Consider the following 452499-nt stretch of genomic DNA (forward strand, 5'->3'; position numbering starts at 1 on the left):
ACCTGGGTTTTGGGTGCCAATGCCGTCCCCTCCTCGCCTCCACGCTTTCCAGCAGAAGCAGTTTTCCATGTTTTCTTTGCCCCTGCAAGTCACTCTATTGCCAGGGCATCCCATACAGCTCTCAGGAGAGCACATGGACACCACTCACCAAATGGGGAGATAAAACATTATCTGCCTGTCTATTGCAGCTGGCTGCAGAGTCAAAACTACCACGAGAAAGAGTGCACAAAAAGTGAGGGAATGCATCTGAAAGGATGGTGAGGATCGACTCCCCTTCAGAATTTAGTGGAGAAGCAGCTCTGAAGTGCTGGGACAGAGCTCTGATCAGCCACTGCTCTCTCCTTCCTAGGCAGCCTGCAATACAAAGAATTGTATTTCCTGGCTGCTGTGCCCCAGAGACTCCCCAGACTCCACAAAAAAATAATAATAATTTATAAAACCACTTTATAACTCACCAAAGAAGCAGTGAAAATCCCAGCACTGAACTGTGGCAAGAGCAATCCTCACATAAAGCTGCAACTGCACATCCCAAACCTCCACTGCAGAGCTGGCAGCTGCCTTGGGACATGCACATCACACCAGGACCCCTGCAAGGCTTTCCTGGGACATGCACATGCTTATCTGAGAGCCACAGCACCCTGGAATCAGTCTGGAGCATCCAAGGAGCAGCAACTGGCAGGGTGGCTGTCATAACCTGCCCAGCAATCAGGAATGCAGGGAGAAAGCTGGGACGCTGCAACGGGACACAGCTGGGCAAACCACAGCAGCTGTGCCACGAGTAGATCCCTGCAGGAAAAGCTGGGGGAGAAAGCTCAGGGCCAGGGCTGGTGAGTTGGGCAGGGTGGCTGGGGAATGGCTGAGCCAAGCCAGCAAGGCTCCAGGGCTGAGATAAAACCCTTTGGCAAAAGCCATGGGAAAGAAAGCTGAAGTTTTCCTAGACAACTCTTCCACTCACTCCACTCTGGCCAAGAGTGTGAGTATTGAAGGGATGCAATACTTGCTGTAGGAAAACGAGCAGTGAAGAAGGTGTTTGGAGGAACAGCCATAATCCCAGTTCCCATGGGGACGATGGGGACAAGCACTTGATCTGTCCCACCATCTCTCAGAACCATAGAATCCCTGACTGGTTTGGGTTGGAAGGGACTTTAAAGCTCCTCTCATTCCACCCCCTGCCATGGACAGGGCATCCTTCACCAGACCAAGTTGCTCCAAGGCCCATCTAATCTGTCCTGCCCTGGCCATCCCAGCAAGAAAAGCCACAACCACACCAGCTGCGAGCCTTGAAGTGTCTCCTTTCCCTTATAAACCAAAAAATTCCTCCTTGCCCAAATATTGTGGCTGCTGCAGCTCGAAAACCCGAAGGTGAGATGAGCTGTAGTGATGCCATGTGGAAGAGAAGCACCCAACAGATAGGTGGAAGAGTTTTTCCATGGTAAAATCCAAGCAGGGTTTTCAAAACTCTTGAAAAAGCAAGCACTGCAAAGAGCCAGAGAAATCCAGTGTGGATTTCAAGGAATGACCTGGTAGGGTTTAACCTTTCAGAAGGGCCATTAAAAAAAAAAAAGGGAAGGACTGAGCAACTTCATGCCGAAGGACATAGTGGTTCCACCATCACTCTGAGAATCAGAGGTCTGCAGGAGACTTTTTCAAGGGTGTAAAGCAGGAAGAAGGAAAGTAAAGCTTTTTTTGAGGGGTTACAGCAGCATCAAACACCACCACATCTGTGACGTTTCCGCAGGAAGCACCACTTTGTGTGAGCGTGGCTTTAGAGCAGCTCACACATCCTGAGGGGAAAGCCACGTTGCTCTCTTCTCCCTCCCACGGAAGTGCCACCAGTCTGCCACTCCAGTGTCCCCTCCCAGCCGTGAAAAGGGCAGGAAGCAAGGCAGGGAGTGGTCCTTGAGAGGGAAGCCCGGCCTTTCTTGTCTTGTCCTTGAGCATTCCTTATTCCCAGCTGCTGTCTGGCAGCGTGGTCCTATCATCAGGTGCCATCCTCCAGGCTTGGAGCAATCCAGTCTTGTGGAGGGTGTGCCTGCCCACAGCAGGGAATTGGAATGAGAGGAGCTCTAAGGTCCCTCCCAACCCAAACTGTTCAAGGATTCTGTGATTCTCTGAATTCTGTGATCCTCTGCAGGCTGCAGTTGTGCACCCACCAAGCACAACCCCGAGCACAAAGAACACATTCCCTTCTCCCAGCATCGTGCTGCTGCTTTGAGGATGGAGTGGAGCACCCATAAGCTGGGACAACTGAGGCAGCACCAAACCTTGTGTGAGAGATTCCCTAAAAACCCCAGCAACAGGAACTGGGTTTTGGCATCGAACAGGAAAAGGGGGGCTACCAAAACACACCCTGACACTTCTTCTCTGGCCTCATCCCTACCCTGGTTTCACCTCTTTACATTTTTTACCTGGCCATGGCATCAGGGGCTCTTTTTGGCCTGAACCAGTAATGCAGCAATATTTATTTTTACACTGGCTTAACTATTTATGTCTGTGTATCTATATATGTATATATATGTACATTTTCTTCCTCCTCAAAACAGCAATGAGAATTCTGGCTGATAAAGAGAAGGGACTGGGTTGAAATAACACAAAGTAAATCCATTTCAACAATCACACATGGGTAATGCTCCTACGTCCCCCTCCACACACATCCCCAAAACAGATCAACAGCAAGAGATTTTTATGGGGATTTATTTTTATTTTAATTTTTTTTTTACATTATGTTAGAGTTCAAAAAAAAAAAAAAAAAAAAAAAGGAACCCAACAAAATTAATAAATATTAAAAGTTAAAAAGCTCTGAATCTCATATGTACAAAACTTTATACATCATGGTAACACTGGACAAGGTTACAGCTCAGGAACAACTCCATGCATCCACCTGGTTCAGGAGGGTGCAGGGGACCAGAGTCATCCTCTCCTCCTGGAGACAGGACCAGGGACAGGACAAAGCCACCCAAGCTCTGCCTGCCTTCCGCTGGAATAAATTACCCATCCCTGGAAGTGTTCAAGTCCAAGATGAGGCTTGGAGCAACCTGGTCTAGTGGAAAGTGTCCCTGCCCATGGCAGGAGGGCTGGAACCAGATGAGCTTTACAGTTTCTTCCAACCCAAACCATCCCAGGGTTCCATGAAACACGCAGTGCTGCGTGCCAGCCCTGCAGCATCAGCACCCCAGAGCACCCACAGCTGGTGGGGGGGAGGTTATCACACCCTGCTTTACATCTCCCCCACCTCTCAGCCTGAGGCCAGGATCAGCATCCCCGGCCCAAACACCCCCAGGGACCCCGGCTGTGGGCACAAGGAGCTGGGTCAGTCCCGAGCCACAGCTCTCCCCCGAGGTGCAGCGAGGAACCACTGCAAATATTCCTTAAGCAATAAAGCACCAAAGCCTAGGCCAGCACAGGAGGGAACTTCGGAGGAAGGACATCACAGATCATTTTGGAGGGGAAAGGAGGTCTTTTTGTTATGCTCCTTTGGAGAGCAAACAAAGCGTTATCTTTGGCACAATAAATAAATGCTGGCACTCCCATGGAGGGGCTGGCAAGGGGCACGGTGGTGGTGGCAGCACTCCAAGGGATGAATCCCACCCTGGTTATCCCCACAGGATCCCCTGTGGGCACCAATACCTGCGTGTTCTGGACCCGGGCACTCCACAGGCATCCTCCATGTGCCCACTCCCATGAGGTGTGCCAGCTGTGTGGCTCAGACAGATGGGGGGCTTTGTTCCATGTTTTGGGATGTCCATCTAATGCCAAAGGGCAGCACCCAGGAGGCTGGGGACCTCCAGCCTCAGATGCTTTAAGAAGAGTTGGAAGAATGCTCATCCAGCCATGACTTGGCAGCAGGAAGGTGTTGGGAAGCTCCGATGGAGCAATGCAGAGTCCAATGCTTAGAACATCAGGAATGCAGAGGGGTCTCCATCCATTTCACTCAAAACAAATACCTCAACCCTGTCACAATCCATGCCAGACCAGAAAAATCACCTCACCAGCAAGTCCTGGATACCTGCAGAGCTTACAAACACTGTCCCCTAGGGATGCCACATCCTACTTGTTGGAAACTAGGAAAGCAGAACCCTCAGGGCCAGTGGATGCACCCACAACATGCATGTGCTCCCAAGGACATCCCGCTCTGCAATGCCAAACTGGTCTGTCTGCCAAGCCTAGCCTTCCTGGGGCTCCACCTCCCCATTCCCAAAACTTCCCCACAGATGCCCACCTTCCCCTGCCACTGCACCCAGAGGTGCCCTAAGCACCAGAACCGTGGAAGCCTCCCCAGGGACACACCTTTTTTGGAGGTTTTGGAGGACTGAAACTTGTCAAGGCAAACCCTGTGCCCAGAGCAGGCCCAACACCCAGCGAGGAGAGGGCAGCCCAAGGCTCCTAAAGTGCTGTGCAGACGTTTAGTACTTGGCACAATAATTTGTAATGGCATTAATCACCCCCTTTCCACCCCTTCCCGACCGACGAGAGATGCAGATGAATCTTCGTCTCTCTCCTCTCCTTGTAACTGCCCCTAAAATCCACTCCAGGCTTCCCAGTCACTCCCATTTTCCCCTGGAAGCTGTTGCTGCCCCACAGGCACTGGGTCCGAGGGTGCAGAGACGAGGCTGGTGATCCTGGGGAGGCTGGGCATTGGTATCAGCTCAAGGGCAGTATTGGCTAAAAAAAAATCACCCCCAGGTGACGGGTATTTTTGACGTCAATTTTTGGTCTTTGACCTGTGGTTCTCATTGCTCACTTTGGAATCTCCTGGACCATCTCCTGCCTCCAGGACAGAAGCAGCTCTGTGCTTGTCACGTTCCACCTTCCCCCAGACATGTTTCCCAAACTCTCTACCCCAACAGGGTCAGCCCAGAGCAGCTGTTTGGGATTTCCCCACATTTCTCCTCACCTCACCATCTCCCTCCAGTTTCCCTGCCCACCCCAGATTCCCAGGATATTCCCATTGCTATCCCCAAGCTCCAGGGCTGAACCATCAAGCCAGGACCTTCCTGTCCAGCACATCCTGTGTTGCTGATTGGAGCAGGGGGAAGGAAAATGCACATTAAAGCCATCCCCCTCCCACATCTTTTTAGCACCTTGGGAGGAAGCAGCCTGTCTACCCGCAGCTTTTTTGGCTCTTTTTCCACCTTTTTTTTTTCCGTGGCACTGTCAAAAAGCACCATGGCACAGCTGGAAGGACAAGGGCTATCGTGAGAAATGAGTGGTTTCCCCAGGAATTTCTGGGTGCAGAGCCAGGTTATTCCCAAACCTGGCAGTGCCACCCATGAAAACCATCACTAAAAATTGCGGGAGAGGAAGAAGATGGGGAGAAAGGGAGGGAAGAGGGAGAAAGGCTTTCCCTGCCTCACAGTGAGGTGGTCCCAAGCAGGTTACCTGGCCCCCTGGCCCCTTCCCGGCTCCCTCGGGGCTGGAAGCTCCCCTGGAAAAACACCACTGGTGGATACACCAGGTGCCAGAGTGGGGTCCCCACCAGGTTCCCCCCGAGCTGGGGTAGTGGGATAGGGGGAGAGCACCAGAGCAGGGCTGGGAGTGGTGGTTTCCTGGGGAATGCCGGTGACAGGGGGTGAGCCAGTGGTGGAGGAGGCTTTCTTCCCACAGGATTCGCAGCAGAGCTTGTTGTATCCAGGGATGGAGCAGTAGCGAGCCAGGACCTCCATCTGGCAGAAGATGGACTTGTCCCCGAGGCAAGGTTCCCCTGGAGAGGGACAGAGCAGCACAAAATAAGGTGGCATTAAGGCTCCCAGTCCTGCACCTCTTCAATGGGATTCCCAAAGGGAACAAGGTGGTACCCTTGCAGGGAAATGAAGCCAAAGTGCTGATGGATCCTGTGCACGGAGAAAAAACAGAGAGCAAGGGACGCTCCAAACCAAGATGCACTGAGCCCCAGCTATGAAGGACTCCAAGGGGGAAAAACCAGAAGCCATCTCCCTACTTAAAAAGATTCCAAGGTAAAAAGGAAAGGGCATAAAAACCGTGAGGCAAAAGGAGCGCAACACGGAAATTGCAGGACACCACACACCACAAGATGGCAATGGAGCAACGGGCTTTGGAGCAGAGGCATCAGGGATGCAGCAGTGAAAGGCAAAACTCCCCGGGGGGCGCTGCTGGATGCGCTCCCACCTCCGCACTTCCCGCGGGGAGGTGCAGAAGTCCTCGGGACAGATATCCTGGGAAGCACCGCCCTTACACGAGCACGGGCACTTACTGGAGGAGATCTTGCTCACGGGGTTTTTGGCTCCGTCCTGGGGCACCCGCTGCCCTTTGGTCGTGCCCTGGTCACCAGCATCGGCACTGGCGGTGATGCCGGAGAGCTTCCCTGCAGAGAGAACAGCCACGGGAGGCTGAGAGCACTCCAAATACCTCGGGAGGGTGTTGGTTTTGTTTTCAGGGATCTCCTTAAAAATTAAATCCCTTAAGCACCCAGCATTTTAGCTACTCAAACCCCACCCAAGATAAACTCGAGGGTGCCCATCTCCATCAGCTCATCAAACGTTCAAACTGCCGGAAATCCCAATGCCAGAGCTAAGAGCAGAGAAGGGAAATATTTTGGCTGGCTTTTAACTTTTTTTTTTACTGCCAGCAGCATCGGGGACGTTCAACCCAACCTTGTCTGCTGGCATCCCCTGAAGCCACAACGGGCTGGAGGCGTTCATGGGGGTTGATCCCCACAAGCACATGCCCCATCCCAGTGCCACCTCCTGCTCCTCCTCTCACCTGGGCACAGGGCCAGGTGGCAGCCCTGGATGGCCTCCGGCTTGTCACCCTCGCAGCGCGTGCCGCTGTCACTGCCCTTGCACACCACCTGCCGCTGCTGGACGCCTTCCCCACAGGTCACCGAGCACTGCACCCAGACAGACAGACAGACAGGCATGCAGTCAGAGACAGCGTGGGGACAGCCCCCCCACCCCACAGCACCCCAGGATGTGCTGATGACTATTCCTCAGGTGGATATTGTTTTCTGATATGGGGTTCCCTCCTTGTCTCCCAAACCTCCCACGCTCTCTGCACAGGGATGCTCCCCCCCCCTTTCTCATTTTTTCTTGTACCCTAATCCCCGGAAGTATTCAAAGCCAGGCTTGGAGCAACCTGGTCCAGTGGAAGGTGACCTGACAAGGCAAGGGATTGGAACAAGATAGGCTTTAAGGTCCCTTCCAACCCAAACCATTCCAGGATTCTGTGAAAACACCACTGTCTCTTGTACCCTTATCTCCACCAAGACCCGGCTGGATGCGACTATGAGCAGCCTGGTCTAATGGGAAGTGTTCCCGTTCATGGCAGCAGGGATTGGACTAGATGACCTCTACAGCTCTCTTTTAACCAAACCATTCTCAGATTCCACTCCATGACCCCTCTAAGCACCTGACCTTCACACCCACCTCCCATACCCTTCCTTCCGGGCCCTTCCTCACCTCAGACCAGGCTCCTGTCCTCCACTGTGCGGGGCACGGCAGGCGGCCGCAGGGCCGGCGCGTCTCGGGGCGCTGCCCGGGGCAGTATTTGGTGTGCAGGGTGCGGTTGGTGCCGTCCTGCAGGCGCTGCACGCACTGCACCGCCCGCGCCTGCACCCCCAGCTTCCCGCAGGAGCGGCTGCAGGCGCCCCACTCCTCGGCCACCCACCTGCCGGGGGGGGAGATGGACAGGGAGAAGGCATTTCAGGTGATGCTTGGCTGGAAACACACCCAATGCCGCCCTGAACCTCCCCCTCCAAGAGGGATGGGAGCCCCTCGGGCCACACAGAGAGGACTTACATGGGCTGGGAGCATTCCTGGAGGTTGCAGCGCCTCCGGATTGGCTTTGGCTTCTTGCCGTTGTCACAGAAGTTCCTGTGCACCATCCGGTTGTCGCTTTTCCGACGGCAGCCGTACTTGGTGTACTGGATGCCTGAGGAGGCAGAGCGTGGGCAGGGAGGTGATGGGTGTGGAAGTCCCTCCAGGTTCCCCCCCAGGTCTTTCTCCTGCATTCCCGCTGGGATATGAGCTCTCAGATGTCAACACTCAAGTGGGACCCGAGGTTTGCTGAGGATGCTCGTGTGGCTGCTGGACCCCACCCAGGGGTCCCCCAGACTGCTGCGGAGTGCATAGAGCTTGTGGAAAATGTCCCACCCCATGGCAGGGGGTTGGACCAGGTGACCTTTAAAGGTTCCTTCCAACCCAAACCACTCTGATTCCCAGAGCACAAGGTGTTCCCCATGATCTGAGGGTCAGATCCCAGCGGCCGTACGACCACGCGGCTTTCACCAGCAAACCTCAAGCCTACTTCTGTGCAAACTTTAGTAGTGGTCATCAAAATCACACTTTCTTGGCTCAAATCCAGTTAAAAACAGCCAGATAATTCAAAAATCATAGCAGGTCCTTGAATAGACAAAGGTACGCACACAAACACACAAGCCTGTTTCCATAAGAAATTTGGCTAAAATGCTCACTTAACTGCTTTGCAATAATCTCTCCTCGCCAGAGATGCCCCAAGGGGCTCACACACCCTCTACCATACCCAAGCATACCCCCAGGCATTCCCTGTAGGTAGTTATGAAGAGGGAGTTACCTCCTCCACACGCCTTGGAGCACTGGGACCAGCTCTTGAGGGCCCACTCGTAGGAATCCATCTCCTCCAGCAGGACATTGTTATTTCCAATCATGGGCAGCAGATCTTCATGGATGATGTACCGGTACATAAGGCTGCTCCTCGCCTCCTCCTCCTGAGGGATGACCTGCAGGCACAGAGGGAGCAGTCTGAGAGGGAGAAGAATGATGCCGTGGGAAGGGACCACATGGCAGGGTGGCTTACACCCAAAACTGGGGACGAACACGGGGATGGATGGGAGCACAGAACTGCCATTCCCTGCACGTCCAGGGAACCCATCCTCTAATTCCGCACATACCAGCCTAACTAAAATGGGATTTGGAGTCATAAGCAATTGCTGCAGAGCAAAATGCAGCTAGACTCAAAGGCAAGTGCCCGAGCAGCACATCCTTGTGCCGTTCCCGTACGCAGCTCATCACCCCTTGCTTTTGGCTGGCTCATTCCATGGATTTAATGACATGCCCCACACTCTTCCTCTACCCACATCCTTCCATCACCTGCCAAATCACACCTCAGACCACCTCCCTTCTCTGTGACAGTCGCCTCCAAGCCCCCCAGAGCATGTGCCAGCCAGGCTCACCAAAACACTGATGGCCTGGTGCAGAGGACCGCTGGTTTTCAGGCTCTCCTTCCCTTCTTCCACGGTGTATTCCCACTCCAAGCCCATCTCAATGAACACTTGGCTTTTGGCTTCTTTGCCCTTGGCATTCAGGATGAAGTTCCCCGTGGCTTGATTCTTAACAGCTGGAGGAGAAAGGAGGTATTTGCAATATCATTCCCTCTGGTCACTCACTTTGGAGGATGGGAATGACCTAAACAAGACCCTCTTTGGTGGGAATTATGAGAAAAGGGTTCGCAGAGGATGAAGGGTGAGTTGGACTAGGGCATGCTCACCAATGCTGTGGGATGCTGGCTCCATCTCTTCTATCTGAAGGTGCCTTGCTCCAGCTGGGATCTCAAACATCTTCAAAACACCTGAAAAGGAGGGATGAAGGAAGGAGGGAGGAGAAAGAGCAGGTTTCCTCCAACTGGATACACAAATCCAGCTTGTGAATCTGCTTCCAAACCCACCCAGCCCTCTCACCTGGCTGCTTGGGGGTTTTGGCCAACGTGCCCTTCACCGTCCGGCAGTGGGAATTGTCCCCCCCGCAGACGCCACACTTGTCATCCTGCTTCAGGGAGCCAACCTCCTTGTCACAGCCGACGTGCTGGCACCCGGGGGAGGAGAGAACAAGCCTGGGGTTACACCCCTGCAGCCCAGCCCATTGCTCTGCCAGCCCCTTTGCAGCACATGGGCTTGGTCCACAGGAGCAAAACACGTGTCCCCAAGCGGCTGAGCTCTCTCCTGGCCAAGGGAAGGACAGGGACAAGAGCTCCTCACCACGCACTCGCCCCGGACGCAGACGCTGTAGGGGTCTCGGTAGCTGCAGCGGGTCCCGTCGTGAACAACCTGGTTCATGAACACCACGTCCCCCGTGCCCTCGGACTGGCAGATCAGCTCACACTTCTGAGCATCTGCAGCAAAGAGAAAGGGAAAGGGGAGAACAAGGGAGGTGGGGGGAAAAAGGAGGTTGTGGAAATTCATTAGGGTGAGTGAAGACAGAAACCCATCTCAGCTTGTACAGCTGAGCACAGCCACAATTCCAAAGCCCAGGATATTTATGTGGCTGATCTCCCAAGTCCACTTGCTGCTCAAGAGCCTGAACTTTTGCCCAGTATACTCAGGAAATTAAGAGAAGGACAGGACATGCTACATGAGGCTGCAATGCAAGTAGGCAGCTCTGCTCTGGAAACAGGCTTGGAGAGCTGGGGTGCTCAGCCTGGAGAACTGAAGGCTCCAGGGAGAACTTAGAGCCCATTCCAGTGCCTGAAGGGGCTGCGAGAAAGCTGGAGAGACACTTTGGACAAGGAGAAAGGCCCAGCATGACAGGACAATGGGGAATGGCTTCAAACTGACAGAAGGCAGGGTTACATAGGGTATTGGGAAGAAATTCTATATTGTGAGGGTGGTGAGGCACCGGCACAGGTTGCCCAGAGAAGCTGTGGCTGCTCCTGGACCCCAGGAAGTGTTCTTCCAACTGTAAGTAACCTGGTCTAGTAGAAGGTGTCCCTGCCCACAGCTGCTGGGTTGGAATGAGATCATCGCTAAGGTCCCTTCCAACCCAAACCATTCTGTGATTCTGTGATTTTAAAAAGCTGGCTGCTTGATGCTGGCTTATTGCACAACAGTTTCCAGCTTAGGAGCTTCCCACCGCCCAACATCTGTGCCGCTGGCACAGTCTCCATCCCAGGGTGATGGCCACCAGGGCAGAGTCCTCTGGAGGAATTTGGCTACTGCTCCTTTCCTAGGACCCGCCACCACTCACCGTCATGATGCTCGTAGGGAAGCCAGGAATGTTTGCTGTTCTGGTGGGTGTAGTAGGAGTTGCGCTTGGAGCACTGTTGGGCACGGAAATCCTGGAAGGGCCCTGGGCACTCCTCGGCATTGCACACCTGGTACTCGTAGGTGGCTCCTGGGCACTGGTGCCCTCCATATGCTGGGCTGGAAAATAAACCCAGAGGGTTGTAAGAGTGCTGGAGAGGGAATGGTGTTCAACCCCAGCGCAGCTCAGCGCCCCAATACACGGCACAGCTCCCGCAGGAATGGATGTCCCCATCCCTGCCAACAAGGGGAAGAGCCAGGAACCTCTGGCTGGTGGCCACTTCCAGTTGGGAAAAGGGAGGGAAGCAAAACCCAGACGTACGGCGGGTTGTCGCAGCTGCGGCTGCGGGATCGCACGCCTCCCCCGCAGGTCCTGGAGCACGAGCCGAACTTGGACCAGGAGCTCCAGCTGCCATCCTGGCTGTAAGGCTGCTCCGATGTCTTCCAGATGCAGTGGCCCTTGAAGCACCACTGGAAGGGAGGAGAAGGAATGAGTCCCAGACCTCTTCCAAAGCGCTCAGCACCAGTGGAGAGCCCTCCTGCACCCACAGCACTACAGAAATGGTAAAGCACGGGAGGAAGGTGCTCCTCGTCGAGCCCTCAGACACACCTCTCCAATAGGAAGCAGGACCAGCCCCTACCTTGCCAGGAGAGCACTCAGTCCCATCCAAGGGCGGCCCCTTCTTGGTCTTGCAGAAGTAGGGGTTGTCCGGGTGGCTGCACCACAGCTGCTTGCAGGGGTCAAAGGTGCGGAACTGGGGAGCACAGAGGAGCTAGGCTGGGACAGCAGCGGCGAGTGCCAGCAGGCTGGGGGCAGCCAGGCTGGCTGGGGATCCCGGGGAGGGGGGACAGCGTGGCCATACAGCCCCTACTCACCGCTGTGCACGTCTTGTACCCCACACCGAAGTCAAAGCGGCACTGCTCGTCCATGGAATAATTAATCCCTGGCAACTCAGGTAACGTGGGCCACTGGTGCTCAAAGGGGTCATCCAGGAGGCAGTCATAGGAGCTGCAGAGCCAGAGAGAGGATTTCGTTCTGTCACCCCATCCCTCAGCTCCAGGCCGCTCTCCAAATTCAGCTATTGAGAAATTTCAATTATCATGGAATCCCAGAATGGTTTGGGTGGGAATGGTCCTTCAAGGCCACATAGTTCCACCCCCCCTGCCATGGGTAGGAACACCTTCCACTGGACCAGGTTGCTCCAAGCCCCATCCAGCCTGGCCTTGGAGAATTGCAGGGGTCCACAACTTCTTGGGCAACCTGTGTTAGGGCCTCACCTCCCTCACAGGAAAGAAATTCTTCCCAATATCCCATCTAACCCTACTCTCTGTCAGTGTGAAGCCATTCCCCCTTGTCCAAAGCCCCTGTCCAGCCTTCTTGGAGCTCCTTTAGGGACTGGAAGAGGCTCCAAGGTCTCCCTGGAGCCTTCTGTTCTCTAGGCCGAACACCCCCAGCTCTCTCAGCCTGTCTCCAGGAGGCACCTCGGCCCTGGGAGCATCTTTGGGTACCAAAAGCCACCAGTCTGAAGGGAGAACATCCCCTCCCCGCCGGAAGGGGCGTACTGGATGTAGCGGTTGAGCTCCTGTTTGCTGCAGCGGGACCAGTGGTAGCGGTGGAAGGCGGCCTGGACCAGCGGCGCCATGATGCTCCCCATGCTGGTCTCGTCGGCGCAGCGGTTGCCTTGCCCGTCGTGCTCCATGCCCAACCTGGCGGGAAAATCCCGAGGGATTTGGGACGCCTGCAGCAGCAGCAGCAGCAGAGAGCCCCCTTTGCAAAGAGAGGGGCAGAACCACAGCCAGCTCTGCCCCCACGGCTTACACGTGTCCGGTCTCGTGGGCGACGACGAAGGCCGAGGAGAAGCCGTCCTCGTGGTTGAGGGTGCAGCTGCGCAGAGGGTGGCACATCCCCGTCACCGGAGCGTAGCCTGGGGCAAAGAGAGGAGGGGAGGACAGAGGAGGAGAGAAGAGAGAAAACCTTTTGAGAGAGGGGGGGGAAAAATGAAAAATTAAGGAAAAAAAACCCAAAAAAACAAACACAAATACGTAACCTGGCTTCACTGCAACAGAAGAAAAAACAGAGGGGAAGGCGCTGAAGAGGGGGGGCTACCCAGGTCACTGGGATGGCAGCCCAAGGACTTGCTCACCAGTGTGACCATCCTGGCGCCAAAAGCCAGCAGAGGTTCCTCCAGGGCTTGCTGGCACCACTGTGCCCTTGTGCCAACACACCTGGGCAGGCAGGAGGGCAGCAACAGCACCCACAACACGCTGTCAGTGTGGGTGGCCACCGCCTCCCAGCCCAGGAATGGCATCCCCCGCATTCTTCTTGATTTAAAACAAACAAAGAAGGAAAAAGAGAGAGAAGGAAAGGCACGAGGCGCTCCCCAGAGCCCTGCCAAAACCGCAGCCCTGCTCCCCATGGGGCACACCCACACATGCACCCGCCCCAGGACCCCAGCCCTCGATCAAGTGCAGTGCAGTGGGGCGGCTGTGGGCAGAGAAATCTTCCCCTGCCCAGGCAGCAACACATCACCTCCATTTTGGTCACTTTTCCTTTCTTTTTCACCTTATTTGTGCCCAATTCAATTAACTTGTTGGCACACTATGGAATTTACTCCCCAAAGTTTTTTACGTACGTCGGGTGTTTTTGAGGCTGACCCTTTTTGGCATCAAGGGAGTTAGTGAAGGAAGGACTTAGAGGTCAGAGAGGCAAAAGCAGGGCAGGACCATGCTGGATAACCATGCCCGAGGGACTGGGATGCTGGAAGAGGAGAGCTCAGTGAGCCAGGAGTGGGCAGCAGCAGGAGAGGGGTGCTGATGATGTAGGGAGATGCACATCCCTACACCCACCCTGGCCATACCACAGGGCCCACAGAGCCCCCCATCCTTGTGGGATACTTGATCCACACCAAGTCATTCCCATAATGGGGTTTAACCATAAAGCAATAAATCAAGTCCTGCATGAATCATTTGAAAAGCCTTTTTTTTTTTCCCCATGAAACTTTCCGCAAGAAAGAATAAAGTTGTGGGAAGCTTTCTCTACAAGGGGAGGGCAAATTTATTTTGTCTAGGATGAAAATTGGATAAATTCCCAACCAAAGCAGCTGTGGATGGGAGACGGGAAAAGGAATATGAAAAGGTGGATGCTCACAAAGACAGTTTTTTGTAATGAAGACTCCAGTAGGAATTGGAAGGAGTATAAAAGGAGAATGATGATGAGAAGCAGCTACCTGGAAAATATTTCATTCTGAGCACAAGCATCCTTTAGCCCAGGCTAGAAAACCCCCCTGTGTGACCCACTGCAGAGGGACACAGAAACCCTTTGGGTATTGACAAGACCTCTACAGCAGTAACTGATAATTTACAACCCATCTGTCCACTGCTTTTCTCCTCAAAGGGCTGGGATAATTTGGTGCCACACTCTGGTCCTTCATTCCACACATCCCCGAGGTTAACAGGGGTGTCAGGGATTCGCAAGGACTTTGTTTTGGGGAGAAGAGGCAAGAGCAAGCACAGTGTTACTATTCCAGCAGCCCAATCAGAGGGAAATTCCCGGGGGATGAGGAGCTCCTTGTGCCATGCAGCACAGCCAGGCAAGGACATGGCAACCACAAGGACTTCCACAGAAAGTCCTGGAGATGTGTGACAAGCAGAGAGCCAGATCCGCAGGGAAAAGGAGAAGGAGCTGCTGGAAGGAGCATCCTTAGAGCAGGGCTACTCCATCGACCTCAACTCCTTCCCACCAAGGGGCAGCCTAGGGAGTCTCCCCGTTCTGCCAAAAAAGGTCCTCTCACGAATGCCTTTGGACACAGTCACTTTGCCAGGAAGTGTCTAGAAAAATGAAACAAAAGCTGGTATTTCACCCCTGTGACTCTGGACAAGATCAGGGCAGGTCTGGCACAGCCTGGCACAAGCCAGGGTCTGCTATTTGGTGGCCACAGCACACCCAGAAGGGTTTTCAGCTGGGTGTCTCCTGAGGTTCACCTCCTGCTGAGGGGGATCCTTTTCAGGGAGGTAATCCAAGCTAGGACAGGTTTCCTTCTCCACCTTTCCTTCCTCCTGTGCACACCAGGAGGGCTTGTGCAACAGATCAGGGTGACAATACCCACCCCATTCACGGCATCAAATGGAGCCTCCTGATGGAAATCCAGACCTGGCCACCAGTGTGGAAATGAGGAGATGGGAATGTGGAGGCAGCGGGCTCAGAACAGGGAAAGTCACCTCTCGTGATAACACCAAATCACCTGTTTTCCTAATGGAGCCATGAAACATCAGAAGGTTTTCCTGAAAACTTTTATTAGCAAGGCTTCCAACTTCTCAGACCACACCGACACAATGTCTGCACCGAGAGGATGAGAGATTCTTGCAGTAAAACTTCCTCTTTGGCCCAGGATTTATCGAATGCTCCCATGCCCAAGAAATGAATCCATATAAAAACAGGTTTTAAAGGTCCTCCAGAGGAGAGAATAAATTGATTGTCTCCATGGAGCTTCCTGTGGTATTTCACCTTTTAAAAATCTTACTTTTATAATTTTAAGGCATTTTAGGCCAAGGGCAGGACTGGGAAATGAAATCAAAGAGCAGGAGAATAAATAAATAAAGTTATTTTATCCATTCAGGTTGATGCTCTGGATTATTTCTCTGTCTCTCTCTCTTCTTCACCACGCGAAGGAAAAAAAATACCGATTTTTATAACCTTTTTCTGGACCTCGCTGGCCAACAAACAGACTGTGCTGGCAAGAAATCCTCTCCCCCCTGGCTGGCTTTTCCACCCCAGCAAACTGCACATACCTGATCGAGACAAATACAGTACCTTGCATACCTGCGGGCCCAAAATCTTGCCTGGTGAGGAAGACGGCGTGGTCGTGGTACTCGGCGTGCTCCGGGTCGGAGCGCTGCTGCGAGTGCGCCCAGCGGCACACCTGCTCCAGGCTCCGCGACGGATTCCCCCGCTCGATCAGGCTGACTGACTGCGGAGACAACGGAAAAGCCACTGCTGGGGGGAGCAGGAAGAGGTGTCGCCCTTCCCCTGGAAGCCAGAGAAGTTTGATCCCAAGTGGGAGACAAGAAGCTGCAGGAGGAAGAGTCAGATCTAAACAGTGACCTCTCCTGGATCCAAACATCTGCTCCTTGTTTCCTACATGGTCCCCTGAACCTGAGAAGTGATGCAGCTGGACAAAGCAGCTGCCTCCAGAGCTGGCTTTGGGGAGGATAAATCATCCCTAACAGAGCCTGGCAGTTCCCATCCCGCCGTATCACCACAGCTCCAAATCCCTTCCCCTCCACAGATCAACCTCCAGCCCAGAGCACAAATGTCGCTGGGAGGAAGCCAGACAGATTGTTGGCTTTCTCAGCCAGAGACGATCTTCCTGGTCCCATGGAGGCCTCCAAAAATGGGCCAGCCTCCATCCTTGTCCCTGCTCCTCAGAACCATCCCTGGATCTCCAGGATGTGTTGGGTTTCTGCCAGCCAAGCATATTTCCATAATAAGGAAGTTTTTTTCCAAGACCTAACCGGTCTTATTTGTGGATCACACACACAGACATCACTGTGTTGAGTCATTAACACCCTTGCTAGAACACTTCCTGTGGGACACGGGCTTGCCCCAAAAAAGTACAGAAAATCACATTGTTTTAAAGAAAAATCTGGCTAGTGTGCTCGAACAAGCCTTAAAAAATAAGTGCAGCCTGAGAAACCACATGAAAACTTCTCAGGAAACCTTCCCACGTTTTCCTGGCCATGCCCAAGCCACACGAGAGCTACAGGACAGCCAGGGAGCCGAGTCAAGGAGATCCCGACCTCGGCTTCTCCTCACTAATGTCCAGCTCCTCTCAGCGTGGGCAGCCACCTTTATCTCATCATCCGCAGAGCTCTGAGGAGGCCTCTGTGGTTTTCCCCACATCCCAGAGCAAGCACGTAACAGCAGATCACAGCCACCCACCCACCACCTCCCTCAGGGCCTTGTAGGTCAGGGGGCTACCCAGGCCCTCAGCCCCCAAAAACCAGACTGAGGAGGGTTCAAATTCTCCCCTGCTCAGCACAGTTGTCGTTTGGGCTCCGACAGCCGCCCAAATGTTTTCCCAGTGTTTTCCCAAGCCTGGGCTTACCTAAGTGCTAAATAAATATTAGAGCATGTCCTGCTCGCCACGCCCGAGCGCGGGATTTACCTGACGGTATCCCACCATGATCATCCTGACCAGCACAATGTTGATGTGAACGCCCAGGGACTCGTCGTGATAAATTTCATCCACCTGAAGAAGGGAGGGAAATCCAACGGGGAAGAAGTTTAGGCCATCCATCCCAGCTCTTAAGCCCCTCCTGTCCTCCACGCTCCCATGTTCCACACCCTTCCAGGCTTTCCATGACCAGGTGCAAAGATCTCATCCTCCTCCTCCTCCCACTGTGGTGAGGGTTTTTTTCCCATTTCCCCAAGTGTAACAAGCACAAAGTCAAAAAGCCAAGCAGGAATGAGCCAAAATTTCCCCAGGAATGGCTCAGATGGTCAATGACATCACCCATTTCCATCAAGGGCTGCGTTTCCTCCACCATATTTCTCAGTGAGTCACTGCCCCTTTGAAATATCAATCCCTCAGAAGGATGGAAACGCTCCAGACTCCAGCATCCAAAGGAAAAATGGCTTTTTGATACAATCCTTTGCCTCTCCCCAAAGCCAGGGCTTTCCTCAGTCGCATCAGTGAGTCAGACCTGACCAATGGCTTCAGAAATCCCAGGAGAACGCAACACAATGAAGAGAACAGGGAGGGCTCGTGCGTCAATGAGATCTGTACCATCCTCGGCCATTAAAAATGACCTTGCGGAGGAAATAACCAGCTATAACCTTTTCCTTCTCCGTTTCCAGGATGAATAAACAAATTCTACTCCTAAATGCTACTGAGAGAGAAAGACGTCCAGATGGGAAATGTGCCTGAGAGCTGAGCCCAGTGACATGGAGAGGGGCACAGAGTGGGCAACCACAAACCCATGTGAGACCCTGCACCTCCTGCAAAGCACGTGGGAAAACATGGCCCAGGGAAGAAAAACACTCAGATTTTTGGGAATTTGACTTTCTTTTTCCAAAAAAGCCTCTCAAATGAACGGTTCCACAAATGGAGGTTCATTGCAGAGGTCAAGGAGACTGAATTAAGACCATTTTTAATACTGACTAGAATCCATGTTTTAACTAAAATAGACTTTTTCAGCTTTGCCCAAGGAGGGACTAATTTGCCTCAGCTCTATCACAGCTTTCCAGACTAGATGAAGGTTATAAAGCCAGATCTATGTATCTTTTCTATTTTTTCCTCCATTCCTCTGGGGTTTTTCAATCTTACATCAAGGGTTGGGTGACAACCACCCTTTTACTGCTGCTCAAATGCAAGTTAGCCATTCCTCAGTGTGTTTTACAAGCCCCCCAGTTTCCAGCCTGGGATTCCATTTGAAATACTCAGGCCAGCTCTAAACCCTAAAACCCAGTGTTAACCTTTTCCCCATGACAACCAAACTCCCATGGGGTGCCTCGGAGACGTGCAGAGAGGTAATGCAGATCCTGAGCCCTGAATGCAGCAAAATCGACTATAAAAAATTAAAACAAATCAATAAACTGCCACTCCATCCCCATTAATGCATCCCTTTGGATGCAGAAGCTGCAAGAGCCGCGGGGTACTTTATTCATCAGTGTGGAAAGATAATGCTGGTCAACCCACCCTCAGCTCATCCCTAATTTCTGTGGGTGGGATGCTCCTTCACCCCTCCCCTTTTGTAAGAATAATGAGAATATGATGGGTTTTTTCTGATCCCAACCCTAATGTTTTGGGGGTGTGCACAGAAGGGTGGATGGTCACGCGGTGTTGCAGCTGCAAACATTACTCAGGCCTACAGACCCACTGAGGTATGAAGAATCCTGCCCAGCAAGGAGCTGCAACTCCCCAGGGATGTCAGGCTCAGCCCTGGGTTTTAGGATGTAGGAGGCTTTGGCATCCCAGAGGAATCCCACGTCATAAGTTTGATCCCTTACAAAAATATTGGTAACATGGCAGGGTGGGAAAGTGGGGAGAGAGGGAGAAATTAAAACTGTGCTGGAAGAGATGCAGAGCTGGACCTGGGGGGCGGTTTGGGGAACGAGACAGGCAGCACAACAATTTCCTTCACTTTCGCAAATCTTCACACACTTTCCTTCACCTCCAGCACTTGTCAGGAGCTGGAGCTTCAAACTAAGAGAGGGTAGGGTTAGATGGGATATTGGGAAGGAACTGAGGGAAGAGAGGGTGGGGAAGCCCTGGCACAGGTTGCCCAGAGAAGCTGTGGCTGCCCCATCCCTGGAAATGTTCAAGGTCAGGTTTGATGGGGCTTGGAACAACTTGGGATGGTGGAAGGTGTCCTTGCCCATGGCAGGGGGTTGGAATGGGATGAGGTTTCATCTCCCTTCCAACCCATTCCATGATTTTAGGATTCTGTGCTCATCCACCAGCACTCTGCTGCTTGCTGCCTGCTCCTGAGGACCCCTCAATCCATCAGGATGAGCCACGTTCCTGCCTTAGGGACCTCTCTACCAGCCACGACCTGACCTTGCCGTGACTGGGAGCATCAAGCAGAGCAGCACAGACCTCTCCCTTCCCAGCTGCACAGGATATTTTGGCATAGGATGCCCAGAAGATCCTGCCGTATTATTCCAAGATGGGATTTAATTCCATAAATCTTCCTTATAAAGCACTGCTAAATCCCACTCTCATCCAGTGCCCAGGGACCTGGTACTCCCCCTCTCCAGCCTCTGAAACAAAGGGTTAACCTAAAGCCCAGCCCCTGTTTAGTCCAGGGTTTAGACAGGGATCTGCACCTAACCAATACCAGCTCAGCAGTGACCTTTAGGGTTAATTCAGAAAGCAGATGTGGAACCAGACTGCCCAAGGCTACAGACTTCCCTTCACAGCCAGATATAAATAATTGATTGGGGAGGAAACAGAATCATATCAAAAGGGCTTGGCACTGGCTGCTGCAAGGGCTGCGACCCTGCAGGCCCCAAGTTTTGGGGCAGGGGGGAGACATCAGCAGGGCCAGCTTCCCCCAAGTGCTCCAGTGCCTGTGGAAGAAGTGGGGATGGAGCTGGAGGGACCGAGCATGACCTTGGAAATGGAAATTCACCCAGACAGCAGCTTGCAGGCTTGGTGCAATTCTCCCTGCCCTCTGCAGATGCCATTAAGCAAGCCAGTGTCTTCAGAGAAACCTCTTCCCCCAAAAATACCTGTTCAGCAAAGGTCTCCAGTAAAGGGTCTCAGATCCCTGAAGCCACAGGATAAAGTTCTTATCCCTCTCATCCGTGCTCAGCCTGTTTCACACCTGGCAGGCAATGCTCTCCTCTTTCATTTAAAATGGAATTTTCCCACCTATAAACAGCCCAGCCCCTAAGGCTCGCTGTGACTTAAGGGCAAACGAGCAGGAGCGACCACCCCACGGAACTCCCCCCAACCCTGCAGCACCAAGGAGACAGTGGCAAAGCCTTACAATGAAAGAAACATTACAACCTGGGAGCAGGGCAGGCTGCCTCCCTAAATCCCCGCAAACCTCTGGCCAGCCCCGAGTCTGCAGCCCCAGACGCGAGATCCCGACAGCAAAACCGCACTGGCAACGAGGTCTAGACCTCGCCGTTCTTCAGGGAAGGAAAACAAAGGGAGAGACACGAGAAGAATTTGCCAAACCAGCAGAATAGCTGACATTTCAAAACGCCGGGATCGCTAACTCGGAACAGCCAAGTCATCTTTAAACTCCTTTCTTTTATTCCCTCGCTCGGTTTTCACGCCGATGGATTCACCCTGAGCCTCTCTGCCGTGGCTGGGGGGTTCAGAAGGGAGGGGAAAGTCCCCCTTACCACATTTTTGGGCTTGCATAATGTCACCTCAGTGAGGGCTGACCCACATGATCTGTGGGGAGGAACAGAGGTAGGGGAGAATTGTTCTGCAGGGCAAGACTAGATTTGATCAGAGCTCTCTACAGAACAAGGCACGTTGTCCAAAAAAAATAGCAACAAACAGGTAAGCCTATACGGAGGGTAGGGGAAAGTGCGTGGACACATGAGAGACATCAGAGGTAATTTTGTTACTATCAGTTCGCAAGGAAGTGGCTCATAAACCCCTCACCTAAGAAAAAAAACATACACAGGTTAAAATTAAAGCTAAAGGTTAATTTTTTGTTCCCAAACCTTCTCTTCTGTGGGGTCTCAGTAGCACTCTTTGTTGCGCTGCCCTTGGGAACAATAATTTCAGCTGGAGCCAGGCAAGTCCCAGCCTGGAGAGGGCTCTGACTCATGGGGTTTCCCTGGTAACCCAAAACAATGGGAAAACACCAAGTACCTTTGCATCCTTAACCAAATCATGGGCAATATCCGACAAAAGCCCAGGAGACCAGGGCCAGGTTTAACACAGCCATAGCTCGTCTTCTCCCCTCCAAGCGGAGCCATCCCCAGACTTGCAAGGACCAGGGACGAGCAGTGCGAAGTCTGGTGGAGAAAACCAGAAGCCCATCTCCCAGAAAGCGAGAGGGTGGAAAGCAGAGCAAAGCACCGAATATTACCTCTCCTCTTCCTTTTCTGGGGTGCTGGATCCCCCTCCTGGTTCCTAGCCCTTGATCTCAGCACTCACCATGGCTGGTGGATCCTAATTTTCCTTCCTTAACACCACAACCCCTGGCAAAGGCAGCAAGCAGGAGAGGGGAATGTCTCTCCAGAGCCATCACACCACCAAACATTCATCCCAACAGACCAGTTTTGGTTAGGTGGACACAGCAATGCTGGGAGCAGAGATACTCCCAGTGACTGATGGCAGAGGGGGAGTTGTGCCTTCCCCACTCACTCCAACCTGACCCCAAATTCCTGGGCAGCATCCAAGCCAAGAAGGGAAGGGCAGGCTGGGAATGCAGGCTGGGAGCTAGCAGGGAAGGCAGCCTGCCTGCAGGGAAGCTCTTAGGTGCACAAAAGGAGCAGTCATCCTCATGTCAGCTTCCCGGGACGGACACAGCGCCCTTCACTGAAAAGCATCCACATTTCTGGCAATGAAATAAGGGCTGTGGGGTTTGCTTCTTTTAAAAAAAAAAAAAACAACTTCTCCGTGACAAATCGTTTATCACCAAGCTTCAGTCGACACAGAGTTCCTAATAAAGGGGTTTGTGTCTCAGGAAGAGCCCCGGGACCCTACCTACAGCAGCGCTGGGAAGGGATACGCGTCCCACTGCTGCCTAAATGGAGACCTCAGAAAAAGCCAGGAAAGTTTATCATTACTTCCAAACTCGTTGCTCCCTTTATTTGGGATATATCTTGATAGGAGAGCTCCTAGACAGGAAAACTTTCCCAGTTGGCTCCCTGAGGTACTCCAGCCCAGCTCGTTAAGTCCTTTCCTCGTTAGAGGGCTGGCCAGGCCTCTTATCCTTCTTCCCTTTGCCTCCAACTAATGGGATTAATGTTCAGCTGTGTGGTCCCAACAGGCTCCTCCCCGCCAGCCCCCCGGCATCCTCCTCTCTCCCTCCCTCTGCCACCCAGGCCAGAAAGCAGGACTCTTTTTTTTTCTGCTGAATCGGGTGTTTTAAGGCAATCTGAGCCGGTAAGGAAACGAGGCGGCGCCAAGGGAAGAGGAGGCGGACGGAGGTCACGGCAAAGCTGGAAAGAAAACGCACTAAAAACCAGAAAGAAAGGAGGGGAAGGGGGTGGGGGGAGGATATACAGAAGGCAATAATACTTGGGGGGAAGTATTTGTTGCCTGTATTATCCTGGGGCTTTCCCCCCCCCTCATTAAAGTCTCCAGCGCCGCCTTTAATTGAATAGGCAGCGGGTCCTCCCTTCTCCCAGCGCAGCATCCCGCGCATTCACTCCCTGAAAAGTCCTGCCCGCGGGGTAGGAACCATGAAATGCGCCTGAAAACCGACCTTTTGATTAGAGCTGACAACCCCCGGGCGCTCAAACTGTCCGTGCCGCCCCCCCTTCCCCCTCCCCAGGATCGGAAAGGGAAAATGACATCATCTCCGACCCCCGTAACGTGGGAAGAGCCAGAGGGCAGAGCAGGGAACCCTGTGCCTTCCCCCTGGCAGGATTTAATACACCAAGGGGAGAAACGTTCAGAGGGTCAATTTAAGTGATGCTGAGAGCATCGGACCGCAGGCATCGGGACAACGTGCCAGAGAATAAAACAAAGTGATGAAGGTGTTTGCTTCTTCAACATTTTCCCGGTTTGGGACTAGCCACTTCACTCATCCTTCACCCCATCACCCTCTAATCCCACAAATCCTCCCCCCCATGTTGATAATTTCCCCTTCGTTGCCAGCCATACGGCAGAAATAATGCCCCAACCAACAACCAACCACCCAAAAGCATCTTTATAACTTGGCCATTCTGGAGCTGGTTGAGCCTTTTGAACATTTTCCACCACCGTGTAAAAGAACACTTAGGGAAAAATAAATAAATAGAGGTGAGGATAAAGCATGGAAAACAAAACAAAACTGGAAGAGAGGAAGAGATCCTTGAGCACAGACCATATTTGCAGACATTCAGGTGCTGCAGAAGCAAACCTCCCTGAAGACAACTGGATGAATAAATATTGATCTTTCCACATCTCTCAGGACTCAGGGAATACGGATGTTTTTATCTTTAAAAGGAATGAAAAGGGGTGTAGGAACCAGCAGAGGCTGCCCCGTGCCTCTGAGTGAGGACAGGTGCAGGAACTGTAAAGTTGCTCTAAGCCCCTTTTCAAACACATCCTGAATGGTTATCCATGTGCAAAGGTTTCTAAAAAGCTTCTGAAAAGCTATAAGAATATTTCCTCTGCCAAGAAACACTATTCAGAATAAATCACGAACAACGTAATTGCGAAACAAATCCCAAACATCATAATTTCTAACTAAGTAAGCCGTGACCATTCTCTTTTCTAGCATTTGCTGAGACTTCAGTGATGAGGAGGAAATGGTGTCAGCCAGGGGAAACTTTTGGACTCAGGTGACAGACAGTGACAGCACCAGCACTCCAGACCCTGCCATTGGTGAGGGGAAGGTGATGGAGGTGAACATTAAAGGGCTCTTGCTTTCCATCCCTCCAATTCCCACACGCCAGAGCCAGCTGTGTGAAGGCACAGCCCTTCCTGCAGCACTGTTCCCCCTCCCAAACCCATTTCTTTTCCCAGGATAACGGATCTGCAGCATCACAAGAGCACTAAACCCAGGGAAGGGTGGGATCCACATCCCCCACAGCCGAGCCTTACTATGTTCATGAGGGTGAGGACATAGTTCTGGACGTGCTCCTTGCCGTGGAAGCGCACGACTGAGTCATCCACGGCCAGCAGCACCTCGATGTTGTAGTCATCCTTCCTGGCGTGGCGCCGCTTGCGCTCCGCGTCCCCCAGCCGCTCCGTCATCAGCTCCAGGGAATTCGGGAGCTCGCCCACCTGCACGCCAGGCACTGGGCAGGAAAAGAAAGAGCCTTTGAGGTGACCTGACACCACGGTGATGCTCCACAAAAGTAGAAATTCAGTAGGGAAAACAGATAAGAGATTTAACTCTAAGGGGACATCGAGCTCCGGCTGGTTGCTGGTCCAGCTCGCTCTGTGGCTGTGAACTGTGAAGACTAAAAGATATGTTAATGATTGGACTTGAGAATCTTAAAGGGTTTTTTCCATACTAAATGATCCTATAATCTGTTAAAAAGTCAAATCCAGACCATATTTCATAGAATCATCACAGAATTATTTGGGTTGGAAGGAACCTTAAAGCTTATCCTGTTCCACCCCCTGCCACAGGCAGGGACACTTTCTACTAGACCAGGTGGCTCCAAGCCCCATCCAACCTGCCCTTGGACACTTCCAGAGATGGAACAGCCACAGCATCTCTGGACAACAATTCCAGTGCCTCACTACTCTCACAACACAGAGGTGATCAAAGCAAGACCGCAGCACCTCCAGCCCAGCATTTCCTTTCTTTCTTCTTGACTTTAGCAGTTAGGATGAGCCTAAAGCCATGGGCTGAAATGTACAAGGGCTCAGGGAAGGAGAAATCCTCTCCCCGCGTGAAATATTCATTACCAATTGCTGGGAAACACCGGATTCCAGCAGCCCCTACCTTCGGGATGGAGGTCGTGGCGCGGCTCGGCACCATCCTGCCGGATGGCCGAGCGTCGATAGACCACGTGGGCCCTCCCATGCTCCTCCGTGTCCTGCTGGCCCCTCTCCAGGGGCTCGATGAAAAACTCGTTGCTGTCTGTCCGAATCAGGCCAGCCTGGACTCCACAAAGAAATAAGGAAAAGGTGGGGGAAAACGGTGTGGTTTTATATAAGTGTAGGGGGACATGCACACTCGATATACTCGTTAAAGACTGATGCACAGCACGCACAAAGGGGAAAGACATCCCAAAATAATGTTGTCTTGATCCTACTCCATGACACCGGGATGATTCTAATACCATGTTCACCTATAACAACCCTTAATTTTTCCTGTAGGTGAGAACAAAAAAATTAAAAAGGAAAGAAAAACCAACCAACAACAAAAAAAGAAACACCGCCCAGCCTGGCTGCAATTCAAGTTTGGTCTTTATATGGCTATGAAACTCCGTTCTGTCTCATCCATGAGTTGTGCTGGACCCTAAACTAAGGGATACAAGGCTGAAGGGGCTCGCAAGACACTCCTGAGCCTCCCTGAACCCTCCCCATTCCATTCCCGCGGTGCTGTTAGGATATCTGCTATTTCACTGACACAACAAGCTGCAAAAAGAAGAAGGAAAGAGAAACCATTCTCTCTGCCCCATGAAGTACTCAGGAATTAACACAGGGGAATCCCACTGGAGCAGAAGCTGGAAAGCATTACAACTCCACCTCCCAAACACAGGGAAGATGAATGACAGGGCAAACATCGCTGAAAATGTTGTCCTGGCTACCGACCTGCTCCTAATTAACACCAAACTCCCATCAAATCCCCCTTACATCAGCCTGAGCGCTCACACCCCGCAGTGCTCGCCGGCTCAGACCCCAGGAAAGGAAAAGGATCACCAGGATTTGGCTTCTATCCCACAGGCAGCCCCCCCAGCTCAGCATTTTTCCCAGCTCCCTCCATGGCGCACGCATGCGTTCCTTCCTCCGGCGCTGCCCGTTGAACATATGGATCTGTTCTTGGAGCAAAGCCTTCAGCAGCATGGACATACTGGAGTCCTCATAAGGGTGTTGGAATGGTTCTCATCAAATGAAATAACATAAAAATAAAATATATACAGGGATGTATTTTGGACAGAGGCTGGGGCTCTTCCAAACCTGCCTGGCTCTTGGGGTCTCCTTCGTGTTCATGTCCCATTGGATTCAACAGGCAATGGCCAACCTGGCCAGTCTCTTGGATTCCATCAAATTTCCTGCTCCACCTGGGTTTTATTGACTGCTTAACTCTGCAGCAAAGTGGAGTTTTGGATGGTTTTGTTTTCCCTCCTTTCTGAAGAATCCAAGTCCTTGCCTGACACACATATCTCAGGTTCTTCCCACAGGAGACATCCAGGTCAAACCAGCGCAGCCAGGGATTGTGCCCCCACCCTCAGCCAAGGAGATGAAGAACAGAGCCAGGTTTAACCAGGGGCATCACGCAGGGTGGTGGTGGTGGTGAGGCAGAGAACAAGCCAGGGAGTCAAGCCATCAGTCAGGCTCAGTGATGGTTGAGCGAGGCCATGATGATGGGGCAGGGCACAGAATCACAGAATCCTTACAATCACAGCAAAGCTCTGCAAGATCCTCGAGTCCAGCCATTGACCCAGCATGGCCAAGACCACCACTAAACCACATCCCCAAGTGCCACATTTATACATTATACATTTTTTTCAACCCCTCCAGGCATGGGGAATACGAGCCTGACAATCTCTTCCATGAAGAAATTTCCAGTTCTAAAGCATTGCTCTTTACTATACAATAAGAGAAGGAGCAGAAGCAAGCCCCTGCCCCAGGAGGAGCTCTTCTGGGACACCACTCCCCCCTCCCGGCCCTGCCACGGGGCGCTTCATTTGGGACCAGGCACCCCAAAGCCGGTTTATGGGTTTAGGGCCAAAGCCGGGACTTGCTGAGTCAGGCGGCCGGAGGAAAGCCGTGCCGCCGCGCCGGGGCAAGGCTGGATTAAAATGTGAAAGAGCCTGGTCCCAAGCCACAGCCCACTTGGGTTTGAGCTGCTCTACAGCTCGTGACTAATTATATCTGGCTCAAGGAATAAAGCAGCCCAGACTTTCTCCCAAAGGCGAGATGCAACGCGCCGCCGGCTCCGGGGATGACCAACGGCAAAGGGGATAACGTGGGGATTTTTGTGTCCATCTGATCAGAGCAGCCCAAGAAATGAAACAGAAGCTGCAGCGGACACCCTGGCATTCACAAAAATAAATTAAAAAACCAAAACAACCCAAAAAACACCATTGCAAGAGGCACGCACCAACCTGCTCGCTCACAGAGGAGCAGCTCAGGTTGTATTTCAGCATTTCGGGAGGGTTGTAACAGTAGAGAGGCAGCAGAAAAGGTCAGATGCTACCCAAAAAGTCCCACTCAGCTTTTCTTGGGTTTTTTCCAAGCATTCCATCCCATCCTCAGTGATCAATTAGCCATATGCTTCCCACCCTTGGTTTTAATTTGGTTGAATAATACCAAATCAAATTAAATCAATTGGTGGATCTGTTATCACTGCTTTTTCTAACACATGACGCTGTCTGCAGCTCTCAGTGAAGGTACACCCAAACTAGAAAACAGCCCTTTAAAGACAATTCCGCTGGAAAGAGGTAAAACACACCAAATTCACTCCTGCCAGCTCACAGAGGGTGAAGACTTTTCCAGCTCTCCCGTGCCTCCCCAGGATAAAGGAGAGATGAACTACAGCCTCACTAAGGGGACTCCCCAGGACTCTGAGTAAGAAACTCCTCCACTGCTGGGTAAAAAGCTCCAACTCCCACAGGATTTTAGGAAATTCTGACACTTAACACAGCTGAGATGTGGAAAAATTAATAAAGTTGCTGCACTCAGCCAGGGAAGCTAACAAGAGGGGGAAATCCAGCTGCGTGCATAGTACGTATTTTTCCTGTAAGATTCACACGTAATTTGGACAAAAAGTCCTAGAAAACCAGGCAGTGTGAACACAGACACCATGGATAACAGCGCTCCCCTTCCATCCAGAGGGCAACGGGCATGGTCCAGAGGTGCTCCATCACTATTTTCATGCCTCTCTGCAGCACAGGCTTTGCAGCCCATCAAACACAACACTTTGCCTTCCTTGACTCCTTTTCCCAGCACTTCGTGCCAAGGCAAGAGGTTTTTGGGGTGGCTACAGACCAGGCTTTGCCAGGTGACCTGAGCCAGGCCTCAAATGTAGCTCCTGGTGGAGTGAGGACATGGAGACAACACTCAGCACTAATTAATTATTGGGTTTTCAGCCCAAACAGGGCCTGGTTTGCATCTCACTGCCAAAACTTGGGATTATCACCTGGGAGAAAAGCCCTCATACCCACGTAACGCCCACACCAGCTGAGGCCAGTGGGATCTATGTGATCAAAGGGATGTCTCACACTCTTTTTCTCCCCAAAATTAACCTTACAGCCTAGGAACTGCAAGGAAAATGCTGGAAGACCAAGCCACACTTTTTTCAGTGAGACATCATTTTGGGGGGCTTGTTTCTCCCTCCACTCCCTATTAATTATTGTTTCTGATGGCTTTTGTGTTCTGCTTATCTGCTGCCACCCATCTGAAGCAAGCCAGGGCCACAGGGATGGAAAACGCTGGCTCTACAGTTTGCAGTGCTACGGCAAATCACCCCAGGGAAAAGCCAGGCACACAAATATGGTGTCTGTGGGTGATAATCCTTCACCCATCCCTGCAACCAGCAAAGCAGGAGGGAAGCAAGGTCGACCACACGCCGCTAAAACCGGCGGGGAAAAAGCTGGGATGCCAGAGATGTGCAGCGAGACGTGTCCGCCGGCGGAGATTTCTGCCTAGCGCTACTTTACCAGTCAGGAATTTGGTGGCTTAGATCAGCTTTGAAATTACGTTATGGGCGACAGCATCTTCCCACCCTGGTACGAGACACCCTTGCAAAAAAAAAAAAAGTGAAAGGCCAGACTCTCACGCGTGGATGCCCACAGCGAACGACAGCCGTGAAGGGACCACGGCGTTGGCATCTGGGAAAAGGATCGGCTCGCTTACATGGCTAAATATGGATCTAGGAAAGACTTTGGGTGGACTCTCTTTTTCAAGAGCTGGGTTCAGGGTTTTGGGGTTTTTTTTCTTCCTCCCCTCCTCTCTCCCTGCCCCCTGTTATTTATAATCTCAGTCTCCGTTTATACACGGCCTAATCTCTTTGTGTACACAGCCCTCATCCGCAGCATCCCGGAGCGCTTCCTCTGGCCAGGAACCGGCGGTTGAGCGCAGCCCCGCGCCTCCCACGCACTCTATACTGGGATGCAAAAGCCACAATCCCCTTCCGAAGCTCGTGGGCAACTTCCAGCAAAAGTCCACAGGAATTCCAGGGTCCTTGCTTATTGAAGAGTTTCCTCCAGCCCAGCAGTGACATTCCTGACCATGTACATCCCTCCCAGATGCTCTGCTGCTTCTCCGACAGGTCGTAAACACCATCCTCCCGTCCCATCCGCACCTAGAACTGGGTTTTGGTTCCGTTTCTTGCTCTGTTTCCTAGAACAAGCTCTTTCCCCTGCTTTTCAGGAATCCTCTTGATCTCCCCACTCCTCCAAAGCAGGTGGATCCTGAGCAGATTGAAGATATCGGATGCGCTTAAGCCAGAGGGCCACACAGCCAGAAAACCCATGGAAAAGAGAAACCAACTGTGATGTTGGATGCATCACTAGGGCAAGGGAGTCGAGCACCTGCTTGTCCCCTCAGCCTCGTGTCCTTCACCAGAGCACGGGCAATTCCTGGTTGGAGCCAGGATAGTGATTTGTTGGCCACCGGGCAATAAATTTATTGCAGTCAATAGGAAAAAAAAATCCTTATGCTGGGGGGAAAGCCACTTCTTCTTTTACATGGGCTTAAAAGGACGGGCTTGGGGTACCACAGGTGGCAGGATATGGCTGCATAAATCCACACGAAAAAGCATCCTGTGGTACAAGCTACATCTTAACCCAGGTGGAGCAAGGGCAAAAAGAATGACGAGGTGTGGAAAGGGCTGTGATGGGAAAACTTAGTGCTAAAGCCTAGAAAAGCCTGGAAAAGTTAAATTAAAGCCGGCTTGGGATTACCACTAACAATAGAGTGGACTCTGGGGAAGAAAATTCCCCAAAGCTGTGCCACAGCAGGGCATGGATCAGCTGCTGATCGCCTCCAGCATCCATTTGCTCATGATGCCAAAGGGAATGAGATCTGCCATGGAACCTGCACGCTTCAAACCCCGGTCTCTGTTCCAGACTCAGCACTATTTGCTGGAAATGCCTTTAAAGCTTCCAAGCCTGCCCACATTCGCCAAGCCCCAGCGCAATCCGTGTCCCAGAGAAAAGTCTGCAAGTCCACAGCCTCAGCCCATTCCCGAAAGGATCCTTCAAAAGGTGTGGATTACGTGCTAAAAAAATTTAATTCCTATATGTAGGCGAAATATGTATTTCCAGCTGTGCTGCTCTATCATTTCTGCTTGTACACAAGCACCAGGCACTGTATAAAAAGAAAGGAATGCCAAATTGTTCGTGCTGGTGGCCAAAATTGGCTTAAGGAACTCCCAGAATAAAGCAACTAAAAAAGAAATACATATAAATATTTTTTTTAAAAAAAGGCACAAAATAAGACATTTCCTCCAACTCCACGGTAACTTTAAGTGGTACCAGGAGCAAACAACAAACTCTGGCACCTAAACCAAGATTTAAATTGGCTCAAAGGGAAACTGAAGGGCAACAGGCCAAGAGTATTAAAAAATAAGCGCTTCCCCAAGCGCATCAAAGGTAGGGAACCCACAGGCAGAGCAGATGCCAGGGATAAGGAGGTAACAGAGCCATTTAAAGGAATTAAATCGCTGTGGCAGCAAGTTACTGATGCTGAACTGTGCTCAGAAAGCCAAGAGCCTCTGAGCCCTTGAGAGATTAAAAAAAAAAAAAAAAAGTCCTCCCGCAAAAAGATGCTTGGTAGGAGCCAGCCTGCTGCTAACAGTGATTTCAGGAGGTGCTTCAGCTCACACAGTATCATTTAAGAGGTGGGAAATGCAGAGGAAAAGTACCCTGGAGCAGTCCCAAGGTAAAACACGGGTGGACGAGGATAGAACAGCATCACCAGGAGTGTGGGTCCCCGTCCCAGAGGCTGGGCACAGCCCATGAATGTAACAGCATCTGTGCAGGAGGCAGTTCAGACACAGGACTGGCAATTTTTCCAAGCCTTTTAAATAAATATTGGTGCACAGAGCAACCTGACAGAGTAGCAGGCAACACCCAGGGCCACATGGGGAAAGGAGTCCTGCCGCTGTCAAGGGCTGAAGGGCAAAATATGGCACAGACACCTAAAGCATCACCAAAAACTCGGGTTTCAGGACGCCACGATTCATTTCTTAAGAGACAACCACACCAAAACACAGGCAGCGCACACAAAGCATCCCACCAGCCTCCAGCTTACCAGTCCATCGCAGTTGCTGATGGCCACGGCAGCTCCAGGCATCCCGGAGATGTCACCGGTGAAAAGGCACCGCTGCTGGAGGGGCTCCCGGAAAAGCACCTCAAAATCCTCCTGCCACTCCGCCACGGCTCCCGGCAGCACCAGGCGGCGGTTGGGCCTCAGTCGGAGGTGCAGCTCCTTCCCAAAAACCGTGACGTTGAAGTAGAGCAAGCGGCGCTGCGGGGACTCATCCGGGGGGCTGCGGGGGACGCGGCGGCGGGACGGGGCCGGGGGACAGGCGGGCTGGCCGAGCCCCGCCGCCGCGTCGCCGGACACCACGTGCGACAGGAAGCGACCCCGGCAGTCGGTGCTGAACGGGACGATCACTCCATACTCGCTGAGTTTGCCGGACAGCAGGAGCTCTGCGGAGACAGCGCCGGGGGAAAGGGCTGCGGGCGCGGAGCATCCCGCTCGGGCGCCGGGATCGCGGGGGCCAACCCGACCCAAGGGGAGCCTTCGGCGAGCACCGCCGGAGCTCGATAAAACCGACAGATGCTTTTCCGTCCCGACCCAGCTCCGCTTTGTAGTTTTAAGCGGGTGCGTCCAACGTAGCAGAAGGAACTCGGGCTGACGTCCCCTCGCACGCCAAGCACGCCAACTATTTCTCGCCCAGCCTCCATCTCCCCCAATTCCCATTGAAACCTAACCCCCCCCCTCCCACCCGCCCCCAGCAGCGGATTCCCTCTCCCTTCTCCCCATCCTCCGGGGTGCAGGCACCTGTCAACCCCCCCACCCCAGGCCCCCCGCCCGCGGGGCAGCGACCGTACCTGGGGCGCCGCCGGCGGCCAGGCAGCCGTGCAGGGGGACGAGGCAGGAGAGCACCAGCCGCAGATAATCCATTTGGGGCCGGCGGCGGGATGCGGGGCCGGCGGGATGCGGGATGCGGGGCGGGCGGCGCCCGGCGACCGCCTCCCCCCGCCGCCGCCGCCGGGGCCGCCGGCGCTCCCGCCGCCGCCGCCGCCGCTTCTGCCGCCTCCCGGACGGCGTGGGGCGGGCCGGGGGCCGGGTCTGGGCCAGGGGGTGGGAGGTCGGGCTCGTTTTAATTAAATTTCTCCGAATTTTTTAGATTTTTTTTAAACATAGTTTTCTTATTAGAGAGGCGGGAGGGGGAGCGGGGTGGGGGGGGAGAAAGAAAAAAAAAAAGTTCTCGCGTTGCCTGTGGATCGTTCTTTTCTTGGAGATTAAAAAAAAAAAAAAAAAAAAAAAAAAAAAAAGCCTTTTCGGGCAGCCCTCCCTCCTTCCTTTCCTCCCTCCCACCATCCCGCCTCTCCATCCCTCCCCGCCCCGCGGCTGCCCGGCTCCAGCGCTGCCCGAACAAAGGCGAGAGGCGCCCGGAGCCGGGGAGCGCCCCCCCAGCTCTGCCCCTCTCCCCAAATCCCAGCTCCCGGTCCCTCGCTGCAGCGGGACCCCGCGCGGAGATGCTCCGTAGGGAGAGCCAAATCGTCTCCCTGCTTAGAGCGCTGCCGCCGCGTGAGCTGGAGGTAAACATCCTGTTTGGAAACATCTGGGATGTTTTCCAGGTGCAGAAACATCCCCAACTGAGAAACTGAAGATGCCTCATCCCTGGCAGTGTCCAAGGCCAGGTTGGATGGGGCTTGGAGCAACCTGCGATAGTGGAAGTTGTCCCTGGCCATGGCAGGAGGCTGAAAAAAAAAGTTTTAAGATCCTTTCCAACTCAAACCATTCCATGATCCTATTTAATTTTTTTTCCTTCCCTCTTCTCCTATTTTTAGGGGGAAACAGACGGAAGGAGGCACTGGCCTTGTTCCTGGATGCCATCCTGCTGGCTCTCCAAGGAAAACCCACATGCCTTGGGTTTTCCAAAGGGCACCACCACAGCTCCGGAGCTGGGACCCCACAGTTCAATACTTGCTGTGCTTCCTCAGGCTCCTCCTCCTCACCACCCTGGCAAGGGGCAAATAAATCCAGTACTCCCCTAAAAAAAACCTCAACAGAACTCAACAAATCCAGCACCGTGGTAAAAGGGCTTCCCACATCATAGAATCATGGAATGGTTTGGGTTGGAAGCAACTTTCAAGATCATCTTGTTCCATCCGTTTGCCATGGGCAGGGACACCTTCCACTGTCCCAGGTTGCTTCAAGCCCCATCCTACCCGGCTCTGAACACTTCCAGGGATCCAGGGGCACCCATCAGCACAGGGGAACAAACCTCCTAGCACTGTTTCCATTTGCTGTGTCCAGCTATTTTTTTTCTTCTGGACAGGACTCCAGGGAGGGGGCTGTGCTGCAACACCAGTAACACCAGTTGTGCTGGTTGTGCTTGGATCATACTGCTGTGGGGCCCAGGGGCTGTTCAGGTTACACTGAGCAACCCAAAACCTTTCCCAAGAGGTAATTCCTGCCTTAAGGCACTTGTCATCCAAGCTGCCACAGAGGCCGGAGCATGATGGAAAAGGCAAGCAGGGAAAACAATGTGCCAGCCTGCAAGCTTCCTGTCAGGAATTAGGATTCTGGTTTTGGATTTCTTCAGCAGGATCTCAGTTGGAGCTTTGTTCCCAACCCATCAGCACAGCAATGCCTGGAATGGTAGGAAAGGATCACCATTTGGGAAAATGCCCTGCTTTTCCCAAAGGAAAGGATCACCATTTGGGAAAATGCCCTGCTTTTCCCAAAGGAAAGGATCACCATTTGGGAAAATGCCCTGCTTTTCCCAAAGGAAAGGATCACCATTTGGGAAAATGCCCTGCTTTTCCTCCCACACTGCAGGTGGAGGAAGGATCCAGAGGTGGAGATGGGGAACCCCTTGGAGATGGTCCTGCTGCAGCCATTTCTGGTGAGGTGCCACTCTGCTGTCATGTTATCCAGGAGGAATGCTGCCAGAGCATCCTTCTGGAGGAGGGTGGAGAGCTTCACTTTCCAGCTGGGTGATTGGGTTGGGTTTTGGGGCAAAGTGGAGAAGCTGAGGCTGTGGTAACCAAAATCCAATCCAAAATTCCCTGTGGCTAAAGCCACAGGATGCCTCCTAAAGGAGAGAGGAATACACATACTTCAAATAGGGAATTGCATGCTGGAAGAAAAACAGATTTTAATTCCCAGTTTAAGTCTTTTCATGCTTCTGTTGCTCAGTGCGATCTATAATTAAAGAGGAGAAATGATCTGCAGGAGCTTCTTTGCAGAAGAGATGGAAAAAGAACTTGTGCTCTGAGCATTTTGGATGATTTTGGAAGATAGGCACCCACTGGAGCATCAAAGCTGCAAGGAGCCCTCATTTTGACTGAATAGATTTATGAGAAGACATGTACTAAAGGGCATGTGAAGAACAGCTCTGGAAAACATCATTTAATTACTGTTTTTCAGAGGCAAAAAACTATTTCTTCATCCACAAGGTCTGTGAATTCATCCAGTCCCTCTAGACCTTTATGCCTCCCCTGATGTTACCAAATCTCTGGCTTTGGCAGCATAAATTTGGCTGAATGGCAATGACCTGACACATAACTTGCCTCATAATCACCTTCTAAAGGTAATAATTAAACATGTTTGGGTACATATGACATGCTGGACATGGTGAAAAGACAACTTCCAAGGGGATCTCTCAGGCTCCCAGATGACAAGATGTTCATTTGACACCCACATAGTAACACCAGCCTTACCTGTTGGTCCTATCTGCCTGAAATGCCAATATAATAATATTAGGGTGGATTTTGGTGTCATCTGTGTCGATACACCATCATTTAAGTCAGAAAAATTCGTCTATTCCAACCTTTTTCTTCCCGGTTCTTGTCATGGAGGAGGGAAAGAGAAGCAGCAAGGCAACTTCCCCTTGTCCTTTCCCTCTGCTTTGGCCCCTCCATTCTCGTTTTTGTCTTCAGGTTTTGCCTTTCCCAACCTTTAACGCTGTCCCACCCATCTCCTTGACTTTAGGCTTAACCTTTTCCTTTCCGTTTTGGAGTCCAAATGGCTCCTTTTCCTGTTTTTTCCATCCTGGGGTGCTATTTAATCTCATGCCCCCATTTCCTCCATGGATAATGCACTCTGGAGTTCTTTATGATTCAAGGCTTGGAGATTTACCAGTGACATGGGTTTGGGGACTTTCCCATCTATTAGGTAACCTCTAAGCCTGGGGAGGAGCAGGTTTGCTTCCCAGCTTCCAGAGAAAAAAGCTGACAACAGCTGCTGTTTTTAAGACCCCAAATCAGGCTCCTTTTCCTGCAGGAGGCTCCAGCCAGTATTCCCAAGTGCCAATTTCTGGCCATCCCGGAGCACTGCAGTGTCCAAGCCCTGCCTGTCTCACCAAGTACCACCTGGAGCCACAGCCCAGGTGACATGTTCCAAATCCTCTCCACCAGCAGTAGATGCAGCTATTGGCCCCCAAATACAATTAATCTTGATTTTGAGGGTTGGAAAAACCTTCACAAAAGGCTGGAAGTATTTCTTGCAAGAAAAAAAGTACAAAACCTGAAAACACCACCACCTAATTGGGTCTATTTTTGTGCCTTTATGGGCGCTGGTTGTTCTGCTCAGCCCTGCAAACCTCCTGCATGGGAGGGCATTAGGGCTAATAAAATTGTAGCAATCCCCAGCAATTACCGAAACTGCCTTTTCTGCCCATAATATCATGAGTTTGGGAGCCAGGAGCTCGGGGTCTACCAGAATGAGAAGACAGGGCTGTATTTCCACCCCTAACTCACCACATTTCTTCTTCCCAGAGATTTAAACTTTCTGTTTGTTGATCCAAAAGGCTCTGAAGCAGCTGCCCCTGCACTCAGGTTGCGCAACCACCTCCTCGCCACGAGCTGATTTCTGCCAAGAAGTGGTCAACAACGCAAAAAGAAAAAAAAATATTAAAGAAGGGGAGAAAACGTGTTTTGCAGATGTTCGGGTTAGTCTGAGGTTTTTAAAACAGCTGGGAGTAGGAAGGAGAAGCACTGGGAGGGATGGCTCAGCATCCTCGGCACAGGTAAAATGGGCAGGGGGCACAGCCAGGGATTTTACCTGACGCTTATCCCCATCCGGGTGCAGCGTATCCATGCTCAGAGCAAGGCAAAGCTTGGGTAGGGAAGCATCCCAAACCCTCCGTGCGGGGATCTGGAGCCTCAGCAGGCTCCAATCCCACCCTGCTCTCCAAAGGGAGGGATGGGAGCAGAGGCACGGCGGGCTCTGGGTGAGCGAGCATGACCTCATCCCTCAGACACGCGGAGCTGCCCCGGGATTAGACCAGGGAACAGCCGCTGCTGGAGCACCGGGGCAGGAGGGGAGAGAAAGCCCCCCGAGCATCCTCCCCTCCCTCTCCACAGCAGCCCCTGGCCCAAAACCACCCCTTTCCCAGGATTTCAGCTCCTTTCGGGGGGATTTTTAGGAGCCCTGCTGGAAGACCACGGAGGAGAGTCACGAAGATGTCGCGCTCGTCCAGGAGAGGAGCAGGAGAAGCACGAGCCCGGCTTTTGGAGGCAGGGAGGGAGGGAGCTGACAGACACATCATCTGGTCTCCGGCTGCCCCGAGGCACGATCATTCCTGGCAGATCTCTCCCTAATCCCTACTTGAAGACCTCCAAAGATGGAGGGAGCCTCCACAAGCCCCCAGGAGATTTCTCTTTTTTTGTTGTTTTTCGGCCATGTCTAGCTTTTCTTTTCCTGCAAAAGTTTTTCCTCCTGGATAATCTGTATAGCTGCAAGTTTGGCCGGGGTAAAACACTAATCCTGATATATTCTGCCACCAAACTCTTCCTGCCAGCATCCCAAAGATTCTGGATGCTGTCACAAAACCATGTGACAATGGCAGCCGCTGGCAAAGTTCTTCCACGAGGCCCCAAACACACTGGAATCAGCGCAACGTTTTAAAGGTGAGGCTTCACTGGAGCTGGAAAATGAAGGGTTTTGTATAGATTCAGCACACAATGCTGTGAATTTCTGAGAGGACCCAAGTTCCCAATGCCTTTTTCCAGGACCAGAAAGAGAGGGCTGGGTGTGCAAAGCGGCTGATCCAGCCAGGGTGGAAAACTGCCTCTTCCTACTCTCTCTGCATCCCACATCTCCAAAGGCTGCCATCCTCCCTGCTTCCTCGGTGAGCCCAGCATCCCACAAGCTGAAGACATGAGGCCGCTCCCCTGCAGCCAAACCCCTGGAAGCAACAGGACACCAAAGATGACATCGAGTTACCACAGGAGGTTGCAAGGGTGACAGCAAGAAACCTCTGGAGAGGAGCAAACTCCTGTATAGGCACATCATGGTGGGAACAGAGCTCAAATCTTCCCAAGGCTCATCTCCTGACAGCACCTAGGCAGTGGTTTTGGGATCAGAGCCCTGTGCTCAGCCCAATCCAAACAGAAGCATCTTTCCCTCATCCCACCCAACTGCATCGCGCTGCACCTCCGAGCATCGTTCCTCCTCAGCTACAGCTGCATCTGCGAATTCCTGCAAGATGTTTGCCTTGGCAGCCTTGCTGGGAGGTTTTCTAGGGGCTGGGAGTCCCCCCTCACTGCCTTGCCCACCCAGGGATGAGCAGACAAGCTCAGGAACCCAAACTGTAAAGCTGGAAAAGGGATAAATGAGCCAGAAAGTGGAAGCCGACGCCGGTCCCGGCTGAGCTGCAAGTTGAGGGATGGTGAAACAAGGTCAGCGAGATTTATACCGACAGCCTTGGATGGCTTCCAGCCCCTACTGTCAGCGGCTGAGGCTTGGAAAAGAGGAGGGAAAAACTTGCTCTCCTTCTAGGAACCACGCCGCAGAGAGAGCTCCGCCGGCGTGGCCGCATCCCGGCCATGGAAAAGCAGAAACTAACCCCGAAAATCCCCGGGTTTGTAAGCACAGCTGCAGCAGATGTTGAACTCCAAGTCGGCAGCACCTCGGTGGGACCGAGGCAGTCGCCAGGGTGAGGGGCTCCTGCTGCCATGGGTGGAAATGCAGGGGACCCTCCTTGCCAAATCCGCAGAGCTCCCTGATGGCCGTGGCATCCAAGAGGAAAATGTGGACTAAAATCCCACCAGCATCACTTCAGCTCTGGTGGCACAGTCTGGCCACAGGCCTGGCTGCTGGGAGACATCCATCCCTGCTACCTTGGCATTCCCAGCCCTTCCCTTTCTCCTTTCCCTTCTAATGCACAATACAAACTGGGTTAACCTTGTCCAGCATCCCCCCCAGACAAGCCTTTCCCTCTCCACACATTGATCACTTTATTAATTTTTTATCATCTTCCTGCTAAAATTAAGCTTACTGCCATGAAAACCCCAAATCTTTTTTCTTCTTTTTTCTTTTTTTTTTTTTTTTTTCTTTTACCTCTTAAATCGAACTCCTGAGCATTCCCCAGCCCCCAGGGCCTTGCTCATCCCCTCAGCCCACAGATATTTTTCCAGCATGACCCTCACCAGCCAGCGAGAGCTTTCAAGTGAATCTCATTGAGCCCCATCTCCTCTTTTAGCTTGAGCCAGGGAAAATTAATTTTTCATTTGCTCGGGGCCAGAAGCACCCTGAGGTGGTGGAGGGCTGGAAAACAGCTGCTTTTTTTTTTTCCCCCTTCCCCTGCAATATTCATGGAGGAAAAGTGAGAAATAGAGGGAGAAAGTCATTCCAAGCCTGGGGTCCGTGGTTTATACACGTTTAGCTGCAACAAAAAGGCCAAGCCTTATTCTTTGCACGATGCCCGTAGGTTTTGGAGCTTTGGAAAACCTCCCCTTGCTGCCACCCTCTACACAGGTTAGCATTTCCATTGCTCTTCTGGGTTTAGCCAAAAACCCCACTTTTCTGCACCATCCCCTTTCAGCCCATGATTTATTCCTGCCTCTGCTCCCCAAAACAACAGGGGGCTTGGCCATGCCTGGGGCTCCAGTGGAGCTGGGAGGGTGAAAATGAGGGGAAAAGGGGAGCTTCTGGTGCTTGGAGGTCTGGTATTGTGCCTACATGGCTTTTATTTTTACTTTTTCAAGCCCTGGCTCTGCAAAAGCATCTTAATTACTATTCTTCAGCTGTAAAATGAAACCCAGATGTGCTCCCTTTGCAGAGGTTTCATCGGGGGGTTCTGCCAGAGGGGGACATCCCAGCAAGGAAAACATGGAAATTATTATTATTATTAATATTATTTTAAGAGCTCTCATGTCCAGAGCTATTTGTGGTGGCCACAAGCCAGCACATGCCTCTTCCTTGCAGCTGTAAATAGAATTTATATCACCCCCAGCTCCAAACACCCTTAATTTTCACCAAAATTAAAGGGAAGCACTCCTGAGCTGGGCCTTGAAAAGCTGATGGCTGTGGGACTTGGGTGCAGTTGGCAGAGCTGCCACAGCTGAGCAGAAAAAATAGGGGAAAGGGGATTTTTGGGGGAAAAACACAGCCCTGAAGCCTCTGATAGCTGCAGTGATTTTGCTGAGGCTGTGGCAGGTTTCCCCTTGCAGCCCCATGTGCCAGTGGAATATTGGCTCCTCGGCACATTTTCCCTTTTGGATGGATAAAAAACTTAAAGACACGTGAAGTTCAGCTTCCAAGGATTTCTACTCGCCCGTAAGAGGAGGAGGAATAAAATCCCTGGCTGAGGTCAGAGCAGCCCTGTTCCTTTTACCTCTGTGAAGCCCAAGGAGGGATCCCTTTGCCAGGGCCCCTTGTCTGATGCAAGGATGCAGGAAGGGAGAATCTGGCCAAGACCAGCTGTATTTTCGCACTTTTTGGAATTAAAAAAAAAAATTTAAAAAAATACATATATATATATATATAAAACCTTGAAAGAAAGGGGATCTCCCAGGCTGATTTACTCAAGGAGAGTTTCACAGAGAGATAGTGGGGTTGGGATAAAGTTTCTTGCCCCATTGTCACCACCCACACAGTGTATTCCTAAAATTATTTCTTATCTATGTTATTGTCCTCCCAGAAAAAAAAAAAAAAAAGAAAAAAAAAAGAAAAAAAAAGTTTCTGGCAGAAAGCTTTGCCTTCTCTGGAAGGAGGCAGCTGGTCCAAGAGTACACGTGGTGCAAAGCTCCACTGAAATACTCCTCCCACCAAACAAGCTCCATCCAAAGGCAGAGGCTGAGCAGTGAAAAAGCACTTCTGTCCTCATTGGGGGAAGAAATATGGGGATACCTCCACTTCCAAGGCAGATTTTGACCTTGAACTCCCCCTGTGACAAACTCTCTGTTTGAGTCACAGGGGTTGTATTCTGTTCCAAAAAGGTTTTCTTCTATTTTTTAGGAAGTGTTTTTTATTAAAATACATTATAATAGGGACTTAAAAGACAGGTTTTGTCTCTGTATGAATAGCAAATACCATTCAGTCAGCGGTTACAAGTTAATCATGCCTCAATTTATAAAATGGTTTAATTACACCCTTAAACATGACCTTTGCTATGAGACAAGAACACGAGTGCAGCACATCTACTGCAGGGAAAAACCTGGAAAGGACGTATCAGCACAGCCCAAACCCTCAGGGACGGGGAAGGCAAGTAACAGCATTAATAACCCATTAATTAATTATCCACGTCAAATATAATCTCGTTAGGCAGTAGCACAGCTGCAAACAGCCCCATTGCCACCTTACCCCCACACTGTACCCAGAAAAAAAAGGGGGGGAAAAGTCATTAAACCACTCACTGCTTTCACGACAAAGGAGCCAGGCTCCCAAACCGGCCAAAAATCCTCTTTGATGACGACCCAGGGTATTTTGGTGCGGAGGAAGGAGCATCCCTCCTTTGCTCCGCGCTCAAGGCTTCCTGAGCAGCGAGGGGGGAAACACAAGTGGGAACTGGGGGAAAGGTACAGGTGCCCCTGGTTTGGGTTTGAGCTCCCAGGGAGAGGCTTAGGGCAGGTCCCACCTGGGGACAATTTGTCCTCACGTCCCTTAAGGCTGCAGGGAGGGAGGAGCCGGTGGGATGCAGCATCCTGGGTTTTCTGGGAAAACCATGTGGTGCAGCCCGGGGCACGTGGGCAAGGCTCCTAGGGTAATAAATACAAACATTTAAATAAGGTCTCTCTCCTTTTCTCCGGCGCGGGTCAAAGAACCACTTACACCATTTATCAAGGCAGCTGAGGGCCCCCTTTCAATGTTCTCCAGCTCCACCTTTCACCTCTTCTAAGCTCCAGCAGCACCAATGCCATAACCTTTTCCATAGGTGGAATAAGGGGTGGATTTGGGGTTTTTTAAGGGATATTAAGTTTCCATCGCCCACCCCAGGCTATGTGTATAACCAAGGGTGCAGTGGGGTGATTTGGGGGCGTGTTGGGGCTTCTCCTTGGCTGCAACACAGAGCCTGGCTCTTTTCCATTTTCCTGTGTGTCTGCAGGTTTGGGGAAAAGCGTTTGTAGACAAAAAAAAGCCCCAAAAATGGGTGATGGCACCCGGAGCTGTAGGGATGCCCTGTGCCCCCATGGAAATGAGATGCAGATCTGGGATCAGCATCAACAGAGCAGACAACCAGCCACAGATCTGTGTTTCCTGCCCTGAAATCAATCCCTTAGGACTGCCGGCTGGGGTTTAATATTTAATTCCCTACCCCAAAATAACCTCAGATCCCCTCAGCTGTATTCCCACACTCCAAGCCCTGAACAAGGTGAGGAGAGTGGAGAATTAGGAGTTAACTGAGGGTCAGAAACCTGCAGAAAACCAGTTTTCATGAACATCAATAAAATTGATCAACAAGCTCTTGGTTTTTTAATGTAAAAACAGACTTTGAGTTGTTTGGGGTTTTTTTGGGTTTTTGTTTTTTGGGTTTTTTTTGGTAGATATTTTAGTCCACAGACCCTCTTGCTGGTGCTTCCCTGGGAGGAGCTGCTGCTCCTCCAGGGAATATACCCCATTGAGGCTGGAGGTCAGCTCATTAACCCCATCTAATTAATTGTCCTGCTTTTTACCCCTCTTGCCACCCCTTCCACTAGCCAAGGTTGCTCTTATATAGAATTTACAATATTTACAGTATTTAATGTATTTAATATTTCTAGAATTTACATTGTACCGAATAATTCTAGAATGTGTATTTTCTATCATTATATATAAAATCTATGTATAATGTATACACATTATATATAATAAAATGTATGCTATAGACATAATATATAGCATTTAAAATACATAATATATACTCAATGATGATTGTGTATTTTAGATATATAATATATGAACCCCTTGTTTGCTTTGTCTCTGGCTGAATCCTTTCAGAATTGCCAATCCTTTTCCCATGGAGCAGAAAATCCAGGCCATTCAGAGCCAGATTTTAACTTCTCATCTAAGAGAGGGATCTGGGTTTCTGCCTCCCCAGCCTGGGGAAAAGAAGGAATAAACACAGCATGGTTGATTTTTCACATTCAAACACATTCCCATCTCCCAGGATATTTTTTTTTTTCCCAGGCAATTGCTGTAGCCCTGCTTTGGAAATCGTTTGTTAGGATGGTGGGAAAGCAGAAAGGAGCTTTTGAGCCCCTCAGACCAGGTGATGCAAAGCTCCAGCCTTCATTACCAAGATTAAAAGAGGCCGGGATTTCCTAAGCAATTAAAAACTCTGCCTAATTAAGACAGGGCTAATAGGCAGGACTTCCAAGGGTTGCTGCTGGGGCAGGAGAAGGGGTTGGATTTGCAGCAAAAGAGCCTGCAGGTAATTGCTTTAGTAAGGCAGAATAAATGGGGATGTGAGGATAGAGAGGATGTGCTCCTTCAAAAACTAAAATAAGAGGGGAAAAAAAGGAGGGAAAATAGCATCAACAGCCTCTTGAAATTACTCAATCAACTGACTGCATCAGCAGCAAGTTATCCAAACACTGCAACACTCAGCGAGGGGCAAAATATTCAGGCAGGTATTTCTGCCTGAAGAAAGGAAAAAAAAAATCAAAAAAGCACACCCCAAATGTGTGGCTATGCCAAAAAAGAGAAAATGAGGGACCCCTCGGGACCTGGGTCTGTCACAGCCAAGGCTGAAGGAAAAGCTCTTTGCTATTTTAAAAGGTTTTTCTTTCCAGTCTCCACCTTTGAATTTCTGCCACCTCCCGCCACTGGCAGTGGATGAAAGCAGCTGCTGGGACAGAGAGAGCGTGTGCTCCTGCTTTTGTGCTTCCCATCCTATTCTCTCCTCCTTCCAAGACACTTCCCCTTGCCTCCCTCCCCCAAGCTCCTCTCACCCCACTGTGAGGCCAGGGGGGCACTGGGACCCCTCATTTATATCATCTCCTTTGGATTGACTTCATCTTTCATTCTTTCCTCAAAAAAACCCCCCAAAAAACCAAAAACAACCCTGGCATTAATTTTGCTTTTATGCCTTTGCTGAGCAGCTCAGCCCCCTCAGCACCAACTTGGTCGAGGCAGGGGGAAGCCGGACCCCAAAACTGGGTACCACAGCTGCCATTCCAACTGCACCCACGACTAAAAAGAGTTGGGAAGAACCAACAAAAATGCCCAAGCCTTAAAAATACCCAGGTTTGAAGTGACTGGGATTTCTGTGAGTTCTTATTCTGGCTGCAAGTGTTTGGAGCCATCAAAATATAACCATATATATATATATATATATTTGTGTATATAGACACATACATTTGTGTGTTTATGCACATAAATACACCTCTGTATGTATAAATTTATTAATTACTATACATATAGTATTAGTATTATTATATGTAAATGCTGCACTGCCGCAGGCAAAAAGTGAGGAAGGTCTCGATTTTTAATTTACAGTATTTTTATTGCGTCCAAAAGAACCCCAGAAATCCTCCCATCCTAAGGCAGCTTGGAGGCTCGCCCCTCCCCCTCCCCACACCCTCGGATTTGGGGAAAACAGTCTTTTTTTTCTTTTTTTTCTTTTTTTTCGCTCTTCCCCACCCCAAAGAAAGCAGCAGGGGTTCCCCCCCTCCCGCCCTACACGAAGTCCCCGCGGAAGGGACGGGAGGCGGCCGCCTGCGCCTGCCAGCGGCCCCGCAGCGTGCACAGGGCTTTGCCCTCCAGGCTCTCCAGCTCCGGGAATCCCAGCTGGTTCAGCACCTCGTAGACCCCAGCCACCGCCGCCACCTGGAAACACAGGGAGAAAGGGAGACTGAATTCCCCTCCCACGCCGGGGATGCTTTTGCCACCTCCGGGGTGAAGATCCCCGGCATCCCGCCTCCCTTCCCGATACCACCCCCTTCAGCTCCCCCAGTCTCTTTGCAGCTCCAGTTTATCCATTTTTAAGCCTCTTCCTTGCTGCTGGGGTCAGCCATCACAGGGTTTGTTGGCTTTGGCACCCTCCTGCCAAAAAGCTACAATGGCGCCTTGTTTTTGCTAAAAACGCGGGGATTATGCAGCGGGAAGGGGCGCTCCGGGGGTCAAAGGCTCCTTGTATCCGCGGGTCGGGTGGTTTTTTCCTTCCCCTCCAGCAGACGGGGGAGTGGGGAGGGGGGAAAGTAAACCCCACGGATGGGAGGTGTGGCATTAAAAAGGGCAGCACCTTTTGGGGCCGCACTCAGAAGATGCAGCGCCAAAAGAAAGGTGCTGCACTAAAAGATGCTCCAGCAAACGGGGGCGAGGGACAGAGGGGCAGACGTAAATCCATGCGCTGGAAATGCAGCCCCAAAAGGCGCTGCCTTAAAAAGTGCGGCCCCCAAAAAGCGCAGCATTAAAGGGGCAGCCCCCAAGAGGTGCAGCACGAAAGGATCCCAGCCCTCAAAAGCGCCGCATTAAAAACTGCTGCGTTCAGCCGCAAGCCTCCCGCATCCAGCCAAGAGCAAACATCCCAAATCTCCAGGAGAGCCGGTCCAGCCCCAGCGGCGGCCGCCGGGCAATGCAAACACCGGCATAACCGGGATGCCAGGGCGGGGCGGGCAGCGGCGGCCCCGCTCCCGCTCCAGCTCCGCCCTTTCATCTCCCGCCCGGCCGGCGCATCAAAGATGCCAATAGGAATTAGAAGCGCCGGCGGGGGTGAGGGATGAAGGGATGAAGGTTTTTCCCACAGCGGCAAAACCGGGAGCAGGCGGGGGGAGAAAAACTCTCTGCACCGTAATAGAAGTAAAAGATGGAAATTGCAAAATGAGTAAAAAAACCGAGTGAAACTTGAGAGCGCATCAATGGAAGTGATACAACGAAATAACAAAAATTAAGATTGAAAAGAATGAAATGCAGTCATGTGATAATAAAAGTTGAATAAATAATTAAAATGCAATAAGAATAGTAATAGTAGCATTATTAAAATTGCCATGTCCTCAGCTTCCCCTTCTCTTCCCCGACTCTCCTTGAATGCAGAAGAACACCCCAGGCATCAGCACACACCCCCCCATGCCTCCCACCCCACTTGTACCACCTCCAAAGTCCCTTTTCCAGTGAAATTTACAGCCCCCACCCAACATTCCCATTCAAATCAATGTATCCCAAATAAATCCAGCGCCTACTACCCCCCTGAGCAGGAAATACGGGTCATTTAGGGTCTCTTACCCAGTCTTCCCCCATTCCATAAGGATCATTTAGGGTTCTCTCACTTGCCCCCCATTCAATTTTTCCAGCTGGTTCCCAATTCCCTTGGATATCCAATGCCACCATCCCATCCTCCCAGACCTCCCATCCCCTGTGCCACCTGTCCTGGCCAGGCAGGTTTGGCTGGTGGCCCCCCAGCCCAAGGTGCTGCAATCACAACAAAACTCTTGGGAAACTCAAACCAGGGGAAAAGAGCGGGTTTGGGGTGGGAGAGCTCCCCCACCCATGTGGTGGGATGCCATCCATCTCCAGTGGCTTTCCATGACAGCCACCAACCCGGGGAGCAAAGAGGACACGCCAACAAGTCCAGCAATCACATGTGGGTTAAGGATGGGTGCCTGCTTCTCAGTAAATCCCTTTATTCCCATGTAAACATGAGGCTGAGCGAGGCAGCAGCTGGAGAAAGCCTCACCTCATGCATCCAGACGCTGAAGGGCCTCTGCCAGGAGTCCTTTTTCTCCAGGTGCAGGTAGGCATTGAAGAGGATGAGGAAGATGTAGCGCTCCAGGTACTGCAGGCTCCTCAGCTGCAGCATCCGCGTCTCCCTCTCATCCTTGCCCGACTTTCCCTGGAAGGAACAGCAGCCTGGCTGAGGCACCTGTGGCACCCGTGCTGGGAGAGCATTCCCGAGGAGCTCCTGCATCCCACCCTCACCCACAGTCCTGGGAGAAGCCATGGGAAGGGCATGGGAAGAGGGAGAAACACTCTGGGGACAAAAATAAGCGCATCCGTCCAGCCCACTCCAGCCGGGGCTTGGCGCTCCAGGCTCTCATTTCCTTGTGGTTTCCAGAGGGTAACAACACTCCCAGAGCTCAAAAATAGGTGAGGGATGGCTAAACGTAGGGGGCAGGAGCAGGAATAGACAGCCAAGTGCAAACTGTACCCCAAACCATGAGTTCCTGGACTGTAAAGTACTTCCCTAGGGAAAAAAACATCTCCCTTGAAGGCATTCCCACCTGGACTCAGCCTCTGTTTCCAGAGGAAGAGAAGCTCTGAGGTTGGTGGCCATCACATCTCCCAGTACTATTTCATATATATAAATCATAAATATCTCTTTTATATGTTATATATATACTGTAATGTTCATGCATTCATTATTTATATTTATAGCTTTGTTAGATATTGTATGCAATTATAGAGTCATTTTTTTATTAGTATTATTGTTGCCATTATTTGAAGCCCTGCATGCTGCCCTCCCTAGGAATTCATAAATACTAATAAATCAGAGCCCTGATCCCACAGGCCATCCCAAAAAGCAGCAATTCCTCACTCCAGCTCTGCCCTTGGGAAAAGGTGTCTCCTCCACCTGTGCGTGCCAGTATTTGTAGATTTGTAGCAAATCCTATTATCCTGTTGTTTATCCTGGTACTGTATTACCCTGTTTATTTTTCATTCTATTATCCTATTATTTACCATGTTGTCATATTATCCTATTTATTTTTTATCCTATTATTTATTGTTTTATTCTATTATGTTATTTATTTTTCTTCTGTTACTTATCATTTTATTCTACCCTCCTATTTAGTTTTCTTCTATTATCCAATTTTCTTCTATTATCCTATTACTTCTCATTTTATTCTATTATCCTACTTATTTTTTTTCTATTATCTTATTATTTACCATCTTACTACCCTATCTTTTATCCCATTATTTATATTTTCCTACATTTTCCTATTTTTTCCTCCCAGTTAGGGATGGGAAGAGGTCAGAACAAACCATACCAAGCCGCCAAAACACCTTTGCCTTCCCTTCTGTTCGCCCTAACCCTGAAAAGCATCTCCCAGCAACTCCCAAAACCCCAACAATTTCCACCATTCTCTTCTCCAAGATGCCCATCACTGAGGGGAAAAAAAAAAAAAAAGAACAAAAAATGAATTAAAATTAAAGCATTTGCTCAGGGCCAAGCCAAATCAAATGGGATGGATGGAGCAGCCAAGAGGGAAGTACAAGCTCCAGTGACCAGAGGCTCTTCCTTGAGCAGAGGGAGTGGATGAATCCCTCCTTATCCCACCTTCCCACCAGCCTGGAAATGGGATCCAGCCCAGGATCACCCCTGTGCTGGTCCTGAGAGCCAAGCAGGTGAAACTCACCACATGGCCACATCCCCATAGTAAAGGAGGGAAAGCCAAAATTAAATTACTTATCCTGAATAGAAATAAATTAATAAAAATAAATATGACTATAAATTAATTAATAATAGCTACATCTGCAAATAGTTAGGTCTCCAGAGGTTTTCTCTCCCAGCTCCCCCCAAAAATGCAGAGGCTCTCAGGAACCAGGAGGCAAGCCCCCAGGTAGCTGCAGATGTCCCTGGCTGATTGAACATTTTGGGTTTTCTTCCCTCCATCAATCGTTGGCGGCCATTAATGGAAAACACAGATGGATGGCAGCTGGAGCAAGAGCTGAAGAGAGGCATTGCCTCACTGCTGGGATGCGGCACAAACCATCCCAGGAACAACACCAGGCCCTGGGCTCTGCCCTTCCAAGGCCCTGTGATAAAGTTGAGGGTTTAAAATATCCCAAATCTGACGAAAATAATCCGTTTTGGTTCTTCATCAGCTCCACAGAGGCTCCCAAGTGAAACAGGCCAGTGGACCACGGGCTCAGCTGGCCATGGACCAGTCTGCTCCCAGCGGCGGCTCCCCTTCCCAAAGCTGAATCTCCTTCCCAAACTCGGGAGGAGCCAGAGGAGCCTTCGGGGCTGGAAGCGGAGCGGGACAGACCAGTCCTGCCCTCTGCCGGCATGGAAGGGATGCTGGAGGAGAGGAATGCTGGATGGGATGGATGTGGGATGCAGGCAGGCCTCTGGGTGGGATGTGGGGCAGCACAGGATGCGAGGCAGCGACCGTGACCACGGGAGCCCTGGCACGTCTCTGGTGACACACCAGAGAGCCTCAGGCCGAGAAACGATCCAGCTTTGGCAGGGCTGGTCCCTCTGGAATTGCCCGGTGCCGACGGGAAGAGGGGGGCTCACCTGGCGGTAGGTGCAGATGATGATCTCCCGGAGGTGGTAGTGCATGGGGGTCATGGTCTCGCTGACCGTGTCCAGGGCCATGTCCACCTCCTTCTTCATCCGGTGACCGTCAGGCAGCAGCTGGACCACCTTCATCACCACCTGGAGCACGGGCAGGGCTTCACCAGCAGCCTCCCTGCCTCGTCCCACTGCCCAGGAGAGGATCCAGCCCCCCCAGACACGCAGCTGTGGCTGAAGGTAGCAGAGGGAGAGCCCTAAAATGCAGCCAGCCCCAGGACTCACCTCGAACTCTCCCTTGGTGTACTTGGCGTCGGGTACACTGACGATTTCCTCCTCACTCATCTCAGGGATGCCCTGGGGTGGCCAGAGGGGACTGGGTCATTATGGGCTGCCCAAAAATGCAGAGCCTGTGCCCAGCCCACCAGGACCCCCAGCATCCCCCACCTTGCCCCTGCCAGGCACGGAACATGAAAATTTTACCCCTGCCCACGGAGGGAGCCACATGTTTGGACAGAGGACTGTTCCAGGCACTGGCTCAGGCTGCCCAGAGAAGCTGTGGCTGCCCCTGGATCCCTGGAAGTGTCCAAGGCCGGGCTGGACGGGGCTTGGAGCCACCTGGGATAGTGGAAGGTGTCCCTGCCCACAGCAAAGGGGTGGAAGGAGATGAGCTTTAAGATTCCTTCCAACCCCAAACTATTCCGTGATTCCATGATCTCCCCTGCCCTTAACCCTTTATTGTGGGGGTGGGAGTTGTCAGGAAGAGGGTAAAGGCTCACCAGGGATTCGCCTAGACTTCTGGAGCTCACTGGGAGTTAGGCACAGCTAATGACAACATCCAGATGTCCACACCCACAGTCCACCCTGGCCCTGCCCACACTCCCTTCAGCCCTCTGGCTGTGACACGGCTTCCATGGGCTCTCCAGAGCTTCCCCAGGAATGCCACCAGGGGCTGTTCCAGCTCCCAGTACTCACATTGAAGTGCCAGAGGGTGAGGACAGCGATGACCATGGCCGTGGTGGTCCTGCCCCGGCCACTGGAGCAGTTGAACACGAAGGCTGCTCGCGAGTCCTCGGCCAGCGCGCTCTTCATGGCCTCCAGCAGCCGGTCAAAGTCCTGCCAGGATGAAGCCAGTGGGTTTTTAGGGATGCAGGACTTTCTCACCCCGGGGTCCCCTTTGTCCTACAGCCTCCAGGTTGAAATCCCCGTTTCCTTGCTGCCAGATCCATCCTGAAGGCAAAGAGCCTCTGCATGCAGCATCTCCTGGGGATCCCCCCCTGCCCTGGCAAGCACCCCACCAGCACTGAGCACCCAAGTGACATTCCTGCACAGCACCAGGGCTGGCTTGGGACGGAGGCAGCAGCACCATCCCCTCCCTGGGGTACCTGCTCCTTGGGAGCACAGAAGTCGGGGATGGGGATGCGGCGGTAGGTGAGTCCCTGGCAGGAATTCTTCTGCTGGCTGAATATCTCCTGCGTGGTCAGGCAGCTCTTGAACATCTTCATCTGCTTCTCTGCCTCCAGGTATACCTCCAGCCACTTCTGGCACTTCAGCAGGTCCCCCTTCAGGGCAGCCTCCAGCTTCTGGAGTGGATAGAGAAACCTCCACTGTAACACCCGGCTCTCCTAATTTTTGCAGGATTTTAATCAATGTTTTTAGATGCAGGTGAACACCCCAAACCCCACACCAGGTCCTGGCCACCAGTTCTGCCCAGGTCCCTCTGTGCTTGATGGGAGCCCCAGGAGCATCATTTCCCACTGTGAGGGGCAGCTCCTCCATGCAGCCACGCTGCTGCTGGCAGCCAAGCTCCTCCACTGCCTGTCTCCCCTGGAAATCCAGTTGGGATCATCCGCTCCCCTTTCCCCAGATGCCTTTTACCCTTGCTCTCAAGGCATGCAGGAAATTCTTCCAGGGTAGATCTCTGCTCTGCTCCCTTGTTCCCAAAGGAGAACAAAACCAGCAGCTCCAGAGGGTGAGGAACTATCAAAGCCTGTGGAAATCATCCATGAGGGTTCCTGGGAACCTCCACAGCATCCAGCATCTCCCCGAGCTCACCTCCAGCTGCTGGGGCGAGGCAGCGGGCACAGGGATCAGCTCCTCCAGGAGTCCGGGCTCCCGCAGCGTGTAGATCTGCTCATTCCCTTCCAGGACCGCTTCCTCCCGGAGGTTGATCCAGACAATGCGGGAGTGCTTCCTCTTGGCATCCGTCAGGTACCTCAGGACACTGCCCAGGGTCTAAGGGAAGGGTGGGCAAGGGTGATGGGAAGGCTGGGAGCCCAACGTGGGGTCCCTGCCCGACGTGGGAACGTGTCCCCCACCTTGGAGCTGGGCTGTGCCGTGCCATAGACGGGCATTTTGGGCACCCTTCGGAAGTTGGCCACGCTCATCTCCTTGGCAGTGCTCAGCACGTCGGGGCAGAAGCGTTCATCCGCCACCTGGAACAGAGCAATGCCCAGGCAAGGGACGCCCCTTCCCACCTTCAGGTTTGCAGCACACCACAACCCGTGGACCCTGCTCAGGACAAGCTCCCAAACCTTTCCAACAGCAGCATCCAGGGCTCAAAGCCCCACATGGGGGGTACATGCACTTCTCGCAGCATAAGGCACAAATGGGCCTGGCCTCCTTCACCCCACCCAGAAACCACGGAGCTGCTGCCCAGGCTCATGTCACAGGATGATCCAGACACATCCATGTGCACAAGGATCTCTGGCCACATTTATCTTCACCTGGGTTGGGCTGGAAGGGACTATAAAACCACCTAGTTCCACCCTTGCTGCGGGTGCCTATGGGAGATACCCTTTCAGACTAGGGTGAGAAGAACTTTCCTCCCACGGGCCTTTGCAAGCCGCATGTTAGCATTTCTTAGGTTTCATTATTTCATTGGTTTGTTAAGTTTATGTCACCCTGTTACCATATATGCACACCTGCCAGAATGTTCTCCCTTCCCTCGGACCCCATGGGGATTTTAGCCTCAGGACCACACCCCTGTAACCCCGTAAGTCCCCCCAGTTCCTGGCCACCCGTCTGCACCATGTTTCCCTATCCCTGTTAGACCTTGACCCTCAGAAACACCCCTTTTATCACGTATATAACCCTGGAACCTTGGCCCCACTGGTCTACGTTGGAGCCTGTACCCACGATGCAGACAACAAACAGAGCTGGGATTTCCAAACGGGACCCCGTCTCCTCGCCTGTATCGTCAGCTCTCAGGGACACGCAGTAGCACGATGCTACAGGTGCCAGCAGGACCCGGACCCAAGATTTTATGCCCCCTGCCCTACAACAGGGCTTCTCCCACCCCTCCAGGGCTCTGTGAGAGTGGGCACCCCGGGAAGGTGCCGTCCCCACTCCCGCACCGCTCACTCACCAGCACCCGCGCGCCCTTGGTGACGAGCTCGGCGGTGACGGTGAGCTCCGAGCAGTTCATGTCCGCCTGCAGCCGGTACAGCTCCGGGTGCCGGCACATCCACCTGCTGAAGCTGAGGGCAAAGCCCAGGGGGTACTGCCGGCGGGGGGCCGGGGGGGACGCACCATCAGCCGGGGCTCTGATCCCCCTGCCCGCCGCCCCGCCGAGAAAACCTGCTCGGGAAACTCCAAGGGGGAAACGCCTGCCCTCCCGCCACGCCACGGAGACAACACAAAGAGGGCAAGGAAGGTGTTTTCGGGGTTGTTCTGGCGGGTTTTACCTGCTCATGAAGGTAGTAGTTGAAAGCAATCAGGTAGAAATAGCGTTCGAGGCTCTGCAGAGTCCTCTGGAGGAAATACTCTTTGGTGCTGCTCCCCTGGAAGCCAAGGACAGGGAATCCGTGATGCTCAGTGCTGAGCAGTCCTGCTGCCCCCAGCGGACCAGGAGGCTGGGAAAAAGCCCTACAGACACTTTGCATGAACTGTTGTATTTTTTTAATGAAACGTTTCCAGTTTCCCATATTAAATGATGCTCAAAGGCGTAAATTCACATTTCAGCTCAAAACAAAAGTTTCTCATTAGCACAAGGACACACTGGGAGCAGTTCCAACCAGTCCACACTGTCACATGGACACATTGTCCAGCTGGGAGATTCAAACCCATGAGATTTCAAACCCAGGGGATGGGTCTGGAAAATGCAAGGTCCTTCCCCCATTCCAGCCATCTCCACAGCCTTTGGATTAAATGCTCAGGCAGTGGCATCCCTGGGGAGAGAGGGCCCTGTGCCAGTCACACCCCCTGCAATATCCTTAATTTCCAAGGGTCTCCCCTTTCCATGTACAGAAGCATCCCGATTCCTACGTTTCCAGCAAGCTCTCCTCCTCCTCTTTCTCATCACCCCCACAATCCAGGCATATTCTCCATCACAGCTACCCCCTCTCAGGGAGGAAACTCAAACCCTCGGGATTTTCTGTAATTCAGAAACCTCAGGGCAGGGAGTCTGTACCTCTGAGCATCCCATCCAACAATTTAACCTGGCACCAGGTAAGGAACACCCAGCACGGCACCCACAAACATCCCCAGAGGGCCTGTTGGAACCCACTTCCCAGGCTAGGATGGAAAACCCTGTAGGATGGGGCTGCGTCCGGGGTCAGCTCGGCGAGCGGGGTTTGCTCATCCCTGTCATTACGTGGCTGACTCATGAATATTTACTTGTTCTCCACAAGAGAAATCCGGCCTGCAGTCATTTATCAAGAGGAAAGGCAGTGGGATTTGCTCTGGAAACTCAAAACAAAGCCTGTGGGGATGGAGCTGTGCCAGGTTTGCCGGCAGCACCGACAGCAGAGTGGTGCTGCTTCCCGAGCACTTGGATTCCTGCAGTAAAATCCATCCCTGTGCTCTCACCCAAGGCAAACCTCCTAACATTCCCCTTAAACAGGCTATGGGTGGAAAGGGGACTGATCCACTCCTATTTCAGCCGTGGAAAGCTAGATATTGTGGGAGTCTATCTGCTCAGCATCCCACACCACGATTCACCTGCACCCCGATCACTCGAGGGCTTAAATCTCCATTTCTGCCCCCCAAACCCAGGCAGAAACCCACAGACATCATTCCTCCATGCCCAGAAAAGCCCCTCCTCCCCCCAAAACCAACCAGCTCACCCAGTACCCCTCCAACACAAAGAAGTCCAGGCTGGTTTTTCAATGACTGAGCACTACCGTCCCCCCCCTCCTCACCCTCCATGTGCCCCCAGCACATTTTCCTGGCCCCTCGCCACTGTTTAAACCTGCTCTTGCTCCACAAAGACTTCAAATAAACACTCCTTGAGGCTTATTTACGGCAGTCCCCCAGCCGTTTGTTTTCCAGGAGTCCAGGATGACATGGAGCAGGTTTCCCCAGCAGGGAAAAGTCAGGGAAAGGCTTCAAGGAATGGGAAAATCCCCTGTCCCATGCCCAACCTTCCCCTGCTATACAAGAGAACCTGCCAGCCCATGAGCAGCACCAAATCCACCCTAAAAGGGAACAGGGAAGTAAAAAAATTGGGATTTGCCACTAAACACCAAAAAAAGTGACAGTAAACGTCTTATTTTCCCATTGCTTAATCATTTTCATGGGTTTTTTTGCCACAGGACACCTGGTTTGAGGTTGCCCTTTACAGCCAGCTCCAGCATTTCCACTCCACATTCAATATTTAAATGGGAAAATTAATCTCCAAAGAAACTGGGATCAGGGCAGCACTTCCACCTGAGCATCCAACCTCCTTCCATTGTCTGGTGAGGAGCCCCCTGGTTGGGCAGGGAAGACCACAGCTTTCCAGCACGGAAAGCCACCGCGATGGCTCTTCAAAACAACAGGAAATAACATAAATCTACCACTAGAAAAGCCTGACCTTGGGTGACTATATTTGCAATGATCCCTCCCAGCTCCCAAGGACTTTTACCATCCAGGCTGATATTGATTTTCCAATTTTAGAGCTGATGAAATCAGGGCACAGGATATTATTTGCCCCCGAGGTCATCTACCGCAAGCAGTAGCAAAGCCCAAACCAGCCTGTTTTCCCCCAGTCCCAGTCTGCTCCATTTTATGGTTTTTAAAACAACAGGGGCAGAAAAAAAAAAAAAAGACACACTCCACAACCTTCCAGGTTTCGCATCGCTGGGAAATCTCCAGCTCACAGGAAGCTTTGGGTTTCCAGAATTTACATTCTTCTCGTCCCGGCGCAAAAACAGCTCAATAAATTTCCCGGTGCCGATGGCTCGCATCCGAGCAATCCTCTGATTACCTGGATCTGATAGTCCTCCCCGATCCCTTCCAGCTTCTTCTTGTACTCGTAGATGGCCTCCTTCATGTCGTGCATCTCCGAGCAGGAGGCGATGGCACCATCCACCTGGGGAGGAGCAAGCGGGAAATTGCTCCATGGGTCTCGGATCTGGGGGGAAACCCCGTCCCTCCCTCCCAGCCGCCCTGCTGGAGGGTTCACCAGCACCCCCTTACCTCCTCCACTATCTGCTGGCCTTTGGGGATCATCTCCATGAAGGTCTGGATGACCCGGAGCCTGTCCCTAGGAGACGTCTTAGGCAAGTGGGGGAAGCTGAGGTGGGAGAAGGAGAAAATCAAACCAGCCCCAGGGGGAACGGGCATCCCCCCAGTCCCGCCCTGGGGGCTTACTCAGGTTTCTGGGCAGCTCCTCGGTGGTGGTGGTGGAGGATCAGGGTGCCCATGGCCATGGCCAGGTTGGTCCTGCCCACGCCAGTCTGGCAGCCAAAGAGCAGCGCGGGCGGGGGTCTGCCGGGGTCCCGCAGCAGCAGGCTGGGGCTCTCCTAGGAGGGAGGGACACAGGGATGGATGGATGGATGGATGGATGGATGGATGGATGGATGGATGGATGGATGGATGGATGGAGATTCCAGTGGCTTCCAGGAGAGCCAGGTCTGCCCCATCAGTGGCCGGGATGGAGGTGACAGCCATGCCCAGGCATGGAGGGGTGGGTGGCATCTCCCTTTTGCTCAGGGGATGGGGTGGATGGAGCAGGACAGGACAATGGGTGGCCACTGCATTCCCCTGCCCAGTGCCCTCTCCATCCACCAGCCTGTCCACCCTACTGCAGATGTTCCACCACTCATTCCCAATCCACTGAGATTTCACCTTCCAGAATGTAAAAAAAAAAAAAGCAGCTCTGACATGGAAAACCTTTGCACCAAAGGCAGATCATTCCTGCCACAGCCACTTAGGGAAGAGCTGCCTGGAAGTGGCCAGGGACGGTCATTTCTAGCCAGAGGTAGGGACGAACTGCTGGACAACATGGACTTCTCCAGCAGGATCCTACAGCAAGGGGTGTGGGATCTGCAGGCACAGGCATCCTCTAACAGGCAGAGTTAAGGAAAACCATAAGAGGCTCTCAGGCAGTCACAGTCTCCAACACAGCACAGGAGCAAATCCCACCCCAAAGAGGCCCCACGGATCAGATGCCTTCCCTCGGCTTACCCTGAGGAAGCGGATGAAAGCGTCAAACTGCTCCTCCAAAGGGGCTCCCTCAGCGGGCAGGGGCAGCCGGTGGTACCTGCCGGGATGGGGACAGCCCTCGTTAGGATGGCACCACGGAGGGGCTTCACCCCCACCACCACGGAGTGCCAAGAGCTCCGACCCCATATGAGGAGGAGGAGGAGGAGGGAAGGACCTGTAGGAGGGCTGGAGGAAGACAGGTCTGCGATAGACCTCGTCGGTGACCTGGATGTCCTCGTCACACTGCACCCGCACGGCGTGGGGCTCGTCCCGCAGCCGCTCGATGTCGTTGTACACGTAGTAGACGCTCTCGCTCAGCTGCGCGAAGTCGCGGATCTACAGGAGACACGGGGGGAGCCCCGTCCATCACAGCCCCTCCACCCCCCTCTGAACCAGCAGGGTGTGCGCCCTTTCCCGTGCCGGCTCACCTCCTTGCGGATGGCCAGCTCCAGGCTCTCCGCCCGCACGCCCCGCTGCAGGCGCTGCAGGTTCTCGTGGAGGTTCTCCTTGCCCCGGGGGGTGTAGGACACAAAGTCCCCCTCCAGCCGCAGGAAGACCACGGGCTCCTCACGGACACAGAAGAAGACACATTCCTGCAAATACCCGGGGAGAGGTTGTCTCAAAGCTCTCCTGGCTTTTTTCCAGCCCGATTCCCACCCTCCCACCAACCTTGTGGCCTTCTCTCTGCAGCTTCTGCAGCACGAGCTTGAAGCCGTTGAGGCTGGGCTGCCCCATCCCGAACACGGCGTATCCTCCTTTGGCCTGCCGGAAGTTGGGAGCGCCGCAGCTGCCAGTAGTGTTCAAAACATCTAATTTTCCATATACATCCCTGACCATGAAGTATTTCCCCTGCAAAATATCAGAAGAGAGAAGGTGGGACATCAGTGGATTTGAGCAAGGTGGGACTTCAACACAGCTGAGTGTAAAAGGGGCTTTTTCTATGTGATCTTCAAAATAAACCCCCCCAAAACACTTCTGAGGTTCCCAAAGCCCAGGCTGAAATGAGCTGGGTGATGAATTCAGTGGCAGAGATGCTCACCTGCACCAGGTAGTGCTCCAGTGTGGCCTCAGAAATGCGTCCCACCGTGTAGTTGGCCTTCAGCAGGTCATCGTGGATCTGGAACTCCTCCCTGCAGTTGTACCTGCAAGAGCCAGACACAGGTGGGTAAAGGAAAAAAATAACAGCACAGGTCAAGTTTGAAACAAATCCCAATATTTAGAGAAGAGGGTGGAGAAACCCAGAATTTTGGAGGCTGCCGAGGACTCACGTGATGACCACGGGAGCCACTTTGTTGGTGATGATGGACTTGGCCTTGCTGTTGTGGAGCCCCAGGGTCTGGAAGGAGTGGATGCTGAGGGAGTGCTGGTCCTCCATGCCGCTGTCTCCTGGCGCCCGGCTCTCCAGGGGGGATGCCGAGACCGCCTGCTGTGCCGCGCTGGCCGTCGTACCCATCATCCGTGGGCAGCTGTGCCGGGATGGGCAGGCAGCAGCAGCGGGGAGGAAAGGGGAAACAAAAACCCCAAAAAACCCAAAAAACCAAACCAACAAAAGAAAAACCCCAAAAAACCAAAAACAAAACAAAAAACCAAAACAAACAAATAAACAAACAACAAAAAAAAAAAGGAGGGAGGGGAGAAAAAAAAAAAAAGGAGGAATTTAGTTTTCAGCTTCTCCTGATTTAGGATGGGAAAATCCCAGTCAGGCACAGGGCAACCCCCTGCTGACAGCCGGCCAGGGAAGGAACTCTAAGCCGGCCCTTTCCCTCCCGCTCCCACAAAAGGCTTTCTTCCTGCCTGCCATGCAGCTTGCTCCATCGGGGAGGTGAAAGTAGGGCTGGGGGGGTGGCCAGAATAAAGGGCGAAATGCTGGATCCGGTCTCTAAAATCTGCTGAGTCAGCACATGGCACTGCGCCTCAGCCTTGTCCCCTGCTTTCCCAGCACCCACAAACCACTCCTGAGTCCCTCCCCGCACGGAAAACCCTTGAACAGAGAGCACGTGTTACTGGATATTCGATAATTCTGCACGTCTGGAGCAGGTCTGTGTGTGCCAGTCTGGCAGCTGCCTTTAGAGCAGCCAGTTATCCCCATCCCAGGGGAGCACCCAGGGCAGGTGGGGACCCCGAAAGCAGCCCCCGCTTCGTCCCCAGGGAGCTCATCCCTGAACGAGGATGGAATCCAAAGGGGCAGGCCTGGCGGCGGCCAGGAGCATCCCGCCACACTCGAGCGGTCCGGGACAATGAGCCGACTGTCTGCGCCAGCCAGGGCCGGATCCCGGCTTCCCAACCAAGTGAGAGATGGCAAAGGGGTAGCCTGGAAAGGACAAAAACTCTGCCCACTCCTAACGAGATGGTCCCCAGTAAAACCTCCTTTGTGCTGCACGGGAATAAGCCTGGCAGCACCCAAAGGGGGACGGTACCTGCTCCGAGGCGACGCTCAGGACTGGGAATACCGGGAATGGCTTTAACCCAGCCCTACAAATCCTTCTGCAGCTGCTCCTCCTGCCTTACAGGCAGCACAGGATCAATCCCTTACTGCGATCCCAGTGAATGTGATGCCCCCACAGCAGCTGCAAATGCTTCAAGTGGGGGGAAAAGCCTGCGGAAAATGTGCTATTTCTAGCCTAGACTGTGCCCAGGCACACATTTTCCCCTCCTCCCCATCTTCCTTCCCTGCTCCGCGGAAAACTTGTTGCTCTACTGTGAATTTTCTGCACCATTAGGCAGCCTGGTTTCTTTTACACACAAGAGCAGAGGGGGGGGGTGGGGGGGGAAACAAAACCAGCTGTTTTAGGCCAGTGCCGTTCCTCCAAGTCCTCCTGAGTGTTTCTTTCATGTGAACACTGTGAGGGCAAAAATAGAGAAAAAAAAATATAGGGAGGTTTTTGAGTGTTTCAGAGCAAGTGCTCGTGGCTATGGAGAGCTCAGGCAGAAGGCAGGAATGGGGCATCCAGCCAGGATGCTTTTTTTCCCCTTATCTTGCTCAGAATGGGTGCATCTTTCCAACAGTGGGCTGGATCGATATCTCTGGGTTTGTTCCAGCCATCCCCATGTTGGAAGATGGAGATTCCACCCCCCAGTTTCGAGGCAGGCAGCTCCAGTATTTCCTTTGTCTTTCTCCCCTCCACACAGACACCCATCTTCACCCTAAAACCCCCAGGGATATTTTCTTTTCTCGACAAACCACACCAAGAAATAACAGGCATAAAAGGCGCCGGGCAGATTTGGAAATTGTCTCTCAAACCACAAAATGAATGGAGAGAGGAAATCACATCTCAGCTTCTTCCCCTACTCTACTCCCTGCTTAGGCTGGGCAGGCAAAACCAAGCAAGAAAAGTACCGAAATTACCCAAACTGGGTGCTCAGGGAAGCCACTGGAACTGCTCTAAAAAGCCACAGGAAGAGGGAAGTGTTGGTGTAATGCATACTGGAGCAGCTATTTACTGGTATTGCTGCATCTGATGGGAGCAGGAGGATTTACACCCCCCCCAAATGCCCAGTCTGCAAGCTGGGACACAAACTGGGATGGGTAGGGAAGCAAAACCTTACCCCAGGAAACAGATAAAATGATCTTGGCTGAAAGCTTTACCAAATATTGCTGGTGGCTGCCACGGGAAGAGATGCAACGAAGCCACCATCACAGGCCAGCCGAGGGAAGCAGGAGCCCAGGGCCCAGCCTGGCTGGGACCAGCCCACCAAAGGGCTGTGGATTAGCCCAAATATCCCCCTTTACCCCACAGCTGAACACAGGAAACACCGTGAGAAGTTCCTGCACTGGAACAGGATGCCCAGAGAAGCTGTCGATGCCTCAGCCCTCAAAGTGTTCAAGGCTGGATGGAGCTCGGAGCAACCTGGTCTAGTGGAAGGTGTCCCTGCTCATGGCAGGGGGTTGGAACGAGATGATCTCTAAGGTCCTTCCCACCCCAAACCATTCTGGGATTCTACAGTTCCAGGTTAGCAGGCTGGGAAGCAAGCCACATGGATTTTATAATGGCATTAGCCATCAGCTGCGGTGGACTGGTTTTGAGCATCCCTTCCCTTTCACCACACAGTATTTGGGGTTTTCCTTCCTAGGAGAGAGAAGATGCAGAGACAACATCCCCCTGCACAGCACAGCATCCTGGCCTCCTGTCTGCACCTTGTCCTTCTTTTCTGGGGACAAACCCAAGAAATATTCCCCCAGCTGGCAGCGCATCTCGTCACAGACCCCAAAGCCAAGCCCGAGATCAATCGTGGCCAAGGTTCTTGAACAAAGAGCTCATTTTCTCCCCAGCTGCCAAAAGAGCCAACACCCTGCACGAGGGCATCCCACCAAACAAACCAGCAGTGTTCCTCTCCAGGTGTTTTGCCTAAATTCAAAGCACTGCCGATTAATTATTCTTACTGCCTAATGAGGAAGCGGAGCCTCCGGGTGGGCAAGGCAGAAGAGCTTCCCTTCCCCTCCAGCCCCTGGTTCAAAACATCCAGCTCTGCCAAGCCTGGACAGGGAACGCCAGAGGAGCCACCAGCAGCACCGGGAGCATCCCAAGAATTCCACCTGAGCATCCCAACAGATCTCGTGCGGACGCTGCAGCCTCTCCCATAGAAGTCAGGACGCTGTAACAGCGCTCAGCCCTCCACCTTGCCACCTCTCCGAGCCGCTCCTCTCCCTCTCCACCCGGCACAGGGGCTATTCCCACACCCGGGGACCTGGCGAGGACTCAAAGCTGGAGCAAACAATGGACTAAATATAGTGGGAGGCGGTCGGGCTGCAGCTGCAGGATGCATCTGCCCCGGCCACCGTGCCGAGGAGGAAGTGTGCACTTGCCTGGCCGCCTCATTGTCAGCAGGAAATAAATCAAATAAATCTCCTTCCGTGCATCCTCGAGACATTTTATAGCTTTTAAAGCTCTTCTAAATGAAAAGCAAAGCCCTTTGGGAAGAAGCAGCAGCGATGGCGGCATCCTCCTGAAGCATCCGTCCTTCCTCGGTGTGGGGCAGCCCCTGTGGCTTTTCAGCATGGAGTCGGCATGGATGCATCCTCCAGGGACCCAGGGGCACCTCTGGAGCACTGCTGAGCCAAGCAGGGAGGCAGGAAACACCACAGGCCAGCAGGAAGCTCGGGTGCAGCCGGAGGGGCATCACCGGAGCCTGGAGGAAGCGCTGGAGCTGAGCCCCCCGCCCCGGCGTGATCTTTAACCCTCTTTTTTAAAAAAACAGCGAAAAATTAAATCACACACAAACAGCTTCTCTGGGACAGCCTGCCTGTCTGTGCCGGGAGATATCCCACAGCAAAGGCTGCATGGGAAAGCGGGCTCCTGTTGTTCCAGGTGGTGCCGGAAGGAAGCGGCCCGGCTTTTTAAAAACACATAATAAAACAAAAAAATAAAGGTGAGAAATAACACATCAACCTGCAGATGATTTGGAACGTGTTGTCCACCCACCGAGCTGTGAGGGCAAAGAATCAAAATGCCTCAAATCAACCTAAAAGCGCTTTGCCACGGGCAGGGAAAGGCCCTGGAAAGGTGACTTTGCAGCAGACAGCTCTGCTTTTACAAGCCTTGACTGATTTATTAATATCTTTAAAGGAGCAAAAGTGACTGCCCTCCATTCTCACGAGCTCCTCGGAGAGCCGGTGGCGACGGCCAAAAATATAACTAAATAAGCAGCATTTCCTAGAAAGACCAGAGGTGTTTCCCAACCAGGCCGGGATCGGTGCTGCCGATCCCCCCACCAGCACCTGCCAAGCACCACAGGAAAGCATCGGTGGGATGCCTGCCCCTAAATCCAAGCGGGAGCATCCAGAATAACAAGGAACAGGCATTTCACACCCCCTCCCCGACATGCTCCTGTCTTTTGGCAGAAAACTGTGAGCCACATCCCCAGCCTCCATGTGACCGACTTGCCTTTAGTTACTTGATTTAGAGCTCCTCACCCTGAAGCCAGGGAAAGCTGTTTGAGAATGGGAATGGAGGGGAAAAAAGGTCACCCCCAAAACTGGGGATGCCAATCTGCTCCCCACCAAGAGGAGGATGCTGGTATCCATTGGGAATAGCATCCAGGCTGCAGCCCTTCTTCACAAACCTGGTTTGCAGGAGCATTATTAATCAGCATTATTAACCTGCCTTGCTAAGCACAGCCTGGGAGGAATTACGTTCCTGGAAGTGTTGGATGGGGCTTGGAGCAACCTGCTCTTCCAACTGGGTGGAAGGCGCCCAGGGTAGGGAGTGGAATGAGATGAGAGAGACCTTTAAGGTCCCTTCCAAACCTTCCAAAACTCCAGGGTTTTGTGAAGAGCCCACCTGTAACTGCTGCCTCGCACCCCCCAACTTTTAAGGCCCGCTGGCAGGTTCCCTCACACATCCCACCTGTCCCTGGGGTGCTGCTTTTTGGGCAGGCCGGAGATGCTTGGGCTGCCTGCTGTTGAGGTGAGGGGTTTTATCAATGAGCAGCAATGGAAAGAGGAACAAAGCCCTGACTCGGAAGCGCCAGTGTTGCCAGTTATGCCGTCAGCTCGCTGCCAGTGGTTTCAAGGTCTGTGAGCACACTCGCCTGAAGGGTTTCCTTTCAGTAGCACAAAGGAAAAACAAAACAAAAAGCCATAAAACACGAAGATAAAGGCTGGGGGGCATCTCCAAAGAGACCAGCGACCTGTGGGCAAAGCTTTTGTCCAGCACCAAACGGTCCCCAGCTCGCCAGGAAGCACCACAGCCCCACACCCAAACCAGAGCTGCCAAGCTTTTCCTCGCCGGTGGTTCTGCGGCGTGACCCCGCTCCGGCTGCCAGGGGGGAGCAGGGTGTCCCCACGGGCGGGGAACTCAGCCTGGCCCCCCCAGAACAACCCCCCGCTCGCAAGCCGGGGACGGCCAGCGCCACGCGGAGCCGGCCGGGGCGTTTTGGGAAGGCGAGGGCTATGATTTTGTGCTATTCATAGCTAACCGCGGCTCCCCTCCCAACGGGGGGAAGGCTGCCCGAGCAACGGGGACGGCTCCTTTTACACGGGGCCGCTTTTCCACGCCTGGGGAAGCGCTGCAGACCACACCTTTCCCAGGACAAGCAGCACCTTATGCGCGCCAGCACCGTGGTTTGGGACGCAGTAGGTACTCAGAGCTCACAGATCTCTTCTCCTCCACCCCGCTCTCTTGATAAAGCAAAAATCAAGCAAATCCCAGGGGTGTTTAGCTCACAACAGAGACCTGCCCGTTATTTTTAGGCTCCGTGCGAAGACATAATCACTTCCTGCCTTCCAGGAAGGAAATGTCCCACCACCGCTGCCTTGTCTGCCTCCTCCTCAGGCAATGCCTGCCTGCTGCCAGCCCAGCCACCCCAAAAGCCGCTGTTTTCTCCCATCCAAGGGAGAAAAACAACCGGAGCACAGCTCGGGGTGTGAGAGGTGCCACGGCCAGGAGCGCTGCGGGAAGACGAGGGCGTGTTTGGTCCTCCGGCACTAAGAGGATGCGCCGGGGAAAGGGCAGGGAAGCAGGTCCGGAAAAGTCCGGCAGCCATCGGAAACGCAGCCTGGATGAGGTTTCTGGAAGTTTTCAGCCTCGGAGAGCTGGCAGGAGCTCAGCGGGAGCAGGCAGCCTTGCTCCTAGGACATCCTCTCCGGCAGTGGCTCTGTCCCACACGGGGGCTGGGAGCCCACCGGGCTCTGCGCCATCCCCCCCACGTGCCCGCGGGAAACCCATCCCAGGCTTCCCGCTCCTCTCGTGCTCCCTAAACGGGAGGCTGCGGAGCCAAACCGCAGACCTCGGCTACATCTGCTCCTCTTCCTCCTCCATCTTCATCCCGCACCTCCCCGCTCCCAGAGCCTGCTCCCCAGGCAGCTTTTGGGGGTGCAAGGCAGGCAGAGCCAAGAGATGCAAATCCCGAAACTCACTCCGGGGGACTCGAGCCGCAGCAGGCACAGGCGGCACCGGCCGACAGCCGTGCTGGGCTCCCAGCCCGGTGGGACTGGCTTCCAGGCCAAAAGAGGGAGAGAAAAAAACCCTTTTAAATAGGAAACGCAACTGCAAAGGCAGGAGAGGTGGGAGAATGCCATCGGCGGGGCGCATGCTGGGCCTCAAAACTAGTGATCCATCTATTTTCCAGAGGTTTGAAGCCCAGCGTTGGCTCCGGATAAACCCTCCTCGCCACGGCTGGGGCACCTCATGGCCACGCTCCAGGGGCGAAATAAACCTTCCCCCCATTGTCCCGCCTGCCTTGGCTTGGGGGGACACATCCCCGCCCAAGAAGCCCCCCGGGTGCCCACCACAAACCCCCCCGGAGGGTGGGGGCTTGGGAGGTGGGGGGCACCCTCGAGGGCTGCTCCTGCTCCCTCCACCCCCTTCCCCTGTCCCGGGGCGGGAAACGAACCCCCACCACCCCCGGAGAGAGGATGAGAGGGGCAGCCGGTGCCGGGCGGGCGGATGCGCGGTCCGGGGCTCGGGTAATGCTCGGCCCCGGGGTGGCGGGAGGATGCCCGGGATCGGGGATGGGGCGCGGAGCGGGTCCCGGGGGCTGGAGGGGGGAGAACGCCCAGCCCCGGGAGTCGGGGTGAGAATGCCGGGCTCGGAGAGGGGGGATGCCCGGTCTCGGCGGGGATACGGTACCTGGGGGGCTCCGGGCTCAGCTCCCGCGCCGGGCCGGCCGCGCCGTCGGGCGCCCCATGGGGGCGGCGGGAGCGGTGGCGGGAGCGCAGCCCCGCGGCCGCGCCGACCGCCGGCGCCTCGGCGGGGGAGGGACCGGGGCGGGCACCGGGACGGGGCCGAGGGGCGTCCGGGACCGCCCCCCGCCCCGGGACACGCCCCCGGCACCGCCCCCTGCACCCCCGGCACGGCCGGGACACCCCCGGGCCGCGGCCACGGCACCCCGGGGATGCCCGGCACGCAGCACCCCGCACCCGCAGCAGCCCCCCAAACACGGCCCTTGTCCCCTTAGGGACCCCTGACACGCAGCCCCCATCGTTTCGGGGACCCCCAGCACGCAGCAACCCCCACCTCGCTGATCCTTCCATCATCTGGTGAAAAACCAGAGAGGGGTTGGGACAGAGAGGGGAATGTCAGATGCCACCACCCCAGCCAGGTTTGCCGTTTTGGGGGCATCAAGGCACTGCCGGCACCTCCCAAAGCCAAAAAAAGCGCTTTTCCTTCCCAGAAATGGGAGACGGGTGTGTGTGACTGAAGCCCAATATCCCATTCAACCCTGCCCTCCCTCTGGCAGTTCCAAACCATTCGCCCTCATCCTGGCACTCCATGGCCTTGTCCAAAATCCCTCTCCAGTTCTTTTGGGAGCCCCTTTAGGCACTGGAAGGGGCTCTAAGGTCTCCCTGGAGCCTTTTCTTCTCCACATGAACCCCACCTCCTGCTCTCCCGGCCTGTCTCCACAGGAAACATCAGGGCAGCTCCAGACCCCCAAGTCTCAGAGCTGTCCTTCCTTGCTCAGACCACTCAGACTCCTGGGGAATAAGGCTGCTGCCCACCCAGCTGCTTCCCAGCACCCTACAGGCACCCTACAGTGGTGGGCCTTTGCCATGGCCTCACCAGTGCCAGCAGGTCCAGCTCTGCTCATCTCCTGCCCGGAGTCCACCCACGGCACAGAGTGAATCCATCAGGCCACTTCAGGCTTCCCTCACTGCCAAGCAAAGATGTATTTTAGCTAATCCGTAAAATCCCAAGCCTTCCAGCTCCCACCTGCCTTCCCATATTCCATTTGGGTTAAAACAGTGACTCTCAGAGCCCCCCAGGTAGGACCCCAACCCCAACTCCCCTTGGGCCACCCCAGCGTTACAGCCTTGCCCACACCCAGCACCATCCACGGCTGCCGTGCTGCCCCAAATCAGTGTTTATAGGACACCAGCAGGGAGAAGGAAAAGGAGAAAAACGGCATTAACACGTTCACTGGCATTGGGAAGGAGGGCCAGGAATGTAAACGCAGCCCAGAGCTAGTCCGAAAATGGTAACAGCTGGAAAGAAGGGCTGGAAAGTTTGTTCGTCAGGATCCGAGATCCTAGCCAGGCTCCCAGCATCCAGCTCAGCCAAAATACCCTGCCCTCAGCTGCTCTGCTGCATTTACAGTCCTAGATTGAAATTTTGTAACTTTTAAAATTGACTTTAATTCTCCATTTTAAGATGCCAAATGAGTATCTAGAAGCTCCTTAGGGAGGAGCACACCAAAACCCAGGGAGACACACACAAAGCCCTCACTACAGGGGCTTCGGTAGCTGGGATTAACACATGAAAAAAACACCCCAAAATTTGGGAGGGAACCAGTTGTCACAGGCGTTGCACGGGCAAAACCAGATCCAGGGAAAAGAAGCTCTCAAATGCCTCGTCAGCGATTTTTGCCGTAGTGTTCCTCTCCGTACGCACGCTCCAAATTTCCCTGACGCTGCAGAATCAAACTGCTGCAATATGAGCAGAATCCACGGGAGGTCACGGCAGGACCACTCCGAGTGCAGCCAAACCAGGGTGCTCCAAGAGGCCCCCCCAGTCCTTGGAAACACCCTCCCAGCTTCACCCCTGGGACCTGAATGCTTTGGGAATGTCATCTGCTGGTGTGGTATTTCACATACAGAGCTGAGGTGTCCTCAAGGGATGCATCCCCAAGTGATGCTGGTGGCCCCACAAAAATTTGGGGGCACCCTCTGTAGCCAGAGGGAGGGGACAGATACCCCCTTGCTGCCCTCATGAGGGAAAAGGCTTTTGCTCCTCAGACCCCTCCCCAATTACAGTAAATGGTATAAAAGAGACTGACCTAGTTTTAAAAAAAATTAAAAATATATTGCAATGTAATAACATATATTAACGGTGTCCTATCCCTGAAGGGTTCAAGGCCAAGGTTGGTGGACACCTTCCACCAGACCAGGTTGCTCCAAGGCCCATCCAACCTGGCCTTGAAGACCTCCAGGGACGAGGCAGCCACTGGAGACAGGACAAATGATCAGTTCGGGGCAGTTTTGCACACGGGAAACCTATGGGAAAATCAGGCTTCTCTCTGTTTGACATTTTGCAATTTAACCCTCAGCTGCTGGGTCTGGGTTTGACCCTTCCCTGCTCTCTGGGCATGACTGGGAGATAGCCCACGAGGGGAGTTTGCTCCAAAGGGAAGGGAAAATCCTCCTCACCCCCCGAATCACAGTCCAAATCGCCTTGATTTAGAAGAACCAAAGTCTTTATTGATCTCACTGTAACAGCAACCACTGGCGAGAGCTTTTCTCCTCCCAAACACCTGCTTGAAGAGACGGTAAAAAACAACAGAAATCCCAAATGGATCCCCTGACTAGCAGAGGAACACCCCGGCGAGGCCAGGCACTCCCTCCCTGCTCAGCCCCAAGCCCGCTTACAAAAGAGAACCGGGAGAAAGTTGCTGGGATGGGGAACGGAGACACAAGGAGGTTGGGAAAGGGGGCATTTAGAGAAAAAAAATAAACAACATCAACAAAACAAAACAAAAAAAAAACCAAAAAAAAAACAAAACAAAAAAAAAGTTTCCCTCCGGCTCCTGTCCATTAAGTCACGTTGTCCTTGGATATGGTCTAATTATTTTTGGCTAGCAGAGCAGGTTTCCCAAAACGAGCAGCTGTGCTGAGGGCGCCAGGTCCCTGCATCCACGGTGGCCAAGGATGTCCTCGCCCCCTGCCCCTGCCCCTCCCTCGATCCGAGGGCCTAACCGACCTCCTAGGATCTTCGCTTCAAGGAAAATATATTTATTTATATATAATATATATATTTGTGTGTGTCTTATCACCACCCACCCACACGCATATACATATTGCTACTCGCACTCACTCACTCGTGCGCCTACGGCGGCCGGGCTACCGCGTTCACCTCACCTCCCACGCGAGGGAAAGGATGGGAAAGACAACCCGTTCCCTGGGGTTGTGCTTTTGCTTCTTCCTCCCCCCCCACCCCCCAAAACGAGGGGCAGCCCCCTCCTTGTGAAAAAAAAAAAAGCAGCTGGAAGATGGAAGCTCACCACCAGCGCCGCCCTGTGCCAAACACACCTAGAGAAATAAATTACGGGATGGAAAGTGCACAAAGCCTGTGGGATGTCCCCCTCCCCAGCACGGGTCCCCCAGGGCTGGGTACCGAGGTGGGGGGCGAGGGAAGGAGGATGGATGGAGCAGGCACTCAGGTGGGGGCTGATAAAATGGCACTTGAGAAGGCTGTGGAGCAGGTGATGGCTCCCAACAGGCAGTAAAAAAATCAGAACTGGGGGGCTGGTGGGATTGGGGGGCGCAGCCTGACACCGCTGTGGCCAGGCACCGCCTGGCCCAGGGCAAGAGTCGCATGGAGAGAGGGGGAAAAATAAATCCCATCTCCAGGGGAGGTACAAGGTGGCCACGCCATGCCAGGCTGGCAAAGGGGAGGGTAACGTGGAAATGCTTCATCCACAACAGCATGATCCGGCTGGGAGAAATCCCATCCTGAAAACTGAGCAGAGGATGGCATCGATGGCAGCACCCTGCGAGGAGAGCACCCCATCCCTGCGGTGTCTGGCGAGCCCCCACAGCCCCCAGGGACACACCGTGATTCCTGAGACATCCAGTGGTGCCAGAGGGATCTCCCCCCTGTAGGATTCACATTTTAAAGGGCTGGGGGGGTAAAAAAAACCCCGAGCACTACAAAGCACTTTCCCAGAGGCTCTCGGCCCCAGCCCAGAGGAAGTCATTGGGGGTAAAGTGCCCCTTTTGAGTACCAAAAATAAAAGCAAGGGAGTTTTATAATATATGGCTACATTGCTGTGAGTCCTGGCTGGTGGGTGGGGGACACAGCCCCTGGCTGGAGGACCAAGATGGAAGAAATCCAAGTAGAAGAGATGTGGACATGCTGGCTGATTCCATCAGGGACTACATCAGACCCCTGGAGCACCAAAGGGAACAGGGTCCCAATGCTGTCCTTTGCTGAATGCCAACACATCCCAGGGACACTCAAAAAATACCCTCCCCAGGATGCAAGCGGGTGCATGATTTTAGGAGTGGTGTTCCTCCCTCCTCCTGACAGGCTGCCCAAATTTTCCAGGAGAAGGAGGAAAAGGGGGTGACAGAGCTCCAGAACACCGAGCTGCTGGTAATGGGAGGTTTGAGTAACAAGAGGGGAATTTTGGGGGGGGGGGGGGGGGGGCATGAGGCAGCAGAAGAGGCAAAGGGATGTTTTAAAAAGAAGCCTGGTAGAGATCAGGCTGCTGGCCAGGTGGAAGAGGAGGAATAGGGCCGGATCCAGAAGGGATGCTCCATCCGGCACATGCTGGGACCTGTCACTGGCAAAGGGGGAGAAGGCAAAGCTGCACTCCCCCCAGAAAAGGGGAGGAGGGCAGGGAGGGGACGCCGGTGGGGACCACTGCCACCTCCGCCTCGCCGGGACGGATCCTGCTAAGCCGAATGGGGGGTGCACAGGTCTGGGGAGTCGCTGCCTCTCCGTGGTTCCCGCTCAGATATCCATCTCGAACTGAGCATCGTCCCCTGGCAAGAGGCAAGGAGAGCACTGTTAGGGGTGTCATCCTTCACCCTAAATCCCTCCTGACCCACCCCGAGCCCCCTTACCCATGGATGGCTTGCCCTCCTGGTGGTTCAAGTTGTTGGCGTCCGCTTTGGGCTCCTCGCCGGCCTCGCCGGGGCTGGTGACGCCGGGAATATTGGGGAGGTGACAAGGCGGGGTCTTGGCCATGGGGGAGTTGCGGCGGTCCAGCAGGAACTTGCGGTCGTAGATGATCCGGGTGCCTGGGGGGAGGACGGGAGGAGAGTGGGGGAATCCGGTTCGGCAGCGCGTGTTTGCCGAAGGAGTTTCCCGGCGGGACGGACGCCCCGGCCAAGGTTCTCCGCCAAAGATCGCCGGGGAGGGCTGGGGGGTGCGCGCCGCCGCTCTGCCCGCTCTTATCTGGGCACGACAGGCGATAATTCGGCGCTGGCCAAACACCCTGGCGGCAACTGGATCCCGGAGTGATCAACACTGCCCCGGCGCAGAGACCTGGCAAACTCATGGCAGGGGTGGGAGCGCGTCCCGGGGATGCCGATGGAAGCGGCGCCCCGAAGTACCACGTGTCCCTCTCTCCCCTGCACAGGGACGGGGCATGTCACGACCCCGCGGTGCCGGGGCGGGGTAGGGCCGAAGCACCGACCCTGCAGTGCCCGCGTCCCACCGGGAGCTTCCTGCCAACCCGTCCCGGGATCCAGCTGCCGCCCCGCCGGGACCCTCCGCGCTCCCGGTATGTCCCGGAAAAATAACAAACACATCTCCACGCGTGTGCGGCGAGGAGAACGGGCGGCAGGCGCTACATATCAACACCATACAGAGGGGATATAGGCGCGGTAGGCACGGAACGCCCGCGACACGCGGCGCTCGGGGCGGCGGGCTGGCCCGGGCACGCTCCCCCCGGAGGCCCCGGCGGGCGCGGCGCTTTTACCTCCCGGCGTGGTGGAGAAGAGCGTCCCGCCGGGGGTGGTGCAGTAGTCGGCGGGGAGCTGCGCGGCGTCGCTGAGGGTGACGGTGCGGGTGGGGATGGCCCGGCTCTGGCTGGGCTGGCGGCCGCCTGCGGACGACATGGCCCCCGCTCGGCGCCGCGCTTTGTCCCCGCCGAGCGGCGCAGGCGGAGCGGCCCCGCCCCGCCCCGGCCCCGCCCCTCCCGAGCCTAGCCCCGCCCCTCCCGGGCCTGGCCCCGCCCCTCCCCGCCCGCCGCCGACAGGGGGCAGGCGCCGCGCCACGCCGCCTTGCCGCGCCTCCCACGTGGTCTAGCGGTTAGGATTCCTGGTTTTCACCCAGGCGGCCCGGGTTCGACTCCCGGCGTGGGAAGACCGATTTTTTTTTTTTTCGTGGGGGCAGGTAAATGGGTGGTGGTAGTGGTGGCGGTGTCCTGGCATTCCGTCCGGGTCCAGGGTTCCTTCGGCCAAAATGTTTTGGCTAGAGCGAGTTGAATGAAGTCACCGGGAAAAGGCGTGCATCCACATACCCCGAACCAGGAAAGGGGGTGTGTCCCCAAATCCCATACCGGGGAATAGCATTCATCTCTATATCCCAAACCAGGAAAAGGGCATGGATCCCTGTATCCCAAATGAGGAAACGGGCTGCATCCCCTTATGCCAAACCAGGAAAGGGCATGCATCCCCATATCCCACACAATGAAAAGAGACTCATGCCCATATCCCAAACCAGGGAACAGGATTCATCCCCATATCCCAAACTGGGAAAATGGCATATCTAATACCAGGAAGGTGAATGGATCCAAATATCTCTGACCAGGAAAAGCGATGCATCCTTATTTCCCAAACCAAGAAAGGAGATGAATCCTCATACCCCAAACCAGGAAAGGGCATGCATCCCCATATCCCAAGCCAGGGATGCATCTACACACCCCAAAACCACCATCCTGGAAAGCTGGGAATCTCACCCCTGAGGGACATGCCAGCCCCCGCACAGCCTCCCTCCCTCTCCTGGGAACACTGATCCTGACGGCTATTTTTAGTATCCCTCTCCCAGAGGCCAGAGTGGCTGGTTTCTCCCTCCAGCCCTGGATCCCCCAGTCCGAAGCGCATTCCCGGCGGGACCGGCCGCCCGCATGCACAAGAGGATGGGCGAGGCGGTCGCCCGGGTGGCCAGGAAGGTGAACGACACGGTGGAGAACAAAAAGGATTCCCTGGGTAAGCCCGGCGCTCCGTCCCGGCTCCCGCTCGGGGCCCGGACAAGGATCGGGTATCCGGGAGCAGGGCTCTATTTTTCACTGCCACAGTCTAAAAAAAGCTGTCGGCGTTCCCTCCCCGCGGATCTGGAGAAGAGAAAGGCTCCTCCACAGGGCCCTCAGCCCCGCAAAGTTAGAGCAGGTTCACATAATCCCATGGGATGTGTCCCTCCTTGCGAGCTGTGGCAGGAGCAGATTTTTCCCCGTGTTGCCTTGTCAGATTTGTGTTTTCCTGCAATTTCCCCTTTTCCAGCTAATACCCAAGAGAGGGGTGCAGTTCATCAAAGGAGAGAGATGAAAGGAACTCCTTTTTATTCCCACTGGATTCCTGGCCCTGGGATATAAGACAGAGTATGCCAGGAGCTGGAGCTTCATCGCTCAGGCTCTCCCCATTCTCCTGAGAGAAATGTGGGAGGATGGAGCTGGCTCCACCAGCCCCCACAGTGGCTTTGGAAGCAGAGCCCATCCTGGGGCTGGGATACAGGGTTTCCATCCCTAGCGTTTCCTGGGAGGGGAAACAGAAACAACTTGGGACAAAACAAACAGGTGGAGAAGCATAACCAAATATTTTCCCCTCCCCACCGCTTGCCATGGGACAAGTGACCGTGAGAAATCCAGCCAGGAGCATGCCCAGGGAAATCTCTGCTCCTGGAATAAGCATCCCTGTGCTGCTCAGCTACCCTCAGAATTAGGAATTAGGGACACAGGAGAGCAGAAGCACTGAAGTTATCAGCCCCTTGCCTGGGTCTTCCTGTGCGCAGATCTGGCCAACTGCAAACTGATGACATTCCCTGTTGGGATCTACAAAGCCATGAGGAGCGTCACCGAGGGGATCCATCGCATCTCCCTGGCCAACAACGAGCTCAAGTCCATCACCAGCCGATTCGTCACCACCTTCAGCCAGCTGACAGGTAAGGGACTGCCACTTCCAATCCTCTGGAACACTCCAGCAGCCCCCAGGTTGCTGCAGAGGGGGCAAAGCACCCAAGAGTCTCCCCTGGGCTCACACCTCATTACAAGCATTAGTTCAGACCCCAAAAAGATCCATTTTTCCTTATCCTTTCTGCCCCTTGAAGCAGGAGGACACTGGTTCTGCTCCCACCCACCCTTCCAAACTGGTATCAGGCTGCTGCAGGGGCAATCATCACCCTCCAGCTCCCTCCAAGGATGGGGTTGAGGATGGAGGAAGACAGGAAAGGCAGCTTGGGGATAACAACGGGCCATGGAAGGGACGGGGCAATCCAGGCTGTGCTGACTAATTAGCCCTAAGCAGTGAGAGTTAATCACTGCAGGAGATGGGAGTGATCATCAGCACCACAGGGACACCTCCCTGATGAGCCCAGCAAAAGCAGCCAGAGGCCAATCCACTAAAAAATGGCCATGCAAGCATCCAGCACCACGGTGTCGAACACTGAGGACGGCACTGGGGATGCTCTGGCAGCTTCTAAAATCAATTCTGTTGCTACAACGTACCACACAAATGCCACTGTGGTGGGTGCCTGGGGAGGCTTCCCTTATTCTGGAGCCGGAGCATCGTCTGTGAGAACACCCCTAGGCGGGGGAAAGGAAGCACATCGAGTAAAGGAAATCAATTTTCATTTTCTAGACAGCACAACAAGCCCTAAAGGGATAAAAAATGACCTTGTTTCTCAGCAAGGGCTTTGCTCCACCAGTGAGCCAATCACTCCTGCGATGACCTGTGCTGAGTCTCAGCAGGAACAGACGCCCCAGGGCTGGGGACAGGCTGAATAAGGCAGGACCTATAAATACCAGGTATTAGCAGGGGCAGGGCAGCTTGTGTGGGTATTTATAGTGCCAAGAGCCCTGTGTCACTGGAGAAGGGTGCTGGGACAGTGGGATTTGGGTTCTGTCCCCAGGAGGGCTGCTCCTGGCCCCACAGGAGCTCATTTCTGGGGCAGGAAAGCATCACAGATGGGTAAACTGTGAAAAATAGATGTTTTTTCACATCTAACAAGCTTTCTTCCACCATTCCATTTATTCCTCAGAAGGGGTTCAGGCACATGAATATAGAGAGCTAGCCTTAAGCCTTGACAAATGTCCATTGAGGAGGTAATTGCACTGACTTTATGAGGAAATATTCCTTATTTTTTACAGACTTGCTTGCAAAAGGCTGCCCAATTTAATTAGGAAAGCCTGAGGAAACCAACACTTCTAAACGTGCTGTTCCCAGCAGGTGAATCTACAATGGCAACCACAGAAAACAGCAAAAAAAAAAAAAGCGCCCAATTTTTGGAGCTGGAATCCCACTGATGGACCTGGCAGTCCGCGGGGGACAGAGGCTGTAAATCAAGCCACGCATTAGTTTTTTTCCCACCTTTTCCCCTGCATCTCACCACCTCCCTTCTCTCTTCCCAGAGCTCAACCTGGCGGGCAATTACCTGCACCGCCTGCCCGAGGAAATCACCTCCCTGCTGCACCTCCGGGCCATCGACCTCTCCCGCAACAGGTTCCGGCGTTTCCCGGAGCCCCTGGCCACCGTCCCCGCCCTGGAGACCATCGACCTGGAGGAGAACGAGATCGCAGGTGAGGAGGAACTTTTCCCACTGGGAAAAAAAAAAAAAAGGTGATTTAGCATCACCCGAGGGGGCGATGCTAAATAATCAGAGCCTGCTTAGGGCTCTGATTATTATTTGCCTTTCCCGGTGTTTTCACCGCCTTCCAGGGAAAAGCCGCTGCAGGTATAGTGGGAATCAAGCCCCATTCAAGCTGCCCAATTCACCACGCTGGGGTGGATGTAGCTCTTAAAGGCACCTCCAGCTGGGGTGACCCAAAATCCCCAGATTTCGTCGAAAAAAGCAGAGCTGATTGCAGAACTCGGCCCCAGGAGTGCTGGGCTGGGATGTTTGCTGCCAGGCTAAGCAAGGACACGAGTCCACCTGAACGTTTCCCAGAACAAACAGGAGCTGTTTAACGCTACAAAATCCCCTAAAAATGAAACTAAAGGAATGGTAAGAGAGGTTCAGCCCTGCAGCGGCAGGAAAATCTTTCATGTGCAAAAGCTTTGGAGTCTCCAAGCGCCGGGCAAAAGGGGCAGCTGTTGTACTCAGATAAAAGGGGATTTATTTAGGATGCAACTTTCAAGGAGCCTGGACTGGAGCATCCCACAGCCCCCAGGGACCCCCAGGGAGGCGAATATCGGAGTCCACTCAGTTTTGCTGTTTTATCTGGGATCGCTTCAGCTGCTGCTGGGAAAGCTGCTCCCTGCAACAGGAGGTTTATTAACAGCCTCACATCAGCTGCTCCCCAGCTGTGCCTGTAGAAACACGAATTAAAAGCTGCTTCCACGGGAGCCAGAGAAAGATACAGCTTTTCCTCACCCTCTTTTTCTCTCCCACCTCCCGGAGAGAGCTGCCTCACCTTTAGTTCATCCTCCATCACTTTTTGAGTTTAATTGGCTGATTTCAATCCGACCTGGTCTCCAAACAGCATTTTCCCCTCTTGTTTTGTGCGAGCAGGATGCTGCAAGAAGGGAACACAGCTTTTTGGTGCCTTTTCCCCTGCTAAAATGCAGGGAGGAAAGGCTGTATCCAGGGTTGCACCCAGCTGGATTGATCCTGGGTTGGGAGGAGAACAAGGCTGCCAGGTCACCTCCCACCAGGCTCCCCTCGGCTGGGAGGTGTCCTCCAGATGTGGGGAAAACAAAAACAGAGTAAAGTTTAACAATTTCAAGCCAAAATGTTGCAGGGATATGTCTGAGTAGTGCACACGACGCTGCCTGGCTGCAGAAATAGGTGATGTGAGCTTATTTTACACATTTTCTGGAAAGGGAAGAGGTAGAGACCAGAAGTCCAGGGGGTTTCAGCCCATTTTTTTCAAGGAAACAAAAACCTGGGGTATCACATTGCTCCTACCAGCCCTTCCCAAATAGGTTCCAGGCTCCCCTGCACGTGAGCTTGTGTTTGTAAGGTTTGTGGTGCTGTGCCAGTCCCACCTGACTTCCTCTGCCATCCCAGAGATGCTGGACAGGTTCCTGCCAGGGCTGCGAAACCGATTTAAAAGCTCCTGCTGAAACAGCTGAGTGACCTCCTAAGACATATTGAGCTGGAAGTGGTAGGCACTGTTTTCCAAAGGGAAACAGGAGTGAAAGGAGATTAATTAATGCCTGCCTGGAGCCTGTGGGCTCTGTGAAAGGACACATTTAGTGCCACAAGCCACCCTTTTCATCTAAATAAGCTCTCAACCCTGGACTGTAATTATGTATATATTACTGTCAGTGCTTTTAACTCTTTCCCTGATAATTAGAGTTATATCAAATCAGCATTTTAAGCTCCCAAATCCATGGGGATGTTTTGGTGCCTGGAGCTTCAGTTTCTCTTTCCCTTATTCCTTGATTAATGGTTTAATAGGGGTGATGTTGAGATTGCTGCCAAGGCTGGGGAGGTCACTGCTGAGGGCAACTGTGGTTAATTTTGTCCTCCTGAGAATGTCAAGATAGGGCAAAGGAGGATGGTTTCAAACTCAGAGTAGGGTTAGATGGGATATTGGGAAGAAATTCTCCCCCGTGAGGGTGATGAGACACTGACACGGTCACGCTGTGGATCCCTGGCAGTGTCCAAGGCCAGGCTGGATGGGGCTTACAGCAACCTGGGATAGCGGAAGGTGTCCCTGCCTCCATCCAGGGGGTGGACTGGATGAGCTTTAAGGTCCCTTCCAACCCAGACCATTCAACGGCGGTGGTATCATTCTCTTATTGTCGCATTCTGCTTTAATTATGTAAAAACCTTTTTTCCCTCCCAGATTTTTGCTTAGCTGGTGAAGCCAGCATGAATAATTCAAGCTCAAATCCAAGTGCCTCATCCATTGGGAAGGCAGCAAGTGAATGCTTTGGGTTGTTTTTATAGGAATTTGTGGCTCACAACAACCCTACAGCTACAGGCTGCACTGTGTGCTCTGCCTGTCCCTTCATGCCAGGGGTGAGGCACTGCTCCTTACCTGGAATTAAGGTGCAGAGCCAAGCTGCTCCCAGCCTGGGAAGGTCTTGGTCCTCAAAATACTTTACTAAACTCCCTAACTTAAGCAAAATGAGTGAAAGCACTTTTAACTTTATCACACTGCATAAGAGGACGATTAAACTTCTTATTCTCCACTGCATTGGATGATGATTAAATAGGAAGATCTATGACAACGATATTACTTTTGTTCTTCAAGGGGAAAAAAACCCAAGCAAAATGATACAGGAGAATGGCAGTGAACAAATCCACCATGAAGAAGAGTTATTAAAAAAATTCATGTGAAGCTCTGTCTGATGAAATATGCACTCCTAGGGAATTTGTGTATGGAAAATAGCACCGTTTTCTGAAGAAGGAAGAGGGGAAAAAAAAACAAAGGCATTGAAGTGTTTGAGCCTTTTTCCAGCATAAAATAAGCTTAATGGTTTAAAAATCACATCATCATCTACCAGATATAATTACAACACTGCAAGTCTGCTTCGGGTGCTGGCAGAGGAAACAGGAGCTGGGATATAAAAGGCTCTTGTCATTTTGCTGGCCAAATAAAAATAAATTTGTTTAGATAAATCAGACAGGTGGGCTTTGCACGCCAAAAAGTATTGTGAATTGTAGCAAAATCTATCACCTTTTTATGAGCTTAATTAGGTTAGGTTTTCATATTGGTCCCATTCCTCTGCTCTCAGTGGATTCACATTGGGACCATCCAGCTGAGCTGCACCTTTTTTTTTAATGCAGAGTTTGTAAATGTAATGTTTTTGAAAGCAAACCACCCTAATTCATGGAAATTGCAAAATAGAAGGGTGCCTGTTGATGGCTGAGAGCCATTTTGCAGCCTGTCCAACAAGGGCAAAGACCACGTGCCCTCCTGTTAGCTTGGAGAGGGCTCCTGGGCATTGCAACATCAGGGATAAAATCAGGGAATAAGTCTTTGCATCCCAATTTAGTGTCCCAGCAGGGGTTTTATTAGGACTGGGAGAAATGGAGGGTAGTGCCCACATTGGATATCTTGGTGTTTGCACCTTGCTGACACATTCCCTAGAATCACAGGATCATTTAGTTTGGAAAAGACCTCTAAGAACATCGAGTCCAAACGACAACCGTTTGCCTGAGCAGCTGCATGAATTAATATTTCACTGCGTTTCTGTTTTGATCAAAGCCTGCAGACAGGCAGGAGCAGGGTTTGCTGCAGGCTGTCCACCAAGAGGAGCTTTCACCACTTCCACCTCTCCAGGAGGGATTCTCACCTCCGTGCTCTGTTTCCAGAGGTGCCGACGGATAAACTGGCCTCCATGGCATTGCTGCGGAGCCTCAACCTGCGGGCCAACCCCGTCGGCCCCGAGGTGCGGCTGCTGGTCCGGCCCCTCGTTCCCTTCGACCTGCTGCTGTCTCCAGAGGAGCCCATCCCTAAAGCCTGACAGGATCCCGGGCTGTCCCGAGGGGTGACTGTCCACCAGAGTGGTTTGGCTTAGGTCAGTCCCTGCTACGCCCCCGTTTCTGTCCCAAAGCCAGAGCCAGCGGGTCCCGAACCCGAGCAAGTGCCTCATTTTTTCCTAAATTAAAAGCAAGCAGCAGGGCTCCCCTATGATGGGATGGCTCTGCCAAACCCCAAGCCTGGCAATCTGCTGCTTATGTGTTTTGGGGATGCAGAGGAGCTGCAACACAGGTGGTGGGAATTTGGGTAAAGCTGGGGGGGGTCTGGATGTTCACCCTCCCACGTGGGCAGTGATGAGGAGCAGCCAGGGTGGTGGAGGGCATCCCTGCGGCTGTAAGGGTTCTCCCTGGAATTGCTGACATGGTGGTGTGCCAAGTGCCTGATTAAATGCTTTACTGTTACATCGGGGGTTTGTATGTGATTAAATTCAAATTACCAGTCTTGTCCTTAAAGAAGCCCATTCGTACAGCTGCTCACTGCAGCCTCCAGCTGGATTCTCTCAGACCCAAGCAGTATTTCCCTGGAAAAATCCTTGTTTTCCAAGGAATTTTTCTTCCCTTCTGTTTTCTCACCGTGGAAACCAAAGTGACACAATGCCAGGGGGTCCCCACATGCTGCTCACCCCACGGGTGTCCCCAGAAGTGTGAGCTCACCTCTCGGGTCCTGGGGGTCCGCAAGTTGTGCTGATTCCCTTCCCAGGAAGAAATATCCTGCAGAGAGTGGCTTCTCGGTGGCAGGGAGGCCACTACCAAGCACACCCATGTCCCTTAGCAGCTGGCTGCCTGCAAAAAAATAAAAAACCCAACAACTCCTGGGAGAAACCCCAGGTGTTATCTCAAAACGCCTTGTTTAAACATCTCCCTTGTTTGTTCCTTTGGGTATTTAAGGGACAAACACTTCCCAACGCTGTGTGCGGGCTGGGGACAGCCAGGAAGGGTAAATCCTGTAAATATTTGACTTCTAGACTTGCCAAACTTCGGTAAAAGATTATGGTAAGAGATGTTGGGCATGCTGGAAGAGCTGGGATTGAGTGGAGCAGCCTGGAGCCAGGACCAGCATCCCTAATCATCGTGTTGCTTTTCCCTGTGTGCGGAGTGATGGGTAGGGGATCTCCACACTCGTCTTGAGGCTCCTGGCATATTTTCCTCCCGGAACGGACAGGAGCGCTGCAGGGGACACCGGCCATCAGCTGCCAGCATCAGTGTGGGGACCTCGGCGGCAGCGAGGGGACACACAGATCCCGACTCTCCCTGAGGAGCGAACCAGCTCCCTCCCTCTCCTTGGCCCGCGTGGGCTGCCCGCCCCCGTGCTGCCTCATCATCCGCGGGGGGCTGCGTGCGGGTCCCCCGGTATCCATGGCGATGGGAGGCTGTTTCCCCCCGCGCCCCCTCCCCTTCCCCGCTGCAGCCGCCGAGCAGCCGCAACCGGCACGGCGGCACCGCGGCGGCGGCACCGGCGCTCCGGACCGGGCGGGAGGGAAGAAGGGAGGGACGGGGGGCGGACTGCGCCCCCTCCCCGGGCAGCAGATCGCCTCCGGAGCATGGCAGCGATGCAGCCCCCGGAGCCGGGTCCGGCCGGCGGAGGTGAGTGCCAAGCCTGATATATTTTATCCCCTAAAAAAGCTACCCAGCCCTCATCCCAGCCCCCTATTCCATCAGACCAGACTCTCCCTGAGGTGGTTTCCCACAGCCAGGCAGGGAGGCAGGTGGTCCATCGCCTCCTGTCTGGTCCCCTCACCCCCTTGTCACCACGTCCGAGGTGTCAGTGCTGAACTGAGGACGCCTGCATCCATCCATCCATTCCTCCACCAATTCATCCATATATCCACTCATTCATCCATCCAGCACCAACCCGGGTGCTCAGCAGCCCCTTGTTTTCCTTTCCCCATCTTCCACCTTGCTTTTAAAACCACCTCCAACTCCATAGGATACCAACCTCCTGGCCATGCTGGACTGCAACCCCAAAAGATAAAGTCCAGCAAAGTTTTAGGCTTAATGTCACAGTTTTTGGGCAATCTCAACACAGTCTTTGCTATTGTTCCTGCTTACAAAGCTGGTTCACTCATCTAGAGAATCTCGATCCTGCTACTCCCTCGCCTCTCCAAGAGGCTCCTTCTTCTGTGTCGGCTGCAAACCACCCCAGCGCCTTTCTGAATGCTCACTGGAAATGTGTTGCTCAAATCCTGCATCCAGGGCTGGGGTATTAGGGGCTGGATAGGCCCCTTCTGCCAGCCGGAACCTTGAGGATGCCGGTGGTCCCGGCGGCTGAGAAAAGCATCTCGGCTGGCGAGCTGAGCACCGGCATCGGCACAGGGATAGGGGGATGCTCCAGCTGCCCACCACACAGCGGCTTTGGAGGGCTGTCTCAGCGCAGGGCTGACCTGCAGGCGCTTAGGCTGAGCCTCAAAGCTAAAATGTGCCTTTCCTCGCCTCACCACTGCAGCCTGGATTCCCCCGGAGTCAGTCCCGTCACCGCTGCAGGCAGCTCCTGCCCACGCCCGGCATCCTCCCGCAGCCCCGCCTGCGTGCGGCTGGGGAAGCCCGAGGGTGGGAGCCGCCGAGCCCCGCTCCCCGTAGTGACAAAATGCCACCCCCGCGCCTCCATCAGAAGCTCCCAGATAATGATCACAATGACAACTATCGCTTGAGATGGGAGGGGAGGGAGTCCTCTGCCCCAGCCCCTTTCCCCTGGTTATTGCGGCTTTGCCAGGGAGAACAAGATTTTGCGGAATATCGAACTGTAAACCTTGGGAGCACAAGGAGAAGCAGCGGCAGCCACCCGGGGTCAGGGATGCTCCCAGGCCAGCCGTGACTGGGAGCACACGGATACAGCTCCCATGAGGCCGGAGCATTGGAGTGTCGGGATGGGGATTTGCCTTCCTTGCATCATCCCTAAAACAAGGCCCAAGAGACCAGGATGTCTTCTGGGCCCCTCTAATTCCTCATCAAAAGAATGATGCAAAAAATAATGATATCAAGTAATAACGATATCAAAAAAGAAATATATCAAATAATAGTTATACCAATTGTATCAAACAATAACCATATAAAATAATCATTCAGCCGAGGTACTGCAGAACCTTGAGCTGTGTAACCCAAGGAGAATTGCTGGGGCACGAAGATGAGTCCAGCAGGACATGTCCCCAGCCAGTCTGGGCACTACAACAAATATGAAAACCCACCTCTGGAGGCATTAAGAAATGAAGGGAACAATTGCTTTATTCTCTCCCAGCTTCATTTTCCTGCCTTCCCTTCCCCAGGACCTTCCAATGGGACCTGGTGGCCAAACTCCAGCACCAGCCACCTCCTGAGGGAGAACTACACCTTCCTGGCGTACTACCAGCATTCCTCCCCTGTGGCCCTCATGTTCATCCTGGCCTACACCTTCATCTTCCTCATGTGCGTGATCGGCAATGTGCTGGTGTGCTTCGTCGTGGTGAAGAACCGCCAGATGCGCACGGTCACCAACATGTTCCTCCTCAACCTGGCCATCAGCGACCTGCTGGTGGGCATCTTCTGCATGCCCACCACCCTGGTGGACAACCTCATCACAGGTGAGCAGGGCACAGGAATGGAGAGAAAGTGTCCCCCCATGCATGAGTGGGAAAGATCCTTTTTTTTTTTTTTTTGAGGTTTTGCCTATTTGGGGTAAAATATGTTTGATCCTAATGCTGCATTTGCATATTTGTTTGAAGTGCAGCCATTCTTCACCAAGCAATGCTGGAAAAACCTCCTTCCTGCATCTACCTTCAACCCATGTTGGCTCAGCTCTGCCTGTTGACCTTTTCAAAGATAAGGGAGTTGGGAGGGTTCAGCTGCAGCAGCAGCCAGGTCATAGGGCAGGGTTTGTATTTATTGATTATTGGGTGTGATCTATTTATTGCCTTGGTATTAGGGTCAAGAAACAAGATTAAAGTCCTGCTGAGTGAGGATCCCAAAGTCGGTAGAAAAAATGACAGCCACTAGTTTCTAAGTGTAATTTCCCAATCTTTTTTACCAATTTTGGGGTTCTCCTTTAAGGATCCATGCTGGTAAAGACTATCTCCACACAAGCCCCCTTTTAGGAGCAGGACTTAGCATCCCCCAGCAGCAACACAGTGGATGTTAGGGGACCCCGAAAGGGAGCTGGGTGAGCCAGAGGCACCTACAGCCTCCATGGTGTCTCCTCACAGGTTGGCCCTTTGACAACACCATGTGCAAAATGAGCGGCCTGGTGCAGGGCATGTCCGTCTCCGCCTCTGTTTTCACGCTGGTCGCCATCGCTGTGGAGAGGTATGTTGGCATGGGGACATGGGGACCAAGAAATCTCCAGCATGCCCAGGTGCCCTGTGTGCTTCCCGTTGCGGGAAAGCTCCTGGGAGTGTCAGGAGCCTGTCACAGCTCTCCAAGAGGACCACAAAGCTGTCCATAGGACATTCTGGCAAGGTGTCTTTCCCCACATTGGGCTGAAAACACCAACCTATGAATGGTGTCACCACCAAATGACATGCGTAAAGAGCAACCCACGTCACCCTTCATTCCCACCCCTGGGCCCCGGCCGCCCTCCTTGCTCAGGGATGTCCCCACCAGGTGCCCAAAGCCACCACCAGCTGTTCTCCCACAGGTTTCGCTGCATCGTCCACCCCTTCCAGCAGAAGCTGACGCTGAGGAAAGCCCTGCTGACCATCGCCATCATCTGGGTGCTGGCCCTGCTCATCATGTGCCCCGCTGCCATCACCCTGACTGTCACCAGGGAGGAGCACCACTTCATGGTGGACACCTACAACAACTCCTACCCTCTGTACTCCTGTTGGGAGGCCTGGCCCGAGACGGGGATGAGGAGGATCTACACCACCGTACTCTTCTCCCACATCTACGTGGCTCCCCTCGCCCTCATTGTCATCATGTACGCCCGCATCGCCTTCAAGCTCTTCAAGTCGGTGGCACCTGCCCACGGCGGAGAGGAGCCGGAGGGGAGGAGGATCTCCCGGAGGAAGGCCAAGGTCATCAACATGCTCATCATTGTCGCCCTCTTCTTCACCATCTCCTGGCTGCCCCTCTGGACGCTGATGCTGCTGACGGACTACGGGCGGCTGAGCGAGGGCCAGCTCCGCCTGCTCGCCGTCTACATCTACCCGTTTGCCCACTGGCTGGCCTTCTTCAACAGCAGTGCCAACCCCATCATCTACGGCTACTTCAACGAGAACTTCCGCAGGGGCTTCCAGGAGGTCTTCAGGGCCCCCCTCTGCTCACTCCGCTGCCAGCGCAGGCCCTACACCCCCCGCAGCCACAGCCAAGGGACCCTCTTGGGCACCCGCAACCGCGTCTTCACCCAGGCGCCAACCAGCGACTCCCCAGCTGCGACCAAGTCAGGGCCGCTGGCCCCACGCCACGCTGGTGTCCCCGCATGGGACGGCTGAGGAGCCGTGGCCACCAAACCACTCTGGACCAAGGGCTTGTGGGGCGGGGAGTGGGGATTTGCCACGTCATGGCCATGAGACATTGAAATAAAAGTGTGTCCTGCTGATGCCTTGTCCCTGGCTAGGCTCCTCCATTTCCCCCATGGCACCATCCTGAGCCCTCTGGCACCGCAGACCCCTGCATCCCATCCAGAACCCCCCTTACCCAGCCGCAGTCCAGGCATGGGGTGAGGGAATGCAGGGATCCAGGAGAAGTGCAGGAGAACGAGCTGTCCTGTGCCATACTTGGCCATGCCATGCAGAGGCACGCAGCACCATGCTGTGCTGGACCAAGCCATGCCATGTGCAACCATGCCAAACCACTCTGCCATGGCCATGCCAGCCTGGACCAAGCCGTGTTGTGCTGGACCATGTTACCCCATGCTCCCATGGCCATGGGGAATGGACCATTCCCACGGCCATTCCGTGGATGGACGATGCCGTGGCTTTGTTGTACCAAGGCATCCCATACTGCTGTGGCCATGCTGGACCAAGCTGGGCTGGACCATGACATCTCATGCGACTGTGTCCCTGGTAGACCAAACCACGCCACGCAGGACAACGGCACTCCTTGCATTTGTGACCATTCTGGATCACCCTCCACACACTGCAGTGGCCATGCCATGCGGGACCAAGCCATGCCATGCCAGTCCGTGCCACCTCATGCCGTTACACCAATGCTGGGCAGAATCATGCCGCGCCAGATTGCGCCAGCCCACACTTCTGCGGCCACACCAGGCAGGATCAGACTGTCCTGGACCACGCCACCGCTTGCTACCGTAGCCACGCTGAACTATGCTAGGAAAAAGCTGAACCGTGCTGGGCTAGGAAAAAGCCGAACTGTGCTGGGCTAGCACCGTGCCGAACCGTGCTGGGCTAGCACCATGCTGTGCCGGTCCATGCCAGCCCACGCGGTTGCAGCCGTGGCGAGGAGGACCATTCCAAGCCGGGCCGGACCATTCCACGCCGGGAAGAACCGTTCCAAGCCGACCCGGGCCGATCTCTGAGGCGCCGCGTGGCGAGGGGGCGGGCCGGGAGCGCGCCCGCCCGCGCGCGCGCGCGCGGCGCCTGCGCAGTGTCCCCCCAGCCCCCGGCGGCGGCGAGCGCGGGCGCGTGCGCGGCGATGTCGGGGTACGGCGTGGAGGAGCGCGCCGGGCCCCACAGCCCCGAGTACCGGCTCTTCTTCAGTGAGTGCCCCGGCCGCCGCCGCCGCAGCGCCCCCGCGCCCCTTCCTGCCCCTCCGCACCCCGCCGGGGCTCGCCTGAGCGCGCTCGGGTGGGCGCCGCCGGGGTGTCCCCCGCCGGCGTCTCACTCCCGGCCCCCTCCCTTTGCCTTGCAGAGGATGCCGCCGGGCGCTACATCTCGCCCTTCCACGACATCCCCATCTACGCGGACGCCGGGAAGGTAAGAGGAGGTCCCGAAACACGCAGGGGATCGGGGGGTCCTGAAACATCCAGGAGATCGAGGAGTCCCGGAACATCCAGGGTGAATGGGGATCTGGGAACACACAGGGGACCTGGGAACACACAGGGGATCGGAGTCCTGAAACATCCGGGAGATCCGAGGTCCTGAAACATCCCGGGGACCAGGGGATCTGAGAACATCCCGGGGACCAGGGGACGTGGAAACACGCAGGGGACCAGGGAGTCCTGAAACATCCGAGGGATCAGGGGGTCCTGCAGCCTGAGGCAGCCGGGGGAGGCTCCCAGCTCCCCGCACTGCAGGAGCTCCTCATGGAGTCATTGCCTCGCCCCGCAAGGAATGGGTTCCTCGCCATCCTGGCCTCGGGTGGAGCGACCCAGCAGAGGAGAATGGATGATCTCATTCTCATTTTTTGCGTCAGAGAAGCGAGTGGTTGGCTTGAGCTTACTCATGCAGGCGTTTTGGGTTAGCTAAGCAGAAAACTGCTTTTTTCTGTAGTATCTACCTCCATTCTTATGGGTGCTTGCATGATATTTCGGGTTTGGGTTTTGGCTGCAGTATGGCCACTTTCTGCCTGCAGTATAATCCGACACTAAACAGAGAACAGGTTAAATTCCTGCTGTAGCATCTCCTGGGACCTCTTGCCTGGCAGAACCTGCCCCTTGCAGTGCTGCAGGGCTTTCACATCCTTCTAGCAGCCAGTGGTTAGTCAAATGAGGCTGCACTGAGTAAAAAATGCCCCAGCTTCAGGAAATCAAAATGGTTGTGTTTCAGTTTTCATGTAATGTTTTTCCAGTGGTACCTCGGGCTCTCTGACTGTGCCCTTTACTGTTGTAGCTTGTTTCTTTCTCTGACATGTACTAAAAAGCTGTGCAGCTCAGGAAATGTAGTGGAGCAACTGCTACTTGTTAGAGAGAGCTGAAATTCAGATGTGGGGAGTGGTTCTGGGAAAGGAAAAAAAGAATTTGCGGAGCTGAGAGATGAACCTCTGAAAAGCAGCTGATTGAGCTACTGAGGCAAAGGTGATGGAGCTACCTGAGGTGCTCTGGGAAGTCTGAGGTGGCTTTTGCCTTCTCAGAAGGGAAAAGATGGATTGTGTTCATCAAGGACAGTGGTCGAGTAGGGAAGCAGTTCCCAGTGCAGGTGCCTGGCAGGTAACCCAGACAAGGAAAATCCAGATAATGCCACGCTTTGCAAACACCTGCAGAACAGTGGAGGAAGGAGCAGGGGAGTGAGTACAGAGGTGAGGAGGACTTCCTTGAACTGGTCATGCTTAACAGGGGAAACTGGGCTACTGGTGTGCCCTCAGGCATGCAGTGCTGCTGCCAGCACCTCTGCGCCAAGTCGTTCAGGGAGAAAAGTCACAATAGCTGAAGGTCGAAGTCCCCAAAGTTACACAATAGTGCTGGTCCCATGAGGCCCTCTCTGTGGCTGGAGTGCCTCAACACTGAGCTTGTACTCATCACTTAGCAGGTGGGCTGCCAGCTACGTTACAGGGCCCAGCTCTGAGCAAAAGGTTGTCCCACTCTGTCTGGGCTCCTTGATCTTTATCCTCAGACTCCTCTAAGACGCTGAGAGGATTGCAGGGTGTTTTTTTCAGTCTCGGGATGGGCTGTGTTGACCTTACCTGGACCTGTGTCATTGCAAAGCGATGACCTTGGGCTGCTCTTAGTGTGTCTTTGGCCAAGTTGGACCATGGGGAAGCTTAAATCCTTGCAAAGATGCAGCCCCAAGTCATCTTTCCCTGCCTGCAAAGCCTGTTCCAGTTGCCTCATTCCTTCCCTCGAGTTAGGAATAAAAATAGTTCTGTGCCTTTCTGCATACAAAATGCAAATGAGCAGTGACCCCCTGCAATTAAGGGGTTGTAATAAAGCTATGCTAGGGAAGGGTGTGGGCAAAGTCAGTGATGTAACAGCACTTGTTGCACAATATCAATCCAATTATGGGGCAATACAGGTTCGAGGGACTTTGCCATGCTAATACTGCTTAAGTATTGGGGATTAGAAACCTTGCCCAGGCCAGGGAGCAAGGTTTGACTTTTTGTTAAAAAGCTGTAATCTCTTCAAACAGCAGATGTTAAGGTTCAGGCATGGAAAAGCTTGTTCTCTTGGACAGGAGGCTGACATTGAACTCTCAGCCCAGCTGGATCAACAGGAGATGTTTTCAAGTGTCACCTGTAAACAAAATACAGTGAGATGTGGTTCTGCATTTCTCCCCCACGTTTTTATCCTCACACCATGCCACTAGCAAGGTCTGCTTTTACAGGAGTGGCAGCTTGGAGAAGGGGCATCCTTCCCCACATCATGACTAGAATATTTGGGAGTGATGATCTCATTCATTCAGGGCAGTACATAGATAACCACACTATTAAATAGATGGCTTGTCCTGTTGGTCTTGTCTTCTCTGAATGGCCAGAGTGGCTCTTTCAGGAACATTAATCATTTAGTATTTAATAAATATGGCCCAAAGCCCATTTTGTTATGTCCAGGGCAGTTTGTATGCAGCTGTTTGCCATTGATTTAACCTGTTCCTATAGCCTAGGAATGTGATGGAGGTGTTTGTAGGTAGCAACTGATGGAGAACATGTGGGAACCTCAATCTGGCCTTTGGGGTTTGGTGTTTTGTGGGATTCACCTTGCAGAGATGATGTGTGACTGACTGCACTACAGGGCTTTTATCAGCTGTCTCAAAATTAGCACTGAAAAAAAAAAAAAAACCCAGCAGAAAAAGCCTTATGGTTTCAGGTGAACTGGCTGGTTTCTGTGCTCACTTGTATGTGTTCCCTAGTTTAAAGTGTGGCCCCAAGATTCCTTCCCACTCACTGCTCTTTTGCTTCCTTCAGAATGTGTTCAACATGGTCGTGGAGGTACCTCGATGGACAAATGCTAAAATGGAGGTAACTGCATTACAGTCCCAGTCTTAATCCTTGGCTTTTTGTAGATTCCTCCTCAATTCCACCTTGTTGGTTCCTCCTCAATTCCACCTCCAGAATCGGAGTGGTTTCTGACTTCTCCTGTCATTACTTGCTTAATGATGGAGGTCTGGTGAGGAGGCTGAAATTGCAGAAGTTGGAATGCCTTGGTGTTCTCCAGTGGCTTCTGGTTAAAGCAATATTTTATGGCTCTTAACCCCATGTGATTCCAAGGCTTGTAAGTCTGCTGGAAACCATATCCCAAGGGATGGCAGTGCAACAGGAGTTGTCCAGTATCTGTCACTGGCATCATCTCCTGGTTTCTTGGCTTGTCAGTTCCATTTAAAAAATTACTTTTTTATTCATAAAGCGTATAGCAGAGGGATTTATGTCACTTTTCTTTCAGATTTCCACAAAGGAACCCTTAAACCCAATTAAGCAAGATGTGAAGAAAGGGAAACTGCGCTTCGTAGCGAACGTATTTCCCCACAAGGGCTACATCTGGAATTACGGTGCCATCCCACAGGTACTGTGGGTTATCCCAGTGGCTCATCCATCCTGGTGGGGAGGAGGGAGGGTTCCTGCTATTGCCACTGTATTAATGAGCAAAAAAATCAGCAGAGAGTCTGATCTGGAGCACGGTGCTTGCAGCTGGATATGTCGTCCTGTGGAGGGAGAGAACTTGTCAGGAAAACAGGGATATTATTAAGGAGAAATCCCAAGTTTTAGGGTTCTATCTGATGTTAGAAACAAGCTCCCTGAGGCTGAGCAGCTGCTGCTCATCCTCAGCTGCTCAGAGGTCGGTTGGGCAGGAGCTGGCAGGTCCTTCTCTGTGGCTGAAGGGAGCTGTCATGGTGCATCTGGCAATGCAGTGCCTTCAGTTCCTGCCTGGCAGAGCACAAGGTTTTATCCTAATGGTGCAGGATTTAGGCTGAATCTTTATGGAAGACTCTTCTTGCCAGCACCCACCACTGCACAGATGTGCTTTCCCAGAAACAGTTGGTGAGGTGGGACCACGATAGTGACATCTGGACAGATGCTCTTCAATGGCTGGGGACTGCTAGATAAAGAGGGACTTCACACAAGGTTGTTTGCCTCTGATGTTCTCTAAGGCTGGAGTTTCCTCCAGAGAAATAAGCCGTCAGTGACAGATCACAGGCAGACACACTGAATTTGGTATTCCTGCTCTTGACAGTAGCAGATGTCGAGTGTTTTCCTCACATGGCTTAACGCAGGGCTTCGAAGTTGAGTTGTTTCCTGCTTGAATGGATTCTGGTGCCTGTTTCTTTGTGCACAATTGTGTCTTTTGAAGCCTTTGCTCCGTCTGTCATGTGTTTGTGGATCAAAGGTGTTTATGCATCAAGAGCTTAACACTTCCCGGTACAGAAATGTGATAGTGTTTGTGAATGGCCCCACAGCACCACCCAGGTGTCAAAACATCTTCCTTGAACACTCTGGATCCATCACAAGACCTACACTGGTCTTGTCCTGGCACGCAGAAGTTTGGGAAGAACATTCCTTTTTATATCTTAACCCCCTTAGGAGTACATGTTCCTTATGATGCAAGTGGGCATGAAGTGCTTTTCACTCCTGATCAGGAGCATGTTTTAAACAGCTCTTGTTTTTGGAGTCAATTAATTGGCTTCTGGAGTTGTGTCCTTCAGTGTGCATTCACCACGGTGGGTGAGATACACTGGGGAGCATAGTGGGACTCCACATTCTTATCACTTCTCCAGGGTTAACAGTGTCTTTAATTGTTTAATTAAAGGGAAACAATACACCCTGTCTGTCTTCCATCTCTGCTGGACTGCTATCTGGAGTTCAGGAAACTTCTGCTATGGAATGAATAGGGAGAGGAACAGGCAGGAAGCCAAATCAACAATCGCCCTTTATAGATGTGAACTTCACCTTTACGCAGCTGTGGGACAGAGGAGGAAGTCTGGAATGTTGTTGAAAGGGGGTTTGTGGGTAGGAGGGAGCTGCTTACCTTTTGGAAGACGAGACCTTTCAACTCGAATTCACTTTCCAGGCACAAGGGAAGCAGTAGGCCAAACATCTGACCTGGCAGCAGGTGTGAAGTGGGCCATCCTCTGTTTATTCCAGGCAACTGCATGCCCAAAATTAACCTGCTTTTTACTGCCTCTTTAAACCTGTGAGTTCTTATTCTTATGTATGGTTGATTTTGGTGTTGGTTTGGGGCTTTTTTTTTTCCAGACTTGGGAAGACCCGGGTCACAAGGATGAAAATACTGGTTGCTGTGGAGATAACGATCCAATTGATGTGTGTGAAATTGGAAGCAAGGTAACGCATCCTAAATGTCTCCTGAAACGTGTAATTAATGTCTCCAAAGTCAATTATCCAGGGACATTATTCATTTCCTACCTCCCCTCCCTTAACAATGTGATGTTTCCCTCTGCTGCCTCTGGAGATTGTTGCTGAGATGAGGCAGGGCTGATGAGCTGCTGACAGCAAGAGCTAATTTCATGGTACCTGGCTGCTTGCTGAGCTCGTGCACAGCCTCCTGTTGTGCACCCCTTGGATGCATCAGTGTGGACAACATGACCTTTTGTCCTTGCAGGTCTGCTCTCGGGGAGAAGTCATCCAAGTGAAGGTGCTGGGCACGCTGGCTCTGATTGATGAGGGAGAGACAGACTGGAAGGTAATCGCTATCAACGTTGAAGACCCAGAAGCAGACAGCTACAATGGTGAGTTACAGGGGGAAGGAGCAGGATCAGTGCTTCCCTTTCTCCTGAAAGGGAAAGCCTGCAGGAGGTGGGGACAGGGCTTGCTCTTTCCGTGCTGTGATACTAATCAGATGTGATGCTGCAAGGACAATCCTACAGCAAAACATGTCACTGCTGTTTGTCACGTGTGGCCAATGCTCTGCACAGCCTGGCATTCCAAACACAGGGTGGCTGCCCAGTGGAAGGAAAGGGATTGTCCCCCAAGCCTGTAATCAAAGCTGCTTAAATGTGTTCAGGCTCCTGGGGACACTGGGCATGCACACCCCGAGGATGAAACACTAATTTCCCCGAGGAGATACTCACTGTGTCTTCAGGGAACCTCTCTGAAATGTTGCTAGGGCCGCTAGGGAAGGGGCTGAAGGAGGCACAGCCCAGAACAACTCAGCAGAGCCACATGAAGTCTGTAATTCAGTAAATTCTGTTACTGTTTCTGGCTAACAAACCCCATGTCCCCTGGCAGACATCGAGGATGTCAGAAGGATGAAGCCTGGATACTTAGAAGCTACTGTGGACTGGTTCAGAAGATACAAAGTACCTGATGGAAAGCCAGAAAACCAGTTTGCTTTTAATGGCGACTTTAAAGGCAAGGTAGGATCACCTTCCTTTGCACAAAGGCACCTTGTCCCAAACCTTAGCTCAGGGTGTGTGGGGACACAAGTGAGTTGCTAAGAGAATGGATTTTTATGGGGCTGCTGGTAGTTGATTTCAGTTCATCCTGCTGTTTTTCCAGCCTAGTGACTGCAGGAATACCAAAAAAAAAAAAAAAAAAAAAAAGCCTGGGGTTATCACTGTGGTGTTGTTGAATATTTTCTTCATGTGGGATCATTTCAGGGCTGGGAGCCTCCATGTCAGAACCAGGTGGAAAACACCAGGTTTATTTGCTCCTTTTCTGGAGCAAAGGCAGCTTGACATCACCCTTTGTCTCCCTTACCTATTGGCTTTGTTCCACTGCAACCTGGTGCAAGTTGAACTTAGGAGTTAAAACACTTCTTCCTTCAGGCATGAAGTGTTCCCTCACACCCTGTGAGTAAGGCTCTGCCTTGGCAGCACTGCTCCTCTTCCTCTTCTCTGGGTTGGATCAGATAAGTCACTGCTCCTGAGCAGGTGAAATCCTGTCTTGGTGTCCTCACTCCTACTGGGGAGTTCAGTGAGGTGACTCAACTCCCAGAGCTCCTGAGGTGGTGCAGAGAAGGGGATTTCTTCCAAAAGTCCTCTCTGGGGAAGAAAATGGAAGTCATGAAGGACTCGTCTCCTTTGGCTGTAGCACAGCACTAGGTTGGTCAGGCTGGAACACCTTGCTGCCCCTCAGGATGGGTGAAACCTTGCAAGGAAACTGGAAAATCAGGATTAAGAACCTCACACATGCTCTGCAGTGTTTTATTTGGCTTGGTTTGGTATCAAACCAGGACGTTTAGTGCCGGCGCTCGCACCAACAAAGAACTGCGTGTGTTTTCTTCTCCAGCTGACAGGTTAATGCTTGAGCATATATTGCTTATTTTTAAGGAAAGAGCTTGATATGCCTGGAAACAAATTCATTTTTAAGTAGTTGCAAAGCCAGATCAGCTGCGTGTCCCTTCCTGCGGGCCTGAATCATTTGCCTGGAGTGGAGGAGAGCTCCTGGATCAGCAAGCTGCTGGAGACAAACCGAGTGGGAGGAGCAGCAGGGTGGAGGTGCTTTTATAATGGAGCACTGGTCCAAGATTGTGTTCAGTTTCTTTTGGCCCTAAGCTCACTCTGTGACCTTGGCAGATCCTCCCATCTTGAAAGCAAAACAATTCTCCTGTACAATCCTGGTTGTTTCAGCTGTTGTGTGCTGGGAGTTTCTGCTCTTCCTGAATGGCACCGGAGCGGAAGAGGTTTCTTCCAGCCCCTTCCAGAGCTGTCTAGAATCAGCTCCTTGTAAGTGATAGTCTGGAGAAGGCGGTCTGGTGCTTCCACGTGACATGATGTTTGTTCTCATCTCCAACTTCAGGATTTTGCCCTGGATGTCATCAAAGGCACCCACGAACACTGGAAAGCTTTAATAACGAAGAAAACCGACGGAGGGGGGATCAACTGGTAGGTTAATGCTTGTGGTAATGTGCACCTTCTTCTTCCCTAAACTTAAAAACCCTGGAAGGAACTTCCCTTCCTGAGTGGAGCCATGCTTTCTCTTAGCTGCTGGCTGTCTTCCCCAGGCCTTCCCCCTCCACTTGGCAGCTGTTAACTGCGAACCTTAACATTCCATTATTAATGCTCCTGGGGGGAAGGCTGGGCTTGCACGTTCTCACAAGTGCCCAATGTCTTCCAGCACCAACCTGACGGTGTCTGACAGCCCTTTCTGCTGTAGTCAAGACTGTGCAAAAGCTACTGTGGAAGCAGTAAGTACCAGTTTGAGTGGCCAAATCCCGGTGTTATTATGGGGAAAAAGGGTGCAATTTGTGTGGTGAACTGTCCTCTCTGTGTGAATGGCACATGGCATGCTCAGAATGTTCTGGGTGGCTGAACACCTGCTTCTGGTTAAACAGGATGGATGTGGAGCTAACCAGACATTCCTCCAGAGGCTTCTCCCTGCCCTTAGTCATCCAAGAGATGGAATTCCAAACAGAGTTTGCATGGAGGGTGAAACTTCTGAGCTGTAGCTTGGCTGTCAGCTCTTCTGAGAGGGTTTTAATATTTGGATTTCCGAGAGCTTCACAGTACAGATCTCCCTTTGGGAAAAGAGAGTCTAATTCACCAGGGATTTTGCAGCTTCAGAATGAAGAGCTCAACACAGAGTTCTCCTACTGAGACAGGTGTAGTTGTTCTGTCCAGCCTCAGGAATTAATTGTGTCTCCCTAGACTAGACGAGTACTGCTGTTGCAAACCTGAAAGGACTTCGAGGGAGGGGACAGGAAAATTATAATGCAAATCTTGCCTCTCTTCCATAACTGGAAACCTGAGTCTCTCTGTAGCCTTGGAGAGACCTTTAAAACCATTGTCTTGTTTTCTAAAGTGCTGGTATCCCAATAAGGGGTCTCAGTGAGGTTTTTGAAAGCCCTCATGGAGGACGTGTCACCAGCCAGGGATTTTCTCTGTCTTTGGTTGTTGAATACCAGGGAAAGTTCTTCAGAGGAGTTCTCAGAGAGTCCTTCATGCCTCTATTCCCCCATATTTTTTAAACCAACGTTGTAGGTTAAAAAAAAAAAAAAAAGGCAGTTGCCTGCATCTCTGTAGACTCTGGAGTGGGAGCTGCTTGTGCTGGGAATCAGATGGCCCTGGAGCCTGCACTTGGAGGAGAGCACCTCGGAGCACCTCTGGAATGGGGAGGCTCTGGGAATGACAGGACTCTGCACGTGAGCTCAGTTGTTCCCCTACAGCTGGCCAGCTGCCACAGGGTCTTAAACGGTGCTCAGGAAAGACTTGTGCAGCTCTCAGTGATGTGTGGAGAGTGCAAGGGCACCTCTGGTCTCTGATAACACCCTTCTTGTTTCAGGCACCACCGTGTAAAGCTGCCAGCCCCATCCCACCCGAAGGTGAGTCTCAAAACCCACCCAGGCATCCCAGTACAGAGCAGGGGCTTCCTCAGAGGAATTGTCCTTAGAAAAATGAGGGTCTGAACTAAACTTGGATGTTGCTGTAGCCAGGGCAAGGCCCAAGGGCAAGCTGAGGGCGGTGCTGGGAGCAGAAAGAGGAGCTAGGCTGACACTTCCAACCCCTCCATGGGGAATAAACCTGTGGAGAAATGCGTGGCTTCCATGTGGGCATGGGAGTTGGAGGTCAAATGGCTTTGCCTCCCTGAGTCAGCTGAGCCAGAGGGAAGCCTGGCTTGCTGTGCTTGCCTGCACCAAGTCATGGATGCTCCTAATGGCAGCCTGAGCAAGGGTGTCTGCTTCGGGAAAACAAATCCACGTAAACAGGGTTGTGCCAGAACCTGTTTGCTGTGCCGAGGAGCTGTTGCCAGGAGCAGAGCAAGCCCCTGAGCTGGAGGTGACACATACACGCTGCCACGTGACTGCTAAATAACTGGGTGGCTCACAGGGGACTAACCCTCTCCTTTTTTCTGCCCCACACAGTTGATAAATGGTTCTACTACCAGAAAAACTAAGTCCCGAGGATGGTGGTGAGACAGCTGTGTCCTTCCCACCGAGGAGCTGCCACGCGCAGGAATAGACCAGAAAAATAGCTTCAGTGTCAGCAAGAAGACCTTGCCTGTAACTTTGCTGATTAGAATTCCATACCTAGGAGTGACGTGTCTGCTGAGGCCCGGTGGAGGCCGGAAGAAATAATTTATAAAATCCAAACAGCCCTGCTTGTGCATGGTCGTGTGGTGTGCTCTAAGTCGTGACAGGAGATCACTCACCTGGGACGTGTATGGATGCTAGAAATAAAACCCACTGAAATCCAGTGCTCTGGGGCTCCCTTCTCTTTTCCATCCCTGGAGTTGAGGGGTCACAAGATCACAGAATCACTGAGGTTGGAAAAGACCTTAGAGATCATCGAGTCTGGCCTGTGACTGATCCCCCACGTCCAGTCTTTCCTTAAACGCCTCCGGGGATGGTGGCTCCAGCCCACTCAAAGTCTAGCCACCCTTTACGTGAAGAAATCCCCCCTAATGTCCAACCTGAACCTCCCCTGGAGCGGCTGCAGACCACGTCCTCAGCGTCAGTGCTGGCCTTTGCCCTGGGGGGAGGTTTACGGGGTCCCCCGCAGTTCGGGGCCGGTCTCGAACCCGCGTCCCCGCGGAGCGCGGGCGGGTCTCGAACCCGCGGCCTCCCGGGGCCGCCCGCCGCAGCCCCGGCGCGCGGGGCCAGCGGGGCCGGAAGCGGGCGGGGCGCGCGTGACGCGTTTCCGGCGGGGCGCTGGCGGCGGCCGCGGACGGGACTCGGTGGCGGCGGCGGCCCGGGGGCAGCCGGGGGTGAGCGGCGGGGGTGGCCGCGTGGGCCGGCCGGGCCCGGCGGGAGGCTCAGCGGGGCGGCGGGCGCCGGGCAGGCCCGGGCGAGGGGAGGCGGCGGCGCGGGGGGTGACACGCAGGCAAGGCGGGGGCGGGGCGGGGGCCAGGCCTCGCCGCCCGCCCTTGAGGCCGGTCCCCCTCACGCCGGTGGACCCTCATCCCCTGTCTCCTCTCACCCCCGTCCCCCTTCGCCCCCGATTCTCCCCGTCCCCGGGACCTCCGATCCCCTCGTCCCGGACCCCCTGGCCGCGGCTCCTTTTAAGCACCGACGCTTTGTAACTCGGGGTTTGGGGTTTGTCCCCCGCAGGCATTTTGTTTCCAGAGATGTCTTTCATCTTCGAATGGCTCTACAACGGCTTCAGCAGCGTCTTGCAGTTCCTAGGTAATGCCGCGGCTCCCTACGTGCCTTCTGCGGCCCCTGGCAGCCCCCTCTGGGTGGGTTTGGCTTCTCCCATTGCCAGTATCCCATAAAAATCGGGAATTAAGGTGGTCTGGCCAGTGCTAAGTCTGCTGAGGAAGCCGCGTATCAATAAAGGGGCTTTTACACTGGTGCAGAGAAACTTTGGGAGTATTTGGAGGCGTTGGGCTCCTAGTCAGGCGTTTCTCTTGCCCCTCGGAAGGCCGAGAGCAGCTGGGCTGGCACCCGGGGCCTGTCCAGCCCCAGGCAGAGGTGCTGCCCCCCAGGGAGGGAACCCCATCCTCCTCCTCCTCCCAGAGCCCCGGCTTCCAGTGGAACTCCTTGCTGGAAGATGGGGTGCCCATTGTCCTGATCACCTCTTGAAGGGAGGATGAGAGAAGGGTGAGGAAAAGTCCCGTTGGAAACCTTTGGGAGCATTCCTGTGGCAGACACGGCAAAAATCTGTTTATGCCAAGAAAACAACGCGCCGTTCCCTGCTTTGCACTTTTTCCCTGGACAGCTCTCTGCTGTCTTTTATGAGTTTGTTCGGTTTGCACATCTTTTGAGGGGATGCTGCTGCTGCTGCACCCTGTCCTCCGCTGCTAGGGTGGAGGAAAGAATGGAATACACATGGGAACATGAGCCTAGGAAATGTCCATTGCTGTAAATATGCCTTGGAAAAAAATGCCTGTTTGGGCTGTGTGTGTGTTCCCTGCTGCCCCGTGTCCATGCTGGAAGTGTGCACAGGTGGCAGCAGAGCTCTGGGAAAGGGCTTCCCCAAAAACCAGCGGCAGCAACGCAGCGTTCCGGCTCTGGACAGGCCCGCTGGAGTTTTCCTCTTGCTTTTTTCCTTCTCCTCTCAGGTTTGTACAAGAAGTCTGGAAAACTGGTGTTCCTGGGACTGGATAACGCAGGGAAAACCACTCTGCTGCACATGCTCAAAGATGACAGGCTGGGTCAGCACGTCCCCACGCTACATCCCAGTAAGTCCCCCTGGGCAAAGCCTCCCGGCGTGCCTTTTCCTCTGGAATTTTGGGGACACCTTGTGGGAAGACACCCCTCTGCCTGGGGGATTTGAGGCTCTTAGAACTTGAGCTGAGGTTGCAGCTGCACTGTGGTTCCCCAAGCCGAAGTGGATCCGTGTTTTCCTCTCTAGAAATGCCCAAGAAGCGGTGTGGCTCTGTTAATAGAAAGGGAAGATTTTCCTCATGGAAAGCGTAATGAGGGATAATAATTGCAGGTTAGAAGGCTTCAGTGGGAAGCAGGAGAAATTATTTTCTGCCACTTGTGATTTTGTGAAACAGCTCCATTTCAGCCACTGAATCCCACAGGAAGTTCAGGGAATTCCTTATTGGAGGAATGTGTGTGATGCCAGCATGAATGCCAGAGAAGTTGTGTCTGTCACAACTTCCTTGTTTTCCTGAATCCTAGCCTGTGTTTTCCATTTCAGCATCAGAGGAGCTGACGATTGCTGGAATGACCTTCACGACTTTTGATCTGGGTGGACATGAACAAGGTAAGGAAAAAAATGACCAAAAATTGATCCTGACGAGTGTCAGGATCAATTAGCAGTGCCTAATTATTTGTTGCCTGGATTTATTTATGGAACAACACGTGGAAGCGACCTCCTGGCTGTAGGATTGCTTGGAAGGAAATGCTGCCAGTTTGTGCTCTGCTGCCTGAAGTATTTTTAGCTGTGGAAGACTCCAATGTAATTTAGTTTGAACAACTGATGAATTTTTAGTTCTGCACTTTCTAGAAGTTTTAAACACAGGGGTTTTTTCCCTTTTATTCACCAAACTATGGGAAGACACCCTGGCTAAAAAGGTAGCTGAGGTTTGGTGGAGTTTTCCGTGGTGTGGAGATTTCACAGGGTCATGTTTGTCTCTTGTGTTTTCCAGCTCGCCGGGTCTGGAAAAACTACCTGCCTGCCATCAATGGGATTGTCTTCCTGGTGGACTGTGCAGATCACTCACGGCTTATGGAATCCAAAGTTGAGCTTAATGTAAATACACTTCCCTTCTTTCCCTTCTCCAAGACAGCTAAATTATGAATAACAGCCATCTCTCCCAGAGCTGGAGAAGCCTGGATGTCCTTACTCTGGGTTGACCACAGACACCTGAATTCAGGGGAGGCTCAGGTTGGAGACCAGGAGGAATTTCTCCATGGAAAGGGTGCGGAGGCCTTGGCAGGGACTGCCCAGGGAGGTTTGGAGTGCCCATGGCTGGAGGTGTCCAAGGAAGGGCTGGAGGTGGCACTCAGTGCTCTGGGCTGGGGACAAGGTGGGCATCAGGAACAGCTGGGTCTCCATGATCTGGGAGGGCTTTTCCAGCCTCAGGATTCTGTGAGTCTTCCACAGGAGTATGGGAAGCCCCAGAAACGAGCCCTTGTTGGTCACAGGGCTTAAACAAAACCATTTTCTTCAGGCAATGACCCCTTTTTCCACCTCTCTGCTCATCTCTTGTTGGCTCTTGCACGCAGGCGTTAATGACAGACGAGACAATATCCAACGTGCCAATCCTTATCTTGGGAAACAAAATCGACAGACCAGAGGCCATCAGCGAGGAAAAACTGCGGGAGATCTTTGGGCTCTATGGACAGACCACAGGAAAGGTAGGGAGGCATCCAAATCTTGGATTGGGGAGAGCTTGCCTGCTTCCCTGAGGATTGAGGCCTGATCGAGTTGTTATTGGGAATTTATCCACTAACTGGCCAAGGTGAATCAGTAATAATAACGATGATGTGCCTGAAGGGAGCCTACAAGAGAGAGACAGTTTAAAAGCCATGGAGTGGCGGGATGAGAGGGACTGGCTTCCCACTGCCAGAGGGCAGGTTCAGATGGGAAACTGGGAAGAGGCTCTTCCCTGTGAGGGTGGCCAGTACCTGGCACAGGGTGCCCAGAGCTGCTGTGGCTGCCCCCATCCCTGGAAGTGTTCAAGGCCAGGTTGGACAGGCTTGGAGCAACCTGGTCTTGTGGGAGCAGGCAGCGGGGTGGAATGAGGTGATCTTTGAGGTCCCTTGTAAGCCAAACCTCTGATGATGCCCTTGGCCAAGTTTTGAGGCCACCAGGATTGTCCACAATGCGGTGCACACGCGAAGGGGCCTGCGAGAGGAGCTCCCCTGGATGGCTGTGGCTGGCTGGGCGCTTCCCTGAGGGCACCAGGGGTGCAGATGTGACTCGTGTTTGGATTTCCCCAGGGAAATGTGCCACTGAAGGACCTGAATGCGCGCCCCATGGAGGTGTTCATGTGCAGCGTGCTCAAGAGGCAAGGCTACGGTGAGGGCTTCCGCTGGCTATCACAGTACATTGACTGATACTGGCGCAGACACGAGAGTTCTACTCCTCTGGACTGATCCTGTTCACAGCTTCCTATGGACTTTTCTATTAGAACATGGAAGGCTTTCCAAGCGCATACTGGCGTTGTCCAAGAGACTCCTGGTTTTCCGGCTGCCCCTATGGCACAGTGGTGACACCACTCTTTTCCACGCGGCGGGGAGGCAGCGCCGTTCCCGAGTTGTCCCTGCCAGTTGGGTGACAGCGGGGCTGCTCCAGGCTGGGGAGGCAAAACTCTGCACGCTGCAATGTAACAGCTGAAAAAGAGAGCACGTCTCACCACTGTGGTTAATTGACTTCAAAAAGAAACAAACAAAAAAACAAACAGAAAAGGAAAAAGCAATTATATTTTTTAAAGAAAGTGTTAATGTAAATGACATCCCTTCTAACTTTTTAGTTTAATATTCATCTTGTTTAGTCCAGAGTCTGGTTTAGGGTTTTTTAAAAATATATTTAACGGTATTTAGGTATTTCACACATTACTGAACCAAGGTATCACGATATTAGAAGTCCTCAATAAACATAGCATTTGGGCTTGACTGAGCTGTAGGGTGGCTGTGCTGTGTCACGCTGACCGACGATGGCGAGGTGCCGTCAGGACTGAGGTGTGCAATCCCAGCTGCTTTAGTTTACAGGGTTTGGGTTTTTTTCTTGTTGGGGAGGAGCACCTGGTGCGGGTGTTGGGCGTGGTGTCCAGTGGGAAGGGGCTGCCTGGTTCCCCCTCGGGCCAGACCCTCCGTTGAGGATCCTCTGGCTGTGCCATCACCATAAGAACCACGGAGCTGTTTCGGTTGTAGCATGGAAGTGTTTGACATTTGCATATCATGAGGTGATTAATGTAGACTAAACCGGTTTGTTTTATACTCTCAACGGACTTTTTTTTTTTTTTTGTCTGAAGTTTCATTGCTGTCTGGCACTCATTTTCAGTTCAATAAAGACATGTCTCTCTCCTCCGAAGGGGCAACGAGCTTCAGTCTGGCTTGGTGTTTGCTGGGCCTTGGGGCCTTCAGAACACCAGCCACAGAGTTCCAGAAGTGTTTGGACAACACTCTCAGGCACAGGCTGGGATTCGTGGGGCTGTCCTGTGCAGGGCCAGGAGCTGGACTCAATCCTTGTCGCTTCCCACTCAGGATATTCATTCAATGATTCCATGATTCTGTGACCTGCGGGGCGCAGCCAGTGAGGGAACCGAGGCAGGGTGGAAGAGCCACTTGAAGAGCTCGGGGCTTGCAGGGGCTTTGCTTTTGGTGCAATGAACCCACACCGAGCCCCAGACAGCCAGGAAGGGGGAGGGGGGGCTTCAGCTCTGACTCCCGGTGTTCGGGTGAGATTTTAGCTCTTCCAAAGGGATTCTCCCAGTCCCGATACCTCTGTCGGCGATAAAGGTTTGGTACTCGTTTGTGCTGCGGGTGAGGTGGGAAGGGAAAGTGGCCCTGGGGTATCCGGGCCGAGGCTCCCAGGGAAGGGGGCACTGAGGGCCAGCCTGGGGACGTGGCGGCCTGCGGGCCGACGGTCCTGATTCTCCCAGGGAGGCAGGGCCCGAGGGGCCGCTCGGAGCAGCCGTCACGACTGTCCCGGGCAGCGGGGCCCGAGGGGCCGCTCGGAGCAGCCGTCACGACTGTCCCGGGCAGCGGGGCCCGAGGGGCCGCTCGGAGCAGCCGTCACGACTGTCCCGGGCAGCGGGGCCCGAGGGGCCGCTCGGAGCAGCCGTCACGACTGTCCCGGGCAGCGGGGCCCGAGGGGCCGCTCGGAGCAGCCGTCACGACTGTCCCGGGCAGCGGGGCCCGAGGGGCCGCTCGGAGCAGCCGTCACGACTGTCCCGGGCAGCGGGGCCCGAGGGGCCGCTCGGAGCAGCCGTCACGACTGTCCCGGGCAGCGGGGCCCGAGGGGCCGCTCGGAGCAGCCGTCACGACTGTCCCGGGCAGCGGGGCCCGAGGGGCCGCTCGGAGCAGCCGTCACGACTGTCCCGGGCAGCGGGGCCGGGCCGGGCCGGGGGCCGCGCGCCCCCCGTGAGGGCCCCGCGGGGGCGTGTCCGCCACGTGCGCGCCCCGCCCCAGCCAATGGGGAGGGCGCGGGGCGGGCCCGGGGGCGGGGCGGGCGGCGATGGCGGCGCCGCCGTGCTGCGCGGTGCGGGTGCGGGGCGCGGGCGGCGGCGATGGCGGCTGCAGCGGGCTGGTGCTGAGCCGCCGGCCCGCGCTGGTGCTGTGCCACGCCGCCGTCTTCGCTCCGTTCCTGCGGGCCGGCCCCGCCGCCTGGGCGCGGCCCGCCGCGCTGCCGCCCGCCGCGCTCCGGCCGCTCCCGCGCCTCAGCGTCGTGCTGGGCGCCGAGGCCGGCGGGCTGCGGGAGCTGGAGGCGCGGCCGCTGGCGCTGGTGCCGTGCGCGGCGTTCCGGAGGGCGCTGGAGCGCGGCCTCGGGCGGGCGGAGCGGTGGCGGTTCGGGGCCGAGGGGGAGGCGGGCACGGACCCGCGGGCGCTGCCCTGGTTCGCCTGGCTGCGGGTGCCCGGCCTGGACGCGCCCGAGGGCGGGTGGGCGGCGCGGGCCAGCGCCGGCTGCCTGCGCAAAGGGCAGGCGCTGCTGGCCTGCGGGTCCCCCTTCGGAGACCTGTGCCCCGAGCTCTTCCTCAACACGCTGAGCCGGGGGGTGGTCAGCAACCTGGCGGGCGAGGAGAACGCCCTGGTGCTCACCGATGCCCGCTGCCTGCCCGGCACCGAGGGCGGCGCCGCCTTCGTGCCCTCGCCCGACGGGCCGCGCGTGGTGGCCGTGATCGCCGCCTCCCTCTGCTGGAAGGGCGCCGAGTGGGTCGGGCTCACGCTGCTCTGCTCCCTCGCCGCCATCCTGCGCAGCAGCGCCGATGTCCTGGGCGAAGCCGGGATCGCGGTGCCGCCGGTGCCGGCGTGGGTGGCCGCGGTGCCAGCGAGCAGCGGGCAGGACCCCCTGGGCTGGACGGCGCTGGTGGAGTGCGGGGCGACCTGGGGCTCCGGGGTGCTGCTGGCACCAAGGATGCTCCTCACCTGCCGGCACGTCGTGGAGGCCAGGACCCCGCTCCATGTGACACCGGCAGCCGGCCCCGGCCGGTGAGTGCGGCTGTGCCCCCTCTCACCTTAACCCCCCCGCCCGGCGTGTCCCCGGCCGTGACATCTCGTTACCCGTGTCCTTAGGGATGCCGCCGTGCTCAGGGGGCGTGTGGTGTTCGCCACCGAGGAGTCGTCCGCCTTCGACGTGGCCGTGGTGGAGCTGGAAGAGAGCGTGCCAGGCTTTGTCCCGCCGTGCCTGGCCCACACCTTCCTCCCAGGTAAGCACTGGGGGGACACGGGGCGTTAGGGTAGGGGCTGCCTCGCCCCCGTGCACCCACCTCCTGCCTCTCCCATCCCAGGAGAAGAGGTGAGCGTGGTGGGCTTCGGGGCGTTGGGGCAGGCGTGGGGCCCCTCGGTGACAGCAGGGGTCCTCTCGGCCGTGGTGGCGGTGGCCGGGCGCCCTGTCATGCTGCAAACCACCTGTGCCGTCCACGGGGGCTCCAGCGGCGGCCCCCTCGTCTCCTCCCGCAGCGGATGCCTCATGGGTAAGCCGGGGGTCTCCCCGTGGGTAAGCCGGGGGGTCCCACGGGTGTCCCCGGCCGGACCCAGTGACGTGGGCATCGCTCCCTCCCCGGCAGGCATCGTGGCCAGCAACACGCAGGACACCGGTGCGGGGGCCACCTACCCCCACCTCAACTTCTGCATCCCCATCACCGTCCTGCAGCCCTTCATCGCGCGCTACCGCCGCACCGGCGACCCCGATGCCTTCGCCGGGCTCAACCGGGTGGATGAGGGGGTGCGGGCGACTTGGCAGCTCCAGCAGCAGCCAGGACCCCCCAGCAAGCTCTGACCCCTTTCCCGGGGGCTTGTGCCAGGGACCGAGGTGCCAGGGACCGAGGTGCCAGGGATGGGGCTGCCACATCTCCTCTTTGACCCCGGTGGTGTGGGGCCCAAGCACCTGGACTCGACAAGAGCCGGTGGAGCTTGGGCACCCTGGGGCAGGGGTTATGGCACAGTGCCTTTGACAGCTGCTGACAGCCCCAAACTGGGGAGGTTTGGGGTCTGTATTATTGTTTTATTTTCTCCCTGGGGCCATAAATGCTGTGAATTGAGGCCCTGGTGTCCCGTGGTGCTGAGTGGCTGCAGGGGGGGTGGTGGAGGCCCTCCCTGGGGTGTGGGTTGGGAGGGGCGGGTTATAAGGGATATTCTGCGTCTTGGATGGGATTTGGTTCAGGTCTTGTTTGGGGTTGGGGTAAAGTGTGGGTAGGGAGGGCAGTTCAGAGTCCTTCTACAGCTCTGGACGCTGTGGAAAGGGGGTTAGTTTGGGGTCCTAGAGAGGGTCAGGAGCTGGGGAGGGGACATATCCCTGGGGAGGGAGGCCAGTTCTAGCTTCGTGGCAGCAGAGTGCAGGAACCAAAGCCAGGGCACTCCTATCCCAACCCACTCCCCAGCCCAGCAGTGCCCACTCACTGAAGGGCACAGCACCACCACCCCCCCTCCCCAGGACACCCCTGCAGGGCCGGTGGGTGCAAGGGAGGCACGGGAGGTGCCGGGGGAGGAACGGGCGGGCGAGTGTTTGACACAGCACGGGGTATTTATTTCACAGCCGCTACACAACGCCGGGGGCCGGGGCAGCCACGCAAGCACAACATGAGGGGGGATGCGGGGAGGAAGGGGGGGCAGCTTATCTATCAGGGGGTTTGTTGTTTTTTGGTTTGTTTTTTTTTTCTTTTTTTTCCCACTTTTATTAGCGCCATTTGCCCGGTTGAAGACCACGCAGCAGCACACTAGGCCTACAAGGCTCTACCCAAAAAAAAAAAAAAAAAGCTCAAATTCGCACAAGAGCGGCCCCCCCCGCCCCACTCGCCCCCTCCCCGGGCGAGCACCCCAAGCCCCGTCCCACACGGGACCGGAGGGGGGAGCACCCACCCCATGCCACACCGGCAGCGGGGGGGGTCACGGGGACCCCCAGCTGGGGGGCTGCCTCCCGGCCGTGCCGCCCACCGGGCTCTCCTGCTCCTCTACCAGATGTAGCCGCCGTCGTCGCCCTCGCCCGCTTCGCCCTCCTCTTCCTCGCCTTCCTCGCCCGCCTCCTCCGGCTCCTTCTCTTCCTCATCCTCCCAGCCCACGCTGCTCCCGAAGTCGCCCGAAAACCCCGTCGCTTCATCTGTGGGGGGCGAGGGGCAGAGGTTCAGGGGCGGTCCCGGGGCTGCCGCCCCGTCCCCAGGTGTGCGGTCCCCGCAGCTCTCACCGCAGTCGGGGCTGCCGTGGCCGCGGGTGCCCGTCAGCTCGGCCCCGTGCTGGTCCACGCACCAGCACTCGCCGCCGCCCGGCTCGCACTGTGCCCGCCGATAGTAGCCGTCCTCATCGCAGCTGGGAATGAAGGTGCCTGCAGGGAAGCGATGGCCCCCCACCCCCCCCCAAACACGTGCAGTGCCAAAGGCCCCCAGGGAGCTCCCCGTCCTCATCCCAGCCCGGCTGCACGGGGCACTGCTGGGGGAAAGGGCCCTGGGACGCCCCACTCACCCAGCTTTTTTTTGGTTGCTTCTTGGATCTGGATCTTCTCCAGCTCCCTGAGGCAGGGCGGCTCTGCAGCAATGCCATATGCTGCTCTTAGGGTGGGCATGCAACCCCTCACCTCACACAGTGTGCACCCCCAAACCCACAGCATTCATCATCCCTGTGGCATGCATCCCCTGGAACTCCACAGCATGCATGCCCCCGGCCCATGGAGTGCAATCCCCCAACACCACAGAGTACAACGCCCCCAGACCCTACAGAGTGCATTCCCCATGATGTGCACCCCCCCAGCCCATGGAGTACATCCCTCCAGCTCCACAGTGTGTATCCCCCTGCCCCCATGCTGTGCATCTCCAATGACGCACATCCCCCTTAACACAAGATGTGCTTCCCCATGACCCACAGCATGCATCCCCACCATGGCTTCCAGCCGCCCCAAGCCCCGTGGTGTACCTCTCCCCCTAAAGCAAACATCCCACAGACACCCCAAACCCACAGCAAAGACTGCCCATTGCCCATGACATAATCCCCCCATGATGTACTTCCCTCCCACAGCCATGCTAACCCACAGCATGGGTTCCTTATCACCCCACGATGTGCATCCCCCACTCCCAACTCCAATCCCATGACGTACATCCCCCAACCCCTAGTCCTACAGCATGGATCCCCCATAAACTCCACGATATACAACCCCAATCTCACAGCGTGGATTCCCCAACCCATGGCATGCATCCCTCAGGACACGGATCCCCCAGCCCCACAGAGTGCATCCTCCTGACCCCACGGTGTCCAGCCCCACAGCACCGTCTCCCCCCTGCCCTGACGCACTTTCCCTCCAGAAGCAGAAGCACCACTCGGGGGCGGAGACGCGGCCGTCCTTGGAGGTGTCGCAGGAGTTGAAGAAGGCGCGGATGCACACCTCGTACTTGTCCAGGTTGATGGCGGCCAGCTCGGCCGCCTCCAGGAAGAGATCCCCGCTCGTGTCCAGCCGGGCGAACATCCACCCCACCGCCTCCTTGCAGGTGGCTGCCACGCTCCTCTCCAGCGCTGCAGGGCAGGATGAGGCCCGTGGCTGCCCGGCCCCCCCAGGGGCAGTGCCCCACGTCCCCTCCCCGTGTGGCGGGTCAGGTACCAGTGGTGGGGCTGGCGGGGAGCCCGCCGGAGCCGTTCTGCTTGGCATTCTCACGCAGGAGCTGGAACCAGTCTCGCAGGCGGTCACCCAGGTCGGCCAGATCCTGCCCGGTGCACAGTTCTGGGGGGTCCAGCGGGGCAGTGTCAGGCCGGGCAGAGCTCGGGGACAGTCCCCCGGTGCCCTGCACCCCGCTCACCTTGTTTGCTGTCGCCGGCAGGGCTATGCGGGGTCGGGCAGGGGCACTGCCCCTCGCACCGCACCGTCAGCTGCTTGCTGGCCAGGCATGCCTGCTGCTCCAGCTTGCACTGCGGGGCGGCAGTGGGACATCGGCGGGGGGACACAGGGCACAGGGCCCCGTCCCCGCGGCGGGTGCCGCTGTCCTTACCGCCGAGCTGTAGGTGTGGCCGTCGGAGCCGCAGACGGCAGCCACCGGGGCGGCGTGGCAGGGCTTGCAGCCCCCGTGTGCCTTGGGGCTCAGCGGCTTGATCCTGCACGGAGGAGAGGGTGCTGAGCCCCCCGCCTGGGTCCCCCCTTCCTCCCGCCGCCGCTTGGCCCCGGCGCCGCCGCTCTCGCTCCTACCTGTGCTCCAGCTTCTTGCGGCTGATGCACATGGCGCGCTGGTAGCCCTGCGCCACGCACACCTTGTGCCGGCTGCACTTCACCTTCTGGCAGGGATCCTTGGTGGTGTCCAGGGCTGGGAGGCAGAGAGGGACTGGGGCAGGCGGGGACGCCCCAGGGGAGCCCCGGCAGCGCTGGCCACCAGCCGGCCCGGCACAAAGCGCCATTCAGGCCGCAGCTGGGCAGCCGCCTCGGCACCAGCTGCTGCTTCCCGGCTCGCACGATCCCACCGCCGCTCCCAGCCGGAAGGGAAAAGCCCGGGGGGGTGCAAGCAGAGAGTGCGACGCACCCCCCCCCTTTCGCCCCCCACCATACTGGCTGGCAGCGAGCCCACTGTGCCCCATCCCAAACCCATCTCAGCGGTACCTTCATCCCCGGGCTGGTTGTCCTCCCAGCTCTTGATGTAGTCATCCTGCGAATTGGGGAGAGCCTGCGTGAGTGCAGGTGGCAGGAAAGGTGACGCCGGGCCGGGCGTGCCATCACCCCGCTCGGGGCCACCGGCCCGGAGAGGCTCCCGGTGCACGCTGTCCCTGGGCACCCCCACTGCGGGAGGGCAGGCAGCAGGGACCGGGAGCAGCCTCCCCCCACAAGCAGGGTGTCACCCCCTCAGTAGCCCCTCGAGGCTCACCTCCACCTCCTGGCAGCACGGCAGCGAGATGGCCCAGCCGGCACCGAGAAGAGAAAGAGAGAGAGTGCCCACCGTCAGCTCTGGGACAGCCCAAAGCCCTGCTCCCGGCCCCAACCCACAGTGACGGGCACCCAGTGCCAGGGGGCACCCCGACATTCCGACGCCCAAAGCTCTTGCCACCAGCCCTGGATATCACTGGCACCGACCACCAACATGCTCCCCCATCTCCGGCTCTAAACCTGTAATCCTGGAGAGCCTTTACACAGGATAAAGCCTTCTCCCATCAGCCAGCTGGGAAAGCCAGGGAATAGGGATGGAAATGGCACTGGGTGGAGGAAGCCCTTGGGAGCCCAGTGAGGACCTCAGGGGATCCCCGTGGTGCTGCCACCCTGATTCTTCAATCGTGCTCCCAGAAGGCGTGGGCCAAGATAGATGTCACTGCCTGGGGAGGCAGAACCGCTCCCACAGGACCCCGAAAGCATCCCGGGGGTGTGGGGGTGTAGCAGGGACTCAAACCTTCCCAGCAGGCAGCATGAGCCGCCCCACGGGATGCGCCGGGGTGGGCTTTGCGATAAGGCAGGAGCATCCCCGCCGCCCCGGGGAGGGTGGGCAGGCTTGGGATGGCAGCTGGAAGCAGCGGCACGGGAGGCAGCTCTGGAGGGGATGCCTCGCTCCAGCACGGCGGTGTTTGCACCGCAATCGATAGCCGCGTTCCCGTGCCGTGATTGGTAACACTGCGGCGCCCGGCAGCTCCCTGCGGCGCGGGTCTCGCCACAGCCGCCGGCCTCCTCCCCGTGCATCCCCCAACCGGTGCTGCTCAGTCGAAAACCCCACAAATCCATGGATTTGTTTATTAATCCAGGCTAACTGCCAGCAGGGCTGCAGCCCCCCCAGCGCGCCAGCCGTGCCACAGCAGGGTGGGCCCCACGTGTGCTGCCAGCGCCCGGGGATGGGGATCCCTCGGCCCTGAGCCCCCCCGGGATGCTCAGTGCCATGGGGGCACGTCTGCAAGTGCTCCCCTCGAGCACCTGCAGCCATCCGAGATCCCAGGTACCCAGGGCTGGCGTTGGCCAGCAGGGGTGTTGCAGGCAGAGGTCTCCAGGGGAGGAATTTACACCTTAGCACTCTCACGCATGCTCTGCCCCTCTGGTTTATTTTGGGGGTGGTACCCCCTGCCCTGCCCTGCCCTGTGGTGGGCACATCTCCCTTGCTGTCATCCATCCATCCATCCATCCATCCATCCATCCATCCATCCATCCATCCATCCATCCATTCTTCGCTGCCAAGGTGAACCCGAATGTGCATCTGAACAAAGACCAGAGGGGCTGGCTGGGGGTGGGGGGGCGGCTCGGGGTGTTCCCCCTCCCTGCCCGGCTGCTGCAGGTGTCCTGGGTCTCCCTAGGATGGGGCTGCAGCACCATGTCCCCAACCCTGGAGGACACGAGCTGGAGGTGTAAAACGAGCCGAGGAAAAACCCCGACGGCCCCGTAAAATTAAGGGCTTGAGCTAAATGCCATCGAGGCTGTTCGCAAGGGCTGCGTAGCAGCGAGGAGTGACAGGATCCTGAGCTCGGTGTGCCAGGTGTGCCAGCGCTCCGCCGGCAGTACCTGCATCCTCATCCTCCCTGCCTCGCGTCTCCCACATCCCCAGGGGTCACCACCCCGCGGAGGCAGCGCCGGCCCCGGCTGCGGCACCGCGCGGGGCTCCGGGGACACCCCGCAGGGCTCGGGGAGCGGGAGGCCGGGGGGATGCTCGTGCCCCGATGTGGGCTGGGCTGTCACCGAGGGTTTCAGGCCACGGCGTAGCCCCCGCCACGGACGGGCGGGCTCTGCCTGCACCCCCATGTGGGGCACGGGGAGAGCACCCCCCGTCACCTGAGAGAGTCGCCTTGGCATCAAGCCCTGGCCATAAAGGCATTGGCATAAGCCACGCAGCTTTGGCGACGGGCGGGGAGGCGGCGGCGCTGCCGGAGCCGGTGAGCATCCCCCGGGTACCGGGGCCGGCAGCCGCCCACAGCCGCGGCGGGATGCGGGCACCGCCGAGCATCCCCGGCCGCCCGCGATGGGGCCGGGGCCGGGGAGGGTCGCGCTGCGGCAGCCGCAGCGGCGGGGCGGGGAGTGCGGGGAGGGGGCTCCCGGTGCCCGGCAGCGCGTCCCGTCCCCCCCGCCCCGCTGCCGGCGCGGACTCACGTCTCGGAAGCGGTTCCAGTGCTTGATCCTGCCGCCGTACTGGGAGATGGACGAGAGCCACTGCTCGTCCTCCATGAAATTGCCGGGGCTCTCCCCCGCCGCGGCGGGCCCGGGGCCGGTGGCGGGGCCGGCGGCGGGCCCGGGGCCGGCGGCGGCGGCGGGCAGGAGCAGGGCCAGCAGGGCCAGCAGGGCGCGGCGCCCGCCGCAGCCCCGCATGCTGCCGCAGCGCCGGGGGAAGCGGGCGCGGTGCGGAGCGGTGCGGTGCGCACAGGGAGGCGCCGCCGGCGAGTGCGGCCGCGGGGCGGCACCGGGCGGCACCGGCGGGAGGGCCGGGGCGGGGCCTCCGCCGCGCCCGCCGCACCTGCGCGCCGGCACCGGGGCGGGGGAGCCGCCGGCACGGCACGGCCGCAGCACCGGTCGCCCTGCTGTCCCCATCTACACTCCGTCCCTGACCTGACGCCGTCCCGCGTCCCTCATCCTGCATCCCGCATCTCCTGCCACACCCCCATCCTGAAGTCCTCGACCTCCACTACTGGTCCCTACTGAGACCCCATCCTGCATTCCCCATTCTGCATTCCCTGACACACCCCCTTCCCGCATCCTCTATCCTGCATTCCTGGTCCCTATCCGGTCTCCATTCCACATCCCCCACCCTGCATCCCCTGCCACACCCCTATCCTGCACCCCTCATCCCTGGTTCATACCGTGCCCCCATCCTGCATCCCCCATCCCTATCACATCTCCATCCTGCATCCCCCATCCTGCATCCTTGGTTCCTACCCAGTCTCCACCCCACATCCAATGTCCTGCATCCTTTGGTCCCTGCCATGTTCTCATCCCGCATCCCTGCCACATCTCTGTCCTGCATCCCCCATCTTACATCCTTCATCCAGCATCCCTGGTCCCTGCTAGCTCCCCATCCCACATCCCCCATCCTGCATCCTCTGCCACATCCCCACCCAGCACCAGCCATCCCACATCCCTCACTCTTACCATCTATCCATTGTGCATCTCCCATTCCTTCCACATCTCCAACCTGTGTACCCCATCCTGCATTCCTATCCCCACTGCACCCCAATCCCACAGCCCCTCGTCCCTATCCCCACCCTGCATCTCCCCTCCTCCCCTCTCCCTGTGATGCCCACACTGTGATCCCCATTCCTCAGCCATCCCAGCACAGCATTTTAGGGCTCCAGGGAAAACTCCCACCCCTAAGCCAAGGTTTTGCTTTTGGATTTTCCCCTCTTCACAGCGGGGGGAAATCAGGGTAGGCAACAAGTGACAACTCACCCCAGCTCCAGCTCCTTCACAGCTTCAGCCAGGGATGCCACAGCACACATCCAGCTTCTCTTCTCCCTGCCAGGACGCTCAGGATGGGAAGGGTAACTGCCAGCAAACCCCAGTGATGACAGGGAAAAGATCAGAATCCTTAATTCTGCCTGGGGAAGGAGCTGTGAAATGAATTGTGCTGTGCCAGGCTAGAGCAGCGGGATAAGCTGCTTACCAGCAAAATTCCACTAACTTCCAAAAGAATTGTCACTAAAACATGTTTACACAAGTGGGAAGAGGAGTGTGCTCCAATTGTCAAAAACCCGTGTTTGCCTCAACTTCTTGGTGAGACTCTTTAAAAACTCATCAGGCAGAAGCTTCCCAAGGTGCATCTCCCCTTTCCTGGTGGCTTCGTGAGCAGCTCCCGGGTCTGTTCCGAAGAGATTTGCCAAGTACCTCTTCAGGCTGGCGGAAAAGATGACAGCAAACAGTGTTAAGTGCTCTCAGCACCTCCCTGTGAGTGTGTGCTGGTGCTCTGCTCCCCGAGGGAAACGTTTGGAAGGCGGCTTTCAGAGAGCACAAAGGCGTTCTGACGCCAAGGAAAGGGACACAAACAGCCCAACGGCTGTAGCTGGGTACAGGCAAGGGCATCCAGCAAATGCACAGATGATTTGATTGCCTGACAGGCAGGCTTGAAAGCAGACAAGCAATTTGGTCTGGGAAATACAACAGCAACACATTGGGGGGGGGGGGGGGGGGGGGGAAGAAAAGCAATCCTGATTTCTGAACGACTCCCACTGCTGTTTGTGCATGGCCAAGCAGCCAGCTCTCTTAGAAATGATCATGAGGACATGTGGGTTCTGCTGGAGCACCCCTATCCCTGGCTGAGACACTCTACACCTCTACCACAGCATGATTCCCTATCCATGGAGCAAGTCGGAATGGGCAACAGCACCTGCTTTGTTACAAAACACCCAAACACCAGCACCTTCCACTTTTCAAAGCGTTCATCCTAGGGCAAGTTGAAATCCTGTGTCGCTATTTTTACCAAATGTGGGGATTTACAGGGAAAAAACAACGTTGTCTTGAGATCTCTGAAGGATTCACAATGGAATCAAAGAGCTTGGTGCTGTTTTTAATGGAGAAACCACCTACAAGGCATATGTTTTTTGACACGCTCCGAAACGGTCACTGGAAAGAGCTCTAACTATCAATTCCTTCTTATTATCATAGTTATATGCTGTGCTGGAAGTTTAATTACAGAAACTATCAATGCAACAGGAGATAAACACTTTTTGCTTTTGAAGGGAATTAATTTATTTGGAGATCTACATCACACAGGCACGCTGCTGGAGATCCAAGCAATGCCTGACCTCAATATCGTTAAATCGTGCTCCGGGGAAGCTCTCCTGGATTTTAAATACTTATTTTAAGAACAAACTTCCTTCTTCTGAAAAAAAGCAACGTTTAAACACTGGCGATGCCCCAAAAGCCCCAGTTCTAGTTGTTTTCTTGGAAAACCAGCAATCCACAGACATCAAAGAGCAACTTTGTGACATTTTGGGGAAAGGAGGAGGAAGGACCTTGGCAACCCCTAAGGAGAGGGCAGTGGGAAAAGCTGCAGGGAAATGCCATAGTTCTGTGCTTTGGAGGAGGTCACAGGGCATCCCAGCTTGGAGCTCCCAGGTTCCCATTGAAGATTCACGTCCTATAAAACCTTTCGCTGAGGGATCACACACACAGCAGACCCGCTATGGCCACCTCAAGAGAAGCACAGCTGCCCAGATGTTGCGTAGTAGCCAGAGGCGTCCGAGGAGAACCTCTGGGAGAGACGCACCGAGTCCAGCTGCACCTCCCCGAAGTAGAAGTTCTCGAAGAGCTGAAAGGAAGAAGAAGAAAAACCACTTGAAGGGCACCAGAGAAATGGAGCCTGCAGCTGGCCCACGGCTCTCTCGCAGGAGCTGGCCCTGCCAAAACCCTCTACTCACAGATTGGTTTTGCCCTTAAATGAAAGTGTTCTTTACGTTATTTTTCCCACTAAAGGCTGTGCTTGAACTCTTTCTATCTACAGCAGCAGCTGCTCAAACCTCCCCTATTTTGCTGCCTGTGTCACTGAGGGAGCATTGGGAGGCTGTTCACTGCTCCGGAGGCACCATCCCCCGGTGGCTCTTGAGGTCACAGGCTCTGCAGCAGCAAGGTTTGAGGCCAGGAGGTTTGCACCAATCCAGGCCACAGATGCAGGACTTAACAGCTACAGCTCAGTCCTAATTCAAACTAGCAGGCTGGAGGCACAAGGCTCCTCATCCCAGCACTGACCCCGCTTTGTTCAACAAATCCGTCTTTGTTCGGCAAAGACTTGAGTGCAAATTAAGGAAAGCAAGCCAACTCCGGCACCCGGGGGGTGTGTCCCTGCCCATCAAGCCAATCCACGAAGCAGACCAAAGAAATGACATCAGAATTTCTTACAAGAAGTTATTGCTGGAAAAGCATCGTGTCCAAGCGTAAAGTGCTCCTCCCGTTCCATTAAGCAGCAGGAAATTGCTCTACCTGGGAACATCAGCTGTGCCTCAGGAAAAGCTTCTCGGTGGAGATGCTAATTTGGAAGCTCTGTTTAACCGGAGAGCTGTGAGTCACCGAGAACCTGAGCAGCGACTTCTCTCCACCTTGGAGATCTCCAAAATGTCCATTCCATCTGTCTCCTATTCAGTTTTCTATCTGTCCCTGCAGGCGTGGGCTTGAGACAGTCCCACAGCCCTTCCTGCCCTTACAGAAGGCAAGAAGGAAAGCCAACACATTAATCCTCCTGGAGCCAATGGTGCATCAATTCCTCCACAGAGGGAATGACTGAAATCCCAAATAACTACTTAGCATCTGAAAGGCTGCACTTCACCTCCTCCAAAGAGGCATTTGGCTCTGCCTGGCACTGATTTGGGCACAACTGCTCTTTTGTTGGTTCTCCCAAGAGTATTCTGCTTTGTAAATACCCTTTTTTCCGGAGGAGACCAGCTAGTTTTCTTTCAGGAAAATTCCTGGGTTTGCTGTCACTCCACAAAGGAAAAGGGCCATAGGGAAAGCGATTCCCTGCCTGTCTTGGGGCAGAGCAAGAGACCCCGGGGCAGCAGTGTGCCCCCAAGGGACACTGTGACTGGTGGCTCCACGGGGTCACTGCCCCAAAGAAGAGCAGCCCGCAGAAAAGCAGCTGTGCTAAGGAAGCATCTCAAACAGGGAGAGGAGGAAAAGAGAGGAAGAGAAATGACGACAGCCACACAAACTCCATTTCATACAATTAATGATTTATACAAGAAAGATTAATTATGTTTCCAAAAGCCTGCGTTGTTCATGTTGGAGGACTTAAGATAAAATGTCTCATTAATAAGAGATGGCAGTAAAAAGGGGTTGGTCACCTTTCTCTTTTTGTTTTGGCTGACCTCAGAAGAAAGGATGGTTTCCTGCTCTCTGGGGCTCCCTGCAGTGCTCTGCCATTGTGCCCACTCACCCCAAACCTTAACACCTGTCCCTGTCACAAGTGGCTGTTCACACTGTCACTCCTTTCCATCACAGAGCACTCCCCACCCAGGAAAAACACAAATCATCTCTCTCTTGATTCCTAACAGAGGGAATGGTAGGTGTGCTGGTAAGCAAGGAGTAATAGGGCTTGAAGAGAGCCCCCTCCAGCGCCTAAGGGGACTGCAAGGGAGCTGCACAGGCACCTGGGACAAGGACATGGGACAAAGAGAAATGGCCTCCTACTGCTGGAGTATGATTCAGATATTCAGAAGAAATTCCTGCCTGTGAGGTGGGCAGGCCCTGGCACAGGGTGCCTTGAGAAGCTGTGGCTGCCCTGTCCCTGGAAGTGTGCAAGGCCAGGTTAGATGGGACTTGGAGCACTCTGGTCTAAGGTGCCCCTGCCCATGGGAAGAGGGATGGAATGGGGTGGACTTTAAGGTCCCTTCCAACACAAACCACTCCAGGATTCTATGAAGAAAACAAATTAAATGCTGGGATGTGCCAGACCCATCAGCAGTGCTAGAAGTCAAACCTTTCCACAAAATAACCAAAGGAAGAGTTTTGTTTATGTCATTGCTGCACACAACAACCTGTTTTTCTTACTAAACACACGTACCAAAAAGCAAAAATTAGTTAATGAGACAAACCCTCCCCGAACCCCTCTTGCCTCACATAGCCTCAGGCACATCACAGCAGAAGGATGATTGGGAAGCCCCAGAAGACACTGCCCAGGTCAAGGGCCCTCCATTTGTACACTGCTAAAAGTGCAGCAAAGCCATGGTACCAAAGCACTTTGTATTCCCTTGGCTTTTATAAGATTCACCACCTCCCGTGTGTTCGAGCAGCTGCGTGTTTCCCAGGGAGGAACGCTGCTAGAACTATTGATTTTTGGTAATGTGGCTGTACTTTCTGAGAGTAAACATGCTACAAGATTTAGAGGACAACCACAGACACTTTTTTCTGCTCTTGTTTCAGGCCGGCTTCTCACCGATGCTCCTGTGCTCCCCGAGGCTTTCCATGACAGAAGCCACCGGACCCCAGGCATGGAGATCACTGCACATCTGAGACCAGCCTCAGGCAGTGTGGAGGGAGGCCCATCAAGCATCATCCTCCAACACCTCTGACACACCAGGAATCCTCCAAGACCTCTGAAACACCAGGAAGTGGCTTCCCATCACAAAAGCACCCTGCGCTCGGGTCCCCGGGGACTCGGGGAGAGATTGCAGAGAGCCAAGCCTCTGCTTTTGACTTTCACTTCTATTTATCTTGAGGAGAAGCCAAGCAGAGCCAAGAAAGATATTTATAACTCCCCCCTCTCCCCAGCCACCACGGAAACGCTCTGGTTTTGGAGGAGCCCTGGAGCACAGCTGATGAAATGCCTCCTGGGAAAGCATCTTAGCATTTTTTTATTTGGCACCAGGAAAGAAGGTACCTGGAGGTAGTTGCCCTTTGGAAGCAACTGCTGATAACCCAAAGGTTGGCTGACTCCCGTTCCCATCTTTTCCTATGGCTGACAAGGGCCCACCTATCCCTGAAAAGGCTGCAGGGAACATGAGGAGACATGGATCAGGAGCAGGCAGGAGGGAGGCAGGGGAGGAGAAACGCAACCGCCCGCAGAGCCGTGTCATTTGATTGGAGTAGGACGTGAGGCTCAGCAAAAGCACAGTAATTCTATAAATCCAAACATGCCAAGGGATTTATGTCCTCGATGCCCAAGGAATAAATAAGAGGATGGAGGTTGGTATTTTTTTTTTAAGTATTATAAATGAGAATCAGCCTGATGGAGGTAAAGGTCAGCTTACAGAATCAACACCACATACGCAGTGCAAGCTACTAACTCCCATCAAGGGAATAGCACTTAGAGGACTAAGTGCCCTCTGTCTCCCTACTGCCTTCCCAAATTGAATTAGAATGGAATAAGGAAAGAGCACTGTTAACTTCTAACCCCAGACCCAGCACCTCCAAGGAAATGCTCCAGGGATGTGCCCTGCCTTTCCTGCTATAGCCAAAGGTTTGGGAAACGCTCAGTGAGGATGTTTGCATCTCCCAGGGGGACAGAGCAGGTGCCTGGAGAGTGGCAGCAGCAGCATCCCAGGATCTGTGGGGGATGGCACAGACTACAGCCACACTGCCCTCCCCAAAAACCATGAGGTCCCAAGAGAAGGAGAGAACTGGATGATGGATAACCCATATTTTACAGGTCAGCCTGCAAACTACCGTAGCCCCAAGTGCTCCTCTCTCTCCCTCTGCCTCCCTCTCCCATCCTGGGGACTGGGTGGGACACACCACTCAGGTCCTGATGAAAGGCAGGCAGCCCTGTGGTAGCTCCCAGAAAGCAAGTTTTCCTCCGCTTCTCCCCCCAGAGTCGTTTATCCTGAGCCAGGAAAAGCCAGCAGCACCACTGTCATTTCTGACACCACATTTTCTCCCATTTAAGACAATTCTGTTCAGATGCTGGAGACCCTTCTTCCTCTGAGGTCCGTCCCCCTCGATTACCCACAAATTACCCAGCACACCTCCCTTGGGATGAGACAACCATTTTCTGAAGGAAGACAAGAGGCTGAAGACTTGTTTTGGGACAGATGAAATCACACATCAAACCGCGTGCTCCTTGCAAACCTGAGCCAAAACTGCTCGTACAAACTTCAACCCCTAAACCACAACAACTTCCTTTTCAAAGGCCGAGCAACAGATCAAACCCAGGATACCTCTTTGCCACATTTTCTTCCCCTTTTTAAGCCTGTAAAGCAAGTTTTGCTGAGGCAAGGAGGAGGATGACTCCTCAATGAAGAAGTTAAAACAGGCGCCTAAATGATGTCGTGTTCCCAAGCGCGGGTGTTTGTCAAGCTGTCCTCCTCGGGGGGCTCGCTTCCCACAGACAATCCTCCTGGAATGAGACAGCACCTCTGTGTTCCAGCCTGGGAACAACAGCAATAAATCACAGCTAATCCACATAAAGACAGCAGCGATGTGTTTCAGCTCCGGTTATGAAGAGCGGAGGTGCCAGCGTAAACTGGGGCTTTTAAATCACCTGTCATGGGCTCAACAAGCATGAGAAATATTAATGGATTCGGCTGGAGAAGCATTGGGAAGTGGAAGAGGACAAAGTAAGTCCAGGGAAAGGCAAGGAGTCAGAGGTATTTAAAACTTCCTTCACGTAATCTCTGGCTTGCAATCACGCTGCCTTGGCCTGGATTTTGCCACTACCATCAGGATTATTGATCAGTTTTTAAAGCCTTACGTCGTTTACAGTAGTCAGCCAAAAAAAGACCCATCCTGAATTAATAAAAAAGTCCAAGCAGCTCTGCTGAGAGCCTCGGAAATGCCAAGGGAGCAACAACTCAGTGCAATGCCTCGCAATTAAAAATTCCCACTAACAAGCAGCAATACCATGGGATAACATGGATGTGCACATACACACACACCTCCCCGGACTGCGGGGAGCTCTGCTGTGAACCCCAGCCCCTGAAAGCAGTGCCTTAGGGCTGGGCTATTAGAGATCAACAGCACAAAACTGTCCCCAGTGACTCAGCGCTGCGGGCGAGCAGCGCCGTGTAATGTCATTAGCCTGTGACAATCCGCCTCACAAACCCCGCTGCCCTCGGCAAGGAGCTGAGGGAGGGTCCTGTTTTCCATATCTGGAACGAACACAGAAATTAGCAACTGCGGAGAGGCTGGGAGGAAGAGGCTCGTAGCTCCGGGAGCCTACGGCTGTGGGTGAGCTCGCTGTCATTCCCGCTGCGTGGTCCATGCTGAGGATGGGACACCAGCAATCCCTCCCCTGCTGTTTCTCCTGGGTGGAAGATGTTCATCCACCCCAAGATCCCATCCGGGAAGGGTGTGAACACCGTTGGGCTCTACCTCCATGGTAGAGCACATGCAGGAGGATTAGGCTGACAGACAGCCCAGCGCTGGGAATCGGGGTCCGGCAGCTGACAGCAGCACACGGAGAGCTCCAACCAGGAGATTAAACGGAGGCTTTGGAGGAGCTGGAGGCTTTACAGCTTCAGCTGCTCCGCACCAAGTGACAACACTCACCAGCTCACCCGCCGGCAGCACAGCCCCAGCGTGTCCCGATTGGGAGCAGCGGTGAATGAGGGAACAGGCTCGGAAAGCCAGGAGGTTTCCCTTGGAAATCACCATGTTATGGTGCTGTTATCTCCTTCAGGGAAGGGGAGGAACAAACAAAATCCCGGGCACCTGCTGACAAGCATGGAGAAAAATTAAGCGGTGTTTCTGAAGAGGTGCCTCGACACAGAGCAATAAAACCTGTTTGTCTGCAGACTTTCTGTGCTCTCCCCTGGAAATTTTTCCATCTCACAAGGGATGATATATTTGAATTAAAGTTTGTATAACATGTCCACAGTTTGGAACGGAAAACTGGAGAAGAGCAGAAAACAATCACCCTTCCAAATCACCTGGCTCAAGCACAACTGCAGTTCCTATGCCAGACACAGGAGGAAGGCGCTGACTCCTCGGCAAACTGCTGGGTTAATGATACCAGCACCTGGCAAAAAGGACTGATGGAGGAAACGGCAAAAACATGGAAAGACTAAAAATCTTAAAAAATTAAATTCTGAAATGTGAAAGTAACACTCAGAAACACCGATGGACTCTAAGAGAGTCCACTGAACTCCAGCGAGCTCTGTCCGTCTGAGTTCCTCTGATTAACCTCCTTTGCTTGCACAAACCACGGCCTCCAATCCTGCTTTTGGGATTCCACCTATTGTTTAATGCACCTCAGTCCTGAAGCCTCCACACAGACCTGCCAGGACCTCTCCAGAAGGCTGCTGTTATCTCCACAGCTGTCACAGTTCCCCAGGTTGCAGTATGTGCTGGCAGAGCTCCTTCTTCCTCATCCCAAAAAATTCACCATACCCCATCCCAGCTGTGACCCAAACTCCCCCAAACTATGACAGACAAACCCCAAACCAAAGCTTCTGGTGGCTCCCAGAAGATGAGACACAACCAGGCAAATTGTCAAGATCTGGGGAGTTTGTTAAATGAGTAGACTCTTTTTCCTTCTATTTTTGACTTTCAAAATTTTCTGAAACAATTTGGTGCCAAAAAAAGAAATACCTGATTCCCGTGTTATTCACCCTGGACACCACTCCGCCAACGATTATCTGTCAGAGGTTTAATTGTGCTTGGAAGCTTGCCAGGAACAATGCAGGAGAAGCATAGCGAAAGCAGGTAGGCAGGCATTCATCCAGAGAGGTGGCTCTTCCCAGCATTCCCAACCTCCTCCCCAAATTAATAACTGCTTCCTTTCCGTGGCTTTTTAAAGGATGGCTGGCTGGGCATCCAACATTTTCTGAGACGGTTCAGGTGTTACAGTCTTGGAAAATGTTGTGCAGAGTCACAAGGGTGGAAGATGGGTAGGAAGGACAGAGAGGGCGGCTGTCACCTGGGCTGTCACCACCAGCACCAGCCACAAGGCTGCAGATTGTTTTGCTCTGCAAGCGTGCAGCTGGCTCTGGAGTGTCTCTCCATCCCCAATATAGCATCCAGTCCTTCCACATGGATAATACAAGGAGCAAGCCCTACCCCTCTCCTTTTCCTCCTTTTCTTCTCTGGCAAGATTTAAAAGGCAACAGCAGAGACCTTTTCACCTCATCTCCCTTAGGAAGAATAAAGCAGGCAGACTTCATGAGGGAGAAAATCTTGTGTCATAAAAGTCCCAGTGGCCTCTCTCTTGGGAGATACCCAAGTCAGGGCTAGCTCCTCTATGACACAGGAAAATCCCCTACAATTAAATTACTGGTGCAGTCCCTTGGAAACAACATAACCATCTTTCTCTGGCAAAGTACCACCAACATAAGAAGCAGCAGCAAGTTCATAGAGAAAGATCCAAGGTGCATGATGGGAGGTTTCCTTTTTATATTTTCGCTTTCTGAGCCAAAGTAAATGCCATATGAACGCCAAGCAGTTCTTGGTACATTCATAGATGCCATCTCACAGTTGTTCTGCAGGCATGCCATGTAGGAATCATGAAGTGACAAACTGAAGAAAGGACCAACGTCATCGGCTCCACCGTTCTCCCTTTCTCCAAGGCAGGGGGAGCTTGGTGGTGGTAGATCCTGGCTTAGTATCTCTGCTCCCTCAAAACAATCCCCTTTTCCCAGCTCCTCTAGAGCAGCACTTCCTTACCTCCCCCTTTACAAGATTTTCCTAATCCCTTGCTGCAATTTAAGCCCACTATTTATCACTTCTTTTATCCACTACTGGCAAAAGCATTCCCATGCTTCAAGTTTTTCCTGTGTGCTGCCCTCCTTCCCTTTATTAGCCTCAAATCAACCCTTCCAGCCCCAGCCTGCAGACATTTTCTACCCCTCCAATTATGTCCCTGTTGTCCTCTGGGCTCTTTGCACCCATCCATGGTACCCAAAAACGGACAAAACCTTGAACTAAGCGTAGTCAGAGGTTTACTTTAAAGACATTTCTCTCTTTTTTTAATTTCCACGGGCTGACTCAGTCTGGAGCAGCTCCCCATAAGCCAAACCCTGGCCTGCTGGGCTGGTACTGAGGAACTTCTCCATCCTACACTGGTGCCACTGCTCCCTCCTGGACCTGTCCTTGTTCGCAGCTGCCTGCTTGTTTCTGCCTGATTTCCCAACATCGTTTGGAGCTCTGTTCCCTCCTACTCACATGTCCAATATTCCTGCCTCTCCCCAGCTGGGTTTCACCTGCAGACCTCAGAGTGTATTTCACGCTGCCCGTAACACCCTCCTGACCTCCATGGGTGGGATGAGTACAAGGTTTCCAGCTCTGTGAATACGGAAGCAGCTGATCCTTCTCTGACTGCTGCCATGTGAAACCTCTTCATAAAATTGGAGCAAAGCCACCTCAGCTGCCAGAGGGTGATGTAGCAGTGAGGAGGGTGACATTCAGCAATAGTCTAAATTAATCTGTCAGGCTGGATTTTTTTTTTTCAAATAGAACTGTTCAGGGCCGGGTGCAGGCTTTTGTTCAGCTGAGATCCCCTCCCTCCAGGATGTCCCCCCCACCCCCCAGCCAAATCCACAGCCAATCCTGCCACTACCACGCTGCAAAATCTTTGCTTTAGCTCACAGTTTTGGGTCTGTTCCCCCCATCACAAATCCATGAAAATTCATGCACTTCAGGAAATCAAACCCCAGTTGCTATGGTGAAAGGCATTCTGCAAACTAAGAAACAAATACAAGTGGGACATTTGGAGGTTACCAGATTTTTGCACGTCTTTCAGACAAGAATAAAAACCCTTTCAGCAAATTAATGGATCTGATAAGATCCCAGACCTACACCTCAAACATGAGGGATTTACAGTATAATGTAAGGAAATTAATAATCAAACAGTGCATTTCTCCACAGAAGCCTTATTCCCATGGCTCCTATAACAGCAAATGCAGCAACAGTTTCTAAGAGCTGGGCTTTGGCTTTGCTGCAGAGATGGCAAGGAGGCGCATCCGGGAATACCAGGACAAGGAGCTCCCATCAGTGTGACCTCTCACTACGCCCACTGAACACCAAGAGGAGGAGTCTAGCTACAGAGCCAGTAAATTAATTCAGACAGACACAGAAAATTATCCAGCAGAAGGGTCATGGTACCTTTGGGATGAACTGCCTACTTTTGCTAATCAGTGGGTTGGGGTTTTTTGCATTTAATGTGCTGGGTCCTTGCCTTCCATTAAGGAGTTGCTGTAATTCAACTCCTGCCAGCTCCACAGAGAAAAATCATCTTCTTAAGATCAAAGAGGTGACGCTGTCCTGGCTGGCTGGTGGCACAGCAGGGATCTCAGGGAAGTGAGGAGGAGGTGGGATGCTCACCGGGTGGGAGGCAGAGGCACCCACAGAACCTTCAAAAGGCTCAGCTGCTGGCCTGGGTGGGAGTGCAGCGGTGCAGGGGCAAGAGGATTCAGAGACTCTCAGCAAACCCTCTTCCAGCACTCACAGTTCTGGCTAAAATTAGTCAGAGGGGCGTAGAGCACCTCTGAGAGGAAAAAAAAGGCTCTTCCTTTTCTTGGTAAGGTCACCAAAGAGATCTCTGTCATGCAAAGGCAGCACAAACCTTCTGCACTGCGTTCTCCTCAGTGCAGTGGCTCAGCCTTCCCCTAAAACCTCCAACACTGCCTCCAAGGCCCAAACACTCCAATAAAGATATTTTCCCTCCTTTGTCTACTCTGATTTTTCAAATGCCACTTCAGATTCCTGTTTCATCAAATGCAAATAACAGGAATATGGCTTTCTCTCCCCCTGAAGAATATAATTCGCAGAAAAGCATTTTCACAGCAACCTCAATTTAATCTCCTTTTTTTTTTCCCCATGATTATACGAACTGATCTCCAGTCTCATCTGCTCAACTGTCACATCCTCCCATCCCACTGTTGCTCTAATTGCACACTGCTGAGCCCCCTCGATTGTTCCGGTACCTCTTGGTAATGGCAGGAATTCTCCCCTCTGCAAAGTGGCATCACAGCCTTTCATTTCTGCTTTTGATTCTTCTGTAAAAACGAGGTGAGGAAAGCACTGGCTTATTTCTGAGATACTGATGTTGCACCACAATCTCTTGCTCAGTCTCTCCTCACCCCAGTGGATTTTTTGTTTGGTATTTTTAACTCTAAACTTTCCAAGCAGCCACCTCCTGTTAGGTATTTGTTCCAGCTGTCAGTCCTGCTTTGGATCTACATCTTTACCACCTCGTTGAGGATAACAAGATGTTCTTACCCTTTCTGAACACCAGGCAGTCTTGATCCTCACCTAACACTGGTTCTTTAGCTCTTTGATTTCACCTCAGCTTAGAAATACATCAGGAAAAGACTCAGCCTCCTTAAATCCACAAACAAATATTACACGAAAGGCCTGGGTTCCAGTGGCTGCAGAACACGAGGCACACTCCACATCTACAAGGGGAGTTGGCTCTGCAGAGGGGCAGATGTTCATTTGTTTAGACCTTGGTGAGCTTGGGGTATTTTGAGGGGCCAGGGGTTTATTCAGGCCAAGGCTTTCTTTTCCATTGCACCTCTGTCTCTGGCACTGCATCAAATGTTTTAAGCTGAACTACTGCATGGCACAGCCACCCCACTGCTCTTACCCAGCAGGGCAGACACGGTGACAGGGAACACCACTGGCTCTCCAGTGTATCAGCCAGCAAATGCACTTTCCCCGTGCTCCCAGTGAAAGCAGATACAGTGCCATAACTCAATACACTCATGCAGGCCTCAAAAGACAAGGAGCCTCATCAAATGATGCCTCATCTGAACTAGAAGCCCTCCCTGGGCACTCCTGCAGCCCCGCTGCTGGACCAGGGCATGGCAGCATGTGCCACCACCTTGGCTGATCCCGTTCCCAGTCTTCCATCCAGCTTAAAGTCTCCCCTAATGCCCTAAAGACATAAGATGTGCAGCTTTCTGCTGCTGTACCTCAGTAGCTGTTCCCTCAATATTTAATCTTGTAAGCTGTTAATGCACGGATCTGTGCTAAGTGGCAGGGTTCAGCTTTTTCTGCACTCAAAATTTGCTTCCTTCTTGTTTGAATGAGGCAAAGGGCGTTCATTTACTTCTCAGACCTCAACTCAAGCCAAAATTCATTCCATTTTGACCCAGTGAGAGTCCAGGTGGTTTTCTTCCTTTCCCTTAAACGTGCAACCGAAATTTTTGGCCAGTCAGCCCTTTTGCATTTTTTCTCATTTTTATTTATTCACTGCAGCCTCAGTTGGGTTTGTTTGTGGTTTTTTTTTTCACTGAACAATAATAAATAAAAGCCCGGAGGCAGCGCAGCCTCGTCTCCGGAGGTGCCGGCAGCTGCCCCGGCCGCCTGGGTGCCAGCGCTGTGCCAGCTGCGGCGCGGGGCACCAGGCCACCGCCAGGACACGGCGGGGGGCACGGCAGGGAGCTGCCAGCCCGGCATCTCCCCCAGGCCCGGCCCTGCCTTTCAGCCAGGAATTGCTCCTCCTCCCTCCGCTCCTGACCGGAGCACGATTTCAGCGCGTGACTGGGATGTTCAAAGCCGGCCTAGTTGGAAAACGTATCGCTCCATATGAAGCGATCCATGAAGCATCCCCAGCTTTTAGACCAGAGAAGTGCGAAACCAAAGCTTTGTTGGACACAAATCTATTGGGCCACAAAGCCCCTTGGGCTCTCCACCTATGCCAGGAAGCCTTTTTCAGGGATATTCTTCAAGACAGAAGTAATTTAAACTCCCAAACGCAAGTCATCCTACAGGATCTATTTTCTGAGCAGTGTGGGAAGGTACCGGCCTGCATAACCGTTTATTAGCACAAATAGGAGTGTATGTTTAACTCTGCGGAACGGGTAGAACAAAGGATTATTAAATAAAATTCCGATTAGTTCAGCTGAAAGCAAAATACCAGCTGGAGCCTGGTGTAGCATGGGCATGTTATCAGCAAACATGTGCTGCCAGCGCATCTGCACACACACACACACACACACACACACCCCTGCTCTGACCACGGGGAGCCTCAGCCTGGAACAGCAGAGCCACAGCACTTCCATCGTGCGCCGTGCTCCCATAGCTCCAGTCCTGCTCTGAGCCTTTGGCCTCACAATGGGAATTAGACCGATGAAACCCGAGTTTTCCCACTTACCCTCCTACCAGCAGCCATGCTTTGTTAGCGTTCCAAGTGGGAACACAGCCACTAAGCACAGCTATCACAGAGTCCCACCACCTGGAATCACATGCAGGGCACATGGCTCTCCCTCCCACCAGCCTGCCTAACTGCAGCCATATTCATTAACAGCCCGTCGTTTAGGTCCTGGTGCAAAAGTTAACGAAGATACTTTGCGAGAGGGCAGCCTCCCCAGCACAAGATAAATAATGGATATAAAAGCAGGCTGGGAGGGAACTGGTGCATCCCTGCAAGGTCATGCTGGCATGCATCAGTGGCTCACTGAGGCTGGGCTCCTCCGGTAAGAAGCCTGGAGCTATTTATGACTCACGTAATTAATTAATGCCAACGGGCGTTCTGCTGCAGGCACGTGGGAGACCAAAGGGAAATACGAAGCGAAGCGGGCAGGTTAGGAGATGTAGTGGAGGTGGGAGAGAAGGATGACATTTCTTGTGGCAAGACATGCTTTGAAGTAATTACCAGCAGTCCAAACAGCCAGCAGCTCTTCTGGCTACGTCAGTACAAAATCAATTAGGAGCTTTAAAAATGCATTGGGCTCATATTTCTGAGAGCATCAAGAATACGGAGAAGCGGTTGCATTTCCAAGCACCGCAAGACCCGTCCCCAGATCCTCAGACCCCATAAATGGTGTGACCAGCAGAGGGAGCATCGTTAATCCTTCCCAATCACAAACGGTTTGGGATGAGAGCACGGAGGAGGACCCAGAGCTTCATTTTATGTCTCTCTAAAGCCTGAGGACAAGTTTAACAGAAGCAGGAGAAAGGAGCAAAGGTGAACGTGGAGAAAACAGTGTCCTGCAGGCACTCAGGGCTCCTGACACACACCTCCCCCTTCCAAAGCTGGCCCTCCCAACACTGGGAGCTATCCAAAACTGCATATCACGTCAAGAAAGGGACCAGGGCTGTGGCTTCCCTGCTCCAGCTTGCAATACTGCAGTCTCACACTGCACACTCAACATGTGGTGACGCTGAGTCATGACACCACGCTTGCACAGACCGTTTGAGGACAATGAGAGCTTAACCTAATTTTGTCCCTTTGTTTGTCCTCTGCAGGGAGATCAATCAGTTCCACTCCCTGCCTCCACAACCCCCTGCATCCAGCGGCTGATACATTAATAAAACTGTAAATACAAATAAAGCCCACTCTTCCCCTCCTCTGGGAGGGCTCTAAAGTCCTTCTGTGCTGTCCAGCTCCCACCCCGCCTGCATCCTCTCTCATGTCTCTTAGTTGCCAGAATATCTTCTTACCCTTCTCAAATGTATCCATGCATTGTCTTCTTTCCCTCTTATCGGACCTGCCTGCTACAAATCCTCTCACACAATGAGGATTGCAAATTTGCTTATAAGCCGGTGCTGCTCCTCTGTGCATCTCTTTTCTCTCTGGACACTTGCAGGGGTCAAGCACACGGCATCAGTCTGCCACAGCCATCTGGATGAGCAGCAGAGGCAGCCTGCAGTCCCAACCGCGGTTGGCAAAGCCTGGGAGCCTGCAGCACGCTCCCCTTTGAGCCTTACCCAACCTCCACAGTCTGAGAGATGTGTATTCTACCCTCTGATAGCTGCCAAAGCCCTCAGATCCTGGTGGGACTCCCCACCACTACCCGCTATTTTTCCGGAGCAAATCAACAGCAGAGATTAAAAACAAGAAGAAAAGAGTAAGTGAAATGAAGAGTGGGGTTTAGTTTCATAAATATATATGAGTAGAACAAGAGCAATGAAGTGCTTCTTTCTGGTGGGTTGAGAATCAAGTCAAGCCTGAGTCTCCAGGGTAAAACAGGAGCGAAGTAAACGACAACACGAACACCCACTTAGCATTCGTGCTTCATATTCCTGCTCTGAGCCCCAGCAGCTTTAGGAATGCTCCTGTTAAATACCGTAATGCTCCCAATTACAAGTGATCTGGACTGTTTATTTTCTAAACAGATTCCCCCCCACACACCCCACCCAGCCCCGGGAGATCCCATCAGCCTAAGACAAAAGCAGTCTTGAAGAGGTGTTTCAACCTCTTTTGGCTATACAATATCCATAGCTGGCTCCATTTCCCTAATTGTTTCATACTGACCTTGAGGATATTTTGGCCATTAAACGACTCCCGCTCCTTGAAAGATGATTTACCAGTCATTGTGTTGTTTCGCTCTTCAGCTGTAGAGAGAAAAGCCACCACCAGAATGAGCTTCAGATGGGAGAACTCTGTGTGCTGTACTTCACCCCCCACTCTGTCCCTCCCCAAAGTCAGCTGCCAGCTAATAAACCATCTTTGCCCAGTTCTCAGTGGAAAAAAAACCCCACTTCCACTTGGATTTTAGGAGGAAAAGGGCTGGAATTGGTGCCTCTATCAGGATCACCTGTGTTACCTGGAGGCAAGGCCCTAAATCACAACTACTGCCGTGGTGATTTTTTAGGGCTGACTGCTCAGTGCAACACACCTGCTTCTCTCTGGCTCGTTTTCATCCTGCCATGTCAGGGTGAGAGACAGCCCTTGTGTGGCCTGGAGCAGCACCAAACTCCAGGCTGAGCACGCCAGCACAACGCCAGGCGGGCTGCGGACGGCACTGACACAAACCTCTGCTGCCTGCACCATACGTGTGGTGTGGATGCTTCTGCGGGGTGGGCACGCAGCCACACACACACAGAGACATTCAGAATAGCAACCTAGGCCTACAGCAACTGCCAAAAGCCTACGTCTGAGATCCATTCCCCAAGAGCACGTCTGGGTTTTTATATAACCCCCAAGTACATGATCTGTTCTTTCCACAGGACCTCTGCCTCACTCGGTGAATATATTCAGTATTTCTTTTTCATCTCCATCATTAACTATGAAGTCCCTCTCACATCCAGCTTGCTGTTCAAATCCTGTATGGAATACAAAGCGACTTCTATGGCTGCCTGCAGAATGCTGGCGGGATGCTCTCCCCATTGTGTCTGAATGCCTTGCATGCCTCCTGGGGTCGTGCCAGAATATAGACTCAGGATGCCAGACCTAGCTGCCCGTGTGCCTCCCCTCACACAGAGCCACAGCAGCACGCTGGGGTCACATTTTCAGGGCTCCGTTTAAGAGCTGAACCCCATCTTTACAGGGTTTCTACACTCTGGGTGTGCTTGTTTGACTTCAGCAGCAGTCAGACCCAAAGCCTGCCCAGAAAACAATGACACAAATCACCTGCTGTTATCACTGTCCGCACAGAGATTCAGAGAGACAACAACTAAAGAATTCTTGACACAACCTATTGCAGTGCACAGGGGCCACCGTGCCAGAGCACGCATGTTTGCACATGGAGAACCAGGCTCTGACACACAGCCCCTCCCCAAAGATGATGCTTTTAGGGCTGCTTTATAGAGTAATGTGATCAGAATGATGCTACAGACAGCCAGGGCAGACAATCTTTTGGCAGAGACAGCAGACGCCATACACTCAAGAATAGCTCACATTCAGCTTCGCAGCCGTCTGCATCTGATTTAAGGAGAAAGACAATGGAATCACTTTCCCAAAGAAATGGGTAATCTCTAAGTTAACCAAAGAGGATTATGTTTTCATCTTGTTTGAAGGTCAGCACAATACATGGAGTTGTTACCCAGTTTCAGTTTAACACAGGGACGCAGAGAGCCCAAGATCTCACCTCCATGAGGAGCAGCTGAGGTCACTTGCTCTGTTCAGCCTGAGACTGAGGGGAGACCTCATCAGGGTCTGCAGCTTCCCCACAAAGGGCAGTGCAGGAGCAGCTCTGATCTGTGCTCTCTGTGACCAGGGACAGAACCCAGGGGCATTGCTGGAGCTGTGCCAGGGGAGGTTAGAAATTGGGAAAAGGTTCTGCCCTCAGAGGGAACACTGAACAGACTCCCCAGGAAATGGTCGGAGCTCCAAGGCTGCCAGAGCTCCAGAAGCATCGGGGCAACGCTCTCAGGCACAGGGTGGGATTGTTGGGGTGTCCTGGGCAGGGCCAGGAGCTGGACTGGATGACCCCTGTGGGTCCCTTCCCACTTAGGACATTCTGTGATTCTACTTGAACATATTTTTCCCTAGCCCAGATACTATGAGTGCTACTGGGTGTCAAGTTTTTGAATCTATAACTCATGTTCATTGCTTTTTTTCATTTTCTTCTGGGTTTTATCTGCAGACATCTCCCCCCCAGCCCTGTAGGTAAGAAAAACCACACTGAAAAAAAACAAACAACAAAAGCATCTGCTGAGCAACGGGACTACTTTGAATGCATTGAGCAGCAAGGATGAAGGCTCTGTACATACTTGGATCTTTCCTGAAGAGAGTGTTCATGACTGTGGCATGCAATTTCACCCTATCCCATTCTCTAAGCATCAGGCCAGAGGCCACAAACCGCTCCACCAGCTGATCAGCGACCATCTGCAATCTGGGAAGGCACAAAGAGAAAGAACAGGGCCATGTAAAACAAGGAGCCTCTGCATCATCAGCTTTTGGCTTTTCAGCCAGGAGGGCAGCAAGTGTGAAATGAAGTCTCTGCATGCACACAGGAAAGCGAGCTAGTCCCTAATGGAAAGCGAGCAGAGGCATCAGGATTCAGCTCTAATGCAAAAAGTTCTGACTGTTGTGCAAAGCTTCCTCTGTGATCGCTTCTGCTGCAAATATTCCACGAGGAAGGGCAGATTTAGCACAGCAGAGAGCTCACTCACAGTGACAGATGTTACTGGGAGCTGAAGGATGCATCTTTCTACTGCCAGGAAACACAATGTGACTCTCCTTGCAAATGCTAAAATCTGCACACCCGCAGGGGCTCGGGCACCTCAACTCCCAGAGGATCTGCTCAGGGACTGCTGCAGCCTGGATCCTCTCTGTCCCACACAGCCAACTCAGCCACTGGGCTTGCCTTCTGGGAAAGCCCAGAATGTGGTGACTGGGGGACAAATCCAGTCAGCACATCCTGGTGAACACTCCAGCTTTGGAGCTACTGAGCAAGCAAAATCCAAGGACTTATTCCCACCTTTGTGCCTGGCCTGGACTGTCAGGATCTGAGGGGCAGAGCCATGCTAGAACAAGCAGCAGGAGCAGGGATCAGAGCAATGTGCTCATGTCTGAGGAGCTGAAGGAACTTCCAGGCTGCTGCTGTGCCCAAAAAATGACAGCAGTGCCTGATTCTTACCAAAGGCAGAAAGGATACACCAGAATGAGAGCTACCCACCTTCGAAAATAAGGCCAGAGGGTATTAAGTCTATGCAGAAGAATCTTCTGAGATTCTTCTGAGAATCTTGCTGAGCTTCTCTCAGCACGTCCCAGGGATTAGAGAGCTTTCTGCTCCGTGAGGTGCCACCACGTTGGTGTCTCAGCTGTGGCAGAGCGTGGCCCGTCCCCAGGGCCTGGGGCTGTCACGCTCTGGGTGCCAGCTCCAACCCCACTGCTGGCTTTGGACTGCCCCTCACGGCCTGCCAGCCCCCATGTGACCACTGCAAGACTCTCAAGCCACCAATTGTCATGACTTTCTACTATTTTCTGGCTTTACTTCAGTGATTTTTAAAATTAGCAATGACAAAGATTAAATGAATATCATTACAGACAATACTAAAACAAATTAACAGAGAATAGCTCAAGTGAAAATGGTGCTTTATTACGTTATAAAGTTAATCAAGGAAATAAAACAAATTAGAATGAATTATAATGGAAATTATTTGCCATGTGGGAGGCATCAGAGCATGATCCCTCTTTCAGTCTGAGCCATTATATGTGCAGAAAGGCTTGCCAACCCCTAATTCTGTCTGCAGTTATGCAAGCTAAGTCAGGATAAATCAAATCTCCTGCTTTACAGCTTAAGCTGATCAAGATCATCCAAAGATCAGGAAGGAACTCCACCCCTCAGCCATGCCAGGAACTACACAGAGCTAACAGGACATCTTGCATGAGACAGGAAGGCACACACCTCTCTCCAGCACAGGCTGCAGCTGTCTGATCCAGCACAGGAAGCCACGTGGCTGCTACTCTCCTCTAGTATTGGCCTTGCAGCTCAGAAACTGCTCTCCCATTTCCCTAAGCAAGGCACAGCAGGTTTCAGCAGGCAAGAGGCTCAAGGAGCTGCTCAGCAATGATCTGTGTCACAGGCCAGGAAACAAAGTAGGATTTTCTGGAGAGATCACCATTTGTCCCCTCTTTATAATCGCTGCTAGACCAACACAGTGTCTGCTGGAACCTCAAAGGAAGGAAAAGTTGCTCTCCATCGACACTAAAATATTTTTTTTTTCCCCCTCTGCAAAGTTAAATGTTTTTCTGGATGCTTGCTAAGAGCTAAGGAACTATATAAGGGGAGAAGTGCCAGATGAATTGTATCAGGAGAAGGTGCTTCACCCAGACGGTGGTGGAGCACTGAACAGGCTCTCCAGGGAATTGTCACTGGCCCCGAGGCTGCCAGAGCTCCAGGAGCATTTGGACAACACTCTCAGGGACAGAATGGTGTTGTTGGGGTGTCCTGGCCAGAGCAAGGAGTTGACTTGATGGCACTGATGGGTCCCTTTCAACTCAGCCTATTCTGTGATTCTGTGAATTAATTTGCAGGTGATGGCCGGACCAGCCTGGGCCAAGGATTAAAACTTCAAATTGCCTGACCCTCTCTGAGCCTGCTGCTATGCAAAAAGCAGAACAGGTGCTATGGAAGAAAAGCCTGGCAGTTTCCAGGTGCCATGCAAAGCACAAGGTCTGGTTTTCTTCAAAACCTCAGCTAACAGATCCCTGTGAAGGACATCACTCCTTTCCTGGGGAGGTGGGGAGTGCTGTTTTCAGTTTCAAGGCAAGGTGGATGTGAAGACCTCACTTGTCTCCCCTGTCCAAAGCAGCTCTGCCACCCCTGCTGCACATCAGCACTTTCTGCAGCATTATGCCTAAATGGGTTCTCATCACACAAAAATACATACAGGATACAGCTGGCATCTGAAACAGAGCACGGTGCAAGTACCAACAATTCAAGCTGTCCCCAGAGGCAGGCAGACATCACTGTCAATTCAGGCCCAGTTTATGCTCTACAGGATTCCTCTCCCAGCTCCTCAGACCGCAGACTTATTTTCAGATGCAACCAGACTGGCAAGCACTGCACCTCAGAGAGAGCCAGAGCTCAGTGACTCAGGAGAAGAGGCCTAGACCTCAGCTCCCAGAGTTGATATTTTAGATGCTCTCTACAACAAAAACCACCGAAGGGCATTTGGGTCATCCAGTGTCTGTCTCCATCTCATCTTTCCAAGTGCATCTGCCCTCTTTCTCCCTGTGCTCTGTCTCCTGGCTGATCCCTGCCTTGCCCTGGTTCTCCACCCACCCCATTGGTTTTTATCTCACCTCTTTCAGGGTAGGACAGACTTCAAAGTAGAAGAGCCAAGAAAAGGAAGAGACTTCAATTCCTACTGCCTTCCAGCAGTTCTTACATTTTTCATTTTCCCACTCATTTCCTTATCCCACTTCCGATCTCTTACTTCAACACAGCCTCCAAAGTGTGGTTTTAAGCAGGCCCCTCCCCCGCCATCCCCTCAGCCCTCAGGGAAAGGATATGCCAGAACACATCCCTTCTTCCCTGAGCCAGTCCCTCCTCACAGCCTCCCTCCTCCAGCTGCACTGCTCCATGCTCCTCTGCTAGCTCCTGCTGTCCTCTAGCAATGGGAACAGACAACAAAAGGGCAGTGCTGTCAGGCAAAGAGAAGGCTGAGGCTCAGAGACAGGAGGTAAAGCTCTTTTGGTCACTCCCCTTCCCTATTTCTGGCAACCAGCAGCACAGAGTACAACAGCTCTTATGATAATCATAGAATCTACAATGGTTTGGGTTGAAAGAGGTGTTAAAGATCATCTGGTTCCAAACCCTGCCATGGGCAGAGACACCTTCCACTAGACCAGGGTGCTCCAAGCCCCATCCGTGTTTCCTCAGTCTTCCAGAAAGCACCAAGAGAAAAGATGGTGCTGCCACTGGTGACATTGTCCTTGTCAAAACCAGGACAAAGGAAGGTTGTCCAGACACCGCCACATCCTGGGCAGTGCTGTTTGCGGAGCTGACCCATCAGCCACAGCAGTGAACAGCACAAACACTCCAGCTGACACCAACCAGGCTTCAAGATTTTGCAGCAGCAGCTCCAGAAGACATTGCAAAACCAGCACCCATTCCAGGCTGCTACAGACACACAAACCAACTCTGTAATCAGGTCATGCTCTTCTGAGGACCTTCTGGGCTAACTGGGTTTTAAGAATAATTAAGTGCTGCAGAATACACCAGGCTGTCCAGACTAATCTGGATTGCAGGCTGGGAACTAGACAGCAGAGGCCAAATCATCCTGCCTTCTAAGTCATCTCAGGAGTATCTCCTTGGCCATCTTATCCCCGTGCGAGCCGTGACTCCATTATTCAGCCTGACAGAGTGCTGCAGAAACAAACGACATCCTTCAGCTGCACCACCACTGACTGATTTAAAGAGCAAACACATCACTGCCTTAACTCGTTCAGGGAGCAAGGATGACTTCATTTTCGTGACTGCTGGCCTGAGGACTGCCAGCAGCACCCACCAGCTCCAGAGGGTTTCCCTGGCACTCTGGGGAGGAAGGAAAGACAGGAGCATGGGGAACTCACCTGTCCGAGCCATCCTTCATGTGGACTTTGGCGTAAAGGACGTCTGTCATGGCAGGGTCATCGTTCATGTACTCCACTCCTGCCACCTCCACGGTCAGGGGCTGGCCTCCAGTGATTTGGCTAAAACCCAAGAAATCCCTGATGTTAAAAAGCAAAACAACACACCAGCTCTTGAAATGCAACACACAGTGCTCCTCGTGCACATACCCAATATTTGGGTTTACCACGGGAATGAGATTAGATACTCTTTTTGCCGTAGTGAGACACAAATTTGATGTTAAGTGGGACTTAAATGCTATACAGAGCCTATGGGGCAGCGAACTCCATTGAAGAGTTCTTTTCTGTCCCCTGTTTTTCAGCTTGTTTGCACTGAAAAAACCCAAACTCAAAAAGTCTCCCTTATTCCTAAAACTCAAAAGGCTACGGCTGCTATTGCCTTATCACCCCAGGTGGTAAAAGAATTTAAATTCATGCATTTGGTGCTTCAGACACACATTAAGTCAACTTGTCGGTGCTCACAGGTCACCTCAACATGGAGATCTCCATCCACATGTCAGAAAACCCACCAGAAGTAAATGGTTCAAGCTCTCATTCCAGAGAGGCTCCTGCTTCCCAGTGAAAAAGACCAACCATCAAGTCTCCAGCTCTCTGATTTTTGTTGGGAAAGGTACTCGATACAGAACACAGCTGAGTGCAACATCCAACCAGTAGATAGAGCTGGTTTAAAATCAGCTCCAGCTCTTCATGCAGGATATAATGTGCACTCCCACACCTGCAAACGCTCAGTAGAACGTATCTGCTTCCCAGCACGCCGCCTCCTTGCCTTTCCTAGCAGAGTATCCCAGGGAGGCTGGCGCCACAGCCAGCGCTCCCTGTGAGTAAGTGATGCCTCCTCTAACACCCAGGGCTCATGGAAAGAACAGGGAGTGTCTGGACAGGCAGATGTAACAAACACCAGTTAACAAGGTGAGCGTGACTTTGCTCTGACCTTGCTCACTTCTCTTCAGCTGTTGAGGTTCTCAGCAAAGATTCCCAAGTGAAATAAGCAGAGCGTGATTTCCCTTCCCAGCACAGTTACTGAGAGGGAAACAGCACAAATGTACTATTATGGACATCACACTAACACCACTAAAGGTCACGTACTCTAAAAAGGGTCAAAAAGGTCATCGCTACCTTCACAGGGCACTGCCTGCACTTTAGAAAAGGAAATGAAAGCTAATGAAGGTTTATGTAGGTGGAAAGGAGCCTAATTAATTTTCCAAGTATATTTACTTGGGTGTGGAAGGGGAAATAAACTAAAGGTTACCTTCAAGTGTTGATTCCCCCATCACTAAAGGAAATAGGGAGCAATGATTTTCTCGGCATCAGTTCAACCCACTTGTGAGGAAGCTGGCGCTTTCCAAATATTGCATTCAGAGCCTCCCCCTGGAAATACACTTGCATTTCTGTTCAACGGCTGAACTGGAGCCATCCTTTTAAAGGCAGAGGTATGAATTCTGGCCATGCATTAATTCCCAGAGATATCAGCTGGCACAGTGTGGCCAATTCTTCATGCACCGAGGCAGCAAATAAATGGATGCGAAGGATCCGTGCTCTGTGTGCAAAGGCTTTGCAGAAATAAATAAATAAATAAACCGCTCCCCCAGGCTGTCTTCAATTACTAAGCTGACCAGAGATAAGCTAATTACGGTGTCACTGGACCACATTTGCAGCTAAAGCCCCAACATCTGCAGCTCGGTGTTGAGAGGCAGCGAGGCAGCCGCGCTCCCAGAGCGGCACGGACCGTTTCAGGTTGATTACTCACAAGGCTCCTGATGGCTTCCCTGCACACAGCTCCCCTCGTCCAGGAACGCATGTCAAGGACACCTCAGCATCTGCTCTGAGGCAGGAGGGAAGTGCCAGAGCCAGAGCCTACTGCAGGCAGCGTGCAAAGGTAAGGGAGCTCAGCCCTCCCTCTGCAGCAGGCAGGGGACAGCAGCAAAAACTGCTCATGCACAAAGAACGGGGACACACACGAAGAAAGGAAGCGAGCAGAGCAGGTTTTCAGGATATGCTGAGCTACAGAAGATGCTGTAAGGCTCTCTGTGGCTGGTCAGTGATTCCTACTGCCCCGTTTGAAACATTTCAGCCTTTGCCTAAATTTCTAGAGCTGAGAAAGACCACTGAGCTGCTCTTCTCTTTGCTGTTCCTTGACGAGGCAGAGTGCTGCTTTCCCCTCTCTCAAGGCCTTGGTGATGACATCCCTTTCCCACCACTTACTCCACAAAGTCCTCTTTGCACCGCTGCAGGAGGTCACAGGCCTTCTGGATCTCTTGTTCATTCAGGAGCACCAGCGTCCCAAGAGTCAGGTGAAGCTTTGCAGGGTTCTGGAACAGGCTGCTGCTGACCCCGTGATCCTACAAATCAATGCATCACACAGAGGTGTCTTACCTCATCCACACACACCCTGCTCCATCACAGGGATAAATACTACAGAAAACAGGTACCAAGTCACTGGCATCAGTCCTTTTATCTCTGGTCGGGTTGGTAACGACTCAAACTTGAAAATTTCACAGGCTTTGTGAGGAAGCAAGCTCAGCCTGGCAGGTTGAGGTGCAGCCCCACCACAACTCCCTGCCCACTTTTCCATCAGAGCTGCTGAACAGCAGCCTGGAAGATCATTACAGCAGGCTGTAACAGGACCTGCAACACTGACTTGTATGAGGGTTTTTTTGGGAGGGGACTTCCATAGCTGTCGACGCAGAACCTGCTACCAGCAATGAACTCAACACAAGCCAGCTCAGATTTAAAATTTAAGTCCATTTCTTGTGCAATAAAGCTGAGACCAGCTGTAGTGACAAGCTCTAAATGGTCTCTAAATCCTGCCTAAACACAGGTTGCACCTCAGAACAGAAGCACAGCTAATACCACCTCTGATAATTATATTTTTCTTCTTCCCATATGCCCTATAGTTTGCCAAGATGAATTAAGTTTAAATTCCCTTTATAAGAAGTCCTGCATGTTGTTGCTGGGGAGGAACTGTCCCCAGGTAGAGCAGTGGTTGCATCCAGCTTTAAGAAACATGCTATTCTGTTCTAGGATGCTTATAAAAATACCTCAGGGATGGTTAACACACCCATATTAAAACAATTATTTCCACTTAGTGGCCACTTCCCATCAGCGCATTAAATAACCTCCAATTTTAACTCCAGAAGAAGCCAACCTGCCAGGCCACGGAAGCCTTTCTGCATCTGAAAAGAGTGCACCAGCTGAGAACAATAGCTTTGAAGTGCCTACTGTGCTCCAGAGTTTGAAATAAAACCTTTCAGACGTTTAAATGCTGCAGTATCTCAGCCCGTCAAGAGTTTCATGCCCCACATCTTGCTCAGTATTTTTCATGCCTAATGACCACATGCAGACCCTGCTTTACAGCACAGCTGATGGGCTGGACTAGGGACAAGGCAGGCTGCAAAACAGAGGCCAGGGGCTTGCTCCAGCAGCCACAGCCTGGCAAAAACCAGGGATGGCCCCATCACACTTCTCCCTACCTTCCCCTCCCTGCGGTAAAAGCTTTGCGGCTTCCTTTAATTCATGCTGCTGTTCACATGCATGACAGGACATGATTTCTCTCTGTCAGCCTTTTTTCTCCAGTGATACCCACAGTCAGAGAATACTTGGCCCATCACAAAACAACAGCTTGGGCAACAGGAACTGCAAGAAGGTTTGATTTAACCTTGCCACGGACAATCAGCCGAGGTCACTCCCACAGAGTGCACAGACGAGGCACAATAACATAGCCCTTTGCAGGTCAGAAAGCCAAAGCCCTGCCCTCATTTTCTGCCCCAGCACGATTTGTGCTGTAAACGTGACCCTGCCCCAAAAGCAACATTTTCCCCTGAGGTTTTCAACACCTGAGTGTGGGCTGAGAGTTGACAAATGATGGCACGTCACCTCCACGAGCCACTCTACTGCTGCGGGGAGTTTAGCAGGGAAGAGCAGAGCACAGCAAGCAGGCCAAGACCTAGATAATCCTCCTGGTTTACTCCCTAGTATTTCAGGCAGCTCCTCAAAACCCTGCTTACACTCCCTACTCTTTCACAGGCCGGCAGATCCCACTTCTCCCACACATAAAATAGATGCTGCGTCAGAGGTGGCTCTCCCTGAAACAGCCAACGCTCCTGCGGGTGTCTCAGCAGCCCTCCCTGGCTGGATACTGCTCACTAGGATGCAGAAAGGCTGGAACTCAATTATTCTAATCCCAGATCATGATGTGCGATCAGCAATCACTGAGTCACCTCAGGGGAACCTGCCCTGTTGTCTCTCCAAAAATTTACTGTTCAAACCTGGGCTCTTTAAGATGTATTGAGAGGCAGGAAGAATAATCCCTTTATGCACTATCCATATGTGATGACTGTCCTTTTTAGCTTAAGCCTCCCCCTAACACTCTGCTGTCACAGTCAAAAAAACCCAACTTGTTTCCACTTGGTCACTTCTTCTCCCTCCTGCTACCACAGACTTCTACCTCTGCTCTCCTTCTTTAGAAGGAACATAAGAAAGGGTTTTATCTGGGCTCTCCAACTCTTTGCAAAGCCCAAGCACGTTGTCCCTCCAAATCTGAGACCCTGTAGTAGAGAAACCATCAACCTCTACACACTTCAGCCCTTCTACATGACAAGGCAAGGGATCAAGCTCCTTAGCTCTTCTGCCCTGGCTGTGTCCTCTCTACTGTTTTAGAAGCTCTCAATGTTTGCAGACAGCTTTATGTTTTTCTGGTTTTTTTTTTTTTTTCCTTAAGAGCAGGATACTGCATGCTAGCTATATGCCCTCTGCCACCCTGATCCACAAACAAAGGAGTGAGGCAGGAAAACAGCATTTGCACGGGATTGACTGAAGAGCTACAGGCTCAAAAAACCCTCCCACTTTCTGTCCCTTCCACTCTGAGATACAATACCTTATTAGCAATGTTTGATATTTACAGGTTGCCATATATTACAGCACTCATGTTTCCTTTCCCTGCTTCATCTGCAGCCTGTTCAGCCTGCAAACGCTGCGTTTGCACTGCTCTCAAAGACCCAACTGTGATTTTTCACAGCAATGTTACTGCAAAGTCTTTTCCCTTTTCCACCTGCATGCTCAGGCAGACGTCTCAGTTCTCGTCACTCTGACACCTACATGACTGTGAGAGGAGACTTCCAAGGTCATCCAGTCACCTGGACCTCCCTCTGCACCACAACAGTGATGAGCCCGTCCAGGTGAGCCACCTCCCCGTATGTAGATCAAATTACCCTCAAAGAGCCTCCCCTCAGCCCTGCTTCATTTGCCTGGCAGCCCTGGCTGTACAGCATGAACAACACCTGAAGTGTTCTGTAATTCAGCACAAGGTTTATCTTCTAAAAGCTTTTAAAGACACACACACACACACACACACACACAAAACTTAGAAAGCATATACCCACTGACATAATGCTATAAAATATAAATGAATGGTTGTCATGGTAACTGCTTCAGAGAGAAATAGAGTTCCTCACAAATGCTCAATGGCCAGAAGAGATCCTCACACACACACAACATAAACACACACAAACCTTGTCCTTTCCCTTCCTTACCATTATTACCCCCATTCAAAGGCTGAAGTTTACCCAATTCTGCGATGTTTTGCAGCAGGCAGAGAAACGCCCCGCTTCTGTCACTGAAACCTATTCAGATTTCCTCAAGTATTCCAAGAAATCCCATTGCTTTGGACAAATCTATAAGCTCTTTTATTGCTCTGCGAGGAACAGTTTTGAATTACTGTTTTTCATTACTGATGTGCTTTCTAGCAGACCCTGCTGTGAGATAAAGTGGTATTAGAGTGGCATTACCGACTGGAGGAGTGATTGAGAGACGCACGGGGCTGCACTGTACTCCTCCAGCTAACAGGAAGCAATAAATACATCTAGAAACCCTTTTGCTAATACCAGGAGAAGGAAGGGCAGAAAAATAAAGCACTGTATATTCCTAGGCTGTACGTACGCAACCCTTTGAATACCTGTCACTGACTGAGTACTACATTTCAAACCGAAAACTGAAACTCCAGAGCTGATGTAAGCGGTGCCAGGCACATTTCAGGCCCTTACAGGACTTGGAGCTGTCCAGACACAGAACAAAAACGGCAGGACAGACAGAAGGTCACACAGGAGGAGGAAAGATGAACATGGCCAGTACCTGGTCTCAGCACTTCTCTGAGCAAGGCTGGATTGCTGCAGTTTTCTGAGACAAGGAGCATGCAAAGGTTTGCAGATGTTCCCAGGCAGCTCCTTCCAAATGTGACTGACAACACTTGAGGAATGCACAAAGTCTGTGAACACCTTTTAAGGAGGAGGGCATACAACCCCGCCTCCCCCCAGAGATGCAAACTGACATTTAAGAATGAGCAAGAGAGAAACAATGTCACAGATCAGGAGGGGTTTGGAGAGCAAGTACAGTCACCGGGGAGGCTGGGCCAATGGAGGGCTGCAGAGATGCAACCCACCCAGGAAGCAGGAAAAATGAGTGCTCTGCAGGGAGAAGGGCTGGTCCTGTGTGGGTCTGCTGCAGGATTAAAAACACTGGAGGAGAGCACAAACAACAGCGTTACCTGCAAAGACGGATAAAACACACGTCTTAGAAATGTGTCACTGAAAGGACTTAGGAAGGTCCTTAGAAGACTCATCCAACACGAGGGCAGCCTGGAAGCCAGAAGCCAGGAGTGGTATGGGATAGACTGTGGTTACTGCAGAAGGCAAGGCCATAGGGAGGGACAACAGAGATCCATGGGACCTGCTGGCAGACGGCTAGAGGAGGAAGTGGAGGAGAAGGATCAAACACACCGAGTCCGGGATGCCAAGTCTTCAGGCAGAGCAGGGGCAGATCTCCAGGAAGGCCAAGTGGAAGGACTGTAACAGCCATCAGCACAGGTAGAAGGGGATAAAGGGTAAGAGAAGCCCCATGCTGAAAGCAGCAGCCTCAACCCAGAGCCAATGGCACAAGCAGTCTCTACAGAGCCCCGTGCAGGTCACCAGCCCCTCAGAGAGCTGCTTCTCTCACTGTACCTTTGGTGTGTCCCACACACGGACCGGAACTAGAAACCAACAGAGGGAGCCAGGCCATCACTGATGCCAGCCTCAGGTCCCTGCTCTCTGTCCAGCCAACACCTTCCCAGGCTAATGTTTCCATCCCCCTGCCTGCAGGGCATTCCTTTAATCAAGGTGAGCTTTAATAAAGGTAGTGCTGCTGGCTAATGAGGAGAGATCATCCTTCTAGCCTGAGGGAAAGGTTCTCCTGGCATTGCACTGGCTAATCCCTGGATCTGTTGGCCAATTTCAGTTGTATTTAATGTCAGGTGATGGAAAGCTCCTAAGATGTCATGAAATTAGGCAGCTGGGGGGGGAATAGGGACTTAAATCCTGACTACCAGGAAAGACAAGACTGCAAAGACAGCTCAGATCTGCTCTTGGAGATGAAACAGCTGACATCCAAAGGACCATGAGAACTTGAGCAAGAACTCGTATCTCCCCAGATATCAGATAATTCACACCCATGGCATGAAGACACAGGAAACTAAACGTCTTAAGCTGTGCTATCTGCAAGATTGTATTTTCCCCTTAGCAAGGCACACGATGGACATGAAAGTGGAGAGTAATAGCCCACGGAGCCCTGCAGTGTGTCTGCAATGCAACCAGCAGCAGCCACAGAGAGACCTCTCTCCTGCCTAGAGATGTCCTCCAGCAGACAGAGGACATGGCCATTTAATAACACCATTCCCTCCCCTCAGCCCAGTCCTGTGCACTGACACATCACTTCTGCCAGACCAGAAGCACACTAAAATAAACCAGGGAATGCACAGCTTTCCCTTCATTTTCTTCCTCATTTCCCTAACTATTTCCTGCTCCTCCCAACACAAGATCTGAAGGCAAGTAGGAGTGCTGTCAGCACAAAGTCTCCTGGGGAAGAAGGGAAGTGATGAGATTTGCAGGATGGCATGTGCTACCAAGTCATTTCTCGCTCAGCTCTGGCAATGACATGCATCTTCCTTCACTATCAGGAGCCAAAAGAAAAGTGAAACAGAAGCAGCAACAGATTTGTGAATTCCGACCTGGTTACATGGTTGCGTAAAAAATCACATAAAATGTAGACAGGTCTGCTACATTATTCAGTGACTTCCCAATTAAAATCAAAACCCCCAACACTCTTTTGAAATTTAGATATCCCCCCATCTAGAAAAATCTCTACAAACAATTCACTAAGTAAACCATTCCACTTTTCAGAAAATTTCACAACAGCCCTCAACAAATTCACAGCAGACCCACTAACTTAAGTAAAAGACCAGTTGGAAATGCATTCCTAGGAAACAGAACAGAATAAAGCCTTCAAGGAAAACGCCAAAGAGCTCTCTCAATAAACGAAACAGCACTCTGCACTCTAATCCTCCCGTGGATCCCTACCTTTGAGCACTTGTCCAGCACCTGCTCCTTGAAGTGCAGGAAGTTCTCCTGGATGGCAGGCTGGTTGAGGGCGAAGGACAGGAAGTGTGTGAAGGGCTGTTTCTTGCGGAAGCTGTCCAGGAGCACGTCGATCCGCGTCCGGGCAGAGACGACGCCGCTCCTGTGCTGCCCCGTGATCACTGCAGGGAAACACAGCAACACCTCCCTGCTTTTCTGAAGCCCCCTGCTTTTAGTCCCAGCCTCTCCAGGAAGCACCAGGAATCAAAACTCCCAACCATGCACTGAAAAACCTGCCAGACTCCCTGCTTGACTGAAAGTGCCTGACATGGCTGTGTTTTCCTCAGCAAAGACAGGATGATGCCATCAAAAGCATCCTTCTGCTGTCCAGAAAGTCAGCTCTGAGGGCCTAAAAGACAGTAACTGAGAGTCCATCAATTCAGGGGCCCTTCAGATTTCTAGAGCATTATTTCAAGTTTTCATTTAGGCAGTCAGAGTGAAAATGCCAAGGAAATCTATCAAGGATCAAGACGGTCCGTGTCATTTGTGCATGCACTTCAAGGCACCAAACAGAGAACACCTGAGCTCGAAAGGAAAGAACAGCAAGGAGCAAAATTTCCTTAGCTTCCTATTATTCCATATTTTCAACATCTCTCAACCTGCCTAACAGTTCTCCACAGCTCTCAGGAAGAACTCAAGACCCACTCCTTGAGAAGTACCACCATGTTCCTGCGCAGCATCACAGTGGGATCCTCCCAGCACTTCCTCTTCACAGCTCTGTCACAAACATCCCTGCACACCGTGCCAGTAATCTCTGGAGCATGCCCTAAGGAACCCTCCAAATACCCACTCTGGCAGAACCCACATGGGTCAGCCCTGATGAGCAAGGTCTCCTCTGTTTTTAAATCCCTGGAAGTGATGAGAGGGAACATATGGTACAAGAAGCCCTGCTCTCACGGTTGGGATCTAGTGACAGCACCAGAAAGTCAGGAATGCCATCTCAACCCTTCTCATATTAAAGCATGTGCAGATGTTTATTTTGCACACAGATAGACAAGGTATTTCTCTGAATGCTTATTTCAGTTTCTTATTGATGGGATACTATTTGAAAAGCAAAACTAAAAAAAAATACAACGGATTCAGGACCCAAGTTTTCAAGCCAGTCATTTAATGCCCAGAAGTGACTTTCTCAAAAAAAAAAAAAAAAAAAAAAGGTGACACTGTTTTATAAGGATTTATAGACAATAAAAATAAACTCAGGAGAAAAGAGAAGTGACTTTCCCAGGGCCAAAAAGTGAGTCAGAGCTGTGTGAGAAGTAGGAATTAAAGGGAAAACACCTCCTGTACCCCGTCCCTGCTTAAATGGTGCTTGTGCAAGAGCAGATAAAAGCACATCCATTTTACGTGTATTCTACTCACCAATTTCTCCTTCCACTCCAGGTTTGGGAATGCTGATGGAGGTTCGAGTCTCTGTTTCTAGCCTCTTCTTGGTTTCCCCTTTCTTCCCAATGATGTACCTGGAGGCAGAAAGTGCAAGAGTTTCCTTCACACAGTGACACTGAGCCACTCTCCATCACGTGTGTCCAGACCTGGACCCTCTGTGCTGGAGGGATGCACACATCCAGCTCCATGTGCAAGACCACATCCAGGCACAGAGGTGATTCCCAGGACTTCACACAAGTCCAGCCTGGGACAATGTTGAGGTATGGCTCACAAAACCCAGCTGGTAGGTCCACAACAGCTCGGCCCACCACATCCTGCCACAGCCTCTCCATCAGCTGGGTTATCTCTTTTTCCATTATCCCAGCTGAGGAAGAAGTAAGGGCTCTTTTTCTGCTTTTTGCTTTGCTCAAGGTAGTCATTTGCCAGTAGGTAGTCCATTTGTATCCAAATACACAATGGACCACTTTTCCTTCTCTATACTTCAGCAAAACTAATCAACTAATGAAACTGTCAAAAATAACTAGATAAAACTTTGAACACTACAGCTTCCCCAGTAAACAAGGGACTGGAGTCAATAGCCAATTCCAGTCATGTGTGCTTTATCTGAAAGCTTCCACAAACTCCCCCTGCCAGGCTGCTTGCTCCAGTTCTTCCTCCCCTTTCTTCTCCCACCCTCCCTGATGCTTTTATGTTCAAGGGAAGAGATGCTCAAAGGCACTCCTGCCAGCCAGCAAGCACCACCTGCTGTCCCTACCACGGGGACGGTGAGGAGTCAAGCGAGGCCCAACCGCACTAGAAAGGCTTTGCCAACTTCCCCTTCCCCAGCACTCAGACCCAGAGCACGGAGAACATTCCAGAGACCCGGCGCTCACCCCAAACTCAAAACACAAATATTCTGTGCTCGATTTCTTCCCCAGCTGGCGGCAAATCAAACAAACCATAGCACAGGGCTCACTTGTATAAGGGGCTGGGAACCTCCACCCGGCACTGGAAGCCTCGCTCAGTCTCCTCCACCACAAAGGCATCGCCGGCTTCGTCCGCGCAGTCACCAGGGCCTGCCGGGAAAACCCATCAGACCCTGCACAACCTCTGCGCAGGCTGGCAGTGCTCTATGGAGGACAACAGGCCCCTCCCAGCCTTCTCTCAAGGTTAAATGAAGGAAGGAATGGGCTCCTCTCCGCTGTGGATAACTGCTTTTTATTTATCACCTCAGTACCAGCTCCGGAACACGTAATGACTGCTTCTAAATGCAGCCGGCTGGGAGGCGCAGGAAGCAGGTAGTTACAGCCCAGGTTTTTTCTCAGCTGGAGTTTGTGCAATTCCCACACAGCAGGAGTGGTCTCTTCTGGCAGTCAATTCAGAAATTTAAGGTTGCAGGAGAACACAGATAAAAGGTGAGGATAGTTTTGGTCCGAGGGTTCAAGCCAGTGATTCAGAAACGACCTCAGAGGAATAGATGCAGCTTTCATCCGCAGGCTGTTTGGTTGTGCACGGATCACACAGAACATCCTGAAAGAAGCCGTGCTTCCCGTCCCCTTTCCAACACAAACAGGGAAGCGTTGGGATGGAAAGCACCTTGTTAAAGCATAGTGCAACCCACTGAAAGGCAAGGTGGGAGAAGAAACAGGACACAACTGCCACGTTCCCACCTGAAAAGTAACACTGGAGCTCTTCTGTGCCCACAACTACAGCAAACATACAGGCAGAAAGACAAAGTAAAACACACCAGGACAGGAAGACTTTGGTCCCCAACACAAGTAACACCTTCCAAAAGCTGCACTGTAGGAGGCCAGTTTTTAAAGGCATAAACATAGCAAGGACGGAGGGTCTTTAGCAAGCAGCTTCTGTATCTGCCATATCTGCAAAAAATGATGGTAAGGAAAAGAAAGAAACCTGGGAAAAACAGATCTACAGAGCTAATCTGGCTTTCTCTTTTCCTGGAGATCTTCCACAGTCAGCAAGCAAACTGAACAGTGAGCAGCACAGTCAGCCAACCCATTTGGGATAACTGGGAATGCTTCCACTTTGGGCAGCAGGATCATCAGAGACCAATGCAAACCTTTTTCTCCCTCTTGAACCCCTCAACCTGCCACATGGGCAGCTCTCTGTGCTCACAAAGGCATCAGAGATGACACTGAGAGCTCCCTAGGTTGATGTTTACACCTCCTGGGCACCACTCCTTACCTGCACAGAAGTCCTCTTCCTCCTCATGTGGGAATTCCTGCTCTTGGATGAGATTTTTGCGGTACACTCGCCCCCCGATCCTGACCAAGGGGGGCCGCAGCACGTCCATCCTGCTCCTCCTGCTGCTGCAACAACAAACACAGCTGGGTTAACTCAGGCCAAGGAAAAGCTCATTTTGGTGTTTCCTTAAAGCCCAGCTCGTGTCAGGCCCCTGCCATGGGCAGGGACACCTTCCACTGCCCCGGGGGGCTCTGACAGGGCAGTCACAGCTCCTGTGAGCAACCTGGGCCAGGCCCTCACCACCTCACAGGAGAACAATTCCTTTCTAATATCCAATCTCAACCTCCCCTCCCTGAGCTAAAAGCTCCTCCATGTAGAGGCTTCAGGAAGGCAACACCTCCTCAAACCGTATGTCTCAGCCAAGGAGTAATTCCGTGAGAAGTCACAGGTACCTAAAGCACAATCAAGAGTAAACAGGGAATTTAAGCAGTGTTAAGTATGTAACTCAAACTCACAGGTTTCAGCTAAAACTCACTGTAACCTCGGTCAAAGTGACACTTTGTTTCTTTGGGCTTTAGCTGGCACCCGCCTAAAAACATTTAGAGTGGAGAACATTTAATAGTGCTAAAACAAAGAGCCAGCAGTGTTCTGTCAGAGACTTCACATCTTCAGCACTTGAATTTCTACGTTCACTGGCATGGTTAATTGAATATTGGTGGTCTCACTTTTAAACTAGAATCTGTTACTCAGAAAATATAGTTTCCACCAAAAAAAAATCAGCTTTGTCAGAAGGTCTACCTGTCCACTGCAAGAGAACAGGAAAAAATTAAGAGCTTGCCTCGGAAGCAACTCGCATTTATTACAGAGTGACATCAGGTTGAGAAGGTAAATACTCCTCCCCTCAGTTCGAGCCCCACCTTCTGAAATGACTCACAACCATCTCAACTTACACGGAAGATAAAAAAACCCTTAAGCTTCAATAAAAGTAATAACTCCAGTAGCTCAAGGTAAGCAATGCAGCGCTAAACTGTGTACAATGGCGGAAAACGCCATGAAAGATCAGTCGCTGGAGCTTTTGCTTCCACACAGGATTTGTTTAGAGGGATTCTGTTTTCCACACATTGGCATCACAACTTCTTGACACAGGACTTCTGCAAGTAAGCAGCGGGAGGCACAGCGCAGCTGGGGCTGCAGCCTTGCGGCAGGGTCCGGCTCCTGAGGGCAGAATCCAGAGGGGCTGCAGGCGGCAGCTCTGAGAGAACCGCCACCAGGGACACCGGCAGGGCCCGCACCGCGCAAATTCCCGAGGCTACTGCAGCAACAGAACCCCTGAGCTTTACGTTCACAGCGCTGCGGGAAGGCGGCGGGAGCACCGAAGCGACCCCGCTCCCACCGCCGCTGCCGCCATTTTGTCCCCGCTCCCCCACCGCCTCCCGCCGGAAGTGGCGCGCGCCCGCCCCATCATGCACCGCGAGCACGGCCACGCGCGGCGCCCGCACCGAGCCGCCGTCCGGGCTGCCGGGTGAAGGAGAGAGGGTTCGGGACGGGACCGGGGAGCGGCAGGAGACGGAGGCGGCCTGGAAGGTGAAGGGCGACGGAATGAGCGCGCGGGGAGAGCGGAGGCTGCGGCGGCGCGTGGGCCTCACACTCACCGCCAAGCGTTTCGGCGGGGCCATGGGCGGGAGGGCGAGGGAGGAGGCGTGGCCAGCTCAGGGGCGTGGCCATGGTCGATGGGGGCGTGGTCTACAGAGGGGGCGCGGTCTCGCAGGGGCGGGAGCGCGGGCAGTGGGGCTCCCCGCCCCCGCCAAGATGGCGGCTCCTGAGGTGCCTGGGGCGTTGGCTGGAGGTTCCTGCAACAGGCCCAGGCGTCGCCCCGACCTGCCGCCTCCTCTCCTCTGTGTTTGTTTAAAATAAACCCCCTGAAGCCACACTTGGGAATCTGTCGGGTCTGCGAGCCCCGGCTGGCATCGTTTCAGCGCAAACGATCGTCGCGCCTCCCTTGCGAGCAGGGAGCTGAGCCTGAGGGTTCGCTGAGGGAGGTGTTGCTGGGTGTAGCAGAGCAAAAATAAAAGTTGGTTTTATGCGGGCGTTTTTCTTCACGGCCTGAAATTATTTATTCCTTGTGAGCCCCTGGCACAGGTTGCCTGGAGGAGCTGTGGCTAGCTAATCCCTGGAAGTGTCCAAGGCCGGGACTTGTAGGAACCTGGGATAGTGGAAGGTGTCCCTACCCACGGCAGGGGGTGGAATGAGATCACCTTTAAGGCCTTAAAACCCCATTTTCTCCACAGAATGCTCGAGTGCCCTCCAAGCGCTCTGTCTTTGTACTCTACAGAGCCTGCAGAAGCGTACTAAATACGATAACAGGAATGAATGAAATGGGCAGGATAATTTGGAAGTGCACAGAAGTATTTGGAGGAGCAGCAAGTGCTGTCACTGATAAGGGACAAGTGACACCTTTTTTGCTATCAGAGAGGTCCACGATGAGCTTTAAGTCCCATGTCGTGACAAACCCAGTACCTCAAAAACAGGCCTGAGGAGAAGCGTGCAAGAGGCAGCCGGAATTGTGCTGCAAAGGCAGATGGATCCTCAGGCATTGCCAGTTTAAGTCAAATCCAGTGTTTTAAAGGCAAAAGCACGTCTGGAGTGATGCAGAAAGCAGCTGCTCCAAGTTAGACACGCCGTGGCTCCGTGCAGGATGCGGCGCTGGAACTGGCAGTCCCGCAGCCTTCCAGGTTTTATGAGGCAGCAGGGCTCCTGTGTTTGTGCTCCTGGAAACAAGGGCGGGAAGAAAAAGGAAAGAAACCCCGCCTTTTATGACCCTGGGGAGCAGGACAAGCACCAGGGCAGCTAAAGGCCGGTGGATTCAGGCCAGCAACCTGTGCCTCGTTACTTTTGTGCACGCTCTGGGTGAATTTCCAGGGGAATTCCGAGGGGTCGGAGCGGGGGTTACTTTCAGTTTTGGGGTGCGACAGCTCTGTGCCCATCCCCACAGTGGGGGCAGGCAGCTCTCCCACACACACAGGGCAGTGTGGATGCTCTGGGGCAGCGGAGGCGGCTTCATCCTGCCCCTCGCTGCCTTCATCCGTCCTCGGAGACGTGTGGCCACTGGCTCTGCGCCCCGGGGAATTCCGAGAACGCCCTTCCTAACTCAGGCTCTGCTCTTTGTCCTCCCAGGCTGGGCCGGGGTGCCATGGCAGCCTCCTCCTCGTCCTCCTCGGCCGGCGGAGTCAGTGGCAGCTCGGTGACAGGGTCGGGGTTCAGCGTTTCGGACCTGGCGCCGCCCCGGAAAGCCCTCTTCACTTATCCCAAAGGAGCCGGGGAGATGCTGGAAGGTGATTGCTCCTGCCCTTCTCCTTCCCCGCTCCTCCTCCAAGTCGCTGAACTTTGCGCCCCACTGGCAAAAGCTGGAGGTAGAAAGGAAGCACCAGGGCTTGGCTGGTCCCGGCTTTCCCACCAGTTGTTCATGAGGAAGTGATTTTTCTGGCAGTCACCTGCTTTTTAGCTCCATGACAACACTTCAGACCAGGAAGCATCTACCTGAAAGGGAACATGACTGTGTTAATTGCTCATTGTTAGCTAATCCTTTGATGTCAGGCAGGGATTACTGCAGGATAGCTGAGACAGGAGTATTTTTCTTGGCAAAAGTAGTAATTTTCTTGCTTTGGGTTGGATTTGACTGGGTTAGTCCAGGAGGCAGCTTGTCTCCCTGCCAGCTTGCATCTGGGTGCCTGAGTCCTGCCACCGGCTTCGTTGTGATTGTGGAAGGAGAAGCTCGGCAAGCTCTGGGTGAGGGAGGAAGGAGCAGGTCCTCCCAGTGACAAAGTTAAACCAGGGTCTCTCTATCTGCTCCCCTTGAACTTCCGTTGTCACCGTGGGATGGCTGGGACTGAGGCTGGAGTGTCCCTATGGCAGCGCAGGGCAGCTGGGAACTGATGGCTGCGCTGTTGAAGGGTTGTTTTTATTACACATTAGAGCCCATATGCCAGGCCATTGAAGTAATTATGACTAAAGGTTTGCTCACAGAACGTAGCGAGCCCTAAAAACAAATTAAAGTAATGAAACACTTCGTGTTACCAAATAGACAGGCAGCTGTTCCTCCAGAGAGCCACTCGGCAGGGACAGACAGGGAGTTGGAGGAGAGAATCCAGCATTTAGGTTGGAAAAGGCTTCCAAGACGATCGAGTCCAGCCTGTGACCGATCCCTACCTTGTCAACAGCACCAGAGCACTGAGTGCCACGTCCAGTTGTTCCTTGCACACTTCCAGGGACATTGACTCCACCATCTACCTGGACAGCCCCTTCCAATGTTTTTCCATGAAAAATTTCTTGCTGATATCTCCACGATTCATTTGGCACAGCACTTGTAAGAGGAAGCTCTGAGCACGGTGAACTCCAGCTCTTCCCTGGGGTTCAGCTTTGGATTAGATTTTTCCAGAGTTTTGCCTTTGAAACTGCTCTCCACATTGTTATGGCACAGAGCTTTAAATGGATTGTGCTTTGGGCTGACCTCTTTACTGGGAACACAGCAGTTTGCCTGCTCTGGGTGGCAGCTGTCCCTGTGGCAGGAAGCTCTAGGTTGGCTTTTTAATTTCTGACACCAAAGGCAATACACCCGTTCTTTCATCAGGCAGCTACCAGTGGAGAAGCTGAAGTTTCCTCTTCAAAAATTCCCACTGACTGACTGATTTTTGTTGCTACTTTAACTATCTCGCTTGTTTCTAAATAAACCTGTAGGTATTTTAAGGAGGCAGTATAAACTGTGTCAGTGCTTGGTACACAATTAGCTATGTTTTCCAGATTGCTTTATTTCTGAGTCACTTGTGTGATCAATTACTGACTTGGAAGGCAAGATACACATTATTTGAAACTCTGTGTAGGGTTATGGGCTGAGCCCATGGGAAATCCTCAAGCGTTCTAAGGACACAAGCGTCTGAGCCCTGAGGGAGTCAGAGACTGCCATAACATTACCTGGCTTCTCCTTAGTTTAACTTCTATTTAAAATGGACTAAAATTGTTTGTTAGAGGGGATGTAACAGAATTCCACCTGGGATGTCTTCCCAGGTAGCATCAGGAACCAGCCAAAGCCCTGTGCAGGGCCATAGGGGCTGCACTCAGCACAGGGGAAAGTGTCGGAATGAGGCAGGGGGGAACCTACACCTCAAACATAACAAATATGAGGTCAGGGGCACCGAAGGCTGCTCAGCCTCAAACTCTGGGGTTCAACCATCTCCTTTTTCTGTTTACAGATGGCTCTGAGAGGTTCCTCTGCGAGTCTGTGTTCAGCTTTCAGGTTGCCTCGACATTAAAGCAAGTGAAGCATGGTAAGCGCTGAGGGCCGGCCGCGTGTGGCTCGGGGAGGGTGGCAGGGGCAAAGCCTGACCTGCTCTCGGCTGCCAGCCACAAGAAAGCAGAGCGAACACTAAGTCAGGCCACCACCGAGTCCTTTTGCAAGCCCTATGCAAAGCGCCGGGAGCCCACAGAGGCTGGGTGGGAACGGGCTGTGCCTCCCGAAGCTTGTTTTTCCATGGCTGTGTGGCAGCACAAGGTGAGGCTGGAGGAGGAGGAGGTTCTGGGCAGGAAACGCCCACGCTCTGATCTCGGCCCAGCACTGACTGTCTCTCTGGCCTGGGGCAGAGAGACGCTCCATTCCACCTTTGTTTCTCTGCTGAGCCCTTGTGGCCCTGGCAGGGTCAAGTGAGGTTTCCGGAGGCACTCGGGAGGCGGCCACGCGTGGCGTGGCGTGGCGTGGCGTGACAAGGCTGAGTCCACTCCCTGCCTCCCTAGGGAGCAGCCTGACATCCTGTTTGAACCTCTGCTTCCCTGCCGGGCCCTTTGCCCTCGCCCAGGTGCCAGCGATGGGCTTGGCCGCATCGTGGCCTCAGTTCTCACAGAGCCCAGCGGCAGATCCTGTCTGCTGCTTGAGGGTCACATCCTTTCTGGTCAGCCAGAATGGTACTTCCACCTGTTGTCTCCTAATGGAGAGGTTTCCTGTCCTCCTCCGGTTGTGGGGGCGTGCAGCAGCTTGCAAGGCTGTGATCCTGTATTTCTGCCCCAGAAAGCAAAGCTGAACTCCAGAGCCATTGTCTCCACAGCTCTGCTGTGGCTGGAGCTACCAGGGGCTGCTACACAGCCTGGCATCCCGAAAGACACCATCCGTTGGGACTGTGGAGCACCTCCCTGTTTTCTCCCTGTAAGAAAGGTGAAGGGCTTAAAAAAAAGATCGAGGTCATCATTTTTTGGCTTGTTTGTTTGACAGTTCCCAAAAGGGTGCAGGAGGTGGAGTGAGAACAGTCCCTCTTAAAAGCACCCACTGCTGCAGTCAGCATAAATCACAGAGAGTTTATATTACACCTCTTGCTAGCCCTGGGCCGTCTCTCCAAGAGGCTGCAGTGAGTTTACAGCACTGTTAGACTTCCAGCAGAGCTGGGAGAAGGTATTCCCTTCTCTGCACCACTGCAGCACATTTAACTGAAAACGGACCCTGTGTGCCCAACACATGACTGGTTATAAATAAATCTGAGAGGAAGATGTTGTCTGGGGACCTTCCTCTCGTTAGCAGGCTCTGGTTGCAGAGCCTCTCTGCCACACTCATCCAGGTCCTCCTCCAAGGACCTTCATCAAAAGCACAGTTCCTCGTGCTGCACCCAGATCTACCGTGGGCTGACCAAGGCCTCTCTGAACTTCTCTGTTCTTCTGTGCTATAAATATTTATGCTTTATGAAATGAGCTTCATCCTGTTTTCACCCCCATACACTAATGGGCCTGATGTTTCCCTGTTAGAACTTGAATGTACATGGCACGGGCAGGGATGGGTAAACACACACCGGGGCAGAAAAGCCTGTCCCTGCTTTCTCCTCGCTGTTTGCACAGAGTGGGTTTGGATTCAAATGGGCTACGTGGGTTCTATTCTGCCCCGCTCCCCACTGACAGCTGGGAATTTGCATCTAATTGAAAGGTTTAATTGCACTGCCATTGCAAACCACAGTTACCTTTGAACTCCTCGCAGATCAACAAGTCGCAAGGATGGAAAAACTTGCCGGTCTGGTGGAAGAGCTGGAGGCAGATGAGTGGAGGTACAAGCCAATAGAGCAGCTCCTGGGATTCACTCCCTCCTCAGGCTGAGTGTGTCTGGATCGCTGCTGTCAGGGAGCAGAAGAAAAACATTCCCTGGCCTGGCTTCAACACACCCCCCATTTATCAGATGCTGACAGCTGCATCGGCAGGATGGGGCTTTGGGTTTTTTTGAGAGTGGGGATCCCCCGTAAAGCTGCCAATAAACGGAAATGAGGGGATTCAATAGGTCCTTACAGGCTGGCAGGGCTTGGTTTCTGTAACTTAGAAGGCAGGATCAGCTGTACAGCCCTCGGAGGATCTCCGTATTGTTTACAGAGGGGGGCCCACGGACAGTGTGGCTGCGGGGAGGGTGACCCCGTAACTCGGTCCGGGTTCCCGCTGGAACGCAGCCGGAGCGCTGGGTGAGCGGGGAAACCCTCTGGAGCAATGCCAGAAGCACTCCTCAGCCCCAGCCGTGGTTCTGGGGGATGGACACAAACTGTCCTGGGGTCGGGTGAGGGACCAAGCGGTGTCACCTCCTCCATCAGTGCCTCGGCCGTTGCCCAAGCCATTCCCTCTTCACCACCGTTTGTCTGGTGAGCGCTGGCAGGACACTGCTCTGTCTTCAGTACCCTGAAACTTTGTCCTCTTTGTTCTGTATTAGATTTCTCTGTGACAATAAATAACTCTGTCTTTGAAAGTCTTGATCTGGTCTGATGAAGGAAACAATCAGCTGTTTGGGAGCTAAGGAGGTTTAGTGAAGCTCGGAGGCGGATTGACTGTCATGATGGTAGACTGAAGTTCAATGTGAGAGGAACCCAACCATGCTCAAAAATGGCTTGATTTAAGTCCGATTTTAATCCTGGTTTAACTCAGCCCGAGGAGAAAACCCTAGTTTAAAAACATCAATTTTAATCATCTTGTTTTTCGGATGTACTTCACTTCTGTTCTTGGAGGGAACTGGATTTCCATGTTCTGGCATAACCATTTCAAAATGTTGATTTTCCATGCATGAGAGCCTTTGCCCCACGGCTCTGCAGGCCAGCAGGGGGTAGGAGCAGCACCGTATGCGAGCAATTATTTGATTTACTGCTCCAGATGCCTAATTTTTCCGTTTTCAACATCTTACTTACGAGATGATTGTATTTTTTACTCACTATTTCAGCCCAGCCACATCTGCATTGAAACAGATTAACTGGGATCCATTCCCATTTTAGATCACCAGCAATTAGCTAAAACTGAGGGGGAAAAGTATACAGCCACCTTCTGTGTTTGTTGCCGTTAATAAATCAATTCCAGCGCCAGACTCAGCTCTGGGCAATCCAGAGCCTCACGCTGCCCGATCCGCAGGTGAAGCTGCAATTCCAGCTCCGTGGAAATTCACCGCGCGGCTGTTCGAGCGGCGCAGGAGCGTTCTCACGTAGAGCTGCAGCTCAGCTGAGACTGTCCCACGCCGGCCGCCCCGGCCCCGGCCCCAGCCCGGAAAACCTCCTCCCCAGCCTTGGAGGGCTGCCAAGCCCTGCTCTGCAGGGGCCTCCTGCACAGTCAGCGGCTCCGCGGCCAGGAGCGCTCCAAACGTGACGGGCAGGCGGGACTCAAACTCCATCCCAGACGGGCTTACTCGGGAAAGAAGGGAACGCTTCAGCCTTCCACTTTTTTGTTTGCTTGGTGGCATCTATTTTTAATCCTGCTTACTCCAGCAACCTAAACCTACCTTGGCCAGTCCTCACCCCGTATCATCGTGCGGTTTAGGAACGGAGCAGCAGATCCCCCAAACCCCCTCACTCACACCCGGTCCCCCCTGCTCGCTGACCCAGCAAAATCGGGCACAGAAGGAGCTTTTCCTTTTCACTGCTCAACTTGGGAAACTTTTCCACCCCGCCAGCCCTCGTGGGATGCCAGGGGCTTGGCACCTGCCGCTCTGCCCAGGGGATGTAGTGCCCAGGCATTGCCCAGACTTCCCCATCCAGCTCCAAAACACAGCGGGGCTGAGATTTATCCCCCGCGCCCCCCTCCCATTCCTTGTTTTCCAGCAGCTTCTTGTGCTGGGACAGAGCAGGAGCAGGGAACGTCCCAGCTCTGTGCTGTACATGGTGTGTTTGTATGTGTGCCCAGCACCAAAATAGACACGTGTGAGAGCCATTGAGAGGAAGTGAAAAGTTCACCCTGTACAGTACTATGAATGCAAAAACATGTTGTTGGCCGTTCCCTCCTCCCGTTCAGTAAACACTTTATGTAAGGCAGGGAGAACTGGAGGGATCCGTATGGTCAAAAACCTTCCACACTCCCCCTCCTCCAAACCCAGGTTTTCCCTGGCAGCTGGAAATTCCCAAGCCAACCTATTTCCTGCTTTGCAGCTCAGTGGGGCCGTTCAGCCAGCGGTGGATGTTTCTCCTTGGGGTGCGGAAGCCGCGGGTCCCCTTCGCCCCGGGGGTCCCGGGAGCTCGGGGGCCGTTCAGCTGGGCGCGGAGCGCAGCGGGGACGGGGCCCGGCAGCTGCCAGAAAAAGTTGATGCGGGGAGGGGAGGGAAAATGAAAAAAAAAAAAAAAAAAGAGCCAAACAAAGAGCCTCGTTCAGGGCTGCCGGTTGGTTTTCCTGTGGGTGCTCGCAGCGGAACGTTATGTACCGGCACAGGCCCCAATCACACCTCCCCTCCCCGGCTCCCCTCGCCGCTGGCCACGGCCCCAGCGCAGGCCACGGCGCCAAGGCACGCGCTCGCCTCGCTGCCCGGGCAGGCCGCCCGCCGGGAGGGCCTCTCCCAGCATCGAGGATGCGGCGGTGTGGGGCAGCACCCCCAGAAACACCCTCTGACATCTTTTCCCCCAAACGCACCCAAGGGGAGATGAGTTTCACAGCCCACGCCCTGCGAACGACACGGTGCCGACCCAGCTCTCAACCCGGCATGTCAGCTGCCAAAACCTGCCCACCGCCCTCCTGGATGCACGTTCCTTGTTCCTCCGCCCGGCTCCTGCAGCTGCCTGTCCCAGGGCTGAGAGACGGGCCCGGAAGGTTTGGCTGTGGCACAGACCTGCCCGGCCGGCAGCGCGCCGGGACCTGCCACCGCGTCCCACGCAGCCACAGCTCAGCTGTCAGAGCTGCCCACGGGCTCGGGAGATGCAGGGTCACCCCTCGTGCGCCTGTCACCCCCAGCCACAACCAGGGACCCGGTGTGAAGGACGCCCACCCCACCAGGCACTTAGGGGGCACAGTAAAAACCATGGCCTCAGTCCCTCTGTTACTTGGACACAGACGATCCCACCGGTGTCTGTGCCAGCCCAGTGTGCCAAAACAGTGTGTAAATTTACCTGCGAGTGACTTTTTGGGCCACAGAGCTGCTGGGAAAAAAAAAAAACAAAACCATGGAGCCAGGGGCTCCCCCATAGCAGTTAGCCCAAGGGGCAGGAATTTGCTCCCCACCATACAGGGGGCACAGTTTGCACCCGACGTGAGCCAGGGCACTCGCTGAACCCCTCAGTACATCTCCTCCCTTCCTCCTCCTCCTCCTCTTCCTCCTCCTCCTTCTTCCCAGTCCCTCCCCCTGCAGCCTGCAAAAGCGCTGAGCTCAGCACATCCCGGGCAGGGGCCCAGCCAAGGACCCTCCCCAATGCCAGCCGCTCCCCCCGGCTCCTGCTTAACCCTTTGCAAAGCCAGGCTGGAAGTCAGAACGATTGAGTAAATCTCAGAGGGGGACAGGCACAGCTGGCTGGGAACAGACTGTCCAGAAAGCCTCAATCTCTGCTCTCTCTGAAAGGACAGCAGGTCAGGGAGAAAGACACGCTGCTCGTCCACAGAAACCACGCTGGGTTTACTGCCAGCAGCAGGACCAGGGGAGGGGAAGTGCAGGGATTACCAGCACTGTAGCTAAAACTTTACTTTCCAGCCCAAAACCATTCCTAGAGGCCCTGCTGCAGAGGAGCGGCCTGGATCTCAGCTTCTTTGGGGAAGAAGAAGGAGCTGCCAGCCCCACACTGCCTCCCCTCCCCTCCCAGCTGGATTATTTTATTGCAGGGATCAAAAATTACATTTCCCTTTAAAACTTGCCATCACACCAGAGCTGCTTGCTGCGCTGCCTACCAGGAGATGTTATGGCAAAGAAAGAAAAATATTTATGCTTGGCTCCAGAATTCCAGCTTATTTTTAGCAAGGCGCCTTCCCTGTGGTCCTTTACCTCTTTTTTGTTTATTTGCTGCTTTCCCCCTGTTTTGATCCCCCAAACCAGCAGATAGATCCTCATCTATTTTCAGCCTCACCCAGCCGACGACGTTCATACCAATGACTCGGTGGCTGTGGGGAGAAATAAGCCACGAGGTACATTTTGTGAAAAACAGGATCCCAAGCACCATCCAGCTGAGTGTGCAAATATTGGGGTGTATTTTTAACAGCCGGGGTTGGGGGATTGTTCATGTTTTGTCCCAAAAAGCCGAGGAGTAGCTCTGCAAGCTGCAGGCGCAAGCCAAGACTTGTTCCCAGCTCCCTACACGTCTCATCTGCTCCCTGGGACGCTACCCACTCCCCCAGCCTGGGCTTCCACGCCCCAAATGCTGATGGATTCACGCTCTGACCCCTAAAAAGCAGCTACAGCTGCTGGTGGGGTGCCCAGACCCTCTGCCCCCTTTGGGTGGGAGGTCACAGGCAGTGGGTGCGGGACCCGCGCCCCTCGCTCCTGGCCGCCCTGTGCTCTGCACCGCCTTTATCGCCGGGCTCTTATCAATCTCGGCTCGGGAAGGACGGGAGCCAAGATAGGTCCCGGGGTGGCTTCAGAGTGTGCTCAGCCCCTCCGATAAAGCCGCGGGCAGCGCAGCGGGAGGACAAACAAAGCGCTTTATCTCCAATTCGGCTCCTTGCGCTCCTCGGGGTCTGGCTTTGGAAAGGTCACGTACGCGGGGAGCGGCACGCAGGGCCCGCGGCTGCGGGGGACGCGCTGCCGGAGCGGGGGGCTCGGGAGTGTCCCGGCCCAGCTTTAGGAGACACCAGGGAAGGCAGATGGGGGAGACGCCCAGCCTGGCACCGAGCAAAACCCCATCCCAGCCCGGCCGTGCGCTGCCCCCGCACCCCTTGATCTTCAACGAGTTCCGCTCCACCGTTCCTTAGTGCCCTAAGAAACCGGGACAAGGCCAGCGAACGGGACATCAGGATCACCGTGGGCTCCGGTTCGGCCTGTCCCTGGAGCGGGGCGGCAGGGCTCAGCCCCATCCCCATCCCCATCCCATGCCAGGGCGGCAGGACCCGGCCGCGCCGGTGCCACCAGGCAAACAGCCCCGGGAAGACGAGGCGGATCAATCCCTAACCCAAGGGGAACCCTCATTGCCTTCCCGGCCCAGGGAGGGCTCGGGGACCGCGGGGACACGGCGGGTGTCCCCTTCCCCACCGGAACGTGGGCGATGGGCTGGCCCCGGGAATGCGGGGGGGTGCCCGGGGGTGCTGTCCGGGCCCGGGGGGGTGCGGGGCGGGGGCAGCCCCGGAACCCGGCCCGACCCTGACGCAACCGCGGGTCCCGTTTGCAGCGCCCGGGGCCGAGCCGGCCACCAAGGGGCGTGGCCCCAGGGAGGGGCGTGGCCCACATGAGGGGGCGTGGCCTCCCCGCTGTCGCCGGGCAGGAGAGACGCCGCGGACGTGCCCCGCGCTCCCATTGGCGGACGAGGAGAGGGGGGCGTGTCCCGCCGTGCCGCGTCTATATAAGGGTGGGGCGCGGGCGGTGCGGGCAGAGCGGCGGCGGAGCCGGGCCCGTGTTTGTTCTCCCGTGTCCAGAGCCATGCCCGGGCTGTGGGAGCGGCTGGCGGGCGGCGAGCGAGGCCGCCTGGAGACCTCCGACTGCGAGTCTCTGGGCAGCGCCTCCGGCTCGGAGGGAGGTGAGTGAGGGCCCCTCAAGGGCTGGAGGATGGATGAGGGTCCCTGGGCGGAGGGGCTGGTGGTGCTGTGCCCCTGTTAACACCCCTAAAGCCCTGGATCGGTGTTTCCCAGAACCACCAGCACACCCCTGTTACACCCCTGGGATCAGTGTCTCCCACACCCATGGGACCCCCGACGCTGACCTGCCTCTGTCGCCTCCGCAGATGCCGAGTACGCCGAGGGGGTCTCCCTGCCGGACATGGACCTGGAGCTGCTGCACGACCCCGAGGACGAGCTGCTGTGCGCCAACCTGATGGACGTGGTGCAGGCCACGCTGGGCCGGGCCCCGCTGGGCGCCAAGCGCTGCTCCCGGCTCCTGATGCCGGCCCAGCTGCAGGCGCAGGTGCGGGCCGAGCTGCTGCGCCTGGCGTGCAGCGAACCCTGCGGGCTGCGCGGGGCCCTCCTGGACCTGTGCGTGGAGCACGGCAAGGCCTGCCACGACGTGGGGCACATCGCCGCCGACCCCGCCGTGGTGCCCACCTTCCAGCTCACCCTGGTGCTCCGGCTGGACTCCCGCCTCTGGCCCAAGATCCAGGGCCTCTTCGCCTCGGGGCCGGCCTTCGCGCCGCTGAAGCTGAGCACGGGCTTCAGGGTGATGAAGAAGAAGCTGTACAGCTCCGAGCAGCTGCTCATCGAGGAGTGCTGATGGGCCGCGCCGGAGGAGCCACTTCCCAAGTGCTTTGGAAGAGCCGGGCAGAGCGTGGCGGCTCCTGGCAGCCGCTGTAGTTTAGGTTAGGCTGGAGTAGGGCTGTAGGTGGAAATAATTCGGGCAGGCCGAGGTCCCCGTGGGGACCTGCCCGTGCCGGGACATCCCTGGCGTGGAGCAGCCGGGACCCAGGCGGAGGTCGCTTCACGCCGTCGGTGATTGTGGGATGATCCCGGCGACCGCGCTCCCGGAGGCGGCAGCGGGGCTGCTGGAGGGGTGCCGGTCTCCTGATGGCTGATCAATCATGGGTTTTTTTTTTTTTTTTTGTAAACCAGGATTGTAATCAATGGGGTCTCGGGGGGAGGGCGAGTGTGGCAGTGAGTGACGGCCGAGGGGGTGCGGATCAAAGGCAGAACCCAGTGCTGGTTCCCGGGGTCTGGAATTGTGTCTTTGATCACGAGAGCGGTGGGAGGGGGGCGCGTGAGGTGCCGCGGGGCCGGAGGGCAGGACCCCCGGCCCTGACACGCTGCGGGCACTTCGTTGGTTACAGTTTACACTCATACACTTGATGTTCAAGTGCGACAATTCCTATGCAATCGTGTCGGGTGGTTTTTTTTACTTTTCTAATAAAACTTGTCTTGATTGATAACCCGCCGTCTCCCTGTTGTCACCTCTGCTCGGGGAAGGGATGATGCAACCACTAGTTTGAAATTCCCTGCTGGCAACCCTGGGGAAGCCTTTCCCTGGCAGGGCAGCCCCTGTGGTGGGAGCTGGATGTTTTGGGAATGGTGGGGAATCGCCCACTCCTAATGGGAGCCACGGGGCTGTGACTCAGGGGGGCTGAGTCAGCCCCCCGAGCCGGCCCTGGGCCTGCCCGTGCCCAGCGAGGAGCATCCCAACACCAGCCAGGGGCTGCTGCTCTTCCCCTGGCAGCCACAGCGGGGAATTGGGGCAGAAACGCTGAGAACGGGCTCAAACTGGGGCTGAGGGGGAGGAGGAGGAGGGTCACACCTGCCGGGGGGGAGCACGCCCCAGCCCCAAACACACTCTGCAACATTGAGGCCAATTACCCAAACCTGCAATTAGAGGCCTCGGGGAAGAGGCTTTCACTCAAGGATAATTAAGCTGCTTGGCAAACGAGAAGCCCGTGGAAGGTGTGGGGGGATAAAAGCAGCCTGAAAAACCATTTCTATTCACTTGTCATCTTGTTCTGGCTCAGCCTTGGCTTGTTTGATTTTTTAAAAATTTTTTTTAATACCCCTGAGGACAAACTATATCACTGTGGACAGAAAAACAGTGACTTTTAAATGAGACTTTAAACCATAAAAACCTTGCTTTTGACACAAATGACCCATAACTGGAGTGCTGGGAGCAGAGATTCTCACTAGTGTAAATATCACCTCGGAGCCGTCAGGGCACCGAGCAGTGCCAGGCTCGCACAGCTGGAAATGCACCTTTACACACACGCCTTGTGCAAAGAGCGGGGATTTCCCCTAAAATTCTGGGGTCTGGGGAATTTCTCAAAGGATCACATGCTCGAGCATCCCCCCCTTCACGTGAGGGGCATCCCCCGTGGGGTCATCCAGCACAATCCAGCCCCGGAGACACTGAGAGGGGTGGGAAGGGAACTCCAAGCCCCGCGTTCCTTGGCCAGGGCGGCAGCGCTGCCAGCCCGGGCAGGAGCAGCGCGTTGATCCCAGGGCGCAGCAGGAGATTTACGGCGCGGTGACGGCAGCATCGCCGGCGGCTCAGCTGGGGCTGGCTGTGCCGTCAGCCCTGCTGAAGCATCCTGAGGCTGGGAGCGGTATTTATAGCTCCAGAAATACGTGGGTTTTTAAATACCGAGCTCCCGAGGGGGTGGCCCTGCTCCTGTACTGCCAGTGACCCCTGCTCGTCCGCCACCAGCCGCTCTCAGGGAAGGCAAGGGGCTCTGCATCCCATTTTTAAAAATTATCCCGCCAAGAAAACAAACCAACAAAAAACCAACCCAGCAAAACTCCCAAAAGCCAACACAGAGCAATGGCACGGCCTCTGTCCTGGGGGTGCCCAGCAAAACCTTCCACGTGGGACCACGTGCCCCTGGAACGCCCCAGTCACAGCCCCAGCTGCGAAGGTGAAACTGCTTTTATTTATAGCAAAATGGCCTTTCCGTGAGAAATTTGGGGGTGTCTCGAGGTCCCTGGGGCTTGGCAGCTCCCTGGAAGGGGCAGAAGTTTCCAGCGAGGCTGGATCAAATGTCTCCCAGTGCAGGGGGTTAGGCAAAGGGATATTTTGGGACCTGGGAAGAGCCAATGGGGCTATTTGTGGCACCAGCATCAGCCCAGGGATCCCAGGTGCCAGCAGAGGAAAGCGAGATTCTTGGGAGCATCAGCAGCAATAAGGCAAACGAGGATTTAAATCCCAGGATAAACTCATGTTTTTGCTACCAAAAATACTGACGGGGAAGAGGGGTCCCCTTGGTTGCCTGCCTGCCAGAGGAGGACGTTCCTGGAGCACCTGCCTTCCTTTGATGCCTCCCTGCCTTTGGCAGCTGCTCCAATTAAAAGCTTGGGCTAACGAGCTAATGGGCAGCTCAAACCACCCACATCTTTGGTGACTGGGAAGGGACCAGCACACCCTGAAATTCAAGAGTGCATCCCATCCCTCCGGGCTGGGAATGACCTGAAATGCAGTAAAACCACCCCAAAAGCTGGGCTGTGGATGAGCCCTGTGCTGGCAGGGCTGACTCACCGCCAGAGGGGAAATGGCAGGGACGTGACCCTTGGCCTCTGAGAGGAGGGGAAAAAAGGGAAAGGGGAGAAATTCCCACCCTTGCCCTCTGAGAGAAAGGGGAAAAAAGGGAAAAGGGGGAAATTCCCATCTGAAGCTTCCAGCACTTCGGTGCATGGGCCTGGGGAGGCAGAGGTGCCAGAGGGGTCCAGCCTGCCCCAGGGAGGGGGATGTGAGGAAAAGAGATCCATCCCAAATCCATCCCCGAGGCGCTGGGACCAGCAGCCGGCAGTTTCCAAGCCGCTGCCAGCAGGAAGTGCACCCAAGGCAGTGTGTCTGCACAGAACAAAGGCAGCCCAAGCCTTCCTGCCCACCTGATGGGGATGGTGTCCAAAGGGCACCTTCCAATGCCAGGATAAGGCTGCAAGGCCGGTGGCATCCTAGGATGGGAATAAGGCATCCCCCAAAAGAGCTCAGCCAGAGGATGTGGGGCTAATGGGAGGGGAGGAAGGCCCTTCTGGGAACATCCCAGTGGAATGGATCTGAAGCAAAGGTGTCCTGCTGGGTGTTCACTGTCACCCTGCCAGGACTCACAGGGCCATCACCTCCTCGCCCTTCCCTCTCCCACCTCAGGGCAGCCCCCACAGGTCCAGAGTTCTCAGCCACCGGGATGGCAAAGACCCCAAATTCCATCCACTGCCAAGGAGCTGCAAAACCAGAGCTGGCTGGAGCCGGGATCCACAGGACACCAACCCAGCCGGAGCCTTTCACATTATAAACATTTATTTATAGATGTACAATTGTATAATTAACTCTAAATCAAGAGATACAGCCTCTGTGAGCATCCACTGGGATTGACTCCTTCTCCCTCCTTAGGATCCGTGGGTATCTACCAGGAAAAATAACCTGAAGGTTTTGGCGGGCAGGCTCCGGGCAGGGAATGCCATTGGGCAACACATCCAGCTCCTTCTGTGAGCAGGATTTCGGTTTAACCCCGTCCCCATCATCCCTGTGCCTCTGTCGAGCACCATTTCCAATCCTGAACTTCCACCCAATTTCTTCTGAAGGTGGAGCAACCATTAGGGAAAAAAAAATAAAAAGAATAAAACCCCTTAAAATCAGGTCCAAGCCATGGTGGCTGTGGGATAACAAGGCTTGCAGCCAACGGGAAGCTGAGATTTCACAAAATAAATAAACAGCCAAGACAGAGCGCATGGATTCCTAAGGACAACGGGATGAAACCTCCAATGCCAGCCCACCCGGGAGCTGCCGTGCTCCCAGTTCACTCCTCTGACCGTGCCAGGTTTTCACTGGAAATGTCTTTAGACACAAATGAGCTGCAGAGCAGCAAAAAAAAAAAAAGAAAAAAAAAATTAAAAGAATCCAGTTTATTCCATGGGAGGTGGCTCTGCTCATGCTGGCTTTGCTTCCAAGAGATGGGTCCTCACCTGGAGCTGCCTCACACCAGTCCTGCCCGTGGTGGGGAGGGGGCAGAGTGCAGAACAGACACCCCCCTGATCTCCGCCAGCAGAACTTCTTCCAACAGAAGTTATGGATTTGTGGTACTTTCCAGGTGTCCTCCAGGAAACACGAGCCGGGGTGTGAAGGCCAGGGCCAGGCTGCACAGGTGGGTGGGCGGGTGAGGCACCCGAGCGTGGGACATGGCACAAAACCTCCCGACAAAGGGCGAGGCCGATGGAAAGCCCTCTCCGCACGGAGCGCGCTGATTACCAGGCAGAATTCGAGCAGACTCGGCAGAAAAAGGAGTTACGTGCACAAATTAACCAAAGACTGACGAGCAAAATCCATCCAGGACAATCCTTCCCATCCCGAGCGACGCCGGCGCTCAGCTGACCCCGCGGCTCGTGCCGACGCTGCAGATCCACGACGGGCTCCCCCCGTGCCCTGGGACCCCCTGCACTTTTGGGATTTGGTTCTATCAAAACCCCAAGGGCAGGTGTAGGGACGTCTCCATGCGCAGAACGTCCTCCTGGGAGCAAAGCACAGCCACTGCAAAGGGATTCCCGTTTTCCAGGCAGGAAAGCGCTGCAGATAGAGACTCCCTGGGAAGAGGCTTCCCGCTGCCCTGCTCCCCAAAACGGGCAGAAACCAAAATAATTTAATCATCCAACCCCTGCATAGTTTAAAAGTACAACATATATACAGCTATAAATTAATGCTAAATAGATTATGTTTTTCTTTTGTGTCTTCTTTTACCAACAAATCGTCCCACTTCTCTCTCCACTGGCAGCGGCGAAGGGTCTCCTTCTGCTTCACGGCTTCTGCAGTTAGTGTGGTTATTTTACACTCTGTGTGTCTGTTCCAGGGGCTGTGGGATCCTTGTGGGATCCTGGGAGCACGCCAGCGGCGTTGGAAGGGGAGGAGGAAGACAGAGAGTTGGATTTCCTGTCCCAAGCGCTGCCTGCGATCGTCAGAGAGAGGCAGAGAGAAGAAAGAGGGGCAGTTGTGCGTCGCTAATTCTGCAATGCCGTTTTTAAGATAAGGTTTGATTCTTTTTAAATAACAGAGTCTGTCACCTCGGCTCAGTGCACTTCCCCAAAAGTCTTCAGGCATTTCAATGCTCTGGGAACAAAAGCAGCAGCGGTGTCAGTCTCCGGACAATCTGGGACTCCCCCTTCCTTCCCCACCCCACAGCACAGGCAGCAGCTTTTCCAGGCTCCTTCCAGACCACGGGTGCAAGGAGGGAATTAAAGAAAAGCAGGTAATTAACACCAGAAGAGGTGCAGCCATCCAAATGAGAGAGCGGGTGGATCAAGGTAAGAACAGATCCAAAACCAGGATACACACAAAAAAAAAACCCCAAAGTGCCCCAGATGATTTGCTTTAAAGGCCCAACTTTCAGATGCTGAGGAAAACAACCCCCAAAAGTGAAAATCAAGCAGCTCAATGGCCAACATCGTCAAGGAGTTCCTGTGAGCTGGAATGGTGTCCTCACAACACTTGGTACAAGCTTCACCCACGAGTTTTTCTACAGAAATCTTATGTTCAGATGATTTTGGGGTAGTAGGATCTGCACATTTCACAGCCAGCCCAGCAGTACCTGGTAGGCGAAATCAGCCCAAAAATCTAGGCAGAAAAAGGACTCCAAACCCTGTGACTTTTTTTTTTTCATTATTTTGGTACAGTTCTCCCAGCACATCCGGTCTCACATGTGTTATCTGGGCTCTCCTTAATCCAAGCTCTCCAATCCCCAAATCTTCCAGACCTTCCCCCAGCTGCTTTTACTTTGATTGCCAGTTTAACCCAGTAAGTTACTTCTAGGACTTGCTGGGAACATTTGCTTTGTTCTCCTTGAATGGGAAGGCAACGAGAGGGGGGACAAGGAACATCTGTTGGGTGGGAGGGACTCCATTCCCTGTCACCGTGTTGCTTCACGTGCCAGGGATAACAGCTTTCCCAGTAAAACAGGCAACGAAGCAACCGAAAACAAGGGTTCATGAAAACGTGGGGGCTGGATGCCACAGCGCCCAAGAAACTTCCAACCTCACCGAGGGATTCTGCCCTGTTCCTAGAGGGCAGAGAAAACAGGGAGCCTGGAGAGAGCCGAGGGTGCCAACATGCAAACTAAACCCAATCAATTCCTGATTAACGAGGGAGCGCTGCTCGGGTCGGAGGGGAGGCCTGCGTGTGTGCACCCCGAGGGCACTCCTGGAGGTCTGTGTCTCAATCAGGGATTTCAGTGATCAAAGCACGAGGGTTCCCTGCTCCCGGCTCGTACTTGTGCTGGGACTATCCGTGCAGGGAGGCCTGGACGTCTGACAGTCTGCTACAGCTGGGGGTGCCCATCTTCTGTGCCCGCTGGTACAGATCCGAGTCCCCGAAGTAGCGTGCCCGGTACAACAAGCCTTCCTCTGCCAAGGGAAAAGCCTAGCGTCAGCAATGCCCTCTGGAAGAGACTCCCCCCAGGCCCTGCTCCCCCTGTTCCCCCTGCTGGGAACAGGAGGCACCTCCAGCTGTCCAAGGTGAAGCAAAGGATGAGGATGAGGAAATGTCCCACGCCCTTCAGGACAGGATGGGCGTAAGAGCTGCTGACAGCTCATCCATCCCGGGAAAAGCCAAGGGAACCCGTCTCCGGTCCCAGGAGCGGCATGGGCAGCCCACACAAAGGTTATCCCAGCAGGGCTCCGTGCTTTGGCACCGCCCAGGGATCACAGCCCCTCTGGCATTCCAGTGCTGAAATCCTACCCTGGCCACTGCGCCAAGAGCTGTGACCATCACAGCAGCCAGGGCTGTCCCTGGACTCGCTGCCCTCACCACCCTCTGCCACCAGGATATTTGGCTGGATCATCTGCCTGGGCAGCCCCCACAGCCCTCGGAGCAGGGCTGGGATGTGGGATGCATGACACCATGGGCAGCAGACTTTCCAACACCATCCCTGACCAACTGAATTACTACACAGGGCTATCAGAGATCCCACAGCCTCTACCTTCCCCCTCCCCTGGAAATCAGAGGTATCCTGCTGACATGGCAGGGCACAGCTCTTGTCCGACCAGTTCTGCAGCAGCATTAAAAAGCAAAACAAAACAAAAAACCCCCACATACCGGGCCTGTCATGAAGTCATAGACTGAAAAAAACAAAGCCACCAACACAGGAAACGCGCTGGCACCGTGTTGAAGTTTAACTTTAGCACGACTTAGTCCCCAGTCAAAGAGCCTTCCAAAGCCACCTCATGGAGCAGCTCCTGAGCCCTCACTACTCACTCTGCTGCTTCTCCCTCCAGCAGTTATTCCGAAGGTTTGCTATGTAGTCGTCCTCCACGCTCCGCTCAACGTTCTTCAGGTTGGTGCCCGTGTACTCCTCGGCAAAGCTCTCGGACACGTAGTAGGGGACTTTCAAGTGCTCTGTGACCCTCCTGTGTGTGTGACCCACAGACCTGGGGCAGGGACAAGAGCACAACGGTGTAGGACATGTTTCAAGGGTACAGCAAAGCCCCCAGCTCAGGTGATGTGATTCTAAACAGCACGAAACATCCCTCACCCCTAACCAGCCACAGGCTTGGACGGTTGGAAGGGAGCAGCATTTCTGGTGGAAACCAACCACCAACAGAGAGACAGAGAAGCTGCCACGCCTCCAGCAAGGTTCAGACATAACTCCAAGACACACTGCCCAGGGCCTAATCCTACTTAAAATAAAATGTTGCCCAGAATTTTCATTAAATTATTAAATCTGTGATTTCCTCCATTCGCAAAATGGGACCCGCTCCGCACCCTGGCTGGCATCAACCAGAACAGAAAACACCTTCTAGAAGGAAATCTCTTCCTCCCCTGGCCCTGTGCATTTGCATTTCAGACAAAGCCCTGCTCTTGCTTCCCTTGACGGCCCAGCAAACTTAGATCCTCCCAAGGGCATGTGTGTGAGCTGTCACACAGGAGCTGGGCCCAAACGCTGGATTTGCCAGGAATGGCTACACCTGGAGATGTGCCCGAAGTTCCTAGTAACAAGTATCAGCTGCTGCTGCATTGAAAGCCAGCCTGATTCTTAAGGCAGGTATAAACATTAACTCATCCAGCTCATCCTTCAGTCTGTTATCAGAGTTTACAGGTGGGATCCCAAGACTCCTGCACGTTTCACCAAGGCCCAGCGCTAGGTAACTGAATGGAATGAACAGGAGCACAGAGCTCTGCTGGGATTTCTCAAGGCAGAGGTGCAGCCTGGGAAAAGCCAAGCTCACCATTTTCCCTGACAAGACAGGGCCCTGAGCTCTCCCAAAGTTCACATTGCTCTCATGGATAAAGATGGACTACAGAGCGTGCTCTCACAGGAGAAGGACTGGGAATGGCAGGGCTGCAGCGGCACACCGAGGTGTGAAGCATGAAAGTCAGGGCACAGGAAACCAGTCACCTGCAGTCAGACATGCAATTAAGTCAGGCCAATTCCATGAGGTGTTACTGAACAGTAACAACCAGGCCCACAGCCAGGCAGCTCTTCCAGCAGGAAGATCCTTTTTGAAAGGGATTTACAAGATTTGTAAAGAACGGTGGTTCTTTAGGACTCTGCCCTCCTCAGTGACAGCTTCGCTATGGAGAAGCGGCATTTAAATCTCTGTGTTCAAAGCTTCTGTTTCCCAGCTCGCTGGGCCCAGGCACAGCTTTCCCTTCACTGCCAGCAGAGGAGCTGGCAGTGGGTGATCCAGCAGCTCCTCCTGCCGGCACTGCACCACCTCATTCCAGCTCAAACACCCTGGCTGCTCGGGAAGGCTGCGCCAGGGCTGCGTGAGCTCATCTGCCACCCTTGTCCAAACCCAGGCATGGAAATCGGGTTGCTTGCTGCTACCTGAGCACGCAGAGACAGGGACAGCACAGGGAACAGGGAATGGGGCAGCAGAGAAACATCTGGGGCTCAGGGATGGCTTCCTCTGGCAGTTGGCAAGGCTGGGAGCAAATCCCTGCCCACTTAAACGCTGCCCCTCCCTTCGGTGTCTCCTCACCCCACCAACTCTTCACCAGTATAAAGGAAACTGGTGTATGTGTACAATGCTTAGCTTTACAATGCTAATACCAGCTGTGGAAATCACAGCTCAGCGCCCTGCACCCTCTCAGAATAACCCTTAGCTGTGCCAAAACCATCCCATCCTTTGGTCCCGAGCACCAATGTCACAGTCTTTACTCTGAATCTGAAAGCTGATCTGGGTTTTATAGTATTTAACTTCATGCCCCTCCCCTGGAATTGTTCAAGGCCAGGTTAGATGGGGCTTGGAGCAACCTGGTCTAGTGGGAGGTGTCCATGGCCATGGCAGGGGGGGTGGAACAAGATAATTTTAAGGTCCCTTCCAATCCAAAGCCTTCTGGGATTCTATGATCAATGGCAAACATTTTGCTACCTGTGAAAACAGGCAGGAACCCCAGGCTGCAACCAGGTCTGCCCTCTCTACATGCACACAAGGAACTCGCACTGAACACGTATTAAGATTTTGCCAAGAATGATGCAAGCAGACAGAAACCAAGCCTGTTTCCCCACTCTTTGTTAGCACTGCAAAGTGACTAAGAATAAGGCCACATTCTATTAGTCACCAGAGGGAGCAGATGGGGGCATTTCCACAGGATCTAGAACAGAGCAGTTTCACTTTTGCATCCTAAATGTCTGGCGAAAGCTATTTCATGGTAACATGAGAGTTCAGAAACAGGGGATTTCTCTGGGAGTGTCTTGTATTCCTTCCTCTATTGTGTTGTACAAAGGCTTTCATGGAGAATATGGCTTTTGTTTTTTACACTCTGACTCTACATCTCAGTTTGTTCCATATGGGATTTTGGTGCTGGGCTACAGCCTCCCCAGACCATTTTGTCTGTCCCTTTCCACGACAGACACAGCTGTGGGTATGGACTGCAGGTCCCTGACAAGGAGCTCTCTCCATTAGGGAGGTGAGCACCCTCCAACTTTCCCTGCATCTTGTATCTCACACCTGTCTGAGAACCATGACGACTTCACTGGCAGCAGAAGCAACAGGGTCAGGAGATAAAGCAAAAAAACCTAAACCAAGCCAGGAAGAATGGAGGCAAGATCCCAGCCCCACCACAACCCTCCAGAGCCACCCCCTCCCCATGTGGGTAAGTTTTAGAGGAATGGGTACTAACAGCCTGTGGCTCAAACTGTAGGGTGGGCTGGAGACCATCATCTGGCTGAGAGCAGACACGATGATCAGGATGAGGATGGGCATCAGCTGGACAAACAGTCCCAGGCCACCCTGAGGGAACAGAAACACACAGTGGAGTGCCATCCATACAGCTGGACAAGGATCCCATGGCACTGCTCTCCCTCCCTCCCTGCCTCCCTGTGCTCCAACGCAACCTCCCCTCTCCTGCTTGTCACAGGGAGTAACCCAGAAGAGCTGTGGGGAACCCAGCAGCCCATAGGACAGTGTGACTGAAGGTCCAAACCCCCTGGCCTTTCTCTGGATGTGACAATGGGCAGAGGGGACTGCCAGGGGGAGCCTTGGGAGGGAATTCCAAAAGCCTCACGCCCACACTTTGTTTTTCTAGAGCGAACTAGTGAGGCAGGACTGGTTTTATGGATGGCCTTCTCTTCTTTTCAGTGCTGGAAGGATGAAGGTAGCTCCCCCCCTCCCTCACCTCCTGAGCTCCCCTCAGCTTTAAGCTTGAGAAAAAAAATACTCAGGAAGTTCCTGTTTGTTTCTTTACAATAAAATTGGCTCTGCCCAGACAACAGCCGTAAGCCTGACTCCAGCTTTCTGTTTGGGGGGGTGGCACCGAGCAGGACTGTTTCACAAGGCAGCCACAGGAGTCAGCTCCCAACGACGTGCTGGGAAAAGCTCCAGCCTCCCGGATCCCAGCGTGTTTTCCACTTACGTCCCCCTGGTGCTCCCGCCTGTCCTGCCTCTGGTGGTAGGTGTATCTCATCCTGCCATTGCTGTACACGTGAACATTACCTGAAGGAAGAAGGAAACTGTTACTCCAAAGTCACAGTGTGCAGGGTGCTGCTGGCTGGCCAGGGAGGGACCACAAAAGGTGGCCATGATCCAGGTCGCCTGCTTACAGGCTAGAACAGGAGTATTCCTAAGGTGGATTGAGTGCAGAGTGGGCAGAGAGCTCCTTCTGTAAGGTCTTGCAGGATTGCATGAAAACTCAGCTTGGAAGTGACCTCAGGAGGTTCAACCTCCTGCCCAAAGCAGGGTCAGCTACAGAGAGAGAATACCTTGCACAGGCCTTCTCCCTTCTGATGGAATAGATTAAAACCAGTTACAAACAGAAATAACTCTGGTGTTTTTCCCACCCTGCAAACAAAGCCCTTCCATGTCTTGTTTTAAATGTCAAAGCTACAGCTGCTGAGGGAGCCAGGCTGAGAGAGCAGCCCTCAATTCTCTCGGGATAGTGAGGAAAGGGAAAAAGAGACTGAGCTAAAATAGCAACATGCTGTTTTTGCAGGAGTAGCTTGGCCTCTCTGCCAGGCAGAGCACGAATGCTGCAAAAGGCTTCCAGATGCCTTTGCATCATTGGTGTTGGGGTGTCAGTGCTTAGATTCCAGAAAGAGCTACCAGAGTCAGTTTTTGTAACTGAAACCAAATTTTTTTTTTCAAGTTGGTCTACAGAGGTCAAAAAGCCCTGTGTCCACTTTCAGTCAGATATGACTGGAACAAATACAAAGGAATCCTCCAAAATACCTTTCTCCTGACATGGAACCTGTGTCTTTTGAGCAAGTAAAGGAGCAGATTCTTTCCTGCTCCCCGAGCCACGATCAGCACTGTGGACAGACAGGATGCAGATTTATTTTTCAATTCACAAGGTCCAAATTATGCTGTAGAAATGTTACTTTCCTTTCTATAAAGGGACACAGGGGAGAAAAGGAAGTGGCCACTGATCTTGGAGAACCTGTTCCAGCTGCATGGCAGAGCAGTGATCAAGAACAAGGCCCAGGTGTTACCACAGTTTGCTCTGATAAGAAGATTTAAATTCCAAAACCACCGGGCAGAAAAGCCTTCCTCAAAACAGGATTATTTTCACAACGACCCTTAAAACAAGTCACTTTTTGTTCTGGCATTCAACCCAACCTAACAGCAGCTGATGTTGCCAGCATGCAAACAAACACCTGAGGCTGGGAAGAAGCCCAGCTCTGATGGTTGCTGAGCTCTCTAAAGATGAACAATTTAAGAAACTCGAGGTGTTCAGGCCACACGTGAAGGAGAACTCCCCCTCGCCAAGCCCAGCAACCCTTGCACAGCCCAATAAACCTCAACCGCACCGTGCCAACGCCAAAAGGACGAGGCCCCGCACAAGAAATGAAGGTTGAAGGTGCTTACTAGAAGGAAAACCACCCCCAAAGAACATGTTGAAGAGGTCCTCGGGGGAGATGTCGGCCTCGAAGCCGCGGTGGAAGTCGGCGTGGCTGTGTCCGTGGCGGGCGGGGTTGAGTTTCTCGTCCCCGAACTGGTCGTACTGCTTCCTCTTCTCGGGGTTGCTCAGCACCGCGTACGCGTTCCCGATGGCTGCCAGCAACACGGACAAGGAGGAAGCAGTTAGCTCCTTTCTCCCACCCACAGCCCTGCAAACTGCCAGCATCTGCCTTTCTCCTCGTACAAAGCAAGAGCCTCGGCAACCCACATCTTCGCAACAGGTACCTGGCACACGTCTCAGGCAAATCCAGACAGGAGGAAACCACACTGGGTGAAAAATTCCTTAATTAATTCAAATGAAGGAGTTATGATATGACTGATAAGGATTTGGTGCATGTCCTCAGAGAAACCCTACAGCTGTAGGCAGCTGTGTAGGGAAATAAAATTTTAGTTGACAAATTTTATTCAAAAGGGGCATTAAGGGTATTCAATGTCAGAGCCTGTAACTAGAACTGCAAAAGAATTTAAATACAGGCTAAATCCCTGAAAGAGACTTTAAAACTTTCCATAAAAACTGCTAAGGAAACATTAGCCAGAAGTTGCATCCATCAGCTATGAGTTTCAGTACTTCCAGACGCCACATGCAAAGTGCATAATTACAAGGACTGTTAACCAGTGCCTGTGAGGCTGGACCTAAACCCCTGGCAGGTCCCCGGGTCTCTCTCCTTCCAGCCTCAGGAGTTTGAGCCCTTTTCCCATAATGTCTGCCTGCCACTCTCCTATTTCTGTTCTCACCTCTCCACACACTCCCTCTGTACCAACCCACCCCAGGCCTCCCTGTGTCACAAGAACCCAAAATGCCCATGGCAGCAGCTGCCTGGTGTGTAAAAGGCAGGGGCAGGAGGGATGGAAAAGGGGGGAAAAGGGGGATAACGTGCCCTTTTGGAGGAGATCAGCTCTAAGATTCAACATTTTTCCCCGTGGTTGGATGGAGGTGTACAGTTTCTTCTTGGAGTGGAGATTTGGAGGGCAGAGGATGTAATGTCAGTACACTCCTTCTCCTTCTTGGTTATAATTAGTGCACCCAGAGCAAACATTTCTAGAGCCAGGCAGGGAAGCTGGTGGACAAGGACTGACTCAGAGTGTATCAACCACACAGCTGGAAAGAACAAGGGAAGCAATGCCAATGGAGCGGTTCAGGGTTTGTTCACTGTCCAATTTTGTGCTGACAAAGCCCAAGAAATGCCTCATTCCAAAGCAGGATTTTAGCTCCAAGCAGCCAGGCTCAAGGCTTTTTCCAAGAGCAGACAGGTAGTGATGCAGATCTGCCACGAGACAGCCTGCAGCCAGCTGGAACTGTAAAGTGAGACACGGGCTCAGCACAGGACGCAGCACCTTATCAGCGGTCACTGGGAAGGCGAATGCCAAGACTTCAGCTAATACATCAACATGAGGAAAAATTAACTCATATCCTCACAGCAGGGCACGTTTTCCCCTTCACCCTCTGGAACCAAACAGGTGGACTTCAGCTCAGCTCAGGGGCTGAAGGACAGGAAGCCATGGAGGCAAGGCCTGGAGGAGATAACCCCGCAGTGGGGGATAAAGGGCACTTTGCTTAACGCTCCACTTCTGGCACGTAACTCCTGCCAAAGCCTTGGGCAAACATCATTATTCAAGATTACAGTGAGGAAACCTGCCTCTGGCAACCGAGGGATCCAAGGATGAGCTGTGGAGCAGCAGCTCTGCACAGGCAGAGCTGATACCTGTGTGCAGATGCTGTTTCATCTGCCCCCCACACCAGCACAGGCTCTCCCAAGTAGCTGGGGGTCAGTCACTATTTGCTGACACTTACCAGGGAAGGATTTAAGTCTTAAAAGGCTTGAACAAACCTTACCTAAGACTTTTACTGCTGAATTTGCGTCTTTGAGGGGCTCATCTGAATACTGTACCAGTACACTCACAACAGGCCAGCCCTGCTCCAGCCAAGGTCTCCTGCATTTCACTCCCAAAATCAGGCTGCTCTGGGGTGCAAAGTGCCTTAAAGACCCTCTCCTTCCACCCCCTGCCATGGACAGGGACACCTTCCAATATCCCAGGGTGCTCCAAGCCCTGTCCAACCTGGCCTAGAAAAATTCCAGGGATGGAGCAGCCACAGCTTCTCTGGGCAGCCTGTGCCAGAGCCTAGGCACACTTGAGTAAAGAATTTCCTTCTAAAAAGTGGCCAGAATCAGACTACTTAAGTGGCTTCCAAACCAGTGCTGTATGACTGGCACCAAGGAGTAAGGTGTTTAGCCCAATGATAATAATCAAACTTCCACAGCTTGCAGGGGAAAATGGGATTATATGTTCCAAGCAATAGCATCTCTCTTGGAAAATTACTCCAATTTTAAGGTATCTTATTATCCAGGGAATATCCCTGCTGCATTTATAGAGAGGCTCTGAGAATTGGGGTCTTTGCAGCAGAACCAGAGATCCTTTTCTGAGTCCTGGCTGGGCTCATTTGTACAGCTGCTGCAGCCCCACCCTAGAAACTTCCACTTGGGATCTCTATCCACCAATTCCATCCACGAATGGTTGGGTGTTTGCTAGAACATTTCTCCTGAGGGGTTTGTGAACCCTGTGTCTGCCTGTGGTGCTGCAGAAATTAACTGGGTTAATCCTGACAGAATTCCCTCCTGAGCAGCGAGGCAGGAGGTTGGAGCAACATACAAGGGCGGGCTGCTGGGAGAAAGAGAAGGAAGGTTTCTCCTTGCCCAACCAACAGAGGTGAATCCTACCCGTGCCAACCTGTGTTTATCGTTTTAAGCTCATACTTTGGTCATGACACGACCAGCTCTGAAGGGAGACAACTTCACAAAGAGCAGCTTTATTTCACTCTGCCTGACTCAGTGGGGTTGTTTTTAAGGGTTCTCACAAGCCCAGCTCAGTGAGTTGGGGGAAAACCACAAACCTGGAGCTGGCCTTACCTTTGAACGCCTCCGTGGCCCCCGGTGCGTGGTTCTTGTCCGGGTGGAACTTCAGGGCCAGTTTCCTGTAGGCCTTTTTCAGATCCTCATCAGAAGCTTCTCTGTTGACTCCCAGAATTTCATAGTAATCTTTGCATTGCTTTACCCTGCCAGGGGAGAGGGGAGCAAACAGGGACACTGAGATCTGGGAGTGAAAACCTCTTTGCCTTGAATACCTGTCAGCTGTGAGACTTTTCAGGCAGCACAGTTTCGATGGCTGCTGCTCAGGGATCTCTGGATAACTCAGGCCCTGCTCCTCAGAGGGTGACCCAGTTGTTTGCACCGACTCACTCCGGCTGTGCCGGCAGGACCGGCACAGAACGAGTTGGGCCAGCGCAGGTGGAAGGGCCTCTCCTCAGACCCACACAGGAATGTGACTGACAAATAAACTTCACATTCATCATGTTCCTGTGTTGGAGGCTGTTTGGAAAGGCCTACAGCACCTGAAGGATATTGGCCTTTTCCCCCCTCACTCTCTCCTCAGCTAATTCCCAGATCTAAAGCTTGTACCAGCTGAATTCCAGAGAAGAAAGGAGGGAGCAGCCCAGAGTGTGCAGCCCAGCTCTTCCTGGGCACACTCAGACCAGCCAAGGCTTCTGCTTCTCACGTGACAAGACAGAATCCAGCAGGCTGGGTTTTTGGAGAAGTGGATGACGTAACAAACATTCCTGCAAGTCCCTCGGAGCGGTTCTTGCACAATTCAGGCCGTGCCCATAACCTTAAACAAAGTTTACCAAGTGACCGCACCTGCAGTTCAGTCCTTCAGCCTCCAGGATGGGCAAATGGGAGAAGGGAATACAGGGAAGTTTGAAACAGGGCTTGGAAAATGAGCAGACCCAACCCAGCTGCCTCCCAGGGCTGCTGGAGCTATAAATCCTCCTGGGCATGTTCTTAACACTATTCCATATGGCTCAAAGCTGAAATCTTTAAAATACTGTGAAAAGCAGACGGGTACCACGTGATAAAGTCAAGCAAATGTCCCCGAGAGCTGTGCACAAACCTCTTGACTGCATCCAGCTGGTCCTGAGTGTAGCCCTTGGGGGCCTCCCCCCCAGCCTCTCCGTTGGCCGACGGGAAGTCTCCGCTCATTCTCCTGAACTGAGGGCTCGTGGACTCCCTGGACTGGGACTGGCCATTGGCCGACTGCTCGCTCTTGTTGAGTGACTCGAGCAGGACTGAAAGGAGAGAAACAGAAACATAAGAGAAGAAAGCACCAAGCACAACCTGCCCTTCCAGCTCTCCCATGAAGAGACGCCTCTTCATCTCTGCCACCTTCTCAAGACCTCTCCATCCTTCCCCAGGAAGACCCTCACCTTTCCTCCCATGTAATCTTTTGGCTTCTGTAGCTTCTTACCCAGGTGTGAGGGCTACTCCCAAAGATATTCTGCTTCTCCCACCACACACAGCCTCCAGGAAAACCCCAGACCACCCAGACACCAGTCCAGGAGCCACCCCAGATCGGCAAAGCAGCGTATCCCTGTCCTTTTTTCCCTTCCATCTCTCCTTGACAGCGAAGCATGTCTAAATTTGTCTAGCACATTATAAAGTGTATCATTCTTTATCTCCTGCCTTCGAGAGTCTATAGTGCTGGGGAAGTGATGTGACGATGCCGTATCTTTAGAGAGCTTAGAAAATAATTCTGTGGGCTGCCAATCCCACGGGGACACTCCCATCTTGGGGACAGAGCTGCAGCACTGCTGGCTGCCAGCTCCTCACACGAGTCACACGGGCGCTTTGTTCTCCTGCCGCTACCTACGGATTCGGAGCAGCTGTGAAAACCGTCTTCCCCCTCTCTGTTACTGGTGTGTATAAATTCACCTTCCCTTTTCTCTTCCTCCTTGCAAGGCTCAGGCATGGTCTTCCATCCTCTCCAGCCAAGAGGGCACAAACACCCAGGCCTGGCCTAACCACCCAGGTGACACAACGGAGGGAGACTCCGAGCATCTTTCCATCACGCATTTCCCTGGCAGCTGCACAGCACTGTCCTTTAAAACTGCTTTTTAAACCAAGCATCAGACTGATTTCTTCACCTCCATTAAAAAGAACAGGCACACATGCTACAGTGAAACCCAGCCAAGGATATTTACAGAGGCCCCAGTATCCTGAGCTTGCAGTCCTTTATCCAGACTCCAGAACTGGGAAGGACGTTCCACCTCCTCCCATGGATTGCACACTACTGACCTTGCACCATGGGGGTATCACCTTCTTTAGGCAAGTGCAAACAACACTTGCAGGCCAAGAGATGAGCCAAGATATCCTATCTGGCCCCAGTGCTTGGAGGGGGCAGAAAAATCCACTCGGTAATCCAAAAGTCAATACAGGATGAGGGATGAAAAGGACAGTGGGCTAAGGAGCAGTAACTCACTGGATGAGCTTTTGGGCTTGGGGCTTCACAAATTTAAAAATGATTTATTTAAAAAAAAATAAATTCTTCCCTCCCTCATATTCCCAATGCTTCAGCGTTCACTGAATTATACTCTTAGGTTCTTCTCCTTCCAAACCTGGAGCAATGTGCCAGGTGATTTTAAATTTTACCTCACGAGGCTGTTCCTACACCTATCCCCCTTCCTGCTGCTTTGGGCTTAGTTCCCTACAGCTTACCAGGAGATCCTGATCCCAGAACACTTTGGGTCGGAAGAGATCTCAAAGCTCATCCAGCTTCACCCCCTGCCATGGGCAGGGACACCTTCCACTGTCCCAGGTTGCTCAAAGCCCCAAAGTCCAACCCGGCTTTGGACAGTGCCAGGGATCCAGGGGCAGCCACAGCTGCTCTGGGCACCCTGTGCCAGGACCTGCCCACCCTCCCAGGGAACAATTCCTGCCCAATATCCCATCCATCCCTGCCCTCTGGCAATGTAAGGCATTGTCCTTGTCCTGCCATTCTAGTCCTTGATGAAATCTCTCTTAAATTTTCTAGTAGCCCCTTCAGGCCCTGGAAGGAGCTGTGAGGTCTCCACACAACCTTCTCTTGTCCAGGCTGAGCAGCCCCAGCAGTCCCAGCCTGGCTCCACAGGGGAGGTGCTCCAGTCCCCTCTGCAACTCCATGGCCTCCCCGGCCTCTCTCCAGCAGCTCCAGGTCCCTCCTGTGCTGGGCTCCAAGGAGCTCCTCAGGTGGGGTCTCACCTGAGCAGGGCAGAGGGAGAGAACCCTGCCTTCTCTTGCTGCTCAAAGTGCATTACCCAAACCCAAGCACAGAAACCCACAGAGGGCCACAGGACAGTCCCATTAGCCCCAAACCTGTTGCTTTTCGCATCCTCTGTGCAGCCCCAGCACGGCACAGATTCAGAGATTACTGAGGCAGAGTGTGCAGAATTGGGTTTCAGTTCTGCCAACTCAGTTCCTCCCCAGCACGTGCCATGGAGCACTTTTCCTCCTTTATTAGCCAACGTTTGCCCAACTTCTGATAAATTTTCCCCAACTCCCACTTAAAGTGTGTGACTGTGCCTCTGCCAACGTGCTCTGACACAGGAGACTTCTGCTGCAATCCCCTTGCAAAACCCCTCCCTGATCCCAAAAAACCCAGCCAGGGACGGAGTTTGCAGCACTGGCTGCGCAAGGGCCACGTGGCTGAGTGTTGCCAAACCCTGGGTGACTCCCGGGAAGGAGATTTCCCAGGAGCTCCTCAGAGACTCAGGGAGCACCGTGGGATCTCTGGCAGCATTTCCCAACTCCAGCCCCAGCAGGGCACCGAGCAAAGGGTCCGTGCATGAGAAACTTGGTTGGGTCTGGCCACAAACTAGCACACTGTGTTTAACATTAACCTGCCCTGCTGCCCCCAGACCTCAGCTTTCCTCCAAAAGTCACTTTTCTCACCCAGCAATTTCACCAAAGTATAAATTCCGGAGGAAAGGGAGGGGAGGAAAACCACACCATGCCACAGGCACAACACACTGTGTCTGAGGGAGCGGGAAGAGGCCTGGTGCCACCAAAAGGAGGATTACAGGAAGCCTTGGGACAAACAAGCTGCAAAGCTCAGCCAAAGAATCCAAACTCAGACGAGGCCAAAGAAAAAAAAAAATTAAATCTGCAGCCCTTTGCATAACATTCTGCACTGTAAGAACATGCAGGGAAAGAACCGCATTTGGCTGCCTTCACAAACCACTTCCCATGGTAATTAAAGCCTGCAGGAAATTATGAAAATGAATGTAAACCTGGCAGAAAGTCTTCAAGGAGGATTATTTTGTTACGGGTGTGAGAGTGTGAGCTCAGCCACGGCCTGTCTGCCTGCAGATAGCTGGCAACTGCTAAAGGAGGAACAGGAGAGAAGGAATATGATGAGAACAGGAGGAACAGGAAGAGGAGAGGACGAGGAATGGGAGGAGGAACAAGAGAAGGAAAGGAGGAAGGGTGAGGAGGAGGCGATAAACAAGAGGAAGAGATGAGGAGGAATAGGAGGAGAGAAGGAATACGAAGGGTAACGCAGGAACAGGGAGGAGAGGAATAGGAGAGGGAGGAGAAAAACAGGAAGAGGAGAGGAACAGAAGAAGAACAGGAGGAGAGAAGGAACAGAAGGAGGAGAGGGACAAAAACAGGAGTAAATGGATAGGAGGAGGAGAGGAAGAGGAGGAATAAGAAAGGAGGAATAGGAGAGGGAAAGGAGGAATGTAAGGAGGAGACGAACAGGAGGAGGAGTAGGGGAAGGAATATAATAGGAAAAGGAAAGAGGAATACGAGGAATAGGAGGAGGAGAAGGGCTTTTCGCAGCCCCCGAGAACTACTCCCTCGCCTTGCCAAGCTCCTTCCCTGCCCTCAGCGCTGCTCCCCCGGCAGCGCCTGCCGTGCCCGCGGCTCAGGGCTCCCAGAGCAGCGCGGAGCCGGTCCCCCTTCCCTTCCCTTCCCGGCCCCCTCCTGACTGGGAGCCCCCGCTGAAGAGAGAGGCCGCGGGTACCCGGTCCCAGCAGACACCCGGCCCCGGCCGGTACCGCAGCCCGAGTAACCGGGACACCCCCCGGGACCCTCGGAGAACTCGCTTTCCCGGCGTGCCCCGCGCGCACTGCGCAGGCGCGCTGAGGGTGAGAGGTCAGGCCCGGCGGCGGCCGCGCAGGCCGCGCTCCCCCGGGCCCCCCGCCGCGCCCCCGGCTCGGCGCTCACCGCGGACCCGCTGCGAGGGATACAAGCGCTGCGCCTTCTCCAGGAAGCGGCGGGCCTTGTCGGGCTGGTTGGCCTTGGCGGCGGCCAGCGCAATACTAATGCACCGCTCCGCCTCGTCCCGGTTCGACTCCATGGCGGCGGCGGCCGGGCGGGGGGGCGGAGAGGCGGGGTCGGGCGCGGGCTGATGACGTCACCGAGCACCGCCCTCAGGCGGGCGGGGCGGGCGGAGGGCTTTGGGGAGCCGGGATGGCGCAGGGAGGGAGCGGGGGATTCCGTGGGGAGAGCCTTGGGTGGCCCCAGGCGGCCCCCAACAGGAGGAGGGGACGCCAAAGGGCACCCCCGGGTCCTGCTCTCGGAGGGGGTTGGGAAGGGAAGGATTAACCCCTTCAGGAATTCTCTCAGATTAGAGTCCTCCGCCTTTATGGAGTTTACTGCCTTTGAAGCAGGTCCTGGCTGCCGGGACTGTGCCCGGGGTGGGCTGAAGGAGACGCTAGAGAGGCTGCTAGGGGCTGTTTCACATTCAGTCGCACCAGGGATGGCAGGAACAACCTTCATTCCAAACGAGAGAATTCAGACAGGGGAGAGCCCTGGGGACTGGCCATGGGGAGCAGGCAGGAGGGAGGGAAGAACAGCTGCAGCCAGGAAGGGCCAAACCTGCACTCTGCACTCCTGCCTTGGTCTGTGGGGTCTGATGTGTGTAACAGCACAGGGACACACACCCAAACCAGCCCAAAGGAGCAGGCTCTGCCTGAGAAATGAGGGGGGAGAGAAAGATGACTCTAGTTGGAGTGATCAGGATCAATATCCCTGTATGAACCACAGAATCCTACAATGGTTTGGGTGGGAAGGGACCTTAAAGGTCATCCAGTCCCACCCCTTGCCATGGGCAGGGACACCCTCCACTATCTCAGTGCTCCAAGCCCTGTCCAGCCTGGCCTTGGACACTGCCAGGGATCCAGGAGCAGCCACAGCTGCTCTGGGCACCCTGTGCCAGGGTGTCACACCCTCACAGGGAAGGATTTCTTCCTAATATATCATCTAACCCTGCCCTCTGGCAGTGGGAAACCATTTCCCCTTGAGGCCCTTGTCAATATTCCCTCTCCATGGTTCTTGTCACCTTCCTGGAAGGCCACAATCAGGTCACGCTGGAGTTTCTCTCCAGGCTGAACAATCCCAATCCTCTCACCCTTTCCTCACAGCAGAGCTGCTCCATCCCTCTGATCATCCTGGTGGCTTCCTCTGCACTCTCCAGCAATTCCATGTCCTTCCTGTACTGGGGAAGGAAAGTATTCCAGGAGTGATTTATCCCCCCTTTGTCTTTCCAGCTCTGGAAAGTCACGGGGTTTCCCCCCTTCCAGAACACCCCATCTGCAGTGCCTCAGCCCCAGCCTTGGGGGAGGATGGGCAGCAATGAAGAGACAGAGCCAGGCTGCTGTGAGCAACGTCTTTACATGGTATTTTACAGAGGGACAACACCCGGAGAACGACACTCATCAGCCCCTTCCCAGTACAATTCCCCACGGAGAGGGCTCTCCATTCAGGAAATCAATTAGAGAGCTCCTGCAGCAGGATGCTTGTGCAAGGCAGGAAGGGCAGGAGAACCAGTTGCTCCACTACTTTTAGCTGCCCTTCTGCAATAGGTGCAGCATGGAGCTTTTGGCTGGCTGAAATCCTGGTCTGGGATCCAGGAAATCCAGGAAATGCCCAGCTTTTCTGAGGAGCAGTCTGAGAATCAAAATAACCCCCGTGCCATTTTTTCCACAGCATTAAATAAAGGTGATTTGGGGTCCAGCTCTCGAGCAGGGCACATCACACTGCAGAGGTGGTGGCAGCCAAAGTCCTTTCCTTATTCCTGAGAGAGAGGAATATTAAGGAGCCAGCAGCAAGCAAAGACAACAGGCGTGGATTTCTAACTTGGATTGACAAAACCCTCCTGTGACCAGACAGCCTGGGCTCTCCAGAGCCTGGTGCCACCCCTGGTGCTGTGTCAGGGCTGATCCAGGGAATGGGGGTGCTCCTTCACAACCCTGCTACTGCTGTTTGGGAGCTGTGAAGTCCCAGGCTGTCTCCTGGGCACACTTCCACATGGCCCTCATGAGCCGTGTGAAGCCCATGTCCTTGGGCTTCTCCAGGCCTCGCATCAGACGCTGCTTCATGATGGCAACAAACTCCTTGTTGCTCAGCTCCCCGTTCCCTGCAAAAAGGAGGAGAAACAATCACAGACCCACCACCAACCTCCTTGAAATTGTAACTCTAAAGGGCAGCAGCCACGAGTGTCCTTTCCTGCAGAAACTGAGACCAAATTTGGCTCCCACTTCCCAAAATATCCTGCTAAGAGCAAGGGTTTCCGTGCCACAGAGTGTAAATCCCAACCCTATGGATGCCTGCAGGAGGCAGAAAAGCAAATGCAAACCAAATGTCCGTGTCCTCCCAGGAAACACTGCTTTAAGTGGTTTAGGAAGCTAAGGGTGCACAAATTTTTCTAGTGGAGTAGATGATTTGTTGATCTGATGAATGAGGTTGTGGAGGATGCAGCCACTGGGCAGCAAAATTCCAGCAAACGATCAAGGGGTGAGCAAAATTCCCTCCAGTGCTGCAGGTTTTTAATGTTTGTAAACACTGATGGAGTGAAAACAACAAAATCATAATAATAAAGGTCTGTGCCTGCTTTTCTACTTGGTTTCTTCCTTGGGGGACTCCTCTGGCAACCAGAGTCTTTCCCTCCAAAGATTTGCTATCAAAATATTTAGGAGATTCTCCTCTGAGAGAAGGCAAACAGGGAATATTTGGATGCACTTCAGCTCATTCTAATCTCCAGCCTGATCATCTGACTTGAAAATTGTATCAGAACAGTGGTACTGAAGCACAGAGGAAAATAAAACAGGAGATGTGACCTTAGAAAGGTGCAAAAGGAGCAGGTGGGGTTGAAACCAAGAGGGACAACAAGGAATAAAAAAATCAAATACATTTTTCAATGTTCATACTTTATGCACCAGTGCTGCCGCTCAGAGCTGCCAGATGCTGGTGCCTGTGCTGGAGAAGCAGGGTTCCAGCCAGGACTCTGATTTTGGCTCGGCAGTTTTGGGCAAATGCAGAATCTCCTTCTTTCCAAGTCAGAATTGCTGTCACCTGGCAAAGACTCCAGTAACTGCCGTTAAATCAAGCCAGGAGTGCTTCAGTGTGACAACAACTACCCCGGGGTGCTCCCACCCTCTGCAAAGTCACCAGCTTCCCAGCAGGGCACAGAGCTGCTAGTAATTAATTAAAAATTAAGCTGACATTTGTCTAGGACTTTGGAGATAAAGCCCCAGACCGGCTCCTCTCCAACACTGGGGCACAGCAGTTCATTTTGTTAAACAAACTGGAGTTCTGGGGGGGGGGGGGGGGGAAGGAGCAAAGCGTGCACACCAAACCCTCCCCATCCGTGCTCCACAATCCACACCTCACAGGGTGGCTTCCATTGGATACTCTTCCCCAAAGGGCAGGGGGATCAGCACAGATCCATGGACAAGGAGCATGGCAAGAAGAGCCCTTTTCCCCTGGATTTCTTGCCCTGGATTGACCCTCTCCTGGCCTGGCTGAGGTGCTCACTCACCATCGCAGTCGAAGAGCGCGAACACCACGTCGCACACGTGGTCCGAGAGCTCCACCTTGGCCACGGTCCTGGCCACTTGCTGCATGGTGACTGCAACAGAGAGAGGGCACAGGGTCACACAGGGCCCAGCATGTGCCAACCACAGCAGGAGACTCCAGTTCCTCCATGAAAACAGCCTTTGTGTCTTCAGAGAGGCCTGGAGTAAGCTTGATCAACCAGGCAGCTCCTTCTGACAGCATTCCGAGGATGATACTCTGTCAGGCAACTATCCCAGCAGGCTGGGAATTCCAAAGACTGCTTTTCCTGTTGCAACCCAGTAACTGCAGAACGAACCCACCCACCCTCCTGAAGGGAGCAGACCAGATTAACCTTGCGATAAAGGATTGTAAGGAATTATTTCCTTTTTCTCCACTGGCAGCAGAGAAGCAAGCAGGAGTTTTATTCCCACCTTTAGAAAAGGGCAATCCATGGAGCTATCAATCTGGCAAGGTCAGGCAGTTGATTTTCCTGCACAAATAGGGGGAAAAAAAGAAAGCTCCCTCACTAGGCTAGTGTGAATGTACTTAAAGTTAAATTGCTTCTCTACAAAGCCTGACCCAAGGAAACACCATCCACAGCAACTGGGATCAATGTTTAGCTGTGGAGCAAAGGAAAAGAGGGAAGTGGTACATCACAAAACCAGGCTGAAACTACAAACAGCCTCTGCTTTCCTCCACAGCATCTTTATGGGTTTCTGCACCTCTTGTCCTTCAGGAATTTTGGAGAGTTAAGCGTATCACAGAAAGGAAAAAATAATAATCCAATATATACCGTAACTGGATTAATTACAAACTGCATAAAATATTTCTATTAGGATTTTTTTTTTTTTATGAATGCTTATATTATTGGTACCTTCCACCCCATTTCTGGTCCCCTGAGTGAAATCTGGGGTTTTCCGAGAGAAATTCACAGGCACCACCAGGTCCTTTTCCCCAAAAAACCTCTCCTTTTATTAAATAATGCAGGAGAAAATTGGAATGATACATTGTATATATGTAAGATACATATAATCTCAAGTAAGACCCTGTTTTTTCTATGTAATCATTCTTTTTGAAAGAAATTTCTTTTCTCCATGAGTGATGTAGCTCCAGTCAGCAGTTATTACTCTGTATTTCCTCAGACAGCAATGCCAAATTTCATTTTATTTGTTGTAAACGTAAAACTTATCTCAAGGTGCTTCACCTTGATGCCATCCTCCCCTCCTGGTGCCCTAGGTACCCTATGGCTGTAGCCTTACATATAAAAAAAAAGTTAGAATGGCTTTCTACATCACAGAATTCCATCATGGTTTGGGTTGGAAGAGATCTCAGAGCTCCTCCAGTGCCACCCCCTGCCATGGGCAGGGACACCTTCCACTGTCCCAGGCTGCTCCAAGCCCTGTCCAGCCTGGCCTTGGACACTCCCAGGGATCCAGGGGCAGCCACAGCTGCTCTGGGCACCCTGTGCCAGGGCCTGCCCACCCTCACAGGGAACAACTTCTCCCTAACACCAAATCAAAACCTCCCCTTCCAGTTTAAAACCATTGCCCCCTGTCCTAATTCCTTTAATTAGAAGTCAGGTTTTTCTGCTGAGATTTTACCTGCTCCTTCCAACTCCGCAGGGAGTCTCCTGATCCCTCCCCTCCTGTTTATTTTTCACAGGCACAGTCTTCCCAGCTGCAGCTTGTACTCACAGCCACCAGTTCCTGCTTCCTCTCTTATTAATCTAACTGCAAAAGTGTCAGCTCCATCCCATCGTTCTTGCCTGATGTCAAAATGATTTCCACACGGGCTGCATGACTGTGCTGTGCTGATTTTTAAGGAACCATAAGGAAGAGGGAAAGCGTCTCTGCTTTCCACTTCCACACACATGCTCCAGACCACAAGGTAGCTCAGGGAGGCAAATAAAATTAAAGTAAACCTGCTGGAATAATTTCTTTACCATTTCACAAAATGAAATAGATGCTGTCTGGGGAACATCTCTTAACACAAAGCCTGTCCAGGTTTGGGATTCTGGGATAGAAATTTTCCTGGATTTCATACAATCAAAAAAAAAAAAAAAGAATTCCACATTTCTATCTTGAAAAGCTTCTAAAATTTCATGCATTGCTATCTCCCACTGGTTCCTTTAATGAGCCATCTGAGTTATTTTATGCAAGTCTAGTATCTGACACAGTTATCCTTTTTTTCCACTCTGATTCCCAGAACTGCACCGTGAGCAATGCCTCACCGAGTGCCTGCAGACGGGGCTTCGCTCCAGGCGAGAGCCTCGCCAGATGGCAAACTTCACTTTTTCCCTCCAACTTGAGATTAATCACACATGTGGCCAAAAGAATGGACAGCTGGGCTGCTGCCTTTGTTTTCCAAATGGCACTTGGGGTGAAGGGAGCAGAGCTCCCTGCCCTGGGCCATTCCAAGATGGAAAGGCAGGACACGTGTGTTTTGGCCTCCCAGAAATGAGTCTCACGTTAATGCGCACGTTTCATGTCAAGGCTCCCAGGTGGGAATGCTGGATGCTATCACTGGTAGTACGGCCACCAAAATCTATTTAACTTTTTACAAATCATTTGCATGAGTACGTGCTGGAACACCCATCCAGGAGAAAGATGGATAAGCCTTATGCAATCCTGTGCACACAGCACATTTCTCCTTGTCTCCTCAAACCGTGAGGCTGAAGCCCTGCAGCTGAGCAGAAGCTGTTTTGACATCAAAGGGAGCATGACAGAAAGTCGTGGAGATCAGGGACAATAAAAGCAGAGCTCCCAGACCAAAGGCAGAGCCAACCCCCTGTTTGTGCAATATCCATGGCCAGAAATATGGAAAGAAAGGAGATTCCTTGGAGACATCCCAAACCTGACTGCAGGTGGCCCAGGGCGAGCAGCTGCAGGGGATCCTGTTGGATATGAGGGTCTCCAGAGAGCCCTCCCAAGTCCTCCCCTCCCAACGACCAGCACTGCCATTATTCCAGAGGAGTAATGCGAGCTGTGCTTCCAGGAGGGCCGACTTCTTCCATCCATCTCCGAGGCAGAGGAAAGCAAGCAGCAATTCCAGGAGTACATTCCAGCTCACCTCTGCCTCCTTCCCGATTCCCTGTCGACTCTGCAGCCGTTTCCAGCAGCATCATTCAAATAAAATGATTTTCCATGAACCTCCCTTTGGCCCATCCATGCCTTGCCCTAAACCCCAAAGGAGTTATCCCACAGCTCTCTGCTGGCAGAAGGGCTGCTTGGAAAGCCTGGCTGCCCACAGTGCCAGAAAAAGTGCAACTCACACCCTCCTAAAAGGGGAATCAGCACCAAATTCAGTTCCTGTCCTGCTTCCATCTGTGAGCCAGAAGTCCTCTAAGGAATGTTTATGATTTAAGAGAATGACAGCTATTATGCTGCTGGGAAAATGAAAGATGGGCTAACAAATAATCTAGGTGTTTTTAAATGGGTCATTAAAATACAAGTTTATGATCCTTTTTAGAAGAAGCAGCAGCTTTAATTCAGCACAGAAAACAGGCTGTCAAGCTCTGGCTGTTTGGTACCAGCCATTTTTTCCCCTCTGAAATTTTAAACAGCCCTTCTAAAATCACAATAATGTTTGCTGCATTGTTAGCAGCAAATCATTACAAATACTAACCTCTTCCTGGTCCCCATCCCAGGGTAATTTTTACATTTGTTAGTTTGTATCCAGCAACCTTGTGAAAGCTTCACTTTTGGGAGGGCACACCCCATTTACAGTTTACTTGATTTCAATCTGATTCCTGCCCAAGAAAGGTTCCCTTACCCCAGCCAAACACTCCCAGCTCAGTGGCTGCACGAGCTCATTAATGGCACATAATTAAACAGCAATCACAGTGATTTACCAACTGCACACAGACCTAAATTCTGCAAAAATGTATATTCCATGACAGGACAAATGCTAATTTCCTGTAGGCACTGAGTAAATTTGATTTGCTGGGCTATTACCTCCTCTGGGATGCTGCAGAAAGGGCTCAGAGCAGCAGCAGCACACCCAGACTTGGTATTTTACTTTTAAATGAAAGAAAATCCTGTCAGGTTCTTTTAAGTCTTAAGGCAATGATGATCTAAATCAAAGAGTACAGATGATTTCCCCCAAAAAAATTTAAGATGAGAAGGGCTGCTGACACACACAAGAAGAGATGTGACACGCTTGTTTCCCTCTGTAATTCCACTGTCCCAAAACCTATTAATGCCTTAGTATTTCCACAACAGCAGCAGTTGAAATAGTTGATTTCCAAAATGCTTAATTCTGCAGCTGCCTAAATAAATCAGCTTTAACTTTGTAGTAGACAAGAGTTTCCACTTAGCCTAAAAATCCTTTAATGAGTTTGCCATCTTTTTTTTATATTCTCAGTCTCTTAAAAAAAAAAAAACCCTCTTAAAGAAATCTAAAGACCAAAGCATGCACTTGTGAGAGATCCTGGCAGCAGAGTGGGACTTTGATTTGAAATATATTTTTGGGTTTTTTTTTCCTTTTTTTTACATCAATGTGTCAGATCTAAGAACATACCTGAGACAGACCAGCTCAGAGAAGGAAACATGAGGTGGAGGAGGAATATATGGATTGGTCTGATCAATAAACCACATTATTAACAAGGTCCCCAGGAAACAGCAGCTCTGAGGTTTGTTCAGCCCACTCCTCTGGACTGTGGGTTATTTGAAATGGAGTCTCTGGACAGACTTTAATACTCAGTGGTGTTCCAGTGCTCTCCCTCTTTCCCTCCAGCACTCCCAGGAGCTCTGAAGGTGTTTTCCCCTGCTTGGATTTCCAATCAGAAATGCAGCATCCAGCCCTTATTTCTAGGCAAAATCTATGATTTTTGAGCAAAGCTGAAACAAAACAAGGGCTGAGCAGTTCCTACTGCCAGCCCCACTGCTGCTGTGCCTCTGCCATGTGGATCAGAGATCTCCACAGAAGATGACTCTGCAAGAATTTTTTACACTCATTTTTGAAGTCCTTTGTATAAGGAAAAAAAAAAAGGTCACTTCAGAAGATGGGGATGGAGAAGAAACACTGGTGTCCCTGGGATCTGGAACCACAGCCCGTGGCACACTCATTAGGTCACATTGCCTCTGCACACAGCAGAATGGTCCTTCTGAAGGTACCACCATGAAATCGCTGCTTTCTCATCCATTCAGGCTGCACATGTCAGCCTTTTTTCTCCAGGTATCTAAAACTGTGGAAGTATAAAACCTGAAATCCCTCTTTATCCACGGATGTAGTGAGCTAAGCACCTCATAACCGGGAGGAATTGCAATTTGGGTACATTTTTAACCTGTCAGCCTGGGCTTGTCTGACATCTTCCTAACTTCAAAGACACGGCATGAGTTGTGCTCCCTCAGGCTTCCAGCACCTGAACATCCCACAGGTTTTAATACCTTTATCAAGAGAAGCTCCAGCCATGTGGTAGAAGCTCAAAGCCGTGTCCACGTCATTTATGTTCTTCAGAAAAGTGAAGAAGTTCTCCACCTCCTCAAATGTCAGCCCCTAGGACAGAGAAAACACACTCATGTGGCAGTGGGAAAAGGACATCACAGACACTGCCTGGAAATGACACAGTGACTCATTGGCCCAAAGCTGTAGCCAGAAGGGAATCCATCTGCACAGTCCAAAAACTCAATCTTGGCACTTGAGGATGTGGGTTGTGACCTGTACTCTTGTTCCCCTCCTGCTTCCCTCCTGGCCCCACCAGTCCCACAACGGGAAGGGACTGAAAACCATTTCTCAGGTGAGCAGACACACCACAAGCCTGTAGTTGGGATGCAGGAAAACAGGCAAACTGATAATTTTTTTTTGAAACCTGCACACTTGCAATGACAATATCAAACAGTCCGTGCACTGTAAGGTCTCTCCCAAGAGATTCAGGGCTCCCTGGGGGAATCCACATCTTACCCAGTGTGGCAGAAGGTGACACTGAAGCACAGAAGTGTCCCAGTTTGCTTTGCTGCTGGAGGCAGGATCCCTGTCTGCTCCACTTCCCTGGGCCAGGTGAGCATGTGCTCGGTGAGAGCCGACACCCACGCTCTGGGATAGTCATGGAAAAACATCCTGAGCTCCCCAGGAGAAGAACTGCCCACGAGCACAGCTCTGGGAACCCCAGCTGGTTACACTACACCTGATTTTATCAGCCTGCTCAGCTCCAGCACAACCACAGCAGTGCTGGGACAAGAGCTGGAGCCTCCAGCTCCTCCAGCAGAGGCACGGCATGGAGCCAAGGGAGGAGGTGAATCATCATCACAGTAATAACCACTCAGACTCCCTCTCTGGGAGACATAAATCAGCTTGTCAAGAGGAGCTCAGGTTCAGGCTCCTCCTATCCTGCCTGGCACGACAGATTGATAGAGCAAGATATTAAAAATCCTAACTGCAGAACATGGCACAGCTCCATGATCTGGATGTGTTCAGCAGGTACTGTCAAGTATAAATTTACACAATCCGCTGCAACTCTGCTTGAACAACTTCTAATCAGGGAAAGAAGCCACTAATCTTTTGAAAGAAAAAAGAACATCTTAAAGGTCTTTCCATACAGATATTTGCAGCTTGTGCCTATCTTTGCTGTGAGTATGTGGCACTGCACTGCTGATCTACGCGTGCACAGACACATGCAACAGCAGCTTTGTCAGCCCTGGACTCATGGATCTGGGCCAAAAAGGATGAGATGGCAAAATGGGAGAGCACATGTGGACAACAGAGCTGACTAAAGAGAGAAATCCCTGGTGATTCTGCAGGGAGCTTTCCTTGAAGGTTTGCCTGCTCCTCTTCCTGAGAGGTACACTAGGATGTACAGCAGACTTAAATTAAATTAAATTAAATACTGTCCTAGGAAAAAAAAAATCCAATAAATCAGGTACTTCTGCAGGAAGCACTGCACAGATCCCTCTGTTTTGTACAATGGTTCTGCAAGAGAAAATATCTTTGCAATAATCACAATGCCTCCCTGCCTGGGAGCAGGGCACTGAGAGTGTGGAAAGCCTGGAGGAACCACGAGGTGTGTGGCCACTTCCAGGCCAGCAGAAGACACTGTGCTGAGATCTGCCTGCTCTGCCTGGGACATCTGAGGTTTGGAATGTTCTAAGCAAAGAGCCATCCTATTTTCCTGGAATTCCCAAAATGGCAGATGCCAAGGCCAAGCAGCATTGCTGTCTGTGCAAAATTATCCCTTGTTTGGAATCCTGGGATGGTTTGGGTGGGAAGGAACCTCAAAGCCCATCTCATTCCACCCCGTGCCATGGGCAGGGACACCTTCCACTATCCCAGGTTGCTCCCAGCCCCACCCAACCTGTTCTTCATGGTCCTTTCATCAGCTGAAAAAACAAAACCAGTGACACATGTGTATCCTACAAATCATGGCTTTCATGTGAACAAAACCACTGAATGTCTGTAGCAAGAATACCAACAGTATTATAAAATTTAGTATCTTTTTGAGGAATCCCATAGGTGAGGCTGGCATCAGGATTAATTCTGTCCCAGCTACCAAAATAAAATAAAAATCATGGACTGGGACAGCCTCAGACAAGTCAACAGATGAATGATCACCTCTTTGAAGGCATTTGTAGCTCCAGCTGTTGATTCATAATCAGCTGAATCCCTTCATCATCCAAGTAATCCTCACAAAATATAAGCAGGGAGACTCCAGAAGCACTTACCTGCTTGTAACATGACAGCTCAAACATCTCCTGCAAAAATTAGGGCTTTTCACCTGGGAACCCAGGTTCAGCCGGGAATTCCACCTCACTGCCAACCCCTTCTCTCTCCACAGAAAAACACCCCAGCCAGTCCCCAAAGAACATGTAGGAGATGACATGAATCATCGGTTTCTGAAGAGACAGCTTGGTTTTCTAGCAGTTAGGGGGCATAAATCAAATAATACCTTGCTTGTGAATACTGCTGATGACTCAGGTCCTTTTTACTAGGAGAAAAGCAGCTGTGTAAGTACAACTTGGGGAGGACACTCATAAGCAATGTTAGACAAAACAGAGTGTGGCAGCTCTGCTGAATAGGCAAAGTTCACCTATTCAGGGTAAGATGGGATTTTTCCTCAAGAAAAATAAAAATAATGAAGGCAGATTAGCAGTTAGCAGAAGAAAACTTATCACTCCCAAAAGCAGGAATGAAGAATAACAGCACTGAAAAATAGCTAAAGATTAGATTAAACCCCGAGTTTTGTTGTTTTGGAGGCTGCCAGGGTTGCCTTGTGCAGTCAAGGTAATTGCATCAGACAAGGAAGACAAGGTTTGGCAGATTCCACAAGAAATCTCTCTTAAAAGAACTGCACTTCCAAGGGAAAGCCTCGCTGGGTGAGTTCGGGACAGTTTCTGGGCACTTCGTCCTCACCAGTGTAAGCAATCATGAATTTTTCACCAATTCTGTTCCTTGCAAATATAATTTTTTTTTTCTCATCCTATTGCCCATTTTCTCTCCTTGAAAGTCCTTGGAATACAGGAAGATAAAGATTTGCTCTGAATCTGGCTGGCTGTAAATAGAAAGACAATCTGGCTGATTTGGGGATGAGGAATAAGGTAAGAACAAGAAGTTCTGCCTCTGGCATAGATGTCAGTGTCTTGGCTTACACACGAAAGGAAGAAAACATCTGCTGTAGGAAACCTTCCAAAATGAATTCCTTTGCCTCTTTTCTCACACATCCAGCTACTCTTCAGTAATATCTATACACACACACACATATATATATATGAACACCCAAAAATCACAGCAAAAGAATCAACTATTTGCGAACTTCAAAACCAGAGCTGATCTTTTCTATTAGACACACATTACACATTTAAGCACTTTTTCCTGCAGAAATCAAATGATTCCTGTTAATGTAGGAATCCCATTAAGGAACAAAAAAAGGAGCAGACCCTGGTCAAAACTTGTGTTATATAACACACTTGGCACCTAAACCAGTTAAGAAATAAACTCCGGTTCTGATGTCAGAAGAAAACAGCTCTAAAACAGCCAGCCAAAGACTTTCCACCCATTCTCACTTTGATGAATTGCTTGTAAATATCCCAGTTAATATAAGAACATTCTGGCTTAATAAAAGAACATCCATTATAGGGGCAGATGCAAAATTCTAATGCTCAATAATTTCTCAGCTCATACTTGCCTTACCTGATAAAGCACATCTTGTGGTATGAATATCTTATTCCAAGGTCTCTCACTGAATTAATGAGTGTAGGGTCTGCAAACTTACTCCTCTCTAAATTGTGAGTAATTTTTCCCAGAAGTTAATAACTAAATAATAAACTGCCTGGTCACAGCAGCTAATGAACCCAAGGTCGAGCCAGGAACTGGGAGCACGGCTTCAGTGTTTGTTCTGGCTCCAGACCCAGGGTGCCATTCAGCAAATTGAATTTTTAAAATTACAGCATCTGTTTTCATAAGGAATAAACCTACAGCCTGCATTGGACACCAACCACTGCACTCCAGCTCTTCCCTCTCTCCACCACGGCTTAACACGGAGCGGACGCTTTTCCGAAGAAAAGGGGGATTGCTTAACTGATTTCTCATCCCAGCCTGGGGCTGAGAAATTTTCCCAAATTTTCCATGAATGCCACAGACCTCTCCATCCTGGAAGTGCTTCTTGAGCTGTTTGAGCATGACAGTGAGCTTCTTGGACTGCACCCCGCTGTACGCCAGCAGCATGCTCCCGAACTGCCGCTCCGTGATCCGCCCATCCACCGGGTCGTGCCGCTCGAACTGCAAGGGAAAGGAAAACAGGGAGATGAAAACCAGGAGCAGCAGAAAGCTCCACCTGAGGTATGAAGCATTAAAAAGGCACCATAAACAATTAACATCGCAGGAAACACTGGTGAAGGAGGAGTCCTGATGTGCTCCAGTATCTGCTTTCCCCAGGATTGTCTCTCCACATTCTCCCTACGTGCAATTCCTTGGACAGCTCTTGGGAGAAGCCTTTGTATCTCACCCTCCCAGTTTTATCCCACAGGACTGGGCTGCTCTAAATAGGGACAGTGGTTAATAAACCAAAGAGAAGTTTTGCAAAGGTCTTCCAATTTTACTCTTCTCTGCTCCGAGGCCTGTACCAGTGTCCCACCAAGGGAAGGTTCATGGATGTCTCCAGGCTTCACCTTCCCCAAGTTCTCATCCTCAGACCCTTCCAGTCCCTGACTCTTACAAATGCTGCTGTGAGGCCCCTGCAGAACTTCCAAAAAGCCCTTGGGCAGAGAAAGGTTTTCTCCACTAGTCCATCTCTCCTGCAGTAGTTTGTCTCCTGGCTTCCAGTACAGGGAAGGAGGGAAGAGCCATTCCCCAGCTTGGGAAGGTGCTGGGTGGGAGCACCAGGTCTTTGCCCACTGAATAACGGGGATTTCATCTTTCCTCTTCCCCCACCTCTGTGAATCTACAAGCATCAACATTAGCTTTCACTCAGTTTCACAGATCTCAACACTTATTTGGGATAGATTGTACCCTTCAAATTTACCAGGAAACACAGCTCCAGCTGATCACAAGCCGGAAGATGACATTTGACAACAAAACTAATTTTTCAGCTCACGGGGAACGACGTGGTACCAGCGATTGACACTCTGCTGCCTGCTGAGTTGACCATTCCTGCCTCAGCCACTCTTCAGCGCTAATGAATTTTTAATTATTACCACATCAACCAGATTTTGGTTGCTTTTCCCAGTGGAAAACCAAGGGATTCCTGACAAGTGGAGCACCAAGGCTGGAGGGATTTGTATGGGGGACTCTGGCAGGAGGGAGGGAGATCCCAAATGGGAAAATTCTGCTCTTCAGCCCCCTTGTGCTTTCACCTGAGTGGCCCACACAGTTTTTTTGGGAAAATGGTGATTTTTACTGTCATCTGATACAGGCTTTGGGCATCACTCAGGATGCAAAATGTGGGCCTCTTCCATTCTCCTGTGCTGGGAAAAGGAGAGGGAAAACTCAGTTGTTGGAAATATTCTTCATTAAAAAGCCAAAGTAGTAGTTTCTGCCACGCCTGGAGAATGCAAAGAAAATGCCCCTGGGACACAAAAATCTGCTGTCAGTGCTGCTTCAAAAGCACCACTGATGCTTTCTTCTGCAGCAATATTCCTAATTTCATCCCCAGAGACACAAACCAGCATTTTTCTACCAACAGCCTTAAAATACCCTGAATTTTAGCAGAGCTTTAGGTAGCATCTTTAATTAAAGGCTAGGAAATGGGTCCAAATATCTCAGATCAACCTCCTAAGTGGTGACTACGCTTAGAAAATCTCAAGTTGGTGTCTGAAAGCTCATCAGCCCCCTCTCTCCCTGCACTGCATTAAGGATCAAGCACTGGGCAGCTCCATAGGGTAGCACAGCTCCCTGCAGATGGAGAAATAAAGAATCAGCTCCTTGCAGTTTTTTTGGAACTAAACCTTCAGGTTGTGGTCAGCTTTGCACTACCAGATGCAAAAAAGACCAGAAAGAAAAAATTAAAATACTTTTTATCTTCATTTTTCTACTGATATGCCACACAACTATTCACAAGGAATAAAAAAAGCCTGGAAACGATGGAATTTTTGCTGCTCATTATTTATATAATTTAAAAATTAACATCTCTAACATCAAACAGAACACTCAGATGCTCACTGTCACGTACAGTGGTGCTCATTGCAAAGGTCAGCCCAGAAAAGGGCTGGGAAGTGAGAGCTGGTCCACATCCAGTTCCCAAATTCCAATATAACCACCACTGAACTGAGAAAAAGCAACAGCATCGCAGTGAGGGATGAAGAAAGTTCAAATCTTGCCTCCAAGCAAGATGTCAGATGCATTTAAATTAATTACAGAAGGGATAAACAGGGTATGTAATTTAAAGAGAAATTTCAGGGAGAGAATTCTGCTTATTTTTTTTCTGGTATGTCAGAGATTCTGTTTATCCATAAAGAAACTGGGCTTCAAAGGATTTGTGAGCGGAAACCCATTGATTCCTGATGAAAGAAAACCCCCAGCTACTCCTGACACCCCCTTTCCTAACCCCCCTGCCCAGGAGCAGTGGCACATCCATACTCTTGTACCCTCTGGAACGTCTTCTAGCCAAACACAACTCACCACTTGGAAATGAAGGAGGGTGCAAAACCTACAGGAATTTTTCTTTCAGTACTCAATACCTACAAACGGTGTTAAAATCCTCTGGCTATTTGAAAAAGCAGAAAAAATAGTGCCCATTCCCAGATAATCACGATTATTTGCCTCCATGCACAGGATGATACTGTACAGGTTATTTTTCTGTTGGGTGGGATGGGGGGGGGAATAACCCCAAACCCTACAAGGAGGGAATGCAGGGCACAGCACACTGGGCTTTATTACAGGCAAACAAGTCCTCTGACAGCCTTTTTCCCTTTCATGGATCTTGAAGAAGGGAAAGCAGGGCCAAAGCAGTCGCTCACACAGCATTATCCAGAGGGGGATGGAGCAGCTCCTGCTCCCAGTATCCCACCGGGACAAACAGAGGACAGGGAGGGTGCTATCCCATCCCAAATTGCAGCCCCAAAATCCACACACACACTCGGCCAGCGAGTTCAACACCTCCGGAGCAGCTTCCACTCGCAGCCACTGGGTGCCAGCAGTGGATTCTGCATCTGCACGAGGCAAGGAGAACGGGATAGAATGCTGGCCAGTGTTCTTCCGGCAGGCCAGGACACCTGAGGTGCTGAAGAAATTAGCTTGAAATAGAAAAGGCTGTGCTTTGAAATTCATTAAAAGCCAACGTGACGCGAAAGGAAATCCAAAGCGTTGATGGAACAGTTCAGCAAGGAAGTGTGACAGGACAGAAGGGAATGGCTTCAAACTAAAAGGAGGGAGGTTTAGATTGGATATTAGGAAGGAATTGTTCCTTAGGAGGGTGGGGACACCCTGGCACAGGGTGCCCAGAGGAGCTGGGGCTGCCCCTGGATCCCTGGAAGTGCCCACGGCCAGGTTGGACGTTGGAAGTTGGAGCAACCTGGGATGTTGGAAGTTGTCCCTGCCAGTGACAGAGGGGTGGAATGGGATGAGCTTTAAGATCCCCTCGAACCCAGGCCATCCTGGAATGCTATGGGAGGGGAAGAAGGCAGGAGAAATGGGGAGCAGCTCTTGACTTCACCAGCTTTGCTAACCCTGTACCAGTTGCCAGTCCAAACATAGAGCAGGGTACTCGCTGATTTTTTTGTTATTTAAAAGATTATCCACAACTTTAAACACGTGTTAAATAGTCCCAAACTCCTCCCCAAACCTGACAGGGTGAGTAGACTCCTGCTCCCCTGTAAGATGAAATGCCCAGTTTTGTTCAAATAACCCCACTCTCCTTCCTTCTGAGAGAAAAGCTTTCTCACATGAGGAGAGCAGAGGACAAATAAGCAATTTTCTCTGCTTCTGCATCTCCTTAATTGCACAACTTTATGGAAAGGCAATACAAGGATTCATCACAAAATAACAGACCCATAATATCTTTGCTTCGCCGTTTTTTTCCTCCACTAACTCAATCCATCTTCCTCTGTAGGAAATCCAACCCCAGGCTCTGAGGAGCATCCAGCCCAAACCAATTCAGAGACACCATCACAAGAAACATCCTGGTGGAAAAAAAACCAACCCAACAACCTGCTGGAAGTTCTTAAATGCAGACATTGGTTTCCTTTCATCTCTCCTTCTGCCAGCAGGGCTCACCAGTGGGAAATGAAGCAGAATGGCCTCAGAAAAAGGCCAAGTCTGGGTACCACACATTTCTCAGGGGAAGGTTTCTCTTCCCAGCTGACTCTCCTTCCTCCTCAATAAATTTGTCACAATCAATAGTATTAATAGGGGAACAGTCTACCCAAAACTCCAGTGCTAAAATCCTCTCTGACCAGAGAATGGGAGTTTTAAAAACTGCTTAAAAAAGGAGGAGCAGTGTTTTTTGATTGCTGCCACCAGACCCAGCTGGGCCCAAGACAGCAACCCCTGCTCTGCAATTGGGGAGGGGACACCAAAGCCCTCAGAGAGAGCTCAGCATCATCAGACAACCATGAGCGGATGTCAAAACCTCCTGCGGAAAAGCAGGATAAATTATGCCTGGGGATTATGCCCCTCCTTCCTAAGGTGGAATTTTTGGGCCAGACACACACTGGTGGCTTGAGTCTCTTGCTTTGCTGAAGAAGAAAATTGCTAAAATAACCTCCAGGCCACTGCACTTGGCACAGGCACAGACAGCATTTAGGACCCACCAAATCCCATCGGTGCAGGAGAGAAACACCCAGCTGTAACACGAGCCAGCACGATGAAAACACAGCTCAGACTTTCCCTAAAGCAATGCCAAAAGGATATACTTGCTATCCTCTCCCAACACTCATATTAGCTAATATCCAGCTGTATTTTAGCAGGCTCTTAAATTTCTAGGAAGGTTTCCCCTAAAAACCAATCAAACAGATGATGTATTCCCTACAATCTCAAAGCAAGGATGTTAAATTAATAAATGTATGTGTGCCACGATCCTAATTGAGACAGTAAAGAGAAATACATCTTCAAGGACTTTTGGATGGGGAGAGAAGTGTTCAGGGATGATTTTTGAGCTTCTTTCTGCAGGTTAAAAAAACATCCACGGGAGAAATATTGCTAATACGAATTCTATCAGGTTTAGGGGTAGTTGAAAAAGGTGACCAGTCCCCAGAGCTGCTCTGTGCATAATAAGGAATCAAAAGGGTCTGGGAAATAATGATTTGTAGGGTGATATTCTGATTCATAATATATGACCCTTTAAAGTGGTATTTGCTCAAAACTTTATTTGACAGGCTGTAATACATTATTTATCTGCAAACTACTGCAGCACTGGCTCTGTTTACTGTTCTGGAGAAGGAGGCTGCCAGGATCTCTCGTCAAGTTGCATATACAACTATGACAGAAAGAAAAAGAAAGGGGAAAACACAATCTATCACCCTAAATCCCAGCAACCTCATCTGTCCAAAAAAATTTAATGTATTTGTGAGGAAGTTGAAGTGTTTGTACAGGCACCAAATTACTGCCAGAAAAAAGGAAGGCAAAAGTTTCTGAAGGCTTTTTGTTCAGGAAGATTAAAGATTTAAAATACTAATTTTTTTGGGGGGGGTGAAAATTTTGCTGAAAGGTTTCTTCTGTGGACATGGATCTAAAGCACTGGGTTTTGCAAGAAGAAGCTCAGCCTGCTCTGGACGCAGCCTACAAAGAGGCCCCAGGTGTAGTTACTGCATTATTCGGTAAAACCCACTCTAAGACGCAGCTCTAAAGATGTTCAGAGCTGCCAACAGCAGGAGGAATGAAAATGGGAAGGAGGAAATGCCAAACCCAGCCTGGACCACCACTTCTCTTTACCTTAAAAAATAATGAAGAAATGAAAGAAATGGGAGCTATTTTCACATGAGGAAAATCCAATCTCCCAAATGCTCTCTCTGTTTACACTTTCCCCGCTCTGCCTAAGTGAATATGTAGCAGCCAGGTTAAAAATGTCCATCTGTCAGCAGCAGTTCAATCCCAGCAGACCTGATGTTGGAGAGAAGCTTTGGAGATTTCATTGACCTTGGCAAGCCACTGCTGCCTGCAAGGGGGAAAAATTCATTCCCATCACCAGCCACTTGTTCCGCTTTAATGAGCGATTAAAAAAAGGTTATGTAAAGATGGCTGCACCTGAACTTCAGCCCCGTGAATGAAAATATCCTCCTGCAGGCAGGAAGCAGATCTGTGGTTTGAAATTCTGTGCAGTGAGGGAACGACAGGAAGGAAACCTGAAGAAAAGGAATCAGCAATGCTCAGGAAAAAAGGACACGTCTGATAAATTAAAGGGATGGAGAGGGGGAAGAGTTGAGGAATCTCCTCCCACGTCCGCTCTCCAGACCTGGCTCTGTTACTGCCATCCCTGCCCTTGACAATGCTCCTGCTACCATGGAACAGAGCAGATTTTCCATCTTGCATGCTCCTTGAATAACAGCAAAGTTCAGAAGCAGAACAAACTCCCAACCCTCCTGCAGGAAAACACACAGGACAGCGGAGCTGCAAGTACCTGAGTGAAGCCATTACTCTAAAAAATACCAATATCCAAGTCTCCATGGAACTGCTGCACACAGTTTTATTAAGAAATACAGCACCCCCACTGCCTGTTAAGAGTTCACACTATTTTCTGCTTGACCTTGGTGCTCAATTCCCCAAGAAGAATAAGTTTGCAGGAGTTTAATTCAGCCTAGCAGGGAAAAGGGTCTTGCTTCCTCATCCTTCCTGCATCAGCAGAAGCAAAGCCAGGGCTGAAGCACAGCCAGCAACGTGTGGAGGTGCAGAACAGCTCTGAATTCAGAGCCTGAAAGGGGAGAAAGAGCAAGAGGACTGAGGTGTTTGTTCATCCAGCAGGAAGAGGCAGAAGTCAGGTACCTGCTACAAGAACACGTTCACGCAGACATCCCCAACCTCTTGCCCACCAACTTTTGCTGCTCCCTGGCTGTTGGCTAACTTGTTTGTGCACACATAAACAAGAGCATCTCTGCTTAAATAGCTTATATTTCCTAATTCATGGACTCTGATACAAACCCTCCCACATTCCTTTGGCAAGGTAATGAATCCAAATAGCACTCCTGGGGTTTTATTTGCAGGTGTCCCGCACAAGGGAGCTGCACTGCGGGAGCTCGGCACTGGATTTACACACCCTTCATAAACCAGAGGAGCCTGTTGGTACAGAGCAAAGCCTTCCACTGCTGCTAATGATGCAATAAATAGAAATTCCAATAAAATCCTCCACAGCTTCCCCTGCAGAGCCACTGCATCAACCACACTGAAGTCTCCTGGTTCAAATACAAGCAAGGCAGCAGTGGGTGTTTTCTCCCCTGGTGGTTGCCCCATGAAGCATCCATCCCAAACAAGAGGATGTCACAGCTGCTCCTTTGTGTTCCAGCCTGTCCCAGCCATGCTCACAAACAGCTGCCCCACCATGCCAGCCTCACTGCCACACTCCTGGACCACTGGATATTTTGGTGAGCAGTGACAGGACCCAAGGGAAAGGCGCGAAGTTGAGTCAGGAGAAGTTTAGGCTGGATATTGGGAAAAGGTTCTTCCCCCAGAGGGTGGTCAGGCATCGAACAGGCTCCCAGGGAGCCTGCCAGAGCTCCAGGAGTGTTTGGATAATGCTCTCAGGCACAGGGTGGGATTGTTGGGGTGTCCTGGGCAGGGCCAGGAGTTGGACTCCATGATCCTTGTGGGTCCCTTCCAACTCAGGACACGCTGTGATTTTACAACTGACATGCAGTTGCTCAATATGCTCTTATAATCCTGAGCCCCCCCAAACCACCCCACAGACTCTTCCTCTGCCTTTCAGAGTGAGGCACTGGGAGGGTTTGATTTCTCTGGTGCAAATTTCCTCACTTGGAGGAGGGAGGAATCAGTTAGGAACAGCATTTATGGCATCTTCTGACTGAGGCACAAAGACCAGCTCTCGGTAACTCACCCGTGACAGAGAACCCCCCACCCACCAACATTCCCCCTGCTTAATGGAAAAAGGGACTGAAATTCAACCTGCCTTGGATCTCAACTAAACTTTCCCTGGTGCACACTTAGGCATTTCATTACCTGCTCTGCTGTTCCTGATTGATGAAAATGACTTGCCTCAGACTCCTTTATGGTGACTCCTCGTGTTTACTGGGACAGTTATATCTCCCTTCTGTCTTTCCTTTAAGCTGCACATGCCGTGGCCTCATAACTTATCCCTATCCTCAGATTTCTTTTTTTCCATACCAATGCTCCACTCTGAATTCTTCCCAAGGCTTTGGCTGACACTGGACAAGAACTGAGTGCCAGCTTTTCCCCAAACCTAACTGAGATGGTGCAGTCAACCTGAAAGCCTCACGTGACCCTTTCCACTCTCATGCCAAGACAAAAGCAGGCTGCCAGCTCTGAATGCTGTCAAAACCAGGATGAGCTGTCCAAAACACTTCCACTGCCTGCCTAGAAATTCCCACATTATATATGTGTACGCTGGACTGTGCCTCCTTAACTACAGAGTTCCCTGATGTGAAACTATTCACAGTTGTTGGATGATCCCACTTTTAACTGGACATGTCACAAAATTCTGTCACTTGCCACACTCTCATGGCTATCCAACAAAGGCAGGGACACCAGCCTCACTTCTGGTCTCTAAACTCCTACCATGGGAGATGCAGAAGGACTATGTAGGTCTGCAGGGTCTCCCAGCAACTTCCCTCTCCTTGGCACTAAATCCATCATGGCTTTGTCCACCTCTGACTTTAGTAAGTAAGAAGTACTTATGGAGGATACGCCATATCCAGATCTTCTTTTCCTCCAGAGCTGTTTAAAGGTTATTAGTTATCAACATGCCTTTTATCTAGTCAGGGCCTGACAACAGTGACGCAGACACTCATCCTCTGGGATAAACAGAGGACTCATGGGGCACACTTTAGGCATTCTGTATTTAGCCATCAGCCCACCCTCCTCTCCTTCCCCTGCAGCCAGGTCAGGAAAGCACTAACAAAGAACACAAACAACTTTTGTACCTGCCATTAATTGCCCTACTGAAGAGGCAATTCTACTAGTGCTGGTTTGGCTTTTCAGATGTAAGGATCATGCGAAATAAGAGAAAGCAAATCTGGAACTAAAGCAGCACTTCTAGATATACAGAATATAGATACAGAACTAGGTGTTGAACTGACAAAACTATGTAAATACACAAAATTCATTACAGGACTGCTGAAAAGGCAGAATTCATGAGGAAAAAGGGAAAATGTGACTTTCCCCATCATTGTTCCCACAGGGGCTGGGTCAGTGGTGAGGTTGAATTGAGAGGATCAGCAGGTAAAGGACAGCTTTGAGAGAGATGACACAGTTTATCATGACAGAGACTGTTATAAAAGTGACTTAAAATAAAATAAAAATGTCTTGTATAAGTTTGACAGCAAACTGACCTCTAAAAAGTCCAAGTTTTGGGCCCCTCCTTACAAAGCTCAGCCAATCTGACACTGTCAGACTTCATTTTTCAGGCTACTCAAAACAATTTACTTAAGTTACTCATTTTCCCCCCAAATAACTGCAGCAGAAACAAAGATCTGTGACTCATTACTGCAAGCTTTGTTGCCTGTGTTAACAAATCACTGAAAACCTGTATTGCTCTGCCAGCCTAAATAAAAAAACAAGGCAGAATCCCAAAAAATCTTGAGTAAGCTGGTAACAACAGAGCAGTTTTTAATAACTGCTGCAGGATTACTTTGAGACTAACTATTAAAACACTGGGATTCAGAAAGGCACTTACAGATTTAAGTTATTACCCTAAAACCCAACTGAGCAGCATCAGAAATGCCTTCTGAAACCAGAGTATTTGTTAAGACAGGCCTGAGATCCCAAAGGATCTAGGACTTTCTAATGAGGTGTGTGCAGATGGAAGAGCATCCATCACCCTTTCTTCATAAAAACCAAACCAGGCAGTAACTGTATTGGCACTGGCCATGAAAACAGGAATTTCCAGGATAAAGAAGTTACTCCCACATCACCTGTCACAGAACAGACGCAGAAAATAAGGAATTTTCCAGATGACAGCAATGATGTCTTGTACATTTGCCATATTCTTACAGAATCCCATTTTACTTTGCTTGGAAGACCCTTTTCTTGGGAGGGACATTGGGGCATCCTTAACCCTTGGGTAAAAGGAAAAATATGGAGATTAAATCAGTGCTATCAGCAGGTTTTGGGTTGCCTTGCAGGAGTGACAAAGTCATGGAGAACAAAGGGCTTGCACATCTTTTCTACATGCACTTCCAGAATCCTAAAAAAATTTAGACTGGAAGAGCCCACAGGCTGGCTGGGACTCCTTTTGGTCCACCAAGGCCACAGGAATATCTGGGACAGGCACTAACAAGCAGAAATAGCATAAACGATGATGTCAACTCCTATTCTCTTCCAAACTCACAGAGAACTTTCACTCAAAGACCAAAGGAAGAGCCCAACACCACCTGTCCCAAGGGGACATGTGAGAGCTGCAGAGCCTGTCCAGACAAACTTGTCACTCTTTGTCAAGGTAAGCCACAGGAAAAAAAGGACTTCTGGCTGTAGGACCTTACCAGGAGCCCCATTTTCTGGGCTGGTTCCTGTGGCTCAGCCTTAGCTAAGCAGAGCCACCCCATAACCCAAAGAACTGACCACAGCTTTCTCCAAGCACCCAAACCCCAAAAGGTTGAAATAAGACATTAAAAGCTTCTCCTCTACCTCTGGCTCTGGTTACTTTCCTCATCCTTCCCTTCCTGCAACTGAGTTGACTGCTGAGTCTCCATAAAATGATGGATAATACACTTGCATTTAAAAAAAAAAAAAAGCAGAAGAGAAGAATAAAACACAAGGCCACGGTTACTTAAACCTGCTGTCAGCACTTCAGCCATAAGGACTATTGAAATATTCAGGGCTTTGTCTGAGTTAATTCCTCTGTGAGAGTTTCTGTGGAATCTTAGCAAGAAATATGCACGGATATTTTGATAAAAAAAGAAAGAACCAAAATCAGTAAGAGGAAAGATAAAGTGGGTTCAGATGGTCAGAAACTATTGTTCCACCTTCAGTCAGCAGAAAACAGCTCAAGTGTATGAACTGTAGAAATGCTTGGATCTGAGCTGAAGGGAAAACAGCTTTAATAAAAAAGGTCTTTCTTAAAGTAGCTTTCTTTTGGAAGAGACAAAGCCAGCATCCCAGTTTGAGAACAGAGGCCTCGGGTCACTCGGGGTCTACACCAGCCCCAGGAGATTCTCCTGACTTGCATTTCCCCAAGGACTTCCCCAGAGCTCTGAACATGAACAAAAACTGGGTTTCAGATCAACATCCCAGCTTCAGACCATGCTCCAGTTTTACTGAGCCAGCAAAGGATGAGTAGATGAGGGAACAAGAGTTCAGCTGAGCACCACTTCTCACATTTTCCTGATTTACATGGGTCAGAGTAAATCCTTCTCTTCTCAAGAGACATCTCATCTCTGGATTATGGTGCTTTTCAAGTAGCTGAGTTCATTAGGGCACTCCCTGGGAAAGGAACAACATAAACCCACCAGACACCGGTGCGAAAAGCTTCTTAACTGTGAACAAACACATCAAATGTGAAGCAAGGAGGAAAGATGGGAGATCAAGTCAAAAGAGATAAAAGCTGAAGAGGAGAGAAGCCATGTTGCATAATGCTGAGGACAGAAATAGGCCTGTTTTGCCTAAATCAATGAGAGCTATGAACAGGAAAATCAGGGCTCTAGTAGCATGAACTCAGGGAAAAGTTAAGTTTGGCAGAACAGAACCATCAATGTTTGGAAATGAGTATCAGGAATGCCAAGCACAGCCTGGTGCTGTGCTCAAGGGTGCTGGCAGGGAGTGAGTGATGATGCCTTTATGATATTCAGTAACTTACCCAGACATAAATATCTTTTATTGCCCTCAGTTATAAATAACCTGTTAGAAAAGCAACTACTATTAGCCAGGAAGATGCACAATTGACTGAAATAATCAAAAAAATAAATTGTCCCAGCAGAAAAAGAAGAACAAAAGTATCATGAAACTGAAGAAAAAAAAAATCCCCTTTGCTTCTTAATGAGGGAAGTGGGGACCTGTGGAGGGAGAACAGAGTCAGGAATACTTCAGTGCCTGCCCCTGGAGTGAATATGGCAGTGGAAAAACCAGGGCATAGAATAATCTCTGTTACTCTTGCCTTTGCATTCAAGTTAACAGCTGATGTTTCTTCACCTTAAAAAGTATTTTATTCCTTTCAATTTGCAGAGGCACTGAGGAAGTGACACAGTTCACATTGGTTTTGGGCAGCCTATTCCCCCTGCAAAGGCAGGGCCACACCACCTGCTTTAATGGCCTTTAAATAAAGGCAGTGAACTGGGCAATTGCCTTCACAAAAATAAATTAATCAGTCCTTGGATCAGCTTCTTACTCAGATTTGTAAGCTCCAAATAAAAAAGGGAATAAATTCAGTTTTGAATTGCAATGACACTCGATAAGAACTTAATAAAATGCTGATCACACAACCTGAGCATGTGAGCAATAATACACCAGACCAAAGTGACAGAGCTCTGAATACTGTTGTCTTAACAGGCTGGGGGCATCATCTTGTGCTCAAATCCTGACTTCCTATGCAAATAAAAGCTTGGCTTTGCTCAAGCCAGGCTGAACCTTGGAGCCTGATGTAGTGATGGGCACCATTTCCAACTGAGTCAGCTCTTCCTGGGAGCTGGGACCGACCAACAAGTCCCCTGTTGCTGTCCTTGTACTGATTTTATTCCAAAGAACCAAATTTTGAAGGGTGATGCTTAAATTCAGGTCATGTGACTAGGAGCAGGAGGCTGGGAGCCACTCTTTAAACTCGGGATAATGCAAATTAAAAAGGAGACTAAATACAGAAGAGATGGACAACATTTCTTATAAAACATCCAGAATTGAACAACAGAGGTCACATTATAGAGACCCCTTATTTAGGAGAGGATTCAAACCAGCCTTGAACAGTTTCCAGCAGAAACCTTCAGAATAATGAAGCAAACAGAAGAGGTGGGGACAAATGCAGAGACGAAGAGTTTTGGGAATGTTATAAATCCTGGTCCTTTAGGGCCCAGTTCACTGATTAGGACTAAGACCAACTCTCCTCAGCAGGGTAGCAACAGGTCACTCACAACCTCTCGTTTTTCCCTTAAATCATCTCAGTCAGCAGCGCCAATGGACACACACAACCTCCCTGAAGTTGGAGCTGCTGCTCCAACTTCACAAGAGCAGCCACCAACAAATGCTGGAGATGTTTCCTGGGGAGTGCCACAGGCACTGAAATGCTCATCAGAAATTGAAGAGGCTGGATCTGCCAGTCACAGCTGCAGATATTCCTTCTGTACCCTTCCCAGGCTCTTGCTCCTCCTCCAGAAGCCCCACCCTGCAGCACAATCCATGCTGCAGTGCCCTCCCCTGTCCAAAAAAAAACCCACGCCAAACCTCAAGCTTCAGAATGTCGTGCTGCAGCTTGCGCTGGAAGTCCAGGAAGTGGGAGATGGTGAGCTTTCCCTTCAGGTCTGCCCCGAAGAAGTATGTGGTGAGGGCGGAGTTGAAGCCGGTCTTGAGGGTGTTCCCGGTGGTGGAGCGGTCCCGGTGGCGCATGCCCATGCTGGTTTGGGAGCGGATGATGCTCTGCACCTAAAACCCACAGGGAGGATGTCACAATCAAAACAATGCCAGTCAAACGCCAGTATGACACACTCCACGCTCAGCTGTGTCGTCCTCCTTTCTTTTCCTCCTAAAATAATTCGCAGAAGACACAACAATTCAAAAATTTGGCTGAACTTAAGAATCACAGAATGATTCGGGCTGGAAGTGACCTCAAAGACCATCTAGCTCCAAAACCCTTCCATGGGCAGGGGACACTTTCCACTAGACCAGGTTGCTCCAAGCCCCATCCAGCCTGGCCTTGAACATCTCCAAGGATGAGGAGTCCACAACCTCTCTGGCCAACCTAGGCTTTGGTTTTTTCAGTCCACTTTAAAGAAAGAAGAGAATCAAATGCTTAAAATGAGTTTTAGGAAACAATTCAGTCAGTTGGCAGACAAACATTCTAGTGCTGATCCTACCCATGGTCAGCAGGGCAGCTTCTTCCCAGCAAAATCCCAGAAGGTGAGAAAGCTGCAGCAATTGTGGGGAAAAAAAAACCTCTTCAAATGTTTTAGAGCTTCCACTCCTTTACTGCCCATCCTTGTGAGCTCACACCCACCTCAGTCAGCTCACACCACATTTCTTCCCACTCATGCACAAGTCCTGGGGTTCTCAACCCAAGGGCACCCTCTCCTTGCTGCCTGTTGCTCTCTGTCACAGCTGGAAGTTCCTCCATCCCTGGGGCTGTGCCACCCAGCACAAAAGGCTCTTCAAGAGTACTTTCCCACCCCATAAAAGATGCCAAAAGGTTGAGCTTGAAAGATGTGACAGCCTGTTATTTTAAGGGTTCTGTGCAAATTTAAGGGGGCAGCCAAGCCAAATGCAGCCATCTCCTCTCTCCATCCTCAAGTATCTCACTAAACTATCCAAGTCCATCTGGGTGATTACTGCTGGGATATGAGAAGCCAGGCTTATTCTCTGTGTAGTAACTGATCTCTTCCAACAAGGCAGCAAAAGGATCGATATTAAGGGCAACAAGTTTGAAAAAGGAGAGGGAACAAAGCCACCTGACAACCCAGACTTCCCAAAGCTCCAGCAAACACTGCTGCTTTGCCATCAGCCTCTTCCCCCTGCCGACAAAAGTTGGAAGGGAGGAAGAAAAGCAGCTGCCAGGAGCTCCAGCTGTCACAAGGATGCCAGAACCTCGTTATTGTGGTATTGAGTGTGTTCAGTTTTTTCCTAATGAGAGTGAGAGCTGGAACAGCCCCAAAGGGGATGCTCTGGAGGAAAACGCTGTGCTGTTGCTGGTGGGTTCACCTTGCTGGAAACGCTGCATCCCAACTAGAGGCTGCTGGCTGTTCTTCTACTACAAGGAAAAGCAAGTTAAGGAGAAAATCAAGAGGGAGAAAAAAGCACAGAAAAGAGGTTTTTCAGGCTTTTTGGTCACTCTGATGTGAGGAAGGATGTGGGGTTACCTAATTGTGGCCTTCCAGTGCCTGAAGGGAGCCTGCAAGAAACATGGAGAGAGACTGTTTACAACAGTAATGGCTTTACACTGAAAGAGAGGAGCTTTAGACTGGATATCAAGAGAAAATTCTTCTCTGTGTAGGTGGTGAGGCCATGGCAGAGGTTGCCCAGAGAAGCTGTGGCCGCCCCATCCCTGGAGGTGTTCAAGGACAAGCTGGACAGAACCTGGAGCAACCTGGAATAGTGGAAGGTGGCCCTACCCATGGCAGGGGAGTTGGAATGAGATGATCTTTAAAGTCCTTTCCGAACCAAACCATTCAGGAATTCTCTGATTTTTGCACTGTAAATAGCAAATCCTTAGTTTGCTTTGTGCTCCACTGTAAACTGTGAGCTCTGAGTGCCGCATAGTTTGGAGACAAATATTTATAAACTGTCTGAAGCAAGGCAATTTATGGCCAGCTTGGAAAACTGCCCCTGCTTCTGCATGAGTGTTTACCACACTGCAGACTGCTCCACAGAGCAGCTTTTCCTGGGTGTTATTTATATGGAATCCTATGGCTCTCTTTTCCTCTCCCATCTGTAACAAGTGTCAGACAGGTTGAAAATCCACCTGTGGGCACTGGAGCCAAAATGATTTAACCAGTCCCTGTTTTGGGTAATCCTTTTAATACCCAGAAAGGCAGGCACCACTGCAAGGAGCTGCCCTCACCCACAGCTCATCAATCGTGCAAGGATGTGGAGCTCTGAGATGCTCCACTGTTTTTGGTTCATATCTCAGCCTAAGTGTTTGTGATGTTTCATCTTTTGTACCAGATGAGGGAGGAAAAAAAAATTAAAATAGTAAAAGACTCAAAAAGAAATCACCAGTAACACTGCCTGCGAGTTTTCTACTTTTCAGCCAGCCTTTCTTTAAAAACAGAGGAGTAAACTAACAATTTACATGGCAAAGGATGAAAAATTGAAGGCAATGCTAATGTAGGCACCACATTATTCAGGACTAAGCACTAACCACACGCCTCAACTGGATAAAAAAACCTGAAACTCTTCAGCAAGGCCTGAAGAAATTCAGCATTCTTTTTACTAGGTAGTTAAAGCCTCCAACTTAGTCACATATTAGCAAAATTACTGAAGTAATTTTCTTTCCTGATGAGGTTTTCAAGCATCAGTAAGAAGGAGGACCCGCTGTTGACTGCCTCCAAAGACAACGTGTGAGGGAGGAGTAGGAAGTTCATTCCCACGTGCTCCCAGCCAGCAGGGATGGAATGATGCTTCCCTGATGGTCCTTTTCTTCCCCCCTTTTTTCCATCCATTCTCCCCAGAATGATGTTGCTCTTTTAAACTGTTGCATAATCCCCTGAGAGGGCCAGTTCCAGCTCCTCCTGCCAGGTAAGATTTACAGGTATTTCCATATGAGAGTGAAAAAGAGGATTTATCCTATAAACAATTGTTTGTAATGTTATATGCTTGCATAATGAGATATATGTGCCTCCCACTGGAGCTGTGTCTGTTCTTGCAGCAAATCAGAATCTTCACAGATACCTTCCCACTTTCCAGAACAGCTCCCTCACCCTCTGAATCTCAGGCTCTGGAGGATCAGCCTTCACCCCAATACTCTGATCCTAACCAGGAACTTTATTCCTTTCTATACAGGCAGTGACACATGTAACCAGCTTAACAAAAATACCTTCCCCTTCCTAGGGATGCTTATGTGATTTTAATGTATATAAAACTTCCCCTGGCCTACTGGATGATTTGAAATAATTTAATTCAAATTTGTACCCTCATCTTCATAGCGATTAAGAAACATTGATGCTTTAGCAATGTTCCTTTTTCACTTTACATGGCTCCAATAAAAAAGCCAAACATGACACTTGTGTTAGCACCTTGGCATCACAGCAATTTTAGTAGGAGGTTAATCGTTCTCTGCTTTTCTTAAATTCATCTATCTCCATAACTGATTTCATGCTAGAACATCACAACTACCATAAATCACTTTTTGGACTATTGAAGATGATCACATAGCTGCAGTGGAGTGCTATGTCCATGTAGCATTCAGATAGAAGGAAGAACAGCGATTTTTACTGGGGGGAAGGAAGGAACATGAACAAACCCTCAGGTTTACATTTTGAGCTGTCGAGTGGAGTGATATCAGACTGCAGATAAACACACTCCAGTCTCCTCACAGTCCAAAGTGTGCATCAAAAAGCCTGCACGTACCCAGATATATTCCATGGCTCTGGAGCAAGCTCGTGATGATGGCATCGTACACACAGGTAATAATTTAAGGAGGATGACAGCAGAAGATTAGAAAGGGAGGGTAATTCAACAGACCTCCTTTGCCACTGGTTCTTCCCATTTATAGCAAGTGCCCCAAAAGTGACCTTGTAGAGACTCTTCTGCAGTTAATTACTCACTGAGCCAACTGATGAGTAAGAATCTGTCCCTGGATTCTCCTGGGATGTTTTGTTCTCAGGTAGCACTTTGTAAATGCATTTAAACTTCCCTTTATGAATAGCACACATAGGTGATTCAGGATGTGATTTCAGGGTGTTTCTAAGTTCTTAATACCCAATATCTTAAGGCTAGAAATAGGCAAGAAAAATCACGCTCTTCTGCCTGGGGAGGGCAAATCTTTTCCCCACTGACAGCTGGAGCCTTCAATTTATTCTCACTTGGACACAACCATAAATCACAGCTTATAGAAAGAGTTCACCAGTATCAGACATGAAGGCTAAACTCATTAAAACCTGCAGCAAAGCCCCTGTTGATGAAGCCTTGTAAGTAGAGGACTAATGAAAATATGCTATCAATAACATGTTTTTGGATTACACTGCAATAAGTGGATAAATCCTCCTCTGAAGCAGACTTACCTTGGCTATTCTCTGAAGACAAAAGTTAAGGAATTCAGCAGAAGCTGTGAAGGCAGTAGGATCAAAAGCCCACTTTATCAGCAGAGTGAATAAAAGCTGTTTGTCTACCTTGAAGGTGACTTTTTGTAAGGAAATGTTACAGAATCACGGAATGGTTTGGGTTGCAAAGGACCTTAAAGTTCATCCAGTTCCACGCTCTTCCACAAGCAGGGACACCTTCCACTAGACCAGGTTGCTCCAAGACCCACCCAGCCTGGTCTTCAATGCTGGTGACAAAGTCATAGGAAACCTGAGTTTGTACTTCTAGTTGTTCTGGTTGAATGAAAATTTTTCTTTTGAAATATCCAGTTTAAAGAAACAAACAGCAGGCACTGAAGCAACACAACAGAGCACAGAAGGGAAAGGTGCAAACCAGCACTAACCCCAAATATAAAAGGCAGTAACATCACAGAGGAATGCTGTGCTTATGGCTAAGATGCCAGAGCACTGACTGTTCAACTTGCCTGCTCAAATTCTTCCATGTCCACCTCGCCGTCACCATTCAGATCAAACATCTTAAAGGCGATTTCAAAATTCCTCTGGGGAGCTATATGAAAAACCCAACAAAACACAAAAAAACAGTTAACAAAGCTACAAAAGCTCACTAAAAAAAAAGGTAAAAGTTCTGAATGACGTTTTCCAAAAGCAATTTTGTCTAATTCTTTCAATTTTTGTATGGAAATGGGGCTCTTGGGAGCTTCTAGCCATGAGCTTCATGGTGCTCCTTTTACCAAAGGTCTTGACAAGGAGTCGTGAGGAAGAGATATTTCTGGAACATTCGTTCCATTTATAGGTGGAAAAAGCTGGAAAGCAAGATGCTATCAGGTATTTCTAATGACAATTAACAGAAAAGGATGCTGCAGCAAGAGCTCCAGCCTGTTCCATGCAGTCAAATACCAGTTTAGCCAGAGGATGTTCCTCAGGCACTGCACTCTCTGTGTTTCCCATGGGTGAGGAGCAGACCTGGAATCCGGGCAGCTCTCAGCTCTTGCCTCACTGTATAAATTTAAACAAATCATGACCACCCTGTCTCAGTCCAGTCATGACATTGAGATAAAGTGTGGGCTGGAGCTCACGAGCTGAGACGCCACTGTACCTTATTTTTCATTGCATTTAGTCTGTGCTGTCACGGCTTATTTAGTCAGAACTGCAAAAGCATCATTTCCCAGCCAACCACGCTCTTTTCCCTGCATCCCACCACGGAATTTCAGTACATTTCCATTTCAGGCTCTGTAAACCCATCACCGTTGGAAGCTACGATGCAGCGCCACAATTTTTTCCCCAAATTAAGTTAATATATGAGGATTTATCATGCTCTGTTACTTTCAAATACACACCTCCTACCGGATTTGTGGTGTTTGCTGGGATTTCTAGGGAATCCTCGAGGCTATAACTAATGCTAAGGTTGTCATCTTAAATGATCAGTTAAAACTTAGCTCCTTTTTCATTTCCCACCCAAATCTAATGTAGATAACTGGTGAGGTTCATCCCTCTTTAACCTCATCTGTGCAATCAACTTTTAATATTTCCTGTGGATGCTCAACGAGTAATGAATTTTTGCATCCTTCCTGTGGGAAGGCACTTCCCAAGCTGGGGTGGGAGAGAGGAGACAAAGAGGAATCACTCAGACAAAAGGAAGCGAATATGGAAAGAACTGAACTGGATTTTGGATGTTGGCTACAGCTCCAGTTCCAAACTTTTACATGGCGTTTTCTCCTTGCTGTAATAACGATTAACACTTTATCAGGAAAAGATTCACCAGACAAGTTAGTGAGTCCCCTTTTCCCAAACACTTTGTGCCCAAAATAGATGAATAAGGGCATTGAGGCTGATGGCAGGGACAGCCTGTCACTACCTGCTTGATATACACAGCACACGTGGGGTCCTGCTGTTATCATCCCTGCATTTCCAATTTCCCCCTGCCAATTACTCGGGCTTGGAATTCCAGACACCACGTGCAGGAGGAACGTCTCCTGTGACCACAGCCACTGGCCAGCAGCACGTGGTGGGTCACCCCCCCTTCCACCCACAGCCCTGCTGTGTCCCACACAGCTCCTCCCTCCCTCCTGCCTGCTGGGAGGAGGACACCTCCACTAGCTGTCTGTCCTTAACTCAGTGTTAATTGACCTGGGGACAGCCAGGCCCCATAATCTCTCCAATGATACACTGAATTTAAGGGATTAAGCCTCCACTGTATCCATCCAGCATCTCCAGTGATTAATTCCCCATTTTTTTGAAGAGCAACAAGCTTCCAACTACCCCCTTAATATTGCCATAACACCTGCAATTTTATTCACTTTAATTGCAAGTACTGCATGAAAGCCTGGAGGCAATTCCTTCTTATTAGCCCCAAAATCTGGCACTGTGGAAATGATGTTTCCTCTATGAGGAAGAGAAGGAACAGACAAAACTCTCACCGAGTGACAAGGTTCTAGAAAAAGAGCAATCAACACTTATTTCTTACCCCATTTTCTCTACGAGAGTATAACGATATTTATTTGAAAGACTGGGAAATTTGTCACTCCTTCTGAAAAACTGTCACAGGTTAGGTTCCCCCCCCACCCCCAGCTTTTTAAGGAAATATATAATAGCACATCCCATTTGTGCAGACACATGGTGAACAGACTAAAATACTCACTTGTCCCTCACAAGGGCCATTTCTCTCCTTTTCCATCTCCAAACATACATTTCCATGAGCAGTCTATCAAAGCCCCAGAGGAGAACAACACTTCCAAAATTTAAACAAGCAGTTCAGCATCAAAAATCTGCAGGGTCAGTATTTTCTAAAGACAGGGAAGGGTGGCTTTAAATTGGCAAATTCAATTACTTCATTCCTTCAGCTAATAAATGACATGGCTGGTTTCTTCCTTTGATCTACATATCCAGCTCCAATTACCTGTAATGACACTTCAATCCGAACAATGTGACCCTGAGCCAGGGGAACCAGAGGGCGCCCGAGACAATTAGCTCATCCCATTCCTGCTCAGGAAAGAATGTTCATTAGAGATGTACATCCCTGATGTCCAGCACTGGATTTATGGGGCCAGGGTGAGATGATTTCTGCCTCTCCCCTTGGCTGTGATGCTTCTGACCAGGATTTATGTGGGAAGATTGCCCTGACAGCAAACAATCCCACTGTGCCCGCCTTGCCAATTACCTCAGCCTGCACAACCTCCATTTCCCTTCCTCTTCCTGCACTTACATCCCTCAAACTTATAGACCATAAATGCAGCAGACACCAGATTGCCCAGCTTAAGGTAGCCTTTCCCCTCCTCTTTTATTTTGCCCCCCAATTTCACCGTTCCCAACTGCAGCATCTCTAAATTTCCCTGCTTAATTCCCTGCTTTCCTCCTTAATTAAGATGCCTCCAAATCAACCCACTATTCCTCCAGCAGTGGTTTCCAAAGCCATTTAAAGGACTGTTTGGTTTTCATATGGCAAGATGCCTGTCTTGATAAGGGAAAACCACCCCTGGATTCTCCCCAAGTGCTCTGCTGCATTCCCAGCTCTCTTTGATTGTGTGAGCTGTCTCCTCACCATCCTTTTTGACATTATTAAAAATCGAGACTGTTTCATTTTCACTGATTTCCCTTGGCCAACGAGGTAGAAACTGGTCAGGGCAACCAACTGCAGTTTATTTTTTAGCTTTATTTCTATCTTTAGATGTTCAGGAGGATCCTCCAAATCATTAACATGGAAGCATGGAACGGCTTGGGTTGGAAAGGAGCTTAGAAATCACCTATTCCCAATCCCTTCCATTAGGCGAACATGAGTGAAAACATGGTCCTGAAGCCCACACCACTATCAGTGAATTCCTAGCTTGGAGATATATGGAAGATATATGGTTGAAATGATCCTTTAGATCCGTAATTCCACCATGCCAAGTTGCTTTTTCAACTAACCTGGGATTTAGTGCAAAGGGGAATTAACACTGTTCTTGATTCATTTGATTCAAAAATCAAATATTTGAGGACAGAAAGAGAGCAAGTAAAGCAGATGCCAAACACAGGAATGTTGGAGAGATGAGTGTCCTCCACCAGCAAACAAATAACAAGCAGCAGCACTGACTGCTGGAAAAAAACCCACTTGGATCCATCAGGGTAAAGCCCCCGGGAAGCTCTGAGGGATGAGATGGGTTTGATTAGGCATCTTTAAGCCAATTATGCCATTTTAAACTATTTTCAATTATTCAATGGACCAATTTGCAGCACTCAATTGCTCTTTACTGCCCTGTACTCTCAGCAGAAGCAATGCACTCTGAAAGACATTAAAAGCTCGCTGATGAGAAAGGCCACATTTCCTTGGTTTTGTGCTCATTTGGGATCTTCTCTTTCCCAAAACGTAACATTCCACACTTGGAGACACTTCTCAGCAAATCTCTCCCTCTGACCTCCAGCAGAGGAACTGCGTTTTAGGAAAACAAAAGCCTTAACGCATTTTTGGAGAATATCCATCACTTCCTTCTCATGGAGCTGCGAATTTCTTTGCCAAAGCAGGGTGATTTTTTGGTGATGTGACTTAAGAGGAGGAAAAACTTCTGGCTACTCCTTTGAAAACAATGGAATATCTCATCTTTTGGTGGGAATTTATACACAAAGCAGCTCCTGACTCCCAAGGCTTAGTAACTCCCCAAGCAACTCCAGTGTGGGAAGAAAGATCAAAAACTCAGCTGGGAAAAATCAGTCATTTGGAGTTAAATATCCTATGGTTGCTTCTTTTCCATTTATCCCCAAATTAAGAAAAACAGATGTGTAAAGGCCACAGTACCCTGAAAGTGAATCAATCCCCAATTAACACAGTCCTGAAGCAGACAGCTATCCACAGAATACAGATGGCTGAGCCTCAGCTGCAGTAAATATAGGGAAAAAAACCCATTAAACCTAATGTTGCAGATATTTTCCTCTCAAATTATTCCATCATTTCAAAAAGTGAATCCAAATCATACCAAACTGGGCTTTTTTTAAACGTTAATCAACCCAGAAATGTAAGTAACAGGCAGCTAAAAAACTGAGCCCACAGCAGAGACACTGAGCCACAATATCATCAGTTCTAGAGGGAAAATGGGTTATTCTCACAAAGAAGGATCAGAATTGACTCTGAAATAATGCAAGTGCATAATCTCGGGATACCAGGGAGAAATTGTTCCCTGGGAGAGAGGTGAAGCCCTGGCACAGGTTGCCCAGAGGAAGCTATGGCTGCCCCATCCCATCCCACAAATCCAAGGGATGAAGACATGAACAGAACAAGACCAGGTGAAGGCTGACAGAGCCTCCCGTGCCCTAACCTGAGTTTTTAAATCACTTGGGAACATCCCAAACCACCAATTGTGAAAAATCTTTCCCATTTCTGTCCTGTCCTTCCGCATGGCACAAGTGGGATGCCAAACCACAGAGCTCTCCCTCTGCCAGGAAGCAACCAGGCTTGTGTTTGGAAGCTGGGCTATTCCTTGGAAGATGCTGCTCAGATACATCTTGGAAATGCCACTCACCAGTGACTGGGCTGGCAGAAAGGTAGGAAGACATCCCTGCTCCAGATACTGAGGGTGAGATGGACTCATGGAGGGTCCTAAAAGACTGAGGATAAAACTAACATGAACAGGACTACAAACAAAAAATACTCCTATAAACTCAAAGCATTTCTTGTGGAAATGAGCCCCGTGGCACAGGGCACAGCAGGATTAAACCACACTGGTGAGGTAACAGATTTCACTTGTGGCAGGGATGGGGCTGAATACTTTCCTGTCAGCCAGGAATAATTTATTTAGAGCAGTCATGGTCCAAAAGTATCCCAGAGATCCCAGTGTGGGAGAACCAGTCCCTCCATCCCAGGGACACGCACAGAGCTCAATATCTGGCCAGAACATAAGTTCCAGAGTTAGACGGCTTGGAATTTATTTCCTACATACAGGACAGAAAAAAAAAGAACAGGAGTGAATCTATCCCAAGTGACAGTTGCCTGCTCTGATGGGAGAAGGAGCTGCAGGTCTGCTGTGAGAGCCCTGGCAAAAGGCTAATTACTGTGGCTTCAGCCAACGCTATTTAACCCTCCTGCCAGGAGAATTAAATCCAGACACAGCAACAGTCCAACTGTGGAAACACCACCAATTTATTCTTTTAATGCCCAGCTCTCCTCAGTACCTGTTAATGAAGGCAGAATTAGTGCGCCTTGACAAGGGACACCATTTGCTGGGAAACTGCACTCACTGGTGATGGAAAAGCTCTTTTTCTCCTTCCTCCATTTGTTTTGCAAGTCCCAAAGCAAAAACCTCTCAGGTCAGGGAAGCCATGTCTTTGTTTTCCTAAGACATTCGAAAGATTCAGGGGAAATTCCACCAGAACTTGCTCATCTTTCTACCTCTGCCTGAAAACACAGGAGCAGCTGAAGCAAAAGAAACCGTGGAGTTTCCTCAAGGCCCCTCAGCTCTCATTGCCTTTAACAGGAGGCTGACTTTCTGAAGCAGCTAAAAGCTATTTTATTGGTGGTTTTAAAAATAAATTTTCACAGAAACACAGCAACCGACGAGAACAGACAGTGCTGGAGTGAGAAATGGCTCGTAAATAAGATACGGTGACAGACTCATTTTCTGAGCAATGTGCAAACAGCTGCCTGAGAGCAACATGAAATGAAGCCTCCAGCCCTCTCTGCCCTCTCTCCCCCTCTGGCTCCCCGTTTCATAGAACTCAGCTGGAGGGAGCTTCAGGTCAAGCTGTGAAGAGAACTGAAACGGAGAGTTTGGGGAAGCACTCCCAAAGCCCACCCGAGCACAACAACACACAGCCCTCGGGACTTCTTGTTTCCCAAGGTTCTCATTGACCAGTTTGGAGTGCAATGAGCCAAACCAGACCATGATGGATCTCTCCTCATCATTCTCCCTCCTGCCTCCCACCCCCAGACGCAATCTCCCACTCCCCTTGTTGATTATCCTACTTAGTGCTCAATATGCCACCTTCCTTTCCCAACACTTATTTGGTTTTACCTATTTGATGTTATCTACAGCTCCACCTTGTCCAGGTACTTCCTTAATGTTTGGGTTATTTAAGCAACACAAGGAGAAAGCCAATATTGAACTGTCACATTTAAGATTTACTTTCCTCATTCTATTTGTTTCCTAGGGAAAAGAACCCCGAATCAGGAACTACTGGATTCCTGCAAGGCAATTGTCACTATTCAGAGAGTAAACCAGTGGGGTGCAACAGTGAGTTTTCTATTTAGCCACAGGGCAAGGTTTGGTTGAGAGTTTATTTTACAAAAGCAAATGCTTTAAAAATGTAACTCAAACTCTTCCCCTGGGGAATCACTGTTTAATGGGAGCTCCAGACACATTCCTCCATCTTCACTGATCATTTAGCAAACTCCCCAAATGTCTAATAGTCACCTCAAAGTCACGGAATGTTATTTTCCTCCTCCCCCTTTTTTTTTTTTAATTTTCCTTTTTGAAAGCTCCTGGCTTGCCCACCCTTCACATGGCTCCTCAAAGCCATTTCTATCTCCTCATTAATCTAACTCCCCCATAATTGTGGACACGCTCAAAAGCCCAAGATCAAGAAGAAAAAAACCCTGTCCCTCCCTCACAGCCTCCTAAACAAGGCTGGCTGCTCCTCCAACGCAAGGTGGTCCCTTTCTTTTATTCTCACAACAAAGAAGTTAAAGCAAAGCAAGAACAATTTCTCTTACTGCTGCCTGTGGAAGCACATGAAATTAATTTTGCACGCTGTGTACTCGATTAGGGGGTTGTTCACAACCAGCACAACCATAAAAACAAGGGCAAGATTGCTTTGCAAACCACACTCAGTAATGGGATACCAGAGGTTTGAGAGTTCATTGTCATCTGTGGAGGCTCAGATGAAAAGCCCTTGTTACACAAGTGAATACCCGATATTGTTTTGGCACAGCCCAGATGAATGTAAGAAAGGAACAGCAAAGGTCTTAAGAGCCAGTTCTGAGACTCAGTCAAATAAAAAAAAGCAGATTAAAGTAATAAAACAAATTCCCTGGCTTGAAGCAGCTTTATCTCTCTGTTTGTTTTCACAACATGAAGGTCACACACAAGTCTGCCCCAGCCATGTCCATCTGACAACAAACAAGACCTTGAGCATTGCTGCTTCCCAGGAATAGATCCTCAGTAAATGAAGAGTTGCCTCTCATGTCTCCTGTTACAACATGCAAGAACATGGGGGGGAGAATAAAGCACCTGTTGCTGTGACAAAACATCAGTGATTAAGCCAGCTGATTCCCTGAACAGCACTGGGCAGGCAGCAGTGGGCTCTGCAGGTAACTGGGAAGCATCCAGTTTTTTAATTCCACAAATCAGGTCAACATGGAATAGATACTTACAAGATTAGATGGCTAAGTTTTCTCTTTTTAAATCTCAAAATAAAATGCCACAACGTCATTTGGACAGTGGCTCATTCCCCCTTACCCACCATTTCCTAATGGGGCTGAGAAACTGCCATTGACTTTCCTGTTTATGACACAGGACCTTCCAAGCAGTCAGAGAAGCTCTGCAAATGAGGTTTTGAGCTTGACTTCCACGTGAAGAAAGTCTAGAAATGCCATTTGACATTATCAAAGGGTTCAGTTTCACTGGTTCTTGCCAGCAAAGCAAACTTTTCAGTGCTGGCACTCAGAGTGCAGACAACTTTGCTGGAACAGATTAGCAGATCATGGAAATATCACAAATGAAAGTCAAGTGCAGCAGGGTGAAAAGACAGAAGGTATCTAATGATACTCGTTGAAATGTAAACAGCTTAACTTCTCTCCTCATTGGATTACATCACTCACAAACCCGAGCTCACCCAAGTGAAAATACAGCTGGAAAAGGGAGTTTGGAGAGGTGTGAAACCAGTGAAAAGCTGGAGATCTGTGTTCATCCAAATCCAAGAATATCACATGATCATGGCTCAAGAACACGTCTCCATTTACAGATCTGAACAGCAGGTCAAGTGACTCATTAAAAAAAAATTTGTCACATTTCAAAATGAGAAATAAATCTTCAGAAGTCATCGATCTGCTTGTCTTCCTGAAGCACTGGAAGCTCAGGCTAAACCAGATGAAGTAACAGCAATTGCTCGGCTCAAGTTGCAGGCAATCAAGAAGGCCTTTTAGGGAAAGTTACTGCTTGTGAACCCTGAAAACTGAAAAAAAACAGGAGTTGCAGGGAAAATCCCTGCTGCACTTACTGGAAAGGACCGTGGTGAGGAAGATGTAGTCGGAAAAAGAAATGAGGCCGCATTCTCCGAGCGCGTAGAAAATGCTGTCCTCATCGGCAAACTTCTCCCTCTCCTGGGACAACTTCTGGTCATCGCCCGAGCCACACCCCAAAGAGAGCACAGAAAGCACCAGATTAAACAGAGAAATGGAAAGCTTGATTTGTATCCTTAGCACCAACAAGCCATTCCATGGACACACACACCCCTACTATCTCCATCCATATCCAGTGGACCTTTTCCAGCCTTTGGATCTGCTCAGAAAAGTTCTGCAAAGATCGGCGCTTCCCCATCCCAAATGGGGGATAAGGATTTGCACGCGATTCGTTTGTTGGTTCAGCCCAGATGAAATACACAGAAATAAAACTATGGCCATTTTGCTTAAAATCTTTGAGATTAGGGGTAAAAAAACTCAGACTTGAATACAGGATTCAAAGAGGAAATTGTTGTATTTCACTGACAGCTTTTTAGTTGTAGAAAGGAGCCAAGAAAGGACCATTTGACACGAATATAAAGTCTGATCAAAGTTATCCGAACCACGACTGTGTGCAAGCTCACAGGGAGTGCCTGAAAACCAAACCCAACCTCCCTCTTGCTCCAGTTCTTTTCCATTTATCAGCTCACAAGATCTTACTAAGCTAAAAATTCGAGTCCCTTTGATGTGCAGAACCCCCAAAGGCTGAAAAGGATCCATAAAGCTGTTAGGGAATCCACGCTGGTGACCCACTTTAAGGACACAGTAGGAGGAGGCACACGCACACACAGAGGAGAATTAAATTAATACAGAGGAGAGTAGGGGTGGGTGAGGTTATTCCATGGAAACCAGGCCATGCAAGCACACGCAGGCACGGTGAAGGCAAGGCTGGATTTAGGAATGGTTTTAGGAAAAACCACCGACAAACACCACCACACGAGGGTCCAGCTACACAACTGTCCCCCACCGTTACCTCTGTCTAGCGGAGATCCCATCATATACAAGACAAAGGAAAGAAAACTGGTTAACCAACAATAAAACAAGCAGGCAAAACATCACATCAAGTTGAACGGTTAGGCTTGCCAAGAGCAAGGAAAGTTTGGGGCAACCAGGTGGTTGCTGTGACTGGAAGCCTACAGAGATATCCCAGCAGGTGTTAGCTCATAGCTTCTCCACTGTCTGCAGCTGATGTCTCTCATCCACCTCAGGTTTTTGGGGGTTTTTTTTTCTATTTTTTTGAGAGAGAACTCACCATTGTATGTGATTGCAGAGTGGGGATGAGCTCAGCTAATAATTTAGATGAAAACTTAACCTGTATCTGGCTTGGAAACCACAAGAAAAGAGACAAAAATAATCATACAGATCACCAAAAAACCACAGTTTCCAGGGAAAAATAGTTCAGCTCAACTGATCACATAAAACTGCTCCCAGTAACTCTGCCTCTACCACCTGGAGAGCACCAGGAATTTAATAAGAGGTCAGTCACTACTAGCAGACAACATGCTAAAGGCCTTCATTAGATGCAAGGTAACAGCCATTTATGCTTATGGCACACCAGGTTGAAATATCATTTCCTCAAAAAATGCTTTGGTTCCATTTCCATCGAGATGGATCCAAAGCAAAAACAACATTGATGCTGATGTGAAGAACAAACATCTGGTTTTCCTTTGAACCAGAAGCAGGATGTGGGGAGAAAGCAGCTCCCTGTGACTGCTGCTGGAGGTGTTGCCAGCAGCATCTCACCTGCTCCTGTGATTTATTGCCTCTCCTTCTGATTGCCTCTCTTGGGCAGCATTGATCATAAACCAGCTATTAGCACCTTGCTCGAAGAATCCCGTGAAAAAGTTCCAGAAGGCAGTTTATTAATTTTTATGGGTTTCTTTTCTGCACTTAAAATTCATAGTCAGCATCAAACAGCTCAAAATGATCCTCATAAGAGGAAAGCACATCCATAGACTAACAATAAAAAAGGATATTAAGTTAGTTGGTCTCTGAAATATAAAGACAGATGAGAGGGAGAATCATTTACCCATTTGCACTTTACTATGATCAAATATAGTTAAAAAAAAGTTATTTGTTTATATTAAAACCAGCATCTCCTTGTCACTAACCCAGGAAACAGAAGCTGTAACTATAGTGCTCAGCTGCCTGTAGCTCATAGAAAAGGGAATTTCTCTCACTGATTTTAAGAGAAAATAACAACTGCCCTGATCAATCAGATTTTCATCTTCCCAGCAGTAGAACAGAAGCTTTGAAAATTTCCCAGCTCTCCCATTCATCTTCCTCTGTCTCAGTGAGAAGCTGTGTGTTTGACTGCTTTCCATGAGCTTTGTGGGAAGCTCACCCCACTATGGGAAAGGCTCAGAGCTTCCTTTTCCCAGGAGTTGCTCCCCACCATGAAACATTATTGCAAGGAATTATATATAACCTCCAGGAAAAATAATACAAAACAAATCAAGCTACCTACTTCACAAAGCAGAATACGGACTGTTGTCATCCCTCAAGGTTCAAGGTGATTGACCCACAGTCCTCACCAGCACCTCAAACCACCCTTTTCCACATCCCACCTTCCTTCCAGCACACTCCCATTCAGCCAGAAAGGTAATGCATGGTATCAGAACGCCCAGGGAAAAATCCCTTTCCAAACCTCCACCTTCTTTTAGAGACAAAGTCATCTCCCCAAATTAATTATCCACACCCTTTTGTATCTGAGCACAAGGTAATTCTCAAAGTGCCCAGTTAAAACAGTCAAATGTCTTCCACATAACATTTCCATGTTAAATCCACTCCCAAAACCAGAGTAATTGGTTAAGATCATTCAGCAGAACCCCCCAAAAAACCATTTAAATCCGAGCATTCACGAGTGAGCAAGCCATGGGGAACACTTTACAATTATGATGTATTTTTAAATCAAGCAGTAGATTCATATTTAACAAGCACACAGACGAGCAGACATCCAAATTAACATGTAAAATGAAAAAATAAAAATATTTCCAAATATCTCACTGCTTTTGGCACAAGCATGGCTGTGTAAGTTCAGTGAGGAGCCACCAGTCCAGTCTCAGTGGAACAAATCTCGTTACAGGTGTACAGGCAGATTCTCTTACAGTACCAGACACTGACAACAGGTCAAAAAACGAACTCAAATTCAAGATACAGAGCTTGGTCTGCCCTTCCCAACTCAGGCTCCAAGCTCAATCAGCACCAAATGTGGTTTAACAGATCAGTGCAGTGACCAAGCTTCCCCAAACCCACGTGCTAGAGGAAAAAGTCGTGTGCTGCATGCAGGCAACTCCCCAGAGATTTTTTTTATTTACAGGCTGGCTGCAAAGCACCCAAAGATACATCACAAACTTCACATATTCCACCCCAAAACTGATCTGCTGCTGGAGCCTCCCTTTAGTTAAGGACATGGTACAGCTTCCAAGTAACAAAGGGTTGGTGGAAAACCCCCACGGAATCCTTACGCTCCTCACCAAATATTACCTTTATTTCGGATTTTAAAATAGTTTTCCCAGGGCCGAGTGAGGAGTATAACATGGTAATATTGAATTATGGAAATCTGAAAAACAAAGGTGTATTTTTGCACGTGGAGGGATGCCTTCTCTGCAGAGGCAGAGAAGGACACACAGTGCTGGTGCTCCCATTCCTAATGCAGATCTGGAAAAGCCTGACCAACTAAATCCCAGCAGCTCCACTTCATCTGGAATTCCAGAAATCACAGCATTTAATTTGGGAAGAACATATTCCTGGGAAATCCCTCAGAGCTGCCAGTTTGGGTTTCCATCTGGAGAAGGAAAGGACATTTTGGGCACGTTTCTTCCTGTAACTCATGTTTCAGCACCACATTTGCACTTCCATGAACCAAAGCTTCAGGAATTTATCAGCCCTATGTGACCACTTACACCTTCCAAAACAACAGTAAAATAAATATCCATGAGAGACAATAGGTATTTCTGCAGAACCAGGAAGCAATTCTGTCAATTAGCAAGGGACATTTAGATGAAGAATAAACCACCTTTTATTGACAAACATCATTGTTACTCACTTTGTTCCTTTTGAACATAAACACTTTCAGGTGACCAATATTGTGTGAGCAAATACAAACCCATGAGTGTAGAGTGAAGTCACCTGGATGCAAAGCAATTCTCTTTCAGTCCCAACTGACCACCTTTGGTTATAGAAAACATTAAAATAAGACATCTACTAATGTATTTCTTTCATGGTTAACTGTAGGCATGTAGGAAAAGAAGTCCTATTTGCCAGCAGGACAGGCATGGATTATTGCAGCTTTTCCCAAGCAGGGCTGTTGAAAACCCAGGGAAATATATACTAAGGGACTTGGCAACAGGCAAGGGAAAACCTTTAAAAAATTCAAGTGCAAACCGGCTTGCTGTTGTAATTAAAAATATTTTCAACTTCCAACTCTGTCTGCATCAAAACACTGAACTGAAAAAAGGAGGATTTTAAATTTTGCTCCTATTTTTTAAGATTTAAACTTTAAAGAGTCAAAGCCATGTATCTAGAGATTTCAGGCACCTCCCTTTAAGAAAACTGAATAAAGAAATAATAAGGCTTTCGGGATCAGATTTAAAAATTGAACCTTTCAGCCCAAATGTTCAAAAGTCCTTTAAGGAAAAAGAGATAGGGGAGGTCCCTCTGCACTATGAAACACAGACAAAAATGGGACTTGGGGGAAAATTGAGGGATTTAAGAGGTTTTAAAGGCAGTTCTATAATGTGGATGCAAAATAAGTAATTTTAACTGTACTGCCTGGCTTTTTTAATATATTTTTTTTTGTATCATTAAATAAGAAAAAAGTGTTTGAGGCTGTGATGGAAACAGCACAAGGACCTTTTGAAACTCATAAATCTCTTTTAGCCATGGGAAAGCTCACGTTATCTGGAGTCACTAGGAATGATAATTTACCATGAAGCCTGCACACCAACACAGGCAAACACAAAGAGGCTCTCCATGGCATATTGTGGTGGCTGAGTGCTGACCTAAGAAAATGCTTTCAATTTACTGTTGGCAGATAATACTGTATAATTGGCAGATAATGTCTTTCAAGAGTATAGTTTAATCAAGGGGTTTTTGAAACTTTTGATTTTGGGGGGTTATTTTATCTGTGTATCAACAGAGGGGCACAAAAATACAGAGCTGGACATGGGTGAGGTTGTCCTGCACGTTCTCTTACTCTAAATTTGAGCACATCCAGAGAATGAAAACCTGGGCAGCAATTATTACTGCAGGTGGACTCCCGAGACTGGAAAGAGAAATCTGCATTCCCTCCCTTCCAGCAAGGCTGTAAATATTCAAACCACCTTTCAAACAAAGGGCACCTGAAATGCAAGGCCAGCATTCTGTACAACCCAGAAAACCAATGACACAGACTTTCCCGACCCTTGGCAGGCAGCGGAGCCACTCATGCAAGGGAGGAACCCCTGCAGGAAAAGCAAAGAGGAAATGCCTTGGAAAAGGGACAGTCTACACTTGTGCTCCCCTCAGCCCTCTGTAGGGTAATAAAATCACAATCTGCAGGACCACTGGGGCATTTTGCATTGAAATTTAATGGGGAGGATTGAAATTAGAGTCCTTGATGGCTCACATCAAGCTCCTAAAATGAGCTGAGTTTTGCCACCTTTGAATTTAAATGGCTGTTTAGGTCTCTGATGGAAATTGGGATGCTGCTCTCCCTCATCTCAGCCTGCAGAACCAAGATGAACTCATTGTGTTGATAACACACTGCTCCTTCTCTCAGGCAGAAATCCCAATGTGAAAGAACACAAGGAGGAAAATATTAATTCTCTATAAAAAGTGATTATTAAACATTGCCTCAGTTGATGAGGTTGCGGCTGTACACTTGGTACTCACCCACCAAAATCTTGCCAATTCTCCAATTCTTTCCCTCTCTCAGGAGGGAAAGAATTGGAGAATTCTTTTTTTTTTCTTCACCTGCTTGTCCCATCCAGATTTTACCTCTTTTTGTAGTCAAGTGAGTTCAAGCATCTCCTAAAATATTCCTTGCCACTCTCTCCATCCATATCCCTTGTCCCTGCTAATGCCATGTCACCCAAGGACAGAGTTGTCAGAGCTTTGTTTTGTGTCCCTCAAGTATTAAGCATTAAGCTAACACAAGCAAAACTATCAAAGAAATTAAAGCCAGAAATACCCCAGAATCTATTTTGGATTAAAAGACTGCATACACCCACTGAGGGCTTATTACCAAATTGTTTATTTTCCCCTAATTTTCCCTGTGGATTTCATTAAGGTTACAAAGCTACAGGGCAAACTCAAGTGCTTAGAGATATTTTCCTCTTTACTTACTAATATTGAGTGAACTCCCCTTTGGTTTCTAGTTCTTTTTCCTACAAAACATTTTAATAACTGCAACACTAAATATCTTCTACCTAACATATTCTTTAATACAGTTCACTCTACATAATTCAATAACTTGAAAAACTCAAGTTTGCAAGTGTAACCTTTCCCAAAGCTACACACCTTCAAATAGGTGACATTTCCCCAAAGCATTCGGCCAGAGAATCAAACTAACTTTGCAGCCTCAAGGGGAAAACACTGTTTTCTGACAGAGCCAGCTCTACCACAGTCTCATCAAGCTGCAAAATAAGACAGAAGCCTCAGAGGACACTGTGAAACAAGGAGGGCAGGGAGACACACATCTGAGCTTTGCTCAAAGCAGCTCCTGTTAAAAGAGCCAGGTATTAATGGTTACCCCCAGGACTGTTCTCTCCACAAGCCAAACTCAGGAGTTCTGAAATAAATCCTTCAGGCTGAGGATCAAGGAGAGCACTCAGGAATATTTATTAGAGGAGCAGGGAGAAGAGGTGAGTGTACACTGTCCCTTTCACATGAAAAGTGCGTATTATGAGGTCTGAAGCACAAACTAATCAAAGCACATGCTGTCTGCTTTGTACCTGCCAGAAATCCTGGTGGGAGGGGAGAGGGTTAGAAAAGGGAAGAAAATGAGGGAATGCTTGGTTACACCAAAAAACCCACAAACCAGAATCAGAATAAAGACAAGTATCAGAGATATTAGCAGCTGGAAGAAACACCCGCCGGGTACCTGGAAACCAGAACAACAGAGGACAAAGAACAACCAGAGGATTTTAGTAGGAGCCCTGTGGAAATGAGCAGCAGAATTAGGGATACAAAAAGGTAACAGCAAGTAGAGCTTTGTCAAAGACAAAACACAAATGTTTGGGGGAGGAAGTAAGAAAGGAAGACACTTGTTCTGTACCTTAAGCAGCCCAGGTGCCCACAGGTATGTTTGTGCACTGTGTTAGAAGCAATTAAGAATTCTCTTTGATTAAATCCATTTTTTTAAAAAAAAAAAACAAACCAAGAAAACAATTTGCACAGTTCAGTGTTCACACAGGTCCCAGCAAACAGGGAAACATCAGAACTAACTGAAGCAGACAGGAGGGTCAAGTTTGGCTGGGAGGGGAAAGCCAACAAAGAAAGAAACCAACCAGTGTGGACAGGGCGTTAGCAAAGAAAGCCAACAAGATAAAACCCTCAGCTCAGCTCTGCTGGTTATCTGCAATAACTGCATCTCTGCTTGCTTCCACAAAGCCACAGGCAAGGATTTTGCCTCACCACTTCCTTACAACACTTCTAGGGATGGCAGAGGAATGTTCATACAGATCAGCGTAAGGTTATTATCCATGTAAGAAGGTGCCTCCTGGCTATTATGCAAATACTACCTGTGCTGAGATCAGAAGGTGAAGGAATTTAAAAGCAGGGAATCTGAAGTTGGACAGTGACATTTCTCATGGATTATGGACCAGAATGGCTAAACACTTCAAGGTGTCTCCAAGCAAGCCATAACCCAGCCTCACCAGCTCCAGCTGGGGACACATTCATTTCAAATTCTGTCACAACAGATGCTGGCAAGACCTCACACAGCTGGATTTACAAGACTCCTCACCTGTTTCATTGCATTTAACCTGGAGAACATACCAAGTGTCCTCCAAGTGCACCTGCACTTTATGTTGCTCTTTATTGAATTGTGATACTGGCGTTTGGTAAGGCAACATTTAGAGTTGCATCCTTTGCAATTAAGGTTTCAGAGGCACTTTAACCTCCAGGGAGCTCAGAGCTCTGACCCAGTGTTTGGTTCCTGAATGACAGCAGGACTTCAGGCTCGTCTCACTTGGTGCAAGTTTGGGTCTATGGCAGCTTATCACACTGGTGGGAGCATCATGCTCCAGGCAAAGCCCATCCACAGAGCAAAGGATCCCAGAAATTCCAGCTAATAAATCAAGGCTCTTTTCCTTCCCACTTTTTCAAACCTGTAAGCAAGATCCTTCAGTCTACCAGAAAAGGATGGTCCATCTACCTCCAGTCTTCTCCTTGAGGATCCTCTCTGAGTACTCTTTTCAAGTTCCTCTGCTCCTGAGATGCTCTTTAAATCATCTGGAAAGAAATCTGCCTCCTGAGCTGATTCCCAGCAAGTGCTCTTTAATGGACACACACCTTCAGGTCAGGGCAGCTGAAGATACTCATTGCATTGGTCCATGATATGACCCTGCATTATCCAGAGGAAGGGAATTCCAGAGATGTTCTACTGGCCCTTAGAGGCACCATTTGAAGTGCTTTCCTTGTCCTTCACCTTGCCTGGCATTACTTTACGGCATCCCCAAACATCTAGAGAAGTAAACATAAATGCTGGCAGGAAATAATTAAGTCATAAATTTAATTAGAGGGCACTGAAAGCCTCTCTAATTACTTACTGCAGGAGGGGAAGCTGTTGCTGGTAGCTCGAAGGCTCCTGCTCTAATCAAGCAGTAGCAAGGAATTCTCCCCACAGGAGGAAAAAGAGCAAGTCAAGTGTATCCTAATTAAACTAAGAAGCCATCTAGAGTGGGGCTTTTATTTCCTGAATAGGCCAGAGGTCTCTTAAAAGCACTCCAGCTCACCTTCACCTTTCCACCAGGATGCACTGCTGGGAGCTCCTGTCCAGGGTGGTGATAAGGGGGGACATGCAGCTCACAGTTCAGAGCAATAACGTGAACAGCATTGTTTCTTTGTTTCTTGGAGAGATGAAACTTGTCAATCATTAATGCATTAGCCAAAAAAATCCCATCAACAAACAGAGAGAGCACGAAAAAAGAAAGTTTTAAACAAAATCTGCACGACAACTTATGTAACATTAATGAAGCTTATGCCAGGTTAGACGTGGTAAGAAATCTCCACTACTTAGTGAGAGCATATTCATCACGAAAACCTGAGTTATTTCTCCTACAGATGGGTTAAAAAATGCATTTGCTTTCCCACTGCCAAATGCAAGAGGGAAGAGACAGTGGAAACATAGCAGACAGACAATCATGGTCTGGGCACCTCCGCACCACAGCACCCTGAAACTGTGTTCTCACATCAGCCTTTTGCTCAGGCTCCATATGAAATGTCTGCAAGCTGATTAATACCTTTTTTTCTACCCTGAATGAACAGTAATCAATGCCTCTTTTCCCCTACTTTGCTGAGCTTGCTTCCCTAGGGAAGAAACCACCACTCTCAGACAAAAACGGACCCACAGGTTGCCACCCTGTACACGCTCAGGCCAAAAGTACGAGCCGGTGCTGGCACACACGTCTGACCAAAGGTTTGTGCTGGCTGAGTGTCTCCAGGGTTTTTGGTCTTGCATGAGTGAAGAAAAAGCATTTAGGCTCAAATTACAGGAGCACTGTTGCCATTAGTAAGGCAGTAACAGCTACCTCCCTCTCCAGTAACTCTGTAAATTATCAGTAGGAAGGAGGAGGGGCAGGAAGGGGGGGAAAAGGTAGATAATACCTTCTCACCGTGGCATTCAGTCACTTGCACAGCACGCTGGCTCAAAAACCCAAGAAAAGCACAATACAGAGGCACATCACTCTCCAAAATCCTTTGGCAAGATCACCCCACAATGGCCAATTAGTGGTTTTGATGGCAGTTTTGCCTAAATGAAATGGGTTCTGTGAAAGGAGCAGCTCATACATCATCTCACTAATGCTGCAGCATCTAGATCTCAAACACACATGCTCGAAATTTACACAGATGCTACAAATGCTGTCCTGGAATATGTAATTAAAATGCAACTAACTGCACAGACCTTTGAACTGAATCACCTTCTACACTACTGCTTGCATGCTATCTTTGCTTGGAACTAAAATCAATCCTCTTTCCCACTCTTCAGCCAGGATCTGGCCTCAGGATTGTCAGTGCTCTTGAGTGGCACAGCTAGCTCATGTCTGATTGTTCACAAACTCCTCTCTCCTTAAAAAAGGAGAAGAACTTTCCAGTGACCAGGCCTATTTTTGAGTACCACAATTCCCATTACCTCTGTGTAACATCCATAAGGATGCTTAAGGGAACAGTGATGACCCTCTCACCCTTCTGCCTGAGCTCAGCAGCTCTTTCAGCACACAAAGGCAAATCCCCTCCAGGTAGAGGCTGCTTTGACAATCCAAGAGGAACGTGTGGCTGGAACCAGGCACAGATGAAGAGATGCAAAAGGGTTTTATCACTGTGCAAGTGAAACTCAGAATGTTCGAGGTCAGCTCTGCAGCACCTCTGTTGTGCTTGGCTGAGTAAAAGCTATTTTTTTAAACTGAAACCCAAGCAAGCAACAAAATGAGAACGAGCTGCTGTCAGATCAATCTACTGTCAGCTTCCTTCATTACCAAGGCAGAGCCAAAGCCAGCTCATTTCATCCTCTCCTCAAATTATCCTCTCACCTGGACATTACCACCGCCCTAATAGCCACAGCCAGATGTAGCCAATCCCGAGGCGTCTTTAAGCAGACAGCCAAGCAAACAAGAACCTCTATTTCTTCATTTTCAGAGTACACTGCTTCCAGGGTGTTATTAGGCTGTGGAAAAACCAGGTCCCAGGAGAAGATAATAACAAAGCAAAGCCCATTGCAGTCCCCTAAATCTGCTGCCTCACTTTCAGACAATCAAACCACAGCACGGAGACATCCCAGTGCAGCAGCAACATCTCTAAGTTATATAAAAAGCTATTTCAGTCTACTACAGGTCAGAGCCCTTGGTGTTGAGGGGCAAGGGAACAGAAAGTTGAGTTCAAAGGATTTGCCTTTGGATCTTTTATCCAGTGTGCTGGGAATCGCCTGCAGAGTGCTCAGGAACAGAGGAGCGATTAGCAAACAGAGTGTGGGATTCAGCACTTCTTCCCTACAAACAAATCTTGTTTATGTAAAGCCTAAGGGATGAGGGTGATAGCTTGACAAGAGAAAATGATGAAAGTGAGCGAATGCAAAACAGACTGTCATGAAACCAGAGGCAGAAACACTGGGTATTTTGCAAAGAATATACGTTCTTCCTTTGGCTGGGTTGTTTTTTTTAAACACAAAAAGAAGGCGTCACGTTTGTGGCAGGGAGGAAAAGAAAACAGGTGTTCACGACACGCTTTGGAGCTTTATGTATCAAAACTAACTGCCAAAATCCACCTCCCTGTTGTCTGTTTTCCAGAAAAGCCCTGCTCTGCTGCCTGGGTAACCAGCACACTCGTCCAGTGCTCATGACAGGGACCCCAGGTATTTGATCATCTTGTTGTTACCTGTCTCTGCTAAATACAAACCAGGGAATTGCACATGTTCAGCCCACATTGTGTTTACATCAAGCTTTAAATTCCCCTTTTTTCCCCAGTGTTGAGGCTTTCTGGAAATGCCTGACACTCTGTGTCAGGTGCACCCTGCAGAAATAGGGGTAAGAAGCTGATGTCCCTTTGAAAGCTTTATTTTCAGATGGTGCCAGTGAAAATGCTGCTAAAAGCTGGAGGACCGTTATGTGCCACTGGTGATCTGATGGAAAATTAACTAACCTGCAGTTATCTGCATGAAGGAGTTCATCTGAGCTGCCAGTCCTGGGGCAGAGCTGCCTTTACCACGCCAGAGGGATTTACAGTGTGGATAGTTAGGTCTGTGATATCCATAATAACAAGTGGGATGCTACAAGGCTCCACTTTCACAGGGAGACAAAACTAGATCAGAATTTGCTTAAGATTTTACCAACACTTCTCATGAAAGCACAAACACCCAGAATAGTTGAGCAGTGCTGCAGGAATAACCTGGGCCTCAAAAGGGGAACAGAGAAAGGCTGTTTGATAGGGGGGAAATACACGGGTGGGATGCAGAAAAAAAAATCACAAGAACATCTCCCTCCTTTAGGAATGTGGAGATGAGACTGGAAAGGAAAGGTCCAGTGAGTTTCCCCTGAAATGATTTAACCTGTGGGGCTCTCACACAGTCAGAAAGAAGCAGCAAAGAAATGTGATTACAACCCATGATTTCCCAGCCCACCAGAATACAGGAAGTGGTAATGTTTTGTCTGTAAACATTAAAATAAGGTCCCTTTACAGAAACAATCTTTCTGTCATTACAGAAAAAGCACTGCAATGCTACTGAAAAACAAAATGCTCAGAAGAGAACACTTCGCACACTTCATTTAACTTCCACCCTCACACAGGTAATAACTGAAGGATTCTAGGTCAAAAAAGCCATAAAATAGAATACATTTAATAGTCTAATGTGCTCACCTTCCCATCGTAGCGTTTCACTATGAACTGGTCCAGGCCCAGGTCTGCAAGAGAAAAAAAAACACTTACAGAAAAGAAAGCTTTTATGGCATAAAATTAAATATTTCTTGTGTTTTCTGTTTGAAAGGACTGGAAAGTAAAATGCATAGTCTGAGTAACATGTGTAGAAAACATAAGGACAGGTGGAAAATTTTATTTGGTTTTGTGTATTTTGTATTTTGACCACAAAAAAACAACAAACTCATGGAATCAGGGAAGAAAACCTCCTTCTATACCAGGGCCAGCAAGAGCTCAGCTACCAGCACCTCTCAACAGCCTGAAATACCCTCCCTAACACAGATCCCTGCACTATTACCAGGCAAACATTTCCCCTGTGACCCTTGGTGATTTTAGTAACACCTTTTGAATGGCTCATAAATGGCGAAACTAAGAATTGTTCCCACAGTTAATTGGGATATCCCCAAACAAATTCAAAGCTTGTTCAAATTTGAGTATAAAATAAATAGATTCTAAAGGAGATAAGCTGCAGATGCATTTGTAAGAAGTGGAGTCCTTTAGCTGGATGGTAGAAAGGCAGAGAGAGGGATTATTTTTACCAATAAATTCTCTGATACCTTCAGAAAATGGTTATTTACGTGGAAGAGGGGAAAAGAATATCCCAGCCTTGGCCGAGTCAAGGAGCAAAGCTCTCATCTAACCCACGATGCCCAGCAGGTTCCATCTAACACCAATGACTGAACATTTAAGCAAGGTGACAAAAAAAAAAAATCAGGAAGATTATTTATCTGAGCTTTGAAAAGTCAGGAAGATGAATCCTGAGAGGAGATTAAGCAGAAGTCAAGCCCAGCACTTACAATAAAACTCGGGAGAGTACAGGCTGATTTTTGGTGCTCTGAGAAATAAAACCTTCTGGAGAGCGACGTCCTGTGCATTTTCTGCCACTGTTTATGGTAATTAGCACATTATCATTTCAATTTAAATTAGAAAATAAGATGGAAAAACCAAAATAAAGCCTTCCCCATGCCTGCTGCGTCACCTGCTTTCGAAAGAAGATAATGAAACCCTTCCTGTCTGCTGGAAAGTTTCATGGTATTGTGCAGAAAATGGAATTATTCATTGCTCCAGGGTGACCCCCTTGCTCTTCGTTACCCAAAGCAGCTACAACTCCTCTGCCACTAATTTCAAAGGTCAAGGCAATTGTCGCAGGGTTTTACACTTGTGAAAATTCCAGCCAGAAAGCACCTTCTCAATATTTCGTGGGCCTGATAACAATTTGCATTGTTTGCATATTCATACACATTTTCAGACTTTAATCTCCTGAATTTTGTCCTTCGCCAAGCTGTGGCTATAAATGCAGTAAGTATTGGTGCATTTAGAGGTAGGATTTGTCTGATAAATGTGATTATTTTACTACAACACTTTATGTGTCACCATCTGGATGGTAACTTAAGCCGAGCTTATGTCCGTGTGTCATAATAAAGTCATTTCTCAGGAACACCTCCTTTTCCCATGCCAGGAAATGCTGCTGAAAGACAGATCCCTGACAGCCTGACATTATACATGTACTCATGGAAAGCCAAAAAAGGGACATGGGCTAAAAATAGCAAGTGAAAGTATGTCTCAATGGCACCCCATGCAACCGGACACTGGGAAAGCAAACAGGTTTCAATAGAGAGCCAGAATGAATGGATGATTGTGTAGAGAACAGCAAGAAAAGATAAGCTGATAACTGTCATTTTATGTACATATAAATATCGTATAGTTCAAAATAACTATTAAATATTCATGTAATCAATAAATATGGAACTAATGGCTCCTGGGCTGTCCCAGCAGTGATGTGAGCACAGGCCCAGGGCAGGGCCCATCCCCTGGGCTGGCCCTGCTCAGGGATCTCGAGGGGCTGGAGCGTGTCCAGGGATAGGAAGGGAGCTGGGGAGGGGGCTGGAGCCCCAGGAGAGGCTGAGGGAGCTGAGAAAGGGGCTCAGCCTGGAGAAAAGGAGGCTCAGGAGGGACCTTGTGGCTCTGCACAACTCCCTGACAGAAGGGGACAGCCACAGGGGAAACAGCCTCAAGCTGTGCCAGGGTAGGTTTAGATTGAGTATTATGAAAAATTCCTTCACCAAAAGAGTGGTCAAAGCACTGGCACAGGCTTCCCAGGGCAGTAGTGATGCCACCATCCCTGGAGGGATTTAAAAGCCATGTAGATGTGGCACTTGGAGACACAGCTTAGTCTTGGCCTTGGCAGCACTGGGCCAATGGACGATCTCAATCTTAAATCTTTTCCAACTCGGATGATTCCACAGTCGTACTGCACACACAGGCATGCTGGTTTCCACCGGTGTTTTATATGGTCACCCTCCCAGCCATGCACAATGTCCCCCTCTCCTCTGCTGCATTAATTAAGCTGCACACTTAAATTCCTCTGTGAAATTCCCCTGACACAGGTTCTCTGAGAAGAAGCCAATTCAAAAGCTGAAAAGAGGCATCTATGTTCAATGCACACACTTTTACTCTATACATTTTCCTTTTCCCTGTACAGTTTTATTTTCTTTTTTAAGGATTTAGCTGCCCGTTTTTCCACAAGCCTTTAAACCTGACGAAAGGATAACCAACAAAGAGGGCCTGTTGCCTGAATGCCTGGGGTCTTTCTTTAAATGACATAAAAACCCCCAAGAAGCTTTTCCTCCAAGATGCCGCAATAGGAATTCGGCATTTGCGTAGGCTGGCGAGCCAATGGGAACACTGCATGGATGAGGACAATCGCAGCTGAACCAGGGAAGGGAACAATACCAGCTATTACACCTCTTTTTCAAAAGGCAGAGTGTGATGTTAAAGCCACCACTGAATTGTCTCTAAGTGCCACACCCCCCAGACAAACAGCCCCTGGCTGGGCTATTGCACTGATCAGCAGGAACACAGGCTAATAGGCATGTTGAACCAGGGAAAAAGAGCTTTTCCACCTTTCACTGAGGAGCAGGGGCTGAAAAAGCATTCTCCCAGAAGTGGCTGAAAGGATGTCCTCAAGAGAGGCAGCAGTGACATCCCGGAGTCATTTCAGGCAGATACCTGGTCACTTCAAGTTTTCCTGGGACACACACCATGGCTAGTCTGGATTGCAGTGATCACCCAGAGCTTCACTCATTGTTTCTGTTGAACAAACCCAGAGTTTCCACCACGACCTGCCCCAGAATACACCTGAGACCCTGCACAACACCTCATCTTTCCCTACACATCCCTTTTGCTCCTGCAGCCAAGGGCTCTGCACCAGCCACTCACTGCCAGCAGCATTTCAGTGACCTGCAATGATTTCCAAATCAGCTTCCCTGGAATGTTTAACTACCACTGTTTATTACTCCTACAAATTCTGATGCCACCTATCAGGGGCCCCAAATAAACAGCAGCACTGCCACGGAGTATCTAAACACACAGAGCACTACTAGAAATGTTATTTCAGAGTAGATTGACACCATTTACCCACCAATACCAGGGATACAGGCTACCACTTTTATTCATGTGATGGTACTTTCACAGCACTCCAAAAAAAAAAAAGATTCAATATAAAGCGAAACTTGCTTAACACTCACAGCCTGCCACAATGGGGAAAAGAGAGTGTTCAACAGCACAACTGTACTCCCTGCATTTACTTCTCTCATTTTGGGCTGGGGAGGATGTTTTCATGGAGAAGGAATGAATTATGTAAAGGAAAAAAACACAGAATAACTACTTCTTACTCTTGTTCAGCAATAGCCAAATCTAAAATCAAATGCTTATTATATTCCTATTGATTAACAAAAACATACTTACCAGGGATTTTCTCAAAGCCAGCTAATTGCCACACTTGACAAATATGCAGACAATTACTAAGCTCTTCATGTTATCTTGTAAAAATAAATCCACAGGCAGTAGATTATAGACTGCAGTTCTAAAAAACATTTAAAAAACGAGCTTCCAGGAGAAGGACAATTATATTATGCCAAGAACACAGTCGAGATCAATTAGAAACCACCATGATTTCCTTTGGGATACCAGCAGCTTCTCGCTGATGGAAAAACGTTTTCAATTCCTTCCAGTCTTGATATCCTTGTCAGATTTTTCACATTATTTGGGTCACATTCACTCATGGTCTGCTTTTTTCCCCACTGCTTAATATATAACATGGACTCTTTTTGCCAGCAGATGAATAAAAGGGCTAATTATGAAGACTGAAGAGCCTGCTAACTGTGCTTGTGATATGCCACATAATGGCAGGAGAAAATGCTGGAGCAAGCTTTTCCCCCCCAGAGCTGTAATCCAGCTACTGATTGTTGTATTCAGACTATTTCCCCTCTGAATCTAAAATGTAATCTGCAAGCAAACAATGAGCTGCCCAAGATTTCTCAGGGGAAAACAGCCTCAGGCTCGGGTTCAAGTCCAGGACTGTTTTGTTCCAGGAAGGAAGGATCAAGGGACTTGGTTCTCATCTATCTCCTCCTGCTCCAACAAGCCACTCAGTCTCCCTGTGAGACATGCATTCCTAACACACCTGGTCAGCCACACCAACCTGGCACCTGTCTGGGAAGCACCCATTTATGTCACTTCCAGCACACAGGCATACACCTAAGTGCAACTCTCGCTCCTCCTTGGCTCTTTTCCTGGAGTCTCATATCAGGCATCACAGGTTCAAAGATGATTCTTGCCCAGGCATTATGTATTTCCACAGGAAAAAAAGCCTCATCTCATTCAGGAGACAACAGAGCTACCTCTCATTCATATCCTTTCTCTGAAGAGCTCCTCAGCAGACATACTGGGGAAAAACAGAGGGTGAATTCCCAGAAGGATTGGAGTCCCCGAATCTCTGGCTTCCTTCTAGGTCTTAAATATCCCAGCTGACCACTTTGTGTAACTTTAGGGATCTGTACCAGCCCAGGGAGTTCTCCCCTCCTCATCACATGAGAGCTTGTCTCAGATCCTGGCTGCTGGCTCTACAGGAGATCAGATCCATATTTCATAAACTTTAACCAAAATTACAAATAATCACTCCTGCATTGTACCACCCCAGAGGCCAGCTTGTGCTCAGCTTCTCGTGCAGTTCAGACATGGAAAACAAACCATTTCTAACAGGAGAGGCAAGCTGTACACTCTGATGCAGCCTCCAGGAATCAGCTCTGTCCTTCACGGCCCCTCTCCTCTGTCACCATCCTGTGCACAGAGCCTGCAGGGCCACAGCTGCTGCTTCTGCCTGGGCTTCAGCAGCATGTTTGGGGTCTCTTGCACTCAAATAAAAAAAAACAACCCACCCAAAAAACCTTCCAAGAGTTCAGATATTTGAGTTGTGGTGAAACTCATTACGTGGTGAAACTTGAAATGCATCTTTCCTATGGCAGGAGTCTGGGATAACCAGTGAGGTTAATACATGGATGGAAGAGCAGGATTGGTTTGGGAAGAACCAGCCAACACTACAGCATGCTGGGATGAGATATAAGAAGTATTTTATACTTCTTTCAGACCTTATTGCAAAGGCCATAGGAAAACTGATACTGGCTGAGCATGACACAGCCCCGTCTTAGTCGAGGATGCTCCAAAATGCTCACTTTCTTCAGGAAATCAGTGCAGAATGGACCCAGACAAACTTGGGGAAATGGAGGGAACCCGTATACTTCCCACCAGAGACAGAGTATTTTCAGCTTATTTTCAGCTGGTTTGGGACTGGGATTCCAAGGAAGCACCAGGAAGGAAACAGCCACCCCTTCCCATCCACTCTTGGAGCAGACTTACGTCTCAGGTACGAGAGGACGTGGGAGAAAAAAATAATACAGGACTGCAGGGAGCAGAAATCACCACCCACGCTTCTCCTGGCACTTGAACTTTCCAGAGAGCACAGAAAGCAATTATTTTTTTAAAGCAGCTTTCAAGTTTAATGCCATTCTTTGGCTTCTTCTGACAAACCATTCCAAGCTCAGCAAGCTCGTGTCATTCCTTAAGCACAGATTGCCTACTTGGGAATGCTGTGGCAGGAAGTTTGACTGGACCAGAGAAAGCAATCTACAGGAGCTGAGGAACTGGCATTCATTTTCCCCAAGCTAGCAAAACGCAGGCTGGAATTAAGCTGACACTTCATTGACAATAAATCAAACTTTCCCCTACGTAATCCATAAAAATGAATCGGGCAAACGATACCTTCACAGTAGATGAGTAGTTTAAAAATAAATACAACAGGGACTCAGCTACTTCATTACGCCAGATCACTTATATTCCACAGTGTTTTCTCTCCATAAAACAGCAGAGGCATTTACAAGAAGTTACTCCCTGAAATTACGACCGGCAGCTTGAGCACACTGAAGGATTAGCTCAAAGAAGTTTCCCAGGAACACACCAGGCTACACCACAACCTCAAGGAATGCCGTGGGTTGAAGGCAGGATGCTCCAGCCCCAGTGGAGGGCACACCCAAGTCGTGACTGAGGAAGAAAGCAGCCCCAGCATTTCCCAATTAACCTGTAACCTAAATTATCCTATGAGTCAAAAGCACCAGCAGGGTGTGAAGTACAGAACTCATCTGGCCAGCAGGTAGCACTCTTTGTTTTCAGTTTCTGGTCTGAAAACCAGACCTATTTTCCTTTTATTTTTTACTACCAGCTCTAAAAACATTTGAGAACAAGGTTATGGCTGGTTTGACTTTATTGTAGCAATAAGTGTTTTACTCTTCTACTGTTCATTATGTATTAAAAAAACCCATTTACTGTGATTGTGATGATGTACAGAGCTGATAGGGAACAACCACCCTAGAGCAGCTCCAACTAGAAGCAAGTCCACAACAGTAGGAGTCCTGAAGACAGATTTTTCAACTCAACAAAATCCAGCATGCCTACCACCTTCCTGCTCTGCCTGCTGAGGGGCAGCCCAAGCTCAGTTTCCATCCCATTCCACCGGCCAAGAGCACCCAAGACCACTTTCTCCCCATTCAAGCTGCTGTGTGTCACTGACTGGCAGCATTTGCAGGCACCACAGCTTCATGGGGCCATTTCAACAGCCAGGATAACAATGGGAATGCAATGGGAAGTGAGTGGCTGAGAGTGATGAATTCTTATTTCCCATTAGTCACCTCTGCTGGTCTCTGAGCAAGGTGTTTGCTCAGCGTTCTTCCACCTATTTGCTGTACACACCCTAAAATGCACCAAGCACGTGGAAGAAGTGAAAGAAGAATCAGATGTGTTGAAATGAAAACACAGGATGTTTTTGAGCTTCCAGATGGGTGCTACTGCTTTTCCAAGTACCAGTTCAAGAAGTTTGAGATAGACAAGATGGTAACCTAGAGCCATTAATTCACATGGAGACTACAGCTATTTCCACGGCTTGATGGGAACCTAAATATCAATTCACCTACGTGCTTTAAACACTAATGCCAGGATTATTTTTTCTTCCCTCCAGCACACACTTCATATAGTTATTTTCTAAGCACAAAGGTACACAGTGTTTATTTAGCAACTGTCATCTAAGATATCAAAACAGTTGTCCAATTTGGACATAAACCCCACACTCAAGAAGTTAACATTCAGGGCTTGAAGTTCTTCATGAATGTCTGCAGAGATAAGGGAAGTTTTAACTTGACAAAAGCCTGTTTCATTCTTTGAGATACAATGTAGGAGACCAAGAAACACAATCTCCCAGATGTCACTCCAAACATGAATCTCTAAAATGGAATGCAGACAAAAGCCTCCTGCTATCACACCAACACCAAATATTCAGGACACAGCTTCCCACACAAGTGCAAGGTGTCTCTCCCACTTGTTGATTGCCAAACCCCCCCAGGTACCACAAGTGATGTGTTTGTCTGCACCCCATGGGGAATTTGAAGACAGCAGAGGCGAGCCCTACCCTGACCAGCAGCATCACACTGGGCTGCCTCAACCCCTTTAGAACCATTTAGGTTGGAGAAGAACTCTAAGATCATCGACTCCAACCTTTATTGCTGATGTTTTCCTTGCCAAAGCAGAGTCCTTTTGCAGGTTTAGGAAGTGTTTCAGTTAAAGGAAATCTTTCCCTATTAAATAGAGGAGAAAGGCATCCCATCTACTCTTCAGGGGCTCACTCCAGCCAGATCTGCTACACTGCAACAGCATTTTGGGAAACATACTCAGGCTAATTTTAGCTTCGGGAGATGCTTCCTAGCCCTGGCAATCAGAGCTGGGAAGCTTAAAGACCAGGTGAGCAGAGACTGGAGAGTATCAATTCCCCTGATGACCACCCACAGAGCACTCACTCTCCGGCTGTTTCTCGTTGGGGGTGATGGATCTCACAAAATCCTGCGGGGTCATGAAAACCTCGGACTCGCCGTGCTCGTTGATGACCTTCAGCGTGGCAAAGTATCTGAAGATTTTGTCTGGCGTGGAGTAGGCTCTGATCCTGTTCTCGTATTCCATCACCTGCAAATGAAATTCAGCCAGCATCAGATGTGCACTGCTCCTGCCGCACACTGACTCTTAGGCCTCAAAGAGATTTGCCACAGGACGAGTTGACTGCAGCAACACAACTCTCGACTCTTTTGGCATTGTTCCTTTCAAAAAACCCTTTGAACATCCAGGAAAACTGGACATACCAGCTGCTGATGTCCCAGGATTAAGAACAAACACTAAAAATCTTCATTATGAATAAATTCAGACTGTTCATGGTGGCAGAGGAAAAACAAATTCACAAAATCCCTGAAGGTGTTTTAAAAACATGAGCAGAAGAAAACGCACTGGCATCACATTTGTTAATCTAAAGCAGCCCGACATTTTAACCACAGCGTTGAAGGGTTTGATTTGTGATTAATATATGAAGTAAAAGAAGAAGGTCTTGGAAGGCTGGGAGAAACCTTTACTTTCAAGTAGAGTCTTGGAAAAAAAAAATCACTCGGAGATGCAGCTGGTTGCTCAGTCACCCAAGTTCATTTTTTCCTCTTTTCTATCACATTGGCAGAATTCCCCAGAAACTCAGTCCTCCCCACCAATCTGCTTCTTCCTAACTCTGCCAGCAGTGACTTTTTTTTTTTTTTTACCTAGAATCAGTTTTCCCCCAAACAGCTGGAATTAATCACAGACAACAGACAGCTTTTCTAAACAAAATCCCAACCCAAGGCCACAAGGGTGGAAAAAGGCACAGACACCTACACTTCATCACGTATTAGCACAGAAAACTTTCCTCCTTACTTCAGCTTTTCATTCCTGCATTATATGCCATGTTTAACAGTCCATAATGTACTTGAAACCTGCAGCTGGCCAAGAGCCACAGGAGGAAAAAAATCCCAACTTATGATGTGCTGCAAGAGAACAGGCAAGATCAAGGGTAGTGCCAAGGCAGCTGTAGATCATTCCTGGCTTTGGTCCTGGTTCAGCCTTGTCCTTAAATTCCTGAACAACTTCCTCAGCCTGATGTTTATCAGACAGAAAACACCCTCTCTCATTTTTCTTATTTCTAGGATAAAAGAAAAGCTAAATATTTTAAATCCCCCAAGCCAGGCTCTGGTAAAACAAAGCCTCTCTCCTCTTTATTTGCTCCAGCTCAGATCTCCAGCAATGCAAACACCAAAGACATTACCTAGAATGGCAACACCTAAAGCCTTCTCCCCACCCATCTCTGCACCACCACAGCTTTTCCAGAATTCACATGTCCTTACATCAACCACTACAGGCAGTTCCCTCCCTCCTGCAGGAGAAAGTTTTTGTCCCTAGGCCCTTTGCACTTCTAATCAACAAACCTAATCCCACTTTTATTGCTTCAGTCCACAAGGTTCTCCACAGCTAAGGGCATTGGAATGAGGACAATTGCTTTATTGCCAAGCTCCAAGTCCCAGTAAAAGATGACACCCACTTTTCCACCTCTTTCTGGCTTTGTCTGCTGCTCCCACCTGGCAGGAGGCAGCTCCTTATGCCACAGTGATCTTTTCACTTGTGGGTGCAGGCCCACATCTCACTCCTGCCTGACCTGATCCCATGAATAACACCCCACCCAACTTAATCAGCCAGAAACAGCTTAGTATTTTTACCTTCAAGGAAGACAAATAAATCCAAGGACAGTATGAAACCCCAGACTGGAGCCAAGAGCAGACACCACAGACCACGACCAGCTCCCTCCATCCCTGGCAACCCTTCAACACAGCTTGCTTTCTAGCTATAAAAATTCATTGAGCAAATTTTCCAAACCTGTGAAACATTTCTCACAAGGCACCACCAAATGCCAATCCAGCTGGGCACAGCTCAACAACCCCACTGCTGCCCCAGAGACAGGAGTCCTGACATTTTTGCCAATAAAACCATGTTTCATTTTACCCCACTTGACTTCCTATCCACAATGGCTTTTCCCTCTGCATCCATTTAGAGCCCCTGCTAAGATGCTACTGTCAGGCTTGTTGCTTTCAGGTGCTTTTCTCATGTTTAGAATATTTAGAGTATTACTTCCACAGCAACAACAGCTTATGAACAACATGGGCTCAAAACCACATCTCCTGTCTCAGCTTACAGCACAAAAATACACAATCTAGACCAAAAAAGTAGACTCTAAACTGCTTTTTGGCATCTCACAGGCTGCTTTCATCACAACTGAAATCTCACTTCTTCCACAAGCTTCCCTACAAGAAGGGAGGGAGCAAATGCAGCCACCCTTTTTCCCTTTTGCCTGCAGCTGAACTCACCATTACATCATTCCGGGTAATGAGCTAATCAGCCGGCAAAAACTGACAAATGTTGCAGCCCATCCCTCTGACTGCAAGGCTGGGTGCAACACGAAGCCAGGTCAAGAAGGGAGCAGCCAAGACACTGCCAATGGGGAAAACCTCACTTATTCAAGACTGGGTGCTGAACATCAGGGGGTGGCCTGATCCGTCAACACAAACGTGGAGTTAAGAGGCCATGTATTTGGGTGCAGACAACCATTTGTGAGGGGTTTTTGCACTGCTTCAAAGCAACCTGGACTGAAAAATCATGCCAGGCAAGTGTCTCCTCTCCTGATCTCTTACCCTTCTCCAGTACAAACCAGTCCTCGATGCAAGGAATACCAGTCAAAATTCTCATCCTGCCCCCAGAAATGCAGCCTCACATAATCAGGCACCACCAGAAAGATGATATGACCCAAAGGGAAAAATCCCTTTTTTGCATTTCTTAGTAGAGCATGTACTGGAGGAGAAAGACAAGTAGGTAATCCCTGTTGCTCTACAAGAGTGAAGGTGCTGTTGAGACTGTCAATGTTTATGCTAAGCCTCAGGTTAAAAGAAAAAAAAAACCAAAATCCTATGCTGACATGAAAATAAAGCTCTAAATTAACATCTCAAGGCACAGAACATCACCAGGGCCTCCCTGACTATGCAACAGCACACATCTTAACAGAGTAAATTAATTAGGACTCATTTTTTTCCTGCTTCCTCCTGTGACACGCACCCAAATGAAGGCTCAGCACGAGGAACATCCCAAGGCAAGATACCTGCAGGACCCAAACACTGCCAGTACATCTTAATAAGTCAGCCCTACTGCTGCATGCAAACACTTCTAGCAAGTTAATTAACACATCAGCCCACCCCCTTGCTGTATTACAGCTCATTAGCCTTCAAAATATATTGAGGCGCTCAAGCAATTTTTTCCCCTTTTCTGCCCTGCACATCCAGGACCCAACACGTGCTTAGGAACCATCCACACAGGATCCCAGCACCTGAGAGTGGTTTATGTTTCCCCTTCCCTCTCTCACTGGATCACTATTTAAAACAGCAATGTCAAACTTAATTTATTGCTTCACCACTAATCATCATGTTCATTAAAAGGAACATTAGGATAACAAACAAGTGTTAAACACTTCCAATTAGGCTTAATTTTTTCACAAGGAAAATCCCACGCTATTTTCAATTAATTATGGGGAGAGTTTTTACCGTGGGTGGTGGTTTGTTGGGGTTTTTTTTAAACAAGTAGAAGAGTCAAGAATCCCCACGGTGCTACACAATTAGGGGAGCAGCACGTCCTGGGAGCAGCCCTGATTTCCAGTCAGGAGCAAGGGCACACCTTCCCCTGCCATCTGAGCTGGCCACATTCAAACACAGCTCCCGAGGTGACTCACTGCAGCAACTGCTGATCAAACACCGAGCCCACAGCAGACAAACACGGAGCAGGCACCTGGGACAATACCTGGCACATCCTCTCTTTAAAGGAGCTTTTGCGACATTGGCATTCAGGCCACACAAGGTACATTCTGTCTCAGAGGCTGCAGAGAAAAGGCTTGTGTTGGCACAAAGACGGTGAGGGCTGTCTAAAACAGGGCTGTCCCCAAGGAAATTGCTGCTCCTGAGTTCCTGCTGTCAGAGGAAGGCAGACTGGGATGAAAAGGGATCCAGGCCACACACAGTTTCCCATCCTCTGGGCACACCTGGCTTGTGTCTTATTTGGAAATCATGGCCATATTCCTCCCTGCCTAGTTTGGGAAGGGAAGAGCTGGTCAACACAGGCACATCTCTGACAACTGGAACACTAGTTCCCTGCCTATAAAAACACTTCCTCTGGCTTCCCCAGCAAGCAGCCACATCAGACAAATCAATCTTTACACTCATTGTATTCAAAAGTAAGAGTGTGGATGGAGGTGGACTGTGGTCTGCACTTTGCAACCTGCCTCCATCTGCTAACACTGGAAAAAACCAATAACCTCCTTTTCTTGAGAGGTACTGGCAAGAGCTGAAGTTGTCAGAGCACCTGACACCCAAGCTGCCATGAAAATTAGCAGCTTCCAAGAACCCACATTCCTGGATGAGTCTGAATATCTCAGCAGAGTATCTTACTATGTAACTTCACTGAGCTGCCACCAACATGTCACAACAGGAGAGAGTCTGGAGCCCCAAATACCACGAATGCACTTGAAATCTCAAGTTGTGTAATCTTTTCTGACCAGGAACCGAAATGATTCAGCAGCTTTAAAGGAAACAGCTCTTAATTTTTCATGAGAAGCTGTTAAGCCACTATATATGACTACCCACAATTTAACAGCTAATGAGATGCAACATCCAGAATAAAGGCTTAAAAATAAATATCAGAAGCAAGTCATAACAAAATGGGAGTAGATGCTCCTCACAATACCTTTGTCCTCTTTGATGCTGCAAAGATATTACATCATCCAACGCAGCCCTATAAAACTGACATCCAGATGGGCTTAAAAAATAAAATACTGCTGACTGCCAGCTCCCAGTTACAGGACTCTGTCAGACCAAATTACACATCCTTTAATAACAGTGGTTTCATATAGTGCCAAACCAGATATCAGTTCTGAGGAGCCCAAAGCTCCTGGAACTGCCCAAGAGTGAAGGCAGGTCACAAGCCAGCAGTAGAGTTTATTACTCAAGTTTTCCTCTTGAAAACGTGTCTGATCTGAAAATGAAATAGCCAGAAGCATCAAGAGGGAGCCAGGACTAACCAAGAAGAGGGACTGAGGCTGTATTTCAACAGGTACATTTGCACAGAATAATTAAATGAAGAATTAAAGTACACCTTCCTATAAGCCTCCCTTCCACATTCATCCTCTTCTTATCCCCACAGGCACCGTGTATATTCACAAGCAAAAAGATGGACTCAGAGACACACATGCTGAATATCCCAGATGGTTTAAAAGCTTTGGCATCAATTCTCTGCTTTGCCTGCACCATCCTCAGAGCCATCACTGCAGGAGCCTTGATTTTCTTGGACATGCAAACGGAGGTGGGAAAAGAGGTCTCCATTACAGAGGATCAGTGTACTGTGCTTCCCAAATATACAATTTGCATGACAGAAACTCATGGCAGCATGCTGAGAAAGTAGGTTCCCAAAACAGTAAGAAAACACAGACAGGTACAGAGCAAGTTTTCCCTCCTGCAAGGTGCCCAAGTTCGGTACCTTGCGGTCCCTGAACCCGGAACGTTTCTTCTTCTTCCCTTCCTGCGGCGCCTCCTCATCGCCCGAGGCCACCGCCCTCCTGCCCTCGCTGTTGCTGCTCTCCTCCTCCTCCTCGTGCTTCACCTTCTCCCCCGCCTCTGCCCTCGGGCCGTGCCGGACAGAGTCTTCTGCGTACGCCCTGTACCAGGGAAAAGAAAACACCCATTTAGGAAGTGACTGAGGGGTGCCAAGGCTGCGACAAAATGGTCCTGCCAGGCTCCACCTGGGTGCGACACTGGTTGCTGCAAAGCAAAAGCAAAGAAGTGACCAGTCCCTTTGGAATTCAGTGTGCTTCCCCCTGTTGTAATCAAATTTCCACCCCACACCAAAACCCAGACTAACGGTCATGGTAAGTTTTCCCAGTGCAAATCACTCAGTGAATTATGACACCTTCTCCCGAAAGCTAGACATGGAAGAAACACTGGGAGAAGGGCGTATCATACCTCTTCTAGCACTAAATTCCACCTCTGCTTCCCCAAAAAGATATATTAAACGACAGAAATGTGTTTTACCATCAGCACTGCAGGATTCAGGACAAACAACCTGTTTGTTGCAGCTCAGCTGATTTATTTTCTATCTCCAGCAGCTGACAGGCTGTTTTATCCCTTTCTTCCACCAATGGCTCTTCCAAACACCAGTGCTGCAAGATTTGTGACAACAAAACTGGAGCTGTTTGTCCTGAAGGTGGAAATAAAACTGTGGCAGAGCACAGGACCCCTTTTCCCTTGCTGTTCAAACAGAAAATCTTCAGGCAACTCTGTTCATAGACCAAGAGTCAACACTTCACTCAGAGTCAGCAGCAACTCGCAGAACTGCAACTGGCAATGGGATGATTAAATAAAAAGCAGGATAAATCCCTAAGCCAAACAATGCTCTGGCTTTCCCATGCTTTACTTGTAAAGCAGTTTAGAATCAGACAGAGCTCAGACCACATTAACATCAGTGAAATTATAATCTCCGAGGATCCGTTAACATGTCACAAGCAACAAAGCCAACGGTTTGACAAAATTATTTCTCTTTCTAAAGGACTCAAACGGCTCAGGGAAACATCCCAGCCTGCCCATAATTTAAGCAAATCTGTCTTTACTTTGCATTCCTGGTGGTTTATTTTGGACTAATCACAGGGTATAGAGCTTAGACACAGGTGCTGCCCCTTGGCCACTTTGGTACTGCCTGGAACTATGAACGTGGTCATTTACAGCTGTGTGAGTTTGTTTTAAAAGGGCTGCCTTGGGAGAAAAATGAAAACAAACCAAGATTTTTGAAGTCTCCCAAGCTCTAAACAAAAGGCTACACATACTTCATCTTACAGGTTTCCTGGAAAACACAGATGGTATGTAATATTAACAGAAGAGAGTCTGTGTCTGTCTCCCCAGGAATCACAGAATCATGGAATGGTTTGGGTTGGAAGGAGCCTTAAAGATCCTCTTATTCCACCCCCCATGCCATGGGCAGGGGCACTTTCCACAGCTTTCAGCAATCTCAGCACATCAGCTTCCAAGGAGGAGAAATAAGGGTAGGCACTCCATCAATTAATTTAAATGCTACCAAAATGAAAGACAACTCTCTCGTTATTAGCATCCAATAACTCACTGACAGTCACAGCACAAGACAGATGGGAATGGGCTAAAGAACTGCAAACGTCCACAGTACTGGTGGGAAGAAGTCACTTTATTATTTATGGAATGGTTTGGGTTTGAAGGGATCAGCTCTGATGGGGGTTCAGAGGTTTCTAGTCCACACTGGGAAAGAACACAGCTCCATTACAGGGGTCTGATGTAATAAAATACACAAGTGCTCAGTGAAGAGCAGTATTAATCCTTCCTTTTCATGTAAAAATGGAGTTTTACACGCCTCCTGTTCTGAAAAGGCCCTGAGCCTCAATTTGCCAATATATATTTGTGAGTCTTACAGCAAGGCACCATCTTTATGACCTCCACTGAACCAAACTTTCAGAGACAGGATCCAAACCTGGGTCCTCCACAAGTATCTTAAGACAGGGAAATTCTTTCCCCAGTACAGCCCGGCAGCTGATCTCTCTTGGAGCATGAAGTCCATGCTGGCACCTGTCCTGAAGCCTTTCCTGAAAGTTTAATCAGCACTGGCACACCCTTCAGGAGCTGTGGGTTTGGCTGAAAAATGCAGGTGTCAGCTGAGGCTATACCAGCAGCACTGACATAGAAAGCCCTTGTGCAGGCAGGACACCCATCTTAAGTAGCTCTGAGGGAATCTCTTGGGAGAAGGGCACAGAAAAGCAATTGCTTATCTCCACAACTAAGCTATTCCATAGGAAACATGCTGGAGAATAGCTGTATCAGGAACGATTTGCTCCTGTAATGCTTGACTGACAGACAGCAGACCGGGGAAGGGATAGATGAAATTGAAAAATCAAACATTTTCAGCACATCCCACACATCCTGTCAATCCATCAGGCTGTCAAGTCAGTTGCTCCAGCGATACAGACGGAGGCTGTTTGAATACAGTCGGCTTTTTCCTCCCTCTGGTTCATCCAGGTAATTAACTCTGCTCCACAGATCACCATCCCAGCATCCAGGAAAATGAGCTCTGAGGAGAAAGGCAGAGTCTGTAGGCTACTTCTCAAGCAAGGTTTTAACAGCTATTCCTCACCTCCAGGCCAAACTACTCACTGAATTAACCACTGAAGGAGCAGCTCTCTACGTGCACCTTCTCTGTGTATTTTACCTCCCTCTGCTGAAATCCCTGGCCTCCAACAACTGCAACTTCCATACTCAGCCCACATAAAAACAGTCTTTCAGTGCAGATGTCAGAGTATGGATGGAGAAAAAAAAAAAAAAGCCCATAGCTCCAGAAATATCCACTCTGCTGGACATCCCTCAGCAAGTGATGACTCTCTCCTCTCCTGTTTGATGAGGCTGACTTTCCAACGGAATTCCTGGTGCTGCAGCTTCTGCACAAAAGGGAAATGAAAATACAAAGCCTCCCTTCACTGTGTGCCAAGACCAGCCACCAGCCTTTCTCCACGGAGCGTGCCTGCCCTGGATCCTGAACCCCACTGCCATGCTTCAACCATTCTGATCTCTTCAGACTTTTTTTCCCCTCCACTGAACTGAATTTGAATCAAAGTCTATTTCCCACCCACCGAGCAATATCTCCTTTGAATCCTTAGAGAAAGCCAACAATCAAATGTAAGATTAGATTCCTCATCCTCCCCAAAAACATTGAGCTACCAGAGGCCTGCAATGATAAATTCCCTCTTGGGGAATTATTCTTTAAGAGAGCCAAACACATGCAATCATAAGATATACATGCAGGAAGGATGCTGGGACTCACACTGGCCATTGGCACAACACTCCAAGTTGTAGGTCTTCCAATGAATCACAACCCCTCACTTGAAAGTATTTTTCTTCTTTGAATGACAGAAGCAGAACAGCGTGAAAAAATCCCAAAGCTTTGTGCCAGAGATAACAGTGCTCAGTTATTCTAATCCTGAAGGCAGTAGCAAAGCACGCAGCTATCAGCTGCTGCTCAGTCTCAGAAGGAAATGTAAGAGATCTAATGACGAATTGGGCACTCAGGAGTCAGCAAAGATGCTGCCACCAAACCAGAGGCAGGAGTGAGAAATCCTGCCTGACACACGTATTCCTCCATTGACTAAGAGTTGCCATTCTCCCTGTATGTAAACATCTGGAGTCATCCCAGTGAGGTTTAAAAGCCACTTAAGACTGCAGGGCTTTCATGCTGTAATGCAAAAGCAGGTTTGGACACGACATTCACAGTAACAGACAACCTCCAGGGATCAGGAGAACTTCCAGCAAGGAGCTCTGTCTCGTCCTCAGCTCAACCATATTCAGCGACTAAATTAGTAACCTGAAGCTTTAATATGAAATTCACCAGAGAGGATCAAGAGCCACAACCCAATTTTTTCAGGGTGTTACCACACTCACAGGGCTCTTTACTACTTTGCTTCCCTCCTCATCTCTTACATACTCAACACTGACAGAAATTGGCACAATGAATTTGTGGCAAGAACTTCCCAAAGGCAGTCAGTCACCCTAATGATACATGCTCCGGCGTCCTGACATTACCCCAATATCCATGTGAGCTATATATCTGGTATTTCTTAACCCAGGAGATGCTGCTTTCATTTCCAAACAGAGCTCACCACAGTGGGCTTTAGGGCTGTGCCCCCAGGATCTGATCCTTTCCTTCCCCAATGTCCATGGGAAAAAAAAAACCAACCAGTATTCAGCCAAAAGCCACCAGAGAGAACACAGTGTTCTTTCAAGATGCCACTCCCAGACAAATGTGTCTTGAAGTCTCAGGAAAAAACCCTCAGCACAGCAATCCCAAGGACAGACTCTTGAGTGTGCCCCCTCTCACAAAGAATTTAAAAAAAGCATAGAATCACAAAATGGTTTGGGTTGGAATGGACCTTAAGATCAGCTCATTCCATCCCCCTGACTTGCAAACACATCAGAGCTCTAAAAATAAACTCACATGGTAATACCTACAGTTTTTCATCTTTTCTCCCATACATTAGGTTAAGTTGTACCTGACACATCTATAGCTATAAAACAGGTTTCTCCTCTCTTGATGATGATTTATGTGGTTTTCTTTGTTTTATTACAAGAGAGATTTTTAAAGTCTCTGTTTCAGCAGGCATAAGATATTTCCAGCAATTCTCCCATTAAAAATGTATTCTAAGCAAATTACTCTAAAGCCCCCAGGACACTGGTGCAAAAAATCAATGCATTCTTAAACAGTTATAGAATCCCAAAAGAGTTTGATTTGGAAGGAACCTTAAAGCTCCTCCAGTTCCACCCCCTGCCATGGGACACCTCCCACTCTCCCAGCTTGCTCTAAGCCCCATCCAACCTGGCCTTGGACATTTCCAGGGATCCAGGGGCAGCCACAGCTGCTCTGGGCACCCTGTGCCAGGGCCTCCCCACCCTCACAGGGAACAATTCCTTCCCAATATCTAAACCAATCCTGCTCCCTGGCAGCAGAAAGCCATTCCCATGTCCTGTCACTCCAGACCCTTGTCCCAACTCCCTCCAGCTCTCCTGGAGCTCCTTTAGGCACCGGAAAGGGCCCCAAGTTCCCCACCCCAATCCTCCTCTTCTGCAGGTGAACACCCCCAGATCTCCCAGCCTGGCTCCAGCCCTGGGGGCAGCTCCATGGCCTCCTCTGGACCCGCTCCAACAAGGTCCATGTCTGTCTTCTGTTGAGGATCCCAGAGCTGGAGGCAGCAATTTCCAGAGCAGCACAGGCATCTGGCCCTTTTTCTTACCACTAATTTATTCACAGAAGGGTAAGAAATGAATCATTAACTAAGTATTTTCAGTCTGTCAGGAAGAGCACTGGTAAGACTCTGCTTACAGAGGTCCCTCTGTGCCCCCAAAGGTACCTTTGCTCCCTTATTTCACTCAATGTTAGACTGATTAACAAGCTTCAGCACCAAAATGCCAGTGTAAGTGCTTTCAGATGCCCACAGATTCAGCCAGGAGGGGCTGTGACATGAAGAACAGACCTGCAGCCATTTCCTAACATTCTAAATGGGTTCCATCAGGAGCTAGAGAGTACAAGTTTTACACCAGGCTCAGTAACAGAGTATTTTTTACAAACGTTAAGCTAGCCACTAACTGTGAGGTTTAGTACTTCTCATATATTAGTGCCTCATTTAGAGTAGCCAAAGACCGCACTAAGATTAATTGCAATTAATTCAGTTCATTATGCCAATGCCCAGATACTTAATTGCTTCTCTTGCCAGCAGGAACCCCTCAGAGTTTAAGTTATTGCTGAGAAAGGGTAAACTTCATTAGTCTTCTAAGCTCAGCTATTTGCACTGCTCAAGTATTCCTCACGACAGGAAAACAGAGCAGCATAAGATACTCCTGTTGTATAATAATTTAGGGGAGATACATTCCCCAAAAGTAGACAGCAGGACTTCCTGGAGGGCAGGGAAGGCAACAAGACCAACACTTACCTGCAGTGGACCAAACAAAGGTCCCACCAACCCATCTCAGGAAGACAATTCAGTCTATCGCGCATCATACAACCACAGGAATTTTCCATACATATCTTTTCACTCCTTGATTTCTTCTGTACCTTTGTGTGAGCTCCCTACACCCCCCCCCTCCCCCAGCACAGGCTTCTGCTGCTGTCCACAGTACATCCTGCAGAATCCACCTGAAACATGCTGGTTTCAGACTGCACCTGACAGCCTCCACTTGAGAATTCCTGTCTTTCTTCACACCATCATCATCTACTTATCTAGCCCAAGAAACTTAAAATTTCCAACTGCTTCTTGATCTGGCTTGTTACATCTTTCATGCCTTAACTGTAAAGAAATATTCACGTATTTATCTCTTAGAACTAATTATGCTTACTGCTACTTCCTGTACTGACTCAGGACACACCTACCTGAGTAACTGAGGATGTCATTACAACCATTTGTATTCAACCTACTCTCATACTTAAACTCTACTGAGCACCTAATTTCCATTTTCAGAAAGACAAAGGAAATTTACATTTCATCCCTTATTTCTTTAAACAAGACTAAAATGCCCACTTGAAAGTCCATTTGAAACTTCCACAGATGTCAGTAGGAAGAATTTTCTACATCAAACGTATCGGTTTTGTTCCTTGTTTTATTCAGCAGCTTTATGCCAAGTAATTAAATTAATATCGTAAGCTTGGGTGCACTTTTATTTTACAGTTGCTGACATTAAGGATTTATTTCATGGCTCAGACAGGAAAGAAAGACTTGAAAGTCTATACAATTCTATTTAGTGCTTTATAAATTTATAAAAGATGAAGGAGACAGAGCAAGGAGAGGCAAAATAAGCAATAACAGCAAGTCAGCCTCTCCAGATTGATGAGATCTGTGTCTCTCTGACTGATTTCTATCAGTGCTCTCAGCTGAGGAAGGTGCCCAAGGGCCTCCAAGGAACAGCAAAGTACTCCAGGGGCCAAAAATCCCTCCCTGAAATCCATCCCTGACCCAGCACTCCACACAGAGCACCATCCTCCTGATAAAAGCAACACCAGCACCTGAAAATTTAGCTGGTATTAAAAGCAGAACCTGCTGCAGAAGGGAGATATAAACTCCATGTCTCTGGGACAGCTTTCCATAGGACACGATGTCCTACTGATTTTCTGATCATGTTGAGGATAAGGCTTGAAGTGGAAAAACCCCACTTGCTTCCCTGCTGGAAAAGGGGCGTTATCCTGGCCGTGCCCTCAGAGGCACTGACTGCATCAGTGCAGATCATTAGCAAAATGCAGCACAAAACGACACTGTGCTGGATCACAGTGTTCTTCCTCCACTCAGCAACTCCTCTTAGCAGAGAGCCAGGTTTGACAGCTCTAAGGAACAGCCAGAACAATTCCCATCACCTTTCTCTCGCTGCATTAAAACTAGAGCCTTCTAGCCACAGGTGAGCAGAAAGGCAGCGACAAATCACCTGAGTATTAGAATGAAAAGAACACAGGCTTTCAGCAAATACTTTATTTTTAGGCTCTAATTGCAGTCATGTGCTTGAGTGCCACCGCTGGTGCCACGCTGCTCCCACACAGTGGAAGAGAAGGGAGTCCTTCTTTTACCTCAGAACCATGGCACAGGCCCAGGGTTCAGTGAGAGTCACCTCAGGGAAAGCCCAAACATCCCCTTTCTCCCCAGTTACAGGAACGAGCTTTGAGCCTCAGAAGCCATGAGGTGTCCTAAGGCTCTGACCCTTAAAATCCACATAAACCCTGCGTGCTGCCACCTTCCCACCAAAGGACAGACTGTCCCCTTCTGCTCCTCTGCTGCATTTTACACATGAAGCAGCCAGCAGACCACACAGAAAAACAGAGGAGCAAACCCTGCCCAGATGTGCTGTTTGAATCAGAAGCCGTGAAAACGAAGGTTTCTCTCTTCACAACACCACAAACCGCCAGGCAGGGAGGAAACCACATCAGAGAGCCCGTGTGAGGCAACGCCTCAGCCCCGGGCTCCGGCGCATCTCTGAGCACTGCCAGCAGCAAGGCAGCTCCTCGGGGAATCACCCACAGCCATTCCTGCCACGCAGCAGCACGAGCGCCGCAGGTACTTACCAGGGGCAGAGAGGAAATCAGATCTGCATGTATTACCTCTGCCAAAGGAATCTGGCGCCCGCTGTGGCCGCGGTGGTCCCGAGGAACGCCGCCAGCAGGAGCCTACGCCGGGTGCCGGGGTGCGGGGCTGTCCCGTGGAAACGCCGCGACACCGCCGCCAGCCCCGCGGCCGCGGGCAGGAACCGCAGCCGGAACATCCTGCTGGAGGAGAACCGCGGCGTTAGGAGAACAACAGAAAGTTTCCAAGGGTCGCCCGCCCGAAACCAGGAAGAGTTTCACAGAAAAACTCGTGGGGGTTTATTACCTGTTCTGAAAGAGGCACATCGTCTGCCTAACGAACAGATGAAATACCTGTGTGTGTTAGTTGTTGGCACATACTTGGCTGTCACATCCAACTGCTTATCAGCGTTATTCCAATTGCTCAGCCTTTCCCCAAAACCCCCACCAAGAGGGAATCTCACCGTCCCACAGAGGCTGTGCACTCCACATCCCTGCAAATGTTCAAGGCCAGGCTGGATGAATCTTGGAGCAACCTGGTCTAACAAAGGTGTCCCTGCCCTGCAAGGGGTTGGAACTGGACGATCTTTAAGGTCCCTACCAACCCAAACCATTCCCTGATATTTAATTTAATGGGATATATTTGCAGCCCATCTCTCAATTTCCAAGGCATGGAAGATGGCAAGTAGACCTGATAAACAACTGCAGCAGGTAAGAGGCATTTGGCCAGAAGTAAAGTCACAGCTGGATTTTAAAAGGCAAATTTAGCCAAATAACAAACAAACCTATCAAACAAAACCCAACCCAGGCATTTAAATTTTCCCAAGAAAACCCTACTGGTCTTAAATCCCTTTTTTTAGCTAGCCTGGAGCAAAACATTTATATTCAACTGTAAATACAGGGCAAGTTTCAAAGTGTCAAAACTTATAAAATACAATCCATACCCCATTACACGCGCAAGGGAACAGAGACAAATGGGGAAGCAGAGCTACAAATCTAAACATAATTACAACAGAGAAAAAGGAACCACAGAAACACCACCTCATCACACACCAGCTGCAGGAGGCAAAGCCATTTTGGTGGCTCACAGGATTGAAGGCGAAGGGTAAGTGCTGCCTTTGAGAAGAAAATTTGCTGCGTGTTTTTGTGAAATAAAGGTTTTATTTCTGAGGCAAATGCAAGTTTTTCAATCACAAGGTCAGCCTTAAAACTGGGAACAGAATGGTGAAGGAATGCCCTGAAAAACACAGAGCAGAGGAGCAGCAGCCTAATTTTTCCTTTTATTCCCCGTTCTTGACATTCTACTCACATATTCCCAGGCAGCGAATAACCACAGAATACAAAAATAAAGCCACATCTATAGCTTTCTATTTGCTTCTGCAACACAGGATGCCTCCACGCCATTCTGCTAAACCATTAACTTCCAGAAACAAGGATCCTGGGACCTGTCTGTGCAAACACCTCTCACGTGTGTGGTGTGTTAGGCCATTCCCGTTTCAAAGAGCTGGATGTATCAGTGCCACTTGCTGCAGGTCAGGATTCCACAAGAGTGATGCAGAACAGAGGAAGAGGGAGGGAAGACATATAAAATATTCAGCAGATGATTCTGAGGATTGGAGCTCAGTATCTTCTAAGGCAAGAGGTGGTGGAGAAGCCTCTGAAGACTCCACGGCACAATCAAGTAATGAAATATTGTTAACAAATCCCTTACCAGGGATTTTTTTCCCATCAGATTAAGACTTTTGCCCAGCGCTGGGACAAGGGAGGTAGGATGGAGCACGAGAAATGGTGGAGGTGGCAAAGCCACAGGCTACCTGTCCATCCCCACCCTGGTTTATGGGCAAACACCAGGAATTTCAGTGCTCACAGTGAATCCATCCAAATAGCATCCATGTGATATTCATCTGTGCTCCTATTAAAATTGGCATTATGGCTTTGTTTATTCCTTTTCAAATAAACAGGTTTAAAATTCAAGTGTTAATGGAATGCAGCCAGCTAATGGCACTGATTCTCCAATCCTCTCCAGCTCTGAACAACGAGATGGTTATGAAAAACAACTCTGATTTCAAATTTAAAATTATTTTCACTCTACGCAAACCTGATGTTCCCATTTCGTCTCCAGGGATGAATTTCTGTTCCATATGCAAAGAAAAATCTGCATGTGTTACTTCCCCCAAGAAGCTATCCTTGCCCTTTCTAGGGTTCCCCATCCTAATTACAGCTTTATATTCCTAACATGTACTGGATAAGGAAAGTATTGCCAGTTTCATTTAATCAACCAAAATGAAAATTAGGCCCCACAGCATTTATTTGGGAGCTTGAAGAGATTTTTTACAACATTTCTGATTGTTGGCTTTAGTACTGCATAAATGTTTACTCTGCCTGAGCCTTAAGAAATACTAAATTACCTGCTTTGTCCAAGCAATCTCCATCCTTGATTCTGCTGGGATGTTTACCCAGAGTGTTCACTTGGTAGCAACTGTCTGAGAGAGCTGAAAGCAGCCAGTTCTCACCATAGCCCCAAAATAAAGAGCATTCTTATCTCAGAGCAATTTAAAAAATCCCTTTGGAAGCTTAATTTTCCATCTGCAATTTCTACAATCTTTTTTTTTTTAATCAAAAGTGCCATGATATTTGGTATATTTGGTTAAAAACTCCAGGCACTGAAGTCAAGATCACTTGAGAAAGCTGATGCTCACTTTTAGAAAGATTAAAAATAAACATCTTGCTCTGTGCAGCAACAAAAAGCTCAACACCACAGCTTGCAGTAAGGCAAGGAATAAAACTGAGATCAAGTCTAAAACTCCTGTCAACTGATGTGATTACAGCTTACAACAAGGAAACATCCCAAATCCTGAATGATTGCCTATAACAAAAGATTATTTTTTATGGGATACAACAAAGCAGCCCAGATGGGAAAAAGAAACCCCAACAAACACTTCAATTTACGTTTGCTTATTTTCATTTTGGAGTTATCATGATGTTCTAGCACTACAGCTACAAGGAATCTGTAGACTGTATTTATGTCTCCAAGAGATAAGACAACGTTAACTTAAATTCTTGCTCAGAACAGCTCTACCATTACTTTCAGAGGTTGAATTAATATCCTTGGATAACGAAATAAAATAGTTGGGGCTTCTTTCCCAGGACATAATGACCCATCTACTTTTATTTATGTCACAATTCATAGGTGGGGTTTTTTTAAGCTGAAGAGTCAAGGTAGAGACTCAAACCCACAGGGAAAACACCACTCCCAACCCAGGACAAAACAGGCTCCATTCAACTAAAACCATCCAGGTCACATGAGAAGAAGAAATGCAACATTATTTCAACAGTTACATCAGTTCTGGCTTGATGTGGGTATTTAGTTTCCCCAAACAATGACCCTCTGTCTGCTAATCTGTTCTCCAAGGAAATTGAAACAAGCTGTCCACCTCTGTTCCAGGCCTTTCCAAAGCCCTAGATTTTTTTCAGTGCAGATCAGAATTGGAAGATCCCAACTCTTGCATCCTTTTTCAGATACCAAAAGGAGAGAACAAAAAGACTTGCTCCTGTTTTTGCAGCCCCCTAATTAGCTCACGATTCCAAGACTGAAAGCACCAAGCAGCTCAGCCTGGGGAAAAGGGACTTCCCACACTTGGGTACCCCCCCAGCACAGAACTTTCTGCAGACCTTTTGAGGATGCAGAGCAGATAAAACACTTGAAGCAGAATTTGGATGTCAAAACAGGCCTTGGCAGCACAAGCCTGTGAGAGGGAGAACAGTAATTCAATAACCCAGTGGGTGATTAATTTTTTATCAGAGAAGGGGTCACAGGCACTTATTTGAACATTTTTACTAGGACATGGTAAGCCCATGAATTACTGCAGAATGTCAATTGTAAATTTAAATATACTGCTGTGCAAGAAGATCATCTGCAGAAAAAAAATGTATTTAGGCATTAAAACTCCTGCAGAGACTGGCTGAGATGGAGTCACTAAGAACTCAGAGATTTCTAGAGCTGTGTGTTTATTAAAAAGCCAAGTTTGACGTTGCCAGAGCACATCAAGACATCCTGACCCAAGAGATGCTGTAGGAAAATTCCTCACCTGTTCCCATCTAAGCCCCTGACTGTCAATTATCCCTCAGCCCAGCTCATTGAGGACAGAGCCAACAGCAGAAGAGTAACAGCTCCCAGCTCTTCTGTCCCCATCTTCTCAAGAGGATTGAGAAGAGAGGAAGGAAAAATTTAAATGGGGGGAAAAAGCACAACAAATCCAATGGAAAGGAAAAGTCAACATGCAAGGGAAAGGGTGAAGCAATCAGGAGAGAAGTTTCACCATTAACACTGAGATTCATAAACCAGGGGGAAAGGAAACCTCATAGATTCAACCTGCCTCCACCAAGATCAATTATGACTTCTCCTTCCCAGAGCAGCTGTGGCTGTCCCTGGATCCTTGGAACTGTCCAAGGCCAGGTTGGAGGGGGTTTGGAGCACCCTGGGATAGTGGAAGGTGTCCCTGCCCCCAGCAGGGGGTGGAACTGGATGGGCTTTAAGGTCCTTTCCAATGCAAACACTTCTAATATTCCATTAAATTTGTGTAAGAATAACTCCAAAAAGGGTGCCAGGAGTGCATTCCAGCCAGTGAAACACCTGGGTCCACTCCTTCCCCCATTTCCAAGACAGACCCAACAGCTCCTGCTCTTTTCCCCTCCAAATTTTCAGCTTACCAAGGGCAATTTTGAGATGAAGAATTTCATACCTTACTGAAGTTATTAGCCTACCAAGCCACATAAATCAGTTTGGGGAAAATGAAATCTAGCAGCAAAAGTAATTTCTCCTCAGGTAGGAGATTGGGGCAATATTTGATCACATTAATTTTGCTGGAGAGGAACCACATTTGTTTCGGAGCACGATTCAAATTGATGCAGAGTCTACCAAGTATCAATCAATGCAGAAACCTAAGCCATAGCCTGGCAATTTCTTTTTAACTGTCATTGCAGCAAAGTTTCACCTCCTCCTAAAATCCTCAGCCCTGGAAATGACCAATCTCACTCCAGCTCTGTAACTACACCCAGCCATGGTTCAGCCTCCCTGCAGGGATGATCAGTGACATCCCTCCCCTCATGAGCTGCTTTATTCTGCCAAATAACTGGAGATTTTTCAGGGCTAAGGAGAGAAGATAATGCATTGCAAACACACCAGCTTTTAGATTTAGCTTTAATAAAGCATTTCTAGAAATTGCAACTGGAGTATTTGTAAGGATGTAGGACAGTAGCTGGCTTGGGCTTCCCTCGAAAGGGAGACAGGAGTGTTTACATCCTGGGGAAAGACTTTGGTGCCACTAAATTGGCAGAAGAAACTTGGCAAACTCAACAGCAACCCCAAATTTAACCTGTAAGCTGAGTTGCCAGAGGATCTGAGAGTGGATGGATGCAGCCACCATGAAGCACAGCTTTGGAGACACAAACGAAAAATGAGTCTACCCAAACAGAGTAAACTGGTCCCATCTGTTGCAGCAGCACTGAAAATAGCACCTCCAGCAAGGATACAACATTTCCTTGCTACTTTAGACTGTCAGACTCCAGCAATGCACTGTAGGTTTCTAAGAAGCAGCAATAAACTTCCACAGAAACTAATGCCAAATGCTGCTTTTTCCTGGTTAAAGCTTTCCCTTCCCTTCCTCCACTCAAAATACAGCACATTCCTTGAGCTTTTCTACCTAGAAAACATTACAGCAAACCCCAGCCATGAAAAACTCTCTAGAAACACCTCCATAGATGTCAGAGGTAACTTAGAAAAGCTGTAAAAACAAACACCAACCAAAAAACTTCTCACCCTTTACTAAGGATAACAATCCTCCTTCACAAGCTACCTCTACCCTAAACAGGAGGGTGAAATTCTCTTTTTCCAGGTGCTATTCTCAAACAATCAGGCTGCCTTTGCAAACCAGCCACATGAGCAGGTGCACCAGAGCACAGGTATTTCCACACTGATTTGAGGAGCAAAGGATCATCAGAGAACTGCTGGCAGAGGGGTAGAAAACACAACACGTCTGCCTTTTCCTATACAAAGTTACAGCCAGCAGGAATGTATCTCCATAATTGCCTGACTCATTTAACCTGCCTTGCACAATCTGTGTCCATAGGGTTAGACTTCCCTGAGAATTCCTGACTTTTCCACAGAATGGAGAGACTCTCCTGGAAGCTCCAGCCAAGTCACCCACCTGCATGTGGCTCACAATGAACAAAAAGTATTTCAGAGTAGTCAGATTTAAGAAATGTTTATGGCTCATTTGGCTCCAAGAAAACCAGTGTTAACACCTAATGAATAAACATGAAAAAATAATTCTGGAAGAGAGAAATTTAGAACAAAGCAAGCACCTGTCTAGGCTGACAAGGTGACAGTTTGGCAGGCTTGAGTTATCTGCAGATACAATTTCAGCTCCAGAAAGAGACAAAGTTTTTTTGAAGGGAGACAGACAGTGGATTGTCTCAGAATTTGATATGGTGAACTGTGAACTCCTCTGTGAAAATGAGGAAGAAGATTTGTGAACCCTCCAAGTACGTGAATATCCCAATGTGGTAATTTCTCCTTGGCTGAAATTGTCTTCTAAACAGAAACATCACCGGCAGCCACATCCTCCTTAAGGGAACCCTTCTCCCTGGCCAAAGAGTCATGCTTTGGTGGCTTTCTTTTCTATACAAAGAAATTTTAAATTAAAACTTACTGAAACAAACAAAAAATTCACAGCACCTGTTTCATGTACCAGATGGAGATTGTTTGGGAAATCAGGAGAAGAGTACAGCATTGCTTTTCCCCAAAAAAGGAAAAGCAGGTCTGAATGACTGCAATTGCTTTTGCTTTTCCAGCAACACATTGTTGGATTAGCTTGAACTTCAGGTAGGAGAAAAGAATATGGATAAGCTAGGCTAATGCCTTGTGCTTTTAGAACACACCCTGAAGATCTCAGTTCCAGCGGGAAAAAAGTCGCCTTGGCTCCATCCAAAGTGGGCAGCACACCTTAGGTACCTGCCTGTATCACAGCTGAGATTTTTGTGACAAAAACCCACTGCTCTTTTAGCTCCTGAAGTGAAAACGCCCGAGGTGGGAAGTTTGCACCAAACAAATGAAAACACAGAAATTCAAGTGGTGGTACAGAACACAGCTTGGTCCATACGGACACTGGGCTGGCTGGTCTGTGTCAGCACAGCAGCTTTGTCTGCATCACAGACAGGCTACAAATTCTGGAGCCACACGGATTCCCAGGGCTCATGTTTCAAGCACAGGTCAGCTGCAACTTTGCTTGTCTCAAACCATGACCTTCTTTCTTGTTGTCTACACCAGGATCTCAGATTTCACTTCACACCGGTAAAGTAAGAGAAACAACTAAGAATTTTAGCCTGAGAGATCTTGGAGACCCAGAAAAAAAAATCCCCACTCCAAACCTTGTGCCAGTCTTGGCACAGAATTCCCAGTTACAACCATCAGTGCTTTGGTTCTTCCAACCTTGTCCTGCCCCACATCCACAGACAAGGAACTCTTCCCATGGTGGGACTACAATTAGAAGCTGCTCTCAAAAGAGGTTAAATCCAGAATGCATGGAAGCAAACTCCACAGCAGGTTTCTCTGGGGAAAACCAAGTTCACTGTACTCACAGACAGGGCAGCAGACAAACATAACCCAGAATTTACTACCCAAGGACTTTTCAGGTAAGTCCACAGAAGCCAGAGTAAAACACTTCATGATGTAACAGTCTATTTTTCCTCTTTTAAAGTATCTTAAATCTAAAACTTAGAGGTGAGGCTGGCACAGGCTTTGGATGGTGTGTGCTTAGGGAGACAAAGTGCCTCAGGCTCTGCTATGAGTCCATGCATTTTTTACTTGAAGTGTCAAATGCATCACCCTAAAGATAAATACTCATCCTCAGCCTTGCAGTACTAACAAAAGAGCTGGAGAATGGTTTTGGACAAGGACATGGAGCAAAAGGACAAGAGAGAATGGGATCCCACTGCCAGAGGGCAGGTTTAGATGGGATATTGGGAAGGAATTGTTCCCTGGGAGGGTGTGAGGCCCTGGCACAGGGTGCCCAGAGAAGCTGTGGCTGCCCCTGGATCCCTGGAAGTGTCCAAGGCCAGGCTGGAGGGGGCTTGGAGCAGCCTGGGATAGTGGAAAGTGTCCCTGCCCATGGCAGGAGTGAGACTGGATGACTGTTAATGGCTTTTCCATGGTTCTGTGTTTAAGAGGGAGCCACACCATTTGCACCACACTTTCCTTAGAATAACTCAGTTTTAAAAAGAAAGGCAATATTCATCTCAAAAGTGTACAACACCCAAGGATCCTGGGTAACTGTTTCCCGCTAAATTATCCCAGACAACATTGTCCCACCTGAAGGCACATCTACACCAAGACACTTTTTCACTGACACCCCTTCAACGCCTCAACAGGAAAACACAGCACCTGGAATTAATATAATTAAGGTTAGTTTTACTGTTATACCCAAGCATTCTCAGCCCCACTGCACTGAGCTGTGTTAAAATACTGGGCCCCAATATGTCAACGGGGAACTTGGGAAGAAAAAAACAAGTATTTCCATATCCCAGCTCACTTCAGGAAGTGTTACTGCAGCAACTGGAACAACATGAAACAATATCAAACAATGTGTTTTTATAATAAACTTACTAGGATTGCTACAGAACTCATTTTGGTCAAGAAAATAAAAGTTTCCACATTCCAGATCTAAACATGTTTATGGCTCCCTCAACTATCACCCCAAAAATGTAACATTTCTGAGATGCTGCTTCAAAGCCCTGCCCAGACTTCTAATGATTTGCAAGTGTTGCAGCCTGAGGACAAGGGGATGGTCTCTCCTCAAGCTCTGCCATGAGCTTACCCAGGAACCCGGAAGGCACAACAGGAACCCGCATGGAGAAGTGACACGGCCACCAGGGACACACAACGCACTCCAGAGGGTCCCCAGCAGGCAGACACGAATGATGGAATCAAGGCACATCATTCTTTTTCCTCCATGGGATTTCAGCTTCTTTGGTTCAGGAAGCATTAGGGAATATCACAGAAGTGTCTGCAGGAAATGGGTCACTGGGAGAACAAGCCACTTCCACAAGGAAATAAAGAGAGGTTACATGAGCTTAAGATTCACTGTAAACACCTTCCACTATCCCAGGTTGCTCCAAACCCCATCCAGCCTGGCCTTGGGCACCTCAGGGATCCAGGGGCAGCCACAACTTCTCCGGGCACCCTGTGCCAGGGCCTGCCCACCCTCATATGGAAGGATTCCTTCCCAATATCCCATCTAACCCTGCCCTCTGACAGTGGGAAGCTATAAAATGCTCTGTTGCTCCATATGGACAAATGCATAGCTTAATTATCTTTTATTAGCTTTGGTTGTATTTTTATTGGGGCTTTTTTATACCTCGCTATGTCCAAACTCATTTTTAGTGAGCATTTGAAGTTTTTTTGGTGTTGGGAGTTTTTTTACGTTTCATGAAAGTGGCACAGCTGAGGTTGGGTTGACAGGCAGACAAACTTCCTCCAGGGCTCACTGTGCCCAAGCACTTGCACCAGGAAAGTCAGCACAACTTTGAAGACTGCAGAAAAAGGCAACTCATTCTCCTACAGCTTTAAGAGAAAGCTCCAGGAGAAGAATAATTCCACACAGGATATATTAAGAGTAACAATCAGCCAAATGATTAATTTATCAGTTAAAGCATCTGAGAGCAGCGAGTTGCACAGCCCAGCACCCAGCAACACCATCCTCACCTGTAGTGTATTTGCTCCCAGTTTGCAGGTCAGGAGGTCACAGAGAACACAGGGAAGTATTTCTCAGCTGGGCTGTGTTCTAAAAACAACATAAGAAACATAATGAAGATCGTAACTTCGTGCTGCACCACATTTCCCTGCTGGCAGTCATGCCCTGCAGTGCTCACACGTGTCGACCTCAGGAAAAGCCTCAAGGACTGAGCCAAAAAAAGCCAGGAGCAGGAAAATGATCAACAGCTGAATGAAGGGATTAAAGATAATCCAGGCCTTTAAGTCAAGCCTGAGCTGGCAATGAGGATTCTAAAGGAGAAACCTCCAAAAATCCTGCCTGGTTGGACCTGTCCACCCCCCTAGACGACACAAAACGCAGTCAGATTTACCATCTTTCCCAAGCAGCTCATTAAACTACAGGCAAGTACAGAACACATAAATCACGTTGTGATAAACATCAGGCATTTCTGTGCTCTGAGCAGTTTATTAACTCCAATTCACCCTAAAGGTTTTCCGACACGAACTGCACATCAAACACAGCGGGGGCCATTCAGCGGAGTTAAAGCATTAACGAAGCTCTGTCAAGAGAAAGTGCTTTGACACAGCTCTAACACACGGCGATAACTCACACAGCCCGGGCAGCGCCGCCGGCGATGCCACAGCCAGCAAGAAAACTAACCCAAACCTAACTCCTCGCACGGTGTGAGACTCCCCAGAACACTCCCTGCAGGGCCCCTCGGAGGGGGGATTCCTCCTTCCTCTCAGCGCCGCGATGGAGCCCCAGAGCCGCGGGTTTAAGTCCTAGGGGTGAAGGCACAGTGTTACTGCGGGACTCGGGGATGGAGACGCCAGAAGAACACGGCATCCCGAGCCCCGTGTGTGCGGGAAAATCTGGTTTTCCCGGGCAGCGGCTCTGTCTCCGCCCCGGGGCCTGGGAGCCCTGAGCCTCAAGTCCCGGAACCCTCCAGCGCCGGGCCCAGGACTCCTCCGTCCCGGGGCCTTGGAGTCCCTCAGCTCCGGGAGACAGGACCCTCCTATTCCCGGGGCCTGCCACTCCCCCTAGCCCCGCTTCCATGCCCGGGGCACGGGACCCCCTCCTCAGCCCCCAGCACTCCCCTCAGCCCCGTGGCCTAAGCAGACCCCATATTCCAGGGCCTTGAACTTCCCCCAGCCCCGTGCCCCCATCCAGTTCCGGGTCCTGGGACCCACTGATGCCGGGCCCCCGTCAACCCCAGGGCCCGGAACACGGCAGCCCCGGGGCGGTGACCTCCCCAGCCCCGAGCCGCCCCTCTCCAGCACCTCCCGGCCCTTCGGAACCACGCTCACCTCCGCCCGCCGCCGCTCCCGCCGCCCCGCCCGCCGCGCGCGCGCTTCCGGGGGCGGGGCCTGCGGGGGGGGCGTGGTCTATGTGGGCGTGACCTTTTGGCGGTGGGCGTGGCCTCGGCGCCCGCGGAGCGCCGTGTGGGGAGCCCGAGGGTGGCTGCGGGTTTTGGGGGGTCCGTGCGTGTGTAGGGCTTCAGAAACTTCTTTGTGTAGGTCACGAGAGGCTTTTATACAGCGTGGGGTGAGTGTTCCTACGGGTCCTGTCTGTAGGGGCTGAGGGGATTTGGTGTAGGGCCTGAAAGAGCGTGTGTGGGGACTCAGGGGCTTAGACATATAGAATGGCAGGTCCGTATATGGGTCTCAGGGTCCGTATATATATATATATGGGTTCGGTGAGGTCTCTATGTAAGGTCTGAGGGGCCCACCCATCTATAGATAGATAGATAGTCTGAAAGGTTTTTTATATAGGGCCTGAGTGGCCCAGATAGATAGAGACTCTGAAAGGCCTGTATATAGGTTCTGAGAGGTCTCTTTACAGTGTCTCAGGGGCCCAGATAGATAGACAGATAGGCAGAGGCTCTGAAAGGCCCGTAGATAGCATCTGAGGAGCCTATATACATATATATATATATATGCTCTGGAAGGCCTGTATATAGGGTCGCAGGGGCTCATATCTATAGGTCCTGAATGGCCTGCCTGTAGGGTCTGAAGGGCTTATGTACAGATCCTGAAAGGCTTGTATGCGCTGTACAAGGAGTGTCTCTATAGGTTCTGGATAGCAGGGCTGAAGGGCTTGTCTATAGGGCCTGAAAGAGTGGTATATGGCGTCTCAGGGGCTTTTATATATCTATAGAATCATAGAATGTTAAGAGGTTGGAAGGGATCTTAAAGATCATCTAGTTCTTCTGTGTACAGGGACACCTTCCACTGTCCCAGGCTGCTCCAAGCCGCATCCAACCCAGCCTTGGACACTTCCAGGGATCCAGGATCAGCCCCAGATTCTCTGGGCACTCTGTGCCAGGGCCTGCCCACCCTCAGAGGGAGGAATTCCTTCCTTCTCCAGAGTCGTGGGTAGGTGTGGCAGCAGCTGCCGCCGTGCCCAGTGGCCCGGGAATGGGATGGCAGCGGGAAGGGAAAGTGAGAATGGCACGTCTGGGTCATGTGCACCTCGGCATCTAGATCAGAGGGAGGATTCACTGCTGAGGAGGCTAATTTTAGGTATTTTAATTTTAGTTGCTTCCAGATGCCTCTAAGGCTGGCTCTCCTCAGGCTTTAATGTACCCCCCCATTAAAAAACACATTTTCCAGAGGCATAAATAGACAGGAGTTGCTCTTGAGGAATCCAGGAGGCTGCTGAATCTTGGCACTGCCTTCCCACAGTGGGAACACTGTGGGGATTTTTAGGATGAACCTTTTGGCAAGGCTTAAGGGGATGGCAGAGGCTTAGAGGGGTCTCTGTGGAGCTGAGGTCTGGCCACCTCCAGATCCCAAAAAGAAGTGGGAGAAGCAGCCAGCAAACCCTGGCATGTTTGGGTAACTCAGAATTTTTTTGGAATTTTCCCCTCTTATCCTATTGCTCCGTGAGAAGCTGGGCAGTGCTCAGCTTACAGAAAGTGGCCAACGCCATTCCTTTATTGGCAACTAGACTCTGCCCCCCAGATCAGGGCTGTGCTGTTTTATCTGCAGTAACCTGGAAGCACCAACCTTTCTTCTAAATAAAAGGAGGTAAAATGCACTTTGACCTGGGATCCTCCTGAATTTCCTCATCCATCCATGGCTGATGCACCTACAGGATTTCCCATCAATCTCCTTGTGCCTGATTCTGCTGCATCACAGCCCTGGACATCTGTAGGAGTATAACTGGCAAATCCTAAATTTAAATAACATGGAGAAATTGATGAATCTATGGACTAAAAGATCATTTAGGTATTTTCCTTCCTAGGCTTATTTAATCCAAGCACTTTGGGGCATGAGCAGGTTTTCCAGAGTGATGGCTTTGCCTGTGGCTTATCACACCCTCACTTTCTCTTACATCAGTGTTTTATTTGCAGGAGGGAACAATCCATGCCTCTCTCGGCAGTGTTGGGATGGTTGATGAGGGTTTGAAGCTCAAGTTTTCCACTTCAGCCTTTCCCTCTGCAATAATATTAATTGCAAATGCTGGTGTGCTTTTCTCCAGCAATTCTTCTCAGGAGCAGCTTTCCAATATTCAGCCAGCTGTAATTATAAGCACCAGGAGAAGGACTTGTAAATACATTCTTTTCTTTAAGTTTTCCAAGAGTGGAAGATGCTTCTAGCAGGAGCTATTTGACCTAAAATGACAGGGTTTCATTTTGGTGGCAGTATCCTCACCCTTCTCTCTCTCTGCACCTTGGGGAGCTGTTCCCTGCTGGCTCCTTTAATTGTCTGGGGTATTGATCTCAGGGCTCACATTTAATTCCCATTTTGTGCTTTGTAACGAGTGCCTACACACTCAGCATGGGTTTGCTAATGAATTTTTGGCCTTTCTCCTGCCCTTGGCCTTTGCTCAAAGCGCATCTGCCCCCACCTCTGTCAAATATTCCCTGGAAATGTATAAACTCTGCCAAAAATTTTACTTTCAGTCATTCCCAGCTCCTCTTTAATGATAAATAAATATTTAAATACAGAATATGAATGGCTGGAGGAACGGGGAATAGGAGAGAGTTGGGGCAGGGTCTGCTTGCCGTGCCTATCCCTGTCCTCTCTTGGAGGTGCTGGCACTGATCCCTGTAGGAAACCCCATGGAGAGGGCAGCACAGGCTCATCCTAAACGTGTCTGTGCTCACCAGGCAAAAAGAAGTGTAGGGCTGGGTAGTTCATGGTGAGAAGAGGCGGCTCTACCCTAAAGGGACCTTCCCCATCCTGGGGCTTCCCTCCTCCCCCTTTCCTGCCTTTCTAACCTTTCTTTTCCAGCTCATCCAGGCTGCATTAACCACAGTTTTGCCATTTTTGGGCTTTTAATCCCAGTGTGCTGGGATGCTGGGAGCTGTCCCAGGGAGAGGCTGATGTCACAGAGGGGGAAACCCTGGCTGTGGTCCATGAGGTGACTCCTTGTCAAGATATGTGTCAGAACATCTTCCACTGTGGAGTCGTCACTGAGGGCTTTGCTACTCGAAATCCTTGTTTTGAAGCATTTTTCCTTTTGCCATCAGTTTTCAATGTTACAGGAGAGGGAAATATAACAAGCAGGGATCAAGCAAAGGCTCTGTCTGGTCTGAGCAATGAAGCTTGGGAGCAGCTGCTGCTGCTGCAGTTTGTCTCCTTGATTTTCCAAGAAGATGCAAATAATCATTGAAATGCTAAATGTATGAAGTTGGAAAGACAAGTGGGTAAATCTTTGCAGAAGGACACAGTCGAGGCTTCAACCACGTTTTCCCAGCCAACAAAGAGAAAGAAGGGAAAGCTCATCCCTGCAGGAAAAATTCAGCTAGAAATGAGGATCGAGGTGGAGGATTTCTCAGGGACAAACTCCAAAATGACATTGCTTGGAGAAAAGCTTAGAACAACCCATCAGGACTTGTGGAAGGCAGCACTGGAGGGAGGTGGGGATGGAAAAAGGAGTGTTGTGATGGTGTGGGTGATGCTGAAGCACATCTGTGTCATCCCATGACTTGGTCGTGCTCCTCCCTGTATTTTTAGAAACAGAGAGGGGTAAATAACAGGAATTACGAACGAGCTGCTATCGATGTTGTAGTAACTCCCAGGCCAGAGGAAGAAGTCTTTTCTATGTAAAGTAATGCAGGTACATCGTCTTTCAAGAGAAAGCTGAGCCCAGATTGCTTATTTAGCCCAGGTGCTGCAAGGTCTCTGCTGTCAGCCCAGCCCACCATGTCTGCAGTACATATACAAAAATGTATATATATATATATATATATATATATATATATGCATATCCAGGTATTTTTTGATTACAGACTTTTTTTACTCTTCATTGAAACTGCTGTTGGTTGGGGTGCCAGTCTGACCCAGCGCCCCAAATCCCTGTGCCATCCCCACGCTGCATCCCCAGGGCCATGGTGGTATCTGTGCTGACCCCATCTTCCTGCAGCCTCTCCCTAGTGATCTCCGTCCCCAGTGCTCCCCATCTCCCTAGTGCACCCACCTCCCTGCACCCCTTTCCCGGTGCGCCCCACTCCCGCCATCCCGCCCCTGGCTGTTCCCCCTTAGGGGTCCCCCCGCGCCCCCTCCTTCCACTCACAGCCCCGCCCACATGAGGCCCCGCCTACATTTGACCCCGCCCATACTTGGCCCCGCCCCCGGCACCCCCGCCGAGGAGTTTCCCTGCCCTCGGGCCCGCGCGCAGCCCCGCCCACCGGCCAATCGCCTTTTCGGGCTGCCCACCCGCTCGGCGTCGATTGGCTGCGCGATGCCCGAGGCCGGCCGGAGGGGCGTCACGATTGGCCAGCGGCGCCAGTTGGCCCCGCCCCTCCGCTCCCCGTGAGCCCGCCCCACCCCACCCCGCCCCGCCCCGGGCGGCAGCAGCACCGCCGCCGCCGCCGCCGCAGCGTGGGGCGGCTCCAGCGGCGCGATGGCGGCCACGGCGGGCAGAGCGCTGCCGCTCCTCCTCTGCGGCCGCCGCCCCGCCGCCCTCACCGCCGCCGCCGGCCGCTTCCCGGCGCTGGGCCGGCGCCGCCAGCAGCAGCAGCGACACCGGACGGTGAGTGAGGAGGCAGCCGTGTGCCCTTCAGAAGGCGGGCGCGGTGCCGGCGGGCGGCGCGGGGGCCCCGGCTCCGCGGCGGTTCCGCGGTTGCTCCACGGCGCTTTCGCGGCGGCTCCCAGCCCCCGGCCCCGCCAGCTGCGCGTTTATTCTTAGCGCCGTCAGCGGGTGAAACTTGAGCGCGGCGGCGGGCGGCGGCAGCGGAGCTCTCCCGGTCGCGCTCCGGCAGCGGCAGCTCGCGGCCCGCCCTCCCCGTGCCGCCCCGGGAGCGGGCGGTGCTGCCGGCGCTGCCCGGCGTTCCGGGGCCGCGCTCCCGGGGCGGGGGTCGCGGCGCGGCGGGGCGCGGCCGCCAGGTGGCGCCGGGGGCCGCCGGGAGCCGGGGGGGCGCGGAGCCCCCGCCGGGAGCGGGAGCGGCGGCACCGGCACCGGCCCCGGCCCGGGCGGGCAGCGCGGCGCCCCGTCCCCGGGCGGTGGTGTGCCTGCCTGCTCTTCCCGCCCCGCCTCAAGGTCAGCCAAGGGAGAGGCGCCCGGGGGGCTCCCCGAATCCCGGTCGGTGCGGCGGCTGGCAGAGGGAAGGGAGGCAATGCTAGTCGGCTCTGTTCGCTCCCTTTTCGTTGGTGGCTTTGCCAGGAAAAGAGGGGACTGGCAGCACACAGCTTCCTATGTGTCTCAGGGCGGAAAAAAAAAACGTGTAAAGGCAGCCAGTTGCGTCTTGGAGCTCGAAAGATTTGCTAAAAATACCGGGAGGGTTTTTTCCCCTATTTTTTCTTTATAAACTGAGGGAACAGTGGGATATCCTTCTGGCTTTTGCCACGATCTGTTTTATTGCTTCCTCTAAAAGAGCTTCTGCCGGAGGTGTGCACCTGTCGCTCCCTTGTTTTGCTCCAAACAAGTAATCACGGGACTACGTGGAGCCACCCAAATTGTGGATGAATCAGGTGGCGGAGCGGGCTCTGGAGCAGCGGATGCACCGCCGTGGTCCCTCGGGTGCTGTTTAAAGAGTTGTTTGTGCCCGCTATCGTCAGGGTGCCGCTGGTTCCTCGGCCGCTGTCGGTGTGTTTTGGCAGCCGGGGGATGCCGGAGGTTCCGTCGGTATCGGGTGTCTCCATCCCGGCAGTCCCGCATTCGCAGCGCGGTCCTTCCCACGTGTCAGGTGGGACTTGTGCCGCCGTGTTGACTGCGGGGTTAATCCCGGCACCTGCTCAGGTGTGGAATGGCCTTTCCGGCGGCCGTAATTAACGTTTGAGCTGTCTCCTTTAGCGGTGTGGCCCTGGCAAATAGTTTGTATTTCTCTAAATTTAAACTGACCTTTGCGATTGATTTAACAGAGACTCAGAATCGTGCTTGGTTTCACTCCTTGGGCTAAGCATAGCAGTAAATGTGTGAGAAAATTATAAAAAAAAACCCATTAGAAAACCGTGAATATCCCGTGTTTGCCCAGGATACCGAGCGGACGTGACTGAGGTGTGGGCATGTTAAAATCCTACTGTCAGAGCCATTGGCCTCAGGATCTTGGGGAAAAGAGGAGGATTTTGCTCGTGTCCTGAGGACTGATGATTAGAAAGCCCTCCTGGCTTTTGTTGGGCTGTGCTATTTGATTTTTGGCAGCCTGGCTGTGGTGTTGCAGTCATTAGTTTTGGGTTTTTTTTCAACAGGGAGGCTGTGCGCAGGTCGGTTTGGTTGAATCCCTGAGAGCCAAGAGATGGGGCGCAAGCAGCTCAGGATCCAGGATCCTGGCAGTTCTTTTTGGCAGCATCTGTGATGTGCCTGTTTATCCCCTCACAGCAGAGACGAGTTATCCTTTCCTTCTCACTGCACTGGAGAAATGGTGCAGACCACTGAAAGAGAGCAGAGGCCAGAGAGTACCTGAATCTTGGAATAAATGATCTCCAAGGAGAAATTAAAGGAACTGGAGCCCTTCATAATAAAGAGGAAATTGAAAAGAAGCATAGCTGCAAAGAGGAAGCAGAAAACCAGACAAATATGTGTGGGGTGGGAGGAGTAATGGGCTCACAGTGTGAGCAGAAGGGTTTGATTAGGAGCTGGCAATCTTTACTGACAGTAAAAGCAGTGAAATGCTGGATTGCTTCCTGGGAAGGCTCTTCAGTCTTTGTTATCAGAGGTGGTTAGGACAGGTTAGGCTCCCATCAATCAGTTATGGCTGATGAAGAATTGATCCTGCTCGGTGATGGGACTGAGATGCACAAGCTTCCTGAGACCATCGATTATATTAGGAAAGGCGTAGAAAGAGTTTGTATAATATGGGTGTAATTAATAGAGTGATTACATCAGGTGTGTCTGTGCAGTGTTGTTTTTAGTGCCATCAATTCTACTTGGATACTTCTCAGGGTGGCTGGTTTCTCACAGAGGTGATAAATTAAGTGGGCTTTCTTTGAAACAGGGTGGAAATGCTAAATGGTCTTATGGATGAGTTCTTTCAAAAGCAATATAAATAATGCTGGAAGAAACTGCACCACTAGAGCAGATTACTGTGAGAGGACAGTGCTGTAAAACAAACAAAAAAACCTCCTCCGGATGGGTGAAGTAGGAAGGAGGTTTCAATGACACCAAGTGGGAGAGAGGGCAAGGAGGTCCCTACTTGTAAATAAATACTTGGATTATGAAGGGACAGTTGGGAGTCCATTAATACTGGGGGACATAGGGATGAACGAAGCATTCACAGCTTGCTTGAGAGTTCTGAAACTTGAGGAAGTGGGGAAAGCTCAGTGGGCTCAGCATGGAGATGTTCCCACAAGAACAATCCTTTCGGGAGCAGACCAAGAGTCTCTGTGTTCTGTCCCTAACAGGATCACAGGGGGTGAGAGATCTGGGGAGGGGGATGCAAGAAACTTGAATGAGAATTTCGTTCATTGATCTCGGAGTAGGGGTAAGCAAGAGGAAGGAAGTTTTTACTGATATTTGTAGCTTTCCCCTGTGGGTGCGGTGGTGGTGTACCTTTCAGGATGGCTGGGCAGGGTGAGGAGGTCTAACCATGGGGCCAGCGGGGGTTGGGCATCCGTAGCCTTGAAAGAGTGTGACAGGTCTGAATAAATGAACTTGGAGCAGAAGTATCAGAGGCTGCATCTCTTTCCAGTCTCCCTGTTCGGGTACACACACACACGAGGGTGGAGAGTTCCCAAATGTGTTAGCAGTGGAGGAAGTGCAGGAGTGGGCTGGGGGGTTGTAATGTGAGGGAGGCCACACATCCCGTTCGGCAGCTTGCCCTCTGAGGAGTGTGGAGAGAGAGAGAGTTAAAGTGGGGCTATTCCTCAGGGGAAACTTCCTAATGGAACAAGGGAAGGCCTTTCCCGTCTCCTGCTTGTTCCAGGTGCTGTGGAAGTTGAGGGTCAGCTTCCCTAGGCCTGAGGTGTAGCGGGACTGGAAAAGCTTCACAAGGAAGCAAGCTATAAATGGTTTTCCATGATGTGGAGGTAGACAAAGTACTTAAATAAAACGCTCTGCTTTTGTGTGTTGAACGTTCAATCCTCGTGGCTTTCTTCCTGCAGAGATTAGAGGCTCCTGTTACTGCGTTTCCTGGTGCCTGTCGCCAGGGGTTGAGTTATGTTGGATTGGAATGTGGTTAGCTGGTGCAAAAACACCTACAGGAGATCAAGGGTTTGGCCACGTGTGCCATTCCTGTGGTAGTTCATCCTGGCAGTTCTGGGCTAATCAGGAATATTGACTCCTAGTGCCTTCTTCTATGCCTGAGAAGGCAAAACTGAACCCAGCTGAGCCGTGGCCGGATTTTGAGTCGGTATTGGAGAACCTGCAGCCTTTCCTTTCTGCTCCGGATGGGGACTGGGCTTAGCTGCGCTGATCCATCCTCCCAGCCAGGAGTTTTGGAGGTGGCCAAAATTTAGGATTTTGGTGCAGGTGGCCCGGGTTTGAGGACGTAGTTTATCCTTCGAAGATCTTGCTCTGTGCCAAGGAGAGATGGGGTAAGCCTCGAGAGGTGGATGCAGGGGACATCGAGCCGCGGCTGCCCTTTATTCTGCATAGATACAATGTGTATTTAGTGGTTTGTTTTTTGTTTTTTTTTTTTTTTTCCTCTGTGCAGCATTGACTTCCAGAGAAGCTGTAGCTCGATAGTGTGGTCGTAATTTCCTGCGGACCACCTCAAGCCCTCACTGTCACAAAAGCTGGAGTTTATTGCCCCATTGTCACCCAGCTCGTGGAGCTGCCAGGTGAAGCTTGGCACTCCCAGAGCTCAGGCAGTGGCAGTGGGTGGCTGCAGGGATGGTGAGGCTTGGAGCGCTGTGGGGTGTGTTTTTGCTGAGGATGGAAGCTGGCAGGCTTGTTTAATTAACTGTGCTGCTATTTTCCTGACCTGGCATACTGCTGATTGTGATTTTCCAAGGAATGATTGAAAATCTGTAGGTTTTCTTTTTTTTTTTTTTTTCTTTCATGAACTAAAGCTTTAAAGGGGATGATCAGCAAATGTATTTGGATGTATAAAAGTGGCTAAAATCAGAGAACGCACTTCCAGGGCCCTCTCTGTGTGAAAGAGGAGCACAGTATGAGGACTAGATGTTGGTTTGGTTTTTTGGGTTTTTTTTGGGTTTTTTTTGACAGTTATTTGATGATATTACTGTTTTTTATTTAGTATTTAGCCCATGGGAATAATAAAAACTTTGAATCTAAGGTCTGTGATGGGAAAGGAAGTTACAGTCATGATCAAGTTGATGCTGGCACTAATATAAAAATTTCAGGGCAGTTCTTTTTCCACAAGGAGGGTGTTTCTCAGCTCTGCTCAGGAGAGGTATAGCTCTCCTGACCAGAGCCAAGTCCTGGAAAGAGAAGAAGAAAAAAAGTTCTTCTTTTCCTAAAGCTGTTTTAAAACTCATCTTAAGGAGGAAACTCTCTGTGAGGTTAGGCTCCACCCAGTCTGGAGGGTGAAACATAACTTTTATGACTTAATTTCTGATTTGTGCAATGAGTCACCGGTTTGCCGTTCTATAAAATAGCATTGAGCTGACTCAAATATGCAATTTAAATTATTCTCCTGATTGTAGGTCTGTGGAAATGTAGAAACTGTTTTAGATTTGGGTGGCTTGGGTTGTTGTTTTCTTTTTTTTAATAATTATTCATTTATTGCAGTGTCAGTTGGTGGTCAGTCACTCTTCCTAAAATCCCAACTGCTGCTCTCTACTTCTGTGGCTTCTGGTAAGATGAGGAACTGTACTAGAAAAAATTGAAATTTGTTGAAACAAGATGAAGCTGTGTTCTCTGTGTTCACCGGGGGGGGCATACTTCTTATTTCTGAACTGCTCTCAGGGTGAGGGACCACCTGTGATATTGCTGCTGGGGATTTCATCATTTTTTCACTTTCCCAGTGCAAACTACAGTAATCAGACTCTAAGAGCTATTTTGTCCTTGAGTATTTAATGCTGAAAATGAAACGACTTGTGCTTCTGCTATTAAAGATTCAGCAAAGGGTTTTCTCCCTGTTATTAAGGTCTCAATTGGTCATCAAAATGAGATGTCATCTTAATGAAGATGAAAATATGCTGCACTTGAGTGGGATGCGGAATTAGTTTCCAGCAGGACAAGCCTGTGGGGTATGGCTTTTGTCTCATGTAAAACGCAGAGCATGTCCACTATCTTGTTCTGCATTCTTGGCAGCTCTTAAGGAATTAGGAGATGTGGAGCTCATTTCAGCAATTTGCTTTCGTTGGCTTCCCCAGGAGGAAAGGACTGCCATGCAACGTGGAAACTCTCAATCTCTGACGCTGCCTGTTGGAACAATTAAAACTCGAATTTCACTCAGATATGTAACTTGTGAAGTGTCTACAAGGGAGCAACCACCATAAAAACCAACTCTGGGTGATTGTCAGTCTTGTCTTAGACCCTTGTTTTCTTCTGCCCAAACTGACTCCTGGTGATGCTGAGCTCTTTTGGATTTGCAGCTGAAACCTGCAGAAGGAGCAGCAAAAGGATGTTTGCTGGCCAGGGTGCAGGCTGTGAGATGGAATCAGAGTAGGAAGGAAATTAGTTGTGACAGATTATTGTAAGAGGAAATAGTTATTCATTCCGCTTCAACCATTCTTTTAAAATACATCCTCATAATTTAGCCTCGTCATTTTTCTTACATGTTTGGACTTCAGTGAGAGTGAGTTTTCTGCCTGGCAAAGCAACTCCAAAAATGACAATTTTAAGTGCTACTCTGACAAATGAAGATATTAAGAGAAAATGGGCTCCCCAAGATAGCACAGGAGCGATGTGGGATTTTATTTTTTTTTTTAAACTCGTGTGTTAAAAAGAAATATCTGGGGTCTGGGTGATGGTTTTTCTCTACAAATTTTCCTGCGTGAATACTGTTCTGTCATTATTCACGCCTGCCTCTGAGAATAATTTGATATCCCACGTCCTGCTCGTGTTTTCTGCTTCTAGACAAAACTCACACACTGTGAATATGCAGTGCAGCAGCAACCTTTTAATAGTAATTTAAATTAATTGGAAGCCTGTCTCAAACATCACAAAGATTCCTGGGCAGGGGGGATGTTGAGATAGGAGGGAAAGCTGGCAGCAAAAGTTATTTCCTCCCCGAAATAACAGTGAACTGAAAAACTGCAGAGATTTCCCGGGGGGGGAGAAAAATGTGATTCCTTTTTTGGAATGAAAATGCCCTGATTTATCATGTGACTTGGGAAATCCTCTTGGCTTCCTGCAGAGGGGGAAAGGGTGAGTTGAAGGTTTGGTCGGGTGGTGGAGCCTGGAGTGTTTGTGATGCACGAGGGTGTCTGCAGCACAAAGGGCTCCCGTGGGAGCCTCCTGCCTGCTGCAAGGCTATTCCTGTTATCCAGGGACTTGCTCCCTAGGCAGTGACAACAGAAATTTCCTTGTCTAAATATTGAGTAGATTGGATAATTGCACAGCGCTGTGTGGTTTCTTCTGAGTTTGGGGGTGTTGTATTTAAGTGGAGAGTGGGATCCTTCCCTTGCATTTTGGTGTAAGGGATTGAAGGGAACCAAATCCAGTGTTTGTTAAGAGAGGAGTTGTTTCATGAGCAATGTATATTGCTAGTAACGAAACCAGCTCCAGATACTCCCTTCTGAAATAAGGAAATATATTAAAATTTTTTTCCCTTCTCAAGATGAGAAGCTCAAGACGAACTGTCCTTGTGTTTCATGAACTGCCTAGAAGTCTTCTGAGTTTGGCTTTTGTTCAGGCTGCGGTCAGTGCCCTGCATCACACGGGAGGACTGTTGTTTTTGAACCTGGAGACCGTGGTGTTGGAAGGGAGGGAAACCGCTGCAAGTGTTGAGACATCCGTTCCTCGTTGCTTGGCTGGGTGATGTGAGTCTGATTGCTAAGAAACGACAAGCTGATGGTCCAAAACAGAGCTGTGGTCTGAAGCCAAAAAAGCCACGGATTTCTCTGACCACGAAGCTGAACGGTGCTGAGCTGAATTTTATTTTAAGGATAATTTTGTCCGAAGACAAAGACCGTGACTCAGATTCACACATGTTCTCGTGGAAAACAAATGCCGATTTTGAATCAGCCACTCGCTCGTGTGTGTGTGGGAGTGACCATTTCCATATTTCCTTTTGGCATTTAGTGCTCGAGAGAGTAATTTTAAACAAACAGTTCCACAAAGTACCTCATTATTGAGCTAGATGGAGTGGGGCAGGATATGACACCACACAGATATGGGTTTTTGAGCTGGCAAGGAAGTCAGGATTTTGAGAAGAGCATTGACACTAGGCAGGCACTTGTGAAATGAATTGGTTTGTAAATAACATTTTTAACAGATGTTGTGGGGTTTTTTTCACCTTTCCCCAAAGGTGGGTTGTTTCTGGTGACTGTCCCTGCACACCATTCACTTTTTCTCTGCCCAACAGCTCCTTTGCTTGTGCAGAACTGTGGGTTTATTTCCTTTTGCAGTCAGTGGTCCGCACGTTGCATCCTCTGCAGGATGCCCGAGCACACTGCTAACACACAGCTCCAGTTTGTGTGGAGCACACGGGGCTCTGCATCTGGGGCGTGGAGTTTGGTGGAGCTGCTGCTTTCATGACCTACTTCTTCATGGAAGTAGAAAACTGCTCCTGGTGGCTCAGAAGAGAGATTTGGGCTTGTTTTGAACGATAATCAGACTCCAGTTTGATCCAGTCGTACTCCTCGAGGTTGATCCCTGAATTATTCCAGTTTCAGTGGAAAGGAGGAGACAGGAGCACCTCTGCCTAGAGCAGCGTAGCTTTGGGGATTTAAAACAAGCGCTCTGTGTTCCTGAGGAATTGTTTGTTGTTGTGGTCACTCAGATGTAATTAATTTCTTCATTTCTGCTTTTGTGGAGGGGCAGGTGCGGAACTGACTCATCCTCAGCGCTGTAACTCCCGTTTTTACTCCTGTTTCGGACATTCGGCAGCACTCATAAAGCCGAATTGCTGTGATTAGCCTGACATTTTATGTAATAGAGTGCACCAGAGAGGGCTGTTTGTTCTTGGAATTACAATGTCAAAGTACCACAGCAGTTTTCAGGGCAGTGTTTACATAATTTGGGTGGGTTTCCACTTAGCTGGGGTCCAGGCTGCGGAGCGCCGGGCGGATCACAGGGATCTCTTCCCGTTCCCTGTGCATCCGCAGTGGCACAGGGTTTGATGGCACTGCGAGAGCTCTGCTCGCCTCCTTCAGGAGCTGACGATGCTCCAGGCAGGATTCTGACTCATAAACACTTCCAAGCTTCCTTACAGCCTTGGGAATGTGGAAATAAGTGGCCTGCAGGTGCTTGCAGAAAGCTGAGTTCCTGCCCTAGCCCTGCCATCCCACAGAGGATGTGGAGAGCTCACTGGCTGGGTGTCAAGTCCGTGTTTCCTCAATTTCCTTGGCCAAAAAGTTAAGCCAGCCCTTACCTCCTTTCCACTGAACACCTCCCCCAAAGCCCCCGACTCCTTTCTGTTAATTTCTTTTAATTTGCTTCAGTTCTGTTACTTTGCCTCCTCCAAGCTTTTTCTAAAGAAAACTCATTAAAAAACCCCTAGTAAAGCTTTCAGCCTTCTACTGACATGTCTCCTGTTTTTATAATACCAACTAGCATCCCAAGTGTTGTTTTTAGGTTCGGCTAATTTAGTTCTCAAGTGTATTTCCCTTTTTTGATGTTTGTGAGCACGGGGTAGTTTAAAATGTGTATTATTTTGGCCATGATTTGCCTTGGAAAAAGCATTCTCTGGAACGCTTTAATACAGTTATTTAACAGCTGTAAATAACAGAGCTGCTAGAGAACAGCTTGGCTGACCACCGGCAGTAATATGCATGAAACTTATTTAATCTTAAGTGATTAAACTTGAATTTTATGGGTTGTGTTTATAGCCGCAGTTCTCCAGCTCTGATTTCATCTCCGTGCTGCTTGAACCTTAATATTAATTTTCAGTCCTGGAGATCGCTGACTTCTGTGAGGCTTTTCCCATGGCCAGATCTACCTCAGTCTGGTTTCTGAAGGAATATAACAGTAGAAAATAGAAGACGTATTTTTTTGTTGCTGCTGTTACTATATCTTCTTCCTACTGCTCTGGTGTTTTGCTGAGTCCCTCAACTTCTGCTCTTGGCTGTTTGAGATGCATGAAGAGCTCGTACATAAACATGAGAGAAATCCATGCAGCTTCTTGGTAGAAAAAAAATTTGATTTATTGCATATTACCTGGGTGCAAAACCCTTCCAGCTCTTGCTGTGAAAAGTATCTGCCTATTTCCTTGTAGGTCTGAAGACAGCATCACCCAAGTCGAAAGGACATTTTAAGAATAATAACTTCCTGGTTTTGAAATCACTTAATGAAGTTCAAGTTGTGTGATATTCAAAATCAACTTGGTAACTTGCTGATCGGTGTGAGTAAATCCCAGTGACTCCCTGGGAAGGTGATTATTTCCCAGAACCAAGGGAAAGGACAGTTGCAGGCAGACAATCAAAAATAGTGGGGTGGGAAGAAAGTAGATGAAAAATAGGATGCACTTGAGCTGTTGTCACCTGTTCATCTTCCACTTTGCCATCTATCACTATTAATAAGTACAGGAATTTGAAGGCACATGAAAGCACTTCAGTGACTTCTCCTGTGTTCCTGATTTATATTCTGGGAATTTTGGTGCAAAGATGCCGTTCTTGCTCATGCCTTGGTCTTTCTAATGCTGTTGCTGCAAGGTTACTCTCTCCCTCCTTGTTTAATAACGTACCCATGATGATAAACACGGTTTTTTTTCCCTGTGCCAAGGCTTTTGTTTTGCAATAGGGTTTTTTCCCCCTCATCCTTGCTGTGAGAACAAGCATTTACCAAGTCATTTATTAATTGCACTTTTTCATTAGAGACCGAAGAAGCACAACCTTAATAAAAAGTCAAAGCTTTTAACAGGTGTAACTGCTGTTTGCAGCTTTAATTGTGATGTGGCTTTGCCGGGTAGATAATCTGATGGGAGAAGAATAACCAGGCTCTGACTAGACACTTGCTTCATTTCTGCCCACACCTCTGACCAGCCATTAATTTTCTTCCCCTCTCCACAGTAATTAGTGTGGAGCTATGAAGCTCAGAGGTTGAACACAGTATATTAACCCTCGTGTCCGGGAGAGAGGAGATTGGAATGTTGGCTTCAGGATGGCCTCCTGTGAGAGTGCAAGTCATCTGCTTTTTGTCGAGCTGGTGTTCACGAAGCTTTTCCTTTATGGAAAAGCTTTTAAGTAATATTCAGGTAGGATTTAGAATAATAAAGTTGAATAAAATGTGTGCCCCTTTGCTGCTGAAGCTGCTTGTTTCTTTCTTTTTTTTTCTTAGTAGGGCTAAGTACCAGTGGCTGGCAACATTATGTGATGTGCTGATTTAGCAGTCCAGAGCCTCCAGTGGTAAATGACTTTCTCCCTGTCCTCTCCCTTTTCTTCCAGCTTCCACCAAGTTTAGTTTCTAAGGCACAAACCCAAGGAGAATACGCAGAGGTGTAAAATGTCCGTTTCATCCAGCACGAGCTATCAATCCCTCTCTGCATGGTTTTACATTTCTACCCATAAATTTTTTGATCAATAGTTAGCAAAAAATTATAAGAGAATGCAAATGAATGAGCTAAAAGTAAACAACCATGTTTTAGAGCATAGTTGGTTGAATCATCTCCTTCAGACCTTTGACTGATGATAGTTTTCAAACATTTCTGTCTGAAATTGATTCAGACAATTTCAGAGTTGTCTGAAAATTGCTTCCACTCTTAATCCCTACACTCCCACTGAGAGGTTTTGAGGGGAACCTCAGACATCTGGGGGCAGTTTTCACTCAGAACAGGCTGCAACTGCTTTTTAAAAGACAGCTTTGAAGATAACCGATTGCCAGACAAACATCTTCTCTTTACTGTGCTTGTGTTAAGATTATCCTAGTTTAGGGAAATAATCTGGAATTACTGTCAGTGAGACAGTAATCTGGCAGAGTGCAGGTTTAAATGGATACTGCTAACAAATCCCAGGCAGTGAACTGAGCAGAGCTTCAGCATCAAAATATTTCCGGCTTTCTTGTCGTTGTCTCAATGCAGAGTTGCTTTACATTTTGCTGATTATTTCACAGCCGAGACAGTGGAAAATTACTCGTGTTTTTTGAGTTTTAGGGTCACCATGAATTTTTTTCTGCCCTCTTTTGCTTTCCTCGAATGTGTTTTTTGCCAAAGAGCTGCTTTGCCAGGCATCCATCACCAAACTGAGCACACCAGCCCATACACAACCTCACCAATTTTGCTGTTGCAGTTGTAGGATGCTCTGATTTACATCTGTTTGCCCTGGGAGAAGTTAATGTTTGGGTTGGAGCATGGCAGAACCTGGTGTTTTTGTGTCCCTGTGTCAATAAAGGCGTGCAGAAGGAGCAGCTGGTTGTTCTCCAGGAGGAGTGAGCCTGGATTGGGAAGCAGGAGCTGCAGGGTGGCCCCGGGGTAGCTCCATAGTTACCGCTGGCAGGGAGGCCTCGGAGGAAGGAATTTTTGCAGTAACTGTGCAAGCAGATGATTTGCCTTTATGAATCCTTCCTTGTCTGGATGCAGAAGAGCTTTTCAGGGAAGGCTGAGGCGGCTGTGGGGATTCTCTCAGGTTTTTTGTGAGTAAATATTTAGTTTCTAAGAATCGCTGCCCTTTGAATGGTGATCGTGAGTCCCTTCCAAAGAAAAGGGCTGTCTGGACCTCTTGGAGGACTTTTGGCCTCTGACATTAAACTTGCTGTTTGCTCCCTTTTGGAAAGTCTCTTTGGGATTGCAGAGTAGTTCCTGTTGCAAGTATGAGCTGTGAAGAAGGAGGTTTAGCTGGTGAGCATCCTGGACTCCGGGATCCTGCAAACAGATGGACACTGGGCTGGTTGGGAACTGGGTGTCCTAATGCAGCTTATGTGGCTTCCTGGGGGATATGCAGGAATGGATTGTGATTTAATGCCACTAAATGGGGAAAAAAAAAATGTAATTAGTGTTAACATTTGTTCTGTATAGATACATAACACTTAATATACAACTTTGTTTTCAGAGCAGTTTTCCTTCAACTGATAACACCAGCCATAAAAATTCCACTTCTGCAGCATGGCCATAAAAAATAATGACCTATTCCAATGTACTATTGCATTCCTGAGCTTTAGGAAGTGTCTCTGTGGTATCAAATCTGCACTTGGGGCTGTGCTTTGGAGCACCAGGGTTAGAGCTTGATTTGTATGCAAGGGAGCAGTGCTGGGGTGGTTGCTGCTGCAGAAAAGGAGGCAATTTGTGTGTGCTTGAGGAAAGAGCAGGGAGCTTGAAGGGCAGAGCTGCTTGCTGCCTGGGGAAGGTATCCCTCTTTTCCAGCACCTCCGAGGAGGGGAGTTTGTCTCCTCTGATACTGTGTGCCTTTCCTACCACTGCAGTGTTTAGCTGGGCATTTTCTTCGTGCGCTGTCTAGAAAACAATTATTGACCAAGTTTTGATGTTTTAAGGCATAAATCCACAAATGTTAGGATAGAGATTAAACCCATTAACAGCTTTGCTATCACAGAATCTCAGAATGGTCTGGGTTGGAAAGGGACCTTAGAACCCATCCCAGTCCATCCCCATTTACAGGCAGAGACCGAGTCCACTGTCCCAGGTTGCTTCAAGCCCTGTCCAACCTGGCCTTGGACATTTCCAGGGATCCAGGGGCAGCCACAGCTTCTCTGGACAGCCTGTACCAGGGCCTCACCACCCTCCAAGGTAACAATTCCTTCCCAATATCCCATCTAAATCTCTCCTCTGTCGGTTTGAAGCCATTCCCCCTTGTCCTCCTACTCCATGCAGTTGTAGATAGTTACTCTAACACTTTTTTATAACCCCCTTTTAGGGCAGTGGAAGGAACTCCAGGTTTCCCTGGAGCTTTTTCTTCTCCAGGTTGAACAGCCCCAGCTTTCCCAGCCTGTATCAAGAGACTTGGTTTTAAAAACAATTAACAAGGGGGAACACAATGGCCCTATTTTTGTGTCCCCTCAGCAGCTTTGCTCAGTGCCCAGGTGAGAACCAGCTGGGCGGTGGATGACAGCCCCACCCTGGTGGGTTTGAAGGGATGATTCCCACCTGACCCCCGGGGCTGGAAAGGCTTTATGCTCATTAAGGGAATGAGGAGCAGCTGCACCGGCGCCCAGGTGAGGTGGGGAGTATAAAGAGGCTGGGACAGCATCCTTCTCTTTCTCCTGGTGCTGCTGCCTCAGTTCTTTGTCTTCCTCGGTGTGGAGTGTGTGGTGAGTGATCTGTCTTATTTCTGCCTGGAGCGTTTTGGGGCTCTGCTGGAATTGACCTTCCAATGTTGTGTTGTAATTACCTGGCGTTTCAAGTCTTCCCCTCTTCACATGTTGGGCCAGAGCTTGGGATGTGTGTCACGAATGCTCAGCAACTGGGGGAAGTAAACTTTTTGTAGGGAGAGGATGTACGACGTAGCATCAGGATAAACCTGGGGGAATTGAGGTTTTTGCCGTAAAAGCCTTGTTTTCTTCTCCAGCCTTTCCCCACACCCCAAGGGGTGTATCTAACAAAGTTGAAAGTTATGTCAGGGATGTTTTCTGTGCCTCTTATCCTTGTTTATACTTTAGTAGTAACTCCATGAAAAACGTCTCAGTTCAGGAGAAAAAATTGGGAAGCTTTACGAGCAGCTTGGTGTCTTGGTTATGTGTGTACTTAGATCAGAATGAGCCTTTTATATTGGTAGGGCAGGGGGACAAAGAAATTTTTAAGTGTTTTGCTTTAAGTATGCAAGTGGTTGGATAAAGTAAGTAAAGGTGAAGGCACACAAATATATGTCTGCTGCTTGGATTGTGTGTGATAGGGAGCTGGATATGTTGATAAAATATTCCTCCTTTTTGTAAACAAAGTCAGTTTTATTCTTTATTTTCAAGCTAACAAAGAGGTCAGTATTAAAATTGTGCTGTCACCTTTTCAAGGAAATCATGTGGGCAGGATTATCTGGCTTTTCCTAGAGACAGAGTCTAAACAATTGTCACTAGCAGATGTTTAGTGTGAGGGTTTCTTAAAAATGTCAAGTTGCATTTTTCGTGACAAAATTCGACTAAACCTGAAGTTACATGTATCTTGTTTTTTCCATGCCTAGTCTGTGTGGGGCCTTAAACTATTTACCAACCAGGAGTCAGGCTGCAGCAGCAGGAATATTTATCAGCAAAAGTATGAAAGTCCAGGTCCTCTATGAGCTTGTCTCACACTGAATGTTAATTTTGTATAGGAAGAGTTAAAGAATTTACATACAGATTTAATCACCTGAACAAGAACTGCTGGGGAGCCATCCCTGTTGTTGAAGAAAAGCAAAGTTGCCTGCTTCAACAACACTAAAATAGGTAAAACTAAGCTCTTTGCAAGATAAATATATGTGGATTTCTTGGAAGTTTCCAGGTAGTGGGCAGCAAAAGTCCAGGGTTTACTGGATGAGTGACCTCCTGGGACTGGGTGTTACTGCAGGTGTACACTGGTGAGTTAATTAGGTAGGGAGATATTCCCTCTTCAAAATGGGCTCATGGGATGGGTTTCCTTTTCCTCCTTTTGCCAAGCAGAGTGTGGAAGCTTTGCCTGGGCATGGGACACAGCACGTGAATGGTTTTGGTGGTGGTGTGACCATGTGAGAGTTGGGGGGAATAAAAACTCAAATTCACAGACTGATGATTCGAAATTTAAAAGGGGCTGGGATAAATCCAGGTACCAGTGGGTGGTATTGTGGTTTGAAAAGTTACCATGGGCAGCTTCGTAGCTGAAATTACAGCCAATTAAGGCTTTCAGCTGGGGCTAATCACCTTCTGATGGGCAAAGAACTGGTTAACTAGTCACACCTGATAGGTTAAAAGTCGTGTTCAGGGCTGGCTGGCGGTGATTTGGTTGGTAATGTGTTGGTGTCTGAGTACACCCAACTGGGTTTTTCCATTGGGAACTTTCAGATTGAAGAATTAGATCATCTTGAAGGAAGCAAAGATACTTTGTTTTATCCTTATCATGGCTTAGTCAGTGTTCAAGCTGGAAGAAGGTCAAATTTTGCAAGTTTTCCTTATGATTGTTAATCAACAGTAAACCTGAACAGTTGTTGGGAATGACTGGGTAGTTTTTTTGTTGGGAGGGAGTCCTTGCAGCTTGGCAGCTTCCACCTTTTTGGAGCATGGCTGGATTCAATGCCACATCAGGATGCTTAAGGCCTTGTAAATCTTCATTTGTCTTGTAGTGCCTGAGTTCTGGGGCTGGATATTTCTAGTCTCAGGTAATTGCATTTTGAAGTTGGGCAATGCTATTCTTTCCACACTGTAATTAAACTCTTGCTTGACTAATGAGCTTCTTCACTACTTCCTTCCCACCCCTGCCACGTTACTTGTTCTCTGCTGGCATCTTTTTGTTCCTCTCTTCCCTATTTTATCATCCTGATCTTCACCCTTTTGTCCACCAGCATGAAAATAAAAACCTGGAAGTCTTGGGTAGTAAAGATTCAAGCTCTTGGAGATGTGTTTAGAGGTGTCGAGTATCATTGATTCAAGTTTCAGTGTTTGTTCATGGCAAGGAACTTCTGGGGCACTGTGCATAACATGTAAAAGGGAAAAAGAAAATACCTGTTCCTAAAGTTCCATCAAAGGTGTGAGCTGGGAATGTGGTGGGAGAATAACTTGAAAAATTGCACCTAAATCCAAAAGGTTTTGACTGCACTGGATGTATCCTCCTGTTAATTGGGAAGCATCACTGAAAAATAATTTGGGAGAAAATAGATGGGATTTGGTAAAAGAACAGCACGAATCTGTATTTGTTCAAGGTTAGCAATGACTGATGCATTTTTGAGTAGTAATAGAAAAGGCAGTATGAATTATTATGGTTGAGATGGGAGTTTATAGGTTTTTCATTATCTGCTGATAAGGGAAATTGTTGTGGCATTTCTGAATGAGGTCGATACAGAGACCAGTTCATTTCATCATAGGCCTCTGCCTTTAGCTTGAGGGATTTTTAAGTGTACAGGGAAATTCTTAAGTCTAATAATTCACATTCATCCTGGAATTGTTTTTTAGAGCTCTGTCCTGCTGAGAAACTGGCTGGATATTTGCCCAAGTGAAAGCTTTTATTTAAAGCGTTCCTTTTGTAGGCATTTAGACAGATTCAAGGGAATTATCATCATAATTGTCCCTCTTCAGGCTGTAACAGTGCCTTAGATGCCTGTTAAGCTTCTGAACACAGGAGCTGATGGTCTGCTCCTCTGAAGGACTGTCAAAACACTGCATTTATTTTTTCAATTCGGGCAACCCAGTAGGAGGAAGTAATTGGGAGATTTTCCCAGCTAGGAGTGTTTGCTGGGCAGAAAAACGTCTTGGGTTACAGCACCTTGCGTTTTACCAATCAAGCCATTCACCTTCCTCGTGTTTGACCTGACAGATGGTGACAGTCTGCAGATTTTTCAATGGGTAATAACGTAATGGCAAATAAATTGAGCTTTCCTAGTTTAGGACTGACTCCTCCTTTCCTCGCTCTGCCTTTAGCCCAGGCGCGGTTGCGTTCTCCGTGGTGAGACTGTTTTGTTGGAATATATCACACGTCAGCCAGAGCCAGTTTGGCAAGATGTTCGTTCTTGGGGTGGATTTGTCTTTCCTCTTTTGAAGATATTCAGTTTACTGAAGGCTGAGCAGGTTGTAGTGAGGGAGTTTTTATAGCTCCATGCTTCTGCTGGAGGCTATAAACAGCAAGAGCAGGAGGATGGATTTACATTCATGGCATTATTGGATGAGTATTTGTTTGCTGCTTGTAGAACCTCTGAGTACTATGACAGTTAATCCTACCTGCACCCTCCTGAACTGCCTTCGCTGCTGGGACATCCCTGGGTTGCTTTTCCAGGGAGTGTGCTGACGTTTTTGTTGATAGCCTGAAATTGTAGCTTGGGCGTGTATTTATGTACCAGCTGTACATTTTGGATAACTGGGAGTCTCTTGCTCAGTTCTGCGCCATTGTGGCGGAGCAGAAAACCATCTGTGCACCCACTTTGGCCTCTGGAAACACACGGAAGCTTCAGTGTGACCCTCTGACCTCTGTCTCTTTGAGCAGTTCAAGTGTTAGGGGTGGAACTCACGAAGAAGCCTTTCAGGTGGTGGTGTGTCTCTTGTGACATGTCTGTTTCTGTTTCAGACTGCAAGGAATACTCTCAAGTTTCTGATGGACTTAATGCTTCTGCCTTGTCTAAGGTGGATTTATTCCTAGGTTTGTGGGCTGCCTTGATTGAGAAGGGACTTGGCTGATATTCTGTAGCAGGTCAAGTATCTGGGACAAGTTCTGTTCAGTGAAATTGTCCTGAATGATTTTTAAAAAAACCAAAACACCCCACCATGCTTTAGAGACTCATCCGTTCTCTGCAGTGCTTTTGTGGTAGATTTTGGCTGTAGGTGGGAGTATGAACAAAGGAGTTGGATTAAAAGAAATGTTCTTAGTGCCAGACTGCAGGTGCTGTCCCAGTGTTGGGCTGGGGTTTGACATTACAGGTGCACAGTGGTTTTCTTTTTCCTTAGTCTGTTTCGGCACAAGTAACACAACATTTGTATTTTGAATGGGTAATGCATAGTTTACAGACATGAGAAGTTTTCTTTCTTTCCTGTTGTCTTTTCTTGCTGAGGTGTTTCAGGCTGGAATCCCTGATGGGGTGGGATAACCAGATAAAGATTGTTGCCTTTTTTAGCTGTGACTCAGTTGTGCTTTATTCAGGTCGAAGCGAGCACCTTGCTCAGTTTGACAGACGTGTAGCAGGGAAAAAAAAAACCCAACACTAAACCCCTCAGCACAGACTGTCTCAGACCTGTTCAAAATGGAAGCAGAGCTTGTGTGATTTTTCAGGTGATAAACACGATTCACATGCCGATCTCTGGAGAGGGAAATGTTTTACCAGGAAGCAGATGGAGTGGTTTTTTTAATAAGTGCATTTAATGCCTTTGGACTCACCCATGATCATTTCCTCCAAAGGCTAAACCTGGGAGAACTTTATCCATATCTTCATAAGCTGAGAATCAGTTTGGCCTTAGTGTGTGAACTGTGTTTATCACCCAAAAACCCACACAATTTTCATGTTAAATGTCCACATAATCCTGGCAGCCTGCTCTGGAGAACAGATTCCAAATAACCTGTTATAAATCTGATTGAACCAAGCTCACCTGCTCTGTACTTTGATTTCAATGCCCAATTTGTTTGCAGGTAAACATCTGGAGGAAGGTGATGGCAAATAACTTGTGGTTGTGCGCTTGCCAGGACTGCCCCAGTCATTATTCCTTGGGATTTTGAGGTCTGTAGATCTTTGCTGGTCCTGGGCAGGATGTTTATACCTGCAAGGTGTTGTCTGAGGTTTGGTGTTTTTTTTTTTTCCTGCCCCTGGAAACATGTATAAATATAACTGTAATAGAAAGGGATTTCTTAGTAGTTTTTAAACGAAGATCAGGGGTAGACATCTGTAAGTCTGTATAATAGCAGTGATCTCTATATAACATATAATAGCAGTATAATAATAAATATATAATAGCACTGGACCTTGACTCGGGGCTACTGGCTGGGATGGGAAGGGCAGGCAGGATGTGTCTGGCCTTAGCCCCCTACAGCCCTAATCTCCTGCAAATTTACCAAAATCAGAGACTTTTATCAATGTGTATAGAGATTTGTGTGTCTGTAAATAGTGTGAGGATGTTCAGACTTGTGTGGGTTGGTTTGGTTTTTTTTTCAGGTTGGTGTTATCTCCTGATGCTTCCCCTTGTGTACTTTGAACAGACGAGGGGATAGTAGGTACTGATGATTTGAGAGAAGCTTTTTCATTCCCTTTGGCTTCCTGCTTCTCTTGGAGATTCTGTCGAGGTCTGCTAAAGCTGCAACAGAGATATTCCTGAAATACAAGACAGGATCCTAACATGCTTTTCCTCATGTGATGGGTGAGAGTTTGGGTGCAATTTTATTAATACATGACCACGATTTCTGGTTTTCAGTGCTGCTGTTCTTTTGTTTTTCCCCCTTTTTTTGCCATAATCTTTGGGATAAGTTCTAATTGCAGAAATGTTCTGATTTGGGATCATGTAAGGTGTCCCTGCCCGTGGCAAGGGATGGAACGAGATGAGCTTTAAGGTCTGTTCCAATGCACACCATTCCATGGTTGTATCCAGGGACTGAATGGTATTTAGGGCTTAAAAAGCCCATGGAGAATCAGGAGGGGCATTGCCATGGGTGCCCTGGCTGTACTGGACTGTGATCTGCTAGGCTGATGCTCCTGGGAGGGTTATTTACCTGCTTATTGTCCCCTGCACTCTTGTCAACTGTGCTTTCCCGGATCTGTCTGATTTTCACTCCCTCTTCAGAGGTCTCCAGTCTTTTGGCAGTGGTCAGAGATCCATCTGAGGGGGCTGTGGTGGCTGATAACTGCTGGGAGTCACCGGGCTGTTGGACAGAGGAGCAGAGCTGTCAGGTTGGATGCTTCAAGAAGTGTCCTCAAGAAGCACAGGCTGTCCTGGTGGCCTGGGAGCACTGCAGGACTTGTCAGCGCTCCCCACTGGCTGCAGCCTAACTCGGGGTTAGCAGGATTTTGCAGCAGCCACAAGAGTTGCGTGGGAGAAGTTTCGGTTTTTTTCCTTCCTTCCTTCTCTTTGCAGCACCTTGCAAGCAGGAAAGCTATTTCAAACACTTTGCTTTATGTGCTTTCCTAGAAATTCATGTGGACTAAATGGTGAGGCTGCATTTGCCAGCTGGAGGGTGCTTTTCTTCTCTTGATGTACGTATTTTATAGCTGGTCTGGGGTGGGGGGTGTGTTTCTGTGCTGGGGTGATGGGAAGGCTGACTAGAGGAAGAACAGATGTGTGTGGCAATAAGGAGCTGTGCAGGGGTCACACTGAGGCGTTTTACACTCTAATGGGAACAGATGGATCCAGACTTCTGAGTAATGGAGTCGTCTCAGAGACAGAAAAGTTGCACTGACGTGATAGTGCTGCACAGTGCCTGAACCACAGCTGCTTCCACCCCTCAGTTTTGTTCCTAGATTATTGACAGAGCAGGCTCCTGGCTGGTTTTTTGCCTTTTGCTGTACATCAGCCGCTCTCTGGGTTTCTGAGGCAGAAATTCTGGTACTTGTGTTGTCCCTGTCCAGCCTTCCTGCAGCGGCTGTAAATAAAAAGCCTGGCACATCCAAGAACATTGCAGATGCTTTCAGCCGGGAGGAGCCTGTTGGATTAACCTTGTGGATCCTCTCCTTCCTCCTCTGCTGCTCCTAGAAACCTCCTAGACTGAGGTGGTCTCCAGGTTTGGGGGAAGCAAGTGTTGGTTTGGGGCATTTTACTGAGACAGGACGAAGCCTTTTGCAGCACGAGGTTGACGTGCATACAGATATTCTTCTAACAGGCAGAAAAGACGTATCAGATTTTACTACTGAGCGCTGCTGGAGCTCTCCAGTTCAAATTTGGTACCCAGGCAGGGGAGTTCATGCAAAGCACCTATGTATTATAGATAATTTTTAAATGCTTAGCATCGTTTCCACAGGAAAAAAATCCTGTGGAGAATGGATTTCCTCTGCGAATCCCTGTGGCTATAATAATGATGTTACTTTTGGCAAAAATGACACAATTTAATCCTGCTTAATGCATAGCCTCTGATTTAACAGGTGACAAAGGAAATGTAAATCACATTTCTCATTTCACTGAGATGGGGTATGTCCACATCTAACTGTTGACAAGTGAAATTAATTATGGCAGTCTTGCTCTGGTATTCAGAGGAGCTTCGTGTAGCGTTGCACAAAAATATAATGGAAATCCAGAAGTTCTCCAGACAGTTCTGAATACAGTTTTTATTACCTAATTTTTGACCATTTAAAGAGCTTGTGTCCACAGCCAGTCAAAACATGCAATGAGCTTTTCTTTTTCCTCAGTGTGCTTTACAGGTACCCTGTGCTGGCTCCTGGAATTACACCACGTCTGGCATGGGAGCTCTGAGCCCTTAGGAATAAGGGAATGCTGTCCTATTTTCCCATCAGGAGGACTCCCTGGGAAGCACAAGCAGCAACAGTGCATAACTCTACAGGCACTTTGGGTGTTTTCCTGGTGCCTGTGCTCATGATTTCCAGCCAGTTTTCTCCCTAGAGATTTAGGAAGCACAACTGCTATGCAATAAATCCACCAAACCTTCAGCTTGCATTTTCCTCATAAAGCTGCGGAGAAATTGAAATATTGGGGCTGTTGTCTAGGGTTTGTTGCCAGGAGTTTGTTCTCCTTAGCTCTGCGTGGTGTAGGTGTGGTTCTCAGCCGTGGAAAGGCACAGGAAGCCTGTCATGGATAGCAGGCTGCAGGGAAAAGGAAAGATGAGGTGCAGAGGAATGTGCTGAGTGGCTTTAGCAGATGAAGATTTCGTTGTCACTCTGTCAGGGCACTGCAGCCTGGGTAAGTGATGTAACACCCTGCTCGCACCAATGTCCCTTCTTAGAAATGACACTTCTTTATCTTGCTTCTGTTATAAATGTTCAGGAAACGTGTGCTGCAGTCCCTTTATCTGGGGGTTGGTGTCCAGCTTCTGCAGAACAGCACAAACTCCTCATCCTCGGTCACTCCTTGCTGATCTCTGGGCAGTGGGAGCGTCCCTGGCTGGGAGCTCTTCTGGCAGGGAGCCGGTTCTTGGGAAAACTGCGTGTGCCTAAATAAAAACAAAAGCTCTGCCAAGGTCCTCTGGTATTCCTGGTATGAAACTTTCAAGTTAGGAACTCCAAGGCCCCCACGGCTCTTTTGGTTCTGGCCTCCATTCATTCAACACGTTCTCAGTGATGAGCATTACAATTGCGCTCTGTATAAAATGTTTTGTGTGGTTTGAATCCATATAAGGACCTTGCTGTCAAAACCACAGTATCATCAAAGGCCTCTTTCTGAAGGAGGGCTTCCATAGAAATGCTTTTCAGATTATGCAAGTTGCTTATTTTTGAAATATTGGCACCAGAGCTACTTGCTGTGAATTCCTCTTTCTCCTTTACAGAGAGGCCCGTCACTGGCTGCAATTTTAAAAACAAAACAAAAACAACCTCCCCCTCAAATTACTCATTAGAGCCAGCTTGGAAAAATAATGACATCTCTAAATATCTTGGACAGGAAACCTAATTTGAATCTCCATCTTGAAAAGAAAAATTGTTTAGTCTCGGAGTTTTGCTTGGAATTTGCTCTAGAAATTATATCAGTATGTGGAATAATGAGACATTGCTGTCATTGGCCACATCTTGTTAATAATAATAATATAATTCTTGTCAATAAATCTCTCTTCTAAGCAGCATTTATTTTTTTTAAAAAAAGCTCTTTCTTACAGTGGGACCATGTTTTTATAAAAGCAGATGAGTGGACTCAGTTGAGAATGGGGCGTTTCGGGTTTTGAACTTACCCGTCCTGCCTTGGGGAGATAAAAGCTGTGGGTGCCGTCCGTTTGTCACATCCCTGGATAAGGACAGATGTTCTTCCTTGCAGAGCCTGCTAGAGATATTTTCAGCTGTAGTGTTCCATGTTAAAGCTGGAGTAAAAGAAACAGCTTCAGGTGTCTTGGAGGTCCCATCTGCCCTGGGCGGTGCGGTTGTGCTTGCCTCGTTCCTGTCCTTGGTGGCTGGAGTTGGTGCTTTGCAAAATTATTTGCATGGAAGAGGATGTCGTGTCATAGTGGCCTCAAATCCTCCTGGGAGCTTATATTTCCCTGGGCAGTTGGTAGAAATGGAGAACCAATGGATTTGAGACAAAGGAAAAACAAACTTACCCTACTGCAAGGGGCTGTCAGAGCTTCTGAGGTGGAGCCAGTTGGTGCCAAATAATTACATGCTCTCAGCTGGAAATACACTGCTGCCTCATTCCCTCTAGCAGAATATAAAATTAATTTCCTGTGATTGGCTGCTCAGCCCTACTTGAATATCCTGTTTGGGAGTTTTTTGAACTGTCTAAAGGGTGAAGTCAAGGCCAGTGATGAGGTGGTCTGCTTCTCAAGTGACTTGAATTGATAGATGCTTTTGAAGGTTCTGCCTTCTTTTTTTCCTTGCCAAGGTTGGGATTAATACATGGGAAATGTAGGTTTTGAGTTCGGACTTGGATGTTTATTGTTTCTTGTCTATTTACAGACCCACGAGCTGTGGGCTCTAACTAGCAAGTTAGAGAAATGAGGTAAAATTGGGTGCTTCTAACTCTTTCCAAGGTTATTTAAGCGCTAATTACCCAATAACGAGGTGACACCTCTATTATTTATATTTTTGACCCAATAATGACCACTCAAGGCCCGCAATGTGGACCTTTTCCACCCAACTACAGAAAACCACCCAAACCCAGAAGAAGGTGAAGAAGGACACAGACAACGCTCAAAACTCTCCATCTTGACTTACATGTATTTCTATATACTAAAACCCCAAAATCTAACTTTCCAGAATTCCAACAGCTGCTTACCCCCTTTAAAAAAAAAAATAAATAAAATTAACCTGTCTCCAATGCTTGGCAAGTGTTTTGCCAAGTTCAGCCTTGCAAAAAGCAGCAGCCTGGGCTGTAGGAGAGCGGGGTTCCTGGCTGGAGTTGTTGCTGGGGGTGCTGTCTGTGCTCCTGCACACCCATGACGGCTGGATCGAAGCCTTGCTGTGTGTAAAGACCTGCTGTGTTTGTATTCCTGGCCAGAGCAGCCCTCCTCGGGGGAACGTGGTGTTGCAGGAATTACTGATTGCAGTGGCCCGCCAGTTTTAAATCAATGGAAACTCTTCCTCCCCTAGTGAAAGATCTCGACAGCTTCAAGCCTTTAGCCCAATTAATTTAGGAATTAGCCTAAAAAATGAGAGTGTGAGGGCTTGATCGCTCTTGTAATCCCCCGCACCTGGAGGAACACATCCCCGAACTGGAAACCTAAACCCCTTGGTGTAAGTGGAGCTGCCAAAACAAGAACAGATTCCGAGTGACAGTAAGCGCCTCTAAGGGTAATTATGCATTAGGTAATTGGGAAGTGAGCTACACCTACTTAAAGGAGAGAACAAGTGCCTTCATCTGGTCTTAATTGGGTGTTTTACTCCCCCCAGCCCTCTTTGGCTGTGAGATGACTTATCTGTGAGCACGCTGGGGGGAAGGTACCTGAACATCATCGGGAGCGCTGACACATCCCGCCTGCCTTGCTTTGGAGTAATTAATTTCCCTTTCCTTTGAGGTAAGGGAGCGAGGCAGGAGACAGGCGGTGGGAGACTGATGAAATAGCAGTGCCGATGTGTGAAGTGTTGTCTTTTAGGTGTTTGAGCTCGGAGTCTCTTTCAAGTCCTTGTGTGCTCCTTCTTCCCAGTGCAGCCAGAGGGCTGCGACACTGGGAAATGAATGCAGTGCCTCCCTGGTAAAGCCTTGGAAAACACTTGGATGATTAGAGAAAACAAATGTTAAGGACCGACCAAAACCCACTTTTGCTTTCCCTAGGAGCAAATTTGCCTTATTAATTCACTGCAGGTAAAGGGAATTCCTTTTTCTGAGCTGATAGAAAACAGTGACAAAGGCTCCTGTGAGTTTGCAGCCTTCATTTCAGATATGTGTATATGTACACACACGGTATTTTGAATGGTAATTTAAAGTTTATATATCTATATATATATATATGCACACAGAGTATTCTAAATGGTAATTTGTCTGGGATTTGGGGCACTTGCAAAACAGGAATGTCTACAGAAAGGAAAAACCTGTTGATTAAATGGTCTATTTGATAGAGGAAAAAACATTATTAGTGGTTCAGATATATTCAAGGGGTTTTTAAATCCTGTTTTCTCCTTTTTGCTGAGGGCAAGGCTTTTTCCTGTCTCGGAGAGCCTGGAGCACTCTCTCTGTGTAGCCTGGGCTTTCCCTTTCAGCAGGGTGTGTGGAGCTGTCCCTGTGCTTTTGTAAGCATGACTAATCTTGCAACTCGAGCTTCTCCTTCCTGAAGGAAAAACCTCTTAACGATGGCATTGAATTCAGTCCTGCAGCTCCTATGGCTTGTGATGAGTTTTTGATGTCTCATGGCAGCGGGTCATCTTTAATGACAAATTAATTTTGAGTGAGGAATCGACTGTGGTGTCAGGACAGAATTTAAGCCTCTGCAGTTTTCAATGATATTAATCCTGATGTAATTCTTCAGTTAAGGTGCTCTGAACCAAAGTGGACCTGATTTGGCTTTGCTTTCTCGCTTCTATCCCCACGTGGAAAACCCCTGGTTAATTTTTTCCTCCCCCAGACTTCCTAATCCGACCGTTAGAGCTTTTAAAAGCTGGAGAATACTTGCCATGGGTTTCAATGCTGACTTAGTCTGCAATCCTGGGTATTGGGACTTTTTAGAGGGACACTGCAATTGTCTTTTAGCAGCTTGATTGATGGCTGAACTTGGGCTCAAAAAGAAATCTGCATGTAATTTTTTCTTTGTGTGGGGAAGCTCTTGTCGGATATTATGAACAGCCTGAAATGACATAAGTGCTTTAGGTAGGATTCCGGAACTGCTGCTAATTAGTGGGTTGTCCCTTATCAAGGAGGAAGATGGGAAGCTAATGAGGCATTTCGATCAAGGAAGTTGAGCGTCTTGTCTTCAGTGACCTGCAGTACAACATGTCCCTTAAGAGACTTCATTGGGAGCAAAGTCTAACTGGCATTTTTTACACAATAAAGCAGCAAACTGTTTCTGGTGGATGCTGGTGGAACCGCTGGGGTAGCTGGAGCCAAGGTCCCTCCAGGACAATAACCAAATAATATTTAGCCATGACTCCACCCTGCTGCTCTCTTTCCTTTTGCTTCTTGCTTTCTGTGTTCCTCGGGTTGAAGATATGTCGATTGTGATTTCCACTCTGTTTCTTTGCAGGGAATTTTTGTGGGCAGGTGTTTAAGTCCTCTGAAGTGGTTTACTCCATGGAAATTACTGTACAAGTTAGTGATTGTGTGCCTGTGCTCAGGTAGGAGGATGGGAGCCAAAGTCAGGTTCAGCTCAGGGCCAAAGTTACTTGAAAATTTCTGTGGTGGTATTTGCATGGGAGTACTTTGGCAAGTGGCAAACATTTGTGTTGGTAACTACACAAAGGAAAACATACAGCTAGCTGTTCTCAAGATGCACATTTCAGTAACTTCCCAACCTTTTAATCTGTTTATTTCTCCAAAACAGCAGGAACAGAAACCTCCTGACTGTTTGAGCTCAGCCTAGTGAGCCTTAATTTTGATGGTTTCTCTATAGCTGTGCCAAATAGCTGCTGCATTACAGTAAATCTTTGTCTCTTCAATCTTTGTGCTTCCCTCAGTGATGATTTTCCCACTCATTGCATGACCTGTGTTCCTGTGGCCTTTGTGTTGAATGTTACAGCAGGGATTCCTTTTCCCCCTCTCTCCTTCCCTGTCATCCCAGTTTGATAGGCTGCTTTCTCGTTTCTGTTGACATTGTAACCTAGTCTGCTCTTACTGAAAAATCTTCCTGTTGACACCCTTCCACCTCCTAAATGGGATGCAAACATCCTTGCAACCTCATGACTGCCAGGTTGTTGGAGAGAGTGCAGGGAATAAGCCTGGCTTAGACCAGCACAGCTCCTGGCAGTACTAAGAGCAGAGAAGCTTCTGGTTTCCTGCCAGTCCTGAATTTAAATAAATGTTTCTGCTGAGGAAAAGGTTTTAAAGAGAGAAACATGGTCAATATTTCTGGTAGGACTCTGTACGAGTTGTCATGAATTTCAATATCTCGAAAGTCAGAGTCAGTCATGCAGCACCACCCTAATTTGAAGTGATGAAGGATCCTCAGTGTTGCTCGAGATGAGAAGTTAGCACCTTAATGTTGTTTTGGTGTCAGCAGTAAATATCTCTGACCTTTAAAGGAGGACTTAAAATTGAGACTTTGAATTGCCCTGGAATTACACCCTCCACTGGCTGCATTGCAAGCCTCTGTGTGATGCACCAGGTTGGCATATTTCTGGGAACATGTGGAAATAACTCCGTGATTCCATCCTTTTTTGGTTTTTTTTTGGTTTTTTTTTTTTTTTTTTTTTTGCTTGGCAGCTCTGAACTTTGAAGGGCCTTGTGAAGGCCTGTGACAAAGCAGTTTGAGCTCAGCATCGTGGCATGAGTGTGGCTTTGGGTCATCAGCATAGAAGAAACCTGAGTGATTTGGGAGCAGCCCTCACCCTCTGCCCCTTTTCTCAGATGGAACTCTATAGTTCAGATTTTTATTTTTGTGGCTGCTTGGCAAATGCCTTAATCCAGAGATCCTTTAACTTAACCTTGGGGTATTGTACCTGTTGTGCCTGACTCCAACTCCTTGTTTAGGCTGTAACCACTCCTTCCATCCTTCTGTTTCCCCGTGCCATTACTGCCCTGATTACATTTTGGGAGAGAGTGTTTATCTTGGCCACAGAGAACACTTCTGTTTCCTTCCCCTCCAGGTCACTGCTGGCCTGTCCTGTGTCTGGGAGGGGTGGCAGCTTTTTCAAGCACTGCTGCTTTTGTTGCTTATTCCTCCCCCCATATGGTTGTATTCCCAGTTCAGGCTTAAATAGTAAGTTGGAAAAAGCTTGGGATGTTGAGGGAGGTGATGGATGAGATTTCCCAAAAAAGCTGGGGTCATTTATTCCTGATGTGTGACCAAGGTGAGTAACTTTGCTCTCCTCTCCCAGAGAGAGAGAAAGGAATTTTATTCACCTCATACCTTTTTCCAATTGAGTGTGCAAAAGAAGCTTCTCCAGATATGGCTTATTTTTTAGCTTTGTGACCTAACAGGATGCTGAACTCGCTTTGGCCTTCCATGCACAGATCAAAAAGGTGGGAAAGGCTTTTTGCATTCCTTGAGCTTTGCCCAGTGCACCTGCTATGAAGTTTTTTTGCTCAGGTGATTATGATGACCTGATTATAATTATGATTTTATTTTAGAGAGAACTGATATTTCAGTCTCTACACTTTGCTTCTGACTGACGTGGGGAGCCCTGCTATCTTTTGGAGGCTTGTCTTCTTCCTGCAGAGAAAGGGTGGGGATGAGATGAGAAGCAATATTTACGTTGTTAGGGTCATGTTTATTGCTGGGTGGAATCGGTGGAAAGTTCGAGGCTTTGCAGAGGAATTGTGCCAGGGAGCCTCTACACCTTTGACTGTGTGCAGAATGTTCCAGAAGACTCTTGGGGAACTGATTCCTCACCTGTGTTTGGTTCGGTGCTTGTTTGGAGAGCGCTCGTTCCATCCCTTCAGCTGCTTTCTCGGTGCTTTTACTGATTTTGTGTGATTTTACTGCTCTTTCTTGTGGCTTTTATATTCCCACACAGTGCTGCATAAAATAGGTGCTTTTAGCCAAGCTTCCCAATTTTGTACAAGCTGGCTTGAAATCGTTCAGCAGAAGATCCAGGGAGAAGTGTCGCGAGCAGGAGATCTTGGTTGTCGGGCGGGTGTATCTATAAAAAGATCTGATGAATAATGTACTGTGCTGGCAGGAGTGGTGGAGGCTTTTCCACTGGCTCTAGGAGTGCCACGAGTTGTGCAAGTCGTAGTAGATACTATTGCCTGGGCACTGCTCTGTGGACGAAAAATGAAAATATTGCTGTGTCGCTGAATGCACAGTAGAGAACTTAGTGTGATGTGTTGTAAAATGAAGCATTTAATGTTCCACCACTGTGGAAAAAAAAAAAAGATGTCTGCAGCTGTTTAAAACAAAAATACTATTGCAAAATGCTGTAGGAACCAAAATATTTTTGTGGGGTCACTGAGGCTGGAAAAGTCCTCCAGTATTGTGAAGTCCCAGCTGTGCCCGGTGCCCACCTTGTCCCCAGCCCAGAGCACTGAGTGCCACCTCCAGCCCTTCCTTGGACACCTCCAGCCATGGGCACTCCAAACCTCCCTGGGCAGCCCCTGCCAAGGCCTCAGCACCCTTTCCATGCAGAAATTCCTGCTGCTGTCCAAGCTGAGCCTCCCCTGGCACAGCCTGAGGCCGTTTCCCCTTGTCCTGTCCCTGTTCCCTGGGAGCAGAGCCCGACCCCCCTTGGCTGTCCCCTCCTGTCAGGAGTTGTGCAGAGCCACAAGGTCCCCCCTGAGCCTCCTTTTCTCCAGGCTGAGCCCCTTTCCCAGCTCCCTTCCCTTCCCTGGACACGCTCCAGCCCCTCCAAGTCCTTCCTGGAGACCCAGAAGTGGACACAGCCCTGGAGGTCCCTCAGCAGGGCCAGCCCGGGTGACAGTCACTGCCCTGGGTCTCTGCCCTCACCCGTGTTGATGCAGAAGTATCCGAAGAGGTTCTCATAAAGAAGTCTTTTGTAGCCAACATATTGTCTGCAAATTTACTCTCTGTTTGTATATTAAAAAAAATCAGTGGGACAGATTAGCAAGGGTTACATGGAGTAAGTGTAATAACAAATGGCGCCCAGAGAGCCCTGAGCTGTGGTGCAGGATGCTGAGGAACAAGTGACAGTGTGCTGTGAGCTAATACTCCGTTAAAGATCTGTTGTGACACTTCACCGTGTAGCAAATGGAGACTTTAATCTGTTTAGTTCCTCTGCAGGTTTTTGCAGGTTATCAATTGCTTCATCTCCTGCTGGCAGAGCTGTAGGTATCAAACCCTTTGCCAACCTGCCGTGAAAAAGGTATAAAAACTTTTCCAGCTGCATCCAAGGCTTCCTATCCACATCAGCAGCTGCTTGCATCACCTCCAGCCTGTGGGTTTGGTTGCTTTTGGCTCCTCGTGTGCTGCGTGAGGAACACAGAAGAGTGTAATTGGTGGTGTAATGCCCGGTTGGGATCTCAGTTGGGTTTTCTGTGCTGCATCTTGCTGTTTCATCTCTGCTCCTTTGAAATATGAGTTCACTGGAAGAATCCTCCTGGGGACAGGTCTAGTTGTGATCTGGTACTCCTCTGAGCTAAGAAGAAAGTCTCTTTTTCTCTTTGTGGTGTTGGGGGGGAAGTGTAATTAGTAGGATCTTGGGTACCTGAATTGTTTTGGAATAAATTTGTTGTGCTAGAAAACACGGATCCGTTGAGGTACCAAACCTGCCTCAAATGGAGAGCTAAAACTGCTGGAATTTGAGAGGAAGAAGGGAGGTGACTTGTTTTTTATGGTGTTGCCCTAGAAATCGTGGGGTTTAGCAAATTTTATTTTTGATCATGTATTGTTTTTCTTTAATGTTTTCCGCTATGTGCTGCCAGCAAGAACAGCTGAGGCTCTAAAGAGCTGTTTAAAAGAAAAAGTGGGGACTTGGGGATTCTACCATGAAATTAGGAAGAAATGAAGCATCACTTCTGAAAAAGCTCGAGTCCTGTTAAAAAGGCATCACTGAATTACGCAATTGGTGAGCCAAAGAGAAAACTGCCCTCTGGCCACAGCCTTCCTGTGGTGTCAGTAACCTGACAAAACCCCTGCGGTCCTGTTCGTCTCTCCTCAAACCATTTCACACAGTGCTGTGGGGGGAGTGTTGTAGCTCTGTGCCATAAACTGGGCTTTGTGTGTTGTATTCTTGGCTCTGTGTGGCTTGAGGAAAGCCTCTCAAGGAGTCTGTGCTCACTGAAGTCGTGGTGCTGGAACTCTGCCCGCTCTGCTTTGGCCGTTTCCTCCTGGATGCTGGCGCAGGACATACTTGGTGTTCAGTCTGTAGTTAATAAAGAAGAGGTGCTCGGTGAAAAGCAGATGCCCCAGTGGACTGCTCCAGCAGTTTTATCATCTTTGTTGTCTCTTAAATAGCCTTTCCAGCTCTTTTGGCAGGGACCTGGTGCCCCTTCCGTGCTCACCACATGGAAGTGATGCCAAGACCACTGTGCCTGCCCTTCAGGGTGTGAGGGAGCAGAGGTCAAGCTGTTTGTTTCATGTGCTAGAGCTGTGAAATTCTGGCGTTGACTAGTGTCCAGCTCATGAAGACATCCTGCAGTAATCCCCCGTCTCCCCTGAGGACGTGGAGCAGCAAGTGTGAAACAGCAGCTGCAGCTCAGGAGCCCTTCAGAGGTGTCTTGTAGCCCTGCCCCTGGAAAAAAACCATTTGCCTTCTCTTCCTACAGCCAGGATTTATAATTCCCTGGTGGATTTATTAGTGGGCAAGGATGTCTTTTAGGCACCAGTATGCAGAACTGGATGTAGTAAAACCCAAGCTGCAATCAGTCCTGTCAACAGTGGGATTGATGAGCTCTGCTTTCCAAAGCTTGGGCTGTCATTCTCCTTCCCAAATGACTTGCATTCTGAGTCCTTTTTGCATGTTGTTAATTATAAATGTTGATAGTAATGATGACAAAGTAAAATGAGGATCGGCTGGGGCTCTGATGTGCAAAGCCAGGTGTGGCTGAGAGTTGGGAGAGCTGTTTCTGTAGTGGCTCTGTGGCAGGTGGGGTATTTTCTGAACTGGCCCGCGTCTGAATCTCCCTTTGCAGGAGTGCGTAGGCTTTTTGCATTATTTATTGAAGAAAATGCGTAATCGGGCCTGTTTTTCTATTTCTGTCTTAAAGCAACAAGACCTCCATGGCGAAGGTAACCTTCCAGAGCTCCAAGTGCAGAAGGCAAGCTGTTTGCAAATCTGGTTTTTCTGTTTTGTTGCATGCAGTTTATTTCTCCAAAACAAATCAGTGGCAGAAATATTTCCCTCATTTAAAACATGAGTTTCCTACTTCAGTGGCTGCAGGGGAAATGGTTAAAGCATGGCACAACTCTCCTCCTGAAAGACCTATCCAGTGAGGGTGGCATTACTGCTGCCTTGGAATGTGGTGGATCTCACAATCCATCCTGGTTATGGTGAGAGGAGATGGAAGGGCTTGCTTCTTTGTAAGCTGCTTAGATCAGAGACAAAGCTGATGGGCTAAGTGCCACCTTTATGTTTTGCCATATGCTGCTACTCCTCAGTGTTACTTGCTGCTGGTGCTTATTGTGTGGAATTTTAAAAATTCTCTGTAAAAGGCAGTCTCTGTAGGAATATCTTCTGACTCAGAAGGAGGGGATACAAACAGCTCCATATGAGCCCTTGCAGGGGGAAGAAGTGACTGCATTAGGAGATGTAATTAAGTATGTTAAAAGAGAAATCTCTATTAGACTGGGCAGGCAGCTGCCCAGCCTCCAAATATGGCTTGTGATATCTTTGACCTTACAGGAGCGTGTCTTGGACCGTGGCTGGCTTTTCCGTGCTAGCAATGAGCTTCAGGAGGGATGGGTGAGTCACTGTGGAAGTTGGGAATGCCCTCTGATGGGATCCTTCCTAACGGCCCTAGATAGTTTCCATCTTGGCTTTGTGTTCAGCTGAACCCCAGGGAGCCAAGGAATATCACGTGGAAAGGACTTGGATGGCTTTCAGAGCTCTAATGAAAAGAAAACTAAAATTGCAGGTTTGCTGACACTGCCTCAATACGAGGCCATTAGAGGGATCAGGGAAGGAGCTTTTGCTCACAGGGTGATGGATCAGGAGCAGACTGCAGTAGATCCAGAGTGTTTTCCAGTTCCCTGGCTGTGATGTAGACACACTCTGTGTGTGTGAAGGTGTGGATCCTCATATTCCATGGCTGATGGGAAGAAGGAGAGAGTACAGCACAAGGGAATAACCTTTGCACTTCCCATTGCTGTTTCCGTCTGAGCATAAAAGATTGTGTATCTCCTGGATATCACAGTTATCATTAAATCAGGCAAACAAGTTCACCAGAGATTATTGTTTAATTCCTCTTGCCATCTTGGGCTAAGCCTGAAGGCAGGGAGTGCCTGAAGCTGTTGAAAAGGCAGTCAGGCACTCCTCAAATTCATCAGCGAGTTTGTCATAACCTATTGCCACAAACTAATTCCCAGTGTCCTTACAGAGACCTTTTGGTGGAAATAAAATAGCAGCCAGATCCTTGCTGGCAGGTTTAGCTGCATAATTAGACACTAGCTCCCCCCAAAATAATATTCAAATAAGCTGAGCAATCTAAAACCCTTTGGCTTCGGGGCACAGTCATGGGATGTGTGGGTGTTCTTGTTTTCTGTGTATTTTAATAAGAAAATTATGGAGAAGGTGTTGAAGGGCATCTCCACCAAACTCAGGACTGTTGCCTCAGGGTTTCCAGAGGTCACTCAACACTGAGAAGCTTTCCTCTTGGTCAGGCAGCCTCATTAAAAGCCTTACAAAGGAGGAAAGAAATGGGACTGCACTGAGCCGCTGCTGTCTCAGGTATAACTGCCCAGTTTGTGGGAATTGGGGTGATGAGGATCCAGTAAATGACACAAGAATCCCTTTTATGCTCTCTCTGTTGAATGTTACCTTTGTGCTAATAGAAGCAGAAAGTGTTGCTTTACCTTTTCTGCTGTTAACATGAATCTGTTCTGAAGTTAACATTCCTGTACCAGCTGGAAAATGAAGCCATAAAATCAGGACCTTTGTAGGAGAGCTGGAGATTTTGGCTGCGTTGTAGCCAGCGTAATGATATGATAACATATGTTGTGAAGCTGCCCTACATAAATGCATGAAGAGAGAACTTTATTTTCTGAAAGTCATCCCTTGAGATATGTGAATGCACAGTGTTAGTTAAATACGCTGCTAAAATTGTCTACAAACCCACACCAGGATAATTCAGTGCGTATTCCTGTGTTTCCCTTTCTACATGACGTGGTTTATAAATAGCTCAAACCCCGTTGCTTGGGCACTGCTGTGTGTTGTGTGTGCCTGTCTCAAGGTATATGGGGTTGATCCCAAGAGAGCCAGGTCCTGGGAATAGCTCCAAGAGGATGGCAGTGCAGCAGTGGGAAGGATAAAGGCAATATGGTGTGGACAAGAGCAAATCTTAAAGCTCAGCTCGTTCCAGACTAGCCTTGGATGCTTCCAGGGATCCAGGGGCAGCTACAGCCCCTCTGGGCACCCTGTGCCAGGGCCTCCCCACCCTCACAGTATAGGATTTCTTCCCAATATCCCATCCATCCCTGCCCTCTGGCAGTGGGAAGCCATTCCCATGTCCTGTCCCTCCATCCCTTGTCCCCAGTCCCTCTCCAGCTCTCCTGGAGCCCCTTTAGGCCCTGGCAGGGGCTCTCAGGGCTCCTTGTTTCCTCCAGGTTAAGTCACCTCTGCTCTTTCAGGCTGAGATCTTTCAGCTGCTGGCAGCAGCTGGCATTACTTTGTGTGAAGGGAAATGGAAGAGCTTCCTGCAGAAAACCCTTGGATATAGATAGGCTCCCTAATGATGGATACAAAAAGTGTTCAATCAAGCTTTATAGTGATGTTGTCTGAGTTAATTGAGCTCAGAACTTCATTAACGTTAAGGATGTCTCGTGGCCTGGAATGCTCTGCCATGTGGAGATTTGGAAATAGAAATCTCTTGTAAATATTTCCAAAGAAACCTGTGCTTTTGTTCTTCCCCTGTAGCCGTGTGGCAGAATGCTGTGTTCTTTTTCACAGCTATTGATTGAAATATTTTGGTTTCTTTGCTGCTCCATTTAAAGCCATAGTAAAAGGATGCTGGAGAGAACTCTCTAAAAAAAAAGCAGCTTGCTCCTTGGGTTTTTTTTATGCACTGCCTACCCAAGAAAGTTTCACATTAATGCTGTAGCAGGGTTTGGGTTTGATTGAAAGAATAGTGGCAGCTCCAGGCAGTAGTTAGTCACTGTCTGAGGAGATGTGAAAAGGTCTCTAATCCTCAGAGATGTGCTGTGGTCATCTTGTTCCAGTTGCTCTGCTTACTTGACCTTTGACCAAATACCTCTCTGGGAGTTATTTCAAAGACAGAAAAATTCTGGACTTGTTTTTTGGAACAGGCTTTTGAATTTTGTTGGCATTAAAAAAAAAAAAAGCTTGTTGTGACTGAAAAAGCTGCACTTGCACAGGAAGATGATGTAACTGCTCCTGCTCTTCACTGCTCAGAACAAGCAGGTGGCACTTAAAATACACTCGGGTGAACAAAGGTGGCTTCGAGTATATATTGCAAATAAATACCTGCATTTCCTCTGTCCCTTCCCTTGGAAGTGTTTGTGTTGCATTTTTGATGCTTTTCTGGAGAAGGTAAAATGACATCTGATTTGTGAAATGACTCAGGAAACTTCAATTACTTTAATACCTGAAGCCTCAGCTGATTTTGCTGGAGGTAAGCCTGGCTGTGGTGAGAAGTAGGACTGTCCCTATTTAGGGATGTCCAGAGTCTCAAACACCATGGTAAAGGCATTGGTGAAATTCCTTGGGACTTTCTTATCACAGCCTTCATTGTCATGTTGCTGTGGAAAAGATACCTACCTCCCCATTTTATTATGGGGGAAAAAAAAGGCTTTAATATTAGCAGTGCTGCTCTCATGCACCTTCAAGGAACTGAGGTTAATTCAGGGAGTGTGAGAAATTTCTGAGGCTGCTCTTTGGCTGAAATACAGGTGCCCTGATGGGATATTAAAGAATTTCCAGTTTCTGATACAGCAAACAGGGAAGTCGTGTGATGTAAATACAGCCATAAAAGATGGGAACGAAGAGGAGATGTTTCAAAGCTTGGAGTTGAGCAGAAACATGCAAGATCTCTAATGCATAGGTTGGTTGGGGTGCTTTTTTAGCCCTTTGTTGTGGTTGAAATCTCTCTCTGGTGGCTTTATCAGTTCAGCTGTGCTCTGCAAAGGAAAATGTGGTTTTTTTTTTTCCCACTGCTGCTGGACAGCACTGATCTCATCCCCCTGGGATGAGAAGGAGCAGCACAGCCTTGAGGCACGTCACCTACTGCACGAGGGCTCCTGCTCAGGTAGGGAGGGTGTCCTGGGACCTCTTTTTCTCCAACCTGCATGTCCTTCCTGAAAATCTGTAAATTGAGGATAAAACCAAGTTCAAAACTGTGGTGCGTGTAATTGTTAACAGAGGCAATTACAGCAGGAATGGTGTGGACTGCAAATAATGGATGTGGGTTTTTTTCCTCTGAGACTGGATAGGAAATCCACTATTTTGTGCCAGGCAGACTGTTGGAAACACCAATGGGGGTGAAGAGCGAGCTCTGCGAAGTTAATAAACAGGGTTGTGCTGCAGGGGCTGTGGCTGTCTGTTTGCTAAGCTGGTTCAGGTTGTTCAGTACCAACACAGATTTTTCGAAGTGAGTGTTGAAATTAGAAGGTGAAAAAGCAGGTGATTCTCTAAATGGATTTCTGCTTCAGAGGCAGTCCTGATAAAAAAAGGAAGACAGCATTTTATTAGGTGTCACAAGAGGCTGTAGATTGCATTTCCCTTTTTCACACCGCTGAGAACTGGGACATCGTGTCCTGAGGCTTGGGATTCTCCCGCTTCTCGCTACACCCTTTTTACCACGCAAGAGGGGGGGGGCTGTGTTTTCATTTGTAGGCAGCCAGGTAGGACTGAATTGAGAGCTTCAATAAAACCATTTGATTGCTGCTTGCTCTGAGCTTGCAAATCAGTTTATTTCTGGCTTCTCTTCCAAGCCCTGCCACCTCTGCAAACCGACAGCGCGGCTCGCTGCTGTCCGAGTGGGAGCGCACAGCGGGCGGGGGGGTCTCTCCGTGCTCTTCGTGAGCTCTGAAGCTCCGTGGTGGACGTGCCAAAGCACTGAGAACGACTTGTAAGCAAAGCTGGGGAGATTCCCATGTGTGTATCTGGTGTTGCTCAGGGAGATTTTTAATGTGTAGTGTCACTCGGGGAGGTCTGCTGCCTGACACAACCTTTGGAGTGAAATCCTTGCTCTTTCCCATCTCCTTTCGTCCCTCTGGCACAGATGGAGGGCACTGTTGAAAATGTGCTCCCCCAGCCTGGGAGCTGATGTCTTGAGGGAAATCATACAGCGGAGCCTTGGGGAAAAGCGAGGGCAGGAGTGTGTTTACTTTTCCTCTGATGTAAAGGCAGAAGTGATCTCATCATGGGGCAGATGTAATTTCTTACTCATTGATAGTGTGAACGTGAATTTTTCACTAAAGGGACACATTATCTTTGGGAAGAATGATTAGAAATCTTCTACTTCTTTGCTGCCTCCCAAGCAATTTTTTATGCATGTGGTATCCAAAATGTAGCTGACGTTTACCCATTTATCAGTGTCCTGCTGTTCTCCCTGGGTGTTCATAAAATGAAGCCTGTAACAGGATATTGGATAAATACACTGAGCAGAATATGCCTGTGTCTAATGAACAACAAATGTAAATGGGAAAGTATACTTTTGTGTTTTGGCTGCAGCTGAAGGCTGATTTTCCAGATGAGTTTATTGAAATAACTCCCAGTGCAAATGTTGACCTTCATTTAAACCTGATTTCACCCCTCCCCTTCCTGTAGCACTGGGCTCTGGCTGCAGCAGGGCTGAGAAAGTTGCATTCTCGTTTTTCTTCCCTTTTAACCACTCAAGAGGTGCTGAGCTCTGCAGTTTGAGTGTGGACACTCAAATGTCTGCAATAAAAGCTTCAGTCCTAAAAATTCAGCATGTAATTTAGGTACCTGGTGTGGTGGAGCTGCCAGCTTGGGCAGGATGGCAAGTTCCTTTGAGCTTCAGAAATGGAGCCAAATCCTGATGTGTGAAGAATGTTCATGTGCTTCAAAAGTTTTACAGAAACGAGTGGCGTGCAGGGGTGGGAAACCTCGACTTCCCACTTTTGTGATTGTGAAAATGTTGTTGTTCCGTAAACATGAACTCTTACCCGCTGTGTAGGTCTGGCGTCTGCGCTTAGTTGAAACAGCTACCTAGCTCAAATAAATGTAAAGTATTAATACAGACTTACTTGCAGAGTTCGGTTTGTTGCTCCACAGGAAGGCAGCAGTTGATGCAATCCTGTGCGGTGGTGTTGCCATGCTCTGCCTGGAGCTCAGCTCTTTCCCTGCCCAGGGAATTCAGTGTGGGTCTCGGGCACTCCTTTGTGTCTGGCGGAACAGCATCTGTAGGAAGGGTAGTGCTTGTTCAAACCTCCTGTTGAGAAAATGGGCTTCTGGGGAAGCATGAATGTTTAAAAGAGAGAAAAACCTCTACGAGCTTTCTGTTTAGTGTAAAGATTGTGGTGTCTGAGTTTAATTTCTCTAGTTAAAAGCTCTGTGTTTCAGAACTAAAGCGCTCTGTCCCCCCATCCCAATTTCTGAATGCAGTTATAACCGCTCTTATTTCTTTTGAAGCTTGACTATTTTAGTTTTTCCAAGGACAAGACATCTGTTGGAACAGGGGGAAAAAAATCCCTGTGTTGGGGCTTTAATGTGATCTCTGTAATTAGTTCCTGCGCTTAGCCTCTACACATGGATAGATGTTCCATTGACAGGTACTCCAGACTAAAAAGAATGAATTCTTAGAACATCACAAGGATTCCATTCTGCAGCAATAGCTAGAGTAGAGGCATTTGGCTGCAGCAGAAGGAGCAGAATGATTTCTGCAGGAGTAACTCAGTGTTAATGCAACTCTGTGTCATGCCCTTAGGGAAACACATCTCCTTCACGGGGAAGAATTATTCGTTTAGCAAGATGAGTGAGTGCAGGGGATCTTGAAGGGTTAATAATGTCGGGCTAATTTTTCGAAGTCCACCTATGCCATATAAAGATGGAAGCCACTTCTGTGTGAAGAATTTCAGCAGCTTTTTGGCTGGGTGAGTTGTTGCAGTCCCGAATCGCCCGACTGCTTTGTCAACACTCTCTTCTATTTGCTCATTTCCTGCTGTCCTGTGGATTTTCTTGCTTTTGCTCTTAGAGCAATGTAATTCTTTCCGGGAGCGAATTTCCAAACAGAAAAAACGATGAGTTAGGAGTGTAAAGAGCTATTAATATATCTGCTGGTACGGCATGCCGTGGTCTGCTGAGAACTGGGGGAGTCGATGACAAAAATCCTCGGCTCCGTTCTCGTCCAGCGGTCCCTCCCTGCAGTCGTGGCTGCAAATGCAGCGCAGGGATCTGGGGCTCTGGTTTCAGCGCGTCGGGGGAAGCCCCAGCACGCCGCATCCCGGTGCTGGGCGTGGGAGTTCCCTGCAGCAGCAGCGGTGATTCCCCGCGCCGGGAGAGCCCGGCCGGCGATGGAGACGGGCTTTAACTTCATTTCAGAGCCGCCTTTTGGCGGAGATGTGCGCAGCCGAGGCATCTCGGTGCCGGGGGAGCTGGGGATTCCTTGGACATCCCTTAGCAGGAGGGAAGAGCCGTCCGTGCAGCGAGGGCATCTCCCGGTTCCCGGCTCCGCTAATAACCTTCAGGCTCCTGCGGCAAGGTTGTCGCCGTGCCAGCGCAAAGCCGGGACTTAATTCCCCGTCTCGGCTTCTGGGGGATGCCCTTGGTCTCTAAAGCAACCCGCTTTTAAAATAATATCGAAAGAGAGGACTGCACTTTGCCGGCACGCCGGAGTAGCAGAATTCGTAGTAGAGAGCTTGCTGCTTAACAAGTAGCTTTCCTTTCTTTAAAGCGGGATTTGCATATGGGATAAGGAGGCTGGAGCAGATGGTTGTCAGCGTGTTTGATTTGATCAGTGAATTCAGAAACAATTCGATTGGAGTCCCTGTCCCCGAGGGTTAATTGTCTTGGGGGCTGTGGAGCAGGGAGAGAGAAGGGAGATAGGTGTTCAATCATGAGGATTTGCTTCCCTGTGCCGTGCACATTAACTGGAAATCCCTTCGTTTGTATTCATAGCGGCCATCAAGCATTCTTCAGCTTGAGTCAGAACGACTGGGCTGGTTAGAGCCATTATTAGATGCAGGGATTTCCCCAAACAGCCATTTTTGATATTATATCTCCTTTCAAAGTGACTCAAACGTTTTGACCTGTAGGCAGTGCAAGAGAAAAAAAGGTCACCGTTAATTAGATTATTGCCCATCTGTATGTTAACATGGCTCTCTCTGTTGGCTGTGCATTATTGATGATGTGTGGCAGAGATTAAATTATTTTTCTGTAACTCTCTGCTGAGCTGGACTTCAGCCCTGTTCCCTGCAGATGAAATATGATTGTACGTGATTTAAGACTGCCTGAAACACAAATCTGAGTGTCAAAGAGGTTGCAGGAATGAACCAGTATCACCTGCAGCAAATTACAGTGACTGCACCAAGCAATTATTTTGGAAATGTCAGAATTAGCGTGAGACTGTTTTCAAAGTAACTTGTACAGAATATAAGGAGATTTCAGTTCAGTTTCTCTGTGTGTTTCTCAATTTTGGGGTGTTTTGAATACTAGCCCAGGTCTTGGTGACACTGCCAAGCTGAGCTACGTTCACGCTCAGCCCTGGAGTGTTCCCATCATCAATATCTGTGTGGTTTTCCACTGGCTCTGGTACTGGAGCTGTAGGGAGAAGCTGCTGGCCAGAGCTTTGTATTTATTTGCCGTGATGTTTCCAGGTTGAAGTTTATCAGAATTTCTTACCTTGTTTGGCTTTAATGATGTTTCTCAGCGTGTGACCTGAGAGAGGAAATGAGGCAGAAGAAACACGTCCTTGGCTTGTCCTGCAAACCCCGTGGAGGCACCCTGAAAGTGTTCTTCATTTATTTTGAGCTCAGTGTGAATTTGAGACCTTGAAACACCATTCCTCCAGAAATCTGGCGGTTAAAAGCAGCTGGGTGTATCTGTCGTGTTCTGTTTCCCAAAGTAAAGCCCCCTGTGGAAATGGAACAGCACTGGAGGGTTCATTGGGTGACATTTAGGGGGGAACGTTTGGGGTGCAGCAATGCCTGTGCAGATTGGTGCTGCTCTGTTGTGCGGTGGTGGTTACAAATGATTTCAGCTCTGGTGGTTCACTCAGCACTGGATTTCAAAGGATGCCACTCACTCCAGTTATTTTGAGCTCTGCATCAATTTGAGGTGTGTTCCCTACTGGCAGAGTGTGGTCTTGTCACTGACCTGAGAAGCAGAGAAGTTCCGTGGCTTGCCTGTGAAACAGAGCTGCTTTGCCCTTCCTGCCCGTTGAACTGCAGGGAATTGGACTGGAGGAGGAGGGAATGGTGTGGCATTAATAATTCTGGGTACTTTTTACCATAAACTTGGAGGGCAAACCAAGCTCAAGGTGGTGCTTCTCAGCTGCTGTGGTGCATAGAAGGGATTTAATTTTGATTTGCTCATTGCAGCATTGAGAAACCTTCCCTTGCCTGAGGAAGGACTTAAATTAGACATTCAGAGAAAATGTGTGCAAGTTTCTGAAGGAAAATGAGATTGACCCACAACATGGGTTTATTACAAAGTGATATTGGGGTTCATGAGAAAAAATGAAGCTTTTGTGTGTGTGTTTTATGTGCTGATGTATTGCTTGGTCTCTAGGGTGAGTTTAACCCCTCCCACTCCCCTGAATTAATCGTGGAACCTTTACTGAATTGAATGTTTATAATTTATTGGTCTTCTCCAAGCAACGAGAAGACAAAGGTCTGACCCAGCCTTGTGGCAATTCCCACCTGGAAGTTAAAAGTTGCTACTTGTTTATGGAAGTAAAGTTAGCAGATTCACATAAGGAGAAATTATTCACGGAGAAGAGAATACTCCTAAACCCTTAATGAAGTATTTGAAGGTTTGATTTTTCTGGGGGGAAAAAAAAAAAGGTATTAAATTGTAGCATAAAGGCTTCAACCACCAGTTTTGATGATGCTTACATGGCTCTCACGGGGGAGGAAGGATGGATACAAACAAAGATCTACCAGCAAGTGGTATAGTGCTCAGTTAGGGTAAGTTCTACCAGTGCTAGCCATAATTTCTGTTTGGAAAGAAGTTGTCAACCCCAGATGTGAGTAGGGATGATAGGGTATTTCTCATCTTTCAGCTGCAAGCAGGAAAACCTGCAGCTATGTGGTAGCACGTTGTATTAATGCACTTATCTAGCTAATAACAGCCTGCAGAAAAAAAAAGTGAATGAGCTTGAGTACACCAGTGGCCATGGGCAGGAGTTGGGAGGGAACATGGTCTGGGGTCTCCTTTATTAACATAATAAACTAAGGGACGTTTTTATAGCAGCAGCACCTTGTGGTTTACCTAATCTGCTTTTGTTAGCATCCTCTGCTCCAGGGAAGCTTCCTCCCTAAATCTTCCTTGGAGGGAGAACGCTGTGCAAACACTTCAGACCAGTGTGAGATGGATGGTGCCTGCTGGCAGCAGAGACTCAGGGACACAGCAGTGCCAAAGCTTAGTCCTGTTCAAAATGCAGTCCCAAGAGTGGAGGTCAGTTGTTGGTTCCTTGGATTTCCTGTTGACTGCAGTGTTGGGCAAGGTTCTGTGTCAAACTTTGTCCTCTCACAGGAGCTCCAAGGTGTCTTAGAAATTAGTGTGAGGAGTGCAGGACTGTGGGTTGTGTGAGACTTGAGCAAGTAAAGATCAAAATGATGTTGACACATACCAGGTGTGGTAATAAAGGTGCCAAAGAAGGAGCAGTTCCCAAAGGCAGAGTTTGGTGAGGTTGCCGAGTCTGAGGTTTTGGACTGTAACATTTGGCAAGTGCACAAAACATTGCCACGCGAGGCCAGTGCTGCCCACAGCAGCATTAGCAAAGCACTGTGGTTTCTCCAGAGGATGGAGGAGTTGCTGGTTTCTTAACCTGGGAGCAGTATGGGCTGAAAGCAGGACTTGGGATGGAGGCAGCTTCAGGTGGGAGTCTGGTTCTGATCCTGACATGCCTGTGGCAAACAGTGTTCCTGTAAAAGAAACTTGTTGGGAGTCAGCTTGGTTTAGGAAATGCTTCCCTGCAGCAGTTCATGTACAGTGCTCTGAGCCTTTGGGAGAGACCAAGCCGGTCCTTCTCATTGTCCTGCAGTGTACCAGCTGGATTCATTTTCCGCAATGCAAGACTCCTCTGCTTTAAAAACAAAACAAAACCCCAAGGAATTTCAGCTTGCTCATAGATAGGGTCTGAAACACATGTGCCTTCAGGTGCAATTGAAGAATTTCTGTATTTCTGAGGCTGTTTTGTGCTGAGACTAAAAGTACGTGAGTTTCAGTTTCTAGAATTGCTATTAAATAACTAATTTTTACGAAAGAAAGCCCAAAATCTTGCTTGTTAACAGCTTGTGCATCTCCACCCAGTGATGTTCAGCCCCACCGACCACCGTAACTGTAGAGAGGCTTTTCAAGTGGCATCTCTTGACAGGATCCAGAGCTCTCTTCAGGGATTTGTCAGTTCAGTGCCAAGCTGGGAGGAATTTGGGTTGTTTGAGTGGCCTTAGCCAGGGGTCAGCGTGGGCTGGGTGAGCAGGGCTGCTGAGCTCCTTGTGCTTCCCCGGAGCCGACAGCGCTGGCAGAAATTCCCTTGAACATTTTGGATGAGATCTCCCCAGGGCCTGGCTTTGTCCATTCCCAAAAATAAAACCAGGGATGAGCATTCATCTTTTTTTTTTTTTTTTTCTTTTTTAAATCACAAGGCAGGTAGAGCTAAATGGAAAACATTGACTGTCAAAATATGAAGTCAGGCTTTGAATATTTGGAATATTTTGTGATAAGGATGCCTAAAGACCTCTTTGTTTTGTGCATGTTATCTTTATCAGACCTACTCCTTGATGGAAAATAAACATAGATTGTTTTTGCTTCTTTTTTCACTTCCATAAAAGTCAGACATCAGCTCCGCAGTATTTCACAGAATATTCTGATTTGGAAGGCACCAACAAGGATCATTGTTCCAGTTTTCTTCTGGAAGCTTCAAAAGTACCTGGTTGTGGGGGTTTTTTGCCCACATTTACTGAATTTTGATGTCTATTTATTATTAAATAGCTGGTTAGCAGCAGCATTTCTTAACCTAAATGCTATGAATAATATGTTTAGAGTATTGATCTACCAACTACCCTTAAGGTAGCTGCATTTGACTTGGAGATTGATATTTCAACTTCAATTAGAATAAGTCATAAAAATGTCTTCTTTACAATTCTCTTTGGTTTAAATAAATCAACAAGTATGTGAAATACATAGCAATTGACATGCTGTGTGTTTTCAGAGATAAACTGGGAGTTAGGGTTGTGGGAGCTGGATGGATGTACCTAAGTGCAGGGAAACCCTATTGCTGGGTCTGAGTGGCATTTCAGGAAAATCAAGTAGAAAAGGTGAATGCATTTAAAGCTGACTATTCTGAGTGAATTTTCCTGCCTGGTGGCTTGACTTATTGAAGCTCAGTGTTCTTGGAATGGCCTGGATTTGAAATTCCCCAAACTGATTTTTGCTGTGCTATTGCTAAACCCAGCTAGAAAGAATAGGGAAGGAGATTTTGCCAAGCTTGAATAAATTCAGTAACTTTTTTCCTTAGTTAAAAGTGGATTGAACTTACCTTTCTGCTTTTGAGTGTTTAATATCTGAGATCTCCTCCTTGACCCAAGCATCACTTGCTGCTCCCAAACTCCTCCACTGAAGCTTTATCCCCTCCTGTGCTTTTCACACTGAAACATGTTTTCCTTTTTATCGTGATCATTCATGCCTTTGGAGGTACCCACGTTCCTGAGGGTTGGAGTTTTTCCTTTTTCCAGATATATCCCAAGTATTTGGGCTAGGGAGAGAAGATGGGATGAAATAATAATAATAATAATAATAATAATAATAATAATAATAATAATAATAATAATAATAATAATAATAATAATAATAATAATAATAATAATGTGAAAGTTACTTTTTGTCAGAGCCAGGATTAGCTTTAGTGACCAAATTCCTCTCCCAAATTCAGGCTGAGGGTTGCTGTGACATTCCTCATGGGTACAGGGCTTTCAGGGAAAATCCTCAAAGCCTTGATAATGCCATGATCACATCTGGACAGGGCTCACCTGCTGATCCCCACACCAGGTTCTGCCTTTGCACCAAGTTTGCTCTTTCCCCCTCTGGGTGCTGAGAAATTCCTCCCTTAGAGTTCAAATGGCAATTAAGAGTATTTTTTCCCCCCCCCCAGAATTTCAAGGTGCTTAGAAGAACACTCTGCCCAATCATTCTGTGAAACAAATTGCCTGGAAATAACACAGATCATAACTGGTTTAAGTCATTTGCCGTGGCATTAGCAGGTGGCAGTTCTGTTGTGGTGCCCTTTGTGCTCCCTGGAATGGCTGGATAGCTCAGTGATGAGGTGAAGTGAGTGGGCAAATGCAGGTTAAATTGTCTGTGAGATCAGTTTCCTTAAGCTCTGATTTTATTCAGCTAAAACAGGTCATGGGGGGAGGAGAGGAGAATGCTTTCCTAAAGCAGCGCCTAAAATCCTGCTTCCACAAGTAGAGTTATTGAGAGTTTTCTCAACAAATTTCTGAAGCTACACCTGAAACAATTAGCTTGCAAAGTGACAAAGCGATTTGAGCTGGGTTTCTGGGAGCCTGGATGCTCATCCCTCCCCCTCCGAGACTTTTGCCTCCTTGGAAAGGCCAGGCGTTCTTGTAGAAACCCTCCCCTCGTGTCCTTGGGTGGAGTGCAGGCTGGCAGGGGGATTCCAAATGTTTAACAGGAAAATTGCTCTGAAATATTTATCCAGTAATTGCGCTGCACGGCTTTCGCTCTCCAATTTAATCAAGTATTTTATCACCACTTCAGGCTGCAGGTAATAGACCGAACGGAATATTTTGGATCTTACCCCTCTTGCATTATTCATGGTCTGTTGTCTCTGTTCTTAGCTTGCCAGATGAATTACTCGTGTTTCCAATAGTTAGGCTTGATTTATTCTTTTTTTTTTTCAGCCTGTGTAATGCTTAAACAATTCCCAGGCAGATTTGGAAAATATCTTCTTGAAGACTAAAAGTTTAGGGTCTCATTGATCTCGCATGCACTGATGCACCAAACTGACACCATCCATTTGAGGGCAGAGCTCACCAAGAGAGACTCGTATTTGAAGACTGTAAGTAGTCTCTCCCACAAGCCATTTTTTTTTCTTTTTTGGCAATATTAAAAAAAAAAAAACCTAGTTCCTTTTAATCTTGCCCTGATGACTCATCTACACTTTGATACTATAAAGATATTGAGTATCAGAAGTTATAGACTCTGCTTTTTGGCAGTAGAACTGAAATATTGGAGGGTTTGACTGAAGTGACAGTGTCCTGGCAGTGTTTCCTTGCACACTGGGGAGTAGGATGGCCAAGGGGGATAGGACAAGTTTGGGGGAATTAAAGCAAGAGCTGGTAGCACTGGGATTTCACCCTTAGTATGAAAGGGAAGTTTATTTTGCAGGGGTCACAACAGGAATGAAAATGGTGATTTGTAGAGTGTGTTTTGACCTGTGTGCTTCCCACTCTGAACTGGACAATCTGTTTGTGCTTTTGATGTCTGTGTCAAATCCTTCCCAAGGAGGAATGAAGTTTATTGACTTGGAGGAAGAATGCTGCCTATGTGGAGGTACATGGATAAATCACTCACTGTTTACCTGAATTACCTCTTTTGGTTCTTTCCTACATGAAATCTTTCATTTGAAAGAGCTGAGTGAGTACTTTAAGTGCTGTGCAAACAAGAGGGCTGTAGTGAGAAAAGCAGCAACCGCTTGAGAAAGGACACAGCCAGTTTGCATTATTAGTTCCTTTAAATAGAAGAAAGAAAAAGTTTCCAGTTCAGAACTCAGTCTTGAGCAACTCCTCATGCAGGAGGATGAAGAGTACGTGTGTGTGGTTTGTGTTGGGGAGCTGTTCTGCAGGGTCTGTCCTGTTACTCTTCTCTTTTTGGCAAGTCCTTGCAAATAATTTTGTGATTAATCGAGCTGTTGGTGTACACTACAGAGCGGTGATCTCATGGATAAACTTGCTTAGAAAGCCCTTTCTCATCTATTGTAGCAAATTTAGCCAGGCATTTGAAGCACTTAATTTTTTTTTTATTGTTTCTCTGCCAGAAATATTTTAACTGCATTAGAGATCTTTGTATGAGCCAGTGATAATTTTTCTTATGAACTGTGAGCCAAGAAGCTGCTGAAGGTTGCACAGTTCAGAAAAATGTTTTTCCTGGCCTTGCTGCTGTTAGGAAATGGCTGTGGAAGTTTCCCTAGATTGTGATAAAGAGAAAGGAGTGATTAAATGGCAGGGAGCAAGGATACCTGGAGAGGGGGGATGTTAGGGAAGCCTGTCAGGAGCACCACACAGAGCTCAGTACTGGGGTTTGGCAAGCCCCTGTGAGATACACTGGGCTGGTAACAGCACAGTACAGCCCAGGTGACTGCACACGTGGCACAGTGGAAGCAGCCATTGGTTTCCTTCCCCTGGTAAATTTGACTTGCAGTTGTAAGATGTTAAAACACGGTTGGTATCTGGGAAGAGGGAAAACTTAACATGAATAAAATAACTGGGAAAGGGAGGTTTTCCCTTGCTGAGCAGATGCGCCAGTGGGAGAGGAGTGCTGAAGTGGCTTATTGTGATCCATTGCCTGCTCCCAGAGGATGGGCTCTGGGTTCCATTGCTGCACACACGTGTGCTCTGGCTGAGGGGATGGGGCTGACACCTCCATGTCTTTTTGTGACCCATTAAAAAATCCTGAGACATGATGGGTGCTAAGGGCCAAGTGAGGGTCTTCAGGGCCATACAGAAACAGATTTCAAGTTGGTACCTGGCATTTAGTAACTGAGAATTCCATTTGGTGTTCGGTTTTGATCCCCGTCTCTTGTATTCACTTTCTACTACCAAATCTGGTGGTGGGAATCTGCTTCTGAGTTTCCTGAGAACCTGTGAGTGTGCTCCTAAGAACTGCAGCTGAGCCATTTCTTCTTTCTCTCCCAGGAATGCAGCTTGTTTCCCCTATGCAGCTCTTAAATGTGTTATTCTTTAAGCTGATGACTAGCAGAGGCACGCTTCATTCAAATTTCAAATGACAAAACTTATCACTTTGACCCTGTAACTCTTTCCCAGGCCTACAGTTATAAAGAGCAGCATTTAGCTTCTTTATCTTTCTCTGGAAAGATGATGGAGGAGTGTGTGATGTGCTTCTGTTAGTTGGGGATGTGCTGTATGTGCTGCCATTGATCATGTTTTAAAGATGCAGGAAGAGATTTGGAGATTTTAGAGATGAGGAATGTGGGGGGGACCTGGCCAGCAGGACAAGGGCAGCCTCTGCTGTCCATGAGAAATTCCCTGATGGCTGATGGCAGCTGAGGAAACAGCTGCAAGTGTAATTTAAGAGGTTGCCTGGTCTGTGGCATAGCCCAAGCATGCATCCATTGTATTTTAGGATTGCTCTGGAGAAATATTCTTAATAAATCCAGATGACTGTTCTCTTTTAGTCAATTCAAGACGGGCTTGCTCACTACATTTTGAAGGTGGTTGTCATTGGCTTTAGAGCCTGCTGGGAGCTGACCCTCTTCCACTGTGCTGCCTGTGCCCAGCAGACACATGTGGGTGCTTTGACACTGTTGTGCTTGTCACTGTTTTATTTGGGGCAAAAATGTGTTGCCGATCTGAAAGTTTAGTTACCCACACTCCATGTGGATCACCGTGCGCCTGTTGCCCCCCCGTTGGCAGTATGGCTTCAGCTGTAGACATCTGTGTGTCAGGTGTGCATGCCACATGGATTATAAAACTTGGTTTAATTGCTACCGGAGTCTTTGTTGGTTGTTTCCAAGCTGGGTTTAAAAAAAAAAAAAAAAAAAAAAAGTTTTTTGAAAAGTGCAGTCTGAAATATGTGTAAGCTGTTTGAATAAAATCCTGCCTTGTGCTGTAGGTGTGTGTGACTTGTACCAGTTGCTTGCTCCATACAGTGAGCTGGATGGTGGTCTCCTTAAGGGAGGAAAATAGGAAGTACAAATGCCCTGGTCCAGAAAAATGGAGTGAAACAGCCTTCTTGGTCGTCTTTGGGTTTGTTGTTTTGGTGTATTAACATTTATAAAGCCTTGGGGTTGCTTGAAGCAATTTTTTTCTTTCATAGTAAAAAAAAAAAATTAAAAAAATTCTTCTGTGTTTTAGTGGCATGAATATTCATGGACTATCCCAGCAGTGCCATCGGTAGCTTAGGAATTTCCCCTCCGTCTTGCTCCTGTTGATAGCCAGTAAGCTGCTACCAGCTGGTGCCTTCAGAGATGATGTTGTGACTACACAAATCATAGGTGCTGTCAGCAGCAGCTCTGAAATCGGCCAGCTGACTCTGTGTGCCCTCTCCTGTTGGTAGAGCTTGTCCCTTGGCCGTGGTGGTCCCTTCTGGGATGGCCCTGGTGACTTCGTGGAGATGATCTCCCTCTGTGCCCCCTGTGTAGCACCGGTGACTTTTCTTGGCACATTAAGGCAGAAGAGCTACTGCAATGAGCAGCAAAGCACCGAGTGTCTATGCTGTAGTTTAAGATCAAGTCAGTAAAGGAGACCTTTAAAAGCCCATCTGGAATTCTGTTTTGTTCCCAGCTGTGCCAGGTCGGCTGCTTCTCCATGGCCCAGCACTGCAAACTCAGCTACTATGGTGAACAGCAGGAAAAATGGATTCCCAGGATTGATGTGCAAGAGACCTTGTAGGGTTTTTTCCCTTGTAATGTGGTAAAATAGTATAAGAAGCCTTCATTGCGTTAGTACTTGAGCCATTTCTAACATGTGAGATCCCTTTTAAGGAATCTGGAACATCTTTGCTTGGTCTCAGACTCCTCTTGTTCCCAGATGCTGTAACACATGGAGAGGAGAGGCAAAGGTGCCAGTCACCCAAATGTCTTGTGAAATGTATTTTCTGAGAAGAGCAAGCACTGACAACCAGTTAAAGCCTCCACTATTGCATCAACCTTTTCCTGCTGTTCCCAAGGACCAGACAAAGGCGGCTCTTCACTTGTCTCCTTGAGTAAACCGGTGTTTCCATCTCTCAACATAGTACACTGTTAACAAGAAACTTCGGAAGAAACACTGTTTTCCGGTGTGCTTCAGTCACGGGCTAGACTGCAGCAAGCCTGTGACTGTGGCTGTAAATCCACTGCTGTGTAATCTGGACCGTGTAACTGCCTTTCATCCTCACACCAGCAAAGCACAAGAACTTGGTGCTTCAGGATGGGGCGTGGAGGGAATGTGGTGCTGAAGCAGCTGCTGAGCAGAGGTTGTTGGCACAGCCAGCAGCTGTGGCTGCTGCTGCAGGGGGCTTTGGTGTCACAGGCTTGCAAAATTGTTCCTTCATGCACATTCACGTGTGTTGGACAGAAGGCTTTCCTAGAAGGAGAAAGCAGCTGTTTGAACTTGGCAGTTAATAACTCACTGATGCCCTAACAATCAATTTAGGCACGCTGAGTTGTTAAATGATGTTCTTACTGTTTGCTTAAGTACTTCATTTGGGATCCTTGAAGGAATCACAAGGTGGAATAGGTGGGAAAACACTCCCTTCATAGAACTTAGCCAGCTGTCATGTGGTTTTTGAAAACCTCCTTGTTCTGTCTAACTTAGTGTTCATTTGAAGTAGTCTGCTCTAAATGGATGTGAGTGAGGCACAGGAGCCTCTTGCAGGCAGCAGCAAATGACTGAGCGTGCTGTGTTTTCTCCTGGAACAGTAAACAGGTAAAGCAGCATTTCCAAGTTGGAGCTGATGGGCTCCACTGCCCTTTGCCAGAATGAGCCACAGGCAGTCTCAGAGCCTGGGGTTGTCAAAGTGGGGCAGAGGAAGGGTCTTGCACAGTTGATGTTCGAGTACAGAAAATTGGTTTTCTGCTTGGTTGCTGCAGCTCCTGTGCTGCTCAGGTTCCTTGGTGGTGGTTGCAGGATCAAGCTGTCCCGTTGTCCTTCACAGGAGACCTTGGATGTAGGATGCCAGGCAGGTTGGACTGCAGTTGCAGCTGCTTGTCTTGCCCCTGTTGTTCATGATAAAGTGGATATGGTGGCCCAAGCAGTGCTTTAACAGCTGTAGCCTTTTAAATCCGAGGCCTGGCAGTGATGGTTTCTCTGGAGTCTCCCGCCATCCTCCCCACTCAGCGTGTCTCTGTTAGATGGAAAAGGTACCGCATGTCAGCTAATGACTCGCTTAATAGTGTGGTTAAGCACCAGCGCAATCAAACCAGTGACAGAGTTAAAATTATCTCCTAATTAGACTGAGAATCAAAGAAATCCTGGCTTATGGGAAGAGGAGGGGGAAGCAGGGAAAGAGTTTGAATTTAAATGCAGTTCTAGGAAGGTTTGGGGCACCAAAAGAAGTGCGTGTCACCCTGTTAAGGTGAGCCTGGTGCTTGTGTGAGCTACCTCTAGCCAGATCAGAATGAGCATTTTTAAGCCTCTTGCCGGGCTGTAAATAGTGTGGGGAAAGCTTATTGAAATCTCTTGGGGCTGTGCAGGCTTTATTTCTTCTTATCTTTGTAAAATCCATTTACACAAGATCCACAAGTCCTGATTTTTCTTACCCAGCCACCACCTACACCTAGGATGTGTCAGGGGTGTCGGTGGTTCTGGGCAGGGCTGTTAAAGGGGAGTGGGGGAGGCAGTTTTACAGCCCCTTTCTGTAATCTCCTGGTACCCAGGAGGGTACACGGTGGGCCTCTGCAAAACTTCAGGGGTTTGTGGCTTGGTAGCCTTGAGGGGGCTGCGAAGGAAACATCCCCAGGGGCTCCTGCAGCCAGTGCCAACTCCCTGAAAAGAGCTGCTGGGATTGGGATCCAGTGGCACCCTCAATGTAGATCAGCCAGGGAGCAGCACCACAGCGTGAGATGGAGTTGGCTTTGCACACTCAGGGCATTCAGCCAGCAGGGACAGGAGCATTCTTGTTTCCTGCTGGGATTTCTGCAGGGCGCTGGGGGTTTTAAGCATCAGCTGAGCTGCCTCTGTCCAGGGAAGTTACAGATCCAACGCTTGAGTGAGAGGAATGACTTTTACAAGATGCTTTGCTAGAACTTGTTTTTCTTTGGAGAAACCAGGTATTTAGTCTTCCTTAGGTGGGGCGTTCTGTCTGGAAGATGCAGAATTCCAAAAAAGGAGTTTGATATTAATTAATAAATAATGTGCATGAGAATGTTCCCTCTGCCAGACGTCATCCCCTGAACTGCCACACGTTCTCCTACAAACTTGCCAACGCATTTGTCACCAGCCTGCAAAACCAAAGGAGTGGTGGTTGCCCAATGGTCTGGGAGATGATGCTTCTGAATTTTTCAGTGTTCTGGAGGGCAGAGGTTTTGGTAACCCAGAGTGTCATGGTGTCAAATTCATGACACTGAATGTTTTACTGGATTTAAATCCATCTTTCCTATCTACAAAAGGTGAGAGCAGTTATTGCTGATCAGATTTACTTACTGTGTCTGTTAGTCTGTCAGACTGGCTACTGTGTTTCTAAACATACTGTATATGTTAATAACAGATAATATCTGAGAAATAGAACAGATCTCACAAATGTTTCCAAGCCAAGGACCAGAGACTGTGTTCTAGACTGTAAAACTGTTAATGTCTCTCTTTGTTACTGTTAAAAAGTTGAAATACTGTGTTTTTTGAAGTGTTTGGTGGCTCAGCCCCTTGCTCTAAGTCGGGGCTTGTGACAACTTGCTGATGACCTTGTTCAGAAAGGCTGGAACAGGGCAAAGCTTCTCCTTGCCCCTCTTCCCAAATACAGCATAACTTCATAAATGCCTTGTTAGCATTTGCCTGCTGAGAACCTCAGTGCCAGAGAAACACTCAGGTGAACTTAAATTAATTCTGTTCCACTTGCCTGCAGGCATATTGGGATGAATCTTTCTGGGTTCCTGATGTGGAAAAGAAATTTATCCCCAGAGGAGAAGGGTGTGCTGGTCACCCACCATTCAGGCGTGATTCCTAGGCTGTAGTCAAGCTCTTGCAGTTGTAACTTTGCCTGATTTTTTTCCCCAAGTTTATAGTGATATTCTTGAATTACAGGAACACAGTGTAGAGATGAGACTTTTGCCTTTTTAAACTGGCTTCAAAACACTCAAGTACGAAAGGGCAAGACTAAATTTGAGGAGGGGGTTGTTTGCTCTACAGACTCCTCATTGGTAATGGCACAAGGTCATTGTGAATGTCACTGCAGAAATGGAGCTTGTCCGTAGACAATCCATGCGGGATGTGCCCTGGCGGAGTGGGTTTGCTGGGTTCTTGTGTTCCTGAGCAAATAAGATTGCAGCTGGTGCAATGTCCTGCAGCGTTGTAGCGAGGCTGTGACCTGCGTTCCTCCTGTTTCCCTGCTCTGTGCTCATCTAGCTGCTGCTTTCCCAGCTGTGCTTTGTGCCTGCTTTTAGTTTCCATCATGACTGCTTCCCCCCAGAAATGAGTGATTTTTGATATTGAGTCTGAACTTGATGGAAGTGTTCCTGGTTTGCGTGTCTGCTACAGTGGTCTGCTTTCCCACTGAGGATTTTTTTTGCCTCCAGAGCTCTTTATGGATTCTCTTAGTATTTGTCTGGACAGCCACTTACACTGCTCCCAGCCAGCTATTTTAGTGCTTCTCTTAATGCTTTCTCAAGGGCTAATGTGTTTTCACTGCTGTGCTGGGAAAGCACGCAAGGTTTCGGCTCTGTGAGGCGGTTCCAGAGTTGCCATCAGGCCTCCTGCTCCCCAAAAGGATAAGCTCTTTGCTTGGAAATGCCTGGGCTTCATACCTAAACTCATCACCTTGCTGCTTTCTGTCTGATTTTAGCAGTAAGCTTTGTGTATACTAAATAAAAAAACCACCCCAAAAAAAACCCCTGAAAAGAGGGATGTGCTTTCCACGTCTCATGTGAGTGTTTGTGGATGTGCAAGCTTTTAGCAGGGCCCCTTGGAAAGAATTGTGACTAGCAGCTGTGGCAGCCAGTTGTGGTTCACTTACAAGTTGTTTGGATCCAGTTCAACCATCAGGGAGGGATGAAAGAAACAGGCTGTAATGGAGGCCCAGCCCTGAATCACTCTTCCTTTATGTCTGGACCTCCAGAGTTGTTGGTGTGCATTTTGGGGATGATTTCAAGCTGCACGTATCAGACTGCAGAGCTGTGAACCCAGCAGATTTCACTGGCTTAGAAAACCAGGCAGAGTCCTAGCAGCATGTCAGCTGGGGAAACTTGCTCTCTCCGTTGTTTTTTTTCACCCCACACAGCCAAAATAATTCTAAAAACAAAGGAGAGAAAGGGACTTTTATGGGCAGATAGTGACAGGACAAGAGGGAATGGGTTTGAACTGCCAGAAGGCAGGGTTAGATGGGAGGTTGGGAAGAAATTCTTCCCTTTGAGGGTGGGGAGGCCCTGGCACAAGTGACTCAGAAAAGCTGTGGTTCCCCCATCTATGGAAGGTGGCCCTGCCCATGGCAGGGACCTGGAATGAGATGGGCTTTAAATTAAAGTTTCTTCCAACCCAAACTGGTCTGGGATTCTGTGATTCTCTCTGGCCTATTAAGGCGATCCCCACAGAGGAGCAGAAACTTGGGGTTCACAGCTGAAAGAGCTTTGAGTCGTAATTAGCATTGGATCAAAGGAAACGTCCTGCTTCCCAAGGCTATTCAGTGCAGGGAGAAAGCATTATAGAGGTTCTCGGAAAGAAAGCATGGAGAATATCCGAGTCTGTGTGAGCTGAGCCAGCCTCCTCACTTGGATTGAAAGCATATGTCTTGAAGTATGTTTTGAAGCCCTTACCTTGATGCCTGTCGCTTCGTGCCTTCCCCACAGGGGCTGTTTTTTGCTCTGTTTTGTGAGTGTATTTAATTTTCCAGAGAAGAATGGTTCAATTTTCATTAACTAACTGAGGCTGTCAATGAAAATACAAACTGTAAAGGTGTTACTGACAGCTTGTATAACTCGGAGCCAAATTGTAAATTGCCTTCTTCTAGACCACTGAACACCTATCACAGTGTATTAAACCCAGGTTAATTGATTTGGAAAAGCTTCGAGGAAGTGATCAAGCCAAAGATCTCCTGTTACTTTCCATTCCAAATCTCTCTCTCCCAGGATAGTCTTTTTTTCCAGGACTGTTCATTCTTAAATGGTCTTAATGACTAGAAAAATGGTCATTTTCCTAGTAATTTTTTTCTAGTGGTTCATTTCCAAGACTTCTCAATCTCTCTTAATATGAGTTAAGCCTCAGCCTTCATATAGGAAAGAAGTGTGACCTGCAAACCTTTTGCAACTTGTCTGTCTCTGACATGTGGTTTGCAGCTTATTATTGGGCAAGCAGTTGAAATTGGCTTTTTGGGGCTGGCTGTTGAAAATGGATTTGTTTTGTTTTGGATCCTCCTTGTGTCTTATTCTTTGGGTGAAGCCGCAAGAGTTTCTATGGGGAAAAAACTGTAGGTAGAGGTGTAAACACAATATATTATATGTTCTGTGCTTTTAGAAGAAAGTAAAAATCCTTGAGCTGAAACAATTTGAAAAATTTCAATTAAAACCCTACTAAAACAAGCCTTGTGATCTAGGGGATATAAAAATGATAGAAAACAGTATTTTTAAGGAAAGGGGTGGGATGAAATGTTTGGGTAATCTTGGTTTATCACACATCCTGGCAGTGATTAACTTGATAAGTCAGGGGGAAGTCTTAGATCTGTTTTTCTTTAAGATTCTTTAGTGATTTTAACTTGGATGCCTGGACTTAATCATTATATGAACTGAAGGTGGGTTTGTGCATAGTGTGTGTCCATAAACACCGTTTTGACTGGCTTTGCCAAGGCAGAGGAGGGAGGTTTGGGAGGGGACAGAGTGGATTGGTGCTGTGGGTGCCTGGCCATGGGCACTGTGGTGGCACCTGGAGGGGAGCAGCAGCCCTTCCCAAGGGCATCCAGCCTCTTGTTCCCCACGGGCTCAGCCTGGAGGAGTGATGGACGTGACTGGGCTTTGGGGGTGGCACTGGCTGTTGGATGAAGTGGTGGACTTCAGTTTATAGCTTTCCTAAAACTTTATCTGTTCGTGCCTCCGTTGTGCTTTCATGCATTTGAGCATAATCACATTCAGTTTTGTAGCACAGCAGTGCCACGCAGGAGATGCTCAAATGAATAGCTCTGAGCTATTAGGAGATGCTGTTGCAGTCATTCCCTTTATCAATGGTCAATTAAATAAAAACCTTTTGATCTCTGAGCCTCCTGCTTATCTTGCCAGAGATGACCAATGATGAAGCAGTGAGTGTCCAGTCAGCCTCACCTGCTGCCAAGGCTGGGGTTTGGGGAGTAATCCCACAGGTGATAAAAGCTTTTCCTCCTCCAGAGGAGCCGGGAGCAAGTCTGTGTTTCTGAAACCATGCACAGAATGCTGCAGGATAGCCCATGGGTGATGCTTGTGCTGTGCAGAAGGGGTCAACCCTGCTTTCCTGTGGTTAGGGAGACGGAGCACCTCTGCTGTGAGGAAAGGCTGGGAGGATTGGGGGTGTTCAGCCTGGGGAAGAGAAACTCTGGGGTAACCTAATCGTGGCTTTCCAGTACGTGAAGGGAACCTACAAAAAGAGAGACTATTTACAGGGGGGAATGGCTTTAAACTGCCAGAGGGCAGAGTTAGATGGGATGTTGGGAAGAAATTCTTCCCTGGGAGGGTGGGGAGGTCCTGACACAGGGTGCCCAGAGAAGCTGGGGCTGCCCTTGGATCCCTGGAAGTGTCCAAGGCCAGGTTGGGTAGGGCTTGGAGCAATCTGGTATACTGGAAGGAGTCTCTGCCCATGGGAAGAAGGGGTGGAACAAGATGATCTTTAAGGTCCCTTCAAGCTCAAACCATTCCAGGATTCTATGATTCTGTGACCTCCTCCTCCTCTCCCAAACAGACCAGGTGAGATAAGCAGGGAAAAGCCGAACTGGGAAACCTTCAGAACTACATTTAACCCACTAGTTAAGCGTCAGGTTCACAATTAACATGTTTGTGTTCTTCCTGCACGTCGTTAGTGTGTCAACAAAGATCTGCCTCTGTAGAGCACTGCCTTTCACTCATGCTTTAACTTCTGCCAAGTTCTCTCTCCAGACACGTCCCTAGGGCCCACAGGAGGTGAGCATTGCACCATCTCCTCTCTCAGGGCACAGGAGGAAGGCCATCCTGCAAAAAAAGTAAAAGCACATCATTAACCAAAGGACATTACACATTAACATATAGGGATGTTAAGTTTGCACGTAAGTGTCCTTGATCTGTGGTCTGGTAGCACAATGAAATGGAATTCTTCAATGGCTTTAAAACATTCATATATTTTATTGGATTTTTAAATTTATTTATTTATTTGTTTGTTTGTTTGTTTCCTTCTGTTGCTTTAGTCTTGCCAGGCAACATAAGGGATTTAGAAGCCAGAGTTGCACAGTAACAGTCCTTATTGCGGGCAGCGTATCCAGGGGGAGAACGTCACACATCCACTCTTAATCAGACTGGAGGATTCTTCCAGGGCTTCATGAGATGTGTGTGGGACTAGCAAAAGGATTGATTTTTACTGTACTGATCACACCTGGTGGTAAACTGCTGCAAACTGATTGTAGAAAGCAGGGAAGAATGCCAAGTTAAACGTCCTACACTTTGGTATTTCTTCCAAAAAAAACCTGGCCACTGTTAATTTGCTGCAGGTATTTGTAGCCAAACTTAGGGTTTTTTTGCTTAGGACCCGAACTTGTGAGAATCACAGTACCTATAAAGCTTGTCTGGAACTTCTGGGCAACGCTCTTAAACTTTGCTGCTAAGTGCCTCATAAAGGATTCAACCCTAAAGTGAGTTTGGCCTCTAGGATCACCCTAGGCCATAAGGCTCATAATCCAAGAGGAGGAATGGCTTTTTGCGGTCTGACTGGATGTGACTTGGTGGGCACAGCCTCTTGCTGTCTGAGAGTACTTACCTTTCTGTTCCACCACTTTTTGGACCAAACCCAGGTGTACGGTTAGCCAGAGAGATGAGATTTTTGTGTTGGGCTTTCCTGCGGGGAGTTGACGGTGTAGGACTCTCCCAGCAGTGGGATGTGCTGGGCTGCTGTGGCTTGCAGGATGTTGCACCTCTCAGTATTTCAGAGCATGCAGATCCTCCCAAGCTGTGCATGTGCTGGCGCCAACTCTGACGTCTGCAAGAGCCTGCTGTGTCTTCTCAAGAGCTGAAAGCGAGGTTCCCTCATTCCTGAGTTTATTTCCCTGGAAAACCAGTGCGAGTTGGCTGCTCCCCAGCACTCAGCAAGGCAGAAGGAGTTTCCTTGCACTTGTGGGAATCTCTCTCCATAACTCTGCTTATTGTTTCATTCTTGATGCTGGAAGTGCGGGGATGTCAGTGAGGTGCTGTCTCCTCACTGGGGAGCACTTCTTGCAGTGGGAGAAGAGGGGCAAGAGCTCTTGTTTTAAACTGGCTCTAACAGAGACTAAAGGAGTGGCCTTAATGGGGTTGGTAAGTGCTAGAGGAAGAAAATCAAACACGAAACCAAACAGCAAAACAACAGCTAAACTGCCCTGGGGAAATTGCTGAGGGGAATCCATCTGATGCCTTCTCTCTTAGTTATGCAGTTTTCAACTGTGAGTGACTGAGAGAGACAAAATCCCTGAAATTAGTGGGCTCAGAGCTCACTGAATTCTTCAAACTTTTTTTAACCAGTGGTTGACAGCCCCCTTAATTTTGAGAAGAGAGTTATAAACCTTTTCAGTTAGATTCAAGTGGTGAATCTGGAAATCAGGGAAAGGAATTTAGCTCTCAGGTTTCAAAGCTGACACACGTTTAAATGCATTCTAGTGTTTTGTTTTTGTTCTCCATTTCAAGCCTTCAAGATTCAAAGGAATTAAAATTCTCAGCTCTCTTTTCCCCTGTAACCATGAGGATTGTGTTAAAGAAGTGGAATCCAAACCATCCTGCTCCAGTAAAGCAAAAATATTTTCGTGGTGAAACTGCGATCTGGCACCACAAACTGTCAGGGAGAAGTTCCAGCCCTGTTTTGTGTTGTCTGCCAGAGGTAGGAAGGACTGTGTGGAGGTTGGATGAAAGAGGGAGTGTGAGGGTCTGATGTATCCTGCCCATCATCTGTCCTAAGTTAGGAATAGGGTAATTCTCTGTTAGCTGTTGACACTTGCAATAAAATTAAGAATATAGACTGAGAGAAGGTTTTGGTTTGAGGTTTTGATTTGGTTTTTACCTGGGGGAAAGTGATGTGGATGGTGGCAAGGGAAGCACCTGTTAAAAGCAATAGATTCTGCCTGACTGATGTGCTTAACATGTCAGCTCAACTTTTTCCCTTTTGTTGCTTCCTCTTCCCTCTCTTGTCTCCCAGAGGCTCAATCAAAGCCATCAAATGCAGTGATGTTCCTACTCAAAACCAGTTCCTGCTGCAACTCCTTGTTTCAGTATCTCCAGAGCAGCAGTAATGCCTGGGAGGAAGGCACAATGAAGGATGAGGAACAGTTACTTCATCCCCGCTTTTTTCCCTTTCCTGCAGAGAATTAATCTCCTTCCTCCTACCCCCTCCTTTTCCTGGACGCTGTGGATTACCTGCCTCTTTTAAGGCAGATGGGCAAAGGAAGCAGGATGAGAAGGGAGTATTTATAGCTCACCTCCTGTTTATGTTCCCTTCCTAGCAGATGTGATAGAGCTTTTGTACTAATGCTGGAAGAAGAGAAAATTCAGGCAGGAACGAGAACTGAGGCGAATGAAGATCATTTGCTAACGCGTGGGTCATACAAAGTGCATCCAAATGTAAAGAATAACACTTCCCACATCTTGCTGGCATTGCCTTTTTTTTTTTGTGTCCGTCTACAGCCTGATTTTAAAATACAGAAGAAAATAATCCACAAAGAAATAGCACTGCAGTTAAGTCTCATTTGCTTCACCTTCATCCGCATGAAACGCTGCCCTGTGGAGGCAGTGGGCGCAAAATGTTCTTTTTGGTGCAAAATCTGGCCTCTTGAGTGGGCTGGAGTAAGGCCATGCTGTCAAAGAGAGAGAGGAATGAGTTCAAGCCAGTGGGATTGTATCAGGCAAGTGTTTGGGTCCTGGGAGACGAGCTGTATGGTTGAAAAAGGCAGCAGTTTGGACTTAGAGAAAATTGTGCTCAGAAGTATTACAGCTTGTTGCAAACTCTGCAAAGGCACAGCTCTCTGGTACAGGAGCTTTTCCCACTGTGTTCCCTCTCCAGCCAAATCCCCGGGGGTTTGCATGGATGCAGGGGGAGCCGGGGGTTTTTTATCACATCCCAGCCTCCCGAGCAGCAGTCCAGTGTACGCCTGGAGGGAAACACTACAGGGCTCTATTTGCTTGTGTGAATGTATCCAGAGACCGTAGCAAGAAGCTGGAGAAGGTCTTCCATACAGGGTTGCAAAACAAATCCCTGGTAAAGTTGGGCTCAATTTCAAAGGAAGATTGAGGGAGGGGTTTTTTTGGTTTTTTTTTTATTAATTGTTTCTTCCCTCAAAGATAGATCCTGAAAGCGGGCAGTGATGTGCAGGCACCTCAGAAGGAAAAGAAGTGGGGACGAGAGATGCAGGCAGATGTCTCCAATGGCAGATAGGCCTGTTTTGATCCCTTTGGAGGTGTCTGAGGAAGGCAGGGAAGATGCTGAGAAGGAATTAGCAGGAATTAATCAGCTGAAGTTGGCAGGGCGGTTGGGTGTGGGCGGCAGGCGGGTCCCTCGCAAGGCTCCACCATCTTCCTCTCGTCACCCCGCTGCCCTCAGCCAGGGGCTGCTGCGGGCTGGGAACGTCCTGTGAGCGCTCAGAGCCCTGCACTGGCTCCTTTGTGAAGGGTTGTGTGGGCAGGTTGGTTTAATACTCACTGGGGCTCCATGGGGTGTCGTGGGGCTGAAGGGGGTCTCCGATGGCTGTGGGGTGTCTCGGGAGGCTGAGAGATGTCTGGCGTTGAAGAGTCTCTGATCTCTGTGGGGTGTTTGGGGCTGAGGGGTCTCTGTGGGGTACCCAGGGGATGAGGGAACTCAGTGTGCAGTGTCGAAGGGGTTTCTGGGCAGAGTTGGATCCTGGATAAAGTGTTGGGTTAGGGGGGAAGTGTTAATTTCAGCCTGTTTCTTGATATTATCTACTTTAATTGGCAGTAAATCAACTTTCCCTTAGTCCAGTCTGTTAAGTCAGTGAGGAGTGCTGACTGATGTCCCTGCCTTTATCCTTTTATCCTGCATCCTCCCGTCCTGTTCTCGAGGAGAGAGGGAGCAGCTGGCTGGGCAGCTGGCCCCAGTCAATCCTTCACAGCTAAATGTACTTAAATCCAGTCAGAGCTTATGTGCTGGTGCAAAAACACTGCCTGTGTTGGGATGTCACACATCCCATCCCTGGGACAGGACAGCAGGTTTCTGATCAGGGCATAGTTTTGCACTGAGTCTCCTTTACTTTGCAAAGAGCTGGCGTGAAGGGGAAGGAAAAGGGGAGGACAGAAGGGGACTTTGATAATTTAGGATGGAAGTACTGTTTAAGAGAGACCAAAATCTAACAGATTGAGTACAGGAGCAGAAATGAGGTGAAGATGGATAAATGGAGCCCTTCAGCATGTTTGAGGTGGGTGGCTTGGGTTGCTGTGGCTGCTTGGGGAAGCTTGCTGCAATTTTCATCACTGAGATTCCAGCCTGGAGGTTTTAGGATAACCACTTTTAGAGCCAGGAAAGACATTCAGTATTGCATACAGCAAAAGTCGGGATAGAGAGGAAAATAGCTGTTCCTTGTTGGAAAAGGTGAGCTGCTTTGTATCAGGCTTAAGGCAGCCTCCTATAAAGGAATCTCCTCGTCATTTGTAAAATAGATGTTGCCCGAAGCACTTGCAAATGTGTCTCTAAAATGCTTTACTTGTAGTAAAAGCACTGTGCAGAGAATGTTCTGTTTTTCACAAAAGCTCTGCAGTTCTTTCCGCACTGGTACTCCAGATGATGAGTTAGCAGCATGTTCTAGAGTAAGACGTTCACCTTTTTTCGTGCTTGGGGTGTTGTGGTTTTTTCCTGGCCAACCTCTTTTCTGATTTTAATTAGGGTATGGAGACTCAGTCTCCTGAAGTTGTTAGCATTCCATCATTGATAATAATGTACCTGGAGAACAGGAGCTGCTCCCTCTTTTTCCATCAGAGAGCACTCACTGGTAGCTAAAAGGTTGATTTTTCCAGCAAGGCTTTGATTAACTTTGTCACCCAGGTAGTGTTGAGAAAGCTGCATTAGGACCTATAGAGTTGCTGTTATTTTTACCTTTGGGTTGTCTAACATAGACCTGGACAAGGCTGGAGGAAGCATTAGTTTTAGGTAGAGGACTGAGACTTTTTTCCTCCTGCTCCTTTAATCATTTTGGGAGCACAGCTGCTGCATAACCCTGAGCCTCTTAACATGCATCTTACTGCAGACAAGGCAGGAAATGAAGGATCTGATGGATGTGGAATGTGAATTCCTGGGTGAGTCCTTGTGAGACCCAGAAAGTTATCCCAGTGCTTAAAGCTTCTCATTTCAGCACTCTGGCTTTGGTGCTTTTCACACTCCCAAGTATTACTTATTTTGGGAGAGGTGGACAGGTCTGTCTCTCACTGAAATTTGGGTGCAGCTCTTCCACACTTTGTTGTTGAAGGGGAGGTGAGCTGTTGGCTGTTTGCCTGAGGGGCAGATCTGGAGTTCCTCTCTCTGCCCTGCACTGCTCCCATCCCCAGCTTCAGCCGTCTGACACTTTTCTGTATGAAGCTGTTGAACTGCAGACATCAGATAATGGCTTCAAACATTTCTCTCCATCTCAGTTTTAAAACAACAGCCTCCCTTCAGGAATAAAAATGATGGATGACTCCTTAAACTCTTGCTATCCCTGGATGACATATCAGGGCATCTTGGTCTCTGCTCACTTTGACTTCATTTGTTCCTTTTTTCCCCTTCCTACCCAGCAGAGACCGTTTTTGTCGGTAAGGAAGTTGCACCAGCAGCACAGTTCAGAGCTGCAGGAATGACAGATATGAGGGTTTTAACAACGTCTCTCCTGTAAAATGTACTGGCAGCACGCTGCTGAGGAGGAGAATGTGGAGGAAACAGAGGGGTTCAGCCCATGTTGGGATGGAAGAATTGTGCAAGGAGTAAAGTCTGGGGCCACCTCAGCTTTCTGATGAGTCACCTAACATGCCCTGGTTTTTTCCAACCTGTTTTGCCTTTTCCCTGTTTTGTTTTATGAGAGCAGAAGGCTTCTGGAGTGAGCTTGTATCTGTCAAATACTCATAGCCTTAAGGTAAAGCCTTTGCATGTGCTGCCTGATAAAATCTTCCAGCTACGTGGCTGCTTTGCAGTGGGATAATGCTGGGTTTAGCGGGGTTTAGGATGTTCTGAGAACTGCGTTTTTGGGCTGCCGTTCAAATCTGGTAGAAAGGCAGAGTCCTGCTGTGCAGTGTTTGACAAATGGATGAATTATGTTGTGTAGAGGAGGAGGGTGAAGCAGTAAAAACCTCCTATCAGTGCTAGCTGTGCTGTGGGATCAGGTAAAACAGGTCGATAACCAGCCTTTGGGGTAGTGCTCTCTGACTGAGGAGGATTTGTGTCTCCCTGAGTGAATTCTGCCCACTTGTTTTTCTACCTGACACTATTTTTGGAAGGATTGAAATTCCCCCTCCTTAGGTAAAAATTGGTTCTGAAAATCGATTTGCATGTGGTACCACATCTGATCCTTGAAGCTTCTGACTTGGTTATTAATACAATAGAAATGCCAAGACAAGAGAGCTGGATTTGTACAGCATGTGAGGCTGTAGCTCTGTTTTTCTTAGATAGTTTTGAGTCTAAAACCTGGGGTTTTCTTCAGGTGGGAGAGGTAGTCCTGGTTGCTCAATAAGTAGCACATGGTGTAAGAGAGTCAAGAAGACTTGCTTATTTCACTTGTGAAAAGGCAAATTTGCCCTTTGGTTCCCAACACACAGGTGTATTTTACAGCATTACTTTGCTGAAACATTCAGTTTCCCACTCGAGTTGCAGCTGTTCGGTGCCCGCTTCTTTTCCTGTGTCTGATTTGACCCTGGGAAGCTGAAAATGCAGTTGAGAGGAGGCAAATTGAAAACGACTGGTTTGTCGTTGTCAGAACTGATAGAAATGAAGTATAAATACAGCACGTATCCCAGTGAATTTCTAGAGCTGTCAATGCAGTGACCATCAGAGCCAAAGGTCCTGCTTTCAAAAAAGATTAGTGGAGACTACCCTTGGTTTGGATATCAGCCTTCATAGGACAAGGGAAGTAAATGGCTTTAAATTAAAGCCATTTAAAGTAGATTATCAAAGGCAACCTCCTGAAACACAGAGATCTGGAGAATTTGGCAGAGAAATAATCAGCAACCTGGGTTTTGTTTGCAAACTTCATTAGAAATTTACTTAAACAAGTCCTCCCTGTAAGATACCTTTATAAAAATGTAGGTTTGGCAGCTGTGTTTTAGCAAGCAGGAAAGAAAAAGTATCCCAGATCGTAGGAATGTCCAAATTGGACAACAGCTGTTGAAAAATCTGAGGCTAGCCACTGAAATATAACCCACCAGAGACAGGTGAGAGCTGGTGTGTTGTGCCTTACTCTGGTTTGCAGTTGGGCTGTTTTATGTGCCACAGTTATAGCTTCGGTGTTGGGGAAGGGTAAGTATATAACCAGTGTAATATAATCTAACAGATTTTAAATCAGCCTGGGTGTAGATTTTCATGGGCAGATGAGTCTCTTGATAAGCTTGCAGAACAGACAAACCCATTCATGTGCTTTCCTCCTGTTGGGCTGTTGTTGTTTTTTTTTTATTATTTTTATAGCTCAGTATTACAAGTATTGCTTTTTACGTTGGAACAGTTTGTTCCTCTACGCACAGGTGTGTTTACTACTTCATGTCTCAGAGTTTGGCTTCCCTCTGTAAGGACAGGAAAAAAGTAATGTTGGCATGGAAAACAACCAAAGAATGAACCTGTTAATCCACAACTCTGTAAACGTCCCTCCTGGTTATGCAAAAACCTTACTGTTTTTAACCTTTAAAGCCTTGTGCTTTGATATGATTTCTAGTCTCTGTCCGTGTAGTAAGCTAAATGGATTTCTTAAAACTGATTGACCGCGTGGCTTTAAAAGTACATGTCACATCAAGGAAAACAAACGCCAGCTGTTCTGTTACAGACTCTCAGCTAGGTGTGTGGAGGTGAACTTGGCTGCGGGGGGAAGCCCTGTGGGGTGACAGATGGGAAGGGAAGAGGCTGTTCCCGACAGGTGCTCCGGCTTTGCGGCCGTCCCCGCGGCGGACGGGAGGAAGGGAAGTGCCTGGCGCGGGCATTGGGGAAGGGGGCACAGGAGGTGGCGCTGGGCCAGCTCCTGCCAGACTCTGACCATTTGTCCTTTTTGCCGTGCCTGCGTTTTCCAGGTGCATCAGCGGCTGTCTCCTTGGCAGAGCGTGAGAGTGGTGTATTGCAGTACCGTAGTGCCCTCTGATGGTGAGTACACGCGTGCGCCGGCTCCTGCCTCACTGGGGCTTGCCTAACTCCCGTCTCGTTCCCTGCCCCCTTTCCTGGTTGAGGCTTTTTTTGGCTGGGCACCAATCCAGTTTGGAGCTAAGGAAGCGACGGAGAGAGCAACGTCAAGAGGAATTAAGGCAGCGGGCAACTTCTCCATGAACTGTCCTTATAAAACTGGACAGGCTTTGTAAAGAAAGATGGAATTGCGTGTGGGTGTCCAAATCTTTTTGCCAGACTTCTTTCTGATGTAGCTGTGAAGGGTCTGTATGATCCCTACCCTTAAGGGTGCTGTCCTGCCTGGAGGGAGGTGCCAGAGGCTGGAGCCAGGCTCTGTTCAGTGGTGCCAAGCACTAGGACACGAGGCAAACTGCAGAAACCGCTGCACAGGAAATCCTGCCTGAACACAAGGAAGAACTTCTCCTGTGCACTGGAACAGATAGCCCAGAGAGGCTGTGGAGTCTCCCTCACTGGGGATGCTCCAGAACCATCTGGACACTACCCTGTGCCTTGTGCTCTGGGATGTCCCTGCTTGAGCAGGGAGGTGGCCCCAGAAGATTGTGGTCCCTTCAGCCTGACCCTACCTGCCCCCTTAAGTCCATTTATGTAACAAAAGTGTTGTTCATATCAGCTACATGCCAAAATGGTCAAAAGCATCATTTACTGCAGGAAGTAAGTTGTGAAGCCAAGGCAGTGTCATTCCTTTATTTAAATTCTGGGGCAGCTCAAACATGAGGCTTTTTTAATAAGGTTGTCAGAGCATAAAGCAAAAGGATGCACTGGTGGGACTTTAAAAATCTCGGTGTGCCACAATGCCAAGAGGAAAGGAGCAGCTTTCAGCTCGCTGCCTGCTTAACATCTGCATGCTGTGCACAAGGAGTGGAGCACTTGTGCTGACAGACGTGAGCATTGAGTGGATCCTCTCCTTGTTAAGGCTTGTTAATAAGGTCTGAGAGCTAATAAATGAAGGGTTCCTGCTTCCCCTGCCGAGGTAACAAGTGTGCAAAGAGAGCATGACTGACTGCTCTGCAGAGCTTACATGAAAACCTGGGGCTTAGATAGGTACAAGTGTAGAGGATGTGTAAGGTTGAGAAGATGTCTGCCTGTGCCGGATTTGATTTTACCTCTCCTCATGTTGTGCTTGCATAATTCTCTCATTCATTCTTCCGATAACTTTGCCTTTAGCAGTAGCCAGAGTTCAACACTGACTTCTTTGGCCGCACTCTTTCCTTTTACTGTACTTCGTTTTGACCTCATTTGTTGCTCAAGTTGATCTTAGGCAAAAATGGAAATCCTTGTAAAACAATACCTGTGACCTGTTGCTGGTGCACATATGGTTGAGTCGTGCTGGTTGTGGTGCTTGGATGGAACTCATACCTCAAAGCAGCCCCACACTTAACAGAGCATGTAAAGCATTTCAAATCCTCCGTGGTCTCATTTAGCACCATTCCTGGCCAGGCTTTAGGTGACTGTAAATGTAAGTGCGGTACGCTTATATAAAATTAATTTCTTTTAGTTGTCCCATGCATTTAAATCCTGGCTTAAAATTTAGCTGGGAGAAGGTTAGCTGAAACCTTAGCTCTGTAATTAGTGAGGTGCCAAATGCTTTGTCCACTTAGTAGCTTGTGAAGTAAGTGCAGAAGACACACAGAGCTGTGGGAGAGAAGAGTGAAGCAGCCATATCCCGGGGCATGTTAATAACTTTTACTGGAGCTGCCTGCTGCTGTCTGTTAGGTTTCTGTCACTGCATCCTTCAGATGTCCTTCTTTTCTTTGCCTCTTCCCTCTTCAGTATAGTAAAAATCTGGCCAGCATTGCTTGTGTGAGAGGTGATGGAAGGATTGCCTGGACTTTCCCCACCAGTGAATTAAGCTAGGAAATAACTTTGACAAGGGTTTTGCAAGGAAAACATCCAGCAGCTGTATTTGCAGACTTACTGACCCAGTCTTTTGAAGGGAAATGATTTGGTCTTTAACACTTCACCTGAGCTGGAAATCCTAGTGAAGAGCTTTGTTTGTTTGTTTCCTCCAGAGCTGGTAGTCCTAGAGCTCTGGTTGTGGTGTGGTACCAGTGGAGGTGCGTGGAAAAAGTGTCAATGCAAACACTCTTCTCTGTTCTGCTCTGCAAAAGACTGCCTCACTGCCTGTGTGGTCCAGGTAGCGTTTTAAATTTAAAGAAAACCTGATAGCTGGTGTCAGAACAGCTGCTGCTAAGGGGCTCTAAATTCTGCCTGACAGTCCAAATAAATTAGCACTTTGCTTTATTTCTTTCCAGTAAATATCTGATTGTTGTCTCTGAATTCTATGCTTCAAAACACTAAAGTTACTAAAATCCTGTCAGATGTCTGAGTCTTGAGAGTAGGCATTGATAGGTTTTCAAATACTGGGGCCTTTTAGGATGCTTTAGTTGTTTTAGATGTCCATACTTGGTTGCTTCCATCTAGTCTTTAAGGACTTGAAGGCAGCAATCCCTGGCAAGAGGGGAAAAGCTTTTTTATGCTTGATTCGTTTCATGAAGGTGTGTGGTAGTTAAGAATGAGAGGAGAATTCTGGCTTTGTGAAAGTGCACTTGGTACAGCCTTTCTTAATATCCATGATCCCCCAATTTTGGAAAGGTGTGTTGCTCCAGGACTTGTCCTCGAAGTTCCCTTTGCTAGTTAACATTATTTGCCTTTATTTCTACTTCTGTTGACTTTTTGATGTACCGGTTTTGATGTTAACTGCTTAAAATGACTTAGCGTGTCAATCCATGAGTTCAGTGAGTTTAAGGAGACAGGAGTTGGCCAAAGCTACAACAGGTTGGGATACTGAGGCAGATGAATTGTGGGCGGGTGTGACTGCACCATCCTTGAGACACAGCAAATGCTCTGAGCAATAAAAAACCCCGTTTGTTTTTACATAAGAAAGATACCTATAAAAGCAAATCATTTTGAGGTGTGCTGGTATATCTTAGCAACTACCTCACTTGAGGACAGTTATGGCTGTGATTCAGTAAAGGGCTTAGGGAACATGAACTTTTGACTTCTCTTTTCTATGTAGGGATCTCACGAAGCACACAGACCTGGTTGTGGCAGTAAAATAATAACCAGCTTACAGCTTATACAGGCCACTGCTATGGATTTTGGAACTACAGAAATCCTTGAGACACCTCAGAAAAGCTTTTGGCAGCACCAAAGAAATTGAAAATCTTGTTTTATCTACACCTAAGTAGTAATGCCTGTCTGGAGAAGTACAAAGCATATTGATCCCCATGAATTTTAGATGAAATGACCTTGAAGCCTAAACTCGGGAGTGCTGCTCTCCTACAACCTCATGCTCCTGACTGCCTTCTTACATGTCTTGCCTCGGGACAAGGAGGAGGAAACCAGAACTAAACAAGAATAAAAGCATTTGAAGTGGGTCCTTCCTTGATGTTTCCTAATAGACACAATCTGCCTTTATCTCCTGAGCTGTAAATCCTGATATAAGCTGCAGTGTTTTGTCTTCCATAGTCCAAAATGCTTTTATTCTCTAAACCTAACCAAAACATACTGTGCTACCATATTATGGCTTTTAGATATCATGTTGCCCTTAGAACAAAGGTGATTGTGTTTAGAGTAAGTAACTTTTACAAAGTACAGAAAATTACTGCCAAGTTACTGGAGTGAGAATCTGGGCTATACCTCCATTTTTCTTTGGCCATGTCTCTTGAGAAAACCAAAAGTTTAGTCTGTTATATTGAGATTGTCATCAAGTTTGCCTCTTTCTCCAAGCAGAGAAGATCTGTTACCTTTTAATGACAAACTTGTATGCTTGTTGTTGTTGTCTCTGTAGAAGTGACGGTGGTTTACCAAAACGGGTTGCCTGTGATTTCTGTGAGTCTTCCGTCGCGGCGCGAGCGCTGCCAGTTCACCCTGAAACCCATCTCCGACTCTGTTGGGGTGTTCTTGCAACAGCTGCGAGCAGAGGACAGAGGAATTGATCGCGTTGCAATCTACTCAGCAGGTACTCTTGTTTGCAAACTAATTGATTTACTTGCTTGCCAGCTGTTTGCATCCGGCCCTTTGCTTTTGAAGTAAAAGGTCGCTGTGGTGTGAGTTCTTTGACCTTCCTGAAAGAGCAGAAGGTAGAAATGCTATTCCTAGAGTAAGAATATTGTGTAGTTAGGGCTGCCAAGGAGATCAGTCCTCATGGAGGTGTTTTCTGGTGAGTTCCCTACTATTTAGTTGAAAAGATGCAAGCTATGGAACCTTTATAGAGGTTCAAATCTATTTATAAGGAGTTGTGTGTGGAAGGTGGTACCCAGGAAACAGTATCCTGCTTTAGCAGTAGAAACTCAGTCATGTTTCACCTTTCCTTGTCCTGGCAAAAAGTATCATCCTTTGGAAAGAATAGAAACCAAACAGCTGGATTTGGGATGGTGTTACAGCTTAGCCACAGCGTGTTAAAGTCCTTTGTTGCTCCTGCTTACTGCATCATCTGTGTTTTCCTTACAGATGGCACACGTGTGGCCTCCTCCACAGGCATAGACCTGCTGCTGCTGGATGACTTCAAACTGATCATCAATGATGTCTCCTACCACGTCAGACCACCAAAGAGAGGTAAAGCAGCCTGCTTCTGCTCAGCACAGGGAGTATATTTCAGTACTCAGTTCCCTGCTTCGTTGCAACATGCTTCATTAACTTGTTCAGGAGCATGAAGCCTTGTTTCTGAAGGGAAGCCTTGTGGTTTCTAATCCCACCCTTGGAGCCCAATTTAGAGATATCTAAGTAATCAGACTAATCGCAAATGAAAAGTAGATACTTCATTCTGTTCAAAGCTAGTGCCCCGAGCCCCCAAGAGGAATAAACAAAGAAACAGAATTCCTTTTAATTTCTAAGTTTTTCAAAAAAATTTTTAATCACTGAAAAGTAATTTAATTTAACTCATTCTGAAGAAATACAATACAAGATGGGAATTAGATTGAAACTTAGATTGTCTGGTTTGGAAGAATAAATTGCTGCTTCCCCTGACAGCTAGCATTGTTTCCATTTAAGTGTGGTACTTTGAATATTGCAGATAAACCTCAAAACCTTGTTAGCTACCAAGCAGTGAAATAAAGGAGACTATGCCCTTAGAAGGTTGTGTTAAGAACCTTCTAAGGGCATAGTGATAAAGAATCAGGTAGGAAGGGAGGGGAAACCAACAAGAAAATCCATTTCAGTAGTATTCTTTGGGTCATGTGTGATTTTCGAGATGTGAAAACCTGCAAGAAGCTTTTGAGACACTTCAGCATTACTGGGGGGAGGCAGGAGCTCGGTGTTTTTATCTGCCCTCTTTCTTCTGGGCAGCTTCATAGTCTTCATAAAACCCCAGGTTCTTGCATGCCTGTAGTTACCTCTGAGGGATTTAAGCAAAAGGGACAGCTTAGGAAATGCTCTTCTGTTTGGCTCTTGGCTCACAGATGTGGGGAATTTTATTATTCTGGTTTCTGGAATTAGGAGTGCAGTACTGAGTGTGATGATCTTTCTCCCCTAAATGTGGGCTAGACTGACCTCTACTAGAGATGATTTTTTTTCCTCATCTCATTAAAAGCACCTTAGCAGAAAACTCTCCACTAAGACTGGATATCTAACCCACTGGGTATCACAAACACCAAGAAGTTACTCTGCTGTCACCCAGTGTGTGCTGATAGGTGAGCTCTGGAATCACCAAGGTTACAGGAAATTGTCTCCTAGGATGCACTTGCCAAGGAGATTTCTATAGTTTGTGCTGAAATGAATGTGCCTGCAAATCGGCACTGAGATTAGTTCTGTCAAACTTTGCAGTTACTGCTTTTGAATTTCTACAAGATCACCTTGTATATTTGAAAATGGAAATGGCAGAATACTGTAGTTTTAAATAAGTACTTCTTGATGGTCACCTCAGCAGGAGCACAGGGTTTTTTCTTTGTAGGAGAACAGGAGCCCTTCAACTAGAATGAAATTATGTACTTTGTGTGTTTTGACACAGGCAACTGAGTCACCTTTTCCCTTGAGCTGCTGGTGTTAAAACTTTGGCTGTCCATAGCTTTTTGAGTTGGTAAAATCATATTTTGATAACTTTAGATACAAGTCCCGGGATGCTACAAAAGTTATTTTTTCATTTGGTTAATGTCAAAATCTTTTCATTTCAAACTTCTCTTTTTTCCATGTGGCCTGTAAGACAATACAAATAGTCACAACTCCTTTAGGACCTGGTATCCCCTAGGAGTCCTTTCTGAGCTGGAGTGCAAGGATAAAGGTGTTTTTGAGTCATGGCCCTGTTCTTGTTTCTAGATACCGTGAGGCAGAATTTCACTCCTTTGCAGGCAGCACAGCAAGGAGTGTTACCCACAGAGCATTGGGAAACAATTCTTGGCACTGGCACTCAAAATGCTGTTGCTGAGGCTGTTGTGGGGTCCCTAACTCACAATGTTCAGTTGCCACCACCAATAACTCTGTGGTCTGTAGACTGAATTCTGTCTGTGTTCTGACAGCTGGTGTGATGGATCGTAGCTAGTTTAGTTCATTTGTCTTGAATATAAATATGAATCAGAAACAGCTTTTGATATCTGACCAGCTCTGTAGGACATCTCTCTTTTCCTTGTTCTTATCAAATTTTAGGAATATCCAGTAGTAAAGCCTGGTTTTCTTTCAAGGGGAATCACATTGTCTTAGAGTGCTGGAGCTCTTCCAAGGACTTCTTTGTTGAAAAGATCATTTTGTTCGTTTCCGGTGCAGACTCACAGCAGTTTCCCGAGGGCACGTGAGAAGCCCTGTGGGCACAGGTGTATAAAGCAGCCTCTGTTTTTCCCTAGAGCTCTTAAGCCATGAAAATGCCACGACGCTGAATGATGTGAAGACGTTGGTTCAGCAGTTGTACACAGCCTTGAGCATTGAGGAGCACCAGCTGAACAAGGAGAAGGAGCTGATAGGGAGACTAGAGCAGTTGAAGGAGCAACTAGCACCTCTAGAAAAAGTAAGGAGTTTCTCAGTGTGTTGTATTTATCTTCCAAATGCAGCCTGAATGTATTTCCAGGTTTTAATTGGGTCCCTGGCATGCTTCAAATAGTTTTAAGATCATTGAACCAAGTGTTTACCAAACCATGTCTGCATCTGGTTTCTATGGAAATACTTTGTTTCCTTGTTTTAAGTAATTGGAAATGAGCTTGTTAATAAATAAAGGCTGGGGCTAATGCAACAGAACTTCTCTGAACATAGAGAAATAAATACTTTGCTGAGGCATTCAGAGCACGCTCACAGTAAATATAGGTGACAGCAGGATAGTGATGGAAAATAAGTTTAGGTTTGTTTGTATAAGCATTATGTGTAATCAAATCATGCTTCGAACCACTTGATGTTGCTATAAATATAAGGAACTATTTTTACATTATTATCTCTTAACAATATTAACATAATTACTTCTGAGACTGCAAGGTGTGTATTTCTGCCTTCTGCAGGTAAGGATGGAGCTCAGCAGGAAAGCAGAGAAGAGGACAACCTTGGTGTTGTGGGGAGGCCTGGCCTACATGGCCACTCAGTTTGGAATTCTGGCCCGCCTCACCTGGTGGGAATATTCTTGGGACATTATGGAACCAGTCACCTATTTCATCACCTATGGTAGTGCCATGGCAATGTATGCTTATTTCGTAATGACCCGCCAGGTAGGACTTGTTGTGCTGATTTTGACACTTCAGTAGAAGACTTTCTCTGGGCTCTATCCCCTAGAAAAATAACCAAGTTGTGCCTGGTAGAAGCTGCTTTGCCCCTTCCTTATCATGTTTTAACCCAGATGCCACTTGTTTAATTTGCGCTGGCCAGGGAGGTGCCGTGTGTGGGGTGTTCTCATGGTGGTCCTGGCTGGTTGTCATACCAGAAATGCTTTTCTGTATTTGGTGACTGACTGACTGCTGTAGCCAAACAGATTCATCTTCTGGCAGATATGGTCTGTACAGACAGATATGGCTGCATGAGGTACTTCCTGAGCTTCAAGGAAGCCCACCCATCTTGTGCCCCTTTGGCCTTTCTTAAGGAGCCTGAGGATCAGGCATCTTCTTGGAAATGCCTTTCACAGATCTAGCCTCCCATCCAGATGCAGAATCCGTCTCTGGATCCTTGAAATTGTGACAGATTCTCTGTGGGTTTTGTAGTGCGTGGTTTGTCTCATCAGTTCCTAATCCCACCTAAAGAATGAGGAAGGGAGGTCTCAAAGTGTCTCTACTGTCACAAGACCATCAGAACAGATGCTGCAGGTGTTCCAGTGTGGTGTCCCAAGGGTCTGTCAACTGCATCATTTCAGGGACAGTGTTTATAGCTTTTTATAGCTTTTCTCCCTCCTTTTTTCCCCACAAACTTGTCAGTGTGAAATATTAGTTCTTGTTGTCTCCGCATGGAAGAATTCACACGCTGGGGACAGGAGGAAGGTGATAGTGACTCGCTGCTGGAGTGTAACAAATGGGTAGAGAAGCAAATGTCTGACTTTGCTGGGTCTGGCTGGGATGGAGTTAATGTTCTCCAGAGCAGCTGCTGTGGTGCAGTGTTTGGCATTTGTGACCAAGACAGCCTTGGTAACACAGCAGTGTTCCTGCTATTACTGAGCAGTGCTGGTACAGCATCAAGGCCTTCTCTGGTTTTTCTTCTTCCCTGGTGTGCCCCTCCCAGTCCCCTGCTTCCCATCCCTGGGAATAGCGTGGGGGTGGGTGAGGTGTTTTGAGAGAGCACATCTGGGACAGCTGCTCTGAACTGACCAAACTGATACTCCATACCACATAATGCCACATGTTGTAATACATGGGGAGGCGGTTTCTCCAAAGCAGCTGTTGCTCAGAGTCTGGCTGAGCATTGGTCTGCTGGCAGGAGGGTGGTGAGTGATTGCTTTTGCATCACTCTTATGTTGTTGTGGGGTTTTTTTCCTCGGTGATTAAACTGTTTTTAACATCACACTTAATTTTTTCTTGGGTTTTTTCCCTACCTTTGGATTCTCTCTCCCATCCAGCTGGGCAGCAGTGAGCGACTGGGTGGGGGTTTAGCTGCTGGCAGGGGTCACCCGCCTCTGTGTGAGCTTGAACCACGCTTGTGCTTCTGTCAGAAGCTGGACGTTGTCCCAAACACAGCTCAGACATGCTCTGCTATGGCATCCTGTGCTGCCTCCCTGCTGTAGCCTTACTCCTACTTTCTCTCCTTTTGTTCTCTTTAGGAATATGTTTATCCAGATGCCAGAGACAGACAGTACTTACTATTTTTCCATAAAGGAGCCAAAAAGACACGATTTGATCTAGAGAAATACAATCAACTCAAGGATGCAATTGCTCAGGTAACAAGAATTTTTCCAGAAACAAGATAAAGAAATTACTGCTTGCTAGCTCTTCATTACTATTAATAGAGACACCTCAAGCAAGAATGAATGTATTTTAAGTTTTCAGCCCATTTTCTTGTCACAGCCCCATTGCAATCACTGAATTGGCTTCAATATTCCCAGAAATAGAACTGCTGGAAGGGTAAATCAACATGAAACCTGTATCAATCTTTAAGGGCCTTGCAGAAACTGCTGGCAGATCTTGAGTTGCTTCAGACTCTTTATGCCTCAGAGGAGCCTAATTCAAGATTTCTTTTCTTCTCAGCTCCTACACACCAGATGGATTTAGTGAGGAATGGAGACTTGCATCCATTCAGTTCAGGTCTTCCTGACGGAGCACTTCAGTGCAGTCCTGGAAAATAATGTTCAGAACATGTAGCTGTATTGTTAAAGTCAGTGGGGGCAGATTTTTCAGACTCTGGAGACAGACATTCTTGACAGATTATCCACATTGTAGGATCTGTTCAGCAAAGCACTCGGATAGAGACGTTTCCTTGTATTTCTCAGAGCCTTATTGCAGGATGGTGTGAGCAGTAAAAGCAGAGTTACCACATTATTTTTCACTGCTCTCTATCATCCTTTATTCCCATTTCTCTGGAAATGACACAGTGTAAGATATCCAGGGCAAGACAAGTTCTACCCCTGCCTTGGAGAACAAACTGCATAAGGAGGGACCCACTGGTCTTTCTGGGGTTTCGTATGTATTTCATGTTGAATACAGATGCCATTGGATGGCCATATTTTCCTGGAGCTTTTCTTCTAGAATCAGCCATCCCTAGTAATCTGGTTGGGATGTTGGGTTGTTGTTGGCTTTTAAAAAAAAGTATTCCAGTGAGTTTACGGGGATCCAAATCTTCCCTACCCCATTCCTTTAGTGGCTGTGGGCAGACAAGTTCAGAGAAATACAGCTGAGAATGGTTTCCTTCAACATGGGCCTGCAACTTTGTTTCACTCTTTGGACAACTTCCTGCTGGACAGGGAAAAAACAAGGAAATGTGGGAAAGCTTTTCTTTCTCTCAATGGAAATGTTGTTGGGCGAAGTTTTTTTGGGAGCTTGTGCTTTATAATTTGTCTTTTACTTTTAGGCAGAATTGGACCTTAAGAGGCTTCGAGACCCACTGCAAGTTCATCTGCCCATCCAGCAAATTTCTGAAAAGGACTGATCAGCAAAGAAGCTCTGAACCCCGGCAAAAAACCTGTTCATAGCTCTTGCCTTTTTTAATTAAAGCATTGCAGGTGGAAGCTGGGACGTGGTGTGGGGGGTGGAGGGTTTTTACCTTTAATCAAGACAAAGGACTGTAAAAGGGGAAAATCTCTTAAATCTGAAGATGGGACATTGTGGAATGTTAGTTCTGAAAAGGGCTTGGCAAATAGTCACATTTTAAAAACTGGCAGAGTGGTGATTGTGTACAAATACAGGATCGGGGGGCGTTCATGAGAAGAATGTAATGCTGGGGTGTAGGGTTGTCTTCTTCCAGCTTTGCAGGGTCTGCCTCTTGATAAGACACCAGCAGCCTGCTTAGCTTTTTAAATTTTCCTTTACCTGATTCCAATCTCTCTTTCTCTCTTGAAAAAAAAAAAAGGAGAAAAAAAAAAAAAAGAACAAAGAATCCAAGCCACCTGGAGCTCTGGCTGGTGATCAGAACTTGCACTCCACCGCCATTAACACGCACACTTCTGGTCAGACCTGGTCTCTTTTATAAAGTTACTACAAGACTGCTTTCTACTGGAAAACCGTGAGCTTCCCCTTCCCCGCCCACCCCCTGTGCTCCACTGACTTCCTCCTTTGCTTATTTGTAGCACAGATTGGTTGTAGCCAAGTGAGAGAAGGAATGAGTTTTCTTCTGGACATTTGATAATCGATATTTTGGATTATTCAGTAATAACTCTATAAACTTTGCGTCCCAGTGCCCTTGAGCTCCTCCTAGAAATCCATGGCAGCATTGCATGAGCGGTTTTGTCTATTCAGTCTTAAAGGAGGGAGGTTCCCCTCTTCCTACCCCAAATCTGAGAGCCACCTGGACTATGAAATTATGAAGGTTTAAAGGATTGCAAAACTGTTGCCGGAATCATGGCTCCTGCTTTTAAATGAACAGTTCTGGGACATGGAATAATGAAACTCGATACTTGACTGCTTGTGAAATGGGATGGAAGGTTTCATATATCGTCAAAGCATTTCCCTTGCCCAGAGGCTTTTTGAGAGCCTGGGGATCTCACAGTGCAAGACACAGAACTGCTTTGGTTCTGTAGCACTTTCCCCTGATTAAGTAGCTTTAAGTGAACTTTGTGTCCACGGGTCAGAATTTCTTAGGAGTGGCTAATGACATCTCTTGTTCTTAGCTAAAAAGAAATAAAGGAAGGAAGGTCAACCCATTGCCCTCTCTCTTAGCCAAGGCTGGCTGCTTTTTAAGCAGATAAAGCATCTCTTCACTCGAAGCAGGTCAGTCTGGTTTAGCACCCCTGCTGATAAATGCTGTGGAGACAGGATGAAGGTGGGAGAAGGACACTAAGCTTTATATACAGAAAGGCTGGCTGCTTCTTTTTGATGTTTCACTACTACTCCTCACTGTGTCATGGAAAGAGGCTTCTGGTTTTTTTTTTTGGAAAGCCATGTTTTAAAAACATAGGAAAGAAAATAATTCAGTATTAACTAGATGCCAGGTGCCTTGCAGATGTGGAAACACAGCTGGGATTGCTGCCTCTTCTCACTCAGTGGCATGTTGGACCGAATGGGTGCATGTTTCTAGTTTTGTTTTCTTTTCTTCCCTTCCCCTTTTCCTCTGTCTTTCCATTTAATTACATTGTGTGATTATTTTTTATCTGTTTTATCCTGTTTGTGTGATGAGTTTTAAAAGGAAAAAAGTGAACACAATCCTGTAGCTGAATCCTTGGTGTGTGTTTGGGATGAGGGAGGGAGCATGGAGAAAAGTCCTTCTTTAAAAAAAAAAAAGAGCAAAAAAAAAAAAACCTGAACATGTGTAAAATCCTGTATCATTTATGAAATATGTATAAAAGAGCAATGTACTTCTGGAACAATAAATAACTATTCAATTTTTGAATCAGTGCTCTTGAATAATGTTATTTTCCCCAGCTGAGAATATTCCCTGTGTGGCAGCTCTCTCCTGAGTTTCCTCCATTTCTTTTCGTTTAGGTTGTGTCCTCTTGACTGACACCTTACCTCACCGAGGCCGTGGTGATGCAGATAATAGCTTTCCTGAAGAAGCCTGGATGGAGATCTGGCTGCCAGGCCTGGCTGCCTAACACAGGGATCTCGGGAGCAGTTGAGGTGGTGAGGTAGAGGTAGAAGATACTTGGTCTAGCAAAGATCTTCCTTTGTTTGGCCAGCATAGGAACAGGATAAGAATATATACGGGCAGGTAATGCCCAGCAACCCAGAAGAGGAACCTGTGGTGTGTCTGTGTATCTCTGTACTGCATTCAAGTGCTGTTTTGGAGAAAAACTGGAGTGTTAGGCTTCAGTTCCTTTCTCTCTGGGCCCTTGAATGGTTTGATTTGGCATGGTGACGTGTGATTGGTTCATTACCTTTGGGAATCAGCAGTGTGCTTTGTCCTAGCTTTATGGGTTATTAGGATGAGGTGTTTGGTGCAGGTTTCCATCGTGCCTGTGGACTGCTTAAAAAATTATCATCTATGATTAGCTTGTTTTTAAAAAAGCCAGCTCTTGTGTTTTTCAAAACTGGAGGGGAAGGGCTGGAAGCTGTTTGTTGTCACCTACCTTTAATCATTGCTGACAGGCCTCCTTCCTCCAAGCAGCCCTCAGTCTGCTGCTGTCCCCAGGTGAGCTGCTGCCACCCTTAGGTGAATTGTTTGGCTCAAATTTGTCCATTTTGGCATCCAGGAGAACAGGAGACTTTGTGACATCTTAGCACCACCATCTCTATTTTGAAAGCAAGAAGATGAAAGTGCCTACAGTTGTGCCCTGAAATCCACAAGCCTCCCACTCCAGTCTCAGTGCCTTGGAATGCTAACACTGAAGGGAAGGGCAGGGTTTGTTTGCTCTCCTGATCCACCCTGTTGTATCTCACCATCAACACGCTTTCCTACAGCAGCTCTTTCCTCTTTGGGAGCCAGGCAGGTGCCAGGGTCCTGTCCCCCTGTCAGCACTTGCAGAGCAGGCAGTGCTGCCTGCATTTTAATCTACCCCTGCACTCCTCAGCCCCAGTGAGGGAGAAGGAGCAGGGTGCATTGCAGTGTTCGGGTGCTGCTTTTTCTACCAATTTTGTCATTCTTTTGATTAACCTCTTCTGTGAGGGAGCTTTCACATAAATGTATGACCAGTTCAAAGCTTCCTGGAGAACTGCATTAAGTTCCCTGTGCCACATCCATGAGAACTTGCAGGCCCCTCCAAGGATAGGTGTTCATGGCCCTTCTTTCCTGAAGAGCAAAGAAGAAACCCTTTCTCTTTCCCCCTGTAACCCTTCCTGCCTGGCAGGCAGCAATGATCACCTTGCTGCAAGTTCTTATGCTTCCATTTTGGCTTTCAGAGGGTTTGGATGATGCTCTGAAGCTGCTGTTGGCTGTCAGACCATGGCACTGAGGCAGCCATGTTAGCTCTGCCTAAGCTGCCCTGTCTTTGAGCCAGTGGACCAATTTCTTTGATATCCCCTGGGTTTTTTGTGTATGTGTGGAGTTACAAAAGCAAGCTTCTTTCCTCTGTGCCCCATTGTATAGCTTCATTTTCACAGAGGAAGGAGATTTTTATATCTTAAGTATTCTTCTACCTATCCCAAAAGATGCTAATTTTTTCCTTTTAAAAAAACCCATCAGGCTTATTTTCTTTACTGGCATTAAAGGGTGTGAAAACTAAAATCCAGACTTGCAGTGTACCTAAGCCCTGACATAGGGGAGAAGCTGCTCTTAGGCTGTGGCTCTGAGGGCTCTTAAAAGATGAGTCCTACTTCTCTTTCTGCCCCTGACTAGTTTTGCAGTTGTTGGTGTGCTGTCCATGCCCTAATTCCTCCATCTGAAAATGGAGGAGCATGGAAAATATGCTGGGTTTATAGGACCTGTGGAAAAACACTCTCAAAACACCAAGTTCTGCATCACAGTGCTCCAGTAAGGGAAAGGAAACAACTGCTACTCTTAACCAGGAGTGATGTACTTGCCTGATTCTAATGGGTTCTCAATGTTGCACTTGTGTTGAGTTTGCCCATACTTCACTCAGCTTGTGCTCCCTCTGATCTCCACAGCCTTTCCCACGGGCTCTGAGTCCTGGAACAAGTTGTTTACAGCAGCAAGGCCTATCTCAAAGTCCTTGACTTCAGCGCAATCCGTCTCAGCTGCCTGTCAGGGCTTATTGTGAACGTGCATCCTCCAATCAATCCCAGACAAGGGAGCCTGTCCTGTGTGCCAGGTCCTCCTCCCTCTCTGTGGCAGGAAGTGCTGATTAGCTCTTCCTCCTGCTCCTTCTAGGCAGGTTGCAGGTTCCTGCACCAGAGCTGTGCTTCACACACCTCCCAGGCGTTGGTGTGTCCTGAGAGGCGGCTCTGACAAAGCCAAGATCACCTCAGCAAATGCCAAAGCATTTTTATTCATGAGTCTGTTACAAACTGTATGAGGCTTTCCAGCCCAGCCAGTGCTTTGAAGAATTTGAGTTCCTTGTGTGAGGATGGTAAAGCCCTGCAGAGATCTCTGGGAGGGTCAAGAAGAGTGGTTGCCACCTGCCAAATGAGCATTTTTCTGGTGTTAAGAACAGATATGCACAGGCTTTGTAGCAGGTTTAGAAAATCCCTCTTGGGTGCCAAAATAAAATCCATGGCCTCTATTTTAATTTTGCTTTCCTTCTTTGTATCTTTTAAAGAGTACTGGTGACTTCTTTTAAGAGATGCTAACTTGAGCCTGATTCTACTTGGGGTGTTGTGCAGTCTTTGGGGTGCAAATGTGTAGGTCAGGAACAATGTATTTGCTGGGGAGTGCAGGTCCTGCAGAATGCCCTAGTGGAATTGTCTCTCCCAGAGCATCTCCTTGCAGGGAGGTTTTTTGTTTGAGTTTTTTCCCTTCATTTATCCTCTCAGGAGTAACTGTTACAGCTCTCTGAGGCCTAGATTGTTTGTGGGGGAATTGGAGCTATGAATATCACCCAAATTAACTTGCAAAGAGAAGGTGCTGATAAAAGAGTTGCCTCTGGTGCTTCTTCCCAGACATGTTAAGAGGTAGCAGATTGTTTTCTCCAGCTTGAGACCACTTCCTTCGACTAGATGTTATGGTGATTTGGGATAGTGTCATCTCTGGGATTGCTGGGACATCTTCTGCTTTAATCCATTTTTGAGAACTTGATAGGGCCTGTAGCTGACACCTTTGAGCCTCCAATTTGCGATGCTGCAGTTTAGTTCTCTGTGTTAATTGTCAGCTGTCAGTCACTGACATGTACCTGTCAAAACCTTGTTATAAGAGGCTTATATAGCAGCTACAAAACAAAAGCAGCTGGTGAAGAGATGGTTCAGAGAGCTGTACACACCTGTGACGCAAACAGAGCATTCCATTCAGGCTTGTCAGTTTTATTTACCTGGCATCATAAGTATGAACCAGCCTCTCAATGAAAGTGTCAAAATAGAAATTCTGGTGGCTTGCTGTATTATTGTCTGTTCAATTTTAGTTTCTCTTCTGGGAATTCACATAATCACCTCTTGAGGGTTATCTGCCTTGATAGCTTTGTGTAGTGCATCTGTTCTCCTTTCCTGTTGTTGGAGAAACCTTTCTGGTGCTGCACAGCTGTCAGCACAATGGAGCTACGAGAGTTTATTTTTTTTTTTCCTTATGGGAGCAATAACAGTAAATTATTTGGATTTTTTTTGTTATTCCCTAGAGTTGTTCACCACTGAAAAAAGACTCCTGTGCTGGGGTGGAGTAGAGCAACATATTGCACTTCACTGCCAGGGGCACACCCCGACAGAGAGGCCATTGAGAATTTTCTGTAATGTACGGTCCCTGCAAGACAGACAAGCACCCACCTCCCTGACTTGTGCAAATTCAACGTGTAAATGATGGAGCCATGTTTTTCCCCGCTGGGATTTGAAGCTTGGTGTCATTTCTTAGGCCAGCCTGCTGCAGAAATGCAGGATGCCAAGGGAACAGGGAAATGCCCACACTTGCCTGATTGTGTGGTTACTGTAGGCTTAGCTGCACTCATTGCTGATGGAGAGATCTTGGGATAGGGTGAGAGGGAAGAACCCTTTCTGGGTTTGCTGTAGTAAAGAACACATTTCAGTGTGCTGCATCCAGAGCTTGTGGCTGTCACCTGTGACTCAGCCCAGTTTGGTTTGAATTTAGTCAGGAGAGGTTCTCAATTACTCAGTTTTGCATCAAAATTAATTCCATAATGTTGGGATTGGTTTGTTTTTTCAAGACACTTTCAAGAAAAGTGTCTTTACTTGCCTTGTTTGATAATCTCACTGCAGTGGTCAGCCTGTGTAACCAGGAATGGCAAGGGAACAGCTCATTTCCCTGTGGGACACCATTCTTTCAGTTTGACTGATGTTCCCATTGTAGCTCTGCTCCAAGCACTGCTGTGCAATCTGTGCTCGGAAGGATCAGTGCTGCTCCTTTGGCCACTATTTCCTGCAGTTAAGGCTCCTTAGCTGGTGTTTTCTGCCTGGAGGGAGCCATGGAGTATGACTTGTGGAAGGAGCACAGATAACAAGCACCCATCTGTTTTTCTTTTCCATCCCTTCGGGATGTCCGGGTGTCCCTGGTTAGAATTCTTCTCTGGATAAGATAGTGGAGGTGTCACTGCGGGGCAGTCGGGGCAGAAAACAATAGCAGGTCAAGTCCAAAAAACAAGATTGATCTGTAAGTACATCCCTGCTGTCAGTAAGGGGCAGAGCTGCTCTGGGGAGGTCAAGGCTGGAGCTGTAGCCCACGTCCCTTCCTCTGATAAACTTCCAGGAGAGCAGTCACACTTGGTCTTCTGGAAGCCTGGAGTCAGAAGCTCCACTGAGAGGAAGGCTGCAAGAGCCACAGCCTGTACGAGGACTTTGAAGCCTCTGTCCCTTGAGTGGTGGCTCTTCTTGGCTCAGGGGGATGTTCCAGTACTTGTTTTTCTGTATTTACTTTGTTGTTCAGCTCCAGCCAGTGTCTCCGATGGGTGAGTAAAGAGGCATTGCCTTATTTCGGTTTGCCATCACTAAGGTTCATGGTGAGCCTTAGTATTCTTAGGTGAAAGACTGGAAGGTGGGAGAAATATCCCTTTTCTTTGAAGGTGATGTGAAATTCCTTCCACAGGAAGGGGAAAGACCCTTCTGTTGCAGAGTGTGAAGTCTCCCATCCTGGGAAAATCTCTATTGCCGAGGAACTGTGGGATTTTCATCTCCCTTTGGAGGACAGACTCTGTGGGTAGACATTATGCTGCCTTTTCACCTGCTTCCTTGACAAATCTGAACTGAATTTAGTGCCATAATGCAGTGTTGCTCCCTTAATTGTTTATTTGTGCTGGAGCAGAGACCTCCAGTTATGCAATGCACCCAGGATTAATCTCTGCAGGATGGGGCACTCACCAGTGCTCACTGGAGCCTGATTTGTCACCTGATGTATCTGCTACCATGTCAGCCAGAGAACTAATGGTAACATCGAGCTTACAAATGGAAAAGCTTTGCTTCCTAGCTAATGCTTGTCAGCCTCAATTGCTCAGGCCACGCAAGAAGCATTGAGGAGGAAAAGAATTGAGCCAAGAAAAATGAAAAATAGTGAGCTGGAGACAGTTATTTGTCTCGTGCAAACCCCCAAGCTCGTTGTTTGGGGAGAAGAGGTGAGAGGCTGATCAGTCGCTTCTCTATTTTTGTGGAATGTTTTTCTTAAAAACTCAATTAATTAAAATGAAAAAACTCCGCTGCCAAAGACTGCTTGGTGTCTGCAGGGAGGCTGGTGTGGGGCAGCACTGGCAGTCCAAAGGTGGCTGTGAGGATCTGCAGTGTTCCAAAGAGCACTGTCTGCTTTTTCTGCTGGTTTGCTTCCCCCTCACTCCTGCCAGAAGCTCTCAGGGGAATGAAAGATGTGAGGGAATGCTACCTCAATTCCCCTGATGTGCTTTCTTCCAGCTCCCTCTGAGCTGCTGCATGTTCATCACGTGAAATTTTGTCTTTAAATTATTTCCTGAATGTTCGGGAGACAATGTAATCTCCCTGGATGAGCGTTCCCAGAGTCTGTCTACAAAGGATATTTCATAATTACGTGAAAGCTAATGAGAGCGTTGGTATTTTTAGTGCCGCCCAGCTGGGGAGCTGACAGGGCATTCCCGCTTCACCTCATTTGGCTTTTAACAACACGGAAACCTTTTCATCTTAGTCGGTGACTCACCCTAAGGCCACACCAAATTCTCTTGTGGAAACCAAGGGAATTACACTGAGGGAAGCCCGGAGGAAGCTCTGTTCAGGACCTGTCTTTTCCTGCTGGGAGAGGCCAAACCAGCTTTTGGAGGATGGGATTTACGGCGCTGCTGTTCTCTGTGGGTAAGGGCAGGCAAGCAGAGGCAGGTGAAAAGGAGAGCTCACAAGGGAATGCCTGGTGAATCCCATCAGAGATCCCTTGCTGCATTTTCCTTTCTGCTGCTTAGAAGAGTGAGGCTGCTTGTGGTGGCAGTGAATCAGCTCCTCTACATATCTTTGAATCGTGGCACTAGAGATTCCTTCATAACCCAGATCCACGCTCCCTGTGCCAGCTCTGCAGCACTCCTGACTCTGGCAGCTGCTCCTGCCTTTTATGCTGGATTTTAGACCAAGCAAAATATGTCTGTGGCTGAGGAAGGTATGAGAGATGTTGTATTTGTGAGATATTTCTACGAGGTAGCACATCTGTGGCACAGATATTTACAGAGGACACAGCTAAATAAGAGTGGCTTGAAATCTATTCTCTGAAGCACTTGTAGCTCTCTCTTTAAAAGTCAGTGAAACAAATCAAAATAATGAACCCGGATCATTTCTAATAGAAACAGCGTAGTGTATTCCTCCCTCACCCAAACTCCATCACACTACTGTCAAAACAAAACAGCACAGCTTTAGAACTTCAAAAGAAATGTGCTGTGGAAAGTTGAGGCTGTTCCAGTCCAAGATGCGTTTTGTCAGAGTGGTTGGTTTTATTAGCCTAATTTTAGGAAATGGTAATCAATTTTCCTTACTCAGGGCAGTATTAGCATTCCTTTTGCTTAATAGGGAATTGCTTGTCATGGATAAGTTGTGCTTAATCAGGTGTTAAATATAAGGCAAAATGGAACCTCTGGACTTCCACTGAGGAAGCTGCCAAATGAGGGTTAATTAGGAGGAGACGGAAAATTTAATGACCACTTAAATTCCTCATTTATGTTCTCCCTATAGTACTCTCATATTTTAATTATTTGCAGAAGGTTCAGAAAGGCCTCTGAAAAGAGACACTCTCCTTGAGCGCTGCATGGGCAGACATGCACTTGCCAGGAAGCCCATGTGTTTGTGTCCTGCCCCCACAAACACTCGCTTCACTCACAAACAGCTGATCTCTTGTGCAGGTCAGGAGGGTTTGTGGGATTGCAAGGAACACAGCTGTGTGAAGGGTTTAACTCCCCAGAAGGTCCCAGTTTAGACCTTCACGCCCTCTAGATTTTAAAATAATGCATTAAAAGGTTTGGCAGCTCAGCTGTGAGGGTTGACACTGGCTGTGGACGGGTTTTAAAAGAGGCTGCATAACCTGTTTGAGATACAGGCCTTTGTTCCAAGGCAGCTGGGAGAATTGCCGGTGACTTCAGGAGGGGCTTGCAGGTGCTCAGTTAGTACTTCAGCAAAGGATTGTTGTCCTAGGCTTAGATCCCAGTGTGTATTTCCTATAGCAAAATCATTCCCTGGACCTCAGATTTGCTTTTTTCTTGTTTTTTTTTCCCCTTTCAGCTAAACAGCAAGTCAGACTGTTGCATAACGTTGTAAGAGCTCTGTTAATTTACTTGTTCCTCCAAGACCTTTAAGACGAGCTGTCAGAATTTTCCACAAGGCAATGAGTTTGCTGGTATCACCTCTTCTCCCCAGGGATCTCTCTCTGTCACAACAGTTCTGTTAAATCAGGGACGGAAAAAAACCCCGCTTTTATAATTATTTGTCAGCAACTTGGTTTGATATCTACCAGCTGCTCTCTCTCTATGTGTGTCCCAGCCCTGGACCCCTGCTCTGCCTACATCAGCCTGAACGAGCCCTGGAGGAACACGGAGCACCGGATCAACGGCTCCCACGGGCAGCCCACGTGCGACAGCGGCATCGACGGCGAGTGGTACCGCTTCACGGGCATGGCCGGCGACGCCATGCCCACCTTCTGCATCCCCGAGAACCACTGCGGCACCCACGCGCCCATCTGGATGAACGGCAGCCACCCGCGCCCGGCCGACGGCGTCGTGCGGCGCCAGGCCTGCGCCAGCTTCAGCGGGAACTGCTGCCTCTGGAACGCCACCATTGAGGTCAAGGCCTGCCCGGGAGGGTACTACGTGTACCACCTCAGCAAGCCCAGCGTCTGCTTCCACGCCTACTGTGGGCGTAAGTCACCTCTCTGACACACCCCTCCCTCATGTGTTGGAGCCCTGGAGGCTGGGAATTCCAGGCTTTCTGGGCTAAAAGGCACCGGCCCTCAAGCGAGCGCTACATTTGACTTGATGCCATGGAACAGGCTTCCAAAATTGAGTGATGGCACCGGGATTATGGGTGTGTAGTTTGAATGGAAGTCTGTAATATCACAAGGGTGCAAAACTTGGGATTTAAGGTTTTGGTACATAGTAATATATATAAGGCATGATGGAGGTTTCAGGGTGTAGGCTGAGTTGTTCTTCTTTCACCTTCTTCTTCATGAGTTTGGGTGATGTCTTGTAATTGGGTGGAGAAGTCCTCATTGCGGACCACGGGTGTCTGGTTATTGGGTTAAAAGCAAAAATAATATAGGTGTCATCTCGTTATTGGTTAATTTATGCTTAAAAGACCTTGGAAAGAGTTAGACACACAGCCATTTTTCACTTTGTTAGATAGAACTCACAACTTCTGAGACTGTACTATAGGTAAGAATTAATAAACAGCTGAGTCCAAACACGAAACTGCGTCTCCCAAGCATTAATCCTGGCTCTAACAGAAGCAGAGATGATAAAACCCACACCCGTGGTCCCTGGGAAGATGCCTGCCTCCTGGCTTTTCCAGGTGGTGGCCTGTCCATGTAGGCCCAGCGAGGCAGTTTCACCTCTTTTGTTCCACTAGCGGGATTTCTCCACAGCTGACCTGGCCTCAGTGATTTAATGCTCCCTTGTGGGCCCGTGGTTTGTCTTGGCGTGCTGCCAAAGTCAAAATTTGCATCTCTGACTCACAGTAATTAAGCTTGATTGGTTTCTCTGAAGCTTCAGCCGGTCGGCTTTCCCAGCATGGGCCAGGTCTGGAACTGAGGGGCTGCACACAGGGTGGGACTAATCCTGTACTTTCCTTGCATGCTCAGTGCTTTTTGCTGACATTGTTCTTGTCATGCCCTAGATTTTTATGACATCTGTGACGTGGTGGATTGCCAGGACTCCTGCCTGGACACCAGTGACTGCACGTGTTCCCCGGGTACAACACTAGGACCTGATGGCCAGACATGCCTTGGTAAGGGTGGAAATCAGCTGTGCCAGTTACTGATGCTTTTCTTCCCTTTGTTTCATTGCTCACATCTCAATCCCTTGCCTTACAAAGCACTACAGAGAATGACATATCCTGGAGAGGAGTTTTCCCCTTTGCTGCCTAGAACCAGGACTATGATTCTGTAAATGGTTCCAAGGTATGACATCCCATGACTGCATCCATTCTGGTGCCCCTGGGGCTCCACGTTTGTGAGGCTGGATTTGCCTTCTGCATGGTTCAGCTGCTGAAGGCAGTAGCTGAGTCTCTTTGCAAGATCATGGTGCAGGATGGTGTGCTATCACCCTGGTACTCTGGAAGTGCTGTGCAGTCTGGCATTAGAGATTTCCTCTCACGCATTCTGTTGAATATCTTTCCTCCAAAAACAGTTTTGGTGGCTGCTGTAGGGCTGCACACTAAACTCCACTGTTCTTCCTGCCCTTGTGGGACATTGTCCAGGGCCTGGGGCTTTGGGGCTTACAAAGAACAGTAAGTCCCACCACAGCTGCAGTGGTTTTAGGCAGTGTGACAGGGAGCTGGCACTTGGTGGCAGAGACCAGTATGGCCAGGAGGGAGGCGAGAGCAGAGTGGAGAATGTGGGCTTTGGGGATTCGTGTGGGAATTCCTCCCCATGAAGCTCTGAGGGAGAGAATGGCTGTAGTTGTGTGTATCGTATAGGAGGGAGAGCACCTGCACTGAGAAATCAGGAAAATAGCGGGACAAATCAAGGGGCTGGGAAGGGTTGGCTGTTGGGGAGCTGCAGAGCCACACCGATGGGATAGGATGAGGTAAGGGAGAGGAGGGGAGGAAGGGCTGTTTGGGGGAGGAGGAATCTCATCTGTCACTTGATTTGATGGTGAAGCTGAAAGCAGAGTTGGTCCAGGAGGCTGTGTGGCAGCTCAATCTGTTCCATAGGGGCTACACCTGACAAAGCAGGCGTGGGTGGTTTCTTTCTTCACACACCTCCTGTGTGTGAGCACCAGGGCAGGGCCCACAGTCATTCCAGTGTGTGTGGAAGGAGCAGCCTGGTCCTGCTGCAGAGTTACGCTTGCTCACAGTGATGCTGGGGGGAAGGCTTTTGCTTAAGCAGCTCCACTTGTCTGCAGCCAAGTGGCTGACTGAGCTCTCTCAGATAATTAAAGGCATTTATTGGCTGCTTCTGTGCAAGCCTTCCAGTCACAGAAGTGCCCTTGACAAGCACTAGCACTCAGTGAATCCATGGCAGGCTCAGAGGAAAGGATTTCCTGCAGCAGGGAGGCACGCAGGAGTCCTGAGCCTGTGTGTGCTGCATCTGCTTTCATTCCCCCACAAGCAGGATGTCTGCACTGCTGCTTCTCCTTGAGATTCCCAGATGGCACAGCACCTCAACTGGAATGATCACACCGGTTCACCTACCTGCAGCCTCTCTTGTGTGCCTCTGCAATCTTTTTAATAACTTTCTGTTGTGCTGAGTAATTGTGCAATCGCATCTCTGAGAGCAACTGTGCCCTCCTTATGGAGAAACCAAATAAATCCCTCTTTGTCTTTCCTAAACAAGGAATATGCTTCCTTTCCCAGCTCCCCCGAAGAGGGAGGCTGAAGCTGCTGCAGTAATGCAGCAGAGAAGCTGTGGCTGCCCCATCCCTGAAAGTGTCCAAGGCCAGGTTGAACAAGGCTGGGAGCAACCTGGGATAGTGGCAAGGGATGGAACAAGATGAGCTTTAAGGTCCCTTCCAATTCAGATCATTCTGTGAGTGCTGAGCAGCTCTGTGCACCTCCCTGTGCTTCTCCTCAGTATATCAGCTGCTCTAAATCCCAGAGCAGAACGACTGATCCTGAGTTACATTTTCATTTAGGGTTAAATAAGGTCTTAGACCTCCTGTCACGCATCCGCCAGCTCAGCGCATCGCCTTTGACTTCTGCAATGCCTGGATCTATGTTCTACTAAGCTGTGGTTAAAATAAGCTCTGCACTGTGCCAATCTAGTCTCAAGACTACCAGCCTGCATCCCAGAAGTGCTGCTGGTGGGTAAGAGCAGGGACAGAGCTCTGTGTGTACTGTAGAACTTGGAAGGACCAGTCAGGGGAATTTCTGGGCCTGGCCCTTGACCAAGACAATCTCTAGGCCCTTCTAACAACATCTCCATGCCTTTGCCAGTAGCCCTTTCCCTCTTCACCTGCTGTTTTTAAGCAGCTTTAATTTTATTTTTGGAAGGGAAAGTGTGGAGCCTGTCACGTGTGTGAAAAGCTGAGTGTCTGTGTGAGTCTCCTGGACATGCTTCCTGCCTCCCAAAGCAGGATATCAGCCAAGTCTTTGGCTAAAAATACTCAATTCACCTTGCTTGTGGAAGGAGACACCACCACCAGCTGCCAGCTGTGGGTACTGTGCATGTGTGGGACCACAGGTACCTGAGAGAGCTCATCTCTGACCTGTCTGTTACAGTGGTACTTTTCTTTTTTCTTAGTTTTAAGCTTCTGACACCTAATAAATGCCAGCTTCTAAGCTGGTTTGATGAAACCCCATGTGAACCTTGATTGATAGCTTCAGCATCCTGGCCTGCCTAAGAGAAATCATTCATTTTGTGGCTCGGCAAGAGCAATATCTGCCTCTTCCACTCTGTTTGATTTGCTTTTTGCACACAGAGATTAAATCAGGTTGAGGAATTAGAATCTCAGAGAACAAAGTACTTTTCCAAAAAAACAGAAGGGCAGATGGACACAGAGCAACTTTAGCCTTTAAAAAAGAGTTAGGAGGAGTTTTAAGAGCTTTACCAAGAGGTTTAAAAGCTACTGTCGGTGTTACTGCTTTTAGTGGGATTATTCATTACATGCCAGAGCTTGTTTTTTTTCAGATGAAAATGAGTGTGAGCAGAACAACGGAGGCTGCAGCGAGTTCTGTGTTAACCTGAAGAATTCCTTCCGCTGCGAGTGCGGTGTCGGGCGCACGCTGGGAAGTGATGGGAAAACCTGTGAAGGTGAGGCATCAGCTACCTCTGGCTGCTGGAAACTATAAATCATTCCCTTGCAGCACTGGCTCTCTCTCAGCTCCTTGCGCCTAGGATTAAATGTCACTGATATCACCTCTGTGCTTGCCAGAGAGGTTGATACTAAAATATCCATCTAAGCAAGCGGAGAGAAATCTCCTTGTTGTTCTCCCTGCCTTGTCCATTTCTGTTCGGATTTTCCTGTGTTTAACTCCGTGGGGGAAGGGCAGCAGTGGATCTGGAAGATTGGTTGTCTGGGCAGAACTTGTTGCTGGAGTTGTTGGGATTTGGCTCTGGAGATTTGTGTGGTAGAGTTTTATGGGGACAGATTTAGCAGCACTGGGTTTTGGCAGCTCACATGGGGTAGTGTAATGTCCTGACATTAGACTAGAGCATGAGGATCACTTTAGCCTCCCAGGGTAGAGATTGAGGAGAGGGGCAGCCAATCTGCAGACAGAAGTTAAATTTGGGATTAGGCTGGTGTTTTGCTCTTTGGTGTCTGTGGGCTCTGCTGCTCCATGCAGCTGCCACAGTTCTTTCACAGTGCTGGCACAGCCAGGTTGAAAACCCTTGATAAATTTAGACTGGTGGCTTAAAGACCAAATTGTGGGCCTGATGTGTTGTCACTAACAATGTACAAACATCCCTGAGCAGAAATAGGCAAACCCAGCAAAATTTGATGCGTGCCTGGTGTTTTCTGTGGTGAACTGTGGAAAAGCACTGTGTCCCCTCACAGCAGAGCTGCTGTGTGGTGTTGATGCACGCTGTGGGGCCTCAGACAAGAAAAACAACTGCAGATGTGCCTCGTTTTTCAGCTACCCAAAAGAGCTAAATCTGCTCTCTGAGCTCTGCTGGTACTTCACTCATCCAGGCAGTGACACTTCCTTGGGAGATGCTGCTGTGCAGAGTTCTCCTTGAGTGCTTGTCAACTTGTGTGGGGCCAGAAATGGTCTGTGGGCTTTTTTGTCCCTGCCACATGCAGCTCTGAGCTGCAGGGCCATCACATAAATGAGCACTGCAATTTTTATTCCCAAGTGCTGCAGTCTTCTGACAGGGCTGGAATAGTCTGTTTGGAAACTCGTTTGTTTCTGCCATTCCCCACGTTGGCTTTTAGGGCCTTTGATATATCATTTAATTTCCCTTCTGTAAGAAGGATGGCGACTTTCATGGGTTTAACGCTGCTGCTGGGGATTTTTACAATCTTGTTAGTGAGTTTTATTTCTGAAGATGGGCCCTCAGCTTGGTGAGCTGGTAGAGAATGGGATGTGAGGTGTGAGCCACCTTACAGCTTGTTGCCAAAAAGAACAAATGAAAGAGATTTAGCTTGATTATGTGAGCTGGTGAGGCTGAGTAGAGTTTAAAGTATCTCAAAATTTACATTATGATGCTTTAACCATTGCTTTGACTCATATGGGGTGTTCAGGCTGTTATTTTCCATGCATTGTATAGGATTGAGTGTGGGATTTCCATTCTTCTCTTTCCATTTCAGTGAAAAACCACACAGTGATTTCTGATGGCAGGCTCAGGGAGAAATATTTTATATTTATGATTTCCTTATCTTATGTTCTGCTATTTTACTGTTCTCAGTGAAATAGCAGAACATAAGATAACCAAATCATAATATAAAAAATATACTCAAAATCATAATCATCTAGCATATTCATCCCAAAGGGTTAAAAAAATCAAGCAGTTAAGGTTATCTGAAAGAAAAAAAATCATGATGCTCTACACGAGTAAAAGTATAGAATTAAAAAAGGGATCTCCACCTCATTTTCTAGGAAACAAACTGTTGCCTTTGAGCTGCACTGTTCAGACTGTTGGTTGATCAGGGGTCTGTTGAGGCCTGCCGGAAGCGCTGATTTTCCTTTCTCTCCCAGAAATTGAAGGCTGTCACAATAACAACGGGGGCTGCAGCCATACCTGCATTGAAGTGGAAGACACCTACCAGTGTGAATGTCCCAGGGGGCTTGTTCTGTCTGAAGACAAGCACACTTGCCAAGGTAGGTCAACTAAATCTCCCCGGCAGCCTCTGTCCCCCGAGGGAATGTCTGAAGGAACTTTTCTTTTTGTTTTTGCTGTCTTCTCTTAGTCTGTCCTTCCCAGTTGGGTTAATGGAGCTTTGTTATTAGTGGCAGACCATCCAAAAGTGAGAGCCTGAAGAAGTTTCTGTTCTATCCAGGCAGGACAACAGCCACAGGGCCCAGCTAGAGCACATCTTGCATCACATTAATTGTAGGGCAGTGTTCTCTTATGATTAATGCTGCTTAACATCCGTCTCCCATTATACTGCTCCGTGCACACCTCTGACAACTTTAAGCTGTTAGAACTGACATTCTCCATGCTTCAGACTTCAGAATCTCAGCTAAAGAGGTCCAGTCCCTTCCAAGAACGGGGTTAAGAGAGAGGCATGTTTTTTTCCGAGTGTGTCAGTTCCAGTAAGCATTCCTTTGCCTTGAAGCAGGGCACTAGCTTTGATATTTGGTGCTCCTGCTGCCCCTTGGAATAGTGCCTGGGGATAGCATCTAAAAATTGACTGTTGCTTCTGCTGTGTAGAGGCCAGGGCAGCGTTATCCTTGGAGAACCTTCCATCTGAACTTTCCACAGGGAGTCCTTCATGCTGAGTCACTGGTGCCTATGGCATGCACATGGAATAAACAAGCTCCCTGGTTTTTGCAAAGATTTCTTTTATAAATACATCCAGGCTACCAGCAGTCTGGTGTTGCCTGGTGTGCTCAGAGAACCTCTTGCAGTCTGATGTGCCACAGAGTGCCCAGAAATCAGTCAGAGGGACAGATCCGGGCTTCATGGTGGCCAAAAGGGTAGGTATACCTCAGAGAGGGAGTTGGAGTGGTTCTACTTGATGGAATTTTTGCTTTTTTAAGCTTTTTAGAAATGCAGGCTTCCCAAGGGTGAGCACTTGGGATCCGGCAGTGCTGGTGGGGAGGCTGAGGTGGGGGTTTCCAAGAGCTGTGATCACACTCACTGACTGAAGGCCTGGTTGATGGATGCAGGCCAGAACAGAGTGATGTTTTTAAGTGCTCGGCCCCTGAGGCTACCCCAGCAGGGTTGGAAGTTCTGGATTTCCCAGCCAGGATTTCTGCTGCTTGTGTGGCTGCTAATGAGAGCAGCAGCCCTGCTGGGAGCCAGGCTGAGGCTCAGGATACAGCATCTCATAAAGTGAAATTGCCTGGTCTTTTGCATTCATGAATTTATGTGCCCATGCTGTGGCCTGCAGTTCTGAGCAGATATGGAACTGTACCACACAATTTTTTATGACACCTAATCAGGTTTATATTGGTTCAATTAACAGTGCAGGGCAGGCCCAGTAGCCTGAAGCAATTGGATCTGCAGCCTCTCTACCCTCCTCTGCACTGTCTCCACGTTCAGAACAAACGTTAATAATCTTCCACAGAAATCACAGTCTACAGGCTGCAATTTTTCCATAAAGATACCAGCCAGCAAAATACTTGGAATTTTGCAGACCATCCTAAAATTTTGCAGCTCACCCTAGTACCCCACCTCTTCCTGAAGAGTAGGGATGAAATGCTCTTCCCCCCCATCCCCTGCCTGAATTTTTGTGCAGGTAAGCAGGGTTTATGTTTGTAGCAGTGGGTTAGGGCTCCCCAGCATAGAGAGCCTGTTGTGCTGAGCTGTCTGTGCAGGAAGATAACCTCTGCTCCAGGCAGCAGCACTTTGAAAGGCCAAGGAAGGAGGCAGAGGCTGGAATATGGTGCCACGAACTAACGGCAGAGAGAGAAAGGAGCATTGGACTCACCACCGAAGCTTCCTCCCAGGGTCAGGTGCTCAGAGGCATTGGTGCAAAACAGAGTTTAAAGTGAAAATGAGGAGGCTTTCCCAGTTCTCATAGGTGCTCTGAGAAGTATGAAGGTGAAGAACTAAAATGTTTGACTGGTACACACTGGGTGTTTTCCCAAATAGCCACAAGTTGGCTTGAGTCAAGAGGTTTCCTTCACTTGTTTCTGTGTCGAGGTGGTGGAGGGCACACAGCTCCTGCAGCTCAGGAGCACAGGGAAAATGGAATGCTTTCTTTTTCCCAGTTTGTGCCAGTCAAAGACGTGTAAAAACAGAGAGATCCTGAACCAAATCAGTCCTGAAGTTCAGAGAATTGCAGTTGGGATCCAAATCTCTTGCCCAGAATGTCACCTTTATAAAAGCAGTATATTTGCTTATTTATCAAGGAGCATTAGAACAGCGAGTCTTTAAATCCAGACGGAGCCAATCAGTTCTCCAAAGGATGTTCCTCTCTCTCTGCATGATGCTGTGTTCTCCAAGTCCCTTTGTCTGCTCCTGAGCTGTGCAGCTGTTCTCACTTGCCTTCTGCTGCCAGTGGAGGGAAGGTTAAGGTAATTTTTAGTTCTTTAAGCTTCTGTTCTAACCCAGCAGTGTCATTAAGGGAACATATGGCTTTGGGCACTCTGTACACGTTTTAGTGTATCACTTTGAAATTACCAACTTTTAATCAGAAATCCTCCCTGAAGGTACTCAGAGGCTGTTGTAAATACCTAGGAGCTGGGACAGGGAAATTTTTAAAAGGGGGTGAAATGCCTGTTTTAGCAGTGTGCCTTGTATCAGATATCCAGAATCCTAAATTATATAATTAACGATTGAAATTAAGGGAAGGCAGGTCATAGGAATGCTGAGGACTGAGACTGCAATTAATTTTGGCAAAAACCTCAGGAAACTAGTACATTTGCAAAAAAGTTTTGTTGTGGGATTTTAAAATATAATAAATGTAAATCCTGCGAAGGTTTGTTTTTCTGGTTGAAACCAGAATATATGCCACCAGTATGTTTGTCCTGTCTCTAGCTGGACTGAATAATCCCAAGGAATACATATACAGCAATTACTTTTTTATTGGAGATTATTCTTTCTTCCTTCCTTTTTTATTTTGTCCAAGCTCTATTTTCTCCTGCTTCTTATGTAATGAAATTTTAATTTAAAAAAATTCACACGGAGGCCTGTATTAAAATTTAAAGGTTGGAAGGAGGTGGAATGAGTGAGCTAATTGGGTTTGTTTGTCAGAGCTGGGTTTATTGCTTACAAAAATATTATTATGGCATTTTGAGGTGCTTCCATTTTAGCTCAGTATCTATATGGAATTATTCTGCCTTGTTTCAACGTGTTCAGAGTTTGATGTAAAATCTGATTAAGGGTCTTTTAAAATGGCTTTGCCTGGAGTGTTGTGACTTTGATACCCATATCTGGCAAAGGCTCTTCCCAGGACATCGCAGTGCGAGAGATATCAACCAAATCTGTGCTGAGTGTTAAGTGAAGCTGGAAAGCACAGCTAAGTTTCTGCTGCAAGTGCAGTGATTGTCTCCATTGTTTTCTGAGGCTTTTCTGTGGCTGGGGAATTTGGGGCAGTGGCAGTTCTGGTTTGTGTTGTGTAGGTGGGGAATGCAAGATGGGTAGTTAGGTTACTGTGGCAGGATCATGATGATAGATGCTGTCTATTATTCCCCTTTTTTCCCCCCCAATTATAACTGGTATAACCCTTCCCCAGCTTACTGGTAGGTTTGTAGTGCAGACTAATTCTGGGGACTTCTCTTGCAGTTCCAGTGCTGTGCAAGTCCAGCTCTATTGAGGTGAGCATCCCAAAGGATCTGGTTGGAGGCCTGGACCTTTCCCTCATCAACACTTCGTGCAAAGGCGTGTCCAATGGCACTCATGTCAACATCCATTTCTCCCTGAAGTCCTGTGGCACTGTCGTAGATGTATGTATACCTATTGCCCACTCTCTGGGGTCTGGGGATTTGGCTGTGGCTTACTTGGGGAATAAAGCTGATTTAGCTGTACCCTCAGAGCTGTTTCCTGTGTTGCCATGCAGCTGCCCTCAGAGTAGACCTGGGCTGGCATTCCAAAGTCAGAGAGCTTGTTCCAACCCCCTCGAGCAGTGTGTGTCTGACAGCATGGGTGCTGCTTGTTGCTCACCTCCTGCTTCGCAAGGGTAGAAGGGACAAGTGCCCTCACTCTTCATCCTCCTGCTGAGACAGATTCTGATCTCCTGATAATATTTCAAAGGTTAAACTGGTAACTGGTCAGGACCCAGAGGGCTCACCTTAGCAGAGGGGTAGCAGAGGTGTGGTGCATTGCAGCTGACAGCAGACCGAGGTCCCTAGTTGGTCTGTGAGGATGAGCAGCATCATTCTGGTGGTGGGGTGTAAATTCACAGGCTGGGCCTTCAGTGGCTGCTCTGAGTGTCAGCCCAGACAGGTCTTTCTCAATCATCTCCCCTTTCTTCACTGCAGGTAATAAATGATAAAATCATTGCCACCAACCTGGTGACTGGCTTGCCCAAGCAGACCCCGGGGAGCAACGGGGACATCATTGTCCGCACCAGCAAGCTGCTGATCCCGGTGACCTGCGAGTTCCCGCGCCGCTACACCATCTCCGAGGGCTACGTGCCCAACCTCAAGAACTCCCCCTTGGAAATCATGAGCCGCAACCAGGGCGTCTTCCCCTTCACTCTGGAGATCTTCAAGGACAAAGACTTCGATGAGCCCTACAGGGGGGCTCTTCCCACCCTCAAGCTCCGGGACTCCCTGTACTTTGGGATTGAGCCCTTGGTGCATGTCAGTGGACTGGAGACGCTGGTGGAGAGCTGCTTTGCCACTCCCACCTCAAAAATTGACGAGATCCTGAAGTACTACCTGATTCAAGATGGGTGAGTTCGCTGTTCCCTGTCTTGCTGGCAATTTAATGGGAATTGGTGGTGGGGCTGAGTTTTATCTGTGCAGTGCAGGAAGCACTATCCCTTCTCCACAGCAGCCTGTCTGCCGTGCTCACAGCAATCACCAGCAGCCATCAAGCTGAAACCACCTGTCCCATTTACAGTAATTGGGAGAAACAGTGGGAGGCAGTGAAAGAAGTTCCTCCCAGTGCAGCCTTTACAGGATGTATTTCCCTGTCACTAGCCTTGTGGATAATTGAGTTGGCTCCTTTAAAAAGTTTCTCTTTCCTGTTATCCTCTCTCTGCCAGCCACAGAGTGCCAAGCCAATGTGCAGGGCCCCCAGGGCCATGTGCTGCTGCCAGGCAGCTGCCACAGCAATTGGAGAAAGATTCTTAATTTTCTCATAGTGGCCTTATGACAGCACGAGCCAGAAGAGTCCATTGCCAGTCCTGGTAGGAGCTGCAGGAGAATCCCTTGTTTTGCCCTCCCTGATGCCTGTCTGTGCAATAAACTTAGGGTCTCTCAGTTTGGCTGTAAGTTTCTGAGGTGTTTGGGGTTAGTGATCATTCCAGGATATGCTAAAAATAATTTTGTGCAGATCTGTGGGTTCACTGTTTGTAGTGGTTTTTGTATCAGAGGTCTGGGGAGCCTTGCTGTGGGCTCAGCTGTGGCTCCTGAGATAATCCCTCTTTTCCAACTCTTCTTTGGGTGCTGAAATGACTGTGCCATGCTACAGCATTGCTGTGGAGTGTTTGCATCCAGCTGCCTAACCAGACAGCTCTGAGGAAATGTCATAGTTGTGAAGCAGTCTGCTGTCCTCTAGGGAGGGAGATCCAGCCAGAGGAATATCTAGGACATATCCAAGAGTTGTAGCCTGATAGTCAAGGGACCATGCTTGTGTAAATCCTGTATGTTGCCTGCCAGACCATTTAATGATGACAACAATCATGTCCTCAGCTGCCAGACAAATCATCCACTGTTACAGCTGCTGATGGCAAGTCCTGAGTGGTTGTCTTGTAGCAAAAGAGTCCTGCAATGTAAAGTACCCAAAAATCCTGTTTTCACTTCTGCTGACAGAGCATTCAGCATTAGCCTGCTCTCCCTGCATCCCAGGCTGCAGTCCTTCTGTGCCAAGCATTGCCGGGCTTTACGATCAGATCTGTAATGGAAAAATTGATTTTATCAACTCCATGGCTGTTCCTATGGACCCTTCACAGAGTCAAGGCCCCAAACATGCATTCATTTCTCCTCATGAGTGAAAATGATGGGATTCAAAATAGCAGCCAAAACTTGAGCTGGATAGAGAAGGGAGAAGGCAGGGAATGTCATCTCTTGAATTCACCCCAGCACTGATTGGAGGATTTATGGCACCAGCAGTCCCTCGGTACCTGCAGAGGGCATTAAAACTTCACTGAAGGGAGAAATGCTCCACTCTGCAGCCACCACTGCAGACCCCAGTGTCCCCAGTGACTCACAATTAAATTAGCTGAATGCACTGCTAAGTTGTCCCTGCTCCAAACACTCCTGTAATAACTCAGTTTCCTTTTAGAAATCCAGCCTCAAAAGCCCATGGCAATAAAGATGGGATTTTTGTATCAGTTTATGTAGGCCTGCAAGAGTTAACTGCCTATTCCAAAGGGAAACACTGTTTAAATTGGAGGGGATATACTGAAGAATGGGACAATTCCCTCTACTGCTCACTTCTCTGTTAATTCCCTGCCTTGTGAAAACAAAATGAAACAAAGGCATTGACCGATGGCACAGCTGATAAACATTGAAGCTCTCTGGGGCATCTGGAGCAAGGCCATGTCACTGGTGAGGTCAGGAGCTGTGGTTCAGCAGAGCACAAGGTGGTTAAGGTAGTTCCATTGCAAAGCTCATCTTGCTGTGCCTCAGGCTGCCCCATTTGTTAGGCTGAGGTGGATATTTCATTGTGCAAGCCTTCCTTTTAACCTTACAACCCTGAGTAAGAGGGTCAGAGCACACCTCCCACAGCACTGCCACTCTGCTCCCCAAACCTAAGCACGTTATGCACAGGGATAGGGTGATTTTCCCCATATCCTGACCAGGCTCAGCCCTTTTCCTTGCATACCTGGCTCTTCTCGCCTCTCCAAGGTGGGCAGCAGGGTCTCTGGGGATTTCCTAGGAGAGTGGGATATGGTCTGGCCCCACAAATGCGAAAGGACTTGCCCTTGTTACTCATGAGGTTTCTGAGCTGGTTTTGTCTATGTATCTCTGATTCCTTCGTGGTGTTCTTCCCCTTTCCTTCTCCCTAGCCTCAAACCATTAGGTTTCCTTCCACCAGTGTGGAGAACCTTTGGAGAACGTGGGATTTAGGAGTCAGTTTGAGCCAGTGTCCAATAATCATCACAGTTTATACACTCACAAATGAGAACATGCCTATGAGTTGACTTCATGGCCCTAGAGCTTGGCCACTCACCTATGAGAAGTCTTTAACTGTCATTCCTTACAATCAGATGCCTTGCTTTAAAAGGGATTTTACCAATGTAGAGATTCCCAAATGTTCCGGTGAAGGCAGAACTGCTCTCTTACAACTGAACATGTCAAACATCAGCATTGCTGACAGTGCCATGCACATTTCTCCTGTAAAGATGGAAGCTGAGTCTTGCTGCAAGAGCAAGACTTTGAGCTACACCAGTACCTCTTGTCTCTTTCCACCACTGCTTTGGGGTTTTTTTTTTTTCCCAGTATCTTTCAAAGTCCACATTTTTGGAATTAACTTGCTAGAAAGGACGAGCTGCATTGCAATGCCATTTCACAGCAGCATCACAGCCTCTCAAGATGCCCAAGGCTTTGCAATAATCAGCAGTAATTATCGAGCCACCATAACTTTTTGTCTGTCAGACTCTAAATAGGCTGTAATAATTTATAAATGCACTCCACCTGGAATGTAGCTTGTTATAAAAGCACCTTATTTTCTTGCAGTTCTGCGACCTCTCATACAGTTGTGCATTGCTAGTGATGGAAAAACTGAAATTAAAAATTTTTGGTGGAGTGAATTTGAGCTGTTTGACCAAATCCAGCAGGAAGAAAAATGTAAATGATATAAAGCAAAGTAAATCTGGATTTTTGTTTTCATCATCTGTCATATTTTAGTAATGTGGGTGCAGGCAGCTTCATCTAAAGCATAATTTATGTGCATATCTATGTGTATGCAGTTAGTGCATAGCACATTCTGTGGTGTATAACACTGCAGGCTGTTGCACAGGAAGGTGAAGTGAGGACAGACTTGCCTGCAGCTCGCTGGCAGTCCCTCGCTGAGGGGCCTGGGCCACGTCCTGCCAGCCCTCTGCTGTGCTGAGCTGTTCCTTGTCTGGAGATGCCATTAACAACGCTGCTGTTTTCCCCCATCATTCCCGACTTTTCTCCTGTGGCCAAAGAGGAAGCAGCAGAGATGGTAGCTGAGCCTGAGAGAACCAATCCCTCCTTTTCTTTCTCTGGTTAAGCAGGCTGGAATGTCTTTTCTCTTTCTTTTTCCATTTCTGGGAAACCCATTAAAGCCTTATCCCTCTGCTCTCCTCAGCTGCGTTTCTGATGATTCCGTGAAGCAGTACACGTCAAAGGACCATCTTGCCAAGCATTTCCAGGTTCCTGTGTTCAAGTTTGTGGGCAAAGACAACAAGGTAAGCTCAAAACTCAACTCTTAGATATTTCATCAGCTCTGATATGACTGAGGAGCCTCAGCACCAAGTTGGAAAAGGGTGTGGAATGGCTGGTCCAAGACAAGTGCTGCTGTGCCTGTTCCAGCAGTTGCACCTTACAGGAGCCTGACACAGGTCATTCAGGAGACATTGATAAAAACAACTAAAATTAAAATATGAAGGACAGTTTTGGAACATCAGTGCCACAGCAGGCTAAAATGGTTGTTGCTTCCAGGGTGGTCTTGGTGGACCCTTGTTTGCTGGGTGAGAGAAGTGTTCTCAGTCACCAGGCACATTTCACAGTGCCCTGTCTTTAAAACAACACAGTTTTTAGTCTGGGATCTCTTCAACCTTGTGTGTTCTCTGGCTCTTGTGAGTACAGATGCCAGGACTGCGGACAGAAGGCCACCATACTGCTTAATTCAATGTGAAACCAGGCTGTCTCTCCGGGGCAGAAGCTCTATAGTGGGAGGACAGTGGAAGGATAGTGCCATTTTCCTAATGCAAATAGCTTTCCTTTCTGTGTTGGAGGAAATTGGATCTTCCAGTCATTGTTATGCTCAGCCAACACTGCCTGCTCCAAAAGGTATAAAGCTGCTGCTCCAGCAACTGGAGAGCCCCAGTAGGGTTAAAACAGATGAGGTCTAAAATTCAGAAGTTTCCCTTGGCTTTCTGATTACCCCTGCTGCCTCCAACCTGCATCCTCCCATCCTGCACAATGGATTCTGCTTTAAACCTCTCCAAATTCTTTGTGACTGCTGTTTGCAGGGGTCTTGCTTGCTCTCCTTGTCACTTACAGGGCAGGGAGCAGCAATCCTGTCACTGCCTTTGCAGTGCGAGGAGAAAAGGCAGCTGTCTCCTTGCTCTTTGCATTCTCTGTCTTCCCTCAACTTAGCCTCTCATCACCCTGCGTTTCCCTCCTTTTCCCCCTCGCTTTCCTGGCTTTGTTTTCCAGCTCACTTGAAATTCTCCAGCACGTCTCCATCAATCCTTGGGAGGCTTCACGCGTTCTTGACATCTGTGCGAGCTCTTCCGAGCTGATTCCTGCCGTTTTCCTCCCTTCATCTGAAGGATCATTTCACGCCTTCCTATTCCCTGCCTCCCCACTCTTGGCTCTGAGATCCCCAGCCAGGCTCTCTGGAGAGGGCACACAAGGAAGCGGACGGAGCGGCCGTTTTGGCTGCGGATGGCGGTGCTGGACACAGGCCGTGCGTGCCACGGGAATGCTGTGTCACTGGCAGTGGCAGCAGTGCCAGCGGTCCCCAGAGCCGTGCACTGACCGTGCTGCTGTGTCCCCACGCAGGAGGTGTTCCTGCACTGCCGCATCCTGGTGTGCGGGGCGCTGGACGAGACCTCGCGCTGCGCCCAGGGCTGCCGGAGACGCGCGCGCAGGTCGGCCGGGCCACGGCGGGAGGAGCAGGAGAAGGAATCTCACATGGCAAACCACGTCCTGACAGGAGGCCCCATCAGAATCGACTTTGATGACTGACACCCACCCTCTGGAATGGCATTCCCTGGCCTTCCTTATCACTGCCTCCTGTTGTGGTTGTTTGAGAAACGAGAGGTGTTTGTTAAAGCTCCGCTTGAACCTCAGGACTCATTTCCTTAACTCTGTGGTGATTATTTGTGAAGTATTCTGGGCCCGTGAGGCAGCCCTTGGAGTGTGACCCAGACTGCAGAACAGTTTGGCTTTATCTGCATTTCTCCCCAACAACCCTTCAGCTGAAGGGACCCCGTTTCTTTGCAGGCTGGAAGTGTTACCTAACTTTGCCTTTCCCCACATCCACCTACAGGCCCCAGGACTGTTTGTCCTTGACTAAACAAATGTTATCCAAGCCCTTCTTGCATCAGACAGTACAAATAGTATCGTAGCTGAGTGTGTTTGCTGTACAGCCTGTGAGTGATGCTGAAGCTTTTGGGTGACTGTTAATAAAAGCATGTATAAAATATATCTCATCATGTGTAAGTTCCTTGGAGCAATGCAATTGTCATTACAGGCAGCTAAAGCTCAGATCTCTCACAGGAACATTTAAATGTGATTTTAAATAGCAAAAGGTATTTAATGAGATTTGATTTTTTTTAGTGGCTTTTGATAATTGCATGAGGTATAATAGTCTTTCCTCCTGTATTTAGTGTATCATTATTCTTCTCCCTCTTCTCCCACCACCAAAAATGCCTTTCCTCAGTGCTCTAGCACCTTGATTGTAAGAGAAACCCCATTAAACGTCTATAAACACCCCCCTCCCACGCGTGGTGCTGCCAGGTGTTTGTTTGGAAGCTGTGATGCATTGCCCTGGTTAGAGAGGCCATGGTTCCAGTAAAGGATTAGAGGAATGCACGTTAATTATTTATAGCAGTCATTGGTAATGTGGGAAGGTCTCAGAAAAGGGCTGTACCCCCTGAGCCTGGTGACGGGAGACACAGCAGTGCTGTCTGAGTGGTCATGGCAGGGGACACAATTACTGGTGATGGTGGTGGCATCGTGGTTGTCAGGAATCTTTTTGGGCTGTCAAGCTCCTTCCGAGGAAAAAATAATGGATGTGATCAGCTCAGGCTCCTCTGGCTTCACCAAGCTGTGTGGTAAAGGATTAGGGATGTGGGGTGGAAGGGAGGAAGCACAGCCAGCGGTGAAGGACAAGACAGGACAGGCAGGGCTGGAGGATGAGGGGAGGGATCCGTCTCCACCGGTGGCAGTGGCACTGTGGTGCGTTCCCAAGGTTTTCTGCAAGAAGCTTCTCAGTGTGCAGCTCTGTCCTGCGTGGTTGGAGGTCTGCTGGAAGCCCCCAACTTTCATCACCCGTGTTCTGCTTTGCTTGGAGCAGCCAAATTGCTACAAAAGCCAAGATTTGCTGCTGCTTTCAAATGGAAGGGGAATTCATTTGAAGGGACCATTTAGAAAAAAGTCGCAGACGCCTCAAACATTTCAACCTATTTCACAGATTTATTTGTTCTGGCAAGTGAGATTCCAGTGAGGAATGAACATTTAATGGCTGATAGTTTAATAGTTTTTCTAAAGAAGTTCATGGCTGGTTTTCCAGTCTTGGAAATATGTGTGTGTGTTAGAGTAAACAGAAACATTTCTATCATGGTAAGTAGGTATAAATGGAAGGACACTTTTTGTGTGTTGTCTAACATGTGAAAACACATATGTGAAAGAAAAAGAAAGATAAGACTTCTCCTTGGACTGCTGTTCTGCTGATTCACATCTGCATTAGGACCACGGGGGCAGTTCCCCACTGTCACTTCTTTGTTCAGGCAGCCTCTGCTAAGTATATTTGTTTTGATAAAACAAGAGCTGGGAAATGAAATTAATTATCTGGTGCCTTCTGGAGAATCAACTGCTCTTGTTTGTTCAGATGGAAGGGATGTGGGGGGAGTGATGGAGGGGGAAGTTCCTTTCCTGGCTTATTTCAGTTATTGTGCGCATTATTTGGTTCTTCCTGACAAATCCATGTGAAACACCTTTTCCACTCTGCAGCTGAAAACAATCCTGCCAACGCACAAAGTCAAGAGGAAGCCATGGGATGGGCAAAGTGGTGTCTTTGTGTCCAGAGCAGGGTGGAATTGAAGATGACCCAAGGTTCGTGCAGCAACCTGGAGAATCCTGTGATCAGCTACTTCCATGGCTGTACATCACTGAATAGCAGGAGTGGCACAGAGGGGAAGCAATTTTTAGTTTGGATGCAGTTTTACTGGAGTTCATGCGATGGTTTGCTCCTACACAGGATTATCTGATGCTTTGCCAGAGTTACCACCACCGCTTGAAGGTTCAGAGATTTCCTTGTAGAGCTGCTGCTGGGGTTTTTCAGATTACCTCAGTGAAAAATGAACTTATTCAGTAACTGGCCTGCTTGCAGCAGTCTCTAGGGTTTTGGGATGAATGGTGGTCTGAAAGCAGGGAGAAATTCTGATTTATGTTAGTGACGTCTCCAGCACATCAGTGGAGAGATTTTGTTCACAACTCTTTGATTTCTCCAGTGTGTGTCATCACCTGCCAGCAGTTGCTTGGCTTTAATCTGGTATCACTTGAACTATAAAATAAGTTAAGATATTTGCCATCCAGTCGGCTATTGAACGTAGATGATACAACTATTTTAATTTCTTTTTAGTCATTTAATCGTAAGAGTGTATTCACCTTTAAACTGGCCACAGGCACCATTTCACCAACAAAAAACAAAGTTTGGGAAGAGTCTGGAATGAGGAATGTTTCCTTCCCATCCCTCGCCAAAAGTGTTTCTTAGCTGGATAATCCAAGGTTGTCTGTCCAGCCTCGTGCTCTGACGGAGCGGTGAATCTTGGCAATGCAAAATTCCCTCTCCAGTGGCATTAGCCCAGCTAGGAAAAGCTGTCATTACATCTGATCAGGGTTGAAGTCCTCTGTGATGGAAAAAATCCCAGTACACCTCACAGAGTCACTTCCATTTTCCTGGTCTGGATACCAGCAGGCTCTTGTTGTTCCAGCCTGTTTGGGGCCAGCTGAACGTCTCATTGCTGTTCACTGTAAGGCAAAGATGACTGGCAGGAACAGGAATACAGGGCTTAAATAATTTATAGCTCCATGCATACATTTAAAACCCATTTAAACTGGAAGAAAAGCAACCAAGACAGTCTCTTTCTGCTCTTGTTAAATCACCCTTTTGCAGCCTTAACTTCTCTGTGGCAGATGGAAGAACATAACCATAAATATGTTTGCAGGAGCCGCTGAAATATTTACGTGGCACGGCATGCGCACACCCAATAGCAACTTCCTTCCAACAAGAGACCCAGCTGAAAGCTGTCTGCCAATGTTCTATGGAGGCAAAATGCCACGCACCACTTTAAATTCTGGGTTTGTGCGCAACAAAGCCTCCCCATAACAGATGGGAGTATTAACCACGTTTTAGACGGAATAGCGTCTGTGGCTGCTGATAGCAGCCCCACGGAGGAAGCGTTTAAGTCCTGTCACCTGACAGATAAGCCTCCAGAATTTGGAATATCTCATCCCAAGGTCACTGTGAGCCTCCCGTTTTCATCATGCAAGAGATGGAAGTGGATACCCAGGCATTTTGTGTGAAAAGGGATCCTAAGGGCAAGGCTTTGTTAAATGCTTTAGGAGAAAAGTAATTAAATAGATGTGGATGACACTGGCAAAGAAAAGTGGCTTCCTCTCCTGAGACTGGGGGAGAGGACTGCGATTTCACATCTGATAAATGGTGGGCTTTGGTCCCGAATTTCAATTGTGTACCACAAACAGCTCAAGCCCTTCTCCTTAACTCATGCTTAAGAAATCTCCAGATGTCTTAAATCAGTTTAGGATCCACCAAGTATTTAAATATGCAGGGTTGTCAGGGTGTGTAATGACAGGATGGAAAGTATCAGGGATGGGTGTGAGCAATGTACTGCAAGCAAATTACCCCTTTTCATTCTGTCACCAGTGGTGCAAAAATGTAAATAGCATCTCCTTGGACTGGGAATTTCACAGGGCTTGCAGAAACCTCATGCCTTGCACTGCAAATTAGAGAGTTACAGGCCGGGGAGAGGTAACAGTGTGTATTTAAGGTAAGTCCCGTGTTTATAACCAGCACTGCATCCTGCTTGCCTCTCCGGCTCGGTCCGTGGAGAGAGCTGGCACAGGCTCCTGCTGGCTGGTGGGCTTGGCAAGGGGCACCGGGGCTGTCGAGCCGCATCTGCGGCAGGCACGGCTGCCCTCTGTTCGTGGGCTGGCTGCTCTGCCCAGAGGCTGTCGTGCCTTGGCCCGGGTCCCCACCCCGTGCTGGGCCCGAGGGCTGACAGCAGTCGCTGTGCTGGAGAGGGGCGCTGGCAGCGGCTCACGGCTGCTCTTCCTCACAGCTCATCCCGCTCCTCCTCGCTGCAAATGCAGGCGCTCCTCTGGCTGTTCATGAAGGGCCGGCAGCCCAGGGTCCAGACGGCGTTGAACACCGTGTCTGCCATGGATTCACAGGCTGTGGGGAAGGACAGGATGGGCAGGTAAGGACAGGTGATCCAGAATGCCCCAGCCCCGAGCCCTGCACTGAGCTCCATGGGATTTGCAATTGGAAGCTTGGGTTGTCGTCTTTTCTCTCTCCGAACTGCATTTTTATAAATCCTGAGGTTCCCTCCTCTTTTCTCCCCAGGGTGGCAACTAATTTCTCTCCTCTTTTCTCCCCTGGGTGGCAACTAATTTCTCTCCCTGCTAAACCCCTCCTTTCTTGCCTCTTTCAGGCCTTACTGGTTGATGGATCATGTGGGGCTCTGCAAACAACACTGTTTACCAAACAGATTTCCCAGGAGGCCTCCACATTACTCCTCCTCCTCTCAGTTTTGCCTATAGCCACTATTAACCAACCTTTCTGGGCTTTTATGGGAGCTACGATGCCAGCTGCCAGCCAGCATGAAAAATCCTACAGCAGCTGGAGCAACCGACTGCCTGACTGCTAGCCCCTCCTCATCCCAACACCCTGAAAGTGCTTGTCAGTAAATAAATAGGTTAATATTAGGTCTTCAGGGATTATTTACTGGCACTAACACTGATTGCTGTATGCATAACGAAGTTGGGAAAGCCTTGCCTTTGGGACTGTTTTCTCCTTTCTCAGCCTCTCCAAACGCCTCAGAGCTCCTGTTCCCTTAGGAGGCTGCTCAGCTGGCAGGCACTGGAGAGGCTGTGGTGAGTCAGTGGGAAAAACCAAGGCTTTGGATGCCAGATAAGAGCTGGGATGGCTGTGGAGGAGGACTGTGACAGGAGCTGCTCAGAGCAGCCCAGGGGATAGGATCTATAGAGTCCACGGCAAGGGGAGGGTGGCTCAGAGGTTCACTGGTGTTACCTCTGCCTCCTACAGCAGCCAGGACAGAGATGCTGAAGCAATCTACTCCTGCCTGGCAGAGGTGGCTTGGCTCAGCCCAGGAGCGTGGGCTCTGCTCTGCCTTAACTCCCTGGGATCTAGGTTTGCTTTGCTGCTGCAAGCAGAGAGCAAGAAGGAACCATATGAAAAAGTGGCAGGGGAAAATCTGGAGAGATAAGAAGTTGTCTGTGTGAGGATGTGTTGATAAGGGTGACCATGAAAGATGGGCTGTGCTTAGCCTGTAGCACTTATGTCTCAGTCCACATCTTTGATTTCTCTTGCAGGCCTGGGCACTCTTTCTATGCATTTATCTGTGACCAGGTAGGAAGCCATCTGCACTAGTGCTGATGCAGACTTCCCATGTCTCCTAATCAGGCTGCACCTTAGGAAAACAAATGTGCGTTTAAGAATACCTCAGAGCAGGGTGTCAGCAAGGTTACCAAAAAAGCTCTTCTCAGGCTCGCAGGCTGAGGCTTTTTAAAGTAGGCAAAACCAGCGTGGCACTTGAGCTGCTGGCACATCACTAGAGCTTTGTTAGCACTTCTGAGCCATCCAGAGCTTCCTGCAGTGGCTCAGCCACCACCCAGCTTCGTGTCCCTGGTGCCATCATCATCTCTTATCTGTGACCAGATCCCTGTCCTTGACTCTCTCGGCTTTGCTGGCCCCTGGCCATGTGCAGCTTCCAGTGTGTGCCTTGCTGGCCCAGGAAGGCTTTTTGGTATTCTGTGAAGGTGTTTGAGCTGTCTGGCGGTGTATCCGAGTTTTGAAGGAATTCCTTCCAGGGTTGTTTGTGGGGTTTTTTTCACACATTGTAATGTTTTCTAAACGCAAATAACTGTAGATCTCCAGCCTTGGGACAGAAGTGTGTGGCAGAGGGGGCAGATCTCTGTGTTCTCACCCACCTGTGACAAGTGCAGGACAGAGATGGTGCTCTTTACTGCAGGGTTTTGCTTCTTCTTGGCAAGGAAGAGGCTCCCTGCCCACACCCTCCCTTCCATGCCACCCTGCACAGGGAATGTGAGGTGGGAAGCCTACCTTGCACCTTGGAGACAAAGCCTAGGCTGCGCTTGAGGTCAGAGCAGATGGAGTGGAGGCACCAGCGGAACTTGGCGTCGCAGCGGTATTTGTTGGCCCCGCAGGTGTCATAACAAACGTCCAGCTGGTTGCAGCACTTGGTCATGGCAGGGATGCCCAAGTCTAGCTGGGGAAAGAGAGAAGAAGTGTCCCTTGGCTGTGTCCTGGCCTCAGGCTCACACAGCTGTAATGGGGTGAGGTGCTGCACAGCCCAGCTGGCTCCTTTTCCAGAAGCTATTCCTGATTGCTGGGGGAGCAGGAGGGAATGGGTGCTGCTCCCTCACCATCTAAAGGACGAGGGAGGAGCACTGTGTGTCAGTGGTGCAGGTTCAGTGCTGGCTACATCACATTCTCTTCTCCTCTCTGTGTCCCAGGGAATTAATGTCTGGTAGAGAGGTGGGAAACAGCCCCTCCATGACCATTTCCTAGTTTTCATTTGTCAGACCTTGTCAGAGAGCTCCATGTCCTTGCCAACAGTGGCAAAGGCCCTTTTTCTATTTCCTCTTTTTCCCCACAACCTGAAAGGTCCTGCTTTTTAGCCTAATAAACATGCCATAAGTATTTTAGTGCCTTGTTTCTCAGAGATATGCTTGAGGCCAAGGACAAACACAGCGTGGTCAGGGGAGTTCTGCTCCCTGTAAGCTTAGCTAATAACCCTGGGGGTGATGGGATAGAAGGCCCCTGTCTCCTGGACAGACTGGTCTTGTTAGCTTGTTATAAATTTTTCCTCTTTTCACCTTTCCTTATGTAAAATTTAGATGAATTGTTCCTTCATTACACTTGTGATTCCCTGGGTACAGAGGAGGCACCACAGAAATGCCCACAAGGTTTGCAGTGAAATAGTGTTTCAGGAATTAAACCTAACATGAAAAATGGGCTGCAAGAGAGGGGTTGTCAGAGTAGGAATCTGCCTAATTGCTGCAGACTCCATGGGCAGCACTAACGCATGAGCTAAGCAGGAATCCCTGCTCTGAGAGTCTCCTCGGGAAGCTTTCCCTGGTGATTCCAATATGATTTCATTAATTGCCTTTAAGATAACCAGGAGGTGCTGTATTAAAGCCTGTGGGTTCAATTCAGTGCTTGGCAGAGGCAAAAAGTGTGGGAAGAGGTGGAGGGGTGGGTGTGGAGGATGCACTCAGGTGTTGCCGTGTGCACATAGGTTATTGTCACCAAGCTGCACAGCCCAGCATTTTCCTTGCCCAGGATTATGAGCTGCATCATTATGTGCTGAGAGAGCTGCATCCTTTGGGAATGGTGGGTGGGGACAGTACATACACTTTAAGGTACCTTGAGCCCCAGGAAATGGGAGCTACAGCCATTGGGTTCTTGGGGTTTGTAGTGAGGCCGTGGCATGGGAGCCTTCCCTGGGAAAGAAAAGACAAGACAAATGTTAGGAAAGCAGATCTTCCCGAGACTAGGTCCAAAAAGCAAGGAGTGACAGGCAGCTCTCCTTTGGTCTACATCCCCAAACACTAGTGGTTACACTGCTAGCTCGGCAAGGGGCTTTCTTTCTATCCTCAGTTCATTCTTGGACTGTTGGTGTGCTGTGGGTCTCCCCCAGACTGTGCCAGACCTTGCCTGTCTGATCTTGCTCTGAGCAGGTCTTCTTGGTGCATTTTCTGCCCATGATGATGCACTGCCACGTTTTGCAAATCATTTTTATTCCTTTAATCTTTGCACCTTCCTCAGTCTACTTCTTAATATGCATAAAGGAGCAAGAACTCTCTCTGTGAATAATTATTTATCCAATGTAGAAAGAGCCCAGCTAGCAGCCAGTTCTAGCAGTACCTTCAGCAGCATTTTAATCTGATTTTTGTAGGGGAGCCTGTTCAGTGCCTGACCACCCTCTGGGGGAAGAACCTTTTCCTGATATCCAACCTAACCCTGCCCTGACACAGCTCCAGCCATTCCCTGGGTCCTGTCCCTGCTCTGGGAAGACATAAACTGTGTGAACGCTCCTACGAAAATGTGTGTGAGCTGAGCCTTCTGAAGCCCATCACATCAAGGGTTAAGTTTCTACTTCCCTGAGCATGGCTAGAGAATTTATATAGACATAAAAGGGATCTAATTCAGCCCTTCAAGGCAGGGTTGGGTTCTTTTAAATTCCATTTCCACTTCTTGCTCCTTGTCAGCACTGGGAATTATTTAAGACGCTTTCCCCATTTTTCTGTTGAGGTACCTAAAATGCCAGTGGTTAATTCAGCCATGAATCTGCTGTGCCCTTGGGAAGGCCTTACAGCCAAAAGCCTCAGAGAGACTTACGTAGGAGTGTTCCCAACACCTCTCAATTAAACTTTGCCAGAGCTGTTTTGCTTAAATAACAGATTTGCTACAAATAAATAACAAACTGAAATCCTGTCCTGTCAGATGCCAACAGGCAATTTTCCCCTTCGAAAAGAGCCTTGTTGATTTTTTGGAAGAGGGTGGGAACTGGGACTCAGAATTCAAATGTTCCTGAACTGATGCAGGAGGCAGAGGAAAGTTCAAAATCTGCTGTGGGTTTTGCAGGATGGAGTCAAATTTAGTGACTTGCTTGTAATATTGATTGGAAATTTTGTTCCTGCAGCACACTGGCAGTTAATGGGATAAGATGGCGAGTCTGAGTAGGAGTGAGACTTCTTGGGGATGTGTAGATCATAGAACCATAGAATGGCTTGGGTTGGACGGGACTTTTAAGATCATCCAGTTCTACCTCCATTATCCAAGTCCCAGCCAAAGATAGGTGAGTTTCCAGATCTTCAATTAAGCCAAAGTCAAAGCTATTATAATGTTTTAGGAAGCTGTCCTGGGGGGGAAAAAAAACCTTCACGTAAGGATTGTGCTGATCCACAAAACATCAGACTGCCTTCAGGATAAGTTCTTGTAGGAAACCTGTCCCCTCCCCTCTGCAAAACGGAGCTTTAAAACTTGTGAAGTGCCCCTTTGTACTCTTTCTCAGCTAGGTCAAGTCCAAGACACCACAATTAACCTCTCTCCCACATCTTGTTTTCTAGTTAACAGGAAAACAAAAGCAAAACAGGAATATCAGGCGTTCCTGCCTCTCTACGAGCATCGACTCAGTGCTCCTGTTATCGTTTATTGCTTGCCCATCCTTACAGACAAGAAGACAGATTTCAGGCCACTGCCTTGTTGGCACAGCCCTATAACTGAAGCTGAGTTTCCCTGATGTATTTTAATAACCCCAGGGTGTTGTAGCTGTTCCAACAGGCTGGAAAGCAGCCAGCTGGCTGAACAGCTGCCATGCAGGAGGTCTCAGGCGCTGCAGTGCTGGGACACTGGCAGGGGGAGGCGACTGTATTTTTGGGTGAATGGATGGTCTCAGGGCTCCTTGCACTTTTGGGTGGTCCGCTGTTGTTTGTGTGCCCCAGGCAGGCAGGCTTTGAGCAGAGGTGCCTGCACATGCCCAGCCTTTCATGCCTTGTTGGAGGCTCTTTTCCCACAGCCTGGAGGTGCCCCCTCATCTTAAGCCCTTCAGGGCCAAATGCTGAGCAAAGCAGTGAAATCTTGCCTGGCCAGGAGGAAGCTACAAGGGCTTCACTCCCAGCTCAGGCTGTTTGTTTCCCCTGAGATGCGCAGTGAGACTTCGTAAGCAGGAGGATATTTGCCAGTAAGTGCTAGTGTAACCCTAATGTCCTGATTTAAGGGAGTAATCCATCAAGTTGGATGTTTTCAGACCTCAGTAGCTGCTGAAAAATCAGGAGAGTCTTACAGCAGCTGGAACAGCCAAGTGCCATGTGCTCAGCCGAAGATGGATGTGGCAATCACAGGTGAGTCCTGACCTTTACTGTGGCAAAATAAGCTATTATTGGTATCTCTTGGCTGAAATGAAAGTAAGCAGAAGGAATCATTTTTCCTTTGTGCCTGGGAAAAAAAAGCAATCAGGCCCTGATTCAGCACAGAGATGGTTTGTGTTCATCCTTCTGAGCAAGGATTGGATCTCACTGGTTTGGGACCATCCCAGCATCCTGTCCACTCACAGTTTGCAATGTCTGTGCCAGAGATTAGCAAGGACAAATGGTCCTGCAAGGGTCCAGCAAGACCCTTGGAGCCAGGTGGTCAGCATTTCAGGAGTTTCCTCCTTCAGGCAGTGATTAATGAGCTGTTCAGCTGAGGATGAGAACTGGGCTAACGACGTGCTGGTTTTCCTTTCGAGGTAAAACACTGTTCCAGTGAGATGCAGGGTGCTCCTGGGGCGTGAGCAGGGATTTATTTGTGCTGCTCTCTGGAGATGTCACAAGGACAGGCAGGGAGAGCCCTCTGGATGTGTCCAAAAGCAGCAACTTCTGCACAATTTGGTGAGTCCTGAGGCTCACTGAAACCAGCTCTGAATATCAGCATTACCTCAGGCACACTGCAGTCCCAGCCAGTTTTTCCCACTGCCAGGGGTTTCAGTCTCTACATTAAGGAGAGAAAGTCCCTTTCTGCTCTGACGTCGGGGCATGGTATGGACCTTTAGGAGATTGTCACACACGTGGCCTGGGGCTGCCACATGGTGAGCGTGGCACAGGCTGCCTGATGGGCTCATCCTGTGTGCTGGGGGGTCTGGGGGGCCACCTCCTCCAGGCACTGGGGACACACATGGCCCTCCTGAGTTGTTGCAGAGCGGCCTGAGGGACCCCCAGGCTGAGGGACCGGGGCCACTGTGGGCCTGTGGTCATGGGCTGAGGCTCCTGGCTTGCAGCTCCATGTTTGTTCTCAGTGTGGGGCCTGGGGGGCAGAGCTGGCAGGAGAAGGAGGACACATATATACACATTAGATGGCCATCAGGAAAAGGTTTTTTACCCAGAGGGTGGTTGAGCACTGGAAGCACTTCCAGGCTCATCAGAGCAGTGGTCCTATGGCTACCAGAACTCCAGGATTGTTTGGACAACATTTTCAGGCAGAGGGTGTGACTCTTGGGGTGTCCTGCACAGGGCTAGGAGTTGGACTCAGTGATCCTGTCAGCCTGTTCTATGATTCTGTGGCATTATTTATGAAACAAAACAAAAAAACCTCAGCAACTTTTAGACTGATTTTAACTTCCTTATGGCCCCTCTGCCCCTGGCAGGGAGCTGAGCTCCCAGCCCTGCAGATCTCTCAGTCCCAGTGCCCTGGCTGCTGGCCTGGGAAGAGCAGGAGGTCCATGGGATCCATACAGACTGAGGCAGGGTCAGTGGGCTCTCCCCAGAGCATCGAGTCTGTCTGTGAAAAACAATGCTTTGGGGAGGAGAGGGGTTGTAATCCCTCTGTGCTCACGAGCGTCTTTCCCAGGTGGTCACTGGGATGTGGGGTGAAGCTGTGGGGAAAGGGGCTGACAGGCAGTTGTGGATGAACAGGCTGAGCTGACAGGACAAGATGTTGCTGTGGGACAGTTTTAGGAGGCTGAGGAGAGGATACAGTCTGTGGGGAAAACTCCTGGCTGGTTCCTAAGCAGGTTGTTTCCACGGGTACCCTGGTGATGGCCAGTGCTGCCTGTGCCCCTGTCACCCCACAGGGCTGCAGCTCTGTGCACCCCCTGCCCTGCCCTGCCCTCCCTGAGATGTCACCCCTTTCATCCTGCCCCCAGGACAAACCACACTATTCCTTTTTGGTGAATCACTCTGACGTCCAAAGCAAGCAGGAACACTAAAGGTTCCTCCCGGTGACGTGGGGTTTGCCCCGTTTATCTCTGCTCCTCCAGGCCGCGGCATTGGCCAGCTCACAACTGCTGAATAAGGACACTCCCAGGGTTGCTGAGATTAGAGCCGCTGGCTCAGCCTCCCCTCCCTGTCCTCTCCCGGGCTGCGGGCAGCTGGGCAGCCCGGGTAGCTGTGTGCCCTGCCAGGGAATCCTGCATCCCGTGCTGCCGTCCCTGTGCACGCAGCACGGTGCTGGATCCAACATCCAATAACGGGACGGGGCGGCCCAGAGGCGTTCCACGAGGTTTTTTGTTTCATTATTAGTCTCAGTGTAGGCAGAGACATAAAAGATGGTAAAACTCACGCCATAACAACAGAAGCCAAAATTCTCTTTGTGACAAGGCCTTTTTAAAGTTTTTTTAGCCAGTAGGCTAATGCTAAAAGCTTACAAGCATCTACTTAAACCAATCACTAAACACTTCACGTATATCTTACAGCATACAGCAGTTGCTTGTTTTATATTTTTCGCAGCTCAGAAACTTTCTATGCTCCAAATATTTCGAGGCCTAAAATTCGACTGTTTCAAACCTCTATGTAAGCTTATTGCTGTGAAAATTCTCTGTTTTTTCACTTCCCACAGTCCTGTGGTGCCTTCGACACCAGGCTGCTCTTGGGGAAGGTGGGGGCTCAGTGTCCCTGTGCCGGCAGAGAAGTTGTGACTCTACCGAGCACAGCTGGGGGGCAGCTCCTGGATAGGAGGGAAAGAGGGGAAAGGACGAGGAGAGAGGAGCCAGCAGCAGTCAGGTTCACTTACCATACCGACACCGGTACTGACAGACTCCGTTTTTTCCCCCAAGCAGTTCCAAGAAGGAGTCGAAGTAGCTGTTCACCGTTTGGAAGCCATCCCGGATGGTCTCGATGCCCCAGTCGGAATAGGACGACTCTGCCGGGGAATGCCGGTGGCCGGGGCTGTCGGGCGCTGTCTCCTCGCTGCCCTGCCCCAAGCGCAGGGTCAGGCACAGAAGCGCTGCCCGCAGCAGCAGCAGCCGCATGCTGCAGTCCCGATGCAGGAGCAGCGGGGATGAGCTGCTGTGTGCGGGAGGCAGGGGCACCCCTCGGCCTGGACTTTAAACGCTGCCCAGGGAGCCGGCGGGAGGTCACCGCAGCCGGGGAGCAAAGTACAGCGCCGAGATACCGAGCGAGTTCAGCTCCCAGAGCTGGGAGTTTGCACAATCCCGCTGGGACAGGCTCGGTTCCCGTGGCACCAGGGCTGCGGCTCCCCAGGAGGGACCTCTCCCCCCAGGGCACTGCATGGGCCACCTCACTCCCTCCCCAGCCCTCTGGGAGACGAAGAGTATCTCTCTGTCCAAAATTTCTGCTGCTCAGGCAGGCTGAGGAGCACCCCTTGCCTTTTCCCTTGGCCTCCTGGGCACATGAAGGGACGGGATGAGACCTTCAGGCAGCCTCGCTGCTGGCTATATTTCTCCTAGGGAATCCCATGGACCCACGGAGCCCTGGAGGGGTCGATCCAGCGGCTTGCAGTAGTTTGGGATTACAAACACTGCATTCAGGGCAATTCCTTGGCATCACGAGTTCCTTGGCATCACCAATTCCTTGGCATCACCTCCAGTTCCAGGATCAGTGTGGTAGGTGAGTACTCGCCTTTGATGTGTACTGAAGGCTGATGTTACAGGGCTGGTTGTTACAGCTCCTTTGTAATGTAAATTAAACATGTAGCACAGGTGACCCAGGAGGAAAGGTTGGCACTGAAACCTGAGCCAGGGAATGGGTTGTGGGGTGGCGGCAGGTCCTGGCTCCGGAGTGGGACAGGCCTGCCAGGACCCAAGGGGTCTGCTCAGCTGGTGGAGGGTTCGAAGTTGCTCATTAAAAAGAAAGCAACCAAGTAAACACAAACAGCAAAAGACAAAGCAAACCGCTCACAAAGAATAGGGAAGGGAACTGGTGTGGCAAGATTCTGGCTGTTCTTAGAAAGCTTTTCAGATGTGCCCCAGCACAGCACTGCCTCTCAGCAAGAGCTGGGCTGCAGACATTTCAAACCTATGCCAAACACAAATGCAAATTCCGGCATTTTATTGTTTTGCGGGAGATTCAGCCCCGCTGGGTTGCTGCCTCTGAAGGGCCAGAGCTCCATGGCACTGCCTGTGTCTCTGCACATGTCCCTGGGTGATGAGCTCCAGACACAGGATGAGGAGGAACCGCAGCCAGGTTGTGGTTTCTTAGATGGGGGTGGGGAGAAGTGGGGATGGGAGCAAACAGGCTGGTTAGTCCCTCTCCTGTGAAATGGTGTGGAGCCAGAGGCAGCTGCTGCCTGCTCGTTCCATCTGTTCTGACTCCCATGGCTGCCAGGACTGAGTTATGGGTGAGGGGACATTTAGGAGGTGCCAGGGGAACCTCAAACCAGCTATGCCTTTGGGGAGATAAACCCAGATGCAGAGAGCACTGGGAAAAGGAGGTCGGCAGCTTGGGAATCAGCAAATCTGTGCCTCGAGTAAGCCTTGTGTGACATCTGTGTCACCCCTGGCACACGGCAGAGGGGGATGCTGGGGAAGCGAGGACTTCCCTGCAGGAGCACTGGGGAGCTGCTGTTCACGCCATGCTGGGGACTGCTCTGTCAGTCGTGGGTGGAAATGGTGCCTGGAATTTGTTGTCAGGGAGCCCCAGTGCAAACTGGATTCAAGAGTCCCATGCTGTGTCTGGCAGTGAGTGGAGCCTTTGGTGTCTCTGTTGGTTCAATCCCTGCCCTGAGTGACACTCCAGTTTGCAGTCCCACTGCTCCCAGCCTTGGCCAACAGCCTGGCAGAAATTAATATAAAAAAAGAGCAAACCAGCCATTCAAACCAGCTTGGAAATGTGTAAGAGCCTCTGGGTGTCTGTGCATGGTGTCCTTGCTTTTATGTAGAGCCTTTTAGGGTTGTTCTGGAGGCAGTTCCAGAACACAGCTTTCTTTGTCATCCCTTGGTCCCTGGTGACTGCTCCATGTGCTGCTGAAGGCAAAGAGAGGGGGAAAAATGCTGGCGGGACTGCAGAGGAGGCAAACCACAGGGAATGTGGCATGAGCAGGACACGCAGCCTGGAGCGGGTGGCTCTGGAGCCCAGGCTGTTTGTAAAATCAATTGGAATTAGGAAAGCTGAACAGGGTGGGAACGAGCAGCTGGCAGAGAGCAGAGCCTGGGTAAAGAGGAGTCAAACTTCCCTGTTAGTTTGTCACTGGTCCCAAAGCAAAGGTTTGTGAATAAAAAGCAGTTTCACTGCTTTTCTAAAACGTGGCAGCCCCTTTGCCCTGCCTCAAGGATGAGCTACTTTCCTTCCTTCCTTCTGCTTCCTTCCCTCCCCGAGCCAGTCTCTTGAGAACTTTCCAGTCCAGCTGCAAATAGCTTGGTTGCACCCAGACTTCAAGATCTGAAGACCAGGAAAAATGTAGGATTGGGTAAAAGTAACCTCCAGATTTCCCTCGGGGAGTGGCTCAGCAGCTGCAGCTGAGGAACTTCCCGACTGTGGATGTGCACAGTGGGACCCTGCAGCTTCTGTGGCCTCACTTTGACTCACTGCAGTTACTAAAACCCCTTCCCTGGGCCAGCTTTTCTCTCTCTGAAGATTTAAGGGGTGCAAATGCTTTTTGTCACGGTGGTGAACTTTGACAACTGGTTCCTGAACCTGGTGCTGACCTCGGGATAGGCAGCTCCTGACGGCGTGCATTCATTTCTGCCTCCGTAATGCTTAAATATAGAGCAGCCCCGGGCCCTGGTGAGTCACACATTCCCAGGGACACTGTCAGGCTGCTGGCAGCGTTCCTGCATGGGGAGGGAGAGGTGACTACACCCGTCCTGTCCTGTCCTGTCCTGCCGCCGGGCGCTCCTGTGTCCCCCACGCCTGTGGGGATGAGCCCCATCCCAGAAGGAGCTGGAAAAGCCCTCTTGGCTCCGTGTCAGAAGCCAAGCTGCAGCTCCTGCGGTGCATTCCTCCTTCCGAGCACACTCCCTAGGTCGTGGCTGTGCCGGGGTCGTTCCCGTGGCACTCTGCTGGGGAGGACGCGGGACTGAGGCGCTGAGCTCCTTTTCCATCGGCTGTGGCTGCCTCAGGGAGTTGTTTAGCAGGGGGAAGAGGCAGCTGGTGCTCCGGGTTAGTGGGTGATCCGCGGCTGCTCCAAAGCCCGGCTCAGGAGCCGCATGAGTCACTGATTACGGGAAGGAGAACTGCGGCTCCGTGGTGAAAACACCGAGTCCCTCCGAGGCAGGTCAGAGTCCGGCAGCCGGGGGAGGATGTGCGGGGGTGCTTAAGGACCCCCTCCCTAATGGGGGCCGAGCTCACGTGTGTGGGCAGCTGCAGCCCCTCCGGGAGTCCCTGTGCAGCCTTGTCCTTCCCCCAGATGTAGGAGAGGGTTCTGCCCCTGAGCTCAGGTGAGACCCCACCTGCAGAGCTGCCCCAGCCCTGGGGCCCAGCACAGGAGGGAGCTGGAGCTGCTGGAGAGAGGCCAGGGGAGGCTCCAGGATGAGCAGAGGGATGGAGCAGCTCTGCTGGGAGGAAAGGCTGGGAGGGCTGGAGATGTTCAGCCTAGAAAAAACTGTGGAGACCTCAGAACCCTTCCAGTGCCTAAAGGGGCTCCAGGTGAGCTGGAGAGGGACTGGGGACAAGGGTCTGGAGTGACAGGACAAGGGAGAAGGGCACCAAACTGCCAGAGGGCAGGGATAGATGGGATATTGGGAAGAAATTCTATATTGTGAGGGTGGGCAGCTCCTGGCCCAGAGCAGCTGTGGCTGCCCCTGGATCCCTGGAAGTGTCCAAGGCCAGGTTGGACAAGGCCTGGGCTGGTGGAAGGCGTCCCTGCCCGTGGCAGGGAGTGGAACTAGATGAGTTTTAAGTACCTTCCAACCCAAACCATTCTGGGATTCTGTGATCCTGTCAGACCTTTTCCTTTCTCTCCATCTTTTCCTGTCCTGTGACATTCACAGGCCTTTTTCCCTTTCTCTGACCTTACCCTGCCTTTTCAGCTGCAGCTGCTGTGGTCCTTACCCTTGCTGGCTTCCTCCCATGGTGGTGACCCCCATGCAGGTGCAGCTGTGCCAGAAAAGCCCCAGGGACCTAGGGAGGATGGTGGGAAGTCACTGGTTGGGGTGGGACAGGGCTGATCCAGAGCCCTTCCCTTCCTCCAAGGCCCGTCTTGGCAGGGGCAGGGCAGCAGCTCAGCGTGGCTGGGGATGGAAGCCCATCCATCACCTTTCCAGAATAAAGCAGTGCTGGTGCACTTGAGGCTTGTGTCCTGTGCCACAGCTGCCGAGTGTGTGATCACATCAGCTGTCGGGGGCAGTTCCCTACCTGCAAGCCAAGTGCTCCATCGGCAGTGCAGGGCTCCCTTCCAGAGGCAGAAGGATCAGGGCCTCTCACCGGCCCTTGCTGTGCTTTTTGCAGGTTCCTGATGACAGCAATTAAGCCCAAACTCCACTGCTCTGCAGGGTGAAGCCCAGGAATGGCTGTGGTGTACAAACCCCAGGGGTTTTGGTCATGGAAGAAGTCAGCCTGACCTTCCCATGTGAGTTTATTGTGCTGTGGGAGTCTCTGGTGCTTTCTTCCCCTTCCTAGAATCATTCCAGGATAAGTGGTTGTTTGACCTTCTGCCTTCACTAAATAGATTTGTCACCCCTGGAAAAGGGACCCTCAGCAGCAGACCCTGCTTTCAGCCCAGCATTATCTGCCCTCCCCTCCTGCAGTAGACACAAAGTTTAGTGTTGAACAGGAATTTGGGGTAGGAGCAGCTCCTGCACCTGCCCAGTGATATGGTGAAGGCAAACAGAGGAGCTTGGTTTCCACAGATGATGATCAAACTCTGCGTGATCAGATTCATAGCAGCCACATACGAGGAGAGTTGGATGTGGAGGATTTCTCACTGCTAATGGCAGTGGCTTTTATTTTAGGCCTGTTCGCCTTTTTTTTTTTTTTTTTTTAATACATTAAAAATTTTATTACAAAAAAAAAAAAAAAAAAAAAAAAAAAAAAAAAAAAAGTAACAGTAAGGCAGTTTCTCAGTTGTCAGTCACTGTGAGACCAGACAGTTTTCAAGCATGTTTAATACAAAACTAGATTCACACAGGAGCCACGCTGGGGATCCAAAAGCCCTCTGAGAAACGATGGGATAAGGCAGAAGCAGCAGCACCAGTGTAATCCCTTACACAGTCAGCATTGGATGCATGGACACCACTGCAGTGGAGGGAAAGAGGGATTGTCTGCAGTTTAAAAACCTAAGTCAACCCTGTTGTCATAATCGGAAACATTCCTGATGTGCCTCAGCAGACTCAAGATTTGAGAGATTTTTTTTTTTCCTTTAACCAAGAAAAATTCTCTACTGTCAGGAGTAGAAAATTCTTTCCTGAAGCATTATCTGTGAGTGGTTCACTGCTTTAAAAAGTCGTGCACCAGAACATTTGTACTCCCCAACGCCTGAGACTGATGCTGTTTAACACTGGAAGTACTCACTGGTATTGAGGTGAGGGAGGGAACTGCAGAGCAAAATTCCCCAACTCTGGCTTTTTTTCATGCTTTGGTGATTGTTGAACAGAGATGGGACAGTAAGAGCAAAATCAGGTGTTTTCCACTCCTGCTCCTGATGGCAATAAAGGGATTTTGTTTTGTGCTCCTTTGCTAGGTAGGACTGGCTTCCCTATGAACATTTATGGATGTCCCAAAGGCAGGATTCCCAACACCACACTGTTCATTGTACCCTTTTACTTGCAGGGACGTGGTGGGAGGTACCTGCAGCCACGGTTACCTTTTCCGAGCTTAACAAACTTAAGAGATGGGAAAGAGAAAAGAGAGAACCACGGATAGGAAGAGAGATGGATGAAAAAGTGAAAAAAACTCAGGCACAAATCTTACAGGTTTGGGTTTTTTTAAATTATTACAATTTAGTGCTCAAAGATCAGCTCTGCTAATGCAGTTCTGGGGTGAATTTATTTAGATCAGCTCCTGCTCTTGGTAAAGGAGCAGCACGGATGTGAGGTGGGACTGTGCAGACTTTGTGTTCTCACATTATGGATGGACTTTGTTTTTCAGCTGCCAAAAGCCAGGCAAAATTCAGGAAGTTGCAGGGCTAAGGAGGGGCAGTTCTGTGGGTCCCACTGCTACCAGGCTCAGTAAAAATTGAACAATTATTTTCCAGCAAAGACCTTTTAAAGTGTCTTCTGAAAGTATGCAGCTCCTCAAACTCTATAGTACCTTAAACTGCATTCCCAGTAATCCAGAGGTATTTCTAGCACATTTAACAATAGGTTTTGTACATTTTGGCTCAACTGTCAAGATTTTATTGAGGCAGAAAATCCAATTAACCAAAATTGGAATTTTTCCCTTGGTGAAGACTTCAGGCTTGACCCCTAAATCAGTAAAATCATCATCATCCAGAAAATTGGACTGTTTTAGGTAGAGGCAGGTGCAGCTTCCTTTGATTTTTGTCCTCATGCTAGTGAGATATTTGGATATTTTGCTAAAAATCCTGCTGTGGAAGGGAAAGGGTTCAGGAAAGTGAGCCTGCATCTAAAAAAGGTTCAGGACTATAAATAGGCTGAGTTTCTCCTGAAACCTTGAGAGCTGGGAGGAGGCTGAGGGCGGGGAGCATTCTGTGAGGACTCTGTGTTACAGCACCTGAAGTCTCAAAACCAATTTGAAATTCCAGTGTCCTAAGGCACGACAATTTTGATTAATGAAGATGGGAACATCCCTGTCCCTGCTGCCTGCGGAGCAGAGGGAAGAGCTGGCTGCCAGGACAGAACAAAAGCAGCATTTGTTCGTGTGGACAAACATTGCAGAAGAGGAGGAAAGATGGGCTGGGGGTGTTTCCAGGCTGCTCTGACACTGTGGAAGCATCCTGACTCTGCCTGTGGAACTGCTGGCTCATGTGATCAAGAGCCAAATTCTCCACCCAGGCTGAGAAGGGAGACAAGTTTAAAAAGTGGGACTTTTGTGGAAGTGGAAAACCAGGCTAAAACATGCCAATAACCTGTTTTCCAGAGAAAAAAAAAACAAAGCGTGCCTGCAGTGGTGAGGCACTCTAGGAAAGCAAAGAGTCAAGTGTCTGGAAATTGAGGAATGGGAATAGATTTAATTCAGCATTCCTTAGAAGGGAGCCCTCCCAGGCAACCATCCTGCCCTAGAGCCTGGCAGGTGTGAGGAGGACTCCAGACAACCCCTGGCTGCCCACACTGCTCAGAGGGATGATGGTGACAGGAACACCACACACAACACCACTGTAAGTTGTGGCCCTCATCTGTATTTTGTCCTTTTTTTTTTTTTTATCCAGTAACACTTGTCAACCTCGGTATTTTCTGCTGATAAACCTCGGGGGGGATTTGGAGGGAACTAAAAGCACGTTTGTCCTGTCCACAGCTGGCACAGCGGCGGTGAACCTGTAGTGGAGTGTTTGTTAGTCAGTTGTAAACTGGCAGGCGTGTGCATGTCCCACACACTGATACACAGGAGCCCGGGCTGCTCATTCCAGCTCCGATAACGTGCACGGCCGGCGGAACTCCTGCCCCCGCTCGTGGAGCCACTTATTGGAGACTGCAAAGACACAAAGGTGTTGGGTCACTGCACATGCTCAGCTCCTCTTCTACTGAAGATAAATAGGCTCTAGGCCAGCTAAAGCACAGGACTGTCTTAATTTTCTAAAGGGTTTTAAACCAATCTGTGATTGAGTTGGAAGGGGTCTTAAAAGACTCTCTCATTCTGACCCCGCTGCCGCTCACAAATGTGTGAAGTTGGTGAAATTAAAAAACCAACCAAACAAACAACAAACCAACCAAACAAACAACAAACCAACCAAATACAAAAGTCTTCCAGTTTGGGAAGGTTTGGAAAACCTTCCATGGCTGCAAAGCTACAAAACCTCCTAAAGCAGATATAGAATTAGTTTCCTTTATACATGGAATAAAATATGCTAGTATATAAAATATATTTAACATATAGAGAGATACAAGGCAGATAAAGTAAATTAAACAGATTTCTCTACAAAGAACATAATTTCTGAAGTCCAAAGGAAAAATAAAGCCAAGCCACCCCCCCAGCAGAGCCCAGACTTGGGTCGGAGGCAGGTACTCACCCCATTTATTTCCCACTAGCACCGGGCAGGCCGCGTGCCGCGTGCTGTAATCGCCTTCTCCGCTCGGGAAGAGATTGTACCAGAACACAGCTGTTCCCTGGGGATGGCAGGGAACACTCAGCCCTTTGCTCTGGACAACACATACTTCCACACCCACTTACCAAAGAATAAGGCAAAGGTAGGTGCATTTGTGTTTCAGATTCTCCTTTTAAACTGAAGGCTCTTTTCTATATTCTATCCTTTGCTCCCTTAGGAATGAGTCTCCTTTGGCTTATTGTATGTCTATATACTTGGCTCTTCATTTTTTTAAAAATCCTAAGCCAGTTTCATTCAACTCCTGACCCGTTTAAGAAAGCCAAGACTATTTACTAAAGCTGAGCAGCAGGCCAGCAAAGGCAAACCTTGCTTGAAGGAAAAAACTGACAGGAGAATTTCCCACAGATGCCTCAAGACTAAATCAACTCACAGATCTGAGTATTTTCAAGACGTGTTTTGGAGTATTTAAATGTTTTGCATTTGCATCCACACATGGAATATCGGGGCCCTTGGAATCACCAGCACAGCTCCAGTTGCTGCACTTAAGGAAAATCATAGCACTGCTATGACAGCACAGAGGTGCTTAAAATTATTTTAAAGGTTCATTTGAAAGCTGTGTTTGGTGCCTGTCTTGTTTGGGCAAGTGAGGAGGAGTGCTTTTATCTGCTGGATCAATCCTGCTCACCTTTCTTGGCCAAACGCTGGCTCCCACTTCAGGGAAGACCGTGGCTCCCCCTGCTGACACATCACTCATCTGAACAGGTGAGGAAGGACAGGTGAGTTCAAGCTGATCAAATCTAACTTTTTAGTAGAAGTGAAGTTTAATTTTGATGTAAATCCCTTAAGAATGCCAAACCCCCTCTGTTCCCAGTGCAGTCCCAGCCTTGTCCCTCCCACTTGAGTGTTAAGGTGGTGAACATTCTGCAAATACTGATGCAGATGCAAAAAATAAACGAGCAGGCAAATAATTTAAGCTAACGCTCAATTTTGGGGGGAAAATTCTCCTTAAGACACATGCAAGAACTGCAAAATCTGGGAAAGAAGACCCCCCCCCAATAAGTATTACCCCAAAGTTAGTGACTGCTTCACTTCCAAGTCCCTTCAGTAAAAAAGAATGAAAGAAAAGCAGAATTAAATCATCCCAGGGTGTAGAATATGCAGTGACAGAAGGCAGAAATGTATCACTTACATAAAACAACCAAGTAGCAATTCTGTTGCCTGTTCCCAATTCCTTAAAAGCATCTGGCTCATCTTTCTGTGAACAAAAGCAGGCAGATTCCATCAGCATTTCTTTTTGGTTGCTGAGAGCAGCCAACGACACACAGCTGCTGAGCCAGCAGCACACAACAGACTCATGAAGAAGAATTAATCCAACCCCTCGATTTGGAAGGAGGCGAGGAATGCAATAGGAGTGAATCTATTAATTTAAATACACCAGGCACTTTGAAATTCTGTAGGAGAGGGAGAGAGGGCATTAAGCCCAGCTGTCTAATGGGTAAGAACAACTGTGCTGTCTGAGGCTGAGTCTATAAATCCTCCTCACAGCAAACTGAATTATTTAATTACACACATCCCCCTTGTCCTTGGAAGCAGCCAGGGCAGCTCTGGGTCCCAGGGTCAGCTGGAACACCTCCCTGCCACGCTCCACTTTGGATTCCAGCTGGGAAGCAGGAAGCCTCAGTGACAAACCAGGCAACTCAGAGTGTTCAGCACTCGACTTACAAGCATGAACCCCATTTTGATACCAACTTCTGTCACACCTCTCTTTTTAGACCCACCCCCTGTGACCACAGTTTGTGTGCACTGAAATCCCAGCGATTGTTACTCCAGGAAACAACCCCAGTGTTTCCAAACAAAACCAGTTCATCAGTTGCAATGCCTTGGAGCAGGTGCTTACAGAGCAGACATCCTGATTCAGAGCTGGTGGTTGGGATTGGCAGGGTTAAGGTTAATCTGAAGGGGTTAAACCACACAGAATTATGCCCAGTAAATAACCAACTGAATTTCAGCAGTCTGCAATTTAAGCTGGACTAAAACAGGTGGGGAATTTAAATCCAATTTAAAAATTAAGGACAGTGAGATAAGATTTTTTTTTTCCAGTTGTCAGGAGTCTGCTGGCACTCAGCTCACAGCTAGTAACCTCCACAGGTTCAGCTGGTGGTTTAGAGGGCTTTCTCCACGGACATGGATTAGGAAAGTGGAAGAGCTACAAAATTGAGTACGCTTTGAAGAACAGAGAGTGTGCCCCAGCCCAGAGGCCCAGGCTTCACCAGGTCTAGCTCTCCTCCAGCTCTTTACTTGCCCGTGCAAAGTCAAAGTGGGGCTCATACTGTCCTCCCACTCCATAATTTGCCACCTGAAAAAGAGAAACACAGCGCTTGTGAAGAAGAAAGAGGCGAAGACAAAACAGGACTTACCCTTCCAAAATCAAAATGAGGCTCATACTGGCCTCCTACGCCGTAGTTGGCTACCTACAGTGGAAGGAGAAGCACAGGATCTAGTAAATCAGTCTTTATCCAGGCAAGAGTTTGACTGTCAGCTACAACCTTTGCAGAGATGAAGTTTAAACACCAAGCCCCGGGAAATGGAAAGCCTGTCAGCAACAGGAGCACCTCCTGGCACTGGCACTGCAGGATGCAGCATGCTCCAGGTAAGGAATCTGGTGCTTCCCAGGGCAGAAAAGCATTCTTCTTCTACAGAAAACTTTTCACCCTCTCTTCAAAACAGTGTCACGGTGCTTTTACATCATCAAATTTAAACCAGTTTTTGATCTGAATTTGACTGTGTCAATAAATAGGGTTCCCTGTCCTTCTTGCCAGTTGGTTATAAAAAAATAACCTCAATCTTCCACCAGATCCTTGGCCATTTTATCACCAGGAACCTTGGCAGAGCGGCAAGGAGCACAGCAGGTTTCAGAAGAACTTTGTGGGTGTCCTGCTTTCTAGGTACTCATGCTCTGCTCCCAGTCAGGGAAGCAGCTGCTCATTTAAAGGCCTCAAGCAAATAAACAAAAGCATTTCTAAATTACAGTTTACTCAAGTTACACATCCAGCCAGTGTTTCCCACATCACAGGGACACCAGACACACTGGTGGTCTTCCCTGAGTACCAGTCAAGCTAAACTTTTAACTGCCTCCAACAGCAGCAAAGTTTGACCCTGCGGCCACGAAATTCAATTCGTCTAAATAAAAAGGAATTACACATCCAGAGTTTCAGTTATCACTGTTTCCTTTCAGCCCCAAAAAGCCATTTCCCACTGAACAGCTGCTCTGCAAAGACAACTTTTTTTCCCCCTCTGTAAATAAGTAAGTTTTTGTGGCCACCCCACCTGAGCAAGGTGCTGAACTGGTGACTGGCACCCAGCAGGAAACCCATGCTGCCACTTACCTGCAGCTCCTCTGCTGTGGAGACATCCAGCCCTGTGAGGTCCTGGATCCTGGTGTTGATGCGGGACACCACCGGGCTCTCGTACCCCGAGAGCCACGCGCTGCGGGGGGACAGTTAGTGACAGTGACAGCACCAGGCAGCACCGCAGCAACGCTTGGAGGGACTTGCAATGGGAGACTCATTTCTAGGACTTCTCAAGGATTTGGCACCCTGACCCAGAAGTATTTTCAGGGTGTTACAAAACCCTGAATTTAATGAACACGTTTCCTAGAAAGACCAATTCCAGCAGTGGTTTAAGGGAGCTCTGTAGCCAAAGGCCTGAATTCCTACCCTGGGCTGAAGGAAGTGTTACCAACAGTGCTTCAAGGTGTTTTTTTAACCAGGCACACACCGTTTTGCCCTTAGCCCACTCTCAACAGCTCATTCAGCCCCCGGGGTGATGCATTTTGAAGGAAGATTTGGGACAGGAACAGGTGAGTTACTGTCTTTGTCTGTGTAGCTGGAACTCGGCTCCCCTAAATGTCACACGCTTCCAGGCCAGCACTCTGGGAGCTGCCCTTTCTCATCACTTACCCCTGCAGTGCCACTAAAAATCATTCTGAAAACAATCAAATAATACATTAAACTGAACAACTGCTATCAGAACAGCCTATTACAAATCTGTATTTAGCACGTGCTTCAGGTACACAATGATTTTTAAACGGGAGAAAACCTGAACTACTCCCCCCCCCTTTTTTTTTTAATGTGGAAGGTCAGCCTCAGTTCCAAAGGCATCTTTCAAAATGTTTGCCTCCTGCTGTGCATTAGAGTTTTTTCTGCCTCTGCTCACCTGATGCCTGATTCTGTTGCTGCTTTACTCATCCCATGCCAGCCACTGCACCTTCATTTTACCCTGGCAGCCCACTGCACTGGTATGGGTGAAAATATTATTTCGGGGCTTGTTTTCTCCCTTTTCTTTTTTTTGGCAGGAAAATGGAGACAGCTATTTCTACCTTTTTTATTTTTTCTAGCAGCTGACTCAGCTTTTGGGCTCAGCAGTGCTTCCTGCTGGACAGAAATCCCTGTGCCCAGAGCCCAGCTGGAAACACTAATCAACAGCATCCATGTATTTTCACTCAAATCACTTTTTTACTCCATCATTTTACTCAAATTTTACTCAATCAACCTTCACATCTATACTAGATGAAGTTTTTCTTTGATTTGTATTTCAAAAACACATAAATCCCCAAATACTTTGCCTGGGAGGAGCAGTAGCATGACACATGACACAAGGCACTGACACAGGTTACAGAATCTCTACGAGCATTTTTTACAATGACAAATGAACTGTGAGATAAAAGAAACCAGATTTCTCAAGACAGACATGCACAAAGACATCCCCAGACCCATCCACTGCTGAACACTTGTTAGTACAAGGAGGTGTTACAACACAACCTGCTTTGATTTCACGTGGCAGAAGGATGCTAAGACATGGAAACGAAGCATTTACCAAATGAAAATCCCCAAAAGCAGCCATGCTACACAGCCTTGGTGACCAGGTAATGCTCACAAGCAGCCCTAACCTCACGTTTAAGGCACAAGAACAGCCCCAACAAGCCAGCAGCTTCAGTGTAGGCTCTTTGCCTCTGTCCAGTTTGCTAATAAAGGAAAAAAAAAAAACCCAAAGAAAGAAAAACCCAAGCATTCTTGCTCTGTTGGTTATTTAGAGTGGCAATGAATGCTTCACCAGGGAGAATACCGCAGCCTTTCAGGAAGGGGAGTACTGTACGTACTTAAAAACAAAAATTAACTGCCTCAACACACAAAGAAAGCCTAGGGAAGGTGGAGCAACAGGGAATTGAAACCGTATTCCAAGTGCCAGCCTGTCTGCTGGGTGCTGAGCAAAACCACAGGGAGGCCTGGAGTGATGCAGAGTTACAGGGAGTTTTAACCCTCTAGGTGTCATGGAAGCTGCATCCATGGCTTTGCCTGGCCACAGAATATTCCAGCTGTCCCACATTCCCTCCTCTGCTGCTGTCCCAGCTTGGTCCCTTTGCTGATAAAAGTCTCCTCCTCGTTCAAAACAATTTCTTATCACAAAGGTGGCTTTTTTCCCTGCCCTTGTCTATCAAAAAAAGAGAAAGATTCCCCTGGCCAGCGGTGCAGGAGATGCAGCACTAACAGCCTCACCATGCTCAGCAGTTTAATATTTACATACTTCCAGGTTCATTGCATTCTGTCCTGTTTTTGACCAGCTGCCACCTCAGAGTCCATGATGGGCCCTAACAAAAAGGGACAATTCCTGGGCAGCCACAGGCAGGGCAGTTCAAGATACCACCGGATTTAGTTACAGGAGCATTTGATATTTCCTTTATAACCACCACACAACCCCCCCAGTTCCCCGACCACACAAGTTTGGTGTTTTGCTGACCCGCTTGGCTTTGTAAAAAGCCATCCCTCAACTGTTACAAAAAAATCATGCTTTCATTCACACTGGGGAGGGCTTTTAACAACTTCAATGTGCATTACAAAGAGTCAGGAACAATCATATTGACTCATGGAATCAAGAAATGGCTTGGTTGGGAGGGACCTTAAAGCTCATCCCATTCCACCCCCTGCCATGGGCAGGGACACCTTCCACTATCCCAGGCTGCTCCAAGCCTTGTCCAGCCTGGCATTGGACACTTCCAGGGATGGGGCAGCCACAAAATGTCCCCTATTCCTCCCTCTTATAATTCTGCATGAGGCACCTTAGTGATTTTCAATGACACAATGCTTCTACACAGAAATAATTTAAAGGCTAAGCAGTACATTAAGGAAAAACCAGAGAATTCTCTGGAGCTACTGAACACCCAAGTGTGTATCTCCCCCAAGATGTCATCTCCTCAGCTGCACTGGTCAGTCTAGGAGAAGACATTACATCCCAACACTACTTCTGTAAGTCACTGGCCACAAAATACTGGCATTTGTGTTAAAATGCCACCTTGGCGTGCAGGAAAGTACGAGCAGAGGACACAACAGGGAATGAGTAAAAGCCCAGCCTGGTATTTCTGAAGTGGAAACTTTTACCATTGCATGCTGCGAGCTCTGGCTGCCTGCTGGGAGGAGAGGGAAGGGGGAAAATGCAGTTTTTATCTGTAAAAGCAGTGTGAGAGTGGGTGGGTTTATCCTGGTGCTGCATACACAGCTCGCTGGTGCTGGCAAGGTGCCCCCCTTCACAGAGCTGCCACGTCCCACCGAGGGAACAGTAGCTCTCTCAGAGTCAGGAATGCTGTAATTTAGGAGGGCATGTGCTGGGAAGGAATGTTGGGAGGAGGAAAGCAGTCATCTATTAAAGAAATGAAGTGAGCATTTTTTTTGGTTTTCAGGAGCAATGATTCATCTGGAATCTGAACCGGCTCAAGGAGCTCCAAGGGAAAGATGTTTCTGGCAGCACAGGAGAGCAGCAGGAGCAGCACAGGCCCCTCTAAATCAGGCTGCTGGAGGTGGCTTCTGCCTCCTACTTGAGATTTAGGTGTCAGGTTCTCTTGGAAAGCCCATAGCCATCCTGCAGATCTGCACATGGAGGAAAGCAAAGGCAAGGGGAAGCAGAAGGGCAGTCCTGCTCCATCCCTCAAGGCTATTCCTGACCTCAAAAAGTGGCCTTCCCCAACTTCTTGGATGTGTCTCTACAATTTTAATTTCAGTTTCCAGTGAGGTTAAATAATTAAATTTAAAAACTTAGCTCAGTAAAATGTGATTTAATTCCGAGAGTTCCTTGGGTACACTGGAAAAAAGTCCCACAGTGACACATTTTTGAGCACCAAACCTCATCAAGAATTTAAGGGTCTCATTCCCCAGGCTCTATCCTGTTTCTTTTGAAATTGGCCTTTAATGTTGGGTGGTGCCTTGTACTATTTTTTTTCTGACTGTGGCATCTGCACTACCTCAGGGAATAACACTTCCTACTAATGAAAAATCTCAACTCTAAAAGTTCTTTCACTAAGCCTCATCTATTTAAATAGGGACCAATTATGCATCCCAATTTCCATCAGTAATCTGGTCCCCTTCTCCAGTTCCCATCATCAGCACATCAATTTTGACACGAGGGGATGTTCAGATGGATGAAGGAGTTTCCTCAGTAGATACTCCAGAGCTGTCTGGCACAGAGGACAAACCCCACAAGTGAATAAATTAAGCCTTCCAAATAAGCAGTGACAAATAACCAAGATGAGTAAGACATGGACAGACCTGAACATTAAAAACAAGAAATAAAAATTAAATGCAACACATGTCCAGCAGGAAGATGAATGTTCCTAAAGTCCCTCTGTGGGGGCAGTTCTAAGGAGCAAATGTGTAAGAGCTTCCCAGACAATTTCCAGAGGATTCCCACTACCTGCACGTGCCAATGAGCACACAGACCCACAGCTGCGGAGGTGTGAGGCACAAAAAAATGTTTTCAACTGGCCACTAGAGTGTCCTTAAGGACCTCAGCTCCAGTGGTTTTCCAGTTTTCCTGAGACCTATCATCATTCCTGAATCAATCACCTTCCTGTGATCCCATATTTGGAAGCACTTTTACCTTTCTGAAGAAACTCACAGCTAAATAAAAGCCCTTCAGCTCCAGGCCGTTCCAAGTCCAGGGGTTTGTTCAAAGCAGCTGGAAGAACACTGGGTTTTCTATCTCAGCAGCAACTACGTTCCATCATTCCAACAGGGAAATCCCTTAAAATCATCACCTAGCTCTAACGGGCAGTGCTCCCAGGAATCCCAGCAGCTCCTAGCTCTAAGCAAGAGTGGACACTGGAGGTGAGGAGCAGAGGTGAGCCAGGGAGGTGCCCCGTTGCACTGGGTGCCAGCAGAGCCCCCCATAGAGAGTGTTAGTCGCAGCACACAAGCCATGCTCAGCCAGAGAGGGCACTTCCACCTTGGAATGCCACCACTGACAACCACCTCCACTTCAGCAGACCCCGTGCTTTGTTAGATGACAGCTCAGCTTGCTTAGCCCACTCTCTCTGAAAGAAAGGCTGAAGGATAAGGGAAGTCACACAGAATCCTGGCCCACGTTCAGCGCTGAAGCAGCACGGCCCCAGGACACACTTCCTCGGACAAGGAATCCCTTCCCCTTACCTCTTAGAGACTCTGTAATGTGCTGTGGTCAGTTTCCCAGTCTCAGGGTCATGAACAGTAGCACGGCTCAGCTACAAAAAGAGAAAGGACAAGGCTTACCCACCTTGCAGGCTGCTTTTGGCCAAGCCCCAGGTGTTTGAAAGGGTTCCGATTGGTCCGGATGCGATGCTCGCATATTAGCAATGGTTGGAAGGGCAACACAAGCTGCAGCTGCCATGTCCAAATCACAACAAATTGGTTGGAATAATTTGGTTAGATTGTCCTTTCACTTTTTTCCTCCCTTTATTGTTTTTTTTTTTTTTTTTTTTTTTTTTTTGGGTTGGTTTAAAATCAAGACTTTCTACAAGTAATTTATGATGCTGAGTTTCCCAGACAATTCCTCCTCACCCGGAAGTTTTAACTCCTCCCAGAATTTTGGCTCAGTGCTGACGGCCTGTGCGGCCAATCTTTAATTACCACGGCTAAAACCAAGGGAGGGCAGGCAGGGGCAGGTGGTTTCTTTCAGATCCAGCCAATTTTGGAAAGCACTGGCTAAATTCAGCACTTGTAGGACTTATTTGCCAAGCTGAAAAGAACCAGGAGCCCAGTGGAAGTGAGCCCGTGTTCTGCCAGGTTTGTGTCAGGCAGGAGGTAAAGGAGCCCAGCAGGGAGTGTGGGATTATCCTGGACAAGGAGATGTGTGTCTGTCTGTGTGTGCACAGCAAGGACCCAAAGCATTTCTTACACCCATTAAGGCACTTCAAGGTCTGCTACATTTTCCAAAGAAAGAGAGGACAGTTCTTGGTTGTGAGAAGAGCAAAGGGAGATATTAAAAACAAAAAAACCCAGATTTTACTGAAGGTTTTGTGGCATCTTGCATTTCTCACACTGACTGCAAAGACTTGCTTGAAAAAACAGAACTTGAGAAGGCGACCAAAAAGGAACGAACAAATCAAAACACGCCCCCAGAACTTCCAGCTGAAGGAAACGACTGAGAAACTCAGCAGTAACAGCCTGTTACAGATCTGCACAGAATCACAAGGTCGACTGCAAGGTGTCTCTTCAGCCCACCTCGTTTCCTCAGAATGAGCAGGACGTACACACTCATTACAGGCCCAAAACCTCTGGCATAGAGCTCTCTTACCTTTTGCTAATTCTGTAATGTGCCGTCTCCAAGGCTCCCGTTATGGGGTTTGAAATGGTGGCTCGCCTCAGCTGTGAAGCGAACCATCAGAAGTTGCATTACAAGCACAATCTGCATCCCAGCAATCCGACCATTCAGAAGCCTGGGCATGGGGACAATGCCACCGAGCCACCACCGCCCTGCTCTGGCTGCCACCGAGGGTGCAGGGCCACGGGGAACGAGGGGGAGGCTCCAGCTTGACTAAAAAAAACGTTTCTTGTTTGGGTTTTTTTTTTTTTTTAAGGTTTTCCACAAGTCCTGTTTCTGTGTCTGCAGCAAGAACAGTTGTGTGAATAAAGCAAACCACAGCAGCTTGGATTTCTCTTGTAACAAAACGCTCTGGGAGCCGCACGCTGGTGTGGCATGTGGACAAGTGGGGCTTTGTTACACTGTCCTGCCCCTGCATGAGGAGTCTGACAGGTAAACTGAGTCCAGGCAGCACCATAAGCCAAAGGTGAATAAACCATTCCTTTTCAGTCCTTCCCATACCAAAAGCAGCACTGAGCTCCTTCTGAGCCCTCACAACTTCTGCTTCACCCATGGTCACTTTTATACAGAGGGGGGACTCCTGGCTCAAGGCTTTCCTTTCCCTCTGCTGTGCTCCATTTACTGCATGCCTTCCCATCTGTGTTAATATTCCAACTCCGAACCTCATGTGTGAGAACCAACCTTTAACTTGGTTCATGTACTACCAGCCGCTTTCCATCACTCATAGCTGGAAAGGCTGAGATGCAGAGCCCAAATTTTGCAACAGGCACAATGTCATGCCAGCTCCCAAACAATCAGAAGCATTTCTCTACTGTTAAACTAAACAAGCCAAGGCCTCTCTCTCCATACCTACTGACAAGAAAAGACACTGGGAGGTCCCAGTCTGCTGCCTCTCCTCTCCTCCCATGCAGACATTAAAAAACAAGGCACAAACTACAATTCCAGTGAGACTCCAAAGCTGAATAATGAGGCTTCATCCTGCCAGCACAGCAGAAGGCTGGGCACAGAGCAGCCAGCACTGTCTCCTCCCAGAGGATGGCAGCATCCCGAGCAGCAGGAAGGAGGAGACGACCTTTAGGTCTCCAAGAACACAATCTTTTTGCTGCTGAGCCATGCAAGGCCTCAGCCACTGGGAATATGGGAGCAGTAACTGCATACAGATGCTCCTGCCTTAAAGGTCTCCAAGTCTTTGCCATGAGCCAAGTGTTTGACAGGAAAACAGCGACCTCAGCAAGTCCAGAGCTTACAGTCACATATTTGCAGTTTTCTACTCTGTAAAGTAGTGGTCTGGCCACATTCCACAGATGTGGAACATATCACACGCTGGAGCAAAGGAGCTCCAACACCTCCAGACCAGCAATGGGGGCTGAGATTTTCAGCCCTGCAGCAAAGCTGCCTGGCAGGGCAGCAGGAGGAGATGCCTCACAGGTATGTGGGGGGAAGAGCTTACACTTCCTGTTCACAGGTCAGAGTCTACCTCAGAAAACTCACAACAGAATCACCGAATCACTGAGGTTGGAGAAGACCTCCAAGATAATTGAGTCCAACCTCCAATCAATCCCCACCTGGCCACCCAGCCCAGAGCACTGAGTGCCACATCCAGTCCTTCCTTGGACACCTCCAGGGATGGTGACCCTGCCACCTCCCTGGGCAGGCCCTGCAAATGCCTGACAAACTCTTCAGTGAAGAAATTCTTCCCAAGGTCCAACACCTCAGGCTTCAGGGAGCTTTAAGATCCCCCTCAGGCTCCCTGGTAGGCCAAGGACAGCCTCACTGCCCAGGTGCCCATGTACAACCACAGCTGCTCTACCCTGCAGCAGGCCAAGCCAACAGCTTCTCCTGCACTGAATGCTCTTATTCCCCTGATCTCAGCTCATTCTGGACAAAAAGCCATTCAGGTCAAAAGCAAAGGAAAAAAGCAGGAAAAAACCATTTCTATAAGTCTTGTTTTAGAATTGATGGAAAAATAAATAAATTTAACTAACTACATCTCCAATGTGCATTTGTAGATGCAGAGTTGCACCAACTGGATACAGAAGGCAACTCCATCAGTTTGCTATTTGCCTTGGACACTGCTGTTTTCTCAGACAGTGGAGCTGCCCTGGATTATTCCTCACTGAGAAACAAGAACCTTTGCATGCAGTGTCCGAAACAGGGTTGATGAGGCACCACTGTCAATATGAAAGCAAAAACCAGCAACTATGTCCTGCCCTCTCTTAAAGCTCTTTCATCTGCAGGCAGCTTCCAAGCCTGGGAGAAGCCAGTCTTATACCAGAATAGAGAATACAACCATTCCTTCATTGTCTATACAATAAGGTGGCATTCCAGGACCAGAGGAATGGCTGCCTTTCCCTTCCAGACTTCAAAAAGGAAAAAAAAAACAAAAGCAGAAAACCAAACACAAGTCAGGAATACTCCAGTACACCCTCACTGCTTTATGCTTGTTTTCTGTTGGAGAACCTTCTTCTCCTCATCTGAAACTGCGTCTGCTGGAAGAGCCTGACAATCCTGCACTGCTGTAACCTGGCTCCAGTCATACAGAGAATTCCCAGCTCTTCCCAATCTCCTTCTCAGGGTATCACCAAGAGCTGCAAGGTGAGGCAAGCAAGGTGTGAGCGCACTGCACACACCCCTGCGCTCCAGAGCAGACAGCCAGGCACACTCACACCATGGAATTTCAGATTCCAGAGGCAAGGAAGCGTGAGGCATTTACCCTGGGCTTGGCCAGCTCCTTCACGGTCTCGATCTCTTCGTCGGAGATGATGTCCAGGAAGCGAACAATCCGAGGCTTGTCCCACTCGTCCTCCTGCTTGACGGGGCCCAGGATGTATCTGGGATTCCTGTTCCCGTCGTAGTAGCGGCAGAAGAGCCTCTTTTGTCTCCGGGGAGTCTGGAAGGGAGGCAGAGCAAGGGGGAGTCAGAACTATAGGACATTGGTATCTCCAAGGTCAGAACACGTCCTGGGCACACAAACAATTCCCTCTCCCCACCTCATTATGTGACAGGTGAAAGAGACGATTCCAGTTTGAGAAGTCAGTGCTGCCTGCACATTAATGCTGCTGTGCAATGCTTCAACGAGCATTACTTTACACAACCCCACTAAGACGATTTTATCACTGAAAAAACCACCCCCATTTAATTCTGTCTGTAACTCCGGACTTCCAGCATCCGTATTCAATTAATTACACTGATGGAGCACATCCAAGACAGCCAGCAGTGCCTGGGGCAGCGTTACTTTCTGTCTACTGAACAGGCCCAAACAGGGAAGAAATCCAACACATGATCCACAACTCTGCACACTCATCCAGCTGCTCTAACAACTTCCTTGCTTGCACACCACACACAAATTCCTGACATTGCTTGGTTTCAAACATTTGAGAACAGTCTACTCCACTTTACCATTTTGAGCCCCTCCCCACGGCACAGCATTTCGTACTTCCTTCTCTCAGGCAGGTAATCCTTTTTCTTAACCTCAGTTTCCTTCTCCTGCTGCTCTTCTGAATCTGTGCTGGACTTGTTTGCTTCTTTTTCTTTAGCCATGATGTATTCAAAGTATTTCATGTTCCCGTTTGCTCTTTGATGTTCAGGATCTATGGACAGAGAAACAGACGGGGATCACTGGCAGGTTTCCAGCCCCTGAGGAATCATCCAGAAGTGGTTATTTACAGAAAGCAAGAGGAAACAGATGGACGCCGCTGCTTCTCCAGCCCTCACTGCACACGGGGGTCCCAGCACTGAGGAAAAGGTTTTGGCCATTCCAGCCCATCTCACTAGAGAAACAAGGGAATGGGACAGGGAGAGAGCTGGGACAGCATGACTGGCTGTAAACCTGGAAACTCCCTGGTGGCATTCAAGATTCCTGGTGACAAAGCTTTTTAACTTACAGAATTAGCTTCAGGTCTTTAATAAGAGGCTCTCAGTAGCTTTGCTATGTTAGGGTTAGAACTGAGCTGCCTGGAGCATCCCTCACACAGTTAGTTGACTATGTACAGAAGAATAAATGCTTCATTTTTTCCTGAAACAGACTCTTATCTCACTGTCCTGTATTCTGTATTTTTTGTTTTTACAAGTCTTTTATCTTCAGCGTGCTGAATTTGTATTTAAATCATCAGCAGAAATTTCAGTATCACCAGTTTAGTTTCAATTTAATTAATTTTGGTTTTGCCTCTGCCAGAGGGGAAGCAATCTCAACCCAGAGGAGCAAAATGCAGGGAGAGAACCAGATTTCAGACAGGTAAAGGAACAGAAGCCAACAGTGTCGGGAGGCAGAAAACCCTTCAGTACAAAGGAGCAAACCACCACCTAAAATGTAAAAACAGACTTTACAAACACATGTACAAGTCAGATTCCAGGCAGGCCTGTGTTCCCAGGCAGAGCTGTGTCCCTGTGGCCCATACCCAGCTCCAGGAGGCGCCTTGTGAGTGCCATGGCCTTGCCCAGGTCCCCTTGCTGGTACACGGCGTAGCTCAGGTAGTCCAGGATGTAGACTTTGTCTGCAGAGGACACTTCCCCCTCATCCAGCTGCTTCAGGGCTTGCTCCATCCACAGCTCTGTGTGGTAGTAGTCAGCCTCCGTGTAGGCAATCTTCCCCAGCTCAAAGCAATCTTCAGCTGTTAGAAAGGATTTGTGCTTCACACCTGGGTATTTAGAACAAAACAGAGTTTTACACAGGGTTCCACAGACCACTCCTCCGAGAAGCATTAGAGTTATTTCTCATTCCTCACAGCAGGGTTTTATTTCTGCTCTCCCACAGCTCCCTTCTGCAGTAGCTGTCTGCTGAAGTCTCTAGAGCCTGTAAATCCTTGGCACACAAGCACTCAGATGCATTTCCATTGCCAGAATACCAGCAAACAGCTAAATGTCTCTGCCACAAGTGAAAAATCAAATTAAACAAACCTTCCTTCCTCAAAACCCCAACCACTTCCAGCAAAAGTAAAAATAAGCCAAAATCGAAGTTTCAGAACTCTGTTTTCAAGGACATCACATTATCACTTTCAAAATGTTACTGAACCACGACTTGTTAGTGACAACTTGGTGGGGGAGGAAAAGGAAAACATCAGGGAGTAAATTCCCAGCTGCTTGGGATTTTTTCAAGTCAGTCGTTTTTAGAAACATTTTAAGTGACCTCTGAAAGATTGAAGCACTAGTAGGCAAATTACAGATTCCTATTTTTGCCTGTGGAAATACAGGCCCTATGAAAAACCAAACTTAATCTTGTAAGAGGGAAACAGGACCTGCCAGTGTTACAGCTAAAATTACACCACTGATTACATCTTAATCCATTCTGAGTTTCTAGCAGCAGCTCTGCAGTGCTCAAAGAGAGCAGCTGTTCATTCCTGCTCCCTCACCAAACACCTTGTGCCCATCCTGTGATGGGCAGCAACTGCAGCTTCCTGAGCCTGAATCTGCAAACTCTCAGAGGACAGATTGGCAGATTGCAGGCTACTGCAAAGATTTGGCAGTAACTGAGATTCTGGACCAAAAGAAATTCCCTGGGAATGAAGGAAAGGAGCACAAACAAGTGACCACATGGGAAGTTCCCCTCTGGAGCCCGAGCTATTCTCTTCTATCCTCCAGAACTCCCAGGTTCTGCCATTACACTTCACTGCACACAGTCTGGACAGCTCATTGCTTCAAAAGCAGCAGAATTTCACTTTGTATTTCTGTGCTGTTTGAAGCAAACGGCAACAAGCTGCTCATTGCATTAGAAGAAATCTGTAGGTCCTTGAGCAGGTCTTGAACCAAACCCAAAGCAAGGTTATACATCATAACACATAAAGCCAATTACCCTTAATTTTATTAGGCATCTGACCACAATGAGCACTTGCAAAAACACAGATGGATTGTACAGAGCTGATTTCTTGCCAGTTGGCACAGGATTATTTTTGAACAGAGGAAACAAGGAAGACTCAGAAGAGAAAGTTTTCTGACCAAGAAAAAGAAGCTGTGTCTTCTCCTGCACAAAGCAACCTATTAAAGATCAGCTCAGGCAATGCCACACAGGCTCAAGCCTGTGTATGCACCATCTTTTGCTCTTCAGTTTACACAATCCCTGAAGTTTAAGCTCAAAGGAACTTGTTCAAATGCATTAAGCTGTGCAATAAAACCAGTGCAACACAAGGAAAGAACCCCACCCAGGCAAGATTTTATCGCTATTGACTTTTATTAAAAACTATTGACACTAGATTATCTTACCATAACTCGAAGAAAGATGCAGATTTCAACCAAAATCCCACTTTTTCCATTAATTTTAGCCAGCTCAAACCCCTCCCTAGAATGTTACCTTCAGGCTGAGCAGTTAAATGAGGTGGAACAGAGCAAACGATTTGTAACCAGGACATTTAGGGAAGGCAGATAACAGCCATGGAAGGCTCTCACCTGGCAGGTTCCCTCTTGAGAGGGTGTCTGTGTCCAGGTTGTAGGTGTCCTGGAGGCGCAGGAGGGCCTTGGCTGCGCCAGTCTGATCCTCATCATTCGGGAAGAACTGCCTCTGGATTGTCATGTTGGAGATAAAGCCTGGGAAAGACAGGGAAACACGTGGTCACCTCTGTCCTGGGAATTGTGTGAACTCTCTGCTCCAGGGAAAGCCAAAATCCACCTTCACACAAGCCTGAACTGAACTCACAGCACAGGCTGCAGAGTTCACATTTGGTTTGGGGTTTTTTTTAAAGAAAGCAAAGGAAAAATCAAAAATAAACATTTTGGTTTTCCCCCACTCATTCAGAAGGGCTTAAGACACACTGGTGCAGAGCCTTTTCAATTGCCATGTTCAGTCCCTCTCACAGCAACAGGGAAGATGAGCACGCTGAATCCTTATCAGAGACTAATCCTGGGTCTTTTTGAAAGCTCTGCTTTCTTATAATTCCTTACTACAAATCTCCACCTGGTATTAATTAGCTGTTGAGACAGTCTCACTGGTCAAACAAAACCACCCTGACTTCCTTTTGCTGAGTGTTTTTCACAGTCAACTATTTCATGTCCTGTTCCTTGCTGAAGAGTTTCCACTCTTGCTGAAGAAAAGAGGCAGCAATTAAATGTTTGCTACACTAATTCAGATTCATTCCACAAATGCTCAGTCTCCAAAGCAGATTTGCAAACCTAATTCAAGCCCTGACATGTGAAAGGCAACAGCCAAGTACCTGCAGTGAGCCTGTGATGCTGGTGTTTGCTGCAGGCACACACACTCACCATCTGACATGTCCTTGAGGACCAGGCTCTCCAGCTCACCCCACTCTGTGTTGAGCCGTTTCATCAACTTGAATGCGTTCACAGGATGGCCCAAAAACCCCTCTGGGTCTTTCGTGGCAGTAGCTGTCAGCTGATCCAACTTCTCTGCCCATCTACAATGAAAATATCCATTACAGTCTCACAGAAGTCTGCTCGTGTGCTGGAGAACCGATCGCAAGCTACTCAAATGTCTTCACTAATAAAAAAGCCAACTGAAATTGCAAGCTCTTGCATTATCTATATTTAGAGCTCTTCTAAAAGGAACAAGGGCTACTTCCTTTTCTTTTATTAAATCTTCTTCCTCAGCTGCAGCCCAACTCTTGTGCTGCTCTTGCAGCCCATGTTGGAACCCTGCTGAAGGAACTCCTTCCTACAAGCCCCAAAAGCACGGTGCCAGCACTCCCATTATGAGCTGTCATGCAGGAGTAATCAAAAACAAAGCTTTACCCACATTTTCCATCTTCCAAATGCCCCCTTTCCCCCCAAGGCTCACAAAAAGGCAGCTTTGATGCTTGTCTCAAATTACTTTAGGTTCAGACACACACATCTGTGACACGCCCCTTGCCTCTCACCACAAAGCTCCTTTCCACGCTGAAAGCTTGGATGAAGAATTACATACTTCTCACACTCCCAAATGAGGAGCCCAAACCCAGTTTCTGGTGCTGCAGCTCCAACTCAAACTCTCCTAAGTACCACAGGTCATTCAACACCCCAGCGTGCCCCAAAACAAGCACAGCTTTCTAAAAAAAAACCCGGATCTACAACATGAAGACCTGCAGCAACGCCCTGCAATCAGGGTAAATTGAAGAGCCACACCCCACAGAGGATTCCAAACTCCAACATGAAAGCAAAGCCAGAATCTGTAGCCTAGAGGGAACTCTGCCCATGAACTGGAGTTCCTCTGGTTCCAGGATGTGGTTTGCCTGAGTGAAATCTGCAGGCTTTACCTGAGGCAGGGAGGTGTTCCCAGCTGTCAGAGGTGCCTCTGGCTGCTTTTGCTCTTCCCACACTGTCCCTGATTGTTTTCCTGCACTCTGACAGTCCCCTGGAGGGCTCTTCCAGCAGCCACACGAGTGAGGGGCTCCCTCCAAAAGCAGAGGGGCTCCAGGTGCTGCTGGGGACCAACTCCAGCTGAGAGCAAGCCAAAGACTGAAGAAACCAACTTCAAACTGTGCCCTGACATCACACAGGGTCAAACCCTGCCTGCATTTCCCACTGCAGGACCAGCTCCCAGTGTCCTCCAGGTGCCGACAAACAATGCTGGCATTTTTTTTTTTCATGTTCTTTAATAGCTCTGTGACAGTTATTTAAACTCTCCTGACCTCACAGGTTGAGGTTTGATTATTGATATACTAAAAACAGAGCTGAAACACTTCTGCAATAAGCTGTGTTTACACACTTTTGGATGCCCAACTGGCAGGCTCCCATGTTAATTTGTAGTTGTAAAGAATGTACTTGTAAGGTTCCAAACCTGGCAGCAATTCCAAGTCTGTATTTTAAGTGACAAAGAAGGATCTTTCTTCCTGCATGATGGAACACCAGAAAGTAATACACAAAGGCTAAAATAAAAAGCACTCCTCCACCTAGAACTGTTTCAGCACCCTCAAGGCAGATTTATACATACATACTTCTGAACACAAGGAAAGCATCCTGTTCAGTGATAAAATATGTTTATTTCTAGCTGTGATAAAATCTGACATATCAGACTCTGCTCCTCACATGGTCAGGTCTCTTCTTATTTATACACCAAGCTGTGCTCAAAGAGAACAATTTACAACAAACACCCAGCAAGACCTGCTACTTTAAGCTTTGCCCCAGAGCAAAAATTCCACAAATTTAATCAGCCTTAAGGAAGCACTTTTTGCATAAGGGTGGACTCAAATGACTGACCATTAGCATTACGACACCAGCTGCTTACTTTTTGATCTGTTCCAGCTTGCTTTCCTCTGCCTTGATGTAATCTTTGAGTGACACGACCAGATCTTTCTCTGTATTAATTAAGTCTGTCATATGACCTAGAAAAAAAAATGAGTTTGGTGAGACAAGGAGAAACACAAAACCCTGAGAATTAAAGGCATTCTTCCTCTTTTCTACTTTCTTTCTTCCCCAAAAGTCCTTCTGCATTTACTTAAACAACACTGAAGGAATATCTGAGGAAGGCCTTTTCTTTTCTTTTCTTTTTTTTTTAAGGAGAAAATCTCCTGCTGGACCAAGCTTGTTGCCATGGAAATTAATGTAATACTGCATATTTATTATTAGAACTAATTTAGGATTCATTTGGAAAAGGAAATAGTTTGCCACAGAGTAATCTTTCATCCAAGCATGCATAATGTAGAGCAAATAAAGAGAAAGCTACAGATATACACAAAGCCTTCCTGTTTGATACACAACACTAAGCCAGGGCTTTATTTTTAAGATGATATCCGTGACTTCAAGGGGTCCCTGGCAGTAATTTAATAATTGCTTCACCTCCTACAGGCAGGCAGCTGAAGTGGTTCAGCATCAAGGGTTGCAGTGCCCACCCTGAAGCCACCAGAACCCAAGGGTGAGTCCAAACAGATCGCACCATTATGGACCCTTGGCAGCTGCACCCCCTCCTTCTGCATGTGTGCAGCACCAAAATTCTGTGCAAATTCCAATACCTGTAAGAATAAATAGTGACTACAAAGCCTAGCCAGGTCATTAGACTACCCCTGGACTGACTTAAAACCCGTTTCTCCCCAAAGAAAAGCCAATAGCTTGGAAAGAACTAGGAAGTGGGTGTAGATCTGTACCAATTAGGGCCTTGGATGATTAACATGTTGTTGCAGAATGAGCTTTGAGGGGTGTCAGGAAACTCTTTTGGCTACAGCAAAGCAGGCCTCACCAATGGAAGTGAAGAAGTCCGTGTGGGCACAAGAGAAAGGCAGCAGAAATCCCAGGGCCAGGGTACACCAAACCTTCTTAAACGCCATTGCTCAACAGCTCTCACCTCACCACACACCTGTGAGAGAAACACAAAACAGGTGAAAAATCCCTGCTCACCAGAGAGTTCAATCCACCTTCAGAAAGGGCAGCTCAGTCTCTTGGGGCTGCCAATGCTGCCAGAGTCCTTCCTGCTGGCTTTTATACCTCCCTCGGGTGGCAAAAGAAAAAAAGAATAGCTCAGGGACAAGGTATCCACGACAACTCTCCTTTTTAGCATCTAAGTCATGCTGCAGGTAGAGCTGCTTTGCAAAAAGCATTGAAAAAAACACTGAAAAATGCCCACAGCACCGATTTAAAATAGTCATTACCAACTTCATCCACTCAATCGGGGAAAAAAAAAAAAGGTTTTCTTATTTCAGTCAGAAAGATGCCAGTGGAACAGGTCTGAATGAAAACTCCACTCGAGCAGTCCAGACAGGGAGTTCTGTGCACGCTGCTGCTGCCACCACGGAGCCAAGCTCCACACCTGACACAAAAGGCTGCTCTGTCCCTGGATCCTGGGTAGGTCTGTGGCAGGCTCACAGGCAGGGCCAGCTGCCAAGCCCTCAGCCTTTCAGGATCCTGATCCCTTTAGCAGCCTAGCGTTGCCTGGCTCCTGCATACTTCAGGAATAATTATGCTGTCGTGGAATTCACAGGCTTTGCTTTTTTCCTCTCAAACAAAAGCTTAAAATCTCACATACTGCTCAGAAAAGAACGAACTCCAGTGCGTGGACTAACAAAAATTGGTTAACAACTCTTCCAACAGCCCAACTAATGAAGAAAAAAAGAGAGAAAAAAGCAACAAGCTCAGCTAGAAGGTAGTTTGGCCTACTTAGGGAAGAAAGCAGCATAACTTAAATCAAGGAAACAGCAGAGACCCAGGTGTGGTATTCACACAGCAAACCTGCAAACACAATCAGGGAAGTTCAAAAGGTACACCCAATTAAAAACCATCCCAGCCGCAGGGGATGGAATTAACAGGGAACAAATCCCTGACTCCAGAGCGCAGGATCTCTCCTCATACAACTCCCTAAGGTTTAGGAGGCAGCTCCCTCCTCTCCTTTCCACCTCCAGCACAGCAGGAGGAGAGGCACTGGGGTTTGGATTTCCTCTGGGAACTGCCTGTTGGACAGCACAAACACAGTTCACTGGCACTAACAGGAAACTCACATGAGCCCAGAAAAGCAGCACAACCTCCAGCTCTCGCAAACCACCCAAAATACGCATGACCACAACTGAAGGGCTGATGCATTCTGGCACATCACAGCTTGTTTTCTGCCCATGAAAGTGGGAATTTGGAGAGGGAAGCCTGGAGTACCCCCTTTTCCCCTCACCAATGCTCTAAAGCAGCCCTGGCATCCACTGCAGCCTCCATCACCTCTCCCTCCCCACAGGCAGCCAACGAGCTGCATCAGACTGTTTCAAACATACCTAATAAAAACCCACCAATGTCCACCTCCATTCTCACTGAAAACACCACCCAGTTCCTATTTCACCCTGCAGAAAGCCAAGTGCCTCCTGCTATTCTGCACTCGAGCCAATACATCTGTGAATCAGTGACAAAGCACAAACAGCTCTACTACACCATAAATATTTGCCAATTTTATCAGTACTGGGAATGCACGGAGCTATTTGTTTACTGCACTCAGTGAAACACGAGAGAAGCTTCAGAGAGTTTCCTTTCTTGCTATTAGACAAGATGAAACTTTCTAAAAGCAAAAGAAAAACCAAACAACAAAATCACCAAAAAGGTGAAGAAAACAACGTTTCCTCTCCACCTACTGCTCTCAGTGACCCTGTTACATCTTGTTTTTCCTCTACTCCAGCTGCCTTTGCAGCCTGCTCCAACACCAGGCTTATCCAAACACTGTTGCAACCCCTATTCCCACCTCCTTATCTCCACAGGCACATAGCAGGAGCCACTGGCAACAGCCACCAAATGCAATAAGGGCAGTTGCAAGGAGATACAAACACAAAGTTTCTCACTTGTGCACTAGAACAGGCTGCCCAGAGAAACTGTATCTCCCATTCTTGGAAGAATTTCAGACGGAGCAGAGCTTTCCAACCTCTGCAGCAGGATCAGCCACAGGTTCCCAAATCAAAGAAAACACAGCTCAGTTCTTATAGGACGCTGGAAATCTCCCAGACTCACAGGCTGCCAAGTAAGTAGGCTTTAATTTCTTCCCGTTTACTTGACATGAAGCAAAACAAGATGAAAATCCTCTCTCCATTATTCCTGTCAGTCTCGCCCTCCTCCTCAGCCGTGTCCCACAAAGACGGCAATTGAGCATCTCGGGGAGAGGGGGATCCCTGCCCACGCAGGGAAGTGGGAGTCCAGCTGACAGCTCCAACACGGGAGCTTCCTGCCTCCCCTGGGAACGTGCACTGACTCAGCTCTGAAACAGCAAGACATGGCAGAGCGGAAAAACGTGAGCGGGGAAGGGGGGACAGCAAAGAGCAAACACACACATGGACAGAAGGGAAACAGAGCAGCAAGGAGAGCAATGGCACTGCCAAGCACAGCACAGAATCCTCTGAGCACACAGCAAACACCATTTCAACTGATGTCACTTAGAGGGGCTTTTTTGGGGGCTTCCAAAGAGTTCAGTTCTGCTTCACAAGTAGAAGGATTCAAGCAGACAAGTGAAGACAACTGCAGAGCGACACAACCTCGTCACAATCAAGGTGCCACTACTCAGTGACCCAAGACTGAAGATGCTCGTCAGCCAAGTCTCCTCATTGCCAGCTCCAAGCTCCCAGGTGCTTCACTGGGATTCAGAAAACAGGATAAAAAATGGAAAACTAGGGGGTACTTCAACATGGAAAGGCTCTAACTCAATTCCAAACCAGCTTCTTTATTTAGGTAAGAAATAACTGGCCTGCTCAAGATGTAAGTCCACGGCACGACCAGGAGACAAAACTATCAACAAGATCCTCAACTTTTGATTAAAAAGACAGGTCTGTTCTCACAACCCTTACTGGACCCCACTGTATGTAAAAATAATAATAAAACCTCTTGAGCCATCAAGCTGAGCTTAGGGGAAATGGAGAAGATGGAACCAGAAGTGATAGCTGCTCACTGCCCTAAACATCTCCTGTCTCAAGGACAACCAAAGTTACAGTCTCATGACACAATGTGACCGAAAATACCACTGAAAAGGAAAGAACTTTCCCAAAATAAGTACTAAGAACATTTAGCTGTCATCATTGCTTAAAGGTCTCACAGGACAGAAGCACCAGAATCCAGTTCCCAGGTCCTCTAGCATGTTTAAAGGCTGTTTTAAAATTAAGATCCAAGCAGTGAGAGAAGAAAGATTTTCTACAACAGCTGCTACCAAAAGAACAGGGTGTGCTTTAAGCATCTTTTAATGACAGAGTTACAATCTTTTATATATATGAAAAATATAATAACATAACAAGAGATGAGAATCAATTTCAAAGCCAAGTAGGGTGTTCTATCCATCATTTACTTCCAAGCTGAAGACAATGTTCATGGCTGAATACAGAGCTGTTGTGTTTGTGCAGAGATTTGTAGGCAGGGAACTGAAACAAGTTTTCCCTTGATTTCCTCCAGACTAAGATTGAATGGACACAGCCCTCTGAGCCCACTTGTTTTAACTTCCCAGGCCAAGAACACAGGGGATGGAATAGAGCAATTATCTTATTAGACAGAGCAGGCAGGAGGCTATCCTTCTGCTCAAGGATTAGTTGAGACATCTACAGAGATATACACAATGTTTTCAGATATTAAGACTGATTACAAAGTAAGCAGGAATATGCAAAGGGTCAGCTGGGTTTTCCCAAGGAGTATATTCTTTCAAAGAAAAAAAGATTTCCTTATCTGTATCAACCTCAGCATGAAGGCATGCTTTTCCTGCTATAAACCTCTGTTTATCCTCACACCTTCCAAAGTGTAACAAATCATGTGTCATTGCAGTTTGTCAAACTGCACCGGGCACTTTGCAATCGATGCGCAAGCCCCAAAAATCACAGCTTTGAACACTAGATTTTAAAACCCTTCATTCTGGAACAACATTTAAATCTGCACAGGTCAGAGAGCTGGCTTGGGAAGGAAAACAAAGAGAAAGAAAGTTAATCAGTAGTGGCTGTGTCAGCACATAGTTCAGAAGCAGTGCGAAGTACTCCGGGTCAAATCAGTTTGGTCCAAGGCATTACAACGTATCCAGCAAAGGTCCGAGAGCAGCAGCAGGACACAGAACATCCCTGTCCCCAAAGGCAGGCCTCTGCCTCCCAGACAACCCGGGAACTCATTACCTTCACTTTCCGCCCCTGGCAGAGCACCGTCTGCATCCCGAGCCAACAGCCCCTGGCGCTGCATCTATTGACTTGTAGTAACCAAGTAAATAAATGGCTCCTTTCATTCACCAAAACCTCGAGCGCTGAACCTTTACTTAGAAGTAGGTGAACGCTTCAGCACTCTGCCTTCTCCTCTAACCGAAGCCAGCAGGGAAAAAAAAAAGTGAAACTGAACGCTAGGCAATCCCTTATGTCTGCAATCCCGAGGGCTCTTCCCTCCGGGAGCGGCCAGCTTTACAGGTAAACTGCAAGATTTATTCTAAACACATGTGACGTTTCTATTATGTTCACCAGCATGCTCAAGGCTCCAGGTTGGAGTTTCTCCTGCTACTCAGGCTGGATCCTACCAAAATATCCACTGAATGGTACCGCTTACTACAAAGGTAGATGCAAAATTCCACGAAAAGCAGCTGGCCGAGTCCAGCCCAAAGCAGCGGAGAGGGAAACCAAGACGAGCGCCGTTCCGCACGGTGCAATCCCCGCACACAGCTTACGCCGAGTAACTTTCCATCCTTCCCAGCACAGAGCCGTGCGCTCCAGCTGCGGAGCCGCGGAGCGGGGCGGGAGCCCACCTGCGCCAGCGGAGGGCAGGGGACCCGGGCCCGGCCGGGGGGACAACTCCCAGCTGCGGGGAACGGGAGGAGGCAGACGAGAGGAGGAGGAGGAGAGGGAGGCGGCGGCTGTGTTTAGTCTGCCAGCCGCGGGGAAGCCGGCGCGGCGGCGCCCTCCCGCCCCCCTCCGGAGGCTGCCGGCTCCCGTTACGTAAGGGCCGGGAGCGCCGGGACACGGGTCCCTCGCCGCGGGGAAGGCGGGGGGCGGCGGAGCGCTGCCACGTATGGCCCCCACCCACCCCCGCCCTCGCAGCAGCCGCCCGACCCCGCGGCTCCCTTCCCCCCGACTCACCCGCCCAGCCAGCCCCAGGGCCGGCGGGACGGGGCGGCCAGGCCTCACCTGAGCACGGGGGCGGCTGTACCGGGCCGGGACCGGCGCTCCGGGGTCTTCACCAACTGAGCGCGCCCGGCCCCGCCGCGCCTGTTATAGGCGGGCCTGGCCACGCCCCCTCAGGCCACGCCTCCCGGGCGGCACGGCCCGCGCGCTACGTGAGGCCGGTCACAGCGGCGGCCGCCGCAATGCGCATGCGCTGCCGCCACCGCCGCGCTTCCACGTGGGTCCCACCGGGCCGGGGACGCCGCGCACGTGGCACCGCACCGGGACCGACACCGGCCCGGGGACACCGCCGGGACTGGGACCGGCCCGGGAACTGGGCTGCGGGCTGGGAACAGCCCCCGGGACAGCAGGGACTGTGGAAGCATCGAAGCGAAGCGGTGTTTTTGGAGTAAAAGTTGCCAGAAGAGGCCTAAAAGGCCGGGACCCCGCGCTTCAGCCCTGCCCGCCCCGCAGCGTGCTGCCAGGGCAGCTGGGCTCAGCATCGCAGTTTCAATTAGGCTGGAAAACACCTCCGAGATCATCGAGCTCAGCCTGGGAGGGCCGGTGCCACACCGGTCCCAAGGCTCTCATGCACATTAAAAAGCTGCATGGGTGAGTCTTGCTCTGAGGGATCGATGCTGCCTGCCTCATTGCTTTGTAGGATTTCATAAATAAACTGATTCTTTGTTCATTCCGGCGATGAAGTTGGAATCAGGGACATTCCTAAGCCTTTTTTTCCTTTCTCTGTAGATGTCCTTTCAAGTAAAGGATCACCTCCTCACTAGCAGCATAGCGAGCTTCCGATTTTCACCCTTTAAAGGCAGGAGTTTGTGGTCACTCCCAGCTAGAAATCTTTCACAACAACAAAAACAACAGAGAGGTGGCAAAGGCATAGCAGGGGGCAACCCCCCCCTTTAATACACTTTTCTTTAGCAGGGTGACTGAGCTGCCTTAAAAGCCACCTCGTTCAGAAGAGGGAACTGGAGGCTGCAGCGGGATCCACCACTGAGATTTCCCCCTGTAGCCAGCCTGTCACCTCAGCTCCCACCTGCCCAGCAGCGCCTTCAAAAGACAAAACCTCGGGTGTTCTATCCTATTTTGGGGGAATGCTGAGATGCAGCGTGTCTCACAGGAGAAACAAACAAGGGCATGAGGTGAATTTAGTCCTTTCTTGTCCAGCTGTGGATACAGATGTGTGCACACAGCTGACGGCACCGCCAGCACTGCGAGTGCTGCTGCGCCAGAGCAGGAAGAAGGCCAGTTTTTAGTGGAACTATCCGTCAAAAAATAAGCCTTCCTTTCCTCTCATTTTGGTCACTTTCCAACAGAAACACAACTCCTACAACTAGCAGGAAACACTGGAATGATATCCAAGCTTCTAGCTGAGGCATCCAGTTAAAGCCCCATTATCCAAAGAGTCCCTAACATCTAGCCAGAGATTTAACAGCAGCTTCTAGAGATTTGGCAAAGCCTCACACGCTGTAGAGGCACAGTCAGATTTTTCCAAGCGAGATCTGCTGCTTTCTCATCCTCTTTTGCACTCTCCAGATGCTTTTGGGAGGCAAGGTGGGCAGTGGGGTACACCAATGAGTCGATCAGCATGGGGCTGAAGGCTCCAGCTCGTTAGATTTGATTAATGAGGTTCCTGCATGGGATGAGATGCCCTGTACCCATCCCTCACATAGGACGGAGTCAGAGCCCACCCAGTTCCTTGCAGTGGCTGTCCTTGGTCATGCTCCTTGTCCTCTTGGAACCTTTTCCAGACCTTCAGCATCCTTCTGGAGGCAGTGACCTGTGTGCAGTGTTTTAAGGCACAGGGGAGTCATATTTATATCAATCCACATTAGCTCAAAAGACCCAGCTGTTTAAAGCTGTTATATACGTCCATCATATACAACATAGACACGATTTTATCTTCAGAGAAAAGCCAGATTTGGATAGTTTGCATCTAAAATTTAATGATGGGGGAAAGGCTACTCATTAGCTTTCTCTTTAAAGAAGTGGTTTGTCTTTCCCCAAGCTCGTCCTAAAAAAAGGAGGTGGGTTTTTTTTTTCTTTCCAAGAAGTTCCTTGTGGCTTGACCACAAGTTTTCAATGTGAATTTGCTGGTTTCATGTATTTAAGGCAATTAACAGTTGTTTTACAAGGGCCAGCTGTTAGCAATTCTAATGCTCATTTCTACTTATTGGGGGCAACTGGAGAGACACAAAACAGAAGGAAAAAGCAAGATTAGTAGTATAACCATCATTAGCCTGGAATTACATTTTCCAGCCACTTTTATGGCTTGGAAAAATCTTTTACCAACTCTTAACCCCAATATGAGTATTTTACAAATCCAGACATAAAAAAAAAAAAGCAACACAGGACCAAAGATTTACCTTAATCTTGTCCATGTAAGAGATGATATTCCTACTGCCTGTGTCCTCTTTGCCTGCTCCTTTGGATGCTCTTACTGCATCAGCAGAGTTTCTGGGATTCATTTCCTCTAGGGCCCTGCCAAAGCTCAAGCTGGTAAGCTACAGAGAGCTGTCAGAGATGCATTTTTGTGTCCAGGCCCTCAGTTCACTCCCAGGATTGCTCCCAGCACAGGGTACAATGTCTGCAAGGGACTGATATAAACAGCTTAGAGATGCAACTCACTCAACTTGGAGACCCAAAAAAACTTATAAAGAAACAACTCAAGTACCAAACCAATAGCTGGTATTTGTGCTCCTTGAATTAAATGATTAAATGAATAAATGACAGGCAAGCCTCTGTTTCAAAATCATCCCCCTTGCTTACATGCTGCAGAAATATCTAACAGGGCAATTAAAGTGTGAACCCTCAGAGATTGCTTGGCCTCTCCCTGCTCAAACCAGGAGCAGAAGTGCAGACTTACCTCATTTTCTACCTTCTCGTGGCACAGGGGCCAGGTGGACACGACTGGGCTAATCCAACCCGTGGGGGTTTCAGCTGCACCTAACAAGGAGAGGCCAGAGCACCGTCGTGTCGTGCCTTCAGAGGAGTCTCTGCACTGCAGCGTGGTGCTCTGACTTTTAACCCTTCCAGTGACAGGGTGCACTTACCAAACACCTGGCTGCTTTGGGCTGAACCAGCTGGAGAGGCTGTCCCGAGATTTGATGCCCCAAGTATCTCCTCCAGCTGCTTCCCTCTAAAACCAGCCCTTCTTGCAAGATCTGTATCTGGGGGCAGTTAGGGTCAATAAATCTGTTGGTTTGTTTTAACAGCAGGGTGGATACTTCCCTTAGAGATTATATTTCAATCCTTTATCTCATTAAGGGAAGATGTGTTTTGTCCATTAATCCAATTAGCCCGGTGGATTAATAAGACTGGGCTTGCTCTGTTTCAGGAAGCATAAAAATAGCAGTCAAGCATAATTACACTTAGACTTGTAACTAACTCTGGTAACAAGAGTACTATTTCCCTGGATATTCTGTTTATTATTTTTACAAGCTATGCTCTCAAATTACATGACGTGAATTCTCGATTCGAACGGCTCAATTCATGACCAAAAAGCAACAGGCTGCCCTGAAAACATTTACTTTTTGTGTGTTTTTAAAATTCTCTCTGTGCTAAATATAGTCAGGTAGGCTCCAACCCAGAATAATGTTTTCAATACTCGAGAGGAATCTGTTCGTTTGCAAAGGAATGAAAGTAATTTGTCATTTTTCTGACGTGCTCTGGCACAGGGTGCTCTCTGATCTGAGCCCAGCTGTGGGTATTTGGTGCTGGAGCATAGCCTTTGGATAAATCCAGCTTTTGGCATCTTTTCTTGTTCGAGGATATATGCTCCTTTACTTTAAACAGTGCTCCTGTGCTGTGAATACAAAACCCAGAGAAGCTTGGGGCGGGGGGAAGGGAAAAGGAGAAAACAGAAAGTAACGCACAGGAACAAACTCCAGGAGTGAATCCAAACCCGGAGCTGCTTGCGAGAACTACAATACCCAGCACCCCCGCTGAGGGAAGCGTAGCTCAAAGCCAGCAGAGTCACTGCTGCCGGAGGTCACCCGGGATCCGCAGCTGGTCCCGGCGCCTGGGGACAGCCCTGCTTCCGCACACAGCGCGGTAAGTGGGGAAATCCACGGGGAGCGGCAGCCCGGGATCTGCGGGCTGCACAGCGCAGATGGAGCTCACAAAAGCTGGGGACGGCCTCTCGAGGTGGATGGAGCCCTTGGTGTCTCCAGTTCCGAGTTTTCAGTGGTCCCAACCAAAGCCTGGCACGCTCATTCCTGAGAAGGAAGGGGTTAAACGCCCGAACACGGCGCGCTCGAAGGTCTGGGCACAAATTCTTCCCTTTGTCCCCGCCCGGTGACATTGCCGCTCATTCCAGAGCAAAGGGAGTTCCACAGCCAGGCTGTTCTAGACCGGGGGGTGGAGGAGTGACAGACACACGAGTGTCACACCACAGAACCCTCCCTGACACGCTCTGTGTGGCAGTGCAGTGACAGACACACGAGTGTCACACCACAGAACTCTCTCTGACACGCTCTGTGTGGCAGTGCAGTGACAGACACACGAGTGTCACACCACAGAACTCTCTCTGACACGCTCTGTGTGGCAGTGCAGTGACAGACACACCACAGAACCCTCCTGACATGCTCTGTGTGGCAGTCACTGTCCTCACACGTGTCTGCACCGAGCTCCCGCTGCTCCCAGCAGCTTCCCCAAAGGATCGTCCCAGTGGGAAAGGGGGATCTGGGACAGAGATGTCCAGAGCCACAAGGCAAAGTCTCCACATGTAAATAGGAGCCTCTGCTGAGGCACCTCTCAGGCTGCCATCACTGACCTTTGCAGAAGGAAGAACCCTGAGACTTTTCCTGTCACTGCTCGTGTCTGTCACGAAGCAAACAAAACTTCCTCCGTAAAGGCCTTGCGTTCTGTGGCTGCAGAATGGAATGTTCCCAGAGATCATCAAGGATTGTACACCAGTTCATTTCTGTCTCGTGTGGCTGTTTCCTGACATCCTGAAGCTGAGGTCAGGCGGCAGCCTGAGACTGCCTGGGCTGAAAACGTGGTGGGATTTTTTGGCACAAAAAGCATTCGTAGCTGGAGATGATCCCACTTCAGCTGCAACTGCTGTCCCCTGCCTAACTCAGGGAATTCTCTTCCAGTTGCAGCTGATATTTTGTCTTTCACTCTCTCCTGGCATCAGTGCCTTTCCCACAGATCCACTGTGTGCTGCAATAGGATGTGTGGTTGGATGGAGGCCATTAAAGCTGTGTAGGAAACCAGCAAAAGAGCAGCCACCCTCTCTGCCCTTTTCCCCAGGGACACAGGGATTTGGGACAGGAAGGTCTAATCTAGTCTTATAAACAGTTCTGTAGGACCTGTGCACACTCAGAGATGGAAACAAACAGATGTATCTTTAAGCAGTCCTAAAACTGACCTGAAGTGGAGTTTGAAGTGTGACTGAAGTGATCATTTTAGAAAGCAGATTCTGCAGACTCTGAGACGGAGATTTACCTGGTTGTTGCACCTTTTAAATCAAACTTAACCTTGCAGGGCTGCTGCACTACATTTTATGCCTCTTTTTCTAGGCAGAGACATAGACTGTAGGTGTTGGTTATGGCTGCAGTGTACCAAGCACTGCACAGCAGAGTTTCCTCCCTGATCTGCAGGCTGCACTCCACCTATGTGAGAAAAATGAGGTAAGTTCTCATCTGATTCCTGGGTACTGGGAGGCCAGAGCTTGGCCCAAGCAGCCCTACCTCACCCTGACCCGGGGGTTGATCCTTTAACACTTCAGCCATGACACAGAAATGCTTTGTGAGCTCTGTAAACAATAACAGCCAAGGCCTCTCTGCTCCCCTCACCACTGGTAAGAACTGGTTCTCTCAGGCTGAAGCTCTGTCAATGATTGCCTGTCCTGGTTAGAGGGCTCCTGCAATACCAGAGAGAATTGAAGTGGTGCTGCTTACCTCATTTTAAATACTGCTTCAAACAGCCTGAAAGGAGCGCTTGCTGACACCCTTTTTCCAATGATTTTTTTTTTCCTAACTCAGCTCCAACCAGCTGTGCCCTAAGACTTGGTTTTTATCCCTCATATCAGTGTGACAGGCACAACATAACACATGTAGCCTGATGGGAACCAGATTCAACATCAGAAGTGCTCAGCAGTTTGGGCAAACAGCATTTGGAGCCATCCAAATTCACAGAATATTCCGAGCTGGGAGGGACTGAGGGGATTAGAGGGAAGATCAAGGTTTCCTGCAGCCTTTACAGCAGACCTTTTGGATTGAGAGACTGAGTTACTGGTCTTCTTGCATCTCCAAACTTGAGGGTACTCATGTGGTACCGTAGTATTTTCTGCCACACAAGCTTCACTAGAGGCTGCAGCCCACCAAAGAGTGACTCAGCTGTCAAAACTCTTCAGGCACATGGAATACCTTAAATCAGATCTGCCCTTTCAGCCCTTCCTGCTCTGTGCAAAATGAACACCTCCAAATCAGCAATAATCTCAACACGATCTTCAATTCATCTTCCCAATTGTTTTCTCACTGCAGATACTTAAATCAGTTAAAGGAAGATGACAGCCTTTGTAGACAAGCTCAGACCTCAGGAACTTTCTACCTCTTTCACAATCTCTCCCCCTTCCTGCAGAAAGCTGGGAAGAAGTATTTGGTACCACAGCTCAGTGCAGCAGGTAAGAAAGAAAGTGCATCCAGAAAGAAACACCTGGTGGATCACACAGCTGAAATGAAACAGAGACACACACATGACATCAACCTGATCTGTTCTGAGGTGATCAGGTTTAAACATTTGGGACTGTGCCTTTTGAAGAGAGAGGGCTGGCAGGAAAACAGACAAGGTCTTACTGACAAATGTCTTTTTGGTGTAATGTAGGAAAAATTTTCTTTGAGAGAAAGATACTGGCTGGTGCAGGACAAAACCAGTTGACAGCTGCTCCCCAAGCATTACAACATTGGGACCTTTAGCCAGACATGGTCTAAACTTCTTACAGCTTTTAGAGCCAGATTTTAGGTTTCTACCTGGCTATGATTATTTGTCTGGTCTCTGTTCACACATGGGCATTCTGCCTTGAGCCAAGATTGCCTGTGCCTTGAAGATCCAGAGAGCACCACGGTTGTATGGATTTGCTTTCATCACAGCTTTCTCTTCCCTTTTCCCTGCTGTTCAGAGATGAAGGGGATTCTGGAGAAGTTCCAAGAGGCCGAGCAGTGGATAGAGAAGTCGGTGCTGATCGGTTGTTCGGACGAGCACAGACCGTGCTTCGCACTGGATTTAGGTGGGGATGACTCCTCTTCCACCCATGCCAGCACCAGCTGGGTGCACTGGGATGGAGGTGCTGCCAGGGCAGCATCCCTAATCCTTGGGAGAACCTGTCCTGCCAAGGAGGGCTGGGTTGAGTCTCTGAAGGAGCTGTTACGAGCGTGGCAGGTCGCAGCCACGGACTGCACTGCTGCTCCTGTGCCTGCGTGTATCAGGAAAGGTGGGCCGGGGGAGGCCACTGACATTTGGGAATGCTGCCCCTGATGTGGTTCACTTCCATGAGAACTCCCAGAAATTGTATATTGAAACAGCAAAGGGCATAGAATTGGAATAATAGCAAAAATAGCTGAAATTGATGAGATCAATTTTTAATTTTTTTTTTCTTTAACAGGGGCCTTGGATAAATCAGTCATTGAGTCAGAACTGCAGGGATCATTTACTGACCTACGAAAGGCTCTCTTTGTACTGGACGGGAAGGATTCTCCTTTGCTGGCTTTGGTATTGGACAGGGCTCTTTACTTTAGGGGGCTGTGATCTCTGACATCAACCCTTCTCCTCATCTCCCATATTGTTTTATGATTAATATTGTAGGGACCTAGATACAGACACACTGTAAATTACACTAGTTTTCCCAAATCTGTGGTCCCAAAACGAAGATGCAAGGCAAAGAGAAACAGACAAGTGACTTATAAATGACTGCAGTAATTTATGCCATTTAGCTGAAATGTACTAAATCACAGCAATCGCTGTTTGCCCTCAGCTCAACAACTATCAGGCAAACTGGGTATCACAAACTTACACATCTTCTTTCAGAGCTGCTCTTTTAAAACTTGTTCCTTATAAGCTGGTGCTCTGCAGATGCCCTGTGTTTGGAAGGCCTTGGAAGGCCTAAGGAAAGGCCTGTGTGTGAAAATCAGTTGTCCTGACCTGTAAGGAGAAATAGCTTGTTTCCTTTCCTGCTCTATGTGTGTGATGTCTGGGCTACTTTTCAAGAAGTTATTCAGGGCTGGAGACTCTTTGGAATAGTCCAGTTCCCAATATAACTCCCATTATGTGCCAATAAACAGCAACTCTTGCCCACCTCCCCCAAACGTACTCAAGTTTAGAAGCAGGAAACATGGATCGCAGAATCTACCACTTTTCAAAGCACTGCCCATACTTCATTTACCTTCCTGAGGCTTCCAAAGATAACCAGAGTTTATCCCCATGACTGTGTGCAAAGCATTAGTCAGGGAGACTGCTCTGAATTATTCCTTCCCCCCAGGTATAAATGAGGTTTGTGCTCCTCTGTGTTGGCAGGCCCAGTCCCTTCTGCGGTGGCACGATTCCCACCAGTACTGCAGCAAAACTGGGCAGCCCACTCAGAAGAACCCAGCTGGCAGCAAACGTGTCTGCCATGCCAGTGGAGTCACCTACTACCCACAGGTGAGCACCTGGCAGCAAAGGGGAGGGACACAGGTCACCCCGGGGGCAAGCAGGAAAAGGGCTTTGGCATAGCTGGATACTTTGTCTTTAGTGGTCAGCTCAACCAGCTAGGAAAAGCAAAAATTTGCACTTACTTGTTTTGTCTGAACAACTTCTTTTGCTTTGGTGGTGCACGTGGCAGATGTCTCCAGTGGTGATCACCCTGGTGTCCAACAGGAGCCAGTGCCTACTGGTCCGGCAGCCCTCGTTTCCCCCAGGGATGTTCACGGCTCTGTCAGGCTTCTGTGACCTGGGTAAGTGGGTTCTGATCCAGGCCCTGGGCACGCAGGGTCAGGTGGGGACATCAGCCAAATCCCTGTGCACAGAGAAGGATGGACACACAGGGGAGCTGTGTCCCCATCCCCAGGTGTGTTCAAGGCCAAGCTGGGTAAGCCTTTGAGCAGCCTGGTCTAGCAGAAGGTGTCCATGCTGATGGCAGGGGGTTGGAACTAAATGATCCTTAAAGTCCTTTTGGACCCAGACTTGTCAGTGATTCTGTGATAGCCAGGAAAAACAACATTAGATCTAAATAGATCAGTGTTTGCTTGTAGAAAGAATTCAAAATAGTTGTTATGTACCTGACAGGAATGGGAATTATAGGTGTCTAGCAGTTCTTCTGGTCCCTGATAGTAAACATAAGCTTTAAACTTGCTGGGTTGTAACCCCTGTTCCTTTTAAAATCCATTCTGTGTCTCATGCGGTCTGGCTTAGGAGAAAAACTACAGAGCTCTTGCTACAGGAGGGAAAATGGCTTCAAATGGAATTGATCTGTCCACCATCTGTACGTAGAGAGGGCCAAAAATGTCTCTGGTGCCTGTGTTTATCAGAGGTTGATGAATTTAATGGAGCATCCTGCCAGCAAGTGTTTCCAGCTCAGGACAGCTGGAGCTGCTGTGTGGGAATGAGCGCTGCCTGCGCTTTCCTCACCGCGGTTTGCTGCCCTGAGGCCGGGCCGTCCTTGCCTGACTCTGCTTGGTTCCAGGTGAAAACGTGGAGGAGGCAGTGCGGCGAGAAGTGGCCGAAGAGGTGGGGCTGGAGGTGGAGTCGCTCCGCTACTCGGCTTCCCAGCACTGGCCCTTCCCCAGCAGCTCCTTAATGATCGCCTGCCACGCCCTGGTGGGAGCGCAGCGGGCTGAGGTGAGCGGCTCCCCCGAGCTATTCCACTGCCTGCCTCAGTGAGCAAAATCCCCTTCAGTCCACAGAGTTTAGTCAGGAGAGCATCAAACCCCCCAGAAATGCGATTTTCCATTGGCTTTTTCTGCAAATGCAGAACAAACCTGGCAACAATCCCATCACCTTCTGTTGCAAGGTGCCAGATTTCGCTCAGGTCACTGTATATACAAGCCCAGAGCCCAACACCCCTGGGTTTGTTTCTTTTTTTTTTTCCTCTGAACTTTGCAGAGGAGGTTCCCTCACACATTTGCCATAGAACCCACAGATTCTGCCATGTTTATTCCTGTGCTCAGCCACTTTGCTTTGCCACGATGGCGCAGGGTTGGTTTGTGTCTTCCCTAAGGAAGCCAGCACAACAAAGTTTTGATGGATAGTGATATCCTTCCCTGGAGTGGCATCAGTGCCTAATTCAGGCATGGATGTAGTGCTCTGGGCATTCCATGCTCTGGGCATTCCAGCACAGGATCTCCGTGGAAGCAAGGATGGGCATGGTACCACTGCCTATTGTAATAACTTAGCTGAGACTCCATTATCTTCGTGCAGGAAAAGCCATTCTTTATTATCACAACTCATTTTATGGTTTTTACAGACCTCGTGTGCAACTTTAGTTGGCTAATAGCTTTCTTGCCAATTACTCTATTGGTTAGTAAAAGGTATTCTACTTGTCCATCCATTCTCTTTATTCTTGGATTGTTTACTTATTTTCTTTACTGATTTTCATGGGACAAGTCTCTTGTTATTGCAGGTGCATTTGTTTTTCAGCCCAGGAATAGGTTATTATGCTAACGAGTTTTCATACCAAAATTATTTTCACACAGGAACTTGCAAATTACTTAGAAGAGAAGTGACAGGCCAACTGTAACAATTTAGCAGAGCAGGGCTGATTTTATGAGGCCTTCCTTTTGTAATTGTTTCACCTGTCACGACACCACTGCCCTCATTCAAAGCTGATTGAAGGAACTGGTGCCCTCTGAATTCTTTCCAGATCAGTATGGACACCCTGGAACTGGAGGAAGCCCGTTGGTTTGGCATGGAGGAAATTGTGGAGGGTCTCAAGAGGCAGCCCAGCTCTTCAAAACAAGACGACGGTAGTTTTTTACCCTGGTTCCCTCCCAGACAGGCCATTGCTCACCAGCTGATCCGTGAGTGGGTTCAGCAGCAGACTGCCCAGACAGCTTAGGCAGGGATTCATCGATTCTGTGATTCCACAAGAACTGTGAAAGCTCCACAGAAAAGCTTCCAAAGTCTCTGGGCAAGGGCTCTGTTACAGTGAGGACAGCACCACACTGATGGCACTGATGGCACACTGACCCACGAAGGACTCTAAACTGATCTGACAGTCCCACGTACAGTGGATCACCTCTGAGATCCCATGATTTGAAGTAAATGTACAATAAAATCCTTAGTTCCAAAGCATCAAACTTATTGTGACCAGCTGTCACTGACCCCATGACACCAATGTCCCATTTTCCTCCATTTCTTCCATCTTGGATGGACATCGAATGTACCCTTGCCCAGAACAAAAATAAAGGCACAGTGGCACTTTCCAGTGCCTGTGTTTATATGGATCTGGGAGAGCTATCAAAAACCAGAAGAAAAGCCACTGCCTGTTCGCTCTCCTCTTCTTCTGTCTCTTCCCATTCAGTCTTCCATTTTCAAATAAAATATTCAAATTTTTTTGTTTGTTGTGTAAATGTTAAATGGGGCTCTAAATTTCCCCCGCTGGTAAGACAGTTACTTTTGTCCCAAGGAAGGGAGAACAGAGCTATCTGGTGGTAGAAAGGGGAAGAGCAAGACCTACACATTTTACAGGACCACAGATGCAGAGGTGACAGGAACAACAAGAACTGCACTTAGAACAGAGAAAAATCTTGAAAGGATCAGTGCCTCTCACCCTGAGGCCAAAGTCTGTGCCTTGCCTGGAGAGCTGGTGTGATTTTATTGATGAAATGGTACCACCTCTCTGGAGGAAGAACAACAAGGAGATGGTCTGGGCAAGGAAAACTTAGTGAAAGAGACAGATGAAAGGATGTTTGATCTGCTGCTGATTCAGGCTGACAGTCCTTTCTGCCTGCTTGGCCAGAGTTCGGCTGCCAATATTGCAAAGCCGGGTGCTTGAAGGGGGAACAGGGATGTATCCCTGACGGCCACCACTGGGGTTCCACATCTTTGGAAAAGCTTTACATTTTAAACTGTTTTATAAAATCCTTAATCCAAACTCTTTTGACTTAGTTATGAAACAACATTGGTGGTCTTCGTTCCTGGTGTTTAGCAAGCAGGAGGAGGATGGGCAGTACCCAGCTTTGAGCAGGACAGAAAAACAAGGTGAGGGACATTGTCCTCGCTTGCATTTGCATCAGAAATCTGTCTGAAGCCTGAAGAACCCTCACTGCAGTCAAGACAGGACATGCTCCATAAAGGCAAGTGACCTAGAAAAAGGAACAGGCAATTCCTGACAGAGGCTTCCTCTCAAAACACAGCACAGCTTTCCCATGGAAAAGGTACCAGGCAGGCAAAAGGGACAGAGCAACATATTCCTCTCAAGAATGCACTCCTTAACTGAATCCTCTTTGGGAACACTTCACTTGTACAAATCACTGAGACCCCTCCGTTTTTAGGGATTTACAGCAAGACCCAGCACTGAAAAGCTGCCAGCTGCGGTGTTACAGCCCAGTTGCTCATAGCTATTGCCAGTCAGCAGGCTACAGAATGACAGCATTCATCCGATTAATCAGATGTAACTTTTTGATTACCAGTTTTGAGAGCAGCATTCCACCTGCCTCCCAAAAGCAGCAGGGCATAAGACTCATGTTGATCTCTAAAACATGTCAGCAGAGGACTGAAGTAAACAAACCTCATGACACAACTTGTTTTGATCTCTGGCTGCTCAGAAAAATCTCATCTGGAAACAGTGTGGGTAGAAAATTCACACACCACATGCTCTCCCATTGGCTGGGCCGCTCTGCTGCCGTGTGGAAAGGCCACACTTTCCCATCCTGAGAGGCATTCATTGTAGATGGCAGAAAGTCTGCTTTCAGTGTTACGGCTCTAACATGAAGAAATAGTTTCGCCATAGAACAAGCTCTGAGACACTGTGGACACACACTGAGCCTGATGTTCGGCATGAAAGGACATAAGCACTCAGTGGAATGCCCTGACCTTCTAAAAGTCATTTGTCAGCAAACCTTTTTGAAGGAGCCACGAGCAGCTCACCTCTGGCAGCTACAGAAGACAGGTTGTAAGAACAACCTGTAATTCCATAGGTACAATTCCTGTGTTCAGTCTGAGGCACTGCTTGAACAGACTGAGATGCCCCAGCCTTCAGGTCCCATCTAAACCTTGCTCGCCTTTCAAACTAGTAATGGATGGAAAGCTGATATAACATCCACAGGTCCTTGTGCTCAGCAGTAGTTTTGTGCCTAAGAACCACCCTGTGCCTGGAACTGGGATTCTGAATGCTAAAATTACAAACATCGCAGGATTTTTCCCAGATCCAAGCTGCCACAAGGTGGAACCCTGGCTGCCCTTGGAATGCAAAACACATCAGTGCTTCAGACCCAGCAGTAGGTGGCAGGCACTTTCTTCTTTCCGTTTCTGTGCTTGTGCTTTGTCTGCTCTGTGCAGAGGCACTCTTCCTTCTCCCTTTTCCCAGCAAGCAAAGATGGTACTGCAGCAATTTCCCTGCCTTTTCCAGCACTGGATCAGATTCTGCTGCAGTTTGAGTTTTCCATGTCTGCAGCAGCAAGAGCAAAGGTGTTGCTGGCTATTTGCTGCTTTTCCAGGTCAGGGATGTTAAGAACTAATAGCTCTGCTTTGCAGAGAGAACACTGCCTGCCGCTGGGAAGCAAAAGTCACGGAGAGGGTAGGGAGAAGGACAAGGGAGCTGGGGAAGGATGTGGAATACAAGGCCAGTGAGGAGGTGCTGAGGGAGCTTTAGCCACGAAAACTGCAGGCTCAAGAGGGACATTGAGGCAGACCTGCAGAAATGCCGACACGCCAGTGCTCAGCACTAGGGCTGTTCCCTGCCACACATCGCCTGCAGCTGCCCAGAGCTTCAGGCACTGCAGTAGAGAATTTTGGGGGGTAATGGGGAGTTTTTGGAGGAATTGAGTGTCTGGGGGCGCCTTTGAGAGAATTTTTTTTTTTAACGTTCCTTTTATGTTTTGGGAGAATTGAAAGTTTGGGGAGTTTTTGACAAGGATTTTGGAAAGGATTAATAGTCTGGGGGTCTCTGGGTGGACTGTGGAGGATTTTCAGGTGAAAAGAGGAAGATTTGGGGATGTTGGGGATGCAAAAGGGATTGTGGGGGGTCCCAGGATGGGAATTTGGAGGTTCTCGGGACAGGATTTGGGGACACTTTGGAGGATTTGGGGATGTTTGGAAGGATTTTGGGACGCTGGATGCTTTGTGGAAGCCTCAGGAGAGATTTGAGTGCTCCCACAATGAAATTTTGGGGGAATTTGGGGGTTTTTTGGATGGCAGAGGCACCTGGGCATCAGTGGATGGAACTGAAGGGCTATGAGGGGGTCACAGGAGAGAATTTGGGGCATTTTGGGTGAATTTCCAGTGATTTGGGGCCCTTTCAGAGCTCAGCGCCACCTGAGGCGCCGAAATGGCAGCCTGAGTGGAGCCTGAGGGGCGAGGGAGGGAAAGGAGGCTCGGAGTGGCCCGGGAAGGTTCGGGGGGGTTTCAGGGCTGGCTCCGAAGTGATTTTGGGTAGTTTTGGGTCGATTCCAAGCGGTTTTGGGGCTTTTTGGGGTATTTTTTTATGGGCCCTCAGAGGTCACTGGAGCCAGCCGCCATCAACGCCCCATAGCGGCGAAGTGACACCACTCCCACCGCCAGTTCTGATTGGCTACGCGTTGCTGGCCACGCCCATCCCATACAGTGTCGTTGATTCGTTGTGCTGTCTTGACCACGCCCCGCTGCCATGGTAACGGCGGGAGGGCGGGAAATGCCGGTGCCCGCGGCTCTTAAAGGGGTACGGGGAGCTCTTAAAGCGGCGATGGTGTTGGTGGGGCCCACAGTAGAGTTTGGGGCCTTTTGGGCACTCACGGGACCCCCTGGGGACCTCTCAACACCTCTGAGACCCCCCCGAAGCCCCCCAAAATTCTCAAATTCCCCCAAAGAGACCCCATAATCCCCTTGGGGAGCCCAAAAAATCCCCACAAGGCCAAACGCCTGCCCCCCCCCCCCCCCCGAATCCTCTGGAATCCCCCCAAGAATCCCAACCGGAACCCCAAAACTCCCCTGGAATTTCCCAACATTCCACCTAGACCCTCTAATAGGACCCCTGGATCCCCCAAATCTTCTGGAACCCCCCAAAATTCTCGAACCTCCAAAAGAGACGCCAACCCCCCCTGAGACCTCCTAAAATCCCAAGTCCAAAAGATCCCCCCAAAATCCCCTTGAGGACCGCAAAAAATTTTCTGGGACCCCCGCAAAAATGCCCCCAGCCTCCTAAGAACCCCCCGACTCCTGGGGAACCCCCCAAACCCCTCTGGGACACCCAACACCCACTAAAGTCCCCTAAAATTCACCCAGACCCCCCAGTCTCCCTAACTCCATTCAGGAGCCCCAAATTCCCCTAAAACTGCCCCAGAACCCAGCAAACCTCTCTCAAATCCCCCCAAAATCTCTCAATTCCCCCCAAATCCCTCCAATCCCCTCCTCAAGCCCTTCTCAGACCCCCTAAACATCCCAGGAGCCCCCAAAAAACTCCCCAAATCCCTCAAATTCACTGAAATCCTTTTTGAAATCCCTGCAAAATACTCTGATAACAGGTGTAAGACTGTAGAGACCAAGTCTTGTATTTCTACTTTGAATCTCCAAAGCACTCTCCGAGCTTTTGGAAATCTGTGTATTTGCACTTACACTTTCTTCCTGTTGCAGGATGTGTGGTGAAAATACCAGAGTGAGCAGTATGGGCTTTGTAGCTTTGCACATATTTTGATGGGGCAGAGAGACCCATAGCAGGATGTGCAGGTTCGGACCATTGTTCACCCAATTGGCCAATGATACCTGTAGGATGGAAACCTGAATTAGTGATAAAAACAGCAATATCAATGGAGAGATTTGCTTAAAGGACCTGATTCCCAAGGATCTACATGATCCCAATTACCACAAAGTAAAACCACAGCATTCAGTAACTGCAAAGCACACCAAAGGCACTTGAGTTATCACATGGGGTACAATAACATCCTTTTAGGAAAATCAAGATTAATAATTTTGCTTTAAGGTCCAAATAATTGAAACTCAGGAAAAAGTCCATCAGTGCCAGGATGTTGATCTTTGGCATCACTGGATGTCTTCTTGAATCCTGAAACAGGGAATAACTTGAGGAAGATTATTGGAAGCACTGTACGATGATGCTGACACAGGGCTTTCGTTGTCAAAGTGTCTGTATAATCTACAGACACATGATTGTCTCTTTTGCAGTCACTCTTCTATTTGTTCTTCTAGCCACAAAGGCTATGCAATGTGTCCCTTTTCACTCCTTGAAGGTGATGGGTGTCTGATGTGACTGCTTGAACATGCTGATGATAAAACACAGGCATATCTTTTCCTTAAGTTAATAACTTGCCAGACTTTACTGTTGTTAGTAAATCAAAATTTCTGATTTGATAATTAATTTCCCAATTTTCTAATATAAGTGGCACATTATTCAAATTTATATGTTGTCCATAAATTCCATGAACCCAGAAACTGCAAACAGCTGAACAGTTTCAATGAATGAGGAATTTCGGAGGTCATGTCCAGATCATGAGCTCTAAGCCCATTCTAGACAAACAGATTTCGCTGCCACACTTATAGGCCAAATCATCAAATAACTCATATTTAATTTTGCTGCAGAAACATCTGGGTATCACCAAATTTTCTCATCCAGGAGGAGCCTAAGGCTTGACCAGAGCCCCAGCTCTCCTTGTGAGAGAAAAAAGGTTCCTAGGAATCTTGGGGTAATATTAATCAAACCCTCTAGTGGCTGGTCCCCTCTGAAATTCTGTCAGAATGAGGATGCTTTAAATTCAGCACAGTATTGAAATGGTTCCATGACCTGAACTGGAACTGCATCCCAATCCTTCAAAGCAGAAGGAATCTTCAAATTTCAAACAACATTCCTTGGAAGTCTGAAAACTACTTAAGACCATGAGACGGAGTAAATCAAACTGACAATCCAGTGCCAAACTAGCATTGACAGGTAGAAAACAAGGAAAAGATCCTTGAATGGCACATATGTTGTCCACTAGTAGACATAAAGAGATAGCAAAATATATGGGAAAAAGCCGGCTATAAAACAGTAACTTATCAACAACACATTATTATCATCTGTAAAGTCACATTATGCAATCAATATATCAGTAGTATCTTAGAAGCTGAGACACTACTTGCCTGAGTCATGTATTTATGACCTTAAAAGGAAACTCAGCAAAGCAGTGAAAAAACTTGCAACAAATAACAACTATCATACAGAATAGTTAATTATTACTAATTCATTTGCTGTTATGTGTAAAGGTGTAAGCTTCACATCCTTACTTTGAAAAACAAGCTTTTAAAACTTCAACTTTGTTGCCTAGAGATGCCCTAAGAAGAAAAAGAGAGGGGGAGAGGTGGGAGGGAGAACCAGGCGAACTCGAGCCCCTGTCCCTCTCTAAAACACCCTTGCTTACAAAATGTAAACAGAAATTTCTTAAAAGGAGGAGGGTCGGTGCGGGCGCAGGAAGAAAACCCACCGGGACTCAGCTGTCCCCTCGGCCTCTCCTCACAACTGCCGGCCCACGGTCCCTGTCTGAAGCCGGGCCGGCCACCGCCGCCCGCTACTCCCCGGGGATGGGGCACGGCGGGGTCCGCACCAGGCTCGGCTGCCCGGCCGGGCCACCCCGCCTACCTGCCCGGCCCACGGCAGCGCTTCTGCGGACGGTACAAAGAGCCAGGAGCGGCGGCGCTTGGTCCCAGCCCTCCATACCCGGCTCGGCCGTCCCGCCCCTCTCCGAACACCGGAGCCGGGAGGGAACCTCCGCCCGCCTTGGGCAGCGCTGAGCGGAGCGATACAGCGGACCGCGCCCACACCCGCGGTGCCCGTACAGCCGCGGGGCGGGGGGGACGGGGGGCACCAAGCACAGAAAGAGAGAGAGAGAGAGAGAGAGAAAAACCCGGGCGGTCCGCCGCTGCTTTGTTTGAACACCGTGCCAGGGCGGGGGGCGACCCGGGCTGCCTCTCTCAGGGCTGCATTTCCGTCCCTCCCCCGGCCCCAAAGTCCCGTGGAGGGAAGAAACAAAAAGAAACAACAAACAAGCCCTAAACTCTCACCCAACCAACATTAAAACAAATATAGGGAAAGTTAAAAGCTTTGGGCATTCATAAGTCGGACCCCCGATCTCCGCAGCCTCTCGGGCCGGCGGAGCCTCCGCTCCTACGCAAGTTGCGAAGACATCCCGCCCCCAAAGGGTGGATGGAACCGCTGCGAAACCCTGAAGGGAGGGTGGAGCGGGAACACAGGGAGACGCCTCTGTTATGAGATACATTGTCTGACTTCCTCCCAACTTCGGGCAAGGGTGTTCCGTGCAAAGCTTCATCGAGCGAGGATGCGCTGGCCCGCAATGCCTGCTCACTCTCCCGAGGGGAATCTGGAGCACACCGGAGCTATTCGGGCTATTCAGGGTCCCGTGTCTTCAGGGGTCCGGGCGGGCTGAAAGCACCGAAGCGGGAAAGGGAGGCAACGGCGGACGCTGATGAGCCCGGGCGGCCGCACCATGAGCGCCGTCACCGCCGGCAGGAAGGGCAGCAGAGCCGGCTCTTGCACTGACCCCGCAGATGGAGGGGCCGGGGGAGGCGCAGGGAGCCATGGTCTGGAGAACCGGGGACTTCATCCAGGATAAGTCACAGCTGGGTTTTGAGTGCGATAAAGGAATGAGATAGCTAATCAGGGGAAGATCCTGAGGAAGAAGGAATCGAAGGTATTGCAAGAACGGTTTGGGAAGACTGGATGGCTGACCAAATGGGAGAGACACTCACTGCTGTGAAGTCAGTCTGGGTCTGTGGCTGGACCCTGCAGTGGGAGTTTGCTGCAGTCACAGTCGAGCCAGGTGAAGAACTACGGTCAGAGGCTGCAAAGGAATACTTGTATTCTACTGTCATAGTCCTACTAGAACACAGTCATATTCTGCTAAGAAATAACCAGCAGTCAGAGTCTGCAAAAGGAGCCCTACGGTGGGAGTTTACTGCAGTCAAAGGTCAGTGAATAGTTAGGATCAGGATGGCTGAATTATAAAGAAGAACAAACCAGGACCTTCTCACATTATTAGACAAGAGTCTGTAGCTTGACACATTTCTATCTCAAATGTGAGGTCTGATTATTAATTGTATGGTGTGAACTTACTGATATGATGATAGACATTATTCACAAGTTGATATTATTGTGTTATAGCCGGCTTCTTAGAAAACACACGTTGTTTCAAGATTTTATTTATTTTTTCTTTAATTGCTTTAAGCATTTCATAACTGCTATGGTTAAGGAATTTGTTTTAAAATGTGTTGCATTGTTCTCTAGCTGGTTATGCTAGTTTCTCCACTAGCTCAGTGGTTTGACCCAGTGCTGTCTCATGATTTTTAAGTCTTTTTCAGGGTTCCAAGAAACAATATCTGAACTGTGTCAAAAACCTCCTTTGAACTGATGATACTGTGACCTTTAGTTCTTGTTACAGAAGCACTCCAACAGGTTGCTGTGTTTAAAGCATCCCTATCCTGAGGGAATTTCAGAGGAGATCAGTTATTAGATGGCTCAATTAGTCTTTCATCCTAAGATTCTTAGGAGCCTTGTTTTCAAATATGTCTAGGGAATTCTCTTCCAGTCAGAGTTCAGGCAGTGCCCAGGCCTTAGCTCTATGTGGACAGGAAATTTACCAACTGACCCAGGTGTTTTCTGCATCAAAACAAAATTCAAGTTGCCTTGACTTGGCAATTTGACCCCATGGATATGACAGCTGGACCTCTGGATCTTTGACAAGAGCTTGGAGAATCATTATGCGGAGAATGATTGTCCAAATCTTCCCTGATTTGCAGTTTATTGGCTGTCTGCAGACTCTGGGATGTTGGTACAGTATTTCTGAGATTGCTAATTACCTAATTTCACATGTGTTAATGATTAGGTGTATTATCTGACATAGCCCTAATGGTTGTACCTGACTTATTACTGAATGCTTGTTTCACTACATATATAGTTTAGTTTTGTTTTGTTATTCCCTTCATGTTCTTAGCAAGAGACATGCATGGTGTTTTTACCACAAAAACAAACAAAGAGGAAAAATAAAATGAAGGGGGGAAAAAAGGGCCAGTTAGTGCCTTAAGAAGGTTGAATAATGCAAGATGTGCTTCAGAACTTTAGACAACAGATAATTTTGAATAATGTAATATTTAAATTAGAAATTTGGAAAAAGAGTTGGAATAATGTGATAATTATATTAGAAATTTGGAAAAAGAGTTACCAAATCTAAATTTCAATTTTGAGCTCAGATCACATCTGCCAGAGGCTCTATGTGTTCAGATATACCACGTTTTTGGTTTTAATCTACATGCAATTGGAAAACAAGTAAGTGAGAAACACCCCGTAACCTAACTGCATTAAGTTTTTCCAGACTTTTAAGGGAAAATCCACCTTTATCAATATAGCAATTTTTTTCTGAATATTTTCCAATTGATGCATTAACTTAAAGAGAAGAGGTGCATGTGTTTTTATCATTAACAGGTTAAACGTAGTCATCTATTAATTTGATCCGACATCAATTGCCTCTGATAAAATGAGGTTCAGTGAGAAGAAAAATTACTTAATCAACAACCTGCCTTCATAATCAGAACAGGAGCAAAAGTAGGACTGCCAGAAGATGACTATGTCTGGAGACTTACAGAAGAAACTTGTCAACAAAAGTCTTATGTCATCATCATGGTATAATGTTCTTACTAACATTCCTCAGCTATTTCCTGTTCCAGGTTTCCCAAAGGACACTCAGTGATGTCAAGATCAACATTTCCAGCGAATGGACTTTCTCCTGAGTCTCAAGTATTTGGACTTTAAAATAATGAAGATTCATTTCAATTTCCCCTAGAGACATTGAACATTATTTTTATTTTTCTCATGCTGTAAGACTCTGTGTCAGTGACATGACTGGATTTAATAAGTTTGGTTGATTGAGGTTGGTTTTTTATGTATCTTGTCCTGTATTTAATAGGTAACTGGTAATGGCCTTAATAAGATGCAAATTGTTTTGACAGCAGAACATATGGGCAATGTCCCAGTCCCACATCCCAGGGGTGATGGTGTCATCCTTGACCCCCACTTTTCCATGGTATCGGAACGTGGCTGAGTATTGCCACAGTTGGACTTGTTCTGGAAGTGCTGGTGAGGGTGCAGCTATGGGAATGTTTCCACCAGGTGTCCTTTGGGTCTGTGGAGATGGGGCATGGCCTGCAATCCCCAGTGGTGCATTTGCAGGACCCTGTTTCTTGGGGACACTGGCTGTGTTTGCTCCTAGCAGGGACGAGTTGCTGGACTGGACAATTTGGAGAGCAGGACATGGCAGGAGAACCAAAGGAGCGATCACAGGCTTGGGACCTGATTGTGGCAAACACATAAAGTCTTGGGGCGCTCCAGCACCAATGGTGGCATCGATCTTTACTCCAGGTGTTGGTGCTGCTCAGGCTTTGACCACACTTGGTGGGTTGGGATGGTGGATAGCTGAGCAGTGGAATATAACTTCAGCTGGTTTGGATCAGATGCTCACTGATGTAGATAATATTAGACACAGCACACTGCAAAATAGAGCTGTTACAGAGTTTTGCTACTAGCTCACGGGCAGGGCTGAGAAAAATTTGAAGGAATGTGTTGTGTGAACCTCTCTGACCATTCTGCATCCAATGACAAGAAACTCAGGCAACTACAGGACAGCATGAAGAAGTTGACTGTTAATGACTGGGGTTTGGATGAATGGTTTGAGGGGTGGGGAATCACTGGATGTTTGGAGGATATTACAAAGGGAGCTTTGTTGTTACCAGTAGTCATTGTTTTGTTGCTTTGTATTATTTCATGCATTGTGGAGTTGGTGGCTCCCTTGGTGGAGAATGAAGTGGGGAGAGTTTGGCTGGTGCAAGAAAAAAGAAGGGGGAATTGTAGCAATGTACATGTATAACAGGCCATTCTGATGCACCAGCCAAACTGGTTGTGAGTAATATTATCAAACCCCCTGCAGTTTTGTTGTTAGAGCTCTCAGGAATTCATCAAGGTTACTGAGAAAACAACAGGATGAAAAATAAGAAGAGAGCCGGAGAAATTGTCTGCAAAAAATGTAAAGGCTAGATAGGGGAAGGACAATGTGAGGATGGACACTTGAGCAATTGGATGTCCGGAAGGATGTGTGCCTGCCTCATGGAGAAACAGCTTAGCCAGCCCAGGGATGTGTGCCCACATGGACAGTAGACCTAGAATCTGCATCGCACATGTAATGTGAACAATAAACGGGTTCTGTTGGAATCACATTGGTTCTGTTATTCAGTGGCCCATTTCCCCCCTGCATGACGACACAAAGCTGGGAGTGTGTGTTGATCTGTTGGAAGAGAGGAAGGCTCTGGAGAGAGACCTAGAATGGTTGGATGGATGGGCAGAGTCCAGAGGGATGAAGTTTAATCAGTCCAAGTGCCGAGTCCTGCATTTTGGCCACAAGAACCCCCTGCAGTGCTCTAGGCTGGGGCTGGTGTGGCTGGACGGTGCCCAGGCAGAAAGGGACCTGGGGGTACTGGTGACAGCCATGAACACGAGCCAGCAGAGTGCTCTGGTGGCCAAGAAGGCCTGTGGCACCTGACCTGGATCAGGAATGGTGTGGCCAGCAGGAGCAGGGAGGTCGTTCTTCCCCTGTACTCGGCCCTGGTGAGGCCACACCTTGAGTGCTGTGTCCAGCTCCTGGGCCCTGAGTTTAGGAAGGATGTTGAGACGCTTGAGCGCATCCAGAGGAGGCCACGAGGCTGGTGAGGGGCTGGGAACACAAACCCTGTGAGGAACGACTGAGGGAGCTGGGGTTGTTTAGCCTGGAGAAAATGAGACTCAGCGGTGACCTTATTACTCTCTACAACTCCCTGAAAGGTGGGTGTAGTCAGGTGGGGATTGGTCTCTTTCCAGGCAGCAGCTGACAGAAGGAGAGGACACAGTCTTAAGCTGCACCAAGGGAAGTATAGGTTGGATATTAGGAACAAGTATTTACAGAAGTGGTGATAAAGTACTGGAGTGGTCTGCCCAAAGAGGTGGTGGATTCACCCTCCTTGGATGTGTTTAAAGAAAGTCTGGATGTCACACTCAGTGCCATGGTTTAGTTGAGCTGTTCGGGCTGGGTTGGACTCGATGATCTTGGAGGTCTCTTGCACCCCAGTGATTCTTTCATTCTGTCATCCTGTCACTGTGGTCAGCCAATCCCTCCACAATCTCAGGACAGGGGGGACACAGGAGAACCCGGCCCAGGAAGCTCAGCAGCCCCCCCTGACCCACCGGGGTCCCTCCGCCCGCAGTGAGCCCCCAGGTGGGGCACGCCTGACCATGGCTCCCACCTTTGCTGGAGCCAGGAGAGGAGAGGAAAGGACAGGATGCTTCTGTCCCAAAAAAATTGTTCTAAATAAAAAGGCCCCACACCGATGAAGCTGGTGAAGAACCACAGCCCTGAGGAAGCTGCTTCTGGGGGTCTCAAAAGTGAATTCTGGCAGGGATTCCTGGGGTGGGCTGGGCCTGGCCAGGTGCTCAGTGCCAGCAAAACCGCTCTGTCCCTCTGCTCCTCCCCCAGGGCAGGCAACAGAACATATCAGGAGAGGCTCAAGAATCTCAATAAAGGCAGTGAGAGCTCTCTCACCCATCATGGGCATAACAACCCTGGACTGGGGAAATTAATTGAATTTATTATCAAACAAAACAGAGCAAGGTTATTAAAAGTACACCAAATCCTAAAAATGCACCTTCCCCACACTGTTCTCTCCTTCCTGGGCTCCACTTGATCTCCGATTTCCTCCTTCCTTCCTCGCTCCCCTTTCCACAGTGGCACAGAGGGATGGGGGTGTTTTCATTTGAAGGACAGGTGTCTCGTAAGGTTTGCAGGAGCCTCCCTTGCAATTACAAATGTAAAATCCTTCCCACCAAACTATTATAATTTAAAAATGTAGGGGCTCTCAGGCGAAGAAATGAGAAGAGGAAGAACAGTTCCTTACTAGTACGTATGACAAAGCAGACAGACAACCCCCAGTGCAGCGCTGACAGCGCACAGAACACAAACCCAGCCCCGGCCGCTCCCGGCCGCGGGCACTTTCCCCTTTGGTGCAGTTCCGGGACCCGCCGGCAGGGGCGCTGGTGGCTCCCAATGGAGCCGGGTGTGCAATGAGCGCGATCCACTGAGCCCAGGGAGCACCGGGGGCGGGATGGATCGCGGAGACTTTTCCTCTCAACACCCAGCCCGGCCTCGGCAGGGGGGAGGAACAGGCACTGAGGTGACCCTGAGAGTTAGTGCAAGGCACAGGGGGCAGCTGAGGAAGGACAGCCCTGTGCCGGGCTAAGAGGTGAAGCTGGGACTGCCCAGCGTGGAGAAGGTCCTTTCTCCAGCCGCTGTTACAGGGGAGCTTGGGCCTTGCTGCACAGATACGGCTGGTTATTTGAGCAGCTGTGACTCCAAAATTTGTTGTCAGCCAGGTACACACACTCGGAATCGCCAAGGACAGGAACCCTGCAAGGAGGAGCAGAGCCAGCGCTGGCTCCCAGGGGAACACCTTGTGCCCCTGTCCCCCCGTGCCCTGCCCGGCTCCCCGGCACTCACCAGGAGCTGAAGTTGCTGCCGTCCCCCCACTGCAGGCGCTGGCCCCGCCTGCGCAGCCCGAGCCAGTAATCGCCGTTCCCGCGGAGGCGGAAGAGCAAATCCTGCCCGGGAGAGAGGAGTGGGAGCTGCCCCGGCCCCTCGGGGGGACACGTGCCCGGGGCTCCCCCCGCACGCCGGGGCTCCTTCCCTGCCAGGCCCCGGGACAGGGCTGCACCCCCAGCCCTGCCAGCACCCAGCCCGGCCCAGGAGCACCCCCAGGCTCCCCTCAGCCACCCCACACCGCCCGCAGCCCCTCACTCACCATGGCCTCCTCATCCTTGACAATGGCCAGGGAGGCCCCGAGCTCGGAGCACCGTTCCTCACCCTGCTCCCAGGTGCCGTGATCCCTTGACAAGTAGTAGCAGACCCCATTGTGACCAACCCAGCCAGAGGAACAGCCCAGAACACACTGGGCAGTGGCAGGTGGAACTGGAAGCTGTGCTGCTGGAGGGGGAAGAGGAGAAGCTCTGAGGATTCCCCTGTGCAGGGAGCAGGGAGCCCGCTCTGCCCCGAGGGGCTGGGCCCAGGCTGCTGCCCCTCCCTTACCTGACTGCACAGCCAAGGCCACCGCCAAAGCCAGCACCAGCAACACCAGCACGATCAGCACCAAGGTGACCACGGGATGGGACCTGAACCACTTGCCTGCAGCAGGAAAGAGCTGCTGGCTGCCAGAACCAGAGCAGGCCCTCCAATCGGCTCCCCCAATGCCCAGGGAGCACAGGAGGGAGCCCTCAGCCACTCTGCCCCTCACTCAGCTGGCAGCCAGGGAGCCAAGAGCCTGCGACACAGGCAGGGACACAGGGCTGGGGACTGCCAGGGACACAGGGTGGGGACAGGCTGCAGCAGGAGAACTGCACAGCCTTGGGGGCAGCTGGGGCTGTTGGTTGCAGCCACTGATGTGGCCGAGCAGAGCACGAGGCCTCTTCCACACATCGGGAAACAGCCACACATCTGCCAACCCTGTCCTAGGAAGGTGAAACAGTTCCCTCCCTAGAGGTCACAGAAATGGGCCCGCACGTACACGGCAAAATTCTGACCATACTCCCTGTCGCTGATTTGTCCTCCTGGGGCTGATTTAAAGGTTCTTGAACATGGCAGAATTCACTCTCCTCCAGCTCACAGCCGGCATCTCTCTGCCTGGAACGAACAGCACCTTGGTCCCGAGACATCAGGAGTGCTGAAAAAGCCTTTCGGGGATCGGCCTCGGGAACGATTTCACACCCGCGCTGACGGCACACTGAAAGAAGGGACATGGGGAGAGGTCACTGCCGGTCCCGGCTCGCTCAGCGAGGCGCTGCCAGCTCAGTCCCGCCCTGTCCCCGCTCCACCGACGCTGCGGCAGCACCTGCGGAGACAAGCGCAGCCTCCGAGAGCTCTCCGGTGCCCGCAGCCCCGGCCCCTGTGGCTCTGCAGCCGCTGCAGCCCAGCTCCGTGCCGGGACACGCGGGGACAACGCCTGCGAGCTGCCGGAGGCAGCGGGGACAGGACAGCTGCGCCTCGGAGCCCGCCTGCCCAGGGGGAAGAAAGAAGCAGCGGCCCCGGGCTGCTCACGGTTGTCCCCCGCATTCCCCGTCGCCCCGGCGGCTTGGAGCCCGGGGACACCGAGCGCGGGCACGGCCGCTTTGGCTCCCTGCCTGGGAAGTGCAAGCGGCTCCTGGCACAGAAGGCAGCGCCAAGAAGCCTCGGCCCCGGAGCGGGCAGGATGCGGCGCTTTGTGCCCGCACTGGGCGCCTGCAGCGCTTTGGGCTCTGAGGCACGTTCAGCTCCCTCCCGTGCCAGCCCCGAGCCGGGCACGGACACCTCCCGCCCGAGCAGCGGCGCCGAGCCCGGGGCCGCACGGCCGGCAAGTGTCCCGGGCACGGAGCAGCCACCTCTGTCCCAGCGACAGCGACCGGGATGAGCCCTGGCTGCTGCGGCCCCGGCTCGTCCGCAGGGATCCGGGCAAGGAGGAGAGCGCGGGCAGCCGCTCCCTCCGCCATCTCGGCGCCGGGGGGACACGGGGGAACCCGGCACAGGGAACTCGCCAGAACCGCCCCCTGCCCCTCAGCGCGGCCCCCTCCGCCCGCAGCGAGCCCCGAGCTGGGGCACGACCCACCGCGGGTCCCACCTGTGCTGGAGCCGCCTCCGAGCTCCGGGGGCCGCCGCCGCTCCGGTCGGACACGCCGCGATCTCGCTGCCGACCGGACACTCCGGTCTCCGCCGCTGCCGCCGCAGTTCGGAGCCCATGTGGGGACGTCGGGGCTTTTGGCCGTTTTGACCAATCAGGTGCGGGAATTAGCCGCAGCGCGGGGGTCGGGCGGGCGCACCCGCAGGTGCAGGTTCCCTTGGAGCAGATGTTCTCTCTGCTCCGGCTTCTCCGGCTTGTTTGTTCCTTTTTCTTACCGCGGGTTTTCCTGGACAGGTGCCGCCGCGGCCGTGTTCCCCTGCGGGGCCTTTGCAGTTCAGGCAGATCAAATGAATCGCAATTATCGGCCATATCTACCATCTGTTCTCCTCTCCTCTCTTCCTGGACGCATTTGAAAGTTCTTCCTTTGTCCCCACAGAGCTGGAAAGCAAAATGCTTTGGCCATCCTTGCTGCCTCCCACCGCTCCAGCCTTGTCCCTCTTTGTCTCCCCTTTACTCTGCACCACTTTCTCCCGCCTCCGCTCCCTGCCAGCACTGCTTTTGCAATTTCTTCATGAATTCAGTCAAGGGTAAAGTCACTCTTGTCACCATTTTAAAGCCTTCAATCAAAGGGAAAACCGAGGTTCCCTCTCGATTTAGACGCCTAAATTATGGATAAGGAGGGTCTCCATTTAATTTAAGCCAGAATAAAAAATGAAACAACAGGGCTTTTTCCTCAATGTCGCCTCTTTAAATCAGGGGATATCCAGTTTCTCTCTTCAATTTCCCTCAAGAAAGACCATTCTCGAGGCTTTTGGACATCTCTTTCATCTGTCAAGGTCCCTTCAAATGGAGGGTCCCCCTCGATGGAACTCTTAGAATGGCACATTAAGAGGTTCCTCTCAAGGGAAGCTCTTTAGGACCAGGGACAGCGGTGTTTGCCCTCAGTTTGAACCTTAACATGATGAGAATTGGGCGGGTTTCCTCAGTTCAAACCCGTGGAACAGCACCATAAAGGAAATCTCCTTCCATTTCTACATGAAAATAATAAAAAGCAGTGACTGCCCGCCAAGGGAGTCATCCAAAGTATGAAAAACGGTGTTTTCCGTCAACTGAGACCCTTCAAATCGTAGGTGAAGGGGGCCCCTCCCCAGTTCAAATGCAATTATGGATTTTTTTTTTCCTCCCAATTGAAATCCCTTTCCTTCTCGTAACCCCCCATTTTGGGAGCACTGGGGAGGGACCGGGGGCACTTCCCCCTCCTCACTGGTCACTCCTGGGGCTGCTGCACGGTGGAGAGTAGTTCCCTCCCAGTTCCCTCCCAGTATCCCTCTCTCTGGCAAGCACCGCGAGGGATGGTGAGAGCTCTGGGAAGGAACCGGGAGCACTATTCCTTCCCAGGGCTCCTAAGATCCCTCCCGCTGCTCCTTCTTGTTCACTCCCGCTGCTTCCACCCTCCCTCCCAGCTCCCTCATGGTATTCCCTGTGCTCCCAGTTCCCTCCCCGTGTTCCCAGGATCTCTTCCAGCGCTCCCACCGGCAAACACGGCGAGCACTGCGTGCTCTGCTCTGGGAGAGGCAAGACTTGAGGTGTCAGGAGAGAAAACCCGACCTGGGCAAAGCATTCCCTGCAGAGACTCCTGCAGGAAGGCGTCTGCCCCTCTTTTGACCACAGAGGGAGCCGAGTCTCCAGTGTTAACTCCAAAACGTTCAGGCTCCAAGCCCGACTGCCAGAGATTGTATTGGCCCCAGTTCCCAGCACAGCAGTCAGAGCTCACTCGTCTGAGGGGGGCGGTGCAGATTAAATCATTCGTGCTCCTGGCTGCTGTTCGATCTCGGAACTACACACTGTCACAGAGGAGCAAAACCCTCACAGAGGATGGATTTCTGTTGCTGGGACAAGAAGAGAAGGAGAAATCTGCCAGGAATGTTCTTCATCATTGTGCCCAGGCTTTGTCAAACACTCCAGCTCCTGCACCTCGGGAAATAACAAGGGGCTTATAAGAAGTGATTTTGTGTCAGTGAGCATGTTATTATGGATTCATCTCCCACTGGAAAACAGTCTTCATCCCCCACTGCTCTTTGCATCACCCAAAGAGTTTGGAGGCTGCTGCCTAGCGAGCTCCTGAGTTGTATTTTCCTTGTCAATCTTATCAGCCCCTAGTTTAATTGTAGAAACGTAAAGAAATGCAGTAAGCAATGTCCCAGGGTCGCAGGACTCGCATATCTCTTCCAGAGAAAGGGAAAAAAGAGTGTTTCTCCCAAACGACAGAGTTAAAAAGTTCATGTTATCTACACACATTTTTAAAAGGAACAGAGGAAGAGTAAAATATCAATTCCTGTGCCAGTGTTGCTCCAGTCTATTTTTGTTCTCTTCTTTCACTTGGAGGATCTCTAAGAACCAGGACCTCCTCCTCTGGAGCGGGCCCTTCCTCATCCCCCCACCCCGGGACCGCCTCCTAATGAGGGCTCCCCCCACCCCGAGACCCTTCCCTAAGGAGGGGGGGCTCCCTAAGCCCAACCCCGACCCCCCGGGGATACCCCAGTGTGATGTGGGGAGAGCCGGAGCCCCGGCGGTGTCGGGCGGTGTTTTGACCCGCATGGGGACACCCGCCGAGAGGGCCCGGCCCCGTGTGGGGCTTCCAGGGAGGGCGGGGGGCGCCGGGCTCCGGCTCTCTGGGCTTTGTTCTCCGGCGCCCCGCGGCTGCGGGAGAAAGGAGGAGAGGGGAGGGTGGAGGATGGGAATAGGGGGGCAGACGGGGCGGTGGGAGTGAGCCAAGGACAGAGGGCAGGTGGGGGTGTTGGGGTGTGCAGAGCAGCAGGGGGAGGGGGTGGGGGGGAAGGATTGAAGGCAGGTAGAGGGAGAACAGAGGGAAGAGGAGGAAGGTAGGAGAGGGGGCATGAGGAGCCGGAGTGAGGGGGGGAAGGAAGGGTGGAAGGAGGAACGGGAGGACAGAGGGGTAGGGTAGGGTTGGGGTGTGTAGCGGGATAAGGAGGAGGGGGGGGGGGGGGAACCGGGCCGGGGTGGGGGTGGGGAGGGAAGACATAAGGGGGACAGAGGGGAAGGGGCGAAAGGGAGGGGGGAATAGAGAGGCACTGAGGAAGAGAAGTACAGAAGATAAGAGGAATATGCTCCGGCCCGGCCGCAGCACACCGCTCCTGGCGCCGAGGGCCAAATGGCTCCGTGGAGCACTCCCCGTGAATTAATTCCCCTCGGCCCCGCCCCGCGCAGCCGCTCTGGGGCCCCGCGCACCTGTGCAGGTCCCGCCCGTCACACCTGAGCCAGTCCTGCCTCGCCCCGCCCGTAAATCCCGGCGGATCCGCGCCTGCTCCGCTTCCTGCGGTGGATGCTTATCCCGGGATGCGGCGGGACCGTCGCTCGGAGCGCTGCGCGGAGCCCAAGGCGCTGAGGTGGGCCCGGAACCGGGATCCGGGCCCGGGAAATCGGGTCCTGGTCCTGCCGGTGTCTGCTGCGGGTGCTGGGCGGAGTCGCTTCTTCCTCGGCGGGCGGGGTGTGGGTCCCGGGACCGGAGGATCGAGGCGGGATTGGGGCTGGGACAGAGCCGCTCCAGGAGTGGGGCTGGGGTCCCGCCGGGGCTGTGTCGGTGCCGGGCCCGCCACGAGGGCGGCGTTCCCCCGAGCAGCCGCTGGATCGCGCCTGGAAGCCGGCGGGGCACGGGAACCGCCCCGATGCCCCCGCTCCCTCAGCGCTGCCTTCCTCCCCGCGGGCCGCTCTCTGGGGGAAAGGGACGGGCGGCCCGGCCCGCAGCCCCCGGTGCGCGCTCCCGGCCCGGCCCGCAGCCCCCGGTGCGCGCTCCCGGCCCGGCCCGCAGCCCCCGGTGCGCGCTCCCGGCCCGGCCCGCAGCCCCCGGTGCGGGCTCCCGGCCCGGCCCGCAGCCCCCGGTGCGGGCTCCCGGCCCGGCCCGCAGCCCCCGGTGCGCGCTCCCGGCCCGCCCGCAGCCCCCGGTGCGGGCTCCCGGCCCGGCCCGCAGCCCTCGCTCACCCGCCCCGGCACCCCCGAGGCCCCCGCACTCCCCTGCGCTCAGCAGCGCCCGCCTCCCCCTGTCCCGTGTCCCCATCCCCGGGGCTCCTGCCCGCCGGACGAGCGGGGCTGCAGCCGCTGGGGCCGAGGCCGGAGCTGCTGCTCCTGCTCCCACTGGGCCCGCTGTGGGACTGTGGGATCTGCCGGGCCCCGTTCCTGCTCCGCCCGCTCATCCGGCGCCTCCCAGCTGGGACCTGATGCTCTCCTTCCTCTGCCCCGCTTTTTCTGCAGCTCACACTCTCCAATGGACAAACCTCTAGCTTTAAAAAGCCACTGAAAACTGTTTATTCCTTCTTTCCAGCGCACAGGAGACTGGCAGTTGCCAAGAGCCAAGAGGATCATCGAGTCAAATGATGAGAAGTGGCTGGTCCAGCTGGGCATTGAACACAGAATCTTGGCTTTCTCAGCACCCTGAGCCAATCTCAGGGCCATGAAGAAGGTCCTGCCTGCGATGGGAATGGCTGCTGCCAGCAAGGGAACTCCTGTACAAACGCAGCTCCTTCTCTTCTGCTGATGCTGCTTTACACACCAGCCCCTGCAATGGCTGCAGGGCAGACCTGGCTGGCACCTCACAGAGAGACTGCACCAAACTCCTCCCATAGCCCTGATTTTCCTGCCCTTTCCAGGATTTACCCAACAGCTCTAAATTCACTCATGTAATGTCCCTTTGCAGGGAGAAATGAGCAAGACAGTACCTGAGGGTTCCCTTCCTCCACAGCCAAAGTTCTTCTGGAGAGTGGCAGGGAGCATTTCCTGCAGGTGAGCGTTGCCAGGCCAAAATGATGGCAGTTGCCAAGACCAGCACTGCTTTTCCGGCCCAGAGGCCTCAGTGTCCCCTGCTCACTGCCAGCAATGTTCCTTGGTGTTTCTGTGTGTCCCAGCTGGCTGGGAGCTCGGGGTGGGAAAAGGCCAGAAGCCCCCAAAGAAAGGCAACGAGCGCCTCTTGTCCTTGGGATCTGCAGGGGAAGAGCTGTGCCTGCAGTGTCCTGCCCGTGGCACAGTGTGCCAAACACACGTCCCAGGGATGGGCACTGGGCTGCTCAGGCAGGGCTGGCACAGACACGGCCCCAGGGCTGCCTGCAGCTCCTCGGCCAGGGACTGCTCTGACCAGGCACGTGGAGATGCTGCAGCCTGGACAGAGGCACCCACAGCCCAAAAGCACCCAAGGAACAGCTGGCATTGCCTGGGAATGGCAGCTCGGGCCGTTTGCAGAGGGGCTCAGACAGCAATTCCCGGCTCTGACCTCCCAGAGCTCCCACACAGTTGCCAGGTGTGTCCTGGCCACCCCAAATGCCGTCCCTTCCAGCCTGAGGACATCATCCACAAGCAGCATTAAACCCAAGGCAATCTTCCCTCACAGAAATTAAATGCCGAGCAATAGCCCTTGGACATGCCTTAACATTCAGGGTTTGGGTGGGATGGAGTTTCGTTTGGATGCAGTTTGGAATTTTTCAGGGAGCCAGCTGGAAGCGCAGAACTGATGGAAAGCTTTCACATGTGGCTCCCACTGGAGGTGTGCTGAAGGCAGGGATGTGCATCCCTTTCCTGAGGGAAAAGGACTTGCAGAGACCACTGCTCAGAGGCTCTGAAAGGAGCTGAGCTTCTGCAGAGAGCTGTGTCCTGCCGTGGGCACAGGAGCTGCCTCAGCACGGGCCGGGAGCACATCCAGCTACCGCCTTCTCCTGCTTTAAAATATCAACTGGAGTCCGAGCTCAGGGGGGTGAAATCAGCTGAATTCCAGGCGACTCTGTCAAGTGCCCCCAGGGACATCGGTGGGGCTGGGGGCTGAGGGTTTTAAATAGCAAAACCTTTGAAATACAAACCTGTCCTTGTCCCGCTGCTGCTGAGCTTCCTTGGAAGCTCTGCCGGTTCCTGACAAAGCTGGCATTCAAGCGGCAGCTCTGCATGGGAATATCCACGCTCCAAGCCTTTCTCCAGGGGTCAAAGGATAACAGTGGCAGGGAGTGAAGGAGCGTTGTGCACTAGTTGTTTAGAAATGGAGTGTGTTAAACCAGGTTTCTTTCAAAGCCATTGAAAAGCCTTGAAGTGAAATTAAGGCCCTCGAATTACTTTGGGAAATGATCCATTCCGGATAGATCCACACTGACAGAAGCTGTTTATCTGATGGTGAATACATGCTCTGAGCAGTGCAGGGTCATCCCCTCAAGAAATGCATGAGCCAAACTCAACAACTAGAGGAAAAAACTCGAGTTGAGCTTCGAGAGCTGCACAGATGGAATCGCACGGATGTGCCTGGAGCATGGCCCTCCCCAGCAGCTTTTCTTACGGTTCCATTTTGAAAAAGCTAAAATCTGGTGCTCAGTACTTTGGGATCTGGTTTGTACCGGATGAGGGGATGAGCTCCCTTCCTGGAACTGAGGCAGTGGAGTATCACAAGCCTGCAGCCAGATTGCTTCTCGTTCAGCTTAAATTCAATATTCATATTTTTTCTTATTTTTTTCTTATTTTTTCTTATTTTTAAAGTATTCTTAGAGATGCAAAAAGTGAAAGAAGATAACAGAAATAGACTGGAGAACCACTGCCATAGGAATGGATATTTTACTCGTCCTCTTTTTCTTTTTAAAATATAGGTAGATAACATGAACTTTTTAACTCTGTGGCTTGTGAGAAACACTCTTTTTTCACTTTCTTTGGAAGAGAGATGCAAGACCTGAGACCCTGTTCCAATGCTCGCTGCATTTGATTTAATTTACTATTAAGCAAGGGGCTGGTAAGATTGACAAGGAAAATACAACTCAGGAGCTCGCTAGGCAGCAGCCTCCAAACTCTTTGGGTGATGCAAAGAGCAGTAGGGTAAGGAGACTGTTTTCCAGTGCGAGATGAATCTATAATAACATGCTCACTAACAGAAAAGTCACTTCTTATAATCCACTTGTTATTTCCCAAAGTGCAGGAGCTTGTGTGTTTGACAAAGCCTGGGCACAATGATGAAGAACATTCCTGGCAGATTTCTCCCTCTCTCCTTGTCCCAGCAACAGAAATCCATCCTCTGTGAGGGTTTTGCTCCTCTGTGACAGTGTGTAGTTCAGAGATCGAACAGCA

General features: G+C 49.5%; 20 protein-coding genes, 3 long non-coding RNA genes and 1 other non-coding gene across 47 annotated transcripts; 13 read left to right on the forward strand and 11 right to left on the reverse strand.

Annotated features, from left to right (window-relative positions):
- Nucleotides 1–2698: 2698 nt before the first annotated feature.
- Nucleotides 2699–32448, reverse strand: ADAMTS14 (ADAM metallopeptidase with thrombospondin type 1 motif 14). The gene is made up of 22 exons (XM_066191777.1): nucleotides 32376–32448; nucleotides 31570–31970; nucleotides 25088–25244; nucleotides 24235–24431; nucleotides 17173–17256; nucleotides 15819–15975; nucleotides 12828–12933; nucleotides 12572–12715; nucleotides 11885–12017; nucleotides 11650–11763; nucleotides 11331–11479; nucleotides 10953–11128; nucleotides 9968–10101; nucleotides 9671–9794; nucleotides 9481–9561; nucleotides 9167–9330; nucleotides 8548–8713; nucleotides 7755–7887; nucleotides 7416–7623; nucleotides 6721–6847; nucleotides 6212–6322; nucleotides 2699–5701 (listed from the first exon to the last, which is right to left on the reverse strand). Exons 1-22 carry the CDS (start codon nucleotides 32446–32448, stop codon nucleotides 5376–5378), a joined length of 3465 nt encoding a protein of 1154 aa, XP_066047874.1. The 3' UTR covers nucleotides 2699–5375.
- A 1251-nt stretch (nucleotides 32449–33699) lies between these two features.
- On the reverse strand, nucleotides 33700–41378 carry LOC136293720 (uncharacterized). The gene is made up of 3 exons (XR_010722240.1): nucleotides 41139–41378; nucleotides 36258–36369; nucleotides 33700–34591 (listed from the first exon to the last, which is right to left on the reverse strand). It is a non-coding gene; the product is annotated as an uncharacterized lncRNA (long non-coding RNA).
- Nucleotides 41379–44185: 2807 nt separating this feature from the next.
- On the reverse strand, nucleotides 44186–65028 carry PALD1 (phosphatase domain containing paladin 1). Its single transcript, XM_066191778.1, has 20 exons — nucleotides 64909–65028; nucleotides 57610–57807; nucleotides 57381–57483; nucleotides 57011–57190; nucleotides 56770–56934; nucleotides 56517–56677; nucleotides 56324–56399; nucleotides 55508–55659; nucleotides 55334–55430; nucleotides 55122–55226; nucleotides 52621–52716; nucleotides 52302–52436; nucleotides 51253–51369; nucleotides 50990–51169; nucleotides 50320–50517; nucleotides 49910–50050; nucleotides 49220–49291; nucleotides 48938–49078; nucleotides 46376–46531; nucleotides 44186–44529 (listed from the first exon to the last, which is right to left on the reverse strand). Exons 2-20 carry the CDS (start codon nucleotides 57795–57797, stop codon nucleotides 44380–44382), a joined length of 2613 nt encoding a protein of 870 aa, XP_066047875.1. The 5' UTR covers nucleotides 57798–57807; nucleotides 64909–65028; the 3' UTR covers nucleotides 44186–44379.
- Nucleotides 65029–67446: 2418 nt separating this feature from the next.
- On the reverse strand, nucleotides 67447–70878 carry EIF4EBP2 (eukaryotic translation initiation factor 4E binding protein 2). The gene is made up of 3 exons (XM_066191780.1): nucleotides 70700–70878; nucleotides 69840–70016; nucleotides 67447–69758 (listed from the first exon to the last, which is right to left on the reverse strand). Exons 1-3 carry the CDS (start codon nucleotides 70836–70838, stop codon nucleotides 69727–69729), a joined length of 348 nt encoding a protein of 115 aa, XP_066047877.1. The 5' UTR covers nucleotides 70839–70878; the 3' UTR covers nucleotides 67447–69726.
- Nucleotides 70879–71013: 135 nt separating this feature from the next.
- Nucleotides 71014–71085, forward strand: TRNAE-UUC (transfer RNA glutamic acid (anticodon UUC)). Its single transcript has one exon. It is a non-coding gene; the product is annotated as a tRNA-Glu (tRNA).
- A 680-nt stretch (nucleotides 71086–71765) lies between these two features.
- Nucleotides 71766–78771, forward strand: LRRC20 (leucine rich repeat containing 20). The gene is made up of 4 exons (XM_066191781.1): nucleotides 71766–71930; nucleotides 72730–72879; nucleotides 74345–74512; nucleotides 78202–78771. The coding sequence occupies exons 1-4, from the start codon at nucleotides 71849–71851 to the stop codon at nucleotides 78351–78353; spliced, it is 552 nt and encodes a 183-aa protein (XP_066047878.1). The 5' UTR covers nucleotides 71766–71848; the 3' UTR covers nucleotides 78354–78771.
- Nucleotides 78772–79725: 954 nt separating this feature from the next.
- NPFFR1 (neuropeptide FF receptor 1) lies at nucleotides 79726–83818 on the forward strand. Its single transcript, XM_066190647.1, is given in 5 exon segments — nucleotides 79726–79909; nucleotides 79912–79953; nucleotides 81630–81923; nucleotides 82542–82641; nucleotides 82973–83818. Coding segments are annotated over 5 exon segments (1416 nt in total). The 3' UTR covers nucleotides 83769–83818.
- A 1066-nt stretch (nucleotides 83819–84884) lies between these two features.
- On the forward strand, nucleotides 84885–95249 carry PPA1 (inorganic pyrophosphatase 1). The gene is made up of 11 exons (XM_066191782.1): nucleotides 84885–84994; nucleotides 85147–85211; nucleotides 88072–88125; nucleotides 88547–88666; nucleotides 90355–90441; nucleotides 90719–90845; nucleotides 91345–91472; nucleotides 92857–92942; nucleotides 93175–93244; nucleotides 94339–94378; nucleotides 94919–95249. Exons 1-11 carry the CDS (start codon nucleotides 84931–84933, stop codon nucleotides 94948–94950), a joined length of 873 nt encoding a protein of 290 aa, XP_066047879.1. The 5' UTR covers nucleotides 84885–84930; the 3' UTR covers nucleotides 94951–95249.
- Nucleotides 95250–95687: 438 nt separating this feature from the next.
- On the forward strand, nucleotides 95688–100484 carry SAR1A (secretion associated Ras related GTPase 1A). Its single transcript, XM_066191784.1, has 7 exons — nucleotides 95688–95760; nucleotides 96104–96178; nucleotides 97057–97176; nucleotides 97644–97709; nucleotides 98095–98198; nucleotides 98675–98806; nucleotides 99392–100484. The coding sequence occupies exons 2-7, from the start codon at nucleotides 96121–96123 to the stop codon at nucleotides 99506–99508; spliced, it is 597 nt and encodes a 198-aa protein (XP_066047881.1). The 5' UTR covers nucleotides 95688–95760; nucleotides 96104–96120; the 3' UTR covers nucleotides 99509–100484.
- On the forward strand, nucleotides 100108–103654 carry TYSND1 (trypsin like peroxisomal matrix peptidase 1). Its single transcript, XM_066191921.1, is given in 8 exon segments — nucleotides 100108–100115; nucleotides 101064–101337; nucleotides 101340–101435; nucleotides 101438–101551; nucleotides 101553–102601; nucleotides 102686–102819; nucleotides 102901–103086; nucleotides 103180–103654. Coding segments are annotated over 8 exon segments (2073 nt in total). The 3' UTR covers nucleotides 103392–103654.
- Nucleotides 103655–104116: 462 nt separating this feature from the next.
- On the reverse strand, nucleotides 104117–109900 carry SPOCK2 (SPARC (osteonectin), cwcv and kazal like domains proteoglycan 2). Of its 2 annotated transcripts, none has more exons than XR_010722340.1 (11): nucleotides 107440–107866; nucleotides 107178–107223; nucleotides 106773–106887; nucleotides 106579–106681; nucleotides 106390–106498; nucleotides 106194–106313; nucleotides 105890–106108; nucleotides 105068–105130; nucleotides 104793–104930; nucleotides 104471–104708; nucleotides 104117–104344 (listed from the first exon to the last, which is right to left on the reverse strand). XR_010722340.1 is itself a non-coding variant. In XM_066191783.1 (11 exons), exons 1-11 carry the CDS (start codon nucleotides 109842–109844, stop codon nucleotides 104563–104565), a joined length of 1284 nt encoding a protein of 427 aa, XP_066047880.1. In that variant the 5' UTR covers nucleotides 109845–109900; the 3' UTR covers nucleotides 104117–104562. The 2 variants fall into 2 exon arrangements, 1 of the variants encoding a protein (XP_066047880.1); XM_066191783.1 differs by adding an exon at nucleotides 109629–109900 and having other exon boundaries at nucleotides 104117–104708; nucleotides 107440–107448.
- Nucleotides 109901–112189: 2289 nt separating this feature from the next.
- ASCC1 (activating signal cointegrator 1 complex subunit 1) lies at nucleotides 112190–147343 on the reverse strand. 3 transcript variants are annotated; one of them, XM_066191785.1, is made up of 10 exons: nucleotides 147299–147343; nucleotides 145647–145771; nucleotides 144418–144517; nucleotides 143439–143536; nucleotides 142023–142201; nucleotides 135841–135977; nucleotides 133582–133701; nucleotides 129270–129391; nucleotides 127090–127169; nucleotides 112190–112776 (listed from the first exon to the last, which is right to left on the reverse strand). In XM_066191785.1, the coding sequence occupies exons 2-10, from the start codon at nucleotides 145753–145755 to the stop codon at nucleotides 112660–112662; spliced, it is 1062 nt and encodes a 353-aa protein (XP_066047882.1). In that variant the 5' UTR covers nucleotides 145756–145771; nucleotides 147299–147343; the 3' UTR covers nucleotides 112190–112659. The 3 variants fall into 3 exon arrangements, with proteins under 3 accessions (XP_066047882.1, XP_066047885.1, XP_066047884.1); XM_066191788.1 differs by having other exon boundaries at nucleotides 145647–145768; nucleotides 147299–147331; XM_066191787.1 differs by lacking the exon at nucleotides 147299–147343 and adding an exon at nucleotides 146597–147068.
- ANAPC16 (anaphase promoting complex subunit 16) lies at nucleotides 147147–153413 on the forward strand. The gene is made up of 4 exons (XM_066191789.1): nucleotides 147147–147230; nucleotides 148821–148978; nucleotides 150893–150967; nucleotides 152653–153413. The coding sequence occupies exons 2-4, from the start codon at nucleotides 148837–148839 to the stop codon at nucleotides 152766–152768; spliced, it is 333 nt and encodes a 110-aa protein (XP_066047886.1). The 5' UTR covers nucleotides 147147–147230; nucleotides 148821–148836; the 3' UTR covers nucleotides 152769–153413.
- Nucleotides 153414–158415: 5002 nt separating this feature from the next.
- Nucleotides 158416–159883, forward strand: DDIT4 (DNA damage inducible transcript 4). Its single transcript, XM_066191802.1, has 2 exons — nucleotides 158416–158548; nucleotides 158753–159883. Exons 1-2 carry the CDS (start codon nucleotides 158452–158454, stop codon nucleotides 159232–159234), a joined length of 579 nt encoding a protein of 192 aa, XP_066047899.1. The 5' UTR covers nucleotides 158416–158451; the 3' UTR covers nucleotides 159235–159883.
- A 2678-nt stretch (nucleotides 159884–162561) lies between these two features.
- Nucleotides 162562–179986, reverse strand: DNAJB12 (DnaJ heat shock protein family (Hsp40) member B12). Of its 2 annotated transcripts, XM_066191800.1 has the most exons (9): nucleotides 179846–179986; nucleotides 175755–175929; nucleotides 174716–174861; nucleotides 171717–171902; nucleotides 170269–170348; nucleotides 169537–169646; nucleotides 166666–166838; nucleotides 165683–165815; nucleotides 162562–164526 (listed from the first exon to the last, which is right to left on the reverse strand). In XM_066191800.1, the coding sequence occupies exons 1-8, from the start codon at nucleotides 179976–179978 to the stop codon at nucleotides 165694–165696; spliced, it is 1125 nt and encodes a 374-aa protein (XP_066047897.1). In that variant the 5' UTR covers nucleotides 179979–179986; the 3' UTR covers nucleotides 162562–164526; nucleotides 165683–165693. The 2 variants fall into 2 exon arrangements, with proteins under 2 accessions (XP_066047897.1, XP_066047896.1); XM_066191799.1 differs by having other exon boundaries at nucleotides 162562–165815.
- Nucleotides 179987–181275: 1289 nt separating this feature from the next.
- On the reverse strand, nucleotides 181276–265711 carry MICU1 (mitochondrial calcium uptake 1). Of its 9 annotated transcripts, none has more exons than XM_066191795.1 (15): nucleotides 265671–265711; nucleotides 265035–265145; nucleotides 264354–264432; nucleotides 254633–254797; nucleotides 246479–246656; nucleotides 240865–241027; nucleotides 232628–232671; nucleotides 221328–221393; nucleotides 220075–220189; nucleotides 211359–211441; nucleotides 206369–206566; nucleotides 193028–193165; nucleotides 188845–188953; nucleotides 183441–183530; nucleotides 181276–182039 (listed from the first exon to the last, which is right to left on the reverse strand). In XM_066191795.1, exons 4-15 carry the CDS (start codon nucleotides 254791–254793, stop codon nucleotides 181876–181878), a joined length of 1509 nt encoding a protein of 502 aa, XP_066047892.1. In that variant the 5' UTR covers nucleotides 254794–254797; nucleotides 264354–264432; nucleotides 265035–265145; nucleotides 265671–265711; the 3' UTR covers nucleotides 181276–181875. The 9 variants fall into 9 exon arrangements, with proteins under 9 accessions (XP_066047892.1, XP_066047890.1, XP_066047889.1 ...); XM_066191793.1 differs by having other exon boundaries at nucleotides 265030–265145; XM_066191792.1 differs by having other exon boundaries at nucleotides 254633–254794; nucleotides 265024–265145.
- A 4493-nt stretch (nucleotides 265712–270204) lies between these two features.
- MCU (mitochondrial calcium uniporter) lies at nucleotides 270205–348031 on the forward strand. 2 transcript variants are annotated; one of them, XM_066191808.1, is made up of 8 exons: nucleotides 270205–270345; nucleotides 335554–335623; nucleotides 339453–339623; nucleotides 340115–340219; nucleotides 342436–342596; nucleotides 343078–343281; nucleotides 344814–344930; nucleotides 346058–348031. In XM_066191808.1, exons 1-8 carry the CDS (start codon nucleotides 270217–270219, stop codon nucleotides 346133–346135), a joined length of 1035 nt encoding a protein of 344 aa, XP_066047905.1. In that variant the 5' UTR covers nucleotides 270205–270216; the 3' UTR covers nucleotides 346136–348031. The 2 variants fall into 2 exon arrangements, with proteins under 2 accessions (XP_066047905.1, XP_066047904.1); XM_066191807.1 differs by having other exon boundaries at nucleotides 346062–348031.
- Nucleotides 348032–348122: 91 nt separating this feature from the next.
- On the forward strand, nucleotides 348123–373118 carry OIT3 (oncoprotein induced transcript 3). 4 transcript variants are annotated; one of them, XM_066191804.1, is made up of 9 exons: nucleotides 348123–348272; nucleotides 356098–356472; nucleotides 357445–357555; nucleotides 360398–360520; nucleotides 362407–362529; nucleotides 366104–366264; nucleotides 366799–367214; nucleotides 370766–370865; nucleotides 372187–373108. In XM_066191804.1, the coding sequence occupies exons 2-9, from the start codon at nucleotides 356229–356231 to the stop codon at nucleotides 372370–372372; spliced, it is 1464 nt and encodes a 487-aa protein (XP_066047901.1). In that variant the 5' UTR covers nucleotides 348123–348272; nucleotides 356098–356228; the 3' UTR covers nucleotides 372373–373108. The 4 variants fall into 4 exon arrangements, with proteins under 4 accessions (XP_066047901.1, XP_066047902.1, XP_066047903.1 ...); XM_066191805.1 differs by having other exon boundaries at nucleotides 348123–348266; XM_066191806.1 differs by having other exon boundaries at nucleotides 348123–348258.
- Nucleotides 373119–376436: 3318 nt separating this feature from the next.
- On the reverse strand, nucleotides 376437–385424 carry PLA2G12B (phospholipase A2 group XIIB). Its single transcript, XM_066191809.1, is given in 4 exon segments — nucleotides 376437–376825; nucleotides 378737–378902; nucleotides 380051–380139; nucleotides 385187–385424. Coding segments are annotated over 4 exon segments (612 nt in total). The 3' UTR covers nucleotides 376437–376706.
- Nucleotides 385425–389757: 4333 nt separating this feature from the next.
- On the forward strand, nucleotides 389758–392714 carry LOC136294223 (uncharacterized). The gene is made up of 3 exons (XR_010722342.1): nucleotides 389758–389920; nucleotides 391120–391262; nucleotides 392389–392714. It is a non-coding gene; the product is annotated as an uncharacterized lncRNA (long non-coding RNA).
- P4HA1 (prolyl 4-hydroxylase subunit alpha 1) lies at nucleotides 392626–421549 on the reverse strand. Of its 5 annotated transcripts, none has more exons than XM_066191813.1 (15): nucleotides 421433–421549; nucleotides 413229–413345; nucleotides 412281–412377; nucleotides 410324–410475; nucleotides 409514–409651; nucleotides 407533–407772; nucleotides 406535–406725; nucleotides 405849–406025; nucleotides 401986–402056; nucleotides 396898–396997; nucleotides 395929–395982; nucleotides 394701–394766; nucleotides 394197–394265; nucleotides 393476–393572; nucleotides 392626–392937 (listed from the first exon to the last, which is right to left on the reverse strand). In XM_066191813.1, exons 2-15 carry the CDS (start codon nucleotides 413314–413316, stop codon nucleotides 392867–392869), a joined length of 1611 nt encoding a protein of 536 aa, XP_066047910.1. In that variant the 5' UTR covers nucleotides 413317–413345; nucleotides 421433–421549; the 3' UTR covers nucleotides 392626–392866. The 5 variants fall into 5 exon arrangements, with proteins under 5 accessions (XP_066047910.1, XP_066047911.1, XP_066047908.1 ...); XM_066191814.1 differs by lacking the exons at nucleotides 395929–395982; nucleotides 421433–421549 and adding exons at nucleotides 395814–395867; nucleotides 418579–418680; XM_066191811.1 differs by lacking the exon at nucleotides 421433–421549 and adding an exon at nucleotides 418579–418680.
- A 790-nt stretch (nucleotides 421550–422339) lies between these two features.
- Nucleotides 422340–430033, forward strand: NUDT13 (nudix hydrolase 13). Its single transcript, XM_066190648.1, has 9 exons — nucleotides 422340–422619; nucleotides 424092–424202; nucleotides 425058–425197; nucleotides 425693–425800; nucleotides 426176–426282; nucleotides 427084–427209; nucleotides 427391–427502; nucleotides 428231–428385; nucleotides 429407–430033. The coding sequence occupies exons 2-9, from the start codon at nucleotides 424120–424122 to the stop codon at nucleotides 429599–429601; spliced, it is 1026 nt and encodes a 341-aa protein (XP_066046745.1). The 5' UTR covers nucleotides 422340–422619; nucleotides 424092–424119; the 3' UTR covers nucleotides 429602–430033.
- A 6934-nt stretch (nucleotides 430034–436967) lies between these two features.
- LOC136293723 (uncharacterized) lies at nucleotides 436968–440944 on the forward strand. The gene is made up of 2 exons (XR_010722241.1): nucleotides 436968–437651; nucleotides 439405–440944. It is a non-coding gene; the product is annotated as an uncharacterized lncRNA (long non-coding RNA).
- A 1390-nt stretch (nucleotides 440945–442334) lies between these two features.
- On the reverse strand, nucleotides 442335–445463 carry LOC136293725 (C-type lectin domain family 2 member B-like). Of its 4 annotated transcripts, XM_066190652.1 has the most exons (6): nucleotides 445399–445463; nucleotides 444313–444528; nucleotides 443838–443933; nucleotides 443554–443735; nucleotides 443253–443353; nucleotides 442335–443162 (listed from the first exon to the last, which is right to left on the reverse strand). In XM_066190652.1, exons 2-6 carry the CDS (start codon nucleotides 444458–444460, stop codon nucleotides 443048–443050), a joined length of 642 nt encoding a protein of 213 aa, XP_066046749.1. In that variant the 5' UTR covers nucleotides 444461–444528; nucleotides 445399–445463; the 3' UTR covers nucleotides 442335–443047. The 4 variants fall into 4 exon arrangements, with proteins under 4 accessions (XP_066046749.1, XP_066046748.1, XP_066046747.1 ...); XM_066190651.1 differs by lacking the exon at nucleotides 445399–445463 and having other exon boundaries at nucleotides 444334–444544; XM_066190650.1 differs by lacking the exon at nucleotides 445399–445463 and having other exon boundaries at nucleotides 443554–443732; nucleotides 444313–444544.
- Nucleotides 445464–452499: the final 7036 nt, after the last annotated feature.

Source organism: Chamaea fasciata, unplaced genomic scaffold, assembly GCF_029207755.1.
Source record: "Chamaea fasciata isolate MVZ Bird 193981 ecotype frontalis unplaced genomic scaffold, bChaFas1.0.hap1 SCAF_9, whole genome shotgun sequence".
NCBI lineage: Eukaryota > Metazoa > Chordata > Aves > Passeriformes > Sylviidae > Chamaea > Chamaea fasciata.

Coding starts and splice junctions, on each gene's coding strand:
- ADAMTS14 (XM_066191777.1), bottom strand. CDS start 32,448: ATGGATTATCTGCGGCTGGTGCTCTCCTGCCTCGTCCCCCTGCACGGC. Junction 11,480..11,649: donor CTGAGTGCTCTCCTGGCAAG/GTAGGGGCTGGT, acceptor CCTCCCTTCCAG/TGGTGCTTCAAGGGCCACTG. Junction 11,129..11,330: donor CGCAGCTGCGACAACCCGCC/GTACGTCTGGGT, acceptor TTTATTTTCCAG/CCCAGCATATGGAGGGCACC.
- PALD1 (XM_066191778.1), bottom strand. CDS start 57,797: ATGATGGGTACGACGGCCAGCGCGGCACAGCAGGCGGTCTCGGCATCC. Junction 56,935..57,010: donor TGCAGAGAGAAGGCCACAAG/GTTGGTGGGAGG, acceptor GGGTATTTGCAG/GAATGTGTCTTCTTCTGTGT. Junction 56,678..56,769: donor AGCTGGCCATCCGCAAGGAG/GTGAGCCGGCAC, acceptor TGTCTCCTGTAG/ATCCGCGACTTCGCGCAGCT.
- EIF4EBP2 (XM_066191780.1), bottom strand. CDS start 70,838: ATGTCGTCCGCAGGCGGCCGCCAGCCCAGCCAGAGCCGGGCCATCCCC. Junction 70,017..70,699: donor CTTCTCCACCACGCCGGGAG/GTAAAAGCGCCG, acceptor TCCTCCCCCCAG/GCACCCGGATCATCTACGAC. Junction 69,759..69,839: donor GGAGGGCAAGCCATCCATGG/GTAAGGGGGCTC, acceptor GCCTCTTGCCAG/GGGACGATGCTCAGTTCGAG.
- LRRC20 (XM_066191781.1), top strand. CDS start 71,849: ATGCACAAGAGGATGGGCGAGGCGGTCGCCCGGGTGGCCAGGAAGGTG. Junction 72,880..74,344: donor CACCTTCAGCCAGCTGACAG/GTAAGGGACTGC, acceptor CTCTCTTCCCAG/AGCTCAACCTGGCGGGCAAT. Junction 74,513..78,201: donor GGAGGAGAACGAGATCGCAG/GTGAGGAGGAAC, acceptor CTCTGTTTCCAG/AGGTGCCGACGGATAAACTG.
- PPA1 (XM_066191782.1), top strand. CDS start 84,931: ATGTCGGGGTACGGCGTGGAGGAGCGCGCCGGGCCCCACAGCCCCGAG. Junction 88,126..88,546: donor GGACAAATGCTAAAATGGAG/GTAACTGCATTA, acceptor CTTTTCTTTCAG/ATTTCCACAAAGGAACCCTT. Junction 88,667..90,354: donor ATTACGGTGCCATCCCACAG/GTACTGTGGGTT, acceptor TTTTTTTTCCAG/ACTTGGGAAGACCCGGGTCA.
- SAR1A (XM_066191784.1), top strand. CDS start 96,121: ATGTCTTTCATCTTCGAATGGCTCTACAACGGCTTCAGCAGCGTCTTG. Junction 97,177..97,643: donor CGTCCCCACGCTACATCCCA/GTAAGTCCCCCT, acceptor TTTCCATTTCAG/CATCAGAGGAGCTGACGATT. Junction 98,199..98,674: donor AATCCAAAGTTGAGCTTAAT/GTAAATACACTT, acceptor TCTTGCACGCAG/GCGTTAATGACAGACGAGAC.
- SPOCK2 (XM_066191783.1), bottom strand. CDS start 109,844: ATGCGGGGCTGCGGCGGGCGCCGCGCCCTGCTGGCCCTGCTGGCCCTG. Junction 106,888..107,177: donor CAACCAGCCCGGGGATGAAG/GTACCGCTGAGA, acceptor TCTGCCTCCCAG/CCCTGGACACCACCAAGGAT. Junction 106,682..106,772: donor CGCAAGAAGCTGGAGCACAG/GTAGGAGCGAGA, acceptor TCCTCCGTGCAG/GATCAAGCCGCTGAGCCCCA.
- ASCC1 (XM_066191785.1), bottom strand. CDS start 145,755: ATGGACGTGCTGCGGCCCCCCTTGGTCAGGATCGGGGGGCGAGTGTAC. Junction 144,518..145,646: donor GGAAGAGGACTTCTGTGCAG/GTAAGGAGTGGT, acceptor TTTTCCCGGCAG/GCCCTGGTGACTGCGCGGAC. Junction 143,537..144,417: donor GTTCCCAGCCCCTTATACAA/GTGAGCCCTGTG, acceptor TTCTGCCTCCAG/GTACATCATTGGGAAGAAAG.
- ANAPC16 (XM_066191789.1), top strand. CDS start 148,837: ATGGCAGCCTCCTCCTCGTCCTCCTCGGCCGGCGGAGTCAGTGGCAGC. Junction 148,979..150,892: donor AGCCGGGGAGATGCTGGAAG/GTGATTGCTCCT, acceptor TTCTGTTTACAG/ATGGCTCTGAGAGGTTCCTC. Junction 150,968..152,652: donor ATTAAAGCAAGTGAAGCATG/GTAAGCGCTGAG, acceptor AACTCCTCGCAG/ATCAACAAGTCGCAAGGATG.
- DDIT4 (XM_066191802.1), top strand. CDS start 158,452: ATGCCCGGGCTGTGGGAGCGGCTGGCGGGCGGCGAGCGAGGCCGCCTG. Junction 158,549..158,752: donor CGCCTCCGGCTCGGAGGGAG/GTGAGTGAGGGC, acceptor TCGCCTCCGCAG/ATGCCGAGTACGCCGAGGGG.
- DNAJB12 (XM_066191800.1), bottom strand. CDS start 179,978: ATGGAGTCGAACCGGGACGAGGCGGAGCGGTGCATTAGTATTGCGCTG. Junction 175,930..179,845: donor TCCCTCGCAGCGGGTCCGCG/GTGAGCGCCGAG, acceptor CTCTCCTTTCAG/TCCTGCTCGAGTCACTCAAC. Junction 171,903..174,715: donor GGCCACGGAGGCGTTCAAAG/GTAAGGCCAGCT, acceptor TGTTGCTGGCAG/CCATCGGGAACGCGTACGCG.
- MICU1 (XM_066191790.1), bottom strand. CDS start 246,865: ATGACCGTTAGTCTGGGTTTTGGTGTGGGGTGGAAATTTGATTACAAC. Junction 221,394..232,627: donor TGAAACGCTACGATGGGAAG/GTGAGCACATTA, acceptor TTTCCAAGCCAG/ATACAGGTTAAGTTTTCATC. Junction 188,954..193,027: donor AGCACTTCCAGGATGGAGAG/GTCTGTGGCATT, acceptor TCTCTGTCCTAG/GGGCTGACATTTGAGGAGGT.
- MCU (XM_066191807.1), top strand. CDS start 270,217: ATGGCGGCCACGGCGGGCAGAGCGCTGCCGCTCCTCCTCTGCGGCCGC. Junction 339,624..340,114: donor CGTTGCAATCTACTCAGCAG/GTACTCTTGTTT, acceptor TTTTCCTTACAG/ATGGCACACGTGTGGCCTCC. Junction 342,597..343,077: donor AACTAGCACCTCTAGAAAAA/GTAAGGAGTTTC, acceptor TGCCTTCTGCAG/GTAAGGATGGAGCTCAGCAG.
- OIT3 (XM_066191803.1), top strand. CDS start 353,012: ATGTTCCAGTACTTGTTTTTCTGTATTTACTTTGTTGTTCAGCTCCAG. Junction 353,076..356,097: donor CCAGCCAGTGTCTCCGATGG/GTGAGTAAAGAG, acceptor TGTGTGTCCCAG/CCCTGGACCCCTGCTCTGCC. Junction 356,473..357,444: donor CTTCCACGCCTACTGTGGGC/GTAAGTCACCTC, acceptor GTCATGCCCTAG/ATTTTTATGACATCTGTGAC.
- P4HA1 (XM_066191813.1), bottom strand. CDS start 413,316: ATGGCGTTTAAGAAGGTTTGGTGTACCCTGGCCCTGGGATTTCTGCTG. Junction 406,026..406,534: donor GTGGGGAGGGGCTCAAAATG/GTAAAGTGGAGT, acceptor CCTCCCTTCCAG/ACTCCCCGGAGACAAAAGAG. Junction 394,266..394,700: donor TTGCTACTTGGTTGTTTTAT/GTAAGTGATACA, acceptor TCACCTGTTCAG/ATGAGTGATGTGTCAGCAGG.
- NUDT13 (XM_066190648.1), top strand. CDS start 424,120: ATGGCTGCAGTGTACCAAGCACTGCACAGCAGAGTTTCCTCCCTGATC. Junction 427,210..427,390: donor GAGTCACCTACTACCCACAG/GTGAGCACCTGG, acceptor TGCACGTGGCAG/ATGTCTCCAGTGGTGATCAC. Junction 427,503..428,230: donor GTCAGGCTTCTGTGACCTGG/GTAAGTGGGTTC, acceptor GCTTGGTTCCAG/GTGAAAACGTGGAGGAGGCA.
- LOC136293725 (XM_066190649.1), bottom strand. CDS start 444,544: ATGTCCCTTCTTTCAGTGTGCCGTCAGCGCGGGTGTGAAATCGTTCCC. Junction 443,934..444,312: donor TATGGTCAGAATTTTGCCGT/GTACGTGCGGGC, acceptor TTCCTGCTGCAG/GCAAGTGGTTCAGGTCCCAT. Junction 443,736..443,837: donor GGCCTTGGCTGTGCAGTCAG/GTAAGGGAGGGG, acceptor TTCCCCCTCCAG/CAGCACAGCTTCCAGTTCCA.